Source organism: Pleurodeles waltl, chromosome 6 (assembly GCF_031143425.1).
Source record: "Pleurodeles waltl isolate 20211129_DDA chromosome 6, aPleWal1.hap1.20221129, whole genome shotgun sequence".
Lineage (NCBI taxonomy): Eukaryota > Metazoa > Chordata > Amphibia > Caudata > Salamandridae > Pleurodeles > Pleurodeles waltl.
In genome coordinates this window covers 1,665,110,061-1,665,601,313 of record NC_090445.1, presented here as the reverse complement: position 1 = coordinate 1,665,601,313, position 491,253 = coordinate 1,665,110,061, and the positions used below count along the sequence as shown (strand labels likewise).

At 45.4% G+C, this 491,253-nt stretch overlaps 1 protein-coding gene across 3 annotated transcripts; it reads right to left on the bottom strand.

Moving 5' to 3' along the window:
* Positions 1-213,835: 213,835 nt before the first annotated feature.
* Positions 213,836-478,771, bottom strand: NACC2 (NACC family member 2). Of its 3 annotated transcripts, none has more exons than XM_069241635.1 (6): positions 478,308-478,771; positions 285,318-286,225; positions 250,187-250,360; positions 229,453-229,558; positions 225,862-225,959; positions 213,836-217,009 (listed from the first exon to the last, which is right to left on the bottom strand). In XM_069241635.1, the coding sequence occupies exons 2-6, from the start codon at positions 286,171-286,173 to the stop codon at positions 216,510-216,512; spliced, it is 1,734 nt and encodes a 577-aa protein (XP_069097736.1). In that variant the 5' UTR covers positions 286,174-286,225; positions 478,308-478,771; the 3' UTR covers positions 213,836-216,509. The 3 variants fall into 3 exon arrangements, with proteins under 3 accessions (XP_069097736.1, XP_069097738.1, XP_069097737.1); XM_069241637.1 differs by lacking the exon at positions 478,308-478,771 and adding an exon at positions 358,830-358,961; XM_069241636.1 differs by lacking the exon at positions 478,308-478,771 and adding an exon at positions 288,421-288,527.
* Between the last annotated feature and the right edge of the window lie 12,482 nt (positions 478,772-491,253).

Here is a 491,253-nt window from a genome sequence, read left to right as displayed (position 1 = left end):
CCCAATAAAAGCCAAATTGTTATCTGGTGGGTCATAGATGGCAAGTCTCAAAGGGGGGCTGTGTTGTGTGTTAAACTAGAGCTAAGCATTGGAATGTAGAGAAAGAGCAGTTGGGTGACTTCCTGCATTGTAAGGGCGTGGCAGTGATGCCTCCCCCTTTTCTTGGGGGAGGTAGAAAGTTCATTATGTAGTGTGATGTGTCATTAAACCAAGTCTCAGTAAAGATTGTATTAAGAGATATTGTCAGAGATTTTCTGCTTGTGCTTCCTTTGCCGATCTATAGTTCATGTAGAGTAAGGTCGTGGTGACAGATTGGTGACAGGAGTGTCTAGAGGTGTAGTCGTTATAGGCATAACGTTCCTGTGAGGCAGTGCATGCATTATGGAGATATCACTGGCAAGTAGCTTGTCAATATCCTTTTCAGATAGATTGGGTAGGAGTCTCTTGACCCCAGATAGATGATTATTCATTATTTTTGAGTGCCAAGGGGTTATGTGATATCAGTTGAGGTAGAGTGTCTAGGAGAGAAAAAAGCCTGAAGCTTGGATGGGATATTGTGACATCTAGCTTGCAGAGCTTTGGGTGGAGGAAGTCTAGTTTCTGTTCCAGTGGGTATGGAGCGGAGGGAGAGGGCTAACAGTAGGGATCAGACTTCACAGATATGCAAAGGAAATGTGAGATGTTAGGCAGAGTTTGAGGTATGCAGAGCATTGTAGGTAAGAAAACATCAGGGGATCCATGCGAGTCACACCATCCTGGTTTCCCCTCAATGTCTAGTTTTCAGGAATGTCTCAGTCTGGTAGGTTTACCCAGGTGACAGCCTACTCAAATTCCAAAAGAGCATTCACTATGGTAAGTGGGACGATATTGGGATTTACCCCTAATCTCCTTTCCCATTTGTAAAAACAACACCTCAAAGAATCAAAATGGTATCTTACTTGACACTGGGATGCCTTAGTCTGCAGGGAAGCAGAAGGACTGTTGAGGATTTAGGGGTGGGGGTTGGGCCTAATGTCAGTAATGGCCTGGCCCCACCCCATTATTTTACAAAAAAAATACTTCCGCCATCTAGTGGGTTTTCTGCCCCAGAACAAATTGGGGGGAAAACCCTCTCTCTACTCCCTCCCCCCCCAGAGGGAGTCCAAAGTACTGGTTTGCCACTTTTGCATCAGGGCACTACTGATGTGATGTCTATACCCCTTTCTTTTGGCCCATCTGGAAAATCCCTGGTGGGCCTTCTATGCCCAGGCAGGCAGATCTGGGGGTACCTCACCAATTGGGACAATTCTTCTATCTGACTCCAGTGGGGCAGAAAGATACAATTGCCCTTTTTGAGGAAGTGGGGGGGGCGAACGGCTTGAAGCCAGGGTAGGATGACCCATCCTTTTGTTTGTTTCAGCACCATTTTGTAATCCCTGGTGTCTCATGGGCTTTCTGTCGACCGAGGCAAATTGACTACAAACCCTGTCTCTACCCCTAGGATGCAGAATGACTTGTTTGCTCCTTTTGAGTGGAAGTATGACCCAGGGCCAGAGTGTGAAGCCTGCATCCCTTTCTTTTGCACCAAATGCCAGGTGTCTGATATCTAGTGGGCTTTAGTGGCATCTGGGGGTAGATTTTTTGCCAACATCCCCAATTGAGACAAACCTTCTACTTGGCCCCCAGCGGGGCAAGAAGACACAATTGCCTTTTCTGTGTTGGGGGTATGACTCGATGCCAGGGCAGATTGCCCCATCCTTTTCTGCATTTTGGTTCCAGTTTGAGATAATTGGTGTCTACTGGGCTTACTACCTCACAGGAGCGAATTAAGGCCAAACCTCCATTTTCGCCCCGGGTGGAGGAACAGAAAAACTGGTTTGTTCCTCTTGGGGTGGAACAATGACCAAAGTGGGATGTCCGCACTCCTTTCTTTTGCCCCCGAGGGCAACATCCCTGGTGTTCAGTGGCCACTCTGCCACATGGTGGTGCAGACTGTGAGCAAATCCCCCAATCTCCCACCCCAGAGGGGCAAAAAGACAGGATTGCCTTTGTTTGGGGTGGGGGAATTTCCTTGTGTTTAATTTTTGTTTCTATTTATCCCTGGTATCTAGTGGTCTTGCTGTCCCCGGGGGAGGTAGATTAGGGCAAACCTCCAATATGCTCCCCAGAAGGGGGCACTCTTTTGGGGTAAGGGTGTAGCCATACCTATGATGGGCAGGTCCCACCCCTTTACTTTTATTTTTGCTTTACTTTCTGCCATTTAGTGGTTTACCTGCCCCATTGGGGCCTCACTGGGGCAAACCCCCTAATCTGCCATCTCGAGGAGGGGGTGGAAAGAATATACAGCTTTTTTTTTGGGGGGGGGGCATGGCCCTGTGCATGGAAGGCAGGCCCGCCCCCTTTGTTTTATTTTTTTCTGTTTATGCCTGGTGGGCTTTCTGACTGTTCCCTGGGAAGCAAGATTGAGGCAAACCTCCAATCTGCCCCCAGGGAGGAGGGGATGAGAGGAATGTTTGGGGGTGCATGCTATGGCCATGGTGGGGAGTCCCATCCCTCCTATCTTTACTGATTATGTTATCCCTGATGTCTAGTGGCTTGCTGCACCCATGGGGTTGCATATTAGAGCTACGCATCCCCATCTGCCTCCTGGGGCAAATAATTAAATAATCATAAATAATAAAGTAACACACTAAAAATAAATATATTTACAAACATTAGATAGTAAGCATTACAAACACATATACTATAAAATGAGTGCAATTTAAGAGATTAATAACAATGTGACAACAAAATATATGGTAAAAGAATGTAAATTAAAAAGAAATAAAAATAAGACCTGAAAAAAGTATGATTAAAAATGCATATTTATACATAATATGTGTAATAAATATGGTAAAAAATAGAAAACAAAATACACATAAAAGAAATTAGACTTTGAGGGGTCAAATTCAGGGAAAGTAGGGAAAGTGATGGACTTTGGAGTGGCAGATTTACTGTTTCCACTTCGACATAAGCAACGGAAAGGAAGGTGTTGGCTTTTGGTGTGGCAGATTTACTATTCCCACTTCACCATAATTAACAGTAGGGTTGTACTTTGCAGACATTCTAGTTACATTATATTTACTATTCCCACTCTACTCTGAGCAAAGGTGGGGAAAGTGCTGGACTTTGGAGGGGTCATATTTACTTTTCCCCCTCCAACCTGAGCAACAGTAGGAAAAGTGTTGGAATTTGGATGGGTCAAATTTAGTACTCCCACTCAAATGTAAGCAACAGGAGGAAAAGTGTTGGACTTTAGAAGGCTGAGAATTACTATTCTCACTTCTAAATTCAGTCCAAAAATGATAGACATTAATTAAAAAAATATATATATTTTGAAATTAATAAGTGCATAAAAAACTACAACAAAATACAATTAGATACACATTGTTATAAATCAATTAAATAATTTGCAAAATCAATAATTTAATTTACTAACAATTTAAAAAATAAAGTACCATTGTCTAAAATTATATATGAAATAATTTAAAAACAAAATAATTTACACAATTAGTAACCGAATTACCAAAATTAAAGCTACACAATGAATATGTATAATCAATTAAAAAATAAAGTTAAAAAAAACTTCATATCCTATTCCTCTACAAACCCAACAGCCTTCAATGAACACATTCAAATAGAATAAAAACATTTTTTAATACATTACCAAATCAAAAACCGCTAGGTTACAGAAAAATTACAAATAGTTAACATTAAAACAATAAGAATGCATAACAAAAAAACACCGCAAAGTAAGTTAAAATGATATTCTATATGCTAATTTTCAAAACCAATAAAAACAAATATTAACAAAACAATATTCTTACCTGCAATATTGTGTTCCATGACGTACTCAACATCATAATATTTTTGACAAAATATTTGGGTAAATCTGTATTTCTGAAATGATATTAAGGTCACAAACCCAAACCCTAACTGACTTTTGCATACAATGATGTCCTCTCAGATCCATGGGCAGTCTTTTACTCCCTTTGGCTTCATAGCAAATGTAAAAATATCTATATGCCCCAGTTTTTAAAATATTTTTCTCAGGGGGAAGGAAAGACCCATACAAACCCTGCTTGAAGAAGGCAGGGTGGCTCACTTTACTTGCAGCAGTCCCTTCTTGGACATTGCCTGTGCTGGCAGGAGGTAGAAATAGTAGTGGGAGTGGGTGGTGCCAGTGGCATAAGTGGGCAAAGGCCTATTAATAAAAGTTTGGTGAAATCCACTTACTGTCACCTAGTGTTTTTCACAGATCATTCACTGTGCATGTTGTATGCTGTGGAGTATGGAGGGAGACTGGGCCTCTTCATCAAGAAGTGTCAGCAGGCAGATGCCCAGAAAGGCCCAGGAAAGCCACCACAGTGGCACAAATTGGTTCCTGTTAGCTAAATGCAATATTTTCAATGTTGATGCATAGGAAATAATATTTGGATAGCTCAAAGACAGCATTGTGGTTGCCTTCTCTCTATTTTCTTATGTTATTTCTTTTTAGTGAGGAGATTGAACATGGTGAAGGGAGGTCTAAGCCATAGGATTGATAACTTTAAAACTTTCTGAACCTGTCCCTCCATCCATGGCATTTAGTTAGGCTTCAGTTCTCAGTAACTGCATTGAATGCTTTTGAAGGTGGACTGTGGTGTTTTCACCACATGTGTGTGAAATTAGGCACTTAAATCAACTGTGTGTGTATATGTTCTGACAATAAAACCTTTGCGGAGGAAGCTAATATGATGATTGGAAGATTTTGAGAAAGAGAATATCCTTTGAAGGTACTCACTGAGGCATGCCTGAGGCCCAGCAAAGGGATAATCTCTTTTTTGGTGTAAGACAATCCAGGGTAGATTCATCAAAAGAAGATGGTCCTATCAGGCTGTTTCTGGAGTTCAATCAAGAACATGGATCAATAACTAAAATTCTGAACCATAATTGGCACATATTGAAGTCTGATGAACACCTTAGAACCAGGATTGGTCCTCACCACCAGATTACATTCCATAGAGCTAAAACGTTAGGAGATAAACAGCATGTACATGCAAAACAACAAGTTCATTTGGCTCTCACAAAAATGTCTGGGGTTTTGGTGTTGTGGGCACTACAAGGCGTGTCTATGGGATAAAGAAGCAAACTTATTACACCTTTGAAGGCAGATCCTGCATTATTAATGAAAAGATAACTTCCAAGACAGAATTTGTGGTCTATGTGCTACAGTGCCCTTGGGGAAAGCAGTATGTGGGCAGCATGATTCATAAGTTAAAAGTCAGTGTCCTACAGCACCTTGGAGCCATTAATAACCATGATAGGTCATACCCCACGGCTAAGCATTTCTGGGAATAACATGGTGGGAATATCCAAGATTTAAACATTTTTGGCATTAAACATGTTAAATTGGATTCCTGCAAAGGGGATCATGAACGTGAGCTATGGAAAGCTGAATCTAGATTGATTATATTACTGGGAACAGAGAGACCATGAGGACACAATCATGATGCAGAACTGCACGTGTATCTGTAAGACCCTGTGATTGAAACCATGGATATAGTAGCAGGCTGCAAAGGTTCTGACTGCTCCGTATAAGTGATGGAATGCATACATGATAGGAGAGTTAGGACTTCTCTTGTATCCACAAATATTAAAGTACTTCAGCACTTTCGAAATTGTTATTTGCACTACTTGTCATTAGCACTATCTGAATCAATCGGTTTTCTTAGTTGGGTTTTGCATTGATATGTGAGACCCACATTGATCTCCCTCTAATTGAGTGTGTAGAATTGAAGACATGGTGAAAACCTGTGTCTATGTGATCATCAAATACTTTTAACACATAGCACCTGTTACTTTTATTATGTGATTATCATCTCCCAATACATTATCATGCATAACAATTGGGATATGTCTGTATAGCACGTGTCGCCTTAGCATCAAGCTGGTATATATGGCTCCCCAAATGACTTCCATCTATTTGAGTGTGTAGCATAGATAGATATATGGTAAGTGGCTTTAACTGGTGTGTATGTGATTGTTAAATACTTTTTTTTAACATGTAGCACTGGCTGCTCTATTTACACACTTCCATATCCCCATACATTTCTATGCACAAGAACTTCGATATGTTTGCACAGCACGTGTCACTTTAAGCATTAAGCTGGTATACAGCACATATGATGATTTTGTTGTTTTTTTGTACAGAACTTGCCACTTTATGTATATGTATAAGTGCAATTACGAACAAGGAGTCCCAATAATATATGACACCTCAATGAGTTCAAGCGTATTTATATTCAAGTGGTGGACTTCATCTTCGCTAGAGAGTTTATATATGTTCAGCTATAATTGCTATTATTCATGAGATTTCCTTGATTTTTACAAAATAAGGGATCTATGATTTAAGGCTCTCATGATTGAGAAGATGAAACTAACCGAAACGGATAGTGTGAATGGATGAAATGTCCCTGATTTGCAGAATTACATGTCGACCGGTGCTGTATTTAAAAGGATATGTATTTTACATGATATGCCTTTGATTTCAACAATAGGGCTCCTTTACTAAGATGTTTTATGGTGGGCAAGTGTGATTATAGATATATATAGTAAACACTGTGCTGGAACAGGCATGAGTTAACAAAATGACACATGCAAAATGATGACTTAAACTGAGCGCTGCAGTCTAGTTAATCGGACTGAGGGGTGGTAAAACAAATGACAGACCATTTAAACACGGGTGTTTTTGCACATGAGTTGTCCAGTAGAAGGCCCAAGCCGAAATGTGTTGGCCTTTTCATGAGTTGTGTGCACCATTTTGAATGACAAATACAAAATAAGCTTCTAACAGCATCTGTGGACCCTTTGCCATCTTGCCAGGAAGTGGCGAGATTGTTTGTAACAGTGCGGCTGTGCCTGGCAGTGAGCAGCTGTCTGAGATGAGAAAAAATATATACCCTTTCAAGTATAGAGTGATGCATAAATTATGCAAAAAACGCATGTAAGGGGTTGCTTTCGCTCATTCCAGGTTGGCTTGGATGGGATTTTACCAATTTAAAGCTGTAATACTGTGCCTGCAGTGGTGAAAGGCTTTTGTCATTTACAGCTAGGTGTGGATGGTACTGTGCCAATCCTTTGCTTAGACACTTTGCTGTCTAAAAGGCAAAGACTTTGGTCCTCATTTAGACTGCGGCAGACAAGTTACTCCATCACAACGGTGACAAATATCCCGTCCGCTGAAATATAAATGCCATAGGTAATAATGGAATTTTTATTTCAGCAGGTGGGATATCCGTCACCGTAGTGATGAAGTAACCCATCCCCGAAATCTAAATCAGGCCCTTTGTCTCATTTTAGCTCGGCATGTGTGGCACTGTGATAATCCTATGCTTAGAAACTTTGCTAGAAAAGCAGACATTTGAGGTGAGCAAATTTAGAGTGTAGTTGGGGTTGTAAGGTACTCTAGACTGGAGATGCTCTCCACCCAACTTGAGAACTACCCAGAGTGCTCTCTTTTTTTATGCAAAAAAAAGGCTACAGGGATGTTATAGTTAGGAAATAGAATGTTTAAAAAACATAAAAATTCACTTAAAAACCCAAACGTTACAGGGACGTTGTAGTTAAGTCCTGAATGTACTTGCACAAAACCATAGAAATTCAACAGTCATAGTTACTATAACTTGCCCTCTAAGGTAACTATAACTCATGCCCCTATCATACACAGTTATCTCATCAATTTTATTACAAATTTTGCAATTGATATTATCAATGATGTCATAAAAGATGTCATGACTGATGTAATAAGTGGGGGTAATTAGCCGGACATGGCAAATGTGTGCTCAGCAGGAATTGGACAGGTCAACCACCTAAAACCAATGGACTCAGCGCCACACAGAGCCTTCATGACACACCAAAAAAAACACAAAAAAGGGGTTCTGGGCACATATACCCTAACACCTTTCCCTTGGCCCTGGGGTGCTCCTGAGATCCCGCGGGGCTAAAAAGTTTTCTTTTTTTTCTAATTTTTGGCAAAATCAGCAGGTGGATCCATAGATTTAGCTGACATTTTTTTTTAAATGGGGTGGTCTCCCTTTCTTATTATTATTTTTACCCCTGGGTGGGCCACGTGCCAGGGGCATGGCCAATATAATTAATAAGGAAGGGGGCACACTGGGTCCCCTTCCTAGGCCTTTTAAAGCCCTGTGGACAACAACCTCCTCGGGCTATTTTTAAAAAAAAATATGCCAGGGCCACGCGGATCCTCCCGGGGCACCACCACCTCCCTGGGGCTATATCATTTGAAAGAATATTGAGGGCCGTGTGGACCACCCGGGCCCCAGGAAACACCACCTTCCTGGAGCTACATTTTATGATTAAACAGATGGCCGTATGGATCCCTCTGGGCCCTGGGCAACACCACCTCCATGGGGCTATTTTTAAAATATGTATATCGAGGGCCGTAAGGACCCCTCCCCCCCAACCGGGACCTGGGGACCACCAACTACCTGGGGATAAATATTTTTTTTTTTAGAATGGGAGTAGACTGAGCACATGTCCCTGGGTGCTCTGGCCCCAACCAGGGCTGAAGGCTGTATAAGGCATGGGGACTAGCTGCAAAGTCTGGCCTCAGGCCAGGTCCAGCGTCTGACCCACCTCTGTGTATGGCCGAAGGCCATGCGTGGAGTGGGGTTGGGTGCCTAAGGAGGGTTGGCTGCAGGCCAGGCCCTACGACTCACCTCCACCGAGCATGGCTGAAGACCATGTGCGGTGAGGCTTTGGATGCCTACAGGAGGATGGATGCAGGCCCTGCAGCCGTGCGTGGTGGTGGTTGGATTAGCGTAAGGTAATTAAGTATTACTTAATGTTAGAAAACCCTAGAAATTTATTGAAAAAAACAAAGGTTGCAGGGATGTTATAGTTTGGAAATAGAATTAAAAATCCTTAGAAATTCACTCAAAAAAAACTAAGGGTGAAAGCAATATTTCAGATAGGTTCAAATTTTGCATGCACAAAACCATAGAAATGCAGCAGTTATCTCAAGTAATTGCTAATTACCCCACATATTACATCACTCATAACATCTTCTGTGATATCATTGATATTATCACTGCAACATTTGCAGTGAAATTATTGAGATAAAATTGTGCATGGCGGGGCACAAGTTATAATTACTTAAGGTAACTATAACTGCTGAATTTTTGTGCTTGTGAAATTTGAACCTAACTATAACGTTCCTGTAACCTTTGTTTTTTTCATTGAAAATTTATATAAAGCTTCTACGTTACAATCACAAATTCATAAGTGTAAAAATACAAAGTTCGATAATCCATCCTCTCTATCGCTAAATTTTGCTCTTTGTACATAGCCTTTCATATTTTTTTATATTGCGATTGGCTGAACATAAGGGGCCCCTGAGCGATGGTGAATATTGCGCACTGCATCACTAGTGGCTGCCGCTCCCTTTGAGCAAGGAATTGCCTTCTCTGCTGTGGGCACAGCAAAAGTGAAAAATAAAATGGTAATAAAGTCACTTTATTAGCATTTTATTTTTTGTTCTGCCAGCCCCCGGAGCTGAGGCATGTGAGGGCATTGCGGGGCAGGGCCATTGCTTCAGTGCAGACTGGGAGCAGGGGTGCCTGACTGCACCAGTTTAAACTGCGCATGTCACTTTGGTCGGCTGTCTTGCGACGGCCAGCCTGACATGCGGAGTTTAAACTTCTCCAACTCAAGCTGTGTTAGACAACCGGGTGGACGGACAGCACAGGCCCCTAGCATGCATGCTCCAACCCGTGCTGGTGTTGCTTTCATGCTGGTATGGATTGGTTAGGGGAGTTGGGAATGTCACCCGGCCATTTTGGGGCCACCCGTAAGCATTCAAAACATACCTGAGAATACGGTGATCTGCAGCCGCAGGTAAGGACTTTTATGTCATCAGCCTTTGTAGTTGGTACATGGCTGACCTGGCACCTTTCACTTTCTGCCTCATACCTTTAGCTATGTGCGATAATACACCCTAATGCACCTCAGAAATATGCAATAATGAACACTAAGGCAACCCATATATGTGCAGTAATGCATGCGAATGCTGACTACTTCAGCCCAGATATGTGCAGTAAAGCACTTGGCAGGCAGCCCAAAACAAGAGTGTGTGCTCCCTTGAGTGATCATAAGTGCCAAGCAGCCAGACGAGTGGCAGAGCCCCCCACAGTGCAAATTTAGATAGCATGCAAAAAGCACCCAGAAGACGCTAGTGCTGGCGCTATTTGTGGTGCTTTTTACAGGCAATAGAAAATAAGCAATATTAATACATTCTACTGAAGGCTATACCTGAAAAGTGAGCATGTAGTTCTGCGAGGGGACCGTCGAGGCGCTTGGAGAGGGACCACTTCTGGAACCGTCGACAACCTCTAGTTGCGCTCGCACTGCAGATAAGCAGACCTGACACCACCAGCGTGGATGCCCCAAGATAACAGCAGGTGTATTTGTTAGTTTTTTTTAGAAGGCCTGCTGCTGAAATATGTCATTTTAAATCAGGGCCAGGGGTTCATGGAATGGCTTTCATCATGTGCAGTGCTTTGACTGCAGAGCTAGAAGGCAGCCGTAGCTGAGGCGCTTAACCACACCGGACGTGCTGGCCTGATAGAACATGTCAAATTTATCAGTACAATGAGAAGTATTCATTTAATGTGATAGTTTTCAAACAAGAATTTAGAAACATATATTTTCACCTCTACCCTGGCAAATACGCCAATAGTGAATTAAATAAGCAAGACAGATGTTATGTGCACTTTTTGAGTGATCTGGGTTACTATTATAGATGAACAGCATTATAGTTTATTAAATCAAACACAGGAGCAGATTTGTACAATGCAGACCCTGAACCTAATATTAAGCAATTGCCTAGGATCACACAATTTGCAAAAGTGGGGAAGCCAAGATTAATCCCAGGTTTTCTAGTTTCATATTGCTCAATTCAGCCACTAGATGTATATCATTTACTTCGCCTACCAATACCTAACCGCCAGTCCTCCCAACCCTCTTGCCCGATCACCATTCCGCTGGCATTGATGCGGCCCTCGGGCACATCACAGACCAAACTTTATGGCCGCTGGGAAAATGTTTGCAAGTACCCATTATATAAATCCATCAATCAAACAGGGATTTGTAAAATGCACTATTCACCCGTGAGGGTCTCAAGGCGTAGAATGTGCATCTTTTTATTAGAATGGGTGGCAAAGGGTGAAAATGGAAAGCTGCCTGGGCAGCGAAGTGAAAAGAATATAACCTCACCACTGCCAGCACGACTTGACTGCCACACAGCCCAGGACAGTGGCCATAAGCAGAGTGCTGTTGTGTGTGCTTCTAAGAGCAGCACAGCGCCTGGAAGGACTGGCTGCAGAAGACTGAAGGTCTGAGTAGCTGACTGCCGCATCTGTTGTATTACAAGAGGAGACGGTCTGCGCTGTAAGGCCCATATTTATACTTTTTTAGTGCCGCATTTGCATCATTTTTTGACACAAAAGCGGCGCAAACTTACAAAATACAACTGTGCGGTGCTGAAAAAATATATATATGAGCCTAAGTCTTGACATCAGCAGCCGTAAAGGACTCTCATCCAGGTATTTAAATCTTTTTAACTGAGTCCAACCATTATGTGAAATATTCTAGTTCAGCTGTTGCATCCTGAGCAAGTCATTGTTGCATGCTGTGAAAATAGCCCTTGGCCTCAGGGAGGCCATGTCTGGGTCACTGCATAAAAGTAATTTCCAACTTTTACACCCCACAACTTTCAAATGTAACCAGTTGCCACTTTGCAAAAGGTGCCATAAATAGTGAATATCAGCATTTTTTAACTTTCATTTTCGCTAAATCATGAATATACTTTTCGGTGATGTGCCTGTTTTGTTATTCACCTGCCATGTACCCATTCTGTGCTCTGCACAGCCCTAACCACGCCTTGTGGCAAACCCCCTACAGCCACGCACAGTAGGCATTGACATCAGGACCAGTTTGGCCTTGCGCTGTGCTTAATTTTGCCTATCAAATTTATTGCAGTTGCATAAAAAACGAAACTTATTAGGGAATCAAACTTTTACTCCCCCCCCCAAACCCATCACTTGTGGATTGATTGACTCAAAACTTGCCATAACCCACAGAAGGCTAAGTCTGCTGAATATTTGCCAAACTGGGGGATTCATCGAACAGTGTTAAATATATTAGCAAGACTTCCTTCGCCCTCCTACACTGGCCCACTTTGATGTCCCAGAATGAAACTGAAAAACCACAAGAGCAAGATAAACAAGTCTCTGCAAAATTTGTGCAGATGCATCTAATGGTGTCAAAGTTATTAGTAAATCAAAAATGTTTTGTACCTCCTTACAACTTTGCCTCCCCCCGCCTCCCCACCGAATGGATCTGCATAAAACCTGTAATATCTGCATTGGGTGTAAATTCCTAACTGCCTGCCACATTTGTTGTAGATTCATCAAACCGTGCTAAGGTTTTAAGCAAATAAAAATATTACTCCCCCACCCTCGATGGATTGATACAAACTTGACTTATCAATAGAGAATGCAATCTCATATTTACCACTTCACTCAAATATGCTGGAAATAAACACTGTATTAAAAGCTGGACAGAGCCCACAGCACAGTGATATTTTCCATGGAAAGGAAGTTTCTTGGTCTTGCTACTATAATCTCTGCCACGCCAATTTGGTTGGAAGCTGTGGAACCAGGACACTGTTTTAAATTCTATTCTCCCTATTTAGCCAAATTGTGTTCCCTTGGGTAATCACTTTTTAAACTTTTTCTGCAGTTCCTCCCTCCCAGTCACTAACAGGTCCCATAAAGTGCTGAATGAGTGTCCCGCAGTACCTATGTCCCACAGCAGGACAGGTCCATGACTGTGGGACAAACCTGTAAACTGCAGAAGGGTTGGGCACTCTAGGGGCAGCCCTTAACTGAGGGAGCACAAATGGAGCCATGAAGAATGCAACGGGGGCATAGGCCCTCCTGATGGCGCTCGACATAAGACCATTTATAAAACTCTAAATGCTGATTAGGCTCAGATAGCATTTTCCAGGTTCTAAACGTACTGCACAGTAGATTGGCTAACAGAAGAAAACAGACCACCAAATAATTACCACTTTATGGATTGTCATTGTCAAGTGCTCCAGGATACAAAAATCTGCTTTTACCTACCAACCACCAAATGTAACAAAAGACACAGGCCCTAGGTAATTTTGGTATTCCAGAATCACTGATAAGTGGGGCGTCGGTAACACTGGGCGCGCAATTACCACACCAGTGTTACTACATCACTTGTGACGGAAGCCTAAGGATTCCATTCTCAAAAGTGACGGTGACGTTTCACGTCCTCTGCGATAGCGGAAGGAAATCCTTCAATTTACTTTCTCCTCTGTGGATTCCCCAACGGTAAATCTATGAAGCTGGTGGCAAGCATGCCATTTTCACACCTAACGAAGCCATTGTGAGTAAGTATCTCTGCTGAGCGAGGCATGTCCATGAGGTAGTGGCCATGATGACCTCCACCATGGCCTCTATGTGAGCCCACAGGGACAACCCCACCCCTCCCCCACTAACACATGACTACAGATCTCGGTGACACCTCTGTACAGACCATATATAACCAGGGCCAAGCAGGCCATGTGATTCTGCAGCCACATTTTTTTTATAATTATGGATTTGCAGCATCATCCACTGCATAATATCCAACTTTTGACCCAAAAAAATGTTTGTAGCCCAAACGGATCAAGAGGTACTAAAAACACACCCACATGTATTTCTGTGCAGTGGAAGGCCCTTCGAAAAGGATAACTGTTTGTCATTCACTTGTTCTTTTCTGTATTTGATTGTTAGACTGGTGGTAGTGAGGTGAAATATTTGCCCAGACAGTATTGCCATGTGCAAAAATTACAAAACAATGAAGTAATACTATCAACAAATGTGCCTCGTTTGCTGCATAATTTGCCCTTTGTTGAAGCATAATTTAGTCAAACCTTGCCACATAATTAAGTGCTTTCCTGCCGCATAGTTCCAGCGACCCTGCATCTAATCTCCCAGCATTAGATAAATAAAAGAGGAAGATGAAAAGCAGCATAAAGTGAACCTAAGCCACAGCGATCGAGGGAGAGAACGAGAGGGCAACAGTACCTGTTTAGGTGCTCTGCAGACTCCTGAAGCAGAGCTTAACTTGTGAAAAAAAAAAAAAAATGCAAGGGCCTAAAGTAATTTTTAAGAGCTGGCTGCTGCCGGAGCATTTTAAATACTGAGAAAAATAATGCAATAATATGCAGAATTAACGTGTAGACTTTACTGACACAAAATGCATTTTGTTAGAAATGGGGTCTTTGGTTGGCAGTCAGGTTACCCCCTGTCCAAACAAGGACCCTCACTCTAGTCAGGGCAAAGGAGAAACACATCTGGTTAACCCTCATCCACCCCATTGGTAGCTTGGCACAAGCAGAAAGGCTTAACCCAGAAGCAATGTGTAAAGTATTTGTACCAACACATTCAGTTATACAGTGAAAACACTACAAAATGCACACCACATAAATTTAGAAAAATATGTAAAATCTATCTAAATCAAACAAGACCAAAATGACAAAAATCCAACATATACAAGTCAAGATATGGATTTTTTGAAGAGAATAAGGGGGTGATTCTGACCTCGGCGGTAAAATGCCCTTACCGCCGGTCAGAAGACCGCCATAACACCGCCGCGGCCGCGGTCAACCGCCACGGTCATTCTGACCCACAACGGCCAAACCTCCAAAAATCCGTCCTCCACTGCAGCCCGCCACATTGGCGGGCAGCGATAAACTGGAGATGACCAAACCTCCACCGTCACGCCAACAGAAATACGCCCATGCCATTACGACCCACGAATCCACACGGCGGTCATTCAAACGCGGTATTCCATTGGCGCTACACACCGCCGCGGTCAGAATACACACACATCACCAAAACACAGCCACATTGGACAATTTGAAAAACACACCTGATACACATACACACACCACTCCCACACAATCAACCAACTATAAAACACCCACCCACATCACCCACAAACCCCTGCGACCCCAATTACTGAGAGAAGGAGAGAGAGACACAGCAGACAATCCAAAGCAAGACACACTGAGGCACACTACACCATCACACACACCACATAGTAGCACAAAGCACCACTCACCAACACACTCCTCATCACATACACCACCCCACACCTCACCCACACCACCCCATGGCACCCCAAAGGCATCCACGATTTTCGGACCAAGAACTCCGGGTCATGGTGGAGGAAATCCTAAGAGTGGAACCCCAGCTCTTCGGCTCGCAGGTGCAGCACACCAGTATAGCCAGGAAGGCGGAGCTATGGCAGCGGATCGTGGACAGGGTCAACGCGGTGGGACAGCATCCCAGGAATAGGGAGGACATACGCAAAAGATGGAACGACCTACGGGGGAAGGTCCGATCGATGGTCTCCAGGCACAACATCGCGGTCCAGAAGACTGGCGGCGGACCCCCACCCACCCCTCCCGAATTTACATCGTGGGAGCAAGAGGTCTTGACCATCCTGCATCCTCAGGGCCTCGCAGGAGTAGCCGGAGGAATGGACTCTGGTAAGTCCCATCTCAACTACAATATCCCCCACACCCCACCAGCATGCCAACCCACACCCCCACCCTCACCCCCAACCCCCCAGCACACATCCTTCCTGACAATGTCTCACCAGCACAACCCACCCATCCCAACACCAACTCCTGCATGCCAACACAAACCATGGGCACCCATCACCTAAGCATGACCACTGCACTAACCCCTCCCCCCCACTAAATACCCTCACAACACCTCCCTCCAGGGAATGCCTGCACTGGGGGACAAGGGCACCCATAACACGCATGCTATTGCACACACAGAAACAATAACCAAATTCTCTTACCCCATGCAGGACCCGAACGACAACACACCAGCCAGGAGGGTCCAGAAGTGTCCATCCCACCACCGGAACAGGCCCACACTGAGGATAGCAGCTCTGTCGACAGTGAACCTGATGACCAGCCCGGACCATCGGGGACCTCTGGGCAGTCGGTTCCCCTCACCCAGACACAGGCCACACCAGACCCGACCCCCTCTGCCGACACCAGCACAGCTCCCACCCAGCGGGCCCATGCCTCTGTCTCTAGGACAGCTCAATCAGCGGTGTGTCTGCCACTACAGGGCACCCAGGCTAACCCGACACCCCAACAACAACAGGGACCTGGGGGCAGTGGGAGCGGGCACACCGGCCAGGGGACAGAGGCCGGGGGAAACCGGGCAGCTCGGAGGGCTGCTGTGCGACAGGGGGGGGAGGAGAGGCCCAGGGAACCCACTCTCCAAGAGGCCCTCACCACCATCATGGGGGCATACCACCACTCCCAAGAAACGATGGCGACGGTACTGGCCAGGTTCACTGAGATCCAGGCACAGCAGGAAGAACGCTACATGGGGTTCAGGGAGGAGCTGAGAATCATCGGGACCGCAATGGGGACCATCGTCCTGGCCCTCCACAGGATAGAGGACGCGTTGCGGGACCATTGTGCACCACACAGGGCCCCTGTCACTAGGCCGGACCAGGAACAGCCTACCACCTCCGCCGGCGCTAGTGGACAGGAGGTCCCAACACCTCGACAGCCCCCCAGAACCCCACCTCCTGCTGAAGAACAACCACCCCGTAAGAGGAGCCTGAGACCAAAGAAAAAGACAGAGTAGGATGTCAAGACCCCCGCCAGCAGGACATACCCCCTCAAGTCTTCCCACTGTCCCACATTGCCCCCCTGTCCAACCATGAACTGCCTATGCTCCATCCTTCCACAGGCAAAAGAACAATGCACCTGTGAGACTGAGAACTGGACTCTGCCATGGATATTCCTCCACCCCCACCCATCACCCTTAGAATCACATGTACCGGTATCTAGCACTGTAAATAAATCACATTTAGCACACAAACCTGTTTTGAGTCATGCTGTATTATTAACAAATGGATAACATATTACTGTTCAATTTCTGTTCTGTCAATTAGTCATGACAACATACCAATGTCAATACGCTGTATTTCATGGGCGAACCAAGCAGAAGTCAGGTACTGAGTCAGACAGCACTGAGAAGGGAAGGGAAAGGCATAAATTAATAAAAAACATCTGTGGGGAACTACAGAAAGTATAGATGCAGGAGGCTAGAAGCAATTGTGAAATGGCGTGGGTGATTCTTACCTGGGTGTTACTGGAAATACTGTTGTATCACTCTGTCCCTATTGTCTGTGTCGTCCTCAGAGTCTTCCTCCTCTTCACTCTCCACAGGCTCCACGGCTTCTACAACACCACCATCTGGACCATCCTCCTGCAGGAAAGGCACCTGGCGTCGCAAAGCCAGGTTGTGAAGCATACAGCACGCCACGATGATATGGCACACCTTCTTTGGTGAGTACATTAGGGATCCACCAGTCATATGCAGGCACCTAACCCTGGCCTTCAGGAGGCCAAAGGTTCGCTCAATCACCCTCCTTGTACGCCCATGGGCCTCATTGTACCGTTCCTCTGCCCTAGTCCGGGGATTCCTTACTGGGGTCAGTAGCCACGGCAGGTTGGGGTAACCAGAGTCACCTATTAGCCACACACGTTGTCTCTGTAGCTGCTCCATCACATAGGGGATGCTGCTATTTCGCATCACATACGCGTCATGCACTGACCCTGGGAACTTGGCATTTACATGGGAGATGTACTGGTCAGCCAAACAGACCACCTGGACATTCATCGAATGATAATTCTTTCTGTTTCGGTACACCTGCTCATCGTCTTTTGGGGGTACCAAAGCCACATGGGTCCCATCAATGGCACCAATGATGTTGGGGATATGTCCAAGGGCATAGAAATCACCCTTCACTGTGGGCAAGTCACCCTCCTCGGGGAAAATGATGTAGCTCCGCATGAGTTTCATCAGGGCAGACAACACTCTGCTCAAAATCTTAGAAAACATAGGCTGAGACATTCCAGATGACATGGCCACTGTGGTCTGGAATGACCCACTGGCCAAAAAATGGAGGACTGACAAAACCTGCACCAGAGGGGGAATCCCTGTGGGTTGGCGGATGGGGGACATCAGGGCTGGCTCCAGCTGGGCACACAGTTCATGGATAGTGGCACGGTCAAGTCGGTATCGAAGGATTATATGGCGTTCTTCCATTGTCGACAGGTCCACCAGCAGTCGGTACACGCGAGGATTCCTCCTTCTCATCCCAAGTCCCAGCGGACGGTGCCTAGGAAGGACAACATGGAGCACAGAGTCAGCCAAACCACAGGTACGTACAGACAGCTTGCACAGTTAAAGAATGGCAATGGGTTGAAAGGCGTGTATGTGTGGCAATGCAAGGCCTAGGCCTGTGTGTCGCAGTCAAAATTAAGCCATGTGGGCCCTTGAAATGGCGGCTGCCTGACCTGTGAAGTGGGACAATGGGATGTGAGGTCACTGCGCTGGCGGGGAACACCGTGGCGGTAGGCGGTCGAAGACCGCGGCGCAAAGCCGCATTGGTTAACATTGAAGCCTATGGGTTTCAGGAGCCAATAACGAAGTGCGCCGGCAGTCGCGGTACGCACCGCCGCGGTACGCACCGCCGCGGACGTGACCGCCATTTTCTATCTGCTTAATCACTCGAGACCTGATCATCCACAGGAGAGGACCTATACTGCAAGTGCTGCTGTGACCTCGGTCTGGAAGATACAATGGCTGCTGCGACTGGGGAAAGGGCCCCTGCCTTCACGTCTGAAGAATTGGACAAGCTCGTGGATGGGGTCCTCCCCCAGTATGCGCTACTCTACGGTCCTCCAGACCAACAAGTGAGTACCCCGGGTGCTAATGGAATGGGATATGCCTGTGTGGATTGGGGTGGATGTAAGTTGGTGGGGTGGGGGGCGAATGAGGAGTGCAACGCCCGACAGATGAGAGCATGTGCCATATGGCAAAGTGGGTGGGGGGGGGCCAATTACATCTAACATGCAGGCCATTGATGATTTCCTCCTTTCCACCCTGTACATGTCTAATAGGTCAGCGCCCATCAGAAGATCGAGATTTGGCGTGCCATCGCCAAGGAAGTCCGGACCTTGGGGGTCCACAACAGACGGGGCACCCACTGCCGCAAGAGGTGGGAGGACATCCGCCGCGGAACAAGGAAGACCGCAGAAACACTGCTGGGGATGGCCTCCCAACCTAGGAGGGGTGCCAGTCGCACCATGACCCCCCTGATGTCCCGGATCCTGGCGGTGGCCTACCCTGAATTGGATGGGCGCTTTAAGACATCACAGCAGACACAAGGGGGTGAGTATCAGCACATTCTCCTATCTTTCTGCGCAGTGGAGGCGTCTGGGTGGGGGAGGAGGGCTGTGGGTGACATTAGGCCAGGGCGCTTTCTGTAGTGTAGTCCTCTCCCTTAGGCATGGCCCTGTGCCCCCGGCCCCCACCTCTGTAGGGTGACAAGTACAGCCATTGAAGGTCCAGCATCTCCCATGTGCGCGTTTGACGTCTCTTGGCCTGTTGTCTTAGTCAGTAGTACTGAGTAGTGTACCCCGAATGCGCGGCTTAGTGCATTAGGCACCTGTGTCTGTCCTCTCCGCCAACGGTGTTGACATTGCATGCACTCAACCTGGTCTTCTTTTTTCTCCCCCCACCCTTTCTCTTCATCTTCTTGTGCATGTGTGCATTAGCATCATCAGGCGGAGGAGATATGGCATCGGAGCACGAGGGAGCTGCAGGACACAAGGCCCCGGTGGGCCCAGGAACAGACACCGAGGGCACCAGTGATCCGGAGGGCGAGGGGAGCACCACGACGGGGACCGCTGGTGAGAGCAGCGAAAGCGACACGTCCTCGGATGGGAGCTCCCTAGGGGTGGCGGCAACATCCGTGCCCCCCACCTCTACAGGTACAGCCGCCACCCAGCGCACCAGCCCCGCCCTCCCAGCAGCCCCTCAGTCTTCGCTCCGTGCCGGTTCGCCCAGGAAGGCGCGCGTCTCCTTCGCCCCAGGCACCTCAGCCCCTGCCCCTGTTGCCCCTGCTGCCCTCAGTGCGGAGCTCATTGACCTGGTAAGGACGCTCATTGTTGGGCAGACGACCCTTTTGAATGCCATCCAGGGTGTGCAAAGGGAGGTGCAACAGAGCAATGCGTACCTGGAGGGCATTCATTCGGGTCAGGCTGCCCATCAACGAGCGTTCACTGCTCTGGCCTCAGCACTGACGGCAGCCATTGTCCCTGTTTCCAGCCTCCCTCTTCTGACTGCCTCCAGCCTGTCTCTGTCTCCTGTTCCTCAGCCTATCCCATCCACACCATCAGACCAGCCTGCACACACCTCAACACCCAAGAGCAGCTCATCCAAACACAAGCACCACAGATCCCGCAAACACTCACCCGAGCAACACCCAGATGCAGACATGCCAACAGCCACTGCCACCCCTGTGTCCCCCTCCTCCTCGTCTCCCTCCTCCCTCCCTGTGACGTCTACACTCACACCTGCATGCACCCCAACATCAGCCAGTGCTTCCATCACCACCTCACCCTCCAGTACAGTCCACACTCGTGCAGTCACCACCCCCACTGCCATGTACACGTCCCCTGTGTCCTCTCCCACTGTGTCTGTCACCCCCTCTTCCAAGACTCACAAACGCAGGCAGCCACCCACCCAACAGCCATCCACCTCACGACAGCCTACAGCACCAGCACCTTCACCCAATGACAGCACACCTGACTCTCCTACAACCACCTCCTCTACCTCCACTTCCATCTCCACTTCTCCTACCCTTTACCTTGGCCCTAAAAAACTTTTCCTGGCTAACCTTAACCTCTTTCCCCCCGATGACCTCCCCCATCCATCTTCAAAGAGTCCCAAGAGCACCGCAGCCACCACCAGCCCAGCTTCGGGTGTCACTGTTGTGCCTGGGTTCTGGAGCCCACCCTTTGCCAGCAGTGACACATCGATCAGCAGCAAGGACACGTCCAGCCCCCCCCCCCGGCAAGAGGACCCGCAAAACCAAGGACCGCCGTGCGAGGACCGACAGGGCTGCCCCCAAGGAGCAATGTGCGGCCACTTCACCACCCACACCATCTGGGGGAGGCAAGGGCCCGAGAGCCCCATCAAAGGAGCGGAAGGGCAGCAGGAGCGCGGAGAAGGTGGACCCCACATGCCACATCCCAGCTGGGAAGGAGGACACTAAGGAGGCCAGGAGTCCGTCCCCGAAGGGTCCAGAAACGTCACGGTCCGAGGGCGACTGAACAGGGAGTCCAGGCCAGGTCTGGCTCCCTTGACCTGCTGGATGAGCACCGCTGAACAGGGCCCGCGGTGCAGAAGAGCACCGCTGAACAGGGCCCCGCCGTGGAGATAGGCACCGCTGAACAGGGCCCGCGGTGCAGAAGAGCACCGCTGAACAGGGCCCCGCCGTGGAGATAGGCACCGCTGAACAGGGCCCGCGGTGCAGAAGAGGACCGCTGAACAGGGCCCCGCCGTGGAGATAGGCACCGCTGAACAGGGCCCGCGGTGCAGAAGAGGACCGCTGAACAGGGCCCCGCCGTGGAGATAGGCACCGCTGAACAGGGCCCGCGGTGCAGAAGAGCACCGCTGAACAGGGCCCCGCCGTGGAGATAGGCACCGCTGAACAGGGCCCGCGGTGCAGAAGAGCACCGCTGAACAGGGCCCCGCCGTGGAGATAGGCACCGCTGAACAGGGCCCGCGGTGCAGAAGAGCACCGCTGAACAGGGCCCCGCCGTGGAGATAGGCACCGCTGAACAGGGCCCCGCCGTCTCAAGCACCGCTCCGCTGGGCCCTTCCTGTCAAGCACCGCTCCGCTGGGCCCCGCCGTCTCAAGCACCGCTCTGCTGGGCCCTTCCTGTCAAGCACCGCTCCGCTGGGCCCCGCCGTCTCAAGCACCGCTACGCTGGGCCCTTCCTCTCAGGCACCGCTCCGCTGGGCCCCGCCGTCTCAAGCACCGCTCCGCTGGGCCCTTCCTCTCAAGCACCGCTCCGCTGGGCCCTTCCTCTCAAGCACCGCTCCGCTGGGCCCCGCCGTCTCAAGCACCGCTCCGCTGGGCCCTTCCTCTCAAGCACCGCTCCGCTGGGCCCTTCCTGTCAAGCACCGCTCCGCTGGGCCCCGCCGTCTCAAGCACCGCTCCGCTGGGCCCTTCCTCTCAGGCACCGCTCCGCTGGGCCCCGCCGTCTCAAGCACCGCTCCGCTGGGCCCTTCCTCTCAAGCACCGCTCCGCTGGGCCCTTCCTCTCAAGCACCGCTCCGCTGGGCCCCACCGTCTCAAGCACCGCTCCGCTGGGCCCTTCCTCTCAAGCACCGCTCCGCTGGGCCCTTCCTGTCAAGCACCGCTCCGCTGGGCCCCGCCGTCTCAAGCACCGCTCCGCTGGGCCCTTCCTCTCAGGCACCGCTCCGCTGGGCCCCGCCGTCTCAAGCACCGCTCCGCTGGGCCCTTCCTCTCAAGCACCGCTCCGCTGGGCCCTTCCTCTCAAGCACCGCTCCGCTGGGCCCTTCCTCTCAAGCACCGCTCCACTGGGTCCCGCCGTCTCAAGCACCGCTCCGCTGGGCCCTTCCTGTCAAGCACCGCTCCGCTGGGCCCTTCCTCTCAAGCACCGCTCCGCTGGGCCCCGCCGTCTCAAGCACCGCTCCGCTGGGCCCCGCCGTCTCAACCACCGCTGAACAGGGCACCGCCGTCTCAAGCACCGTTGATGGTTCACTGTGCCCACCATGCCTCCTCCTTGACCAGTGGAGACTGTCATCCACCTGATGGACTGTGGCTTTGCACTCCCCAGGATGGTCCAGTGGGTAGCCCACCCACTGTAGAGACATTGAGAGACTGTGGCTTTGCACTCCCCAGGATGGTCCAGTGGGCAGCCCACCCACTGTAGAGACATTGAGAGACTGTGGCTTTGCACTCCCCAGGATGGTCCAGTGGGCAGCCCACCCACTGTAGAGACATTGAGAGACTGTGGCTTTGCACTCCCCAGGATGGTCCAGTGGGCAGCCCACCCACTGTAGAGACATTGAGAGACTGTGGCTTTGCACTCCCCAGGATGGCCCAGTGGGCAGCCCACCCACTGTAGAGACATTGAGAGACTGTGGCTTTGCACTCCCCAGGATGGTCCCGTGGGCATGGTGGCTCCTCGTGGATCTGGCGTCGTGGACTCATGTGGCTGTGGTGCCCCCCCTTTCCCTTCCCCCTGAGGTGCCTGTAGTTTTTACATCTGATGCCCCTGCAGTGTTCTCTCCAAAGGACTCAGGTCTCCTGTGTGGGCTTTGCCCTTGTTTCTCAAGACTTTGGCCCACGGACATGCTGAATTCGTAGGATGTGCAGGACTTGGTACTTCAGTTATACACTGATGTGTATGTCATTTGTTTTGTTGTGGATATCTTTCATGGTTGTACGCTAATTTTCTGGAGCTTTTTGGTACATAAATATTTATTCCAAATATGATTATGTCCTAGCATTTTTCAGGGGTGTTTGGGTGGTGTCACTGTGACTTGGTGCTCTGCATTGGTGAGTACATGATTGGGGGGGGGGGGTCGCATATGTGTGTGCCCGTAACCTTTCGTCCTCCCCCTCCCGTGTGTCGTAGGTGCAGTACTCACCGTTGTCGTCTGCGCCGGACTTCGTACTCGTGGTAGATGAGAAGGTAGACGAGAGCAGGTAGGATGTTTAATTCGGGTTCCATGCTGTCCTCCGTACTCGTGGAGTGTGTTTTGGTGAGCGTTTTCCCGTTCGTAGTCTGTTTCCGCCGTGTTTTTATCGGCGGTGCTCCCGCCCCGGAAAAGGTGGCGGATTGGTGAGTTATGATAGTGTGGGCGGTACATTGTCTGCCGCCTGCCTGTTGGCGGTGACCGCCGCGCTGTTTGTCTGTACCGCCGCGGCGGTCGGAGTGTTAAGTTGGCGGGCTGTGTTGGCGGTTCCCGCCAGGGTCAGAATTCCATTTTTTGGACCGCCAGCCTGTTGGCGGGTTGGCCGCCGCTTTAACACCGACCGCCAGGGTTAGAATCACCCCCTAAGAGTCTTACTCCATAGAAAACAGTGGAAGCGTTGCTTTTACACAAAGTACCTGGTTTGCGTCGAAAATAAAGCTGCACGGGTGACCGTGCATCGAAAAAGTCAGCGATATGTCGATTTCTCACTCACTAGTGAGACCGTGAGTCATTTTCTTCTCCGGTCGGGAAGTTGCTGCGTCATTTTCCTCTCCTGCAAGAGAGCAATGTGTCGGTTTCCGGATGGGCACCTTGAATTCGCACAGACTTGGGTTGACTTTTGACGCCCAGTGATGATGCGTGTGAAATCCTACTGCACGGTGATGGAAAACCGTGCTGGGGGGGGGTTTGTGTTGTTAACAGCAGTCGCAAGCGGGTGTTGCGTCGCTTCTCCAGCCACGATGTGTCAGTCTCCCAGAAGCGATGTAGGAGCATCGGTTTTGCCGTGAAGCAAGTAGCGCATGTTTTTCAGCCTCGTTGCAGGTGATGCGCCGAACATTTTCTTGCACGGAGTTCTGTGTGTGGATTTCAGTCCTTGTTCTGCCAACTTCACCTCTCAAGGGCTCAGGGATTGGATAAGACACCACTTGGCAGGGCAGGCGGCTCATCAAAGAGTCCAGGTGCTGGCAGAGGAAGTCTTTGATGGCCCTGAGACTTCAAAACAGGAGGCAAGCTCAGCTCAAGCCCCTGGAGGTTCTTCTCAAGCAGGAATGAACAACAAAGTCCAGCCTTTGTCCCCTTTCACAGGCAGAAGCAGCAACTGCAGGATAGCCCAGCAAAGCAGTGTCACAGGCAGGGGCAGCACTTCTCCCAAGCTCTTCAGCTATTCTCCTTGGCAGAGGTTCCTCTTGGTTCCAGAAGTGATTTAATTTTCAGGGGTTTTGGGACCAATACTTATACCCCTTTGTGCCTTTGAAGTTGGTAAACTTCAAAGGGAAGGCTCTCTTGTTTGCAAAATCCTGCCTTGCCCAGGCCAGGCCCCTGAAACACACCAGGGGGCTGGAGACTGCATTGTGAGAGGGCAAGCACAGCCTTTTCAGGTGTAAGTGACCACTCCTCCTTCCAGTCTAACACAGATGGCTCATCAGGGTATGCAGGCTACACCGAGCTCCCTTTGTCTCACTGTCTATAGGGAATTCACAAACATCCAAACTGTCAAACTGACCCACACAGGGAATCCACAAACAGTCACATAATGGTTTAAGCAAGAAAATGCCTACTTTCTAAAAGTCGCATGTTTAAACTAACAATCCAAAAACCAACTTCACTAAAATATGTATTTTCAAATTGTGAGTTCAGAGACCTAAACTCCACCTTTCATCTGCTCTCAAAGGGAATCTGCACTTTAAAGTTATTTAAAGGCAGCCCCCATGTGAACCTAAGAGAGAGGCCTTGTAACAGTGAAGACTGAATTTCAGCAGTATTTCACTGTTGTACATATCCCACCTTTAACATACACTGCACCCTGCCCATAGGGCTACCTAGGTCCTACCTTAGGGGTGCTGTTAGAAATGGGGTCTTTGGTTGGCAGTCAGGTTACCCCCTGTCCAAGCAAGGACCCTCACTCTAGTTAGGGTAAAAGAGAATCACCCTCAGCTAACCCCTGCTTACCCCCTTGGTAGCTTGGCACGAGCAGTAGGCTTAACTTCAGAGTGCTAGGTGTAAAGTATTTGTACCAACACACACAGTAACTCAATGAAAGCACTACAAAATGACAACACAGGTTTAGAAAAACAGAGAATATTCCTCTAAGCAAAACAAGACCAAAATGACAAAAATCCACAATACACAAGTCAAGTTATCAATTAAAAAGCAACAACAGTCTTCATGAAGTTTTAAACACACACTAACAGTGTTAGCATGTAAATTTACCTTGGGTGTATCAAAAATAACCCGCACGGGCAAGTGTGTGTCAAAAAGGGCTTGCGATGCGCCGGTTCCACTCACGAGCAGGACCTTGCGTTGTTTCTCCTTTCGTCGGGTCGGGGTGCATCGTTTCTTCTCTCTGCAGGAGAGCAATGCGTTGATCCGGTCAGCACTTTCGGGTCTGGGAAGGCCTTGCATTGTTTTTACACGCCCAGCGGTACTTGCATCAGAAATCCAGCTGCACGATGGTCCGAAAACCACGCAGTACGGGTTGTGATCTCCCAGCCTGTGTCAGCGCCGCTGCGTGCCGTTTCTCCAGCTCTGTGCGTTGATTCTTCGGTCACATTGCAGGCGAGTGCTGTTTTTCGGCCACAAAGCTGGTGGTGCGTAGATTTTTCTGCTGCAGATTGGAGTCGCATCGATCTTTTCCCCATATGGCGTTCTGTGCGTGGATTTCTTCCTCTTAGGCTGCCAGCTTCTCCTTTCAGGGTCCCAGGAACTGGATGGGCACCACAGGGCAGGGTAGGAGTCTCTCCAGAGACTCCAGGTGCTGGCAGGGAGAAGTCTTTTCTGTCCCTGAAACTTCAAACAACAGGAGGCAAGCTCTAAATCAAACCCTTGGAGATCTTCACAAGATGGAAGGCACACAAAGTCCAGTCTTTGCCCTCTTACTCTAGCAGAAAGAGCAACTGCAGGATAGCTCCACAAAGCACAATCAGAGGCAGGGTAGCTTTTCTTCCTCAGCTCTTCAGCTCTTCTCCAGGCAGAAGTTCTCCTTGGTTTCCAGAAGTGTTCTAAAGTCTGTGGTTTTGGGTGCCCTTCTTCTACCCAATTTCTCCTTTGAAGTAGACCTACTTCAAAGTAAAGTCTTTTTTGAATGTGAAATCCTGCCTTTCCCAGGCCATGCCTCAGACACTCACCAGGGGGTCGGAGACGGCATTATGTGAGGACAGGCACAGCCCTTTCAGGTGTAAGTGACCACTCCTTCCCTCCCTCCTAGCACAGATGGCTCATCAGGAAATGCAGACTACACTCCAGCTCCCTTTGTGTCACTGTCTAGTGTGAGGAGCAACCAGCCCAACTGTCAAACTGACCCAGAAAGGGAATCTACAAACAGGCAGAGTCACAGAAATGGTATAAGCAAGAAAATGCTCACTTTCTAAAAGTGGCATTTTCAAACACACAATCTTAAAATCAACTTTACTAAAACATGTATTTTTAAATTGTGAGCTCAGAGACCCCAAACTCCAAATGTCCATCCGCTCCCAAAGGGAATCTACACTTTAATCAGATTTAAGGTTAGCGCCCATGTTAACCTATGAGAGGGACAGGCCTTGCAACAGTGAAAAACAAATTTAGCAATATTTCACTGTCCGGAAATATAAAACACATTACTATATGTCCTACCTTAAACATGCACTGCACCCTTCCCTTGGGGCTACCTAGGGCCTACCTTAGGGGTGCCATACATGTATGAAAAGGGAAGGTTTAGGCCTGGCAAGTGGGTACACTTGCCAATTCGAATTTACAGAATCTGCAGTGGCACGTCTGAGACATGATTACAGGGCTACTTATGTGGGAGGTACAACCAGTGCTGCAGGCCCACTAGTAGCATTTGATTTACAGGCCCTGGCACCTGTAGTGCACTGTACTAGGGACTTACTAATAAATCAAATATGCCAATCATGGATAAACCAATTACACACACATTTTGTAAAGGAGCACTTGCACTTTAGCACTGGTTAGCAGTGGTAATGTGCCCAGAGTAACAAAAACAGCAACATCAGAGTCCAGCACACATCAACAACCTGGGAAACAGATGCAAAAAGTTAAGGGAGACCACGCCAAGGATAAAAAGTCTAACAGGTGCCTTGGTGCTTCGCAAGCGGGCACTCTTGCCAAGTCGAATTGGCAGTTTAAAACTACACACTCAGGCACTGGAGTAGCAGGTCTGAGAAATGTTTGCAGGGCTACTAATGTGGGTGGCACAACCAGTGCTGCAGGCTCACTAGTAGCATTTGATTTACAGGCCCTGGGCACCTCTAGTGCACTTTACTAGTGACTTACTAGTAAGTCAAATATGGCAATCATGTATAAGCCAATTTACACATACATTTTACATAGGAGCACTTGTACTTTAGCACTAGTTAGCAGTGGTAAAGTGCCCAGAGTATCAAAAACAGCAAAAACAGAGTCCAGCACATCAATAACCTGGGAAGCAGAGGCACAATGTTAGGGGAGACCACGCCAAGGATGCCAAGTCTAACACTTTTAAATGCCTAGGCCTGAAAAGCTTAAGCTACATTGCTTCACAAGCTGACATGAATAAACTCTGCAAAGTCAACATAAACTGTTTGTTTCCTGACCTTCACATAGACATGTCTTTCATAAAGAAGGATAGTTGCTTAAGGTGTTTTTGTTAAACTCTGCAAATATTTCTACTTACATAGAGATTATTGTGAAGTAATGAATAGAGGCTTGTTATTTAGTGGGGTAATCAGGAAGTTCGTATATGATAATACAGCATTTCTAATGTTACAGAATTATGGGCACACTGAGCAAAATAACATTGAGCTTGATAAGAAATTGATTAATTTGTCACTGCTGTTTAAGCCCATTGTATTCTTGGTGAGAAGACAAGGAGTATTCTTGTTCCCATAAGGGCTTTGGAAGATGATTGGCTGGCTAAAGTAAGAAGAAACACCAACGGCAACAGTTGAAAATTTGTAGTCTAAAATAGTGAATGTTTCTAGAGTAGGTCAACGCCACGTTTCCCATTCATGCAGTTTACTTCCCTTGCCTTGTGGTCTTGCTGAGAATTTTTGTGAGCTTCTTGAACTTCTTTTTATGAGAAGTTCTGCTGTGATTTATTTTAGAATTATCAAACTTATATTGATGCTGAAGCTTTATGCTTAAATATCGCTCACCTTTTTAACCATTTATGGGCTCAAACTGACACCTTATCTGTTCCCATTCCTAGAATAGGGTTTTTTCCTTTATGGAACATTCTTAATGTATTTCATTTTGATTATTGATTACATATTTGATTATGTTAAAAATGGATGATTAATATTGATGAATTGTATGATGATTCTAATAAGGATTAAACACTAAAAAGATTGATTTGATAAAACCCTTTAACTTACAACCTACTCTCTTCATTGACTCAAATTAGATTTAGAAATGTCATGTACAGCTCCTGGTTTCTCTCAGCCAATGTCAATGATCCTTTGGACCCTGATCAGCTAAGATTTCTCCCTGATGGATAGTTAACCTTTCTTGTTCACCAATGACTTGACTGAGATCCTTGCTCCACCTCAGCCAGCGCTACGGAATACAGGTGTATTTCATATCACAATTGCCTCGTCTTTATTCCACCTCATTCCTCTTTGTTCCTCTATTGTACACTTCCTGACTCTTTATCTCACACTTGCAGGTTCTTTGTCATACCTGCTTTCTCCCTTTGTCGCTGTTTTCTCTTCCTCTTCCTTTCATTCTTTCTTCATTTCTCTTGCTTGCTCCAAGTCAAAGTCTGATAATTAAATACTGAGAGCAAGTGTCATCCTCCAGCAACCACTAGCACAAATTAAGCACTGTCCTTGAGTATTGTGTGACACCTAAACTGACAACCAAAAAGGAAAGCAATCTCTTCCCAGAGCACTATGGCTGAACATTTGCTAAACACTCTTGGTAGATAAAACATTTCCCTTGTTCTCACTGAGACAACTGCACACTGTGGGAGATGCACCCCAAGAAGCTCTGGAGCTGCTCATCAAGCCACCAAAGAACCACTTCTAAATCTGAGATTAATTGAGTCCCACCAGAAAAAAAAACATTCAAAACATCCATTTGCTCAATCATTGACTAGTTTGTTAAATATACCCTCATTTTTGATTCAGTGGGCATTGCGTGGAAATTTCTATCGTGCGGCAGGCACTGCGTCGATTCCTCTCTGGAAGTCGGGCTGCGTCGTTTCGGTTCGGCGTGCAGTGAATTTTTCACCGCGATGCAGGCTGTGCGTTGTTTCTGGCAGGCTGTGCGTCGATTTTCGCTGCACAAGAAGTCCTTCTTGTAGAGATGAAGCCTTTTTGGTCCTGAGACTTCAGGGAACAGGAGGAAAGCTCTATCCAAGCCCTTGGAGAGCACTTCTCAGCACAGCCAGAGAGCAACAAGGCAGCAGGGCAACAGCAAGGCAGTGGTCCTTCACAGAAAGCAGTCAGTTGAGTCCTTTGGGCAGCCAGTCAGGTCTTCTTGGCAGGATGCAGGTTTTGGTTCAGGTTCTCTTCTCCAGGAAGTGTCTGAGTTGGGAGGGACAGAGGCCCTGTTTAAATACCCAAATGTGCCTTTGAAGTGGGGGGGCTTCAAAGAGTGGCTTAGAAGTGCACAAGGTCCCCTTTCAGTTCAATATTGTTTGCCAGGGTCCCAGTAGGGGGTGTGGCAGTCCTTTGTGTGAGGGCAGGCTACTGTCCTTTGACATGTAAGTGTCAGGCCCTCCACCCTCCCAGCCCAGGAAGACCCATTCAAAATGCAGATGTACACAAGTGAGGCTGAGTATCCTGTGTTTGGGGTGTGCCTGAGTGAATCCACAAGGTAGCTGTCAACCGAACCCAGTCAGACGTGGATTGTAAGGCACAGAAGGATTTAAGTGCAGAGAAATGCTCACTTTCTAAAAGTGGCATTTCTAAAATAGTAATATTAAATCCAACTTCACCAGTCAGCAGGATTTTGTAAAAGCCTTTAGCTAGTCGCAAACGGCAATTTTTGCCGTTTGCGAGTCGCTAAACGTTTCCTACATCTGGCCCCTAGAATTTTACACTACCAGGATATGTAAACTACAGGTAAATGTCCTGCCTTTTGCCTACATGGCTCCCTGCCCTATGGGATACCTAGGGCATACCTTGGGGGTGACTTATATGTAGAAAAAGGCGGGTTTTACGCTTGGCAAGTACTTTTAAATGCCAAGTCGAATTGGCAGTGGAACTGCACACACATACCTTGCAATGGCAGGCCTGAGACATGGTTAAGAAGCTACTTAGGTGGGTGGCACAATCAGTGCTGCAGGACCACTAGTAGCATTTAATCTACAGGCCCTGGGCACATATAGTGCACTTTACTAGGGATTTATAAGTAAATTAAATAATCCAATTGGGTATGATCCAATGTTATCATGTTTAAAGGGAGAGAGCATATGCACTTTAGCACTGGTTAGCAGTGGTAAAGTGTGCAGAGTCTTAAAGACAGTATCCAAAAAGTGGAGGGAGGCAGGCAAAAAGTTAGGTGTGACAACCCTAAGGCTGTCAGGTCTAACATGTGTCCCCCCCAGCTGAAAGTAGGGAGAGCTACCCAACCTCCTGGGAGCTCTCATCGCTAAGGCAGAAGTATCTGGAGAGACCATCAGGGTAGTCAATCCCCGGGCGATGCTCCACCGTAAACTCCATCCCCAGTAGGGAAATGGACCACTGTAAGAGTTTAAGATTCTCACCTCTCATCTGCATGAGCCATCTGAGGGGCCTGTGGTTTGTCTGAACCCAGAAGTGAGTCCCAAACAGGTATGGTCTCAGCTTCTTCAGTGCCCAGACCACAGCAAATGCTTCTCTCTGAATAGCACTCCACCTCTGTTCCTGTGGTAATAATTTTCTGCTAATAAAGACTACTGGTTGGTCTAGGCCCTCCTCATTTAGCTGTGATAGAACAGCCCCTATGGCATGCTCTGAAGCGTTTGTCTGCACAATAAATTCCTGGGAATAGTCAGGGGCCTTGAGTACGGGGGTCGTGCACATGGCTTCCTTCAGGGAGTCAAAGGCTTTCTGACAAGCCTCTGTCCAATTCACCAACCTAGGTTGCTTTTTGGAAGTAACTTCTTTCAAGGGTGTCACAATGGATCCATAGCCCTTGACGGACCTACTGTGGTATACAGTGAGGCCTAAGAAGGCTCTCACCTCTGTCTGTGTTTTAGGTGGTTGCCAGGCCTTGATAGTTTCAATCTTGGCCTGGAGTGGCTGCACCTTGCCACCACCTACTAGGTGTCCCAAGTACACCTTGAAACCCTGACCAATCTGGCACTTACTAGCCTTGATGGTCAGGCCTTCCTGTTGCAGAGCCTGAAACACCTCCTTGAGGAGCAGGTGTTCCTCCAGGCTGGAACTATAGACTGCTATGTCATCTAGGTAGGCTGCACAGAAGGCATCCTTGCCAGCTAGGACCCCGTTAACCAACCGTTGGGAGGTAGCGGGGCATTTTTCAACCCAAAGGGCATCACCTGGAACTGGTAATGGACCTCAGGTGTGTAAAATGCAGATCTCACTTTAGCCCCCTCACTCAAGGCGATCTACCAGAACCCTGATGTGAGATCCAAAGTACTGAGGAATTTGGCAGCGCCTAGTCTGTGTATGAGCTCATGAGAACCAGAGTTCTGGCTTGGCACTGGGTGCAGCAGCCTTGGGAACCAGCAGCACAGGGCTGGCCCAGGGACTGCTGGACTTCTCAATAACCCCTAGGGCCACAATCTTGGCAACTTCCTCCTTGATGCTGGCCTTCACCTTATCTGACAACCTATACATTTTGTTCTTTACAGGGGGACTGTCTCCCGTGTCAATATAGTGGTCACACAGGTAGGTGAGTCCAGGAGTAAGGGAAAACAGGATAGAGAACTGCTCCAACATCTCGTAGCAGTCTCCTCTCTGATTTAGAGTCAGGGAGTCAGAGAGATTGACACCCTCCACTGACCCATCACCTTCTTTGGCAGAGAGGAGGTCGGGGAGAGGTTCACTCTCCTCTTCCATGCCCTCATCTGTCACAAGGAGCATACTGGCCTCAGACCTCTCAAAATGAGGCTTGAGTCAGTTGTGGTTAAGAACCCTTAGGGGGTGTCTAGGGGTCTTGAGATCCACTAGGTAAGTGGCCTCCCCCTTCCACTCCTTGATCTCAAATGGGCCAGTCCAGCAGTCCTGGAGAGCTCTAGGCTCCCCTGGCTCCATTACCCAAACCTTGTCTCCAGGTGAGAATTCGACCACAGTGGCCTTGCGGTCACACCACTCCTTCATCACCTCTTGACTGGCCTCAAGGTTACTTTTGGTCTGCTTCCAGAAGTGTTGGGTTTGGTTGCTGAGGGCCAGCATGTAGCTGACCACATCCTGGGGATGTGTCTTGGGAGCTTTCTTCCAGCCCTCTTTCACTATGCTTAGTGGTCCCCTGACAGGGTGACCATAGAGAAGCTCAAAGGGGCTGAACCCCACCCCTTTCTGGGGCACCTCCCTATAAGCAAAGAGAAGGCATGGCAAGAGGATGTTCCACTTATGCCTCATGGCCTCAGGTAGGCCAGTGATCATACCTTTGAGTGCCTTGTTGAATCTCTTAACAAGCCCATTGGATTGAGGGTGAGAAGGGGTGGTAAACCAGTAGGTCACCCCACACTCATCCCACATGGACTTCATGGACGCTGACATGAAGTTTGTGCCTCTGTCAGACACAACCTCCTTTGGGAACCCCACATGGGTAAATATTCCTATCAGGGCTCTGGTCACCACCGGTGCAGTCACTGTTCTCAGGGTGATTGCCTCTGGATAGTGGGTGGCATGGTCCACCAAAACCAGGCAAAATGTGTTGCCCAAGGCAGTTTTGGGGCCCAAGGTACCAGTGACGTTCAATGCCCACCCTTTCAAAGGGGGTGCCAATGATGGGGAGTGGGATCAGGACAGCCTTAAGCCTTTTCCCTGTCTTCCCACTAGCCTGGCAGGTGGGGCAGGCCCTGCAGAAACTATCTGAGGCTACCCACATTCTAGGCCAATGGCGGTGGGTGACAAGCCTGGCAAAGGTCTCGTTTTGACCCAAATGTCCTGCCAGGGGGATGTCGTGAGCCAGACCCAGTAGGAAGGCCCGGTAACACTGGGGGACCACCCGCACATGTGCTGCTCCAATGGCCGGAGCCTTAGGCTCACTGTAAAGGAGATCATTCTCCCAGTAGGTATGGTGATCGTCAGAGGCTTCACCAGCTGCTTGGGCTGCGGCCTGTTGCCTCAGACCCTCAAGGGTGGGGCATTCTTTCTGCGCCTTGCAGAACTCTGCCCTGGTTGGCCCACCCTCTACTTGCCAGCCAACAAGTTCAGACAGGTTGCCCAGGTCAGCAATATCCTCTCCAGTTGGCCCAGGGGCCTCCTCTGGGACCCCATCCACCACCGTGGGAATATCTGAGGCAGGGTTCCCGTGCCTCTTGCCCTTCCTCTGTGCAGCTGTCTGGGCCATTGTTCCAGGCTCCAGACACCGTTGACTCCCTTCCCGGTCAGCCATGGATCTTGTGGTCATGCAGACTCACTCAAGCAAACCTAACATCTCCAGCTCCTTCCAGACAGTATGCTCCAGATCCTTGCCTGACAGACAATCTACAGGCATTGCAGGACTCACAGCTATTTTTAGAGTACCAGAGAACCCCGCCCACTCAAAGGGAACCAGACCCACCGGTAGGTGACTCTCGCGATTGTCAGTGACTATGACCTGGTGGAATATATTAGGGACTATCTGCTCTGCTCTGCTGACAACAGCTGACTCTTGACAGTAGTCATACTGGCTCCTGTGTCACGTAGAACTTCCACCCTTTGCTCATCAATGGTGACCCATTACCCGTTCATGGACATATTGGCAGGCATGTGGGCTTTTGGCACCATCTCTATCTCCCAGGGATACTAGGGACACCTCTAACTGCCCCCCAAAGCTAACTGGGACTGTCTCCCCCTGAGCGCTACACTAGCCAACCCAAGTGTTTGCCCTCCAGTGGTCAGCTGTGCTCTCTTGGAACACTGGGAGTTGCCCTTAGAGTGTCCATGCTGGTAGCACTCTATGCATTTGGGGATGAACTTCCCTATGTTCTTATCCAAGTACCCTGGTTTCTTCCCAAACTTAGATGGAAATGGTTACCACCCCGCACCCCCCCCCCCACCCCCCCACCTTGGGAATTGTTTTGGGGGCCTTTTGAGAGTTCCTTATCTTTACATTTTCCTCCTCCCTCTTTTTTCTGTTGGGAAACCCTGACCACCTTTGTGGGTGTGTCCCCCAGATACTTTTTTAGACACTCTGGTTCTAACCTAGAGGTCCGCCTCCTCAGCAAGCTTCCTGGGATCAGTCAGCGTACTGTCTACTAAATGCTGGTGCAGCTCTGTAAAACAAATACTGAGCATTTGCTTTCTCAGAATCAATTGATATAATCCTTTGTAATCATTTACTTTGCTGCCCGCATCCATCCATTCAGTGCCTTATTGGAGAAATCAAAACAGTCTTTCAAAGTCTGTGTGGAAAGTTTGGTGCTGTTCCTAAACCTCGGACAGCATTTTTCAGGGGTCAGCCCAAACCTGGCCAATATAGCGGCTTTCATGGGTGCATAGACATTCTGATCATGTGGATCTAGTTTAAGGAGTGTGTCCCTCCCCACTACTGGTACATAAAACCCCAAGGCCACCCCCCATTGCTTCTCAGAGGTCCCATGAGCCCTTAGTGAAACTTAATAAGCAGCCAACCACTTATCTTGGCACAACATTTTTGGGTATACGAATATTTCTCTCCCCAACAGGTCCTGCATGTACGCTGCCACCATTACTGCTGGACTCAGACTGTCTCACCTTGATCTCCAGCACCTAGGTATTTTGATTTCCTCTGAATAATTTTTACCGCTGCTTCGTTTTATTGAGACTCTGCATTACTGTGTCTTTTACTTTTGTGTGACCTTTTTTAATTGACCTCTTTTAATCTTTTTTAAGGGGTCGCTGGGGTCTATTTGGAATATTTTAATATATATTATTTTTTCTCTGTGTTTGTTTTAACACTGGGGCCCTTGTTTAGAGGCATTCCGGTTGTTTTAATTTCTTCGAGGCTGCCATTATTGGGCCACTTCCGGCAGACATTTTTGTTGCCTCTCTAGTTTTTGGATCCTTGGAGCCAGGCCGGGCGTCCCGCATGGTTTATTTAAATGTAGGCGGCCGCCGGACGTGCAGCGGACGCGCACAGCAGGCGCGCCGCTGCTGCGCCAAAGGCAAGCGCGTCTGCACCCTGACATGCCCGGAGCCCAGGGATGCTGCCCCTTTTAGGCTAACGTATTCCTCCTCACAATTGCAGCTGCTCAGAGGCACTCAAATATGCCCTACATCTGTAAACACCCTTTATCCTTATGCTCGCTCTTCCTGTTCTAGCTGCTCCTGGACGTCCAGTGGTGTCCCATTCGCCAATGTCCCATCTCACCAATCGGGAAAAATGCTGCTGCTTAATTGACGCTCCCTACCGGCACACTCTTTACATATTTACACTCTCCTAGATGATCTTTCGCTGGCCGCCCTGTTTCTGACGGAAACTTGGCTAAATGAAGAATCTTCTGTTGACATCCGCAAATCTTTACCTTCCATCTATTCTATAGCACACAAAGATAGATTCCCAATGAGAGGTGGCGGCATAGCCATTATCTACAAAAATATTGTCAAGTGTGTGACATCGCCAGTCGATATCCCAGATTGTGAGAGTATGACTTTCTCTCTATATTTGTCATCCACCTTCACTTTCTCTGGGATACTTCTCTATCGGCCTCCAGGTCCTTGTGCTAGCTTCTTAGAAGCTATACCTGATGTTGCAGCTAGCCTCATTAGCAAGACTCCTAATTTAACCATCCTTGGGGATTTTAATATTCACTTTGACAACTTAAACTGTCCTTTGGCAAAATCGCTATTAGCTTCTCTCACTGCCCTAGATCTAGTTCCATATGCCACTGGACCTACTCATTTAAAGGGCCATACTTTAGATCTTATATTCAGCAACATTCTTGATCTCTCCATCTCATCTCCTCTGCCCTTACTTTGGCAGATCATTTTCTTTTATCATTCTCTTTCCCCTATGATGCCCCTAGGGATCCGCAACCCAGGTTTATGACTTATGGGCGTAGCTGGTCGAAGTTGGTCCCCAGTGTATGGCACAATGCACTTTGTGCCTCTTCCACGATTCACGACTACTCCTCCCTGAATGCCGTAGACTTATTTGATAGTTGGATTTCTACCTCTTTGAACTCCGTTCTACCTATTAAATCAAGAATAAATAGACCCTCCTATAAGTCCAACCCATGGGTTTCTCCTTCTTTACTTGAATTGAGAAAGAACTGTAAACAATTGGAGAGAATCTGGAGGAAAAAGTATAGCTCCTCTGCCAAAGATGCCTGTAGGCAAGCCATTAGACTTTATCATCAAAATATCAAAGCAGCTCAAACTACCTACTATACCAATAAAATAGAAAATTCTTCCAACTCCCATAAAGACATTTTTCAGATTTTCAAAGAGCTTACTATAACACCTACACCCACCTCTTTCATAAACGTTTCCACAAAACACAGTAACTTATTAGTAGCTAATTTTCAGGATAAGATTGCGAAGATATATTCTGGTTTTCTATCTTCCCCTCCTCAGGAGTTTTTAGAAGATCAAGCCACTGATCCCCCGCCCAAAGGGACTTTGTTAATTACTTTGTCACCTCTTACAGATGATTCTACACTCAAACTACTCTCTAGCATTAAATCTGTCTCCCCTCTGGATCCTGCTCCCCCTTCTATTCTCTTGAGGGCTGCAGAAATAATTGTCGCACCACTTACTAAAATATTTAATAACTCCCTATCTTCAGGCACCCTTCCTCAGTCTCTCAAGCATGCCATTATTAAACCCCTCCTGAAAAGAACTTGATCCCTCTTCTCTGGAAAACTTTAGACCTATTGCTCTCCTTCCCATTTTAGCCAAGATCTTGGAGAAACATGTAAATTTGGAACTGACCAGCTACCTTGAGAACCACGAGCTCTTACATCCCTCCCAAATGGGCTTCAGAGCTCAACATAGTACTGAGTCGGCTCTCCTCACAGTGACTGAGTATGCCCGTCAACTCTTAGATCAAGGGGGTCATTCGGCTAACATCCTACTGGATCTCAGTACAGCATTTGATACGGTAGATCATACTCTTCTTTGCGACAGACTCTCCAAGATAGGGCTAGGAGGTACAGCTTTTTCTTGGCTCTCCTCCTTCCTTATAGGAAGATCCTTCCAAGTTTTGAATCGCTCTTTCTTTCTGACATTTTCCCTCTGACCTGTGGAGTCTCTCAGGGCTCTTCCCTGAGCCCAACTCTTTAATATCTATTTATCATCTTTGGCCAAAGTGGTTACTCCTCACAATCTCTCAATGGCTACCTATGCCGATGATACCCAGCTAGTGGTATCCCTCTCTAGCACTGGAGACTCTTCCTCCACTAATCTCTCCCATTGTATGAAGGATATTGGTAACTGGATGATCCAATCTAAACTTAAATTCAACGATAGTAAATCAGAAGTACTGATTGTGGGCAACGGTCCTCCTGCTTTTCCCCTGGCACTATACTCGGAGGCTTTTACTAGTCTGCCTCCTCCAAAGGCGCAGGTTAAAAGCCTCGGTTTCTGGCTTGACCCACGTCTGACTATGGAACTTCAGGCTAAAAAAAATCTCCTCTATCTGTTTCGGTCTCATTAGAGCCCTTAGGAAGATTTTTAATCTCCTACCTTTTACAGCTAGAAGAATCCTTGTCCAAGCTTTGATTCTTTCCCGCCTTGACTATGGGAACTCTCTGTATCTCAGCTCTCCTGAGTACATGATAAAGAAGCTGCAGATAGTGCAGAATGCGGCAGCAAGACCTCTCACGAATTCTCCTAGGCATCTTTTGGCTAAGCCATCCCTTGCAGCACTTCATTGGCTTCCCATTAAGCAGAGGATCCATTTCAAAGCCATGTGTATTACTCATAGAGCCCTATATAATATATAATAAGGGCCAGTTTTTCTTCAGAAAACGGATTTCTATCTATGTTCCTTCTAGAAGCCTGAGATCATCCTCTACTCGGTATATTTACATTCCTCGTGTCAAGAGATCATGGGGAAATAACTCTTTTTTTATCAAGGCTGCCCCTCTTTGGAACACCCTGCCCTCTGAACTTCGTCATGAACCATCAGAGTGTCTGTTTAGAAAAAAGTTGAAAACTGTCCTTTTCTGCAGTTAACTTGTCTTCTATTTTTCTGTTTTTTTTCTCCAGGAGGGTCACGTACCGTTAGCACTGGGATGCCCTAGGGTAGCTACGCGCTTTACAAACCCATAAAACTAAACTAAACTCCTTGAGACTCAGTTCATGAGCCAACAAAAGTTTCTTTTCAGCCAAGGCTTTCTCAGCTGCAGCCTCAGCTCTCTCAGCTTCAATTTGCTTAGCTGCTCTCTCAGCTTCAGCCTGTTTGGCTTCTCTCTCTGCCCTCCTCTCCTGCTCTTCAATTTTTAACCTTGCCATTTGCAACTGGAATTCTCTCTCATTTCTCCTTTCCTCTGCTTTCAGGCCCTGATCAGAGACACTGCTCCCTGGTTTGGCAGGGGACACAATTACAGTGGTAACATCCTCCACCATGGCAAAAAATCGTCTGAGGGGCCATCCTCTGGAGCCTCCTCCTCATCATTCTCATCAGAATAGCCTTTGCCCAGGCCCTCAGTGCCTTTTGGAATTCCTCCTTTCTGGAGGCCTTCTGGGTAGGCACTCCCACTCCCTGTAGAACCCTTTCAGCTGTTTAACAGTGTAAGTTTCCAACATGGCCAGATCAAAATCTTTACCTCCTGCTTAAGACCCAGCCAGGGACATGTTGAATGAGGATTTTAGTTAAAAAATGTCAGGTAGAAAAATGAAATTGCAGAAAAAGAAAAAGATTCAAGTTGACCTTCAACTGTGGGAAGGTAGTGAATACTTAGCTATTGTATGCCACTGCACAAATACAAGTCCTATCCTCACTGCTGATCACCAATGTTAGAAATGGGGTCTTTGGTTGGCAGTCAGGTTACCCCCTTTCCAAGCAAGGACCCTCACTCTAGTCAGTGTAAGTCACACACAATTCAAATTATCCTGTGCCCACCCTTTGGTAGCTTGGCACTGAGCAGTCAGGCTTAACGTAGAATGCAATGTGTAAAGGATTTGTGCAATAACCCATGCAATAACACAGTATAGCACCACAAAAATACACAACACAAAGTTTAGAAATATATGTATAATATTTATCTGATAAGATGCAGTTCAAAATGATTAAAATGCAATAAGTATATGTTGAGATATCACTGTAAAAGTGATATAAAGTGTCTTTAGTCTTTTAAAAGCAATAAATGTCTCTTTCAAGCACAAAGTACCTGGTTTGCGTTTAAACTCTCTGCAAAGAACCGCAGAGGAGGAGATACGTGGAAAACAGGGAGGTGTGTGTCGATTTTTCAGGCCCCACACGGCGATGCGTCATTTCGTTTTCACGCAGGGAGGGCTGTGCGTCGATTTCTTGGGTTGCGGGGTTTTTGGACACCCCGGGGACGATGCGTGGATTTCTGGCGCTGACAGGACAAAGTCGATCCGGTGGGCGTTGAGTGGAAATTTCTGCCGCACGGCAGGCGCTGTGTTGATTCCTCTCTTGAAGTCGGGCTGCGTCATTCTGGCTCGGCTGTGCGTCTATCCAGTGGGCCGTGGGTCAGATTTTTGGTCGCTCTGCTGGCGCTGCGAAGTTGGGCTGCATCATTCCGGTTCACTGTGTGGTGAATTTTTCACTGCAATGCAGGCTGTGTGTCGTTTCTGGCAGGCTGAGCGTTGATTTTCGCCACACAAGGAGTCCTTCTTGTATAGATGAAGTCTTTTTGGTCCTAAGGCTTCAAGGAACAGGAGGCCAGCTCTATCCAAGCCCTTGGAGAGCACTTATCACCACAGCCAGAGAGCAGCAAGGCAGCAAGGCAGCAGGGCAACAGTAAGGCAGCAGTCCTTCACAGAAAACAGTCAGGTTAGTCCTTTGGGCAGCCAGGCCGGTCTTCTTGGCAGGATGCAGGTTCTGGTTCTGGTTCTCTTCTCCAGGAAGTGTCTGAGTTGGTAGGGACAGAGGCCCTGTTTAAATACACAAATGTGCCTTTGAAGTGGGGGAGACTTCAAAGAGTGGCTTAGAAGTGCACACGGTCCCCTTTCAGTTCAATCCTGTCTACCAGGGTCCCAGTAGGGGGGGTGGCAGTTCTTTGGGTGAGGGCAGGCTACTGTCCTTTGACATGTAAGTATCAGGCCCTCCACCATCCCAGCCCAGGAAGACCCATTCAAAAAGCAGATGTATGCAAGTGAGGCTGAGTATCCTGTGTTTGGGGTGTGTCTTAGTGAATGCACAAGGGAGCTGTCAACTTCCCACTCCTTTCAGACCAGCAGCTACCACTCAAACAGTATATGGGGGAACCCCAATGTTAGCCTATGAAGGGAGCAAGCCTCACAGCAGTGTAAAAACGAATTTAGGAGTTTTACACTACCAGGACATGTAAATTACACAGGTACATGTCCTAATGTTTGCCTACGCAGCACCCTGCCCTATGTGTTACCTAGGGCATTCCTTAGGGGTGACTTATATGTAAAAAAAGGGGAGTTTTAGGCTTGGCAAGTACTTTTAAATGCCAAGTCGAATTGGCGTGAAACTGCACACACAGGCCTTGCAATGGCAGGCCTGAGACATGGTTAAGGAGCTACTTAGGTGGGTGTCACAATCAGAGCTGCAGGCCCACTAGTAGCATTTATCTACAGGCCCTGAGCACATATAGGCCCATATTTATACTTTTTTTAGCACCGCATTTGTGTCATTTTTTGACACAAAAGCACCGCAAACGTACAAAATATGATTGTATTTTGTATGCTTGCGCCGCTTTTGTGTCAAAAAGCGGCACAAATGTGGCGCTAATAAAGTATAAATATGGGCCATAGTGCACTTTACTATGGACTTATAAATAAATTAAATAATCCAATTGGGTATAATCCAATGTTATCATGTTTAAAGGGAGAGAGCATATGCACTTTAGCACTGGTTAGCAGTGGTAAAGTGCTCAGAGTCTTAAAACCAGCACAAACAGTATCCAAAAAGTGGAGGGAGGCAGGCAAAAGGTTAGGGGTGACCACCCTAAGGCTGTCAGGTGTAACTGAAGGCCTCTACCAGCCTTTGGAAATTCTGATATCTATCCATTTCTAACTGCATTCATGGATCTGCCTCACCTTATGGGGGTCAAGGGTGGGGTTTAGGATGTTTAGCGGAAAGTAGGCAAATGGGAGGGGATATTACTTCAGACTCATTTTCTTGATTAGTCCTAAATGAAGAAGAGGCCTTTCTTTGTGTCCATCCAAATATTAAAGACCATTTTAAAGATCCTTTATCAAGAGGTTTGCATCTGTCTGTGATTAACAAACATTTTTGAGAGCTCATGTGGCATTTATCCAGTGAGCTGCAGTTATTGTGTTATGAGATGCAACACTTGGTGGTATGATGGGTGAGGATGTATGTAGCCAGTTGCGCATTTTATAGTTTGTGATAAGCTGGCATCTATGATAAGTTCTGCAGCTCCCTTTAATATGTTGGTAGTTTATTCTTTTACATTCTTCAATCCAATCCTATGTTGGCAGTGGCAGGAGATCAGCCAATCGTATGGATCTAGGGGGATGTCACAGGTGTGTAGAAAGATTGAGGAGAATCAGAGATGTGCCAGGGTAGACTGCATTGCAGTTCTCCTTTATATGATTGCCATTATGAAATGTCAAGTAAGGAGATTTGTCAAGATTCTCTGCGTAATATTCATCCTGTTTTTCATTGACATTATAGGATGTCCGTACTCAGAAAATGTGACTATTTGGCCCTGCAGAGTGGACTATGCTAGAATCATCCAGTGGCCAGCAACATTAACATTAACATTAACATTTATAAAGCGCGCTACTCACCCGTGCGGGTCTCAAGGCGCTAGGGGAAAAAGGGGGGTTATCGCTGCTCGAACAGCCAGGTCTTTAGGAGTCTCCGGAAAGCGGAGTGGTCCTGGGTGTTCCTGAGACTGGTGGGAAGGGAGTTCCAGGTCTTGGCCGCCAGGAAGGAGAAAGATCTCCCACCCACCGTGGAGCAGCGGATGCGAGGGACAGCAGCAAGTGCGAGGCCAGCGGAGCGGAGGAGGCGAGTGGGGACGTAGAAGCTGAGGTGTCTGTTGAGGTATTCCGGTCCCTTGTCGTGGAGGGCTTTGTGTGCGTGGGTGAGAAGTCGGAAGGTGATCCTTTTGCTGACTGGGAGCCAATGCAGGTGTCTCAGGTGTGCGGAGATGTGGCTGCTGCGGGGTATGTCGAGGATGAGGCGGCCCGAGGTGTTTTGAATGCGTTGCAGGCGGTTTTGGAGTTTGGCTGTGGTCCCGGCGTAGAGGGTGTTGCCGTAGTCCAGGCGGCTCGTGACGAGGGCGTGGGTCACGGTTTTTCTGGTGTCGGCGGGGATCCAGCGGAAGATCTTGCGGAGCATGCGGAGGGTGAGGAAGCAGGCGGAGGACACGGCGTTGACTTGCTTGGTCATGGTGAGAAGAGGGTACAAGATGAAGCCGAGGTTGCGGGCGTGGTCTGTGGGGGTCGGTGCGGTGCCGAGGGCAGTGGGCCACCAGGAGTCGTCCCAGGCGGACGGGGTGTTGCCGAGGAGGATGTCTTCCGTTTTTTCCAAGTTCAGCTTTAGGCGGCTGAGCCTCATCCAATCTGCGACGTCCTTCATACCCTCTTGTAGGTTGGTCTTGGCGCTGGCGGGGTCCTTGGTGAGGGAGAGTATAAGTTGGGTGTCGTTGGCGTAGGAGGTGATGATGATGTCGTGCTTGCGTACGATGTTGGCGAGGGGGCTCATGTAGATATTGAAGAGTGTCGAGCTGAGTGATGAGCCTTGGGGTACGCCGCAGATGATCTCGGTGGGTTCAGAGCGAAACGGAGGGAGGTAAACTCTTTGGGAACGGTTAGAGAGGAAGGAGGCGATCCAGTCCAGGGCCTGGCCTTGGATTCCGGTGGAACGGAGGCGGGTGATTAGGGTGCGGTGACAGACGGTGTCAAAGGCAGCCGAGAGGTCGAGCAGAATGAGGGCGACTGTTTCACCGTTGTCCATCAGGGTTCTGATGTCGTCAGTGACAGAGATGAGGGCGGTTTCAGTGCTGTGGTTGGTTCTGAATCCGGTTTGTGAGGGGTCGAGCAGGTTGTTGTCTTCCAGGAAGGTGGTCAGCTGTTTGTTGACGGTCTTCTCTATTACTTTGGCTGGGAAAGGCAGAAGAGAGATGGGGCGGAAGTTTTTCAGGTCGCTCGGGTCAGCCGTAGGTTTCTTTAGTAGAGCGTTGACTTCGGCGTGTTTCCAGCATTCGGGGTAGGTAGCAGAAGAAAAAGAGGAGTTGATGACGGTCTGGAGGTGCGGGCGATGATGTCGTCGGCTTTGTTAAAGATGAAGTGCGGGCAGGGGTCCGAAGGGGCGCTGGAGTGGATAGAGTTCATGATGGATTTGGTTTCTTCTGTGTTGATGAAGGACCAGTTGATGAGGGTGATGGCCGTGGATGCCGGTTCGGTGGTGTTTGGTTGGGTCTGGTGTCCGAAGCTGTCGTGGAGGTCGCTAATCTTGCGATGGAAGAAGGTGGCAAGGGAATCGCACAGATCCTGTGAGGACGTGACGGCGTTGGCGTTGGCGCTGGGGTTGGAGAACTCCTTGACGATGCTGAAGAGTTCTCTGCTGTTGTGTCTGTTTTTGTCCAGTCTGTCGGTGAAAAAGTTCCTTTTGGCGGCGCGGATCAGGTGGTGGTGTTCGCGGGTAGCGTTCTTGAGGGCGGTCATGTTGTCAGCGGTGCGGTCCTTGCGCCAGGCTTTCTCAAGGGCGCGACAGGTTTTCTTTGATTCTTTGAGGGTGTCAGAGAACCAGAGAGGTTTTTTGGTGTTGGTCTGTCGATGCGTGCGTTTGAGGGGGCCAAGGATGTCTGCGCAGTTGGAGATCCAGTTTGTGAGGTTGAGGGCTGCGTCGTTGGGGTCGGTGGTGAGGGTGGGTTGGTTGGCGGCGAGTGCGGAGAAGAGTTGCTCTTCGGGGATCTTGTTCCACTGTCGACGAGGGATGGGTTGGGTGCGGAGGTGGCGGGTCTCGCGTCGGAATGTGAAGTGGACGCAGCTGTGGTCGGTCCAGTGTAGGGCGGAGGCGTGGCTGAAGAAGACGTGTTTGCTGGCGGAGAAGATGGGGTCAAGCGTGTGTCCGGCGATGTGGGTGGCGGTGTTCACCAGTTGTTTGAGGCCGAGGTTGGCGAGGTTGTCGAGCAGGGTGGTGGTGTTGGGGTCGTTGTTTTGTTCCAGATGGAAGTTGAGGTCGCCTAAGAGGATGTAGTCCGGTGAGGCGAGGGCGTGCGGGGAGATGAAGTCGGCGATGGCGTCGCTGAAGGGGGCGCGTGGCCCGGGAGGACGGTAGACGAGGGATCCTCTGAGGGTGGTCCTCGGATCGGTGCGAATCTGAAAGTGCAGGTGTTCAGCGGCGAGAGGGGTGTCTTCGGTGGAGGTGGTGACGCTGATGGAGTCTTTGAAGACGATGGCGATACCTCCTCCTACCTGGTTGGTGCGGTCTTTTCTGGAGATCTTGTAGCCTTCGGGGATGGCAGTGGCGATGTCGGGGGCCAAGGAGGCGTTCATCCAGGTCTCCGTGATGAAGGCGACGTCCGGTGCTATGGAGTCCAGGAGGTCCCAGAGTTCAATGGCGTGTTTGTGGACGGAGCGGGCGTTGACTAGGATGCACTTGAGGTGGTTGATGGCGCGTGGGCTTGTGGTCGTGGTTGTTGCGTGGTGGAAGGTGCGTTTGCAAGAGTTGCAGGCGAAGGGTCCATGGGTGCGTTTGGGGTGAGCTTGGAAGCAAGTTTTGGAGCGTCCTGGGTTGAGGGGGTGGAGGGTGGTGTGGTCGTAGCGGGTCAGCGGTGCTTGGGAGAGCTGGGGACCAGGGGTCGTGGCGCTGGGCGCGGGACAGGCGCAGACGGGCGCAGACGGGCTTGCCTCTGGCGCGCCCCCGGCGCGCCAGCGGCTCGGTCGCGCAGCAGCCGCCATATGAGGTAGGAGGGGGGGGAGGGGTCAAGTGGGGGCGAATGGGAGCTGGGGGCGGGGGCGTGCAGGAGGTCGAGGCGGGAAAGCGCGAGGGAGGGGGGGGGACAGGTAGAGTGAGAAGAGCTGGGGGAGGGGGGTTTAAGGGCAGAGGGGGGTGAGTGTTAGGAGGTTTAGGAGATAGGGGAAAAAGATAGGAGTAGGGTTGAGAAGATAGGGGAGGGGGGGTTGTAGAGGTGGGTGAGGGTGAGAGGTAGAGTGAGAGGATAGGAAGATAGGAAATAGAGGGGGTGAGGGAGGGGGGAGAGATAGAGAAATAGATAGAGAAAATAGATAGATAGGGAAATCGATAGATAGGGAAATAGATAGAGAGATAGAAAGATAGGAGGAGGTGGAGAGTGAGGGAGTTAGATAGTTGGGATAGAGAGATAGAGAGATAGGTAGATAGGAGGAGTGAGGGAGGTAGATAGTGAACGGGTTAGATAGGGGAGATAGAGAGGGGGATGCAAGTGGGGGAGGGGGATGAGGCAGGAGCAGGAGGGCAGGCGCAGGGAGAAGAGGACGGAGGAGGCAGAAGAGCCCAAAGGCAGAAGACAAGAAGACAAGAAGAACAGAAGACAAGAAGAACAGAAGAACAGAAGACAAGAAGAACAGAAGAACAGAAGACCGGAAGGAGAGAAGAAAGGAAGATCAGAAGACCGGAAGGAGAGAAGAATGGAAGACCGGAAGAACACAGAAGAACACAGAAGAACACAGAAGAAGATCCAGAAAACGGAGAACAGAGGGCAGAAGACCACAGAAGAAGATGAGGAAGAAGAGAAGAAGAAAGAGGACGGGGAAAAGAAGAGTACAGCAGAAGATTACAGACGAGGAGCGAGGAGGAAGAACAGAAGAACAGAGAAGAAGAAAAGAAGAAAAGAAGCAGGAGCAGGAGAGAGGGTGAGTTGCGCGGGGCAGAGCGAGGGGCTGGGAGGGGGGGTACTTACTGTTAGGTGGGTCACAGGAACGCAGGAACTCAGGAACCTGGAGGGGCTGCAGCGGCAGGGGGAGCGACCTACCCTTGGGTCAAGGGTCGCTACCACTGTCGCGCAGCGGCCGCCATATCAGGTAGGAGGGGGGGAGGGGTCAGGTGGGGGCTAATGGGAGCTGGGGGGCGGGGGGCGTGCAGGAGGTCAAGGCGGGAAAGCGCGAGGGAGGGGGGGACAGGTAGAGTGAGAAGAGCTGGGGGAGGGGGGTTTAAGGGCAGAGGGGGGTGAGTGTTAGGAGGTTTAGGAGATAGGGGAAAAAGATAGAAGTAGGGTTGAGAAGATAGGGGAGGGGGGGTTGTAGAGGTGGGTGAGGGTGAGAGGTAGAGTGAGAGGATAGGAAGATAGGTAATAGAGGGGGTGAGGGAGGGGGGGAGAGATAGGGAAATAGATAGAGAAAATTGATAGATAGGGAAATCGATAGATAGGGAAATAGATAGAGAGATAGGAAGATAGGAGGAGGTGGAGAGTGAGGGAGTTAGATAGTTGGGATAGAGAGATAGAGAGATAGGTAGATAGGAGGAGTAAGGGAGGTAGATAGTGAACGGGTTAGATAGGGGAGATAGAGAGGGGGATGCGAGTGGGGGAGGGGGATGAGGCAGGAGCAGGAGGGCAGGCGCGGGGAGAAGAGGACGGAGGAGGCAGAAGAGCCCAAAGGCAGAAGACAAGAAGACAAGAAGAACAGAAGACAAGAAGACAAGAAGAACAGAAGACAAGAAGAACAGAAGAACAGAAGACAAGGAGAACAGAAGAACAGAAGACCGGAAGGAGAGAAGAAAGGAAGATCAGAAGACCGGAAGGAGAGAAGAATGGAAGACCGGAAGAACACAGAAGAACACAGAAGAACGCAGCAGAACACAGAAGAACACAGAAGAACACAGAAGAAGATCCAGAAAACGGAGAACAGAGGGCAGAAGACCACAGAAGAAGATGAGGAAGAAGAGAAGAAGAAAGAAGACGGGGAAAAGAAGAGTACAGCAGAAGATTACAGACGAGGAGCGAGGAGGAAGAACAGAAGAACAGAGAAGAAGAAAAGGCCGTCGGCAGAAACGGCAGTCTGGTGGGAGTCATGGGGGCTTGTGAGGGGGTCCCCGCCCCGGGCCTGGCAGCTGTCAGTCACCCTCCAGAGGGGAGGCAGCAAGGCCTGACAGCCACATCACAGAGCGCCTAGAAGAGCGGGGTGTGGCCGTCCTCTCCTTTCTTCACCGTAAAGCCTGGTTAATCTTAAAAGGTTAGTTGAGCAGGCTGGTATGGCCTGTTCCGTGTTGTCAAGTTGCTAGCAAGGTCCCACAGATCCTCTCATACATTACATGTCTGTCCCATTGATAATGAGGGAACAGCCAGTGACTTAGTGTATAATATCATGTGGTGGCACAGATTATACTAGATTGAGACCAGGAGGACCATCACAAAGACTAGCATTATTGTCCTATGTTCTGTGGTTTGAGGTTGAGCAGACAATTTGTTTAGTATGTCTGTGATATGAGGTATGGGGACAGTGGTTGCAGACCCCATCTCTACAACAGGAGGTAGGTCTTCAGGTGCAGGGTGAGAGCAGGTACTTCTAGCATTGAGTGGCAAAGCTTATCATATGTATGGATGGCATAGCTATTGTTTTCCATCTGAAAGTCAAGGTAGTTGAAAGGTTACTTTGGTCAGTGATCCCCTTTTTGGATAGGTATCTGCGTCTGTTTTCTTGGCATGTGTGCTGGTTGAGGCTGTTCCATGGCTCTGGAACGTACTTATACAGATAAGTGGGATTATAGTTCCGGGTTTAATCCCAGGGTGAGCATCTGATGTAATTATCTCAGGGACCACCAGCTTTTCACCGCTCTTCTGAACTTTAAGGCCCAGATTTAAGAGGGTTTAGCACCTCTTTGCACCACATTAGCATCATTTTTTTTACGCTAATGTGGCCCAACTAGGCCAAAATCACAGCGCCAGATTTACAAAGTAGGCCAATGCATGCAATGCGCAACTTTATAACCCCTTGCGCCACATTATGCCTGCGCCAGGCACAATGTATGCAAGGGAGGTGTTACTCCATTGGGGGGGACTGAGAAAATGGTGCAAAGAAATCTAAAAAAATTCTTTGCACCCTTTTTTGGGCATTTTTAACACCTGCTCAGAGCAGTGAAAAGGGTGCACATCATTGGTTACAATGGGCCCCTATGTACTGTTCATGGTTAGCCCCAACTTTTTGGCGCTAACCCTGAACAGTACATCAATAGCATAAAAAATATTGACGCTGTTGCCCCCTACCCTGCGCCATGGTACACCGTATTTTAAATACGGCGCACACGTGGTGGTGGTAGGGGGGCAGTAAGGGGCTCAAGGAGAGTGGTGCTGCCCTGGGTGCAGCGCCACTTTGCTTAAATCTGCCCCTAAATGTTTCTGAATGATCTGAATGATGGCTGGCGATGAGGTCCAGAACTTGGGTAGTTTATACTAGGCATGATAAGCCTCCCATAAAAGTTTTATTGTAAAGCAGTATAACGATCAGTGGTGCTAGCTTGGAGCGCAGTGTCATTTTTTGTTTATATTTCTTGAATTTGGAGGTGTGGTGGTCCTTCTCCTTGGGAGGCTCTGTGGAATTTGCAAAGTGCCTTGAACATTGATTGTCTAGCTCCATGTAGCCAATGTAGTGCTTGCACTACCAGAGGCATGGTTGAGTTTTAGATGTGTTGCATTTTGGTTAATTTGCAACTGGATGCCAAAGTAAAGGCTATTGAGAGATTGAACTTGGACATTATGAATGTGATAATAGCTTTTAATTATTGTTGGTAATCAAGGCATATAAAGATATGTTGAATGCTTTTCTAGTGAAGAAGGTGGTCCTTGTGACTTAATAGATGCGCTGTAGTAGTGATAGCTCTGGTTCCAGGTCTCTTACCTTTCTTGACCTATCTAGTGGTGAATTGCATTCCTTGGGCCAGTTGGTCATTGGCTGGTTTGTGCCATTTCCTGCTGTCCATGGTCTTTGTGGTGCTGAGCTTTAGCTGGTTAGTCATCATCCATGCATCTCTGCCAAGGAGGCAGCCAGCAAGCCTTGACTTGTACATGTTGGTCTGAGCCTTTACACCTCAGAAGAGGTAAGGCAACATTCTTCAACTGCTACCCAGTGGTGGCACCAAATTAATAAAAAAAAGAGACAAAAATTGCATTTTTTCAGTGTCCTGGGACAACTGTTGCAGGTCACATCCTATTTTGGCTAAAGCGCTGTAAATCATTGTACCTTCCAGAGCACCCCAAAATGTTAGGCACAAATAAAAGGCGGTTTAGTTGCACGGTGTCAACCAATATGTCATGAAATTCATACTCCAGATAAAACCAAGATAAAAACACGTTAGCTATCAATTTACCGTAATCATATGATTTTTTCTGTAATGTGGGTGATGTATCAGTGAACCATGGGCACCCGCTAGGGGCCTCAGTCCCAAATAAATGTAAATATACACCAGAGGTTTATAGTGTAGCTAGGTGTAGCTTTTTCCAGGTGTAGCCTTTTCTAATTTACCAGAGGTTTACATCCTGGTCCAAGCGTAGCTTTCTCTAATTCACCAGAGGTTTACAGCCTGGTCGAGGTGTAGCTTTCTCTAATTCACCAGAGGTTTACAGCCTGGTCGAGGTGTAGCTTTTTCTAATTCGCCAGAGGTTTACATCCTGGTCCAGGTGTAGCTTTTTCTAACTCGCCAGAGGTTTACATCCTGGTCCAGGTGTAGCTTTTTCTAATTCACCAGAGGTTTACATCCTGGTCCAGGTGTAGTATTTTCTAATTCGCCAGAGGTTTACATCCTGGTCCAAGGGTAGCTTTCTCTAATTCACCAGAGGTTTACAGCCTGGTCGAGGTGTAGCTTTTTCTAATTCGCCAGAGGTTTACATCCTGGTCCAAGCGTAGCTTTCTCTAATTCACCAGAGGTTTACATCCTGGTCCAGGTGTAGCTTTTTCTAATTCACCAGAGGTTTACATCCTGGTCCAAGTGTAGCTTTTTCTAACTCGCCAGAGGTTTACATCCTGGTCCAGGTGTAGCTTTTTCTAATTCACCAGAGGTTTACATCCTGGTCCAGGTGTAGCTTTTTCTAATTCACCAGAGGTTTACATCCTGGTCCAGGTGTAGCTTTTTCTAATTCGCCAGAGGTTTACATCCTGGTCCAGGTGTAGCTTTTTCTAATTCGCCAGAGGTTTACATCCTGGTCCAAGTGTAGTATTTTTATTTTCTCCACATGGAAAATATTTCTCCTGATTAATAACTGTTCCCTTACAACCCAACCAATTATTTTCTCTTCCCTTTCTCGCCATGGACAGGTCATAAGATTACTCCTAATAGGGGACAGGAGTACATTATTTTTAGGGAGGGAAGGGATCAGAGAGGATTTTGTGATACCCACCAATCCAAAGATTTGTGAAAGTGCCGAAACTAACAAGGCTTGTCAGCCGCGAAATACCTCGTCCGACTCATTTTTCACACCTGGGAGTAGATTTACTCACACAAACATGTTTGTGTACGTAAAGACATCTGCAAGTGAAAATTCAACTTTTATAAATTCTAAAAGTCGTTTTTTACTCACATGATAGCCAAATTTACGTAAGTAAACAGCGCTTTGGATTGGCCCAGATCCCGCGTAATTCTGCGCCTTTGCAATGCTGATTCTTCCGTGACTCGGGCGCCAGGGTTTTGTAAAATTATAACCAGAAAGTGGGTATCTTTGACCTGATGCCAACTGCTGCTCTCCAGCATGCAAGGACGTCTGGAAGAGCTGCCGCCCACCCGTGTGTAACCCCGGCAAACACTGCAGAGCCCTTCTCTGCCAGGAATGCAGTGTTTACAGTAAGAGTCTAAGAATACCTCGCAGCCGTGCCGCCCGGGTGGCAGAGCCACCCAGAGAAGTATGCCAAGCTCCGCCGTGAAACACAACGCCGAGGAAGCTGCAGAACATGGCTCGGGATCTTTACAGGGAAACTGTGTAATTCACACTTTCCTAGGAGTAGTTCTGTAATTAGTTTGTGAATTTCAAGTTACTCACACACCAGGCATATCTGCATGTGTAAAGGTACACGTGTATTTGTTACTCCTGCGTACGTATCTTGTAATACTGCAATTCCATTCCAATAGTATTGTTTTCCTCACAGGGGGCACAGTCAGCTGTAGGTGGTTACAAACTTCCCAGGGCATCTTCGGTAGCAGTTTTTCCATCAGTTAACAATGTGCCTTCATTTATTTTTACAGATTTAAAATGCAGGCGCAGTGAATCTCCAACATGGGTATATGTTCGCACAACTGGCCATTTGCCCACCTGAGTGATATGTACCAATGGCTTTAAAAACCTGGACCTCCCTTACCACAGTGAAGCTGCAGCTCAATAGTAAACCCTGGGGGCCTTTTAACTTGGCTTCGGTGTCTTAATGGCAGTTAGATGCCATTACCTACTTCACATTTGGGCTGAGATACTACCTCGACCAATTCCCACCGGTTAGACAAATTGCAAGCATATCTCTCATCACTTTTTGTGTGTTTCATGTGCAGCCCTAAGTGGCAAGGGTATGCCCAGATGTGGGTCCCGTGCCCACCGTACCACTGAGACCAAGGTATACCTGGCTGCTGAGACCTGATCAGGGCAAAACCGGTCACAGGTTGCTTGTATTCTGGTTCAGTGAGGACCGGGCCTAGCAGTTTGGGCTGGACTGTTGCCATGAGGAGCAGGGTCAAGGCTGATTTGAATACTGCTGGGTCCAAACTGAGGTGGCATGGTGGGCAAAAGAACAATGGGTTGGGATGCTACCCCGAGTGATTGCCAATGGTTAGACAAATTGCAAGTATACCTCCTATCACCCTTTTGTGTTTTTCAGGTATCTTGGTAAGTGGCAAGGGTACGCACAGACATGGGTGTTGTGCTCACTGTGCCACTGGAACCAAGGTATACCTGGATGATGAGCTCTTATCAGGTTGAAACTGGTCCTAGGTTGCTTGTATTCTGGTTCAGTGAGGACATGGCCTAGCAGTCCGGGCTGGACTGTTGCCGTGAGGAGCAGGGTCAAGGCTGATTTGCATATGGTTGGTTCCACACTGTGGTGGCATGGTGAGCAAAAGAACAATGGGTTGGGATGCTACCCCGAGTGATTGCCAGTTGTTGGAAAAATTGGAAGCATTCCTCCCATCACCTTTTGTGTGTACAATGTTACTTAAAAAAGGATAAATGCAAAACAGTGTGTCAAATTCCTTATTTCACTCTTTTTGGTAGCTGTAAAATATGTGGTGAAATTTTAGCCATGCATTAAATGCTGTTAGTGCTGTAAAAATGCCCTTGAAATCCACAAAACCTGATGATTCTCTCAGAGTATATTGTATCTGTGAAGGCAAACTGGTTTGTAAGACAAAATATAGCAGACTGAAATATTCTTGAGAAAAATAGCTCCAAAAATATCAAGAACACAAATATTGACAGCAAAAAACAAAAAGAAAAATATAGAAGGCCACAATATTTTCAAAAATAGGTAAGTACATCGAATCTTAACCACTATACCGTGATTTATTAACTTTAAAAATAACATTACAATTAAAAAATATACTTGAGAAAAATATCTCCCAAAAATATCAAGAACACAAATATTGGCAGCAAACAAAGACAAAAAAAATATAAACCACAATATTTTCAAAAATAGGTAAGTAGTAAGTGGCTGACTTTGAAAGTAATATTACATTTAAAATCATACTTATGTGTCTGCACCTCTTAGCTACTTGGTCTTGCAGGAGGTTTTCAACAAGGGAAGGTAAACAGCAGAGCTTTTCCACACTCCGGCCAAACCTTGAGAAAATGGCAACCCGAGCTCCAGGTCCCAAGAGCGGAAAGCAGAGTCCATGCAGATCTCTACCATTGTACTTCATTAAGGGTCCCACTTGTCACAGCTCACTGGGCCTCATGTAAGCAGATATCACCCCTCGGTGCAGTTACTTCACCCCAAAAACTCTAACAAGCTGCCACCTGCATGGACCCGGGCAAAAGGGTGGAGGTACTTGAGACCCTTACGATGAGTAGTTGCGCTTTATAAACCCTAATTGAATTTGATTTAACTCACTTAACGTGTCAGAATAGAAGGATGTTGTTATTAATATTATTATTATTAGTTTTAGTAGCAGTAGTACTAGTAGTTGCAGTAGTAGTAGTATAAGTAGTAGTAACAGTAGCAGTATTATAAGTAGTAGTAGCAGTAGTAGTATTCGTATTAGTAGTTGCAGTAGTAGTAGTATACGTAGCTGTAGTAGTATAAGTAGTATAGGTAGTAGTAGTAGTAGCAGTAGTAGTATAAGTATTAGTAGTTGCAGTAGTAGTATAAGTAGCAGTAATAGTATAAGTAGTAGTAGTAGTAGTAGTAGTATTAGTAGTAGCAGTAGTAGTATAAGTATTAGTACTTACAGTAGTAGTATACGTAGCAGTAGTAGTATAAGTAGTAGTAGTAGTAATAGTAGTAGTAGTATTAGTAGTAGCAGTAGTTGTAAAAGTATTAGTAGTTGCAGTAGTAGTATAAGTAGCAGTAATAGTATTAGTAGTAGTAATAGTAGTAGTACTATTAGTAATAGCAGTAGTAGTATAAGTATTAGTAGTTGCAGTAGTAGTATACGTAGTAGTAGTAGTATTAGTAGTAGCAGTAGTAGTATAAGTATTAGTAGTTGCAGTAGTATACGTAGCAGTAGTAGTAGAAATAGTAGTAGTAGTATAAGTATCAGTATTTGCAGTAGTAGTATATGAAGCAGTAGTATAAGTAGCAGTAGTAATAGCAGTAGTAGTAGTAGTAAGAATGGGAATAATAACAACCCCGGCCTTATGTTTTACAAAGTAAGCCCTAGAAGTGGGATACTAATAGCCTTTTGCCCACACGCTGCAGTGCACGAACAACTGCTAATTGTTACTAATGCAGTTCCCACGCCTTCAGCTTGGGTCCATTACTGCAAAGCAAGAAATCAACATAAGTTAACACCCTCAGGAAAGGGTGCTAGGCTGCGTTAATGCTGATAGCAGAGGTCAAAACACTTACAGAATTCAAGACTGTAAAATGGAACATTATTAAAAGATGCCAGCTAATTTAAAAGTGATACTAAATATTCCAGATGGTCCAAATCAGAAGCTGAAACCTAGTTTCTAAATTTCAAAATCCTACATATGGTAAGAAGAAAAGCAACAGAGAACATATGTTTTTTTACATTACATTGAAGATGCCAGCGCCGGCCACCATCGAAGGCCTGCAATGTTTCACACTGCATATGTTTAGAATGATACATTGAAAGCACTCGTTCTTGGAGGAAATGTTCTCATGCTCGACCACAGTGTTATAGCGCATGCAATTTTAATATTTCATATAATAATCGTGATAAAAATAACAAAACCGTTTTGTTTGATTCTGAACACATTTTCAGCATTGTCGAGTCTGGGCAGCTCCTGTGTCCCTCTCAGAAGTGCGCCGTGCTCTGTGGAGTGACAGGCATCTTGTCTCTGTTAGCATTAAAGATGTGCTCGGCACATGTTTCAGAATCACTAGCCTCGTGTGTCCAAATACAGCAGAAATACCCAAGATTGTGTTTAGAAGCAATGGCGCTGAAGCTCACAATAAAAGGCCTCTTTCTTTTTTTATTGTATACAGCATTGGAGAAACACAAACAAAGACACAGTGAAAGCTCAGAAGATCTATGACTGATGATAAAAAGAAGTGATCTACTTTTGAAGGTGTTGTTTACCTTGTTCAGAAAAGAGGGGGGTACTTTCTTGCACACGCTAAGGGAGTCACATGGACTCCATGATTAGGAAGGGGATACTCATGTACAGCCAACTGTTCAGACCCCACACAAGTGACTTATACTGATGAATCCAAGGCGACCGCCACCATTACAACGCTTGTGAGAGTCCCATGGCACCCGGGGACTTCCAGGGTGTCTTGACTCCATTTGTTTGTTTTATGTAGTTCTTGTATCGCAGACGTGAAGTCTCGCGCTAAGCGATGGCCACACTGCGTGTACCACTGACCTCTTCTATGAATGACCCATACACCCAGAAAAGCACGTTTTTTCCTATCTGTCCAGTGTACAGCAGTGGTGTAACAAAGGCCCCTGAAGCCTCCACATGCAGGGGGGGCGATCTCCAAGGGGCTCTCCTCAACACAGTACACTGGACTGAGATCTCCTGAGTGAGTCGAGAGGAGGGGCCCTCCATGTACTTTGCGGTGTGGCCCCCTCAAGTTTCGTTACGCCACTGGTGTATACAAGTGAGTGAGTGTCAAGATCCTCAATTCCAATAATACAAGATCACAACAGCTAGCTTGCATCAACACTTCGCACACGGTCCTTTTTGCAGCACCAAAGGAACGGCAACATGGTGACCACAATGAGTTCACAGTGAAGTCAGTGCTTAATTTGTGCTTGTTGTTTCCGGTGCGGAGCACCGGCACTTACTTTTGCGGGCCGTCGATTAATGTTTTTGCCTCAAGCAGTTATTGCGAGCAAAAGACACATTTGAGAAACACTGAGGAAGAGAAAAACGAAAAAGCGTCACAAAGAAGAAAGCAGAAAGCAGAAAGCTGCAAGAGTGAACTGAAGGGGGAGGGAGTAGCTGTAAATGGGTTGAAGAGGCCTGAGATGGCTTCAGGATTACGCTGCCTCAGTATTCCGTGTTCGCACCTTTAATGAAGCAGCCGCTATTTAAGAGGAGGGCTGTGGGCTGTGTGTCTTTTGTTGTTCGTGCCAGTACTAGATTCAGGGAGGATAATTTTGTTATTTCAGACGGTAGCTAGCGCGTTCGCTACTCGTCGGTTTAGAAATAGTGTGTGGGCCTTCGCGCATACTTAGTAGCGTTAGTGGGTGTTCTCTTATGCAAAGTAGTGCTTTACCGTCGTTTCCTGATTATTCATCCCCAAATAGTGTTCCTGACGGAGTGAGTGTCTCTGGTTATAGTTACGGTGAATATATCTTTAGATTCTCTCTTTCTAGATTAGTCAAACAATGTGCACTAGAGTTAGTCTCTCACATCCTTGATGCAAGACGCTTTTTCTTGTTATACCTTTTTCTGGTTATACGGAAGAAAGTTTGAGTGCATTAACGATAAGCGGATAAAGGATTTACCACTAATACTTACCGAAGTTCCCAAGAGTCTTCGTGGAAATCGCTGCGCGTTCTATGACTCACCAGTCACGCAAGTATCCTATATAGGAAAAGAAAAAGAACGTTATTAATGATTTCTGTATAATTTCAGAAGTAGCGTTAGTCAGAGCCTATATGTCAGATTGCCTAGCTTTAGAAAACATGAATAAGATACTGTGGTTGATGTATGTAAAATCGGGCTTTCAGAAATTAGGTTTAATAGAATGGTGCAACTCCCCTACACATCTTCCAACAAATGCAAAGTTGATTGTGAAATCTAGGTATATGGGGAGGAGAGGATAAGAGGTGCTTTGGATATGAAATCTGTTGACTATTATTTGCAGATAGTCACTGTAAAATCTCGTAAACCATATTTAGGATGGATAGAGAATGCAAACCATCAGCTTCTTATATTTAATTTGATTCATTTTAAAGTGGCTTTCCCATTATAATGTGTTTGGCAGCGGGACCTCCTTCCATGTCATTGTGATTGTGCCACCAAACAAAGCACTTGTCACTTTATTTTATTTTGCCCACTTTATGCAGGCCCAAGTAGCACCTTTCTGAGTCCATTGATGAGTCAGGGGGAGTTTAGGAAATATGGTTCTGCAATGGAATCTTTACAGAAATGAACTATGACTGATTTGTGCCATGCTGTGTTAAATTTTATTAAGAGTGCAATCCGAATCAGAGACCAGTAAGAGCTTGTTAATTTAAACTGAGATTTAACGTGAAAGAGCAGTAGCTCCCCCCTGATTCTCTGGAATTTTATTGAATGTGATTATATATCGTTTATTGATCTCTGGTGTTATATATATATTTTTTTTTCATGTTTTATTATTTGTTTTTGCTTTTAATGGCTTGTTGCCAAAATAAAGTTGTTGTGACTGACTGACTGATTTCTGTATAAGTGGGAAGTTTAATAGATATATATATATTAAGAAGCAACAAAAACATTGCACTAATTTTATAAGAAAAATCGAGCAGAAGAGGGGCAATAAGGTGAGTCCAAACAGTATGTAGATGCACTAAATTAGTAATCTCACTTATGTAATAAAACTAGAAGTCAAGTGTGGTGATTATATTTATATGTTCATGCTTTTATGATTTAAGTTCAACAATCACTCAGAGAAAAATAGAATACAGAAGTAGGTGATAAGAACTCAAGAAGACCGGAACTAAGCTGCCTCTTCTCTCTCTCCCCTCCCCTTTTTTTCTATAGAACTTTCAAATCTCTGCTCATATGTTAGGGATTGGGAAGGTTCTGAGAAAGGCATTGGCTACTCCCCTGAGAAGAATGGCAGAGTGTTGCGATTTGAAAAACTTGGGAGAAACTTTAGGCACTATACAGAAGGAATTAGTCGCTGTCAGAGAAGAAAACCAAGAGGCCCATTACGAGCGGTGGTGGTCAGAACCGCTGCTGCTGTGGTGGTCTGACCACCACATTAAGACTCTGGCGGTCAGACTGCCAGGGTATCACCGTGTCCACTGGGATCGGTGATCCCAATCGGCTGACCGTGGCAGAGATCGCAATCAGCCAGGGCAGCGCTGCATGCAGCACTTCCCTGCTGAATACTACCTCATTCTCTGCCAGCCTTTTCATGGCAGTTTTACCACTGTGAAAAGGCTGGGGGAGAACAGGTTCAGGGGGCCTCACGGGGCCCCCTAAAATACCCATGCAATCGGCATGGGCAGTGCAGGGGTCCCCCTGCCCAGCACCCTCACAATGTTCACTGTCTGCTGTGCAGTGAACATTGTGAGGGTGCTGGTGCCCCGTGCGACGACAGCATTGCCGCCGTTTTCATATCAAGCCGGAGACAATGCTGTCACAAGTTTCGGGCGGAAACTGTCAGCCTAATGGGAAACTTGTAATGGGTATAGCAGAGAGGACGCCAGTGTGGCAGCAACCTCCCCGTTGGAAGTTCGGGGGATGGAAAGATCCATCCGCCAAACACCTAATCAGGCCCAAGACCTTAAAAAGGACATAATTGCATACAGAAGAGAGACCGCAGAACTAACTGTTAAAATGACTGTAATGAACATTGACCATTCGACCCCAATAAATTAAAATTTACTTCATACATCTAATCCAACTCAGGGAATTACCAGACATGTGGTACATTATTTATCAACAGTAATACCATTAGCTCCACCAGAATGATCTTGTGGAGACCCACAAAGGCTCACATTTTTCTCATCCAATGTTCACTACACTTTATGTGTAGATGTTAGACTTTTCATCCTTGGCTTGGTCTCCCTTAACTTTTTGCCTCTGTTCCCCAGGTTGTTGATGTGTGCTGGACTCTGATTTTACTGTTTTTGTTACTCTGGGCACTTTACCACTGCTAACCAGTGCTAAAGTGCAAGTGCTCCTTTACAAAATGTGTATGTAATTAGTTTCTCCATGATTGGCATATTTGGTTTACTAGTAAGTCCCTAGTAAAGCGCACTAGAGGTGCCCAGGGCCTGTAAATCAAATGTTACTAGTGGGCCTGCAGCACTGGTTATGCCACCCACACAAGTAACCCTGTAATCATGTCTCAGACCTGCCACTGCAGTGTCTGCGTGTGTATTTTTACACTGTAAATTCGACTTGGCAAGTGTACCCAATTGCCAGGCCTAAACCTTCCCCTTTCTTACATGTAAGGCACCCCTAAGGTAGGACCTAGGTAGCCCCAAGGGCAGGGTGCAGTGTATGGTTAAGGTAGGACAGATAGTAATGTGTTTTATATGTCCTGGCAGTGAAATATTGCTAAATTCGTTTTTCTCAGTTGCAAGGCCTGTCCCTCTCATAGGTTAACATGGGGCTACCTTTAAATCTGATTAAAGTGTAGATTCCCTTTGGGAGCGGATGGACATCTGGAGTTTGGGGTCTCTGAGCTCACAATTTAAAAATACTTCTTTTAGTAAAGTTGATTTTGAGATTGTGTGTTTGAAAATGCCACTTTTAGAAAGTGAGTAAAAACAATGAGGCAGGTACCCTCTAACCCTTTTGACCAGGGTAGTAACTGAAAGTAAATTATTGGTCAGAGCAAGGGGGAAGTACATCTAGACTTCCACGGTAATCCAATGACTAAATAATTCTAAGTGTACAATCTATGTCACATCAATAGTGATTTATTGCATTATGCGTCTTCTTTACATATTATTGCAATAATATATAATGAAGACACATAATGCGATAATATATAAAGAAGACGCATAATGCAATAAATCACTATTGATGTGACATAGATTGTACACTTAGAACTCTTTAGTCATTGGATTACTTTAGAAAGTGAGCATTTTCTTGCTTATACCATTTCTGTGACTCTGCCTGTTTGTGGATTCCCTGTCTGGGTCAGTTTGACAGTTGGGCTGGTTGCACCTCACACTAGACAGTGACACAAAGGGAGCTGGGGTGTAGTCTGCATTTCCTGATGAGCCATCTGTGCTAGGAGGGAGGGGAGGAGTGGTTATTCACACCTGAAAGGGCTGTGCCTGTCCTTACACAATGCCGTCTCCGTCCCCCTGGTGAGTGTCTGGGGCCTGGCCTGGGCAAGGCAGGATTTCACATTCAAAAGACACTTTACTTTGAAGTAGGCCTACTTCAAGGGAGAAATTGGGTATAAGAAGGGCACCCAAAACCACAGACTTTGGAAACCCTTCTGGAAACAAGAGGAACCTCTGCCTGGGGAAGAGCTGAAGAGCTGAGGAAGAAGAGCTGCCCTGCCTGTGACTGTGCTTTGTGGAGCTATCCTGCAGTTGCTGCTTCTGCCAGAGTAAGAGGGCAAAGACTGGACTTTGTGTGCCTTCCATCTTGAGAGGAAATCTCCAAGGGCTTGATTTAGAGCTTGCCTCCTGTTGTTTGGAGTCTCAGGGACAGCAAAGACTTATCTCTGCCAGCACCTGGAGTCTCTAGAGAGACTCCAACTCTGCCCTGTGGTGCCCATCCAGTTCCTGGGACCCTGAAAGGAGAAGCTTGCAGCCTAAGGACAAGGAAATCGACACACAGAGCGCCGTGCGGTGAAAAGATCGACGCAATTCTGATCTGCAGCTGAAGAAGCGACGTGCTGCCGGCTCCGCAGCTGAGAAACGACGCTCGCAGGTAACGCGACCGAAGAATTGATGCACAGAGCAGGACGAACGATGCGCAGCATCGCTGACGGAGGCTGGGAGATCACACCCGCGCTGTGGGGTTTTCAGATCATCGTGCGGCTGGATTTCTGACTCAAGTAGAGCTGTGCGTGGAAAAACAACGCAAGGCCTGCCCGGACCTGAGAGTGCTGACCGGATCGACGCATCGCTCTCCTGTGGAGAGAAGAAACGACTCGCCCGACCCTGCGAAAGGAGAAACGACGCACGGTCCCGCTCGTGAGTGGAATCAACGATCGCAAGCCCTTTTTGACGCGCACTCGCCTGTGCGGGGTTATTTTTGACGCACCCAAGGTACTTTTTCACACTGACAGCGTTGGTGTGTGTTTGAAACTACTTAAAGCCTCTTTTTGATTTTTAATTGATAACTTGACTTGTGTATTGTGGTTTTTGGTCATTTTGGTCTTGTTTTGTTTGTATAAATATTTCCTATTTTTCTAAACTGGTGTTGTGTCATTTTGTAGTGTTTTCATTAAGTTACTGTGTGTGTTGGTACAAATACTTTACACCTAGCACTCTAAAGTTAAGCCTACTACTCTACCAAGCTACCAAGGGGGCAAGCAGGGGTTAGCTGAGGGTGTTTCTCTTTTACCCTGACTAGAGTGAGGGTCCTTGCTTGAACAGGGGATAACCTGACTGTCAACCAAAGACCCCATTTCTAACAGTAGATCTTCGATTTTCCTAGTGCACAGTCTTGAGTAGCTTTTGTATTGTTATATTTGAGTGGAGATGCTGCAACCTGGTCTATGCCTTTGATTTCTAGAGAAGACCCCATTTTATATGACTTTGAAGAATTTAAAAAGGAATTCCTCTGAATACTTGATAGAAGAAAAATATCACAGGCTACAGGTGACGAATTATGAGAGCTAAAACAGAGCAATAAGGGTTTACTCACATAGCTAGCACAATTCAATAAACTAATTGTGGAAACGAAATGGGCTGAAAATAAAAGAGCTGCAATATTTTATCAGGGTCTTTAGGATGAGCTAAAAGATGCCTTAGCCCAAATTCCTAATCGTCCAACTGAAATTTTGGTCTTGATTGATCTAACTTTACGAATAGACTAAAGGCAAATGGAGAGAAGAGGCGAAAAGCGAAGAAAGTTTAAACCTAACATTCCAAGAATTGATTGAATTAAAATTGAGAGTCTCAAAACACCAGCTAATCCTCTAGGAACTGAACCCATGCAGATTGGTTCAATTTGAGGACCTCTTACTAGGGAAGAGAGAGAAAAAAGATGTCAAAATAACCTATGTATGTATTGCAGAACAAGTGGTCACTTCTTTAAACTCTGTCCCAAGGAACCTAAGAAGATGCTGAAGGAAAATGTGCAGTACCGCCAGTAGGAGGAGTTGGACTGGTAAGCGCTAAGTAAGAAACAACTCCAAAAATGCATCAATTGGCAAACACTTTACAATCGTCAGCCTCTCATCTAACCCTCGCTATGACGTTCAAGTTTAAAAACGTTACCCTGACGGAAATCTCCATAATGTCTGACTCCAGAGAAGCTGGAAACTTTTGTGACTTGAACTCCACTGCGACAGTTGGGTTAAGGTCAATAAGAAAACTCTGGAGTGAAGCAGTTAGAACTGTTCATGGAACTAACCTTTCATCTGGGCCAATAGTCAGTCACACACAATTGATTGAAATGATCACTTCAGAGGGTCAGCAAGAAAAGATCCAATTCAACCTAATTGATGCTCCACAATTTCAGATAAGTTTGGGCTTACCCTGGCTCATGGAGCATAATCTAACTATAAACTGGGAAAGAAGATCAATAGCATTGAATTCCAATTTTTGTAACAAAAATTGCCTAGGACAAGAGTCAAAAGACAATGAACTTTAAGCAGCTGCCTCATTATGCGATGGAAGTGTGTCCATTTGTATGATCCATATTAGTAAGATCCTAGTTGAGTAGGAAAACTAAAAGGGTGTGTTAAATTAAGCCAATGCAGGGAACCTGTCCCCACAGCATCATTACGGTTGCAAAATAGAGTTCGAAGCAGGTGCAAATCTGCCATGCAGCAGAATTCATGCCCTAACAAAACAGGAAAATCAACATTTAAAAAAATATATACAAAAATATTTGCAAATGGATTTAACAGAACCTCGCAGTCTCCTGTATCTTCACGCCTAATCTTTGTTACAAAGAAAGAAGGAGAATAAAGATTTTCTATTGACTATTGTGCCATTAATTATGTTACAATCAAGAATTGATATCCCTTACCCCTGATTTCGGTGTTAGTAGACCAAGTAAAAGGAGCAAAAATCTATACCAAGCTTGCTCTGAGAGGGGCTTGTCATTTAATCAGAGTCTGGAAAGGAGACAAATGGAAAACAGCATTCAGGACTAGATATGGTTTGTTCAAGTGTCAGGTTGTGCCTTATGGTCTTTGTAATGCCCTAGCAGCATTACAGTATTTTATTAATGACATTCATTTACAAATATGCACTAGTTTAAATTGATGATATTTAGATTTATTCAGCACCTGAAAGGGAACATTAAGGCCATGTGAAAGGAGTTCTGCAAACGCTCAGGGAGAATAGTCTAGGGCCAAATCTGCAAGTGAGAGATTTGGTCTGGTTTAATTCTAAACACCTTAGGTTAAAAGGGAACCAAAAGTTCCAACCAAGATTTGTAGGTCCATATCCAATTAAGAAATTAATCAGTTCATTAAACGTTCGATTGAAGCCTCCCTAGAAATTCAAGATACATCCAGTTTTCCATGTTTCACTTCTTTAAAAAGTTGTTCCAAATTTGAGAAAGAAATGACCACCTAGACCTATAGAAGTTAATAGAGATTGGGAATCTGAAGTGAAAGATATAATCGATTCCAAAAGAAAGAAAGGTCAGGTGTATTACTTGGTGCACTGGAAAGGATATGGCCCGGAAGAGAGAACTTGGGAATTTCACTCAGAAGTCCATCCATAGGTTTTGCCTCCAGCTTCTTATGAACAGCTCTGGGGCAGTTTCTAGCAGCTGCTCTCTATGACCAACACCTGTCCCAGTCCTCCATCTTCAAAACCATATCAGTTACTCTGCATGCACCGATAGTGCACATGTGGGACAGAATGCTCTTCAAGTGCAGGACACATTTGCCTTATAGTGGACTTCATGGGAGCAGCTGGTTAGGCACCAGGTTGGCACACTACATGCATGTGTTCCAAAGGTGATCTAGTTATGCATGCATTAAGCTGTGTCTTACTAACGCACTAGATAATCCAACAGAGCAAAGACTAGGCCTCAAACAGCACTGTCTTTCTTGACTGGGAAAGAAATTATAATCCATACAATAGAATTGGGCAATAATATTGTGTAAATAATATTGTGATTTCCGCAATATCGTTGGATGTAATATCGAGGCTAAGAATATTATTTTTATGTGATATATATTATATTGCTGTACATATTGATTACTATCAAATTGTTGTAAATATCCTTTTTCTTTTGTTAGAACATATATTTCAATTTATCTAGTATAGCCTGTTGTTTTTAGTTATTTTTGTGTCATTTACAGTATTGTAATATGGGTTTGTTTAATATGTCTTTTTAGGGCTGTTGAATTTGTATGTAAATGGGGTGTATTTTTAAAAAAAATCTATCTTTTTTGGAAAAAATATTGTTATTGTTTAGTTATTTATTTTCGTTAAATAATTCATATTTCGTTATAATACTTTAAAATTCATTGTTCAAATGATTTTTATTAGATTTTTTAGTTAGTTTTCTTGCTGTATGAACTGATGTTCTTGAGGTAATATGCTGTTTTGTTTGTAGGATGATGGGTTTGTAAGGGCATAGGGTGGAACGTGTTTTAAAGTAATTATGCTATTATTAGGAAATGTGTTATTATAATAAATATTTAATTATATTAATTATTGTCTTGATATACTAAATATTTTGTAAGTTATTTAAATATTTTTTTTTGTTGCTAAATTTGAATTCATTGTATTATAGTAATAATGTTATTGAATGCTATATTTTATATATTTACTTTATGTTTTGGGATCATATTTTAATAGTGGGGTGGTTTGGAGATATCTTTTTTGATTATGTAAAATTATTTTGTAATTTTCAGGAAAAACATTATTAATATAACAATTATTTTATTATATGTTTTTAATTAATAAGCAACATTTTATTATTTTAATTTTAAGAAAATGCCGTAAATGAGAGTTTAGATGTAACATTGAATTATTTTAATGTTACAATAATTATCAAAAATGTACATTAGTTGAATTTTTAATTTGCAATTTTGCTGGTGATACTAATTAACATTAATTATTATTATTAAATTAAATGTTTTGATTATGATCTTAAGTTTTATTAAGAATTCATTGTTGCATTAAAGTGTGCATTTGTTTATTAATTCTTTTTTTCACACACACATATATATAGATATATAGACACACAATCACACATATGTATATGTGTGTATATTTTCATTGAAAAGACAAAGGTTAGAGTAACATTATAGTTAGAAAGTGTTAGAAACTGGACGTTGATTGACTGTGGTGTAAGCCTTAGTCAAGCAGCAACCACAATCCTAGTCTTGGTAAGTGTCAGTCAAACCCTAAATTAACCTGTGCTCTCCCTCTGGCATCCTGGCACAGACTGGTCAGGTTTAACTTAGAGGCAATGTGTAAAGTATTTGTGCAACACTTCAAACAGTAAAGCTCTTAAAGCAGCACACACAAAGATTAGACTAGAAACATAGAGCAAGATGTAATAAATAAAACAAGACCAAAACAACAAAAACCTAATAAGTGGATCTTGAGTTATGAATTTTTAAAGCTTAAACTGTAAAATACTGCTTAGAGGCAAGATGCGCCAGTGGGGAAATCTGGTTGCACCAGACTGGACAAAGTAAAAAATTCAGTCCAACTGCAATGGAGCGTGGGACGGCTACAGGGGCTAAGTTGGACCTGTTGAACAAAAGTAAATTAAATCTGGATTGTGGAGAAATGTGTTGGTTCTGAATCGTGCACTACAGGGGATGCATCGCTTTTTCCCATGCAACTGCAGTGATGTATCAGTTCTGAGATGCGGCAAGGCTGCAGGGAGGGTTCTGAATGTGTTGAGGCTGGGGATCTGATGTGCACTCGAGGCAATACGTTGGTTCCAAAGAGCGCAGAGGCTGCGATGCAGAGTTTCATCATCATCCTTGAGGTTGCTGTCATCAGTTACGTGATGACCTTGCACCAAGAAAAATGCTGCAGTCTCAGTTCAGAGGGCGATGTGCTGGTGTTGAGATGTGAGGCACAATGGTAATGCAATCCTCGTTGTGCCAGTTCTTACCCACAAATTTGAGGTAATGCATCGATTTTCTCTACACACCAGTGGCGATGCATCATTTCTGCTCCCGCAGCAGAGGAAACGTTGGCTCCACTGGAGCAAGCGCCTTAGGCCCACTTAAAAGGACCCAGGTCTGGGGTAGCACCACTAGACAGGACAGGCTCACAGATGGCAGAGTACAGGTGCAGGAGCAAGGTGGTTCGAAGTCTGTTATGTCCCTGAGACTTCAGATCAGACGGCCAGCTGACTAGCTCTTGAAGTCAATCAGGGTTAAAGTAATACCGGTCCAGTCCTTCTCATCCAGGCAGGGGAACAGCAGGCAGCAGAGTAGCACAGCAAGGCAGACGTCCAGCAAAGCAGTGGTTCAGCAGAGTAGCAGTCCTTCAGCTGCACAGCAATCCTTCTTCCTGGAAGAGTAGTCACAGGTCCAGAAGTGTACTGAGTTGGTGGTGTCAGAGGTCCAGTACTTATACCCAGTTGGGCATTTTAAGTGCACAGATATCCTGTCTTTCCTGCCCAGGCTCCAGACTCACTACAGGGGGTATGCAGCACTTTGTATGGGGAACGTACACAGTCTATTCAGGTGGAAGTGAGGCTATGGCCAACATTTCCCTCCCATCTTGACAGGAAGGCCCACCAAGTCACATCTAAGCTTCCATTGTGTGTGACTGTCTAGGAGGAATACACAAAGCCCAGCTGCCACGCACCACAGACAAGTGATCAGAGATAGACAGCAGGCACCACATGGCTGAAGTAAGAAAATGCAAACTTTCTAAAAGTGGCATTTTCAGAATTGAATTTAAAATCAGACTTCGCAACAAGTTGTGATTTTAAATTGTGATTCCACAGACCCCAAACTCAAAACATTTATCTCTTCCACATTGTTAACTACACTTATAAAATGTAATAAGGTAATCCTTATGTTATCCTATGGGAGACATAGGCTTTGCTGTAGTGAAAAAGGAATTTGGAAGTTTTTTACTACCAGGACATATAAAACTTAAAAGTACGTCCTGCCTTTTAAATACATTGCACCCTGCCTTCTGGGTTGTCCAGGGCATACTGTAGGGGTGACATATATTATATATATATATATATATATATATATATATATATATATATATATATATTTATATATATAAACGTTTTGGGCCTGGAAAAAGGGTTATTTTGCCAGGTCAACATGGCAGTGTAAACTGCACACACAGGTTCTGTAATGGCAGGCCTGAGACATGGTAAAAAGGGCTACTTAATGAGTGGCACTATCACCGCTGAAGGCCCAGAGGTAGCATTTAATTTACAGGCCCTGGGCAAATGTAGTGCACTTTACTAGGGACTTATAAATAAATTAAATATGCCAACTGGGGATAAGCCAATATTACTATGTTCAGGGGAGAGAGCACAAGCACTTTGGCACCGGTTAGCAGTGATAAAGTGCACAGAGTCCTAAAGTCAGCAAAAATGAGGTCAGAAAAGTGGAGGAGGTGGGCAAAAAGTGATGTTGTAAGACCACGAAAGTCGGTCAGGTTTAACAGGTAGGGTAGCATAATCTCATGTTATGTTAAAAAAAACCTCAGAAATTCACAGAAACAAAAAGGTTTAAGTGGCATTACAGCCAGATATGGTAATACGATTTTAGCTTGAGTTGAAAAACCCTCAAATTTACTGAAAAAACAAAGATGAAAGTGATGTTATAGTTAGGTGTTGAAATAACACAAACAACAATGTTTAAAAACAAATATAAACTGAAATTCAACAGGTATAGTTCAAGGCCCCAACTAGGATCTCATATATTCAGTGTCACACTTTCCTATAGGGTTTGTGAACTACAGGTAATTCAACACACTAGAGATCTGGATTTATTTCAAGGCTGTGCCCAGCATGGGGATGCCACCAAGGCCTGATCTCTTGTGAAGGCCCGCTGGGTGGGCAGCTCCCTCCAGTGCACTGCTTTTGCCTTTGCAAGAATTGGGGTTGCCTCTAGTCCATTGGCCAACCCCCCTGCAAAACAGCAGCGGCAGACATAAATTAAAAGTGGTGGGGCGGGTAGAGGTGGCACTGGGTGAGCGCAATGATGGGTTTGGGGGGTGGAAGGGGAGAGTGCCAGGGTTTAATATAAAAAAAAAACACTTACCTGGTGCTGCAGACCGCCTCTCAGTCCTCTGCTTCATGGTCCCAGAATCAAAGACTCCCTGTGCAATCCCGAGCTGCTCTCATGCTATTAGCTATCATGAGAGCAGCACAGGGATTGGCCTGAGTGGGCTAGTTTGCCACTCACTCAGGCGCAGGGAATCTGTGCTGTTTCTCTAACCTGGAGAAACCTAACAGCACATATCTGTTTGGCCGGCCTAGAACGACTGGAGAAACAGACATGCACATTTAAGGGCACACTACACTCCACCCTCCCCCTTCCCATGGCCCAGCCCCTCCCTGCACAGGCTGGCTCTGCCAGCAGCAGAAAAATAAAATGATAGTGAAATATTGTTTTATTTTTCTGCTGCTGGTTCTGAGACAGCGGATGGAGTGGGAATAGTTAATCTGACACCAGTGGAGTCCAATAATTTCCACAGTATGGCTAAGTCTGGAGCGGAAAGGGTACATCTAATCCCTTTAGCATCCAACATTTTCCCTAATGTGGTTAAACTTGGAGTGGGACTAGTTAATCTTCATCATTAGTGTTTAGCAGTGGTTCTCTACAATGGCAGTCTCCCTTTTTATGGGCGAGCGCAAAGTGCTCTGTCCCATTCTGTAATCTCTCTTTTGGCTTCAAACCACGCCCATGTCACGTCAGTCACTTACAATGGTTTGTGGGCTTGCCTTTTAAAATCCGCTTGCTTTTATTTGTGAAAGGCATGCAAACATCATGCCTTTTCCGGTGTTTAGCCCACCCACACAGCACTGGTAAACTGCTAAAAACATACGAGGCTCGATGTTTTCAGCATGATGTCCGGAATACTTTATCTGTTTATTTTCCACGCAGCACGATTGTTCTGCATTTTACATAGTGCGATCACGCTAACTCGAGCTAATGCAAGACCCGTTGCATTGAACATGCTTGTTGTTTCTATGGTGTAGATAAGAACGTTTTCTAACTAGTGTTTAAGGTATATTGGTTGGGGGGGTATTAGACAAATTATTTTGTTTAGGTTAGACGACTAAGATTTTTGTAAGTTAGGTTTGGGTAATGTAGTTGGTACTGTGTGTGCAGTAGGCCCTAATGTGTTCTTTAAGTTATATATGTGTAATTTAGTATTAATATATAATTTGTTTCTATACTATATTTCTACAAATTATATTTGATGTTGTATTTTTTGTTTGTTTTCGAGCTGGAATTGTATGCTTTTTTTCTTTACAGGTTTTTTATCATCGTAGATGATTTATGAATGTTACTAGCATCTCTATTTGTGTTTATTCAAGAACAATAAGCTGGGATTTTTTTTACTAACTTTTTAAAATATTTCTTTCTTGATTTTTGCAGATTTCCTCCAGCGTTTTTTTTATTTGTTAATATTTTCATGTTTTGTAGGGTAGCAATGGCTTTGATATGTTTCCTTTTGGATTCACTATTTTCCTTTGCATTTTTTTCAGATTTTTTTACTATACAATTTCTTCTTGTTCTTATGTTTTTGAGCTTGGAAATTAGATTGTTGATCAATGATTTCTGCAACTTAATCATAAATACCCCTATAATAATACTACAATCAAAGAAATGGTGAATGATATTTATGTGTTTTATTAATTACTTACTCTTAGTATAGGTATTTTTCAGGGTATGTTTGAATTTGTGATTTTTTTTTAATTTAATGATATATTTTGTTGTGACTATGTTATTTTATGTTGGTTTCATAGTTCACATTTACAAATATTTCAGTATGATAAAATTAATTTGATGTTATTACTATTCATACAAATACTTTTGGATGTTAGGTCTTATGATTAGGCTTTAATGATGGTTTATAGTGTATTTATTTGTTTTTGGTGTTAGTTTTTTAATATTAGCGTGCACGCTATGGATTGATGGTAGTGTATGTCTTAATTGTTTGGAAATGACAGTACTTTGAGAGCTAGCTTTTCATATATTTTGTTTGAGATTTTAGATTTGATTGTGTTGGAGATTAGATTATTCTGCGTTCTTGATAGTCTAGTTCTTTTTATGATCTCTATAAATTGACAGACCCTTGGGCAGCTCCTTCCAAGTGTTCCATGGCAGGAATAGTGCCACCCTCTACAGCATGTTTTTTTTGTTTTTTTGTTACATTGAACTGTTATTTATGTTCCACCATGGTATTTTAAACTAGGGTTGGAGCAGTGCAGTCATCCAACCAAAGTGTCAAGTAGTGGTGACAATTTATTACATTTGTCTGATAGAAGGGTGTTTCTATGAACAAATATTACTATTTACCTCTGCAGTTAAAAAATACTCTACGGCAATTCACTTTTTATATTTCACATGAGAATTGTGTGTTTGCGGAAAGGCAATACTTAGGGCTTGATTACGAGTATGGCGGTCCAAAGACGACCATACTGACTTTGGCAGTGCGACTCCCGTGTCCTGTGGCGGTCTCACTGCTTGATGTGGATGGTGGCAGTCGGACTGCCACAGGATTGCCACCACCAACTCCTGAAACAATTTTGCAGCGGCAGTCGGGAGAGAGGTGTATTATGGAGGTGGTGCTGACAGTGGAACCTCCATCCATATTACAATCTGACTTTCTGTCCGACACCCACTGACCACACACACAACCTGGGATTCATCCTGGACTCATCGCTATTAATGACCCAGCAAGTCAACGCTGTCTCTTCCTCCTGCTTCAACACCCTCTGCATGCTTCGGAAGATCTACAAATGGATCCACACGGAACCATAAGGACGGTCACCCAAGCCCTCGTAAGCAGCAGACTGGACCACAGCAACGCCCTCTACGCAGGAACCACGGCCAAGCTCCAGAAAAGACTGCAATGCATACAGAACACCTCCACATGCCTCATCCTGGACATCTTCCGCCACAGCCACATCACAGCCCACCTGTGAGACATGCACTGGCTCCCCGTCAACAAGAGAATCACGTTCAAACTCCTCACCTACGCCCACAAAGCACTGCACAACACTGGACCAGAATACCTCAACAAACGGCTCTCCTTCTACACCCTGACCCGACAGCTTTGCTCCGCTGACCTTGCCCTCGCCACATCCCACGCACCCACAGAACGACCGCCGGTGGCAGATCATTCTCCCACCTCGCAGACAAGACGTGGAACACTTTTCCTATGCACCTGCGACAGAAACAGGACCTACTAACCTTCAGGAGACACATCAAGACATGGCTGTTTGAGCAGCAGCAGCACCCCCCGCAGTGCCTTGAGACCCGGGTGAGTAGTGAGCTTTACAAATGCTTTGATTGATTGATTGCCGACCTTTTCAAGGCAGGGTTACAGCCATGAAATGGTCGGCAAAAAGGAATAGAAGGGGCCATGGGAGGACCCTGCACGGGTATTGCCCATGTCGTGGGCAGAGCACTGGCCCTCTGCCACCAGTCGGTACGCGCACTGTCTGCCACTGCAACAGTGTGCATACTGACACTGCTAGCGGCACAGTCAGTGCAGTGGGCATTGGCATTGGCTCTCCCTTAGAGCAAAGCCAATGCTGCCACACTGACTGTACTGCCAGCCCTGTGAGAAAATTGTAATGCAGCATTCCAGAGGGCGCTAGGTTGGCAGCGTACTGCTCACCACCGCATTGGTGCTATGGCTGCTTCTTTGTTATGGAGTAGTCTATATATTAGGGGAATGCTACTGTCATGATACTGTCTGTGAATTATATAAATGTGTATGAATGGTGGAGGGCTTGATTTAAAACTCTCATCAACCATTCAGTTTGTGCTTTGGATGGAGAGTTAGTCAGTTATTAGTACAGGTAAAAAAATAATTGTTTTTCCTTCATTACAGAGCAGAAATTCGTGGTTAGCATGCTCATTTTAGGTTGTCTATGTTTTTGAATGTTGAGGCCTTGAACGTTATTTTGCTATTTTGCTTTTCCTTGTGATTAGCCCTTTAATGTTAGCCATTGTAGGTAGTTGCCCTGTTGCTTCCTCAGAAATGTAGGGTGTGATATATTTTAGTTTGGTTCCTGTAGATGCACGGGACTTGGTACTGGCTTCCCTTAATTTCTGTATTATGTTTCTTACTTGCACTCCAGTACTATTTGGAGGATGGTTGTATTCTCTAACACTTTCCACTACCATTTACTGCTGATACTTTTCCATAATATTGATTACAGAAGTATTTAGATTTGAACATTCACTAGGTGCTTTCTTGTTAATACTACTGTCTTTGCTACAAGTGTAGCCCATTTAACTTAAAAGCAGGGTTTCTTTCTAGAATGTTACAAATGTTGCACTTTGGAACATTGTGTAAATGTGAATTCTAATGATGGTATGTTATATATTGTATTAACTAATAATGTACACTTAATAATATTATATTTCTAACATTTCACAATACATACAAACAATTTTTCTTATAGGGAGTGTTGTTAGTTGTATTTCTTGAAGGTTTCTTTTTTTCTGTTTTATTTTCTTTTTCAGTTGCATTGGAAATAGGAAATGTATTTTGTTTTTATTTTTTTATATACAGTAAAAATATATTGTTTATCTGGTTACTTTTATAATATTTTAAAAATAGTTGTTTTATTCCTTTCTTTATTTGGCATTTTAAATATATTTATTGTACATTTCTTTTTTCAATCTTCATTTTTATTGGTGACTTTTCTGTTCCTGTTATCTTATGTTGATTTTCAGTCTTTTTTTTCCTTGGCATATGGTTTCGAATTATTCAGGTTCGGTATCTGTATATTTGATAGATAAAGTTAAAACTGATTATTTGAGTTTTTAACATTTTTAGAAATACTATGGGGGTCATTACAACATTGGCGGTAAAAGCCGCATACCACCGTGCAGAAAACCGCCAACACACCGCCGCGGAATTCCGCCACGGTCATTATGACCCAAAGGCCGGAATCCCGAAAATCTAGACACCCACACAAGTCCGCCACACAAAGGTCAGTGATAAACTGGTGATAACAAATCCTCCACCGTCACGCCAACAGGAATACGCCCACACTATCACGACCCACAAATCCACGCGGCGGTCCTTCAACCGCGGTATTCAATTGGCGGTACACACCGCCACGCTCAAAATACACACACATTTACAAAACACAGCCACATTGGACAATTCCAAATACACACACCTGATACACATACGCACACCACTCCCACACATCCAATACAATATAAAACACACACCCACATCACCCACAAACTGTTACGACCACAATTGCGACTGAAGGCCACAGAGAGACCCCACCATCTACAAACAAGCATCCAGAGGCACTCAACACCATCACCCACATAGCATCCACGCACCTCACACAACACACCTCTGAAATCACCCCACACATCACAACACACACCACCCCACACATCACTCACACCACCCCATAGCACCGCAAAGACACCCCAGGTTCTCTGAGGAGGAGCTCAGGGTCATGGTGGAGGAAATCATCCGGGTAGAGCTACAGCTATTCGGATCACAGGTGCAGCACACCTCCATAGCTAGGAAGATGGAGCTATGGCGAAGAATAGTGGACAAGGTCAACGCAGTGGGACAGCACCCAAGAAATAGGGATGACATCAGGAAGAGGTGGAACGACCTACGGGGGAAGGTGCGTTCCGTGGTCTCAAGACACCACATCACGGTACAGAGGACTGGCGGCGGACCCCCACCACCTCCCCCACAACTAACAACATGGGAGGAGCAGGTCTTGGCTATTCTGCATCCTGAGGGCCTCGCAGGAATAGCTGGAGGAATGGACTCTGGTAAGTCAAATCTTTACTATTACATCCCCCACCCTACCTGCATGCCATCACATACCCCCACCCTCGTCCTCACCCCCATCACTCCTACTACTCACACATGTCCCAATATCACAAAGCACCCATCCCAACACCAAGCCCTGCATGCAACACCAAAGCATGGACACCCATCACCAATGCATGGCCACTGCACATACCCATACACCCCCCCTAAACCATCATCACACAAGGTCCTACACAGGAATGCAAGCACTGGGGTACACGGTCACCCACCCATTGCACACCACGGCACATACAGATGCAATAATCATGCCTTTAGACCCCTGCAGGACCCATACCCAACGTCACCGGACAGGAGGGTCCAGATATGTCCACTCCACCCACAGAAGAGACCCACAGTGATGACAGCAGCTCTGTCCAACTGGATCTAGATGACGAGCCCGGACCATCTGGGACCTCGGTACAGTCGGTTCCACTCACACTGGCACAGGCCACTAAAGAGCTTGCCCCCTCTGGAAACACCAGCACAACACCCACCAAGCGGGCCCATACCTCTGTCCCCAGGACACGTCAATCAGCAGTGTGTCCACCACTACAGGGAACCCAGGCTAACCCACCACCCCAACAACACCAGGGACCTGGGGGCAGTGGTAGTGGGCACACAGTTCCGGGGACAGAGGCCCAGGAACACAGGGGAACTGGGAGGGCTGCTGTGCAACAGGAGGAGGACAGGCCCAGGGAACCCACTCTCCACGAGGCCCTCTCCAACATCATGGGAGCCTACCACCATTCCCAGGAGACAATGGCAACGGTACTGGCCAAGTTTCAGGAGACCCAGCGGCTGCAGGAGGAACAGTATTTGGGCTTCAGGAAGGAACTCAGATCCATCAATTCCACCCTGGGCACCATTGTAGGGGTGGTGAAGGAACTCCTCAACACCAGGAGGGACACTGCGGCACAACAAGGGGCCCCTGACACTAGCCTGGATGATGAACTGCCCACCACCTCCACCGGCGCTAGTGGACAGGAGGCACCGCCACAGGACCACCACACCAGCACCCCACCCCCTGCAGAGGGAGAACCACCCCGAAAACGATCCCTGAGATCCAGGACAAAGACAGAGAACGATGCCAAGACCCCCGCCAAGAAATTAGACCACCCTGATTGTCATCCTTTTGTCCCACCTTGTCACCCTGTCCATCCTTAAACTGCCCCAGCTCCACTTCCTATGCCCCTTTGGACAATGCACCTGTGAGACTAATAGACTGGACTCTGCCATGGACATTCCTCCACCATCACCCCTCACCATTTTACAACCCCCTCCAATATTGAGCACTTAAATAAACACCCTTAAAGCACAAAACAATCAGGAGTCTGTCTGTGATTTCGAAATAGTGTATTACCAATTACCGTGGCAAAATGCTCTTTCAAATGTAATGTCAACATACCTATGTCACACAGCTCTAGTCCATGAGGAAACAAAGCAGATGTCACACTGTGGGACCCACATCTGTGAAATAGTAAGGGAAAGTGACAACTCAGTGACCATACACTGGGTGAAAATGAAAGACAGATGAAAGGTAGTGGATTAAAATCAGATGTAGCAGGCAGTGTTGTCTTCTTACCTGTGTCTCACTGGAAGTATTGCAGGATAATCGTGTTCCTGTTGTCGATGTCCTCTTCTTCTGCTTCCTCGTCTTCACTGTCCACAGGATCCACAGCTGACACAACACCTCCATCTGGACCATCCTCCTGCAGAAAAGGCACCTGCCGTCGCAAAGCCAAGTTGTGAAGCATACAGCAGGCCACGATGATCTGCCACACCTTCTTTGGTGAGTAGAATAGGGAACCACCTGTCATATGGAGGCACCATAACCTGGCCTTCAGGAGGCCGAAGGTCCGCTCTATAATCCTCCTAGTTTGCCCATGGGCCTCATTGTAGCGTTCCTCTGCCCTTGTCTTGGGATTCCACACTGGGATCAGAAGCCATGACAGGTTGGGGTAACCAGAGTCACCTGCAAATGGCGAGGGACAACTGTTAGACACACACTGACTCATAGGGACATCCACAGACCCAGACACCTATTCCCACTGATTTGGGTCCAGGTGCTCACCTAATAGCCACACCCGGTGCCTCTGGAGTTGCCCCATCACATAAGGGATGCTGCTATTCCGCAGGATGTAAGCGTCATGCACTGAGCCAGGGAATTTGGCATTAACATGGGGATGTACTGGTCTGCCAAACACACAATCTGCACATTTATCGAATGGTAACTCTTCCGGTTTCTGTACACCTGTTCACTCCTGCCGGGGGGTACCAAGGCCACATGTGTCCCATCAATGGCACCTATGATATTGGGGATATGTCCCAGGGCATAGAAGTCACCTTTCACTGTATGCAAATCCTCCACCTGAGGGAAAACGATGTAGCTCCGCATGTGTTTCAGCAGGGCAGACAACACTCTTGACAACACGTTGGAAAACATAGGCTGGGACATTCCTGATGCTATGGCCACTGTTGTTTGAAATTACCCACTTGCAAGGAAATGGAGTACTGACAGCACCTGCACTTGAGGGGGGATTCCTGTGGGATGGCGGATAGCTGAGATCAGGTCTGGCTCCAACTGGGCACACAGTTCCTGGATTGTGGCACAATCAAGCCTGTAGGTGATGATCACATGTCTTTCCTCCATTGTCGATAGGTCCACCAGCGGTCTGTACACCGGAGGATGCCGCCATCTCCTCAAATGCCCCAGCGGACGGTGCCTATGGAGGAGAACAGCGAGCAGAGAGTCAACCAACTGTGAGGTACTTAAACACAGCTTACTCTGAAAATATTCATAAATCGAAATTTGCCTGTATGAGTGGTTAGGCAAGGCCTAGGTATGTGTGACGCAGTCAGAAATAGTGCCATGTGGGCCCCTGAAATGGCGGCTGCCTGACCTGTAAAGTGGGACAGGGGGATATGAGGTAACTGCGCTGACGTTGTACACGTCTTGGTAGGCGGTCGAAGACCGCAGCACAATTCTGCATTGGTTAACATTGGTCCCAATGGGTCCCAGGAGCTAATGACGATGTACGCCGGCGGTGACGGTACGCACCGCCGCGGACATGACCACCATTTTCTATCTGTTCAATCACTCGATACCTGATCTTCGACAGGAAAGGACCTACACTGCAAGTGCTGCTGTGACCTCAGTCTGGAAGAGACAATGGCTCGTGTGTCTGGGGAAAGGGCCTCTGCCTTCAGCACAGAGGAGTTGGAGAAACTCGTGGATGGGGTCCTCCCCCAGTACACGCTACTCTACGGTCCTCCAGACAAACAGGTAAGTACACTGTGAGCATGCTGTATGGGCAATGCCTGTGTGGAGTGGGGTGGATGAAAGATAGGGGGGGTGAGAATGAGGTGTGAATGAAACGACGGTGAGTGCATGTGCGTCATGGCAAGGGTAGGGATGCAGGCCAATGACTGTGACGGTGCAGTTGGTAATTACTTCTCTTTCCCCTGTACAATTCCTGTCGGTCAGTGCCCACCAGAAGAAGGACATCTGGTGTGCCATCGCCAAGGAAGTCCGGACCCTGAGGGTCTATCACAGACGGAGCATCCACTGCCGGAAAAGATGGGAGGGCATTCGCCGCTGGAGCAAGAAGACGGTGGAGGCCCAGCTGGGGATGGCCTCCCAACGTGGGAGGGGCGCCCGTCGCACCATGACCCCCCTGATGTTCAGGATCCAGGTGGTGGAGTATCCGGACTTGGATGGGCACTTGAGGGCATCACAGCAGACACAAGGGGGTGAGTACACTCTCATTCTGCTGATTCAGCGTGCATTTTAGGTGTCTGGGTGGGGGAGGTGGGCTGTGGGTTCCCCTAGGCCAGGGCGAGTTTGCTAGTTAAGTTCCCTTCTTCAGGCAGGCCCTGTGGCACCCCACCCCACCTGTGTACAGTGCCAACTACACCTAGTCAGGCTCCTGTGACATCCATGTGTGCAGAAATCGGCCATAGCCTTGTAAGCCATGTCCCAGGGATTGAATAGTGGAGCCCAAGTGTGCGGCGTAGTGCAGGGGGCTTCTTTGTCTGTCGTGTCCGCCAACGGTAGCGGTATTGCATGCACTGTACATGTTTTTTTCTGTCTCCCCCCCCCCCATTTTTGTGGTCTCCCTGTACTTTTGTGCATTGGCATAATCAGGCAGAGGAGCAGTGGCACCGGAGCAGGAGGGAGCTGCATCCCACATGGCCCTGGCGGGCGACAATACTGACTCTGAATTCACCAGTGGGACGGAGGGCGAGGGGAGCTCCAAGGCAGGGACAGGAGCTGGCACCAGCGAGACGGACTCATCCTCTGATGGGAGCTCCCTTGCGGTGGCGGCCCCATCTGTGCCCCCCGCATCTACAGGTACAGGCGCCACCCCCCCTACCAGCACCACCCTCCCAGCAGCCCCTCAGCCTTTGCCCCGTGCTCGCTCACCCAGGAGGGTGGGCATTACCTTCGCCCCAGGCACCTCAGGCCCTGCCCCTGTCACCCCTGCTGCCCTCAGTGAGGAGGCCATTGACCTCCTCAGGTCCCTCACTGTTGGGCAGTCTACCATTTTGAATGCCAACCAGGGTGTAGAGAGGCAGTTGCAACAAACCAATGTATTCCTGGAGGGCATTCACTCTGATCAGGCAGCCCTTAAGCTAGCTTTTCAGACTCTGGCCTCAGCACTGATGGCAGCCATTGTCCCTGTCTCTAGCCTCCCCCCTCCAACTTCCTCCACCCAGACCCACACCCCTGTACCTCAGCCTATCCCAAGCACACCATCAGACCAGCATGCACACACCTCAACACACAAGGGAAGCTCTGGCAAACATAAGCACCACACATCCCACAGGCACTCACGCAAGCATTACACACATGCAGACACACCAACATCCACTGCCTCCACTGTGTCCCCCTCCTCCTCATCTCCCTCCTCCCTCCCTGCCTCATCTCCACTCACACCTGCATGCACTACATCCTCAGCCACTACGTCCATCACCAGCACACCCACCACCACACCCCACTCACGTGCACTCACCACCCCCACTACCATTCACACATCCCCTGTGTCCTCTCCCAGTGTGTCTGTGAGGCCACCTCCCAAGGTACACAAACGCAGCCACACACCCATCCAACAGCCATCCACCTCACAACAGCCTCCAGCCCATGCACCTTCACCCAAAGTCACCAAACGTACACGGCCTACAACCAGTACCTCTTCCTCCACTCCCAAACCCCCTCCAGCTACCCGTCCCAGTGTTCCTAAGAAACTTTTCCTGGCCAGCCTTGACCTCTTTCCATCACCTCCCCCACCGCGTCAGTCTCCTACGGCCCGACTCTCCAGGTCCCAACCTAGCACCTCAGCCACAACATCGGCAGGACCAGTGGTGCCAGTAGTCACCGGATTATGGAGTGCACCAGGCAGCAGGGTGGGCAGTGTGGCAAGGAGCCAGAGCACGGACAGTCCCCCACCTGTCAAGCATAAAAAGTTGGACAAAGCCCGGCGGGAGAGGGGAAAGAAACCAGCCACCAAAGCCGCTCCCAAGGGTACAGTTGGGAGTGTGGAGACAGCTGCGACACCATCCAAGGAGGGAAAGGGGCACAGTAAAACCGGCAAGTCTGGGAAGATCAGCACGGCGGACAAGACCGCCACCAGCCCCGCTGCCACAGACAGGACCGCCAGCAGCCACACTGCCCAGGAAGCGACCGCCAGCAGCAGCCCCGCTGCCCAGGAAGCGACCGCCAGCAGCAGCCCCGTTGCCACAGACAGGACCGCCAGCAGCCACACTGCCCAAGAAGCGACCACCAGCAGAAGCCCCGCTGCCCAGGAAGCGACCGCCTGCAGCCCAGCTGCCACAGAGAGGACCGCCAGCAGCCACACTGCCCAGGAAGCGACTGCCAGCAGCAGCCCCGCTGCCACAGACAGGACCGCCAGCAGCTGAACTGCTGCCCAGGACACAGCCGCCAGCAGCCCCACAGGGCAGAACAAGACCGCCAGCAGCTGAACCACTGCCCAGGACACCGCCGCCAGCAGCCCCGCAGGGCAGAACCAGACCGCCAGCAGCTGAACTGCTGCCCAGGACACTGCCGCCACAAGCACCGCTGCCAAGGACACCGACACAAGCACCGCTGCCCAGGACACCGCCACCGGCAGCCTCGCAAGGCAGAACAAGACCGTCAGCAGCTGAACCGCTGCCCAGGACACCGCCGCCACAAGCATCGCTGCCAAGGACACCGCCACAAGCACTGCTGCCCAGGACACCGCCACCAGCAGCCCCGCAAGCCAGTCAGCGCAAATGATTCCGACGCTACTGAGTCCGCCACGGGCAGGATGAAGCACTCTGGGCACAAGAACCTCTCCAGAACCAGTGGAGAGATACATCCACTACCTCTGTCCTTGGCAGGATGAAGCACTCTGGGCACAAGACCGCCTCCAGACCCAGTGGAGAGATACTTCCACTACCTCCACTACATCCACTACCTCCACTACATCCACTACCTCCTTGGCAGGATGAAGCACTCTGGGCACAAGGCCACCTCCAGAACCAGTGGAGAGATACATCCACTACCTCAGTCCTTGCCTGGATGAAGCACTCTGGGCACAAGGCCCCCTCCAGAACCAGTGGAGAGATACATCTACTACCTCAGTCCTTGGCAGGATGAAGCACTCTGGGCACAAGACCCCCTCCAGAACCAGTGGTGACTGTTATCCACTTGAGAGACTGTGGCTTTGCACTCCCGAGGATTGAACAGTGGGCAAACCACCCACTGTAGAGAGTTGAGAGAGTGTGGCTTTGCACTCCCCAGGATTGAACAGTGGGCAAACCATCCACTGTAGAGAGTTGAGAGAGTGTGGCTTTGCACTCCCCAGGATTGAACAGTGGGCAAACCACCCACTGTAGAGACTTGGGAGACTGTGGATTTGCACTCCCCAGGATTGAACAGTGGGCAAACCATCCACTGTAGAGACTTGTGAGACTGTTGCTTTGCACTCCCCAGGATACATCAATGGGCATGGAGCCCCCTCGTGGATCTGGCGTCATGCACTCAACCGGCTGAGGTGCCCCCCCCTTCCCTTCCCCCTGAGGTGCCTGTTTTATTTCTATCTGATGCCCCTGCAGTGTTCTCTCCGTTTTGATCGGGTATTGAGTGTGGGCCTCGCCCATGCCTTTTGGGCCCAGTGATCCACGAACTATGATGGTGGAATCCCTTGGACTTGTGTTCTTGGTGTATATAATTGTATATAGTATAAATGTATATATTTGTATATATTTTTGATTCATGTCTTTGAACATATCACAATTATTCGACTCATTTCCTTTTGTCCTTGCATTCTTCCAGAGGGGGTTGGGGGGTGTAACTGTGATGTATCAACATGTACTTGTGTGTGTGTTGTCGTGGGTGAGGGTGGGGGTGGGGGTTATGCGTGTTGCGTGTGTGTGTCACTGTTTTTTCCCTCCCCTGTGTCGTAGGTACAGTACTCACCGTGGTCTTCGCCGCCGGCGTTCGTGCTCCTGGTAGAGGAGCAGGAAGATAAAGGCTGGCAGAATTTGGTGCTCCGGTTCCATGGCGTCCTGGTTCCTCGTGGGGTGTGTAGAGGTGAGCGTTTTCCCTTGGAAGTCCTGTTTCCGCCGTGTTTTTGTTCGCTGTGAATCCGCCCCGGAAAAGGTGGCGGATTGGTGGGTTGTAATAGTGTGGGCGGTACATTGTCTTCCGCCTGTCTGTTGCCGGTTACCGCCGCGGTGTTTGTTTGTACCGCTGTGGCGGTCGGAGTGTTAAAGTGGCTGGCTATGTTGGCGGTTTCTTCCACAGTCGTAATTCCATTTTTTTTACCGCCGGCCTGTTGGCGGTTTTACCGCCGCTTTAACACCGACCGCCAGGGTTGTAATGACCACAATAGTGTCATGGACAAAGTCAGCTGCGTTCCATCATGCAGTTAGGTTGGACACTAAAGATTCTGAAAAAAGGCTGTGTTCCCTGGTAGTATATAAACAGTAGTGACTTGTTTGCTGCTTTTACATTATCCAGGGAACAATAGACAGTGGCTAAAAGGGAGGCGAGTTTCACCATGCTTCACATAGAAAAGCAAGAAAAGTTGCCTTTCACAATTGCAGAGAGTCCATCGACAGTATGGCTCGTACATCACAATATAAATCTGCCCATTTTCACTTTTCATTTTTCAAAATGCTTGAAACATCTTGCCGTGAGCAGATATGGGCGGCTAGGCGATAGCTATATTAAAGAAGAGTGGAGTTGCCCTATGAATATAAATGTCTTAACAGCGAAACAGAGGTCTTTCTTAGCAAAAGCGAATTTGAGACTACTGTTAGTCATTCAATGATGTGCAAACAGGTGTCCCTTCATGTCCTTTGCAATTCAGGGGTTGCGAACTTGGCCTGTTTTCCTGAAGGGTACTTCCATCCCATTGATTCGTCCAGCATTTCATGTACTTTCAAATGAAAGTTATGTGGTGCTGCGCGACCAAAGCTGTTGCGGTATGCGACCAGGAATTCCCTACTCTATTTCAGTCTCTAAAATCGTAACATGTTGCAGACATGTTTTATTCCCTCCCACACAAGAGATAAGTGTAGCAGAAATGTGGCCTCACATTGATACCACTAATGTAAACTATGACAAGCTGATCAGACTAAAGGCGCTACTGTTCCAGGAACAAGTTGCGTTGACATCGGCTAGAGACTTATGCTCTCCAGATAGCAAGATCATCAGCTGTGATACAATCCCTAATAAATACCAACTTCCCCAAGCACTTTGGAGATCTGATATCCAGAATTTCAACGCTTCGAGCACTACAGGGATTGCGCATTTCTTTAAGGCTGTCGGACCTGGCTTTGTCTCCATCTTCCAGACTGTCTTCGGAGTCATAACTTCAGCTATCCGTTCACTCTTTTTCCAGTGTGCTTGGTGACTTTCCTGTGACTTTGGCATTGATCAGTGGGATACGACTGCTGCTTTTCCTGATCCGTAGTGGTTGTGCCTTCCCAACTAAGCAGAGTGATGCAGCTACTACCACTAGCCCAGCTGTGCCATGATAGAATGGTACAGTTTTTTGGCGCTCCGTTGCTGGAGGAATTGGAACATGATTGGCCATTGTCATTCTGACCAGTTCTTTGGTGAGTGCAATCAGTCTTTCATTGCACCTGGTGCCTGTTCTAACATCTACCTTCGGTGTGCCTTGCTGTTCTGCCAGTGCCTCCTGTGGACAAAGAATTGCTAATGTTCGCAATGAGGGTTCATTCACGGTCATGCCCCATGAGACTGTAGCTGATTCGTGAGGCCACTTATGAGCCGCCCTTGGTGGATTGTCTGGCTCCTGTGGGCACTTCGGATGGTGCTGCTATCGCGGCAGATCCCGCATCTGAGACTGCTGCTCACTACTGCTCTCTGGCTCCATCTGCCAATCCTCTCATCGGTCTAACATCTGACGATGTGGCTTCTTTTCTGAAAGCCTTTCCTTTTTGATGGCTTCAATGACATTCTTCAAGATCATGACTATTGTTAATTTGTTCTGACCATTGGCCTATTCCAAAGTTTTAAAGTTTGCTAACAGTGCCTTTAACTTTGGCCTTCTGTGCTTTTCATGGTCGACATTATACCTCTTTGTATGTTTTACCTATTTTTAACAAGTTTTAATTAGATTTAGTTACATTTTAATATGATTTTGCATCTGTCTGTAAACTCACAAATTAAGTTTACTCTCCTCGGAGGGCCAAGATACAGATCGTGGTACACTCTGATGCGGCTAACCACCTAGATCCATCTTATGCAGCTAAGCCAAGACGAAAATATTGTGGACAGGAACAACGGCTCGACCTGTGTGAAAAGAAACAAGAACCAAAGGGTTCAAAATGCATCACCTGAATGGTACTGGCAGCAGACACATTCACAATGCAGTGACCACATGATGGTCCCAATCACATATATACGACAAAATGCTGGGTCTGTCTGCATAACAGTCTACTAGGCCTAAAAAGGATCAACGCCACATTCTGCCCAGCCACTGTCTTGCATGCACTGGTGGCAAATGTAAGTCTATGCCCATCCACCCAAGCGTTAATGTGTTCGTACATCCTGACGCTGGTTGGCTGAAATGGAATTGGTATGTTTCACAAATGTCAGGACTTCCACCCACCCACTGTCCAAGCTTGTTTGGCACAGGACTCATACACCCTAGATATGACATCATGTGTACCTGTCACATAAGGGAAACCTGCAAATCCAATGTGTACATAGCCTTTGCTATATGTCACTGTCAACTATTGAGAGTAGATGTCAAAATACAACCTGTAACCTCGTATCTTTCACATCAACAGGTTGAGCTGCCACTGGGGACACCAAGATCACTGAAGAGACTGCCACTACCACCATGGATGAAGCCCTGAGGGAGGACACTATTCCTCGATGTCTGGACAGTGAGGACGGTTCTGATCCATCAGGACAAAATGGTCAGATGACACCAGTGAGCCTCACCGTGACCACATCAACTCCTCCCAGCCCGGTTGCATCAACATCACAGGCAGCCATTCACCCAACAACCTGTGTCATTAGGACAGTGACATACATCTCATGCCCACCAGGCCAGCATCCTGAGTCACAGCAAAACACCTCCAACAACGATGGTCCTGGGACAAGTGGTAGGGAGCAATGTGTGGCAAGGGCGCATGGGGGGGGGATTTTGTGGGCCAGTGACATGAGCCATTGTGGATGGTATTGACCAGGACACCATCAGCCAAGTCTTGGGAGCCTATCAAGTATCCCAAGGAGTGATGGGCCAGGTACTTACTGAATTCAGGGAAATGAACCAGCTGCAGTGCGACTTCCACTGTGAGTCACTGGAAAAGTGGGAGGCCACCAACACCAATCTGGTCTCTCTACTAGGGGTGTTCAGGGAGATAAGAAGTACTTTGATCAGGGACCGTGAGCAACACCACACTCCCTTCCTTTGGTCAAGTAACACCAGTCCCTACAACATCTGTGGCAGCCACTGGAAGGAAGGCTCTGTCTCTGTGGCAGCAGAACCCCACTCAATCGTGGATGTCCAGTCAAGAATCCAGGAGCATCAGATGGCAAGGCAGCAATCACTGCCAACAAGTGACCTCTTCCATAAGGAAATCTTTTGTGTGCCACATATTCACTCTGTTGACTGTTCTTCAACTACCTTACATTTTCTATGGTAGTACGACACTGGACTTTGAACTTCAAATGTTGTGGCATCTACTAAAATGATTGCATCCACCAACACTCTTGACCCCTCACAATCTGGATTCCGCAAGAACCACAGCACAGAAACCACCCTCATCGCATGCACTGACGACATCAGGACCAAAGTCGACATAGGCGAGACCGTCGCACTCATCCTCCTAGACCTCTCCGCAGCCTTTGACACTGTCTGCCACCACACACTCTGCACACGCCTCCACAACACAGGAATTTGCCACAAAGCCTTAGACTGGCTCACCTCCTTCCTCACCGACCAGACCGAAAGAGTCCGCCTTCCACCTTTCCACTCCACCGCTACCAAGATCATCTGCGGAGTCCCCCAAGGGTCCTCCCTCAGCCCCACACTCTTCAACATTTACATGATCCCCCTAGCCAACATCCTCAGACCACACGGAATCACTCTCCTCTCCTACGCAGACGACACCCAACTCATCCTCTCCCTCACCCACAACCCCACCACCGCCAAAACCAACCTACACGCTGCTCTCCTCGACACCGCCAACTGGATGACAACTAACCACCTCAAGCTCAACTCCAACAAAACCGAGATCATCATCTTCGGCCCCAACAAAACCATATGGGACGACTCCTGGTGGCCCACCGCCCTAGGCCCCGCACCCACCCCCGCAAACCACGCACGCAACCTCGGCATCATACTGGACCCCTCCCTCTCCATGACACAGCAAATCAATGCACTAACATCCTCCTGCTTCCACACACGCCGCACTCTAAAAAAAGCCTTCAAATGGATTCCCCCAGAGATCAGGAAGACAGTCGCCCATGCACTCATCAGCAGCAGACTAGACTATGGTAACGCCCTCTACGCCGGCACCACACTCAAACGCAAACTCCAGAGAATCCAGAACACAGCCGCACGCCTCGTCCTTGGCCTCCCCCGCCACGAACGAATCTCACCACACCTCGAATCCCTTCACTGGCTCGCCATAGACAAGAGAATCACTTTCAAGATCCTCATCCACGCACACAAATCCCTCCACAACACCGGCCCGACCTACCTCAACGAAAGAGTGAACTTCCACACTCCCACCCGCAACCTCTGATCAGCCGACCTCGCACTAGCTACAGTCCCCCGCATCCAACGTACCACCACAGGAGGCAGGGCCTTCTCTTACCTCGCCCCCACAACCTGGAACTCCCTCCCCACCAACCTCCGCAAAACCAAAGACCTCCTACTCTTCAGAAAAAACCTCAAGACATGGTTGTTCGAACAGTAACTCCTCCCTACCCCCCCCCCCACACACAAGCGCCTTGAGACCCTCACGGGTGAGTAGCGTGCTCTATAACTTTTTTGATTGATTCATTGATTGACTGATCCCTTCACCTTGTGTTGCATTGCATTATTTTCTGCACCTACGTCAATCAACTCACCTATCAGAAAATCATTGCCTGCTTGCTTCTGTTCTACATTTTGAAATGTTGAGATGTAAGCCCATGTGATGCACATGAGGAAGGCACAGGATGGTAATGAAAGGAGGGATATGTCACAGGTAGTGTCATGCTGAGGATGATTACTAGCAACATACTGACACAAGTATCTGGTCACACCAAACATTTTATTACACTGTCCAGCACATAGGCTGTCAAAATGTCTAGACTCTCATAGCCAAGAATAGTTGAACCAGAGTGAGTCAGGGTAGATATACCAAGGTACAGTCCCCCAGACCACAGAAGAAAGGGCTTTGTCAGACCTCATCCTGTAGAGTAGGCTAACAGATTTGTGGATGTTATCACCAGCGTGAGCCTCATCACATACCAAAAACAGGTCTGCCAATATAACATAAGCCATGGCACAGACAAAGGGTAGTACAACAGTCCCTGATCATAGGTCCATCCTATTAAAATGACCAAGCATGTTGTGGTACAACACAAACCTATGTCAGTGTTGTGGCACAGGCACTGTGGCCTCCAATGAGGAAACACATCTACAGCTACAAACAGGTCATACAAGATCATTGTTGACACAATGTGAAGGGAGAATGCATGGGTTGCAATTGATGACAACATATCTCAAGGCCATATGATCACACACATGAGACAATTGGCCAAACAGACCACATCAAACCAGTGTATTGTGCACTTCAGACTTCCACCCACCCACTGTCCAAGCTGGTTTGGCATAGGACTCATACACCCTAAATCTGTGATCAACATTACCTGGATCAATCCATGTCCACCTACTATGTCAGAACAGTATCACAGCTCTGAAATGCCCACATGAGGATGTCATGGTAAAGTTACCTGGATAAAAACAATACAAGGAGTTTAGGTTGGAATTCGTACCTATGACCAAAAGCTCATATCAAACATCAGTTGATACACTTACATTGCAATGAGACTGACACAAACCCAGCAGATAATCAAAGTAGTGAAATGTTTACACCTGACTTAGCAAGTAACTCTTGGCGTACCATACAAAGCATGAGATACCCTATCTTTTGGAAAAACACCCTGACAACTTAAGTTTCTCGTACAGTCACAGTATTCACACCACATTACATACTTACGATCAGCCCGCAAGTCTTCACCTTCTTCCTCATCACTGTCATCCTCACTCGGCATTTCAGGATTCCCACCTGGTGGCACTGCTAGCTCCTCTTAATCTGAGATGTATGAGATATTCACCCGCAGGGCAATGTTGTGGAGCATGCAGCAGGCCACAATGATCTTACACACTTTTAACAGGTGAGTAAAGGAGGTCTCCACCTGTCTTGTCCAGACACCTAAAATTGGCCTTCTGGAGCCCAAAAGCTCGCTCCTCAACACACCGTGTTCTTCTATGGGCATAATTGAAGCAGACTTCCCCTTGAGTAGTTGGATTCCTCACCGGCATCACCAACCATGGACAGTTTGGGTATTCAGAGTCCACTGTTATGGAATGGGACATATGTGTAACTATGAGTCTCTCTCATCGGATTTGTTACAGCAGATATTGCACACACCCAAAAAGGAAATACGGGGGATTTCGCTGTTCAGCATAATGAAGGCATTATGGACTGAACCTTGATAACGGGCACAGATCTGTGAAATGTAGAGATCCCCCAAACAAACAACTCGGACATTGATGGAATGAAAGCTCTTTTTGTTGCGGTACACTTGTTCATTTCCATGCAGTGGGACCAAGATAACATGTGTACCATCAATGGCTCCTACCACATGTGGGATGTATGCCAAACCATAGAAGTCAGCCTTCACATGGGCGAAATTCTCATGTTGAGGAAACCGGATATAGCTGTCCAGGTGTTTCAACATTGCTGAGAGTACATTCTTCAAAACCAGACTGAACATGAGCTGGTAGGGCCACCATATTTTGGAAGGATCATGTGGCCAGGAAGTGCAACACTGCCATAACTTGTGCAATGGGTGCTTGTTAGATGAAGACTGGCAGGCATCAGATCTGGCTCCAACTGACAACATAGGTCCACGATTGTTTGCCGATTCAGACGGTAGATCTGGATGATGTGGCACTCTTCCATGGTCTGAAGGTCTGACAGTGGACGATAGACAGGAGGTTGTCTGATCCTCCCCCTCGCTGAGTCCCTATGTATGACAAGAAATGGGTATTGCCATTATGCAATGTGTCCCTGCCAACATACAGGATACATTTCAATGATAAAATGTGACAAAGCATGTAGTAAGGAGTGAGAATGATACACAGTACACATCACAACTGATAATCACAGAAGCCACACGTGTACACATCATGTATCTGGTCATCAACAATTTGTGCATTACAAATGCCCCCAGGACTGTGACTAGATGTCCCAAGCTTAAAAATTACCTTTGTTCGTGGGTGGGGGGGAGGGGGAGCTGTGCCCCAATGCAAATTGCCATATGTGCCTAGCAATGTACAACAATGGTGTTTGAGTAGTAGGACCTACATGACAGGACAAGACAAGCACTCATTACTGCAAATACAAAGATTTTCTGAGGTGTGCAGCATAATTCAGAGCCATATAACGCCTTTCAGGCCTTTAAAATGCAGCTGTCTGACCTACTCCACTGGTATCACGAAACGTCCCCGACCCCCGGTGGGAGTCGCCATGGCGGTAAGCGGTTGCAACTGCAGAGGACACAGCCATAGGCTAATATTGTTGCCAGTGGCAGTCGCAGGCCAATGGCTGCGTCCGCCAGCACTGACGGCTGCATACATGGCGGGGGGGCCCGCCATGCTCAGCAAAATCCCTCACTTGACTCCTGACACTGCTGCCAGCAAAACCTCCACTATCTGAGCAGCTGTGTACCGTCTCCGGGAGCAATCATGCCACATCCAGCAGGTGACAGGGCCTCAGCCTTCTCACCAGAGGAGTTGCAAAAGTTGGTGTCTGAGGTCATACACCTGTATGGACAGCTCTATGGTGCACAAGAGGAGCAGGTAAATGCCTCATGTGCACATATTTTCTCTGGACTTTACCTCCTCACACGCTAGATTGTGCCCATGTATGTCAGACTGTAAACTCAAGGCCATGTAGGTGCAGTCAGTGTGCCATCAATGGGTGAGTCAATGCGCATGCATTTGTGTTCAGTGCCAGATATTGAGTTCTAATATATTGAGGTGTGTGTGCACTGAGTGTTCCCTGACCCACCTTGTGTTGGATGCACATAACTAGTTGAGGTGACATTACAGCCATCCCCAGACATCTCTTACCTCATGGATGTTATCAATGTGAGACATGTACTTTCATGAGAGCATGAGCTGTGTATGTATGCTGTATGTGTCAGTTTTGTGTCAAAGTGAGCAATGTATATGTTGCCACAGAGTTTTTAAACTACATCTGCCCTTGGTAAACTGTTGCCAGGTTGCCACACACATTACATGCCAAATTGCTGTTGGCTGTATGACGTACTGTCATGTATGGAAGTAATAGGAATAGAGTTTCATGTAGGTTCTATCTGCTCACCCTGCAGAGACCAGGACCTTTCAAATATATCTCACAGTATGGGTGTAAGCGTAGGCGTTGCTTTTATTAAACAGACGAACTACAGACTCGGATTGTCTTTGTATTGTATTTATTTCTTAGATATGTTTTTGGATTACGATGGTTACTCTGGTTTTAATGTTCTTTCTGTCTTCTTTTCTTCATCTCTAGGTGATGTCTTGGTTCCTCTCACATGGTTTCCTGCTTGTACCAGGGTGCCTCGATGGACAGAGAGAACAAGAAAAAAACAGTTTTCAGTTCAGTGAATATTTACATTAGGGGACTGCTTCACCAGGAAAGTAAGGGGTGTGGACGTGAGGGAAGGGTCACACTGGTGTCATAATTATGAAGCATGCATTTGTTCGTGACAGTGCAATCTTCTTGGCCTCTTTACCCACCCCATCTTTCTACAGAGTTAGGGCTTCTGATGTTTCCCTTCCCCTCTCCCCTCCCCTTTTTACCCCAGTGGAAGATTTGGACAACAAATATGCCTGTACCTTGTGCAGCCATCCAGGGACGTGGCAGGATTTTAGGTAGTCAGGCTCCTCCAGTATCACACCCATTTCTCTCCTGTCCGCTCTGCTCTTTCCGTCTTCCTGCTTCCTCGTGTCGTCTTTCTCCTCTGTTTTTTCTCCTCAGTGTCGCTCTCTCTCTCTGTGTCATGGTTCCTTTCCTCCTCCTCTTTCTGTGGTTTTCCTCCTTCCTCTCATCGTCACTCTGCTCTCCAGTCTCTCTCTGTCCCTATCGTCTCCCCGCCGCCCTTCTCTCCTCCGATCGGATCTATATCCGTCCGATGCCGGAAGTGTTCCAAGGTTTCCTCCCCTGTGCCCCCGAAGGTCCCCCCCGGGCGGCTTCCATTTCCTTCAGTAGTGGTTGTCCCGGCAACTCTCGATGCCAGCAGCAACCGAGTAACGGCGTCCCCGTTAAAATGGGTCTAGACTGGTGTTGATTCACTTTTGCTATGCAACTGTGGCACTGTGCCCACTCCCTGTATTCCAGCAGATCCTGCTATGAGGCCGTATCTTGGCTCCGTGCTAATATGCAGCTTAATGAGGCTCTTTTCTCTGATAAGAATGTAAATGGTTTTAGGGGAGAGTTGATCTGTGACTAATGTGCACTTGGCATTATTGTCAATGTGTGTCTCAGACCCCTGACGGATTCCTTAATCCCACAGCCCTGTTGTCACCTTCATACAGGTCACATATATCCTGTACATGCTCATTGCATTTTAGACATTTTAAAAGTGCTAACAGGGTGTTGTTTCCAGTGAACCCATGATATGTGACTCAGTATCCTTTTCACATTGCAGGAAATGGACATAGCATGCCTATGTTGTTTTGGATGCAATCTGTGTAATATGGATACATATATCCAAACGTGTGTTCTGTGTTAATGATAAGACACACAGAATACCACCCCCTGAAGTGGAATGAGTCTGCATTTGTATCTGCACATGTCCACACATGGACAAGCTAGACTCTTTCTGTACACACCATGCCAGTCCCTTCCTTGTTACACATGGGTAATGTTTGAGTTTGTGCCCTAGCAGTAGCCTGTAGGGACTGTACGGAGAGGCCCATTCTGACAGATTGTGAGTGTTTTGATGCATTCATGCCTAAGGAGTCTACCTTTCAGAAGCAACAAAGGTTTGATGTATTACATAGTTTCTCAGGGCTCAGTCAGATTGCAAGATCATGTCCCTTAAGATGTCAATTGAACTACCTAGTCAGTGAAGGGCCTGAGCAGGGTGGTGGGTTGGTCTGCAGATGGGGCAGTGTTTGTAGGCATGTCCCTGTACTCAACGGCTAGAATGTGCCATACTTGGCCACTATGGGCAAAACAGAATTTTCTCAGCTTGGTGCACTGACATGTATGTGACTCAGGCATTTTGGATGAGGCTTGTGGACATTGGCCCTCAACGGGGGCGGGAGCACCGCCGACAGGCCGGCGGTGCTCCCTTGGTCATTCTGACCGCGGCGCTTTGGCCGCGGTCAGAACGGGAAAACCGGCGGTCTCCCGCCGGTTTTCCACTGCCCCCAGGAATCCTCCAAGCCGGCGCAGCTTGCTGCGCCGGCTTGGGGATTCCGACTCCCCCTCCCGCCATCCAGTTCCTGGCGGTTCTCCCGCCGGTAACCGGATGGCGGGAGGGGGAGTCGCGGGGCCCCTGGGGGCCCCTGCAGTGCCCATGCCAATGGCATGGGCACTGCAGGGGCCCCCGTAAGAGGGCCCCTACAAGTATTTCACTGTCTGCTTGGCAGACAGTGAAATACGCGACGGGTGCAACAGCACCCGTCGCACCTTCCCACTCCGCCGGCTCGATTACGAGCCGGCATCCTCGTGGGAAGGGAGTTTTTCCCTGGGCTGGCGGGCGGTCTTTTGGAGACCGCCCGCCAGCCCAGGGAAAAACTCATAATACCCTCCGCGGTCTTTTGACCGCGGAGCGGTATTATGGAGGGCTGAATTCTGGCGGGCGGCCTCCGCCGCCCGCCAGAATCAGAATGAGGGGCATAATTTCTTGTCTTGTCTATTGTATCCATGCTTGTCAATGTTCATTAGAAGAAAGGGACATGGAGAGCCATTGCCAAGAAGGTGCAGACCCTGAGGTTCCAAAGCTGGCGTAGCACCCACTGTCGCAAGAAGTGGGAGAACCTGAGATGCTGGGCCCGGAAGATCGCAGAGGCCCAGCTGGGGCTGTCCTCCCAACATGGCCTGGGTGCCCGTCGGACCATGACCCCCCTAATGGCCAGTTTTCTGGCCCACCTGGAGCTTGGTGAGTGTTTGAGGGCAGCACAGCAGCCACAAGGGGTGAGCACACAGCAAATTCTTCCCTGTCCAATTGCCTGGTAATTGAGTAAGCTACTGACTGCCCCCACCCCCCTTACAAAGAGGATGACCCATGTGGCACACAGTAGATGAGAGATTGTTTGTGTTGACATGTCAAGTGTATCAAACTGGTGTGCCTTGCCTTTTGGACCTAGGACAAAACTGGGGGGGAATCCACATACCACTTGCTCTGCAGGGGAGCACAAATGGCTGTGTACAGTGATCATTCATGTACTGTTTGTTGTTGTAGTGGATGTAATTGATATCCAAGAGATCACTAATCCTACATGTTGCATGCCAAAGATAAGTAGGTTATGAATCACTGTACTCTGCCATGTGTCTGTGTATTTGTGTACGTAGACATCTGCCACCCAGAAGCTAGTTATCTTCAGTGTGTGATGGGTACTGGTGCCTCATTGTTGTCTGTGATGTGTAGGTGTCCATCATACATGTGACATGGCTTTCGTGGTAATTATTTGCAGGTATAGCATACAATTGTCCCTTGGTAAGTGGGGAATGTCCATTGACATGAATGATGGGTCATCACTGTTGCCAACATTCCTTGTGCCTACATGTCAGCATGTGCCCCTTTCTCTTTGGGAACCATTTGTAAGCTGCAGTTTCATACATGTTCTACCTATGTTGATGTCTGTAGTCCCTCACATATATGTGCATGGCAACCTGTTTGTAGGATTGCATATTTACAATGGGGTTACATTTCACCTTGTGCCACAGACAGGAGTATGTCACCATTGTTTCTTGTCTGACAGATGACTTCATGCGTCACATTATGTCAATTGTCATGTAGAACTGCTGTAGCAATGAGGGTAGGCCCAGAGTGTGTAACCACTTTGTGGATATCTATGCCCTTGATGTAGAATGATGTGGAAAAGTGTACTTTACATTTATAATGGTTAAGGATTGTGCCCTGACTGTTGGCATGCATCATGGAGTGACTTCATTCATCCACAGACAGATACCAGGGTTGCTGTGCCCAAGATGTGGATATTGATGTTGATACTCATTGGGAACAGGTTGAAGGTCTTCTATTACTCCTTACAAGTTCTGTTTCTCTCCAACATGCCAACGGACAGATTGCATTTTTTTTTACAGAAACACTCAGAGGATGTCATTGTAATGGGTGTCAGACTTTAGTGCTGACAAACCAGGGGCTTGCTGATTCATTGTTTTGTGTATTTTGGAAACATCTCTCCCTGACATTTTGAACCTCACATCAACAGTGTTCTTTTCAATGCCTCCTGTGTGGACTATCTGAGTGACATGATACTACCTCCTTGACTCTGCTGGGACATTGCTGATATGGCTCCAGTGTGACATGGGTATTTCCATTTCACATACTACACAATATTGTACTTGTGTAATCAACATAGCAGGCTGTCAGGGCCTCATTTGTCATTGTTGTTTCATTACAGATGTGCCAGAGAGAAGTGTGCATAACCTTGTGTGGGATATGTGGGAGTGGACTTTATAATGGGATACTATTGTTTGCCATTAGTTAACTGAGGAGGGATGCTGCATGTGGGACAGCTTTGAGGATGAAGAGGTCTCCTAGTTGTTTTATAGTTATTGTGGTTCAAAGACTTCAGCCATGCAATTGTAGTTGTTTGAGGTCCTGATTTTCCTGTGGGCAACTTTAGGAAATCCACATGGCATGCATGCATATGTTATGACACATGTATGTGTCACTTAGGTCCAAGTTTTTGCCTGGGCCTACTTGATATAATGGTATTTTTTGTCAATCAGAGTTGTGGGTCAAGTGTTACCATGGACATGTGATGAACCGATTCCTCTTTGTCCTTACAGCATCAGCACCAGCAAGCGGAGGAGACGGGCCAAGCCAAGTGGGGAAGTATCTGGCCACAGGATCTCAGGTGAAGACACAACTGACACAGAGGGACCCAGTGACCTGGAGGGCAAGGGGAGTGCCACAGAGGAGACCGAATCTACATCCTCATCTTCATCGGATTCCTCCTCCAGTAGCCACTCCCTAGTGGTGGCAGACCCATCGAGGCATCCCTTGTACTATCTCTGTCTGCCACCCTCCATTCTATCACCACCCTCCCTGTTGCTCCCTACCCAGTTGGACGTGACCGCTCACTTAAGAGGTTGGTGGGCGTCTCCTTCACCGCATGCACCTCTGCCCCAACCCCTGTTACCCCTGCTGCCCTCAGTGAGGAGGCTATTGACCTTCTGAGGAGTATCTCTGTGGGTAGTTTAGCCACTGTGAATGCCATCCAGTGATTGGCAACTCAGTTCCAACAGACAAATGCACTCCTGGAAGGCATTCGTGGTGTAATAGCTGGCCTACAGAGATATTTTCAGGCTCTGGCCTCTTCAATCATGCAGCCAGTCACCCCCCACCTTCCATCCCCCCTCCACCTCCCTCTTTTAATCCAAATGCCCCCTCCTCTTACCTACCCAAGGCACAAAGACAGATCCACAGACATCCATCTCAACACCCAAGAGTAGCTCACACAAACACAAGCACCACAAAACACACCAGCACACACGCAAACATCGACCTACAGACACAACAACACTCCCTACTTCCCTGGACACTCCCACCACCCATAGCATCACAGACACTGCATCTAGCATATTAACAGGCACAACACCAACAGTCACAGGCACGCCCAGTACACCCATTAAACCTGCAGACACTACCCCAGCAGACCCGCAGACATCCACTACAAGCACCACACCCAGAGACACCACAACAGCAGGCACGCAAAAATTTGCCACTCCCACATCCCCCAGCACCTCCACCTCCCATCCCCCCAAGAGACACAAACACTCAAACTCACCCACCCAACAGTCAGCCACCACACACAACCATACTTCCCATATGCACGCACCGACGACATCCTCAACTGCACAGCCTACAACCAATCCTTCAATCTCTAAATTCCGACCCCCTTCTGATGACTGTCACCATGTGTCCAAAAAAGGTTTTTTTTTTACCTTGAACTTTGTCCTGTAACCCCCATCCCAGACCCAAAAGGACCCCATCCAGCTCCCAGGCCGTCTCGCCTGCTTGCTGCTCCATGTGCTGTTGTTTGCAGTATGTTAGTTTGCGGGCAGTGCTGGTGTCCCCCAAGAGAAAGGAATATGTTGTGTGTATGGGTATGTGTGTGTAAATGTAATGGCATTTAGTACTCTTTGTTATGATAAGTATTTATTTTTGTGTTGTCCAATGTGGGCATGTATGGTGTTAGACTTGTCCCCCTGATATGGCTGATGTATTCATGTGATGTGTGTCAGCTGGAGTTTATTTGTGCAGACATGGAGTGTTTTAAATTGTGCTAGCTGTGTTTGCATTTGCCTGTGCTTGTGTCCATTTAGGTGTGTGTCCCTTGCAGCTAGTTCCATAAAAGTATGTCCCATTCAGTAGGAGTTGTATGTGCTTGGTTGACTTGCCCTTCCCCATTGTGCAGATGTGCATAACATTTGGGTTTAGTATTGTTTGTCCCTGAGACCCATGTAAGGCCATTTCCTATGCACATGTTGATTGTGGGGCCTGTTGAAAGTGATATATGTCCCAGTGCAGTCTCCTTCCCTGGGTGTCCCAGATGGCCCCACCCCAATTGTGCAGGTAAAGTTGACATCTTGTGCTTTTTTTGTTGTATCTCTGTGTTTTGTGCAATCCATTGTACTTCCATTGTGCTTTGTGTGTGATGTGTGTGTCCATTGCAAGGTTGTGTAATGGTGGTGTTGTTTGTGTTGCATGCCACATCGATACATATGTGTGTTGTTTGTGAGGATAGTCCCTGGCCAGTGATGAATGGGAGTGTTTGAATTGTATTTGTATATGTGCTGTTTGTGTGTTGTTGTTGATGTGGATGACAATGTTGTGTAGCCATCAGTATCCCTGTGCCTGAGCTGTGTGGCTGTGTGTATTTTTGTAGTGCTGCTGTGCAGTGTAAGTGAGCTGCCCAAAGGGGGCGTATAGTGACTGCGCGTGTGTCCGTGTTGATGTATGTTTGTGAGTGTGTGTAGATTGAGACGTTGGTCTGTGGTGGGCCCCCCTATGATGTGTGAGCTTGCGCTACAGACAGTTTTTAAGGTTAATGATACAGGTAGGAGTGTGTACTTACAGCTTTTGGCATCCACACCGGCATTGATTTTGTTGTTTTTCTATGAGCATCAGCAGCAGCATGACGTTTGTGAATGGCTTCATGGAGGCATCAGACATGTGAAGCTTCCTGCAGGTGAGTGTCTCCCTTTATACTGTCCGTTTTCGCCAGCTTGCACATGGTGTTGGACCGCCATGGTCACATTGGTGGTGTGCAACCTTGTAATGGGTCCGGCTGCAACACAGACTCCGCTGGCCTGTTTGTGCTTCCACGTGGCGGTCTGTCCTGCCTGATGGTGCCGATGGAGTGCTGTCGAGCTCTTGTTAGTACAACTGCCAAACTTGTAGTAAGGCGGTCCAACCGCCAAACCAATGGCGGTCAGACCACCGCCACCATGGTGGTCTGAGGACCGCCAAAGTCATAATGAGGCCCTAAATCAGTGGTTCCCAACCTGCGGTCTGGGGACCCCTGGGGGTCCGCAAAGCCTCCTCAGGGGGTCTGCGACTGCTTTGAAAATTAAATAATATGAACAGATTAGGTCCCCAGCTTTCAGTAATCACTCAGTGGGGGTCCCTGGATCTCAAAAATGATTCAGTGGGGGTCCCCGGGTTCCAGTAATGATAAAGTTGGGGTCCACAGAAGTCAAAAGGTTGGGAACCACTGCCCTAAATCATAAAGGAATTATGGCCTTCATTATGACTTTGGCAGGCTTTTCAGAAGACCGCAGAAAGCCACAGGTGCCAGAAGACTGCCAGTGCTGGCGGTCTTCCAACCGCCATATTATGAGTATTGAAGGAATTCTGCCACAATTTGGGTGAGTGAATGCGAGTTTGGACGTGTGTGAGTGAATGCGTGTACTTAAGTTTAGGTGAATGAGTGTATGAGGTGTGGGTGTGTGGTGAGTGTGTGCGGGGAGGGGGAGGGGGAGGAGTGGGACGGAGGTGCTGTTCTGGAAGGGGATGGGGAGGGGGTGCTGGTAATCGCTCATAATGCGGCAGTCTTCACCGCCAGCCCGTCAGCGGTGAGACCGCCACCGCGGCCCTGGTGGTCTTCAGACCGCCAAGGTCAAAATGAGGGCCTATGTCTTAGAAACTCAGAACTCCACAAAGAACACAATGCCACTTCTTAAATCAACATAAAGTCAGTGCTATGACATTTAAAAAAAATAATACTCTAAGTCCTAAACACTAAGGGGCATATTTATACTCTGTTTGCGCCGGAATTGCGTCGTTTTTTTTAACGCAAATCCGACGCAAAGATAACTCCATATTTATACTTTGGCGTTAGACCCGTCTAGCGCCAAAGATCTTGGAGTTAGCTTCATTTTTTAGCACACCTACCTTGCGTTAATGATATGCAAGGTAGGCGTTCCCGTCTAAAAAATGACTCCAAGGCATGTGCGCCTTATTTAAACTCCCGTGCAAAAATGGCGCACGGGAGTGGGCGGGTCAAAAAAATGACGTCCAGCCGCTTTTGCGTAATTTTTTAGCGCCTGGTCAGGGCAGGCGTTAAGGGACCTGTGGGCTCGGAAGGAGCCCAGAGGTGCCCTCCCCTGCCCCCAGGGACACCCCCTGCCACCCTTGCCCACCCCAGGAGGACACCCAAGGATGGAGGGACCCATCCCAGGGAACTTAAGGTAAGTTCAGGTAAGTAATTTTTTTTTTTTTGTGGCATAGGGGGGCCTGATTTGTGCCCCCCTACATGCCACTATGCCCAATGACAATGCCCAGGGGACATAAGTCCCCTGGGCATGGCCATTGGGCAAGGGGGCATGACTCCTGTCTTTGCTAAGACAGGAGTCATGTCAATGGAGGGTGGGTGTCAAAATAAATGGTGCTAATCGGGTTGAGGCAGATTTTTTGCCTCAGACCGACTTGCCCCATTTTTTGACACCCAAGCTCCATTTTCGCCTACGCTGGCGCTGCCTGGTGTGGGTCATTTTTTTTTACGCACACCAGTCAGCTCCGCCAGCTAACGTCATTCCATAAATAAGGCGCCCGCATGGCGCTTTGAAATGGCGTTAGCCGGCGTTAACATTTTTTACGCACAACTGCGTTGGCGCAGTTGTGCGTCAAAAAGTATAAATATGGCCCTAAGGGCAGTCCCACCACGATGAGGATGCTACAGCCAGTGTGTAGAGGTTGAGTGTGGGATGTGCCTGCTAAATGTAGCTGCAGTCCCGCAGGAATCCATTTTGTTTTCCTGACTCAAAGTGGTACCTAAAGGGCCATTTTTATATTTGTCCACGAGAACTTGGCTGTGCGTTTTTTGCAGGTGCATAATTTTTAAGTATTTGGTACTATACATAAAACACGAATGGTGTAGTGTCAGAGCCTAAAACTGTTTAGGGTAGTGTGCCAATGGGTGATAGGAAAAAACCCTCATTGATATGTGCCCTTTATTAATCACTTCTGGCTCGATTATACTTACACAAAGTCCTAAAAGAATATAAACAAACACTTTCCACATTAGGAGGTCACAGGAAGTGACATCACACAATTTTTGACTCAATGTTTAGATATGTAGAGTTTCTGTTTACAGTACATGTAATAATGTATATATAAGTCTTTGGCATATTTATAATCAGTGATTGACAGCAGACGAAACAATTACATACTAAATCTAGTTAGTTATAAAAGTAAACTTACTATAATATATCAATAGAAAGGTTTGTGTAACACACAGAGGTTGCAAAGCTGCTCGCCCGTTTTGTTGTTCTCCCTAATTGACCACCCTACTTCATCTCCGGTTCACTAACATCCCCTTTGGATGTTATGAGTGCTGCCACAAACAAAAATTAATCTGCTTGATATGCATAACCTTATATGATAATTAACATTTGATCAGAGACTATGGGAAGCCGAACTGTCGCCCTTCATCCACTTCTGTCCTCTCCCAGCTCCATGCTCCATACCCCATCTGCACTGGACGAGAGACTATAGACAGCAAAGCCTTCACCCTCCACCCCGCCTACCCTCACTCGCCTCGCTCCACATCCAATCTTTGAATAAGTATAGAATCAGAGACTATGGTGGTCATTATGACATTGGCGGTGACTGTTAGAGTGGCGGCAATACCGCCAACAGGCTGGCGGTAACTACCGCAAAATTATGACCATGGCGGTGATAACTCCTATAGACAGCCAATGTACCACACCATCCGCCAGGGCATGAACACCACGCACCTCGGCGGTAGCCATCAACAGCCAGGGGGAAGGCAAGGTACCACCCACCATATTAAGACACTGCAAACTGCTACGATTTCTGGGGAAGTACCAACGGCATCAAAAGCTTGGCGGATACACATCACAGAAGACCAAAGACTCACCAACTGTCATTGGTAGTTGAGTGGGAACCTTTTCTGTCATTGGGGGTTGAGTAGGAACCTCTTCTGTCTTTGGTGGTTAAGTGGGAACCTTACCCCTCCTGGCTGGTGGAGTGGGATCCTTCCCTTTCCTGTCTGGTGGAGTGGGATCTGTCCCTTTCCTGGCAGGTGGAGTGGGTTCCGTCCCTTTCCTGGCTAGTGGAGTGGGATCTTTCCCTTTCCTGGCTGGTGGAGTGGGATCCTTCCCTTTCCTGGCTTGTGGAGTGGGATCCTTAACTGTCTTGCCACCACGACTAGGAGGTGCCTCCACTGTCCCCGTGGACTGTTTGGCTGAGCTGCTGGGTTGGGTCGTTGGGACCCTGCTCTTACGGGCAGGACGGGGGAGGGGTAGGGAAGAGGTCAATTGGGCAAGGAAAAGCTTTTTAGGGACGGTGGGGCGGGAAGAGGGATGGGAGTGGAGGTTGAGGGAGTGGTTGTTAGAGGAGTACATCTGCTGGACTTGGGTGCAGGTTCATGTGCAGTGTGCTGATGTGAGGTGGATGGCTGTTGGGTGTCTGAGTGCCTGTGTTTGTGTCCTTTAGGAAGGGAGACAGACAGGGTGAGAAAGGACACAGGGGACGCGTGGATGGATGTTGTGGTGGTGTCTGCTAGTGAGGTGTGTTTGCTGCTTGATGTGGTGATTCTAGTGGTGGCTGTTGAAGCAGTGCATGCAGGTGTGAGTGTGGACATGACTGTGAGGGAGGTAAAGGAGGAGGGGGAGACAGTGGAGGCAGTGGATGTGGATGTGTGTGCAACTGTCTTTTGTTTGGGTGAGTGCTTGTGGAGTGAACTGTGGTGCCTGTGTTTGACTATGCCACTCTTGTGTGAAGTCTTGTGTGCATGCTCGTCTGTATGTGTGCATGGGATGGGTTGGGGTTGGGGAGACAGGCACTGGGAAGTGGTAGTTGGAGGGGGGACGGTAGGAACAGGGCCAATGTCTGCCATCAGGGAGGAGGCCAGAGCCTGAATCAGTCTCTTTTGGGCCACCAATCAACCGTGGATGCCCTCCAGGAATGCATTGCATTGCTGCATCTGGGATGCCAGCCCCTGGATGATATTCACAATGATTGCCTTCCCTACAGAGATGGATCTCAGGAGGTCAATAGCCTCCACACTCAGGGCAGCAGGGCTCACTGGGGCAGAGCCTGAGGTGCCTGGGGTGAAGGAGATGCCCACCTTCCTGGGTGATCGTGCACAGGCAACTCGCTGAGGGGGTACTGGGAGGGCGGTGCTGGTACGGGGTGGTGGCTGTACCTGCAGCTGGGGTGATAACATGGTTGTCCGCCACCACCAGGGAGCCTCCATCAGAGGAGGAATCAGAGTCTGTGTTGTCACCTCCTGTCTCTGCCATGGTTCTCCCCTCGCCCTCCGTCCCACTGGTCCCCTATTTGTCGGTGGACTCTGCCTCCTGGGTCCTGTGGGATACAGTTCTCTTTGTCGCTGGTGCCCCTGCTCCTCCGCCAGATGATGCCAATGCACACATGGATGGGATGACAGAAGAAAAAAGGGGAGGAGGGAGAGAAAGGGAGCAATGGGTCAAGTACAGCACCAACACCACAGTTGGTATACCCAGCACCTTCACACCCAGGGATCAGGATTGAGCACTACGGATTGCACTGGCATTGAATTGGCTAGATGCCACAGCAAGATGATGGCCAACTGCACACTTCCTGGGACCCACAAAGACCTGACTTACATGGAATGCAAACGAGCCAGATTACCTGCATTTGCCATACACCCATTACTCTTGAGCTGGATCAACCTGCAATGCGTGTCCTGGCATTAAGGGACACCCACTAACTCACACCCACCACCTGGATCCCATGCCACCTACCAATTATTGTGGTAATGCCCACTGTACTCACCCCCTTGTGGCTGCTGTGATGCCCTTAAGCGCCCATCCAGCTCTGGGTAGGCCACCGCCACTATGCAGGCCATCAGGGGGGCAGGTTCTGACAGGCACCCCTTCCTCGTTGGGAGGCTATCTCCAGCTGGGCCTCCGTGGTCTTCTGTGCCCAGCGTCTCAGGTCCTCCCACTGTTTCCTGCAGTGGGTGCTCCGCCTGCTGCAGACCCCCAGGATTCACACGTCCTTGGCGATGGCACGTCACAATCCCGTCTTTTGATGGGCGCTGACCTGGATAGGTAATACAGACGGGAGGACAGCATTATACATAAAATCCAGTCTGTCACACATATGGCCCACAAATCCCATTTCCAAATCTATTGGCACACACATTGCCCAGCGCACACCATGTACACTACCACCAGACATCCCCCCACATTTGACACAATGCCTGCACACACATCTCCATGTAACCCTCCCACATGCATCATGCCCAAGGTGTACTCACCTTTTGGTCTGGAGGCCCATACAGCTGTCCATACTGGGGCAGGACCCCATCCACGAAGTGCTCCAACTCCATCGAAGTGAAGGCAGGGGCCCTTTCCCCGGTCACACGGGCCGTGGTAGGTTTCAGACACAGATCACAGCAGCACATACAGTGTAGGTGTTGCCCTGTGGAAAGTCAGGAATCAAGTGAGGTTATAGACAGAAAATGGCAGTCACGTCTGCGGCAGTGTACACCGTAACCGTCGACGCAGATCCCCATTGCCCACTGTACTCCATAAAGCCCCATATTAGCCAATGAGGAATTGCACGGTGGTGCAAGACCCCCTTCCGACACAATGCCCAACATCCGCGGAGATACCTCACTTCCACCTGTCCCTAGATACAGGACAGGCGGTCGCCATTTCATGGTGGTGGTCTACATACAGATCTTCCATAACTGCGTCATTGCTGAAAATTGCACATACATTGCTATTCCCACTGTCCCATCACATTAATGCTGTATGCGCACTGAGGTGGTGGTTCCATTGTTCAAATTGTGACAGCCTACTCACTCTTGTGTCCCTTAGATACCTACCTCTGCGGATGAATAGGAGGAGGAGAGAAACCCCCATTTACAGACCCCTTGTGGACTTGGCAACACTGGAGGACAGGCACATATACTCACCTATAAACTGGGCAGGGTCACAATCGCAGAGCTCTGTGCCCAATTGGAGCCTGACCTGATATCAGCTATCTGTCATCCGACTGGGATCCCCACTCTTGTGCAGGTTCCCCATTTCCTGGCAACTGGTTCTTTCCCAAGTGACAGTGGGCTTGGCAGCAGGAATGTCACAGCCTATGTTCTCAATTGTGCTGGCAGGGTATTGTCTGCCTTGGTGAAACACATGTGCAGCTACATTTCTTCCCCCCAGGTGGAAGATTTGGCCACTGTGAAAGTGGGATTCTATGCAATGGGACATATACCCAATATTATTGGGACGATTGACAGTACACATATTGCGTTTGTCCCCCCCTCCGCCAAGGGGCCATAGGAAGGGGAGCAAAGGCAGTTCAAAGTGGACATGGTGACAGGGTGGGACACAAGGGGGACAATCAGGAGATTCTCTTTTCCTGGCAGTTGTCTTGGTCTTGGCAAATGTCAGTGGCTTCTGTCTGGGTCGCAGGGAACATTTGCGGGGTGGTTCACCTTCTGCAGGGGGAGGGGTGCTGGTGACCTGTGAGTCCTGCCCACTAGCTGCAGCAGAAGTGGAGGGCTGGTCAATAGACTGGCAAGTGGTAGGGGCCCGCTGGTGTGCTGTCGATTCCCTCATGATGTTGGCCATGTCTGCCAGCACCCCTGCTATGGAGATCATGGTGGTGTTGAGAGCCTGCAAGTCCTCCCTGATCTCCTAATGGTGTTCCTCCTGCAGCCGCTTGTTCTCCTGCATGTTGTTGAGGATCTGGCCCATCGTTTCCTGGGATTTTTGGTAGGCCCCCAGGATCTTGGTGAGTGCCTCCTGGAGAGTCGGTTCCCTGGGCCTGTCCTCCACCTGGTGCACAGCGGTCCTTCCAGTGTCCCTGTTGCCCTGTGCCTGTGTCCCCTGAACAGTGTGCCCATGCCACTGACCTCAGGTCCCTAATTGTCTTGGGGGAGAGGTGTGGACTAGGGTCCCTGTACAGGTGGGCACACTGCTGATTGCCGTGTCCTGGGGACAGAGGTCTGGGGATGCTGGATGGGTGCTGTGGTGTTGGATACTGATGGTGGGGGCTCTGTGGTTGACTGGGAGTGGGCTGGGGTGACTGACTGACCAGTGGTCCCTGATGGACCAGGTAGTTCCTCCAGATCCAGAAGTCCAGAGTTACTGTCATCACTGGGGGCATCTTCTGTGGGGTGGCTGGTTTGTCGTGGCATCTCCTCTCAGCTGAGATCAGCTGGGGCACCTGTGGGGATGTAAGTGATGTATTATGCTTCACGTCTGTGACATATTGTACATCCCTAGCTTCCCTTCTATCATTGCTGTTGCCCTGCCACCTTTGTTTGTGTATGGTGATGTATTGTGGGGGCTTGTTAGTTCTCCTCTGCTGTGCATGCTTTTGTGATGGGTGTTCATGCAGGGCTGGGAGGGCTGTCCATGTATTGGTATAGCATGCAGGGCTTGGCATTGGGGTTAGTCATATGTGTAGGGGCAGTGTGTGGGATGGAGTGGAGTAATGGGAGTGAGGGGGTGAGATGGCATGCAGGTATGAGGGGTGATAAATAGTAATTGTTGACTCACCAGTGTCCAGTCCTCTGGCAACTCCAGTGAGTCCCTCAGGATGCGGTAATGCCAACACTTGCTCCTTCCATGCTGTGAGCTGTGGGGAAGGAGGTGGGGCTCCACCGCCAGTCCTCTGTATAGCGAGCTGGTGGCCTGCTGCCATGGAAAGTACCTTTCCCCGTAGGTCATTCCACCTCTTCCTGATGTCGTTTCTTGTTCTTAGATGCTGCCTCACAGCGCTCTCCCTGTCCACAATCCTCCGCCAGAGCTCCATCTTTCTGGTCATGGATATTTGCTGTACCTGTGCTCCAAACAGCTGTGGCTCTACCCTTACTGTTTCCTCCACGATGACCCGCAACTCCTCATCTGTGAAACGGGGTTGCCCTTGTGGGGACATAAGTGTTGTGTGGTGTGTGTAAGTGTGTGGGTGTTGGGTACTGTGGTTGGGTGTGTGAAGTGGAGTGCGTGAGGGATATATGGGTGTATGTGGTGTGTGTGTCTAGTTGTCGCAGTGTCTTGGTGTCAGTCTGGTGGCAATAATTTGTATTCGTAAAGGGTTGTGGGTAATGTGGGTGGGTGTTTTATAGTGCTGTGGGTGGGTGGGTGTGGTGTGTGCATCAGTGTCAGGTGTGTGTTTTTGGCCAATGCTGTGTAGTTTAGTATTTGGGTGTCCATTTTGAGCGCTCCGGTGTGTATCGCCAATGGTTTACCACCATTAGATATCCGCCGTGGTGATTCGTATGTCATAATGTGGTGGGCATTGTTTTGTTGACGTAACGGTGTGGGTGTTTGTACCACCATTTTAGCACTGACCTTTGGGCTGGCGGATTCGTGTTTGTGGCAGTATTCTGTCGGGTTGGTGTATATGTGTCATAATTTGGCGAACGGATGTTCACCTCGGCGGCAGTAAGTTGGCGGCCGTCACCGCAGCGGTAAGCGGCATTTACCGCCAATGTGATGATGAGGACCTATGTTCAGAAGGTCCATCTCCTTCAGGTCTCTTCTAGTCTCTTCCCATTACACACACCGTTCTACCCTCGCCCTGTTCCAAACCCAATCTTTGATTCAGCATTAAATCAGAGACTATGGGCAGTAGAGCCCTCACCCTCCATCCCTTTCTGTCCTCCCCCTGCTAAACACCCAATCTTTGACGCAGCATTGGATTGCAGATAGTGGGCCGCCCCTTTTAGCCTGTACTTGCTCCACTTGTTTGAATCAGCATTGGATCAGACTACAGGCAATAGAGCCATCTCCCTTCATCAACCTGTACTCTCTCCCCACTCCACACCACGTCTTTGGACCAGCATTGGATCAGAGACTGTGAGCAACACTTCATCAGCCTGTACTCTCTCCCCGCTCCACACCACGTCTTTGGACCAGCATTGGATCAGAGACTGTGAGCAACACTTCATCAGCCTGTACTCTCTCCCCGCTCCACACCAGGTCTTTGGATCAGCACTGGCCTAGAGACAACAAGCAACAGAACCATCTCCTGTCATCAGCTTGTCCTCTCTTCCCGCTCCACACCAGGTCTTTGGATCAGAAATGGATCAGAGACTGTGGGCAACACTTCATCAGCCTGTATCAGCATTGGATCAGAGACTTTGAGCAACACTTTATCAGCCTCTACTCTCTCCCCGCTCCACACCAGGTCTGTGGATTAGCATTAGATGAGAGACTGTGGGCATCACTTCATCAGCCTGTACTATCTCCCCGCTCCACACCAGGTCTTTGGGTGTGCATTGGATCAGAGACGTTGGGCAGCAGAACCACCTCCCCTCATTATCTTGTACTCTCTCCCTGCTCCACACAAGGTCTTTGGATCAGAGACTGTGGGCAACACTTCATCAGCCTGTACTCTCTCCCCGCTCCACTCAAGCCTGTTGATCTGCATTACATCAGAGTCTCTGGTCAGCAGAGCTACCTCCCTTCATCAGCTTGTACTATCTCCGCGCTCCACACCAGGTCTTTGGATGTGCATTGGATCAGAGACTGTGAGCAACACTTCATCAGCTTGTACTCTCTCCCCGCTCCACACCAGTTCTTTGGATCAGCACTGGCCTAGAGACAACAAGCAACAGAACCATCTTCTGTCATCAGCGTGTACTCTCTCCCCGCCCCACACCAGGTCATTGGATCAGCATTGGATCAGAGACTGTGGGCAACATTTCATCATCATGTAGTGACTCCCCGCTCCACTCAAGTCTGTTGATCTGCATTGGATCAGAGACGTTGGGCAGCAGAACCACCTCCCCTCATTATCTTGTACTCTCTACCGGCTCCACACAACGTATTTGGATCTGCATTAGATCACAGACAGTGGGCATCTCCCGTCATTATCTTGTACTCCCAGCTGCACACCCAATGGATCACAGTAGGAAACTATCTACATTCTAAGAATATATTCCACTTACACATCCATGGAAAGAATGTTCCGCAATTTCACAACATAAGTTGTATACATTAAATAGAATAAGACATGGAGTTGAGAGCCTCCACAGACTACCAACCCCCTGCCCCCCCACCTCGGGTCCCTACTCCCCTTCTCACCCAATCTTTGACCTAATATTGAATCCGAGAGTATAGCATCCTGAACTTACACTTCCGTGGAATAAAATGCTTGAACAATGTGTGTGGCCCCTGTGTGCACCGTGGAGAAGACATGGCCTGCGTTCTCTCTTCCTGCTCCCGTGATGCTCCGGTGGAGTTCGGCTGCAGCTCCCTGCATCCCAAGGCGGCCGCGGTTCACCACCCCACCCGCCGTCAGAGCCGTCCGTCGCTGCACCTATTAGCTTATAGGGGTTGAGTCAGCATCAATCTCCTTCAGAGACAATATGTTCTTTCAGGCACAGGCGGATTAATCAGGGCATTACGGAGCTCAAATGCTTCCTCTGCATGAAAAGTTCCGGGCAGGGGGAAGAAAAATGACTTCTGGATGCCTGACAGCACTTTGTAAGCAAGACTGGGGCCAAGATCCTGCTGCAGACTACCACAGCGCGTGCTCTCTGCTCTGCACTGTTCGACTGAAGTGACGTCAGCTGGCTGGTCACACGCTGAGCCCGGGGATCCTCTAAGAACTGCAGGTTTGGCGCTACATTGGACCTGGGTGGGAAGAAGACAGGCACTACTGCACACAAGGGTGCTATTGTGGTTCTGGTTATACATGCCCATGATATGACAACAGGAAAAGCACCAGAAAAGTTTGGGCATGAACTTCTGTACAAAATCAGGCCTACTCTACACCACAAGGTTCTGCTGAAAAGATAGCTCAGTAGGTTGCGTTCCCTCTGCAGAGACGGGTAGGAAACAATTAAGTCGCATCTTTTTAATTCTGGCAGCGCCAACTGAGCCTTCCAGCTTTACGTTGTCAATAAAATGAGCACTGGCGAGCAGGGAAATAAAGTAACACCCATTGTGCAGAGGCAGAGGGGAATATTTCTTAATATTCCACGCAATGCAACACAGTAAGGCAGCTTAGTGTGCTGCTCTGTGTGAAAGGGGGGCATTAGAAATTCGTCCTATTTACTGATCTACGGCGCAATTATTCAGACTCCAAGCACTGGCGCATTGTGGCAGCCTGGCACCAAATTTGGCACGCTTGTGCCATGCTTCAAGAACAAGATTAATCATTTAAGGCTAGTGCTTAATTTGTAAATAAAAAGGTGCCGGTGCCCAAAAGCCCTCCTCTTAAACCTGCGACTGCTGCCATTAAATGTGTGAACACGGAATACTGAGGCAGCGTAATCCTGAAGCCATCTCGGGCCTCTTCAGTCCATATAAAGCCACTCCCTGCCCCTTCAGCTACTCTTGCAGCTTTCTACTTTCTCCTTTTTTGATGCTTTTTCGTTTCCCGCTGCATCCGTCTTTCCCAAGTGTGCCTTTTGCTCGCAGCAAATGCTTGAGGCCGAAGAATAAGCCCCGGCCCTCAAAAATAAGTGCTGGTGCTCAGCACCGGAAACAACAAGCACAAATTAAGCACTGTTTAAGGCATGTTCCTCATACTATGTGTACTACAGAATGCAGCACCATAAAAAAAGGAAGAAATAAATACATTTCTCCTTGATACACCTCAGTCAGGGAGACACAGCATTTTGGTGCAATCCGAGGTTTACTGACTTTAATAAATGTTGGATTGTGTCAAAAAACATTGGTAGATGCGTAGGAACACCTGTGGAACACCTCCATGCTGCAATGTAATGCACTGTAGTGACTTGAGTTGCCTTGTGTTACTTTTGATTTACTAAACCACACAGAGCCACGCAATGTAGCTTTGCTTGGCTTAGTAAATATCGTTTAAGGACTTGCGATGACTCACGCAGGGGCAATGCAAGCCTGTAAGGAAATGCCTCCTTGGCATGGTTGCCCCCTGACTTTTTGCCTTTGCTGATGCTATGTTTACAATTGAAAGTGTGCTGAGGCCTGCTAACCAGGCCCCAGCACCAGTGTTCTTTCCCTAACCTGTACTTTTGTACCCACAATTGGCAGACCCTGGCATCCAGATAAGTCCCTTGTAACTGGTACTTCTAGTACCAAGGGCCCTGATGCCAAGGAAGGTCTCTAAGGGCTGCAGCATGTCTTATGCCACCCTGGAGACCTCTCACTCAGCACAGACACACTGCTTGCCAGCTTGTGTGTGCTAGTGAGGACAAAACGAGTAAGTCGACATGGCACTCCCCTCAGGGTGCCATGCCAGCCTCTCACTGCCTATGCAGTATAGGTAAGACACCCCTCTAGCAGGCCTTACAGCCCTAAGGCAGGGTGCACTATACCATAGGTGAGGGTACCAGTGCATGAGCATGGTACCCCTACAGTGTCTAAACAAAACCTTAGACATTGTAAGTGCAGGGTAGCCATAAGAGTATATGGTCTGGGAGTCTGTCAAACACGAACTCCACAGCACCATAATGGCTACACTGAAAACTGGGAAGTTTGGTATCAAACTTCTCAGCACAATAAATGCACACTGATGCCAGTGTGCATTTTATTGTAAAATACACCACAGAGGGCACCTTAGAGGTGCCCCCTGAAACTTAACCGACTGTCTGTGTAGGCTGACTAGTTCCAGCAGCCTGCCACACCAGAGACATGTTGCTGGCCCCATGGGGAGAGTGCCTTTGTCACTCTGAGGCCAGTAACAAAGCCTGCACTGGGTGGAGATGCTAACACCTCCCCCAGGCAGGAGCTGTAACACCTGGCGGTGAGCCTCAAAGGCTCACCCCTTTGTCACAGCCCAGCAGGGCACTCCAGCTTAGTGGAGTTGCCCGCCCCCTCCGGCCACGGCCCCCACTTTTGGCGGCAAGGCTGGAGGGAACAAAGAAAGCAACAAGGAGGAGTCACTGGCCAGTCAGGACAGCCCCTAAGGTGTCCTGAGCTGAGGTGACTCTAACTTGTAGAAATCCTCCATCTTGCAGATGGAGGATTCCCCCAATAGGGTTAGGATTGTGACCCCCTCCCCTTGGGAGGAGGCACAAAGAGGGTGTACCCACCCTCAGGGCTAGTAGCCATTGGCTACTAACCCCCCAGACCTAAACACGCCCTTAAATTTGGTATTTAAGGGCTACCCTGAACCCTAGAAAATCAGATTCCTGCAACTACAAGAAGAAGGACTGCCTAGCTGAAAAACCCCTGCAGAGGAAGACCAGAAGACGACAACTGCCTTGGCTCCAGAAACTCACCGGCCTGTCTCCTGCCTTCCAAAGATCCTGCTCCAGCGACGCCTTCCAAAGGGACCAGCGACCTCGACATCCTCTGAGGACTGCCCCTGCTTCGAAAAGACAAGAAACTCCCGAGGACAGCGGACCTGCTCCAAGAAAAGCTGCAACTTTGTTTCCAGCAGCTTTAAAGAACCCTGCAAGCTCCCCGCAAGAAGCGTGAGACTTGCAACACTGCACCCGGTGACCCCGACTCGGCTGGTGGCGATCCAACACCTCAGGAGGGACCCCAGGACTACTCTAAGACTGTGAGTACAAAAACCTGTCCCCCCTGAGCCCCCACAGCGCCGCCTGCAGAGGGAATCCCGAGGCTTCCCCTGACCGCGACTCTTTGAATCCTAAGTCCCGACACCTGGGAGAGACCCTGCACCCGCAGCCCCCAGGACCTGAAGGACCGGACTTTCACTGGAGGAGTGACCCCCAGGAGTCCCTCTCCCTTGACCAAGTGGAGGTTTCCCCGAGGAACCCCCCCTTGCCTGCCTGCAGCGCTGAAGAGATCCCTAGATCTCCCATTGACTTCCATTACAAACCCGACGCTTGTTTCTACACTGCACCCGGCCGCCCCCGCGCTGCTGAGGGTGAAATTTCTGTGTGGGCTTGTGTCCCCCCCGGTGCCCTACAAAACCCCCCTGGTCTGCCCTCCGAAGACGCGGGTACTTACCTGCAAGCAGACCGGAACCGGGGCACCCCCTTCTCTCCATTCTAGCCTATGTGTTTTGGGCACCACTTTGAACTCTGCACCTGACCGGCCCTGAGCTGCTGGTGTGGTGACTTTGGGGTTGCTCTGAACCCCCAACGGTGGGCTACCTTGGACCAAGAACTAAGCCCTGTAAGTGTCCTACTTACCTGGTTAAACTAACAAATACTTACCTCCCCTAGGAACTGTGAAAATTGCAGTGTCCACTTTTAAAACAGCTATTTGTGAATAACTTGAAAAGTATACATGCAATTTTGATGATTTGAAGTTCCTAAAGTACTTACCTGCAATACCTTTCGAATGAGATATTACATGTAGAATTTGAACCTGTGGTTCTTAAAATAAACTAAGAAAAGATATTTTTCTATACAAAAACCTATTGGCTGGATTTGTCTCTGAGTGTGTATACCTCATTTATTGTCTATGTGTATGTACAACAAATGCTTAACACTACTCCTTGGATAAGCCTACTGCTCGACCACACTACCACAAAATAGAGCATTAGTATTATCTATTTTTACCACTATTTTACCTCTAAGGGGAACCCTTGGACTCTGTGCATGCTATTCCTTACTTTGAAATAGCACATACAGAGCCAACTTCCTACATTGGTGGATCAGCGGTGGGGTACAAGACTTTGCATTTGCTGGACTACTCAGCCAATACCTGATCACACGACAAATTCCAAAATTGTCATTAGAAATTCATTTTTGCAATTTGAAAGTTTTCTAAATTCTTAAAAGTCCTGCTAGGGCCTTGTGTGTTAAGTCCCTGTTTAGCATTGTCTTTTAGAGTTTAAAAGTTTGTTAAAAGTTTGAAATTAGATTCTAGAAACAGTTTTAGATTCTTTAAAAAGTATTCCAACTCTTAGCAGAATAATGTCTGATACAGAGATGCAGGTGGTGGAACTCGACACCACACCTTACCTCCATCTTAAGATGAGGGAGCTAAGGTCTCTCTGTAATATAAAGAAAATAACCATTGGCTCCAGACCTACCAAAATTCAGCTCCAGGAGCTGTTGGCAGAGTTTGAAAAAGCCAACCCCTCTGATGATGACCTCACAGAGGAAGAAATTAGTGACTTGGAGGCCAATGTCCCTCCTCCAGTCCTAAATAGGGAGAACAGGACCCCTCAAGTCCTGTCTCCAACTGTGTTAGTCAGAAATAGTGAGTCCCTCACAGGAGGGTCCCACATTTCTGAAATCACTGAGGATGCTCTCAGTGAAGATGACCACCTGTTAGCCAGGATGGCCAAAAGATTGGCTTTAGAGAGACAGCTCCTAGCCATAGAAAGGGAAAGACAAGAGATGGGCCTAGGACCCATCAATGGTGGCAGCAATATAAATAGGGTCAGAGATTCTCCTGACATGTTAAAAATCCCCAAAGGGATTGTGACAAAATATGAAGATGGTGATGACATCACCAAATGGTTCACAGCTTTTGAGAGGGCTTGTGTAACCAGAAAAGTGAACAGGTCTCACTGGGGTGCTCTCCTTTGGGAAATGTTCACTGGAAAGTGTAGGGATAGACTCCTCACACTCTCTGGAAAAGATGCAGAATCTTATGACCTCATGAAGGGTACCCTGATTGAGGGCTTTGGATTCTCCACTGAGGAGTACAGGATTAGGTTCAGGGGGGCTCAAAAATCCTCGAGCCAGACCTGGGTTGACTTTGTTGACTACTCAGTGAAAACACTAGATGGTTGGATTCAAGGCAGTGGTGTAAGTAATTATGATGGGCTGTACAATTTATTTGTGAAAGAACACCTGTTAAGTAATTGTTTCAATGATAAACTGCATCAGCATCTGGTAGACCTAGGACCAATTTCTCCCCAAGAATTGGGAAAGAAGGCGGACCATTGGGTCAAGACAAGGGTGTCCAAGACTTCAACAGGGGGTGACCAAAAGAAAGGGGTCACAAAGACTCCCCAGGGGAAGGGTGATGAGACAACCAAAACTAAAAATAGTAAAGAGTCTTCTACAGGCCCCCAAAAACCTGCACAGGAGGGTGGGCCCAGAGCCTCTTCACAAAACAATGGGTACAAGGGTAAAAACTTTGATCCCAAAAAGGCCTGGTGTCATAGCTGTAAACAGCATGGACACCAAACTGGAGACAAGGCCTGTCCCAAGAAAGGTTCCACTCCAAACTCCCATCCAGGTAACACTGGTATGGCTAGTCTCCAAGTGGGATCAACAGTGTGCCCAGAGCAAATCAGGGTCCACACTGAAGCTACTCTAGTTTCTGAGGGTGGGGTGGATTTAGCCACACTAGCTGTCTGGCCGCCTAACATGCAAAATTACAGACAGCAACTCTTAATTAATGGGACTAGAATAGAGGGCCTGAGGGATACAGGTGCCAGTGTCACCATGGTGACAGAGAAACTGGTTTCCCCTGGCCAATACCTGACTGGAAAAACTTACACAGTCACCAACGCTGACAATCAGAGAAAAGTACATCCCATGGCAATGGTTACTTTAGAATGGGGAGGGGTCAATGGCCTGAAACAGGTGGTGGTCTCCTCAAATATCCCAGTGGACTGTCTGCTTGGAAATGACCTGGAGTCCTCAGCATGGGCTGAGGTAGAACTAAAAACCCATGCAGCAATGCTGGGTATCCCTGAACTGGTGTGTGTGAAAACAAGAGCGCAATGCAAGGCACAGGGTGAAAAAGTAGAGCTGGAGTCTGGAAAAATGGCCCAGCCTACCAAGAGAACAGGAAAGTCAGTTGGGAAACCAACTGCAACACAGCAAAAGAAAGGGAACCTCTCTTCTAAGGAAGAAGTTCTGCCCTCTGAGGGAACTGAGCCTTTGGAGCTTGAACCTTATCAGGTTGAGCTCTTAGGCCCAGGGGGACCCTCAAGGGAGGAGCTGTGTAAGGGACAAGAAACCTGTCCCTCTCTTGAAGGCCTTAGGCAGCAAGCTGCTGAAGAGTCCAAAGGCAAGAAAAATGGAACACATAGGGTCTATTGGGAAGATGGACTCCTGTACACTGAGGCCAGAGACCCCAAACCTGGTGCCACTAGGAGAGTGGTAGTGCCTCAGCTGTTCAGGAAGTTCATCCTAACATTGGCCCATGACATTCCCCTTGCTGGACATTTGGGACAAACCAAGACGTGGGAGAGGTTAGTCAACCACTTCTACTGGCCCAATATGTCCAACATGGTTAAGGAGTTTTGCCTCTCCTGCCCCACCTGTCAAGCCAGTGGTAAGACAGGTGGGCATCCAAAGGCCCCCCTCATTCCACTTCCAGTGGTGGGGGTTCCCTTTGAAAGAGTGGGTGTGGACATAGTTGGTCCACTAGAACCTCCCACAGCCTCAGGAAATATGTATATCCTGGTAGTAGTGGATCATGCTACCAGGTATCCTGAAGCTATTCCCCTTAGGTCGACTACTGCCCCTGCAGTAGCCAAGGCCCTCATTGGTATCTTTACCAGAGTGGGTTTCCCTAAGGAGGTGGTGTCTGACAGAGGTACCAACTTCATGTCAGCATACCTAAAGCACATGTGGAATGAGTGTGGAGTGACTTATAAATTCACTACACCATACCATCCACAAACTAATGGCTTGGTTGAGAGATTCAACAAGACATTAAAAGCATGATCATGGGGCTCCCAGAAAAACTCAAAAGGAGATGGGATGTCCTCTTGCCATGTCTGCTTTTCGCTTACAGAGAGGTGCCACAGAAGGGAGTAGGATTCTCACCCTTTGAACTTCTGTTTGGTCATCCTGTAAGGGGACCACTTGCCCTTGTTAAAGAAGGCTGGGAGAGACCTCTCCATGAGCCTAAACAGGACATAGTGGACTATGTACTTGGCCTTCGCTCTAGAATGGCAGAGTACATGGAAAAGGCAACCAAAAACCTTGAGGCCAGCCAACAACTCCAGAAGTTTTGGTATGACCAAAAGGCTGCACTGGTTGAGTTCCAACCAGGGCAGAAAGTCTGGGTTCTGGAGCCTGTGGCTCCCAGGGCACTCCAGGACAAATGGAGTGGCCCTTACCCAGTGCTAGAAAGGAAGAGTCAGGTCACCTACCTGGTGGACCTGGGCACAAGCAGGAGCCCCAAGAGGGTGATCCATGTGAACCGCCTTAAGCTCTTCCATGACAGGGCTGATGTGAATCTGTTGATGGTAACAGATGAGGATCAGGAGGCAGAGAGTGAACCTCTCCCTGATCTTCTGTCATCAGACCCAAAAGATGGCACAGTAGATGGAGTGATCTACTCAGACACCCTCTCTGGCCAACAGCAAGCTGATTGTAGGAGAGTCCTACAACAGTTTCCTGAACTCTTCTCCTTAACCCCTGGTCAGACCCACCTGTGTACCCATGATGTGGACACAGGAGACAGCATGCCTGTCAAGAACAAAATCTTTAGACAATCTGACCATGTTAAGGAAAGCATCAAGGTGGAAGTCCACAAGATGCTGGAATTGGGAGTAATTGAGCGCTCTGACAGCCCCTGGGCTAGCCCAGTGGTCTTAGTCCCCAAACCTCACACCAAAGATGGAAAGAAAGAGATGAGGTTTTGTGTGGACTACAGAGGGCTCAATTCTGTCACCAAGACAGATGCTCATCCCATTCCAAGAGCTGATGAGCTCATAGATAAATTAGGTGCTGCCAAATTCTTAAGTACCTTTGACTTGACAGCAGGGTACTGGCAAATAAAAATGGCACCTGGAGCAAAAGAGAAAACAGCATTCTCCACACCTGATGGGCATTATCAGTTTACTGTTATGCCCTTTGGTTTAAAGAATGCCCCTGCCACCTTCCAAAGGTTGGTGAATCAAGTCCTTGCTGGCTTGGAGTCCTTTAGCACAGCTTATCTTGATGATATTGCTGTCTTTAGCTCCACCTGGCAGGATCACCTGGTCCACCTGAAGAAGGTTTTGAAGGCTCTGCAATCTGCAGGCCTCTCTATCAAGGCATCCAAATGCCAGATAGGGCAGGGAACTGTGGTTTACTTGGGCCACCTTGTAGGTGGAGGCCAAGTTCAGCCACTCCAACCCAAGATCCAGACTATTCTGGACTGGGTAGCTCCAAAAACCCAGACTCAAGTCAGGGCATTCCTTGGCTTGACTGGGTATTACAGGAGGTTTGTGAAGGGATATGGATCCATTGTGACAGCCCTCACTGAACTCACCTCCAAGAAAATGCCCAAGAAAGTGAACTGGACTGTGGAATGCCAACAGGCCTTTGACACCCTGAAACAAGCAATGTGCTCAGCACCAGTTCTAAAAGCTCCAGATTATTCTAAGCAGTTCATTGTGCAGACTGATGCCTCTGAACATGGGATAGGGGCAGTTTTGTCCCAAACAAATGATGATGGCCTTGACCAGCCTGTTGCTTTCATTAGCAGGAGGTTACTCCCCAGGAAGCAGCGTTGGAGTGCCATTGAGAGGGAGGCCTTTGCTGTGGTTTGGTCCCTGAAGAAGCTGAGACCATACCTCTTTGGGACTCACTTCCTAGTTCAAACTGACCACAGACCTCTCAAATGGCTGATGCAAATGAAAGGTGAAAATCCTAAACTGTTGAGGTGGTCCATCTCCCTACAGGGAATGGACTTTTTAGTGGAACACAGACCTGGGACTGCCCATGCCAATGCAGATGGCCTTTCCAGGTTCTTCCACTTAGAAAATGAAGACTCTCTTGGGAAAGGTTAGTCTCATCCTCTTTCGTTTGGGGGGGGGTTGTGTAAGGAAATGCCTCCTTGGCATGGTTGCCCCCTGACTTTTTGCCTTTGCTGATGCTATGTTTACAATTGAAAGTGTGCTGAGGCCTGCTAACCAGGCCCCAGCACCAGTGTTCTTTCCCTAACCTGTACTTTTGTACCCACAATTGGCAGACCCTGGCATCCAGATAAGTCCCTTGTAACTGGTACTTCTAGTACCAAGGGCCCTGATGCCAAGGAAGGTCTCTAAGGGCTGCAGCATGTCTTATGCCACCCTGGAGACCTCTCACTCAGCACAGACACACTGCTTGCCAGCTTGTGTGTGCTAGTGAGGACAAAACGAGTAAGTCGACATGGCACTCCCCTCAGGGTGCCATGCCAGCCTCTCACTGCCTATGCAGTATAGGTAAGCCACCCCTCTAGCAGGCCTTACAGCCCTAAGGCAGGGTGCACTATACCATAGGTGAGGGTACCAGTGCATGAGCATGGTACCCCTACAGTGTCTAAACAAAACCTTAGACATTGTAAGTGCAGGGTAGCCATAAGAGTATATGGTCTGCGAGTCTGTCAAACACGAACTCCACAGCACCATAATGGCTACACTGAAAACTGGGAAGTTTGGTATCAAACTTCTCAGCACAATAAATGCACACTGATGCCAGTGTGCATTTTATTGTAAAATACACCACAGAGGGCACCTTAGAGGTGCCCCCTGAAACTTAACCGACTGTCTGTGTAGGCTGACTAGTTCCAGCAGCCTGCCACACCAGAGACATGTTGCTGGCCCCATGGGGAGAGTGCCTTTGTCACTCTGAGGCCAGTAACAAAGCCTGCACTGGGTGGAGATGCTAACACCTCCCCCAGGCAGGAGCTGTAACACCTGGCGGTGAGCCTCAAAGGCTCACCCCTTTGTCACAGCCCAGCAGGGCACTCCAGCTTAGTGGAGTTGCCCGCCCCCTCCGGCCACGGCCCCCACTTTTGGCGGCAAGGCTGGAGGGAACAAAGAAAGCAACAAGGAGGAGTCACTGGCCAGTCAGGACAGCCCCTAAGGTGTCCTGAGCTGAGGTGACTCTAACTTGTAGAAATCCTCCATCTTGCAGATGGAGGATTCCCCCAATAGGGTTAGGATTGTGACCCCCTCCCCTTGGGAGGAGGCACAAAGAGGGTGTACCCACCCTCAGGGCTAGTAGCCATTGGCTACTAACCCCCCAGGCCTAAACACGCCCTTAAATTTGGTATTTAAGGGCTACCCTGAACCCTAGAAAATCAGATTCCTGCAACTACAAGAAGAAGGACTGCCTAGCTGAAAAACCCCTGCAGAGGAAGACCAGAAGACGACAACTGCCTTGGCTCCAGAAACTCACCGGCCTGTCTCCTGCCTTCCAAAGATCCTGCTCCAGCGACGCCTTCCAAAGGGACCAGCGACCTCGACATCCTCTGAGGACTGCCCCTGCTTCGAAAAGACAAGAAACTCCCGAGGACAGCGGACCTGCTCCAAGAAAAGCTGCAACTTTGTTTCCAGCAGCTTTAAAGAACCCTGCAAGCTCCCCGCAAGAAGCGTGAGACTTGCAACACTGCACCCGGCGACCCCGACTCGGCTGGTGGCGATCCAACACCTCAGGAGGGACCCCAGGACTACTCTAAGACTGTGAGTACAAAAACCTGTCCCCCCTGAGCCCCCACAGCGCCGCCTGCAGAGGGAATCCCGAGGCTTCCCCTGACCGCGACTCTTTGAATCCTAAGTCCCGACACCTGGGAGAGACCCTGCACCCGCAGCCCCCAGGACCTGAAGGACCGGACTTTCACTGGAGGAGTGACCCCCAGGAGTCCCTCTCCCTTGACCAAGTGGAGGTTTCCCCGAGGAACCCCCCCCTTGCCTGCCTGCAGCGCTGAAGAGATCCCTAGATCTCCCATTGACTTCCATTACAAACCCGACGCTTGTTTCTACACTGCACCCGGCCGCCCCCGCGCTGCTGAGGGTGAAATTTCTGTGTGGGCTTGTGTCCCCCCCGGTGCCCTACAAAACCCCCCTGGTCTGCCCTCCGAAGACGCGGGTACTTACCTGCAAGCAGACCGGAACCGGGGCACCCCCTTCTCTCCATTCTAGCCTATGTGTTTTGGGCACCACTTTGAACTCTGCACCTGACCGGCCCTGAGCTGCTGGTGTGGTGACTTTGGGGTTGCTCTGAACCCCCAACGGTGGGCTACCTTGGACCAAGAACTAAGCCCTGTAAGTGTCCTACTTACCTGGTTAAACTAACAAATACTTACCTCCCCTAGGAACTGTGAAAATTGCACTGTGTCCACTTTTAAAACAGCTATTTGTGAATAACTTGAAAAGTATACATGCAATTTTGATGATTTGAAGTTCCTAAAGTACTTACCTGCAATACCTTTCGAATGAGATATTACATGTAGAATTTGAACCTGTGGTTCTTAAAATAAACTAAGAAAAGATATTTTTCTATACAAAAACCTATTGGCTGGATTTGTCTCTGAGTGTGTATACCTCATTTATTGTCTATGTGTATGTACAACAAATGCTTAACACTACTCCTTGGATAAGCCTACTGCTCGACCACACTACCACAAAATAGAGCATTAGTATTATCTATTTTTACCACTATTTTACCTCTAAGGGGAACCCTTGGACTCTGTGCATGCTATTCCTTACTTTGAAATAGCACGTACAGAGCCAACTTCCTACAAAGCCCTTAGTAAATATGGCCTCACATTTTCAATTGTGTACATACATTCTGTGGTGAAGTTCACTGCTTCAGCTTCCCATGATGTTCACATTATTTCACCAGCCAACACGAGTGATTGGATGAGCCAGCTCATAGGCACTCAACACCTTCAGGGTCGGTTTCAATGTCTTCTCTATAGGTGTCTTTCTTGCTCACTGTTTATTGGACGCTTTGGTATTGTGGGACCAAACCTCACCCTGTGGATCAACGACTGCACCAACACCCTCGCGCCACTCAAAAAACCCACCGACAACCAAGCCAGAAGAAAAGCCACCTGGTTCACCGACGAGCTCCTAAATTCCAAACGCGACTGTCGGAAGCTAAAAAAGGAATGGCTCCTCAAACGCACACCTGACAGCCTCACAGCCCACAAGGACGCCACCCACAAGCACCACCAACTCATCAGCCAAGCCAAACGATCCCACTTCAAAGACCGCCTGGACAACAACGCACACGACAGCAAAGAGCTCTTCACGCCGAAATCCACGCCCTCCTCAAGAAGCCCAAAGCAGACCCCAACGACCTCAAGAACTCCCGACCCATCTCCCTGCTCCCTTTCTCAGCAAAAGTGATTGAAAAAATCGTCAACACACAACTAACCAGCCACCTCGAAGACAACGGCATCCTAGACCCCTCCCAGTCCGGCTTCAGATGAAACCACAGCACCGAAACCGCCCTTCTCGCCGCCACAGACGACATCAGATGCCAAATGGACAACGGCGAAACATCAGCCCTCATCCTCCTGGACCTATCTGCCGCCTTCGACACAGTCTTCCACCGCACCCTGAAATCACGCCTCCACGAAACCGGAATTCAAGGAAAAGCCCTCGACTGGATCGTCTCATTCCTCTCTGGCAGAACCCAGAGAGTCCGCCTCCCCCCCTTCCGCTCCGAAGCCACCGACATCATCTGCGGCGTCCCCCAAGGCTCATCCCTCAGCCCGACGCTGTTCAACATCTACATGGCCCCTGTCGCACAAGTGGCCCGACAACACAACCTCAACATTCTCACCTACGCCGACGACACCCAGCTCATCCTCTCACTCACCAAAGACCCGCACACCGCCAAAACCAACCTCCACGAGGGAATGAAATCCATCGCTGAATGGATGAAAAACAGCCGTCTGAAACTGAACTCGGACAAGACGGAGGTCCTCATCCTCGGACCCACCCCCTCCGCCTGGGACGACTCCTGGTGGCCCACCGCTCTAGGAACCCCGCCGACACCGTCCGACCACGCTCGCAACCTGGGCTTCATCCTCGACTCCTCCCTCACCTTGTCTAAACAGGTCAACGCAGTTTCCTCCTCCTGCTACAACACACTCCGCATGCTCCGCAGAATCTACAAGTGGATCCCGACAGAAACAAGAAGAACAGTGACACAGGCCCTCGTCAGCAGCAGGCTGGACTACGGCAACGCACTCTACACAGGCATCCCAGCAAAAGACCTACTACGCCTCCAACGCATCCAAAACGCCTCCACCAGGCTGATCCTCAATGTACCCCGCCACAGCCACATCTCCCACCACCTGAGAAACCTTCACTGGCTCCCCGTGGACAAAAGGATCACTTTCAAGCTTCTTACCCACACTAACAAAGTGCTCCATGACACCGGACCAGCCTACCTAAACAACAGACTCAGCTTCTACACCCCCACCCGTCAGCTCCGCTCCTCTAACCTCGCCCTCGCAGTCGTCCCCCGCATCCGAAGAAAGACCTCCGGCGGCAGATCCTTCTCATACCTCGCCTCCAAAACCTGGAACACTCTCCCCACCAACCTGCGACAGACTCAAGACCTACTCACCTTCAGAAGACTCCTCAAGACCTGGCTCTTCGACCAGTAACACCAGCTCCCTCTCCCCCCCCCCCACCCCCCCCCCCAGCGCCTTGAAACCCTCACGGGTACGTAGTGCGCTTTATAAATCCAATGATTGATTGATTGACCTCCATCAGCAAGGCCCTCTCTTTCCATGCTTGTTCTTTAGTTGCCATCCCGCCCCAGGTGACCCATTGCAACAGGTACCTGCTTTTGCCTAATCTGCTCCTCTCCTGTCTGGGGATGTCAGTCTCTTGGTTTTCAGCCATGTCCAAGCCCCCTGAGGGGCTTTGAGAAAGTGTGTCATGTTTTCAGTCACAACTTACAGTTTCTCTGGATTTGAGTGCACATTTGATATTTATTCGGCACATTTTTGTCTGTTAAGGAATGAGGTGCTCGGTTATTGTACTAATGTTCTTTGTGTAGTGCTGAAAGATGCAGGCTCTGTTGCCATCAGAATCTCAGGGACCGTACCACCTAGACACTTGCAGGATATGGTCTCTATCTCAGACAGTAATCAAGCAGACCACTATTGGCTTAGGTGTGTCCCCTGGAGTTTGGGGTTGCTCTGGAACTCTGTGTGCCTGCTCCATTGAGAAGAAGTTTGACACTCCTCCTGATATTAACATCTATCATTAGCCAGTTCTCTAAATAGAGTTTGGTGCTTGGCCCTTCCATCCTTTCAAGGATTTCCCCTAAGTCTATGTTGTTCCTTTATGAGCATCCTTCTGAGTCTTTTACTCTATGTTGCAGTTGTTCATCGCTCTGTTTAAGTTCAAATATCTGTTTCTGCATGTCTGAGAATGATGGTCACGTTGTGGAAAGGGTTGTTTCTCCACAGCATTGGTTCCGATGGGCTGCAAGGCTGCGAGGTCCTGTGTTGAGATGCGTAGTGGTGTGGCAGTTTGGAGGAGCTGCAGGGCTGCAATGCTAGGTTCTGTGTTGAAATGTGCTGCGCAGCGGCTGCTAGGGTAAGTATAGTGCCTAAAAGCACAAAGCAAAAAGAACAGATGATGGACAGAATGCTGAACAATGCAAACGTTCACCCCCAGTCACAAAGATCTGGGTTTAATCCGTCATTCTTTTTGCTCACCACGCCACCCCAGTTTGGACCCAGCCATATGCAAATCAGTCTTGACCCTGTTCCTCATGGGAACAGTCCAGCCCGAACTGCCAAGCCAGGTCCTCCCTGGACCGGATTGATTAAAGGTGAGCTCCCACTCCAGAAAATTTTCTGATAATGAGCACAATGCTTCAGTAGTTATTTATTTGTAGTAGAGACAACAATTCCAAAGGGTTATGTTTCAATTAAATTAGTAATCATCTTAAAGCTGAAAGAAAGTTCCAAAAGTCGGCAACTAAATAGTCCAAGCAACTTTTATCAAGGATGGAGAAAAGGTAGAGAGCAATATTCGGTGAAAGAACAGCCAATACATGTTTCACCCCATAGGCGAGTAGGCGGGGGCTTTCTCAAGGCCAATTGAGAACAAAATGACAAACTTCTGACATCAATTGTCTCAATTGTCGATAGAAATCTGAAACAGGAATCCTAGGACCAGTTTCAGGGTATCAACCTTCATCAGCTAGGCTAGCTCGAATCCAGTGGCTCAGTGATCACGGGATCCACGTCTGGGCATACCCTTCGCACTTGGGGCGACAAATGCAAAAAGAACAGATGATGGACGAAATGCTGAACAATGTAAACATTTGCCCCCAGTCACAGAGATTTGGGTTTAATCCATTGTTTTTTTGCTCACCACGCCACCCCAGTTTGGACCCAGCCATATGCAAATCAGTCTTGACCCTGTTCCTCATGGGAACAGTCCAGCCCAAACTGCCAAGCCAGGTCCTCCCTGGGTGGGAAGTGGGATGGTATGCCCAGATGTGGGTCCCATGCTTGCTATGCCACCAGATTCAAGCTAGCCTGGCTGATGAAGGGTGATACCCTTAAACCGGTCCCAGGATGCTTGGTTCTGGTTCAGGGGGGACCTGGCCTGGCAGTCTGGGCTGGACTGTTCCCATGGGGAACAGGGTTAAGACTGATTTGCATATGGCTGGGTCCAAACTGGAATGGCATGGCAAGCAAAAAAAAAAATGGATTAAACCCAGATCTGTGACTTGGGGTGAATGTTTGATTTGCTCTGCATTCCGTCCATCATCTGTTGTTTTTGTAAAAGCACAAAGCGCCACTCTCAGGTATCTGGTCGTGTGAGACAGGGTGAAAGTCACAAGTTCAGGCTGACCACGGTGGAGCATGATCCAGATACAGGGATAATTTTAGCCCTGGTAAAAATGTTATCTGCTAGAGTCCAGAGTGATGAGTTCTGTTCAAGGTGAACAAGGACTACGAAGAGCAGGGAAAGAGTTGCAGACAGTCCTCACTGTAGTGTGAAGAACAGGCTGGGTGTTGCAGACAGTCATCGCAATAATGCAAAGATCCAGTCGGAGGTCATGGATAGTCGTTGCTTGAGATTTGAGTTGAAAGTACTTTTGTGGCATTCAAACAGACAAAGTCACAAGTTCAGGCTGACTGGAGCACGGGCCAGATGCAGGGACCAAGTCAGGCCCGCTGAACAAAATACCTTAAACCCTGGGTGCAGAACACTGAAAGGACACACTTTGAAGATGTTTCTGCACAGCATTGGTTCTGATGGGCTGCGAGGCTGCGAGGTACTGCATTGTGATGTGGCTGTTCCGAGGAGCTGCGGGCTGCAATGCTAGGTTCTGTGTTGAAATGTGTTGCGCAGTGGCTATTACGGTAAGTATAGTGCCTAAAAGCACAAAGTGTCACTCACTGGTATCTGGTCGTGTGATACTGGGTGAAAGTCACAAGTTCAGGCCAACCACAATGGAGCACGAGCCAGATACAGGGATGAGTTTAGCCCTGCTGTGGACGAGGACTTCGAAGAGCAGGGATAGTGTTGTGGTGGTACTCACTATAGTGTGACAACAGGCCGGGTGTTGCAGGTGGTCATCGCAATAATGCAACGGTCCATTCTGGGTCACAGACAGTCGTTGCTGGAGATTCGATTTGGAGGTCACCGTGAGCTGCTGATCCTGTAGCATTAAGTACTATAGCAATAAATCCATAGAATTACAATAAATCCTATGTAGGAACAAAATAATAATTATTTATTGTGACTATAGAGTTTAGATACACATTTCATTATAGATACAAGACAATCCAAAAAGAAGAATGCAATTTCTAAGAATTAGAATGCATTATATTTTGTAACAGACAGTGATAATAATTAATCACTAAATAGTTCAATCACTCAGGCTGTTGATCAAGGACACATAACAATATAAAATGTATGTGTCTATAAATGGTACCCATACTCATACACAAAAAACTATATTATGAGTCAAGGTAAAGTTGTCGGTTTAACGTTTAGATCCCCCGACCTTAATGGACAGAATCATCATTAGGACAAGAGAAATAAGACTGAGATGGACAATTGTCAATTGATTACTTCACATTAGGCATCTAAGAGCGGTCCACAGTGTCCCTCCAACAATAACACGCTGTCACAACCAATGATTCAAACAATGCCAAAATAGCTCATGATTTGTCAAAAAAATCCTAGGAGATGGTCAAAAGCGTGCACAATGCCCAGTGTCAAAAAACAACAACCCGATCAGCTGCTGATTATTGTAATTCTATGGATTTATTGCTATAGTATTCTTTTGTAAGGGACCACTGTGCTTTTTACAATTGATACCCCTGGTCCCTTCAGATCTGTGGGTTCCCTTGCTGACTAACCGTAGCATGATCTCCAGCTCTTCTGTTGTTGGTCATTGCTGGTGGTTGCTGTAGCATGATGAGATGGGTTCACTGTAGCTTCACATTGGTGGTCGGCACAGGAGGCAAGATCTTGTGCAATTGGGCTTGTTCATAGTTGCGAAGAGCCAAAACTTCAGGATTTATACTTTTCTTCAAGGAGGAGCTCCAGGGACTGCATCTTGACTTAATGTAATAGTATCCATTAATGTGTCTCTGATCTGGAGCAATTATTTGAACAGCTTTCCTCTCCGTGGGAACTACTCAAAGTCAGCTAGGGCAACTAATTGGACACCTTGACACATTAAAGGATACTATTACATTAAGCCAAGATGCGACCCCTTAATTAACCATATTGCAACAACAACCATTCCCCAGGCCATTGCTTGTCCTGATGAGACCCTGGTACCCTCCGTTAGGGTCAAAATGTCGCCGACAGTCTAAAAGAAAGACCTCTCATGTTGTCATTTGAATGAAGAAAAGCTACTGTATTGATAAATGTATCTATATTTTAATAAGATGATGTCCTTATGAGAGACACCAGAGGCTCCAAAAATACCAGCAATTCCTTGATTGTTTTTGATTTGGTGTCTTTTTCACTTGGGGTGCACTTTTTTTCACTATTCTGCTTTGTATTGTGATTACACAAGAAACATTTTATGCCATGATAAGTGATTCCAATAATAATAAAAGTTTGTGTTCTTACATGTTTGGGTACTGATTTTAGTGGACCAAATTAGGATGCTTATGACTGACTACTTGCTGTCTCTATTCAAAAATTGTTGGATAATTAAGTCAGTGGCAAGATATATTTCTGCCATAATAAGAAAAAATTGTTTCACAGTGAGTTTCACGTGAATATGTGCTTTGTTATAAATTTCTGAAAGTGGCATTTTCAGAATTGTGACTTAAAACCTGACTTTACCGTTAAAGAGGGCTTTAAATTACAATTTCTCAGACACCAAACATGACTTTCCTACCTGCTCCCAATCAAAAGTTAGCACTAATTCAATCTGTTAAGGTAACCCAAAGTTATCCTATGGGAGAGGTTGGCCTTGTAGTGGTGAAAAACAAATTTAGGAATTTTTCACTACCACTTAGAAAAACATGTCCAACTTTTTACATACAGTGACTTATAAGTATTAAAAGGGAATGTTTGGGCCTGGGAAAATGTTTGTTTTGCCAGGTTGAAATAGCAGTTTAAAACTGCACACACAGGCTGCAATGGCAGGCCTGAGACATGCTTTAAAAGATTACTTGAGTTGGTGGCAAAATAAGTGCTGCAGGCCCACTAGTAGCATTTAATTAACAGGCCCATGATACATGTAGTACCACTTTACTAGGGTCTAACAAGTACATTAAATGTGGCAATTGGGTGTAAGACAATTTCACCATGTTTAAAGGAGAGAGCAGAAGCACTTTAGCACTAGTTAGCAGTGGTAAAATGTCCTGAGTCCTAAGGCCTACAAAAATGAATTCAGCAAAACAGGAGGAGTGAGGCAAAAAGTTTGGGGGAAGGCCACCCCTGGGGTGACAGGCTCAAAAATTACAATTGCTAAATTACGCAAGGAACAGAACCCTGCATTTAGTGCTATTTTCTTAGTGCAAAATGCACTCTTGCATCCAAAATGCACAAGAGAATGCATTCTGCGCTAAGAAAATAGCACTAATGCAACAGAACACAACAGAAGCAGCTACTCGTGCTCTGTTCCTATGCTCTTGCGGTAGGCACTTTTTCCCAAGAATACTCTAAATTACGTGAGTGGGCATAATTTGGTAAGTTTTGGTAATTTTATGTTACAAGAGTAACATGAAATTATCAAAATGACTCTGATTACTTTGCTGAAGTTAAAATTTTGCACAGATCTACCCTACATCCAGTCATAGGGTTCTCCCCCAGAATTCTGGGTAGGCAAAATGTTGTGAAATATTCAGTGTTTTAATTCAATTGTTTTTGATGATGTGCTGACTTAGATCTGATCTACAATCATCACATGAGTAAGTTGGAGCTCCATATCCCAACAACAAGGAAGGGTGGTGTATTTTCATGTTTGGTGTATTTGCTCGATTCTAGAAGATTGTACTCACTTAAACCTTTTCTTTGTTGCTTTTGAAGATTTGTTAATAATTGTGCTAATTTGCATTCCTTTGTCCTGCATAAACTGGAATAAATAAAAATATAATGCAAAAATATTCTTGAATAGCTATTGTAAAACTTTACTTTATGTTCGAAGTATTTCTACAATGCAGTGACCCATATAGAGACAGAACATACATTCAATCCCCGATAATCATTGTTTTAATGGGTTACTGCCAGCATGATGGTCTGGGCTAGTGACCTCCCTGGAACAGAGCCACCTAAGCCAAGTCATGATTTACTGAACAGGAACAGAGTGACAGAGATCAATAAACCACACACCCACCTCTATGACTCCTTCAATCATCCACAAGGAAAGGCTACAATTACATGTGTCAACCACAAATCAATATGTGACTTTATGATAGCCATCACTCTAAAGAGGTCCCAGCACGTGGTGCTTCCCTCAGAGATATGGCATCCCAATCTGGGAGAAAGTGAAATTCTCTTAAAATCTCCCTACCTTTCCAGAGGAAATACATCACCAGCGACAGGCGAACCATGCAAAGGAAACAGAGAGGTAGGACAGGAGATCCACCACAAATTACTATTGGATTCACACCATCAAATTCGAATTACCTCCACGTCCCCTCTTGCTTACCTTCCATTATGGTTTGAGCCAGTCCCCACCCCCCAAAAAAATCAGTTTCTTTTCTTTCTCTTCCATACACAGCTGCCGCCAGTAGGGCGAGTGCATCGATTTTGTTGTTATTATATAAAGATCATTTTAACTGAGGAAAATAATGTGGCTGGAGTATGCGTGGCGGCTCCCTGCACTCTATTTTAGCTTGCTTTCTCTGGCCGATTGATGCCACTCCAGAGGGCAGCGGGCATGTTCTTCTGGTGCTCCAGTCGCCGTGGCCATGACATTGTCTGGTTGGTGTGAAGTGGCTGGGGTTGTGGTTCCCGAAAGGAAAATGTCGGGATACCTGATCCCACCACATACAAGAATCTTCTATCAAGGGAAAAGGTAGGCCACCCAGAGGGGCCATAACCTTTTTCCCTATTTATATTCTTATGGAGGCTACAAATGTCACATTTTTAGTGGTGCTGGCTATTTGGCTGGAAATTGGTGTTCATGGGCGCTATTATGGATCTGTTTAAAGAATTACCTGGTGTTTTTATTTGGCTTGGTATTCCATGAAGCAACCAGTGTGTGTTTCACTATGGAGGGAAAGCGAAGAAGTAAGAAGAGATGAGGATCATATCCCAGCTCAGGTCTCTAGATTTGCCTCGGCCTTCAACAGATGAGCAAGCACGGATGACAGCAGTCGAAGTGCAGAGTATGATTAATTCTGCAGTAGCCGATGCTCTTAAGAAAAAGATAAGCTAAGCTTAAGGGGGCATATGATTCAACGTCCACCTCGGATAAAGTATTGCACTCAAGGTCCTAAGGGAAATACGTATGGAGTGAAGAGGTATCTGAAATTTTGGGACATATTAAACATAACCACGGGTTCCAACCCTTTCCAGTGTCAAATCAGTGACAAGCTTCCAGATATTTCCATGTCGCTCCTTTAAAAATTCGAGAATGAAGAAAGTCAGATCAGGAGTCAGTTCCCAGGTTTCTATTGAAATTCTACAGTCATGAAGAAACCAGCGAGTCGTTACCAGTCACTCTCTGGATTGATGCGGTCTGAGCAAATGTCATTAGGAGCAGGGGCGGGCGGAACTCGCAGAGTGAAACTTTGCAGAATATCACCGAGCTTTTTTGTAACTTTGCGGAATTCTGCAGAGTTCCACGAAAGGTTGGAAGTATACATGCAACTTAGAGCCAGTAGTGCGAATAGCGCTGAAAAATCAGTGATAACGGCACCATGCGGTGCACTGGAGCACACACCATTCGAGTTGATTTTGTTGCCGCTCAATTAGAAAATCTACTCAAGTTACAGCAAATCTACTCGAGGAGCAGCAAATCTGCTCGAGGAGCAGCACTCTGACCGATCACAACCGCCCGCATTAGAAAATGGTGCCAGGAATGGCGAAGCTAGCTCGCGCCCACTCACATTTGAGGGAAAAAATTCAGCCACGTGGCGATTGGCAGAATTTGGCCGCAGCTCTCCAATACAAGCGTCTCTAGGCCAAGTTAAAAAAAACATTGATAGAAACTATAACAAGTTTCCAGGTTGAAAACACCGCTCTGCTTACGATGCTGACTAACTTCTGAAGGTGCAGCGACTTGGCATATGAAGTGACACCCCTATTGAGCCCTTGAACCCCTGCTGGGATGCCAGACCCCCCTCCCCCCACCCCCACCAGCTCCAATGCATTGGCACAGTGTTTGCACAGGCTTGAGCTGGGCCTTTTAAATTTACGTCCACATCAAACTATGCAGCAAAATACATTTGCAGTGTTTGTGTAATAGTTTCACATTACAGTGAAACATCGCATGCCTTGAAAGGCTCCGTTTTCTCACCACATTACAGAGCAATAACTTTTGAAACCCTAATAACTCATTTATCTTTCCATGCACTCTGCAGGCACATTATACATAAAGCCTTACAAAGCTGCACAACAAAGAACTAATTTTAGAAATGGTGTTTATAAGCCATCATTTTGAGATGTAGCAAGCTCCATGATTGCTTCCAAAATACTGACGTTTGCAAGAAAGCTGCTGTTTAAAGGGAAATTATTACAAGAGCTCGTTTAGAATAAATAAGAGTTGGAATGGGTTTGAAGGGATGCAGAGAGACGAGCAAAGGAGGGGATGCCAAGCCGCACAGCAGCATCAGGGGGTCATTTACTGTGCAAATAGAGACACACGTGGAGCCATAAAGCAGGTTTTAGTGACATTAGCAGCCATACGCTCAGGAAGAATGCAGTCCATCATTTACACTTACTCTGGTGCAGAGGCGCTGGCTTCCTTTTCTTTTCTCCTCAAAACAATGTGCCTGGTCCTTACAGCAGTAGTACTCTACCTGAACCCCTGAAATAGCCCTTACATAGGACTCTCTAAGAAGACTATATCCAAGCTCCAAAGGGATCCAAGCAGAAACGGTGCAATGATTTCTGCAACCCAAGCAAAATGCATGTCACCTTTGGAGCTCTCCTTTTCCCCTAGAATGAGCTAATTTTAAGGGCCCATGTTGTCATATGGTGCCACAAAGTTCTAGTACTTTAAGGCAATACTGTTACCTTGACTTATTAAAGGTCCACGCCCCTGAGTCCAAGATGGTGACTCCCTGAACTTTTAACCATATCCCTTGCCACCCTGTCTACAGATTATCAATAGATTGCAATTTAAGGCTGTGCAACATCAGCCATCCAGACCCCTAAGACTGGCCTCTCACATCCTGGTAGTTTCAGGCACAGAAGCTTGTGAAGGGATCCACCCTTGGGTGCCCTTCAAACACCTCCATTAGATTAGAGAATCTCTGAAAGCAGTGGTTCCCAACCTTTTGATTTCCGTGGACCCCCACTTTAACATTGATGGAACCCAGGGACCCCCACTGAATCATCCTGGGAATCCGGGGACCCCCGCCTGAGTCATTACTGGAAGCTGGGGACCTAATTTGTCATATTTGTTCATATTTTTTTATTTTCTAGGCTCTCGCGGACACCCTGAGAAGGCTTTGCGGTCCCCCAGGGGTCCCCAGACCACAGGTTGGGAACCACTGTCTTAAAGGCTTGGAGAGCGGCCCTAATTAAGCATTTGACCAAGGTCCTGTCTGCTCTCCCAGACAGTCCTCTAAGTAGATACCGCAGCAAAGGTCCCTGGTGCTCAGAGGCATCGAATGGGCTTCTCTTCGCTGATGCACCCAGATGCACATGGCCAGGGTGTCCTGCAGCAGAAAGCAGGGAACTGGAGCACTACTGAACGCCTAGATCAGGTCTGTCCAGTTTCCATCCAGCCCACAAAGTGGCCATCAACCTGTAGATAGAAGTCAGGGGGTGGAGCCAACGTGGCGGTGGCAAGGTGGCTGGGAGCCCGAATGGTGATGACGCGGGGTGACAGGGAAGGGGTCTTCTGGATTCATTACTTCGCCAGTGGGTGGGATCCCACACAGGACAATGGAACCTGCCTTAGAGCAGTGGGATCTCACACTCTGCCGCACGCTGATGCAGTGGAACAGTTGTCACAAAAAAGGGCAGCATCACATCCTCTGCATTTCACAAAACATGTGATTTTTTTTTTTTTTTAAACGAGGTTGCCAGGCTGCCAACTTTGAAATTTCTCATTCACTGATTTTCAACAAATTAGACTTTCATCCGGATCTCATATATCTCTGCAAAGTCCAATTAATATGCACTTATCTGAAAATGAGAGGCGTGAAAGAATGGTCTTTAGATGGGCTGAGCTCTCTGGGGAGGCTACCCACGGAGGCTTATAGAATTCCTTTGAAACTTCAGCAATTAACAATTTAGGCCAGGGGGAACATGGCGGTGGAAGATAGACACAGTGCGCCAGAGTTCACCTGAGTCTCCATCCCTGGGTGCTGTGATGAAGGCAACCGCCTGCCCGCAGGTTGAAGGCCGCTCCAACGACTCTGTGCACCCTGGAGGTTTTGTGTGGGAGCTACGACAGCCCCAGTCAGGCCGCCGGCTGGGCTCGGGCTGCTTTGGAGCTCCGACACTCCCGCCAAGCCGTGGCGCGGGTTCCCCTCCGGGGGATCCACGGCAGAGCCAGCAGAGGCACAGGGCGTGGTGTGCTCCAGCAGGCTGCAGGAGAAACTGGTTCGGCGGGAGAGATGGCGGAGGCAGTAACGGCGAGTGCTGACTTTGGGAAGCCCCGAGAAAGGGGGGCTGTGGTTCGGCCCCCTAGTTTTGGTAAAATTCATCAGGAAAAGGTAAGATTGAACTGGGAAGGGGGCTGGAATGGAGGTGCCTTGAAGTGGGGAAGCTCAATGAGGCGAGGCAAGCTACAAGCAGAAAAAACGCTGGTGAATACTGGGAACGCCAGTGAGAAGAGCACTCAGAAGGGTGCTAAAAAGCAGAGAAAGAGCCCAGCCTCTCAATCTAATGCTAAATTAACCCCTTCGCTAAGGTCCTCTTTTAAGATAACCTCACCAAAAAGGGCTGTTCCTGTAAAAGTGATGGAGAGTGAACAAGTAGACCTTTTGGGTATGGTAGGGGTTGGAAATTGTTTACAGCTGCAACTATTTGCATCCCTGTAACCGTTAGGTGCCCTAGAGTCAGGTGGATGTATAGAGCACATTGGTTTTGTGCAGCTTGGCAATGTGGTGGATCATTTACATCCACCTTCAGGAGTCCCAAAAGCTGGGTTGGAGTCGGCGGGCATGTCCGTGAATCCAGCCGGTAAAGATGTACCTCAAGCGTTTCCTCATTGGCCCCCTACTTTGACCTTGATGCCTATACTGGCTGTCCCCTCTGCTCCAGATGCACCGAGTACTTTCTCAGAGAGGTTGGTTCTGGCTTTATCAAGATATGAGGTACATGTGAGGCCCTAGAGCAGTAATTGGACCTTTTGATGGCCAGAACTCAGGCCTTAGAGGAGTCAGTGGGTGCGATGAAGGGGGAAGTGAAACACCATAAGGAAGAACTTAAATTATTGAAGGAAAGCGGTCCTGAGCTACGGAATACGGTGGAGAGGCTGGAAAATAATGCTAAGAGGAACAATTTGAGAATTTTAAAAGTTCCAGAGGGTGCAGAGGGGGAGAATCTTAAATCTTTCATGGTCTCTCTTATTAAAACCACTCTTCTATTGGAGGAAAGGACTGAAGAAATAGCTAATGATATTCAAAGGGTACATAGAGATCCCTTTAGGAGGAACACTAATAGTAAAAGACCCCGGAGAATCTTGATAAACTTTCAAACTTATTAAATTAAGGAAACAATACTGTCTAAAGCACTTAGGCTGAAAGCTTTAAGAGGAGAAGGCTTCTCATTTGAAATCAGGTCAGATTTGTCTAGGGAAACTAGTGGGAGTTTGGAAGGCGGATGGAAGAATTTAAGAAGTTAGGCACCTCTGTGCAACTCAAGTTCCCGGCTATCTTAAGAGTAACGCATAATAATAGAATGCACAATATAAGAAAAGTCAACGTGGCAGATGAACTGTTGGAAGCTATAAAAGGTGGTGTTGAGTAAAGATTAATGAGTTAGTGTGCTTCACCCGAGGGGTAAAACTCAGGAGCGCTCTTAAAATGGACCTACATCAGTCCATAACAGAGGGGGGGTTCTCCAAGGGTAGGGTAGGGGTGTCATGGTGGGGGTGGTGGGGGTTTTGGAGGGCACTAGGTGGGAAGCATGTGGAAGAAAATAAAAAATACTTATTGCACAGCAACTATTTTTTAATTAACTGCAACTCCTGGATAATACTTATGCGACCCAGGGGACCGGGTGCAGGGAAGTAAAGGTTTTATCTTGGAACGTGAATGGATTAAGGATTAGAGGTAGAAGGGATAGGATATTACAGTATTTGAGAGACTCCTCTGCTCAGGTCCTAATTCTGCAAGAGACGCATTTAACTAAAAATGAATGTAGTGAGTTGTTTAACCCCTTCGCTGCCAGGCCTTTTCCCCCTCCTGTGCCAAGCCTTTTTTTGGCTATTTGGAGCAGTTCGCGCTTAGGCCCTCATAACTTTTTGTTCACATAAGCTACCCACGCCAAATTTGCGTCCTTTTTTTCCAACATCCTAGGGATTCTAGAGGTACCCAGACTTTGTGGGTTCCCCAGAAGGAGGCCAAGAAATTAGCCAAAAAACAGTGAAAATTTCGTTTTTTTCAAACAAATTGGGAAAATTGGCTGCAGAAGAAGGCTTGTGGTTTTTTCCCTGAAAAGGGCATCAACAAAGGGTTTGCGGTGATAAAATCACCAGCTTCCCAGCTTTCAGGAACAGGCAGCCTTGAATCAGAAAACCCAATTTTTCAACACAATTTTGGCATTTTACTGGGACATACCCCCTTTTTACGATTTTTTGTGCTTTCAGCCTCCTTCCAGTCAGTGACAGAAATGGGCATGAAACCAACGCTGGATCCCAGAAACCGCAACATTTTTGAAAAGTAGACAAAAATCTGAATTCAGAAAGGGGTCATTTGTGTAGATCCTACAAGGGTTTCCTACAGAAAATAACAACTGAAAAAGAACAATATTGAAATTGAGGTGAAAAAAACATAAATATTTCTCTACGTTTTACTCTGTAACTTTTTCCAGCAATGTCAGATTTTCGAAAGCAATATACCGTTACGTCTGCTGGACTCTTCTGGTTGTGGGGATATATAGGGCTTATAGGTTCATCAAGAACTCTAGCTACCCAGAGCCAATAAATGACCTGCACCCTGCAGTGGGTTTTCAATCTATGCCGGGTATACAGCAATTCATTTGCTGAAATATAAAGAGTAAGAAATAGCTATCAAGAAAACCTTTGTATTTCCAAAATGGGCACAAGATAAGGTGTTGAGAAGCAGTGGTTATTTGCACATCTCTGAATTCCGGGGTGCCCATACTAGCATGTGAATTACAGGGCATTTCTCAAATAGACGTCTTTTTTACACACTGTCTTACATTTGGAAGGAAAAAATGTAGAGAAAGACAAGGGGCAATAACACTTGTTTTGCTATTCTATGTTCCCCCAAGTCTCCCGATAAAAATGATACCTCACTTGTGTGGGTAGGCCTAGCGCCCGCGACAGGATATGCCCCAAAACACAACGTGGACACATCACAGAAAACAGAGGTGTTTTTTGCAAAGTGCCTACCTGTATATTTTGCCTGTAGCTCAGCCGCCACCTAGGGAAACCTACCAAACCTGTGCATTTCTGAAAACTAGAGACCTAGGGGAATCCAAGATGGGGTGACTTGTGTGGCTCGGACCAGGTTCTGTTACCCAGAATCCTTTGCAAACCTCAAAATGTGGCTAAAAAAACACATGTTCCTCACATTTCTGTGGCAGAAAGTTCTGGAATCTGAGAGGAGCCACGAATTTCCTTCCACCCAGCGTTCCCCCACGTCTCCCGATAAAAATGATACCTCACTTGTGTGGGTAGGCCTAGCGCCCGCGACAGGAAACGCCCCAAAGCGCAACGTGGACACAGCCAAATTGGTGAAGGAAACAGAGGTGTTTTTTGCAAAGTGCCTACCTGTAGATTTTGGCCTGTAGCTCAGCCGCCACATAGGGAAACCTACCAAACCTGTGCATTTCTGAAAACTAGAGACCTAGGGGAATCCAAGATGGGGTGACTTGTGTGGCTCGGACCAGGTTCTGTTACCCAGAATCCTTTGCAAACCTCAAAATTTGGCTAAAAAAACACATGTTCCTCACATTTCTGTGGCAGAAAGTTCTGGAATCTGAGAGGAGCCACGAATTTCCTTCCACCCAGCGTTCCCCCACGTCTCCCGATAAAAATGATACCTCACTTGTGTGGGTAGGCCTAGCGCCCGCGACAGGAAACGCCCCAAAGCGCAACGTGGACACAGCCAAATTGGTGAAGGAAAACAGAGGTGTTTTTTGCAAAGTGCCTACCTGTAGATTTTGGCCTGTAGCTCAGCCGCCACCTAGGGAAACCTACCAAACCTGTGCATTTGTGAAAACTAGAGACCTAGGGGAATCCAAGATGGGGTGACTTGTGTGGCTCGGACCAGGTTCTGTTACCCAGAATCCTTTGCAAACCTCAAAATTTGGCTAAAAAAACACATGTTCCTCATATTTCTGTGGCAGAAAGTTCTGGAATCTGAGAGGAGCCACAAATTTCCTTCCACCCAGTGTTCCCCCACGTCTCCCGATAAAAATGATACCTCACTAGTGTGGGTAGGCCTAGCGCCCGCGACTGGAAACGCCCCAAAGCGCAACGTGGACACAGCCAAATTGGTGAAGGAAAACAGAGGTGTTTTTTGCAAAGTGCCTACCTGTAGATTTTGGCCTGTAGCTCAGCCGCCACCTAGGGAAACCTACCAAACCTGTGCATTTCTGAAAACTAGAGACCTAGGGGAATCCAAGATGGGGTGACTTCTGTGGCCCGGACCAGGTTCTGTTACCCAGAATCCTTTGCAAACCTCAAAATTTGGCTAAAAAAACACATGTTCCTCACATTTCTGTGGCAGAAAGTTCTGGAATCTGAGAGGAGCCACGAATTTCCTTCCACCCAGCGTTCCCCCACGTCTCCCGATAAAAATGATACCTCACTTGTGTGGGTAGGCCTAGCGCCCGCGACAGGAAAGGCCCCAAAGCGCAACGTGGACACAGCCAAATTGGTGAAGGAAAACAGAGGTGTTTTTTGCAAAGTGCCTACCTGTAGATTTTGGCCTGTAGCTCAGCCGCCACCTAGGGAAACCTACCAAACCTGTGCATTTCTGAAAACTAGAGACCTAGGGGAATCCAAGATGGGTTGACTTGTGTGGCTCGGACCAGGTTCTGTTACCCAGAATCCTTTGCAAACCTCAAAATTTGGCTAAAAAAACACATGTTCCTCACATTTCTGTGGCAGAAAGTTCTGGAATCTGAGAGGAGCCACGAATTTCCTTCCACCCAGCGTTCCCCCATGTCTCCCGATAAAAATGATACCTCACTTGTGTGGGTAGGCCTAGCGCCCGCAACAGGAAACGCACCAAAGCGCAACGTGGACACAGCCAAATTGGTGAAGGAAAACAGAGGTGTTTTTTGCAAAGTGCCTACCTGTAGATTTTGGCCTGTAGCTCAGCCGCCACCTAGGGAAACCTACCAAACCTGTGCATTTCTGAAAACTAGAGACCTAGGGGAATCCAAGATGGGGTGACTTGTGTGGCTCGGACCAGGTTCTGTTACCCAGAATCCTTTGCAAACCTCAAAATGTGGCTAAAAAAACACATGTTCCTCACATTTCTGTGGCAGAAAGTTCTGGAATCTGAGAGGAGCCACGAATTTCCTTCCACCCAGCGTTCCCCCATGTCTCCCGATAAAAATGATACCTCACTTGTGTGGGTAGGCCTAGCGCCCGCGACAGGAAACGCCCCAAAGCGCAACGTGACACAGCCAAATTGGTGAAGGAAAACAGAGGTGTTTTTTGCAAAGTGCCTACCTGTAGATTTTGGCCTGTAGCTCAGCCGCCACCTAGGGAAACCTACCAAACCTGTGCATTTCTGAAAACTAGAGACCTAGGGGAATCCAAGATGGGGTGACTTGTGTGGCTCGGACCAGGTTCTGTTACCCAGAATCCTTTGCAAACCTCAAAATTTGGCTAAAAAAACACATGTTCCTCACATTTCTGTGGCAGAAAGTTCTGGAATCTGAGAGGAGCCACGAATTTCCTTCCACCCAGCGTTCCCCCACGTCTCCCAATAAAAATGATACCTCACATGTGTGGGTAGGCCTAGCACCCGCGACAGGAAACGCCCCAAAGCGCAACGTGGACACAGCCAAATTGGTGAAGGAAAACAGAGGTGTTTTTTGCAAAGTGCCTACCTGTAGATTTTGGCCTGTAGCTCAGCCGCCACCTAGGGAAACCTACCAAACCTGTGCATTTCTGAAAACTAGAGACCTAGGGGAATCCAAGATGGGGTGATTTGTGTGGCTCGGACCAGGTTCTGTTACCCAGAATTCTTTGCAAACCTCAAAATTTGGCTAAAAAAACACATGTTCCTCACATTTCTGTGGCAGAAAGTTCTGGAATCTGAGAGGAGCCACAAATTTCCTTCCACCCAGCGTTCCCCCACGTCTCCCGATAAAAATGATACCTCACTTGTGTGGGTAGGCCTAGCGCCCGCGACAGGAAACGCCCCAAAGCGCAACGTGGACACAGCCAAATTGGTGAAGGAAAACAGAGGTGTTTTTTGCAAAGTGCCTACCTGTAGATTTTGGCCTGTAGCTCAGCCGCCACCTAGGGAAACCTACCAAACCTGTGCATTTCTGAAAACTAGAGACCTAGGGGAATCCAAGATGGGGTGACTTGTGTGGCTCGGACCAGGTTCTGTTACCCAGAATCCTTTGCAAACCTCAAAATGTGGCTAAAAAAACACATGTTCCTCACATTTCTGTGGCAGAAAGTTCTGGAATCTGAGAGGAGCCACGAATTTCCTTCCACCCAGCGTTCCCCCACGTCTCCCGATAAAAATGATACCTCACTTGTGTGGGTAGGCCTAGCGCCCACGACAGGAAACGCCCCAAGGCGCAACGTGGACACAGCCAAATTGGTGAAGGAAAACAGAGGTGTTTTTTGCAAAGTGCCTACCTGTAGATTTTGGCCTGTAGCTCAGCCGCCACCTAGGGAAACCTACCAAACCTGTGCATTTCTGAAAACTAGAGACCAAGGGGAATCCAAGATGGGGTGACTTGTGTGGCTCGGACCAGGTTCTGTTACCCAGAATCCTTTGCAAACCTCAAAATGTGGCTAAAAAAACACATGTTCCTCACATTTCTGTGGCAGAAAGTTCTGGGATCTGAGAGGAGCCACGAATTTCCTTCCACCCAGCGTTCCCCCACGTCTCCCGATAAAAATGATACCTCACTTGTGTGGGTAGGCCTAGCGCCCGCGTCAGGAAACGCCCCAAAGCGCAACGTGGACACAGCCAAATTGGTGAAGGAAAACAGAGGTGTTTTTTGCAAAGTGCCTACCTGTAGATTTTGGCCTGTAGCTCAGCCGCCACCTAGAGAAACCTACCAAACCTGTGCATTTCTGAAACCTAGAGACCTAGGGGAATCCAAGATGGGGTGACTTGTGTGGCTCGGACCAGGTTCTGTTACCCAGAATCCTTTGCAAACCTCAAAATTTGGCTAAAAAAACACATGTTCCTCACATTTCTGTGGCAGAAAGTTCTGGAATCTGAGAGGAGCCATGAATTTCCTTCCACCCAGCGTTCCCCCACGTCTCCCGATAAAAATGATACCTCACTTGTGTGGGTAGGCCTAGCGCCCGCGACAGGAAACACCCCAAAGCGCAACGTGGACACAGCCAAATTGGTGAAGGAAAACAGAGGTGTTTTTTGCAAAGTGCCTACCTGTAGATTTTGGCCTGTAGCTCAGCCGCCACCTAGGGAAACCTACCAAACCTGTGCATTTCTGAAAACTAGAGACCTAGGGGAATCCAAGATGGGGTGACTTGTGTGGCTCGGACCAGGTTCTGTTACCCAGAATCCTTTGCAAACCTCAAAATTTGGCTAAAAAAACACATGTTCCTCACATTTCTGTGGCAGAAAGTTCTGGAATCTGAGAGGAGCCACGAATTTCCTTCCACCCAGCGTTCCCCCACGTCTCCCAATAAAAATGATACCTCACATGTGTGGGTAGGCCTAGCACCCGCGACAGGAAACGCCCCAAAGCGCAACGTGGACACAGCCAAATTGGTGAAGGAAAACAGAGGTGTTTTTTGCAAAGTGCCTACCTGTAGATTTTGGCCTGTAGCTCAGCCGCCACCTAGGGAAACCTACCAAACCTGTGCATTTCTGAAAACTAGAGACCTAGGGGAATCCAAGATGGGGTGACTTGTGTGGCTCGGACCAGGTTCTGTTACCCAGAATCCTTTGCAAACCTCAAAATTTGGCTAAAAAAACACATGTTCCTCACATTTCTGTGGCAGAAAGTTCTGGAATCTGAGAGGAGCCACAAATTTCCTTCCACCCAGCGTTCCCCCACGTCTCCCGATAAAAATGATACCTCACTTGTGTGGGTAGGCCTAGCGCCCGCGACAGGAAACGCCCCAAAGCGCAACGTGGACACAGCCAAATTGGTGAAGGAAAACAGAGGTGTTTTTTGCAAAGTGCCTACCTGTAGATTTTGGCCTGTAGCTCAGCCGCCACCTAGGGAAACCTACCAAACCTGTACATTTCTGAAAACTAGAGACCTAGGGGAATCCAAGATGGGGTGACTTGTGTGGCTCGGACCAGGTTCTGTTACCCAGAATCCTTTGCAAACCTCAAAATGTGGCTAAAAAAACACATGTTCCTCACATTTCTGTGGCAGAAAGTTCTGGAATCTGAGAGGAGCCACGAATTTCCTTCCACCCAGCGTTCCCCCACGTCTCCCGATAAAAATGATACCTCACTTGTGTGGGTAGGCCTAGCGCCCACGACAGGAAACGCCCCAAGGCGCAACGTGGACACAGCCAAATTGGTGAAGGAAAACAGAGGTGTTTTTTGCAAAGTGCCTACCTGTAGATTTTGGCCTGTAGCTCAGCCGCCACCTAGGGAAACCTACCAAACCTGTGCATTTCTGAAAACTAGAGACCTAGGGGAATCCAAGATGGGGTGACTTGTGTGGCTCGGACCAGGTTCTGTTACCCAGAATCCTTTGCAAACCTCAAAATGTGGCTAAAAAAACACATGTTCCTCACATTTCTGTGGCAGAAAGTTCTGGGATCTGAGAGGAGCCACGAATTTCCTTCCACCCAGCGTTCCCCCACGTCTCCCGATAAAAATGATACCTCACTTGTGTGGGTAGGCCTAGCGCCCGCGACAGGAAACGCCCCAAAGCGCAACGTGGACACAGCCAAATTGGTGAAGGAAAACAGAGGTGTTTTTTGCAAAGTGCCTACCTGTAGATTTTGGCCTGTAGCTCAGCCGCCACCTAGGGAAACCTACCAAACCTGTGCATTTCTGAAACCTAGAGACCTAGGGGAATCCAAGATGGGGTGACTTGTGTGGCTCGGACCAGGTTCTGTTACCCAGAATCCTTTGCAAACCTCAAAATTTGGCTAAAAAAACACATGTTCCTCACATTTCTGTGGCAGAAAGTTCTGGAATCTGAGAGGAGCCATGAATTTCCTTCCACCCAGCGTTCCCCCACGTCTCCCGATAAAAATGATACCTCACTTGTGTGGGTAGGCCTAGCGCCCGCGACAGGAAACACCCCAAAGCGCAACGTGGACACAGCCAAATTGGTGAAGGAAAACAGAGGTGTTTTTTGCAAAGTGCCTACCTGTAGATTTTGGCCTGTAGCTCAGCCGCCACCTAGGGAAACCTACCAAACCTGTGCATTTCTGAAAACTAGAGACCTAGGGGAATCCAAGATGGGGTGACTTGTGTGGCTCGGACCAGGTTCTGTTACCCAGAATCCTTTGCAAACCTCAAAATTTGGCTAAAAAAACACATGTTCCTCACATTTCTGTGGCAGAAAGTTCTGGAATCTGAGAGGAGCCACGAATTTCCTTCCACCCAGCGTTCCCCCACGTCTCCCAATAAAAATGATACCTCACATCTGTGGGTAGGCCTAGCACCCGCGACAGGAAACGCCCCAAAGCGCAACGTGGACACAGCCAAATTGGTGAAGGAAAACAGAGGTGTTTTTTGCAAAGTGCCTACCTGTAGATTTTGGCCTGTAGCTCAGCCGCCACCTAGGGAAACCTACCAAACCTGTGCATTTCTGAAAACTAGAGACCTAGGGGAATCCAAGATGGGGTGACTTGTGTGGCTCGGACCAGGTTCTGTTACCCAGAATCCTTTGCAAACCTCAAAATTTGGCTAAAAAAACACATGTTCCTCACATTTCTGTGGCAGAAAGTTCTGGAATCTGAGAGGAGTCACAAATTTCCTTCCACCCAGCGTTCCCCCACGTCTCCCGATAAAAATGATACCTCACTTGTGTGGGTAGGCCTAGCGCCCGCGACAGGAAACGCCCCAAAGCGCAACGTGGACACAGCCAAATTGGTGAAGGAAAACAGAGGTGTTTTTTGCAAAGTGCCTACCTGTAGATTTTGGCCTGTAGCTCAGCCGCCACCTAGGGAAACCTACCAAACCTGTACATTTCTGAAAACTAGAGACCTAGGGGAATCCAAGATGGGGTGACTTGTGTGGCTCGGACCAGGTTCTGTTACCCAGAATCCTTTGCAAACCTCAAAATGTGGCTAAAAAAACACATGTTCCTCACATTTCTGTGGCAGAAAGTTCTGGAATCTGGGAGGAGCCACGAATTTCCTTCCACCCAGCATTCCCCCACGTCTCCCGATAAAAATGATACCTCACTTGTGGTGGTAGGCCTAGCGCCCGCGACAGGAAACGCCCCAAAGCGCAACGTGGACACAGCCAAATTGGTGAAGGAAAACAGAGGTGTTTTTTGCAAAGTGCCTACCTGTAGATTTTGGCCTGTAGCTCAGCCGCCACCTAGGGAAACCTACCAAACCTGTGCATTTCTGAAACCTAGAGACCTAGGGGAATCCAAGATGGGGTGACTTGTGTGGCTCGGACCAGGTTCTGTTACCCAGAATCCTTTGCAAACCTCAAAATTTGGCTAAAAAAACACATGTTCCTCACATTTCTGTGGCAGAAAGTTCTGGAATCTGAGAGGAGCCATGAATTTCCTTCCACCCAGCGTTCCCCCACGTCTCCCGATAAAAATGATACCTCACTTGTGTGGGTAGGCCTAGCGCCCGCGACAGGAAACACCCCAAAGCGCAACGTGGACACAGCCAAATTGGTGAAGGAAAACAGAGGTGTTTTTTGCAAAGTGCCTACCTGTAGATTTGGGCCTGTAGCTCAGCCGCCACCTAGGAAAACCTACCAAACCTGTGCATTTCTGAAAACTAGAGACCTAGGGGAATCCAAGATGGGGTGACTTGTGTGGCTCGGACCAGGTTCTGTTACCCAGAATCCTTTGCAAACCTCAAAATTTGGCTAAAAAAACACATGTTCCTCACATTTCTGTGGCAGAAAGTTCTGGAATCTGAGAGGAGCCACGAATTTCCTTCCACCCAGCGTTCCCCCACGAATCCCGATAAAAATGATACCTCACCTGTGTGGGTAGGCCTAGCGCCCACGACAGGAAACGCCCCAAAGCGCAACGTGGATACAGCCAAATTGGTGAAGGAAAACAGAGGTGTTTTTTGCAAAGTGCCTACCTGTAGATTTTGGCCTGTAGCTCAGCCGCCACCTAGGGAAACCTACCAAACCTGTGCATTTCTGAAAACTAGAGACCTAGGGGAATCCAAGATGGGGTGACTTGTGTGGCTCGGACCAGGTTCTGTTACCCAGAATCCTTTGCAAACCTCAAAATTTGGCTAAAAAAACACATGTTCCTCAAATTTCTGTGGCAGAAAGTTCTGGAATCTGAGAGGAGCCACGAATTTCCTTCCACCCAGCGTTCCCCCACGTCTCCCGATAAAAATGATACCTCACTTGTGTGGGTAGGCCTAGCGCCCGCGACAGGAAACGCCCCAAAGCGCAACGTGGACACAGCCAAATTGGTGAAGGAAAACAGAGGTGTTTTTTGCAAAGTGCCTACCTGTAGATTTTGGCCTGTAGCTCAGCCGCCACCTAGGGAAACCTACCAAACCTGTGCATTTCTGAAAACTAGAGACCTAGGGGAATCCAAGATGGGGTGACTTGTGTGGCTCGGACCAGGTTCTGTTACCCAGAATCCTTTGCAAACCTCAAAATTTGGCTAAAAAAACACATGTTCCTCACATTTCTGTGGCAGAAAGTTCTGGAATCTGAGAGGAGCCACGAATTTCCTTCCACCCAGCGTTCCCCCACGTCTCCCGATAAAAATGATACCTCACTTGTGTGGGTAGGCCTAGCGCCCGCGACAGGAAACGCCCCAAAGCGCAACGTGGACACAGCCAAATTGGTGAAGGAAAACAGAGGTGTTTTTTGCAAAGTGCCTACCTGTAGATTTTGGCCTGTAGCTCAGCCGCCACCTAGGGAAACCTACCAAACCTGTGCATTTCTGAAAACTAGAGACCTAGGGGAATCCAAGATGGGGTGACTTGTGTGGCTCGGACCAGGTTCTGTTACCCAGAATCCTTTGCAAACCTCAAAATGTGGCTAAAAAAACACATGTTCCTCACATTTCTGTGGCAGAAAGTTCTGGAATCTGAGAGGAGCCACGAATTTCCTTCCACCCAGCGTTCCCCCACGTCTCCCGATAAAAATGATACCTCACTTGTGTGGGTAGGCCTAGCGCCCACGACAGGAAACGCCCCAAGGCGCAACGTGGACACAGCCAAATTGGTGAAGGAAAACAGAGGTGTTTTTTGCAAAGTGCCTACCTGTAGATTTTGGCCTGTAGCTCAGCCGCCACCTAGGGAAACCTACCAAACCTGTGCATTTCTGAAAACTAGAGACCTAGGGGAATCCAAGATGGGGTGACTTGTGTGGCTCGGACCAGGTTCTGTTACCCAGAATCCTTTGCAAACCTCAAAATGTGGCTAAAAAAACACATGTTCCTCACATTTCTGTGGCAGAAAGTTCTGGGATCTGAGAGGAGCCACGAATTTCCTTCCACCCAGCGTTCCCCCACGTCTCCCGATAAAAATGATACCTCACTTGTGTGGGTAGGCCTAGCGCCCGCGACAGGAAACGCCCCAAAGCGCAACGTGGACACAGCCAAATTGGTGAAGGAAAACAGAGGTGTTTTTTGCAAAGTGCCTACCTGTAGATTTTGGCCTGTAGCTCAGCCGCCACCTAGGGAAACCTACCAAACCTGTGCATTTCTGAAACCTAGAGACCTAGGGGAATCCAAGATGGGGTGACTTGTGTGGCTCGGACCAGGTTCTGTTACCCAGAATCCTTTGCAAACCTCAAAATTTGGCTAAAAAAACACATGTTCCTCACATTTCTGTGGCAGAAAGTTCTGGAATCTGAGAGGAGCCATGAATTTCCTTCCACCCAGCGTTCCCCCACGTCTCCCGATAAAAATGATACCTCACTTGTGTGGGTAGGCCTAGCGCCCGCGACAGGAAACACCCCAAAGCGCAACGTGGACACAGCCAAATTGGTGAAGGAAAACAGAGGTGTTTTTTGCAAAGTGCCTACCTGTAGATTTTGGCCTGTAGCTCAGCCGCCACCTAGGGAAACCTACCAAACCTGTGCATTTCTGAAAACTAGAGACCTAGGGGAATCCAAGATGGGGTGACTTGTGTGGCTCGGACCAGGTTCTGTTACCCAGAATCCTTTGCAAACCTCAAAATTTGGCTAAAAAAACACATGTTCCTCACATTTCTGTGGCAGAAAGTTGTGGAATCTGAGAGGAGCCACGAATTTCCTTCCACCCAGCGTTCCCCCACGTCTTCCGATAAAAATGATACCTCACTTGTGTGGGTAGGCCTAGCGCCCGCGACAGGAAACGCCCCAAAGCGCAACGTGGACACAGACAAAATCGTGAAGGAAAACAGAGGTGTTTTTTGCAAAGTGCCTACCTGTAGATTTTGGCCTGTAGCTCAGCCGCCACCTAGGGAAACCTACCAAACCTGTGCATTTCTGAAAACTAGAGACCTAGGGGAATCCAAGATGGGGTGACTTGTGTGGCCCGGACCAGGTTCTGTTACCCAGAATCCTTTGCAAACCTCAAAATGTGGCTAAAAAAACACATGTTCCTCAAATTTCTGTGGCAGAAAGTTCTGGAATCTGAGAGGAGCCACGAATTTCCTTCCACCCAGCGTTCCCCCACGTCTCCCGATAAAAATGATACCTCACTTGTGTGGGTAGGCCTAGCGCCCGCGACAGGAAACGCCCCAAAGCGCAACGTGGACACAGCCAAATTGGTGAAGGAAAACAGAGGTGTTTTTTGCAAAGTGCCTACCTGTAGATTTTGGCCTGTAGCTCAGCCGCCACCTAGGGAAACCTACCAAACCTGTGCATTTCTGAAAACTAGAGACCTAGGGGAATCCAAGATGGGGTGACTTGTGTGGCTCGGACCAGGTTCTGTTACCCAGAATCCTTTGCAAACCTCAAAATTTGGCTAAAAAAACACATGTTCCTCACATTTCTGTGGCAGAAAGTTCTGGAATCTGAGAGGAGCCACGAATTTCCTTCCACCCAGCGTTCCCCCACGTCTCCCGATAAAAATGATACCTCACTTGTGTGGGTAGGTCTAGCGCCCGCGACAGGAAACGCCCCAAAGCGCAACGTGGACACATCACATTTTTTCATTGAAAACAGTGCCTACCTGTAGATTTTGGCCTCTAGCTCAGCCGGCACCTAGGGTAACCTACCAAACCTATGCATTTCTGAAAACTAGAGACCTAGGGGAATCCAAGATGGGGTGACTTGTGTGGCTCGGACCAGGTTATGTTACCCAGAATCCTTTGCAAACCTCAAATTCTGTCTAAAAAAACACATTCTCCACACATTTCGGTGACAGAAAGTTCTGGAATCTGAGTGGAGCCACAAATTTCCTTCCACCCAGCGTTCCCCCAAGTCTCCCGATAAAAATGATACCTCACTTGTGTGGGTGGGCCAGGTGCCTGCAACAGAATAAGGCCCAAAACTTGTAGAGATAGAGGGGATAGCACAGCAAGTTTATAAGGATATATTCTTTTATACATCTTTAGACTGACTCTGCTTTGGGGACCCACATAAGTGAGGTGTCATTTTACTTGGGAGGCTGAGGGGAACACTGGGGAGTAGGAATTTTGTGCTGGAGTGGTGATCCTACGAAGAAAAGTCAGGAAAATATGCTTTTTTTAAGCACATTGAGGTTTACAGAGGAGTCTGGGTAAGAAAATGTTGGGGGATCCACGCAAGCCACACCTCCCTGGACTCCTTGGGGTGTCTAGTTTTATAAAATGTCTGGGTTTGGTAGGTTTCCCTAGATGAAGGCCGCACACAGGACCAAAAACATAGGTGCCCTCTCCCCCCCAAACACAGGTAGTTTTGTAATATATCGTTTTGATGTGCCCACATACGTCCGTGATGTGCCAAACACTAAAATTTTGAAAAGAAACACAGTTAGGTTATGTGAAAAAGACCCCTCACCCACCAACCAAGTTGGTGGCATGCTTCATCATCGGGGTCCCACCTGAGGCACCTAGCGTGTCACAGGTGTGCTGCGACGCCTGATTACAGCGGAGCAGGTTTTGTCATTTTTACCACACATACTGGTTGGATTTGGCACGAGGGTGAGTGATGGTTCAGTGGATCAAATTTTACTAACAAGAGCTTTCACAAAAATGAAATGCACTGTTAGTAACTGAAAGGCAAAAAACTGAACCAATGACTCACAGCTCGTGAGCTGTAAAGCCGCGACAAGGCACCAACCGCTTTACAGTCCATTCACACAACTTTCATACATGACACACACAAGGCCATTCACACCGCCAGCCACGGGCCCAGCACATTACAACACTCACATCGACAGACAGCGCCACTCAAGGGCCCATCACTTACATACGCCCACGTGCCTGATACAACAATCACACCAGCTGATGGGAGTGTGTGGACTGGTGTTTGGCTGGCAGTGTGTTGCAGTAGCCAACAGCAAGTCAATATGTACACTCTCAGCCAAGCCCCACTCCACCCACAATGGCATCATTTTTTTTTTTTTTTTTTTTAACAGAGGAACCCCTAACTAAGTAGAAAGAATTACAAAACTACAAACACAAAAGCTCTAACTAAGAACATGACAGAAATGCTAACCATGAAACTAAACACATGAAAATACAAAACAGACATGAGTTTACACTCATGGTTGTTCCCAGAAATTCTTCTGGGTGTGGTAATTCTTAAAACACGCACCGACACACAGCCCAGGCTTTGAAGGACAATCCGGGCAGTACATTCGAGACTCCCTCCGGATACCTCTTCGAAAACACACTCTACATTTCTTAGCTGGAAAGTCATTTTTGGGTGTGGGAGGAATGTGCTCAGCAAAGTGGCGATCTTTCAATCTAGCCACATCCTCCACCACTGCTTCTCTAGGAACTCTGGCCTGTTCCACCACAATAAGGCTCTCTATCACTGACTCCTGAAATTTCACAAATGTCATCTTTGACTCTGGAGACCTATCCCTAAACACAATAAAAGCATTGAAGGTTGCTAAGTGGAAGAGGTGAAGTGCTAACTTCTTATACCAAACGTAAGACTTACGAATAGCAGTATAAGGTTCCAACCTCTGGTCAACTCTATCTACACCTCCCATGTGCTTATTATAATCTAAAATGCACACAGGTTTGCGCACTTCAGCAACCTGGCCCCAAACAGTCACAGGGGAAGTACTCTCATCATGGATGGTACTTAGCATGTAGACATCCCTCTTATCTGAAAATTTCAAAGCTAGCAGCTCCTCGTTCCGCAAGGCACAGCACTGTCCTCTCTCAAGTTTTTTACAGACAAGCTCCCTTGGATAGCCTTTCCGGTTAGAACGGATTGTGCCACAAGCAACTGTGTCCACTCTAAACAATTCCTTGAACAATTGCACACCAGTGTAGAAGTTATCTACATACAAATGGTGACCTTTGTTGAACAGTCGTCTACCAAGATCCCACACAATTTTCTCAGTAACTCCAAAAGTGGGAGGACAACCAGGGGGGTCAATATTGGAATCCCTACCAGTGTACACACGGAAACTATACACATATCCTGTCCTACTTTCAGACAGCATATACAATTTAATTCCATATCGTGCCCTTTTGCTAGGAATGTACTGCCTAAAAACCAAACGACCCTTGAAGAGGACCAAAGACTCGTCCACACTTAACTCTTTGCCTGGAACATAGACCTCCGAAAACCGATCTACAAAATGATCAAGGACAGGCCTAATCTTAAAACGACGGTCAGAATCTGGGTGATCTCGTGGCAAGGCTAATGCATTGTCAACAAAATGCAGCATCCTAAGAAGAAGCAAATACCGATTACGACTCATGGTCGCTGGAAATATAGCTGTTGCCATCAAGGGACTAGTAGACCAATAAGAAGCCAGTGACGGCTTCCTTATCAACCCCATCAAAAAAGTCAAACCCCAAAACTTTTTTAACTCCTCCAAATTAGTGGGAATCCACTGGGCAGCTCTAGGGTGTGGCCTAAGTCTAGCAGCGTTGTCCCTCAAATGCTGCTCCGCATACAAATTAGTCTGCTCAACAATCTCTTCCAAAAACACATCATCCATGAATAACTCAAAGAAATTGATAGGCATAAAGTTCTCTGTATTGGCGTTACACCCCGGGAGACCAGTAAAGGCAGGCAACTCTGGCTGCTGCATGTTTGGGGCAACCCAGACATCAGGTCTTATAACGGGAAACCTTTCAGCCCCAGGTTGCTGCACTATTGGCACATCAATGTCCTCCTCTACAACAGGCCCTTCATCTGCACTGAGTGTGGCTTCATCATCAGAAGATTCCCCTCCAAGAGAACCATCACTGCCAGAATCTCTGACTTCCTCCTCTGCCTCAGATGCAGAGTCTGTCTCATAGTCATGATCAGACTGTGACTCAAAAAGCATACCAACCACCTGCTGAGCGGTCATCCTGCGGCTAGCCATGATATCTCCTGCTAAAATTAACTGGACAAATTCACCACCAACAACCAGCACTGTGTAAGACAAGTGACAAAGTGTAGCTTTGTTAGTAAGAGTTATAAACTCAAAAACTATACCGCTCACTTGCCTGAAAAAGCTTGATTCACCAGCAACTACACAGCAATCACCAATGATATCCCACTAAAAATAAAGAAAAAAAGGCAAATTAGAAATAAGACAAAACAAATATCATTGTGCACAAACCTAAGGACAATTTCACACACAATCCTGCATTTAGTACACCCCCTACAAACATGTCATTCATGCATGGCAACAATACTCCTTTGGAGTAAATTGTTTTTACTTACCTAAAACATGCAACTGTGCAAACTGCAGGTCAACCACCGCCAAAACCGCAAGGAGCCACAGCAAATAAAGCAAAAGCTTTGAACTAGAACAAAAAGGAGGAAAACATTTTTTATCACAAATGCAAAGACTTCTTCAGTTGACAAACACCCCACCATCAAACATTTAGAAATTGGTGCCTAAGTGGATTCTGCCATGGGGCAGATGGGCCTACTAATAAAATAGACCTGTCTACCCCAAGGAAGCCAGAAAATACCTTTAGTAGTGTGTCCCCATGGAGAGCGACCCTTGCCAAAGGGGACAGCCCTAAAAAAAAAAAGCAAACAAAAAACAAAAAACACACACAACACTATCCCTGGTGCCTAAGTGGCTTCTGCCCCCCTTGGGGGCAGGTGGGCCTAAGAAAATAGGCTCATCTGCCCCCAGGGGGTGTAGAAATGGGCAACAGGTCAATGCCCCCCTTGGGGGGGCGCCCCGTGACCAAGGGGACGCCCCCCCCACAAAAATAAACAAATAAAAAAAAATCCCTGGCGTTCTAGTAGTTTCTGCCCCCCTTGGGGGCAGACCAGCCTAAAAATAATAGGCTGATCTGTCTCCAAGGGGTGCAGAAATGGCCTGGGTACATGTGCCCCCAAAGTGGGGGGCGACCCTTGCCCAAGGCCCCACCCATCCACTAACACACACACACACACACACACTATCCCTGGTGTCTAAGTGGCTTCTGCCCCCCTTGGGGGCAGGTGGGCCTAAGAAAATAGGCCCATCTGCCCCCAGGGGGTGTAGAAATGGGCAACAGGTCAATGCCCCCCTTGGGGGGGCGCCCCGTGACCAAGGGGATGCCCCCCCACAAAAATAAACAAATAAAAAAAAATCCCTGGCGTTCTAGTTGTTTCTGCCCCCCTTGGGGGCAGACCAGCCTAAAAATAATAGGCTGATCTGGCTCCAGGGGTGCAGAAATGGCCTGGGTACATGTGCCCCCAAAGTGGGGGGCGACCCTTGCCCAAGCCCCACCCATCCACTAACACACACACACACACACACACACACACACACACACTATCCCTGGTGTCTAAGTGGCTTCTGCCCCCCCTGGGGGCAGGTGGGCCTAAGAAAATAGGCCCATCTGCCCCCAGGGGGTGTAGAAATGGGCAACAGGTCAATGCCCCCCTTGGGGGGGGCGCCCCGTGACCAAGGGGACGCCCCCCCACAAAAATAAACAAATAACAAAAAAATCCCTGGCGTTCTAGTAGTTTCTGCCCCCCTTGGGGGCAGACCAGCCTAAAAATAATAGGCTGATCTGTCTCCAAGGGGTGCAGAAATGGCCTGGGTACATGTGCCCCCAAAGTGTGGGGCGACCCTTGCCCAAGGCCCCACCCATCCACTAACACACACACACACACACACACACACACACACTATCCCTGGTGTCTAAGTGGCTTCTGCCCCCCTTGGGGGCAGGTGGGCCTAAGACAATAGGCCCATCTGCCCCCAGGGGGTGTAGAAATGGGCAACAGGTCAATGCCCCCCTTGGGGGGGCGCCCCGTGACCAAGGGGACGCCCCCCCACAAAAATAAACAAATAAAAAAAAATCCCTGCCGTTCTAGTAGTTTCTGCCCCCCTTGGGGGCAGACCAGCCTAAAAATAATAGGCTGATCTGTCTCCAAGGGGTGCAGAAATGGCCTGGGTACATGTGCCCCCAAAGTGGGGGGCGACCCTTGCCCAAGGCCCCACCCATCCACTAACACACACACACACACACACACACACACACACACTATCCCTGGTGTCTAAGTGGCTTCTGCCCCCCTTGGGGGCAGGTGGGCCTAAGAAAATAGGCCCATCTGCCCCCAGGGGGTGTAGAAATGGGCAACAGGTCAATGCCCCCCTTGGGGGGGCGCCCCGTGACCAAGGGGACGCCCCCCACAAAAATAAACAAATAAAAAAAAATCCCTGGCGTTCTAGTAGTTTCTGCCCCCCTTGGGGGCAGACCACCCTAAAAATAATAGGCTGATCTGTCTCCAAGGGGTGCAGAAATGGCCTAGGTACATGTGCCCCCAAAGTGGGGGGCGACCCTTGCCCAAGGCCCCACCCATCCACTAACACACACACACACACACACACTATCCCTGGTGTCTAAGTGGCTTCTGCCCCCCTTGGGGGCAGGTGGGCCTAAGAAAATAGGCCCATCTGCCCCCAGGGGGTGTAGAAATGGGCAACAGGTCAATGCCCCCCTTGGGGGGGCGCCCCGTGACCAAGGGGACGCCCCCCCACAAAAATAAACAAATAAAAAAAAATCCCTGGCGTTCTAGTAGTTTCTGCCCCCCTTGTGGGCAGACCAGCCTAAAAATAATAGGCTGATCTGTCTCCAAGGGGTGCAGAAATGGCCTGGGTACATGTGCCCCAAAGGGGGGGCGACCCTTGCCCAAGGCCCCCCCCATCCACTAACACACACACACACACACACTATCCCTGGTGTCTAAGTGGCTTCTGCCCCCCCTTGGGGGCAGGTGGGCCTACAAAAATAGGCCCATCTGCCCCCATGGGGGGCAGAAATGGGCAACAGGTCAATGCTTCCCTTGGGGGGGCGCCCCGTGCCCAAGGGGACGCCCCCCCACAAAAATAAACACATTAAAAAAAATCCCTGGCGTTCTAGTGGTTTCTGCCCCCCTTGGGGCAGATCAGCCTAAAAATAATAGGCTGATCTGCCCTCAAGGGGGGCAGAAATGGCCCTAAAAGACATGCCCCCCAAAGGGGAGCGACCCTTGCCCAAGGGGGCGCCCCCCCCATCCACTACACACACAATCCCTGGTGCCTAAGTGGCTTCTGCCCCCCTTGGGGGCAGATGGACCTAAAAAAAATAGGCCGATTTGCCCCCAAGGGGGGCAGGAAAGGCCAACAGTTCTCTGCCCCCTTGGGGGGGGCGCCCCTTGCCCAAGGGGGCACCCCCCCACATAAATACACATAAAAATAAAAAACCCTGGTGATCTAGTGTTTTCTGCCCCCCTTGGGGGCAGATCTGGCTAAAAAGTAGCCAATCTGCCCTCAAGGGGGGCAGAAATGGCCCGAAAAGACATGCCCCCCAAAGGGGAGCGACCCTTGCCCAAGGGGGCGCCCCCCCCATCCACTACACACACAATCCCTGGTGCCTAAGTGGCTTCTGCCCCCCTTGGGGGCAGATGGACCTAAAAAAAATAGGTCGATCTGCCCCCAAGGGGGGCAGAAAAGGCCAACAGTTCTCTGCCCCCTTGGGGGGGGCGCCCCTTGCCCAAGGGGGCACCCCCTCCACATAAATGCACATAAAAATATAAAACCCTGGTGATCTAGTGTTTTCTGCCCCCCTTGGGGGCAGATCTGCCTAAAAAGTAGGCCAATCTGCCCCCAAGGGGGGCAGAAATGGCCGTAAGTAATTGCCCCAAAAGGGGAGCGACCCTTGCCCAAGGGGCTGCTCCCCGCATGCCAGAAACACAGAAGTAAAACAAAAAAAACAAATCCCTGGTGTCTAGTGGGCATTCCTGCTGCCCGATCGCAATGCGATCGGGCAGCAGGAATGCTCAAAGAGACACCGGGGAAAAGGAAAAGCCTTTCCTTTTCCCCAGTGCCTCTTTAGCCCCAACCCCCCACCCACCGGGAAGAGGAACTCACCTCTTCTCTCGTCGCCGCACAGGAAGCAAATGGCTTCCTGTGAGTCGATATCCCCATAATGAAGTCAGCGCGCGATCGCGCGCTGACGTCATTATGGGGGGGTGGGGGGGTTGGGGGTGGAAGGGGAAGGGCTTCCCCTTCCATCCCCGACTTTGGGGGGTGGGAGGTAAGCACACAGAGGGAGCGAGAGCGCTCCCTCTGGGCTGTGTGCCGAGGACGTAGTGGTTACGTCCTCGGCACAGCAGCACTGTGCCGTGGGACGTAACCACTACGTCCGCGGCACAGAAGGGGTTAAGTTACAAAAGTGGGTTCATCATTGTTTATGCACTGAACAAAGTTTCAACACCAAAGGGGTGGCCATTCTGATTAAGCATCAGGCGAAGGCAGTGATATCAGGAGTGAAACCAGATTCATCAGGTAGGCGGATAATAGTCAAGGTACAGACTCTGGGTAGGAACTTCATGGTGGTGGGGGTACTAAAGCCTTAACTATGATGATACAGAACCCCTTCGGAAGCTGTTTTTCCATCTCTTGGATTTTCCAGACCCGGTTATAATTGCAGGAGATTTCAATGTAGTTTTAGATAGCAACCTGGATAGATCAGCAAAAAGCAGAGCAGTAACATCGCCAAAGTCTCAGCGTTCTCTGAGAGGTATGATGAAGGACCTTGGGTTGTGTGATTTGTGGAGGCAGAGAGCAGGTTTGGAACAGGTTTTTTCATATAGCAATAAAAAATATGGTCATGCCTCGCGCATAGACTATTTCTTAGTAGATCAGGGGTGGTGTGACGTAGTGGAGGGCATAATTTATTTGCCAGCTCATCTGTCAGATCATGTGGCAGTAGTGTTAAACCTGAAGTTACCAAGGGATATAGGTAAAATGAGGTGGACGCAAATGGTACTTTATTGTTAGATGAGGAGGTGGTATCGCAATTGAGTATAGTGGCCGAGGAGTTTTTAAGACGAATTCTGGGACGGCACCAGTTAACTTGGTATGGGACACATTTAAAGTGGTTCTTAGGGGGTCAATCGTGACCTCAGCCAGTTATAAAAATAAACAATAATGAAAGGACATAGAACTTCTGGAGGCTGAAATGGGAAGGTGTAGGAGTCAATTAATAGGGTGCGCCGAAGATGAGGAAAAGGAGCTTTTGGATATTAAGTTGAGTGATTTAAAACAGCATTTGGAGGATGTCTTACAAGCAAGAACAAGAAAAAGATGGGAGGTGAGTATGTTAGCCCACTTTGAGTATGGAGAAAGCCCGGGGAAGTTGTTAGCCTGGAAGATTAAGAAAGATCAAATGAGGAATTGTATCAAGGAAATTGAGCTTGATAAGTCAGGGGCTAGGGCTACAAGCAGAGAGTCTATAGAAAATGTATTTTTGAAGTTTTTTCAACAACTCTATACAGAAGTACGTAGTGTAAGAGAGGAGGATATACAACTTTGGCTAGGGAACAATATACTCCCTAGACTCCCCCAGGAGGCGCAGCGTCTTTTGAATGAACCAATCTCTGTAGGGGAGAAAAGGGTGGCATTAAAGGATAGTAAAAGAGGGAAAGCAGCCAGTCCAGATGGACTCCTGGTGGAGTTTTATAAAGCTCTTGGGGTGGTAATCATACCAGCCATGTTAGAACTCTTTATAGGGATTTTTGAGTACTGAACTCCCATGCCATCTTCTTGGAATGATGCAAACATTTCATTGATTTTAAAGCCAGGCAAGAGCTTGGTTAAATGTGAGTCATATAGGCCCATATCATTGTTGAATAGCGATTATAAACTATATGCCAAAATACTGGCAGGTAGGCTGAACTGTGGAGTGAGGGGCTTGATTCATGCAGACCTAAAAGGCTTTATTCAGGGTCGGCACCTGCATGAGTTAACTTTTAATCTGGTCGGGCGATTGATGTGGCCACCTCCCAGAAGGTCCCCCTGGTAATTATAACAGTGGATGCATTAAAGGCCTTTGATAGGGTTAATTTGGCATACCTGGGTTGGGTTTTGAGATATTTTAACTTAGGTGAGAAATTTTGCAGGGCTATTGGGTCATTATATCAGGCTCCTGTGGCTAGGATTTTGGTTAATGGGAATCTTACAGAATCCTTTAAGATATCCAGAGGTACCAAACAGGGCTGTCCATTTTCTCCACTGCTGTTTGATTTATACATGAAACCATTAGCCAGGAAAATTAGCCAAGATTCCACAATAGTCCCGGGTAGATGGATGGGTTGGGAGAAAAAAGTAGCAATGTATGCAGACGATCTAATGGTATACAGTGAAAATTTGGAAACTGCTCTCCCTGGGCTGCTAAGATTAATTGAGGATTTTGGTAAATTAAGATTAACATAGCAAAAACTGAAACCATGTCCTGGAACCAGGAGACTACAAAGCGGCAAGGCAAGGTGGAAATGACGTATTTAGGATTAACGATCGCCCAGGATTTTGAACAACTTGTGGTAAGGAATCAAAAAAAACCTTCTGGGGGTTTGTAATAAACTATTGCAGGGATAGGAACATCTTCTCCTGACGATACTAGGTAGATTCAGCCTGGTCAAGATGGTTATCCTCCCCAAGATACATTTTTTACACAATTCTATTCCTCTTCAGATGAACAAAGGGTGCCTGGCCAGACTTCAACAGGCCATGAACTCATTTATTTGGTCCTACAAGGGTGTCAGGATCTCCTGGAAGAGCTGCAAAGGAGAAGAGAGAAGGGGGCTCTGAGGCCAGCAGGTCTACATCTTTACGTGTGGGCCTCTCAACTTAGGAATTCAAGAGTTTTGTTTGCCTCCCTGGACACCATAGATATTGGGGTAATAGTTAAAGCCATGACGGATATGGTGAAAAGAGCTGCAAGGCATTATTTGCATAAGTTCGGAGATCCTAAGTTCTTCCAAAAAGTTAAATTGAAGGTTCGGCATGATCTTGTGAAGAGATGGTACCAGTTAAGACTAGCAACAAAGATCACGTACTATAGCCAGAATGGTCCAATTTGGGATTCCCCAGGCACTCCTGAGTGCCTAAAGGATGTGTTAGCGGTCCCCCTTAGGGAGGCTGGCTAGATTTTTGGGGGGACCTCTTTAAGGATGGCTCCCTCCTTCCGTGAGGAGAGCTTTTGGACAGAACTGGAGGGTCCCTGTCTAGATTAAAGTATATCCAGCTGGTAGGCTGGGTCACAGAAGAGCCTAGTGAAATTGGGGGGGGGCAAATTGTCTTGAAAATAATCTACTTGGTGACTCTCCCAATACAAGCAAGGTGTCCGTCTGGTACTTGGCAATGTTGGAGTTATTGGACGGTGAATTTAAACTGCCAGTCAGCCTCTGGGGGGATAATATACCTCAGTATTTGGGACAAGGGTGATGGCAAGAATCCATGAAGACACTGTTCAATGTTGTGAAGCCTGCTCCACTAAGGAAAAACCACCTTTTCTCAGTACACAGAGCATATATCTGTCCAGCGAAGCTGTCTAAAATGAAGAATGTTGGGGTGGTTGCCAGTGCTAAATGTGGGATGCAGAGGGCAACAGAAATGTGTATGTTCAAGGATTGCCCAATTGTGCTTGCCTTTTGGGAAGAGGTATGTGAAACACTCTCAATGATATTGAGGCAAGAGATTGTGGTAAGTCTCCCGTTTATTATTTTTGGACGGCCACGGTGCTTTGTCGGATGGAGTAGAGCAAGGAGGAATTTGTTGTTTTACTCCATTCTTTTAGAAAGAAGAGAAATATGTTTGAATTGGGTGACAACGGCCCCCCCGGTTTGCCGGAATTGGCTTGATACCTTACTTTGTATGGCAAAAATCGATATAGCAGTGGGAGAAGCCAAGCAGAAAAAACAGGGGAAAGGAGAAACCGTGGGCCCCTGTTTGAGTGGGTGGGTAACCGAGAGGTGAGGTCAGGAGAGGGCGAGTGATGAAGTCCAATGGTTAAAAAAAACACCTCTTGTTTTTTTCTCACTCTTCAGCCATGTGTGGTTTGCCCTAAGAGTGGACTGAGTGAGAGAGCTTCTGGCTTCCTTGGTATTGGTTGCCTCCAGATACATTAGAAGGGTGTGACGGTTGTGGTATGGAGCTAAGACTTAGTGGACATGTGCATGAGGACAAAAAAAACAAAAAATTTAGGCCAGGCCATTTAGGTATGGGCAACTTTAAATATACAAACCCTAACATATCAGGAATGTAGACTCACAACTTAGAAAGACAATGAACAAGCATTGGCAAAGCTGATAGGTCTGGCATTGGTAACCAGTTTTTGACTTTGTCAATGTTTGTTTTGCTTTTTCAGAATTTTTGTAAAACTTTATTTTTGAGGAGCTGCCAGGCCTCGCCTGTACAAAAAAAAAAAGTGCCCAGTACCTCACAAAGGACGCTTTGCTATAGTAATCTTGCTGAAGTGGGCGGAGTCATGCTTTAGCAGGCAAAAGAAACATGGAAATTATAAAACAACAAATTAGTTTATCCAGAGCTTGATACCCCCGACGAAGCGCTGAAAAAGTAGATGATGAAGGCTGCCTGAAATCCCCTATAAGTACATATACATTGTTTTAAGAAGCTAAAGCCAGACCTAAAAATGAAATGTTACTTTTCAGAAAAAAGACGTGTGTGTCTTTGAGAAGACATGAGTATTTAAAATAAATAACACAAACTTGTGTTTATTTAATTGTTTCATGATACCCAAGTCCATTAAGACCAGATACCACTGGCATGCCTTTTACCTACCTGATGAGAATGAAAGTCTGTTTGCGCTATACTTGGAGACCTTTATCCAGAGACTAAGGCTTCTGGAGACTATGCCTCCATCACATCTGAGTCAGTTTATCGGCAAGGTAATGCCCTATATGAATGACATTGCCATTTTTTGTCATCCCTTGCGCAGGCCGTAGTCCATATTGAGGATGCTGCCGCTGATTTTGGCGCAGTCTCTGGTTATATATTGAATATTGGCAAAATTAAAATTGGAACTAGTTCTGCCGTAGTCCTTGTCGACGCCTGTAATGCAGTGCTTAAATTGTAAATAAAAAGGTGCCGGTGCCCAAAGCCCGTCTCTTAAACAAACGGCTGCTGCAATTAAAGGTGCGAACACAGAATACTGAGGCGCCGTAATCCTGAAGCCATCTCGGGCCTCTTCAATCCATTTAAAACCACTCCCTGCCCCTTCAGCTCACTCTTGCAACTTTCTGCTTTCTTCCTTTGTGACGCTTTTTCGTTTTTCCCCTTCCTCCGTCTTTCCCATATGTGTCTTTTGCTCGCAGAAAATGCTTCAGGCAGAAGAATAAGCCCTGCCCTCAAAAATAAGTGCTGGTGCCCAGCACCGGAAACAACAAGCACAAATTAAGCACTGCTGTAATGTTAAGGAAGCCACCTACATAGGAGTTTGTATTGTGCCATGTACAGAACGTGTGACAGAGTGCAAATTCATGGGGCTATTCTATGAATACATGACACTAGTTCGGAAATAAGAGAAGCATCGCTTAGGGGTGATTGGTCGCTGCAACCCTATTACAATGTCTATTCTGCCATGGTGTTTATACCTTTTTCGTTCTTACCATTACATCTTTCCAAGAAATTCTTTAAAATGGCGGAGACTACTTGGCAGGGATTCACACGGGGGTATAATAAACCACGCTGTGCTATACGGAATTTGAAGGTTCCTCGAGAAATGTGCGGCATGGCTATTCCTTCTTTGTGGCTGTATTTTCTTTCTTCTTTTGGGCTTTGAGTTAGGGCAGTAATTGAGAGGGGTCAATGGAAGTTACCCTATCTATTTCCAGAGTACCAGGTTTTTAGTTATGCACCCTCATTAACATCCGGGTTTACTGACACGGTCTATTTCAGACACACAAGCTTTGAGACAGTGGCATTTTACCATAAGGTTTGGGATGCAATCAAGATATATTGTGGAATCTCTGCTTTTAATCAGTTCACCTTCCTTGAGAGCAAACCTAATTTACCTGTGTCCTTGCAAGAAGGGTATTTACAATTCTGGCATCAGATCAACATTAAGCAACTTGGCCAACTGTTTACTAACGGCATATTTTCTTCTTTTGAGGAAATCCAGAGTGAGCACAGGGCATATCAACAAGGCTTTTTTTAGATTCCACCAACTCAGGGATTTCATTACTCACCTGCCCTATGCTCTATGCGTCCTAATTTATTTCTATTGCATGCACATAGTCGATTGGTACTCTGTACAATATTTCTATCTCTCCTTTGGCCCCAATACACAACATTTACAAAAATTGGCACATAAGTGGACTAAGAATTTTTGCAGGTGACTGAAGGGGATATCCGTTTTAGTGTCAGTTAGCTCACGGAATCCTCAATCATTCTCGGTTAAAGGACCATTTTTTTAAGACACTATTTGACGCATATTATACACCTTATAGATTGTTCCAAAATGGGCCGCCAGCCACGTTCTCATTGCTTTAGGTGTTCAAAGCCAGGTGCAGATGATATCCATATTTTCGCTACTTGCCCCTCTCTTTGTTCATATTGGTCTCCAGTATTTCTCAGGTTAAAAAATCTACTATGAGGGAAAGTTGATTATGATCCTAGGTTTATTATGCTTGGTCATCTGACCTCTAGTCCATACAACTTGGTGCTGATTTACTGAGTGGCGGGTGGCAAAACTAGAGAGAGGTGAGGCGGGCAAATGTGTGGTGGGTGGGTGCATGCATGTATATACTTATTAAATAAAAGAAATAGGCAGTTACCAGTCGCGGTGTTAAAGGGGGCGGGGCAGCGCGGGGGGAAGAGAAAATATTAGTGAAATAAAAATAAATAAATGTACCTGAAAGCCGCACTGCGCCGTGTCCCGATCCTCTGTTAGCTACAGGCAGGCACTGGCTCCCAGCCTGCCCTGTGGCCAATCCTGACGCTGCTCAGAACAGCATCAGGATCAGGATTGGCTGGGAGCTTCCAGGCAGACTGGGAGCCTGTGCAGGCTCTCTCTAGCCCAGCAACTGTGTTGCTGGGCTGGAGAGAGCCCTGTGCGCCTGTATGTTTGGCGGTCCCGGGACGGCCGGCCAAACACATATGAACTCTGAGGGGGAGTGCTGAGCACTCGTCACCCGCCCCTTTACAAGGAAACAATAATAAACAATGTTTGTTAACGTTTTCTTATAATTGTTTTGCAGTTGCTGCTGCTGGCGGGGGCGGGGAGGGGTTGAGGCAACACTCCTCCGCCCTCATGGAGGAGTCAATCTGACAGTTACCTTCCTTGCTGAAAGAATGTCCTCCTTGCTCCAGTACAGTGTTCTTCTTGGCACTGCCTTCAGCACAGTACCCAGCCAACTCCCCAAACCAATCGTGTCTCTGCTCTCATGCTGTTATCCTGCAGGAGAGAAGCACTAGGATTGGAGGAGGCGACCTCTCTCAGTGCTCTCAAGAGCACTGGAGGCCTGTGCTTACCCTAACCGGGTTAGAGAGGTTTAAAACATACGGCTGGCTAGCCGTCGCAAAACAGATGGCCAAAGAGACATGCACACTCTAAACATAGTGCACAGCTCCATGATGCCACTCAGCAGCAATGGCCCCACCCCATCCTGACAGTTCAGGACAGGTTGGTGAAAAATAAAATAATACATCAACTTTATTACTTTTTAATTTTTCGTCTCTGGGGCTTTTCTGGGGGCATTTTTTCATGGGGCGATGCTCCTTCCCTACATTGGAGGAGCCTCTCCTGGATTTACTTCTATGTGATCAAAGTGGCCCGACTGTGGATTGCTAGGGAATGGCTGCAGCGTGAAGTGCCTGATCCCAGGGATTGCTGGCATGAGCTCATTTTTTCCTGTGGTCTGGAATTCACAATTATTCACTCTAATCCTAAGAGACGCAAACTTGGAAAATTGTGGGCTCCAGTCAGGGAAGGCTTTGCTCTTGGTATGCCTGACTAACTTTTTGAGATTTAAAATAATTCAGAAACTATTTACATTTTGCTGGCTATGTATGCATGACATTACACTTTATCATATGTTTGGTGACATACTTGAATGTATTATAACAGTTTTTTTACTAACTGTATTTTACCTTTTTGATACTTTTTCAATTGAAATTAAAAAGGGGGAAAAAGGACGCAAGTCTGAGTCAGCACACCTGGAAGAGTGCAACATATACGTTTAACGCGGATGTCTGGAGTGGGTTCATCTGCTAGTTGAACAGCGTTTTATTTCTTCCGGGATAAACTGACGTTCGATTGCAAGTTGGTGAGGGGAAGCTTAGACAAGTCACCCACCGAACACTGCAGATTCTAGTACTTGCAAAAGAACTCAACGAGTTAAAATAAAAGAAACAGGCAATGCTTTTCTCATCTCTCAAATTCCAGCTTCTCAGCAATTCTGTGGCTCTTCAGATGAAGGAAGGCGCACAAAAAATGCAGACAACAGAATAATTATTGTCCTCAGAAACCTGCCATGCCAACACTTCTCTTTGGTTCGGAATAATTTGGGATAAAGGAGGACCAATTATTCTCCCCTGGCGGCGTTTGAGGCAGCGGAAGTGAAGCTGAAGATGCGCGCGATGCTCTGCTGATAACAGACGAGAAAGGACCGTAGAGACGGGGCGGGAGAGACAAGGGTCCCGATCGAGGCTCATTACAGGGCGCTCTGGGCAACGCTTATACAGGGAATATACGAATCTAGCAGTTAAGACCACAACACGCTTATATTTTTGTCTTTTTAAGGATTTAGGGATTCCCAAAAATCTACCAGAGGAGCAGAAAAACGTCCCTAAACAGTAGTTTTGTAGACATCTGCATTAGGACACTAACACAAATTTTATGTCGAGCGCGCAAGCGCTCTGGCCTGTTGTAATCTATCTGTGGGCTTTTAACCACGCCCACCCCATGCCCATCACTATCTTCATAGGCTTGCCTTTCAAAAATCCTTTGTCATCATAGGTAAATGCTTTAGGTTTGTCCCGCCTTAGGACAGTTTTGTTGCCGCCCTGGCCATCTACCCCGTAACGTGGATAATTGTACGTTTGACAAGTCCAGTTGGGGATTGACAATGTTAATAGCTCTAACTTGAGCAAACGCAAGACCCATTGTATCGCAAATCCTTATCATCACTTGTTATTCTACCAGGATTCACACTCAGCTACACAGGCTGGGAAACGTGTCAGGGCTGTGACGTTCCTGGTGGAGGCAGAATCTCTTCTTATCCTAATCAACATTACCAAGCTGCCATTCCCCTGCCTCCTCAGCAGTGCTTAATTTGAGCCAGTGGTTGCACATGGGCCCCACAAGCACTCATTTTTCAGGACTGGCACATATCTTTACTCAACAAACTGTGACCCAGAGAGAAAGAGAGAAAAACAAAAGGTGAAAAGGAGGAAGAGACAGACGTACAAATAGCGACAAATGGAGAAAGCAGGGATGAAAAAGAACAGCCAAGAGTGAGATGAACAGGCAGGGAGTCTCTGGTTGTCGCTTAAAGAGGCATGAGATGGAACCAAGACTAGGCAGCCTCAGTATTTAGCATCCTGACCTTGGATAGTGCTCATCATTGGTTCCTGAGCAAAACTTGAGACCCCAGAACTTATTGTTATACAAAGTAAGCACTACTTATGTATATTGCCATTCATTTCAGGAGAGGTTGGGCTGTGGTAGGATGATGGCATGGTAACAGCTGAGATCAGCAAGGCGTACATGCCATTGTGATATTCCCATGGCACCAGGTGGAAACAGCTCATTGTAAGACTCACAGACTCTAGATAAATCCATATACTGCAGATTAATCAAGGCATGGGGGGGAGAGCAAGAGGGATCCTGGGAATCCCCTTCCGTAAGGCCCCATGGTAATCCTTAACATTATCTTACATGAGGTGCATAACTACACCTTCCATCCCCAACAAACAAGGAAGCCTGCTATTCCCCTCAATACCGCTTCCTTCTGACAAATTCAAACTTAGAGGGCCTGATTCAGCGTTTGGCAAATAGGTACTCCATCTCTAATAAGATGGATATTCCCTCCATGTTATTATAAGTGTATTAGGATACAATGCACTGGTGATAAGAAGGACAAGATAATGGTCAGGTTTGTGACTGAGTTCCCATCCACCAAACTCTAAATTTGGCCCTGAGTGCTGATAATCACAAGGTAGCCACCATAGAGGTGCTCAAAACTTTCATAATGGACAACTCCCCACCCCTCTCTTGTAAACACACTTCTTGCTACCTTTCACCTCGTATTTATGACTGAGAAATACTACCTAAAAGACACAGCTTGCAAATGTACCCCAGATAACCATCTCAGGCTTTGTAACTATGTGCTCTCTGCTGAAGACAAGTTCTGTTACTACCTAACTCTTTGTGCCACTGAAACAAACAGTAATTAACAGGCTTTATTGTCCGTGGTTCTCATCATAGTCAATTCATATATTTATTACTAAGAACTCTTAATACCTTACACATAATCATATATACATATTAAGTGTAGGACATCTTTACCTTTTATCTCTTCCTGTCTGTCACAGGATGTACATCCCAAGTTTTAAATGATGCCATCTTTAAAGTGTTTATCAATGCTAAAAGTAAATGTTCAAAAACAGTTCAAAGTTATTTTTCTTAGCACAACCTAATTATCAGAGCAATCCTCTGTATTCCAAATGTCCTTCAACGACTCCTGAATGCACATAGCAAGGCCCTTTCTGCAGCAACATTGTATCAGGGGTGCCTTGGAGGAACTCTGTGATCTACACAGACAGATGTATCTGATAAAACAGGATGGCTACTACAATCTCCAAACAGTGAAGGGGCTGCTGGGAAATGTAGTTTATCAGTGGAGTGCTATGTCCACGCACCCAAAGCTGCACACCAGACATCACTGGCTTTGTGAAGACTGCCAGCCACATGTATTTGCCGAACCATAAGCGGCAAGCTACACCTCTTTACATCCTGTCAAACCTCAAGTGGAATTTGCGATTGAAGATGCCAAAAAGAGTGCTATGATTTGGGGAGTGGGTGAGCCTGCCAACATTTTAAACACAGTCTTGTAAGGTTGCAACAAAGTACATTGAGGAATTGTACTCAGCCCCTGTTAGCTACAGCTATGTTTGTTAGGTACAAGCAGTATCATTCACATTAAGAATACAAAACAAAGTTCCCAAAGCAATTTAGAAAACTCAATAAAAATGACACAACATGGTTGAAGTAGGACTAAGGTAGATGGAAATGTTGATTTTATGTACAAAATACCTGTTAGTCTAACTGCATTACTTAAAACAGCAACAATAAGCCTCTCATGCCCACAATTGAAAACAATGAAAAGCCGCAGCTAACCCTTCTGCCCCATAGAGGCCGGGAGCTCAGCGTACTAATGTACACATGTCAATGCTTTACCCTTCCTAGCCTTCTTCTGTGCAGCTACAGGGAAAGCTCCAAGGGCGAGAAGGACCTCGCTGCCCTGCACTTTGCCTCAGCCTGAGACACCATTTCTTGACGAATCTGGAAGAATCACTTTGGTCTTACCTACTGCTCTCAGGTGGCCAGGACAGTCTTCTAGTGTTCAGATCTCACTCCAGTCAGTGTTCTAACAAGGTCAGCTGCAGTCCTTCCATCCTGTGTTTTCTTTCAAGTTCAAGAATGTTCAGAAGAGTTAGCAGTGAGGTATCTTTTTATCCAGTGAAGTAGCCATTAATTGGAGATTTCTAGGCCCAACCCTGTCAGAATTCCATAAAAATCTCAATCTTTAGTTTCAGAATTTCCTGTTTCACTTAACTACAAGCCTTCCCACAAGTCCTCATTCAAGATGCTAGAAATCAGTCTCTCATCTCAGGAGCCCCAAGTCCCCTCCCAATCCAGCCCCAAGAAAATAGGGAACCACTGATCCTCCTGATCTGGGGACAGCTTCCTCTCCTGCTTTTGGAAGAAATGAATGTCCAGGAGAGCCCACTGATTCAAAGGTACCATTTGGATCAGTGCTTAATTTGTGCTTATTGTTTCCGGTGCCTAGCACCGGCACTTATTTTTGAGGTCCAGGGCTAATTCTTCTGCCTCAAGCATTTGCTGCGAGCAAAAGACACATATGGGAAAGACGGAGGAAGGAAACAAAGAAAAAGCATCACAAGGGGAGAAATTAGAAAGCTACAAGAGTGAACTGAAGGGGCAGGGAGTGGCTTTATATGGATTGAAGAGGCGCAAGATGGCTTAAAAATTACGCTGCCTGAGTATTTTGTGTTCACACATTTAATTGCAGCAGCCGCGTGTTTGAGGAGGGCTTTGGGCACCGGCACCTTTTTATTTACAAATTAAGCACTGATTTGGATCCCCTTTTGTGATCTTCAGAAAATAAGAATGTTTTTGCTCAAGTTGGTTCGTTGGGATGACATATGGTCCTACTTCCTTCTAAATGGCTCATGCCAACTAAGAGGTCAGTGACTGGAATACAACAGTCCTGATCTTAGAGGTGACAGTACAGTTTCATACTAAAACAGCTCTTCTTGTGTAACTGAAATACTAATTATGTCACTGTGGGGAAGACAGATTAGCAGACCTTGTTTAATTTTGCTGTCAGGATGCTTAAAGTGTACTTTTTAAAAGCTGGTCTTCGACTACATTTATCAAAAATGTACTTCCACCATTCTACTAGACTCTTGATGAAGTAGCAAAAAGGATATTTAAACACATTTTTCCCATATTCCCAGGTGAAATTGTAGAAATTGACTTTTATTATTAGGCATTGATATGAACATGCATGTTTACATGCAGAGAGACAAACAGTTTGTGGAAACTGGTCACTCTGGGGACATACTTTTCTTTAATATTTAGCATGTGCTACTTTTGTACCTTGAGCACATAACCTTGAGGGCTTACGAGATACATTTGGGAGTGAATTAGAAAGTTTTCTGGCTGGATCTCTTCCGATTCTTGACCAGTGAAACTGTGAATTACAAAAAGCCAATCCCTAAATATTGTCTATTGTCTGTTCGTGGATGTGTGCGCAGCGTTTCCACCAGCAAGCAGACTTTAAATGAGATGGCAGATTTTGGACATGGGTGCAGAAAAGATATAAATTGCACCAGCTAGGATAAGAAAAGCATACATATTTAACAGACACAAAATATAAACAGCTCTGTTTGATATATCTGTGCTCTAGGTACAAGTAGGAAATTGTAGTCTTGACTATAAATGCATTCAACCCCGCCCCCCCCCCCCCTTGGATGCCTCACCCTTATAGCTTATTTTCAAATCATCCCTGATACTCCTTAGCTCTGGCAGCTTATAACATTGCAAACAATGACATACTTCTGAGCCGTCTCAGAGCATGGTCCATAGTATCTGGATACACACTGGATTGGATCCATTCCCTCTTTTCAAACATCTGTCAGCAAATTAAGTTTCAGTCAATGGAATTGTCATTGTACAAAGTGTTATGCAGACTGCAACCCAAGTCATCAATGTTGTGCAGCACGGTTTTCAATGTATATGTGGAACCTTTGGCATAATTGGTAGAGGGGTGTCAGGTGTATCCCAAATGTGTGCTGACAACACCCAACTCCACGTGTAGTTGGAAAACAGGACAGTGAAAGACTCCAAAATAGCCATGTAATTTTCGCCCTCCCTCGCCTAAGGGCTGGTGGTAGACTATGAAACCCCTAGATACTCCCTCGCTATCCCCAGCGGCGAAAGTGGGATTTTTTCCACCTTACTTGTTCAAGGGTGGCACCTTTGCCACCACCCACTCCTTATGAAGAGCTGTGAATAGTGGACATTTTCTGCATTTCCCTGCTATTCTTGCCCAAGGAGTAAGTAGGTAGATTTTTACATACTGTCACCTTGCCCAAAGACAGAGGGTTGTGCAGCCCCCTCTGATTGTCTCCCCGTCTTGCCCAATGGTGGGTGGGTTATCTGTCAACCCCTACCAAACAAAAGGATAGGGAGGGAGGAATTTGCCACATTTTACTGCACCTTGCCCAACGGCGGGTGGTATTTTACACACCTCACTAGTGTACCCAATGATGAGGTTGTTATTTACCTCTCTGTCCTGTCAAGAACTGCAAACTAATTTTCCACCCCCCCTGTCTTACCCAAGGCTATGCCCCCACCTCGTACAAGGATGGGGATCTTAAGTAGTCCCCAGTCTTACCAAAATCTTACAGGGGGCATATTTTTCCCATTGTACCTTGCTCAGTGATGGGCAAAAGCTGGGCATCACGCAAGCCAGTAAAAGAAAAAGTGAGCTTGTGCCCTTTTTGGATAAAATTACAATTTCATTGTGAAACTGTCCGTTTTCAACAAAAATCCAATTTAGTTGAAAAGGTAACACATTTAGTGGCCCCTGTAGTATGCTTACTTGCGGGGTGGAAGAGGACTTACACCCTGTTATCCTTTTGCCTAGGCCACAGAGGAGTGGGGCTTAATGTTTTATTGATATCTTCCTAACATGGAAGATTTGAAAATGAAGGGTACTTTTTTATCCCCCCATCCTCCTTGTTAAATGACAGGGTGGTGGGCATTTCAGCCTTTTATTTCCCCGCCTTGATCAAAGACAGGGGCACACACTGCTCACATCCCTGCAAGGTTGGGGATGATGCATCTTAAAACCCCTGCCTTGCCCCAAGGTCGCGGGTGCTATTAAAAAAAAAAAGCAAAAAGAAAGATGGGGCAGGTCAAAACTACATTCTTTTTAATAGCCCACAGTATTTTGAGGCCACAGAGTAATTTAGTATCTAACACCTGTCCCTATACCTTGTTTGCTTCTATGAAAATGGTGAAGGAGCAGCTCGGAGTTGCCCCACTTCTGGCATTTTATATGGCCCTCTTTACAACTTTTGCTCCATTTGAGCAATCTGCACCAAATGTAGCATGCTGAAAGTTCACCTATAGAATACTGAATCCTATAGGCTTGTGAAAATTGCTCAAGGCGGAGGATAAGGGAGTTACTAAGGTCACAAAACATTTATTTTTCTGCAGTGAGTTGTCATCCAAAACTACAGATGCCCTCCTGCACCTCTGTAATACAAATATACAACAGTATATAAAATAGTATTGTGGCTTCTAGCAAAAGTAGTATTTTCCACTTAAAAGATCCAATGGGAATCTTTGCTCACTGCCACTGTATAAAATACTGAATGAAACGAGCCCCTTTTGTGGCATGACAAATTTGTTAAGCCGTTTTAGCAATATTTGCATTACAAATGTATTTATATATGTATACCATTTCTGTGATTCTGCCTGTTTGTGGATTCCCTGTCTGGGTCAGTTTGACAGCTGGGCTGGTTGCACCTCACACTAGACAGTGACTCAAAGGGAGCTGGGGTGTAACCTGCATTTCCTGATTAGCCATCTGTGCTAAGAAGGAGGGGAGGAGTGGTCACTCACAACTGAAAGGGCTGTGCCTGCCCTCACAAATGCAGTCTCCAACCCCCTGGTGAGTGTCTGGAGCCTGGCCTGGGCAAGGCAAGATTTCGCAATCAAGAGAGACTTTGCTTTGAAGTAGGCCTACTTCAAAGGAGAAAATGGGTATAAGAAGGGCACCCAAAACCACAGACTTTAGATCACTTCTGGAAACCAAGAGAAACCTCTGCCTGGAGAAGAGCTGAAGAGCTTAGAAAAAAAGAGATGCCCTGCCTGTGACTGTGCTTTGTGGAGCTATCCTGCAGTTGCTGCTTCTGCCAGAGTAAGAGGGCAAAGACTGGACTTTGTGTGCCTTCCATCTTGTGAAGTTCTCCAAGGGCTTGATTTAGAGCTTGCCTCCTGTTGTTTGAAGTCTCAGGGACAGCAAAGACTTCTTTCTGCCAGCACCTGGAGTCTCTTGAGAGAATCCTACTCTGCCAAGTGGTGCCCTACGGAGACTGGTGAGATCACAACCCGCGCTGCGTGGTTTTCGGATCATCGTGCAGCTGGATTTCCGATGCAAACACCGCTGGGCGTATAAAAACGACACAAGGCCTGCCCAGACCCGAGAGTGCTGACCGGATCGACGCATCGCTCTCCTGCAGAGAGAAGAAACGACGCACCCGACCCGACGAAAGGAGAAACAACGCAAGGTCTCGCTCGTGAGTGAAATCGATGTATCGCAACCACTTTTTGACGCACACTCGCCTGAGCGGGGTTATTTTTGATGCACCCAAGGTACATTTTCACGCTAACATTGTTAATGTGTGTTTAAAACTACATGAAGACTCTTTTTGCTTTTTATTTGATAACTTGACTTGTGGATTTTTGTCGTTTTGGTCTTGTTTTGTTTAGATAAATATTTCCTATTTTTCTAAACATGTGTTGTGTCATTTTGTAGAGTTTTCATTAAGTTACTGTGTGTGCTGGTACAAATACTTTACACCCAGCACTCTGAAGTTAAGCCTGCTGCTCGTGCCAACCTACCAAGAGGGTCAGCGGGGGTTAGCTGAGGGTGATTCTCTTTTACCCTGACTAGACTGAGGGTCCTTGCTTGGACAGGGGGTAACCTGACTTCCAACCAAAGACCCCACTTCTAACATGGATCATAACAGCACCTTACTATAAAGAAATCCATACAAGGCACTGCTTCACAGCACGAGTTCTTAGGTATTGAACTCGCTACCAGCAAAGATTTGAAGCATTCAAAAGCACATATAGCTCAGAGAAAAATTAAAAACATGGCTATTTCCAAGATAACAACATCTTGTCAAAATACTGGAATAGAACCCAGATTGATAACCACACCTTCAAGTACAATCCACAGTTTACAGCTCATAGATATGGAACAACCCAACCAGCACACTGCTTTTTATATGTAGGTCTGTTATGAATGACTGACCTGTTGCTAGCCTGGGTATCAAACAGTGATGTCAATTCATGTGTAGCCATTCTGGCCTACTCTAATACTAATACCATAAAACTAAAAGGTTGGCAGCCAGCTGTAGTTCATACAGGCTGTATAATAACTCCTCTACACTGCTTAATCCTCTTGCTCTCACATAAGACAGATCTGCTATAGTTCTTGTTCATTACCCAGTACTGAACTAGCCCATTAACCAGCCATTACCAACTGAACAGGGACAGAATATCTAAAGAGATCTGCCAAATACTGCTCGCAAGTTGGAGGACTCTAATGAAGACCACTACTGCCGGTCCCATTAGAGACATACCAAGAACTCTTCTTTACATCTCACAACTACAATTAGACATATATGGGATGCTGGTAACAAAGTACATCCCAGCAGATCTCTCCACCATTTCTCCATTTAACCTATGCCTGCTCAGGACCAAAAACTTTAAACCAAATATCCAAGAAAGGACAACCCAGTGTAGTAAGCAGCGTAGTGGACTGTGATCATAGAATATCCCATTAAAGGACCTGCTCAAAGCTGCCAGCATACTGAAAATCATAAAATGTTTGCCTGTTTCTCACACTTCTTCATCCCCCAGGCTGCTATTCGCTGTGTCCTATAACCCGCTAATGGCATCTCAAAGGACAGCACCCACAACCTACACGGAATAGCTTACTGCCCATGAAGGCAAGCCCTTCAGTGCCCCACAATGGGGTAGCAAGTGTTACATAAATACTTCAGTGCAATGCATTGGGTTGTTAAATAAAGCAAGAGCACTTGAATATAGCACCCCTGATGACATGGATTCACCTGACGACGTTAGTCCCTTCATGCATGACCTGCCGTTCATATCCAACTCCAGCCCTTCCTATGGCCTGGTTTCCTGTAGTGCATTTCTTCTCTGTATGTTTATATTTTATAATTTCCTCTGTGTGACAGGGCGGCATTGCTAGCTGTGAGCATATGGCTATCAGTTGCTCCTGCTGCTGGGACTAGGAGTGTTTGCAGTACAGTGAAAAGAGATCACATTTGCATTAAGTGCCAGACATGCTTCACCATGCTAAAAATGATCTGCAGCGCGCGACTGCTTCACTCTCCACACCTTAAAATAAAACCCAAAGCTCGCAACTAGAAGCACAACGACTTAAACACGCAAATCATTGTAATATATTTTTGGGTTTGGCTTTCATGTACCTGGTAGTGCAACATAAACATATTGCGACAATAAGGCAATACAATGCACAGGACTGGTCCGCCTAACCTTGTCTAAATGCCAAGCAGTATGGCATTTTGTCCTAGTCGGTGCAATGGCACAGAGCGTGATGACATCACCGCATCGTACCTGGTTAGCGTAAACATGCAGATAACTGAGCATCAAGGACATCCTCCACGTTGTGTGTATATTTCTTCATTTTCAAGGCCTTCACAGATTTTCGCTGTGTTCAGAAACCAATGTTAGTTGTAGATTTTCACGCCCATACTTACTCCCTACACCCAGGGGGTAGCTTCAGGGGTGGGGGATTTGAAGTGTTACACCCCCCTAATAAATGTGTATTGGATAAATAGTTGGGTGCAGGTGCTTTCAGTCGGGTATGGTGAGGTGTCTGTCGGATTTCACCAAGAGTTTTTACACACACAGACAAAAATGAACACACAGTCTCTCTCTTTTTCTGTTTAGAAAGACTTCAAAAATGTTGGTTAGTTCAGTGGTTCCCAACCTTTTGACTCAAGAGCACCCACTGAAACACTATCTTTAATTCACAAAAAAACACAAACAAGTACACCTCAATCAAATATTGAAATTACTAAAGATATAATTAATTTATATAAAAAAAATATGCATAAATTGAAAAATGCTAATGGGAAGGTTAGTGCTGCATTTCAGCAACTAACTTTTAAATGTTGGATTTTATTTAGGAAAGGTGAGTCCTCAGGTCAGATTCTACATTTACCAAGCTATTTCTGTTTTTCTTTTTTAGGTACATCTGGGAAAGATTTATTACATAAATATGTGGTGGGAAAAGGAAGCAAACCGTAAGGGCCTCTCATCTCTCCATAGCCTCCCTGTCACATATAATTCATTTGTTGTGTAGCACTTCTCATACCAGTGTGGGGTGTCACAGCACTTGACAGGGGACTACAAGGTGCAGTGATCCACACAGGTAGGCATTTTCTAAGAGGGCTTGATGTGGAGAAGCACAAACTCGGGATTCAGAACATAACACAGTGGTTAGTGTTAACTTTAATAATAGGAGTGTATTTCTATGAAAGCAAACCATTTTTAGCAGCATAAGGAAAAGGAAAGACTGGGGAGAAAACATAACTTTCCAATTTGTGCCATGCAGTTTGCATGCAGCTCTTTGATGGAAGTTCATAGCTCACTGTGCTAGATTACGATTATAAGGCGAACTGCACAGTAACAAAAGAATCTCTGTGACAAAAGCAGTAACCCATTGTGCTAGACACTGTTTTTTGCAAGAGACACGTTATTTGCAGCAGGCATATTAACCAGCTGCACTACCTTAGATGAGTCATAACTGTCACTAGACAAAACTCCCATCTCTCCAGCAACTACATTAATCAGAGTTATCTTGACGGTATTATTTTTCCCCAAAGCTGCTGGATGTACATGGAACTTTGCTTTTCAAACTGCTGCACAAATGAAGTAATAAATATAAAAACAGGTAGCAAAAGGCCCCAGCTGGAGAAGTACAATCCTGTGGGCCCCAGGCCTGTTAACCCCCTGAGAATGTGTCACGGATCCCTGGGGCTCCGCGGACAACAGGTTGGGATCCGCTGGGTTCCTTCACAAAATAATGCGCTCTCACTTAGTACACCTAACAATGTGCATTCCGCTACTTTTCCACTGCCCCTTAAGCACCTCCTTTGCGCCCTGCTTGTCCTATATTGTAATTTAACATCAGGTGCCAGCGTGATTGTTGGGATATCTGAACTTAACAACCCCCCCCCCCCAATCATACTGACCAAGCTACGCCCCTGCCTACACTTACCGTTTATTCACAGTGCAGATAACCTGGAGGAATACATTTGGTAGATTTAGGAGGCCAGATCAAAACTTTCCCTAATTCCTTGGAGAGTAGAAAATCTCTGGCAATCTTATCACTGGACATTGATCCAGCTCTGGTGCATTAAAAGCATTTCTGGTGATTTTTGTGAGCCGCAGAAATAGCACTAGAAGGTAAGAAGCCCGTTTTGAACACCTACAAGGAATTGTAAAACATGTCCTTGGCATCATTTTGTGGCCAGAGGCAACTTGCAGTATTAACCACAAGAAAGGATGATTTTGACGGTCCCTAGACATGTTCCAAATATTGTGGAAATGGTTGCTGGTAATGGTAACACTTGACCCACCATGCCCGTAATATTTTTTCGACAAGTTCTACATTCGAAACTTTTTTTTTTTTTTTTTTCTCAGTTTCCCTCTGCCTGGAGTGGACAAAAGCTTTTCTCTGACATCACTTCACTGTCGGCACACTTACTGAAGCTGAATTTACCAAGAATGTTGTGCAAATGTTAGATTTAAAAAAATTGGCAACCTTATTACAATGTGTGTTTTCACTGCAAAATTTACACCAGCAAGAGGATTTATGAATGAGGTCCAGCATGCTTTGCGGTGGGAAACACCAAACAGAATTCGAGAGGTGAGTCCAACAAGACCTGGAATAAAACATGGCCATAACCTTCATCGTTTATCATCCTCAGCGCCATTAAGGTATCTTAGGGAAGAATCCAAATTACCAATCAAGAACACATGCTAGACCAATCTGGAGGGAGATCCTTTTCTGTGGGTTGTCTAGAGCACCATTTTGTGTCTGCTTATTGAAAACATCCCAAGCGGACGACCAAACCTCAAGAGCTGCAGCAACAATAGTTTCAAATCTAAATTCAATCATCTAATACCAAGAAATAGTTGAAAACTCAACCTTAGAACTCTCTTTCTTAGACCATTGTGGATTTGTTCCTTGATTCTGAACTAAATTTACAGACCTGGAATCAATCGATATGTACTGACTTATAAATGATTCTTAGTTCTCTGTATAGTACTGTACCGGCCATGTGGTGCAGTAGCACAATATTAAAAACCTTAAGTAAAAAAACTAATAACACATGCTTTCAACAATTCAATATCAATAGCACCAGATATTCCATCAGACTTCTCATGGTGGCTTTGCCTGACAGCCACTGGACTAGGTCTGTTTGTAATTGTCTTCATGGCACAATAAAGCTATAGGCATACAGCAAGTGTGATTTGCTATTTTTGATATGCCCAGAGCCCTGCTAAATGATTGTCTGAAGTATCACAATTTATTCAAGAACAATAGTTCATTGGCCTGTGCTTGGGTAAGGCAAGGAGCACAGATGGCTCGGCAAAACATAAAAAAACATGAGAGCTTCAAGACAAAGGTTTGCTTCTGTACCAAGCTGACAGGTAATTACAATGCCCAGAAGCCCAGGCTTCAAAATGCATAGCTCCTCATTAACAAAGGTTTTTGCATTATATGCAGGCTTCCATGAAGTCTTCCAAGTAGTCCAATGCTGAAATTTGAATTTACCTATAAAGAAGCTAGTTTCTGGGTAAAGTTCACTCCTTTATTTCTGTTACAATTCCAACAGGATAAACTCACCAGGAAGGAAATGCTCTGCACACTGCAATTAAAAAGTAATCACGATCCATTACATCAAAGTTCCAAGGATGGCATCTAAAAACGCAATGTAAAGTGGAAAGTGTACAGCACACTTTATTATAAAAGAAAGACACAACACTTCACCCCTCATACAAAAACCTATAAAATAAAGGAACAAATTAAATTACAAAACACTTGCAAACAGTCAAACATTGAGGAGAAACAATTCTGGAATCCTGTGGGCGTTCTTTCTACTCGCGTTACAACTGTCATACTACTACACGTCTGTTCACTGATTATCTTTCCATCACTGCTACCTCCATTCAAGGTGTCTCCACCTTCTCTCCCTTATGAACCCCAAAGAAAAGGAACAATGCACCATTTCTGATCACCAAACTTTCCCACATTCTTCCTCAACTCAATCACTCATTTGGGCATTCAATACATGGATTCCACTTTTTTTGTAAAATCCTTGTTATGTTAACTGTCACATAATCTCCAACTGAAACTTTTGATTCTAATATACTGTTGGTCACATACTTGGACTGGGCATAAAGTTGCAATTTATCTTCCAAAACCAAAAATTCTCCCATCCAGGATCTCACAAACTTCAAAGAAAGCATCTCCCTCTAAGCAAAAAACAAAACAGGAAACACCAGTATAAGCACTGGGAGTAGCTCTTACAACCGAAGGAAGTTTCCATGAGTTCTGCACATAATTCAAACCAGAAGTCCTTGTCAGTGACAAATTGTCTTTCATGGCTCTATTGAATTTTTCCAGACAGCCATCACTCTTTGGAAGATATAGAGGGTTCATTTCAAAATTGTGGTATGAATGACTTAGTTTGATTCTCCTTGTCACTAACTGGGCACACAATTTAATTTGAAACTTTTCCTATTCTCGTTTGAGTGATTCCATTGTCAGCCATTTACAATACTATATTCAAGGACCCAAGCTCGCAAGGCGTTACTAGGCTGCCATTTTGCTTTAATTTACTTCTGAAAAGTTGGCATTTTGTTGTCCCAACCGTTTGGCACCTCTACCCTTTATCCTGGGTCACATGACTAGGTGTAGCTGGCAGTTGGCCTCTGTGTATTTCTCCCAGACAGTGAGATGGGGAGGAACCATCACTTGCACATCACAAAGCTCTGCCTCAGCACACTCACAAAGGGTTTCACACCAGTCTTTTGTGCCTTCAGACAAGCTGGGGCCAAGGTAGTGAGGCACACCATTCATGACACCTCTGTAGGGGGAGGACTCTAGAAGCTGCTCCTGCTTCAAAGTGGGCACCAGGTATACTGGACCCTCAGACTCAACTCTTTAGTACACTTCTGGACTTGTAGAAGACTCGGAAGGACTGCTGTGCTGCTGTAAAAAGGATTGCCCTGCTGTCCTGCTACTCTGCTGCCTGAGTAAGAAGGACTGGACTTGCATCTTTAACCCAGGACCACCAGAGTGACTCCAAGGGCTAGTAGCCTAGCCTCCTGATCAGGGCCTCAGAGACTGAAAAGGCTCCAACCATCTTGGCACCAGGGCGCTGCATGTTGTGATTCCTAACCCCCCATGTGGTGCCCCTCCAGTCTTGAACCTTTGGAATTGTAACTAAAAGTGCTCTGCCAGTCCAGCTGTGGTCTCTAAGAGAAATACACAGCACACCCCGATGAAGCTCTTTGCAGTGCCTCATCGGAACCGATGCAGCACGAACTCAGCCACGATGCAAGCCTGCATCACATCCCTCGCAGCTCATCGAAGTAGTCACCGCATGACACATCCTCGATGTGGAACTCGCATCGCTCCTCGAGAGCGCCACTGCCAGGATTTAAGGTATATTTCTCAGCAGGGGTAACTCAGTTCCTCTCCATCGCTGTCAGCTTGAACTTGTGACTTTATCACGGTCCGGGGCAACCAGAGAACCATGGTTGGCACTTTGTGCTTTTGAGTACTATTTTTACCAAAATGCTTAAAATTGCATATCTCCAGTTCTACTGATTTGATTTTGGTCTTTTTGGTGTCAAATAATGTATTACAATTATCTCTATTGATCAACATTTGTGTGGGATATTTCTTGAGCTCTGTTTTAACGTTATCACTGTTTGAAGTGCTGCATTGTTACTTTACATATTGCCTCTAAATTGAGTCTGATTGATTTGTGCCAAGCTACCAGAGGGCTTAGCACAGATTAATTTGAGGTTTGTTGTGTTTCACTCTCACAAGAATTGTGGTTGCTGCTTGAGTATGGTTTCACCACCTACCCCATCCATAACTCAATTTCCCACTAGCTCCTAATCCTCCTTAGCTGGCCGATTACGATAGTAATGATACCATCATCATGGGCATGAAAAGGTTTCAATGGAATGGAACGAGAAACTTATTTATTCACCTCATTAAATTTCTGATTACAACCATCAGTCATACTTCATTTTCTTTACATTTTGGAGAATGTTATCTGTTTTCTCAGAATTAATCTGGTATAAAAATCCAATATGCCCATGACAGATCCTAATTGTTCCTTGTTCTCTGGAGTGGCAAATTTCCCAGTGGCTTTAACCAGACTATACATGGGCTCAGTACTGCTAGCGCATAACTTGTATCCCAGATAGTCTACACTCCGCACATCAAACCTGACATTTTTACCAATAAGAGTAATAACCCTATCCTTCAAAATAGACAACACATGCGTCATTCTTTCATCATGCTCCTGGTGATCAATCCAATGCAAATAAATCTCCCTCTTTCAAAGTGCCCAACATCTCTGTTTATGTTTCAGAGTGGATGCCTTTTATTCAAAATGTTTAAATTCAAATCTCGCAAATTGACACTTGTGTCCAAAGAGTCATGGTAGCCATTGGTGTCATGGGCCAAGACAATCGGAACCAACCATTCAGAGATCACTATTGGCTCAATGACCTGCTGCTCACTCAGTTTGTCAAGTTCTCTTTTTAACTCACTCCTCAATGATAACGGTGCCCTACACAGTGTATGCTCTAGTGCTTGAACTAATTTTTTAAGGTGTATCTGGTGAGCAAAACCCTTGACAAGTTTCAATTTTTATTGAACACCTCAGGACGTTTATTCACCCACACACAATCATTCCTAGAACAGACCATCAATCAATCAATCAATCAGACTATTTCTAAAGCGCACTACTTACCCGTGAGGGTTTCAAGGTGCTGGGGGGGGGGTTGCTGCTACTGCTCAAAGAGCCAGGTCTTGAGGTGTCTTCTGAAGGTGAGCAGGTCCTGGATCTGTCTTAGGTCAGACGGGAGGGTGTTCCAGGTCTTGGCGGCGAGGTAAGAGAAAGATCTGCCGCCGGAGGATCTGCGCCGGATGTGGGGGATGGAGGCGAGGGCGAGGTTGGCGGAGCGGAGTTGCCGGGTGGGGGTGTAGAAGCTGAGTCTGCTGTTCAGGTAGGTTGGTCCGGTGTTGTGAAGTGCTTTGTGTGCGTGGGTGAGGAGCTTGAAGGTGATTCTCTTGTCGGTGGGGAGCCAGTGGATGTCTCTTAGGTGGGGGGTGATGTGGCTGTGGCGAGGGATGTTGAGGATGAGTCGGGCGGAGGCGTTTTGGATGCGTTGGAGGCGTTGCAGGTGTTTGGACGGGATGTCTGCATAGAGTACGTTGCCATAGTCGAGCCTGCTGCTGACGAGGGCCTGGGTTACTGTTTTTCTTGTTTCGGATGGGATCCATTTGTATATTCTATGAAGCATGCGGAGGGTGTTGTAGCAGGAGGAGATGGCGTTGACTTGTTTTGACATGGAGAGGGATGAGTCGAGGATGAAGCCAAGGTTTCGTGCGTGGTCGGTTGGTGTCGGCGGGGTGCCTAGCGAGGCTGCCCACCACGAGTCGTCCCAAGCAGAGGGGGTGGGCCCAAGGATGAGAACCTCTGTTTTGACTATGCAAAAGTCATTCCTCAATGTCACTTGTTCAGGATCATTAGGATATAATAGAATACCCAAATATCTTTGATCTAGCCAACCTAGCAAACAAGAGTCTTTTTTGGTTGCATATACTACTACCCTGTTAGTAAAAATGTCCTTGAATTTGACGGTAGTGTCAAATTCTCCTACCACACTAATGGGTTTGCCACCCACCATATCCAACCAGATAAATACATGAGGTTCTAAAAGGAGTTACTTTAAATAATTCACTTCAACCGTTTCAACCAATTAGAGTAAATAGTGATCTAGAATCAGCCATTTCTCTGGCTTCTATTAAACACATTTCTAGAAGACAAAAAGAATGTTTGATATTATAAAATAAGATATCCATAACTACCTAATTTCTCACAAAAGAAGTTGACAAGGTGCATTAAGTGTAACTGTCATCAATAATTGTTAAAACCACACTTTCCTCACTACAAGTTGTTTCATCATTATGTATATTGAGTTGACTGTTAATTTTCTTTGGTGCAAATTTAGTTATGGATCTTCACACTTTTGGCAAAATGACCAATTTCCTTACATTTAGCACATATATGGTCAACTGCAGGACAGGATTCAGCGTTCCCCAAATGCGGTGTACCACCACACCTATAATGCTGAAGTGTCTTTTTGTTCCTCCCCTCAAATTTCTTTTTTTCTGGATTCCTTTGTTTAGCATTTGTGGGAAATACTCCACAAGTGTGTGGCTTACTATGATTATTAGTCATTTGGTCCATAAAAGCTCTTGTAATATCAATGCTGGTTGCGATCCCCATAGGTTTACCTAAGTTAGGTTATGATTACATAATAAGGTTGCCTTCATTTTTCTTTCATTAGTGTTTAATCATTTCTTCCTTAAATGTTTTGTACTCACAACACACAGCTAAAATTATCAAAGCAACAACAAAACTCGTCACTGACTGACCAGGCATCTGAGAGCATTCATAAAATGTGTGTCTCTCCATAGACAAGTTTTTATACGCCTTAAATATTACATCATGATATTTGATGGCAGATGCATACTCATCAACATTGTCCCCTTTCCTTAATGCAGTTCTTTTGGTGTATGTTTTAATATTCTTCATCCCTCAGGTTCAAGACAGTAATGTAATACAGCAAGTGTTTTTCTTTTGGGTGAAAGAATCAGTCTCAATTGCATCTAAATATGCTTCTAAGACTTATTTCCATTTAGTTTCCATTGCTGTGGGATTTGGTGTGAAGGAATGAGGAGGGACTATAAATATACAGGTGTGAAGGAATGAGGAGGGATAATAGATAGGTTAATAGTTTTTTGGTCTAAAAACTTGATTATAAATGTGCGTTATGGTATCACTGATACGCTTAGCAAATTATACAATATGAAGAACAATGATGTGAACCAACTTAACATTGAAGGTTTTCCGTATCACCGATACACAATTGTAAACATCCAATGTGTTAATTCCAAAGGTGTGTGCATCATCATTATGCCGTTACGACCTAAATGAAATATAGGTACCAACAGTGTAAATAATACGTAAACTTAAAATAAGGGTGTGCGGATCAGCAGTGCAACGCTGACAAATGCAGAAGGAGGAAAATGGCGGCTGAAGGTTTCAATGCTGAAGAAAAAGCACACGTCATAGAAAACAGTTTAAAATGGCAACCAAGTAGCATACTGCATGTAGCCAGTGCTTTAAATGGGCAGGTACTCTTCGGTACGGAGTACCTGCACTTCTTTAATTTCAAAGGGAGAGTACCTTCACTTCTTAGCACTGATGCAATATAGTTGATAGGATAGTACCAGCACTTCTCCGGAGCAAAAAGGCACTCTAAGCAGTGAGTACCTGCACTTCAGGGCCACAACATTAGTACCTGACATAGTCACTACCAGAGGGTGAAAACGTTCACTGGAGAAAAGTGCAGCCATAATGCTGTGCAGAGGTCCCAAAGTGCTGTGAAAGCTTCACCTTGAGTGTGCAAAACTGCAACAGGTTTGAGGAATATTTTTCCTGGTCAGAGGATCACATTTGGATTTGTTGTCCCGTTGAGGAACCTGGAACCACTTAAAAGAAATTGATTTTTTATTAAGTTTCACTCCTTTATTTCAGAAACAGTTGCAACAGGACGAGTTTGCTAGGGAGGAACTTCTCCACACTCTGCTTTTCAAAAGTAATTACCAGTCATGTTCAACCCTCCTCATTCCATACATCACAGAGCCAAAGAGACCATCTAAACATTCAACTCAGAGGAAATTGTACCACACACTTTAATATATAAAAAAGACCCAACATTACCCATTATAAATGGAAACAAATGGATCAAATATATAAATAAAATATTATGGTGATGATGAAGAGTAACCTACTAGAGGAATTAATGATATAATCCACATTACAAGTTTGTGTGGTTGAGATGACAACTGTGCCTTAGTAAAGTCAATCTGATTGGAGTTATATACTCTATTAAGCCTCATAATCAACATCAAACAGTGTTGAGTAAAGTAAAGATACAAGGAGGATTCAATCCTAAAGGTGAAAGGAAGATGGTTGAAAATACCCAAAAACCACAGGAAATGTCACTATTGTGTTGAAAGAGTAGAAGCACTCTTCCACATTATATTTTCTTACACAGGAGTGTATGTCTAAAGTAATAACTATTTAAACAGTAGGGCCTATTCACAAATTTCACAAAGATAAATTTATATGTAAGTAAATATACACACATAAATTGATTCTTACCCTTTGTAGTAAATTTACCACGTTTGGCTATTCTCCATTTCTAAGTGTAAATTTATTACAAAGTGTGGTGTACCCATGTGCGCCAGTGCTATCAGTATTATAGAAGAGGGCATTCAAGAGTCTGTGGCCCCTTCATTAACACTACATTGCCTTGTGTGTAGTGCAAACTTGGACCAAGGGTATTAGAGTCCTTTACACGAGCACCAGATGGTGTCTAGAATTAAACTTTTGACCAACGTGTACTCCTGCATGTTATTCCACAGAGATGGTGGCATTTTAAGATGAGGGATTTATGTCATTATTTTCATAGGAGTAATTATTGGTTTATTTGCCATTATGGCAATACTGAGACCAGTACATCACTTACTATTACATTACCACTGTAAATTTATTATTGTTACCTTTGCATCGTCTGCCTATTTGCTATTGCAATCCTCTGTTATACACAGCTATACTTATCTTGCATTGTGGTGGGTAGGTCAGTGTTGTGTGTGCAATATAACTATCATGCCGTGTACTATAGGTAATATAGAGAGGCTGAACCCATAGTAATATACAAGAATGTCTCACATCTGGGGATATTTTTAGTGAATAATTCTGACTTTCTTTGGAAAAATCTGTTAAAACACCAACAAAGCTGTTAAACCACACAAGGTGCACCCCTCAAAGATATTTGTGCCCATGGGTTAACTCTATACCCAAGACAGACCCTTTGTATTTCTGTAGTTTAGTTTTGTGAGTAGCTCTGGGTGGTGCTGTATCTTTGTGATTTCCATGCAGACTGGTGCAGTTATGGTCTTTGCCAAACGTGTGAGCAGGGAGGTGGGGTGGACCACATTCAAAATGCAAGCCAGTGTGGCCATAGACACATTCACTGCACGCACTCATGCTACTCGTCTTGCACACGGATGGGAAAAGAACGTAGTTGCTGAGAGTAGCAGAAAACTGGAAATATGATGGGATATGCCTGAAACCCCTCTCCACAGTGAGGCCTCCACTCCTTACTAAAATAGTTAAAGCTGGCACTACTGTCTGTTCTCTACAACCCCAATGAGATTACTGTAGCCACACTCATGCAAGGATGCTACACATGGGGTGTCCATCTGTACTCAATGTCTGGATATGTGACCCATTCCTTCTCAAAGCAGGCTCTGCACATAAGAATGTTTATAGTGCGTACTGATGGGGGTATTTCAAAACACTATCTTGCTATGGTGAACTCCAGGGCTGCAGCTTGATCAGGAAGATTGGGGGTGTAAACTTCAGATTTCCCAATAATCACGCTGGCATATCTTGTTAAAATCCATTATGAGAATCAGGACACAGCGGATGGCTTAAGAGGCAGAGCGGATTGTGAGAGAGACAGAGCGAGAGAGGTGTTTTGTCAGTGTGGGCATGTACAAATCCAGGGTGACAGCTCACTATATCCAACAGAAAGCAACTGTACCCAACTGTTAACTACACCCCAAACATCCTCCCTGAAAGTTAACCCCCGGTGACCTCGGAGCACGTTGGCACGCACTCCAGAACCATGCAGAGGGACCTTTCTTCATCCCAGAAGATGCCTCTATAGTTAGCTTCTGTCAATCTATTTTTCCAGGATAGATCAGCATAATCAAGCAACTCTGATTTGTCTTTTTTTATTTTTACTACACACTTCAGGTGGAACAGTGGGTCCTCGACTATCTTTATCCATCTCGCACATCACTAAACAGCTGTTCACTTAGGAGCTTTTGTTCCCATTACACATTCCCAAGAAGTACTTTTTAACACCATCGGCTGAGTGTTGATGAGGAAGGCCTATTATAAACTTGCGGCCGTCTTGAGCAAACCCAGAATGTACCGACTGAATGCAAAAGCATCATTGTTCACGCCACTGTCTTTCTGAAGCAGAAAGTGGAAAACAGACTCTGCCTGAGGGAGTCTGATGTCACTTACCATTAGTTTAGCAAAACTATTCACTGAAATTGCGAATTAGCTAAACATGAAGTCATGCCTAAGTGTGTTACCTTGATACCTCATCGTCACCTTATGGCAACGTGGAGCATGTGATGTGGCTATAGGTCACTACATATGGCATTATTTATACTAGGCCCAGGTACAATTTGCGTAATTTTGCATTAGGTTTGAGATGCAAAATGTCTGAGATTACGCCATTACGCCTGTTGCTGAAAATTATAGCACAGGAGGGTGGGAGAAACTCAAACAATCAGAACACAAGCCGTCGTTGTTCGTGGCATTTGCATTTTTTTTGCGCTATTTGAATGTTTTCTCCCTGCAAAACTGAGGGCTAAATAATCATTTATATATTTATGCATAATTTTGTAAAAATTTCCTGAAATGTCATGCAATTAGACGAAAGCAAATTCCGCACATGTCTAATTCTTAGCTATGAATGAGTAAAAGCAAAAAAATTAAGCACTGACAACACCAATCCTGGTCCAATGGCACAAAAATAGAAAACAAATAAACATGCCACCACCTAAATGTGGTACCCATGTGTTTCAAAAAACAAACATTAACCTCGGCATATCATTTTAACAAAATTATAAAGGTGCTTCTTGGTCAGCATTTATATTAAGGATAATTTAGGACCATTTTTCATTGTAATACACATTACACAGGGGCAGTCCCTTCGATATGGCGGAGGAGCGTTCCCACCCCCCCCCTGCTGAAAGGAGGTAGCAGGGAAGCAGAAAAATAAAATTATAATAAAAGCATTCTTATTATCATTTTATTTTTTGCTTAGGTAGGGTGTGGCACGCCAGTATTCTCTGCGTCACAGGGGGGTTGGGGGAAAGAGTCCTAGTGCCTCGGTCAGCCAGCCAAACTGACATGCGCACTTAGAACTCTCAAACCGGCTGTATTTCACAGTCGGGTGGAGACCAAGTGTAGGCTCCCACTCCCACCCTGAGTGGCATTTCAGCCCTTTCAGGCCAATCCCGGCACTTCTTTTATGCTGTGTAACAGCATTAAAGAGGCATCTGGATTGGGTGGGGAGGGAAGTAAGGGAGAAGCATGGAGGCGGTGGGTGCAGCGGAGGTGAGGCGGCGTGGCAGGTAAATTATTTTTTCTTTTTTAATTTGCCCCCTTCTCCCCCCCCCCGTTGCTCTGCATGCTGGCCCACCAGCCCTTCCCGCCAGCAGCCACCCCTGGCATTACAGGAAAATAGGATTCTTCTTGGTGTAAGAAAGAAGTACTATTAGTTTTATAACTTGAAGACATAATTTACACACAAAAGAATATCTACATAAACAAAAAAGAATGATATAGAAAAAAAACGAATGGCAAAGTGCATCATTGGCCCACCAGCCCAGCCACTGAAGTGCACTGCTGATTTATTGCCCACTGCTGTCTGCTGTGTTGGGTGAAGGCAAAATGTGATTGACGGCTAAATACACCAATGGATGGAAAGGGCTGACCCAGAGCCCGTCTATCCATGTATATATGTATTTATTATGATTACATGAAGCTAGAGACATATTAATGCTGTCTCTAGCAAGAACCTAAAAATAGCATATACCGACGTTGCAGAAAATGAAGCCAACATTCAACAACACTCACTGAGACATTAACAGACCTTCAAGGCGGTGAGACATGCAGTATTATATTTTTAGTGTCTGCGAAAAGCAGACAGTAGATGGTTTTATTCCCTGGCAGTTTATCCAGGTGTTAGATATGGCCATTCATGGGCATGGTGGCAAATCAAACACTTAACACACAGCCCTCTGTGCCACCTCGTACACCTTGCACATCTGGCGTGAGGTTGTTTGATGGGTATAACACTGCCATGTCAATTTATTATATATTTTTAATTGTCTTCTCGACATTTTTCCGATATATTTTTGATCTATGTCTGAGACATGCTCCATGAAGTGCTGTTTCACTCAAAGAGGAAGACACGGAACGTATCCTGAAGTTCCATGGGCTTAGCACAGGTGTGGCATCTGTGGGCAGTTGTTGGACCCAAGGTACCCCTTCAAGCATGGCGGGAGGCAGGATCTTTCTTTCTGGGTTAAAGTCACCTGTTTCACTTTATTCTGTGCCCTTATTGCCTTGCGAGCCCAGGCTCAGGCCATGCCGAGCCTGGAGTATTTTTCATGAAACCATTATGTTGCATTTTAAATATTGTAATTGCCTTTTCAAGTGTAAGTAATAGATTATACCAAGCAATGTACTACCACTGCTCATTTTTTTGGACTTATATGGAATCACATCTCAACACCCCCTTCCCAAGCCATCTAGTGTAAAATTCTATTTATTATTCCAAAGCATCCCTCCCTAAAAGTCCACCAATTCGTACATCCATCCTTCCTTCACTAAATAAGATGGTGATGGCATGAGCATCCCCACCTCTCTGTTTCACAACCCCAGAGGACCCCAAGCCAAGCTAGAATTTGAGCCTCTTGTTCAACTCTGTACTTAAATTTAAATAGTTAAGTGCCACTGGCCTAGATATTTCTCAGGAACTCTCTCTAGCTTGCCACAGAAATTACCCAGGGCATCACTACCTACCAACCATCACGCTCCTACAAGTGTGACAACATGGACTATTCTACGTCATCCAATGCTACACAAATGCCCATGGAATGTGGTTATATTTTAATCTGTATTAAATTGTTAAAAACTTGTGCTTTGCTCATAAATAGAGGGACTCCATGCAGTGGGCTGTCATAACTAAGGGCCGGTGTAAAGAAATAAGTGTCAGTGGTGCCAAGCACTGGCGCAAATTAAGCACTGATTAAACTACAGTCCAAACCCACTGTGCCCATTCACCATTTCCTGAGCTCCGATTGACACAATATTTGATACTTTCTAGCAAAATACACAATAGATGGCTCAAAGACTTTAAAGATGTTTCCAAATAAACATGCATCTTTTCTCGAAAGGCCTGACAATTAGGAAGATCTCCTGATATTTTCCATGCAAGAAGGCTCAAAGTCACTGACCGTACCAGAGGATGTTCCTCTACATCAACGTCTTTCAGAAGACCTTCTGAAGGTGGAAATAAAAATGGAATGTCGCAGGCAAGTTCCAAAGTCACGGGAAACCACGCCTGTGAGATCCAAAATGGAGTTACTACAAAAAGGGAGCATTGTTCCCTCCTCATTTTCTAAAGAACCCTCTGAATCATTGCAAAGGGTGCATGTGTGTTTGTTCCCTTCCATGTCTGACGGAAGGCATTAACAGCTAGTGCTCCTGGATCCAGCATCCAACTGTACTAACTCTTCAGTCGAAACACCAGTCTGCTTGCAAAAAGGTCTAGCTGAAAAGGACCCCAAGATTGGGAAAGTTTCCTGAAACAATCTTTGTTGAGCTTCCAATTGCTGTAATCCCCCAAAACTCTTGAATTAAAATCCGCAAAGATGTTTGCCTTCCCAGGCAGGTATTCCGCCTTTGAACTGATTTTCTGTTCTAAGCAGAACAACCAAACCTTCTTGGTAAATTCCGCCAAGTCTAAAGATTTCATTCCTGCCACTCGATTTATATAAGCTACAGCGGAACCCACTGTCCATCTTCAACAGTACAGTACTGCCTTGCAGACAGTATGTGAAACTCATAAGGTCATAAAGACCAGCAGTTAATTCTAAATAGTTTATGTGATGTGACTTGTGTGTATTTGTCCATGCTCCACCAGTGTCCCATATACCCAAACGTGCACCCCAGCCATATTGGCTTGCATCTGTTTCTAGGATGAACTCTGGTGATGATCCAAAAATTGCCTGACCATCGCAGGCTTCTAAATTCTCTAACCACCAACTCAGTTCCTTCCTTGCCACTGGATCCAAAAATACCTTGCCCCCATACCATAAGCCTTTCCGAAGTGCCCTCGCTTTTATTCTCTGCAAGATATTGTAAGGGACCCAGTAAGATTGCTTCAATAGAAGATGAAAGAAGACCCAATAGTCTCGCCAGTTCTCTGAGAGTAATTGATTCTTTTTTGAGGGCATAGCTTATTTCCTTTCTTATTTTGAAAATCATTTTTAATGGAGGGAGTAAGAGCCCATTGACAGTCTATTGTAAAGCCCAAAAACTCCAAAGTCTGAGAGGGAATAAGAATTGGCTTTTCTTTGTTTACAATGAAGCCCAGACTTACCAGAAGTAACATAACCATGTCCAAATCTTCGAAAATTTGAGTTTGGCATTAAGAGACGATCAGCATATCAGCTACATAGATGATCATATATACACCTCTCGCTATTAGAACGAATGCTACTGCTCTCGTCGCCTTGGTAAAACACCATGGTGCCAAACAGAGACTTAAGGGAAGTGAGCAAAACCGAAAAAGACAATTCTCCCAAATAAAGTGAAGGTAAGGTTAGCATTCTTTGGACATTGGGATGGTAAAATACACATCCTTTAGATCTAATTTTACTAACCAATCATTTTCAATAAAGTCCCTTAAAAGATGGATCCCTCTATCTTTAAATGTCTGTAAACGAAGAAACTGTTTAAATTCTTCAGACTGGTGACAGGCCTCCATCCCTTGTCTTTTGTCTTCACCAGAAAAAGGAGTGTTGACGAACACCTTGCATTCCAAGCTTACCTTTATAAATTGAACCTTTTTCCAGCCTAGATTTTACCTCCTCGTCTACCAATTTCTTTTGGTCTATGGTCAAAGATAATTTTCCTGGTGGGTAATTTTGGAATGGAGTTTCGGCAAAATCTATTTTGAAACCTCCAATGGTTTCCAAAACCCATGGATCATGGGTTACGCCTTCCCACACATGGATAAAATTTGAGATGACCTCCCACTTTTTCCTGGCAAAAAGAAGGAAGAGAAGAGATTGTACTCACCCTGGTAACCTGAGGATCTTTGTCCTCTGGTCTTGCATCCTCTGGCATGTTGCTACCCTCCTCTTGGTGGGCAATAGGCCACAGACAGATGATGGTGTCTGCCTCTTTGCTCGTGGAAGTTATATTGGGACCTTTGAAGGCCTCTGCTGGATGACGGTCCACTTCTGCAAACCCAATCAAAAACATTTGGGAAGAAAACTGTGCACATATTTGATTGAGCCTTGTCCGAGGCTGTATAGGTTGAAACTTACTTTCCCAATGTTTTACTCAGATCTTCCCTGAAGAGAAAGACATTTGAATTCTCAGATGCTTCTTTTTCTGCCAGATCTCCCAATTTGGGGTTTATTCACATAAGGACTGCTTTGCATCTCTCTGCATTCAATGCTGCGTTTGCATTGTCCAGAAACACCACAGCCCTCTGGCTCCAACTGCATAGAAGATCCAAATCTTGCGGTATGTTCTGAAGTTATGTCTCTTCAGACATATCAATGATTCAGACCAAAGGACCAAGAAGGTCCAGTAGATGGTCCTGAGACAGTCTGAGGGATTTCTCAAGTGCCTTCCTTGGGTCTCTGCCCATTTTGAACAAAAAGGTGATGTGTTCAGGATCTAAGTTTGTTGTGAGGCAAACTTTTTCATGAATCACAGGTCTCAAACATTTTGCCTTAAGCAAACTCCTCACTTCCTTTTCAAGAGGGTATCTAATCCATTTCATGATCATCTGAAAGAAGGTCATTATCAACTGAAAATCCTTCATCAGCATCCACAATGTTTTCATCAAGTGGCTCCATCTCATCAGCATTGTCCTTCACAAACTCAATTTCTTGAGTCTCCTAAGATTCTGCGGCTCTTAAGGTCTATTGTGTTGCATCGGACACCTCTCTTTTCTGTGCTGCATAGGGCACTCATACCTTTGAGGTGCCTCGACCCCACCCCAAACTGTTTAATGTGCTCTAACCTCCCATGTTGTATGAGGTGCTTAGACCTCTCATTGTCTTTGAGGAACTGATCCCTTTTCAATGTTTTTTTCTCTTTTTCTTGTCTCCCTTTGCCCCTATGTCTGGGTCTGTCTCCACTGCTTGTAAAGACTATCCCTGTAGCTCTGCTATCGCTTTCTAGCTAGGACGTGCTCGATAGCTTCTCGTACACAACTATGCATTTCAGATTGTATTAACTTCCAAATAGTTTCCTCATTAATTTTCCTTTACGAGCACATAATAGGCTCATTGTCTTTATCTTTAGACATTCCAGGTGTAAATATGGTGGGAAAAAAATTACAAGACTTAAAATAAGTCCAATACCAAACCACCTCTTGTTGTCAAAAGCTAAGGAGTCAAGGGAGTGATAAATATTTCCAAAGTTAACTTAGCTAAGGATTTGCAGAGCACAGCTGACTCCAAATACACTATCAACTGACATCGTGTTGGCAGTTACAGCATTCCACATGTATGTGTATCAGCCTTAAATAAGGGGTTTCTCCCAAACCAAAATGGAGCATAAATATTGCATTGGGACGGTATGTTCAGCATTCCGTCCATCACTTGTTGTTTTTGCTTTGTCACCCTAAGTGGGAAGGGTATGCCCAGACGTGGGTCCCGTGCTTCCCATGCCACTGGATTCAAGCTAGCCTGGCTGATGAGGGGTGAAACCCCGAAACCGGTCCCAGGATGCTTGTTTCCGGTCCAGTGAGGACCTGGCTTGGCAGTTCGGTCTGGACTGTTCCCATGAGGAACAGGGTCAAGACTGATTTGCATATGGCTGGGTCCAAACTGGGGTGGCATGGTGAGCAAAAGAACGATGGATTAAACCCAGATCTATGACTGGGGGTGAGTGTTTGACAATGTTCAGCATTCCGTCCATCACTTGTTGTTTTTGCACGGTATGTACCATTGCCCAATGCATTTCTCAAATTTTACTCTGCGTGTCAACGTATTAAGCCGGCATCTGCTTTACAATACACACGGATGCACATACTCGGGTGACCGAAACAAACAAGTCCGCCGCTGGGATTAAGCCCACAGCTATAACAGACTCCAACCGCTACGTGTCAGTGGACACCAACGTGGTCCCAGCCTCGGGCTGCCAAACAACAGCACAAGTCAGCCGCCCAACACCGACCTGGCCGGACCTCCTCCAAAGTGTGTCTGATACTGTGAGGCCTACACACTCCGCTCTCCTGACCAAGGCGCCTTATCCTGAAGAAATAATGCGCTCCCCCAAATCTCATGCAGAGCGCCCAATCATAAAAAAAGGTTTGCTTTAAATTCATTTTACACTGACATTACACCTAAAAGATCAAATGTATGAAACTTTAAGAGATGGTTCCATAGATTGGAAATAGAACCAGAAAGCCGAACACCAATAAACACAGTTAATAACAATTTCTCCAAAGTGTAGCAAAACAAGTCTGTAAAAGATGAAACAGGCTAATAAACAACACTATAAACAATAAGTGCAAGTGCTACTTATCTCAGAAGCAGCATTTAAAAGAGGCATCTCTCTGTGTGCATGGACTATTTGTGCATTACCATTGTCCTCTGCAGATTGACTTTGTTTCTGAAATGTCTTTCAAGTGCTGCATGGTGCAGCATTAAAGGATAAATGCATAAATGTAGCCTCAGGTGGTCTTGTAATGAAGTTTAACACAGTTTTTGATTCTGCCTATTGGGCTGTGGAGAAACCAGGCTAAGCTGCATCCAGAATGCTCTTAAGGTTTACAAATGTTAAGTGTAGCGCTTACATCTGTATGGGAGAAGTTGGCAAGACCTGATGAGGTGAGATTAGCAACCCCATTGTTCCTGAATAATTTTGACCTCAGGACTCCCTGTCTGGCTAAGGGTATGTGCCAGAGAGCCCAGTCACTTTATCAATTAGTTGTTGTTTATGTCTGTATCGGTTACCCTCCGGCTGCCCTCCTCCTGCGCAGCTCTTTGAAATAACCTAAATGTAGTATTAAATATTATACAAAAACAAATTAAACATGTATAAAATAAATAAAATAAAGTATAACAAAAATGTTTAAATAATGTCATCAATAAGAAAATAACAAGCGGTCAATGGAGTGACATTCTTGAACAGAGCTCAAATTCCAAGTAACCGCAATAGTTATGAATGATTGTGAGAGCTTCCATCATAGTAAAAGTCAAGGGTAACTGATGGATTAAAGTAGAAATCATTATCAAACGGAAGAAAAAAATGAACTCAAAGAGTGCCTTAAAAGGTCTACCAAGAGTGACTTCAAATTAACAAGTCACCTAAATTGCACAAACACAAACCTGAGACTTAAAAGATATTTGGAAATATTTTATAAACGTGTAGTGGGGAAAACTGTTTTCTTATGCCAGACAGTAAACTATACATTATGTGACAATTTATGAACATAACTGATTGTTAGGAAATTTCCATTCTTTCCCAGATTGTCAGAGGATTATATCCTGGCTTTCTTCCTTTTGTTAAAGTTACAAAGAGTTTGTAAACGGTTGAGTTAATTCAGGTGTTCAGTGCGACACTAGTAATCAGTTTATATTTAATGCCATAAATTGTTTCTATTTGTTTTTCAAAACATCATCATACAGTGTAATATATATTGATCATAAAGTTTGTAAAAATGTGTATAAAATGTGATACAAATGGCAGGTTGAGGACAAAGCTTCTATTAAGACGTTATGGGACGGGTCTGTGAAATCAAAAAGACAATAATAGAAGCTCAAAATTAATTACTCAATTCTAGGCTGAAAGATTCTGAAATTATAGTTTTTTTTTAAACATATTCAATAGTGTGATGAATGGATTCTTCCAAATAATAACCAAGACAGGAATTTAAGTGATAATGAATGCAGTTGACATGATGACCTGTTGATAAATCTCAGTGGTGCAGTACCACTTTGTGAAAAAATAAAATGTTGACTGAAGAAACATCTATGGTGAAACCTCTGCAAGGAGTGTGTTGCTCACTGGACTGCAATGGCCTCATCGCTGCACGAATGATAGGGAATTATGATGAAAAGGGGATATAGAGAAACAGTGCCAAATAACTCCGTTTTGGGTTCCTAATTCGGCTGGCACAATTCAGATCTGAGATTCTGGTCAGTTCATTAAACTCACTGTAAAGAACCTTTTCATGAGAAGTGGCAACCCAACGCCACTCCATGATGCCTTTTTTGCGCAGTGAACGCAACACTACTGAAACTGAGAAAGCATCTAAAAATCTCAGCTTTTAATTAGGAAACCTTCCTGTCTAAACAGAGCCAAGAAGCTTTGCAATCATACGCTAAGCAAATCAACATAAACCCAACAGCGCATACTGAGATAACTCTACTCCTCCTTTAGATAAATAAAATGACCAATTGTCAAAAAGCAGCTCAAGGACTCCACAGTGCCAACTCGAAGGGCTCTCTCACCCCCTCCGCCCCCCCCACCCCCATCCCCCAGAACCCCCCTTTGCTAAAACCTAGCTCCTGAGCAAGGTGGTTGATCCTATGGTTCTTGATAGTAACATTCGACAGAATTTTGCCTAAAATTGATACTCCATGAGCTAGCTTTCCGGATGGAATGATACTATCTTCCGGAATCAAACGAAGACAAATTAGTACAAGTGTCAGCATCTGTCCCTGGACTTACAGTCTGACATTTAATCTGAGTCTTTTCCAAAGCAAGTTTCTTGAAAAAAGGGTATTTTAATATGTTTCTGACACAATGCCATTCTATTGCCTCCTTTTAATAAGTTATGTAGTTCACAGAGTTTAGGGTCCTCTATTTACCGACCATCATGGATGTCAGGAGAATGATCATTACTAAAAGAAAAATGCTGAAAAGTGGAGTCTTATGTCATCTGATGGCACAAGTTCCTTAACAAAAATAATGCAACAAAAAAGGAGTTCCAAATAGGTTCTAGGGATCTGGGAAATGTAGAAAACCAATACTGGGTGAATATCAGTTAAGGAAAATGCGTGGAAGAAACCTACTGACCCAGGCGTCATTTTGGAGGAACTCAGTTGCAGAGTTGTTTGCAGGGTTTTAGGTTATGTTAGGATTTGGTGAAGCGCTCAAATAAGCCAAGGGGCGACCAGGCACAAGATGGACAAGAAATCAACAAGACTGAGGGAAAACCGAATTCAAGACAAGAGCGATGTGTATTTTTTACACAAAATGAGTGGGGTAAAGTGTGCTTTTAAGTATAAGCGGTAAGCTGCTCCAGAGCTGAGAAGCGAGGTAAAAGAAGGCGGTTTTGGTGGCAGGAACCACAACCAATTGGGAAGAGGCTGTGTGCAGCATGCGTGTAGGAGGACAGATGCTACATTTCTTCCCAAGTTAGATCTGGCCCGTAAACAGCTCTATGAGAAGGATATGAGGCTTTGAATTGATAGTGCCTTCAAATGGAAAGCCGGTTGAAATTCTTGAGATGTGCAAGGACACAGGAGGTGGAGAGGAGATTGAGAATAAACCTTGCAGCAAAATTTTGAATGATTTGTAATCGATGGGTATGATAGACAAACCCAGATAAATGCCATTGCCATAAACAGGTTATGTGAGAGTGCACTATAGTGATTTTCGTGGCTTGACTAGTAGGAAGTGGAAGGATTTTCTTAGGCATCCAGAGGGGTCAAAAGCAGGTCACGGGAACCTGCCAAGTTTGTTACAAAAAAGCAATATTGAAATCAAAGAGGATGACAAGGTTTTAGCCTCAGTGTAGTGATAAGCGGAGATCCTCGATCAATGGCCAGCAGGTTGAGGCCCAGGCATCTGACTGTTTGCAAAAAAAGTGAATCTCAATCTTCTCACTGTTGAGCTTGAGGCAGTTGGCTCTCTCACGTAGGAGGCAAGCACACATGTAGGGATGAAAGTTAAACTGAAGCGAATCCAAAGTGTTACAGACAGAAATAATAATCTACTTGTATGAGGAACACTGGAGGAGAGATGCAGACATTACAAAGTGTAGGATTTTGAGAGGATGGTTGGGGGACGCTGCAGATCATAGTCGCTGCATCAGGTTTAAAAGGGAAATGGACACAGACTGAAACATGGCAGAAGAGCATTTTACAGATATTGAGTTTAAATAATCTTTGCATAAGAACTGAGTGCAAGATGGGCCCCAAAGCTACTGACAAATCGCATAAAATAAGGGCATCCGATTTTCCCTTAAGCAGTATTCTGGGGCCAGCCGTCACATCAACTAAGGCTATCTCCATACTACATAGCAGAGGGAAACTAAATTGTGACGGTACAAAAATGTGGTTGTTTTCAAGGTAGACCGGCAGCGGAGATGTGAGGGCCTTTTCAAGGATCTTAGCAGGTAAGGGGAGCAGGGATATTGATTACCGTTATTCAAGATGGTAGGGTCAGAACTGGACTTTTTAGTAGGGAGAAACATTTCTCCAAGAATCTGAAACAGAGATGGTGCTTATACATAAACTTCAAAGGTGGGTTGACACTGGACACAGAATGTCAGAGGAACGTGCCATGATGTAAGGGGTGGGGCCGGATCAGAAGAACATCCTGATTTGTTGGCTCAAAGAGTGTGCTGGGCCTGTTCAGAAGAAAGGTGCTCAAAGGTGGAAAGAAATGTCCCCAGTAGGCTTTCAGTAGTCAATGACCCGGAGTTCTGAGCTCACATTGATTTAGATTTTAAGTATTCTTGGATGGTAGTAATTTTATTGCAGAAGGTGCAGAGATTGAAGCACAGGCCATGTGAAAGACTCAATGGAATTGTTGCAGGCTGGAGGGTGTAGAGCATCTTTAGCAGTGGTAAATATCTCACAAGAGGAATTACCAGTAGTTTCCATTTACTGCCAAGATCGCTGCTACAAGCCGAGCGGATCAAGAGTTGCTAGTCCTTTACTGTGGTTCTATAGGATGGTTCAGCATCACAGGAGATGCACCCACAGGTGTTCTGAGGTCATTGGACTGTGTGTGAAAGTGCTCACGCTGTAGTATGAGAACTGTGTGGGTTTGTACCAACCTGGTAATCCAGATCCAGTAGGAGTGCTGCTAACATTCGCATTTTCGTGTATCCACTTTCAACAAAGCAAAGGATACTTATGTCGGTCAGCAGTACACCTGGAGAAAGAGGAGTCAGACAAGTCAGAAACAGACGCTGGATGCCTTCTTTTCTTACAGCTGGGCTCAACCTGCACTCCAGAGGTATTTGATTTCTTGTGACAATCTCTTCATAATGTCTCATTTTGGTTGAAGCTGTATGACATCCTAGAGCTACAGTGATTTGTAAATCAAGTCAGTGAGTGAATGATTCTTAATGTTAGCTCAATATCGTATATGACTCAAAGGTGCAATAAACAAATAAGTGCAGTACAGTTTGTGACCCTTGGAATGGATGACTCTAGTACTAGCATGCACATCAGTCTTCTTCTCTAGTATTATGCCAGAATACATCGGTGTATCCAGTAGTCTAACAACTCTAGACAAAAGCATGGTGAGATACAATTGCCTGGAAAACATCTTCCAGCTGCAGCAACTAAGTATCTTGATTTCCTAGCAAGAAATGCTCTGGAACATGAAGCATGTATGCTCTAGGATGACCACCACCATCCTTGTGAGAGCCCCACAGCACTCTGGACAGCACTGCAAGCATCGCATATCTGAGAAGGCTCGCATCAAGTCTCACAGATTCTTCATGTACCACTGACCTCCTCTGCAAAAGAAGACTTGATTCTCCTAAAAGTTTGGAGGAACATGTCTCTGAACCCACCTGGCATTTAAAGATTAGAGTGGGACACCGATCATGAGACAGTCTTGCGGGTAACTAGTTTCAAGCTGATGCTAGTGGAGTTACGTGGTTGCTGGTGATTTCTCCCCTGTCCTGTATGCAGTAATGTCCTTTGACCAGGTTTGTGTATCATAACTCACAAGAGGATGGCTTCTCATCCATAAACCGTACAGAGAATTCTGAAGGAGTTGGCTGTACGTAAACAGTCAGGGAAGGCCATCATTCACAACAGAAATTACATTTGGTATTTGATCATGTTCTTAGTAGGGATAGCAACCCAATTTATGACACTGATCTTGAGGTAAAGCACCCATACCACTAGTGAGCATGTCATAAATGTCATAATTCAGTCATTGTTTGATAGCACTACCATTAGCCTGCTGTAACCAGATTCAGTCTGTAAATGTCATGGAATCCTATGCTTGCTTTGGCAATCAAAGGTCTACACACATTTTCCCCCCAGCGCATAGTTTACTAGAATAAGACTCAGTTATGCAGCAGTTGTTACAGTGCTGTTTCCTACAAGTAATTTGGCAGTCTCCCCCCCCCCCCCCCCCCCAGTATATTTCTAGGAGGGCTCCTGCAACTTCTACCTTTAATTTCAAAAGCATCTTTTTTTCTAAATTGGCTAGACAGAGATTATAACAGGCACAGGTGAAGTAGGGTTTTGATGGTTGGAACCTGCTGCAAACAAGGCCTGCATGGGGGGTTGAGCAGGTCATTGCCTGGAGTGGACACCAGTTGATCAACATCTACAAGGTAATTTTAAAGTATTTTTCTGTATAAAAAAAGAGGCTGGTACCTCTTCCCCCCCATATGACTCATTTAAAAGCCACACATGAAAGATTTTATTAGCAAAGGCAACCTGATAAGTTGTCAGCATTACTAGTGTGGAAACAATTCAACATGATGGTGGTTTCCACAATCAGATGTGTTACATGTAGTGATAAAGTTGAAAGGCACATGAATATATTTTGATGCATGTCACATGATCGATCACTTTTGACGGTCTCTGGAGCCTGTTCAGAACTGCTATGTTTTTATAATTCCCTTTGTAAATAGGGCCCAGTTAGAGTTTCACTGCCCGGACAAGCACACATAAGAGCAACCTTGCCAACATAAGCAGGAAAGACAGACACGCTGTGACCCAATCACCTCCATGACTTAACTGGATATAATGTGTATTGGATAATGATCATTCCATTCAGAGGCCGCAGAATTATATTTATCAATGAACTCTACAGCTCATTTGCCCACCCGAAAGATACACACAATAAATCCACACTTTGGATAATTTAAAAGGCTTTATTACAGCCTTGGAGCCCACCATAGCGGGCTATACCGGACATTAAAGGCCCGCTTCAGCGTTAAACAAGGGAGCTGGACTTTACTTGCCGGTATAGCCCAGCTACGAAGGGCTATAAGGGTATTAAAACATTCCGCCACAAGAGAGCAGAATGTTCTAATAAATAAAACAAAGTCCTCACGGAGCCCAGGGGATTAAAATCCCCTCGGCTCCCTGAGGCCTTTGTTCATTGCTGTTGCTGTGAGGAAAGAACATTAGACTGTTGACGCTCCTGGCTTTTACCAGCTATTAAAAGCCCAGAGCACTCCATTGTCTCCAAAGGAGCCTCCAACATTCCAATGTTTTAATATAGCCTTAGAACCCGCCGTAGCGGGCTCTACCGCCTATTAAAGGCCCGCTCCCCGTTCGGCTCGGGCATTTAACAAGGGAGAGGGACTTTAACAGCCGGTAGAGCCCGCTACGGCGGGTTCTAAGGCTATTAGAACATTCTGCCACTCAGGGCAGAATGTTCTATTAAAAAAAAAAATGTTCACGGAGCCCGAGGGGATTAAAATCCCCTTGGGCTCCGTGAGGCTTTGTTCACAGCTGTTGCTGTGAACAAAGCGAACATTGGAATGTTGGCGCTGTGGGCTTTTATCGGCCAGTAAAAGCCCGCAGCACTCCATTGTTTTCAATGGAGCCCCCAGCATTCCAATGTTCTAATAAATATTAAATCCCTTTTCCAGTGCAGATTATATGAATGAGTATTATTGCAGAAATAAAATTAATGGTGAACAGGGAAAATGCAAGAAATGTAAATACGAGAGTAAATGGCAAAATGTTAGATAAAATAATTGATGGAATCAATCTGTACTGGAATTCCTCCCAGAGTGGCTGGACTAGCAGAAGGGTTTTCGGGAGCATACGACAGAGAAGGAGATCATCTGGAACGAGACAAGGGGGTTATCAGGGTGGTTCCTAGAAAGGCCATCATCAGTTATGCATATTAGCAAAATGGATCACATTACCAGCAACAGATTTCCATTGAGTAGTTATATTCGCTGGTCGGAGTTGGCCTTTTTCCCCCTCATGGTAATTCCTTAAAAAGTTGTGAATATTAGGGATCCCACTGCAAACGTACCGCAAACATGAATGCTCTCTGCAATGTGCAATACATATTTATTGACTTATGAGTGTATTTTCAGCTGTTTTTCCATAAGTTTGGCATGAGACTCAAAAAACACAATATCAAACACAATTAAATAGCCAAACTGTCTTAATTTCTGAAAATTTGACGAGAAAGGTAATTGTTACTTAGGCACAAACATTTCCACAGGCTAATTTCATCTGTGTCCAAATGTTCAGCGGATTCCCCTGAAACCTTACCCGAGAGTCTTACAATTAGGCTAGAAACAACGATTCCTACCCCAGTCCCACTTCTTTACTGCCTTCATCTGGAATGTTCTTCTTGTTTCCACCGAAAGAGGATGCTAATGTCCTGCACTCGTTTGAAGCCAGAACACAGACCATAGGAGAGACGGTACTGTCACAATATATAGTCTTAGCCGTGCAAGGGCTCCTGAAATATCATGAGATTTGCCAATCTCACAAGATTAGCGCACTGCTCTTGCAGGAACATACAGCAGAGTACATTTTTTGCAAGGGTCAGTCTCCTTGACGGATTGAGTGTGGCAATGTCCAAACCTCGATGCGTGGATATCCTTTTGAATCCGCCTTGCTACAAATGGGTCCATTCTGAGGCCTGTCAATGAGCTTCTTTACCCAGACGACTATTAGACACAAATCTATTGTTCCTAAGGCTTGATTTAGGGTTCGACAGCACTATCCCTTGGGATGCAGAGGACATTACCTCTGCCATCTAAATAAACATACATTTAGAGATAACTGTCGGCCCAGTAGTGATCTCCATCCTTTAAAAGGTAATGGCAGGGGTGCAACTTATATTTACTTTAGTGTATGAGCTATACCTACTTGAGATAACCTAAACTGGTGAATTTCAGTGGATTTGTTCATTTACAATGGTATGTTTTAACTGATTTTTCACCTAACTATAACGTTCCTTTAACCTTTGTTTTTTTCAGTGAATTTCTAAGGTTTTTATTTTTAATGCAAAGTAATATATTAGTGTATACCCGTCTATAACATCACTAACTTTTTTTGGGGTGAATGCATCTAAATATAAATATATAAAGAATATAAGCAATTACATATTAAGCAAACCATGGATTAATAATGAATAATGGGGGACTCAAAAGCAGAAAAAAGGCAGAGCACATAACAGAGCCCGTACATGTCAAACACTAGTAAATGCTTGGAAAGAACTTTAATAATAAGGTTGTTTTCCAAGGCATGGGGCTCCCATCCTATCAGTCTTCAATTCTCCCACGGACCATTTTACACATGCTGGAAATTGCGTACTAGTAAGTGTGAAAGCAGTATATTACCCCAGTACAAAAGTGCCTGTTAATATCTACATTTAACAAACTGAAACTAAGCTTCCTGGAGAAGAAACCACCCCAAAGAGCCATATCTGGATGCATACAGAATCCAGAGATGATCCTCTATAGACAAATGTATTTATTCGTATCACTCACAACACTGCTGAGGTATCAGGTGTGCTGAATAAATGCTGCATGAAGCGCAATCTATCACCTGAAGGGATCGCTTCTGTCTCTGAACATCACGCTCAACTCTTCCCACATTGTATATTCTACATTAATACTCCCTTCAACCAAACATACAGGTTTGCCCGCAGTCACTCTGGAGAGTTTGAGTGCTACAATGCCAAACTATTAGCAGCTGCACAGAATGCATGTGCTAGATACATCAACCTCTGAACAATCGGAGGACACCATCCATGCTCAACCACTGCACAAATAATGTGGACCCATCAGAATTACCCAACGTGCCTGGTAACCAGTATAAGGGTGCTTGTATTGGGAGGTGACAATCCAATGTCCTTGGTGGCTTCCATGCCTCAAAGACGGTATTATCTGGCTAAATGTTTTGTTGATTCACTTTTTCCAGATGTTTAGATCTTGGTTGTAAAGCTAGGGCTGAAGTCTGCAGTAAATCATGAACTTTAGCCTTGACCAAGACCAGCCACTTAAGTGCAGAAAATTACTATTACAACCTGGCTCACTCGGAGCTGGATTAGTGTTTTGAAATGTGAGCACCATTCCGTGTTCAAGGCGCAATAGCTATGTTCTTGGACCAGTACCATAACATTTCTTCTAAAAATGACTACCATGGATACAGAGTCCATGTAGTCTTAGGAATCAGTGTGCCACGTTATCACACAGATCACAAAGTCCTGTAGCTTCAATGAAGCGAGATGGTGAAAAAAGGTATAAAAAAAAAAGAAAAAGTCAGCTGCGAGGTTATGCATCTAAAGTTCCTCTTAGGCCCTGCGGGGTTTCCTAGATGAGGAGACTAAGGCACTATCCAGGTGCATACGTGTGGGTTCAACCTTGACAACAGCCCATTGAAGTCCTCTTCATCACTGTTGAGCAGATCAAAGTGAGGGTTTTTTAAAGGGAGGTCCTTTCAAATTTCTGTGGCCAGTCTCGTTCAGTTCTTTATTGCCCTTAGGAAGAGTGGTTCTTCATATCCAATGGACAGCTAGTCTGCAGGCAGCTCAGTTAGTTTGTCTGACATCAGGATGCTTGCTGGTTCATCACGGGGGTAGCTAGTCCATGTCTGTTTAGAACCCTTGATGTATGTCCTTTCCTCTGACAGTGCTTGGCCACAAGGCAGTAATGGGCAGATGTTTACTGCATACTGCAAGTGCCATGGACCCCCTCCTCCTTTGATGTTGCATTGTAGGAATCTATTTTCGAGAGAGTAGGTCGTATATGTTGTGCTTTCATCAAAGGCCAACAAGCTGCACCAGTGTGGTGATGGAGTCTCCTTGTCGTTTTACAGCTATTATGGATGCCGATGGTTCTAGGACATTTCACTCCAGGTGATCTTTCCATCTGTCCCATAGTGAATCGCCCATGCGTGTTTCCCATCCTCCCCTCTCTTTATGTGCATCTCTTCTCCTTTCCTCTCTAAGATCTTGCAGAAGAGGAGCACAGCACCCTGACTGCTTCGCCTCAGGATAGTTTCTGTCTAGTTCCTTTGTCCTAGGAATTGGAGTCCGGTTACCAGCTGGTGTGCTGACGACTCTAGCTCTTCCAGGACATTCAATGATACCATGACATCTCCAACCCACAAAGGAAACAAGCAGATAAGGAAAGACAAGAATGAAAGACAGAGATGGAGAGAATATCTACAAAGAGGTTCGTAGTAGGAGGTACTCTCTTTCCATCTGTCACTCTGGTATTGAAGTGATGAAGGATGAGGGAAGGATGGGAGATGAGTTTAGTTCTCCTATCAGTCTGGAGGGTTTCTCAGGGGGTGTCTCTCAGTCTCAGTAGAGCAATTTCTATTTCTTCTGGGGAGCAACCCAGCCTGGAGTAGCTGCTGACTGGGTATTCTCAGCCAATTGTGGATCACACCTCAGCGAAGCAGCGTAGTGGTAATCCTTGAAGTAAGATGCTATAAGAGATAGTTTAATCTTTTGAGTGCTTTTCATTACCATGGATCCTTCTCACATTGCCTCCTGCATAGGCTCATGGTTGTAAATGGAGTCTGTTGTGTTAACCTGAGATTGATTTGTCCGCATCCAGTCACCTTCAATTATGTCTGAGAGCCATACAGGTCTCAAAGAGTTGGCACACTGCTTCATCTTCTTATTGGATTGCCGGTCTTTTCTGCGCATCACTTCAGCTTGTGTGGTGCTTGACGTCTGGTGAGTCAGGTGATGCTAGCTTAAAAGTCCACTTTGAACCTTGCATCTCATAATGAGTGTTCCTGGACAGAGACTGGTGATGCTGTCCGGTGTGTTTCGGTATGATCTCTTGCTCGTTTACATGCACAGCTGTACCATGGGTTTAGCCAGCAGCCACCGAGGGGATACCCTTCTGTGCTTAAAGTTAAGAGGTGTTTGAATTTGCTGAAACCCTCACTGTTGAACAGAGGATCATCGCCCGTCTTTATAACTTCTGGGGTTCCCTACAATGCAAACATTTTAATGAGGGCTGTAGCTACTGTTCTTGTATTTATCAATGATAGTGGTATCGCAAATGGGAATTGTAATCATTCATCCCTTGCAATAAGTATGTATTGTCACAACTGAAGTAATTGGAAGCAGCCAACTGCTGCGTGATGCCATACATCCTCTGGTAGCAGAGACATTGGCAAAGCAACAGGTTGGTCTCCTTGACTGACAGTCAGTCACTAATGGTAAGCACTTTTTCCACCACTGGATATAGCTTTGGAAACCAGGATAGATCTTGCATGGCTCTCTTGACTGCCATTAGTTATTGGTGTCTTCCATGGACCAGATCAATGACCGTCTTTCTCAGCGTGGAAATGACAGTTCTCCAGATCCACAGCACGGATGCAACAGGATCTCAAAGGTAGCTCCTTCTTGGGGGTTCCTACATGGCTCATCCAGTTGTAGTAGGTGTATTGTTCACGTGATGCCACTTAGCTTCCTCTACTCTTTCCCTGACTTCAGCTCTGCTAGGGTCACATGACTAGCATCACAAACACCTTGGAGTATCAGTGATGCTGCTGCCTTCTGCAGCAGCATCATGATGAAATGTATGTACTCTTCTGCAGAAGAGCTCTTTGTTTTGACTGCTTCCAAGGCATGATGAGAAATGTAATAAGCTTGATTGATGTCCTTTCCCAGTTTATATTTTAAGGTATATGTGCACTCCTGCCCTGGTTAGCAGTGCTGATGATCTGTCACCGTGGTGAAATGTTTGCCGTAAATAAAGGCATGATAGTGCTCACACACCTACATCACTGATCAGCTTTTTTATGGGCATTTATGTTTATTTTTTCGGTTGTCTCACTGTTGTTTCTAGTCTTGCTCACTTATCAATTTTTGGTCCATTCTGGTCAATGCTGCTCCAGGTGGCGTTTCTTCAAAGATTTTATTTTCAGCAATAAATCATGTTCCTTCTGTCACTCTTTCCAGATTCAATTTTCAACTGTCTGAGCTTCAGGTTGTTCTCTTTTTATTGGTTTCTCTGTTCAAAACTTTGCTCTTTGCCATATATGTGTGCCCTTTATTGTGCTCATATTTGTGTCTTTAGTCTGAGGCAGTGCCTCTTTCTCCAATAGAGTCTGCCTGTCCCCAAAATGGCAGCTCTGTGTGGGCCGGCCTGGCCTGGAGATGGCAGCTTTATTGAGATAATGGAGGAATGTCAGTCTCCGAAATAACTGCTCCTTGCTTATTTCAGAGGTTGTTGTGGCCTTATTTTCCTTTTTTTTTTATGTCCATGTGCATGATCAAGTTGCTGTTACTCTACTGGCATGTTTCACTGTGTACTCTTTGCTCTTCTTGTGACTTGTGTCGTGGTGCATAGCACTTTCACTGCTGCCAGCTACATTAGTGTTGCTCGTCCACTAGTGAAAAGGAGAGGAAGAGATAGTCACTTTGTGCTGCCTGGGTGGTGATTTAGCGGAGAGCCAGCACTTAATTTTTAAATAAAAAGGTGCCGGTGCCCAAATCCCTCCTCTTAAACATGCGGCTGCTGTATTTAATTGTGTGAACACGGAATACTGAGGCGGCGTAATCCTAACGCCATCTCGGGCCTCTTTAATCCATATAAAGCCACTCATTGCCCCTTCATCTCACTCTTGCAGTTTTCTGCTTCCTCCCTTTGTGGCGCTTTTTCGTATTTCCCTTCCTCCGTCTGTCCCATATGTGTCTTTTGCTTGCAGAAAATGCTTGAGGCTGAAGAATAAGCCCCGGCCCTCAAAAATAAGTGCCGGTGCTCAGCACCTGAAACAACAAGCACAAATTAAGCACTGAGCGGAGCACATTGATATCTCTGCTGATGTACACCTCGATAGCTTTGGGCAGGAGCTGCAGCTTTAACGGGTGAGTGGGAGACCCCCTTGTGTTGTGCCTTATGAACTAATCTTGGTAATCTTAGACTCCGCGGGCTATACCCTAATTTATTCGTCACCAACTCAGACACTTGCTAAGGGTGTCACACAGAAGTTTAAGCACCGGCATCACTCTGGGTTACTCAATTATCTGCACGTTTCTTGGATGCCTCTGCCTGTGGGTTGTGGAGTTCACCTTCATTACCAGTTCTTTTCCCATCAAAGAATGACAAGCTGCACCAGTGTGTCAGCGAGTTGTCTTTATTTGTTCTACTTTACTATTCCTGCAAATATCTTACCTGGAGGACTAGTCTGCTCTTGCATGCATCTGTGCTCTTCCCAGTTACTCGACTAACTCTCCTCCGGATAGCTCCTTCCAGCCCCTTTGTCCCACAGGAAGTGGTGTTGGGTTACTTGCTAGTGTGCTGACCAGCCTACCCTCCCAGTGCCTTCAGTGAGGACATGACAGTGCGCTGTTACTGAGCACCAGCCAGCCGTCCTTGGTTGTTCCCTTTAGTGGTTTTGATGACTGCCTTCCAGTCATGGTGCTTAGAGGGCCTGCCAGTGCTTAATTTGTGCTTGTTGTTTCCGGTGCTGAGCACCGCCACTTATTTTTGAGGGCCGGCGCTTAGTCTTCTGCATCAAGCATTTGCTGAGAGCAAAATACACATATGGGAAAGACGGAGGAAAAGAAAAACGAAAAAGCGTCACAATGGGAGAAAGCAGGAAAAGTGAGCTGAAGGGGCAGGGAGTGGCTGTAAATGGATTAAAGTGGTCCGAGATGGCTTCAGGATTACACTGCCTCAGTATTCTGTGTTCGCACATTTAATTACAGCAGCCGCTTAAGAGGAGGGCTTTGAGCACCGGCACGTTTTTCTTTACAAATTAAGCACTGGGACCCGCGCCAGACTATCTTATTCTTGGCTTGGTGTGGGTCCCAATAACGCGTGCCTCTGTTTTCTTTGGAGTTGCTCTTGGGCCAGAACAAGCAGCTGTTGCTGGACTTTACCTTTGTGCTCAGATGTGCCTGGTGGTCCCTGAAAGTGGCAGGCTTGTGCAAGTACTGATGCAGGGGTATGCTGCTTTTTTCATACATGTGGTTGTTCTGCTGTTTGGGGAAATGACTGCAGTGGTCCTCTGCCATGGACTTACTGGAAGGTCAGCAGAAGTAGTACCTGCACAGTACATGTGCAAGTCATGGGACTCGGGCTCTGTCCATGTAACAAGCAATAGGAGTGGGCACTTCCGCTCCATTTCCGGGATAAGGCGCTGTGGTTGGCGTGTGCTGGTTATGCATCAGCACCTTTTTTGTGTTTCCAGGTTGTAGAGGTGGGCGACATTCTTGGGTTCTGTGGACGGGGCCCCCTGTGGCACGAGAGAGGTAGCAGGTCTTCTACCTGTAACTGGGAGGCAGGGGCTGGGCAGAGGAGTCGAAGTCTCCAGGGCCTTGTGCGGCTCCTCTGAGGCCAGCGGAAGCCACCTCATTCATGCAGTCATTCTGTCTGTCCAGGTCTGTTCTACCTCATCGTCATTTATGTGAGCCAATGAGGTGACGCAGGCATCAGCAGTGCTCTGCAGTCACCAACCAAGAGTGAGAATTTCCTTCGATCACCCTGGCTGCCAGACACCACATGGTGGGTGATGGATGCGTGGATTTATGTAGGAAACTGGAATACTAAGGTGTGGCGGACCGAGGTCTTTCTCAGTCTGTTCTACGGCTGAGCTCCCAGTTGGTCAAGCACTCTAGAGACTAAAAGTAAATGCAGGTTTCGGTGAGGAACCTCAAGCATACCCTTTGTAGCTTAGCAGAAGCCATGAGATACATGAACAGCAAAACCAAAAACATTAGTTATGAAATAAAAAAAAAAGATTTAAAAAAAATAAACTGAATTAGTGAAAAAGAGAAAAGTCACACTAAATGAAAGTAAATTTGTGTAGGGATTATTGGATAGTTAAAAATACTATTTTGGATGCTCTGTGCATTAAAGGCAGTTTCTATGAGTGAAATAAATAATCATCATGCCAAGGCTCTGGCTGCGCTTCCCAAAAAAGGCCAATAAAGGGTAGTAATGAATGTCACCTGGGCACTGAAACCGATGAGCATCACCCAGAGAATGTTTTTCAAGCAGTTTGGTTCATAAAAACTGGATATGCTCTAAAAATAGTCTTATTTGCAGGCACCAATGCCATGGTTTCAAAGGTAGTCATTGAATACCAATGTTCAGTTCGTAAGAATTGCAACTTCTTTCCTGATGCTCATTGAGACCCTAACTTATCTTTGGGAGCGCCTTGGGCACTAGTCTAAAGTTTCAAGAGTGAAAAGGCACGGTCATAGGCCCAGTTCTCACTAGTCTTGCTGGATTTCTCCAGGACAGTACAGCCGACTCTGTTCCTTGCCCCCCCCCTTTTTATTCTCATCTCAGAGATAACTTACTCCACAGCATTAGACACTCCTGGGTAAGCCATGAACCTTCTTCCTCCTTCTGAGGTTAGCGTGGAGGATGCAAGTCCAGGGAGGTTGTTATTGGTGGAAATCATCTCATCTGCGAGCCAATAGCATTTTTCCCCGGGCTGGGGATGGTGCGGCAAAAGTAATCGGTGAGAAGCCAGTCAAGCAGCAGATTTTGGCATGCCAGTTTTATACCAATTTGGGAAAGCCATTCTTTAGAAATCATTTTTTTTTTAAACTAACGTAACGTGTATCATATGTAAGACAAGTACAAGGTCACAAATAATTATTTTCCTTACTTCAGAAAGTGGCACAAGAATTGGGCTTCTAATCAATCAATCATGAATTTGTAAAGTGCACTACTCACCTGTGAAGGTCTCAAGGCGCTGAGGAGGGGGGGGGGGGTGCTGCTACTGCTCAAACAGCCAGGTCTTGAGAAGTTTCCTGAAGGTAAGGAGGTCTTTGGTCTGGCGCAGGTGGGTGCCAGACCAAAGTCACTTCCTGGGAAGATTCGAAGGGAAACAGGCTCTTGAAACTGTGCAGACCCGTACATTAACGGCTGGTATAGTTTCAAAGAAATCATGGCACTGATTCATGGCCCAAACGCCGCCTTTTAAATATGTACATTGTGCACAGATTATGTTTTAAATCTGAAGCTTATTCATCTTAGCCTGGCTGCTACAAGCTGATTGACAATGTTGGATTTAATATTCAAATACTGAAATGGTTTCATTTGATATTTCACCCCGAGGGCTCGCACGCAGGGTGTCGGGGTTATTTTTCGGCCTAGGGACCTGGGGTTAGGTCTCACATAGGGTGGGAAACCTTGTTACTGGTTATTTGTCATTACCACCATATGCAGGTAGTGTGCGCTTACAGCAGAATGCTTGAGATAACCAACCTGGTTAACAGAACAGGTGCATGCAATGAAAACTGGTTAGCAGCCTCTTACTGACCAGAGGGCCACGTCTGAAGAAAAAAGAAAAAAAGAAATTTTTAGGTCGAGCGCACAAGCGCTTTGACCTGTTGTAAATATTGTGGGCTTTTAACCACGCCCATCACTAACACTCGTTCATGGGTTTGCCTTTCAAAAATCCTTTGTTATCATTGGTAAATGCTTTACGTTTGTCCCTCCTTGGGGCAGTTTTGTTACCGCCCTGGCCATCGACCCTGTTACTTAAATAATTGCACAACTGCCGATACGTTCGACAACAAGCAAACTTAATTTTCCTTTTGTGTCTCTCCTTCACGCTCATGCTCCTGGCGGCCGTGGCGCTTTGAAAAGGCTCGCTTATGGCAACTGTTTTACTTTTAATTTTCAATTCAAGTGGCAAGAAAAGCCCAGTTAGGAATTTACAAGGCTAATAGCTCTAACTCAAGCAAACGCGAGACACATTGCATTGTAATTGCTTGTTCTACTCTGTGCTTAAGTCTTGCCCGTTACATAACGGATAAACCTAGGTGGCCTGGACATGCATTAACAAAGAGAATATCAACCAATGAGAGCAAATTAGTAAGTAGGTAGCTTGGCGGCTGTTGCAGATGTATGTGGAACTAATACATGGAAAGCAATAACATTAGCGAAACCACTAAAACAAGCCAAAAACAACTGCAGGCATGAATATGAAGGACACAGAATGCACTGGATTTCAAAGAGATTTGCATACATGTTACATATAATTCTGATAGCACTAAATTGCTTCATTATAGTTTTTGTTCAGAAAGAAAAAATAAAGCAACATCAATGCACATATCCATTCTCAACAAATGGAAGCTTTCAGGTAATCCTCATGCACTCCTGCAGCTGGTGTGGTTAAATCATTTTCACCAAACACCCCTTGGTAAAACAGTGGGAGATCACGAATCTCATGAATGAATATGTAAAGTATCGCACACCTCACAAACAAGTGCACAGCAGGGTTTAGTTTGAATTTACTTTATTATTTTGTAAATGTGAATTTTACAAAGCATCTTACAATGACTGATCACATATTCTTGAATGTTTTTAATGATATGGAAAAAAAACAACTAGGAGCTCTCTCAATGGTTGCGATGTTTTAGCTGCTGATATATTGTGACAGCCATGGCTACAAAATAACAGTCCTAACTATACATAGTAACAGCACATAAATATCAGTGGGTGATGCACAATGGGAACACAAAAAAAGCAAGCATCTTTCGTGTTGGAAACATAACTCGGCGGTGCTGCCCGGTCTACGCGACAGCACACAAAAAAAGGTTAACAGTCGTGAGTTACAGTACTACTTCACACTCTAAACAGACTGTTTAAAACAACCTTGTACTTCTTAAAGTCTCTCTTTTTCAAACATTGAATCCAAAGGATTAATGTTCTATTTGAATCAAGTGCCATCCAAATGTTCAAGTCAAAAATATTTATACTTGCGCCTTTTTTTAGACTGCTAAAAATAGTATTGCGTATTTTGGCTTTTTTTGTTACATAAAAATCACGATCATGTGCAAAATGCTTTAAATGGAAGAGACTGATCTAAACACTTTGTTTTCCCATTTTAGAGTGCTTTAGACTACTATTTCCTTCTTTTTAAGAAGGGAATCATTCCATTGTTTTTGGAGTATAGGTTGTTGGGGGATCCACCTCTCCGTTGACCTCGGCAAATAATATTTGAACAAAAGCTCCAGTGGGAGCCCAGAAATACTTTCAAGTAAGTTTTGATACTCAAAATAATGGCAATACGTTTCAAGTCTGCAGCCACAGGAAGCACAAAGCAGAGCCTCACTTTATGGTTAGTAGTGAGCCAAAGGCCCTTCTTCACAAAGCTAAATAACAAAAGTAGGAGGTGTTTTTTGCCAATTTTCAGTTACACAATGGATGAGGTGTGTGTTCAAGCTCTCTCTAGGAAGCCTCAATGTGCAAGCTTTGAATAGCACGATTAATAACCTGGGAGGCCAGTCTCCAGCCAGTCGTCCATAGCTTGTCTTAACAAGTGATGTTGTGCGATTGTGGACAATCTAATCCTTCTTGGGCGGTCAATTAGGATCCAAGGCCTTTAACTAAATACAACCCCCTCAGTAACACCTGATCCTACAGTTCACAGTTTGAAGAAGACTCTCTGAAAACTCACCATATGGCAATTTCTTGGACGTAATATGAAAAGTAAAGAATACTGAGCAGAGGAAGGCCCACATGCAGTCGGAGCAGTGGTCCAAGCAAATTGTCAGGCAGCATGATGGGCAGCATTAAAACTGCAAGCCATCCCACCTTATACTTGGCAATGGTACTTGTGGGTGGGTGCCACTGGTAAGTACGCAGAACATAGGGAAAAGGCTGTCTACATCAAGAAGGAGAGACACTAACACTTATCTGCCTGCGTGTCTGCCCTAAAACGTGCAACAATGAGATACTATGCAAACTTTTCCAATAGTCCATTCTGAAATCTCCATCTTCTCCAACCACAACAAGGCTACATGAACCAATACCAGTTTCTATTCTGTAGTTCAGAAACAGTTGGAAAAGCCAAAGGAAGATTAGTTATCAGAGTCCATTTTAGTCCTTCATCCTATTAAAATCAAGACTTGCCCTGCAAACACATTTAAGCAAGCTGGCACTTTTAAACTAGGACGTCGGTCACCAAGCACAATGCTGGGATCCGTAGACCGTACCTCCAACCATTACATGGTAAGCAAGCAAACGTGAATTTGAGCTAAAAATATCTGGAAGTATATCTAGGAATTTGACCTGCCACGTCCCTGTTAATGTAAGGTTCTGGCAGGGACAAGACATTTTTTCATGGCAAAAACTGTGGACAGAAGAGGGGGAGGAATTAATAGTCAAAAACAACCTAAACTTTAGGATTTTGAGGACAGAGGACATGCATGAAATGTGCACGGTTCTAAATTAATAAGGGGGTGTTGCAGGCTGTTGGCCTGAATCAAAAATAAACAGTAATCTGCTAAAATATAATTGAATTGAATTACCAATTGGGGACAATGTAGTGTTTTCATTTCCAGCTGCAAATCAAAACCTGAGGTGTCCAATTTTGGGACAAAGGAGCTGTATCCATGTCACATTTTACGGACAACCACTGCCCTATGTAAAAGATTCTCATAAATAGTAACTTTATGTTATGCACGTGGATATCTTTCAAATCTTGCATGGATCCAGTCCCACTGGACTCTAAAATCTAAAGGCTGAGTGCATGAAGATCGACACCGTGGCACATTTCATACCTGTCGGATGATTTTTCTTTATCACAATAAAATGTGCATAGTAAGATGTTTCAAAATCGACCATTAATTAGGTCTTCCTCTGTTTCACAAACAAGAGTAACAGAAGGAAGAGTATATGTACAATACGTACAAATACGAACGTCAGCGCTCTTCTACTCAAAGCAGCCATCTTGCCTTCTGAAAAGTTTCAAGTAAACAACATCTGATTACATCGGATAGAACACATCCGATTAAAAAAAAAATAAAGATACCCAAGGAAGGTGTGGGTAATGTAAAGGGGTTTCACTGAAAAGAGTGAAATCTAACCTAATCAGACACCTCGCCTATTTTAAAACATCTTGTCTTTAATTCAGGAGAATTAGGTCATGGAAGGGAAATAGTGGCACCTAAACGTCCCAATTTAAATTTAACTATTCTCGATGACAAATAATAAAATTCTGACCTCTACTTACCAAGTGGAGACATTAGTGCAAATCTCATTATCTGAGCACCTGTAAAGAACCACAGGCGTGGCACAGTGTCACACTTCAGGAACACCCAGAGACTTGAGATCTTTCTTTGATAGTTAACTGTGAAATTTGATAAAGGTTGCTCACATGCCTGTAGCTAACAACTCCACGTGACCTGGGTGGCTCAAAGTCAGAGGTGGCCGCCGCAAAGAGGTGGTGCTGGCAGGTAGGTGTGGAGGGGCTTACAGGGGACAATTAAAAAAAAAAAAACCTTACCTGTCCCGATGTTGACACTGCCGGCCATCTCGCACTCCTCTTCTGATGGTGTCCCAGAAGTCCCTGGGACACCAGCACAGGCTCCCCATGCAATCCCGGCACTACTCTCTTTGCTATCCCTAGCATGAGAGCAGCGTCAAGATTGGTCTCAGCGGCTTGGTCTGCCGTCAGACAGTGCATTGGAACCTGTGCAGTTTCTCCAACCCAGCTGTGTTGCACAGCCAGGTTGGAGAAACCTCCGTGAGCAAGTCAGTTTGGCCGGCCTAAGACAGCCGGCCAAACTGACATGTGCATTAGTGCACTCACTTCACTCCTCCTCCCCACTCCCACGGCACAGCCCCGCCCGCACCTCCCTTCACATGCTGACTCAGCTGAGATAGCAGCTGAAAAATAAAAAGAAATGTTTAATTTTTCAGCTGCTGGCTCTTTGCATTGGGGCAACGCTCCTTCACCGTTGCGAAGGCGCCACCCCTGCTCTAAGTGAGCGTGTGTTCACATCGTCATGAAGGGAGGTATTTTGGAAGTTTGCACAGTCACTTCTCTGTCCAGATCTCACATCTGCGGGCAGCCAGGTCCACCACTGTACTAAATATAGTGCTGTACTACATATTATCTCCTCTCTTGGAAAACTGTGGTTCCTCCATGCAGCAAAGATGTGTCCTCACATGAGGTGACATTGCAATTCTGATCAGTATGAATGTTAAACTACCTAACTCCACAAAATATGTGGCTGGTTAAAAGAAAGGAAATCCCAGTGTTCCTTTCACTCTTAATCTCTCCTGGATTACAATGTGAGTTGCCATCACAGGTATCATTTATAATTTCACATTTCAACATATGGGTTTTCAGGAATTAAAGACTACCACTTGCCACACTGCCCTAGTCACCAAATAATCTCTAACCCTCAAAAACTATTTTAGTATTCATGGTACTCTCGAGATTTCTATTGATATTTATTTTCTTGGCACTTGATATTTCTGGTAAGATAGCCACATTTAACAACCTACGCCAGACCTATGGCTGTATTCAGAGGAGATGAAAGATTTCAGAAACGTTTAGCGTCCATTTTTTCTAAGTTCAACAGCATACAAAGAACAAACATTTGGTTCACCTTCCTGTCGATTCAATTGTTTTGTATATTTTTGATGGTTGTGTGGATTTCAAAATGGAGTGAAGGCATTAGATGACGGTGCCAGAGATACAACTATTATGTGGTTTGTGGTCACAGCCCCCCACCAAAAAAATAAATATCTTGTGGATAAAGGGGGTGTTCTAAGTAACATTTGGCTAGAATTGAAATGTACTTCTACCAGTTCTAAACATAGAAGTTGGTTTGTGTTTGCCATACTTTCAGTTTAATAATTAGTCCAAGCACAGTACTATAAATTAGGAGAGTGTAGAAAAGACCATGATACCCTCACCAAGGAAACATGGTTCCAGTGCAATACTGCGCATTGATGTACGTTTTGTGGTTCAGTTACAAAGAAAAGAGAAGGCTTCATCGCCCTCCTTTAATAACCATGTAATTTTCAAGCGCAACTTCTTAGACTTTCAAAAGGTGCTTCTTCGAACATACATATTGCTGACGACAGGCGCGAGCATAAGGTGCAGTCACATAGAAACTAATACACACAATACTTTGCTGCCAGACCTCGAATGAACCCAGTCCCTCCTTCATTCACATTGTACAGCAGACCAAATATTTGAATTAAATATTGTTGTAAACAAGGAAAATTCTTTTTTTTTGTAATCTTTTCTCATTGGAAAATGATCAAAAAGTTCTAAGGCACTCACGAAAGCCTCATAAGTCAACAGACTGCTTCTCGTTTCAGCATACATTCAGCATTTTGGGGAGCACATTGCCTCCCTCCCATGCAAATGTGCATAATTGTCGTTCAGGTACATTATTAAACAGGTCAACATTATGCCTCTAAGCATAGGAAACATTAGTGCAAATTGCTCCTGCTCATCTAATTGATGAGGAAAAGCCCTCATACCATTCACATTTTAAAGTTCACCTACAAACTTTGCCTTCCTAGTCCAACAAACAAAAGTAAGAACAAGGGGCGAGGGAAAGCATAGCTAGGAAGTCGTGTAATGTATAAAAAATATAATCTATGTTCACTGTGCAAAGGGACTGTCTTCTTCTGTGATCTGTCAATAGCCACATCAAATAATAGAAACAAAAATGCCATGCCATCCATTCCCCGGCCAGCCACTTCTGAAGGATGACATGTTCACCACTTATCAATCTGTTTCCTTTCGTACTCTCTTCCCCATTAAAGCGGATTGGTCCAATGGGATATGGTAAAGTGCTTTACAAAGCCATACCCCAAAAATTTAACAAAAGATGTGATCAAAAAAGGCTCTGAGGCCCTAGCAGATGTTATCACGCTAACCTAAACGCAATGTTACTACACCACGTCCACAAGGCCTCAATTTTTTTCTATTCTTCATACGAAGTTTGGTATGGTGTCATGACAACAAAGTTGCTGTTCTGCCCTCACCTACCAATATACGTAAAGGGTACGTAAAAGACAGAAGATTGTTCTGGTTTTCAGGGTTTTTTCAGGGTCCTATTCACAAAGCTGTGTTTAATCATAAGTGTGTAAGTTATTCCAGACTTGAGTGTGGTTGACCACTGAATTGTCCCAGGAAACAAACTTTGAAATTTGGCTCCTAAAGTTAAATTGCTGCCAACTATAACTGTACTGTGCCAATAAAGCCCAGCAAACTATCATCCATGCCTTGTCATATTAGAATGACATCCATTCCATTTTGTTTAATCTTCTCTGTTCTACTAATGACGCACAATTAGCTGGATCGCCAGGTTGGTAATACTTTAAATCTGACCATGTTAAGTCAAGCATTTTGGTCCCTACAGAGCATGGACGAGATTCAGTCACTCACTGTGGTTTGCTCAGGGCAATACAACCTAAACGTCCCCCCCAACCCCTCCCCCCCCAAAAAAAAATCCCGTATAAGGTGAAAATACTTTGTAAAGATTCTCTTAGCGTTCTTTTCTATGGTAAAGCTCTGAGCAAAGGCACTTTAAGGAATTCTAGCTAGCACCTTCTACTTAGTCTTACCTTGCATTTGTTTCTAGGAATAGAAAAAAAATTCTTAAGCTAGTCAGGCAATACTTTTGCCTAGTACTTCTGAATGGAATACCATCCAGAAGTGGTTTCCATTCACACAATCTAATATTACGCATATGCGGTCACCACCGCCTCTCTGGTGACCATCAATGACTGGCGTCTTTCCGCTTGCAAGCACAGTTCAATCTCTTAAGAAACAAAACAGCAGGAACACGCAAGTCTCCAGGGTAACCTTACTTTCTCAGTCATACTTCTCTCCAAAGCAACACAAGGTGAATATTAAGCATTGGTAAAGCGCATGATTGACAAGCTGTGTGTAGTGCACACATATTTCATGCACTGGTCATACAGAATGAATTATCCTAGGAAAGACTTGCCGTCTTGAGGTTAAGGAGGCTTTTGTACAGTAGTCTGACATTTCCTAAGTGGATCTTTCTACGGCTTCTTGCTTGGTGGCACACCACATGCTGGGTATCTTTGTACAAAGACTTTGAAGGTTAAGTCTAGCATTATTTGCTCACCAACCAGCCACTGCTTAACTGATGAGGTCTGCCCTCGAGACACTCACAAAATACACTGCCTGATGCATCAAACCACCTGGGCCAATGCCAAGCAGGGGAAAATTGTCTCTGACATTCAGGGAATCTTTGGCAATACATCACTTCCCCATCCATTTTATGGACACCATCCTAGGCAACTTTCAACAGGCACTAAACCACCCCAGGAAAGGACTCACTTAGTTCTATCAAAAACAATTCATCCCATCAGTTGATTTCTTCCTGAAGGAAACAGCAGAAAACAAGACTTCCCAAAGAAGTTTTTCTCCCCAACCCACGTGGGTTAGACCAACGTGTTCCGCTGCAAAGGTGAAATGAAAAGAAAAGCGGTCCTTTGTTCATTAATGACACTTTTGCTGAAAGTAAAGAAAGTATCTTTCTTTGTATGCAACAATTAAACTTATTGTATATCAAGCAGCTATTAAACCATAGCTTTTTCAGCTACTGCGTGTGGTGGTGGTGACGGTGGAGGTGGTGGTGGTGAAGTAGCCATTATCTTATAGACTAATTTAAGTATATCAAAAAGAAGCCCATTTACTTTTTTAAATAGGTCTTAGATGACCTAATCATTTACAATATAATGAATGCAATCATTTCCTTCATAAATTTTAAATACAAGCAGAATAAAAATCACATTGTTGTCAGGCAACGGTAGCAGTTCAGTAGGTAAGTGGCTTGATCACATTATTGTATTAGTAATGCATGCAAGCAGCTTCAGTATTACAGATCCCTTTTAGGTGACAAACATGGGTTTCTCCTCCTCCTTTATAAAGTCCCTCCGTAAGTGCCATCTTGTCTCCTCGCTGGTGTTTCTGGTCTGCTAGCAGGGCCAGATTCTTGTTCAAAAGGTGGCGGAGTGCTTTGGGGATCCGACACCGGAGGGTCTGTGCCAGCTGCCTCTTGTATAACAGAGCCAGCGCCTTCTCCCTCCTCGCTCTGCTCAAAGGATTGGTTTGAGCCATTGCTCAGATCCACATTTCCCGAATTAGTTCTCATCGGCACTATAGTTCCGGCATCATTCCTTCTTTCTGCATAGATGCGTTGCTCAAAGACCTGAGCAGGCGTGGGCAAGAAGCCAGACTCCAGCGGGATGCCAGTGGCAGTGGAGCCCATGACTGTGCGGTACATCTCCACCCCATCCGGTAACATGGATTTGATCTTCGGAAGCCAACGCTTACGGACTCGGCGGGCGTTGGTACACATGTCAGCCGCAATGACATTCATCTCACTCTCCTTAAAGCTTGGAGCAAAATTTTGACAATATACTGCAAAAAGAGAAACGTTTTTAGAAAATGACTTCTTATTCCCAAACCATCCATTACACAGACTGTGACCTTGTCAAATCTGAAACAATTTACTAAAAGCCCAAAGACTTTGCATTTTACGTTACAGAAATTTATCTGCCCTAAATTCCACATGATTTAACACCAACTGTTCATGGAATAATATTTCTGGCTATACCAGTATGCTTATCGGAGGTCCGAATCCAATAAATGATGCTCAACTTCCAAAGAGAATATATTGGATTCAAGCAGTCTCAGTGTTATAACTAAAGTCTCCAATATGGGCTAGTGGCAAACAGAAGAACTTACATTTACAATAATGTATCCCTGGGATATCAGGCCTTATATGGATAGACTATCGACAGGCAGGGGAGCGGGGCAACTTACAATCCCTCCTTTGTCCCCAGAGGAGGACCCTCTATGAGCTCTTTCCACTTGCATCACTTTTAGTCCATTAATACTAAGTAGGGTAATAATGTAACACCTGTGGCCAGTGCTTTGTGCACATAAATGGTAGATGATATATATCTCTCTCTCTCTCTCTCTCCTCTCTCTCTCTCTCTCTCTCTCTCTCTCTCTCTCTCTCTCTCTCTCTCTCTCTCTCTCTCTCTCTCTCTCTCTCTCTCTCTCTCTCTCTCTCTCTCTCCTCTCTCTCTCTCTCTCTCTCTCTCTCTCTCTCTCTCTCTCTCTCTCTCTCTCTCTCTCTCTCTATATATATATATATATATATATATATATATATATATATAGATATATATATATAGATATATATATAATCTGGTGAGTTAACTCATGGATCATGCCAGTGGAAAAATTAGGATTGTCATTGCTTAGAATGATCATGAGAGGGGAAAATGAGGTGAAGTCATAGCTCCAGATGTAAAATGTGACATTCTGCGGTGAATTAGTGTCTGAGGTCCAGCTGACACAGGACGCCCACCACCATAATGTTGCAGTGGATGGGAAGCTAACAGCAACACTTGTATTTGTGAGAATAACACGTTTTTCATCATAACAACCATAAATCTTCGAACCTACAATTTTTTTTTTTTTAATGTCACCCATTCGACCAGTGCTGAAGATCAATATCATAATACCGTCACCTGTCCTATCCTTGAAAGGCTGCAATATTAAAAATTTAAATGTTTATCTTACTGGGCACCTACCCTCTTTCACGAAGGATTGTACAATTTAGTAAATCTTAATAGAAAAAATACAGATGAACAAGTTACTTACTTTCGGTAACGCTCTTTCTGGTAGATTCACAATCTAACTGCAGATACCTCACTGTGGAAGGCTTGGTGGTACAAAGGACTCGGGCCCGTATATAGGGGAAAATAAAACGTTTTTTATTGGTTGTAGAGAAGACTAAGCGGGAAAAACTGTCCGTATAGCGTAACAAAAATATCTTTAGGAATAGCTCCACGTAGGGTCTTCTTGTCTTTAATGTCTCTGTTTTATTTTTGTGTCTTCTCCTCTGGGTCTTTGTGGACTACTGGGTTGCGTATCTTCCTCTCGTGAGACCGGAAAAACAAGAAGACAGGAACACAACAAAAGGTAAGTGGCGTTGTGGGGTTTTGGGTCTGATTTAGTAAGGGAACGTGCAGGGGGGGGAACTAAGAGGGTGGTGTGTTAGGGTGCACAGGTATAGGAATATACTGTGTTGTGAGGGAGTGATGGGGAGTTCTCTGAGGTATTGGTCTCACACTGCTTTTAGTGCTCAGCCACCATATCGCCCTCTGTGATTCTGTCCCCTGTGACCCTCCTGGTTCCAACCCCCACCCCTTCCTCCCTTCTATTAACCCTCCCCTGTCCTTAATAGTATACACAGAGTACCGCCGTCCCCGTAACAAGGACCGTACCTTGTGGAGCCACGACCCTCCTGGGTCGTGGCGGAGATTGCTTCCTTCTGTGACCTGGTTTCTTGCTTCGTTGTTGTTCTGGCGTGCCTCCCTCTCCTCGGATCCGGGGTCTCCACTCGCGGGGCTCTCTCTTCGGGTCCGGAGTCGGCATCTTCCACTATCGGGGCTCTCTCTTCGTTCGTCTGACGATTCTTCTCTCCAGCGAACTCCTCCTCCTCTCCTTTGAAGTCCATTGTCTGTTTTAATGCCGACACGCAGAAATCCGGTGTCGACGACTCGGGCGGCGTCCATGCGTCCCCATGAAAACGCACAAGGGTTCCGGACGAGGCGCGCGAAAGGCGCGAGTCGGAAGACGCGGTCGATGAGACCCGTCTACACTCACCTTTGAATACTCCTTGCGGCCCAGACTAGATCCAGATTTTTTTCTAGAAATGTTCCGCACACTGCTCGGTGGTGTCCTGCGGCTCCATACTGCCCCAGAAGTGATGGTGGGTAACCTCATGTAAGCGCCATCTCTGCACACTGTCACTTTTCTTGCTCACCTCTTTCTGCACTTCTAAACACCTACTGGTACCAGTGTGCGGATTCCGAACTTGGGATGGCTTTATGGTTCAAACCTGTTTATTGAAATACGTAATTTAACTCACATCCCCATCTACAGCCAAAGACCAGCGCAGGAGAAGGGGAAAAGTAACGAGGGACATGAGGTAGAGGAAAGGAGAAGAGGGGAAGTACATGTTGGAGAAAGAGGGGAGGAGGATAGGTCTGGGTGTTAAGTGCGACCCTCCTCTAGAGTTCCGATATGAAGAGTGAAGAATGATGGGGTGTTCCGTTCATATCACCACGTGTAGCCGTGCAGTCATGCCTTCAGGCTTTGAAAGAGGAGTTTGTGATCAGTGAGCCCCTCCAATGCTCCATCTGACAGTCAAGTGAGTCTCAGGACTCACAAGTACACAGGATCTGTAAGTTCCCTAAACTCTTGAGACAGGAATTTGATTAATGTAAAAGTGCAAAGTGCTTTTGGGATCCAATTGATTAAGTCTCTCCTCCTCTTTCGAGGGGAGAGTGTGGGCAAAGAACGCAGGCAGGGTGATAAGGCTTCACAGTGTGGAAAGGATTCACAACTTTAAGAAACATGGCTGCCTGAGTTTTAAGCACTAAGTTATGTGGAAAAAATGTGGTGTAGGGAAGATAGACCAACAGTGCCTTAAGCTCACTTATTCAACAAGCTGAAGTAACTACAATGAGCAAGATAGCCTGCAAAGGACACAGCAAGACCAAACTCACTGTGGAATCACAAATGATTCGGAAGGAAATGTGTGCCAAAACTTTTATAAACCTCATCACAAAAGGTGACAAACAAGGATGGTTGGTCCAGCAAACACAGACAGGCCCAAAAGAGCAAATGAATAACAGTATATGAGGCCCACGGCAAGGCCTTGGTTGGCCAAAGGAAAAGGAACAAAAGAACATCTGACACCTTGATTTCCACCACAGACAATCTTAAAGATACACCGGGCCACAAATCTGTCCCAGCACCTGCGGCCATCTGGCAGCAAGGATGGCATTCACCATTTCAAGCACCAGATCAAAAGCAGTCAACTGCTGATGCTCAATCTCCACGCGTGGGGATGTAGTTTGTGAAGGGCAGGGTGAAAGATCCCATTCTGCTGCTGTGACACAAGATCCACTTGAAGAGGGAGCCTAACTGGAGGCCATGTGCACAAGTTCAGAGCTTTCAGGTACCACACCCTCCTTGCCTATTCTGAAGCCACTAGGATGACATGGGTGCAGTTGGTGCTGATCGTTCACAGAAATCTGTGGAAGGAAAGGCAGGGCAGTAAGGCATACAAGAGTCCTGTGTTCCATTCCAGCAGGAATGCACCTGCTAGTTAGCATTCTTGCAGAAACTCCAACATACAAAACCTTAGACACTGCAGAATCTTGAAAGTGGTGAAGAGATCTAGCCAGGCTTCCCCCCGCAGTTAGAAGATGGCTTGTACCAACTCAGGATGCAGACCCCATTCATGATGTACCATACACCACCTACGTAGCTCAAATGTTCTGTAGCTGACAGTCAAGGATCTTTCCAATTGGTTCACAATCAGGAAAATATTCTGATGCTCAAACCCACTCCAGAGGCACTGACCTGCCTGGCACAGGATCCTGCTTGGTGCAACACCATATAGTGGTGTCCATTAGAACCTACACCAGCCTTCTCTAGACAGATGACAGGAAGGCAATCAGTACCAAAGGAATGGCCTGCAACTCCAACAGACTGATCCAGGCGGCACTGTAGACAGTGTACGCTGATTTCCACCTTCCCCAGTTGGGACACGTATGTCATCACTACCAGCTCTGGGTGGGGTAGGAAGACGGGCCTGCCGCGGTACCAAGTGCATTCAAGCAGCCACCACTAACGATCAAGAGGCATCTATTCTGAAATCTGTATTGCATCTGATGAATTTCCTCAGTGTTGGTCCACTGGAACTTCAGATTTTATTGCAATGCCTGCATGTGCCACTTGGCATGGTCAACCAGGAAGATGTAGGAGAATAAGAGGCTGAGAAGCCTCAGAACTGCTCTCACTAAGCTCCAGAACCAAGGCTGAAACAGGGGCATCATAAGCCTGAAAGTCCTGGACTTCTTGCGGTGAAGGGAATGCCTTAAACATGCACTGTATTCAGGATTGCACCAATGGATGGCAGCTTCTGTGAAGGAATTGCATGCAAATTCAGTTCATTGACTGTTGGCCCCAACGATATCAAGAAGCTCACCGTAGCTTAGAGGTAGGGAACAACGGACAGTGGCAAGCACACCTTCAGCAGCCAATGCCTGAGGTAGGGGGACATTGGTATCCTAAACTTTCCAAAGTGTGCTGTGACCACCGCCATCACTTTTGTTGGCACCTGAGGGATGCTGGTGAGGCTGAGAGAAGCACTGCAAACTGAAAATGCTCCTGGCTGACAACCGGAGGACTGCAGGATGGATGGATGAAAATACCCATCCTGCAGGTCCAAGGACACCATCCGATCGGTCATGTCTACAGCAGCCAAGATCTGAGCTAGCGTGAGCATTTTGTATTAGTCCTGCTGCAGAATAAATCTAGAGGTCAAAGGTCCAATTTAGGCCAGAGTCCTAGGTCCTTTTTTGGAACAAGGAAATAGCTAGAGTAACAGCCCTTTCCTCTTTCTGAGTCAAGAACCCTTTGATAGTACCTTTGGAGCGCAACACTTGCACCTCCTGTAACAGAAGCGGGAGGTGCTCCTCTGAAAATAAGCCAGATGTAGGGGAAAGATTTGGCGAAAAAGAAATGGATGCAAAAAGAAGATGGTGGCTGGAAGAAATGGTAGCAAAAAGAAATGGAAGGGCATAGCCAAGCTGAATGATTTTGAATGACCCATCTGTTGGACGTGATGGATCACCAATAAGGAAGGAACAAATTAACGTTGCTCCAACAGGATGGGTATGCTCTGCTAAATCTAAATCAGCTCAGTTGCTGTTACAGCAGTGGAAGAGAGCTGAGAGGAGTGGTGCCACGTCTGGTCGGTGTTTTTCCTGCCAGAGCCATATCCCCAGCATCAAAAGGACAGGTGTGATTGCAGTAATGGTTGGGGCAACTGGCACTGTCTGTACGCTAGCCCCCTGGAGTAGATTTTGAATCTTCTGAATTGACACGTGAACTGCTTGGTACAAGTCAAAAGACCCAAGGAGCTTGCCATGCCTTCTCTGCATTAGATGTGATTAATCAAAGGGTATTTCCATGAGAGAGGCTTGTACATCTTGAAAAAATTGTGTGAATGTATCCACACGCAGCATCGGACCACAAAACTGGGGCAAATTTCCCTTCACAGGCAATCAGTACAATAGTGATTGATCTCAATGCCAAGCCAGCTAAAGAGCATTCATTTATCAAACACCTTGCTCCTCTTGGACTCTCTCGTTAATGAACTGGGATTCACCTTGCTGGTTAAAGCCTGAACCATCAGGGGCCCTTGGGTAAGATGTTTAGTGAGAAAATCAGGATCACTGGGCACCAGTCTGACACCTGACCACCTGCCTATTCACTGGTGGGCAAGGACAGGGCTTTGACCAAGTGTCCAACAGGGTATCAGGAAGAGCCTTGTTAAACAGAAGCCAAGGCTCAGATAGGGCAGACATAGGCTAAAACATTTCAGTAAAGATGTTAGTCTTAGTCTTGAATGAAGGCAGCTGCAATTCCAGGATTTCAGCTGCTCATTGGACACTACTGCAACTCTTCCACTGGTAGCCCAAATGGGAAGTCAGCCTCTGTATCAGGACCTCGGGCCTCTTGTAAGTCCATGTAAAAATGATCATCTTCATAATGAGGAGGAAGACCACCACAGCCCTTCTCACAATCCTCCTCTTCCTCTGGTGGTGTGCCTTGCTCAGAATCAACAAACAAACAAAAATGATGGATGGAATGCGGAACCAATCAAACATTTACCCCTAGATCTGGGCTTAATCCATCAGTTCTGATTACTCGGAATCAGAGCCAAAAAGAGCCGGTGCTTCCGCCCTCTAAGGGGCATTGGTACAGTTTCAGGCTGTATGAAGACAGGCTGCACTTTAATAATGTTGCAGTCCAACACTGGCTGAGATTGGGCTGAAGGTTTAATGTTAGACATCAGAAACTGCATCAGATTCTCTACCAGTTCTGGTGGCTACAGTACTGGAGTCAACAAGAGACAGCTTGGCGCAGGTCCTGGAACAGGAGTAGACGTATGTACCAGAATGAGTACGGGAACTGGCACCGGTTCTAAAGGTTCAGGCTGTGTGAGGGATAGACCTACCAGCAGTTACCTGACAGGAGGCCCACAGGTGGGCTAGTGGGACCTGGAAGTATACTGGAAATCTGCAGCATGACCTCTTCGATGGCCTCAATCAGCTGCGGCAGAGCCAAAGGCCTAGGATACTCTGGGCGCAGTGGATCAGTGGATGACTGTAAGGTTGAAGAGCGAGAACAAGTCCGAACCTTAGAGCAAGACTTATGAGAGTGCTTTAACTTTTTATGTTTACGGATGTACAGCTTCATTTCTTGATTCCAAATCATCTTTGGATGTATAATAATCACACTCATCGCAAAAACAGATTTGTGCCCTGAGCCCAAACACCAGGGACACACCCCATTGTGGTCCATGTCCAACATTTCTTTTCTATAGCCATTGCATGGTTTGAAACTTGTAGTTTCAGGAGAGGACACCAGTTCGTAGCACACTGGATTTAATTTCTAAGAAGTCGCCAGAGGTCGACTAATATGGGAGTGAATCTCCAGATCCGCACTAGAAGATGTGGAAAGAAATGAACAGATGCCAGAGCGCAGATGTGGCGTTTACTTCCGGTACAGTGTAGAGCCAGCGTGAGGATGCAGGGTGTCACCTAATGGTTCTTTGCCTGTCACCCAGCACATTTACTGTAGCTAGCAGGAAAGAGTGTGGAATATATGCCTCCTTCCACCCTATGACAATTAAGCGGTGTGCCACATTTGGTGTCATTGAACTCAACCACTGAGCTGCAATTTTTTTTGTCTAAGTCTCAGGCTCCATACCCAACACCGCCCTCTCTGATGTCCATATAGAAGTTATCATCATGCTGAACTCGACCTGCACCCTAGCAGTAGTTCACAATGGTCCCACATAATGACTCTTCAAGAACCACAAGTAAATCGTCCGCCTTTTCATTACAACATCTTGGGAAGAACTGCCTTGTTCTAGGATGCATTCCGGTAAGTTGCACAGGTGCAAAATATACATGTTACTGCAGATATAGTCGTCTTTGATACCCCACTGTTAATTCAAACCCACACCAGATTAAAAGCTTTACCCAAACTGCTACATCGAACATTGCTTTGACTAATTTAGTCTCCGCTTTAAGTCTGAGAATGTCGCTAAAGTTAATGATAAAATTGAGTGCACATTTGGGCAGTACATTCCTAGTCATAAATTGTTTCCCTAAGTATTGGGGAGGTGCTCAATCTTTGCATGACTCATCCGCTAATAGAGCACTTTGTCATCTAGGTACACAGAGTGGGCCTAATTTTCTGGTGGAATTTGTTCTGTATATTTCCCTTGGAGTCTGAAAAGTCTAGGGACTAATACAGCATCTACTCCTCTGCAGTATGGGGACATTTGGATTCCCTATAAAACTGCATCTAGCATACCCACTGGGTAACCCGGATGTCAACTAATTTTCTGTATCCTAGGTCGACTTCAGTTTCATCTTTTGAAAAGCTAGAAAGCAAATTTCATCAAAAGCCCAATGTGTGAATCCAATGCCACTACCTCCTCCAAAATTCAAACTATAGCCCCACATCTGTTTGGATGTATGGGTTACTGTGTTTATGGTAGACATGCACCCCAGAAGTATCTTATACACTCTGGCCTAGGCAGAACTGTTTCGCGTGGTAAACAAAACAATCTCCTCTTGTGCCAAATAAAGTTATCTAGTATTTCCTTAAGAGTTTTTTTAAAAAGGTGCAAACGTAGTAATATCAGGAGATGCTGGAAGAAATCAACATTTTAGATTCTCCTATCCTTTAATAGATATTAATAGATAATGCAAGAGTTGGATCTAAAGAGTACTTACTTTTTTGTCAATTTACTACGCTAATTAACATCCTTTTCCAAATATGAAGGAACAACTAACCCAAATATCTCACTCAAGTAGTTATACGGATGATCTGCCCCACCGGTTCACGGTTTGACATAATTCTTGCAAATGTGCTCATTTCAACTAAATGAAACAAGTATGCTAGCTAGAAGACCTGTCCAACCACATTAAAGGATACAACCAATAAACTGGCAGTTGCTGGCTGCTTAATAAGCAAGGCAGGTATCAGTGATCCACCCATCAAGCAAGCATCAAACTGTAGAGTGCCAACAAGCATCAATTACAACAAACATCTGTAGCAGTGCACAAGGCATTGAACTGTTTTAAACAAGTGATCCTTACACTTGACTGCATTGAGTACCCGGCTGTCCAGTGGTTTGCGACTGGGGTCACTGGTGGACGATCGGATTCCAGTACCACAGCTGTTTGCAAGTGTGTTCCTGCAAATTAACCAAAAATCTCACTTAATAATCAGGCTTCATTACAGAAAAATGAGAGAACTACATAGGAACTGTGCCTCTTGTCAAATCTATCTGTTCTATATGTATATCATTTTTTTGTGTGAACAATTTTGTTTCTGAGACAAGTGTCTATTCCTTGGGGTGGGGCGGGGGTCATGTTATTTATTTCGCCAATTTACCCCATCCCTTTTACATTGAAATATCTTAAAAATAAGACCACTCGCCACAGAGTGCGACCTCATTTATGTATTTAATAATTGTATTTATTATTGACCAGGCCAAAGTGCGCCAGAGTTCTGTAAGTAGAGATACATATAAAATATATAGGTAGAGAAGGCGACTATATAGTGTAATGCAATTACATTTTTAGGGGGTCGGTACAAGGTTTAGCTAGAAGTTGACATTTGTTTGGTCTTCAGCACAAATCGGGAGATTCCAGCACAACAGCAGCAGATTTCAACACAATATAGGCAGATTTCAACACAATATAGGGAGATTTCAACATAATATCAGGGCATCACAGGCAGGTCTGGATTTAAAAGTGTGCATCGAATAGAAGAGGTGAAGCATTTGTAAAGACACAGGTGAGAAGTAGGGGAGGTGTTCTGGCGTAAGGGCAGAGACTTGGGATATCACGAGAAAGAAACATTGACCAAAACGCCTTTTGAAATCTGGCAGAAACATCTAGCGTGAGGGAATTGGGACTCGGGTACCTAAGAAGGAAATATACCTGGAACTAAAGCAAAGAGGGGTAAACATTAAGTGTGAGGCAGCAGCTTGGAGGCTTTCCTTGCCATAGGCAGGTTAAATAACAGATAGACAATAGCAACACTTCTAGTCCTTGTTTTTAAACCTCAGAGAATGAGTCCAAGTGAGATGAATGACTTGCTACAGATCATCCACTTACTCCTTCCTCAGTAAATATTTGTTAAGTAACAGCAGTCACACTTTACTCATTCTAGGTCTCCCCCCTGTCCCGACATCTTCAGCAATGTTTGAAGTATCTCAATGTGTACGACCTGACTTTATCCAAGTAAGTTCTTAATTTACTTTGCCTTTTGCTGGTCTCGGCCCAAGGCCCCGCATGAGCAACACTTTTCTTGAAATTCACTGAAAGCACCCAGGTCTTCAAGAGGAGGTAAGACATTATTCTCACTTCTAAGTCCTTTTTTATAAACACATTTTTATTGAGTGTTTCCATTAACAGTCAAAAACACTGGAATTTAGATATTCTCAATATAGGGTAACTGTAAGAATACAAGAGGGTCCCCCTTACGTCCACTCATGTCTCAATCCCTAAAGCCCCTGTGGGGGCGAAGAGGACGAAGCTTGTGCATCTCAATTCTATCCCATTCCAATCGTCCACTCGTAATAAGGAGGTGGAGGGGTGGGGGAAGGGATGCAGTCCCAGGCCACCAATCCTGGCCTCTCTCCCTGGTTCTGTGTTGCCCGCTCCTTCCATATTTTAGGTCCCTGGAGCACCACGGAGCCAGTAATCCCAGCAGACCAATGCTTCTGTATAGGAATAGTTGTGAGTGGGTAAGATAGTGATGTGGATCCGAATGGCTGAGGGCCTGTCCCTTCTGTTTTACAGTTGTGTAGCGTGCTTTTCATCCTAACCTGTTGCTGGAGTTTTGACTCCCTATATGAGGTATCATCCTCCCACATCCTCGAAGGTCACCAGTAAGTCCTCACGCGTCCATGCAAAGTCAGTGTGTCTTATTCCTCACTATCAGTACTTAATGAGCATAGGCGAGATCTTATTACTTACTGTACAGACGCCTGAAAGAAAAAAAAATCCTGGACATTTTTGCTGGTCTATCAGTGACCCACAGAAGCTTTGAGGCAACCAGTACATTTAGGAGTGACCTAGGTGGAGCTCAACATCACATCCACAGATGTCATATATACTCCTTTCACATAAACATACGTATGGTGCCCTTCCATGCAAGTGTGAATATGTGCTCTCTGGAACATGCAACATATAGTGAGCCTGCCTGATGGTCAACCAGCTGCTAATGTCAGGCTCAGTATACTGCAGGGCTACCGTGTGCATAAGGACACTTAGCTGCTCATGGACAGTCTCTGGGAGCAGGAGAGCTGGACTGGCATCTGAGTATGTGCACGGGGAAAGGAAGCAGCCAGGGACAGCAGATGCAAGAAACTGGAGCAGATCTGGTCACAGGAGGCTGGAGTTAGAATTATGGAGCAGAGTGAGCGACTGTACGCACGAAGGGTCTTGGAAGCCAGGTGAGTGGGAGGCTGTCCACTTGTGCTTACTGATGTCAGTAAACACAACTGGTTGTGTACATGATGTGCGGGTGGAGGGGAACGATCCTTGCTTGGTGGGTGGAGGCAGCTGACCAGAGGTCACTGGGCATGGACTCTCTAAATAAATGGACAGTTTAGGTCATTAGTGTCCTTTCTCCGCAGTCGCTGGGCTGTCTTGTAAAGGGAAACAACCTTTCAAGATTACAAGTGGAGTAAAAGTGTTGAAATAATTGCTGCAATGTTGTTTCAACAGTAATACTTGTGCATTGTCGAAGGAGTACATTGTCTGTCTTCAGCCATGGCCTCCATAAAAGTGCAATGGAAAAGAACATCCTAACTATGACCCTTACTAAGCCTGAAGTAGGGCGAAACCAGTCCTTGGTTGCTTGTGTTTTGATTCAGGGAGGACCCAGCAGTTTGGGCCGGATTGTTGCCATGAGGAGCAGGGTCCAGACAGATTTGCAGATGGCTGGGCCAAAACTGTGATGGCATAGTTGGCAAAATAATGGATAAGGATGCAGCCCGAGTGATCGCCAGTGGTCAAGATTAATTCAAGCATTACATCCATCACCTTGTTGTTTTACTCGATATGTGTAAAACAGTGACACAACAAGTCTGAGCCATTTCATTACTGACATGTAGACACAATGGAGAGACTCTGGGAGGGTGGGGGGGGGGGGGCGGGCGGGAGTTTGGGGGGGAAACCATTCAATAGTCTGGGGCACAGCCATTGCACCACTTTATGAAATGAGTGTTGTCAGTGTATTCCTCGCTGTGGTCTGAAATGAGTTTCGATTTCAACTTTTATTTTTTTGAATTTCTATCTCAGTTGAAAGAAGGAGCCGGTGCCTAGACGATCCAGTCTAATTTTCATGTTCAGTGGGCAACAGCAGGACTAGCCCAAAAAAAAAAAAAAAAAAAAAAAAAATTATATATATATATATATATATATATATATACACACACACACATACACACACGCACATACATATACTTATATACATACATACACGCACACATGTAAATATAGAAAACACACACATATATATGTATACACATATACGCACGCACGCTCACACCTGCAAAAATAATGCTCCTGGGCAAAGAGTTAGACCTTTTAGTATTGGAGAATTTGATAAATTCCCTTCCAGAACGGCTTGTAAAGCAGGTGATTTTCACCCAGTATACTTAGAAAACTTACCGATCAAAAAAGGTGGCCAGAAGCCTCCGCAGAAGAACTTTGTGTTTGACGCCGGCACAAAGATGACAGTTCATGAGCTGCCCTCGAGTGATGAACACTGCCGAACCTGTAAGGGATGATAAGAAATGTTAACATTTGATGGCTGTGACCGCGCCCCCTGACGTCTGGACCAAGGTCAAAGACCCACTAAAAGGAATCATGAACCGATAAAACTCCCATGTAAAGCAGGCGCATTATCAAATGGTGACAACTGCTGCCACAAGAGGGCAGTGTGCAGCCCTGAGATTTAACTCCTCTATGCTCCAGCAGGTATGCTTTTCAGAGCATTAGGGAACGGCTATTTACGACCACTGTCAATTACTGGCTCTCTACAAGTTCCAGCCCCTAGTTGGAAGGGATCTAAGGCCCTATGACATCACTTCCCGCATTGACGTCACCCCGAATGGGCGGTCAAAAGGAAAGTGATGTCACTTCCTCAATCCCATTTTCGTACAACCAAGTCTTACATGCGTGCTGTTTCTCAAAATAGCCCAGATATTGTCTGTGAAAAATAATATTAAAACAACCAGCCTGCTGCAGAAAGCTCTTGATATGCCATAGCAGTACTGTCCAATACGGGCAAAGCTCCTAGTAAAATGTAATGCTTTTCTTCTTAGGTAATAAATTAATATTGCAGTAACATTTTCTTGTTAATGAACTCGGAGCATTTTTCATGAACCTGCATTTGTTAGATCTGGCGTCTTGAGTGCGATCCAAACAAGACTTCATTTCCTGGCACCTTTGTCAGAATACCACCATTACACGTCATTGGGGATTTCCCGGAGTGAGTCCGAAAAGACGGGGCCATTTAAACAGGTACTGTAAAATTGATCAGTGCTGTTGAACTTCCAGTCACACCAATTTTTCTCCACCTCCAACAGCAGAGAGCAATTTGAGGATGTACTCTGGGCAAAGGACATTTGATGAATAGTTAAACAAAATGTTCTAATTCTATATAATGAAGGATGGCGGGGGGAAATTGATTTCCTTAAGTGCAAGGAACACTTTGTGTGTTCTTTGCTTTCAATTAGTCAAGGTTTCTGGCCCCACCACATGGAAATAAGCAGGGTTTGCACTAGAAAATGCAGAAGATCTCCAGGGCCTGTGCTTCCCCCACCCCGGGACGCAGTCTTTCCGCCACCCCTGGAGTAGGGGGGGGTGGGGGGGGGGGGGAGGGAATCAGGAAGACCACTAAAACACCAGGGAGGTTTATTTACTGCTGTGAGGGTGGAGCGGGGCTGCACGCAGCATGGGCTGGTCCCTCCCCCCCCCCCCCCCCCCACGCAGTAATATTTTTTCCCCTCCTTGGAGGAAGATAAGGGATGTTTACACCCAATCTATCTGCCATGATGGGACTGGGGCAGAAAGCCCACTAGTCTACTAGGGAGTGTATTTATTACTGTTGGGGGGGTGGGGAGGTAACCCTCCAGGGGCCTGTGCTCCCCCTACCTGCCAGGCCCAACAATGTTTATGCCCTCAAGGGAGCAGACCGTGGATGTTTAACCCCAATCTACCTTCCCCGGGTGAGCATAAAGCCCATTAGAAACCAGGGAAAAGAGTTAGAAAAAAGAAGAGGTTGATGCGGTCCGACCAGGGACCAGGCAGCGACCCCACCACAGAAGAGGCCCAACAGTTTTTCTACCCTCTGTTGGGGCACAATGAGAGGTTTACTACAATTCAATCCTCGGGGTATCAGAAAGCCCAATAGATACCAGGGATATATATTTCTTACAAAGAAATATATAGGGTGTGGCGAGGCTGCCCTGGTTTTGGACCAACCACCTACCCCCTACAAGTCCCTACAATCTTTCTTCCCACCTGGGCCAGAGAACTTCCATATCCCCTTGGCAAGCATGAGGAAATTTTGATTCTTCTGGGCACAGTTTTGACACCTGAGCAATAGTGGTGTAAATCCAAATTTCCTCTTTCTCGACATGCAGAATGGATGCACTATTCGGACGCTGCCACCACAGATGTCCAGGGGAATCCAGGTTAATGTTACTTGAATGTTGGCTATGGCTTCTTAGGTAAAATGCCCTGTAGGACTTAAACTTTGGCTAAAATCACACATTCTCCCCACATTTGTGCGACGCACACTTCTTGCATCTGTATGCATTCACACAATTCTACCACCCAGCATTCCCACACTTTCCCTGATAAACATGGTACCCAACTTGTGTGGGATGACCCTCCACCCCTGCAGTGGCTCATCAGTCACAACTGTGAAATCTGGATGGGGACAGACACTGGTCTACTGCAAGACAGACAGATTTTTCTGCCAAACAAAATTCTGAACTGACTCTTGCAAAATCTGGATGGAGTCTGAGAAGCAGCCCTGGTGCTGGGCCAATTAAACCCCAATTTCCCACTGCAAAGTCCGCACATTATACCTGTGTTCAGGAATAGGAAGATGCATGAGACAAGGAGCCCAAGAAGCTTTAAAGCAGTCCTCACTGAGACCCAGAATTGAGCCCAACATATCAAGATCATATACTTAAAGTCATGGACTGGAAGTGGTGGTGGAAAGGCCTTGGACTACACCATATCCATGGCAGCCTCAAAGAAGGAAATCCTCTGGACAGGAAACAGGTGGGACTTTGGCTCGTCTGTAGAAATTCTTACAGATGGCAAATTCATCCACTGTCTGGAGGTGGTTCATGACGGACTGCGGAGAGCCCGCCATGAGCAGCCAGACATCATGGTACAGGAGTGCATGTATCTCCAACCTTCAAACGTGTTCAACTACCACTTTGTCTTTGTGAGACATCCAAGGGGCAGAGTTATGGCAGACAGGCAGCAAATAAAACTGATAAGCGTTCTGACCCCACCAAGAACCACAGACAACACATGTCGGTCTGCAGGATGGGTATATGAAAATACGCATCCTTCAAGTTAGGGGCACATCCCAGTCTCCATGGTCCATAGCAGAAAGAAACTGGGACAGAGCCAGGATCCTGAATGTATCTTTCTGCAGAGAGTATTCAGTGGATCGCGGCCCAATACAGCACTGAGGCCTCCCTTCTTCTTTGATACAAGGTGGCAGCATGAATAACACCCTTCTCTCTCAAGCTGGCACTCGCTCAATAGCACAATTGCCAAGCAGAATGTTTACTTCCTGCAGCATGACTGTGGTTTGACATACACTCTGAAGTTGGGGAAAAATGAACGAGGGAGGCAATAAATAGCAGGGCCTAGCCCATCTGAATGATTGGTAAGACCCAGGTGTCTGTTGTGGTAGTTGTCCAGTGGTGGAGGAAATGCAGTATCCCGCCTCCTATCAGATGAGCATTACCCTGCAAAGGCAAGTTAACTCTGTGTGGCAGCTGATGTAGCAGAGGAGTAAGAGAAGAGAGTTGTCACTTCGGGTTCAAACGGCTTCAAAATCTCCTCTTCAATAGACATTAAAACCTCCGCCTCAATAGGACTGGACCTCTCGCTTCTGCACAGGTTCAGAAGGCTGGCCTCCTTGAATAACCCCTAAACTGTCTGCACTGTTGATGGAACTGTTGGGGGGCAGAAGACAAGAGTCCTAAGGATCGTGCCACATCTTGACGGTTCGTAAATCGTTACATCATGGAATCGACCTTCTCGCCAATCTAGAGCCATTCAAGAGCTTGTCAACTAGGGATGCCTGTACCTTTTATGAAAATCCAGTTGACCGCATTCAGGCGTAACCTTTAAAAAGGCTCCACTGGTGACAATATCCATGGGTATCCAAACCAGCACGCAAGACATACTTTGCTGCATCCTGGACATCATTTATCGTTTGAGCCAGTGAGGCACTGATGTGTTCTGGGATGGCCACCAATATTTTACTGACCATACCATGAAGCATGGGTGAACATGACTGTAAATCGAACTACATTCCTGGATCTCAAGGTCAAACTGGCCTAAGAATCTCATTGGGGTAACTTTACTCATCAACACCCGTCACACCAGACTTTCAGGCTTAAAGTGCTGTGTTAAAAAAATCAGGATCATCAGGGGCGGCCTAGGCCATTCAGCAACAGCTAAACTGACCAGAGGGCCTGAGCATGGCTTGGACCAAGTGACTCTAAGGGGCTCTGTAAGAGTCGCACTGAACTGCAATAGTGGCTAAGAAGAAGCTGGACCAAGTTGAAGGATCTCAGTTAACAGCTTTGTCTTACTTTAACAGCTAGGGAGCTCTAAGACTAGCATCTCTGCTTCCCTTTTCTGCCCCTACAGCGAAAGAGGCATTTTCTTGCCTTGGTGGTCTAGGTAGCAAGTCTAATTAAGGCCACCTAATCGTTATTGCTGGTGTTGTGAGGAATATTTCACATACTCTTAACCACCTTAGAGTCGGATCCTAATAAGGCCTCCAGCATCGATGGTACTGGCGCTGAGGCAGCGGTCGAGTCTGGTTGCACCTTTGTGATCCATACAGCATCAGAGGTCCAGAGTTAGCCACTGAGAGCTCAGGGTTGAGTCATGAGTCAGCGGAGCATGGAAGACACTGGCATGGACCACAGGACACGACTGGAAGCATGAACTGGAGCCAGAAGAGCCCGGGATGATTTCTACGGGCCCAGTTGGCATGAGCATTTGTATGGCATCCTCGAACATCACTATTTTACAGTGTTTTCTTAATCAAAGCATCCTATGTGTACAGTTCTGAGATTTATTTTGGTTGGTTATGTATGGCTGTGCTTGGTTGGTAGAGATTTGGTGAGAATGGAGTTTAGTTATTGTATTTATTAATGTGAAAGTAAAATTAGTTCAATCCAGATCTTTGTTGTGTATGTGAAGGGATGTGACCGTACCGCTCTTTTATGAGGATAACTGATTTGTGTGTCCCTTGTACAACTTAAGTAGCCTGAGCCTGTTTTTTTAACCGTATTGTTAGACAGGTACATAACTATAATACAATGTAATTTGCTTCAAGGTGTAAACTGCCTAACAATACCTCTATTGCCTCCAACACCCTCACAAATGGCAATGTTGCAGAACCAGACACTGGCATTTGAGTATTGCCAGGGTTATGTGACCCACACACCAACAACTACATGATGCCTCAATGGCAAAACAATGGGAGAACACCGCAATGAAAAAAGACAAGTAATGCCTAGACCATACAACAGGGCTGGCAGAACAATGCGTAAATAATTTGTGTACAGCATGGGACTGAAGCTATGGAACTACATACAGCATTGTCTAAACAAGATTAAAGAAGATGGAGCCATGTAGTGCCTTTGAGACTAATGATCAGGATGGGCAGAGTGGGTGGACCTCTGTTCTGAGATCTGACAGGCATCGCTTAGGCACTCAGGCATCAGAGTAGACAAAGTGGCAAGAGGAAAAGATAACAGCCCATTTATTCTGGACATTTTCCTACCATTGCAGGACCTACAGGAACATATTAGGAACTCATTCAAAATTTGGGCGAGCAGGAGCTTAGACACAATTTGGTGAATCTTTCCCCTACCAAAGTCATGATTTCTCACCTCATTTAGAGTTGGGGGACATTTCTGGGTTTCTGAGGCTCTGTGGCTGTAAACCCATTAGCTGCCAGCCTGCCTGCTACAGAACTATCAGGGCACAGTGCTAGAACCCTCCTGTTCAGGTCGCCCATCACTGATTGCTCCTGCCAAGGGCCACCAAGCAAAGAATGGCAGTTCTAGACAAGATATACAAATGTAAATGCTATTTGTTTGCACCTTAAACCCCAAGAGCTATTTTGTTGGAAAACGTTAAGTGAGCAGCATCTAATCTGTGCCATTCACCCACAGCTCGCTAACACAGGTAACTGTATCCCTTCTCACATGAAGCAGCATCCATGAGTTTGTCGCTGGGATCCACTGTGACAGCACCCAAAGCACATGAGTCTGGTAACAAACTAACCCGGGCGTTCACTCATATGGGCATCTCCCCTACGGATATATTTTACAGGTCTGCTCTGAAACAGAGGTGAAATCTTGAATGCCTTTGGTGGGAAATTTTAAAGTCCTGGAGGATTCTCTAAGGCGACCGTAGCAGACCTCAGTAGTTGTTCTGTGATATGGGGCTCAACCATGGATGTTAAGTAGCCAGGAAAACACAAGCATCTACATAAGGAAGAGGCAGTTTAAACCGAAAATGAATTCACTACTAGTCACTTTGGAGATGATAGTGCACCTGAAGATGAAACTCGGTTGTTATAACCATGACACAAGTTTTTTTGTTGTTTTTTTTTAGCAAGCCAGGCAGAATTTTGTATGCAAACATTTTTTAACAGAAGCTCCATTCACTAGAATACGACTTTTCTGCCACATCAAATCCCAATGCATCTCTTGATTTTAAGAGAAGCCTACGCCTCACCTTGATGATGTAGGGAAAAGCATAGTTCTTCGTACACAAATTTGCTAATTAAGTGATGGGAGCCAGGAGTCTTGGCATATGAGGTGAAATCCTTTACCAGCAGCCCTTTTGCGAAGTACTGAGTCACACATTCTTGCGCTGGCTCACTTGTGGTCACCGGCAACAGCAAGCCCATACAGCACTGAAGTGAGAGTTACCCAAAGAATGTGCCACTTATTATGAGCGAGATATGAACTGAAATAAATACCAAAGGAATGCCACAAAAATCCTCCGCCGTTCACAATGAGTGAGGTCTGTTTCTGACCGACCATAGCAAACATATAAGTCACAGCTCTGTAAAAGAAAACCCCAGATACTTGGCAGAGAACATGGTACATCCAAAATGTATGTGCACAGAAAGCCTTACTGGCCTCATTCAGGCAAGGATTGCACAGCATACCGAGTTCAACCAAACCAATCTCTCCCTATTATCCACATCTAAATGTACCTCTTAATGCTACCATGATCAACTTATGAACCGTGAATTTACAGTGTTGTTCTGCCTTTGGGATGCTCCAAGGCACTTGTGGCGATAACGGGAAAAGAACTGAAGCAAGGCGATTGGAGGAATGTAAGCAGTGTTGACTTGTTTCACGGAACAGGACAGTCGGCAGATCTTTACGGTCTTATTCTCAAGTCCCCTATAGCTCAAGAGGTAAAAGCTATGTTGCTGGAGGAGGACTACCCTTCATGCAGGGTCTGCCCCAAAAGGCAGGCATCACGCTACGAGAGGTGGGCTTTGGGACTCTGGTTGAGGGCACAGGAGCATCAGTTGTAAGAGGGAAGCAGCCACGCAGAGCCTCATGGACAAGACCGAGTTCAGAATAAGTTTTTTCCATCCAACCTGCCTAGGTTCCACCTCTCTATTATCAGTCGCTACATGGGAAAGCAAAGATGAAGAAGACGGCTAATTATCCAAGATGACAGAGTGTTTCCAAAGGCTTTATTTAGCTGGTGTTTGAACCTAGTTGCCAGCAAAAAACTTGTCTTGGCCAGCAGATCAGATGCCTCTCTGTGGTGACCACCATGAAACCAGGAAGGCAAGTGATTTTATTGAATGCGGGATGAAACGGTGTCTAACCTGATAATATTTTATTTAGAAGGCCTACAGGGTAATATTATTGTGAAACGAGGCACCGCTTAAAAACACAGGGAGACCGAAGAGCGACTTTTACACAATTTGACACGCGATGGCTGAAGACCTACCTTGATCTGTTTAGCTACTCCAACCGATGTACGTACCCATGGTGGAGACAACTGTTGACTGAACTGAGACAATTCTCCTTACAAGGAGCACATTTCCTTTGTTGTTGTACATCGCAGGTGGATTAATGTTACGTCTGTATCCAACCCTACATAATGATCGCACCGTGCCAGGTTCGTACAGCTGGTGTGGATTTACCAGGACTCCTGCTCCGAATTTCAGCACATAAAAGTAACTTGTTATTGCTTATTTAATGTCACATGGCATACTCACACAATAAAAGGAATTTGTGGTTCAATATCCACACGTACTAAAGAGACAATATAGATAGAAATGTCTAGAAACAGGGCATCCCTGCTCTTAAATTCCGACCAGACCCCGATAACCGATACCAGCACCACCCCATAACATCTAGTCGCAAATCTCACTTCCAAGACAAAAAACGTCCACAATTGCAATCACTTGCAGAGCAGAAACATGGTGGGGACAGTGATCTGAGCGATGGTTCAAGAAAATGATATAAAGTTATGAATCTACACTTTGCAACCTTTCTTAGGAATACTTACTAAGTGGCTTGAACTTATGGGCTTAAGACCAGCGGTTAACCAGGGACAGACCTGATTAAAATAGTTAGCACTGGGAGAAAACTGTTGTAAACAGCATTTTGCTTGTCTACTGGAAGATAAGGTCACTTTGAAAAAGTAAGGGTTAAAAACGCAGGCAGCCGCACTGAAGCCGGCTGCACCGTTGGCCACCATCAAACTGCCGACCTCACTTCCTACGTACTTGTCACTAGGAGCAACCAGAAGGATTCAAGAGAGCACGAGGAGCTAATAGATCACTCACTCCAGATGGTAAACAGATCTTCACTACTGAGAACTTCCTGCCACCCACATACGTGCCACAGTACCTATGTGAGGATCACTCCAAGAGGACACCTAAAGTGAACGTGTGACCCTTTGTGTATGTGGCACAGGTCACATAACATTCGATGCCTGGCTTCACCCTGGAGGTGCTCAGGAGTGGGTGCCTCACAGGGAAAAGCCAGGAGGGGTTCCATAGCGGTATGAGTACAGCGCCTTGAGACCCTAACGGGTGAGTAGTGCGCTATACAAGTGCTAATTTACATTTACATTCGAACGAGCACATTGCTGCGGGATCGCTGCTTTCTACAACACACTTGACTGGGCATGCTCGGTGTGCAGGGTACCATAAGATGAAAGGAAACATCCACATTTCGCTAGCATCTGTGGGAGTACAAGGGCAACTGCCCTTTAAAGAGCGAATGATGAAATTCAGTATCAGCACAAAAAGGGCAGAACATAGGACTGGGCCTTTGTGATAAAGAGAAGAGAGCTCCAGAAAGGTTTCACAAAGGTTTTCAGCCAATTAGTCTGATTAAAGGCGATACATTATCAAAAGATGCTTCCTGTGAACTCTCTGAAACCCCTACGCCTAATTAAATCACATTTAGAATGTATTTTATTGATGTCGTATTCAGTTAACGTAGTTATTTGGCGGGATGGAAGTGCTTTATTTCAATGAAGACGAAATGGAGATAGATAGGCAGTGTTGTGGGCAGGCCCGGAGTGCAGTGGGTGGGAGTGTTGAGGCACCTAGGGGGACTACCAAAAAAGAGTGAGAGAAAGTGTGAGTGAGTGAGAGTGAGTGTGTGAGTGTGTTTTCTTAGCTTCAGCATACCCGCTCTATTCAGCGGCCAGGTCAGCAGAATGACTGCCCAAAACTGGTTGAGTGCGCCTACAGAAATTCATGCAACAAATGACCAGCGACACATTTGTTACCCCCCTAAGAAACACAAATGATTAAGAAAATAATCAACTCACCCCATGTCTCCACCTGCTCTAGCTGTCGTTTCTCAAGCCTCTCATTTACAGACCTAAATCAGCTGGTGATGCCAGTAGGGACCAGGGCTACATTCTCAAATCCCCCACATATGGTGAAAAATAAGTGATCTCTGAAAGGAAAGCCTAGAATCCACAATATTTTCACAAATGTACAAAGCTGCCTTGTTTTATAAGAATAATTGGTCTTCGGATCATGCGCAGAAGACTTTTTCAGACAACAGGGACAGAAAAGTAAAATGCTAGGGCCAAAAGAAGAATGTAACCAACAATAAATGAGAACCTGTGGTTGTAAGATATCTCACAGTGGGAATCTCCAGGATGCATGGGATTCGTCGTTGAGTTTCCAGCAGGAAGGCCGACAAATTCTTTGCACCCCACCATCCCACCTCCGCGTGCCTTCAGTTTATTTTGAGCATCAACCTTCCGTGGCTTGCTTTTGGGAAGGGAGACGTGTTCTGCGTTGTTTCTGGGGGAGGGGAGCATCTTCTGGTGCTCTTTCTATGACCCATCTCAATTGAGGTGTTTTTTTCTCAAACTCTTACTTACAGATCTAAGCGTTCTGGATTTATAATTTTTTAAACAAAAATCCTTCTGTCTTCTAGCTTTTTCCAAAAAATACTTTGTCCTTATGGTTGGTCGTCATCCCTTGCTTTCTCTAGATGTACTCCTGCACTCTACTCAGCAACATCCTACGCCACTGCCAGCTATGCCACTGCAAACTACTCCAATCTACGCCAGTGTTTCCCAACCTTTTGACTTCTGTGGACCCCCACTTTTTCATTATGGAACCTGGGGACCCCAACTGGATCCTTATTGGAATCCGTGGACCCCCCCAATGACTCATTACTAACCTAATCTTAATATTATTGAATCTTCTAAGGAGTCACGGACCCCCTGAGGAGGCTTCGCTGACCCCCTGGGGTCCCCGGACCACAGGTTGGGAACCACTGATCTACACCATTGTGCACTACGTCACTGCACTCTACGCAACTCTATTCTCCATTTCTATTCTGCACCACTCTACAACACTGCTCTGTACTACACTGTACTCTGCAGGACTGCACTCTCTGCCACTAAACTCAATGTCACTCTATACCACTGAACACTACACAACTATACACTATTACGCTGTACGTCACTACATTCTACACCACTCTATTCTACTCTGCACAACTGCACTCTACGCCACTGCTTTCTGCACCAATCTACTTTGTGCCACTGCACTCTATGCAACAGCACTCTACTCTGCACCACTCAACTCTACCACACTCTACGCCACCACTCTCTGCATCACTCCACACCACTTTAATCTATTTTGTACCAGTGCACTCCACGCCACTGCACAGCACTGTACTCTATGCCATGCTACACCTTTGCACTCTAACCTGCACCCCTCCACTCCACTCTACTCTGAAACAATCTACTCTACGCCACAACACCCTATTCCACTGCAATCTACTCTGCACCACTTTACACCACTGCACTCTACGTCACTGCCTCTAGGCCACTGTACTCCACTCTCTGATACTCCATTCCATGATGTTCTATTCGATTAAACTCTACTCGGACACTCCACAACACTACTCCAATTTACGATGCTCTACACAACTCCCTGCAACTTACTCCACTCTGTTCTATCACACACTACTCCACTCAGCTCTATTCCAGTACTCCACGCCATGTCACTCGACTCTACAACACTCCACCCCACTCCAAGCCATTCCACTCTCCTACACTGCTCCACTCTGTGCCACCCCACTCTATGGCGATAACTGTTCTATACAACACTCTACAACACTCTGCCACTCCACGACACTTTATGCCATGCCTGTCCACTCTGGGACACTAAGTCCCTCCACAACACTACACCACTTCATGCCAATCCACTCAACTCCACTCAATAAAACTCCATCCTACTGCACTTAATGAGGCTCCACTCCACACCACTCTCCTTCACCACAATAACTTATAGCCATGCTGAACAGTAGCCAGGCTGGTCTACAACATGGCTAAAACACATTGACAAAGCCAATAGCTCTTGAATATGTGAGGCCTATTGCCTTTGACAATTCTTGATTGCCTTGTGGCGTTCATTATGAGCTTTTCTCTGTCAAGTTACAGATAAAAGCGCTATAAAGAACCCCGCCCCAATGTAGCTGCTAAAGTGGGTGGTTCCCGACGCCCCTGCCCACCAGGAAACAGTCAGTTTCTACACCACAGTACTCTACGAGAAGTGACGTAGAGTGCTATGGTGTAGAGTGCTGTACAGTGCAGTGGTGCAGACTAGACTGACGGAGAGTGTATTGGTTTTGGGTAAAGTGGTGTAGAGTGCACTGGGTGGAGTAAAGTGGTGTAGAGTGCAGAGATGTATAATAGAGAGTGGCGAAGAGTGGCAAAAGGTAGATTGAAGTGGCATAGAGTGGAGTGGCAGAGTGAAATGGCGCAGTGGAATAATGCAGTGTTGCTGAGTGGCTTAGAGTGGATTGATGTAAAGTGCAGTGGCCTGGAGCGTGCAGAGTAGAATGGCATGTATTGGCGTACAGTGCATTGGCGCAGACTGATGTAGAGTAGTGGTGCAGAGTACAGTGCGGTAGCATAGTGTGCAGAGCAGAGTAGCGTAGGGTTAACTGGTGGAGAGTGCAGTTTTGCAAAGTAGAATGGTATAGAGTGGAGTGGCACAGGCTGGAGTGCAGTGGCGTAGAGTGATGTTGAGAGTAGTGGCAAAGAGTGTAGAGGTGTAGTGTGCACTGATAGACTTATGCAAATTTCAGTGGCAGAGAGTGTAGTGTTGCAGAGTAGACTGTAGTAGAGTGCAGTGGTGTATAGTAGAGTGGTGTAATATGCATTGGTATGGAGTGTAGTTGCGTAGAGTGAAGCAGAGTAGGGGGGCAGAGAGCAGGTGCGTAGACTACAGCGGTGCAGAGTAAAATAGAGGGGCATAGATAACAAGTGCATAGAGTTCAGTGGTGTATACTGCAGTGGCATGAAGTGCTGTAGGGTATAGTGGAGTAGAGTGCAGTGGTGCACAGTAGATTGTTGTAGAGTGCATTGGTTTTGAATAAAGTGGGGTAGAGTGGACAGAAGCAAAGTGGAGTGGCACAGAGTGGATTGTTTCAGAGTGGAGTGGTGCACGGTAGAGTACAGTGGTGTAGAGTGCAGAGTAGAATAGAGTGGCGTAGAGTAGACTGGCACAGAGTACACTGGTGAAGAGTGGAGTGGTATGGAGCAGAATGCGTTGGTGTGGAGTGCAGTGGCATAGAGGACAATGATGCAGAGTAGACTGGCATGAATGGAGTGGTGCAGTGTAGAGTGCAGTGGTGCATGGTAGAGTAGTGTGGGGTAGAGTGCACTAGCATAGTGTAGAGTGGTGCAGAGTCAAGAAATGTAGAGTGAATTGACAGAAAGAAGTGATGCAGAGCAGAGTGCAATGAAGCAGAGTTGGGTGGAGTGAAGCGGCGTGGAGTGCTGTAAAGTGAAATATGCATGATGTGGTAGCGTACTGCCATTACAGACCACTATGTTTGCACAGACATACAGTTTTACTGATAAAAGTATTCAGTGCATAAACAATAATGTGAGGAAATGTCATCACCTGGTGTTTTGAACATATTAAAATATTTGTTTCTACCACACTTCAGAATTACCCAAAATGTGGTTTGTGCTTTCTTAATTCAAATATATTTTGAAATATCTCACAGTCTGTTATTTACAGACATTTACATTTTGTTGTGTGCTAGAAAACAAATACCATTGAACAGCCTTTCTCAAGCACAGCCCCAGTATCCAGCATGATTGTCACATAAATCCTCTCAATCTGAAGTAAGAGAAAGAAAAGTAAACACCAAGCTCCTGGTAAGACAGTCTGCCATTCAACCTTTGTATCTGAACACACAACAAATGTGACAAGATAAGTAAGTGTGACAGGATGAGAACAAAACTTAAACGTCTGTTTACAGAAACCCAGAACTGGTGGAAGACTACAGTAAATCGGGTTTGGGCAATGAAAAGGACAAACTCAAGCTGGACAGCCTAAAACAACTAGAGCAAGCAAATAGAAAGCAAGCAAATGTGAGTTACAAACCACGAAGTCAATGGTAAGCAATGAGTGTAACATTCCCAGGGAAGCTTTCAGAATGTCCCACGATGTCATTAACAAACCAGACATCTGCGTTGTCTGGTAGACTTCGAACTAAAAAAGGATTGGTTGATAGAAAAGAGGAGGAAGGGTGGACAAGTGGATGCATGATTGGATAAGAGTATGGATGGATGAGTGGGTTAAAGGATGGAGGGATGAGTGGGTTAAAGGATGGAGGGATGAGAGGATGGATAGATGAGTTGGTGAAAGGGTGGGTGAAAGGATGGGTGGGTGAAAGGACCGATGGATGGGTTAAATGATGGGTGGATGAAAGGATGGGTGGGTTAAAGGATGTGTATGCAAAAGGATGGGTGCGTGAATGGGTGAAAGGATTCATGGGTAGGTGAATTGATGGCTGAATGTTGGATAAAGGATGGGTTGGAAATCTGAGAGGATGGATGGATGAATGAGTGACGGCAGAGTGGGATTTTCGAGATTTCAATATAGTAGCAGTATTGATGGCAAACCAGATTATTTGTTACTGTAGCAAGAAATGAAAGGTGGAGATGAGATTAGTTTGCTGCTTTTCATCAGGGTGGGACGGGGACAGAATATATGTCCGGGCACCAAAATAAGCGTGGCCACCATTAGCAAGTCAAATAGCCAAAAAGAGGGCCATGTTTGCAAATCGGGAATCTCTGAAGTGTAAAAGAGTTTTGGAAGGTATAGGAGGCTGCAAGCATTTGTGCTTTCTGCAGGCAATGCTTATACTAATAGTAGGGAAATCAGCAGTAAAACCCAGTCCACCAGACCACAATCCAGATCCAAAAACAGTCCAACTGCCTACACAGTGGCCTGTTGGATCAGCACTAGTGGCAATGCCTGATTACCCAATAGGCAAGTCCAACCCTGCTTCTCATCACTCATTGAAGTTTCAAATATTCGGCCTTCCCTAGCTTCCACTGGAAATAATCAAAAATTGCAAAAATGGTTTACATTTATGTGAAAAACTGCTGAAACATGTCCCATTCATACGTCAAGGCTGTGACAGCAAGGATGAAGTCGAAGGTGGTTTCACAAGGATTTGCACTTAAGACTTCCATGGTGTCAGTCTTCACAATATGCCTCCAGAAGAGCTGGGTGGTTCTTCTGAACAATATGACATGCAAAGGCATTGCTTTTAAATTAAAAATATGAAATATGTAAATACATTTCCAGGTTCCCAAGTGGATACTATCAGTGAAGAAATACTTTTGAGAGTGAATATAAGAATATATGCGACACTACATATGTGATTGAGCGCGAGTGACAAGGTGCCTTCTACGAGACTGCAGAAATTTACAGGAATAGGAGCGCACCGGGGAAAAAAAGAAAAAGAAAAGTCAGTGTTAAATCTGAACACCTGCAACTGCGGTGTAGAATTCCCCACCATAGTCATGAGGATGTACTGTTGAACACCAACAACTATGGAACTACACACTACTGCCAAGACCATGACACCTGTTAAAAAGGCGAGTTTGAAATGGAAGCAACTGTACTCAATTTCACTGGTTCTCTGGTAAATTCCACCAATATGCATGGTTTGACACTGGCCTCACCTGGTCTGAGGTTTCTGACAGGCACTTATGGTCAAATAGTTGCTTTCAGCACTGCGGTAAGCGGCCAAACACAGATGTGTGCATCAATGCCATGGCTTTGCCCTGGATGCGGAAAGCAAATGATAGCCTTTAGTGGAATATGAGCTATCTTGGAGGGATCAGAGTCTGTCTGCAGGGTTCTTCCACACTTGATATTAAATGTTAATGCCCCAGCGAAGTGGGGCATAAAATAATCTAATACTGCTCCAATAATGGCTCGAGCTACGGGTTCTCTATAGTCCTTTGAGAGTAAAATTCTAATTTTACTCTGTAGACATCCATATTAATGTGTGTCCAACATAACCTACAGTATTTTAACTTTACTTTCGACTCTGAATTTAACTGTCTCCAAAATGAAGGAACTATATGTACAAACTTTCTTCTTTACGCAGGCATCGGGCCTGGCAATCAGAAATTTCCTTTTTGCAGAATTTATACTCACCCAGTTCTTTTCCAAATAGCTGTGAGTTGTGGACAAAGCCCCTCACCTTGGGTGTCACCTGGTTAATTTTAAAGCTATCTTTAAAGATTGGTCACCAGGATATAGTCCATTAAAGGGGAACAACTAAAAAAGGGACTCTGAACATTCGGCTGACCAATCTAAACAGGAGTGGACTTGGTGGTAGCAGAATGCTACTTCCTTCTATAAATTCTTAAATATTATTATGGATATAGATAACAATATCAAAACAATTTTCTTTAAGGATTAAGGGAATATGCTGTCAAGAATAGATGAGAACCTTCATTCTGGGTTAATGGCATTCCAGAACATCTCTTGAAATACAACATACCAAAACACCTTGTGGGGGATAGGGCAAGCTAAAGAAACAATATCTAATGACTTCAAAACAAAACCTGCACACAGAAAACATACAAAAATAAAAAAGCTAGACTTGCAAGAGTAGTGGAATAAACTTTATCCCTCAGAATGTACCCAAAGAAGACAACACCTATATGTATTGTAAAAGTTATGTTGTCCTTTAGGTTACCTAGCTAAAAATGTACATGTTTTGCTTATGACATGACCACCTATTCTTTGTACCAGGTGTAAACTACTCAAATATGGCCCCTTCAGAGATTGACCTGGCCTTGAGGAAGAAAAAACAAATATATATATATTGCTCTTTAGACCAATGTTGTTGAACGGTTTCTACCTACCTGGTCAATGGTGTGGCTCAATACGCAACGCTTATTTTTGCACCAACGACATGCAGACCAAAGTAGCCGAGCATCTCTAAAGCCAACAGAAGCTGAGACGCTAGTACAAAGCTATCTGCTGCAGCCCATGAAACAATATTAGAGGTGGTAGCCCAATAAGTCAGAGATACACTAAGAAAATTTGACCTCTTGCGGTCAAAACTCATTCCTCGCAAACAAAGTCTAAAACAGGCTCTCCAAGGAGCCCAGAGTAGACAGGGCTGTGGGGCTAAAATCTGCTTCAATACCCCATTAGTTTCTCATTATGGAGGGCAAACTGGGAGCTCAAAAGACATAAAAGAAAGAACAGGTGCGAGGAAAAAGGAGGGCTCGGCACCCTGACACTTGTACATCATCAGTGATCTTTCCTCAACAGCAGAAGGCCACGTGCCGGTTATTTTGGCAGGATCGAAGTGTTTTCCCCAGCACACAAGGGTTATTGGTTTTTGAAATACACGGGCATATGTTCCTGGGAAAAGGGAAACAACTCATAAAGCGTTTACTGGCAGGAACATCTGCTGAAGTAAAAATGACTTTGAGCATCAGCAGCGAGGCCAGGCGCTGAATAGCCATGGTCCTGCCAGTGTCGGGGCCCAGGAGAGAGGAATGTGGGTTATTTGTGCTGTTTCACAGCCACGGGCGTCAGTGAGGGGGAGCCAGGGTAGCAAATGTGCTGAAGGAGACTCCTCTACTAATACAACATTTACGAGAGCAAAACCGGTGCATTTAGAGTGAAAAGAGGTAGTAGGGACACATCATCCTCGGACGGAGCTTCAAAACATGGCCACTAAACCACTTTCTTAACTCCTGCTGATTTGGATAAACAATGTTACTGGTGGCAGGTATATATTGTCAATCACTTTATGTCTGCCCACATTTATTCAGCTTTGCCTCGCCATCCTCTGCTTTCTGACATATCTTAAAATCGAGTGTGTTTTCTCGTTTTTTACAAATACATATCATTTAGAATCCCGGGTCATGCGGTTTTGTCTCTCTGAAACTGTACCTCAATTTCCAATTCTAGCTATTTAGCACAGCTGTATAGCATGGACCACGATTTCTATCTATGCAGATTCGAAGGACTCTTTTAGGCTTTAAATGCTGTCCAAAGGAGGCTCAGAAGGGCTGGATCTACGCCAGAACTTCAGGATAACCAGAAAGCATGTTTTTATTCATGGCCACCATATATAATATGTCAATATAATGGAAATATGCCATGCACCCAGCCTTCCCTGACCGACACTGGCACACCATCAGGTTAAAATAACACATCGCTGCTTGTTTTCCATTTCAGCAGTGATGGTAGCGGCTACAGTGAATAGCTCACAGCAGTGTTAGTTTTCTTGCTACTGCCCTGGCCTTACCTCAGTCTTAAGTGACAGCAGTTAAAGAGCTACTGCTTGGCAACCGCACACCGGTCACCGCCCACCAGAAGTTCCACCTCTTGAAAGCCGGGGCTCAGATTAAGCAGTTCCTGAGTGGCAGAGAACTACTCATTCCAGCTCATGGGACCGGGCGGCACCTTTTTAAAATTTTGCTACCTTCGCACTTCATTAAACTTGGAGAGTTAAAAAAAATATATATATTTGCACATCTCTAGTTGAAAGCAACTGCAAAATCTGGCACCAACCATTTCCAGGCACAGGATATCCAGGTCCAAGAGTTCCCCACTCTCTGTGGTTATACCAGCCCGGAAGCACCACCTCAAGGGGTTAGTAGTTTTATGTCCAGAAAATAGTTTAAAGCTGGACTGGTACTGCTTGTTCCATGGAGTTTGCATGGTAGGATTATGAGTTAAAAAGGGCGAAAGTTAGCCAGGCTGGTAGGGCCCAAAGAGGATTTTTAATTAAAATAAAACCATCACTGTAGATTTTACATCTGTGGGTACCTTGCCTGTCATCAACAAAATGTTAAACAAAGGCTAAAACGGATCAATTCGATCTTGTGACATGACCAGGCAATGTCCTGTGGAGAACCAGTAGAGTTCAATGGTTGGTACAAAGTTTGGATGGATGGAGATGACCCTGTGGAGCACCAGTAGGGTTCTAAGGTGGTACAAAGTTTGGATGAATGGAGACAATCCTGTGGAGCACCAGTAGAGTTTGATGGTTGGCACAACGTTTGGATGGATGAAGACAATCCTGTGAAGCACCAGTCGAGTTCGATGGGTGGTACAAAGTTTGGATGGATGAAGACAATCCTATGGAGCACAAGTCGAGTTCGATGGTGGTACAAAGTTTGGATGGATGAAGACAATCCTGTGGAGCGCCAGTCGAGTTCGATGGTGGTACTAAGTTTGGATGGACAGAGACAATCCTGTTGAGCACCAGTAGAGTTCGATGCGTGGTACAAAGTTTGGATGGATGAAGACAATCCTGTGGAGCACAAGTCGAGTTCGATGGTTGGTACAACGTTTGGATGGATGAAGACAATCCTGTTGAGCACCAGTAGAGTTCGATGGGTGGCACAAAGTTTGGATGGATGGAGACAATCCTGTGGAGCACCGGTATTTAAATGAGACTATCTCATTAATAGACACAAACATAGTTCTGCTACCCAATGTTTTATTGAAAAAAAAAGGGAATCATAATGTATCTTTCTTTGCTGATTTCTTAACAGAGTTAATTGGAGTTGAACATATTTTCACTTTAGAGAATGTACAAACAGAGAATATTTCTGCACTTGGGTGAGAAACAGACAGACCTCTGAGGAAAGGGAACTGAAAACCCACAACAGTTCCCTGGACCATGACACACAAAGGAAGAAAAAAGGGTTCATATCGGGTCTGAGCAAGTGCAGTGGAAGGAAGGTCTGAGCAAATTCCACAGTTAAGGTATCACCCAAACCATTAACCCGTCAAAGGCAGAAAGTGCAGGTGAATGACACTGAGCGAGCACACAGGTAAGGTTTTGTAAAGTGGAAAGAAAAGGTGGATGAGAATGAGTGAGTACACTGGTGTATGTATAAGGGATTATAAGGTGGAAAGTACTGGTGAATGACACTGAGTGAGTACTCTGATGGGTAAGATTTTTTAAGGTGGCAAGAAAAGGTGGATGAGATTGAGTGAGTACAGTGATGTGTGTGTATAAGAGTTTATAAGGTGGAAAGTAGTGGTGAATGACACTGAGCGATCACACAGGTAAGGTTTTGTAAAGTGGAAAGAAAAGGTGGATGAAAATGAGTGAGTACAGTGATGTGTGTGTATAAGAGTTTATAAGGTGGAAAGTAGAGGTGAAAGACTGAGTAAATAGGTAGATGGCAGTGTTAAGATGTTATAAAGTAGTTTAAGTATCAGGGATGAACCTGAATGTCAATATTCATTGTACAATAGTTTCTTTGACTGGAAAGACATTGCTATTTTTCAAAGAAGCATGTATCAATGAAGACCTGGCTAGTCAGTTTGTTGTTGTCATGATGTATTTTTATAGCTTATAATATTTTTACATGTTAATGTATGACAGAACTTTGGGTATCTATTGAGGTGTTATACATTTCGGTTGCAGAGAAGTTGGATTCCACCCATGCGTAGCTGGTATAGATGTAGTTATTGATATTGTAGATTGTGTACTGTGGTACTCTAGGTGTGAAAACATTTTTAGAGTTGCAAAGCCCATATGGTGGCAATGGGACTTATAGCAGAATCTTAACTACGAACTGCTATTTTTTATGGCTGGTGTTGTACCCACAACTAACCCTTGAACCTTAGCTGTCTCCAACATTAGTTTTGTTTTCAGGGACTTTCTTGGGTGAGCACCGTAATGCCCTTTGCTTTGCTCATACTCACCTGTTTGCATGTCTTATGTATCATTCCTATTGTTTAATTTCTCATAAATAGTGCTAACAAATACAATCTTGACTACCACATTTTTAGGGGATGAGATACACTCGTGTAATATATTACAGTGTCACAAAACAATGTTTATATTTGGTTCTGGAAATGCACCTTACTTTTGGATTGGTTTGTCTATGTGGTAGAGCCTAAAAATAGCACCGCTGGGGAATAGGTCAAACATTATAGAAACCATGTTCTAGGCTTTGTCAAAGAAATGTACGTTTAACATACATTAATTTAGTTTTATTTTTGACTCAATCACAGATTGTACCTTACTGGGTGATGTTTGCAATCATTTGTTTTGGTTTTGCTTTTGACCACAACATAAATTGTGGACTGTGTGATAGTTGGGTCCTCAATGGCCAGGGCTTCATCCAAGGCATCTTTGAGCTTTTCATGTGCTGATTAACAAGAACAATGTGTCTGTGTAAACCAATATCAGCAAAAAGGATTCCATGTTCTTTCTTTGATATAATTATAGTCAATAAAAAGTAAGTAAATGCAACAATGTAAGTCAGCCCTTACTGTTACCTGCAACAAGCTCCAGTTTCTCCCCGGGGTCCCCCTCAGAGTAGAGCTTGGGATGACACCGGTACCCAATCTGGCTGATGAGGCTTGCAGGCAGAGCCACCAAGTCACGCCGAATCAACACACAGGAGCGACTTTCCATGGATCCTGGAATTGGGTCTGGCTTCTCTTGAACAACTAGTGAGAGAACAAAAGAGGGCGAGTGAGAGAGGGGTCACTTCAGTGACACACGTCACTTACAGGTAAGTGACTCATCAACTCATTAGATAGAAGAGAGAAGAAACAATGCTGTGATACCCAAAGGAAGCATGCTTAAAAGTTTCTGGGAGCACTGAAAGGGGGCTTCTAAAAAGAGAAAATGAAAAACGAAAATCTGGCCAACCAGCCCTGGTACTATAGCACCTCATTTTCAGGCTAATGTGCATAAGACAAATGCTGTCACTCACCTGAAAAGAGGAGGGCTGGCCACTGCCCCACGCTGTATCCTGTTAGCTATGGATCAAAGTGTGAGGGTCACTACTACAGACAAATGGTAGAAGAGGGCTGACCGAAATACACTATGTAAAGATATATATATATATATATATATATATATCTTTACATAGTGTATTTCGTATATATATTATATATATACACACACGACACTCAGGCCTTCTGAATAGATTCCTACGAGAACCATTACAGTAAAACTCTTTTTCCTTTAGGGTTTGTCAAAGGGGGTGATTAGTACCAAAGTCCGGACGTAATCTGTGAGATTTCAAGCAGCAAAATGTGTGTTTCAAGGATTTAACTGAGTTTAATAACAATCTACCCTTAAAGACACATTGGGGGTTATTACAACTTTGGAGGAGGTGTTAATCTGTCCCAAAAGTGACGGTAAAGTTGCGGATATACCACCAGCCATATTACGAGCTCCATAGGATATAATGGGCTCGTAATACAGCTGGTGGTATATCCGTCACTTTACCATCACTTTTGGGACGGATTAACACCTCCTCCAAAGTTGTAATAACCCCCATTGTCTTTGACGTAAGTGTTTAATAATAAGTCAGGCCTACTGTCTTGGTCATAACTGTTCATAATACACGGATCACACAGTGGCAACTGCAGTAACTTTTCCCAATGAAGCAATCATGAGGCCTAAAGCCCTAGTCATGGGCTTGTCACCATAACCAGTACAGACCTACTGCATTGAGCAATTATCACAACGCAACCATTAGGCGTGCCCTAATACAATTACAAATATTTTACTTTATCAACTGTAATTTGGAACATATGATCTATCCTAAGAGGGCCAAACAAGGATGATCGCGGAGCAAGTTTTTTTTTTTTTAAATCGCTATTGTTAGTGTGAGAATGTAACAAACACCAAAACCACTGAGAGTCCATGTAAAAATACCTCTCAGCGGACTTTAGTACAGAGTAACAACAATCCAATCTTAAATGCCTATTGATTTGAACACATACTTTTTGCAATATATACATCAGGCCTACTGCTTTTTCGTAACTTTTAATTATTAACAGATCATGCTTAATGCTTCTACCACCATTACCAACTCAGTCCTGCATAAGCTTTCCCACAAGGGACAAAGTGCAACTCAAGCATTCTTTTTCAGTGGAAGTACACAACTTCTGCCCTATCAAAGGCTGTAATCAAAAACAACCCACTTATGGGCGGAGCCTAGGCCCCTTTCAGTAACACTTTGGAAACATTTCTGTTGCACACAGCGTTTGGCGACAGCAGAACTGTTAGGCCAGATCTAAACGTGTGTTCGCAATAGAAAGGGTGAACATGAAGATCCAAGTACTGAAGTGCCACTTGAGCAAACACTCATGAAAAACAGATTTAAAGGGAGGCTGCTGATTTAAAAAAATAAAATAAAAAAAAAAAAACAGTTGAACCTCTGGTGATAAAACACCATCAGCGACTGTCAAATGAGTAAAATTATTTTTATACTAACTTTTCTCTGCAATGCCAATGATATAGGTCAGCAATAAAAAGGGAAGTGTTCGTTCCTCCCACAAAAGCAATGCAGCTTGGTGCAAGTCAGTCTTGTACATATTTGAGGATCTGGGAGTTTCACTGTCAGGACACAGTGTAATGTAGCATATAATAACTTGGCTTTCATTACAGACTAGTTAAAAACCAAGTACAGCAAATGGGTTCCTAGTAAATACCTGTGACAGGCAGATCAATGATATAAAGCTTTCACTGGCTGAGGAACATGACTTACACAAAACCATTATTTTATGCAACGTATGGGCTGAAGAAAGTTTCAGCTAAAAAGTTTAACCAAAGTAGTGACAGAAACTACGAAAGGTCTGTGGACCAGACAACGTAATATTGGCATTGCAGGCATGCATACAACTATCACTATCAATGTTAGTACACAAAGCAAGTGTATCTAAAAGGTGCTCCTTGAGGGCCAGAGCCAAGCCAAAATCTTAGGATGTCCACATAAGAAACAGTTATCCACAACTAATCAAAGTGGGAAACATTACAGTTGGTGGTAAATCTGAAACCCCGGCGCATCTGTGGCCCTTTAACACCAAGGCTGGGTGCTAATGAAACAACAAATCATGATAAATTGTACTTTCTGCGCCACATGACCTCAATCTGCAAATAAACTATATCACTGTTTAAGGTGATGAGACACCATCTCATCACTGCAGGGCAGTGCTTAATCTGTGCTTGTTGTATCTGGTGCGGATCACCGGCACTTATTTTTGAGGGCCAGGGCTTATTCTTCTGTCTCAAACATTTACTCCGAGCAAAAGACACATATGGGAAAGATGGCGGAAGAGAAATACGAAAATGTGTCACATAGGGAGAAAGCAGTAAGCTGCAAGAGTGAGCTGAAGGGGCAGGGAGTGGCTTTAAATTGATTGATGAGGCCCCCGATGGCTTCAGCATTACGCTACGTCAGTATTCCATGTTCGCACATTTAATTGCAGCAGCCGCATGTTTAAGAGGAGGGCTTTGAGCACCGGCACGTTTTTATTTGCAAATTAAGCACTGCTGCAGGGGCAGAGAGCTCATGCATTTGAGGTACTGTCCGATGCAGTGCTATTGCATTTTGCTCCAGGATCTCATCTCCAATGTCACTAGCAGTGAGGGAACACGATTAAAGAGGGTCACAAGTGATTGCCAATGCGCAGACGTCTCCACTTACAAGCAACATGAGAACTAGGCTGATCATGCATTTTAGGCCACAAATTACATGCACAGTTTGCTAAAAGTTGGAGAACATCAATAGTCCGGGCAATTGCTGATTAATGAAGACTAACTAATCTATACATTTTAAGGGAGGCAGTTAAATTTGAGAGCATGAATAAAGAATGTCAACTGAGTAGAGGCCATCATACCCTTCAGGATTGTGGCACTGTATAGCCTTCATGTCAATAAGCGCTCTGTTGCCATCAGCAACATAGGCTGGCATACTGTCCTGGAAAGTCAGAATTTGTACAATAGCAGGAAAGAAATGAAAGATTTGGAATGCGGAATGTTGACATGTGGCCAAAGGACAAACCCATTCTACAAGTGGACCACCACTGCACAGGACAAAAATACCAGCAAAAACCGCATCCAAAGTTAACCACAAAAAAAAAAAACTCATGGGTAACAGATATCATAAATGAAAGTAAAAACAACTCAACACAGTAGAATGCAAAATGAGAAAATTGAGGCTATGAAAAGACAGTAGCGTGCTACCGCGCTAGGAGAGCCTACAAAAGAGCTATCCGAACCTTAAAAAGACCACTACTTCACTTGCATAACTGAAGCAGACTGCAAATGCAAAGAACTCCATACAATTCTGAAATCCAGAGTGCCTAAACACAAAGACCAAGCTCACAAGAGGTCCGTGACAAAACTTCCAATGATTTGACCTAAACAAAAATTATAAAGGTTTAAAATTACCCGATGGAGAACACAGACACCACCACAACAATACATGACCTAACCACCGCAGAAAAATATACCAAAACCTTGTTTTGAGACTTCAAAAAGATTTCATCAATATTATCATTGCAGCCAGATCACCATCAGAGCCAGCACCACCAAGATCCTTTAAAGATATCCAAGATATCCTTCACTCAGCCTGTGCAGGACAGGTAGCCGAATGCCTATTCAACAAGTTCCTGGAATGAAGGTCATTCCCACCTGAGTTTAAAACCTGCTACATCAGTCCTCTTCTCAAAAAGTAAAACTTTGACCCATCTTATCCAGCAAACTTTAGGTCCGTATCAAATGGACCATTCTTTGGAAACATTTTTGAGAAAGCTCTATTTACTAAACTCTAGAACTTTACTGAATATCATGGCTCACTGTCAGACCAGGCAGAAGCATAGAGTTAGCCATCCTATCCATCTGGGATAATCTAAAACTCAGTGGACAAAAACCAGAGTAGCCGCCTTGTTACTTCTGGATTCATTAGCTGCATTGGACACCATCTACCATAACATGCTACTGCAAAGACTTCATATTATGGAATCCATGAAAATGTATCAAAATGGATTGCTTGTTATCTCACAGACAAAGTGTAGCCTACTTATCCCCTTTTAATATCAACATCACCTCCTCACACACAACACAGTGGCGTTCATCAGGGGTCCATGATATCGCCCTCCATTATTAAACATCTACCTAACCTCTTTACCAAAACTGAATAGATCATACAACCTCACCTATAACAACTATGCAGATGACACCCAAATCATTTTTAAAAATGGATAGCCCAGAAGACTTCTACAATCCAAAACTCGATGGCGGCCTTGCTTTATACACCTGGATGATGAATAGCTATCTAAAGCTCAATGCTACAAAGAAAGATTATCACATGCAGATAATGGTGAACCTACCAGCCAACCACCACATGGACTAAGGAACCTGATGCCCCTCTGACAACACCAAGAGGCAGACAACTAGGAATAATCATGGATTCAAACCTAACCTTGATACCGCATACTAATGTCTCAAGCAGTGCTTTCCACTCAATGGAAACACTAGGTTGCATCTTCCCGTACCGCGCATACCAACAAACTGCAAGCCATCCTCAAGTCAATAGTCCCCATGCTCGACTATGCCAAAAACCTATATCTTGGCAGATCCACATTATACGCAAAATAAAAACTGATTCAAAATGCTGCCGCAAGGCTTCTTCTCCCCCTTCACCCAAGAGAAAGCATGACTCCAGTCCTGCAATCGCTCCACTGGCTACCTACAGCTAGAAGAGAACATTCAAGGTATTATGCATTGTCCCAGAGCCTCCAAAGAAAAGTACTACTATACCTATAAGTTAAATCCATGCAAAAACAACCAAATAGAACACTGTGCTCAAGGCTTGCACCACGTATCATACCACCTTACATAAGACATTTGTAGGAAGCACTGCTTTTCCAGTACAAACGGCCAAGCTATGGAACTCACATAGCATAGCATATACATCCTGATGACAGTTGAAAAGTAGGCTTTTTCCTAGATAACTGCACCACCCACATCCCGGCAACAGAGCCCAGAAAACAGTTGCACCCTCAAGTGCAATCAGCTTATAAACCAAGAACTGCAAACAACTCAACAATCAAACTGTTGTCATTATACAAGTAAGCACAAACAGTGCTGACCTATGGTTCACTGAAGTATTATATAGTTATGTACTTCTATATATACCTGCGGTGGTCTACAGTAATACTAAAACCATAACTCACAGCAGTCAGCAAGACAATGTAACTTATACCTATTCTCACAAGACATATCTGACATTAGGGCTCTCAATCACCTGCACTGTACAGCCCAAAAAAGAAAAACAACAAATTACCAGGTATGGAATAACTGAAGAGATCAGTCATCCATTACTGGACAATTTCGGAGGACTTTAATGTAGTCCATTCACTTCGGGTTCCAAATATCTATACAATCTGACTGCTTTTTTACATCTCATATAGACACTCGGATATGGGATAATATTAAAAATGCCATTCGCAACATATCTCCTCACTCCCTGATGATGAATCCAGATGCATAAAGTGCACAGCTATTCCATAGAACGTCCCGGAGTCGAGACGCACAGCTTTGAATGAAGAGCCATTTTTTCAATCTCTTTTTGAAGATTTGTTCAGGTTCAGCTAGGGGGATGTTCAAGGGGAATTTGTTCCAGGCAAAGGACCCAAATATGAGAAGCAGCAGCTTATCCTGGGTACCTTGGCTAATGTCCTGTTAGCGGAACGCAGTTTCATAGCAGGGAGATGGGCAAGAATTCTTGATGAAAAATATCTGGGACCATTTAGGTGTAGGGCTCTTTCGGGGAATACAAGTGCTTGGAACAAGATGTATTTCCTCAATGCTAGTCAGTGCAGAGAATGAAGATGAGAGAAAGCCTGAATCCTCAAAGGAAAATTGAAGAGCGAGCTGCTGCGTTTTGCACCACCAGATGCTTGTTAAGTAATTGGAGAGGGTAAGGTATAATGCGTATGAGTAATCCAGCCTAAACGTGATGAATAACTGTTTTCCTGGCTGGTACAGAAAGGAAACTGAGAAACTTTTTCAATATGCACAGAAGGCGGTCAAACTTAACCCCAAGGTCTTTGGCCACTTAAGATTGCGGGGCTAAAAGGGGTACGCCATCCATCCAAAAAGCCTGCCAGACTCAAGGTGAGCTGCAGCTGAAGAAGAGAACTTCGGTCTTATCCACAGTGCACTTCTGTGGGTTAAGGAATATCCCGCTGGAAGACAGCGGCCAACCAAGTTTTGGTGACGTCTAGTGCAATAAAGGAGAAGAGGAGCTATGTGTCGTATGCATAAGAGATCATCTTGGTACCAAGGTATTTCGCCCAGTGTGCCAGCAGAGTGAGGTAGATGTCAAACAGTGTGGGGCTTAGGGCCGATCCCTGGTGCAGCCCTACTGGTAAGTATTCTGTCCCTGAAGAGAGTGGTGGAGGTCCAGACCTGTACTCGATTTCCTTGGAAAGAGTCCACCCATTTCAAAGCACAGACAGAAGAAAAACACTGCTTAATTTGTATTAAAAAAAAAAGTGCCAGGGCCCCCCTCAGGAGGCTACTGCAGCTTGTGCCTCCCCATTGCCCCTGATAGCACTGCCAATGACGGTACCAACACAACTACTAACCACCACACTCCTACAACTATAGCAAATCAGACTATTCACAGCCCCCACAGCTAGACGAATGGCTTGGGTGACAAGTCTTACTAATTTATGTTGAATGAATAAACAAGTGTTGTGCTGATCTCTAAATTAGACAAACAGCACCACCATGTGGCAGGCTGTTATAAGTGTTGGTGTTGAGTAGCAGAAACCATTGGCTCAAATTAAACTCTGAAGGAACAAATTCACAACTGTCAAAAAGTCGCCAACAAGCAGGCTCCACATGAGCTTCAGAGCGAAAAACGAAGGAACATAACAGGCATCAGCGAGGAAAGAAGGCATTCAAATGTCTCAAGGCCATGAATGATGTTTTTGTCCGATTTTGCTCTTATAAAACAAAAATGATTAACGAAAATACTTACGGCAAGGCGGACTGCTTTAGTGAATGAAAATTAAATTACTAATGCAGTATAGAGGCTGAGACTCCACAAGAAAACAGTGGGTAAGACTGCTTCAAATACTTTGAATGGGGCCTTGATACTGCAGGAACAAAGGACTTCCAGGAGGGAGAGATTATTAATGCCCACTAAGTTTAAGCCATCTTCTCATCATTATATTAGTCAATCTAAATTGTAAATACTACAATAAAGTGGGCGGGGATAATTTGGAGATATTCAGAGGGAGAAGGCTGGAGGGCATTTCACACAATTTGGTGCCAGGTGCAGACATAAGGTACAAGATTGGTCAGTCACAGATTACATTTTTCAACCAGTTTGTGAAAACTTCATCTGCAACTTGATTTCTATTTTTTCACAAAGTTATTCTGCATTCCCTTTGAGAGTGTTAAAGAAACACTTGATGTGCTATCTGAATTATCACGGTAGTTTAACACTGTCCACTAAGGAGTGTTGATTCTCTGTAGTATACTTTAATTCGACAACGGTCAAAAAACTAAACACCACTAAAATAAATTTCACATTGGTGCGACGCATTACATGGGCATTCCTAACGACTATCAGAGTTTACCTTTAAAGGCAACTACTCCTTACTGCTATGCAATACATTATACCATCTGTTATTTACAAATCTGACTACTGATCTTATAAAAGTGAAAATGTCTTCAGACTTTGCTAGTTTTTGAAGCTACCTGATTGTGTCGGTTGTCAATCATTTTTAACATTGTGTTGTAGTCTTGGGATTTAAATGAGCGACAAAGTAGTGGGTTCAAAGGGCATGTGATGTCACATTCTCTACACTATTGAAACATTACAGGTGGGACTTTCAAAAGGTACACAGGGTATCAACTGTAAGATGATGCTCTGGTATTTACGGGAGTGCCTCATAGGTCCTCCGCTTAAGTAGAATTTCTAGACAGATGAGCAGACACACTTTGGGCCACTAATGATTACTACATCAGCAGCAGGAACGCCCACTCGCAACGCAATTCTTCATATTATTGGATTAGCGGAGGTGGACTATGGCGAGGAACTGTGTAGGTAAAATGGCAATAAATCTCCAAACTCCCTTGCTTACTTTAGATAGCATTTTTTATATGTTTTCAAAGAAGACTAGACCCGAGTAAAAAGTTAAAAACGTATTTTAAAACTAAAACCTTGTTGAGATTCTATAGCCACTTCCCTCTTTCGAGGACCTTAAACCCAACATGGCCAGGGGAGCAAACAATTCTCACCAGCTCCATGCCAATCTGACCAAAGACCCAAGTGTGCTTGTCCATGGACCAAGAATGACTGATGCATATGCGTATCTCGAGCATGGGCTACACATAGTGAAATCTCTTAAAACACATCTACAGCTAATGGGCAACTCAGCGGCGGCCTTATCGGAAAAATGAACTTTTAACAGCCTTTCTGAATGAAACCTGTTGCACATTAAAAGTATATAAAATGAACTCATCTAAGGCGAATCGATGATTAAAACTAAGTTTTAGTTTTAGGTAGTCAATGATGTAATACAAAACAGTAAAATAAAAAAAATAAAAAACATTGGCTTATTTCATGGTCTTTAATTATTCACACTATGCTATGTAATAACACAAAAGGTACACAGACAAGAAAAGAGGGGGAGAATGAACAGAAATAGGGGGATTACATAAAAAAGTATTGCAAAGCACTTGCCAAATAAGACAATATGGTATAAAAAGTACAAGAGTGTTAAATCTTTTAAAATACGCTAATTTCCATAAATGTTTTCCAGATAGCTTAATGGATATAATGAAATGTTTAATCCACCAATTTTGACTTATGATAACACAAGATATCAAATACATCATTAATGACATCACGTATCACGTCATCAGTAACGTTACAAAATAATTGTAAATTACATCTTCTTGGCTATCACTGATAGCATCACACATGGTAAAGTTTCTAAAGGATGAAATTGAAGTTATCAGTGTAACGCCCTCCACACAGACACTCCAAACACCCTTCATCCTTACAATGCATGGAATGCAGATCTCAAAGGGTTGATTGAGGGCGACTTAAAAGACCTAATATTTTTTAAATATCCTTCCCTGCGGTCAGAAGTGCAATTGCATGCTTAAAAGCGACATTTGCTTACCCGCGAAGTGCCGTGACATACTACAAATGTGACATTAGATGAACTAAAAGTGCTCTTGAATGAAAACAATTTACCATCAAATGCACAAAGTTGTCCTTGTAGGCCAAGGAACTTCATCTTGTGCCCAAGTGCCACGATATGCCCCAAACATGGCACCAAAGCTATATAGCAGTTCCAGTTATATGCCTGAGACACGCCACTACGTGTACAAATGTACCACCATAAGCCCACAAAGTGCCACCATATTCAAAAGGACACTCTTCTTAGGGCTGAGAAGTGTCAAAGAGCCCTTTCCTCAAGGAGGGGCCACTGCAGAGATATTGAGGGTAGCCTCATAGAACAGCAGAGAGTTAGGGGCACAAGCAGCGCCCTCGTTCACGCTCACTCACAGCATGCTCAAACGCCTACACACCCACCTGCCCGCTCACACTGCTCACGAACCGCATTCATGCTCGAGTAAGTGTGCAGGTGAGACATGCTTCAAGGAGTCTCTCCTGCACGGGGTAGATGACCACAAGTGTCTGGTTGTCTGCGAGGGTGCATGAGTATTGCAAAAGGGTGAATTGTGCTGGATGAGCAGAACAGAGACCCCAAGATACAAAAGGAGAGGGGTTGCCTTTTCTTAAGAGGGGGTCCTGGTCGGGACTGGCAAGGTACAGTTTCGAAAGGTGCAAGGTTGGGAGAAGGGACCTACATTCTCCAAAGAGAGACAGGAGGAGTGGGGCAAATAATACCACCCCCAGAAGAGGAGGGAAGGTAGAAGAGAGAGGACCTGTTCATCAGACAATTCCCAGCTGCCTGGTGTTGCTTCTCCATCATCCTCGAGCAGTAAGACACTCTCACGCATCACACACAAGCAAGGAACACTCACTGAGAGAATGGGTGATAGACACTTGTGGAAATTTGCCTCCTGCCTCTGCTCTGGAAGGCTGGAGAAACTGATTCCGTGGGACGTGTGAGGAAGGTCTACATCCTAAGCAACATGGTGTAATGTCTGAAACACAAGCAGGCTTCTTACTCCTGTGAATAAGGTACAACCTGAGGTGAATACAGGACATAGAACAAGACAGAACATGTCACCTGAACATATGCAATATGTCTACTTAATATAATGCAACTGCCAGGATTCAAGCTGAAGGTGATGGAGAAAGGGTCGAGGGGGGTGAGAAAAGGACACGACCACTGTCAGTGACGTTCAGGCACACATCTCCTGGGTTGAGGTCATTTCTGGACCAATCCCTTTGTTTGTTTTTCCCATTGTGGTTCCCTCGGTTCCTTGATTCCCATCTCCTCCTTGTACTGTTGTTTGAGCTGCTGTCTCTTGCAGAGCCTTACCTGTGTGTCCCCAGCCGCGCCCGGGGGCCTGGACCGCACTCCAGGTTGGCTCCGGGCTCGTCACAGCATCATCCGCTGCTGAAACCAGTAATCCTTGTTTCACTTATTGTGTTCGTGCCATCCAGCGGGTATGTTATACTTCCGGCATGCCCTCCGTCTCCAGCTATAGTCCGATCTACTACCTATAGTAACGGGCAGACCGATTGCTGCCGTCCCTTGAAGCAGAGACTGCAGAGAGAGCTCCAGTCCAGATTATATTCTATCACCCCATGCACGGTTTCTTCCCCGAGTCCCTGCAGATGGTGATGACTTCCGCTTTGGTCACCAGCACTGACCGCAGTGCATGGGGGTGCCCTCAGTGGGTGCACAACACCGAAGCCCGACAGACTAGACAGCTGCGTTTCAACAAGTGATGACTTATGGGGACCCGCTATTCCAGCTCACATACATCTCAGGGGCCAAGCATGGCTCAAACACCGCTTCTCGGTGCGGTCTGAAATCTTGGCAATTTCATAATTTCAGCTTCCCAAAATACATTCGAGCGTGAAGGGGAAAAGCGCCCCTCCTAACTAAGTAATTAAGACAGCTATTATGGAGAAAAAAAAATCCAGACATCCTGGTGTCACATTTTATCAGGTACGACAATTATCGTATCCCACATAGGGCCACCAATGACGGGGCCAAAGACTTGATAAGGGTGCATTTAGGTATGGTGTCCTTGTGGCTCCCTCTTTCCCTGTTCCGTAACCCCACTCTCGTTTTTCTCAAGGGCAAATCTCAAGGAGCCCTAAATTACCTAGGATTAAAGCTTAACCTAGGGGTCACAGCTTTCTACCCCAGAGGGCCCACTCAGCACTTCATCTTTCTAAGATCGGTAAAAATCTTTTGAAAAGGGAGCGCGTTTACACCTATTATATGCAATCCTTTGATGCGGACAGTGAAGGTCCGTAATATATTAATACATTATTTTGTTTGTCTTCACAACCTATACGTGACCTGTTTCTGGAACGAACCCAATGGCAGTCCTGATCCAGACATGGCCTCTGAACGAACAGGATTATGAAAAAGTGGATGCATTATATTTATTGACCCTTAATGTGAAATGATGTGAATGTATCTCGACATCAAAGGTCATCTCCTAGGTCAGGATGCTGGTCTACAGAAAGAAATTCGGCACATTAAAAGTGGTTCATTGTAAACTTACTTTGACAACTTGGGTGATGCCTGGGATCGAAGTAAAAATAACAGAAAAGGAACCGGAGGATTTCTACGTTTCATACTATCTTATGGACAGTGCATTTTCCTAGCAAACAGGACTCAAAGCAGTTAAGGAATTTCCCAAATTGCCCCTGCAGCATAGTCCCTAACTAGAGCACCAGCTGGCATAAAATTAACCATCAGTGCCCGTGGGGTAAACAGAAAAGAAGCAACTGTTATAAACTTTAATGTTATACCGAGTCTGAGTTTGCCAGAAGGAAACAAGTTTTAAAACCCAGAGGTCCATTTAAGGGGTACTAACTGCAAGGTATTTCTTAGAAGGCACATCTCTCAACAGCACATCATCACAAAAAACACTGCTGGAAGCTGACACAGAGAGCAAGTTTTCAGGAGTACCATAGTCAGATAGTGAAGGTAAGCACTGTCAGACTCCCAGCTTTTCTAGAATCTTCGGTACAACTGAAGGGAATCATGATTCACTGCTTGGCTTACAGTGGCAGACTTTAGTCGAGTGCCGCCCTTCAACAAACACTGGGCTGAGTGAGGTAACCGGGTTACCCGCTTGGGCCTGAGAGAATGCTGGGAAATTGAACAAGCATTTTCAATGCAACGGGTCTCGCATTTGCTCGAGTTAGAGCTATTAGTTTTATAAACTCCTAACCAGACTTTTCTTGCCACACAAATTAAAAAGAAAAAAATGCAGCGTGATCGCACTATGTAAAATGCAGCGCGATCGTGCTGAAATTGAAAACGGAAAAACCCAGCGCGATCGCGCTCTGTAAAACCTAGCACGATTGCCCTGCATGAAAATAAACCGATAAAGTAGTCCGGAAAACATGCTGAAAACGTTGAGCCTCGTATGTTTTTAGTGGTTTACCGGTGCTGTGTAGGTGGGCTAAACACCGGAAAAAGCATGACGTATGCATGCCTTTCAAAAATGAAAGCAAGTGGATTTTAAAATGCAAGCCCACCGAACCAATGAAAGTGACTGACGTGACATGGGCGTGGTTGGAAGCCCAAAGATAGATTACTACAGGGGACGGAGCGCTTTGCGCTCGCCCCTAAAAATGCTCCAAAAACTGGGATCAGTCCCACTGCCAAGCTGAGGAGAGGAGGACGTGGAAAAGAAACACTATTAGTGACACCGTCACCCAAAACATGATACTGTTCATTACTGGTTCGACGGGTGTGGAAAAATTGATACATTCTAATCCTGGAAGTAATAAGGCCATTATTATTAGGCGCGCATTGCGAATTCTCACCTGTCCAAGAGTTCTCGCCCACAAAACGGAGTAATAATAATAATTGAGTGATTTATCCTGACAGTCTAGAACTATGCATTGACCATGAAATATGAGACTGGGATGAAACGAAGAAAGGTCAAGGTATTGTCGTAGGAAGAGGTTCTAGACTGTGGCCTGACGATCTAGGAAGCGTTATTTGTTGCTATCTGGGACAGATTTCACGAAAAATCCCAATGCAACTGAAGACAGGTGAATAACCACAGTTCCATAAATGGATGGGTGAACTGAGGTCCCAACTGATGGGTAGACTGAGGCCTTACGCATCAACGGAAAATATACAGGAATGGAACAGCAGGTGAGTTGCGATCCTTGAGGGCTGATTGATTCAATCAATGTTAGCCTTTCCCACCTGAAAGGGAAGGTACTCTCCAGAGAGGTAATTGGTGCACAGTGGAAATGACCTTTGGAGGAAGAGATGGGTTGCACATCAATATGGAAGATTCACATGTGTACAAAGTAGCTCAATGCACAGTTTATTCTATACCGTAGAATTAGTCACCCAAAATCAGACTATAAAAGCTCCAAGTTCACTGCTGGGTGCAACAACAAATAATTTTAGCCGGTACCCTCGGCAACTGAAACAGTGGTTCCTGCCATGGTGTACAGGGTGTGGGTTAGTCAGTTTCAGCCCACTCCAAACAAACTTCCAACACATGTTGGAGAGTATTTTAACAATAGCAGTCTTCTCAATTAGAAGTATACAAAAAAAAAAAGTACTGGCAAGTCTCATTACAAAACAGGTACACCTGGATGAGCACATTTCTAGATTTCCATTTAAAGCACTGGTCTCCCAATTACACATGCAACTGGAGAATAGCCCATGGAGCTTGGCAAACATTACCAGATGTCTTCACCAAGTTCATCAATAGATACCAGGTTCATCAGCAGATGACAGTTTTCCATTACATGAATGAAGTCAAAATTGGGATTCTCATATTTGGGGTTCAAGGTCACCTCATGATGCCCCCTGTAGCTGGGAATCAGAGCTGCAAACTCAGAGAATGTCACACATCGGAGACTTATTTCAACACAGACATCTCACTCCTAAAACCAATCCTGTGGCCTCCAGCATTCATAAGCAGCTTTCCACGTTTCGGAGAATTCTCTCACTCTTACAAACCAACCATGGCGGCATAGAGTGCAGTGGTGCAGAGTACATAGGCATGCTAGACCAGTCTGGGGGAGGCAAAAAGGTATGCTGATGAGACTACGGATGGTCCACAAGGTACATTGAAGCAACAGACTGAAAACCTACAAAGGATGGCATCCCATTGTGCCTCTGCTGGAGCGCTCTGTTTGTCTACCTAATAGAGCAAGGGACATTCAGTAGTCCAAAACACTGAGATACATTACTTGTGATGCATAAGCACAACAGTGAATCTCCACGAATCAAGACTCAAAGGTTAAGAACCCAACTCCAATGTAATTTAAAACAAGCACTGGCAAAGCCAACAGGTCTAGCCTATGCAAGAGGTATTGGCTTTGTCAATGTGTTTTAGCCATGTTGCACACCAGCGTGGCTGTTCAGCATAGCTAAAAGCTAGCAGTGTAGAGGAGAGTCGTGTGGAGTGTCAGAGTGGAATGGCGAAGAGTGGAGTATAATGTTGTGTATTGGAGTAGCATAGTGTGGAGTTGCATACAGTACAGTGGACTAGTGTAGAGTGCATTGGCGTATAGTGTTGTAGGGTACAGCGGCACTGAATTCAGCTGTGTAAAATTCAGCGGCGTACAATGCAGCATTGTAGAATGCAGTGGTTCAGATTAGAGTGGTGTATAGTAGGCATAATAGGGTGAAGTGATGGCAAGTGTAGCTGGGCAGAGTAGAGCAGCCCAGAGAAGAGTGGCGCAGAGTGCAGGGGCGCCGAGGCAGAGTGGCGGAGAGTTGAGTGATGCAGAAGGCAGTGGCGCAGAGGGCACAGTACATTTGTGTGGCTTAAGAGTGCAGTGACATCCAGTAGTGTATTGTGCTGTGGCATAAAGTGCAGTGGCGTAGAGTGGAGTATTGAAGAGCAGAGTGGTGTATAGTTCAGCAGCAGAGAATGCAGTGCTGCAGAGTAGACTGTCAGAGTGCAGTGGAGCAGAGTGGCATAGAGAGCACTGGGATAGAGTACAGTGATGTAGAGTGGAGTGACAGAGTGCAGTTGTGTAGAGTGCATTGGCATACAGTGCAGTGATTAAGAGTAGAGTGGCGTAGAGTGCAGTGGCATAGTGTGACGCCGAGTGGAGCAGAGTACAGTGGAACAGAGTAGATTGGAACAGCACAGAGTAGAGTGGCGTACAGTGCAGTGGCATAGAGTAGATTGTGTCAGAGTAGAGTGAAGTGGTGTAGAGTGGAGAAAGAGTGCAGTTACGTAGACAGGCATAGAGTGTAATGGTATAAAGTGGTGAAGAGTGTAGTGCCACAGAGAGCAGTGGTGGAGAGTAGATTAGAGTAGCGTACGGTGGATTGGCACAGAGTGCAGGGGCATAGAGTTGAGTGTTACAAAGTAAAGTGCACTGATGTAGAGTGTATTGGCATAGAGGGCCTCGCTGCAAAGTGGCGTAGAGGAGAGTTGTACAGATTAGATTGGTGTGGCCTAGACTGGAGTGGTGTGGTGTACAGTGCAGTGAAGAAGGGTACAGAGTGGTATAGAGTAGAATGGCAAAGAGTGTATTGACAGAGCATAGTGGTCCAGGGTAGAGCAGGAGTTGCATGATGTGGCATAGAGTGTAGTGGCGTGGGGTGGTGCAGAGTGCAGTGGCATATAGTGGAGTAGGCATGGTTTGGTAGCGCACTGCCACTACAGACAACACATTTTCAATTGACATGACTGCTACATTTGCACAGACATACAGTTTTACTGATAAAACTATACTGTGCACAAAGGCAAATGTGTGGAAATTACATCACCTAGTGTCATAATTTGTTTTGATCATATTAAAGTAATTGTTTCCAATCCACTTCAGAAATAACAAAATATGCTTCATTTGTGTTCATATTTCTGATATATTCTGAAATACTTACACAGTTCATTTAAATATGCGCTAGAAAAAGCCTCTTTCCTACCCCGAGTATCCAGCAGGATTGCCACATAAATCCTCTCACTTTGAAGTCAGAGAAAGAAAAGTAAGCAAGCACCCTCGGAAGACAGCGCCTGACATTTGACCTCAGTCTTTGAATGAAGCAAATGTGATGAAATATAAACAAAATTAAAGGACTGCTTACAGAAAGCGAGTTTGTGAAAGAATACAGTAAACACTGTTTAGGCAATAGGAGGGACAAACCGAATCTGGAGAGCCAAAAGCAAATAAAACCAGCAAATAGAAAGCCAGAAACCGTGAGTTACAAACCATAAAGCCAATGGTAATCAATGGGTGGAATGCATTCCTAGGTCCACTTACTGAAAGTCCCCAAGATGTCTTTAGCAAACCGGTCAGCTGCGCTGTCTGGTAGGCTGGAACCCAAAAAGGACATTTCAGAGATGCAGTGCTTTGGCAATAGCTTACTTTGCACTACATTATTAACAATAACAATTCACATCTGAAATTTAAAAATACAAGACTTCCATTGCAACCACCTTGCCTCACAAAGCCAAACTTTGCATTTTGTTCTGCCTAAGTCTGCATATGTTCTTCTCAGTTCCTTGAAGCAGCGATGAGACAATGTGTTATCCTATACAAGGCTCCTAACCAAATATTGAAGACAAACTTTCTCATGTACAAGACTATGCAAGAGAGCATGCCTTCCACCCTGTAAAGAGGTAAGTATTTAGCAGATTAAATTAGTTATCTTTAAGTCTTTCCAAAAAGCTGTCAGGTCAAAATATGGCTGGAAGCAGAGCACTTGCCAAGATGTTAATTTCTACACGTTCGTATAAAATTTGAAATAAAGGGGTGTTTTGGGCTCTCTAGTGCCATCCACTTTTTAATGAATGTCGAAGTGATGCACACTGGCATGTGTCAAGTGTGAGTCCACTTATTCGCTTGCCGACTGATATGTCTACAATGAGCCTACGATCTGTGATTGCGACCCATTCTTAACCAGCGAGTGCTTTTTGGAAGAGCCTGCATGGTCGAGTTACCACTCAGCCCAGCCCTACTAGTTTTTGAGAGGTGAGGCAGGAAGGACGGGTGTGATGCCCAACTCTGGTGCAGTATCTGGTGTGGTAGGGAAAAGTGCTGTATTCCACTCGAGTGTGGGATCGGGGTGTACACAACTTTAATACCATCCATTAAAAAGGAGATTCCTTTTGGAGGCCAAAATTGAACCCTTCTACTTTTTCTAACCACACAGAACACAATAGTTCTCTTTATCAAAGGAAACATGAATCTGGGTTTGAAAGAAGAAGACTATATCAGAGACCACTCAGTGCAAACTGAGTAATGGTCACAAAATGATGACAAATTCAGGTTTTCCAGAACTGGACTTGCTGAGCTGAAACGTGGAATGTTGTAGTTTCTAACAAAACAATGTTTCACAACGAGTGTGTATGATTCAAGCAGAACATCCATTAATATTATAAATAAATATATATATATATATATATATATATATATATATATATATAATATCAACTAGTCAATGAAACTTAATACATTTACTAAAGGTGGCACAGGACTTAAAGCTCACCATCTCTACTATTCCAATATGAGCAGGTTAAAAGGTAAAGAAAAGGAGGACAAAATGATGCAGAGGAAAAAGATCTGCAGCTTGTCCCCTGATTCCATCGTTGGGACCAATTACATTACCATCTTCCTTCATCCGGTAACTAACTCAGTATCTCGATTCACCTTTCCATCGAGGACCACTAACTTCATATCTGGGCTGCCATCTGGGGAAGTCCTGAATTAATTGATGGACAGGCGTTGTCTTCAACAAATTGATTGTTCTTCATTTTCTCAAGTGAAACATTGAGAAAATAAAAATTAACACAAAGTGGCCTCAAGTTTTATTTTACCACCCCCCTTACTGTGCTCACGAGGTGTCCGATCCATGTGACACTTTACACACAATCAAGTCCCGGGTTCACTATCAAGTCCCATCTTAAAATCAAAAAATGTAGCAATAAAAATCAGTAAATCCTGCCACTGCCGTTTCCACTTCTAAAAAGAACAATTTTCTGCACCCATCTATTTCTCAAACCCCATCAAAGTCCTTGTTCTTCTCAGCGTGGATGGGGCAACATTTTGCATGCTGCTCTTTCCCTGTACACATCCATTCTGCGGCCGGTTAAACCATTTGAGGGTGATGTGATCAGATGCTTCTCTGCGTCTGATCCCATCACCCTCAATGGATCTAATGTACTACTGTAACCAATCAAAGTCCACATAAAAAGGATCCTGAACATTTACAACCGATCCCAGTAGAAGACCATTCATAACTCAAACTTGCTACGACTCACAAAGTGCATATAAACATCTATTGGATGCCATCATCCAAATGACCACCTCCTTCAAATAAGTTGTCCTTTTATTTCTACTGTCTTTCATGTATCTTTTTACTTTCTTAACTGAATTTCTAAGGTGCACTTTTATGTTTATTCTCTTTCAAGCACTTTTGTTGACCAACAGTACAAACTGTCCCTTTCTTAAAATCGACTGCACCATTAGGTACACTTTCTCACATTAGCAAAACTTTTTATGTATACTTTTAATTTTCTTAAACACGCTGGATATTTATCACTGAATCTTTAAATATTTTGCTGCATCTTAAAAATCATACGTTTTTAAAATTATCCTTTCATGGTTGCTAGACTGTTTCCAATTTGTGAGAACAGCCCGATACCTAAAAAAAAAAGAGCAGTCCACATTATATCACATTTTTCTGGAAAATATTTTAGGTTATTTTGTTTTAATCTTTCTATTATCTTTTTTAAAGTATACTTATTTCATTTTATTTTACACGCATACAGCACCTAATGGCCTTCTGTGGTTGGGAAACACAAAATAAAAAAATAAAAAAATAAAAATACACAAAAATGAGCAGTAGAGTGCCACAAGGGCAGAAGAGGCTTGTTAAGCCAAGCTCAGAACACGCATGCATCTGTACATGTCAGGTAAGGTCCACGCTAAAGAAAATACCTAGCACAGTTGGCTCTCTACTGGAAGCCGATCTATGTGAGAAACATTTACCGTGCTAGGCAATTTTCATCTTCACCTTGAAGCCTTCATTGATAGACACTTGGGCTCTTATGGGCACAATGATTAGCTTACGTCACGCTCAATTAATTCATAGTCCCACTCATCAGGCCGGCCATGCGCTGGATGGGCTTTTTACTAATAATTCCCTTATCTATGACAAAGGTGTCTTGTCCCTGATCTGGACCGATCATCATGCGGTGATGTTCTAAATAAATTTACTGCATAATATATGCTCTAGCAATTCCTACCATGGCTCAAATAGCTCAAGTGCCTGGAAAAGGATAAACAGTGACCAACTCAATCAGTTGTTGGTACAGCCTCAGCCAGAATACTCTCAGGACTTAGATCATGCTACTTTCAGCTACTCCAACTGGCTAAACTCAGCCATTTCAATCTTAGCTCCAGCTAAGAAAACCCACTCTCTTAGAAATAAACCGTCCGCGCTACGGTATTTGGGACGTGCTCAGAAACAAACACAAAGCTGCAGAAGACAAGAAAGAAAATGGCAATTAGATTACAGTGTAGTAGAAAAAGAAAAATATAAACAAACTATGGCTAACTATAAGACTTTATTGACCAAAGAAAATTGTGCTTATTATACACATTTGAGTCTGCTAAGATCTCCTCTAAAGAGTTATTTCAGATAGTAACAAAATTAACTACAGTACTGTGCAATCATGTAGTAAGCAGGGGTCAATCTTTCTGTAACTCTCTTGCACGTCTTTTGATGGACAAAGTTGAACAGATTTATAATAAATTTGATTCAGATAAAGAAATAATCTCTATTGAAAAAAGGCACTCCTTGGAAGGCCCAGAACATCTGTACAGAGTTCTCGCCCATTACCCATGAGGAGGTAGAAATGTATATTCAAACAGCAACATCTGGTTCCCCACTATATCCTTGCTGACCCTAAGTAATTAAACTAGTGCCAGAGTTTACAGCTTTTAATTTTACTAACATTTTTAATTCAATGTTCAGGACAGGCCACTTCCCTAAACCATGGTACAGAGCCTCCATACGCCCCCTAATTAAAAAGCCGAGCCTCAGTCCAACAGAAGCAGACTATTGTCCTATTTCCTAACTTCTGCTACCTGTGCAAATTGTTAAAAAGACTATGGGCCAGATGTAGGTACAAACCAATTTGCGACTTGCAAATTGCGAGTCCTTCCGACTCGCAAATTGCAACTCGCAAACTGGTATGCAGAAAGGTGTCTCAGACACCTTCTGCTACTCCCTATGGGGTTGCAAAGACCACCTCATGAATATTTATGAGGTGGGTCGCAGTTTGCGACCCCATAGCGAGTCTAGGCACTCACAGGGATGGTGGCCTGCTGTAGTCAGCAGACCTCCATGTCCGTGACTGCTTTTAAATAAAGCAGTTTTTTTCTCTCTTTGCAGCCCGTTTTCCTTAAAGGAAAACGAGCTGCAAAAAGAAAAAATACCAAAACCTTTTTGTTTCGTTTTTTTCCAGAGTAGGCAACGGTCCATAGGACCACTGCCTGCTCTGAAAAAATATTTTTGTGAGCATTCACAAAGGGGAAGGGGTCCCATGGGAACCCCATTCCCTTTTGCGAATGAGTTACCATCCACCTCAAGTGGATGGTAACTGCAAGTTGGTTTGCGACCGCTTTCGCGGTCACAAAGCAACTCTACTTCGTGATGCGGTCGCAAATAGGAAGGGAACACCCCTTCCTATTTGCGAGTCAGTACCGACTCGCAAAATGTGATTCTGCATCGCGTTCAGCCTTTTGCGCCTCGCAAACTGCGTTTTTAGCAGTTTGCGAGGCGCAAAAGGCTTCCTACATCTGGCCCTATGAATCAACAGCTGGCACAATTTATTCAAGACAACCATTTTCTGGACCCAATTCAATTTGGGTTGAGAACTGGCCACAGCACCGAGACCGCCCTAATTAAGGCTACTGTGGAGACAAGGGCTGTGCTGGACATTGAGGGGCGGGGGAGGCTGCAGCCCTTGTCCTCCTAGATCTCTCGGCGGCCTTTGATATGGTCAACTATAAGGTTTTGGTCGACCGTCTAGAGTACATGGGGATCAAAGGGACTGCACTCGCCCTGTTAAGTTCCTTTCTTGCAGGGCGAGAGCAAACTGTGGCCCTCAATCATTGCGTTTCCGAACCATTTTCTCTGCCATGTGGGGTCCCACAAGGGTCCTCGCTTAGTCCAATGTTGTGTAACATCTATGCCACAGCGCTGGCACTTCTGATCAAATCCTTTGGCTTTACCCTTACTTCCTAAGCCGATAGCACACAAATTGAGGTGTCATTAAATAACATTGGCATTGGGTTTCACAACTGTATGCTAGCCATTAATGACTGGATGAGCAAAAATGGCCTGAAATTTAGACAGAGGTTATCCTTTTCGGAAACTATACCTCCTCCTTCTGGTCCACATCCTAGTGGCCTGAGGAATTGGGATCACTCTTCCTTTCTCGGTTTGAAAGGCAAGACCTGGGAGTCATTATGAACGATAAACTTAATTTTGGGGACCAGGTTAATGCAGTCATCTCCTCCCCTTTCTACGCCTTGAGGATGATAAAATAAATTCCTCCTTACATCCCACTGGATACAGAGAAACACGGTGATAACTGCTCTGATCCTTGATTACTGGAATGGTTTCTATTTAATTTTGCAGCAACAACACTTAAATTATAAACCTTGCAAAATGCCACCGCCAGACAGGAATCCCTAAATTCAAATCTGTCTCTCAAGTAATCCACAACCCACACTGGTTGCCAAACAAGAATCGCATCAAGTTTAAGGCTCTCTGCATAGCCTTGAGGGCAAGGCATGGTTCTGGCCCTGATTTCATGAAAGAGGCCTTTAAGTGGTACGAGCCCAGTAGAAAGCTGCACTCTTCAAGGGACAAGAAAAGGGTACTCACCAGGTTCAAGCGGGTGAACTGGGGAGGAAGAAGTTTTATAACAAGCACTGCTAAAATATGGAACCTGCTTCCTCCTCATATTAGGTCATGCCAAACCTAGTATCATTTAGGAAGAAACTAAAAACTTGGCTTTTCTGAAACTAGTGGTTTGATGCTTTTTCTTGAGCAGAGCAAGCGCAAAGACACTTCCGGGTAGTTGTGCACTCAATAAATCCTTTTAACATGACATAAAAAGGGTATGTCGGTGAACATTCCAAGCCTCAAGGTTCTAGAAGTGCACCAGTTATTCAGCATAATACTTCCCTTGTACTATTTGAGCTATCTGGTACCAGCAGACCACCCCTCAGTAAAACTCGTAAGAGGACTTTAAATGATAGAACTGTTGACATAAATAAGTGCCATTATATGTAACATTGCAAACCGCTTCTTCATCAGCAAAAAAAGTAAACTTCATTTCAGCGGCGTCAACTCTATTATATATATAGTGATGCTGGGGAAGATGCTGGCAACCAAAGGGTACTGGATGATCCCAAAGGAAGGCAGAGGTTTTAAAGTATGCATCTTTGCAGAGTACATCAGAAGGGAGCATTAGAGAGGTCTATACACCAAGATGAAAGACTCCAAAACCTATTAGGAAAACCCAAACTGAAATTATTTCCTTTAAGTATTTCTCACTGCATCATAACCTACAAGGTGTAATCAGAAAGAAAAGGGATAATCAAATAACCAGGCCTATTAGCTCTTAGTTTCTGAAACTGTGCACAGGTAAACTAGAATGACACCAGGTCCCTGGCAACAATGTAAGAAAACCATAAAGTGTTGCCAGCTTTGACTTCGTAAAATGTGTGGATGAACTACAAAATGTAGTTTAACAACACTGCCCTACTGTGTATCCCAGCAGATAGACCTTCAGATCCACTGACTTTAGGACTGCAAATAATCACATATTGGCCATAAGATCCACCAAAGGGGTGTAATTGCGCAGAATCTCTCCAGACCCAACTTGATTTATCCTCCTTGACCTTCAGTATCCTCTTTTCACCGCTAGTCTCCCTGTTAAGCACCACCAATTGTAACAGCATTCTGTAATAAACACAAATACTTAAAGTAAAACAGGCATTCCCACTGCAATTAGTCGAACAGCAACTGGCAGACTAGCACCTTAGTTGGGAAATTCCTCTGCATATAGCATATTGTTAGGCTTTGTAACTGTGTGATCAGGTGAATCTGAGGCAATTATAAACATACACAAAACACGATTAGTGACCTACAATCCCTTACAATGTACACAGAAGAGGAGGCTGCTGTAAGATAAGAGATCAAAGTTAAAAGGTTGAAGTAGTGCTTCAAATAGTACTTGTGCAAAGACAAATCTAGCTTGGAATCAGAGAGCTCAAGATGGAGAAAAGTTGGAATTTGAGTTGTACTACTATTGCACAACTAAATTTTAAACAATCTGGAATGAGAGTTCTAAGCTCGGATGTTAATTCTCGATACACAACACACACTACAGCAAACGTAATCATCATTTGGCCTAAACAAGCGAACTAAGTGAGTGACACAATCTTACATTTAGAGTCAGTACAACTCTTAGAAGATGGTTGTAACCGAACCAAGCAATAATGTGTCCATGCACTGGACCTATTGATGGTGATACTTCAGGTGATTACTCAACATACGGCAATTCTTTTTGGTGCCATCAAAGCTCCGAAAACTATTAAACAAGTAGCAAGTCTCGCTCATTGTTGGTTTTGGGAACTAGAAGAGGGAGATCTGTACCCTTAAACCAGAAGTGAATACTGCACAGAGTGGCAACTAGCTTCTTTCAGTTGAGGACGTAAGGCTTTGGAGCTTCGTTTCAGGAGACCGCCAACGACCATCCCACAAGTACAAGATTACATAGTTTAAAACGGGCTGTCTCTGTTGAGGTCTGGGAGGCTAATGTGACCTCACTTCACTTTGTTTGAAGCACTTATAAACTAATTCTGCGATCTAAGGTTTAGTTTCCGCAGGCTACAGATATTCTATATTGTACATTCTCGGACCATTATATAAATGATACACTGCCATTTTTGGACAGAAATTCTAGACATAGTCTGTAAATACTTACATAGTTCACTACGATAGAGAAACTATCTAAACCTATACCATACTTAGGGTATATGAAAGTTGGGCTACATAGGCACACTGACTTCAACCAACTAACCTTGCAGAAAATCAGACGTATCGAACGAGCATGAACCAATGCAGTAAAGTACAGGCCAATGCTCAAGGGTCTCTGAGGATTAGTACCGAAGACTACTCTCTAGTGAATAGAGGCCATTTACATCTAGAAGGCTAGACCATACCTGCGGGTAGCCAGCTGGCCACAGGCCTTAAAACAGAAGACTGCCACAGAAGCCAGGGTTCGGATCAGTGGTACTAAACATTTCACTGGCCCGAGTCTGGAGCTGACAGCCCCGAATTGAGCAGGGCAAGCGAGCGGTCAAACAAAAAGGTCGCCACTTGATGGTAAAGTTTGACTAAACCGTAGGCACTGTAATGGAGGTCACTGTACAGGGAAAAGAAGGACATGTGAAGAACAGACCAAGCGACACAAGGGTACTGTGAAAGAGATTCTGCATGTGCTAAGCGCTGGAGTGAAGGGGCAGGAGACATCACCTGGGCAAACGTTTCCTCCCTATGAAAAACAATACAAATGACTGAAACGAATGAAGGCATAGGACATGCACACTAAAAAAACACGCACATGAGTAAGGAAATGACCACGGTTGGGTCAATAGGCTGCTACAAAATGCAATTCCTAGGCACATATAAAGGTGCACCAAGCTTCTTTTTTACCAACTCTGACCAAACACTCCCATATTTTGCACTACCTGCAATAAATGAAGGGCAGGTTTATTTAGTCACTCAGAAGTTACGCTCCACCACAGATCTTGCTGAGATAGCTTTGTTGTATGCATATGCACACTTATGAAAAGCACATGCTACTATTAATGAAACCTTACGGGCATTGGGCGCAGCTCCACCACATATTCTGTCACTGTGAAGGTTTGGAGCGATGCGGAGACATCTCGCAGGAGGTGGTGCAACAGAGCCAGATACATGAGAGCAACTCCTACAAATGTGATGGACTAGCAAGCCATTACTCATATGTAGTTTGCACTATTTTGAGGGAGAGGGAATAAGGACTAGGACAGCAAACTGCATTCCACAAGCTGGTCCTCCACCGTCCCAAGAGTCAGCCAGCCAACAGCAGAATTCAGTGGTCACACATTCCCACAGTCAGCCAGCCAATAGGAGGACTCTGTGGTCACACGTTCAAACGGTCAGCCAGCCAATGGAAAGGATCAGCGGCCACATATGCAATTGGGATTGCCTGCATCATGGGAAATTGCAAAGCGGCTACTGCTGCGTGATGATCGACTGTTGTGCAGGCGCTGGGCGGAAGGCCAATAACATAAGCCCTGCAGTTATAAGCCTGTAATAAGAAAATGTCAATGGCAAAAAAAGAAAAAAAAATAGACCCCTAGGGACAAGGGCACCAAACTTTATTTGGAATGCAGACTACTAACCATTTATCTAAAACTGTTACCCACTGAAATTATACAAATGTGGACACGATTTTAGTAAAGGTGTAATCCTTTTTGGCACCAAACAAATTTACAGAGCTTGGACATCCGATCTCCTCCTAGCACGTTTATTTAAACAGAAGTTTGATTTTTCTTGTCAGATGATCCGGACTATGCGTTTTGCCACTGCGCCTGGAAATTCTCAATTCAGGGACCAAGGTCCCACACTTGAGAATCGCTAGTTCTGCCAGACGACTCCACATCAGCTGGACAGCATTTTCCATTCTTAGGCTTGGATTTTTCAAAGCGCTGATATCAGATCATACAAGTGCTTAATTTGTGCTGGTGGCTGTAGGCAGAGGGCTTCAGTGTACTAAGAATCCTATTGCCCCCAAAATTCTTGTATTTTTATGCCCCTGAAAAAGAAAGGCATGAAATGCTCCCAAATATTCTATGAGAAGATAGGGTACTATTCACCGATCACAATAATTTGGGGAAAGTGTTTTTTTGGGGGAGATTTGTTCCTCTTAACAAACCGTAAGATTAAAAATATATGCATGTCAGTGAACATGTATAAAACACATTGGCATGCGCACCAGAGGCGGTGGGGCACTGACGGGTGGGGAGCTTGGACAGATGGCACTCCGGCACTCAGTTTTAGGAACAGAGACTGATTCTCATCATCAAACTTTGACCTGGCGGTGGGCTCCTAAGAAAGGCTCTGGGCTGGTGAATTTACTTATTTTCTTATCTATTTAATCGTTGATCTTTGCTGGTTTCACTTGAAACGTTTTGACATAAGCTCCCAAAGACCAAGACACTCATTTGATGAACACTCAATGTCTGGAATCATGCTATGGTGCTCAAATGAGGCTAACCTGCGGCTTAACTATTACAGGGGCAATATTATTTTAATAACTTTGTCAAAAGCCAATATTTTTCTTTTTATTTCAGGGACTAGCAGGTGGAACACACGAGTATGATCTGTGCTAAAATTAAAAACCTATAAATGCATTTTGGAAGAACCTGGTATATTTTTAGTAGAACTCAATTAAAGACAAACAGTAATCCAAACAAAAAAAATGCCTTTAATATAGCAGTTAAAGGCTAAAACATTTTAGAGTAATTTGTGACATATTATTTAAATAAACAGAGCTATCTTTTTGGTATGTAACATATTTTTCAACTCGGCCATCAAATATGGGTGACTTTGGCCAGTTTTGATTTTCAACTCAATTTCAGGCCTACTGGGGCTTGTAGTTTTACGCTTTCCTTAGTAGGTAAAGTCAACAAGTCCTAGCACTGTCAAAATATACGTATGAAAATAAATGGAGTGCATGAAGAGGAAACAGGTGAAAATAGGGGAGGAGATGTTCAACTCGAGATAATTATGATCAGGACCAGCTTGAAATATATATTCCGAAATATATTTTCCATTTGTTTGAGTTTATGTTCTTAAACTGTCACGCAAACATGTCGCAGGCCTTCTTCAATCATTAGGCACTATGACAAAAGTCAGACTTTGGAAGGGAATATTTGTATTACCTGCAAAACGGGGACTAACCAAAAAGACGTTTGGGCATGCGCACTAGTGAGCTATAAAATGGCTTATTCGTTCACTGTCGAGCACAGGACAGCCAATCAAATTCATTAGAATTCAATTTGTTGGTACCACTAGAGAACTGATATGGATGGACTCTTTCTCCTCTCCAATAACACGCTAATTCAAGGAACTAGCAGTACTGAGGACCGGAGTGTGAGTGGGCTGGGGAGGGGGTGTTCAGCAGGAAGGAGGCGAGCAAGAGGGACAGGAGGGGGCAGATATTGGTATTGGCACATTCACATCACATATTAAGGTCCCTTCCCCTCCTCCTAAACCATCATCTTTGTCTTAGACAAATAATGTTGGTAAAGCAAGCATTATTTACAGCTGTAAAGTCTATAGGGTTCTATTAAGCATTAGAGGGGCTCTTGGGGACATGGAAAACAACCAAATGCCAGACAATTTGTTAAGAAGTAATATAGTTCCCCTAATGAACTGCTGCTGCAGACATGGGTGCAGACTGCCTTACAGACGCCGCCTTTCATCCTCCCGAGGGAAATACAAATAGTGACACGGAGTTAGATAAACAGCAACATTTGTTATGTACTGTGTCACAGAAGAGCATGGCCCTGGCACCAAGCACCACATAACACACAGTATTGAATCTGGCCTAGAGGGAACTTGAGCTGTCTCGCCGGTCTCATGTAATTAAAAAAAAAAAAAACATAAGTAAAAAGTGCACACAGTTGTACATACATTGAGGGGCTTCAGGTCAACGCTCGTCATCCATTGGTCTTTTCAACTGTCATTCACATTTTGATTCTGCTCACCACTGGGTTAGCTGGAAGTATTGGATCAGCCAATTTAGTCACTTTCTCTCTCACATTCTGAGTAAATCCAGTGGTGTAAAGAAACTTGAGGGGGGTCCCCCTGCACAGTTCACGGATGGGGCCCCTCCTCAGGACTCAGGCAGGTGCTCTTAGGCCAGAGTACTGAGCTGAGGGGAGGAGGGGGGCCCTGAAGCTACATATCCGCCCGCATCGCGGGGACTGCTGTGAGCAGCGTCAGGATTGGCCGCAGGGCAGGCTGGGAGCCTGTGCCTCCAACTGGAGCAACGAGGGATAGAGAAGCGGCTGCAATGGAGGAAGTACGTTTTTTAAATTTAATTATTATTCAATGTCTCCCGCCCGCTCCACCCCGCTCCCCTTCCCTGTGCGCCACACCCACCCGCCCCTTTAAACAGGAGAGAGCCGCGAGTGCCTTTGTCATGCCGCTGAATGCATCGTTTTTCCTGGGGCACACAGCTGCCTAAAAAGTGCACATCAGTGCCTCGTTTGTTAGTTCAAATGTACTTTACCAAGGATTTTTTCTCTCAATTTAATCCTGTAGCAGTATGAGGAACCCTACAAAAGTCACTACATTCATTTGCAATCAGTTGGCCATTTTAATAAAGTCACTACGTTTCAAAAGGTGAGAATCAAGGATCTAAGCATGGAGGCATGAATACAAGGGAAGTGAGCAGTCAGGGGCAAGAATGGGAAGGATCCCTGCCACAGGCATGAAGAGCACGCAGACTGCATGCACGGTGAAAGGCTGCAGCGTGTGGCACAGGAGTAGTGCAACATGGAAGCATGAGGAGACGGTCTCAGGGCATGAATGGAGAGGAGGGACAATATGGGGCACGAGGGGTCAGGGGTACGTTCTGGAGGCATGAGCAGCACGAGAAGACAGAGGTACATTCTGGAGGCATTAACAGGGAGGAGGGACAATACAGAGGCATGAGGGGTCAGGGGCACATTCTGGAGGCATGAACAGAGTGGAGGGACAATATGGAGGCATGATAAGACAAAGGTACATTCTGGAGGCATTAACAGAGGAGGGACAATACGGAGGCACGAGGGGTCAGGGGTGCATTCTGGAGGCATTAACGGAGAGGAGGGACAATACAGAGGCACGAGGGGTCAGGGGTACATTCTGGAGGCATTAACAGAGAGGAGGGGCAATACAGAGGCACGAGGGGTCAGGGGTACATTCTGGAGGCATTAACAGAGAGGAGGGACATTATGGAGGCATGAGAAGACAAAGGTACATTCTGGAGACATTAACAGAGGAGGGACAATACGGAGGCACAAGGGGTCAGGGGTGCATTCTGGAGGCATTAACGGAGAGGAGGGACAATACAGAGGCACGAGGGGTCAGGGGTACATTCTGGAGGCATTAACAGAGAGGAGGGACAATACGGGGGCACGAGGGGTCAGGGGTACATTCGGGAGGTATTAACAGAGAGGAGGGACAATTCAGAGGCACGAGGGGTCAGGGGTGCATTCTGGAGGTATGAACAAAGTGGAGGGACAATATGGAGGCATGAGAAGACATAGGTACATTCTGGAGGCATTAACAGAGGAGGGACAATACGGAGGCACGAGGGTCAGGGGTATATTCTGGAGGCATTAACAGAGAGGTTGGACAGTATGGAGGCACGAGGGGACAGGAGTACATTCTGGAGGCAGGAACTGAGTGGAGGTGCAATAAGAAGGTACGGACAACCGAGGTACATTCTTGAGGCATTAACAGAGAGGATAGACAACACGGATGCACGAGGGGTCAGGGGTACATTCTGGAGGCATTAACAAAGAGGAGGGACTATATAGAGGCACGAGGGGTCAAGGGTATATTCTGGAGGCATGAAAAGAGTGGAGGTTCAATATGAAAGCATGAGAAGACAGTGGTATATTCTGGAGGCATTAATAGAGAGGTGGGACAATATGGAGGCACAAGGGGTCAGGGGTACATTCTGGAGGCATGAACAGAGAGGAGGGACAATATAAAGACACGCGGGGTCAGGGGTACAGTCTGGAGGCAAGAACAGAGTGGAGGTTCAATACAGAGGCATGAGAAGACAGAGGTACATTCTGGGGGCATTAACAGCGAGGAGGGACAATATAAAGGCACGCGGGGTCAGTGGTACATTCTGGAGGCATGAACAGAGAGGAGGGACAGTATGGAGGCACGAGGGGTCAGGGGTACATTCTGGAGGCATGAACAGAGAGGAGGGACAGTATGGAGGCACGAGAGAACAGGGGTACATTCTGGAGGCATGAACAGAGAGGAGGGACAGTATGGAGGCACGAGAGATCAGAGGTACATTCTGGAGGCATGAACAGAGTGGAGATGCGATATGGAGGCACGAGAAGACAGAGGTATATTTTGGAGGTTTCAACAGAGGAAGGACAATATGGGGGCTCGAGGGGTATGTTCTGGAAGCATTAACAAAGAGCAGGAGCAATAAGAAAGTTCTCTCCGTCCCATCTCAAGTTTTGCAAACTGCTGAAAACTTGCCTCTCGGTCTCTCTGAAATAGTTTTTCTCTGCTCCTGGTGATCCATAACGCTCATTACGATCTAGCAGTGCCAAGATACCTTTTTAGGTATCAGAAAGCTCTACAAATTCCCTCAAACTTTGCTTAGTGTGAAAACTCTCGAGAGTTGGGGCCATATTTATGGCAAGTCACAGAGGGCAGCAAGTCACTCTGCTGCACTACACAGCGTGGCAGGGAAAGGCCAGGAATGTGCCGGATTTAAGGCACTATGGCGCATTTCTGTCCTTTCCCCTGCACTGGCGCACAATGGGCTGCCTGGAACCAATGCAAGCACCCTTGCACCATGGTGAAAGGGTGGCTGCATTTCATGCAGAACTGTTTTTTATGAAGTAAGGGTCCCCCTTCTTGTTAAAAAATAATCCCCTGAGGCGGGGAAGACAAGGAGAAATAAACATTCTCCTTGTTACGCCTCACCTGGCACATTCCCAGGTTTACTTGTTCATGGAAATCTGCAAATGCGTCAAAATCCATGGAGTTATGTGGGAACACTCACTCAACACCCACAGAAACGTCTCCCTGGCAAAAATGGCAATTTGCGCTGCGTTACATTGCTCAAGATTTATGAAGCCAAACAGGACACAAAAGGTGGCCTTGCGTGGCTTCATAAATCTTATTTTTCATTTGCGTCCCTCTTGCACCACGCTGCGTGGTGAGTGACAAACGATAGGAGCTCATAAATATGCCCCTCAGTGTTCCGTTGCCGTGAAGCAGCCTTAATTCAGCAGAGCCAGCCCTGGAGCCCATTGATGCAGTGGGCCGGCCGTTCGCCTCTGGTCTCGAGAAACCTAACTGGGTGCTCCAGTGGTCAGTGGGTGCAGGGGATGCTCAGGATGTTTGTCAGTAAGTCTTTCCATTGAAACTATCAGAAGAATCTAAGAAGCAAGGTTCAAGTATGCCTTATTCTTCTCTCTTGGCCGTCTACCACTCGCCCACCACCATGCTGGTAGACCCTCAGTGGGTAATAATCAGCCGTGGCCCATCATTTAGGGCGGATGGGCCACACCCCCCCACCTTTTGCCCCCTCATGAAGACTGCCTGTCAGGCTGAGCAAAGGACCTTTGCTGAGCCGAGGAGGTCACACCCATAAGAGTTGTGATCTCTTCAGATCAGGCAGCCAGGAGTGAGACATGCACAATTTGCGCAAACTCCTGGCTGCCTGAGCTGAACTTTGTTGGGCTGAAGAGATCACAACTCCTATGGGCGTGACCTCCTCGACTCAGCAAAGGTGCCTTGAGGCCTTTCCCTTCGGTGCCAAGGGGAAACATCACCGATTGACTTCGACCTGGGCACTTCAGGTTTAAGCCTCCGAGCTGGGGAGGGAGGGGGTGGGTGTATGTGTGTGCATGTGTTTTAAATGAATGTTTGATGCATGTGTGTGTATGTTTGAATGTTGATGAGTGTTGTGAATGGATGTGTGTGAACGAATAAGTGTGCTTCTCGTCCGCCCCCTTCCTCCTGAAGTTACCAGCCGCCACTGGTAATAATAGGCTCCTTGGCAACCAACGCAATGCCCCTCGCCCACGGGAACACAAATTGCGGGGAGCTCTCACTGCCCATGAAGGGCTGAACGTGGCTGCCTGTGTTTTATCATTTGCTGGTCTCTAGCAGCTTTAGGACTTTTTTTTTTGGTAAACACTTAGCCATTTGGCAGCGCTGTTAAGTTTAACTGCGCTGTGAAAATGAAGTTCAACTCTATATTCCTTATCGACCTCGGAAGGATGCAAGGCTTAGTAAACCCTGCCAAGAGTCGAATCTGTGACCTGCAGGTCAAACATCACTGCAACATGCACTTTACCCACTTCGCTGTTCCCCTGACCGTAACATATGCACGCGCTCTGCTGCATCCTGTGACGTTTCCAAACTAGCCACGTGAACTGCGGAGAGGTGTGTGTGGGATGCAGGTTACTGTGACACTGTGAACATGGACCACTTAAGAACACAGGGGGCTGTAAGTCTCCTCTGGCCTTGAGTAGTTCAGCAAACACCAACCGAGGATCATGGGATCCTCAATTCTTCATTTCCCAAAGAAACCGAGGGTGTTCGATGCCTAAACACACCATAGAAGAGCGCTGGTTCCACAGAGCGTGACCTCCAGCGCTTCCCAGGTTTTCCTGAATGTTTTAACTCTGTACACCAGGTCTACTGAGCACAAACAACTGGGCTGAAAATGTGTAACAAAATGACAGAACATAGGGTCGCGCTTCGGATGGACGGAAAAACCAAGGTGCAACAAATTCTTTGTTTCACAAAATTGCAATAAATTAAAGGATCTTGCCAACTCTCCTCTCGGATGACTACAGCAAACAAGGCACCACATTTTTACAACAAAACTTAATTCAACACGCACAAGAGAAGGACAAAAAGTGCAATTATAAGGAAAGAGCCTTAGACCGAGGAGAAAAAGCTGTCTGGGCTATTTAGACTTGTAGGAAAAGTACAGCTATCAACATATTTTTTAAGATCCATACAGCAACTTTACAGTACGAAGAAGCCCATTTGAGGTCTAAATGAAGGAAAGCCCAGAAGAAAGATGTGTGCACATCTTTCCCAAACCGATCTAAGCTGCTGCCCTGTCCCGGCCAGCACTGGCCTTCAGCTCCCAGTCTTCCTGGGTCTATCGTGGCCTCTGTTTCCAACTCCAGACTTCATTCCATTCTCCATGCCGGCCTCTAGAGCACATCCTGCTTTGTTTACTGGCCCTTCTTGAGGTTCTCTTTCATTTTCCCAGTCTGTGGCTCAGCATTTCCACTTTCTCATCACCTGCCCTCCGCTTCCCAACTCTTGCTAGCTCCCTTCACCCATGCTGCAAGGTTCTCCTTTCTCCCTCCATCCCGCCCTGCCCGCTCCCGCCCCACGCGCAGCCTCAGACAAATCTTGAATATTGTTCCTTTCACGCCTTACTGTGCCACCCACTCTGGCTTTCTTTATCGTTTGAGCTGTGGAATCTCAGAGCTGCTCTCAGGCTGGTCTGGAGACCTGCACCCCAATGTGACTCCTCAACACCATCAAACATTCATCCCGACCCTGTCAAGGGGCTGCCCCAGGACCCACTAATTCTCATAGAGCTCTCAAAGTATGAAACTGTGCCCACTTAAAGCGCATACGCCCTCGTACTGTTACACATTCAGTTCAAAAGGCTAAACATTAAATTAGATTAACGGAAATTTTGAATGGTATAGAGAGAAATGTATAGCTCAAACAGTAATGCACTTCAAGTCAAAGGTAGGAAATACTTTACATTTCTCAGAAAATAAATGCTGTACTTGAAGTTGTAAGGCACTGTAACCCCCAATACCTATCCTATGCTGTCCTGTGCCCTGGATTGTACCCCACAACACGTTGTTATACTAAACGTAACATTATCATTTAGCCATAATATATAACCCTGAATCTCCCTCTAGCTTTACCCTCTCCTAACTGAAACAAGCCCGTTCACTGCCAGGGTGGCTGCACACTCCAGTGTCACACATTCAACTAGTGTTTGCACAGATGTTACACAAACACTGGGGGCACTTTCGTTCACATTTGTGACTGATCCCAATGAGGTATGTGCACCAGTCCCATCATAAGGGCATATTGGATACACCTTTATAGGATGCAGGTACACATAAGGCAGTGGTTAGATTAAATATCCTTCTACTTTTTCCATTTTTTGGTGGGAACCAACTGCTTTTCCCCTAAACTTTTCACTTTTGAAAGTATTGATTTTTTAAACCTAATGTTTTTACTTATTTTTTCTGTTTGATTCATGCCTTTAGCTTTGTGCAATATTTCCAGAACATCCACTTAAGTCACATTTCCATACAATTATTATAAATGCAAACTGTTTACAATGTCCACGCTTGTGATGAAAATCTGATCTGGAGCCAGCCCCCTGCAGCCTACGCTGGGCACCGGACCAACAAAACAGTGCAATGCCTGCCTTTTCTCTCCTACGATCTCTGTAAAATTGATCGTCCCCTGGACGGGCACACACACATTCCTCACTTATTGAGTTAATGAAAGCGTATTCCATTCCGCGTCACATGTTCATCACTTGTAGGAAACCACAGAACAAAAGTGAAGAAGCATTGGGGATGTGCATTACCTGAGTATCCGCCGGTTGACTTGATGTACATTTGACTGTACTGCTCTTCTACCATGGTGTCGTACGCCTCGTCGTCCTCCTCGTCCTCTTCGTTGTGGTAGGACGTAGGACTATCAGTAGTGGGAATGCTGCTTGCTCCTGGGCTGGTGCGCTCCCCCTGGGAATACTGCACCTGTTGTATGTTTGGAATTAGAGTCGCTAAACCTGGCATTCCATAGTAGGAGAACCGCGACAGCTTGAGAGGGGCTGCGGCAGCAATGTTCCCCCCTGCAGTGTCCCTTGTGGAAGGTTCAAGAGGCCGCTTTGTTGGAAGGCCAGGTGGCTGCAACTCAAGATTCTCATGTTTTATCCTGGTCAGAAGCGGGATGGGCAGGGTGGGGGAGGTGGCGTAGGGCACAGAAGCGGGCTGCAACTGGTTGCATGGGCTTTGCGGCTCTGAACTTCCATCTTCGATCATTGTGGTCTGGGAGTCGCAATGTGGTGAGCTTACTTTGAACATCAAGTCTGTGCCTCGTTCCACAATGTGCTGGATCTGCAGGAAGCCAGCGGTGTACATCACCACCAGCTGCTCGCTGGCAGCCATGGTGAGCTTTCCAGTGTAACAAAATGAGAGGATCTGCTGGAAGCATGCTGGTGGCACCGTCGCGGGCAGCTCAAACGCACTCTTGCTGTTGCCACTAAACAAATCCCGGAAGTACAAGCTACTGGCCGCGAGGACAGCCCGGTGAGCCTTGAATGCTTGCCCTTTGACCACAATGGAGACGTCACAATAAAGCCCCAGGATCCGCTGCTCATTCAGACAGCCCAAAACCGTATTCCCAAAGTTGGGAATCTCTATGTGCAACATCTGGGACATGACTGGAGCTCCTCTAGGCTTTCAGTGTAGCTGAATTCGGAGAAGGAGACATCTGGAAAAAGGAGACAGAAAACAGCAAAATGTAAGATAAATATCATAAATGAGCAGAAAATAAGATGAGCTGAATCAAAAAGCATACAACACACTACCGCATGGCACTGGTGGCTCAAGGACTACATTGTTGACTTAAAAAGCAAGAAATCATAGTCCGAATCCCATTATTTGTCGAGATGGAGTTATCTTGGGCAAACCGTGTTCTCACTGTGTGCCAATTCACATAACTGTCTGATTTGGAAGCCACTACTGCCAGGCTGATGCCATGAATAATCAAGTTGAAGTACAGGCGTTTACATTTACAAAGAGTCGCCAGATTACGAAAAAGGTAGTGCCACAATTATAGGATTTAATGTTGTTCAACTTGAAATGGTGAAGAGGTGCTTCCAACCACCCACATGTGAACTTCCCTATATTTCAAAGTTATTTTCAATATATACATCACCTAATGTTAGTTTTAAATTACGGCCACCAGGAGTTAAGGGAGGGGGTCTCTAATATATTTATACACACACGAAAGGCAATATGTATATGTATATATATATATATACATACATGCACATATGTGTATATATATATATATATATATATATCTGTGTGTGTGTATATATATATATATTTGTTTTACTAAAAACCTCCATCTCTACGGATCTGCTTTAAACACCCCCCTGACTGCATTGGTTCCGTCATGCTGGGGTCAGCTCGGGTAATGCTTCGCCTCTGGCGTCCTCAGACTGAACGTGCAGACTAATGCTCGCCATGTATGCATTAGAACATTCCACTCCCGAGAATGGGGGGGATACCAAGCAGGTGGGTGAGACCTCCGATTCTCCAGACGAGAACCAGCGGGCACCACACCAGAGGCTGGCAGGTGGAAGGAGAGGGGAGATGCCACATGGCACTCTGGAGGGGGCACTAGGCTTTGAAAGTTCCACCACGGCGCCGAGGATGCGCTAGGTGTCTGCGTCTTATACCCCAGGAGCCATGCTGCAGTGCAAGCGCACACACACCCCGTCTGGCACACGTTAGCACAGACCGATGCTGCTTGTAATAACAAAGCACACAGTCTCGAGCGCAGAACACAGCGTAGCTGTGCAGACAAGGGCGGCTAAGACCCCTGGACCCCCGTCTCGACGAGAAAGGCTGAGTTGACAAAGTGCAAAGCTAGCTCGCCAAGTCAGACAGCGCCCCCCTCCTCCTCCCCCTCGGTGTCTGGGTTGATGTCAGGCAATGCTGCCGCTGCTGCTGAGAACAGTCGTGCCCATCTCAGGTGAACATCGATCTGGTCTGTCCTCGGGGGCTTTCAGTGCATCAAACCACTGAACATGTCGGGGGTCAGCAGCCAAGATCAGGCGCTGCTGGTCCAAGCAGGCTATCTGGAGAAAACTGAGAAATGCCCTGTCCCTCCAGCACCAAGCATCCCACAAAACACCACTGTCTTAAGAGAAAAGCTACAGGAAACTCAAATAAAACATGTTTAGAGGCAGCAAGGGTGCCCGTACCTAGTAATAATACGTACACGCAGCAATGATACCCGTGCCTTTAAATCAAACATGTTTACAAGTAGGACCAGGCAGCAAGGATAGCCATGCCTTCGCATCAAACATGTTTACAAGTAATAACAGGCAGCAAATCAAACTTGTTACAGGCAGCAAGGATATCCGTGCCTTTTAATGAAACATTACAAGTAGTAACAGGCTGCAATGGTACCCAGGTCTTTAAATCAAAAATGTTGCAGGCAGCAGGGGTACCAATGTCTGTCAATAAACAGGTTTAGAGGCATCAATGCTCTGGTGCCTCTACAGGAAGTTTCTAATGCTATAGAATTCTATTTAGAAGGGTTTGAAGTATGTGTGCAGGGGGCATGGAAGCCCCTCAGTGGCGGATTTCCTGAAATGACTAAATTCCAGAAAGTAGAAAAGCAATGACCCGTCCTGCCTGTGACAGGGACAGTGGCCGCTGAAGTCGGGATGTGCGGAATAGTCCATTTAACTGCGTCTGTAACCTAGTGAGACCTCTCTGATTTTTGTAAAACAGCCTGCTGAACGTGTAGCGCCCGTTGTATATCCGGCAGCCGGATCAGCAACGCCGGCTGTCCGCTATGCATCCAGCTGTCTGGCCAACGGGTTCACCTCTGCAGAGTTTCAGACAAGAGGGTCCCCTACAGAACTTCGAAGACCCCTCCCCACATACCTTACAGAGCAGGTTGAGAACGGGCTGCTTCCGCGCCGGACTCCAGTTTAGCATCCGGGCTGAAATGCAGAGGACCACAAAAAAACAGAACAGTTGCAAAAAAAAAAAAAATCCCCGTGCTTGTGTGCGCTGGAGCCGCCGAAGCTTTCCTTCAAGTCAGAGCCCCGGTGCAGCGCCGCGCATCTCAATGAAGAGGCCGGGCCCGGATTAACATTCAGCCCGCTCGGCGCGATGAATAGAGCCCTTTCATGAGGGAGCCCGAGCAAATGCCAGTTTTCAAAAGCCAGGCTTGGAGAGGGAGGGGGAGCGCGCGGTGCCCGGGTGCCAGAGGAATGCCGCGAGCGCCGGTCCGGGACGGGCTCTGATGAGTCACCGCAGTGCGCGGGAGATGGCAGCGCGCGGGGTGCGCGCGCGGAGGCGCTCCGCGGGTCCGCGGTGCCACGGCAACTGCGGCCGCCGCGCGCGGATCTGTGGCGCAGCTTTACGCGGGAATTACGCCCCGAGTGTCGAGGCATCTGAACTATTGCAAACACTCGGGGAGCTGCTGACTGTGGTTCATGCCCACCCCAAGTCTCCTCCTCCCCCCGCGGCCCCGGTGATCATTACAGGGTACTTAAATATTAAACGCCACAGTTCAGGAGTGCAGACCAATGCTCGATGGCTGCAGCAGCCGCCCCGGGAGCGGAGCGGAGAACATTTAGGTGCAGAACGGAGCCTACGAATGTACCCGAGGCGCGCGTGGGCGCTCAGGAGTGTTTTCTACCCTGCGTTACCAAGTTTGCTTCTGGAAACGCTTCAACATCATCCGTTCACATCTTCTTAAAGATGCAGGAAGTAGGAGCAGGCAGCAAGGATAGCCATGCCTTTACACCAAACATGTTTATAAGCAATAACAGGCAGCAAATCAAACTTGTTACAGGCAGCAAGGATGTCCGTGCATTTTAATGAAACATGTTTAAAAGTAGTAACAGGCAGCAATGGTACCCATGTCTTTAAATTAAACATGTTTAGAGGCATCTAGGATACTGGTGCCTCTGCAGGAAGTTTTTAATGCTACCGAGAGCTATTTAGAAGGGTTTCAAGATGCAGGAAGCTTGAAAAGTTCATCAACCATGTAGGTTCACAAACAGTTCCTAACTTTAGGCACATTGGTAAGGATGACTCGCCAATAGTCACGCACAGGTCGATATTACCTGTTTGTAGCCACAAATACACCTACAAGGCTTTCTTTACACTTTAGCACGCCCAGTATTGACTCTTTCGTCCGTGCTCCCCCATAGCGCCTAACCAACAAGCACAGCATGTTCACCATCACTTATTCTGAATGGGAGTAGCAAGTACTGCCCACAGTCAACGCTTCCATTTCTTCATCTTCAAGCAACATTCCACCTTCAAACAGGGCTAGATCCGAAAAATAATGCCCACAGAAAGGAACTTTCAGTAGGCCCCCAGCCCTGGCGAAGGAGCCAGCTATGCTACTAGTAGGATCAAAAATATGCTCCCAGCAGCAAAAAGATGCTCCCTGCTGGTGTTACTTAAAACGCCAACTACAAGTGCTGGTCCAGGCTCTCATCACCTTGGCGAACACTGCCGCAACTGCAGTTCACAACACTGAAGATTGCAAACTTCCTAAGGTTCCAGGCCCGGTCATCTTATCTGCCAAAACTGGAACTTTGTAGAGGATGGCTAACCTCCATTAAAAAGCTCATTAAATATTTTGTTCGCCCATAAAGCACAACGAGATAACTACAAGCACTTCTCTTTACTCATCCAACAGCAATGCACTCCTTATGTCCTTATCCCTTCTCGGTTTCCTTCTGGCTGCAAATGCACTTCCTACCCCCTATGGCTTGTTGGATCATTGCAATTCACATTTCTTAAATTAAATGTGTATGTCTTTTGTTTTTTTAAAGATATTGGTAATGTTCGTGCCTCTCCCTTTACCATTTGCTTTTAGTGTTCTGGCAACTCAATGATCAAAATGAATGTAGCATTTTGTAATCCTGTTCACAATCTCCACAAATACACACCAGTAAGAGTGCTGAAAATATATTCTTCAGTGTTTATTGCAAAGACCCTCTAGAAACGCTAGCCCCTCCCGTAAGAAAATATCCTGCAAAAAGTCCATCGCTGTAAGGAAGGCAGGAAACATCAAGGTCTTAGTAATCTTTTCCTAAATTTGAGTTGTGTTCCTCGTGGTGGCTGCTCCACTCATATTTAAAACCTTCCTTTAAAATGTCCAATAAATGTTAGTTTTGTCAGCAAAGCGATGCACAAGTGCCACAAATACACAGCCCTTATCAGATCTGTTTCTAGATTCACAATTGGGGGAGTTTTTCCAGCTAAATCTTCTCTACAAAACCACCCATCCTCCCAAGCTTTCTGATTAAAAGTTAATGATATCTTCTTCACAGTGCAACCTAATTTTGCTTTCTTGACCAGTGTTTTTATGGCATATAATAGCTATGCATGGGTGGAATTCGGTCACTTGTAACACAGAGTTCCGGCCAAATTCCACTAATCGGCAAGTGGCAGATTTTTTTCCCATGAGATTCCAGAAATGCTAGCGACATTTGGTGCCCCAGGGCGCCATTTTCTAATGTGGAGGGTCGCAGCTTCTAGAGTAGATTTGCTCCTGCTCGAATAGATTTTCTAATCGAGCAGCAGCCAAATCATCTTGAATGGCCGCGAGCTCTTGTGCACCATATGGTGCAATTTGCGCTGATGTTTCAGTGATGCTCGCGCTACTGGTGCTAAATTTTAGTGTGAGCTGTGCAATATGCATATTTTCCACCCACTGGCAGAACTCTGCAGAATACCGGAGTTTTTATGTAACTGAGGAAATTCGCGGAGTGAAACTCTGCTAGTTCCGCCCACCCCTAATAATCAACTGTTTTGCTAGTAGGTGGTCGCTTTCCCGCACTGTTATCTCTCTTAGGGCCATGCTTATTTAAAAACAAGCTTGTCACTCTGCACAACAGTTCCCGTAACCTCTTTTATAATCATGGTTGTTTAACCATAAGCATGTCATTTTTGGCACTGCACAGCTTCAAGTAGTTTCACAACTTTAATCAGTGTTCTCCCTCGGATTTCGCATAAATGAAAAAAATCTAACAATTGTCCAAAGGAGAACTTTAATAGTTGAACACTTAACAAAATGAAATCTGGCGAAAAAGAATGACAGAATACGCAATGTGCGCTATTCAGAACATAAAAGTCACAGAAAAGTCTCTTAAATTCATTTTGGGTAACCCTTATAAACAAGCCTCTGAGGCTTTTCTTGCCTATATTCATTGTTGATTACCGTCATCCAAACTTTGGCAGAATTACTCATTTCCAGGCTAACAGCATATCTGAACTACAGATGAACAAATGTTTGAAATGGCAACATGTTATTTATTTTCTCATCCAAGCATAGGGCCTTGAAGATATCTTCCGTGCTGTATTTATTTTTTTTGTTTGTTTTTAAAGATGTGTTCGTTTTTTGTCACCCTTTGACCACTGTTGTGTTCCATGGACGGAGCACATCGGGTTCTCCTCGTTCAACTAACTGCTACTGCAGCTTGATGCTGTGAGTTTGCAACATGAAGGCTCCTCTTTAAACTTTGAAGACCGCATCCACAATCCCCGCACAGCAAAGTCGCATGTGATCTTGAAAATTACTCTTTCTGGGATTCATAACCTGTCCCCAGCCAACGAGAATCCCGGGAATTCCCTCATCAATCATCCAACCATGGTAATGCAGGGTAATTCACAAACCGAAATTAAACGGGCAAAAGTTTATGCCAGTGTTGTTTAATATACACAACTATTATATAAGATATTTTGAATGGTAGAAAAGTGTATTAAATAAGAACTTCCTCCATTAGTTGGTTTAACCTGTAGCATGGCATTATTTTTGTTTGGCCAGAGCCACCTAAACAGTGGTGTGCACACTGCACTCACGGGCAGCATCAATCTGTACCTCACTCAACAAACTGAAATCTTATTATGATGTGGCTTAGACAACCTAGTTCATCAAGAATATTTGTGCCAGGCTGGTGCGCCTTCAGGCAGTTTCATTCTATGCGCATCTACACTTTTGTCTGCATCCTGAAATCATAAGTTCTTCAACGAGTTTAATACTTCTCTTTCAAGTCTAAATGTAGTCATACATGCGTCCGTTTGTTAAGTTAGTAAGTAAAATTTGCTCCATCACATCAAGAGGAAAGTAATGCACTCAAACCAGGACAGTCACATGAGATTGCTGCAGACCACAGAATGGATAAATGCTCCTGCTTATGACACTAGGCCCGACAGTCCAGTAAGAGGACAAAACTTATGAGTGCTCTAATGGAGATAGGGAGGAACTCTGGGTGGTTTATAAACCAATTTGCTTAGCTCTTCAGTATGGACATTATTATAAGTGTGACAAAGAACACTGGATGTGGCGATGAATGGGGGGGGGGGTGGGACCTAGGAAGGGATGGAGAGTTCGAACTATAGAAGGGCACGGTTTTGGAGATAGAGATGGAGGGAGCACACTGATAAATATATTTACAGTCAGAGGGCGGGAATTTGCAGAAGCCTTTATTCCTATTCAGAAATCAGTCTGTATGGTTGTGATGGAGAATTTAGTAATCAATCTTAGAAAGGTTAAATCCAAACAATTATGGATTACACTTGTATACATTGCATAGTAAATGGCAGTTTATGGGCACTGCCAATAGCAAAATAATGTATTTAGACAAGAATTCATTAAACACGGGAAGAGTGAACTAGAAACAAGATTTTGGATCAGCAGATGGTGGTTTGGTGTCAATCCTGGATAGCTTTGCTAAAATAAAACATTAGTTCTCTAGTATGGTTCAGAAAACAAACCTTGGGGGTGCTTCACCTCATTTCTATTGGAGAGAAACCAGCTCCTAAGAAAGTGCCTCAAGCTCCTCTTATCGCCCAGTGTTATGGGTGGCATACAAGGGGTCGATTTTGCTTCCACGGTTGCTTGATAACCAAGTGGCGTTGCGGGGATATGTGCATGCCAAAACGGGAATCACCATCCACATGCGTGCTGATCACGCACAGCTATGCCAAAAGTAATCACTGGACTTCATCTGTGAACACAGCGGATGCTTCCCCTACCACATTGAGGAGTAAAAATCATAACAAAAATTCCTCCAAAAATTATTTCCCCCATTTAAATCTGCTCACCCCAAGAAGCTAGTCCAAATGTTTCTGCTTGATTTATTTTTACCTGATTAGTCACAGGATGTTTTATTGATACAATACTGATCACAGAATTACACATTTCGGATTCATTCAGTATTTTACAAGATGAATCCATTAAAAACAAACTCAGGGCAGGCTTAACTCATGATGAGTGCGGTGCAGTTTAGTAATGTCTCACTGAGTACTTAAGCCCTCTAAACTACCCAATAGGAAGGCGGGTCCGAGATCCCCCAACAATTTCCTATTGTCAGCAAACATCTATGTCCTTGAATTTGTACTTCTTTGAGCATTTCCATTCTTTGATTATAGCACAGTTTGAACTGTGCTATCCTTTTTAAATCAAGATAACACTTGCCAACTGTTGGGGGATTTTCCATCTTTTGGGCATCGTCAGGTACACAATAAACATCTTAAAAAAAAAAAAAAAAAATAATAATAATAATAATAATAATAATAATAATAATAATAATAATAATAATACCAGGATCAGATGAAGCCCTGCGATACACTGGATCTAGTAACATTCCAAGCCAACGCAGTCTAAAAGGGGACATTCCGTTTTTCATCACTTTCAGGCAATATACACCAGAGCTACATTCATCCTGCCAATCAGCACATGAGAAAGGAAGTTAACAAGTAATGGCTATTAACATTTGAACAACTTGAATTTATCTACAGATGACAGTAGATCAATGGAGCTCCAATAATTAGACAAAAATATTTTAAAAACTATAAATTGTCAAGACATTGTGGGTTTCATGCCTTTTGTATGTCATGAACATGAAGCATTTCACATTTGTGTCCTTATGGGCATAGTCCACATTTGTTTCAATTAAAAAGTCAAAAAGTTAATTAAAACTACAATGCTTAACGAGTCGCGACAGTGTGTACATGACCCGTGCTTCCCAGGTGTAGGGAAAAGGCAGCTCGCTCTTGTGTAATGCTTCAAGTGAGTGTGAAGAAACTGGAAGCTAAGGGTAGACTGATAGCTCCTTGTAAAGGCCTAACAGTCCATTAGTTAGGCCTATCAAAAGTATAAACACTCATTTCAGTCCAGTTCAATAAGGGGACACTCTTGAAAGCAAGCTGCACCTTCATGGATACATTTTTTTGCAGCTATCCAAGTGCTATTCAAAATTCTCTGGGGGAATTGATGGTCCCCTTGGATATATTGGTAGACATGTTTGTTTCGTCCCAGGGGACTGCTTGCTTGGGACTTCATCAGTATAAGGTCCAAGGTTCTATGAGTGGAAAGTAACTATTACCATTGAAAAATTTCATCTAGATATGAAAGCACTTCTCTCAAACAAGAGTCATACTTCCTTTTAAGTTGGTGCCATCCAACCTAGTGTAAGAAGAGAGGGAAAGTTCAACGTAAAGTGCTGTTGTGGAGCACACTTCAGCTAGAGGGCATGGTTCTCAACTACATTCTTGTATGCACAATCATAGTTGGAATGAATAGTAGTACAAATAGTTTCCATGTATGTGGCATGAACAGCCAAAGTTTGAAGAAAGGCCAATTAAAGTACCCAATTGCACGTTTACCTGCGACTTGTGCCAATGATCACTTCTATGTACGTCTTGTGAGTGGAAACGTACCTGTGAACCATCAATCTTTAGGTCTGGAATCCAGTCCTTAATCCTTGTAGCATTCGGTGTCTCATGTAGAAGTACTTCGAGTGGGCTCTCAGCTTCCTTATGGGATACTGTAGCCTGTCCGGAATAAGGGCAGGACGTAAAACGCAAGAGGGCAGGACATCCCGTCTGGATGATGGTGGCTGTAGTTGGTTCGAGAGTGTTGTGATCCTTACCTGATTACTGTACCCATTTCTGGCGGACTTTGACATATTTTTGAAGTTGTAACTAATATTTGGGTCCCTCAGCTATGCAGGATATGGTGAAAGCTATTTTTGGGGCAATGTACAATTTTTGACTGAAAAAGAAGTCTATATATACTTCTGGATTTCCAGACTTACTTGGTACGATGGATAGAGCGGGACTGTACAACACACCACCTCAGGAACTAGCCCAGGAGGTGGTAATGGGGCTTTACTGGGAACAAAGGGAAATACCACACTGAGTACCTTTGCACTTCATTCTTAAATTGCACAAAATCCCTCCGAACAAATAATTTTCACCTTCAAAAGAAAAGTTTCACTTCCAAGCAAAAGAAGAAAAAACCATGAGATGCTGCTTTGCCGCAGAAGAAGCACACCTAATCATTGCAGAATCTGAAAATAGACGGTTATGTGATAAGAGCCTTTTGTAAACCAGATGGACGATGTGATTGATGGGGGGATGGATGGGAAGGGACCGAAGAATTGAATAACTTCTATCACTGGATCAACAGTGGTCTACTAAATACTCAATTCGCAATCAAGTACGGGAATGAAGAAAAAAATCTATTTTTTTGACAAGACAGAAGGACAAATCTATATCAGACTGTTTCATAAACAGACAGGAATCCCATTTTAAATTTCAAAAGTAATCGCCCACACAGATAATCATATAATCACGCTGAAAAACTGAGTGTCAGGCTAAAAAACAAGGATAATACAGAGCATTTTTTTCTAGGAGAAAAAAGTAGAATCTGATAAACCCATGGGAAGCAGCCATTGAACCACAAAACATCAACTAGCAACTGAACAAGTTGTGCCAACACCGTCAGAGAGCATCTAACGTAAAGAAATGAAAATCCATAACTACTGGCACGTACTAGACAAATGAAAGTCCCTTATCGAAACCAGTGCTTGTATTTTGGCACCAACAAAATTTACAAGATCATAAGGGAAGACCAGAAGAAACCAATCGAAGACCAACCCCAACACTCTGAGCAACCTGCAGTTTAACACCTGTGACAGAGCATCATAAATACGGATCCTACACTTCAAGGAACCAAACCACTGAAAGGAAGGAATTTGCTATTAAAAAAAAAAACACGTAATGAAAGCCACTCCCTAACAACCTTCATTACATCTAAAAAAACAGACAGATAATTAAGATAAAGACTAAATCAAAGATAACGTGCAAAACACCAAAAGCAGGTGTAGTTGGAGCAGTCTCTGTAAGGAAATGAAATGACCCTGATGTAAAGGGTAAATACGCAGTTTACTTTCAGAACCAACCTCTCCTTGGAAGGTTGGTTACTAAAAAAAAGCAAAAACCAAGTGGAAGAAGTCAACATGGCGTCCTTCTCTGTAGTGTGCAGTCATAGAAGTATATTTGCAACAACTGCAGAATCATCATAAAGGTACCCACCAGGCAGGATGGAATGGGATGTCTCAATAGGGGCTGTAACTTTACTGGGGGAGGTGAGGTGTGACTCAGGGTGCCTCAGTACATACGAGGCGCACCCGCTGGAGTATTCTTTCTGCACTAATAAGGTGATAAGACCAAAAAATATCAACCAAGTCTCCACTACTGGCCTCCTCTGCAGACAGTTGTTTTACAAATGTGATTCACACATAACCAACATGTCTAAAATAATCAGTATGTCCATGGGGATTCACTGATGGTGGCAGGGAGAAGAAGAGGATTGTTCTTCCCAAAACCTGCAACTCTTGGATGACGGCTCCCCTCTGACGAAGATAATTTGGCTCTTGGGAGGAGCAACTGTGGTTTCTAGAACAGAAAAAGTATCCCCTACACCTGAATGAAGAAGGTATCCAGAATACAAAGAAAGTGATGCAATGGTCCTTTGCCTATGTACCTGGTGGGTATATTTGATCCGGCACACTTGACCTAAGTGGACATTCCCACTGAGCATTAGTTAGTTTGTTCTCCTGTATGCCAGAATCAATAATGAAGTGAATATGTCTATTAGGCTTGGAAAAATAAATGTGTCTAGGATTAAGGGGTGTTTTGCATACTGCTTTAGTTGTCCACTGTCTAGTCCAAAGTGCTGGGTTACTTGGAAGCCTGGAAGGCCAAGAAGATTTACAGAACCAAATACTGCAATAGCGATTCCAGCTTAAGAACCTCTTTTAACCTTAACTATTGATATGGTCAGTCAATAGCTTCCACTGCCCGAACCTCGGGCCAACTCTTTACCGCAGGGACCAGACCTTCTGGAGCAGTCGCTGGATGAAGCCATGGGGCCTAGCTCATCATTTCAAACTCCAAAAAAGAGACCACGTCTGAAGGCCTCTGTCATCCCAAACAACACTATGTGTCACAGGGCGTTTGTAGGTCAGCCTGATCCTGGAAAAGGCCCTACTGAAATTGCCCGTAAAACACTGATATTTTGCTCTTTTCTGCAGACATGTACTGAGTTCCATAGAACAGTCGTTCGCACTCAATTAGACTACAATGGTTATGTCTACAGTTTCCCATTCCTACTTCACTTTGAATTTCGTTGAGGAAACTACACAACACATTTGCATGTTTACAAACCTGGTTTACATTTAACCTTTTTTGCTATTTAAATGCTGTTGATCTGAAGAGTTGGTAATCCTTTTGCTCCAAGCAAAACACTCAATGTGAACCTTGTGCTTCAGCGTCGCTACTAAAAGTTAACAAAAGAACCGTACGAGTCTCTGGTTTGCCTTTGCTAAATCTACCACAAAAGTGTTTAGGGAGCTTCTCAGCATGAATTAAAAAAAAAAAAAAAAACCTTGCTCAAAAAGCTCACTCAACCTGCTGTGTCATTTCTCACAAAATACATTTTTGCTATTGTTTACCACCATTGCTTGGACATTTTTTTCACTTTACACCATGCTGCTTTTTGAAATGCTTATCATGGTCTTCCCTCCCATCACCATCTCTTCCTAATGAGCATCTCTTAACCTTACACTCACATGCTTTTAAAGCGTGGCTAGCGTGTTACAGGAGATTCCTTTAAAACACTCCTGACACTCAGGAAAATCTCATATCTTACCCTCCGTAAAGGTGGGGTGGAGGGGGGGGGGGGGGGGGGGAGAGAGAAGGTTGTTACACTGGTGATTGAGGTCAAATAAGACCCTCCCTGTGTTGCTTTATTCAGGTGCAGCTATTTTGATTTTGCTCAAGCACGTCCATGTAAGCTTAGAGTTGTGTTAATAAAAAATCAAGTCAAGGCGAGGCATGCCTAAAATTCATTCGCGACTTCAGACAACTATCAAACGTGGTTGCATCAAATAATGCTGGAAATGCATCATGCCAGGCGGTGTCAACATAAGATTGACGTGATGTTAGGATCCTTTAAGATAAATGGTCTTGATGGGAGTAGGCACAGTGGGAGAAGATTTTTGATATGAGGAACACTAAACGATAGTTTAAATGGATGCATGGGAGAATAAATTCAAGAGCGGATGACTTTGTAAAAGACGCGCCACATACTTTGTGCAAGGAATCAAAATACTGTCTGCTCAGACTTCAGAGTGGGAGTGGTATGAACAACAGGACAATATAACAGAACCATATTACCACTGTAATATCAGACCCATACAACTTGTCCCATATAGTTGGAAAAACTTCAATAAGAACTCTTACATCAACTCCGAGTGAGCAAGAATTGATTCCAGTGCTCAAATAGAAGTATGTCGTGATTTTTCAGTAACAAGCATGCCACTGAACAGACACACTGGAAGAGATCATTATAACAGAGTAAATACTATATGGTCTCTTAAGTTACCCCCATTAGGCAGAGGTTGTGAACACATTACCACTAACCATAAAACATCCATGCTTGAGTTTCTCCTCTATTACCCATCCTATCACCCTATACAATTCAAGTCGATGTATTGCCTTTGTAATACAATGTGGGGGGTCACATGAACCCCCTTTAACCTGCCCAGCTACTTGTATAAGGGACTCTGTCCACTCTTGCTGGCCTTTTCATTCCATTACCCTTGCATGCCTCCACTTCACCACGCTGTCCCCGCCTCCATGCCTTAAATGTATCTGTGTCACTTCCTGCCCACTCCAAAATTCTGCATCAAATACATTTACCAAGGTGTATGCTACAATGGAAAGCAAGGAATTCCCACTATTCTATGACCTTTTCTCCATTCACCGGGTACTGCTCAAGGAGTCTGAATTTCCACGTTAGGGTGGCTGGTTTACACCTCGGTTTACGCATCTATTTCAACCATTTTCTAGTGCATCAGAACCAACGTTTCCTACAAAGGAGTTATCCTCACAGCCTTATAGGGAAATCCTGGAAACTATGCAGTGAGACAATCTGAGAAAAGCATGTGGTCAGACACTGGCGCTAATCGTGTCCCTGAAGTCCTAGAGGAGGCTTCCACATCATTCTGCCCTGTACCGCTGCATCTCAACTTTGAAGCCAATCTAATAATAAACTAGAACAAGTACAGTCTACAATTTTGAGTGCTCATTCTAAAATTCTTGTGGATCTTTGAGTGCTTGTTACGGGGAAACACCGATTTATAAGTAATGAATGTGTTCTTCCCTTCCTCTCTTTCTTTGGAGGGGATCCTCAAAATCTAACATTGTGCCCAGATGAAGGGTAAATGTAGACAAACTACTTTGAGTTGATGGGTTTCTTTAAGACCTCCTGCTCATGAAGGAACCCGTGACGCCAACCTTGACCGCTGAAGAAGGCATAAAGAAAAGACCAGGCCACAACTTTACAATAGGCAGACAAACTTCATTCAGTCGTCAGCAACATACAAAGTTAAGTTGAGCATGGGTTTACCTATCCAATAAGCATTCAACAAACGAACTAACCAACCCACTTATGACATCGGTAGCAGACATTTGAATTTTTACAGCTCCTCCTTTGGGCATCATATGCTAAAAACAATTGGAGCATCAGAAAGTCCAGGCCTTCGCTGGACACAGTGATGATGCAGGCTTTGATCGCTGGTACAGGCTATCAGCAAGGTCACACACACATCCTAATGCCCTGCCGCTGCCACACCTTTGCTTTTCTCTACCTGATTTATCGCGTGCCTTTTCGGCATCAGCATGGATCTGTATGGCAGAACACCTTGTTGTAGAGGGAGGTCATCAGCACATGCAGCTAACTGAAGTAGGACAAAGCAGTCTCAAGAGCACACAAAAGGAATGGCTGCTATGACCTTCGAGTCCAAAGTTTCATGAGGGCATCAGCCTAGGGCCAAGTATATTTGGAGTTTTATTGATGTATTGTAAATGTATACATTATCACGTTATTCTCCGTTTTGATGGACTCTCTATCAGGTATTTTGTACCTGCTCCTGTGTAGTCTATGCAGCGTTATACGTACAGCATTCACGTTTATATGCCTTGTACATGCTAAAAATAACTAATAAACTAAAAAAAACTAGTCTTTTGACATCAGTATTTAACTTTTGCAGTCGGCTTTAACACCTTTAGCATCCTGAAGTGTGACTCAGAAGCTGGTCTGGGCTATTTCCAGTGAGCACAAATAGCAAAATCTCTATTGAAGAGTCGGTTCCTGTATCCACTGGATGAGATAAGTTTGGTCAAGGTACTACAATTTAGGTAGGACACACAAGGCTTTGCAGTGTAACTCTGGCACCGCTCATAGAATTTAACCATCTTCACTTTCTTTTATCAAACACGATTCTGATGAATTTTCAACTGACAAACAAGGAAGAGGACTAAAACATCTAGCTCAAGACATGAATCCATTGTAAGAGAGAGACGACTAGACAATGAATGTATATATAGAAAAGAGGCTGCAAAAATGATGAAAGCTGTACTGTAAGGTATATCTGTAATCAAGTACACCAAACCCAAATCACTCAAATCAACTTCAGCATTCAATATCTAATCCGGCATCCCACTATGACGAACTTCATAGACTAATCATCTCACCAAGTTGTACTTCAAAGACTAGCATCCCACCACGCAAAGACCTTCATAGACTAGCATCCCACCAAGCAGACCTGCACAGGCTAGGCATCCCATCATGCGGGCCTTCATATGATATCACCATGGTCATACACAGGACCCTGTACTTTCTCCACCACCTCTCCAGAATGGGGACATATTTGATACCCTACTTGCAGGATGCATCTCATCTAGCTATCATCAAGGTCAACCTGTAATATGAATTTGAGGAGCTCTGGATCATCCTGGGTACCCAAGATAGCCAACAAAGTCAATGTTGCTGTCAACCCCAGGACTGATGAACGTTCTGAATGTGATCTGTAAGTGCTCCTATTATGAAGGACCCGCTTCGCTCGGGCAAGGCATCCATCACTAATAATCAATTTGCACAATGACAAGCCAAGAACAAACACTCCTGCAAGTCCCACAAACAAAAATGAAATCTAGGGGGACAGAGCATTTTCTGTAATATGTCTGATCATCTGGAACTTGGTACCCTCTATCTGAAGGATATTTTCACATTTCCAAGCAAGCTCTCAAAAATGACTTATTTTAGACCTTTTGTGTAACTGGTGCCAAGAGACCATGCAAAAGGGCTTGGGCACTTTATAAATGTGCTAATTCACTCATACTAATTTCTAAAATGGGTGAAGTGTATAGCATCCCCAGAAGGTATAATAAAATGCCCGTCCTCAACATAACCGTGAACACAAGCAGTTTGAGGACTCTGTACCTTTGCAAACCCCCGGGATATGCAAAAACGTGCTCTATGAAGTATTTTAATCAGCACTAACCTCAACGCAGACTGGATGGTCATTTCCCTGTGCTGAGGAGGGCATCACTTAAGTCCACTTGGTTCTCTTAGCCATCTGTCCCTCAGGTCTTTAAAGGATGAGAGGAAGGTTCTTAAGAAGATAGCTTTGCATCCAAGAGACTGCATCAGCAGCCACTTCAGTCATAAGACATCACATGGCTTTAAGAAAACAAAATGTACATAACGCGCCAAAACCAATAACAGATCAAACAATCTAGCCGGCTTAGCATACAAACGAGACATAATGGAAACATTGGAGCACAGTAACCAAAGAGTCATGGATGTGCATATTTATAGTTTTTGTAAATTGCTAAATAATCCTCTGCAGCTGCCTCAAGCAACTTGGTAAGGAAGAGGGAGACACATGAGAGAAGAGTCTAGCAAGTGGAGGCACTCGTGCTTGGGGCGTTGCTAATTCATTCAACAGAGCCTAGCAGCTGTCATTCTTGCTGTGCCATTTGCTAGGCCCCGTGACACCTTTGTTAACCCAAGCATCAGAGATCACTAAGGGAATGTCAAGAAAAGTAACAGCATGTAAGAGCCTTGATTTCACACCAGCATTCTCCTGAGCCCTACTTCAACAAACAGGAAGGCATAGGTTTAAGGTAAGTGACCTCACTTGTGTCTGCTAAATTGACATCTTTGGGACACGACTAACAAACCAGCGGTGTCAGCAAGTCCATGTGAATGCCCGTTGTTGAGCTTGCGGCATGGCTGCTGCCTGATGGTCCATGGAGGTTGGGTGGTATCCGGCTACATATGGCAGAGGTCTGGACAGCTAGGAGACGGGGGGGGGGCATGGAAGAAAAGTGCCTTTGCTTCTCTGTGGATCTCATAAGTCTGTTTTAAACCTTGTGTGCTGCGCGAGAATGCATAAAGGAGGGTGACCTTTGAACATGTAGTGGGTATGAGGAGATCTTCCTCCAAAGCATTACTAACCATTTGCATAAGTGAAGAGGAAGTTAAAGGACAAAGGCCTCACAATAAAGGCAAAGGATAAGGCTGAAAAACCTGGAAGAGAAAGCCATGGTGTAAAAGTGTAAGGATTTAAATACATGGAGTCCTACATGACAATTCTCCTTGATCGGCAGCCGGTGGAGGAACAGCAGAGCAGACATACTGATGGTGGTAGGAGACATGCAAGCTTTGCAGCAAGGACTGCTGGGGTTTTGTTTTTATTGGGAGACCCATTCAATAGCATTTAAATAAAGCAAATGGGGACTTTACGATTACAAAAGTTTTTGAGTTATTTAAAGTAACCGATAAGGATGACAGGACACGTTTATGGGGACTGCTCACATCTATGGGGTGAAACCAAGGCCAATACTGATCACTTTTCCAAGGTAAATATAAAATGCTAAGTATTGTTTTGAAGAAAATCAAGGCAGGACCAGTACTAAATAATAAGTATGACGTGCTCAAGTCCGCGATATCCTTACGATGTTACCACAATCCAAACCTGGACCCGGATTGAGGTCTGAAAGGGCCTTCACAGTTTACCCACCTAGGACCCCTAAAGTCACCTCGGGCTGGAAGAATATTGGGGTTTGAGGTGCTGAACTGTACCCGCTATCCCTGGCAGCCTCAGTCAGATAAGGGGGACCTTGACTCAGATAGGCACTCATGTCCTACCTTTCTAAGGAGCATCACACACGGGTTAGCTGCATGTGAAAATGGCTTAATGACAAGGTTTAGACTACTATGCTGGGCTCAGGCCACTGCTCACCAAGGATGCAAAATGCACAGCATAGAAAACGCTAAAAAACAGGGGTATTCGGATGTCTATAGATATTAAGGGGCCATCAAAAGCTATTACCAATTTTTCACAAGTGTGGTACTACGAGTTTGTAAACCTCGCCAGTTATACTTTCTAAGCACTTGTTCAGCAAGGTGTCCGGTAATTTCCCAGTGTGAGAAAATGTCTACAGTATCATGTAGGTGGCCAAGATCTCAAGGCATGCATACTTTAGTAGAGTAGTGATAACTGCATGTTTGAGCTCTGGATGGACTACAGTGGCTGACAGATGTTTCCACTGGTGATAAAAGGCTCCACGGTGAACAGTAAGAGGTTTAGTACCTGCTGATGTCCTTTTGAGGCAATCATTTCTTGAAATGATCTCAGTGAGTTCTGGTAAAGATTCTGTGGGATGTTCTCACTTCCATCTGTAACTTGATTTATGTTACTGCTGAACTTATCTTGAAAGGCAATGTTGCTGAGAAGGGGGGTCTATGCATGATGGTAGCATTTATTCTTTCTATGCGATAGGATTTGTGTCATCAGTGTAATATATATTTCCCCATGACAAAATACTTCTTTGTGACAGAACTGGATTCTATCACAAATACTGCTAATCCTCTTTAACCTCCCCAAGCCCTGTCCTTTATTGGAGTATGATAGTTTATTGGGAAGGTGTAAGGCAGATGTGTGTCAGGGCAATAAGGTTTATTATAGAACATTCTGCCCTGAGGAGCGCACACACAAAATTTATTTTGGTGTCGGTGACGTAAATGGTTTCTTGCTTTGATGGAGTTTTGTGCGGATTAAATAAGAAATTCTAGCTGTTGGTTTGACATTGGAGTGCATGGAGAGGATACAAAGGTATTGCTTTGTAATAGTCCCTCAACACAGGTTATTACGCCCCACAGCTACCATGACATAACAATGTGGATTACAGTGAAAGTGGAATTAAAAGTTGGTGCTTTGTGGATGTCATTGGACCTAAAGATATAAAAGTAGGCAAGAAATCAAATTCTGTGATCATCATGTTTGGTAGAGAGTTGGAGTCTGGGGACGCCCAATGGCAGAAAAGTGGACTGGGTAGACAATTCCATCCCTCTCCGTATCATAAGGGGGAGCCAGCCTGGCAGCACAGAGCCCTTCCTGACATCTTTTGAGTGTAGTAGAATGTTTGAGAAGATTACATCCAAGCTCCGCGAGAAGAATGATATCTCCCCTTGTATCAGAAGCACCATATTGTGAACAAGGTTGATTGCATGAGTTAGAATTCCCATCCCATGAAGCAGAATGAATTGGACCTTTAATACACAGGAAGTGGGTTTGAGAGTCGGGACAGTGACTAAAGGGAGGCCATAAGAAAGAACTTGATCAAGAATAGTGGAGACTTCTGCACACCAGCAGCGCCCCCTGACAGGTGGATAGCATGTCCCTTTTTACCTTTCCCTTAACCTTGCTGTCTTAACTCTGTCTGCTGTCTCAGAGAGAGGGAATACCCACAGCTTGCCTGCTTGTATAAAAACATTCTAGACATAATGAATGTCTTCCCAGGCAAGAAAGTTAATAAAAATGACTCTTGAGGCTGAAATACTGTCCCGAGTGGAAGTGGTGAACATTTTTTTGGATGCAACCCAATTTTGGATGCCTCATCTCTGTCAATCAGCAGCACTGTCTCGGTAGCTCTGAGAAAGAATCGATTCCTCCGTTTTGTCATCACGTAGTCAGAGGGCCTTTCATGGACTCTTGCTGGGTCTGTAAAATAGGAATGACCTTCTGACACCACAGAAAAAGTCAGGTACACATGCATCAGCTGCAGGGAGGTGTGTGACCAAGGGTTGGAGCACAGCACGTTACCTGTACTTCAAATTAACCTTGCAAGCGAAGTGCATTCCTCAAAGTCAACGCTATACGTCCATCCTCCCCTTACACGAGAAGAACATAATGTACAACTGCACAATGGGAGCGTTAGCAGGTCACTGCCACCTCACAGGCGTTCCTTTCACTCCCTCCTAGAGGTTTATGTGGTCTCTGGATGAATCCAAAGGGCACTGCTCTAAACCACGACCCAGCTCCTGGCCGCCTCTCACACACCTGCTCAGCCGTGTCTTCTCCAGTCCTACCAGCTGACACTGGTTCATCGACAAGCGTAGGGGCAGTCCCTTCTGCATTAAAAACAAGCAGCGAGTAAAGAAACCCAATCAGGAACCTCTGATGCCCAGACGTTACTGGGGCCATAGATGTGCCGGCCTTTCATCTCTACTGTACTGTATTGAATACGAAGGTCCTTTGTCAGTTTCTAGACACTTTCATATCCTGAACCCAAAGCAAGTGGCTTCTCAACTAATGCATGGGACTCCCAAGTTTGTGTTCATATTATTTTGAACAACAAGCTTAATGGTTGGGGAGTCCTGTTGGACTTACCTGGAGCACCCGACACGGCAGGTCATTCTTTGGAGCCACCAGGTGAGAACTCATGACTGGCTTGCTTCACTTTTATGTCACTGAAGCTGGTAAGTTAAAAAGGAACACCCATCACCAATATAGCACGGCGGCAGACAGCAGCAAAAAGGAAGAGGCAGAAAAAATGGCATGGAGGTCATTTAGGGGTAGTGGTTGGGACCCCTAGCTTGCTCCTTTGCACCCCTGGCCTCAGCGGTGGCAAAGGCAATGCCAAGAAAAGGCAATCATTTCAATATTTGTATTCATGTTTGTTTTGAGGAGCTGAGACTTTAATAACATGTTGTAGTTGGAGGAAAAGAAAACAAAAAAGCATAGCTTCGTAAAACAAATAAACACAGCAGTGCAAAGTACACTCTTGTGAATAAAATAAAGAAATGAAAACATACACATTTTTAAACAAGAACTTTCTGATTTTCATCATTGTGAACACATGGAAAATTATGTTTAAATAAAAGCCTCACTTCTGTGCTCGAGTGCTTGATGCTACACAAAATATATGAACAATGCTAAGGAATATGCGTTACAGAGTTCACACTCAATATATGGTCTACAAGAAAAGATACAGGTGGACAAAACCACTACTGTTTTTTAAATCTTTTTGTTTGCTTTCTACATTTGATGCTTTGGGTATACACTTGAGAAAACACTAAGGGCCTCATTACGAAGCTGGCAGCCCTAGGACCGCAGTCCTCCCGGTGATGGTCAGACCGCTGCAACTGTGGCGGTCTGACCGCCACATTACAACCCTGGCAGGTGGACCCGCCAGAGAACCACCGTCTCTGCCGAGAACATGGTTACGGATGGGTAAACGGCGGTCAGAGTTGTACTCAGCCAGGGTGAAGCTGAGTTGAGCGCCGCCTGGCCGATTACAACCCCGCTTCCTGCCAGCCTTCTCATGGTGGGGTCCTCACCATGAGAAGGCTGGTGGAAAGCCAGTCCCGAGAGCCCCTTAGGCCGCCTGGCTCAGTACCTTCAAAATGGGCACTGTCTGGTCTGCAGACAGTATGCACTCCGAGGGTGCTGTGTGCTATGGTACTGGCCTCGGCTCCCTTACCAATATCGTAGCACTGTTCCCATAGTTCAGCCCATCGGGAACCAAGTACTACAATGCTCCTGCCAGTCAGTCTTCTTCAGTCCTACCAGTCAGTGGGACCGCCAAACTTATAATAAGGCCCTAAATCATCTCAGTTTGTTATAAAAATCATTTGGTTTCCCCGTGTTTTTTTTTTTTTGCACTATTGTCTTCTCTTCCAGTAGACATTTTTTCAGGCAATAAAAATGAGAAAGGTGCAATATTTCTATTGTGTCAACCAGTGGTGTAGCGTGGGTTGTCAGCACCAGGGGCAAGGCAAGTAATTTGCGCCCCCTAACCCGGGGCAAGGCAAGTAATTTGCGCCCCCTAACCCGTGGATTTTAGCACTCGAGTCTCTTCCAAGATGTTGCGCCCGGCCCCCCCTGCACCCCCCACGCTACGCCACTGGTGTCAACACACTATTTAAAACGGAAGTGGTATACAGAGACATTTAACTGTAGTAGTAAATGTTGTGTTACTTTATAATTGTGAGCTTAAGAGGCTCTTAACTTCAGCAACATTAGTTATTATAATGTCATCAGGATTAAGGTCATATCACTGTCTGGAAAGAGTGTCAAAGATCATGTGAAGTCACTTCCTGTGAGGTCACTGGGTCAAAGGGTGGTTATGTGATGTCTCTTGTGCTACCGCTAGCATTTTAGTGAACTGGCGCCCATGAAAATGGTGCATAAAGGGGTGGAGAAGTGGTTGGGAGGGTACATTTGAAAAGCAAAGCATAAGGAATTTGTTGGAGGCGGCTGCGGTTTAGGGCAATGGAAGATATGGATATTGCATGCATGAAGAGGAGACACGCAAACACTACTGACCCAACTGCACCTCAAGGGAGTAGTTAGGGAGCTATTATTTTTTAATACAACAGCTGTGCTTTAAAAAAAGCAAGTACCGCCAGGTAGTACTGGGAGAGAGAGGGCTATGACAAAGGATGGAGTGACAAAGCATGGCCAAAAGAAGCAAAAAAGACTGCAATGGACATTGCAAAACCCTTAGCAAATTAGTACGGAGTATGTAGCAAGACGCCCCAAAAAATGAACAAATGCAGAACAGAAACAGCAGCACAAGGGAGTTCAGTATATTGAATTTACATCATTGGGTTGTGCCACAGAGCTGGCCAAATGGGGAAGTCTCCTAAAAACACAAATATCTATTAAACCTCTATTGATGTTAATACATAGACGATGAAGGAGTATTACGGAAAATTGCGCCATCAGATTAGGCAGAACTGTATTCCTCACCGATGATATCAACCCTATCCGGAGAGAAGATATTTTATCACGTCTGATGAAATTACAACATGTGGAGCTAGACTGAAACAGTTGAATAAATATTTGAAAAGGCATTTTCTTCAAGGCAATGTATACACAAACTACAGTGCTCCACATTCTGCAAAATATTTCTTTAACTACAATTACAGTGTTGGAATGAGCTTGCCCATTTGAATTGTGCTACTAACACACTATGATGCAAGGCAACACCAGTGTCTCTCGATGTGTGGAAAGCCTGTCACGGAGAAAAATAAAAATGAACTTTCCATAGGGCCCGTAGCCCCACTTCAATGAGACATGTAGTTAGAGACACGATGGTTCCTGCTTTTGCATTATAGAAATTCTCTGAATTACTTTAGTTTCTCTTTAACCTGTTGAAATATCGTAGACTAGGTGGGATGTGCCTGGTTTCAACTCGGGTGCAAACACTGCATTAGACTGGCCACTCCTAGAACCTGCACTACACCCCTACCATGGCTTAGTGGTCATGGGGGAGGGATGGGCAGGATTTGAGAAGAGAAGCAGAGGATGGGCTTGTGAGGCACAAGGGAATGCTGGGCCAGGACAAGAGAGGTGCAGGCTGGATTGAGACAAGATGAGTGATACAGATGGGAAGACGGAGTCTGGGCAGAAACGATGAGCGCAGCACTGGAGGCTCTGCAGCAGGCAGGCAGGCAGACAGACAGACAAAGCACTCCCTGTATGACTGAGCTGATGTCTGAAATGCTGGGAGGGAATGATGATGCAACAGAATGTTAAATGTGTAGAGTGGAAACCTGTATAAAGTTAAAGTTGGTGCAAGGACAAAGCTGTGACTAGAACTAGGTACCAAATGTTCTACCCATGGACCTATAATATGATTAATATTTCCTCCTCTACCCGACTGGCTTTTGACCCATCCTTGAAGAAACCTACTCAGGGCTTAACAACAGCACCTGAATGGTGCCAGGCGAGTGTTAGGGAATTAGCCCTGGCAAGCACATGGCACTGATACAGGAGTGAAAGAAGTCCGAGTGCTTCAACAAAGATCAGAGTGCTTCAGATACAGAACTGGTACAGAGGGAGGGCAAACAGGCTGTTCCCTTCTACACTTATGGATCCACATCTGGAATGACATCCTGGCATCAATGATGGTCGCCCCAACCTCCCTCCAAATAGCATATGACACCTCTTTAAGATCACCATGGGCCTGATTCTCAAACTGCACTCGGTAGTATAATCTATAGGACTACAGAACATACAACTAAATATAAGTTTTGCATATACTTCTATGTGCAGAATTCTCCATCCTGACTGCGGAGCCTCCGCACATGTAAGTATAGATTTCAGTAGAAAATACGGAAGAGACATGGGGGAGTAAGAGGGGAAAGGAGGGCAGGGTTACTACTACTGGGGATGGGATTAGGGAGAAGTAAGAGGGGTTTAGTGATGGTTACTGAGGAGTTTAGAGAGGGACGTCACCCACCGACACAAAAATCTATTACCTTTCTCTGGGGGTGACGCTGTGGAACTTACGCTTTTGTAACAAGTTTACACTCTGTAATACGTTTACTAACTTCGGTAATCGCAGACTCGAAGTGTAAACTTACTAAACAAAAGTGTAACTTACCTTTTTAAATCAGGCCCTAAGTATTCTAGTCACAGTATTCCGCTCTTCTTTTATTCACTCAGGGACTGTATCTTTTGTTTTGACCATGTAAAGTGCTCTGCTGCCTTTCTGCTAGGCTCAGGGTATACAAATACTAAAAACATAAGTACAAACATATACAAATACAAACCAACCCTAAAGTAACTCCGGCCAGCTTCTACAACAAAGTGACCACACTAAACACGTCTACAATAGCTGGTTTTAGGCATCAAAACAATGTGGAAGGCTACTCCTCGTGAACTGTGGGATGCCAGGGGTATTTGCCTGGGAGTTTACACTCTGATGATCTATGTTCTTCTACCTTCTATGCGCTTGTGGAGAGCCAGAACAAAAGGGGGGCGAGGGGGACCCCCGCCGGCCCTGGAGCCGACACACAACTCACTCACTAGGTAATTATAGGTAAAGGTCCAGTACTTGGCTGGTCCAAGTTCGGAAATGTCACTAAACTCATCCTACGACGACCCACTGACTATACCCATACCTGTGTTTAACTCAAGGACAAACATGCCAGCAGGTATTACAGCTGACTGAATTAAAGAAACATTTTATAGTTTCGACAGCAATCAGAAGTCCACCTGATCATTTGCCTACCTTACCTGAGGATTGGAAAGGTCATTGACATTACCTGTTCTCCTCTCCATGAACTTTGAAGCTGCTACCACAAAGTGAACAGAAGGGAATCTTAAAATAAGTTTGCATTTATTTATTGTAATATTTAGTACCCCGTGGCTTAGCGGTGCCTCCGAGTTATCACATGCTCTAAATGCCTGGCCCACTGGCAGGCAAAGCACAAATACTATTCATAATAAATACAATGTGTCCATGTAGAGTTGAATAATTCTGGCTGCAATAATAGAATCTGGAGCGCTGTGCCCTGTACATGGGTCTAATGGTATACCAACGACATGAGCAGATCGGGGTTGGGTCGAAAAATACGTGGAGGTTTCCCCTGGAAGTCAAACAGGGACTGACCAAGCCAAAAGGCTCACATTCTGAGTGAGAAACAAAAACATCTAAAAAGCCTGCTGTGGTACAAAAAGGAACATTTGCTTTCTTTATACAATGCGCCTGTGAGAAAAATAAAATAATTTGCGATGTTTCAAAGTTCTTTTGAGATGTTAATTAGCGTTCCATTCACTGCAAGGCGTGCACCCTCCTTAGGAAGCAGAATTACACGCCAAACCACCAGCATGAAGTGAGAAAGTTATCTTCCACAGTTGCATCCAAAGCCCACTCTCAGTACATCATCAAGCATTGGCACCAATCAGTGTGCAGACAGCAGTGCTGTCAAGCCAGTCCTAAGCAACAGTACACAGTGCTTAATTTGTAAATAAAAAAACATGCCGGCGCCCAAAGCCCTATTCTTAAACACGTGGCTGCTGCAATTAAATGTGGGAACAGGGTAATACTGAGGCAGCGTAATCCTGAAGCCATCTTGGCCTCTTCAATCCGTTTACAGCCACTCCCTGCCCCTTCCGCTCACTCTTGCAGCTTTCTGTTTTCTCCTTTTGTGACGCTTTTTCGTTTTTCCCTTCCTCCGTCTTTCCCATATGTGTCTTTTGCTCGCAGCAAATGCTTGAGGCAGAAGAATAAGCCCCGGCCCTCAAAAATAAGTGCTGGTGCTTAGCACCGGAAACAACAAGCACAAATTAAACACTGATAGTACAGGACAATGTTTAGGGGTTCATATCAGTGCAGATGGATTTTTAACAACATTGGTAAGAGAAAAGGGATAAAAGCATCCCTCAGTTCTCAAATACCACCCACTGGGACTACATTGAGGCAAATCAAGGGTACTGAGGCGCTCACCTTCCTTCGAGACGGCTGCATATATATATATATTTATCAACCAAAAACACCACCCTGGCACTCCTGAAAAGCGCGTAGATGCATAACATGACAATACCATTTATCATCGCAAAGTCTTGCTTCTGTACTTCAAATCTCATCACAGAAAGCACACGAAGTACTGGCTGCCTTTTGTTTGTTAACGTATTGATTTATTGCATTTCTGGTATCTTTCACTCCTGGAAAGCAACCAACTCATTATGACCTCCACAAATGCGTCGTAAAGTCACTTCATAGCACAGTTCAGGAACCGTACAACAGGGTGAAGAAATGTGGTTTCTTTCATTAATTAAAAATGGAGAATTTTTATTTGCTGGGCAGCTATCATTTTGCAACCAACAAGTGCTACAAATATTGTGCAATCCAAAAGAAATACTTATTCTGGCTGCTTTGGCGACTACCTAGCCATTCTGGGAGTAGCAGCCATTGTACTACTAAATATCCTGCCTGCCCCACTGCAGAGAAAACAAAAGATGGTAGGACGAATGCTTACAAATAGTCTAAACCGCCAGAAGCCACTCTGGGTAGCTTTCCAACCCATCATTTTTTGTCCACAGTGCCACGCTCGACAGAGGCCTGGCCGTAAGTACATCAGTACCAACCTTGCTCCTGTGAGACAAGTCCATTCCAAGCAAGGCCTGCTCCAGGCGAGAACACACGCAACCCAGAGTGGTTTCGGCCTTAGCAGACCTATTCAGGGAGGTATGGCTTGGATCCCATAGCTCTGTGATCAAGGGACTCACGCTTGAGCAAACTCTTGGCCCCATGAGATGTTACTTCACACACAAAAGGCGATGAGAGGAGCGCTTGTATCGAGTATTATGTAAACCACTGGCCAATCATCAGGGTAGCATTTCACTCTATAATTTTAAGCATGCTGTGCCACTCTAGACGGAGGCCACCTTATGCAAATAGGTACTGACCCTGCTCCTCATTGGTACAGCCCCTCCCGATCTTGGAGGAAAGGCTCACTCTAGAGGGGAACACAAGCAAACCCAAACAGGCTCCAGCCTCGTTAGTCCTCACCAGTGCAACAAGACTCCAGCTATACGTCCCATACAACGTCTAAATAGGATAAAACAGATCTTGGGTTGATTGTGTTCCCTTTCTGAGGGGTCCTGGCCTAGCAGTTGGGGCTAGATCGTTCCTATTGCAGCAGGACCAAGGCTGATTTGTGTACAGCGGATTCTGAGGCATGGTGGGCGAGAACATAGACTGGCATGCAGCCAGGAGTAATTAACAGTGTTTGAAATTAAAGTATTCCACCCATCACTTTGTGTTCCTGAGTGCAAAGGGTGTGGCCAGTACATAGACCCCGTGCTCAATATGCCACAGAATGTAAGCAATGTCTAATGGGCAAGGCCTAACTAGGCCAAAACCAGCCTAGGGCTGGTTGTGTTCCAGCTCAGAGGGGACCAGGTCAGGCAGTTTGGTTGGACCGTCCCTACAATCCCTACTCAGTCTGATTTGCATATGCATTACTCCTCTCAGAAATCGTACTGAGTGCATACAAAACGATGGACTGGGATGCAGCTAGGGTAATTGCCGGTGACTGAGATTAATCAAGTAATCCACACAGGACTGTTTTGTTTTCCAAATCACAGATAAAGTCAGAAATACAAGACCATTCAAACAATAACACCTTTTTTCAACTAAGACGCCAACTCGATCAGAAGAAAGCATGAGATTTTAAGTACATCTTAATCGCACTCCTACCACCGACTACAAACATTAGCAAAAACCAACTGACAATCGCGGGGAGTTCCCGAAACTCGTGAGATGCGTAGAAACGAGGCCTGAGAGGAGGCAGGCGGAGGAATGAGCGGGAGCCGCAACGCCACAACTGAAATGCAATTATTTCTGCAAAATGTAATTTTACCAAGCCAATAAAAGCTTCTCAGTTGAAGGCTGGCTGAGAACTAGGAGAGAAACACTCCAGGCATAATGGCTGCAGACGCCATTAGCGCGGTTTGTTTGGGTGGATAACGTGTTCGCGCGAAATTCAATTACGGAAGTGAAGTCATATCGGTTACGCACCTAAACAGCCGGCGAATGGCATGTTAAACCTTTTACGCCGCTTTCAAAAGCGTATTTCTTTGGTCCCGCAATGTATTACGTGCGTGATTCACGCGCCTACAAGACGTGAATAGGTGAATGCACTGAAAGTCAAAGGACAAAGCTGCATAGACGTCCGAGGCTGCCTTTCGCCCTGCTCTGGCTCACTGCCTAGTATCAAGGAGCTGGCGAGGTCTCCCAACCTTTCTGGCGCATGAGTCAGCATTACGCGCCAGAGTCAGGAATAATGACTGGTTCTGATGCAAGAGGCATTACAAATGTGCATTCGTTTCACACCGAAGCCTGTGCTTGAGCTGTCTGGGGAATGAATCACTGGAAATGCGGGGATATCAAGCACAGCTGAAGTGCGGTCGAAGCATAACAATGTAGGAGGCGGGCTAGTCTAGTCACCCCCTCTCCACAACTACTGCGCTATGGGGGTGTTACGGCGCCGAGGCACTCCACGCGTCACTCAGAGGACGCCAGTTTTCTAACCATTCATTCAAGTGCTCCCACGTAACGCTGTATTTCTATGCTCCCCGTGAAAATCTGAGGCGAGGCCTAGGAATGAACCCAGAAATGTTAATACGGCATTAGTTACTATCCTTACTTCACTTCTTGAATATCTGGAAAGAGTATTTTCAAATACTTTGTGTTCGACGGGGCAGGAAGGGATGCGTGCACTGCAGTTTCATACCCACGCGAGGTGTTGCCCACGGAAAGGCAGGTGGCTTCAGCGTACAGAACACCGTCCTCATGTTGGCATCACAGGTGCCACCTCACACTCGCCACCTACAAGTTAAGGTGCGAGTCCTACCTGGGCAGAAAGCTGGGCAGGGCTGTAACAACTGTCAGGTAGATAAATAGGAGACAGTTTAACTGCTCATTATTAGGATGTAATGGCATAATCTAAATCTGTACAAAAGGTGCTATCATTTGACCAATACGACTACTGAATGATCACCAATGCGTCGGATGGCTTTGAGGAGCCCCTACAAGGACATAACAGAGGAGGTCTTTTAACCAAAAAACCTAACAGTTGGGAGATTAAGTAGTGAAGATGATTAGAAGAAGACTAGTTTTGGCAATGCCAAAGGTCTGGATTTGGCTGGCAGCATTTTGTTTTGGCTTTGCCAATGCTTGTTTCGTAAAAAGTGAAACAAGCAGGACCCCCAAGAGGGTGAGCCATTTTGGGACTCTGACTCAGCCGAGTCACAAAAAAAAGTTGAAAGAAAAAAAAAAAAAATGGGAGTGGGTAGGCATACTCTGACCCCCTAGCGCTGGTGCTGCCCCCTCCCCCCTTCCCCACCCCAGGAACCCTCCAGAGCAAAAAAGCATTTTATTTTATTTTTGGCCGAAATCGCAGAGAATCTGCAAATCTTGCGAAAAATAAAAACCAAGCACTTATTTACATTTTAGCCCCCGGTGGGCAAGCTCCCAAGGGCATAGAGTAATGTAATATATATTTAACCCAAAAAAAAAAATCACAGGCCTGCAACCTAAAGTATCTTTTGAACCCCAGGGACCCTCACCTCCCCAGTGCTTTCTTGACATATTTGAGGGGGGCAGCGTGGACCACAGCCTCCCTGGGGCTTAATTTCTAATATTGATGAGGGTCACACAGACCCATCCTCCCCCCCCCCCCCCCCCCACTTGTGGCGCTACAGTATTCAAATCAATCTACAGAGTAGGCCGCATGGATCCCACCCTGAGCACCACCAACTCCTCAGGGCCTGTAATCATATTAGGAGATGGGAGGGAGGCTGCGCATCCCCCCTCCTGGACCTTATGCGGCTCGGAGCTGCGCACCCCCCTCTTAGAGCCATTAATGGTCCTGGGGACTGCGATCCCACATGGCCAGCTCCTGCTTTCTCAAGAGGGGCCCACCCTTGGGGGAGAGTCATTTGCTTTCACTTGGCGGGTGCTTTGACAGCTCCCACCAAGCCAGAGCAAACACTAACTTCGCTCCCAGCCAGCGGGAACTGGAAAACTGCTCCCGTTTGCTAAGAGTGGAGTTTTCATTGGTTTCCCTGCCCCCTGTCTTGTGGGTAGGGAAACAGATGAAAGGATTGCTCCAGCATGCAGAGAGCTGCTTTCTTGCAGCTCCCTGTGTGCAGGTGCAATGCCAGCTCCCACAGGAGGCGGAGAGCCAGCGGGGACTGCAGGGGCATTCAGACTCCTCCTGCGGATCCCCACCAATGCATACTGGTTGTCCTGGGTGGAACCAGGGCACCCAGGTTCAAGTGACCGGGTCGCAGAGATGGGGTACCCGGGACTGAAATCGGACTGAAATTGGCCCGGGGATGGGGACCATGTGTACCCCCCCTTCGGGTAAATGTCCGGGCTCCGGGGGATGTGGTCGCCAGGGCCAAAGCTAACCCAGAGATGGGGACCATTTGCCCACCCTCCCCCTTTTAATAATTTGCTGGGTCCAGGGGTATGGGATCTCCAGGGCCAAAATCCACTGGGGGGCCACATGGCCCCCCTCACCTTCTGAGAAATTGGCTGAGCCCTGCGGTATGGGGTGCCTAGGGCCAATATAGGCCCAGGGAGAGGGCCATATGACCCCCTCCCTCTCTCAATTTATGGGCCCTGGTGCCAAAATCAGGGAGTGGGGGCCCTGTGAGGGGTTGGCTGTAGGGCCAACCCTCACCACACATGGCTGCAGGCCGAGCTTGGTGTGGGGTTGGTGCTTACAGAGGGTTGGCTGCAACCATAACTGCTCCATTTCGAAGGTTTTGTGCAAGTACAATGTTAACCTAACTATAACGTCCGTGTGTGTGTGTGTGTATATATATATTAATTACCTGGAGGTGGTTGCAACTAAGTAGTTCTAGTTAGTCTGCATTTCCATAGAAAAACATTTCTTTTGGTTTACTAATAACTTTGGCCCAGTTTGATGAATCTTAAGAAAACTTTAAAATAAAAATCCATACACCTCAGCTCCTTCTTGAGAAGTTTTGGGTTGATCCGTCAAACAGGGGCCGAGAAGATAAGTGTGGAGGGCGGGGGGCCCAAAATGCTAAATCTCCATGTGTTTTTTCAAAGACTTCTTTAAGATGGGCTACAGCAAGAACAGCTCAAAGGAATTACACCAAATTCACCAGGAAGCTATCGGTCTGCAGATTGTGCTTTCTGTGATTTGGTGTAGTAAGTTCAGTAGTGTTTGAGAAATGAAGGGTAAAAAAATAATTGTATATCTGAACGATTGGGCTCGCAAAAGACTCAAGAGACTCTCGCAAGAGCCCCAATTTAAAAATGGAGCGTGCCAATTGGCCGAGGGAGCATTCTTGCCTTGGGGCATCTCGCTCCTAAGGGAGTCAGACTTCCACGAGAGCAAGCACTCCGACAGGCTGCCAGCAACAGGAAAAAAAAATGTTGCTGGCAGCCATTACAGGACTTGCGGACTTAGTCACCTGTCCTGAAATATATAAAAAAAAAAAAATAGTATAAAGGGGCAGCATAGGGATACCCTCATCCCCATGTCCCCACGGGGGAACCCAAAAGGTAAAAAAAGAACACAAAATTGGCAAAAAAATGCCACAAACACCCTCCCCTACCCCCCCCCCCCCAAATTCTTGTAGGATATACATTATTTTTATTTTTTTATTTTTTAAACCAGAGGCTAGGCCGTATTAAAATGGATTATGCCCTGGGGACCCTATCCCCGGGCTGATTTCGTAAAGGGGAGAGGGGCTGCATGGGTCTCCAAATGCCCTAGGGCGCCTACCCCAAGGCTGAAAATTGTTTAAATGGAGGGGGCGCATGCAGCCCACCTCCCCATGCTTCCAGCGGCCCAAGGGAGCCCATCCCAGGGGCCAACATTACTTTTGATGGGCAGGAGGTCAAAAATGGCCCCCACCTCGAGCCTCAAAAGAGCCCAGTAAACCCACCCCCGGGGCCAATTACATAAAGGGAGGGGACATGCACCCCCCTCCCCGAGCCATTAAGGGACCCCATCCCCTGGAGCTGGCTCAGATGCTATGTTCAGGATACCCACCCTTGGGACACAGTGGTTTCTGTGCCTGCATAGGTTTGTTCTCGCTTGAGAGCATTTTCAAATCTATCAAGCAGTAGCAAAGCCAAGTCCGCTGCCTGCGGACAGGAGCATCAAAAATGCTCCTGCCCGCTGGGTTCAGACTTCTGATCTGTTTCCCTGCCCACACTGAGGGGATAGAGAAACCGCTCAAAACACTGCTTCAGCCCAGAGGGAGCAGCATTAGAAGCATGCAGGTAGCTGGCCGGGGCTGCAAGAGCCCTGGGGCTCCCCCAACCCACAATAACACCTTTAACAGTACTGGGCCTGGTGATGGGGCCCCCAGGGCTGCAATTGGCTCAGGAAAGGGGGGGGGGTTTGCGTACCTCTCCTCTTCACAGTAACACCTGGCCCTGGGGGATGGGGTCTCCGGGGATGAAATGGGGACAAGGAGAGAATTTGCATGCCCCATCCCCCTAAACATCATGCTGGGCCCTGGGGAATGGGGTCCCCTGGGTCTAACAAGGCTTGGGGGGCGCACAGCTCCGACCCTTTTATTACAAATTAGTGGCACCGGGGATGGGGTCCCCAGGGCCATCAGCTCAGAGAAGGGCGGCCATGCACCCCCCCCACTTAAAAAAAATACACAACCTTGGGGGATGGGGTCCTAAGGGTCCAAAGAGGCTTAGGAAAGGCACCCCTCTTCCCATTATTTAAATGAGGCCCCAGAGGTGGGGTACCTGGGGCAATAGAGGCTTGGGGAGGGGGATTCCCCCTCCCCTTTATTTTTAGAAATAGTCTTGGGGGATCAGGTCCCCAGGGCCTAAGAAGGTGGAGTAGGGGGACTGTGTGGTCCCTTTCCCCCTTAATTTAAATAAGAGGCCCCTGGGGAAAGGGTCCCCAGGGCTGATACTGGCTTTGGAGGGGCTGCATGACCCCTTTCCCCATTATTTTTGTGACTGTTCCTTTGACATGGGGTCCCAGGGCCTAACAAGACTTTGGGATGGGGGCCCGTGCGTCCCCGCTCTCCTTTTTTTAAGAATTAAAATGGCCCGGGAGTGGGGTCCCCAGGGCCAAGTCCCCAGTGCGCATGGCCTAAGGCTCAGTGCATTGTTGGGTTGGTTGCTGGGGGGGAGGCATGGTAATTAAGTATTACTGTGCATTAAAATAAAAAAGTTAAAGTAACGTTATAGTTAGGTGTGACAAAAAGATGCATTTTAAAGAATAAAATAAAAAAAATCTTAGAAATTCACAGAAAAACTCAATGTTGAAAGTAAGGTTATAGATAGGTGAATATGTCGGTGATAACAAAAGTTTTGAACTAACAACGCTAAGTAGCGCTAACTATAACTTGTGCAACGCTATGCACTGCTTAGGAGCTTACATCACTCATGACATATTCTATGACATTATTTATGACATCACTGATGACATCTCAAATGACATGCAAACCAAAGATACACAAGTGCAGATTGATATACACCAAGGATAGGTGAGGACGTGTGTAAAAAATAGTGCTGGCTATTGCAAGAGATCAGCATAACGTGGTTTTGGCAAATGAACACTAGAATTCAATTACCAGAAGTATTTATCAATAAAAATCACGGTGGACATTGTTGAGTCAATGTCATTCTGCAACACCATCAGCTCCAATTAGAGGAGTACTATGCCTTTAACACACAAGTATGAAGGTTGGTCTGTGGATTATCATTATTGTTGCACTTACAATTAGACAGTAAATATTTATTTTACATTTTTAGAGCCAGTCTGCTCAAGGCTCCACACAGGGATAAATCTGTCTTTTGATCACAACACAAAAAAATGTTCTGATTTAAGACCTATTAATGTTTCCTTGGGGTCTGCCAAATTTCACCTAATATTATGTGCCAGATCCAAGACTGGGCTCCTTCACAGCAAGAAAGCAAAATGTAACTTCAAAGTTAATTTCTCCAAGACATCCTGAAAATGGGATATTTTGGTAACTTAGGATCAGCAGTTTCCCTGAATAGGATTTAGGGCCCTATTATGAGTTTGTCGGACAGGAAAGCCCATCCGCCAAACTCCCGACAGGGTGGCCACCGCCTATGCAGCTTGCTAGGTCTGCGGGCGGAAACCAGAGTTTCTGCCTGCTGGCCTAGCGGGAAACAGGCCAGAGCATTGTTTTCAGCTCGTAATTGAGCCGGCGGCAATGCTGTCACCTGCAGGGTGCACCAGCACCCTCGCAATGTTCACTGTCTGCAAAGCAGACAGTGAACATTGCGAGGGTGCTGACCAGCGGGGCCCCTGCACTGCCCAGGCATTGGCGGCGGTCCAGACTGCCACTCTCGAAATCGGGCCCCTAAGTCTTATTTACATGCCTAGAGGCACAGCAACTGGATAGCATAGCGTGTCATAGTGTTATTAGGAGCAGTCTTAGACAAGGATGTGAGCCGAAGCACTGTATTCTTCCACCATTGCTTTGTCTTCTGCAAAAGGTGTTCTGCTTTAAAGCAGTCCACACATTGTGTTCACTGCAATGCACCACAATGCAGAATGGCATTCTCAGTTTTTCCATGCCACTACACATCGTATATGTTGGAACAGGATGTAAGGCTTCTTCCCTCACCAAAAAACAAATGCCTCCTCAATCTCAGAAGGAAATCAATGTTTTAAGTTGGGTATTTTGTATCAGATTTCAAACTCCTCTTGTAGTTTGACATTTTATTCCATAGTTGGTGCTTTTATATTGTATCTTTATGCGTATTCTACTTTTATAGACAGTTCAAGTCGTTTTGTATGATGGTCGGGTTTCAGGTCTCTTCACAACACTGCTTTCTTTGTCTGGAAGCGGATAGCAACTGTTGGTCTTTCTACGGTGTAACGTAAGGCAGGAGTCTCCACTTACCCTAATCACTACCAACGCTCAATCGAGCGCCAGAGCTCACGCCCAGCCCAGGACATGCTCAGTGTTCCTAAACTGTGATCTGTCTGCTATCCCAGAATCCTCTCCGAATGGCAATTCCCATGGCACCTGGAAGTGCACAGTGCAGCAATAGCACGTGCAGTCTGGACACTCCAGAGCAGTGCTTTAAATGGGCAGGTACTAACCGGTACGGAGTGCCTGCACGTCTTTAATTTAAAAGTGAGCGTGCCTGTACTTCTCAGCACTGCTGCAATCCATTGAACGGGAGAGTACCTGCACTTCTTAGGAGCAAACGGGTGAGCAACAGGTACTCTAAAGAGGGAGTACCTGCACTTCTGAGGAGCAAACAGGATCTCTAAAGAGGGAGTACCTGCACTTCTTAGGAGCAAACAGGTTCTCTAAAGAGGGAGTACCTGCACTTCTTAGGAGCAAACACGTTCTCTAAAGAGGGAGTACCTGCACTTCTTAGGAGCAAACAGGTTCTCTAAAGAGGGAGTACCTGCACTTCCATATTTCCATGTAAAGCACTGCTTCAGAGTGACATCATTTCAGGGGTCAACACTTCAATGCCCGTTTTTAGCAGGAATGTAACTGTATACACTATACTCTTCCAATTTTCTCCAGCTGAGTTTGAAAATGTAATTAAAAAGAATAATAAATGCACTATTGGCCTCCAATTCATTTATAATGCGGACCATATACCCCACTTAAAGTTTCTTTTCCTCCTATTCATCTACACTGCTATCCCCATCCACTCTCAAATGCATATTAAGCATAAGCATAAGTTTAAATAGCCTCCCAAAATCGGTGCTCTCTCTATTGGCAGCACCTATTTACTGCATTACAAATTTCTGCACCTATTTTGGTAAATTCTCTTCTACCCTTTATCTTTACACACCATAAGTACTTATTAGTGTGCTAAAACATCTCTATCATAACTGAATTCAGTATATTTTTTATAATAAGAAAGTACCAACATATCTTACAAACCCACAAAACTGCACAATTTCCACACTTAAATCACTCATGGAAAACACACAAGTCCGCTAACTTTCTAAACTTTGAAATGATTCCTCAAAATTATAAACCTCTCAAAACTTTTGCTTACTTACCTCCTCATTGTTTTACCCGATTCAAATATTTTACTTAAACTCCATGTATATCTTTCTTATTGCATACGTTTACTTCAAACACTGATTTTTATTACAGCCCGTACTGTAATAAACAATTTAATCTCCAAAGCCGTTTAGCTTTGTGAATGCGCGTTTCTCCAGTGAGTCATCCAGCTAACTTGATATATCATTTCCTCAGATAAGAGTTGGAAAGGCTAAGTGAGTGGTCACACTCCAAGAGACTGCTCTGCTATGTCAGCAGCCTTAAGGCACTGGGAGGGCTGCTGGGACATGGTCGAATCATTACAAGCAGACATCAAGATGGCGCATCGTCAATGAGAGTCCACGCACTTACTCAGATTAAGCCAGCCCCAACTTTTAAATACCTTGTTTGGAAACATGCACATTCTTTTGGACTGTGCAGCAGATGGGAGAGAAACAGAGGTGACAAGAACTGGTCAGATGAATTATGGGTAATGTAATATACATTTCTGTAGGCCAGATCCCATGCAGAGGCAAAAAAAATAATCTAGATACTGTTTAGAAAACTGATTTTAAGGGATCCTCTGTGAAAATTGCCCTTAAAGCATGAGGCTCAGCAGCAAAACAACACCACAGTTAAGAAATAAATACGATAAAATCATTACAACAATTTTGATACTTTATAAAAAAAAAATCTGTTGTAGGTGTCTAAAGTTAGTAAAAACGGACAGGGATTTTTTTTTTTTAATTAATCAAAACTACTCATTGGAAATAAAAAATAAATAAAACTACCAATGCGTGGGTGGGGTTCTCAGAAACAGCTGCTAGATGGCAGCAGTGTCACAGTTTTTGTCACTATAATAAAGTACTGCTTCCCTAGATAATGTGACGGAGATAATGGCGTGTAGAAGTGTGTATGTCCTTCAAACAAATTAACTCACTTGCAGCAGAAAATGTTCATCTATAAACAAGTAGCTGACGGAAGAAAACGCCTTCAGGGCTGGATCTCCAGACAGCCCTCTGCAAACCCCACAAATTATTCCCTGGCACCTCAAAACTCTAAAAACATTAAGGGAATGCACCTTTGACACCCGGTTCACGGCGGCTTCAAGCAGGAAAAATATTTTTGCATCACCTAATTATGACTTGAGCCAAAAGGCTCAGTGGCCACCTGTCTTGCTGCTTTTCTTCCAGGTGGAGGCAGCCACCCTGGGCTCATGGATCTTCCACACGTTCTTAGTCCCAGGGGAAGATGCTCCGAAGTAGACCCACTTCTCCCAGTCAGCTCCTGGGTCAGATCCTGCCGGAAGCCAGCTTCTCCATCCTCAGAGCATCTTTGTGAGGCCAGAGAATCCAAGGTAAAGGCGGTGTCGGCACTCCTCAATCCTTTTACCAGGTAAACGAGGATTCTTACAATTAGTTCACTTTCTCTCTCCTCGGTCTAGATTATCAGCTCCCTTGGGAGAGGTGGAGCTGTCCTTATAGAATGAAATTAGCCGCGATTGACAAATTTGCCTAAATAAATCAAGCTGGAGTCTCCGCTCATTGTTCTTTCTATTATGCATCATGAACAAGTCTTTTTTTTTCCCCCAAAGCTGACTTGCTGCTAAATCAAGACCACAAGTCTCTGTACGCCAGGGTTCGATTGTGGCAGAACTCAGTCTCGTACCACTCGGTCTCTCGATCTCTCTGTTCTTTCCAAAGACGGTCCCCTCAGGACCAAAGAAAAAATCCTCCCCTTCATGCCACATTTGCTCTCAAGCAGGCTTCTTTCCTCCAGGGAGAGGGGTCAGGAATCCTTTTGGTAGGCTTTAAATGGGCCGGTACTGTCCGGTACTGAGTACCGGCACTTTCTTATTTTGAGAGGGAGAGTACCGGCACATCTCAAGAAAAACGTAATACTTTTAATTGGAGAGTACCGGCACTTCTCGGAAACAAGCAGGTACTCTGGCACAGAGTACCTGCACTTTAATTTTTCCATTTCAAGCACTGGGTAGGCAGATGAGACAGGGAAGGGACAGGAAAACATCTGCTCACAAAAAGCTTCATAAACAGTAGTTAGTCATTTTCTAGAAGTAGAGGTGTGAAAAGCTGCAATTACCTCTGATCCACAGGGACTTAACTGGAAGCAAGGGATTAAATCCATCAGCACAAAATGGTTACTGTGAAGTCATGAAATCTGACAACTTACAAATTCACCGGAGCATTGTATTTTAATACAAATCTCCTTTGAGTAAGGATTTTTTTTTTTTTTTTTTTAACCAGCTGTATGCTGTGAGAATGTCATTTCTACCTGTTTGTGAGTGAAGTTTTAGAAAGGTTTCAGAAAACTGCTGGCTTGCCACCGTTTGTAGCTGCTGGCTGTTGTATACGAGCCTTGAAAGGTACCCCTCTGCCCTTGCCAGTCAGAAACAATTTGCAGTGCGACTTCCGGCCGTGAGTGCCAGCTTCAGCTGTACAAACGAAAGTGGCTGGCGGAGGGGGTGGGAGCGGGCATTAGGCCCATGGCTCCGGCATTGTTCCCTCGATGTTCTTTTCGCAAAGCACAGCTTTTTTTCAATCACTGCAACCCATGCCCTGTGAGGAGCAGGGGTTCAGTTACAGTACTGGGTGAATGAGGTTGCAGCGATGAAGGACTGATGCCCCATGAAAGAGCAGGCATCTGGTTACAAGGATGCACAAAAGGAAACCTGACTCATGAAAGATGACGAGGCAGGATTTCTGTGCATCTTTGTGAGCAGTCTCTGAGCTGCGCCAGCACAGGACACGGAAGTCGTACAGTCGCATTGCAGACGCTGTGCTAACAGTGATGTAACCTGGGCACCAATATATGTGGCCCCTGGCACTTTTTAAGACCACGGTTTGCAGATTGTAAGTGATTTGTAGTGAACACAGATGATGTGAATAACAAGCTTGCATAGAGTGCCCTAGTAATTCATTCCTGTGTAGACTGCGGCTTCCACGGCTATGACCCACCAGTTAAATGGAAATGTGTAGCTTTCTATTCCTGCAACAAAAATCACTGACATTAAACCAGTCACCCAAAGCTTGTGGCACTGGGTGGAGCCCATCTGTAAGCAATGCTCCTTCCATGAATTTTGTTGGGGTCAGCTGGGTTGCATTTGGGGCTGAAATACTTGGTGGCCCTGGGCCAGGAGCACGAAGGACCCGTCTACTTGATAGCCACAATTGCACTAGGACTGCCAAATATTTCCATTTCTCCGAATTTAACATCTCTTTTTAACAAAGTCAGGCACAACACTCAATATCACCTCCCACATTACAATTGTAATAAGGTCCCATAACTTTGCCATTGGTCCTAAATTTGTATAACTTTTTCAAACTGTTTGGTTTGCCTTAAAGAAAGGACGTCCATTCCAAATTATTTTGGGCCACATCAGTATTTTTAAGAAACTTTTTAAACAAACGGTACTTTAAAAAAAATTGAGGGCCAATGCACAACATGCAATAAAGACAGTGAAACAGAGATCCTCCCTCGGCCCCACGCTATTTAACGTCTACAAGAGCCCACTTGCCGCCATCATCAGAAGCTACGGAATCAATATCGTCTCCTACGCCGACAACACGTAACTCATCCTCTCCCTATCCAACAAACCCAACACAGCCAGACAACTTCCGTGAAGGCATGGAAGCAGCTACCAACTGGATGAGAAACAGCTGCCTTCAACTTAACGCGAACAAGACAGAAGTACTCATCATGGGCCCCCAACCCGACGCGTGGAACAACTCCTGGTAGCCACCCACCCTCGGAAACCAGCTCACCCCCACAAACCAAGCCTGCAACCTCAGACTCATCCTGGACTCCAAACTCAACATGAACCATTAAATCAACTCAGTCACTTCCACCTGCTTCCGCACCCTACGCAAGACTTTCAAATGGCTCCCCCTCGAACACAGAAAGACCGTTACACACGCCCCCATCACCAGCAGACTGGACTACGGCAACGCACTCTACGCCGGAAACAAGAAACTCACGTGCAAACTACAGAACATCCAGAATGCCGCCGCCTGCTGGTCCTCAACCTGCCTCGGCACGGCCACATCTCGAAACACCCGAGCACAGTACACTGGCTTCTCATAGAGAAAAGAATTACCTTCAAGATCCTCACCCATGCACACAAAACCCTCCACGACACCGGATCAGCCTACATGAATAGGCGACTCAACTTCCATGCACCCCCACAAGGCCCTACGCTCAGCCCAGCTCTCTCGCGCCGAAGTACCCCACATCAGGAAAACCAGAACAGGGGGATGCTCCTTTTCCTACCTCCCAGCCACCACCTGGAACGCCCTCCCACTCCACATCAGACATGGCTTTTTTAAGAACCACCTCACCGGTGGGCGCTACACATCCCACCCCCTCCAGCGCCTGAGACCCTTGCGGGCGAGTAGCTGCGCTTCATAAACACTGCTTGATTGAAACAGCAATTCTGACAGCAACATTTCTTTAAATAATCAACTTAACAGATGTCAGAGCTAACAAAGACAAGAAAATGTCAAAAACAAATTTGCAACTTATCGGCCCATGGGCATGTCAAAGAAACGAAACTCTGTATATTCTGGCTGGGGTGTAACGTATTCCTTGCAAAAGAATTCCGTATTGCAAAGGTGGAGAAAGCCACATTGCTGAAAACAAAGGCCCAGGTGGGTAGCAGTAATAATCCAAGAATGGGGCAGTACATAAATTAATAAGAACTGTAAGGGCTGCATTACAGACATCTTTTAAGAAATGCAGCCCTAAAAAAATTATTAAAATGTTACTAGACCTGCAGGTCGAGTAGCTTGAATAATCTACTCGACCTAAATGTAATGTACTTGACCCGTAAATGGGTCTCCAATTGTGTGATCCTAGGCAACCAGTTTACAGTCTAGACTTTTCCTTTGTTCTCACATACAAGTGCACCTTCAAATATGTGAGCTCAGCATTTTTACTGTTTTACTGCACACAAAAAAACTTTGATTAAATAGACAAAATGTTTGCTCCACATACAATAAGAATCTAGCCCATATATAGGAGTCAAATGATGCATGATTTGCCTCTTAGTTCACTAGCAGAATTGCCATCAAGGTAGGAGTGTTTCTTAGTTTATGTTTAAACACTTTATTTTAATAAATATATTAGACTAAAGCATAATGTGGAAGCATACTGTCATTTACAGACAGTAAATTTCCAAGAAATGTCAAAAAACATTCCCACTAACTTGCAGCTTTACTGATAAAACTATATAGAGTATTAACAATAATCTGTGAAAATTCGGTTTCAGATAACATATTTATCTTTTGCACATCACTAAGTAAAGAGTTCTGACTTGTTTCCGTCATTAAAAATTTTGTTTTTCATCACACAAGTTAAAAAACTGGCTTTCACAACTACTGAAATATATTTGAAATGTTTGTACAGTTTACTTGCTATGGAATTAAGGCATGTATGGTGTCTGTTATTTCCTAATAAACACAATTAACTAACTTTTTTTACAGCAGGTCAAAGAAGTTTACCCTACAAAATCCTGGAACTCTGCAGTGAGAAGGGAAATTAATTGCAAGACAAATTGACTTTTGACCCCTGTCTCTCAACACAGAGGACATGTGACAACATAACAAGATTTAAAGGGATCTTAAGTGCTCCTTTACTTTCTGACCTGTTCATTGTCAACTTGCCAGAAGGGGCAGGAAGTCCTAAAAATAGCTTCACTTGATAAAAAATAACTCTCCATAGCGAGCGGTCCAGTACTTTTTTTGAGGCCTGAAATGATCTACTTGTAGGTGTCCTCTTCTAGTTGGAGTGGGCTTCAATCTCTTGAGGTGCATAAACAATCCCATGGGGTAGTCATAAAAAGCTATGAAAATTAGAGATTTCCATAACTGCGCATATGGTACCATATTTACAAATGGAGACCAACAACGACCCCCTCACCCTGTTTTATAGCAACAGTGGTAGCAAAAAGTCCACGTAATTCAGACTATGCATTATAATGTTAAACATCTACACATACAGAAAAAAAGTGGATCATAATTAGTTTTAAGAAACTACTTTTGTACTTTCTCTGCTTTAGTACATAACCAAATATCACAATTTAATGGTATTTTATGTTAAGATGTGAAAAAGGGTCAACAATCTGCATTATATTGATCACCAACCAGTACCAAAAGGAAAGCCTTGATATTTTTTGCTCTTAAGGGTGACTGCATATTAGTGGTGGCTCCTAACTCATGGAAGTTATTGATAAAGACAGGTAGTATGTAAGTGGAAAAAAATTACATACCTGCCATCCTGATTAATAAAGGCCATCTTTTCATAATTATTTGCTGTCCTTGTACACTTTTTCAATCCAAGACCTTCAGGGAGCGTGAAAGGGCAGTGTCTTGAGGCTCCCCTTCCGCCCTTTGAACTTTGCCCCTGCCATTATTCTCTACTAATTAATGGACCTACTGGGAGATGAACCAGGGCTTGAGTCTTGTACTGTACACATATATCAGCATTTATAAATCTCATCCTCTGAAGGCATTCATGAGCCACTGATGATGTCACAATCCAACTGGAATGTTCAGGAACAGCAGCTTCCACAAGGGAAATGGTCAGCAACACATGGACAGTATTTACAATGATGTGGGGTGATAACCAAGGTCTTATTTAAATATTTTCTCTTCATCTTCAAATATATATATATATATATATAAAAACGCGAAAAAGGTCAGCCCCAAACGCGGCAGGCTGTAACAGGGTCGCAAACCCTATGTATTCAACCATAAACATCAGCTCTTCATTTTGTTGAGGAATTGAACAATAACCAGCTAAATTTGAAGTTCAGCTGTACATTGAGCACAGCTGAGCTAGAATTTTTGGATGTGAAAATTAAAGTAGTTAAGGACAAATTAGAATGTGAACTTTTCAGGAAAAACACAGCGGGTAATGGCATCCTCCATGCAACCAGTAGCCATCCTAAAAATTTTATTTATAGCATTCCGTATGGAGAACTATTACGGCCTAGAAGGTACTGTAGTTTAGATATCACATTTGAGAATGAGGTTGGAGTAATGATCAATAGATTTCGGGAAAGAGGTTATCCACAGACAGTCATTAATAAAGCATTAAGTAGAGTTCGAAAAATTAAAAGGGAGGATCTTCTGGTTGAAAAGTTGGACAACACCAAAAATGAGAGTATTAAGATAAGATTCATAACCTCTTACCACAATAGGGTCAAGGATATCAAAAAGGCCTTTTTTTACGATTTTGGCCGGCCCTTAGAACAGATGAGAATATAGGTAAATTATTAGACGACTACCCAGCCTTTACTTTTAGAAGAAGTCGCTCTCTGAAAGATGTGTTAAGTCATTGTCTGATATCGAGAAATGAACAAATAAAGTCTATTCAAGGATTTTATACTTGTGGTAAATGCAAAGCGTGTAAGTATAGTTCTAATTGTAATGAGGTGAAGTTTCCGGGATAACAAAATCCTTTACAATAAGGAAACATCTTTCCTGTACATCAGATTATTGTATTTATGCTTTAAAATGTCCATGCAATAAATTCTACATAGGTAGTACGATACATATGGTGAAAAACGTATTCTAGAACATATGAGAGAAATTAAAAACGAAGACAAGTCGTATCCTGTGGCTAGGCATTTCAAGGAATATCATGACAATAATGTTAACAGACTACAGTTCATGGTTCTTGATAGGGTCCCAATGAAAGTAAGAGGTGGTAATAGGACCTTGGATCTGAGGAAATTAGAATCCAGGTTGATTATTAAATGCAATACGATGGACCCTATAGGGATGAATAAGGACAAAGAATTATCTGTACATTTGCACTAACTAGCTGTGATTCTAGTGTTATTTAGTTTCTGATAGAATTTTTAGATTTAGCATCAGTAATTTTATTGTAATTTCATTGTTTGATTTTTTGATTCTTTTTCTGTTTGGACTGATATTATTAATGTTTTTCCATTTCTATCTCCTGACAGGAACTCATATTGAGCATATGAATGCAAAAGAGCTATTATATCGATTTAATCCAAGGATTTCACGAAGGGTATGATTTTGAGGTTGTCTATCAATTATAAGAGGTATGAGAATTTAGATGATACATTTTGGAATTGATGTATTTAGAACATGAAGCAATGTTCAGGAAATATAAATAATTATATGTCACAGGTACACAATAAATGGAGAAGTGTATATATATTGGAATTATAAACATTTGGAATATTTAGGGAATTAGGCTGATAGTTATGTCTAACTGTGGTTTTGTTTATGATACTAGCAGCATGTTTAAATATGGCAGCCACCAATGTGTAAAATAAATTTAGTCCGTTTTTTATGTTAATGACTTAGGTAGTATGTAAAATAGAGAGGGAAATGGGGCTGTAAATATCTCTGTGACCAAGGGAGCTTTGTCTCCTGAAACGCGTTAGAGTTTTGTTAGCTTTTTGCTTATTTGCCACATTAAATTTACTTTAGTGACCTGAGTGGCTGTAACTTTCTCTTCTTTTGGAGTGATTTATGGTTGAATATATATATATATATATATATATATATATATATATATATATATATATATATATATTCGAACAAAATGGTCTAAGAGTTGCTGGGCGGCGCACTCCACTGCCGGTGCCCAGTGACAGAGAGGACCCCTCTTGAAAAGTATAAATAGCCAAGAATTTTCACAGCACTCCACGAAGTATCAATAATGGGGAGTTGAAACGCGTTGGTGGTTGTTACTTGAATAAAATCCACATTATTGATACTTCGTGGAGTGCAGTGAACTGTACTGTAACTCGTGCCCTTGCCATGCACAGTTTTCTGATCAATAATTTTATTGCAAATGTTGCAGTGAGAATATCAAACATGCCATACAAGATCTCATCAATGACATACTATGTGGAGTAATTAGCTGTGCATGGCAAAGGCGCAAGTTCTAGTTACTTTACGGCGTGAGATATAGATACTTGAAAGAACTCCAACTAGAACTGCTGAATTTCTATGGTTTTGTACAAGTAAATTCAGAACCTAACTATAACGTCCCTGTAACCTTTGTTTTTTTCAGTGTATTTCTATTTTTAATTTTTAATTTTTTTAAACGTAAAGTAATTATAATTACTATATGTGATTCCAACCTCAGCCACGCAAGGCCTGGCCTTGGAGACAAGCCCTTATAACTACCCAGCCCCGTGCCACACATGGCGTTTGGTCATGCGTAGTGCAGATTGACCACAAGGCCCGTCTCTGTTGGCGGATGTGTGAGTGGGTCCTTGAGTGGCTGAGTGGGTCTGAAAGTGGGTGTGGGAGTCTATGAGTGGATCTGAAAGGGTGCATGAGTGTCTGGGTGGGTGTGTGAGTGGGTGCATTAGCACCTGAGTGCATGTATGAGTGGATAAATTAGCGTATGAATGATTCTGGTTTTCCTTTCAATTTTTTCCATAATCGCAAATATATTGCAAATAATTCGTGAAAATTCGCACATTTTCACACAAAAATTGGTGTAATTCTCTCCAGTGGTTCAGGCTGTAGACCTGTTGACAGGTCCTATGGGAATTAACATGGGAAACAACATTTTTTTAGCCCCCCTTTTTCTCGCCCCCTGCTTGACTGATCACCCCGAAACTTCCAGTGCGCAACAAGAATCACCGGGCCACTTTTTTTGGGAAAATTTCACGAAGATTCGTCAAATGGTGCCAAAGATACAGGCAAGTAAAAAAAAAAAAAAACATTTTCTATGGAAACACGGTTTTAACTATAATAATTACCTACTGGCAACCGCCACTAGGTTGCTAACTAACTAAATAACCCACGCACAGACACACACCCCCCCTTTACCTAAAGTGGAGCGTCCATGGATAAATTGCTGGCCTTTGAATATCGGGACCTTGATTCTAATCTTAACAGTGTGTGTTTCAGAGCAAATCACTTCACCACCTTATGCAAGTTAAATATATGCAATGTAACATATTTATGCATAATTGGGTGAGGGGAAATGTAGGCACTGCTCAAACGCCAACATGGGGATCACATGCAGCAAACCAGCTAAGAACTAACCAACAAAACACGAGCATAGGGATCGAACTCCAGCAAAACTGGTAACGTTTTACAGGTTCAGCTCTTATTTCTATTTGTGCTTAGAAGTTACATTTTTACATCTAACTGCACAAACTTCAGGTCCCATACTGCCAAGCGCAAAGAGAAACACAAGAGGAACAGTTCACTTTAAAGTTGGCTTGTAGGGGAAGAGGGAACTGTTTGAGAAGTGTCAAATTGAAGTTTCAGTAACCTTCCTGCATTGCCTCCAATCATCATCCAAGAGGAAACACCCAGCACTCAGTCTCTTTTCAGAAACACGTGAGACTCAAAGAGAACAGTGCAAAGCAGTAGTGGAGTGCTTCCGTCACCCCAGATCAGCACACAAAGAACTGTAACCCAGGTCCCTACCACCAACAAACGGGACTACTGAACAACACTACGTCAGCCACCGCCCAGCTAACCAGCAGACTTCAGGCCATACAAAATGCAGCTGCCAGACTCGCACTCAGGCTCCCACCCTGTGCACATCACCTTGCACCTCGAGGATCTCCACTAGCTCCCTATCCACAACATGCAATCTCCAAGCTCCTCACACACCTATACCAAGCTCTGCACAATCTATGTCCCGCCTACCTCAGCGGCTGCATTCATTTCCACACCCTTACGAAACCTCCGCTCAGCCGGCCTCCTGCTCGCACACTTCTGCTGCATCCGCTGAGCCACCAGTTGCACTTTTTCGGACCTCGCCCCCCAAGCTTGGAATGACCTCCCCTGCACATCGGAGCTGCCTCCTCAGACCTCGAGTTCCACAAGAAACGGAAAGCATGGCTCTTTACCTGTACTATAGGCTCGACAAGCACAGTCCACTCTTTACCAAGCACCTGAATACCCTCCTGGTTAGTCGTAAGTAAAATATGTAAGCAGCCACATATAGGTGAATGGAGAGCACCCACAAGTCCACTTACTTGGGTGTCCAAATAGCACCAGCTCTCTGTACCAAATGTATCACAAGCACAAAAGTGATAGTGCGTAAGCTGCACATTAATGCTTGTTAAGAGGCACTCTTCGCTCACTAGAGAGCTGGCCATGAGGGAAGTGGTACATCGGGTAGTGGTGCCGCCTTCATCCAAGTGTCCGCTCTTGCGCAATATCGCAATTTAATCTCATTTTATGTTTAGAGGAGACCACTATGATCATGCCTTGCTCTGCGTGGTGGCCCTGTAGGGTAGCAGCTTGCCACAACAGGGACCACAGGATCACTGGACCAGAGGAATAATCGGAATACCCTCCTACTTCCAAGATGCCACACGTGCCACAGTATGGGGAATGGGTGATTTCTTGATTTATCCATGTGCATGTGGGTGACAGGATTGTATGTTTTTCATCAGCTCTGATTACGGGAGCTTATTATGGATTTGATCCATCCAGCAAGGATGGCTTCACCTCTATCCGGATACAACTAGACCAAGACTGAAACAGCAGCTGCAAAAACTGAAACGTTGTGTTACTAACCAAAGCTCACAACCTCTGCACTTTAAGTTAAAACTCTTGGCTGCTTACCACAGCTTTGTTGTACGTGATCGTTCTGCAAAAATACAGGTTTTTCAGTAGGGCTTTTAGCACTATTACTGTGAGAGTTTTCAATGACAACACTAAAACATACTTTTACATTGTGTTCAGGGGCACAGAAGACATAACCTGGCTTCAGAATGTCACAAATTTCCTAAACCACAGAAAGAGAGAAGATATGAAACGAGGGCTGAAAGGAACATGTCTCTACCAGTGATTCATCACCATTGACTATATGTTCCTCATCGGGGGCTGTAGTGTAACGCGGGTGGACACCTGCAGTCGTTTCATCCAACAGTCAGTTGAGAAACTGCAAGGCTGCAACCAAAGGAATTCCGAAGACCTGGATGGGAAAATATACATCTACCATTGACTTGTGAACAAACATTTGTTGAACCATCCTTGCTTCAAGTATGTCTGGATTGCATCTCTACTCAACAGGGATGGGACATTACAGAGGATTCACTTCTGGAAACAACCAGTGAGCAATAATTACACAGGTCTACAGTAACGGGATGCTGTATGGCTCGAAGCGGACTCGCATTCATCACTCGGAACGCAGTCAAAGGGGCCGCACATGTACCCGTCATCTTCCACTAAAAAGTCTTATTAGAGGCTGTGGCTGAGGAGCAGGTGGGTTAGTAGCAGCCTGTGTCCAGTCCTACAGGAAGTGCTAACCTTTGCACAGTTGCAATGAAGACAGTAGCTATTCCCCTCCCCCCCCTTGCCTGAATGCAAGTGGAAGGTTCATATTTTGTAGGACAACCTCCTGCGGAAGGTCATTCTATGACTGCACAAGATCCCACAATTGAATCTGGAAAACTTGCGTGTGGGAACCAAGGCAGTGGAATTAGGTATTGTGGAATTATGTAGAAAGAAGTGCTCTGTGATACTACACGATGCAGTGAGAAACTCTACTATGGCTGTGCTGGACTAAAATGTTGCAACAATCCAAGCAATCAGAAGCGCAACAGGAGGTCTAGTACAAGGCGTTCTCAGTTGCTCACCACAAGTAATCCGGGGGCACTCCAGTCACTGTTGCTTAAGAAACTCTACAATGAAGTTAGTTTGATATCCTTTGAAATCATACTTTTACAAGCAAAGGGTTTCAGCAACGCCTTTGTTTCTGAATGGTCCTAGTGAATGAAGTACAAAATAAAAACTATTGGAGGGGGTGCTTGAAATGGTCCAAGATGAGAAAAATTAAAATAACTTTCAGCCAGGTTTGACAGCAGAGTTGTAGAAGTGGAACTGGCGTTGCAACCAGAGGTTCTTAATGTGACCTAGAGCTGTGGCACGCATGCTCATACAGTGATGGGGTTCACAAATGGTGGCAATCCCCACAAGGTGCAACTGGAGAAGCGTTGGCGGAGGAGACACTTGAGAACCAGTGACATGCATAAAAGAGTATTCAGCAGGCGGCTGAAACCGCAGTGATTGATGAGATTCCATGAGGAAAGGATGCTGGTGGAGGACAAGCCAGGTGGTCATCGTTCACTCGAGGTTTGTGGACGTCCACCTTCTGAACATCAGGAGGATAGCTCCCCTTTGATCAACCCATTTAGAATTGGTCCAGCTTTTTGCTTTAAATTGACTGCCTCAGAGATATGCTTATTAATTGTTGTGTCACGGCAGCAAAGAAGAAAAGGAAGGAAGATTTGTTTAACTTTAAAAAGGCAGCTCGGAACCCCATTGAGAAAGAATAATCCTCAGAGACTGTAGCAAACTGGAGAAGAACAGGCAACATGCACTCAGGGCAGACCTTGCATACGGACGCTGATGAGGAAATGGTGCTAGTGGGCACAGCTGTGGGGAGTGCTGAGAAGGAGTTGGAAACCTGAGTGGGGTGGATGTTGACACATGAGCACAAGCCGATGCGATGAAGTGCGGGTACAAAGTTCTAGGGAGTCACAAGACTGAGATGGAGCTGGAAGTCCAAGAGTAATAAACCTTTAGGTATAATGCTCAGGCTGGGGTGCTAAAACTGAAAGAGAGATTGAAAACCTTAGAAAATCTTAAGGAAAGGCCCATACCTATGAACCTTTGGTTTTCCCTTGAAGGCACTGAATATTACCTGTGTTGGACGAACTGTTGCAAATCTCACCTGCGGAGTTATCTACAATGGTGAATAGGGTCTCTCAGCTTACACCTAATTTCATGAAGCAATCTAGGCCCTGGTGGCACTGTGCTATTATAGGTAGCGAACAAGGTGCCTTGGAGGGATCGTATCTTCAGAGGCCTTCATGCACAAAATAAATTAAAATGGTAGGGCAATGGATGCTGCTTATCCCTCATTTGCAGCCATCCACCTTGGCGAAGACAAGGGCCTTGGGGAGCATCAAGCGGGACTGGGAAACAGTTACTTTTTCAGTGGGATTCCCTTCACGACTGAGTAGATCACAGGGGGGATAGGAATGTCATTTCTCAGGTGAGTCCACACTCATGTTTCTGGACATGCTGAACCATGACAGTGGCTGATATACGTACGACAGTAATGGGTGTGACTGACTTTCTAGGAAGTGCAGCACTCGGGGTATTTTCTCTGAGGGAGAGCCAGGGGTTGAGTTATTAGCAGTTGAAGATTTTCAGTTACTTTTTTTGCTTGGCTATATGCTCTTGTCTACCCTGATGTACTCAGGAAGTCACTGAGGGGCACATTTATGAACATGCGACGCAGCGCAACAAGCCACCGTGCTGCAGGGAAAGGACAGAAATGTGCTGTATTTAAAATCATACGGCACATTCCTGTCTTTAACTAGCGCTGGGGCACAATATGCTGCCTAGCGCCAATGCAGGCACCATGGTGCAAAGGTGCTTGCGCTGTAAGCAGCACAAATAGAAAACAAAAACAACGAGGAGAAATAAAGATATTTCTCATTGTTATACCTCAACTGCGGAGGCGCAGCATTTGGAGCGCATTCCCAGGTCTACCACTTATGAAGAAATCTGAGAATGCGTCAAAATCCATGGACGCTGCATGGGAACACACACGCACAGTCCAATGAACGCCTCCTTGGGGCAGAGTAATGCAACGTACTGATTTGCGATGGGTTGCGTTACTCTGGATTGATCAAGTCACCCAGGGCCATGCAAAGAGGCCTTGTGTGGCTTGATAAATCACATTTAGTAGTTGTGTTGCGCTTGCGCCCCGTTACATGGTGCAGAAGCAATGCAACTACTTCATGAATATAGCCTGAGTTTGTTATTGAGTTATACTAAGCAGAGATATGCTTATTCCTAATTATTGTTATGGTTTTATTTATTTAGTGACTGTTTAACTGCCGGCCCAGAGGGGGTGGATGCTGTTTTATACTGCGCCTCCGCCTAATAAACACAGCTAAACCTAAAGGTAGAATTCCCCCCACAAACCCACATCCAAAAAACAAAACAGGAAACTAGCCCACACTTCACAAATAGAGTTTGTTGATGATTAATAAACATAATCCAAACTATAAAAAGGTATAATGCAAAAAAACACAAATCAGTATTAGAATTAAAATATCATCAAAACTGATCGACCAAAAAGGCATCCTTGGTAGAGAGGGCAAAAAAAACAATACTCGCATGTTGGACAAACAGGAGCATGAGAACATTGCTGATATTAAAATCCATCTGCACCTGCCTTCAAGACTTCTAAATTAACTTCTTCCAAAATCAGTGCAGAACACAATGTTTTTTTTTTTTTTGCCATCCAGTCAGTGCTCAGGATCTCATTTAGTCAGTATCGTGCTACAGCCCCTGTGTGTGGTTAGAGCAACAGCCTTCATCGTCTGAATTACATGCCAGATTTTGTGTAAAAGGCATCTCGATTACATTTAGCTACATCAAAAGTTATGTCTACAGCTTTTGGCTGATCTATATGTGCAAATATCCCTTTCAATTGTTTTACAATATCTATCAAACATATTCTACAAACTGATTAACTAAATTTTTGAACGGTTACTTGGTCCATTGGGATCTCAAGCACTTGAAGCAAACGGTAATATATCAGGTTTTTCCAAATTAATAGCAGAGAGTCCTGACTCTTCTAGGTATGTTATAAGATCAAATCACTCACACAGAACTATATTTTTACATTTTTTGCATCCTTATGTGATACAAGAAAGGCTGACAGTGTATTGCAACACAGCAATAGCCAGGGCTTCTATAACCAAACTGAATAATAGTATCGACAGTGGGCACCCTTGTCTCGTGCCACTCTAAAAGATAAAACGTTCACAGACACAGTCAGTAATCACTCTTGCAGACCCCAGAGTACAAAGTTATAAACAAATGAATATATCTTTCAACAAAACTAAATATTTTACTTCCAAAAAATCATAGTGAATGCTTTCTCTGCATTGACAAACAGAAGCCAAGGGAACAGCTGTTAAGGAAAGTTGTATTTCTATTACTATGTTTTGTTAGAAATTAAAAAGGATGACTCAATCTCATTTCAATGTTATTTAATGTTAGTCACCATTTCAGGTTAAAAGAAACATATCTATACCAAATTGAGTAATGAAAACACCCTTTGCTTATAGTGCTTACAATATCAATCTACGGTGAGGATCATAATATGAAAAATATGCTATTACCAATTTTAACAACTAATTCTAATGGAAATTCAATAAAATCATGTTATGGGACAACAATTCTTGCATTCATCATGATCCTTTCCCAGTTCAGGTATCAATGTTACAAGCGCTTGACTCATTATACAAGACATTCAAACAATGAACAATCTATCTAACATAGAAGTCAGGACATGTGAAAACGTCCAATAAAATTTGCTAGTAAAGTAATTCAATCCAGATGCATTACTCAACCTTAAAGATTGAATGTACTCTGAAATCACATTTTCCGTGAATACAGCTTTCAACATATTACTCTCCTAGTGAGCTTGACGCACTCAAAAATATTTGGCTTTTGCTCTGGATTTAATGGTATCATTTAAAGTAACTCTTAGTAGTCTTAATGCCCTTTCATCTTCAACCAAACATGAGCAAGTCTTCTTAAAATTATCTTCCTGAGACTTAATCTTTTGTACACAGACTCTATAATTGGTGTTCTTTTGTTTTTCGGGTTAGCTAACAATCTCCACCAATATCCCTTCCAAAGCATCCCATTCAATTAACAAACGGGGTGACCCTACGTTTTGTTGGAAGTCTTATTTAATATGCCATTACAACTTTTAAACAAACCTTATTTCTTTTGAAAGGTGCTAATCCAAGATGCCTTACAGGCTCTTTAAAGTCCAATAAGCACTCAGTCTCTTTTATCTAGTGATAAATGAACGAGGTGTGGATACTGGATGGACAGAAACATGCATGTACAGAGTCTTTCTGGCATATCACAAAAGGTGAGGGGGGAGAAGGAAACAGACGGATAACAGAGGAGATCAGGGTTGAAGAAGCGAGGCAGAGAGTGATGAGTCTTTGTAAAATGTATTCTCTGAACCTAAAATTTTTGCTGAAACCCACTGAGTTGATGAAATCTTTGGACTTTTTTTTTTTTTTTTAATTCAAAGGTACAGAATCTAACCTGTACCTCAAATCACTGGCCAAACGCTTGACAATGGCATGGAACTAAGAACCCCCTGAGGACCACTGAGGATGATCACTAATCTTACCAAGGATGCAGACAACCACGCTCAAAACATGCTAAAAAGCCCACTCTTCCTAGGTGCATAAGACAATGCCTCATTAAATATCTTCTCCAAGTAAGAATATTCAATAGAAACGTGCCGTGTAGATGGACTGGTGCAACATTGCAGGTTAGAGTGGTAGATTTCAGATGGGTTGGCAGACCATGTGTGCTTCAGTTTCCCTGCAAGTGCCTGAGACCACGTACTATTACTACAGTAATGGGCAAGCAGTTGCCCAGTTACTATTTTTGCCCCATCTCCAAAACCATATGGACAGTTGAATGGAAAGTTGATATAGTTTCTGCTGATCTGGAACCATTATTATTGCTTCACAGAATGAATGCAAGCAACAAATATGTTTCCATTTGACATTATAAGGACCGAATCAGATGTTATATTAAATGCCATGAAGGGCCTTACAAACTGATGAAACATTCTGGAATGATTCTGAACCCACTGAGAATCCAGACATATGGAGTTCTGGAGTTCTATTGTGAGCCTGGGTGCAGACTCAGATGTGCCAGGTGCAAGATTAGGCCTTACTGTAATTCAAGGTAACAGCCAGAGTAATCAAATAAGGCCCTACCCACTTTCAGAATCATTCCGATGCACAGAGCACCTAAGCAAAGTCTGCTAACCTAAATCTAGCTCGTTGGAACTCTTTCAGCAGGGACATTTTGAAATTAATGGTATGGAATTTCGCATTTTACACAGTTTTCAAATATTCTTTCCAGGCAGTTTTAAATGGCCATTCGTGAAACAGAAAAAAAAAGGACTGCCTGCCAAAGCGGACCTTCATGAGTGAGGAAAACGCTTTCCCCCAGTTAGGAATGAGAATGGCCTAACATGTGCATTTTACTGCACTGTTTTATTTAAAATGTCTAAAATTGAATGGCATTTGCAAGTCTGTCACACCTGGAAAATACTAAAATATTCCATTGTCACTTCAGACTAGTCTGCTCATCCCACAGGGCAGTGGTTTCACCCCCAAGAAAACAGGGAAAAATATTAGGAGAAAACATCACCAATTATCTGCCCAGTTTACCTAAAAAATTTATGAAAAGCCATAGGATATTTAATAATATAGATCTAAAATTTAAGGTTTTAAAGAGGTTATCGAATGCATACAGCAGCTTCTGCAATTCTACCCCACATCTCCTTTCAATTTATTATCCTTCTTTTCTCAAACAAGTGCCATGACTAAAATAATTCTGCAGGGGGCGTTGTGAGTGGAAGCATTCAAAGGTTGAAACTATAAGGGTCATAAAAAGCTATACCAATGATCACTCATCCATATACAAGTATGAATTAATAACTATAGCAGAGTCCTCTACAACTAAAGAAGTAGTGTCCCAAACCCCGCATGAAAGATCACTCCAATATCATTGATGAATATATTATGAACAATCAATAATTGTGTTCCCAAGCACCAGCTGTACATTTCCTGAAACACACACTTGGTTATCAAATGCCAGCTTCTCATATTAGATAAAGAAACTAAATTCCCCCAAAGTGTACAAAACAAATTATACCTATTTTTAAAGTAGCTTTCTATTAATTTACAACTTTAGTAGCTGATTAAAGCACCATCCAGATGAATAAAGCAATGTGTTTGAAAAATGTGTGGTACGGGAGCTGGTGATGATGGCAGCGAGAAGTAGAAGGTGATGAAAAGAACGTTTTTTACCCTCAAAGGCAAAATAACAGTAGTAATTAGGAGGCCTCCGAGACCTCATCATAGATTTAGGAAAAAATCATTGAAACCCCATTTAATATATTTTGCAATACATTTGTTAAACTGAATTAATCAATCATAAGGGGAAGGCCAAAATGTTCATCTCGGGGAGCTTAACGAACGTCACGAGAGCGGGCATAAAGGTAAGACAATGATCCATTAACAGGTGACAAGTCCTCGGCCTCCAACACTGAAGATTTAGAAAACTGGACAAGATGGAATTAACAATGGAAGGATGACACCTTCTGTATTTAAATTACTGCACCTAACTTAAGTCTTTGGCTGAAAGAAGTCACAATGCTAGCCATAACTCCACCTTCCCCGTAGCAGATGGAAAGGTTAGCGTGGATGCTGGCAGCAACTTCAGACAGTGGGGAAAGATGATGCTTGGGCAAATTATCAATCATACAATCCCAGATCTTGCCCCGAGCAAGAAATTATGAGAGATTGATCATTTTTACAGCACAGCATTCACCTGAATAGGATGATTGACGGTGGACCAACAAAGTTTTATTAACGGTGTTAGAGCAAACTTCTATTTAGCAACTATTGACTGTTTTATGACATGAATGATCTGTGACTAAATACATTTTGTGGACTTAACAGAAATAGGTTTTATTCAGCTTGGCCAAACAATGCCCGGACTCCATCTTCGGTAAAAAGTATGGCATCTTTTTCATCTTTTGCCAACTCCGCCTGTGTACTGAAACACTTAAATGTAATACGTTTTGTAACTCAGCTTGCTCTCTATGAATGAGAACTTTGTTCTTAGCAAGTTCAGGAGGACGTTTCCTCCTGAAATGGGCCTATTCATTTTTAGGTTCATCTCTGTTTTATGTATTAATATATTTGTACTGTCACATCTGACCACATCAGGTCAGACGGGGACCCATTATTGATTTGAGGGATGGTGTTTGGAAAGTGCTAATTAATGATGCATTTTATTCTATATTGAGATTCCCTGAGCCTGTGTAACATTTTGCTCACCTAATGCCAACTGTGATTTTGACTGAGTATTTTCCTACATAGAGGGATTTTGTTTTGGAGGTGAGCCAGTTTTGCTTTCCTGATTCTTAGAGAGCAGGCTCATATTGATTTACTGCATAAACCTTTCTTGGAATAATCTGCACATTCTACTTTAGAGAGAGTCTATGTCTCATGCTGCATTATTAGCTTAAATGACATCCCCATCTGGTTTTGGCAATTGATGTCTGTAATTTTATTGAACTGTATTCTGACTCACTATATTTTATTCATTATACATTTTGACTGATTCTTTTTAATAGAGTAACCATATTTTGCCTTCTTTAATTATCTTTATTTAATAAACCTTCATGTTTCTTTTACTTGCCTTAAGAAGGCTTATTTAATAGTTTAAATTGCTTGATTTTCTGTGTAGATCCAATCTAGAAGGGCACATTTCCTCATACGTTCTTTACGACAATACCTTTCCCGGTCCCCCGCAGAATCTTTAGCTCTAGATTATCTAAGATGGCGTCAAAGGAAAGATAATAGATCAAAAGTAAAGGTTTTTAAAGTCTTTGTACATTTTCGATGGTGGGGCTGTTTGTGAAGATATACTGGAAGGGAATTCCAGTGTTTGACTGCAGCCACGGAAAAAGCCTTGTCCCCATATCTCCAGGTTCAAATTTTAAGTAATTGGGAGGAAGAATTGCTGATAAGATCCAGGATTTCACTGTGCAACATACCACCAAAATGTATTTGCCAAAATGATGGGTTTTAAAACATAAAAACCTAAATGAAACAATACTCCTGAACTTAAACGTTACAAATAAATATATACTGATAGCCAATTAAGATGCTTCCTGGCATTGTTATTAAATCATGTTAGTCCACATAAGATGTCCAATGTATTTTGAACTAATTGAAGATGAGCTACCTATTTCTTACAGGCTCCGAGAAGAATTATATCACAATACTCAAATCTTCATTATATGATGGCAACAATAGATAGTCTTACTTTGGAACAAAAAAAGGGGAAACTGTCCCTAGACCCAAGAAGATGTGACACCAGCATTATGCACAGATTTTGCTGGGAGCGGAGGTGTGCCCATGCATTGGAACCAATGAAGTCCTTCACTTTGCTATTTGTGAATGGAAGCAGAAGCTCTGGCTTACTAGTGTTGCTGCAAGTAGTGAGAGGGCATCCTCCATTTATTAGTTGTAAGGGGTTTCCATATGTAAGAATAGTGTGTGGGGGAGCTTTGGTCCAACAACACTCCAAACGTTAAGTTGAATGTCATACACGAGGAATTCAACTCCCATACTGTAGAAGAGCTGCATGACATGTAGATATTAAAAAAGGAGTGGGAAAAGAATTAACTCCAGAGGGACTCTAAATGTTAGTGCTTTTGGTTTGGATGAAAATGAAGGAAGAAATCCGGTTTGTGTGCTAATAGTCAGAAATAAATTCTGCTGTGCCCGTTCCAGTCCTTCTATCCCAATATCCACCATTCTAGTAGAAAATCTGATCTTCAGTATCAAATGCAGAGAATATGTCCAAGAGCACCAACACCCCCTGGACCTCAAGAATCCATCCTTTTTCTGTGATTAATATCCAGATGAATGCAAATTCTGTACCCGGGCCTTGACAAAAGTTGGCTATAGGTGGTTGTGGAGCAGATTCGACTCCACATGCTCTTGTATTTGAACAAACACAGATTTCCCAAGAAGGTTAGACAGGAAAAGGCGAAATTAATTAGGATTAAAGTTTCCTGGTTCCAATGGGTATACTGAAGATATGTTTTCAAGAGTAGACAAACTATTGCCTCCTTTCAGCCTGAGAGAACTAGGCCGGTATTGAGGGACTCTTCAGAGATATCTCTCACGACATTAGCAGAAGTGGTTTAAAATATTGGACAGGGCAGGGATCCAATGACGAACCTGAAGAGCGACTTGATATAATTAATGCAGTGAATTCCACTTCACATATCATTTTCCTCTTTAGGACAATTACACAATGTTTTGTGTATGTCTATCTAGGCAATTGGGGTGTCTAATGCCTTCATTTTCAATTTCCCACCTCAAATGAGTAGTTTTGTTTACATTATAGCTTGACAAATGGTCCCAAAGATCAAAAGATGGGATAACATCAGCTTTAAATGCCATGAGGGCCTTGTAATTCATTCACAAATTTGAATAATTCTGTAGATTAATTTGACTGGTAAAGTAAAGTCAACACTGGTGAATTTTTCCCCGATTTACTTTGACTATAAGTAACCAGAATCCAATTGAGGATCACAGGAATAAGCTCAATGTCTTTCTGCATTACTTAACTCCTGTTTGTATTTTAAAAGATCAATGGACCATAGATACATTTTCTTATAGCCTGAATTATTTTTTTCATTTTTTTTTTTTTACAGATTTAAGGAGGTAATAAATCATCAAGAGAGTGAATAGTAGAACTAGTAAGACAACTAATCTTCGAATTAGGATCTAAATATTTACAATCAAAATAGTTACCAATCGAGTTTACCAAAGGTGTTTTTTTGCCAATGGACTCCATGCAGAAGACTTTCCACTTGCACCCTAAATCAAGCTATCACTACATCTTTTAATAACTAAGGGAGATTCTCTGACAACAGAATGGGATTGCAAAATGGTCAGTCCAACTTAGAGGCAAAGGGTTTTAGACTTTAGGTGAATCCCAATTAAAGAAAATGTGTCCAAGCGACTGACCAGCCAAATGGGTGGCAGAAGTTGATGTGTGGTAGGCCAATCACTTCAAATTTTTCCCCCTCAGAAAAGCAGTCGTCCTTTTGAAGTTTACAGCCACAAGTTTAAGTCACCTAGTACTATTTGATTCTTTTTATTTATACATAAAACACTTCTTCCAGAAAATTCTTAAGGATTGGAAAAGGCGATTGCAGGTGGGTCGAGAAATTAATAGAAAAGTTAACTGACTGTCATTTAATATAAACATAAATGCTAAAACAAAAATGTAAAAGATGTCAAATGACGTCAGGAAACGTTTAACAGACAATTTTGGCTCCTGGTCACGATGCATGTGCGCTGAATGGAATATTGTCACCGATTTGTGACATGTTGCAGGATTGCATTAAAGACGTGTATTTTGTAAAATAGTGAGAAATTTGCCATGGTGTGCCTCGATTCATTCACTGCATAGAACTCACCGTGGTCAAAAATGCAAAATATTCGGAGTGAGAAACATTTCTGAAATCATTACTATCAGAAGGGTTACACCTGAACCTAATGGTCTTCCCCCAGCATTTAGAGTCTGGAGCGCCTCTCTGATTCGAGCATACCTGTGGTGAGGGCGGGACATTCACTACTTCCAGAGAGGCATCCAGACCCTGTACAATGGATGAACATTCTAGAGGAGAATGCAGGCCGAACAAACTTGTTGGGTTTCACTTTTTCAAGAGCGAAGGTATCAGACAGTCTTATCAACACAGAAATGTCAACACTTTGGGACAATGCCGCCAAGACAGCAGCGTTTGCATAGCTACGCCACAGTAAATAAGCTATCACTGTTTGCAAGGCGTCTTGATAAAGCCCGATTTGTTTCGATTGCACAAGAACTTGGCATAAACTTGCGCAAGGGTATGTGTGTCTGTCTTCATGCCAACAGTTTGTGTTCAGAGTGCTTAAAGTTTTGGAATTCCTGTTCCATACTAGCTGTGTTTCCTGGTAACCTGTGAATACTGAATAACTACACTGACATGTATTGAATTAAAGCACCACGGATGGATTCATTGTGTATTGCACAATCACGATACAGGGCTTTCATGGAAAAATCATAATACAATTAAATGACCGCTGTCAGTATTCCACGGAAAATTAAATAACAAAAATATAACAGGCTGTCTGAGAAAACGAGATCCATAAAGACACCAAAAATACACATCAGACATTTTAGGACGCTCAAAGGCAACCCAAAAGTGCAGTGATTATCACAAGCACTTGTGCAGGTTTGATCCGTGAGTTTTTTGGTTTTTTTTGAGTGGGCATTGATGTAAAAGAAAAAAAAACGCATTTGAAGAGTAAAATTCTGTTCATTTGGTCATTGGACAATCTTTAAAGTGACCCCACCCTCCCAACCTAACCATTGGATGCTCTGCTTCCTGAAAGTTCTTTTGGGCCAGTTCCAGTATTGTGGTATTCAACCCCGCCTACTATATGCTCAATATGAAGGGAAAGTGGAACTCTTGCCTGGGAGACAAACCACAGAAAAAAAGGATCACTAAACTCGTCTCAACATGTGTTTTTCAGACCTCACAAGCTACCAAAAGAGTCCGGTTTCTTGATATGTATGCTAACTTAACAAGCATTTGCCAATACAATAAGTCTCGCATTTGCTCGAGTTAGAGGTATTAGTGTTGTGAATTCCCAAACAGACTTTTCCTGCCACTTAAACTGAGAATGAAAAGTAAAACAGTGGACATAAGCGAGCTGATTCAAAGCGCCACGGCCGCCATGAGCATGAAGGAGAGACACAAAAGAAAAAGAAGTCAAACGTATCAGCAATCATGCAATTATCAATGTAACAGGGTCGATGGCCAAGGCGGAAACACAACTTCCCCAAAGAGGGACAAACATAAAGCATTTACCAATGATGACAAAGGATTTTTGAAAGGCAAGCCCACGAACGAGTGAAAGTGATGGGCATGCGGTGTGCGTGGTTAAAAGCCCACAGACAGATTACAACAGGTCATAGTGTTTGCGCACTCGACCTAAAAATGGCAAACGATGGGGAGCAAGACCCACCCTTAAAGGAAATGTTCTAACCAATTTGCTATAATTCTGTGACCTGGTGTTTACCTAAACATTTGAACGCCATCTTGATAGGTATATTTAGATTTAAACTGTTCATATTAGAAGGAATGGTTCTTTTTTCTTTGGGGCTGCCTGATAATTAACATCTTGGACCAGAAGGTCTGTACCTGCCTCTATTGGCCTTAAGCCACTTCGTTGTCTTCGGCCAAGCTCCCAACAATTCAATGTTTAATTTTGATGTTTTAGATGAACACTTGAGTTCTTAAATAAATGCTGAAGATGGGGTTACTGGACAATCGGAGATCTGGCTGGTTATAGGTACCCTTGAAGATGACTCCTCGGGTGTATATGTGTATGTATAAATGCACATGGTATTTGTACAGTGCAAACCTAGCAAAAAGGCACTAACATGTACGCTGCCTGTCCCAGTCATAGCAAAAAGTACTGCCTTTAAATCAGGCCGCTCTTCCAACCACAGAGAGATCATCAAAACACGAGTACCCTGCAGAGCGAACTAGAGAGAGTGCACTAATCTGAGAAAGACCGAGCTAGTGAAAACATAAGAATGGGTGCACATTTCACAGACAGTGCCACAGGTGTAGCGAGATCTATGTAAGCTGTGGAGCAAGGGTCCAAGTGCTGAAGAGTCATTAACAGAACCAGTATCTGTTCTAAAATATATTCTATTTCAGAAACTTAGTAAGGGAACCAGCAAAATCATAGTTGTGTCCATTTAAGGAAGGGGCATGCAGTAAATGTGCAATATTGTAACAAAGGACCTGATTTAGATATTTGCGGACGAGTTACTCCATCACAACAGTGGCGGCTATCCAGTCTGCCGAAATCTAAATCCCATAAAATATCATGGGATTTAAATTTCAGTGGATGGGGTATCTGTCACTGTTGTGGAGGAGTAACTCATCCGCCAATATCTAAATCAGGCCTAAGATTCTAATGCTTAGATATCAAGTTGTACATACTAATTAAAAGATTTCTACTGCAGAATTACGGGAACTAAATTGCACTAAAATGCACCTAGATTAGAGTGGACACACAGCTGAATCAGATCAAGTTAGGGTTGAAATTAAGAAACACCCTGATTTAGGTGTGGGCGCACATCAGAATCAGCCTAGGTAAGTTCTGAATTTCTGTTTTAGGCAAGGTGATTGCAGCTGATCCAGAGGATCGGGTCGTCCTGCTGCAAAGCCGCTTGCCTCTTTAGACCTACAGCATATTTTTGAGAAACTAGGACTTGGTTGCAGGATTACAGAGAGTTCTTTAGCAAGGTATTGTCTAATGTTGCTAATATGGTCTGTGAGCTTCACAGGCATAGGTGTGTCTGAAGCAGAGAGTCAGGCATGACACCAGCAGAGTCCTTGTAGAGAGAAGGAGATTCAGCTTCAGGGTTTATGTCTGGGAACCATTACAACTCCCATTGTTGAGCCCCCCGGAGTGGGAACTTTTAGATCTTCTCAAGATGACGGAGTCAGGTTTGAAATGGATTAACCATCCCCCTTTGAATGGAGGTGACTAGAAAATATCTGAGTAGGACCCCTCTGCCACTTCTCTTGAGGAGAAAGAAGAGCTTGAATTAGAAGTACTTTGTATTCCTTACAGTAGTATGTGCAAATCACATATTTGAAGCAGGGTTCAGGAGGAGTTTTTAGAGTCTAAGGTAACTCCCAGTCATTTCAGCTTGTTGCAAGGTGTGACTAAAGGACAGACGTACAAACGTAAGGAATAACTATTTGAAGTGTTTCTATACCCAAATATTGGTTCCGAATAAATTGCTAAATCACAAAAGAGAGTACGGGGTTTTTTGAAATTACAAATGGGTAAGAAGTGTGCTAATTGCGTCACTATACCAATCCTAAATCTCGACTAGAGATAACACGAGGGGTGGTTAAAGGTCTGTGGGGGGGGGGGGGGGAAATTTCCTTTACGGACTAGGTGGTCTCACACACTATATAGTGTCATGCTTCATCATATGACCACCTAGCCCCACCCAGGTAGGACAATACCACCTGGGCGGACTCAACCTCCGAATAAATTGACCTACCTCATGAATATTAATAAGGTAGAATTTGCAATCTATTAAGAACTGCAGCCGTCACAGAAATGGTGGCCTGCTAGGGTCAGCAGACCACAGCGTCTGATTGCTTATTAATAAAGGAAATAGCGCATAGAAGTGCAAAGCGCCAACTGTGTTTTCTGGTCGTGCTGGACTGGGACAAAGTAACAAGTTCAGGCTGTCCACGATAGAGCACGGGCCTGTTACAGGGACCCACTTTGGCCCGCTGAACACACCAACTTAAATACTGGTGCACGGTCTGCACGGCGTTGCTTTGCAAGGCTTTGCGCCATCTGGCATTAGTTCAGAGAAGCTGTGCTGTTAGACGTTGCATGGCTTGGCGTCACTGTACGTCAGTTCTGTTGGGCTGGCAGCAGCTCAGTGAGGCTTCGTGGGTCTTCGCGTCGCCCAGTGTGGAATCTGGCGAGGCTGGCAGCAAGGCTCTGCGAGGCTTTGCATTGCTTTGTGGCAGTTCTGATGAACACTACAGAAGATAGAGCACCTTGGGTCCACTTCCAAGGCAGGGCAGACTCTCAGCTTGCAGAGTTCAGGTGCAGATGGCTCAAGTCTTTAAGTCCCTGAGACTTGGGAACAGGAAGCAAGCGAACAAGCTCTTGGAGTCCTTCCAGCAGAGTCAGGGGGCAGCAGGCAGCAGGGCAAGGAGCAGAAAACAGTCCTTCCAGAAAAGCAGTCCAGCAGAGTCTTTCAAGCATCACTGCAGTCTGTCTGACAGAGTGCAGTTGTAGGCCCAAAATTGTCAGATTTGAGGGCGTCACAGACCCAGTAATTCTACCCCAATGTGCAGCTGAAGTGGGGGAGACCTCAAAGAGTTGTTTTGAAGTGCACCAGTCTCCCTTTCAGCCCAGACTTGTATGCCAGGAGATCTGTGGAGGGTTATCAGTCCTTTGTGTGGGGTCAGGCCACTACCCTTTGAAGTGTGAGGGCTCCTCCACCATTCATGCCTAGGAAGACCCATCAGAATGCAGATGACTGCAGATGCAGCTGAGTGTCCTGTGTTTATGGCTGTCTGGATGGAATGCACAAGGGGAGCTGTCACACAGCAGATGTGGTGGACTGGAGACAGGCTGTAAGGCACAGATAGCAGTAAGAGCAGATAAATGCCTACATTCTAAAAGTGGCATTTCTAAAATAGAAATGTTAAATCCAACTTTAACAGTCAGCAGGATTTCTCACTATCATTCCAAACATACCCAACATGACAATTCCATTCCTTTCAGATAAGGAATTACCACTTAAAAGTACATATGGGAATTCCCAATGCTTACCTATGAGAGGAGCATGCTTCTCAATAGTGAAAAATGACATTGGGAGTGTTTCACTACCAGGACATGTAAAACGTACAAGTGCATGTCCTGCCTTTTAGATACACTGCACCCTGCCCTGTGGGTCATGTATGGACTACCTTAGGGTTGACTTATGTAAAATAAAAGGGGAGTTTAAGACTTGCAAAGGGTTTTAAATGGCAAGTCGAAGTGGCAGTAAAACTACACACCGGTCTTGCGGCGCCTCATAGTATTTCCATGTGTTTAGGAGTGCTATCCCTCCCTCAAATTTGGATCGCTGTAATGTCAGGAGTGCTATGTGGAGTGGTCCACTCACCCAGAGTAGCATCCTCAGAAGGGTGTCCACTCATTTGAAGCAGGATTAGAATTTCTAATATTGGCTATTTTGCAAAGCATAGATTAATCAGGGCAGAGCGATCCTTTTAAACATGGCTGATTTATCTAGTAGGGGCAGTGGTAGTTTACACCAGTGTTTCTCATCTCTTTCCAGCCACTGCAGTAGCGGATTACAATTTTCCAGGGTTTAGGAGGTTGCATCTCTGGTAATCCAGATAACTAGGTATTTAAATCTGTGATGCTCCACCCTTAGTGGCAGCGGTAGTGGGATGGACGATGTCCAACCCACCCCCAATCGGGAAGAATAGTGACTTCTCCCAGTTAACCCTGAACCCTGAGAACTACCCAAATATGTGAAACAATTCCCGTACATGGGCCAGCGACTGTTCGGTGCGAGTCAAGTATAATAGAATATCGTCTCCAAGTCCTACAGTCCCAAGTCACCTGTCCAGCCCCGAATTTGTGCGTCCACCCCCATGAGCATCGCTAGTGGTTCTCTCACTAGTACAAAAAGCATCAGTGGGAGAGGGCAGCCATGTCTCGTGCATCTTCCAATAGGAAACTCTTCGAATATGCAGCCATTAACCCTGATCCTAGCCCGGGGGTTCTTGTAAAGCAATTTAATCCATTTAAGGTAGCGAGGCCCAAACCCCATTCTTACCATGAGCAAAAAATAGGAAAGGCTATTCCACCGAGTCAAAAGCCTTGTTGGTGTCCAGGGACACCACAACCCATGGCGTCCTTTTCACCACATTATTGTGGAGACGTAAGTTCAATTTTGTTGATCGACAAGGCATGAAGCCTGTCTGGTAAGGGTGCACCAGGTCAGTGATCACAGTGCGGAGCACATGTTAGCCAGTATTTTTGCGAATATTTTAGCACTGGCATTTACAAATGAGATTGGCCTATATGAATCACACCTTTGTTCCGGTTTGCCAACCTTGTATATAAGAACAATTGTAGTCGTGTGCAGATCAGCCAGCAGTGATCCTATTTGCAAGGCATCTTTCTACATGGATAGCATCAGTTTTGTGATCCGTCTAGTCAGTTTACAGAAAAATTCTACTGATACACCACTCGGACCTGGGGCTTTACTGGTTGCATCTGAGCCAGTGCCACTGTTATGTCTGCCTCTGCTGAGCGCTTCCCCCTGTTGCCAGTTTAGAGTTTTAACCGGACAATCATGTACCAAGTTTTCGAGTTCAGTCTGCGGGGTCTCAGTCCTGGGGATGTAAAAGACTGCGTTATATGTTGCAAATGTTTCTGCAATTTGTCCACTTTCTGTCACTTTTTCTCCTGATGCTAGGCGGGGTTCCCGTATATACATGGATGTGTTCTCTCTAGCCCCTATCCAGGCTAGCAGCTTACCAGCTTTGTCGCCGGCTTCATAGATGCGCTTCTGTTTGGCAAGATAGGAGGTTTTAACCTCATGGCGCGCCACCTCTCAATATTCTATATGTTTACACTGTAGCATTTGCTGAGTGGATGCTGTACCATGGGTGGTATATTGTCTCTCTAGTGCCTCCAGGTGCTGTAGTGTGGCGCTTTTCTCTCTTACTTCTGCTATCAGTATGCTCCATGAGTCGCCCTGTATGCCTCCCAGACTAAACTGGCGCTAACTACAGTAACTTAATTTCCCTGAAACATAGTTTTGTGGCTTTGTCTAATGTCTTCACTACCTCTTTATTGGCCAAGCTCCAAAGGAAGCCATTGCTAATTCACCTAGTAAAAGGAAAGGCCTGAAAGCATACATAGTTTATCTGAAAAAGCTATATATTACTGGAGTTCACCCAATGAAAGGCATTGTAGGCTTTGGTGAATACCTCTTTTTCCAAGACCATCCCACGCTGGTGCTAATGCCCATTTCCTATACCAGTGGGCACGAAACAATCCTACTATAGGAGACAGAGCTATATATAATGTCTTCTTTAGGTCTGAGGCTCCTAACTCGGATCCCACCTCTACTGGGCCGTGAGCCATGAAAAGTAAAGGCACCTCACACATACAGTCTGATAACAATAGCTCGCACTGGGCTCAATGGCCCCAAATATGCGCAAAGCATGGCTTTCAATAGTGCAACGAGTGCAGTGGCACCAAGGTCCAGAGGACTGAGGGACCCAATTAAAGCTGCTTTTACTTGCATGCATTGCGGCCTATGGCCCCCTTGTTACAGATGGGTATTAATTTATTCCACCAGACATCTGATTAAGAAGAAACTCCATACAACGGTCTGTATAATAATTTTTTTTAATCTAATGCACCAGACATCATCCTGGCAGCAGCACTATGTGCCCAGCTTGCCATCCAAAGAAAGAAATATGAGCAAAAACACACCAAACAGTGCCCACACTTCATGCCACCGAGAGCACTTCAACAGCTACTAATTCTCAAACTGGCACCTGGCATTAAGAGACACTTGAGAGCTCAGTGGAAGATGCACTTTCGTGTTTTATTGTCTACAACACGGATAATGCGCATGCGCGAAGCTCCCCCTTGTTAAGGAGTGAAAAGCACATAGCTGGAGTGTCGCGAGGCAGGGAGTCCGCTGTGACAGTAACTGAGACGCTGCCAGTGACGCCTGTCACGCGCAGCCGGATGTACCAGCACGTGACACCTGCCAGGGCTCTGGCGGTGGGCCTTGCCGCAACCAGAGCTGCAGAGGAAGCCCTGCCGGGGCATATCCCGATAAAAGGTGGGTGGGATAGGGGGGTGGGGAGGGGAATGCCAGCGCAGCAGCGACCTTGTATAAAGTCACCATTTAAACATTCCAAATATGCACGAGGTTGCTCAGAAGAGAAGGCCATTGTTGAAAGTGTAAAGCGCTAAAAACACTCAAGTGCAAATAATGTCTAGTGAATTTTATTCAGGACATTTGTATTGTATATAAATTAAACTATACTTTGGAGGAAGCAAATGAACCAGTATGGGGAAGCAAGTGAACCAATAGGGAGGCTGCATGCCCTCGACAAACAGCAGGAAAAGTTAGTAAATGAACGTTTCTGGACTCCACCACTAGATTATGGGAAAATGCACGCACAGCACTTCCCTCTAAATGATTTACGTTGCAAAATTCTGCTTTCTAAATGATTACCTCCCCTTCCTGAAGCACTCTAATGACTTTCCCTCTCAAGTAGTATCCAATTTAAAATTTGTTGTCATATTTAAAATCATTAGCGCCGTATCTGCCTCTCCAGTGATGGTATTCGAGAAAAAAGGACCACTTTCTTTCCCAATTTCAAACTTGTCCCTTAACGAGGACATGTGTTCTGTAATCGAGGTCCTCTCCTCTGGAACTCCTTAAACTTAGCACTTTTCTTAGAAGTTCGTAAAAACAGCTCTAAAGACTCGTTTCTAATAAACGTTAGAAGACCATAAGGGTAGTGTATGAACGACACCTCACCTCCGGACCAGGGATTCTGCGACCTGGCACCATTCTGCAATCCAGAACCAGCCATTCTTGGCACCACATTTCCTAGGACAGATACTTCAAACTCATTAGTCAGGTGACGTTTACTTATGTCATCGGAAACTCTTAAACAAAAGTAGATATCTTCTCCCTCCTAGGGGCCTTGATGTATCAGGCCAGTGTTAGTTAGCTATAATGTTAAATAATATGTTATGATTTGTTAATGTTCTTGGCTATTTACAAGTATATAGCTTTTTACTCAGGTTCAAATCTTACTTCACTGATGATTTTACTCGTGCTACATGGAAATGTTTAGATCAGAGAAGTAAAAAAACATGGAACTGATTTTTAAGGTTAAGATAAACTAATAATTCCCAAGTACACGTCGATTGTATAATGATCATGCACTCAGTGTATAGAAAAGTAAAAAAATAAAATATAAAATCTAGGGAAAAGGGACATTTTGCCTCCCTTTACTCAATCCTGCAATACGATCAATACAAATTTCAGAATGCCAATTTGTTTGTTTGGGTCTAGTCAAATTCTGAAAGCTATTGTGACATCATTCACTGGATGAGACCGATTACATAATTCAAAGAACAACACCTGTTATCACATCATTCACACGATGAAACCTATGGTGATATTAGTGTAATACCATTCACTGGACAGTATAATACCGGCCACTGGAGGAGACGCATTGCAGCCTCATTCATTGGATGTTTCTGCCTGAGAAAAACCATAGCATTATTCAATGGATGAGCTCTACTGCGACCTCACTCAGGGGATAAGAAATATTGTAATCACATTCACTGAGTGGCCTCTTTCATTGGATGAGACAGATCTCATTCCCTCCATGAAACATATTCTGACAACGTTCATTGTACGACCCCTTTAAGCAATCCGAGAGTCACAGTTCTATACATGCATTTGCATTGCAATGAGTCTTGCGTTAAGGCTATTAGCGTTGTAAACTCCTAACCGGACTTTTCTTGCCACATAAAATGAAAAGTAAAACGATTTCACATAAGCGAGCCAATGGCCGCCATGAACGCGAAGCAGACATACAAAAGGAAACAAAAGTTTGATCGCAGTGAAACGTTCCGGCAAAAGTGCAATTATCCATGTATCCGGAAAAAGTGCAATTATCCATGTAACCGGCAAAAGTGCAATTATCCATGTATCCGGAAAAAGTGCAATTATCCATGTATCCGGAAAAAGTGCAATTATCCATGTAACATGGTCAATGTCATGCAGAGCACTCGATTACTGCCCAGCGATATCACACTGCCTACAAAATAAAAAGTAGTCCAGAAACCATACGGAAAACATGGAGCCTCGTATGTTTTCAGTAGTTTACCAGTGCGCTCGAGGAGGGCTAAACACCAGAAAAGGCATGACGTATGCATGCCTCTAACTAATGAAAGCAAGCAAATTTTAAAAGGCAAGCCCACGAACCAACCAAACTGATGGGCACGACATAGGCGTGGTTAAAAGCCACTTGCTTTGCGTGCTCGACCCTAAAAACTGCCCAAATAGACCAACCTGTGAGTTTGGCAGTGACACAAGTCTACTTCTTACAAAGCTTAACATTATGAAAAAATAAACACTACCAAATCTTGTTCGCTTTTAAAGTCCATAGGTCCGGTGTTGGTTGCAGCCCTAGAATTTGCTAATGTTTCTGGTGTTTTTGGATCAAGGGAGACATGTAACAGTGCACACTGGGCCAATACTCGGTGGCACCCACAAGGAGTACTTACTGTGCATATGTGCACACTGTAAAGGCAGAATGCCGTTACTCAGAAGGGTAAGCCAATGACAAATGGGCTGAATTTGTGGTGGGCAGAAATAAAACATGAATGACATTCCAACTTTAGGCCTGCAACAGAATGGAGTCAACAATTCATTTCTTAAGCTGCCAAGTTCAAAACAAACAAATCTTTAGAACATACTTAAGATCATTACACACACCAGATGACGAATGCTGAATGTGATGAAGGAACAACTATACAAATATTAAGCACAGTGATCAGAATTAAAAGGAGGCGCTGACGATTAACATAAAAGCTGGTAGCACATGGGTTAGCACTGCTCAAGATCTGTTTTCAGAAATGTTACACAGGTAAGGGATGGAATGTCTGGGCACAGCTTTAGATTGCAGTGAACCTCAATATACCCAATGTCAATGGCAAATGTTTACACTACAACAAGTACCAACCTAGATTCCTCCCAGAACTAACTTTAAAAATATATATAGTGTCACTTAAGGTGTGTTATTAACTCAAGAGCTCTGCAAACATTTTACCTGCGAACATTGCTTTATTTCCTTAATATTTGCAGCAGGTCCTTTCAGGAAGACAAGAAAGCAGCTTACCTGTCGGATTAGTTCTACTCCGTCAGTACTGAGTGGCTCTGGCACCCGCAGGCTCAAGAAGACAAACAGTGCTGGGTGGGGACTGGGAGGGACGAGGAATCCACACTCTCCATCAGCCTGCTGTAAACAACATGTGCTCAGCTATGGGAGCTTTGCATAGGGCCAGAGGAGGGGCTTGTGCCAAGAGAACACACAGGTGGTGGGACAAGGCGGCCACGGTCAGAGGATGAGCACAGATCTTTGCACAGGTCGAGGCGGAGGAATTATGCTACAGAGTCTGTATGATCACTCCCGCAAGGTCTTGTCGCAGCCTAAACCAATCAAAGCTCCTGAGACAGATAGGGACCGGCAAACTCTGTATTCAAAGTAGAACGGCCCATGATTGGACTAGAAGCATCACACGAGACGTTAAACTTTATCCTATGCACAGATGGAGAATGAAACATAACTTGATACATAGTATTATACTGGGAATTCCCACTTGAACCGATTTACATTCCTGTTTCGGGAACGGTACAGAAAGCCGATAAATATATCCATAGCAAAGGATAATGGAATCTGAACATCCTGAAACAGATACACTGCATATTTACAAACAGGGAATAGTTGGATGCACTGTCCCTACTTGGGGTACTCATGACCCAAGCCGGTCACACCCCTTGCAAATATAATTTATCTGCAACACAGGTGAAGGGCTAAAAGGCCCGGACTACCAGTAGGACAGACTTTATTCGAACCTGCCCAGAACATAAAACTGTGTGTAACCCTGTGCTACGACTAGCAGGCCTGGACGACTAGCATGGAGGCCCTCTTGACTCACGCCACACCAACCTGAAACAACAAAAAATAGGGCAACCCTGAGCTAGGGCTGGAAGGCCTGGACTACTAGCAGGACTGCCCTCTTAACTAGTGCCACACCAACCTAACACAACAAACCAGAAGATAACCCTGAGCTAAGCCCTAGACCACCAGCAAGACAGTCCTTTTAACCAGCACCACACCAACCTGAAACAATACAGAGGGCAACCCTGAGCTAGGGCTTGAAGGCCTGGTCAACCAGCAGGTCAGCCCTCACTCTAAGCAGCGCATACCCACCCTGAAACAACATAAAACCTTGGGTGACACACTGGCAGGCCTAGCAGTAGGACAGCTCTCCTTCTAACCAGCCCGGTAACCACCTGAAGCTCATTAAGAGCTGAGCCACTTGACTAAGTTGCAGAGCTGTCATTTTTAGCATTCTTTCTGCTTACAAGTAGTTCAATAACTATCAGGTGGGTCAGGGTTGGTGTGTTGTCTGTGATCAGGGCCCACATCCCTGGGAGGATTATGAGACAAACAGGAAGAACCCAGGGTGAAGCAAGTTATTTATCCGTTGCCTGTGTCCTGCCGATGACCACATAAGGGCCAGGTAATGCTTGCCGAAGCATGGCCGGGAAAAGACAACAGGGCACTAACTTTGGCGGGGAAGGGGTGCATAATGGTATTTAGAGGAAGATGCCTGGACAGCAAATGTGCTTTTGGGAGGAAAGTATGGTCCTCTCATTTAACTTAATGACCACGTTTAGCTAAAAAAGATACACTGAACATCATTATTTCCGTCATGACTTTGCTCCTCACTCAGATCTTCACATCCACTGTCCTGTCCATAGCAAAAACTGGCAAAAACAGAAACTAAATGATGCCAAAGGAAATAGTGCAACTAAACAATGATTTAATTAAGTACGCAAAAATAGTACAACTGATACTGAAAATTAGTAAACTCCACTAAGGATACATCAAATCAGTAAACATGATGATGGCTACGGAGGATTTGTCAAGTCCACCACCTACTGGAAATGTGTACGTTCGGCCACAGCTACAAAAATGTTATCAACTCAACTATGGCTACTGGTAACTTCTCAACTGTACTTAGTGCAGCTGTCTCCATCTTCAAGGTACCCCCCAGGATTGAGATGAACTCTATGGGAGAAAAAGATTAATCAGTCAAATGAACGGGTCACATATTGTGAAGGGTACGATGTTCTTCTAGGCATGAGCAAAAAAATAAGGACAGGTGGTTTTGTGGCTCAACTGACAAAAAGCTGTCAGATGTTACATTTCATTTTATTGTGTGATCTTGGTCAAACATGTGACTGTTGATATTCAGAATGAAAGCAAGCTTATCGGTACCATAACAAAACACAAGCATTTCTGGGCACATCACCTAGAAAACCCAATTCATTGGACCCCAAGCTGTGCAACACAAGACTTTATTAAAAAGAACAGAAAGGGTCAGGGAGATAAATCATGGAATAAAGGGGCATGACCACTTACTCTGCTCTGAGAAGAGCACTATGATGTAAGAAAATAATTTTTTGCACCTTTCCCATTTGCCTCTCTTCTACAGCCAGCTATACACTGATTTATGGTGCTTAGGTTCCGCGGTTCTACAAGCTCACAGGTTTTTGGTGCTCAGGTTCCGCGGTTACACAAGCTCACAGATGTTTGGTGCTCAGGTTCCGCGGTTCTACAAGCTCACAGAATTTTGGTGCTCCGGTTCCGCGGTTCTACAAGCTCACTGGCTTTTGGTGTCAGGTTCCGCGGTTCTACAAGCTCACTGGCTTTTGGGGTCAGGTTCCGCAGTTCTACAAGCCCACAGATGATTGGTGCTCTGCTTCCGCGGATCTACAAGCCCACAGGTTTTTGGTGCTCTGGTTCCACAAGGCCACTGGTTTTTGATGCTCAGGTTCCGCGGTTCTACAAGCTCACAGGTTTTTGGTGCTCAGGTTCAGCGGTTCTACAAGCTCACAGAGTTTTGTTGCTCAGGTTCAGCGGTTCTACAAGCTCAGAGTTTTGGTGCTCAGGTTCCGCAGTTACACAAGCTCACAGATGTTTGGTGCTCAGGTTCAGCGGTTCTACAAGCTCACAGGTTTTTGGTGCTCAGGTTTCGCGGTTACCCAAGCTCACAGATGTGGTTCTACAAGCTCACAGATGTGGTTCTACAAGCTCACAGATGTTTGGTGCTCAGGTTCCGCGGTTCTACAAGCTCACAGATGTTTGGTGCTCAGGTTCTGCGGTTCTACAAGCCCACAGGTTTTTGGTGCTCTGGTTCCACGAGGCCACTGGCTTTTGGTGTCATGTTCCGCGGTTCTACAAGCTCACAGATGTTTGGTGCTCTGCTTCCGCGGTTCTACAAGCCCACAGGTTTTTGGTGCTCTGGTTCCACAAAGCCACTGGGTTTTGGTGTCAGGTTCAACAAGGCCACAGGTTTTTGGTGCTCTGGTTCTACAAGCTCACAGCTGTTTGGTGCTCTGCTTCCGCGGTTCTACAAGCTCACAGGTTTTTGGTGCTCAGGTTCAGCGGTTCTACAAGCTCAGAGTTTTGTTGCTCAGGTTCAGCGGTTCTACAAGCTCACAGATGTTTGGTGCTCAGGTTCAGCGGTTCTACAAGCTCACAGGTTTTTGGTGCTCAGGTTTCGCGGTTACCCAAGCTCACAGATGTGGTTCTACAAGCTCACAGATGTGGTTCTACAAGCTCACAGATGTGGTTCTACAAGCTCACAGATGTGGTTCTACAAGCTCACAGATGTTTGGTGCTCAGGTTCCGCGGTTCTACAAGCTCACAGATGTTTGGTGCTCAGGTTCTGCGGTTCTACAAGCCCACAGGTTTTTGGTGCTCTGGTTCCACGAGGCCACTGGCTTTTGGTGTCATGTTCCGCGGTTCTACAAGCTCACAGATGTTTGGTGCTCTGCTTCCGCGGTTCTACAAGCCCACAGGTTTTTGGTGCTCTGGTTCCACAAAGCCACTGGGTTTTGGTGTCAGGTTCAACAAGGCCACAGGTTTTTGGTGCTCTGGTTCTACAAGCTCACAGCTGTTTGGTGCTCTGCTTCCGCGGTTCTACAAGCTCACGTGTTTTTGGTGCTCCGGTTCCACAAGGCTACGGGTTTTTGGTGCTCCTGTTCCACAAGGCCACGGGTTTTTGGTGCTCGGGTTCCGCAGTTCCACAAGGCCACGGGTTTTTGGTGCTCGGGTTCCACAAGGCCACTGGTTTTTGGAGCTCCGGTTCCACAAGGCCACGGGTTTTTGGTGCTCCGGTTCCACAAGGCCACGGGTTTTTGGTGCTCCGGTTCCACAAGGCCACGGGTTTTTGGTGCTCCGGTTCCGCAGTTCCACAAGGCCACGTGTTTTTGGTGCTCTGGTTCCACAAGGCCACTGGTTTTTGGAGCTCCGGTTCCACAAGGCCACGGGTTTTTGGTGCTCCGGTTCCACAAGGCCACGGGTTTTTGGTGCTCCGGTTCCACAAGGCCACTGGTTTTTGGTGCCCAGGTTCCGCGGTTCCACAAGCCCTCCAGCAGCAATACACCGCCTTTGACTCGGCAGCAGCAGGGCCAGGGGACTCGCCGCCTTCACAAGGTGATCGGCGTTCAATCTCTTTCCAGTTAATAAAACCTGCATTTAACAAGGAGTGAAAGCAAACGGCTCAGTGTGTGCAGAGCGCTTTCTCCCGCTCGTGTGTTCTTTGGCACTTTGCCCGGGACTATTTTTAAGACCATTTACTAGAAATCCCGCAAATTACCGGAAATACAGATAATGTTGTAAGAATCCTTTGGGCCGAATAAAAGCTACGCGTTATTTTCCTTCTGCACCAGTGCAAGAGCCGTAACCGCACCACGCGGATTTCAACAAGCCTCTTTTGCAATGCAGAAGCGACTGTTTTTGTAAACTTGCCATGAATCATATCGCCGGATTAGACCGGAATAAAAATGTCTGATAGCTGCGAACAGACAGGAATTGGATGCCGGTCAAATGTAGCAAGTGCTGCAAGGAGGTGTGAAAAGGGAGCATCCAGTGAAAAAGGAAAATAATAATAATATATATATATATATATATATATATATATATATATATATATATATATATATATATATATATATATATATATATATATAAAAGCTGGTCCCTTTAACTGGTCATGCCTAGCTCAGGGGCTTGCTCAGCCAGTGGACTTTTAAACGCTTTCTCTTTTTGTCTGCTTTTTATGTTCTGGCTTGACAGCGCCCCTGTCCTCTGACAATTATGTCAGAATCCTCAGGAGAGGGGACTTTGGCTCCGCCCACATGTTGGGGCTCAACAGTGCGTGATTGGATTGGGCGGACGTTGTGTGCTTCCACAAAGAAAGTGCTTGCCCTCCATACAGCAGCAATTATTTTTTGATTTATCCAGCTGACTGAGCTTGAACTTTCAGAGGCACACACATGACATTGTAATGCTATTAAAGTGCCTTGGATAACTAAATAATTAATGGTGTTTTTCTCTGGCAGCAGCACAGATGGGAGGAGGTAGTCATTAACCTACATGGATGTTTAGGTCCGGCTTGACTGTGCAACCGATACCTGATCTTTTAACCTTCACCAATATTGTTCTACTGTTCTTTGCTTCTACAAATGCACATACAATACCATGCTATTTACTCACAGTGCTTCATCTCACCATACAACATTCCTTTAAAGCCAGACCTGTTGCCAGTGCTTGCTCAGAAAGGTGTGGTATGAACGACAGGTGGGGCCCAATCAGGATTTATTTAGTTTGTTGTTTTATACCAAGCGCATGTGCCCCCATTTGCTCATTTTAGAGAGTGTTGATTAAGGTGAACAAAGGCAGTAGCCTATGTGTTTGGCCAATTATATGCCAGTTGTGAGGTTTTTAAAGTCACTTTAGTACTTCAGCAGAAAACTAGCGATCGGTCAGAGTCCACATAACTTTCTACTGATTTCAAGATCTGTTGTTAGCAGTGGGGTGCATTGGGATTATAGGTGGACATAGCATAAAGCAGTGCTTGAATAAGAAATGCCAAAATGCTCATACCAACTTTCCCACAGTACCAGTTTGCTACTGAGAAGTGTTGGTACTCTCTCACTAGAACTTTAGTACCACTTCTGAGAAGTGCAGGTGCTATCTGTTTTGAATTAAGTGCAGGAACTCAGTACCTGTCCATTTAATGCACTGGTCAAAGTGGCAGCGTGCCTACATTGGAGTTTGGACAGTGCCCCACCATACCTTTTCCCGTTTATTGCAGAAATGTGCAGTACCCCAGGTAGTTGGGCAAGGAAAGAACAACCAAAGTAGTCTCAAATGCACGGGTGGACCGCGCTCAAATGATCACATGTGCACAGTCCTCAGAGTGTGGATGCCCTTATGCTCTGAGATAAAGAGCTTGGGTCTCGGATGGCAGCCCCGGCTCTTGAATAAAGCGCTTTAAGTCAGTACACTCATGTCAATGCTCGAAGACCCTGTGTCGCATTAACAGTGTAATTGACTGCACAGGGACTATAACCCATCCAAATTACCATGCAACAGACCTACAAACTCACAAGGTACCTCCGTATATTCAAAGATAATTGGCTCCCTTCACTCAGTCACCCGGTGAAGAGTTGATATCACACAGTGTCAGGGTGAATGAGCTGGAACCCCAGGAGAATGAGCTGGGACCCCAGGAGGGTGTTTCCAGCTCATCTTTGGGGGCTCTAAGCAGTCAATGTCCATTAAGGTTGTGAAAACACCCCAGCACCTCCGCAGCAGCCTCGGCAAGCAGAGAGGTGATCAGAACTGCCTCTCAGGTAGTTCTCAGCGTAAAGCCCGTCCCCGCCTAACAGTGACTTTGTTTTTTTTTTTTTTTTTTTTTTTTTTTAAGTTGGCAAGCTAGAGCCAAAGAGTTACTGGCTGTGTTACAATTCCCGTGTTGTAAATCACATGGTTAGTGTGATGCTGGCCAGCCATGGTGCGAATAGCAGGAACCCGGATTCGAGCGAAAGAGCCCGAAGTGGGTGAAGCACAGGTGAGAGTCAGAAGGCTATGTCACATGAGAAGTAAAAAAATATATATAAAAATGTTTTTAAAAAAAATCTTACTTGCTGGGGGTGTGTGGGTGATGCGCATTCACCCCTTGTACAATATTTGAAGCCACAATGGTGGAAATTCTTGGCGTTCATGACATGATAGTGCACATCCTTGGTATAATGCTGGTCGAGGCCCAAAAGCAACTTTTTGATGAAATGCTGGCTTCGGTATAAGGGCAGTATTTCCTGGCATACTCTAGGCATTATGGCACTTACTCCTGGCACAAACATCACCTTATCAAAACGGCAGCTATTCCTGGCTTGAACTATGGAAAGCATTCCTGGCATGACAGGATTGAAAAATGGGGTTTCAAGAGACAGCAATTCATGTGAGTACCTGAGAAGCTGGTACTTGGTCAACAAACGTGTTTACTATTACAATAAAGTTTGATAGCAAAAAAAAAAAAAAAAAAAAAAAAAAAAATCGTACACTGACAAGCAGATGTTTTGTTGACAAAATGGCTGCTCCTGCCTAAGAACCCTGCCTCACAGGCAGGTTTTTTACCCCTTCCCCGCCACGGACGTAATGGTTACGTCCATGGCAGCGCCCGTGTGGCGTCATGGACGTAACCATTACGTCCTGAATGCTGCCCTCGGGAGAAGCGCTAGCGCTCCTACCGAGGGCCGCCCCCCCACCCCCCTAGGTCAGGGCTGACAGGGGAATCCCTTCCCCTTCAACCCCCGACCCCCCCACCCCCCCTGTGACGTCAGCGCGCGAGCGCGCGCTGACAATCACACAACCTCCCCCATCGCGCTGGAAGCAGAGCTTCCAGCGCGATCGAAAGAGAAATGCTCAGCATTTCTCTTTCAATCACGTGGGGGAGGCCCGGAGGGGCTTCAAAGGGAAGGAAATGTATTTCCTTCCCTTTGAAGTCTCTCCGAGGGTTTCAAAAGCCGGATTGCTTGCAATCCGGCTTTAGAAACCCCACTAGACACCAGGGATTTTTTTTTTTTCTATGAAATTGACAGAAGGGAGCGACCCCTTGGGCAAGGGTCGCTCCCAGGGGGTCATTTTTTTGAAGGCCTTTTCTGCCCCCCCTGGGGGCAGAAACCTCTAGACACCAGGGATACTTTTTTTTGGTTTGTTTTTTTATTTGTTTTCTTTTGTTTTTTAGGTGTGGGATGCGACCCCTTAGGCAAGGGTCGCTCCCATAGGGGGAAATTATATTTAGGCCATTTCTGCCCCCTTTGGGGGCAGATTGGCTTATTTTTATGAGGCCAATCTGCCCCCAAGGGGGGCAGAAACCACTAGGCACCAGGGATCTTTTTTTTGCGCCGTCACGCAAGGGGAGCGACCTTGTAGGCAAGGGTCGCTCCCCGGGGGGGGGGGGGGTGAGGGGGGCAAATTTATTTTAGGCCATTTCTGCCCCCCCTGGGGGCAGATCGGCCTATTAGTATTAGGCCGATCTGCCCACAGGGGGGGCAGAAACCTCTAGGCGCCTGGGCAAATAGTTTTTTTTTGTTTGTTTGTTTTTTTAGAGATGGGGAGCGACGCATTAGGCAAGGGCCGCTCACCTGGGGGGCAAATTGTATTTAGACCATTTCTGCCCCCCTTTGGGGGCAGATTGGCCGATGGTAGGTCAATCTGCCTCCAATGGGGGCAGAAACCACTAGGCACCAGGGATCTTTTTTTTGCGCCGTCACGCAAGGGGAGCGACCTTGCAGGCAAGGGTCGCTCCCCGGGGGGGGTGGGGGGCCAAATTTATTTTAGGCCATTTCTGCCCCCCTGGGGGCAGATCGGCCTATTGGTATTAGGCCGATCTGCCCCCGGGGGGGGGGCAGGAACCTTTAGGCGCCAGGGCAAAAAAATGTTTGTGGGGTTTTTTTTTTTTTGTTTGTTTTTTTAGAGATGGGGAGCGACGCATTAGGCAAGGGTCGCTCCCCTGGGGGGCAAATTGTATTTAGACCATTTCTGCCCCCCTTGGGGGCAGATTGGCCAATTGTAGGTCAATCTGCCCCCAAGGGGGGCAGAAACCACTAGGCACCAGGGATCTTTTTTTTGCGCAGTCACGCAAGGGGAGCGACCTTGCAGGCAAGGGTCGCTCCCCAGGGGGGGTGGGGGGGGCAAATTTATTTTAGGCCTTTTCTGCCCCCCTGGGGGCAGATCGGCCTATTGGTATTAGGCCGATCTGCCCCCGGGGGGGGCAGAAACCTTTAGGCGCCAGGGCAATTTTTTTTTTGTGGGTTTTTTTTTTTTGTTTGTTTGTTTTTTTAGAGATGGGGAGCGACGCATTAGGCAAGGGTCGCTCCCCTGGGGGGCAAATTGTATTTAGACCATTTCTGCCCCCCTTGGGGGCAGATTGGCCGATTGTAGGTCAATCTGCCCCAAGGGGGGCAGAAACCACTAGGCACCGGGGATTTTTTTTTTGGCACCAATGTCACGCAAGGGGGGGCGACCCCATAGGCAAGGGTCGCTCCCGGGGGGGCAGGGGGGTTGGGGACAAATTTATTTTAGGCCATTTCTGCCCCCCCTGGGCCCGGCTGAGCTAGAGGCCAAAATCCACAGGTAGGCACTGTTTTCTATGAAAAAATGTGATGTGTCCACGTTGTGTTTTGGGCCATTTCCTGTCGCGGGCGCTAGGCCTACCCACACCAGTGAGGTATCATTTTTATCGGGAGACTTGGGGGAACGCTAGGTGGAAGGAAATTTGTGGCTCCTCTCAGATTCCAGAACTTTCTGTCACTGAAATGTGAGGAAAACATGTTTTTTTAGCCAAATTTTGAGGTTTGCAAAGGATTCTGGGTAACAGAACCTGGTCCGAGCCCCGCAAGTCACCCCTCCTTGTATTCCCCTAGGTCTCTAGTTTTCAGAAATGCACAGGTTTGGTAGGTGTCCCTAGGTGCTGGCTGAGCTAGAGGCCAAAATCTACAGGTAGGCACTTCGCAAAAAACACCTCTGTTGTCTTCCAAAAATGTGGATGTGTCCACGTTGCGCTTTGGGGTGTTTCCTGTCGCCGGCACTAGGCCTACCCACACAAGTGAGGTATCATTTTTATCAGGAGACTTGGGGGAACGCTAGGTGGAAGGAAATTTGTAGCTCCTCTCAGATTCCAGAACTTTCTGACACAGAAATGTGAGGAACATGTGTTTTTTTAGCCAAATTTTGAGGTTTGCAAAGGATTCTGGGTAACAGAACCTGGTCAGAGCCCCACAATTCACCCCATCTTGGATTCCCCTGGGTTTCTAGTTTTCATAAATGCGCTGGTTTGCTAGGTTTCCCCAGGTGCCGGCTGAGCTAGAGGCCAAAATCCACAGGTAGGCCCTGTTTTCTATGAAAAAATGTGATGTGTCCAGGTTGTGTTTTGGGCCATTTCCTGTCGCGGGCGCTAGGCCTACCCACACAAGTGAGGTATCATTTTTATCGGGAGACTTGGGGGAACGCTGGGTGGAAGGAAATTTGTGGCTCCTCTTAGATTCCAGAACTTTGTCACCGAAATGTGAGGAACATGAGTTTTTTTAGCCAAATTTTGAGGTTTGCAAAGGATTCTGGGTAACAGAACCTGGTCCGAGCCCCGCAAGTCACCCCTCCTTGTATTCCCCTAGGTCTCTAGTTTTCAGAAATGCACAGGTTTGGTAGGTTTCCCTAGGTGCCGGCTGAGCTAGAGGCCAAAATCTACAGGTAGGCACTTCGCAAAAAACACCTCTGTTGTCTTCCAAAAATTTGGATGTGTCCACGTTGCGCTTTGGGGCGTTTCCTGTCGCGGGCGCTAGGCCTACCCACACAAGTGAGGTATCATTTTTATCGGAAGACTTGGGGGAACATAGATTAGCAAAACAAGTGTTATTGCCCCTTGTCTTTCTCTACATTTTTTCCTTCCAAATATGAGAGTGTGTAAAAAAGACATCTATTTGAGAAAAGCCCTGTAATTCACATGCTAGTATGGTCACCCCGGAATTCAGAGATGTGCAAATAACCACTGCTCCTCAACACCTTATCTTGTGCCCTTTTTGGAAATACAAAGGTTTTCTTGATAGCAATTTTTTACTCTTTATATTTCAGCAAATGAATTGCTGTATACCCGTTATAGAATGAAAACGCACGTCAGGGTGCAGCTCATTTATTGGCTCTGGGTTCCTCGGGTTCTTGATGAACCTACAAGCCCTATATATCCCCGCAACCAGAGGAGTCCTGCAGACGTAACGGTATATTGCTTTCGATAATCTGACATTGCAGGGAAAAGTTACAGAGTAAAACGTAGAGAAACATTTATGTTTTTTTCACCTAAATTTCAATATTTTTCTTTTTCAGCTGTTATTTTCTGTAGGAAACCCTTGTAGGATCTACACAAATGACCCCTTGCTGAATTCAGATTTTTGTCTAGGTTTCAGAAATGTTTAGGTTTCTGGGATCCAGCATTGGTTTCATGCCCATTTCTGTCACTGACTGGAAGGAGGCTGAAAGCACAAAAAATTGCAAAAATGGGGTATGTCCCAGAAAAATGCCAAAATTGTGTTGAATAATTGGGTTTTCTGATTCAAGTCTGCCTGTTCCTGAAAGCTGGGAAGCTGCTGAGTTTAGCACCGCAAACCCTTTGTTGATGCCATTTTCAGGGGAAAAACCACAAGCCTTCTTCTGCAGCCACTTTTTCCAATTTGTTTGAAAAAAACAAAAATTTCCCTGTATTTTGGCCAATTTCTTGGCCTCTTTCAGGGAAACCACAAAGTCTGGGTACCTCCAGAATCCCTAGGATGTTGGAAAAAAAGGACGCAAATTTGGCTTGGTTAGCTTATGTGGACAAAAAGTTATGCAGGCCTAAGCGCGAACTGCCCCAAATAGGCAAAAAAAGGCCTGGCACAGGAGGGGGAAAAGGCCTGGCAGCGAAGTGGTTAAGATCCACCGGTCTCCCCTCCAGTTTGTGTTCTTCTGGACACCAAGTGCTACTCACTGCTGTGGCTGCAGACCTCTGTTCTCGGTTGCAGGATTATGTGAATAGCTCACTATTGAGTGGTTTCCAAAAGATAAGTTAGATCGACTGTGGTTTGATGGCTTCAGGGAGTATGCAGCAGGGCTTGGAGGGAGTGCCGTAGACACTGCACTTCCATTTTTTTCTCCCGTGATTTAGTTTTCTAAACTTTGCTTGGTGGGTGTTTTTTGCATTTGCAAAACAAGAGTTTCTGCGTTTGAGTCATGGTCCCTTAACACTTTGTGCATGGTGCATAAAACCTTAAATTTGATCCTGGTTTCCTACAGTCGCCAACGAAGCACATTTTAGGTGGTTATGATGGGGTCACACATCTTGCATTGGAGAGAGGCCATCTCGTGGGTTTAAGGTGTATATGATGTACACATGAATGAGCTTTTTGAAGAGATGGTTGTAGCCTACATGGGCTACAAAAAGTTATCTAGTTAATTCAATTCTGTGCTTCTTAAGTGAGTGTAGAATCTCCTGGAGAATGATGCTCTGAAGAAGATTCCTTTTAGGTATTTCTAGTTGTTTGCCCTCAGCTGTGCCCCAGGAGCAACACTTTCTGCAATTCAAAATTACTACTTTTTAACACTTGTTAAAAATACTTGGGAGAATTTATAACTTTACCCAAAATATTCCAGGACTGAGGTTAGACTAGTAAATACGCCTCCTGGAATATTTGGGGGAAAGTTGCTCTTTCCCCACATATTCTAGGACTGGAGTTAGAATAGTCAAATTTATCGTTCAGTGTCCACCACTCCCACTGCTGCCCTGAGAGCAGAGTTCAGGGTAAGAAACACAAACGAGCGTCCTTTGACAATTGTGTATATGTCGGAGGACAGTCTCACGAACAAGCTACTCCCCGAGGCGGTGTTCTTGTCAATGGAATTCTTCTGCTTTTCACTGCACCAGGGTTTCTGTAATTGAACACAGCAATAACTAAAGTAAAACAATAGTGCACGCCCATCTCTCTTTGTATACAAGTAAATACCCCAACCTCAACACAGTCCTCTACCAAATGTGTTTGTAGTCCAAATATAAATCACAAGTGTTTACTTCCATTGGGCTTTACTTGAAACTAGTCCTCTACGTTAAATCCAAGTGCGTACTGACATATGTGCAACAAAACATGCGCCCTTGTATGGCTACACATGCCCAGCATTAAGAATCCCTGCTCAGATGCCACTTGTTGTTTCAAAACTGCATACAACAAGCAAGTGCCAGTACACCAACGCCATATTTAAGGCAGACCCCACATGATGGCAGCTAGTCACGTGACTGGGTTTTCATAACTTGGCACTTTTAGAAATCTCAAGCTGTCCAATCTCAGAGGGGAGGCAGGCCTGTCCTTTTAGCTCACATCAGATTTATATGCTTGTATTCATCGTTTCATTTTTATTAGGTTTCAATTGTGTTTGGACAGCTCACTGCTTTATGAGCGTGCTCTGTTGATGAAGACCGTGAAAACCAACGCAAAGAAGAATTGCCTTAAGAACCTACATTATGGAAAAGAAAGCAACAACTTCTGGTTGGAGTAGCCATGAAAGGATTTGGGAGAAGATTGTTCCACCAGGTGGGGGGCAAAACAAAGGAAGTACCTCTCCAGATCTTTTTTGGCAATCTCAAGACCTGCCAGTAGACATTCAGTTCAATATACAATGCATAGGACCTTGAACTGTGTCTGCCTGGTCGAAGGCTGCTATTAAATAGCCATCATTCCACTCAATGGAACCTTATTGGGCAGATGGAGAATAAAGCTTTTTTGTCCTAGTTTAATCTGCTTCAATGATGGAAACTGCTATCTCATGACCAACCAGATCAAGACCAGCCCTGATTCGAATGAGAACCTTACGGTGGTAAAAATGCAACACAACTGATTGTGTTGCCCTGAGGTCCAAGAGACAACTTCCCCGACAGCAAAAAGCTCAAGAGTCTCATTTTTGCCTCTAGAGCAGGGCAAAGGCGTATGTTAAAGGGGGAAGGTTGTTGACCAACATGTGGCTGGTTTACCAACCAGCAGATCTCCGTTTCTATTCACCGAGTCTTTGATGGACAGGACACAAGATACCTGCTCAGAGCGAATGACATCCCCTCGGATGTCAATGGAGAATCTTATAGGTTGAATATGTTGAGTGGACAGAGCAAGTTGTATACTAAAGAACCCTGGGGAGAAGGAAGACCCCTGAGGAGCCCTGCAATCTACCATGTGCATAAACAACCTACAGTCAGGGCCCTCTGGGATTATGCGATTCTACTGGGTTTCCTGCACAATCATAGATTTGCTGAATTTTCCACATAATCCATCATCTAGTCCTTAATGTATAGATTTTAACAAAACGTTGTTTCTAGTTCAAACGGATCAAAAGTTACTAAAATCGCAGCAACCTATTTTACCGCAGAGTGGAAGGTCCCATGCACAGATTGACTGGTCACCTTTCAGTTGCTAGATCTGTATGCTCATGTTAAACTGACACGAATGAAGTGAAACATTTGTCCAGTGTTAATGTAAAAAAAATGACAAAAATACGAATACCATCACAAAATGTGCCACATTGGGCAACTTAATTTGCCTTTTCTTGCTGGACATTTTAATCAACCCTGCCACATAAATTAGTCCTCCCCTGCTGCATAATTCCAGTGAGACTGCATACAGGACGTTATAGATGAAGATTGGTCAGAAAGTAAGGACATTTTCTGAGGGGGAAGTCCAATTTATTACAATATTTTGGAGACGGGCAATAAATGGTGGCTTATTGTAAGTGCTAGACCGCAAACCTGGCGAACATGTGATATAGGGAAGCTTCAAAGCGGCAGAGTTCACCTGTACCCTCAGGAATGCAAACAGTATGTCCCATGAACTGAAAATAGCATTGTTTAGCTTTGAACACACGTTAGCTTTGGGCACACTTCAAACAAGCTGTTTAAAGCACCTGGTGGGTTAAATTAAACGCTTAGTCAAACGAGCGGTAAAATGAGACTGTAAGATGAAATCATTTTTAAGAATCAGGATAAAGACTGAAAAAACCTTCTCTATAAATATAACAAGAAACAAAATCTAAAGAATTACAGGATTAGATTTAAAAAAAACCTGTTTCCCCAAATACTTCCAACTTTTGAACTTCTTTCAAGGCAAATATATAGGAATCTGGATTATGGAATTCTAAATAGCTACCCACCACCAAGACAATATATAGTGCACCACAGAGGAGAACTGATACATTTTATGGCCAGATGAACAGAGATGGTGGAGAGGAACTCTGTAAGGTGATACTCTATTCTAATTATGCGTAATGCTTCTATCAGGACCAGTTTTTGCTCTACAGTACAAGTCTCCTGCAAGGTGACAGCAAAGTTGTTTGAGAATTCCCATAAAGTGCCCAAAGGCCTAGAAGGTCCACCTTTCCTGGCCGTCTCCACCCACCACCACAAACATAGCATCACAGAAATGGTCTTGATCATGGCAGAAGGCTGCTGCTCCCACAACATTGGAGATCCTCGAGGTGGTCCTCTGAAGCCCCGTCCATCACGTACTGAACATTTGGTGACGCAAAAATTCTGACTGTAGTTTCCCCTCCATCGGTGAACTTCTAGCGCTCTGATGCCACCCTCCTTCATATAACAGGAGCACATTAACCTAGTCGCTTAGAACCGTCTTCACAAAGTGTGGTTCGGGCTCAATACAATGAGGTGGCATTAAAACACAAACAATTACCTTTTGTATTTAATGATCAAAACGTTGAAGTTTTCCAGCCAGAATCAAATCATTGTCAGAGCCTTTTAACTTTGTAGATTTAAACAGCTCTTCGTTCGACTAAGCATCCCCCTTTGTTGACCCATGCACGCAACTTCTCTGCAAGTCTGGTTTTGAAAGTGCAGGTACACATCTCTCAAACACAGGCCCATGAAACAGAAGTCGACGAGAACCTGATCTGCCAATGTCCTTGCAGTCTATAAATATCTGTTCTAGGTGCAAGCAGAATGCCACCGCTGCACTAAAGGATTTCTTTTGCACTGCAAGAACATCCTTGACAGAGGATGCAGGGCTGCATCTCCTACAAAAGATTTCTAAAGGGGAGACCACAGGACGAGGATGTGTTGTATTATTTAACATCCACAAAACATGAGAGAGAATGCAGGACAGAACACTGGCCAACATTATTTATAGATAGACAAATAGGCAAGGCGCATTGTGTTTTTAAGAAATATCTGGTGACACTTTACAAAACACATCCACTGGGCATGCAAAGAATAAAATACATAAGAAAGCAACTGTGGATAACACGAGTAGTGGGGCCCTTGAGATCATAAGATCGAATGCACCTTGAATAGTGTTTTTGCAGAGCTTCCAAACTCTGGGATCAGCACTTGAGCAGGGATGCTCCTGCGAAGATGGGTGTGAAACCTGTGCCTCCACCAACGACGACTGCGCATGGGCATCAAGGTACATCATAATGAACCATTGTGGTTTGCATGTTCTGGTATATGTAGACAGCCATTCCAACCTGCAAAGTTCTGTATAACACACTGAGAACTGACACTTAATGCAGGCCCTTACAGGTGGTAGGGAGTGGGAGTAATGGGCAAAGAGACCAGTGTTTGTGAAGCTGCACGCCTCGCAACCTCACGCAGATATCGACCTTGCTCAGTGGAATCTCTGCTTATAGGGCATTTCCTCCACTAATGCGTGAATCAATGATTCACCACAACGAGAAACAGAAATGGACAACTCTGCTCTCTATGCAGACTGGTGTCACCTGGAACAGTGCTGGGCTTCGGAGCTTATTTGAGGCTTTGGGATGGGTTTTCACAAGCGATAGAAGTGGTGGAGTGCACAGACCGCTAGTAAGGAAAGAAAAGGTAGGCAGATGAACAGCATACCTAACGGGAACTATGCTGCTCATTGAAAGGTCCCAGCTAGAGGACATGTTAGATGGCACCATAACCCAAAGCGACTAATAATATTGAAAAGAACAATCCTGGTTAAACCCTGAGAAGGAGATAGAAAGATAGGTCAAAGGGTAAATCTGAAGTTTCCAAGGAGATGATCCTGGGAGGAGATGCTAAAGGAACCACTGGGGATGGACTTCCCATGGATGAACCAGAAGATTATGGAGCCTGAGGAACTTCGCAGATCTTGACCCAGCAGAAGGCTGCTAGGTTAGATCATCACTTCTGAGTGGAATGTCCCTCTTGGTTTACTGCAGTGGTTCCCAATCTGTGGTCCGGGGACCCTTGGGGTATGCAACGCCTCCACAGGGGCTCCGCGACTTCTTAGAAAAATTACAATATGTTAACAGAACAATAAAGTGTATATAAATGAAGAAAAATGTACAACTGAAATTTTATGTCCTCAGATGGTGAAGGAATTTGAAACTGGAGGCTGTAAATTAAATTAGTATCCTCAGATTGATTTGTGGGAGCGTTGCAAGTGCATCATACTGAATATAGTATGGCTGATAAGTGGCCTCAATTTAATTTAAAAAACCTCCAACCTTCCTATTAAAATTTAAACTTTGATTTTTTTATATTAGTTTGTAAATTAACTATGTTTCATTGTTGTGTATTTGTTGGGTGAATTCTTGTTTCTATATTTTTTTGTATACTCTTTTGCTGTTGAATCGTCGAAAATGCTGGTGCCGTGGTCTCTGGCTTCCAGTAATGATTCAGTTGGGGGTCCCAGTATTCCAACAATGATATATTGGGGTCCCTGGGTTCCAGTAATAATAAAGGAGGGGTTCTCAGAAGTCAAAAGGTTAAGAACCACTGGTTTAGTGGATGGGCAAATGTGATCGGATGGCCCTGAAAAGTACATACTTAAAGGTAGCAATAGTGCACCCTAATAAACATATTATTTAGTGGAACGTGCCCATGGTGGTGGGAGTAAAACCTAAGGGTGGTGCCTAGGCTGGAGCACAGCCCTAGCTCTGCTGCCCTTTGCTTCTGTACAGATAGTTTACATTGACTAGTTTGGTGAACTATCACTGGAAAATGTGGAAATGCACCCAGCTGGAGGTATGAGCCTAGCCACGTACAAATACAGATTAGATATGTAATGAGTTGGTAGAGGTAGTTTTGAGCCACAAGTAGGTGGTGCTTATACTGTTTAATCCTATAGAAGTAGCTGAGCATCTCCGAGGTTTGTGGAGACGATTACACCGATTATTGTCTGGGTACCAATGTTGAAGGGGATTTGAGACTTAATCAGCTGGTTCGACATTGATGGAGGGGCACCTTCGCAAATTTGAATGAAATGGGAGAAAAGGCATACAGAAAGGGGTACTTTGGTAATTATTGTGTGCAGAAGAAAGTATAAAGAATTGATAAAAACTAAAGAGATATATACTGCAAAGATATTCGGGCACAAATTTTGGAACAAAGTGAGGCAGAGAAATTCTGTAAATGTGTGGCTGAGAGTTCTAAGGCATCACAGCTCTTTGGATTAAGTGGTGCTATCCCTAGCGCGGGTGATTCACTTGGGAGTAACGTTTTCATCAGTAGACCGGTGTCTTATAAAATCACGAACGAAAAATTGTAGGATAAATGGTAACTCACAATGGAAGCAAAGGAAGGATGAGGATAGCGCTCGCCTCACAGCATAGCATCAGAGATGAACACCTGGGCCATTGCAGCTGTAAAGATACAGGGTCAAGAGCAGCTACGGTTGCATTTTTATAAAGTCTAGATTTTTTCTGGTTTGGATTCTACAGTGGCTCAACAGAATCTACACCTTTATTTTATGAGCATGTTCAATGCATTCATAAATAAAGGTGAAGACGGATGATTTAGATCCACCCAGATTTAAATACAAGACAATATAAAAATACAAGAAGGGTCCCTTTAACTGGCAGTGCTGACAGAAGCACACAAAGATCTGAGCAGCTAACACTGAAGTGTTTAGTCTACACATCCAAATGGTTCTCATGCTGGCTGGAGCAATCATTAGCAAATTTGCAGCTGCACATCCCTTTCACCTTGTCTCCAACATGATCACCAAGTGTTCCCTTCATGCCCCGTTTAGCTAAATATTTGAAGGAATGGTTAATCCTCCCACCAGGGATTCTCTGGTGTGAACAAGCACTGATCATAAACAGCAAGTGAAAAATCCATGTGTGTGCTTTTTACAGCTGAAAAAGTTGTGTCCAGGACAGAATGTGTTCTGTTCATGGACGGGGAATTAGTTACAGAGTGACTGCCCAAGCCGGTGTGCAAGCAGAGCCTGGCAGCCCAGCTTCCCACTTCTCATCTGCCTTTTCCCCCCATCCGCCGAACAAAACCAGAACTAAAATGATCCTTCAAAATATCAACTTATTCCAACTGCAGTTCTGGATGTGGTCGCAGCCGCAAAAATGAAGTTGGCGGGTGCCTTAGTGATTCAAGAGGTAAGGTGGCATTTAACCAACTAGGGAAGTGGTTCCCAATATTTTGATTTCTGTGGGCCCCACTTTATCATTATTGGAACCAGGGGACCCCTACTGAATCGTTATTGGAATCTCAAGGACACGCAAAGCAGGTGCACATGCCAGTTGAGCCCCCAAGGCACTTCTGTATACAGCCTGTTTTCTGAACCCATTTTTTTGGCTTTAGAACTCTGTACACTTTACCGTTTCTCACCAGTGCTACACTGCTTGCGCTTTCTCCGTTAAATGTGGTGAAATTGGCTTACAAACAGGTACCCAGAGCCTGTATATTAAATGTTGCGAGCAGGCCTGCAGCAATCTTTGTGCCACCACCTGAAGTAGCCCTCTAAACATGTCTCCGACCTGCCATTTCGACCTAGCAAAAACCTTAAGCCAGGCCTAAACCTTCTTTTTTAGTACATATAAGCCACCCCTCTAGGGTAAGCCATAAACAGCTCATAGGGCAGGGTGCAGTGTACTTAAAACACTGGACATGCACTTTTAACTTTTACAATTCCTGGTAGTGAAAAACTTTAAAATGTAATTTTCACCACTGCAAGGCCTCCCTCTCCTATAGGATAAAGTTGAGTTACCTTATTATATTTAATAAGTGATAACTTTCAATCGGGAGCAAGTAGGAATCTTGAGTTTGGTGTCTAAGAATTGTAATTTAAAACCCTCTTTAACGATTTTAAGTCACAATTCTAAAAAAAAAAAAAAAAAAAGAAAGAAGAAATAAAAGTCACTTTTAGAAAGGTACCATTTTCTTGTCCTAACCATTTGTTGCCTAGAGCCTGTATCCTAGTTCACATGACTAGATGTAGCTGGCAGTTGGTTTTAGTGAACTGCTCCCAGACCGTGAGACAAACGGGGAATAGGTGTTGGCAGGATGGGCCATCTCGGACTAGACGGGGGCGGGTAGAAGGGCGGTCACCTAACACACTTACATATCACAAAGGGTCTGCCTCAGCACACCCACAAAGGGTATGATACTAGTCTTTTGTGCCTCAGAAAAGCTAGGACCAGGACAAGGAGGCAGGAAGTTCCAAACACCTTGGGGGGTGGACACCTCCAGAACCTTACCCTACTTTCAAAGCTGGCACAAAGAATAAATATTGGACCCTCAGACCAAACTATTCAGTACACTCCTAGACTGTGGACACTCCAGAATGAGGACACCCTGTTGCCCTGCTCCTTGAGGCCTGCCCTGTCTGCTGAGAAGGAAGACAAGACCAAACTTTCTATCCCAGGTTAAGTGGCTCCTAGGTTAAGCTGACTAACCTCTTGTTCTGTGCTACTGGGCACAAGCTCCAGCGGTTTCCTGCAACTGAGAAGCTGCAATGGACCTGATTGTACATCCAACTGGACTTGCCTGAGCCCTGCTGGCCTCTGCTGCAGTGAGTTCTTGGTTTCCAAGAAGTGTCCCTCAAGTCCTGGACCCTTGGTGTGGCATCAGTTCAAATCCTGCTTGAACAAAAGGAGCAACCCTGACGTTTTGGGCTCTTTGTGGCCTCAAACTGGTCCTTTTGCATAAAGATCTTTGGTGCCCACTGACGAGAAGTTCCAGTGCACCAGCCTTGATGCGCTACGACTGCCAGCATCAACTGGCAAAGCAGGATCTGCACTTCATGCTACAGCATCAAAGGCCTGTGGTGACTGCCAATGCAAACCTCTGGCAACAACCGTCCGCAACGCTTGACAGGATTTTCAAGCTACAAAGGCAATAGTCCGCAATGTTCTCTCACTGCTCTTCGTGGCCTCCTTCACCGCGAAGGAACTCTTTGTGCTGGACTTAACAAGGTCATTTTTTCAGTGGGACTAACCAGGTCCCTGTATCTGGCCCGTGCTCCATTGCAGTCAGCCTAAACTTGTGACTTTCTCACAATCTCGCACAACCAGACAACAAGTGATGCTTTGTGGTTTAGGCACCTTTCTTACCTTAAATCTTTGAAATTGCATATTTCCAGTTCTATTGAAAATATTTTTTTCCTTTCATTGTCAAATAATTTATTAAATTTTACTGTTATTTCAACGTCATGTGGGATTTTCTTGTGTTGAGTTTTCAATTTATTACCGTTTAAGTGCTGCATAAATACTTTACACATTGCCTGTCCAAGCTATCAGAGGGTCAAGCACAAGAGAATTTGGGGTTGCTTTTAACTTCACCCTAACAGGAAATGTAGCTGCTGCTTGAGTAGAGTTTAATTCTGCTCAACCAGTAACTCAATTTGCTACACTGGCTTATCCAGATAATGTGTCCCTCAGGCACCAGACTGGAGAAGAACCTCAAGAGATCTTTGTAAGTGTGTGACGAGTTGGAGGGAAAGAACTACACACCCAACCAGGTGCCAGTGGAAGAGGTAAAACCATCAAATTAAAAATGTTGTTAGGGATCTCAGGAGTTTGGTCTTGATGAAAGCCAAGGTACCCAATCTGGGCACAAGAAAGTTGAAACACGTACACCCATCGCTTGATTCCGGGTAAATAAAACACTTTAGCATTAAAATCCTGTTTTTAACTTTGTTCGGGGCCCTGGGGAATATGGGGCGATACATGAAATTGTGGGCACCCCAAGACAATTTTAATAATTGGGAAAACGAGGTAGAGCCCAAACAGATCCAATACTAGGATCTCGTGCAAGGACTCGATGCTGAAGCATGCCATTGAATTAAAGCCCAATGGATGATAGTCCTTATAACAAACTAAAAAGACTTTTTTTTTTTTTGAAGTAGGATATAGTAACCAATTCGCCCTGGGCAAACGCAGCCACTCCCTTAATGATTATATATGGTATACATAATGCAAGCAGAGTGGATCCACTTTGACGCTTCCTTGTGATTGAAGGCATCAAACAGCAGGCAAATACTAAACAAAAAAACATTACTGAGCAATTAACATGTTAGTGTGTCAGAGAAGTTGACTTATCAAAGGACACATACTGGGTCTCAATTCCAAGCAACATATCACATCTGCAGTCTAACAAAAAGTCTACCTGATGTCCAATCAACAAAATCTAATAGGAACACAAATGGAACAATATAACCATCTTTGCTTGGATGTGTCCATTAATGCAATGATATTGCCAAGTTAACAAATAAAAGCATATGAAAGGCAATTCAATGGCAAGGGGTGGGGTCGTGCACTGACCCAAGTTCTTTCTCGTTACCGCTTTGCCTTTTTTTAAAGATTTGATAAAATGGGGTCCCCAGACAGGGAAAGCAGCCTGTAACCAGACTCAGTAATTACTAACCTAGTCACAGTCAGACTCTAAAGCAAAAAGTGCAAAAAACAAGAGAAGCCCTCCACTACGCACCGATAATCTGGAGAGACCTTCTTTCCCCAGGCATCACACATAAGCAAGCATTGGCAAAGCCAATAGGATTCGCCTTTTTGTATGAGTGTACACCAATCTTGCACATGCCTACTAAATGACATGAGCACTTTCTTATTCTTTTTTATTTCTAATCAGAATTGAATCAGTAAACAAAAAAAGAAAAAAGAAGTACAATAGGTGGGGGAAGGCAACATGGGGTGGTGTGCAGAACCAGAGAGGGCTGGGGAAACAAAAGGAGGGCAGTGGACGAACCAACACCTTGGCAGTAATAAGGAACATGGAGGGTGTGAGTGGTGGGGAAACAAACAGAGCAGTACAGAGAGCGGAACAGTGGGAGTGAAAACGGGTGACCGAACACAACATGGAGCTCGGGGTGAAGCACACAGGTGAAAAAGCAACGCAGGGAATAAGCATACACGGGAGCCACAGAGGAGGGCAGGGGAGAAGAACACGGGCAGAGAAAGAGGAACATGAGAGCATGGTGGAGGAGAAAAGTACACAAAAGAAAGCTGCAAAACACATGCATTCTCTTAGAGCGTTCAAAACAAAAAGGAAAAAAAAAAGTGAAAAGAAAGCAGCAGAAGAAGTAGTAATATGTCCCTGCTCCAGACGAGGGACAAACAAAAGAACAGGGAGAAAAGACCACACACACTGACAATTAAGAAGTAAATGAAAGCAACAATTAAGCCAACAATGGTAAACAAGAGCGGGCTCTTAGCCCTCTGTAGGTTAACAATATGTCACTCAACGGAGGCGAGCCCTAAAATAAATACATCATACCTCTAGCCATGCGGACCTATCAATGTGCCTTGTACATGCCACACAGATTTCACCAGACACCACAGCTCAAAATGATTTCCTTGTGTGGTGTGCTACATATATTTCAAATGAAGCAGGGTGTAAGCTGAACAATAAAAATCCTTATTTTCTTACATTCTACTTTCCTGAACTACCCAAAGGCCCAGAAGGTCTCTTCATTAATAGCTCTAGGAAGCCTGGGACTAGCAGCATTAAGCCAATAGGTCTACTGGGCAGAATTACACTCTTTCCCCCTCAGTATTTGGGTTCGATTCTAAGCAGATCCCTGCATAATGTTAGAGTGATGATGCCACTAGTTAACCAGTTTAGGTCTGGTTAGAGAGGACTTTAGTTCTTCTGCGTTATTCATTATGCTAACATTAGAAAATATATGGGCAGGGGATGCATTAGAAAGGAAGTGAAAGCATCCTGTTGACAACATACAAAGGTTTTAGTTCGCATCATGTCAGCATAGCATGTTGATACGTGCTGGGCTGGATCATGCACAGCTTCTTCCCGTGTGTGCCACATGGACATGGACACACGTTCTTAAAATTAAATTCCAAAGTTTTTTTAAGATAATAGGTTTACGTCGCGAACGTCGTGGCCCTTTTTATGACATGAGTGCTGTTTATAGGACGGTGCCAACTTTTCTTTCAAATACAGTTTGTATTATTTGTAAAGATTACACACAAGATACACGTCACTATTCCATATCATTCTTAACTGTGACGTCTGATGCACGTTATCGATTGACAATATTCAGTTATGCCTCGAGTCAGTAAACAAGCGTACGAAGACAGAAGAAAACTTTATAGCTTTCTGGGTTTGCCATCCTTTGTATTTGTGACACCGGCGGTTACCGTAAAGCATGTAATGAAACATTGAAACACTTCTTGGGATACCACCAACGTTTTTAGCGGGACAATGGTGGCACCTGCTCTTTGTACATTTCAATGTTTATAACGAAGCAGTAAAGACTCTTATCTTGGACATCCAGTTCTTTTAATGCTTTTAATGATGCAATACTGATAATTATTCGCATACTTCATTGCTTTTAGTAGTATATATCACAGGCATTTATGATGAATAGTTTGCTTTTAATGGGTCAATACTGGCACTGCTTATAATAAAGATGTTTAGAATGTTAGGGCCAAAACTTTTAAGATACAGTGACTGATTTTAATAGAACACAGAATATTCAGGGTAAAATCAAGGCTTTCAAAGAGAGCGAGAGAAAAGACTGCTGAAACGTCCTAGTCAGTGGCGTAGCGTGGGTTGTCAGCACCCGGGGCAAGGCAAGTCATTTGCACCCCCTAAACCGTGGATTTTAGCACTCGCGAGCGCGCCCCCCCCCCCCCCCCCCCCCCAGATGATGCGCCCGGTGCGGCCGGCCCCCCCTGCACCCCCCACGCTACGCCACTGGTCCTAGTTCAGTGGATTTCAAACTGTGGGCCACACCTCCAACCGTGGTACTTTGTGATGAGGGACTATGTCCAGGGGTACCACATCAAAGAAACTCGTAGTTCTCTATTTTTTTATTTTTTATTTAAGTGGCTTGGGAACAAGCAAAACTGCCTGAAAAAAACATACCCAAAAGAAATCTAACCCATCTAATGGTTTATCGCCATCATTGTTTCGGTTATCAAGTTTCAGACTTATTTTTATGGTCAGTTGTGCTTGATCTGAGAAAAGATCTTCTCGGTTTTAAGAGACTGCTCTTGAGTTTAGCCCAGGTCTTGGGTTGAAGAGCGGTGCAACACAAACCAATTGCAATAAGGCAGCTGAAATGAAGGTACAGTGAGTTAGCGAATGGAATCCAGGGAGCTCTAAGAGTAAACAGTACCTTAGCGGGCCAGTAGAGCTAAGAAAAAGTCAGTCACGTGCTAGACCATCTCTACAGTAGCACTACCAACCTTTTAAAGAAATCAGCTGGTGGGCAGTGACATGAGAAGAGGCTGCAACACGGAAGATGATGTGGCAGGATTGGTAGGGAGCAAAAAGAGCGGGCGGGAATGTAAAGGGGGGGGGGGCTGAAAAATGTGCTTAACCAGCTATTCAACAATTTGATGAGATCCATGGATGTATACCGGTTGTCCACAATTTTATGATTTTGTAGTCTGGCGCACAACTATGTGGGATTGAGTTGCTGGACCTTGATTTGCATTCTTGATGCATCAAGTAACCACTAGGGGAATGGCGTTAGTAGTACATACATACAACATGAACAGCATTATCTCATCATAAAAAATGTACTTAAATACTGTGTGGTTAACCGAGCTTCATTCGCCCCTCCAACAATAGCCAACAATCTTTTTTGCTGTCCTGGGTTTACCTGGACGTCAACCTCCCACTCATGAAGTCACAAAAGCTGGCAATCCTTTGGGTGGCTTGCACCACTCGCTTCAAAAACTACCACAGGCAATTCACACAACTGCCCTTTTCCCTGTAAAAAACAACTGCTGATTACAAGGGGGTCTGATCTCTCAGTCTCTGGGACAGTCCGGCCTCCACCGCAAACCTCAGTGTCAGGCAATCTCACTACTGTTAGGAACACTTTCTAATGACCAATGTATTTTATGTGTACTGTTTTGCGGTTCCAATCATCGACAATGTTTAGGCCTGGGTCCCCGGCATCCCGCAATGACTCAGTGGGGGATCCCCAGATTCCTGTAATGATTCAGTGGGGGTCCCCGTTTTCCAGTAAAGATAAACTGGGGGTACACAGAAGTCAAAATGTTGGGAACCACTGGACTAGCGCATTCTTTCTGCAGCCTATTTCCAAACATCAAGTCTTACAAAAACTGTACACAAAACTCATCTTGAGGATAAAAACTAAAAACATTTTCACTGTAACCTAAAATTCCATATATTCTACCCTTTTCAAAGCTTGTTACAACAATGAATGGAAACTGGCATTTCTGGGCTCCTTAGTGTCAAACTATTAAAAAGTTGTTGACACGAACCCAACCTCCCGAGAACTGATGTCATTGGACAGACGGAGCCAGAATGAAAGCTGAACACCTTTGCTTTAATTATTTTTTAACCTGCGCCCTTTCAGTAAACAGAGCAGGTTAAGAACAAGAGCAGATGGAATCCTGGAAAAAAATATATGCGCCGAGAAGCAGAGCCAAGAAACGAACCATTTCATTTTTTGACCATTTTTGGTTCTTCGGCTTCGAGTTTCTTTTTCACGGTTTTTGTTCTGTTGCTTTTGACAGCGTCTCTGTCCGAGGGTTCACACCTTGGACGCGCTTCTCCCGGTTGTCTCTCACCGGTAGATCGAGTCCGAATAATCTTTAAAGAAAATAAAAAAGTTGCCCAGGGCTGGACAACCACAGTCAATGCTGTGCACCCTCAGTGCCGCTGGCCTGTCTACACTGCGGCCACAATAAATGACACGACTGGGCGATGATGGCCCTTTTCATTTGCCTCAAAAATCCAGTTTACTCATATGAGAAAATACCCATTTATTTCTGAAAAGCTTAAACCTTGCAGACATCGAGGGAGCCGGAGAGGAAGGACTTTGCCCTCAGCAAATCTCGCACACAGTGTTAACTGCCTTTTATAAAGGAGGCCAATTGTGTTATTTATATGAAATAAGCCCTTGCAATGCCAGAGAATGCGGGGAGTTCCAGAGAGGAAGACCATGCCCGGTCATCAATATATTAATTAATAAATAACACATTAAAAAAGGTATTTTGAACGAAAAATGTTGCTAAGGATTTAAAACTTTACCCTGAAGAGCCAAATTTATGCCAGGAATTAAGGATCTTCTCACAAGCTAAATTTGCATAGGAGGAATCTACACGGTTAGCGACTGGGCTGTAAAACTGGTGGACACAGTTAAACACAATTGATGCAACGAAATGTTGTAATGGCTTCGACTGTCAGGGCTGGGCTGTAATGCACTTGGTTCAAGCTCCTATTCTGACTTTGGTGACGTCACAAATTGAACGGTTTAATGCGGCCATAGCTGATGATCATAGCTAATGATGCGCACTACAAAGTAGGTAAACATCTCGAGTTAAACCACCGAGAGCAGGGCCGGCTTCCAGCTCTCAGGCATCAATAAAAATGTCATATATATATATATATATATAAATATATATATATATATATATATATATATATATATATATATATATAAATATATATATATATGTGTGTGTGTGTGTGTGTGTGTGTGTGTGTGTGTGTGTGTGTGATATATATATATATGTGTGTGTGTGTGTGTGAGTGATATATATATTTATATATATGTGTGTGAGAGTGTGAGTGTGAGATATATATATATATATTTATATATATGTGTGTGTGTGTGATATATATATTTATATATATGTGTGTGAGAGTGTGAGATATATGTGTGTGTGTGTTATATTTATATATATATGTGTGTGTGTGTGGGATATATATGTGTGTGTGTGTGTGTGTGATATATATATATGTGTGTGTGTGTGTGAGTGATATATATATTTATATATATGTGTGTGTGAGAGTGTGAGTGTGAGATATATATATATTTATATATATGTGTGTGTGTGATATATATATTTATATATATGTGTGTGAGAGTGTGAGATATATGTGTGTGTGTGTTATATTTATATATATATGTGTGTGTGTGTGAGTGGGATATATATGTGTGTGTGTGTGTGTGTGTGTGTGTGTGTGAGAGAGTGTGTGTGTGAGATATATATATATATATAGTTTTGAATCAAAATAAAGAAGTGCAGAGGGTTAATGTGCCTGCCGCAAAGAACCAGATCTATATTTATGTGGATAACGGAGTGGATTAGTAAAGCCAGGCTTGTACCAGTGCTTTACAAAAAACATAAAATGTACGTGAAACAGGGGCTATGGAGAGATGAGGGTACTTCTGCCGGGTACATGTGAGGGAATCCGGGGAGACAGTCACAGTGCGTAGGCGCAAACTAAAAATGCTGTCGCACCAGGAGCCGCTAAAGCCAGCCCTGACCGAGAGGGCAACTTGCATCTTGGTACATGAAGAAAATGAGGGCAGCGTTATTGTGCAAAATGTTGCTCCTGTTTGGAAAAAGGTATCGAGGAGCCCCTTAGACTCCAGGATCTCATACCTTGGTCTGATCAGCCCGCATGAACCATGTTAAGCTCCTGAATTAAAGAGAATTTTTTTAGCACAGCAACATCACTTTTCCATTCCTGGACTTTGCTTCTACATTTTGGTGCATTCTGGAAGGTGTGGTCTTGTTGCATTTTAATTGAGACAATTGGACCAGCACACCTGATATTGATACGTAAAGACAAACTTCAGGAATGGAAAAGCGGTGCCCCAGTGATATTGAGCCATCTGGGTAACCTATGTGGGGTGGGGTGTAGCCAGAGAGGGAGGGACCCAGAAAGTCTGTAAACTGTACAGTATAAATGATGCACCAACACAACAACTCTAAATTCCCCCAGTCGGGCTAATCCTGAAACATATTTTCATTAATATTTATCAGGTTTTGTCTCCATGAAATGGTACACTTTATATTAAAACATTTGTAGACTCACCTCCTGCATCTCTACTCTGACTCATCCCAAACATCTTACTACTACCATCTCCCAAATAACACTCTCTAGAGTCATCCTTCCCTCCACTCTCCTAGTCAATTCAACGAACACTTGCATGTCCACCGCTCAAATTAACAACTCATGTTTCCCCAAACTAATCTACTATTAATATTTTTTGGGTTCCACGGTAGAAGCTACTCGCCGAAAAGCACTTCAATGCCTAGTCAGGGGTAGTAAGCTCTATATAAATACAATTTCATTTATTTGGAGTCGGTTGCAACGGACATTCAATATTATGCGAGTTTACTCCACAATGCCAGTCGAGTGCTCTTTAGCCCTATGGGCGGAGCGCTGACAAACCAAGGCATAGCCTCAGTGCCTAGATGTAATGGTCACCCTTACAGTTCTATTAAAACACCACAACTATGGCTCAAGGGCCACATGTTGATTCCTGGAGAGGTGTCCACCGCCGCTATTTACAGTTACACTGCTGTAATGCGCAAAGGCTGCGCAGTGTGCTTTCCTTTCCTCCTTGGTGGAGTGTGGTTGACTTAAGGGATGATGTCATCACACCCAGCTCCTCGTGACGCAACAGGAAGAGCGCCACAGAAACACAGCTGCTGTTGTGGTGAGAGCTCTGCAGCACAATTTCAGTAACAACTAAAAATGTAACCTTGACAGGGGGAGGGTCAGAACAGGCAGTCCTGGTGTGAAAAAGTACTTTGTGAGGAAAAAAGGCACGGAGTTGCGCTCTAGTCTTTACTAACCACTGACGTACATATTTAGCTGCAGTGGAAGTCATTAAGGTTTCTAAAAAACACAACAACTCTCATTTTCAGCCATAGAATTATATGACTTCCTCTTCCAGCAAGTTAACCAAAGCGGTGGCAAAATATGAATCTCATCTCAATGAGCAAGGCCAGTTCTGTTAAAGCAGAAGCCCCCAGAACATGTATGCAAAGACAGAGCACCATGTTTTTATTTTTTCAAGTTACCAATACTTTTAAAAAGTATTTCTCCACATACTAGTGGCAGTAAATAATACTAGTGTTAAATGTTCTGCTTAGAAGCCTGAATGATTTTTTTTTTTGCAGAATTGTTAACGCTCCAAGGATGTTCTAAATTGTGTTACAGGATGTGTGGCGCAATTAATTCTATTACATCTGCACCCAGCAGGTATACTAGCAGCCCGTAGCCACCAATCGTGGTCAAAGGTAGACGTCTTGCAGAGCTTCTCCTCATAGCACAGCCAGTCTGGCAGCTTGACAGTTGACAATTTTTGGGGTCTCAAGCTACCCTTGTTTTAGTCCATTTCCAGACACAAAATGTGATTTAGACTCCGAGTCTCTGAAGTTTGTGTTGGGGGCCTGCTTTGTTTTGAAGTGCCCACTCCGGTGCTTTCTATTCCACGTCCTCTAACCACATTCTGCCGGTGGGGCAAGTCTCTCTGCCTCAGATATGTTAGCAGGGGTTCCCAAATGTCTTTAGGGCAGGAGCGAGGAAGCATGAGCTCCCAATAGGCGTAGAGTCGCTCCTGCAGCCAATCCTCCACTGTTGGAGCAGGTCGTCTCCCCCAGTTAACAGCCACCCAGCATTTGGCTGGGAGTAAGAGAATGGTAGTTAGGTGGTACACCCCAGGGGTGACATCTTCGACATAACCCAAGAGGCAACTAGAGGGGCTAGAGGGGTGGGAGGTGGCCAATGACAAGGAGTAGAGCTGAGAAGACCCCGGACCAGTATGTAGCCACTCACAGAGATGCCCAGGTAAGGTGAAGGAAGGACGTCTGAGAGGCAGGGCAGACAGCGAGCATCCCCCACTTATCACATGCAATTGAGCTGCATCAGGGTGAGGTGTAGCCGGTGAAAGAATCTAAAGCGGATGAGGCGCAGTCTATAGTTTGGGGAGAGGGCAGCCATTCGGCAACAGCAATAGGACCATTGGGCATCAGTGAAAAGGGGGTTGGTAATTTCTTCTCAGGTGGTCAGGGCTGCCACATGTGTTACGTCTTGCATGACGGAGTAAAGAAGCGTGACTAATCGCTGGGCGATGTGTTGGTTAGTATGTGTGCAAGGGTGTGAAGTGTAGGGGGAGCAGCTGGGAATGTGTCATGCAGCACGTGACATGTGGCTTGAAGCTGACTGTAAAGAAGAATCTCAAGTCACATTGAGGATTGAAGGGAGTCCCGTAGTGCCCAAGCCTCTGTGAAAGATACAGATGTCACTAGACCCCTCTGCACTATGCAAACGACAAGTCCACAAAAGAAACCCAATGCAATCAACTTATTAGTGGGCATTCCCACATCTAAAGGATTGAAGAGTAGTGCCACATGCCTGTGTTTCAATGCTCCTATAATTATAGTTAAAGAAAGACACAGGCTCCCTCTGGATATCAATTATCATATTTCTAAAAAAAACAGTCAACTATTGCTGTTGTGTAGAAAAATCATTATTTGATCAACTTTTTATATTATTTGGTCCAAAAAGGTTTTTTGTACGCAAAATACCAACCAACCTTTTTTCACAATAACAGTGACACGGATAACAAATAACACAAAAAAGTGACACTTACTAGAGTTGCATTTCTCATATTCTATTAAACATCAATATATATTAGACAACTCATTCAATATTATGGTTTGGATCATCCAGGGGAAAATAGTTAACATAACTACCCATTGGGTAGCTAAGAGGTTAGTAAAAATACTTTAGTCCCACTAGTATAGCTCAGTAGAATGGATGTAATTTTAGGAGAGTCCCAATTACAGAAACTAATAAAGTCCTTGAAGTCTCAAAGCATAAACTGCCATAATTTTTGGGGACAAGAGGGCCTCTCCCCCTTTCTGGAGTTCAAAGTTACCGACACGTTTCGACCTCTCCAAAGGTGGGAAAATCATTGATAGGAGGTCATCCTCAGGGTTACGTTCTGTTTTGTCATCTGGACTCGCAAAAGGTCATTCTCAGTAGACTTATGACCAATCAAAACACTGTATGAAAATATGGCTTTGCTACTAGTCACCATAACACCAGAAGCCAAGCTCCTCCTCGTAAGTTGCATTTCTCCATTGCGACTTTTGGGACTGCGGTACTCTTTACGCACTCACCATTTCTTCCCTGGGGTCACCAATTTAGTGGAGGTCGCGCTCCTGGTCATGCATCCAGCATTTCACCACTTTTTAACATGGTGCCATTCTTGTGACATTTCTCATAGATAATATCCTCTCGAAGTGAACAAATGCCAGTTTATGTAATTTTGCATCACCTTAACTACTGTACAGAGGAAATTCTAAAGGGTTTTACAGATTTAAAAGTCACAAAACCTTTGAAATGTTTTGCAATGGTAAATACATTCTACTCTACTTGAAATGTATTTACTCCACCAATTTCGTTGAGGTTGAAATCATCTAGTGCCGGCTATCCAACTAAATAAAGTGCATTAAACAGATGAAAATCTGATTCCACATATTGGTGGAACAGGTATCAGTAAAACGTTAATGCTGCAATCACCCTGCTGCACCCCACAGCTCGAGGCAGGTGTGATCTGATGTTGTATGCATTAATAAACGATTAAAATGCAGCAGCTGAGGGATCAATTCTCAAAAGTGCAAAGGAACATCTGCAAAGATCCCTCATTGCAAAGGTGCAAGGGCACATTTTCCTGCACATATATTTCACAAACAAGACCAGCGAGTTGGCTGGAGGTCAGGTTGGTGGTGCAAGGGCTCTGCAGTCTGATCTTCCCTGCACATGGAAGTAGTCGGAGTGCGAAGCCGCTTTAGGTCACAGTGGCCACCAGGAGCCACATGAAGGGAGGAGTCGATTCAAGGGCCTCGTCTACAGGAACCCACATTGGTGAAAAAGATCTTCACATATTAGACCAATCTCATTCTTGAAGTAGACTCTCTGGGCCACCCACCTTGAATGCCAGTCATCATTGTTAGCAAGATGTGTAGAGAGAATTTTTCCTGGAAGTAAGTGGTCAATCACATTTAGGATCACTTGGCTCTAAGTGAAATCTGTAGCTAGAAACAGCAAGCACACCAGAGTCCAAATATTTATTTTTGGCGTAAGCGTAGCCCCCCACAGAGGGTCAAAAGTGACTTCTGTCATGGAAAATATTCCTACAGCATATAACAAATGAGCATTGGCAATCTCACTATGTCTCGCCAACATGAGCGTTATTGGCTTTGCCAATGTTATTTAGCCATGTTGTACAGTAGTGTAGCTAAAAATTAGTTGAGGAGCTTAGAGCAGAGTGGCTTAGAGTGGAACAGCATAGACAGGAGGGGCATACAAATGGGTGGCACAGAGTTGGGTGGTGTAAAGTGGCGCAGAGCGGCATTGTCTATAGTGGACTAGAGTGGTGTGACATGGAGTGGAGTGGCACAGAGTAGAATGAAGTAGTGCATAGTGGAAGGGGAGTAAAGTGGAAGGGGAGTACAGTTGGGCAGAATAGTACAATTGTTGTTGTAAGTAACTAAAGTCTCAGTATAGACAGCATACAACATAAATAAGAAGCTATAATCCTGTGTTAACAGTAAGACATCCCATTGCAGGTCCAGGAATAACAACAAAATTCTTATAAGAAAAATAGTGCGTTGCAAAAAGACAAGGAACTAAGACAAGAAGGAGCACACACTTGGTCCGTGATGCAGAGAGGAGCTAACACAAGAGAGGAAAGGAAGCCTAGGGGGGCTAAGTGAACTAAAGATGCGGTGGGCAGGCTGGATGCCCACTCAGTTGTAAACAATAGGTCTTGCAGCAGAGAGCACGTGCTGTGTAGGGGAGACCTAAAAAGGAAAAGTGCACGGTGACCCAAGCTATTAAAGCTTGACCATATTACTAGTCTGTGCACAAACAGTGCTACAGCACAAACACGACATCTGTTAAACACTGCACATATGGAGCCAATAGCACATTTAACCTTCATACCATTTAACTTCATATTATTTGTTAATTTGTGGGTAGCTTACCTAACATTTGGAATATTGTTACCCTGAAAAGTAAATAAATTGATCTTACGTTTGCTGCTGCATTTCAACAGATAGCATTAAATTGGAAAAAATTGGCAATATCTCATTTTGAGCATGGTGTTATATTAATTGCTATTATTAAAAATGAGGTAGAGTACAGGTAACTCCCATTCCCTTAGCGGTAGAGAGAGATCTCTTTGGTCACCCTTAACAACTTGTATTAACAATAACTACCTTAAGGTAAGGAAGAACAGACTTAAACACCTTCAGTATTTGTTTTGCATTTCTGTAATAATATCTATCAAATTATACTTGCACTTCTGGATTAAATTTGCCAGCAATACTAATTATATATTTTATCCATTAGCCAACAAGATTTGTTCCATTTATAATTATCACAATCATTTTCGTTGATACACTGGAACCATTTCCTCCTTTTCCCCTACTTACATCTTCCTATTTTGTAACGCTATTAAAAAGAAAAAGCCGCCTCATGTTATGATACATTTTATTCATCAGTAGAACATTTGTCCCAGTTTCTCCTGAACAGGTAAGACAGAAAAAAATGCAAATACAAAGAAAAGATACACTGACAAACAAAAACATAATGCAAGAAAACTCACACGCAGCAGTGGAAACAAGCATTTGCAATGAAATGGGTCTCGCATTTGCTCGAGTTAGAGCTGTTAGCATTGTAAGCTCCTAATCAGACTTTTCTTGCCACAAACTGAAAATGAAAAGTAAAACAGTTTCACATAAGCGAGCCGATGGCCACCAGGAGCGTGAAGGAGACACACAAAAGGAAACAGAATTTTGCTCACAGTCAATCGTATCGACAAAAGTGCAATTATCCATGAAACAGGGTCGATGCCATGTAAAGCGCTCGACTACTGCCCAGCAAGATCATGCTGCGTAGGAAATAGAAAGAAACGGTAGTCCAGAATCCATTCGGAAAACACAGAGCCTTGTATGTTTTCAGCAGTTTACTGGTGCTCTGGAGGAGGGCTAAACACCAGAAAAGGCATGACATATGCATGCCTTTCACTAATGAAATGAAGCAAATTTTAAAAGGCAAGTACACAAACCAACCAAACTGACTGGCGTGACATGGGCATTGTTAAAAGCCCACAGAAAGATTAGTAGAGGGACAAGGCACTTTGCGTGCTCGACCATAAAAACATGCATATGGGGACATATACAATGGTGGCCTTTTGCAATGAAATAAATCATCCTTCCCAGAATCTAGTTTAGGAATTCCAGCAATTATTTTAAAGCATCGAGAAGCATCCCTTGTGGGCAACAGGTCAGAAAACACAACAAGTCTATTAGTACAAGAAGCGATGCTCACTTCCCCTTCCAAGTCATATAGTAAGCAGAGAACATCAGAGGGTATTGACTTGAAATTTTTAGGAAAATGATCAGGCTCGAAACCATTCAAAATGAGAAATGTCGGCCTAGTTATGTGTTTGTTTCATCACAACAGGAGATACAAATTTGCGAAAGTCCAATATAAAACTGCTAAGGACATTGTCCAAGGAGGTCACAAACAAGAAGACGGTTCCATCTTGAAGATCACAAGAAAACCATTCCCTTCTGAAGGTCAATACAAAAACTGTTCTATTTTGAAGGTCACATGACTCATTCTGAAGGCCACTAGAAGACTTTCCCACAGATGAGGCATCTCGTATCAATGGCTGTTTTAAGGAGTTGAATTGTTAGAAACCAACGTCTGCAAGCCATAAAGTAGGCTTTGTCGTGGTGGATCAGATATAAATGTCAGGAATTTGGGGAAGCAAAAAGAGACCCCTAATTTGCAATGGGGAGTGATATTTCGTGTCCCATTTTCGCAAGTGATTGCACCGGTTCCTCACAGGTGTGCAGGTTTGGAAGTGCAGTATAAAACGAAAAAAATACGAAAAGCAAAACGAAGTGCAATTCCAGTCAAAGACTCAGAACAAAAATAAGATACACAGCAGACGATAAAACATTTCTAAAACAGTCGAGAGAAGTTTGTATCCTGAAGCTCAAAAGAAGACCTCTCCACCCTAAGGCCGCAGCAAGACCACTCCTTGGACATCACAAGATGACTGTTACATCCCGAAGGTCATAAAAAAACTGTTCCAGTTTGAAGGTCTCACAAAAGACTGCTCCATGTGGCAGCACCCAAAAGGATTTTTGTGGAGTTATTTTTGAGTTGTTTGTTAAACAAGAGCAACAGTCAGAATGAGCAGGCTTAATAATGATTCTCTACTCCTGACCAGATCTAGAGAATTGGGTCAGAAATGTAACCTGAAGGCAAAATGGGTCCCACTGAAGCAAGGAAAGTAGTCTATCTGGACCAGATTCTCAAAGGTACTGCGGTACTTATGTTCCACTCGGAACAAAAATACCTTCATTTCGAAGTGCAAATCTGGTTCACTGATTCACAATGTTAACTTGCAATCTGCTCCCAGAGGCAGGTTTGTGGGTCATTCAGGATGGAGACACATGCAAAAGGTACACAAACAGCAACAGATTCACACATTTGTGGTGTTTGTGGGTATTTATGAAAATGTTGACTATTTCCAGGGTGGTAAACTACGCACAGATAAATATGTACTACTTGTAAAAAGGCAAGAGTCAATCCATTTTCAGGGTGGGAATGGCAGGGGGAAAAAAGCCAAAAATTGGTGGAGTTTCGCAAGGGAGAAAGATCATGTGGTGAACAAATGCAGTTGGGCGTAATGATTCCACAGGTGAGTCCTCCTTGAAATCTGTAGCTTTCACAGTCTACCAGGAGGAACATTGGAATTGATAATGAAAAAACAAGAATCCGAAATTTGCTAAAAAAACATGGCTACGCCTACCTGAGTAACTTTTCCTGTTTTTGTGTGAATCAGGCCCAAATTAAAATCTGCTTCATCACACTTGATCATATTAAAAAGGGAAGTAAGACCCAATACTCTCTTCACCCAATTAATATTTATGGCTCTTTATTGGAGTGCTACGGTGTGGCAGCATGTTATTCCTGGATGGATCTAATGATTTCGAAGTTCTATGTGTTAAACGAAAAAACTTGCCTCACCTTCTTGCTTCTACAGGAGTAACTCATTTAGAAGGATCAGACAATACTGCAGATGTACTTTTACTGTATTCCTCAAAAACCTATGTGCACTCCATTTTACAGCCCAAAATCAAATTTTCAATCCTAATATAGCCTAATTAAAAAAAGTAAAACATAAATAAATAATGAAATTGGATCTCATGTCAACACTAGAGTTCTAACAAACAAATTTGCTGCACACCTATCAAATCCAAGGAATCGTGGTGCAAAGAGAAAAACAATACATTTCTGCTAAATATGGAGGGTAACATGCAAATTACAACTTTCTATCCTAGTGATAAAGCGCATTCCAAGCAATGCACTCAGACTGTGGCACATTTTGTGGCAGGGGATAACAAATTACAAGGTTCCCATATGTTTTGGATTTATTAAAAGGTAAACAATTCGTCCTTTAAAATCAAACAAAGGCATGTTTAACCATTTGTTAAGTGTGTAGCTTGACCTAACATTTTTAAATATGGTTTCCGGTAGGAGAAAGACAACAAAAAACATTCAAAAGTTCAACAGACTCTACATCCACAGACTGACCTCAAACGCTCAGACCACACCCCCTCCGATCTCAGTGCTTGTACCACCTTGTCTTTCAAACATAATTCATTATTCTAAGATGGAGCGCACTTGGTGTTTAATTTGTGACGGTGGTGGGAGGCACCAGCACTTATTTTTGAGTGCCGGAACTTATTTCTCTGCATCAGGCATTTACTGCGAGCAAAAGACACATATGGGAAAGACGGGGGAAGAGAAGGGCGTGACAAAGGGAAAAAGCAGAAAGCTGCAAGAGTGAACTAAAAGGAGCAGGGAGAGTCTGTAAATGGATTAAAGAGGCCCGAGATGACTTCAGGATTCCGCTGCCTCAGTATTCTGTGCTCGCACATTTAAATACAGCAGTTGCATGTTTCACAGGAGAGCTTTGGGCACCGGCACGTTTTTATTTACAAAGTAAACACTAATGCTCAGATAACTGGTGAAAGAGAGACTGCATAGTAGAAAGTCACTGGTGTTAAGAGGGAATCGGTTTACGATTATTGTGGCTTGCCATCGTCTGGTTTCGGTGATGTGTATGAGTCTGACTCTCCACCCTCTCAACCCCCTCCCCCCCAAACATCGCCGCCTGCCACCCCTACACACAAAACTGGCACTGAAAAATGCAGAAGCGAAAGTGATTTGTCAGAGATTTAGTTATTCAGCCCTTGAAATTATCTTTTATTTGGCCCTCCTGGCCAGTATGCCATTGTGAAATCCAGGAAATTCTGCAGACCAACCATCTTAGTCTTGGGAGGTCGCCAGTGAAAACTCAGATGTTCCTTCTTTGACAAACACACCTGATCATCATCAGAAAAGTTCCTAAGGTTGGAAAGATTGTTTAAATAGAAAAAAAAAAAAGCTAACGCCAGCATTTCATCTGTCGAAAATCCTTTTTCATCAATTAAAAATGAAATTAGATCTGACATATAGGTGCTCCTAGAGACCACTCCTGTGGTATGTCGGAGACCTTACCATCTGTAACAACATAAAATAACAAGTTTTTCTCCTAATCGAGAATTGAAGCACCTTCACAATACCCAGAGTCAATGCAATTCTACAGTTCTGCAACATTTTCTGCATAGTTATATGTTTGTCAAACCTGACACATAATTCCTCACCAGCTGAGTAATTTGTCGACATCAAAAAATATGTTTTTGATCAAAAAGATCAAAGTCCAATAAAAAGGTTGCACACGATGAAACACTGTTGCACACAATTTGCAAGTGTTTCCGAACAGCTTTCATCTGTTTACTGTGACAGCCAGCTGTAAAAAGGTAGCAATTTTGCCCTTGAGTTGTGTTATTGCCCAACTGACTGAGTGTGGGCTAAACTGCATTTACTATAAGAGTAGAGAAGGATTACAACCACTCGGTTTGCCTGTGTGAGGTCTGAGGTCTTCAGTATTGAGTGGCTTCTTACTGTGACACTCAAGTAAAGTAAATGGAATGGCAGAAACCGCAACGCAGGGTGGTTTGTTGTAAGAAGGAGGTGATTGGGTAGAGAGCATTTTAACCTGGAGGCAGGAACGACACATATATACAATTGCATCATAATGCATTTCTGCGAACCAAAATCATTAATTGTTGTTGAATACCATTTCTGATAGCATTAATACTATGCCACAAAAAGTTGTAGCTACTTGAGCACTGGGATCTCTTTTGTATCCATATGCATTAAAATAACACAAACTAAAAAGTGATGTGAAAGAAAAATCTCTCTTCGAGTCCTCTTGAAGTCTAAAACATGTTTATTAAACAAAAAATAGGTAAAAATAAAGAGATATCTCTACTAAGTGACAGTTTCTACTCGCTAACCCCTCACCACATCTGTCCAACTTTTTTTTAAATTATTTTTTATAAATTTCTTTACATAGGCAGAAAAAACAGGATGGAAACCGAATCTTAGATTATGGTACCGACAGGGTCCCGGGATTCTCGTCTGAACTGAAAAGGACTTTGAAAAGAGACAGACAAGCAGAGACCTCAGGCACTGCGCAAGCTGGAGAATCCTCGCTGCGCAGTGCCAGGCATGGAAAGCAGGCCGGGTACATCAGAGGCAAGGAACTCAAGCACAAAAATATTACACAGCCACACAAAATGCCAGTCGGTTTCTAAATAATGCAGGTTGGCAAATGCGGTATTAAAAGAACAAACAGAGTTCACAGCAGTGACATAGAAAAGGATACATAAATTGCCATTCTGAAAATTTGCCACAATTTACCTTTAGTCACCAGGCAATATACTTTGTTCCGCCACCGTTGCATACTCCAGTGGCTGTGATAATATCCAAACACTGCTCCACTGACAAGAGAACAGGCCGATGCTGACTAGACCCAGAGTCAATCTTCCATTTCCGCAGTATACCACAGAGGAGCAGGCCAAGTAATTGCATTTTTTTTTAACTTTGCATAGGAAAGGCAGTGGCTCAAAAAAACACATATACCTTCCACATCACCAAATACACTTCTACTTGCAAAAAGCAGTCTATGTCGACCGCAGTATGAGATATATCCATTGCATATACTGCGCAGAGACCACCCAATGCACTTTCCACATCCCGCGCTAGCAGAGCAACTGGAGACCCACTGTCATTTTCGCAATTTGTGCGTAAGTGCAGTGTATCCATATTGCGAGACCTTGAGATGACCACATACGAGTGAAGACGTGTTGCAAGAAGCATTTCCAATTTGAATAACTCGCATCCTCACGACAGCAAAACAAGCAATGCTTGGTGGGGCGTGAATTAGTTGGTTGATTATCCTGGGCGCATTCTATTGCCAATTCTTTTGCTGCTGGTCTGTGCAATTATAGGCAACAACAGTGCGTATGCCCATCGGTCTAGGTCTCACAACGAAAAGACCAGCCTGGACACAACATCAAGGCTATTTACCCTCTAAAAGGGAAGCCAAGGAAGCCCAGGATGATTCAGCATCACTGGGTCCAGCAGGTGAGGTACCACTTGAGACCTTATGATACAGGGATGTCAATATCTGGGCACAGGGCATTTCCGCCACTGTGCAAATCCATCTCAGCCCCGCCGCAAATGGGTCAGTTTGACCTAAACAACAACACCACCACTTCTCTTAACACACGCAACCCCAGATGCATGTCAGCCGCCCAGGTAGAGGACATTAGGGGTCAAGATTCCATCAGCTACCAAACAGGATAAGCCACTTAACTACATGGTGGTGCAGGGAGAGAAGTTTAAAGCGTCCTCCAAAGTCAGTTTTAAGATGGTGTTAGATTAGGGAAATGGAGTTTATTTCCCATTAACATTCTAGGCTACTTTCCTCGAAAATGCGTGCTTTTGTAAATTTAGGTTAAAGGACACTGAACATACAACTCGACACATTTTCTTCTAATCTGTAGGTATTGCTGCATTTTCGCTCAGCAACCAAGTCTTGTAATGACTTCAGTACTCTCTCACGAGAAAGAATCCAGCCATGGGCTTCCTGCTGCTGGGATATTTTTCTTGACTATTTAGTGAACAGAAAAACATGTAACACTGGAGCCTTTTGAAGATGTGGTACGGTTAAAAGCCCTTGATGTAGTAATTGGAGCTCTTGGTCTTTGTAGACTGAGGGGCCCATTCACAAAAGCATTTTGGAGTACGTAAAGTAATACTCGTGTAGTATTTTTTATGTATTCTTGCATGCCTTTGTGGAATAGTGCTGAAACATCTCAAATGGAAGTGTTCACGTGCAACAAGTACATTAAGAAAGGGCACAGCCCTATTTGCAATAATAGTGAGTTGTACATTTCGGCCGATGCATGCATACACAAAACATTACTCCTGTAGTAGTACTTCATTCATGCTTTTGTGAAAAGGGTCAGCTGTGCCTAATTTGTTTAAAAAAAAAAAAAAAGGGCGGAGCAAAGTTTTTCTCAGTAATCCTAAAGCAGCAGTCTTCATTCAATTCCTTGCCTCTATGCCACCAACCAACACCACCTATTTCTTTCTTTTTCTTCATTCACACTCGCAGGTTCTTTTTCTCCCCTTCCTTCATCTAACTCCATCATCTACTTTCTCCCTCCTGCCCAGGGTCAAGTCTGAAGATTGAAATAAATCCAGTGCACCACTGGCTTTTAAACCAGAGAGAGCTCAAAGGTGGTCACATGTAAACTCCAAGTCAGAGTCCCCTCTCAAAATATTTAATGCTTCTCCAGGGGGCACTTGAGCTAATGCTGTTAATTTAGCTTCCATCACAGAAAAAGCAGTTGCAATGCAATGGGTCTAGCATTTGCTAGAGACAGTGATATTAGCGTTGTAAATTCATAACTGGACTTTTCTTGCCACTTTAAATGAAAAGTAAAACAGTTGACATAAGCGAGCCGATTCAAAGCACCACGGCCAGTATGAGCACGAGCGCAAAGGAGAGACACAAAAAGAAGTCCGTTAGCAGTCAAACGTATCGGCAATCGTGCAACTATCCATGGAACAGGGTCAGTATGCAAGGCGGTAAGAAACCACCCCAAGGAGAAACAAAGTAAAGCATTAACCAATGATAAAGGATTTTTGAAAGGCAAACCCATAAACAAGTGAAAGTGATGGGCGTGCGGTGGGCGTGGTTAAAAGCCCACAATACTTACAACAGGTCAAAGCGCTTCTGCGCTTGACCTAAAAAGCAAGCCACATTAGTTCAGACTAAGAGGGTTTGCTAAGAGGGTGTAAACCTAGTCAAGCGGCTCAGAATATTTCAGCCTCAGCTAACGGAAGCTAAAAGGTCTTGGGCGAGAAAATAACTCTGCGTAAAAAAGAGGCACAGTTCAAGCTACATTGTCAAGTGAAAGAAAATAAAGAAAAAAAAAAAATGAAAGGCAAAGCATCGACCTATAGTTCACCTACTACCATGCAAGGCCAACAGTGAAACAATAGTTCTAAACCGTCGCTGCACATCTAATAATTTTACAAATGTACCCCACCCTACTGGGAGGTTATCATTTATTAATTCCTTCTACAGGCTTTGCCCCAAAGATTTATTCACAAAGACAATTAAAAAAAAAGTCACTATGTCAAAACAAATCAAGTATACCTCATTGTTCATAGGGCGCCCTGGGACCTCAAACTATGGGCCTGATTTTGAATTTGGCAGACTGAAAACTCCGTCTGCCAAACACCCAACAGGGTGGCTGCCGCCTACGCGCCGACCTCCCCACAGGACTTAAGAGTTTCCCACTAGGTCAGTAGGTGGAAACAGAGCGGGAAACAGGCTACAGCATTGTCTCCGGCTCATAATCAAGACAGCAGCAATGCTGTAGGATGCAGGGTGCACCAGATGCTGTAGGATGCAGGGTGCACCAGATGCTGTAGGATGCAGGGTGCACCAGAGGAACACTGCGATGGTGCTGGCCAGGGGGGCCACTCCACTGCCAAGTGCATGAGAAGTGCAGGGGCCTCCTGCACCCCTTCTCCTCCAGCCTTTTCATGATGGTGCTACCACCATGAAAAGGGTGGCAGAGAACGATATCAGCGCAAGATTAGGACCGCCACCTACCTCCAGACCGCTGGAATCTCTGATCCTGGCTGAGCTGGTGGCCCGACCGCCAGGTTTGTAATGTGGCGCTTGGACCGGTGGTCCGACTGCCATCAGCGAGTCTGGCGGTCTAGCTACTTTCAGAATAGTAATGAGGCCCAATTTTTTTTGTGTGTTTCCGGTTACATTAAAACAAAAATGTCCACTGTTTAGTTAACAGTAGGGGTTCTTGATCTGCACATTTTTTGCAGATAGGAGAACTGACGGCTGAGGAAATAAAATGATGGACACAAGGGATGAAAGCACACTGCACCTGGTTTAAGGGGCTGATTATATGACCCCTTGCGAGTTGATTTAAACTACAGTTTTTAATCAAAAACACATTTGCTGTAGACATTGGGTGTATTTTTACACCTAATGAACACGTCGGTTTAAAAAACAACATGCCCAAATATTTTTGTACCAACTTTGCGAGTAGTTTTATCATATAGTTAACATTCTGAAGGGTCAGTCGCCGTTAGCTAAAAGATAACGGCAACTGCCTGGGCCCAAAAAATATGAAAATAAGAGCAGTTACAACCTGTAGTCAGCCCCTAGTAAGCACTAGCTCTACCAACCGCACCTTTTTAGCGCAACACCCCAGGTCTGCATGACTCTGGAAGCTGCATGTCCTCATCGACTCCTACCTGGACTTTATCACAAAGTACCACCCCTGGACATTGAGGAACCCCCATCCCTGTGCAGCAAAGAGCCCTACTAATGTAAAGAACACATACATGGAGGAATAAGACAAACAGTTGTGACTGCTTCTTATAACTGGGGACGTGGCTGGTAAGAGGCAGCCGACACTCCACAAAATGTTACTTTTTGCAAGATGGAGTCTTATTTTTCAATAGTAAATGGAACAAAAAAAAAAAATCTACTCAATTAAGGCTTAATACACTCATTAGAATTAAGCAGTGCTTAATTTGTAAATAAAAAGGTGCCAGTGCCCAAAGCCCTCCCTCTTAAGCATGCGGCTGCTGCAATAAAATGCCAGAGCACGAAATACTGAGGCGGCGTAATCCTGAAGCCATCTCGGGCCTCTTCAAACCATTTAAAGCCACTCCCTGCCCCTTCAGCTCACTCTTGCAGATTTCTGACTTCTCACATGTTGATGCTTTTCTGTTTTTCACTTCCTCCGTCTTTCCTATATGTGAGTTTTGCTCACAGTAAATACTTGAGGCAGAAAAATAGGTGCCGGCCCTCAAAAATAGGTGCCAGTGCACCGCACCGGAAACAACAAGAACAAATTAAGCCCTGGAATGAAGTTAAAAAAATAACTTTATAGCTATCTTAACTTCCTATATGTACGCATCTGTTTGAGGAATTAGGCTCTCCGATGTTTTGCGAGACTTTTTCCAGCACTGCCTCATTCTCTCAAGAAGAGGAAAGTTCCTCTCATTTAGCCATGGTAAGAATCTGTTCATATTTATCAAGAGGGGACTGACTTTACATCAAAGATTTGTCAATTGTTTGAAAGGGTAATCTCTTCTCCCTGCAATGCTTCTGAGGCGATTACCTTTGAAGCATGTCCTGATGCACATTTGTATCGTCTCCTGGAACTTGGAGCCCTAGCTTACATTCGTCTTGGTCACGGTCCCATCAAGGGAGCTGAAAAGTCAATACCAAATAGATGAAGAACCGAAAAATGGCCTTGGGAGTTGGTTAAAGGGATACGGACAATCTGCTCCTTCTTTGAACTATTGCGCTGAAACGTCCACTTGGAGATGAGCGCTGTTTTTTGCAATTCTCCACGAGTATGTAAATAAACATCTATTTTATTTACTATCACGAACATTATTTGTTGCAAATCATTCTAGATTCAAACCACATGGTAGCCATAGGCAGACTCTGCCCAATGCATGCTGGTAATAAGTAAGATTATTTACAAAAAGATTACCCCTGGGAATCTCTTGCTGCTGCAGTTCAGCCATTTACTTCCATCACAAAAGTACTTTGAGTTTAATTGTGCACATTTCTTCAGTAAATACCCTGCTCCTCCAAGCCCTTTCCACCACTCTGAACAATTATTTTGACATTCGCCCTCATTATTGGATTTTACAGGGTCCTGCGTAAAGGTACCTGCAACCGCTCAATATCCACCATCTCACCAGATCATAAAATCTCCAATGCAAATCGTCAAATGATCATTAAAACTTTAATTTTTACCTGTGAGACTGTAGTGCACATATTGAGTATAAAATTGTCTAGCAGCTGTCTCAGCATAGGACTCTCACCGCTGATGGCCCAAGTGACTGCTTTCAACATTCTTTGAGTCTCCCCTGTTCCCCTTCCCCAGTGCAAGGAGTGTCTCCACTGAAGACAGCCCTGTGTCCTGACACCACCTTTCATGTAGGATCACTGAAGAATATACATCACTTAGATACCGGGGAGCCATGGAGAAGAAACCACAGATGGAAAAAAAAAAAAAAAAAAAAAGAAAATCAAAACGAAGGACAGGCCGAGGGAAATTACAGAGGACCCAACCGGGATTAAGTTTGTATTCAGCCTGTTGGGTTTTTGGTGGTCTTAGAGAGAGGATGCTCTTAACCACCTGTTGCTTCAGTGGAAGCCAGAGTTTCCCCACAAGGGCGAGAACCATGACAATTTTCAACTAGCCACCGACTATTAATGGTATTCACTTTAGATTCTTGTATTTAAATGAATATCGTATGGATATCCTGAAAATCTAGAATGAATCTCTCCCTCATAGTAGGACTCGGGACCCTTTACCTGGTAGGCCAGAGTCAATTTCACATTTCACTGTATTGCAAAATCTTCTCTTAATGTGATGAGCGTTCTTTGTTGTCTTGCTGGCCCCACAACTAATCCAGAAATATACTTTGATAACATGGATCAAGGCCATAGATGGCCTCTTGTTCCAAGAGCACAGCATCCAGCATCTCAAAGCGCATGCACACATTCACAGGCCGACCACTGCACCCATTTGATGCGGAACACGGTGATCCTGGCATACACTTTATGAATAGCCCGGGGTGCAGGTATGAAGTATCACACTGGGCATCAGGGTGAGGAGCTCTCCTCTCCCAGCATGGTGATCCTGCCCAAGGAGGAAGAGGAGGGTTCTTGAAAACTCAAGCAGCTCTCAGGAGGAAGGTGATTGGAACAAAAAGAGGCAAGACTGATGAGACAAGAGGGTGACAAGAGAGAAGGTGCAAAGAAATATAAAAGTCAGAATCTGAGACACTGAGACCATCCCTGCAATTATAAACAGACTCTTCACAATTTAGAATCTGTTTCGATGTTCTGTTTTTGCAGCAGCTTAGACTGCTGTATAACAAAAGGCGGCCTTGGACATTTCTGGGTGCTTTCCCAAGCAGGCAACAGCAGAAACTCAGCTTTGAAATACTTAAGATTTGGCTTTGGTATGGTCTTTAGAGAGGCGAAACAAAACCAAAGAAGTTGTAAAGAGGACCCAGATACATATACAGGTGCACAGTGTGAGAAAAGGACACTTAGAATTAAAAACAAGCAAAAGTGCACATATCATTAGGACCATATGGAAGCGATCCTCATGGACCCATGGGACATCAGCGCACTGTTCATTGTTGATATTGGGAATTATGGGGCAAGTCCCCCTATGCCCCACACAGTTGGGAAAGCTCCTTATATTCAAGTCTTGTAGATGTACACACCTGGCGGATGCCCCTGGCAGGCTATCACCGTGTGCCATGCATCGCACAGAGCTGCCTCCAGGTAAGATTATGCGCTACATGAGATAGACGCTTCTCCTGCCCCACGGAATGGCAACCAAAAGATGGAGAAACTCTCCCATCAGGGTCCAAATATCAGCTCTTGAAGCTAAGTTTTACTAAAGCTATTAAAATGCTCTGTAGGGAAAATTATTTTTTTCTAACTGTCCATGACCACCCCTCCTCGACCCCCACCACCGTTTGAGACGGATCTGAGGGGCTACATCTTCAATGTCGCCTGAGGGAGGAGTTTTAACTTTTCAATATCCTACGAAGTGGGACGTGTGCTCAATCTTCCTTTAATGTGAGTCTTTCTGAATAGAAACTCAATAGGGTCATATCAAAACCACAGCCCGACCTCAAAGCAGGGCATGGTGGTCTGTTTTACTCCCTTCCGGCAAATACTCACCTACAGAATAACAGATACAGAGAACTCTACCCAAGCTTCAACCTGCACCTCTCTGGAGATCAGACGTGCGAGTTTATGGTGAGAAATTTTTTTCATATGGCTAAAATCCAGTCCCATCAGGAATCAAAATGAGCATTACTTTACACCCTCCTTTCACTCCAAACTTCTTTTTGGTACCCTTATTTTACATCCTTATCTGTGGCTCTGCCAGACCTTTTACATCAGACGCAACTGATGGGGAGCCTGTGCGCTGATGACCTCCAGATTGGCTGTGGTACATCATACAGGAAGTGATGACACAGGATATCCCGCCCATCGTGCCTCCAACACCTTGCGGGGGTCCTGCCTTCCAACATGGAGGCATCCAGGACACAAATTGAAAAATGTTGCAAGAAAGTGCATCCTCTTCCGGAAACACAGGAGGGCTCTGGTGAGTGAGCTCCTCTACAACGATAAAGGAAGGTTCTAGGCAGAAACCATTTGCCAAGACAGAAGTTTCAGAGAACCATGGAAGAAGGGTGGGGTCTGCGGTTGTTGTTCTAAACCCCTACAAAGCCAAGTCTTCAATAATGTAGCAGTGCACTTTGCAATCTGAGTAACAATGTGTCCTCTAGCACAAACAAGCAGACTGCTGACGTAAAGGAACAGTGAAAGACAGTGGACATGCGCCAGGCAGCAGCAATCACTTGCCAGGGTACATCACCCTTTGATTGCCACTTCTGGCTTCCCACACTGCACAGGGAGGGCTGCTCAGTCGATTTCCTGCACTCCAGCCAAGAGCCAGGCAGCCTTTCATGGGCTTTCATGAGCATCTCTGCCGCAGCTCCAGGCCTGACACTTTCAGAGGCAGCAGTAATTGTTTTAGGAGAGGCTGTAGGGGAAGTAAAACTGCCTACTCAGAGGCCGCAGATTACCTCAAGCGACCCATGAGAAGCGGAGGGCGTGAAGCGCCGTGAACCGGGCCAGGTGCTGCTGGAGATGATGGGCGAGGGGAGAGGTCGCTGGGAGATGCGTCCTGCCCTCCAGATTGAGGGACAGTCCCGGCTGATAGCGCAGGGAATGCCGACTTCACGTACAAATACACCTGGAAGCGCCTTGAGGCCTTTCCGATCTTACTGCGGCACTGCTCAGCCAAGGAACAGCAGATAACGAGGTTTAAACAGTACAAAGTTAAGACTCTATTTTAAGTTCTTCCTTGGGATATATGCAGGAATACGTGCGTGCTCCTCCACAGTGGGTCGGTCATAGGTTTTATCGGTGAGTGGCAGAAGGGTGGGTAATCAGCTATTTACCCTTACGGGAAGCACACACACTTTCTTGTAGGTAGGCATATCATTTGCCCCTCAGAATGCTCCTGGAGGCGGTGGGGTTCACTCACTACCCTCACTAGGTACAGCCTGGGGTTGGTGTGAATAAATTTCCAAGGATGCTTTTCCCTCCCCGTCCCTGGTTAAGATGCCCTTACAGCAGGCTCCAGCATTGCAACCGGGCCCAACTTCCATGCTCAGCCAATGGGGGCATCCTATTGCAGACGTCACAGTCCCAACTAAGGGTCAAACAGGTCACCACATTCTGAGCTCCAGGTCACCACGGCAAGCTGCATTTACACATCCTGATGTTGGGCCCATCACAGTAATCCTACCAGGAGTTAACAAGGAAGGCCTCCGCCAAAGCAGGGATCTTCCGGGATAGATATTAGGTCTATACAAACCTTCTTTTGTTACCACATAAGACCCTTAAGGCTACCCGAGTAATCCACCGGAAGTATCCCCATCTCTTCGGTACCGAGCTGTGTTCTACTACTATAAAATGGGTGACTTTATTCTGGCAGACAGTAATATCTTCCAGACTCATTCCGGACACACATTTCTAGTTGGTCAACTTCAGCGTCTATATTCAAGGTTTTTGCAACTACACCCACCCCCACCCTCCAGTACCCCTGCCAGCACGGTTCTGTGATTTCTAATCATTAACACTAAGCTGTGACCCAAACACAATATATATGGTTTATTGGCCACACTATATGGATAGCGTTAGAACTCTATGAAACAAATGTGTGCAGACGCTCGTTTTCATTGGTGTTTCACTTTCTATACTACCGTGGGGCTTTTCTTCGGTCTTCTGTTTACTTTTCACTTTAGTATATATTCATTTATTTAGTATTTACGTATTTACAAAGCACGAGGTATGCTTTCCTCTATGTCCCAAATGTCCCAAAATGGGATGCATGCAGTGACGCAAGGCACTGGCCTCCGGGTTGGTAACTGCAGCATCGACTATAATGCAGTCATCAGGGAAGCTGGCGGCGAAACCTGTCCGCGGGAGAAGTGCTTGCTACAGACCTCAAATCTCAGCTTCCATTCTGGCAGGGCCAGGTCAGCCTTTCAGCCTTCGCCAGATTAAGAATAGCATATAGGATCACCCTGAATGGCATGCGGATACAGACTCAGCCTGGTGCAAAGCAGAGAATGAATTCACTACTGTGCTTTGCCTGAGTTCAAGGTTCACTGACCGGCACATAATGCAGTCAGTTTCCTTGTTTTGGATGAGGTGAAGGGTGCACGCTAATAGACCTATTGCTCACTCAAAGTCGAGCATTCATTTCTTGCCTCTGCCTGATAATGGTGAGGCAGGGCAACTGTGAATAGGCCTAGAACCTGCATCTCATTCCTGGTTGTAGACATTAAGAAATAAGCAAACAGGCTAAGGTAGAGAGACCCACATTTTGGCTTAATTCCAGGGGGTCCCGTCACACTGTAAGGACACAAGGCCTGAATAACAGTTTTGTGTGAACAGAGCTTCTGTTTTCAAAGATTATTCCACTAGAACTTAAGTAAACCGAAGCCAAGCACAGTAGTGGTCAGCTGATGGTATATACAGAGGAATATGATAAATGAGTGGTCACCCTTAATTCACTTTCCACTAGAAGACAAGCCCTTTTCAGTGGCGGTCCATAAAGCACCAGCACAAGGACTAGTAAATGAATGGAGAAAATTTACTTTACACCTGTAATGCAATATGCAGATGTGAGAATTGACCACCGTCTCTCTGCTCCATGGAAGTTGCCAATTTATAAACCTATTAACATTGTCCCTGCGCCAACTGGACCAGGGCCCAGTTAAAGTCAGAGTGGAATGAAAGAGATTGTGCTTCCCGCGATGGGTGGGCAGATACAAGCTCCCACCCACAATCTCACAGTGGTATTTGGTCCTGAAAATTGCAAGAGGTTACTCCTTCATCCCGTCTACGATTGAATGTATGGACTGCACTGTCTATGAGAATCCCAACGACTGATCACCACAGCATCGTTATGAAGCACCTGAAGATATTCCTCCTTAGGTGAAGATTTTTAGGACCAAACTTGGTATACATTTAGCTCAGTACGGAATCCTGGCGTGCCGTTCCATCATGGCCATGAAAGAAGCTCACCTAGATGCAAGCACCATATCAGCATCCCCTGCCACATAAACATACTACAACATGCACATATCTTCCTTAGTATGTTTAGCTGCTGCGGTGTGTCTGTATAAGGACAGCAACCCTGGACTTCAGTCAGACTCTCTCAGCCTCTTTGTCTTATCTGGCACCTGCTTGGATATCATTCATGGATTAAGACGTAGATGAGTAAGCTTGTTAAACCTCAATCTTCCTGGCAGGTAAACTTAAAGCAAGTGGGATTCTCTTTACCCATCTGAGCCAGGTGTGCTGACTGGTCCAGGCAAAGAAGACAGAGGCCAGGCACCAGCCAGAGGTTAGGTCTCAGTAAGGTTGGTGCCAGAGTGCGGACCTAGTGAATAAAGTCACTCGCAGGCCTCTGGTCAGCCTTGTCCTCACACTAGGTCTTGTGTCTGCACGCACATGGCGCCATCGATCTCCTTTCGGACAGACTATAAAGATCTTACAAGATCTTTTAAGATCTATAAAAACTCAAATTACAAATAAGTAAATTAAATTAAAAAATAATAATGAATAAATAAATTAAAAGAAAAATAAAATAAGGATTAAAAAGTATATATACATATATAAATAAAATTATACATAAACATAATATAAATTTACTCTTATAAGCTTTACTGTGTCTACGCATCACCATATGTCATGTCTCTCTCAATCTATCCTCCATCCCCACTCGGACTCTTCCCAAACCTATTCTACTACTTTAATCTCCAAAATAACCCTGCCTAAGCTCTTTCCTCCTCTAACGCATCTATCTTACCCCAAACCTCAGTTTATTACCATGATCTCCCAAACAACCCTAATAAATTCTCCCTCATGTATCTCACCTTTGACTCATCCAAACCCCTCCTGCTACTATGATCTCCCTAACCCTTTCCACAGACTCTTCCTTCCATCTCTCCTTTACTCATCCCAAGCCTCATCCTATCACTATAAACTCCCAATTATCACTTCTGCATTCTTCCCTCCTCTATCCCTCCATTACTCTAGTCAATCCAACTAATAAACTGACATATCCTCTGCTCAAATTAACTCATAAAAATACTAAAACTGAACTCATATTTCCCTATACTAATCGACCACTAATTCCTCCTGGGTTCCAGAGTAGCGTGCTACTCGCTGAAAAGCGCTTCACCGCCTCTTCAGGGGTAGTAAACACTATATAAATACTATTATATTTACCAAAAGCCAAGAAAAAAGGGTCCTACAGAAAAAGTCACCACTTCACTGCCAAAGATGTTTCGATCCTTTCTGGTGTTTAAAATAGTGTTGTTATTCTATCTTACATAAGGCATTCCTTTTGTCACAAATTCAAACAGTGTAAACACACATGCAGACCCGCTACTCCCAGGATGCTCGAGTGTGAGATTTTCAATCATCACCGGTCAGCATCAATGATCAGCAAAACCCTCAGGACACCAAGAGGTCAACCACAACCGTTGAGGAAGACATAAGGTAGATTAGTTTTTATCCTGACCTGGTCCAGTGCTCAGAAAGCAGCGAACGAGAAATGCTGATCTGGTATCCCCAGCTTTGAAGGCTCAGACTACTGCACAGCACGTCAGCTCTTAATAAGCTGGGGATGCAGCCAAGCGCCTGGCCATCAGAAGCCGTGTCCTCTGCCAAGGACCCTCTACTTCTGCTTCGAAGGGTGAATACCTGCAAGCCTGGGCCGTCACCTCTTTGTTGGACATGTGCTGCTCTCCATAAGTATGGACACCTTTGAAGGATGGGTTTGTAGAACTTCCACTAAACCACTGGCATTCCACAACAATACCTGCATCAAAAACTAAATACACTGTTATAGAATTGATGGGACAGAATGCGGTTGCTTCAAGGCACAAACCATTAGCCATGAAGCATTAGTGAGGTGATTAGTGAATAATTTGCTATTGTCAAACTGACTGCAGTTCAAAACTGAAACCAAATAGTGAACAGATGTTAAAACTTTTTAATCTCGCACTCAGAAGAGACAAACTCACCAAGACAGCTTAAAATACCACACTTATATCAGGCTACCCCGCCCCCCTTGCCAAGGATATAGGGCAAGCCCTGACCAGCCCTTGGCTGCCTTGAGACATCTCCGCAATTCTAAACACCATTACAAACTTTCAGCTAAAGAATAAAAAAAATATATCTATATTAATTGCAATAAACACTTTTTAAAGTTAGAGCAGGTCAACCTTATCACAACAGTGCACAGGTTAATAAACACATCCAAGTCAGAGGATGCAAAACTGGCCTTAGAGGCTTCCTGTATGTTTTGTGGGGCAAGAAAGCCCGCTCGACCAATAGGATCACGAATGCACCACGTGCAACAAAGTGTTTGATATCTATGAGGAAGTTATCACGCAGGAGAATCTCAAAGACAAATCCCGGGTGTGTCTGCAGCTTTGGAATAGTCCACTACAACACAATGAATCGAAGTTAGCTCGATCAACATCCTGCATCTGAAACGATCAACTGTTCCCCAAACCAAGACCCTGCACTGCCTACCGGTCCGCGAGTCCCATCTCACATCTGGCACCCAGCAAAGAAGATGAATCAAGATGTCATACCTGCACTCACTGACAACAGAGCTGCCTCATTGGTTCCTTCTCTGGAGAGTGTTCTTAACCAGTTGCAGCACATCAATATAACCCCGCAGGTCAAAAAAACATTTGCTAATCACAAAGACGGCAAAATCCTAGGTGATCCCAGAGCTGCACTTCAACTACAGAGGCTAGGGAGCACAAGACCATCAAAAAAACGGTGTTGTGCCCTCTTACAACCTAAACCGCCTGATGAGTAACTGCAAGCACTCATGAGGAACATAGTCCTTCCTCCCAGAAATTCCTAAGGACCACATCGCTGGCAATCCTAACACTCCATGACCAATCTACGGCTCAGGTTACAGAGCATCACTACATACTTCTCACATGCATGCAAGAATGGGTCGCTCTACAGGGACATTCCTTTAGTAAAAGTACAGACTTTCAAACTTGTCTGTCATAAGAAACATGCAGGGTACATACACAGGACACTTCTTAGATTTTTTTTCTGTTTAATGGTCCTTGACTCAGGTCAACAAAATGAAACAACTTTTGTTTATTTTTGAGTGAACACCCAGATCTCTAAGTTCGACTTTAGGAAATGGCCTTGGATTTTGAACAACATTGTCGATTTATTGGCACACGTCTGCTCCTGAATGAAAGATGGTATCCACCTCATCTGCCAAAAAAATAGTTTGAAGCAATGCATGGCAGCACAAACAAATCCCATGCTGTGGCTTTGCATAGGCTGCTGAGAGCTGCACTGGCATTAGTGGTAGAAGCGAGGAATCTGGAAAGCCTGTTTCACTCAGAGCTACCATACACTTTATGAACCTTGTGGTTGTTACATCGGTGTCAAGAGTAGTGTCATGAGCCTATCGAAGAGCGCATTCAGCTTACGGCTGAACATCCGTGTTACATACACTATAGAGAGGAGTAATCCCACAAATCCACTAACTCCCAACCAATGCTTACTATATCACAAAGTGGAGTGAGTTCATATTTCCAAAGTAAATGTCACCGCTAGCTGATCACCCTTGCGTTTCTTGGTCCCCAATGAAAAATATTCTTTTATTGATGGAAAGGCCTCACCCACGTAATAGTTGCATGCTTCTTCATTTGGCCAGTCCAACCCGCCAAACGAAGATAAATACTGTTTTAGGCAATCTCAACCGTAGCTCCACAGGAGAACCTGCTCCTACTGGGGCAGGGAGATCAGAATATTTTTTGTTCTGGTCAGTGAGAACCAGGATTAAGGAAATAATTAAAATATCTTTGTGCCTGTCTAAAGATAATAATTACTTTATTGGTGACGGTACACAGTAGGGATAAAATACAAGTCTGTGGTGTGACAATGGTCTCAATGAACAAGTACACCATAATAACTACTTTATAAGAATGCCAACATGTTTCAGCCTTTACACCAGTACTCTCTTGAGCAAATCGTTTCACCAGGAAGTCCTATGGCCTTCGTCAGGGCAAAAAAATCTAAGTCTGGTTTCCTACTGACTGTTACATGTTGTGTTCTCATACATACAACTAGGTAAAACTAATTCCTACCTAGTCCTCTAGGCGTCTCCTACGATCATGTGTCAACAAAGGAAAAACAAATCTTACGTACGTTTATGCTGCTTAATTCTGAATCAAAGACACTTCGAAACTAAGTGAAAACACCCAAAAATCGTGAAACAATGCACTCTGAATAAAAATGTGATCATTCCTAAATTCAAAGTGGTTTCAAGACAAACGGGTGAGAAAACAGTAATAACTTTAAAACTCTATGTACAGCGCATCTTACCCTGCAACTGTCAGGCCTCATCAGTCACTATGGGATGGAGCCCCACTTATTTTCACACACTGTATTATTCAGAAATTATAGAAACAAGACAGAACAGGTACTTGGTGTCAGCCCTTGCTTGCATGTTTACAGCAGGATAAAGATATTACATGGGAAACCATTAAGGTTATCCTCAAATGAATTTTGAGAGCATCCACTGTTCTAGTGCCTTATCTCAGAGAAGACTACAATTTTATATTCATGTTTGTTTGATCATGTCCCCCCTGAGGCCTCTATTCATATTGCCTTACTTATAGCAAGCACAGACTTGGTTGAAATGGTTTTTTCTCATTCGCACAATTATATTGTATCTCTATCACCATTCATCACACCCCAAAAAGGTATTGCAAAAAAAACCAACCATCTAATTATATGATCATATTGTGGGGGCAGTGATATTGTTTTGAAATGAAAAACTTGTCAGTTTGACATTGCCCCGTAGTCTCCTTACTCATACAGTATATAGGCCCCCCTTCCATCAGTCACACAAGCCAACATTTAACACCTGAGCCCCAAATCGTTTTTCACAACTCGGGAAAAGGAGTCGTATGCCGATGGGACATGCTGCTGTGGCTACTAACAACCAAGCGTTCATGGACAAGGCCCGCCCCACTTCGTCCAAGCCGGTCCTCCTCGTGTCACACCTGCTTAAGGCCCCTTTACAGTGCTGTCGCCCCTGCTCACGTTTCCTGAAGCGGGGGATTTTAACTCCGTTGTCGCTCCCCCAACAGCGCCTCGGTACACTTCCACCAGGGTGTGTCCAGGGAAATCTCGGTGGAGGGAGCTCGCTGGTTACAAGAGATGGGACTCCAGGACCTATAGAGGTTGAACCATCCCCACTCCTGGGGCTACCCCTTCTATTCCCATGCGCATAAGACTTACGTCAGGCTGGACTAATTCTTGGGGATGAGAGTAATACACAACCTGACCACTGCTGTTGATATAGAACTCCGCTCCCTTTCTGATGACACTGCAGACGTGGATGACCTCACCTTCTCCATGGTAGCCCGCATGAATCACTTGTGGCGCCTGCGCAAGACCCCTCTGCACAGACCTGCGGTGGTTACACAAATTTAACAGGTCATTCAAAATTACCTAGAGCTCAACGACACAGCCGGCATCTGTCGCAGTTCTCTAGGAAGCTTTAAAAGCAGTAATCGGGGAATTCATGGCTATCTCTGTGGCAGACAACAAACCACGCCAGGAGAAGAGGGAACAACTGCAGCAGCAATTTAGGGAATTAGGGCGCTTCCACAACCGTATCGGTGCCCCCAGGGTGTGGAGGCAACTGGAGACATCCCGAAAACTATTAGCACAATTGAACCTTGATGTAGCGGAATACTCTATCCTCCGCCTGAAACACTACTTTTACCTTGGGGGAAATAAGTGTGGATGATTGTTAGCCAACAGACTATGAGCCCAAAACCAGGCCATGGCTGTAGAGTCGCTGGCCCGTAGGATGGCTCTATGCTCCAGAGGGATGCCCACATTGCAGCCAAATTCAGGGATTTTTATAAAGTGAACTTTACACAGCACAACATATACCGATCACCACCACTGCCTGATACTTAAAGACCGCTAACATCTCACCTCTGCCGCGACACATACGGACTAACCCATCTGCACAGAGCAGGTAATATCGGCCACTGCCTGATGAAAACCCAATAAGTCATTGGGACCGGACGGATTCCCAGCAAGTTTTTAGAAGACCTTTTGTCACTTGCTGGCTCCTGTCCTGACCCAGCTATTTAACTCAATAAAAGAACCACAGGACTTACCTTCATCTATGTGAGATGCGTCCGTCGTCGTTATTCCCAAACCTGGAAAGGACCAGCAGAAATGCGAGTTTTACCGGCCTCCTCAATTATGGACGCAAAGTTACTCATGGGCAACCAAGTGGCTCGACTGGCAGGAATGGTCAACCCGGATCAGTCCGGGTTTATTCCCCAACACCAATGCAGTGACAATACAAAGAGAATCTTTCACATCATAGATAAAGCTAAAAGACCTGGAAGGGAAACTGTGCTGCTAGCGATCAATGCCAAAAAGGCCTTTGATTGGTTCCATTGGCCCTATTTAATCGTAACACTCATACGTTTTGGTATAGGACCCCGCTTCTGAAATTGCATACTGAGCACCTATAGCCACCCAAGGACAACTGTCAGGGTCAATGGGCTTACATCAACGCCCTTCCCCATAAGTAAAGAAACCCGCCAAGGGTGACCGCTGTCACCATTGTTATTCATGCTCTATATGGAGCCCTTTGCTCAAAAAGTTTGAGACCACTCTGGAATTACAGGAGGCTGCTTTTTTTTTGGGGGGGGGAGGGGGGTGGAGAAGATTATACCGTCTGCCTCTACACAGATGATGTCATAGTGGCCCCAGATGACCCACGCACAGCCCTACCAGCATTTTCGGAAGATGTAGAGGCTTTTGGAGCAGCAGCAGCAGGGTTCCACATCAATGTCCAGAAATCCCAAGCTCGGAATGTCTTGGTTTCCCCGCAACCAGCAATGCCACTTTCGGACAGTACTCCTGTTCAGCAGACCACGGACACTGTTCCCTATTTGGGAATTCAAGTGGCAATGACGGTGACCACCACTGCACCAGTGAACTATCAAGCCCTCATTAGGCAGATAAAATGAGACCTTGCTCAGTGGCGTTTATGCCCCCTTTCCTGGCTAGGTTCCAGAGGGGTTGTCAAAATGACCGCACTTCCAAAGATTCTCTTTCTATTTCAAACCTTACCTGTTGCACCTCCATCTGGAACGATCCAGACGCTACAAAAGGAGATGGCCTGCTTCGTCTGGGCAGGCACTGTCTGTAAACAAAGGGAGCCACCAAACCTCACCCTCTGAAGTCTTGGATAACTAACTATGGGGGTTATTCTAACTTTGGAGGAGGTGTTAATCCGTCCCAAAAGTGACGGAAAAGTGACGGATTTACCACCAGCCGTATTACGAGTCCATTATATCCTATGGAACTCGTAATACGGCTGGTGGTATATCCGTCACTTTACCATCACTTTAGGGACGGATTAACACTCCTCCAAAGTTAGAATAACCCCCTATGTGTTAACTATAATGCTGACTAAAGAGGGATAGATATGTTAAACTTTTCGCCAATAATATCTGAATTATTACTGGACCAATTTTATTTATATTATCTTTTTTCTTGGTATTTACAAAAGTAATCCTAGACACCGTATGTAAGAAGATTCAAACCAAAGTTATTTTCAGCAGGTATTATAAACCAAACCATATATTAAAATCCTACTCTTTTACACACAGTTCCTTACATTATGAATTCACAATGATGACAGCCAAATATACACAGTCCAGCTTGTTTGGTCCACCTGAAAGGTAGTCTGCAGTTTTAAGACCTTGTCGCCGCGTGTCCCAATGTCTATCCACAGCGTGTGAGATGTCTTGACTTTCCAATATGCACTCCTTGTAATCCGAAGGTTTGGACGCATTGCGGCCTAGTTAGCATTGGCCTCTTCAGGACGATCTAAGGTGCATGTATTCCCTTAATTCACAAACATCATCTTACCAACACTAAACATGGAAGCAAATCCATGTGAACAGGGGGCAAACGCCTCTCATCATGCGGGTGTCCATTTTTACTCAAATTATTGACACACTTTATGAACGGGAAGGTCTGGGTCGAACAGAATCTATCTGTAATACAATCGCTTCACGCTCTGCTGGTATCTCCTATGGTCCTTAGCCATCGACCCACAGGAAGACGGACTGGGCATCCCTAATGTTAGCACACACTAGGAGGCAGCCCAGCTCCACTACCTTGTTGAGTGGTTTACAGCAGAATCTGAAAAACCATTGCTTTTCGTGGACCGGGCGATTGCCGGTTTACACCTTTCTTACGAAGCTGCAGTATCCCTAGGGCCTCTACTCCTCCCCAGTCATGGGGCCCAAGCACAAGGTGTGGGATAAGGTGGCCATGGTTGCGGACCTGACCACATTCTCATCTTCCCTGATGCCCTTACTTGGTAATCCAGACTTAACACCGGGACAAAATCAACGGTTATTTCGCTGGTGGCAGACCAGCGGGTGTCGTTCTGTTGGTAATCTGTATAATGCAGAAGGTGTTTGCTCCTTTGAACAATTAAAAGAGGAATTTGGACAATCAGAGTCTGAAAGACATTACTATTTACAACTCCAACACTGGGTTACACATCCTGCATTCCGTCCCGGGGCTTAGAGACCGTTGACACTTTTTGAACAGTGTCTTCTTTGGAAGCTTATGGACAAAGGCATGATTTCAGATCTCTACACCATTCTCCTCCATGCCCCCCGGATTCGGGGATACTCCAGACAGTGCCGTTGGGAGCAGGAACTGGGTAGACACCAGACTTGTAGAGAATCTGGGGGGGGGGGGGGGGTGATATACTACAGAGCGCAACATACGGCTCTCAACGTGGCGAGCCTAAAAACAGTAGTTACAATTACCACCTACTAGTATCAAACACCTCCCCGCCTGGGGGCAATCGCCAAGCCGATTGCTGGGGATAATGTGGGATGCAGGGCACCCTGCTCCACATTATCTGGGACTGCCCCAAGCTTTCCCAGTTCTGGGACCAGGTCTTACAAGACCAACACCCACCTTGACATTCAGCTATCCATATTTCCAGCCTACACCATACTTGGACTCCCCAACCCACTCACATTCCCACTTAGATGAAGTAGGAGGCGACGGATCGGTCCACCAAAAAATACTCACTCTGGGGCAGCCTTACAGTTCCTACACACCGGACTTGGCTTCACAGCCTCTGGCACATACTGGGAATGGAAGAAAAAAAAAAAACTTTTGCTGACCCTAGTATCGCAGGGAGACTTCTATAGCAACTTCTGGAGCCGATAAAGATTTTTTGGGGTGGGCACAGGGGGGGGGGGGGGGGGGGGGGTGTTGTGTGTGTGTGTGTAACCAGACTTGTTTTAACATTTCACCTTTACATGTCCTACTTTTAAATACCAAGCACCATTATGGGCAATAAGGCCTGTTCAAGAGGGAATTGTACATATTTAATAAATAAATAAAAAATGGTTTAGAACTGTGAAAAGGGCCTGCAGTCATGTTTACATTGCCTAATTGGTGTATGGTGTAATGGAAGCGCAGCAGTCCACTTGTGACATTTAATGTACAGTCCCTGGGTACACCTGGACACCTTATATTGGAGACTTACAGGCCAGTGAAAGACACCAATCACGAAACAGTCACAGTAAAAATATAAGGTGTTAGCACACAAAGGCTGGTCATCTCCAACAAGTACCGTAAGTACTGTTCATGACTCAAGGGAGTGTCATTGCCTGATTCCGCAACGCAGGCCGGAGATAAACTGGGATTCATGCGTTTATTCCATCTACGTTCAGAAATTATAAAATGAAGGAAGAACGAAAAGGTTAATGTAATGGAAGATGCAAATGTTAAGAGGGTGACGAAACATGCCAACACTATAAGTATACTAAAAGAGGAAGGAAATCAAGCAGAAATAAAGAGAACAGCAGCGAAGCGGTGATGACACACAGGAAATCGAAGAAGGGAAGCATGGTCACTCCTCTGGCTCATAATGGGAGATGAAATTGGCAGAATCTTGTCTGTAAATAATTAAACTGATTATTGAGGAACCACCACCCAAGGGGAAGAGGTGGCCCAAATGAAACACAGCGCATGATATAGTAATTCCAAAATATCAACTGTTCAAGGTAGGCCGTGGCTCCTTCGGTGGACAGGATGCCCACTTAGAGAAGTATTCCTCAGCTCGTATTAGTCGTTGTTGAAGACGAGCACCCAATTTTAAAACTTTCTTCTAAGCGTTATCATGACTTGTTTTGCTATGGCTCAACAAGGGCAGAATCTCAAGAACTTTCCATGTGCAGATTTTCCAATTGAGAACTTTGCTAGTTACAGAGGGTTAGAGTCATTAGAACATCTACAGGTGGAAAAGTTGGTGATCTCAAGAGTAAACAATGCAAGTGTGCTAAAAGCCACAACGTCACAACCTGGTGGGACTGGTATCAGAATACAACTGGCAGGATATTGTCTGACATGAATATTGCGTCTTGCATATTGTTCACACAAATTTCATCCGACTGGAGTTAATGATAAAAAGAATCTGCACCCAATAGGGTGATATTTTTGCTAACAATATTTAAGGTACTATATTCATGGACAACAACACTGACCTACATTGAAAACATCCTCATGTACAGCCTCATTTTGTTACTAGTGGAGTAGAAGGGAGGCCTCTGCAGGGAACATGTGTCTACACAGTAAGAAAAAAAAAACGTCAAAAGAAAATCCAATCCCGCAGCTGCAGAAGTTCCAGAGTGTAGAGATTTTACATATGAAGATTTATGATTGAAATGGGGAAACAGTACTAGCCATGAGTTTGTGCAAGTTATGGACAGATCCATACCCCCACAGGGACTCCTAAACCACTATAATTGTTAAGAAAACAAGATCTGAAGCCCCAGAACCTTAGCATTCACAAGGACAGTCCTTAGTTTAACCCAGTTGTGTGGTATGAGCAGTCAATTTGACTATTTCTCTAATTGCAGCTATAAAATTACTTTAATACAAGTAAAGCTGAAAACATTTTTGTGTGGAAAATAATTGGATAAGTTGAGGGGTACCGTCTGCGATTACTGAATATCCAGTCAAAATTTACAACTTTACACAACAGCACACATGAACACCATTGGCAACATTAAAAAATATATTGGGAGGTCTTTGCAATCCAAGCTTGCTTCCAGACTATCTCAATAGTTGTGGTGTGCTGTGGTTTGCTACAGTTAGAAATGGGGTCACTAGTTGACAGAGGTTTGCTGCCTGTCCAAGTAGAAACCCTCACTCTCGTCACCGTAAGGGAATCAACACAGCTAAGTTAATCCCTGCTCACCCCCTTGGTGATTGGCACAATCAGTCAAGCTAATCCCAGAGGCAATGTGTAAAGTATTTGTACACACTGTAACAATGAAAACATCACAAAAGTACTCCACACCAGTTTAGAATAATAGCCAATATTTGTCTGAGTAAAACAAGACCGAAACAACAAAAATCCAACATACAAGATACATATTTTCAAATATTAACGCTTAGTATATTGCTTAGAAACACAATAGCTCTAACTAGGTCTGTAACGGTGTCTTGACGGAGTCATTCCCAACAGTTCGACGCCACTCGTGAGGCATTCTGGACCGGTCACGGAGTCACACGGACCCCAGGTACAGTTCCTTGAAAGACAAGGAGGAAGCAAAGATGTTGCGCGGACTTGGGGTGAGGGGGTCGCTGGAACCGGTGCAGCGTTGGTTCCTTATTGCCACCGTGGAGGTGAAGCGTCGGTTTCTTACTGCTAAGCAAGGGAGGTGAGGTGTCAGTTCCTTACGGTTGCAGGAGATGCGGCATTGGCAGCGAGGCAATGGTTCCTTTCGACATGGCAGGGGTAGATGAATCCAGCAGGTCAAAATGCGAGGTGTCAACTTTGTGGTGTTGCGATCACACCACGGGTCCACAGGTGCTGCAGCGGAGTCGGAGCCAGGTGCCACAGACGTTGGTGAAACGCTGCTCTGAACTCACGCTGTGGCAGGAATTCAGAGGCACTGCAGCGTCATTTGCGGTTAATGCACTCAGAGGGGACCGCGGCTCCGGTGCAGGCGGCGGCTCAGTCGGACAGCGCAGCCTGTTTTGAAGTTACTCTGAAGTCGATGTGCTCGGTTTCTTCTTGGTTGCACCAGAACTCACTCTCAAGGGCCTAGCGACTTGATTTGGCACCACTAGGAAAGTCAGGACTCTCAGCAAGAGAGCCCAGGTACTGACAGATGAAGTCTTTGATGTCCCTGAGACTTCTCAACAGGAGGCAAGCTCAGTGCAAGCCCTTGGAGAACCTTTGGAACCAGAATATAGAAAGAAAAGTCAGGTCCTTTCACTCCCAGAACGGAAGCAGCAGGCCAGCACAGCAAAGCAACCAGCAAAGTGGTAGTCCCTCCTACAGCATCCAGCTTTTCTTCCTGGCAGAGTGCCCTCAGTCCAGAAGGATTCTAATTATGGGCCAGATGTAGGAAGCCTTTTGCGCCTCGCAAACGGCGAAAAACGCAGTTTGCGAGGCGCAAAAGGCTTCACGCGATGCACAACCTCAAATTGCGAGTCGGTACCGACTCGCAATTTGAGGCTGCGACTCGCAAATAGGAAGGGGTGTTCCCTTCCTATTTGCGACCGCATCGCCATGCAGAGTTGCTTTGGGACCACGAATGTGGTCGCAAACCAACTCGCAGTTACCATCCACTTGAAGTGGATGGTAACTTATTCACAAAAGGGAAGGGGTCCCCACGGGACCCCTTCCCCTTTGTGAATGCCACAAAAAATAATTTTGCAGAGCAGGCAGTGGTCCTATGGACCACCGCCTACTCTGAAATAACCGAAACTAAATGGCTTCGGTATTTTTTCTTTTTGCAGCTCGTTTTCCTTTAAGGAAAACGGGCTGCAAAAATAAAAAATAAAACTGCTTTATTCAAAAAGCAGTCACGGACATGGTGGTCTGCTGTCTCCAGCAGGTGGGGTCGCAAACTGCGATCCACCTCGTAAATATTCATGAGGTGGGTCTTTGCGACCCCATAGCGAGTCGCAGAAGGTGTCTGAGACACCTTTCTGCATCTTGTATTGCGAGTTGCAATTTGCGAGACGCTATGACTCGCAAATTGCAAGTCGCAATTTGTTACTTACCTACATCTGGCCCTATGTGGGGTCAGAGGTCCAGTACTTATACTCATTTCTGTCTTTGAAGTAGGCAAACTTCAAAGAGAAGTCTTTGTAGTGCACAAGAACCTGCCTTTTGCTTCCTTGCCTCCAGACACATTCCAGAGGGTTGGAGACTGCTTTGTGTGAGGACAGACACAGCCCAATTCAGGTGCAGGTGTCAGCTCCTCCAATCACTTTAGCTCAGGAAGACTCATCAGCCTGGTGATGGGCCATCAGGATATGCAAAGCACACCTCAACTCCCTTTGTGTTGCTTCTAGAGTGAATGCACAAACAGTCCAACTGTCATCCAGACCCAGACAGGTATTCCACAGCAAGGCACAGAATGCTGAGGCAAGAAAATGCCCACTTTTTAAAAGTGGCATTTTCAAACTTGCAATTCAAAAACCAACTTCACCAAAAGTTGTATTTTAAAATTGTGAGTTCAGAGACCCCAAACTCCACATCTCTATATGTTCCCAAGGGGAAATTATATAAAAAAATATTTAAATGCAATCCCCATGATACTCTATGGGAGATATAGGCAGTGCAATAATAAAAGGGAAGGTTTGAGCCTGGCCAGTGGGTGCACTTGCCCGATTGAAATGGCAGTTTAAAACTAATCACACAGACACTGCTGTGGCAGGTCTGAGACTTGTTTAAAGGGCTACGCATGTGGGTGGCACAATCAGTGCTGCAGGCCCACTAGTAGCATTCGATTTACAGGCCCTGGGCACACCTGGTCACTACACTAGGGACTTACTGTAAATCAACCATGCCAATCATGGATTAACCAATCAATACAATTCACAAGGAGAGCATAGGCACCTTAGAACTGGTTAGCAGTGGTAAAGTGCCCAGAGTACTAAAACCAATAAAACAGGTAAGAAAAAAAATAGGAGGAAGGCGGCAAAAGGTTTGGGGATGACCCTGCAAAAATGACCAGGTCCAACAGCTACTTAAAATGTTTGCGAGGAAAAAACTGACATAAAGGTAATAGAATCTGTAGTAAACATAACTCAGTTGATAGAAATGTAAATTCTCCACAAAGCTTCCTTCTCAACTGAACATAAATGGGTTTAGTAAAATAAAATGTTGACAGCATTTTTAACATACCTAAACAGCTTTATACAAATCTTTTTTTTTTTTTTTTTAGAAAGCCATCAGTATGGCTTTAATATATTATCAAAAAAGTAAATTTAAATAAAAAAAATTAAAAAAAATATTTATAACTGTCTGGTTTACAATCTCAACTTATTTTAAAGAAATACTTTGTAGAACTATAAAACGGTGGTCAAGTTTCACAAATTATCTGCTGGAGGGCATCAAAGAATACATTTTTTAACCAAAAAAAGCTGTTTCAGTAAACAAATAATTTTATATTTAAAACCACCTCAAAATATATATTAATGGCAACCTGGCAAACTCTTCTAAAGACTTAAAAGTTATTTATAGGAGATACAGAAATAGGAATTCTTAAATAAATTATCAACTTCTCAAAAATAATTACAAGACTACAGAGAGCCATACAAGTAGGAAGGAATGAGCGTCACCTTCGGATGAAAGTAAAGTAAAGTCTCACCAGTCACTAGAAAAGCAAGAGCAGGATAATGTCAAGGACACTCATTAGCTTCGGTAATGATATCCAACTGCACATGAAGCAGGTTTTCAAACGGTGAAAACTATGGTATCCTTTAGACTGAGCTTCTATCCACAGGACTTTCTGCAACAAGGACAATTTACCAAATGTAATTCCAAACATTCATAGCATTATCATGCAGGTTTTTGTCATTAAGTAAAACCCATAGTGTTACTGTGTAGAATTCTACCATTAAAACACATTGCATTTTCGGGAAGGTTTCTACCATTAAGTAAGATTCAGGACATTATACTGCAGAATCTACTTTTAAGTAAGATCTATGGCATTATTGCGCATAATTCTACCATTAAGTGAGATTCATGGCATTATTGCGCAGGATTCTACCATTAAGATTCATGACATTAATGTGTAGGATTCTCCCATTAAGTAGGATTCATGGCATTATCGTGCAGTATTCTACCATTAAACAAGATTCACTGCATTATTGTGCAGGATTCTCCCATTAAGTAAGATTCGGGCCATTATCGTGCAGGATTCTAACATTAAGTAAGATTCAGGGCATTATCGTGCAGGATTCTACCATTAAGTAAGATTCAGGGCATTATTGTGCAGGATTCTCCCATCAAGTAAGATTTAGGGCATTATTGTGCATGATTCTCCCATCAAGTAAGATTTAGGGCATTATTGTGCATGATTCTCCCATCAAGTAAGATTTAGGGCATTATTGTGCATGATTCTCCCATCAAGTAAGATTTAGGGCATTATTGTGCAGGATTCTACCATTAAGATTCATTACATTATCTTGTAGTATTCTACCATTACCATTCCTAGCGTTGTCGTGCAGGAGTCTATCATTAAGTTAGATTCATAATATGATTCTGCCTTAAGCAGTGGCTGATAATGGCAAACCTTTAGTCTTCGACTCGAAAGGCTTTGAGACAACTCGAAAGGGATTCGGCTCAGTTTCACGATAAATAGAGAACTTGTGCCCTTGTCTAAACCAGCTAATGTCATCAACAGGGCCACTCTACCTCTGATGTCTAGTATTCAGATGATTTTTGGAAGAGTTGAAACAATCTGCATTTCAACTTTGAGATCTAAAGTATAACCTATTCCTTTTCTCCACAAAAAAGATATATATATCCACATGGAACTAAAAATTTCGTGGCCAGAATATGGACCATCAAAAAATCATGAAGGTAAGTATATATAAATCAGTATAGACTAGTACAGTGGTTCCAAACCTGTGGTCCGTGGACCCCTGGGGGTCCGCAAAGCCTTCTAAGAGGGTCCGCGACTGCTTCGAAAATTAATTAAACAGATTAGGCCCCCAGCTTTCAGTAATGACTCATTAAGGGGGGGTGATTCTCGGATTCCAATAAGGATTCAGTGGGGGTCCCCGGGTTCCTGTAATGAAAAAGTGGGGGTCCACAGAAGTCAATAGGTTTGGAACCACTGGACTTGTAGATTGGACCACTATAGCTGATAACCAATAGTTCCTGTAGACGAGGCCCATTAGCTTTGCCAGTGCTCGTTGTTCTTTGCCTTGTTGTATATAACTTACATAGAAGAAACGTTTGTAAATACATTTTTAATCTCGCTGAAAAGAAGACAAACAAGAAGGCTCGTTACATTCGGAGAAATGCCTTTCTTGGAAAACTTGTGGGACCGGGACAGATGCTTCACGTGCCCGGGTCTCGCGCGCTCCTTGGAGGTTAGGAAAGCACACAGAGGTGCAGCTGGGGCACCTATGGAGCCCGTCAACATGTACATCGCCGGCAGTAAAAAAGAAAAATGTACCTTGCACAAAGCCCACAATGTTTTCAACATTCTAGGATTGTGCAACATTGTGCCTTAGCGGGTCACCTGTTCTTTCCTGTAGCCGTGGTCCAGGACATTCTGTCTCACTGGGCATGCCCTGGTGTCAAACCTGGCAACACTCTCGTGGCAAACACCCCTCAAGGCGCACGACTGGGGACCTGTTCTTGTCGAACAGGCTCCGCCTTCCTGCCCTCGCCTTCGGGGCTGGAGGGCCTGCGCCACAGAGAATACCTGTTAAGGGTCAGTGCTTGCCTCCCAGGGGAGTGACAGGTTCACAGACACCGGTCATCGCTCCAGGAGGATTTGTATCAGAACCAGGCAACAGAGCCAAAACCTTACATGCTTGCACGTGCTGGTTACATCCGGTTTTAGGAATTGTTGGCTAGTTGCAGAATCCCGGTCCTGACAACACACAGACACAGTTTCCATGCAGCTTCATATGGAGAGAAGGCTTATAGCAACTCAAAATTGAACAGCCAGACACAGAGAGTAACTTTTCAACACGGACCATTATACAGATTACTAATATAAGCGAGAAACGAAGGTAGCAAATACTTAGCCCTTTGGGGTTGTCCACGTGCATGCTGAGAAGGAGAGTTGGAGACTAAACAAACAGGGGTGGCTCCTTCGAAATGGCGAAGGTGCGTCGCCCCACTGGCTGAGTCAGCAGCTATATAATAAAACAATATTTTACTATTGTTTTATTCTTCAGCTGCTGGCTCAGCCAGCATGTGCAGGGAGGGCCGGGGCCGGGCCGGGCCATGGGAAGGGGGAGTGGAGTGCAATAAGTGCGCATGTCAGTTTGGCCAGCTGTGTTAGGCCCGCCAAACGGACATGAGCACTTAGGTTTCTCCAACCCAGCAGTGTTGCACAGCCAGGTTGAAGAAACTACACAGACCCCAGTGAAAAGTGTGAGGGTAGACCAAGCCACTCAGACCAATCCTGATGCCGCTCTCATGCTAGGGATAGCAGGAGAGCAGCACCAGGATTGCATGGGGGGGGGGTGACCTGTCCTGGTGTCCTAGGACTGCTGGGGCACCAGGAGGGCAGCGGAGTGAGGCGGCGGCAGCACAGTACGTTTTTTTTATTTTTTATTTCTATTCCTCCCCCCATTACTCCACCCCCACCACATCCCGGCCCGGAACAACATTCTAACATTCTTCACCGACTAACAGCAAAGATAAAACAAAAACAGTTCTATTTTAACTGCAAAACCGTATGGTTAAAAGTAGTACAAATGAGTTTCATTTACTTCCGCCTCACTTCTACCTCTGCCTTGATGATGTGCACCAGACAGCAGTGGGAAAACACCAATATAGTGAGGGTTACCCATCAGACAAGATGCGATTTCAACTTTTTAAGGGCGGAGATGGTATCACCTTGGATGAACCCAGCAATCCTGCAGTCAAGATGCACTTTTTCCAATGTGGAAATAAGTGCAGGGGTTGCAAAGAAACCAACATTACAAGTGGAAATAGAGATTAAAATACCATGCATCCTTCAAAATAACCATTTTTTAATGACTGCAGTAAAATGTCAGTCACTTCGACTACCAAGTAGTGCCCACATCACAGCAAATCACCAGATGACAATTTAATGCATTTGGGATATCTCTATACCCCGGGTGTTACTAGCCCCTAGGCAGAGTTGGATTCATTTGGGCCACATGATGGTTACAACTGCACACCTCTCCCAGGGGCATCACTCTTCGATATCAGGGCTAAGGCCCAAATGCTAAAGGCTACGCAGACATGGGAAAATACCGTCTGGACATGTAAAGACCAAAAGGACAGATATTCACTTCTGCAAACAATGGGAAACTGTGAGCAGTGATGCCCGACATCAAATCATATCCCACTGTACTGTAAATATGCATGAATGAAAGTACAAAACATTGACCAACCCAACTAAGATCTCATAGAGCAATGCAACGCTACGAAAGCCCGACAATGAATGTTTACTGCCACCACTTACAAACATACTATATAGATTATATATATATATATATATATATATATATATATATATATATATATATATATATATATATATATATATATATATATGCACACATTTATTTATTTATTAACCCCTTTGCTGACAGGCCTTTTCCCCTCCTGTGCCGAGCCTTTTTTGGCTATTTGGGGGCAGTTCACGCTTAGGCCCTCATAACTTTTTGTCCACATAAGCTATCCAAACCAAATGTGCGTCCTTTTTTCCCCCCAACATCCAAGGGATTCTACGGGTACCCAGAGTTTGTGGGTTACCCTGAAGCAGACCAAGAAATTAGCCAAAATACAGCAAATATTTTGGTTAAAAAAAAAAAAATTTAAAAAAAGGAAAAAAAGGCTGCAGAAGGCGGCTTGCGGTTTTGTACCTGAAAATGGCATCAACAAAGGTTTTGCGGTGTTAAAATCACCATCTTCCCAGCTTTCCGGAGCAGGCAGACTTGAATCAGAAAACCACATTTTTCGACACAATTTTGGCATTTTACTGGGACATACCCCATTTTTACTGTTTTTGTACTTTGAGACTCCTTCCAGTTAGTGACAGAAATGGGTATGAAACCAGTGCTGGATCCCAGAAAGCTAAACATTTCTGAAAACTAGACAAAATTCTAAATTCAGCAAGGGGTAATTTGTGTAGATCCCACAAGGGTGTCCTACAGAAAATAACAGCTGAAATAAATAAAAAAATGAAATTGGAGGTAAAAAAAAGCAATTTTTCTCCATGTTTTACTCTGTATTTTTTTCCTGCAATATTATATTTTCAAAAGCAATATACCGTTACGTCTGCTGGACTCTTCCGGTTGTGGGGACAGATAGGGCTTGTAGGTTCATCAAGAACTCTAGGTACAGAGCCAATAAAGGAGCTGCACCTTGCAACAGGTTTTCATTGTATACAGGGCATACAGCAATTAATTTGGTGAAATATAAAAAGTAAGAAATAGGTAACAAGAAAACCTTTGTATTTCCAAAATGGGCACAAGATAAGGTGTTGAGAAGCAGTGGTTATTTGCACATCTCTGAATTCCGGGGTGCCTATACTAGCATGTGAATTACAGGGCATTTCTCAAATAGACGTCTTTTTTTTTTTTTTACACACTGTCTTATATTTGGAAGGAAAAAATGTAGAGAAAGACAAGGGTCAATAACACTTGTTTGGCTATTCTGTCTTCCCCCCCCAAGTTTCCCGATAAAAATTGTACCTCACTAGCGTAGGTAGGGCAAATGCTCACGACAGGAAACACAACATGGACACATCACATTTTCACATTGAAATCGGACGTGTTTTTTGCAAGTAGATTTTGGCCTCTAGCTCAGCCGGCATCTAGGAAAAAATACCAAACCTGCGCATTTTTTTAAAACTAGACACCTAGGGGAATCCAAGATGGGGTGACTTGTGGGGGCTCTCACCAGGTTCTGTTACCCAGAATCCTTTTCAAACCTCAAAATTGGGCAAAAAAAAAAAAAAAAACATGGTTCGGGGTGCATGTGAAGCACACCACCCTAGTATCACCCAGATGTTTAGTTTTCAGATGTGTCTAGGTCTTCTGGATTTTTCTTCATGGCAGCGTCCCAAAGTCCATAAAGTGCAGCCCTCACCATTCCAAGTAGGACGATTTTGAGAGTTAGCCAAGCTCTCATGTTATGTTATATTATTTATCAAGCGCGTGGCTACCAATAGGCTTCCCAGCGCTAGAGGACTACGACCAGTACAGTACCCTATACCTAAAACAACCAAGTTTTTAGGGACTTCGGGAAGTTATATTCATTGGTCGTCATACGCAAGCAAGTGGGAAGAGAGTTACATAGCTTGGCCCCTTGGTAAACAAGAGTGGCACCTCCCCATCTAGATTTTTTTTTATTCTGGGGAGGATAGCAAGGGCCACTGATGCTGACCTAAGATCCCTATTAGGCTTGTAAAAAGAAGAAAGGGTTCTCAGTATTAGGGGGCCCCTGTTGTGGAGGGATCTGTGGATACAACACAAAACCTTGAATTTGATGCTTTGATCAACGGGTAACCAACATAGTATGTTCAATCCTGCCTTTACAGAGCTCCTTCTGGGGATCTCCAACACAAGACGGGCTGCCGCATTTTGGACCCTCTGTAATTTATTCTTGACATACAAGGGTGACCCAGCAAATAGACTGTTTCCGTAGACCAGTCTAGTGATAATTAGAGCTTGAACAATAAGCTTTTTTGCAAGACCTCCCTTAGAAGTCTTAAAAGGCCAAAGCAAATACCAGATATATGCTTGGCGTGGTGGTCCATCGTGAGGGATGGATCCAACCATATCCTCATGCTTCTTATATGTTCCTTTGGGGCCGGAAGAACCTTCCTGGGAACATCAATCTCAAAAGGCTGATTGGGTCCAGGTGTATGACCCAAGATCATCAGCTCCGTTTTATCATTATTTAATAGCATTCAGCTGTTTGACGAGTTTAACAAAACCACCAATTGCGTATCATCAGCGTAGGAGATTAATGAAAGCCCCAAGAATTCCACCAACTTAGCCAGAGGAGCCATATATAAATTAAAGAGCGTGGGGCTGAGTGATGAGCCCTGTGGCACCCCGCAGATGTTGTGGAATTTGGTTAAGAGGTGGGATCGGTCTAGGACCTGGAAGGACCGGTCTTTTAGAAATGATGAAAGCCAGGCCAAAGCATGCCCTTCTATTCCCAAATTTCTCATCCTCTGATCTAACACCTCATGATCCACAGTGTCAAAAGCTGCGCTCAGATCTAAAAGTATGACAGCTGTGATCTTTCCTTGGTCCATGCCCTTCCTGACTTCTTCCAGTAGGGCTACGAGTGCTGTTTCCGTGCTGTGTTGGGGTCTAAAGCCTGTCTGGGTGGGATGCAGACAGTTGTTCACTTTCAAAAAGGTAGACAACTGCTTGTTAATATGTTTATCTAGAATTTTAGCGGGACTGGGTAAAAGGGAGATAGGTCTATACTTCAAGTCCGTTGCATCAAGGGTCGTTTTTTTTTTAGTAGAGGTTTCACTATGGCGTGTTTCTCATGGCCCAAATGTAAAACCAAAACCCCAAATAATCAAATGTCCTCTTGCTTGCCAAGGGATAAGATGTTTTAGTGTGCCAGGGGAGAGCTGAAAGACTGTTACCCCCTTCAGTTGGGGTAGGGGCATAACCAGGCCCATACTGGTTGGTAGCCACCATCCCACAATTTTTATTTTATTTTTTTTTATTCCCTGGCATCTAGTAGACTTTCTGACCCCCCCCCCCCCGGAGTGTGGATCAGGGGTAATTGCCCCATCTGCCTTCCGTTTACCCCTTGGATGGCTGAGCCCCTCCCACCCCACTTCCAATCCTATGAAGGACACTCCCATGTACCTCACAATCACCGTCTACCCAACCAATTCAGAGCGGTGGTCTCAAAACCAACGAATGGTGAAAGGTGGGCGTCGGCCTCAAACTTAATGGATCTACAACCAGATCCAAGGTCCAACACACCTCCTTAAAAACACCTTGGGCGCGTTATGTATTCTTTGGTGAGAGCGCACCCAATCAATGTGGGATGAAGACCTCAGCTTCAATGTCACAAGCAGAAGAAGCGATAAAGCATCCCTCCAGCAATTTACAGTCCCAAACTGTCCCTTTGGTCCCCTCTGGACATCACTACCATTAAACTGAGCAAGAGCAATATTGTGTTTTTAAAGAGCTTAGAGACTCATCCAGTGTGCTATGAGAAGGTATTTTAAAATAATATTTTATAACTAGTTCTCAGTCTTCCAGTTTTCTAAACGTAAAGAAAAAAATGCAAGTACAGAGCACGTGGCAAGCATAGATCACTGCACAGCACTCTTGCACATCAGCACTTTAATTCCCCTTCAGGCAGTTACCCGGCCTTGATCTTTCGCAACATTACTGGCGTCAATGTGTTTTTGAACCACAGACAGCCAAGACATGGTGTGTAACCAGGTGACTGTTTAGGACAACAAAGGGATCGCAACAGGTCAACGCAGCACCGTGTGGGGGTGTCACGCCGTCAGCTCCCGCCCTCACATGATGCCTTCCGTCTGTATTTGCAGAAGGCGGGGCAGCGGTTTGCAGTTTTACTCATCAGTCTTCTGACACGCTTCACGGAACCGCTGGGAAAACAGCGCGCGCTCTGTTGGCACAAACACTATGTGAAACCGATGCAAAGGTGGGGCTCTGAGCCCTACTGCCCCAGGCCGGGGCACCTGCCTCGCCCCTCCCAGCACCGGGTTCAAGGGTCACTTCTCACCTTTGGATTAGGAGGGACCAAGTTACTTAGTCTGGGGATTCAAAAATCGGTCTATTTTTTTTGTACATTCAAAATCGTCCTAATGGTGGCAAGCGGCATCACTGGGGGCGCCCGGGGGCCCGCCCTGCTGATGGCACACCGTTGTAACGCCATTTGTCCTGCGAGCCCCGACCCTCGTCACAGGACTAGCAAGAGAATAAACTTCAAGCTTCCGGGGGCGTCACATTACATACGCTTTAGCAGCTTGAGCGAGTTGGGTCCGGGGGGGGGGGGGGGGGGGGGGGGGGGGGGGGCTACTCGGCAGTCCTGTGCATCATGAGACATTTAAATTAGTGTCTCTGGTGCCTTTGACTTTTATCGGAAAGAAGAGGGGGAGGAGAGAAAGAGGAGGGGGATGGAGAGAAATAAGGGGAAGGACAGAAAGAAGGGGGAGAGAGGAGAAAGAAGGGTGGAGAAAAGAGAAAAAGAAGGTTGGAGAGAAAGAGAAGGGGGAGAGAAGAAGAGAAGAGAAAGAGAAGGGGGAGAGAAGAGAAAGAGAAGGGGGAAAGAAGAGAAAGAGAAGGGGGAGAGAAGAGAAAAGGCAGGGGGTTGGAGAGAAAGAAGGGGGAGAGAAGAGAGAGGACCGCAGAGAAGGATAACGAAGAGCGGGGCAAGGAGAAAGTTGGATGGAGGGTGAGAAGGAGGGGTGGACGGATTGATGGAAATGTAGAAGACTAGATGGACAGAGCAAAGGATGAATGGAGTGGTGGATAGAGGAGGGCAAGATGATGGAGGGGGGATGGATGAGAAGGAAGGAAGACTGGATGGGTAAGAAAGGATAGAGAGAAAGATGAACAGCTGGATGGAAAATACGGACGGAAGGTTGAAAAGTACAGAAACTACAGAAGGTGATAGTAAAGTGATTTTTAAGGGCACAGGCTCCCAGGACACCCTGAGTGTGGAGGGATGGAGCGATGCACCCGACAAAACCGCGATGATGACAAGAAGTGACAGCTCCTCAACATATTTTTGTAAGTGCACTTCGGTACATTTCTGTAAGGTATTCTACTCAATGCACCCTGGAAAATACGCGTTATTTCAAAACGGCGGTGCATGCTAGATTCGCCACTTGAAAGAGCATGAGAATATTTCTTAGAGCGTCCTACAGTCTTGCGAGCTGTAGCAAAAAATCACTGTAGTAAAAATTCAAATTGAAAACATTGGTCTTGATGTGCCTCACCATCTAGGTCCCAAAGTATTTGGAGGGACGTCCCCCATATAGATGGAATAATCCTCATAGTTTTCCTATAGTGCTTAAGGGAGACAGTTTTTACATGCCCATGTGCTGCAATAACTAGTATACTACAGTACGACTCGTAGTTTACTTGTAATCAGTGAATCAACCTTTGAGGGATGAAGGGCAAAGTAGGCCCTACCAGTATTCGTCCCTGTGACCCGAAGGTCATGACAAAATTCAGCAGCAAGCACTTAATTTGTGGAGTCATCTTGCTGGTAATTACATCGCCTTACACAACTCCAGGCAATGAATGCATTCATTACCCATCTTGACTCGGACGCACATGCATCCACGGCCCAATTGAGAGCAATAAAAGGTTTGGGAATTCTAACATTACAAACATTAAAAAATAAGAAAGAGAGAACACATTTTACTGTTAATAAAGTTATCAATCTCTGGATGACTAAAGTTCAAGTCTGCCAGAATATATTTTTTTAAAATCTTTGAGCTGCAGGGTGAAGGATGTCTTGTGACTGTCACACGTGGATTGCTTTTTTCCCCCCATCTTCCAGGTTCATCCATCCAATTCACTCTTCCAAAATAACCCACGCTTTAAAACATTAAAAAAAAAAAAAAAAAACGACGACGACCAGTGGGTCCCAACCTTTTTACTCCTGATGACCCCCACTGAATCATAACTGGAAGCCAAGGGCCCCCAAGCAATTTTAACAATTTAAATTTCAAACATTAAAACAGTAATTTTCAAAAAGTATACAAAATACACAGCAGAGAAATACTCAAATTACTAAAGACAAAATTATTTTACATTGAAAATATATGCAAAAATTTTAAATTTTAATAGGAAGGTTGGCGCTGCATCTCGGCGATTAACTTTTCAATGTTTATTTTTATTTAGAAATGTTGAATCCTCAGGTCAGATTCTCCATTTCCCAAGCAATTTCTCTTTTTAATTTTTAGGTACATAAGATCTGAGAAAGCTTTTTCACATAAATTTGAGGTGAGGAAATGAAGTAAAATCATAAGGGCCTCTTATCTCTCCCCATCACATGTAATTCATATGTTTTACAGCACCTTGCATACCAGTGTAGGGTGATGGAGCTCTTTACAAGGGACTACAAGATGAAAGTCACATGTCATTCACACTGGTGGGCAGTGCTTGGTCTGGAGAAGCACAAACTTTAGGATTTAGAACTCAAGTGGTTAGTGTTGACTTTAATAATAAGAATGTATTTCTACACAAGCCACCCCCTTTTAGCAGCACAAGGAAAATTAGAGACTAGGGGGAAAAAATAAAACTTTCTGATTTGTGCCATGCAGTTTGCATGCAGCTCTTTAATAGCAGTTCATAACTCACTGTGCTAGGTAACGATTGCAACTTATGAATTTCACAGTAACAAAAGAATCTCTGTGACAAGAGCAGTAACCCACTGTGCTATGCACATAAAATACGGTTCTTTGTATGATACACGTTCTTTGCAGCAGGCATATTAACCATCTGCGCTACCTTAGATGAGTCAAAGCTGCCGCTAGACAAAACTCCCATCTGTCTCCATCAGGTACATGAATCAATCACTAGAGCTATGTCGATGCTTTGATTTTTTACTAAAAAGCTGCTCGAAATACACAGAACGGAAAGTTGCAGTGCTTTTAAAACTGATGAACAAAGGAAGTAATAAATATGAAAACACATGTGTTTGTCAGAGGCACCAGCTGGAGAAGTGCCTTCCTCCAAGCCTGTGGACCCTTTGGGAGTGTGTCACAGACCCCTGGGCGTCCGGGGACCACAGGCTGGAAACCACTAAGACTAAAAATTGCCAGAGGCCTTAAAAGGGAAGAAATATACCTCAAACACCTTTTTGATCACATAGAAGCATCTGACAAAGACATGTGAGCAGTTCGGAGGCGGACTCTCATTAGATTTCAGCAACAGAAGTTTTTTCACAAGTCAACAAGAGACCCATCACCTCGTCGGGCTTAAGAAAGAATGCAGCCCATGCCAGCAGAACCCCACCGATACGAAACATAGAGGAGAAATTCTATGCCATTAAGGAAGGCAACAGACTGAACTTTTGCCCAGCAAAGCTGCGACTGTATACTGAAACAAGCTACATTTTAGTAAACTGCAACGTACTTAACGTTTAAAATCAGACCATTTAATTGGTGCTCTCCAGGAATTGATAGTTAAGCACTACTTGCCTGAAATCATAAAGCAAGACCTTGTGTTGCTGATTTCCCAAACAAAAAAGTTTTAGGAAGCTGGTGTCGTACTCTGCCGGCCTTTGGTGATTTCACAATCTTAGATAATCATAGCTTGCCTAATTTAGTGCTAAAGTAGTGACTGGCAATTCCCTTGTGGTTTTAAGGCTTTCCCTGAAGCAAGTTTAAGCCATGTTTATCCTGAACATAACTGTGTTGCAGCCTTTTCTTTTTTCTGCCCTCATGGCAGAAAGCAGATCAAGGAGGCAGGATGGAGAAAATGATTCCACTGGGTACCACCTCTGAGCTTTTTCAAGGCATTCATTCATGGCAGTAATAAACATTCAATGTGTTCTATCGCTATCTTATTAACTTGGTTTACAATGGTCTCTCAACTCGGTTCCAATTTCAAGATTCAAGGGTCAACAAAACCTCAGGTAGCAAAACCTGTTGTGACACCTCAGATTCCTTGGTGCTTGTACATTATCGTTCTTGGTTCCCGAATGGGTTTTACCCCAAGTATCGGAGCAGTAAATCAAATTTCAGAACATTTCTAACATATAAAGACAAAGAAACACAGCCTGACCAGACCACTACAATTCAACCAAGACTCCATAACCATAAACAAACTCTTCTTCCGATCCTTAATGAATCTTTGCAAACTCTAAACCTTCATCACACATTGTTGACATTATACCAGGTAGCACAATAATGTGGGTTCTTAAGTCATTACTCCACTTATCCTCACATTTATCAACTCATCAGGTTAAGACCCTTCTTAAGAAACCAAACCCTCACCATCCAGAGGGGTGAAATCTCAGACCACTCTCCAAACTGCCCTTCCGGAGAAAGAAAAACGAGAAACCTGTTTTATTGCAACTCTGACACACACATCTAATAATGGCCTCCTAATTTCTTATCAATAAGGGTTCCCACCAAAACACAGCATGTGAACTGCAGCTCTTCCAATACTTGACAACTTACTGAGAACATTGGAGAGAGGCGACTCATGCTTCCTGGTCATGCTAGACCAGCCATCTGCATTTGACACAATAAACCATGAAATCCTTCTGGACATCTTAACCACCACAATCCGAATTGAAGGTCAAGTGCAGAAACAGTTCTTCTCTTCTTCCCATCTTCAAGATCCCAATTCCGTCAAACGTAATCATTCAGATCTCGTACTCTACTACTCAAGTGTGGCAAGCTCTTCGGTTCAACATTCTCATGCCGCTTACTTAGTGGCTACATGGAACCACCGAGCGCTACCGTCGGGCAAAGGGCAGAAACATACATCAGTTTCCAGATGATACCCGCCTTTATTTGGAATTCTCCCACCCATCAATAATAGCAACTCTGAGATTCCTCTTGGTGAAAGTAAAAAGTTGGAGAAATAAATGTAATCCATAGTTCTTACTCCTAGTATCAAGACAGCCCCCTCCAGCAGTACAATCTTGGCTTCATGTTCTCTTCTCTAAACAGCTCCCCCAGACTCGTCCCACCCCCAAATGACTTGGTTTTACCACGGACCAGAAAATAACTAAGCAACTTCACATATTTAAGCTCCCCAAAACTGCCTCCTTCCAAGGCTACAGCTTAATGAACCTTAAATACACTGCCCCACCTGCAGACTTCAAGGCAAATGTGCTTCAGTCATGCACTGATGTTTGTGATGCCACCTTTGCTGGGCTCCCAAGCCCCTGTGGTACCCCTCAAGGCCCTTTTACACCATGCTGCACACCTTATGATGGCAGAAAAATATCAGACCAGGTTACATCCATTTTATAAAACCTCTGGTGACTGCTACCCGAGACCACAATCAATTTCAAAATAGTGTGCCTCATACATAAGGGGCTTCCCAATCGTCGTCCTTCCATCTAAGCACCACTGAAGAAAAACCAGAGGCAAATCTTCACTTTAAATTCTCATGACAAAAGAACTCAACCAGCCCTTCTCCTGTCAAGCCCCCAGAACCTTCAGTCTCCTTGAAGAACTCCAACTCAATTCAAACTTCCAAGCCTTCTGTAAGGCTCTCAAATCTCATCTATTCAGAAATCCTCTGAAACCACACCTGGTCTCCTCGACTGTTCGTTATTCCTGCCTCTATTCTGGTTATCATTGCAGATATAGGGCCCGATTACAACTTTGGAGGAGGTGTTAATCCGTCCTAAAAGTGACGGTAAAGTGACGGATATACCACCAGACGTATTACGAGTTCCATAGGATATAATGGACTTTTAATACGGCTGGTGGTATATCCGTCACTTTACCGTCGCTTTTGGGACGGATTAATACCTCCTCCAAAGGAGCGACCCTCGGGTAGGTCGCTCCCCTGCTCACGCAGCGCCTCCAGTCCCTGACTGCCTTCCTCTCCTGTGAGTGTGCTCCCCCCTTCTTGCCCGTGTACCCCGAGTGCTTGTGCTGACTAAAAATCCCTTTTCTCTCATTGTATCCCGTGCGTGTGCCCCCGAGTGACTGAAATTCCCTTTTCTCTCCTTGTATCCCGTGCGTGTGCCCCCGAGTGCCGTGCGCCGTCCTCCCCTCTCAGCCCCTCCTTTTTAGTAGATTTTAGTAGGCTCTTGTTCCCTTTTCGCTGTCTTGCCGCTTTTTCCCGCCGCTCCTACCGCGCTTTTCCCGACGTTTTTTGCCGCTCTTTTTTGCCGCTCTTTTTTGCCGCTCTTTTTTGCCGCTCTTTTTTGCCGCTCTTTTTTTCCGCTTCCAGCTCCCCTGCCCGCCCACCTCCCGCCTCCCAGCTGACCCCGCCTCCCCACCTACCCCTTAAATGGCGGCCGCTGTGAGGCCGCGCAGCGGGCGCGCCGCTGGCGCGCCGAAGGCGCGCCTAAGGCAAGCCCGTCTGCGCCCGTCCGCGCCTGGACCGCGCCCAGCGCCCGAACCCCTGGCCCCCGCGCCCCCCGCTTGACCTATGACTCCGCCACCCTCGCCAACCTCAACCCGGCCGCGCGCCGGGCTGCTACCGCGCCACCCCGAAACGAACCCACGAACCCTTCACCTGCAGCAACTGCCGCTTCACCTGCCTACGGACCCACACCGCCACCACCAAGAACGACGCCCCCGGAAGCAACCTCGAATGCATCCTGGTCAACACCCGCTCCGTCCACAGGCACGCCATCGAACTGTGGAACCTCATCAACTCAACGAACCCAGACATCGCCTTCCTCACCGAGACCTGGATGAACCCCTCCTCGGCACCCGACATCGCCATAGCCATCCCCGACGGCTACAAAATCATCCGGAGAGACCGCTTCAACCGCACCGGAGGAGGCATCACCATCGCACACAAAAGCTCCATCAGCATCTCGACCCACACCGACAACTCACTTCCCGACGCCGAACACCTCCACTTCGCGATCCACATCGACCCCAAGACAACCCTAAGAGGCACCCTCATGTACAGACCACCAGGACCCCGCACCAAGTTCAGCGAAGACATCGCAGACTTCGTCAACCCCCACGCACTCTCATCCACCGACTACATCCTCCTAGGAGACCTCAACTTTCACCTGGAGAACCACACCGACAACAACACCACCGCCGTTCTAGACAACCTCGCCAACCTGGGACTGAAACAACTGGTCAACACCCCCACCCACTACGCCGGACACACGCTCGACCCCATCTTCTCCTCAAGCAAACACATCACCTTCAGCCACACCACCGAACTCACATGGTCGGACCACAGCTGCGTCCACTTCAGCTTCAAGAAAACCACCGTGCATCACCACACCCGGCAACCACCAAAAAGACACTGGAACCGAATCACCACAGAACAACTCGCAGCAACGCTCTCCCTGAACCAACCCACCAGCACCAGCAACCCCAACGAGGCCGCCAACAACCTCACCAACTGGATCTCCGACTGCGCCAACCTCCTGGCCCCTCTGAAGACCCAAACCAACACCAACAACCACAAGAAAAACTCCTGGTTCACCACCGAACTCAAAAACTCCAAGAAAGAATGCCGCCTCCGCGAGAAGACATGGCGCCTCAACCCGACAGAGGAAAACCTGACAGCTCTCAAGGACACCACCCGCCAACACCACCAACGCCTCCACACCGCACGAAAAACAGCCTACCAGAACAGACTTGACAACAACGCCCACAACAGCAAGGAACTATTTGGCATCGTCAAAGAGCTCTCCAACCCGGACGCAGAAACCAACCCCATCCCTCCCTCACAGGACCTCTGCGACTCCCTCGCGACCTTCTTCCACCGTAAGATCGCCGACATCTACAACAGCTTCACGACCACCAACATGAACCCGCCCCCGGAAGCCGCAAACGACATCTCCACCATCCTCGCCTGGAACCCTACCACCACCGAGGAAACCACCCGCGTCATGAACTCGATCCACTCGGGATCACCCTCCGACCCCTGTCCTCACCACATTTACAACAAGGCCGACAACATCATCGCACCCCACCTCCGAGACGTCATCAACGCCTCCCTCACCACCGCTACCTTCCCTGAAAGCTGGAAACACGCAGAACTCAACGCCCTCTTAAAGAAACCTACAGTAGACCCCACCGAACTCAAAAACTTCCGGCCTATCTCCCTCCTACCGTTCCCCGCCAAAGTGATTGAGAAAATCGTCAATGCTCAACTCACCGCCGCCCTGGAAACCTCCGACTCCCTCGACTCCACTCAGTTCGGATTCAGGGCCAACCACAGCACCGAAACCGCCCTCATCGCAGCCACGGACGACATCCGAGCCCTGACCGACAAGGGTGAAACCGTGGCCCTCATTCTCCTGGATCTCTCTGCAGCCTTCGACACGGTCTGCCACCGCACCCTGATAGACCGCCTCTGCAGCACCGGTATCAGAGGCAAGGCCCTGGAATGGGTCATCTCCTTCCTCTCCGGAAGGACCCAGAGAGTCCGCCTCCCCCCCTTCAGATCCGCAGCCACGGAGATCATCTGCGGCGTACCCCAAGGATCCTCCCTCAGCCCCACCCTATTCAACGTCTACATGACCCCCCTGGCAAACATCGCACGCAAACACGGACTTGACATCATATCCTACGCCGACGACACCCAGCTCATCTTATCCCTCACCAACAACCCCACATCAGCAAGGACCAGACTGCACGACGGCATGAAGGAAGTAGCGACCTGGATGACAGACAGCCGACTGAAACTGAACACAGATAAAACGGAGGTCCTCATCCTCGGCCCTACCCCCTCCGCATGGGACGACTCCTGGTGGCCCCCCGCCCTAGGCAGCACTCCCCAACCGACCAACCACGCACGCAACCTCGGCTTCATCCTGGACTCCTCCCTCTCGATGACCAGACAGGTCAACTCTGTGACCTCAGCGTGCTTCAACACCCTCCGCATGCTCCGCAAGATCTTCCGCTGGATCCCCATCGACACCAGGATGACCGTCACCCACGCCCTCGTCACCAGCCGCCTGGACTACGGGAACACTCTGTACGCCGGCATCACCACCAAGCTGCAGAGGAAACTTCAACGGATCCAGAACGCCGCAGCACGACTCATCCTGGACATACCTCGCCACCACCACATCTCCAGACACCTGAGAAAACTCCATTGGCTCCCGGTCAACAAGAGGATCACCTTCAGACTCCTCACCCACGCACACAAAGCCCTCTACAACCTCGGACCCAAACTCATCAACTCCCGCGTCTCCTTCTACACTCCTCCGCGCACTCTGCGCTCCACCGGTCAGGCCTTGGCAGCCGTTCCCCGCATCCGCAAAACCACCGCCGGAGGAAAATCCTTCTCTTTTCTGGCAGCGAAGACCTGGAATTCCCTGCCCAGTCACCTTCGCGCCACACCCGAACACCTCCCCTTCAGAAGGCAGCTCAAGACCTGGCTCTTCGAGCACTGACCCCCTCCCCCAGCGCCTTGAGACCCTTATGGGTGAGTAGCGCGCTTTATAAATGTGGTTGATTGATTGATTGATTGAAGTTGTAATCAGGCCCATAGTCTCTTCTGCACCTATAGACAGGGTAGCTGATGTCCTATGTGACCTGCTGGCTTATATGAAGCACGTCCCTGTGCATCTGGTGAGGTCAGTCTACACAAGTACTGTAATATATATATATTTTTTTTAAAGTACATCCGGACAGCAGCTTTAATTGTACCATCACTCTCTAAATGAGTAGATGCCCAGCCCACTTTTAGTTACTCAGTTTGAGAACCTAGCTGGAGAAGGTACACGATTTTCTAATCTGGATTCAACAAATCTCTTGTTGGCTGTTCGATGGATAATCAGCCAAGGAAACAGAGGATGGGTGGCCTTTGAAGGAATCACCGAGCACTAGTAGCCTGCACACAAACGACTGACAACTTTTCGGGTAACAGGCAGGTCTAAACTGGAGAGGGGCCAAACCCAAAAAAATAGAATTAATGAAGGTTTTTTTTTTAACAAATTCAGTACGCCTATTCTACAACAGAACAACCCAAGGAGTCACTACTCTGCAGTTAAAGAGACTTCATGGTTACCTAGTGCTTGAATACTGAATATGTTCTTTATACTGCTCGAGGAGCTATTTCCTTGTGGTGTTTGTCTTCCAGGACTGTTTCTCCGACTCTTAATGACTTTCCACAATTCTCTCTATGTGTCAGATGTTTATAGACCACTGTTGCTTTTTCATGTTTGTTATAGCTCTTTTCTTTTGTGCAATTTATTGTCGATTTTCATAGAAACTGCACTCTGTACCATTTGTTCATTTAATCAAAATGTCAATAAAACTAGACCTAATTATAAAAATAAAAAAAATTGTGAGCTAAAGATATTAACAAATAAGCACTGCTATTAATCAGTGCGGAAATCCTGGTCTTATGAACTACACAAATGCCTGTATTCACTTAGCAATTCATCCTCAAGGGTTCAGTGACATTTAATCAATTTCTAAAAGCTGCGAACTTTGCCAGATGTTTCATCTGAGGCACTGGAAGATGCGAGGGGGCTCAGTCAACCTTGAGCTTCACGTTCTAGAGGCAGATGAATCGTTTCTACTTTGAGGCAATGAGTGGCACTCACAGGAAGACTTTTCTGAGAAAGAAGTACTTTTAAACTATTTTAAAGAAACCTGGGCGGTGGGCCTGAAGCAGTGCTATAACAAGAGTCGCGAATGAACTTGAGACAGTGAAAATCCCACACAAACTATCACGAGATGGTTGGCTTACCTCGCTCGTTGATGTCAGCTCCATGAAAAACTCATCATCCAATTTATGCAGCAGTTAATCAAATCTCTAGCTAGACCACAACATCTCAGACGTTCCCGCCACCTGCAACTAAACCCAACTATCGATATCACGCACCTGCGAAATAGAATGTATTTTCTTAGACTGAAAATCCCTTTTCACTATAAATCTTAAATGATGTGTCCTATTGTTCTTGGGGGGGCAGGGTCAAGGCTGATTTACGTATGGTTAGTCCCTTTCTTCAATGGCTCGGGTAAGCTAAAAATGATGGAATGGAATGCTACCTAACAGAAAAATTGACTAAAAGCGATAACTTGAACATTTCTACCCATAGCCTATTCTGATCACTTTTTCTGCAGTATTTTTTTTCCAACAGAGGGGATGCATTTGCTTAAAAAGTTACCATATTATTTCTCAGGAACAGTACGCATAGGCCCTTCACACAAAGCATCTAACCTCTGGTGCGCACGGGCACCAGCTCCCACACAACTGAAGGGCTCTGCCCACCCGAACACCTGGGCTCGTCTTCAATGCGGAGGATTCCAAATCTGCCTGGTTACTTTCTTGGCAGAGCCTGGCATGTGGGCACAGGGCACCACAGGACTGGCGGGGAGGCTGGGGAGAGCGTGGACGGCCTTTGAACACGCCCGACGATGAGTTATTTATGGAGGTGATAGGCGGTAGCATTTCAAAGGGTTACTCGGAGCTCGCCCCCTCCCCCCAAACCCCCCCCCCCCCCCCCCCCCCCCTTATATTTCACTCGGCTCTGCTTAGTTTACGATTATTTAAAATGATTGCTGCTGTGCCCGGCTGGCCTGGTGACACGCACCGCGGTCTCTAATTCACTGGTGCCCTCACCTACTAGTCAAGCTTACCTTTTATTGGCCACAGATACCCTGCGCCCGAGGCGCGACGCATTGGCACATCCCTGTGCGCGCGTCTGCAAAATATGAGTTTAGTGTGAAAGCCTCTTCATAGTGGGAACTGGGGTGTAACTACATCTCATGCTGTGCTGCCCAGGAAAGTTGGGGGGCCACAGCTCCCAGGACCTAGGCCTCAGACAAAGCCCCCCTCAGCCCTATCTTGGTCACACTGGCTAGAGCAGAGACCACACACTGCAAAGGTTTCATGAAAGGTCTTTTAGGAACACCAGAGAATGTGCAACTCACTACCCCCTCCTTTCCTTGTTCTAGGCATATTTTAGGACAGGGGACTGGCCTGACATCAGGCCAGCGCGATACAGACCCCTTTGTTGTCATTGTCCCTCTAAGGCTCGGCACCCAGAAATGCTGCCAAGATAGAAGGGCTGGTGCCAAAACTACAACCTCTCAGTTCATACGGTGGGCTTTGGTCAAAAACTCCACCCTCTTCAGCACAAAAGGTGGGATTGGTAACAAAACTCCATACTCGACAGCGCATAACGTGGGGTTGGTCATTGCATAAGGTCGGATGGTGCCAAAACCACATCCTTGTTGGTGCATAAGGTGGGGTTTGTGCCAAAACTCCATACTCGTCAGCGCATAACGTGGGGTTGGTCAGTGCATAAGGTAGGATGGTGCCAAAACGACATCCTCGTTGGTGCATGAGGTGAGGTTTGTGCCAAAACCACATCCTTCTCGGGGTACAAGGTACTTTCAACTCTGGAAAAGTGGCTACCTAAATGCCATGCAAGGTGCGAGTTTACATGCGTGCACCCCTTATTCATGAGGGGACTCGTCCACCACAGCCCGTCGTTCCACAGGCACCTCTGGGAGCTGACCGGAGATGCACCTGTGCGGGTAAATCTCATCTATGATCAGTCAGGAAGTCAGTGCACGAGCACAGAAAGAGATTTCAACCCCTTGATTATAGGCGGAAAAGAAGGGTTTACCTTTCAGCAGAGGGGGCCTTTCCATGCGATGAACCGGGCTCGCCCTCTCAGAGGGTACCGCGGCTTCCACGAGCCGACACAGTCGTGATAAATTTCGGTGACGAACCGCAAAACAATACACAACACTAAAGACACAAGCGTTCACCAAACACACAACGATTAAATATTTGAATTCACAAATATACAAAAAAAAAAAAAAAAAAAGTTAATGCGCATTTAGGAGCTTCTCTAATTTCAACAGAAGCCACCCATCATCCACATTCTACGCGGTTTGATGTACTTGTGCAGACTGCTTCCGCGAATGAATGAGGATACCAACCTAATTGTTACCTTCCAAATTCAAATTCCTTTACATTTCCAGAACATTTTTCAACTTTACACTTTGCGTCTTTATTTACATGCACTTTATTAATCTGCAGCTATTAAATATTTTTCTAAGCGGGCCGCTTGGGAACGCCCAGGGGTCCTCGGAACACAGGTTAAGAACCACAGCTCCGAGGACCACTTCTCTTTTAAAAAAGGTCCCTCCTCTGCACTGCATTCTGTGAACAAACCGGGTTGTGGCATCCAAGAAACCTTAACTTCGTTGCTACCGATTGGGCTCGGTGTGATGGAGAACAGTTAATCAACGTGTCACATGGGCGAAGAGTGGAGAGACCGTGGCTGGAAGCTGTTTCTTCTGGAATCATTAGAGGTCACTGCCCCAGGTGGTAGAGCCTGTGTGTCGGGCACCCTGTCGTGTGTCATAAGAGGTCACGGTCTTGTGTGGGAGAACACGTCATCCCAGACTGTGGAGGACATAACTATAAAATATCAAAATTATAGCAAACAGAGATTCTGGTAAGGCGCTACACTCCATCTACATATCACCAAAGAGGAGAAGGGTCTTCGAGGAGGACATACAAACTAGCCACCTCTTTCCAAGCTGCAAGCATCCCTTCAGTTCAAGCAGCTACCCAGAAATTCAGATTTGTGGCTAGTGAAAGGCCCAAGCCTTTTGAACCTATTGCAGAAAGTCACAACGGCAGCCTGAAGATGTGCGCCCGCACGTCCGTAGATGCTCCTGTGCACCACTCTATTACTAGGAGACTCGCCCAGGATCCACCATGCTGTTTGGGATGGCAATAATGCTCTATGGTTCCTGGAGAACTGGGCTCCCACATACATCAACAAGTCCGCTGTATCACCATGAATAGCACTGCTTCCACGGGAGTATGCACTGCTATCCGCGTGTCGCTATCCAATGCGCTGGGACATGCTGGTCATTGACTATTTCCATCTCCCAGGCTTTAGTTCAGTTGTTCTTTTTTCGGTGCATTGTCGAAGCAAGGGATATAAACATCGCCAGAGTGCAAACCCTGCACCTACAATTCCTGGTGGACCACCAGTGATGCCACTGTTGCGGACTCCACCTAGGACATGAGTGATCCTGCCCGTAGCTGGGGAAAACCCAAAGCAAATTGAATTAACACACAGTGGAGGGAAGAGCGACGGCGTGGCTGGAGCTGGAATCACTTGGTTGCCTGAGCCAGGCAAGCTGCCATGGTACTCCGCCAGCGCCAGCAGGCACACAGTGTCGACTGCGCTCACAGGCGCTCACAGACCCACACAGATGCTACCCTTCAGCTTTCTGCTAGAATATTGTTCCGGAGCTTCCAAGGATGGACACATCTCGTGGCACTCTAGATATCATTTGAAGCCTTAAAATCTCTGCTCACAATAATAAAATGTACTTCTTTTTTAACCTGGTTAGCTTTTTCTGATTTGCAAAGTGTTAAAGTGATGATAATTCAGGTTTTGCCCCTTGAGTAGTAAATGTAGAGCTCCTCCTTGGGACCATTTGAACTCTCCCATGGTCACTTCTACTGCGCTATGAGCATGTGATGAGCTGAAAGCGCCCAAGCCAGACATCCTTCCCTTATGTGATGCTTTAGACAGGGATGAGCAACGCACGGAGTGAGAGGCCAGGATACTTGCTGGATTTTCGGGAAATCTGCATAAGAAAGTTGTACACACAATCTACCTAAATGGAAGTCATTGCAGGTCCAGAGTCATGTACAAAAATGTCAGCTTGGAGGATTCAAATCTGAGGGCACCGAGAACCTTTGAAGTACTCTGATCAAACACAAGGATGCTTAACACTTTTGTTCTAAAAATCTATGGCAAACAATCACAGACCATAAAATATATGTACGTATCTTTAGTCTTGTGGGTGTTTCGAAGTTTCAGTGAACTAAACCAGCCCAGCAGCGATCTACGTTTACCCCCATGGGCGCAGGCCTCAATCCGAACCAGTCCACTCAGCACTTCATCCTCCAAAGGCTGATAAAATGAGAACCAGTGAGTGGCAATATGTTACATAGCACAAAGAAACTCCTTGGGGCGAGCACATGCTTGACAAATATACAAGTCTCTCTATGTAACGCACCCTTATACTGCCATGCAGGCTGGATTAATGACCAGGGGGTCTTATGATGAGGGGGTGGTGGGCGGGTGCAAACGATGTGCTGGCAGAAAGGCTAGTCATCCTCCTGCAGAGGATGCAAGCGTATGCTATGATTACCGGGGATATTAATGTGAGGTCCAGGCAGAACTCGGCTATTTTTTGGACCCGATAAATTAGCAGAACCGTATGATTAAAGGCATTAACCTCAGCATTTTCTGTTGCTAAAATGTTCCCAAACCTTCGAAATCAACACCCCATTCACGTGTGGGCATCCCTGTAAAAACTTAATTCAACTTTAGGAGCAAATACGAAGTACAGAACACCCTTAAAGCATCCTTATATGATATGTCATCAGATATACTACTTCTGCGATCAAAAAAAAAATAGGCCTTAAAAAGGTGATTTCACCAATTCCTGGCAGTGGGGAATTGCGCCAAATCCTGGTTCCGGCAGCTATTTCTGGGTCAGATCTGGAATCCAACACAGAGAAACGTGGTTCATTTGTCCTGGTGTTATTTACCGACACAATTCAGAGCCCCACGCACGTTGTCGGCATTCTGCATGCAGCAAAGGGGCTATCTGATTTTCACTTCCTGCCGAGCACAAGCAAAGTCCTGACTTTAAAGGTCATCAGACCTAATTTTGTTCAAGCATCATCCTAGCTGTGAGCTATGTGGAGCCTAACACACCGAGCCAACGCAAAGGAAGGAAACAGAGGTTCACACCTTGTCACTTCACAAGTACTTTACAGAAACTAAGACTTGGAGGCAAGGTTTTTGACTTTGTTAACTCCCTGTGTAACAGACGTGCATGGATTGTAAGAATGTAAGATTTACCTGTGCGTATGAACAGCGGAGGTTCCTCCCCTATAGCAGAGGAGCGTCACACCCCCGCCAGCAGCTGCAAAATGTTAACAATAACAATGTTAATTACCACTTCATTTTGAAAGGGGCGGGGCCATGGTGGATGACAGTGATGGAGGGGTGTTTCCCTCAGTGCGCATGTGTGTTTGGCGGGCCGTCTCAGGACAGCCAAACACACATGCGCACTGAGCTCTCTCGAACCCGGCACTGAGATGCTGGGTTAGGACAGCAGGCCCAGGCGCCCAGTCTGCCTGGGAGGGCAAAGCCAGGTCACTTAAGCCAATCCTAATGCTGCTCTTGTGCTGCCAGCAGCTTGAGAGCAGTGTTCGGATTGGCCGCAGCTCAGGCTGGGAGCCTGTGCCTTCAGTGCAGCCCCTGAAGACCGGCAATGCAGTGCAACAGGGTGTCAGGTAATTTTAATTTATTTTGTCGTCGGCACACCCCCATGCACCACCCCGCCACTTTAGCGCGATGCAACTGCACATGAAGTTACACAAATGAGGATTTAAATTGCACCTAATTATTTTTTATCTAGTTCTTTTATAGCACTACTCATCTCAGTGTAATGTCTCAGAGCGCTTTACGCCACACACAGCGACAATAAATCATAAAAGTGTGTAAATCAATGTATAGAAAATGTTACTTAAGACAATACGTGTATAATGTGTAGGAATCAATAAATGTATAAGCTGACGGTCAGACTGCTGTTCAAGCACCGCCCCATTTTAGTTCACCAACCCCCTTTGCTCGGCCACACCTTCAATCCTAATTTAGGAGTTCAAGAAGTATATTTTTTTCAATTCCAGCACTGATTCCTGGTGCTTTGCAGGCCGATTTGCAAGCACAATTCTCTGCAGCTCTTCCGCAGAGTGACAATACCAGCATCTGAAGCACTGGTGCGTCAGTGCCCCCCCTGTAGCATGAACTACGTAGCAGTGCCCCCCCCCTTCCCCCAGTAGCATGAACTAGAGGCGGGATAGCCAGTGAAAGCTCAGCCCAGCATCGAGTCCGTGTCTTGGCTGTGGTTCAGCTTAAGTTCCCACTCGAACCTCAAGATATAACGAGCCAAGCTTTCATGCGGCTTCTGCTTGCACTCACGCTCTAATTCCATCCACGAAGAGTAGAAAAAAACATTAAAATCTGAAGTAAAAAAAATAAAAATAAAAAAAAGGGAGGGACGTTTTGTGGCTGATTTGTACAAACTGAAACCACAAAACCCAGATTAATTGTGGCTTCTCTGCTTAACCAAATTGGGTGATCTTGTGCAAATATTTTATCGAGCCTCCTTGTTCTTCACTATTGCATATGAAAACACTTTCAAATGTGTGAGTTCAGAATATCAGCTGTACAAAAATATATTGTGTTTCATTTAATAGCGTGTTATCTATAAGAATCTGGGCCACATACAGGGTTCACATGACCACCTTAGCTTTCTAAATTCACTGTTGCCGGGGTGGTGGCGGAGGCAGGAATGGGTCCAAGTTCATTTTGCTGTGTTGTTATGTGTCTTTGTAAAGCACACGATCATTTGCTAGGGTATCCTGGCTCTAAGTAGGTGTGTGTGCCTAGCACTACCTATGGTAGGTTGGTTAACTGAAAAGCCAAATCTTCAGCTTCTTGTGGAATTCAAGAAGAGAGGAGGTGGCTCTTATGTGGAGTGGGAGCTTGTTCTTTGCTAAAGGAGTGATGTAAGAAAATGCTTGTCCTCCTGATCTGGTTCGGTGTATACATGGATGTTGGTGATTAGGAGTCTTGCAGAGTGGAGGTGTCTGGATGGTTGGTGGAAGGAGATTTGACTGTTCAGGTAAGTGGGGGGCCTAAGATATAGAGTGCCTTGAATGTATGTGTGTGTGTGAGGAGCTTGAATTGAGCATGTTTTTGTTTTGAAAGCCAATCTAGTTCCCAAAGGTGTGCTGTAATGAGAGTTCTGTATGGGAGGTTGAGGATGAGTCTGTCTGTCAAATTCTGGATGGTCTGTAGTCTTCTAGTGAGATGCTCGGTGATGCCGACATCAATGGTGTTCCGATAGTCCAGCTTCCTGGTAACTAGGGTGTAAGTGAGTTTCTTGTGTTGCTTGGGAGCAGTTAAAAGATCTACCTCAGTATCGTCAGGGTGTGGAAGCAGAATGCAGCGATGATGTTGCCCTGTGCAGTCATGTCCAGTTTGCTATTAATGATTATTCTGAGATTCCTGGGGTGGGTCCAAATTTGGCCGGCCAACAGTTGGAGTCTCATGGTGAGGTGTTCTTGCTAAAGATCACTACTTCTGTCTTGTTGGTGTTAAACTTGAGACATTTGGCTTTCAACCAGTTAGAAACTTTGGTCATGCAGGCAGTGAACATGTTTCTTGTGCTGGGGGTCTTGTCCAAGAGGGAGAGTATGACCTGTGTGTCATTTGTGTCGGAGAGAATGTTGATGTTGTGGGCACAGAAGACACTGGCCAGAGGGATCATGTATGCATTAAAGAAGTTGGGGATGACTGATGAACATTGAGGGACTCCGCAGAGGAGTTTGCGGGCTTCCGAGGAGGAAGATGCCAGGCTGACAGCTTGTGTTCTATCCATTAAGAGCAGTTCAAGTGGAAAGCGGGTCCTTGGATGCCAATCTTGTGAAGCACCAGACAAGGATGGGGTGTGAGAACATGTCAAATGCTGCAGAGAGGTCCAGGAGAATGAGGGCTGCCAGGTCTCCTCTGTCAAGGATCATGCAGCAAGGTGTGCTATTTCTGTACTGTGGTCAAGGCCTGAATCCCGACTGCGTGGCATCGAGGAGCTGGTAGTTGCGGACGTGGTTGGTGAGGTGTCGGTTGATTAGTTTCTATAAGATATTTGCTGAGTATGTTAGGAGGGATATAGGTCTGTAGTAGCAAAGTGTGGCTGGGTCAGGGAATAGTTTCGTGAGCAGGGGTCTGAGGGTTGCATGTTTTCAGGTTCCAAGAATGTGGCTGGGTCAATGGAGGTGCTGAGGATGGGTGTGGGTGCTTCACTGATCAGTAGGAGTCCTTTGGTGAAGGCATGGTGGGGGGGGCAAGGGTCAGATGGAGCCCCGAGTGGATGTTCTTCACGGTAGCACCCATTCTGTTACGGGTGATCGCAGGCCATAAGGTCAAGGTTCGTTCTTCGGCCACGGTGAGTTGCAATGGTGAGGATGTCCAGTTGAGGTTTGAAGTGGTTGTATATGGAGGCGATTTTGTTACAGAAGAATTCAAAGGTTTAAGTACTATTAATATCAAAGCTTTCACATGTTAAAGAAACGCATTTTTTAAATTTTGAAGAGTTTATTAAGGACGCTTGTTGTAGGACTTAGATGTCAAAAATATTCTGGGCTCGTCTCGTGTATGGCTCTAAGAGCCAAGGCAAACGCTTGTCCGGCTCGCATTAATTTGTTGGCTCGCCCACCTCTTGCATGAACCTGCTGCACGTCTCACAGACCCACTGGTGACTAGCAGCGCGTCCCGGAACAGGACTTGTGCACTCAACACAGCTCGCCAGCAATGAGCACGCGAGGGCCGCTGGCACCAAGCAACATATCTCACACATGAAGTCACCAACCGACCAGCCTGGTTTGCTGACGGTGAGGCAGTGCCAACCTTTCGTGTGGGCTGCTGAGAGGAAAGTGTTAGCCTGCCAGCACCCAGCAGCCTCACCCCGGGACAGCAGAGGGCCCTTGGCTACAAAAAGCAGAACGCTAAGTGGTTTCTGGAGTCCAGGTTGACATTTGCAGGGCAGTAAATCGCAGGATCCGGGAGCCGATTCCGGGCTGTCCCAAGCACGTGCGGTTTGGTCCAACATCCATTCTTGGATGGGGACTGTTTATCCAAACCAGGGCCTCTGGCCGCGGGCTCCTAAATGCACGGTCCCAGCTACAAAATCATTACTCGTGTCCCTGCCGCACAACTTTCTGAAGCCGTGATTTCGGCTGAGAGAGTCCCGTTTGTTTTTGTGTTTTTGTTTTAACCCATGTACGACACTTGTGTTCCCTTTTTCATAATGTAATAAATGCGCCGCGTTTAACACACAATGAATAAATATCGATTAGCGTGCCGTGACCTCTATGGCAAGGTTGTATTGGTTCATACATTGGCACTGGCATGCTGGGCTCTTTATGGGATGTGAAGGTATCTTTCGACAGGCCCCGGAAGAGCCCAGAGTTCACTGGTGTCACTTGAACAAATCAGTGATCTGCGGTTGGTTCGAGTCCGACCCTCAGCCTCCCTGCCACCCACTCAATGAAGTCCCGTAAATTAGAAAAACATGTTATCCGCTATTTTAAGCGCCATGCACCGATGTTATAAAAAAAAAAAAAAAAAAAAAGTTATCAGGAACCGGTAATGTCCGAGCTTTGGCATCGAGGAGCCAGGAGCCTGTTGCAGAAAGGCACATATGAGACTATCTTCTGTGCGGGTGTCACACGCCAAATGCGGGTGATTTGAGACCTATACGTATGGAGAAAAGCCTAGATACGGAACGGCCTGCTTTGTATAGCTCTAAATTACACATAAAACAGTGGGCCACACAAGCCCCTTTCCAGCGTGCTTTAGGGCGGCAGCCTTTGGAGAAGAACTTTATGGTGCCAAAGTGGCATGAACTTTGCAACCGTGGCACGGTAGGGCATGTTACATAAATCCTTTCCGCCATTCATTATGTAGTCCTGGGCACTTAAACTTCTATCACAAAAATGTTCAGAACAAGGGATTTCAGGTGAGACCAGAGTGCCGTGAAGCGAGAGCCCAGGAGTCTTTCACTTGGGACTAAAGATACAAATGGCTGACTAAAAGATGATGGGCTCACTAAAGTCCATCTTTCTCACTCTCCTCCAGGACCTCTGCACCCTAGGCCTCAGACAAAGCCCCCCTCAGCCCTATCTTGGTCACACTGGCTAGAGCAGAGACCACACACTGCAAAGGTTTCATGAAAGGTCTTTTAGGAACACCAGAGAATGTGCAACTCACTACCCCCTCCTTTCCTTGTTCTAGGCATATTTTAGGACAGGGGACTGGCCTGACATCAGGCCAGCGCGATACAGACCCCTTTGTTGTCATTGTCCCTCTAAGGCTCGGCACCCAGAAATGCTGCCAAGATAGAAGGGCTGGTGCCAAAACTACAACCTCTCAGTTCATACGGTGGGCTTTGGTCAAAAACTCCACCCTCTTCAGCACAAAAGGTGGGATTGGTAACAAAACTCCATACTCGACAGCGCATAACGTGGGGTTGGTCATTGCATAAGGTCGGATGGTGCCAAAACCACATCCTTGTTGGTGCATAAGGTGGGGTTTGTGCCAAAACTCCATACTCGTCAGCGCATAACGTGGGGTTGGTCAGTGCATAAGGTAGGATGGTGCCAAAACGACATCCTCGTTGGTGCATGAGGTGAGGTTTGTGCCAAAACCACATCCTTCTCGGGGTACAAGGTACTTTCAACTCTGGAAAAGTGGCTACCTAAATGCCATGCAAGGTGCGAATTTATTATTCAGTGAGAGGTGCCTGCTCTCTTCAATCCCACTCCCCACAAAGACCAATTGTAGCAAATGGTTTCAAGGATGGGTGAAGGATGAACTTGCAACACACTGATTCAATTTGTGTGAATTAAAAAAGGTGCCTAAAGTAGGACCTGGAACCCGAGGAAGTGGTGGCACACAAGGATTGGGTCGTGTGGCAACCGGAAACATGTAAGGGGGTAGGAAGCGAAGGGTCGTCCTGAAACAAGGGCTGGGTAGGATGCAGACCATTCTCAGGCACAATAAACCACGAAGATCCTGGATGGCACACCACACGCACCGTGCAACACATCCACTCACGGCCTACATCCAGAGCCTGACAATCTCAAGGCACACACTTGTCCGACGATACATATCTGAACAACTCTAAGGGAAATATTTGGAAAATAATTCTTTGATACAGTTTCGCTACTAGAAGATCCTGAACCTTCATATCTGTGGTCAGGGAGACTTTACCAATCATTACCACCACGTCCCCTGCCCCCTTGCTAATCTCAATATTTTGACGAGGGCTCAGCATTCCACACATGCAATACCCTTAACTTGTTAAGCTCTGGAAATCAAGTGTAAATATCACGTCTTTTGTTCCGGTCCTGGCCCTTTCTTTTAATTTAGTTTCTATTTGGGTTGCTTTGTTTTTCAATGCAGATATGGCCTTCAGCCGCTTAAGTGGTGAGTTACTCCTAACTGGAAATATGCAGACTCTCTCCCTATCTCGAAGGCATTTCTCATGTTGTATTTAAATGACTCGACTTTATCCCAAAAGGTAACACCTGTGTTTTCCCAAGTTAATTATCTGTTGGGGGTTGCATAGACAAGTAAGCACCTAGCCCAGTCAGGGTAAGACACAAACGCACAGCGCAAACACTGGAGCACACAGGCCCCCAATGCTTGCAAGAAGTTGAAGCAAATTGCCAATGCAGAGTAAAACGTAAAAAGAAAAAAAAATAATAATAATCATACTCCTCTGACTGCTGTACGTCCTAATTGTAGGCGTAGGAGTCCTCAGCAGTGTCAGGTTTTCACAAGAACCCATTAATCCAAATTTACAGCAGTATACGTAAAATCTGTTTTATTTTCTATATGCTGACGTGTGCCACTAGAAATGCATCCGGTGCCATAGGTGGCAACTAACGCTCGTGCACCGGTATTTGGCCACATACCCAGAGCACGACAAAGTACTTTAACACTGGCATTCTGTGAATACACTGTTCGCTAGAAAAGCTGTAAACTCAAACCCTGTTAAATAACATGTCAGCACTCAATCCTCTCAGTGCCACGGGGGGCTCGAGCCTTTAAAGCGGGGCACCAGCCCATGGGGGGTGGGGGCACACACACTTTGTGACTCACCTCACGAAGTCAAGCCCCTTTCCCACAAACACCCCCTCCGTCCTGTCTCCGTCTCGTACGGTTATTACAAACACTTACATATCTGCTTTGTCTCTCCTCCGGAAGTGTTTGCCCTTTGCGTTCCGAGCTAGCATTTCCCCCCAAAATTGGCTCCGGTTTTAACTTTAGATTTGCACAATAAGTGGCAAATGAGTTCTTATGAGATGTTTCTGCTTGCATGCCTTGTGGCTAGATGGGGCTAATTCTGTAAAGCTCGGAGTCCTGGGCACCAGGCACACAGATGCCCACTGACACAAACCTGTCCCCCGGGACACAGACATTTGTGGGCGTGGATCTCAGAGCTAATTAAAGCAGTGACTACTGTGCCGCCGCCAAAGGGCGCAGAGAGAGTGATGTGGTCATAGCAGGGCACTTCCGGCAGCCTCGCAGCACCGCCCGCATTTCCCAAGCATGCCTCGTTCAGGCACCTTATAAAGCGCTTGCAGTCAAACCTGGCGGCAGAATATTAGTTCATCAGAGCCCTCAAAAAGCAGTCCAAGAGAATACAAGAACATGGAAAGTTTAGCTAGAAAGAAAAAAAACAAAAAAAAAATCACTTTTCACACTCGCCTGTGAAAAATAATATTCGTGAGGTCACAGATGTAAGCTAGCACTGGACAAGTCAGTACGTTTAAAGTTGAATATGCTACGGCATGCAGACAAAGTTAAGGGAAAACACTATGTACTGAACACTCATTGCTTCCGATATAATCCTGTTTTGGTTCGAGTCCATAGTGGAAGGCTAACAAGAGGGGCACCCAGTGCTACTTTTTATTTTTACGGAACTCAAACAATGTAAGGACTGTAATGAAGGCTTCCCTTCCCACCCATCCTTCATCTGACACAGAAACAAAGAGAGGGAAAGCTTCTGGGGGAGGAGGGATGTGCAGTGTCAGGGGAGGGGAGATGAGGAGGGCGCACAGGGGAAAGGAGGTGCAGTCAGAAAGGAATGAGAAGTGATGGCTGAATCGCATCAAATCAGGGTTTAAGAAGCGGAACTACTCACCCGTAAGGGTATGAAGGCGCTCGTGGGGTTAGTCCTCTGAGCTTCAGTTGAGCCAGGTTTTAAGGTCCTTCCTGAATTGAGTGAGCGATGGCGACTGCCTGAAGTGCAGACGCAGGGTGTTCCAGCTCCTTGCTGCAAGGTTGGTGAAGGATCTTCTACCAGTCGAGGCCTTCCGTATGTGGGCTACGGTGACTAGTGCTTGTTGAGTGGAGCGGAGAGGTCTGGTGGGAGAGTAAGAGGTGATGCGGTGGTTGAGGTAGGCGGACCTAGGTCGTGGAGGGCCTTGTAAACGTGGACCTTGAAGTTAATTTGCATTTTGGAGGATTGGGGGGGGGGATCCAAGGGGGTGCGAGCAGGGATAAGAGAGATGCTGTGAGTTAGCCAGAAGGAAAGACACGAGAGGGAAAGTAAAAGGGGCAGGAATGAGCATCAAGAAGCTGAAAGTTTGGCCTTTAATTGCATTTAAATGCACGCAGGACTATTCTACCAACATTCTACTGGAGTTAGAAAGATACACTCCGATAGCCACCTGCGCTATGTGAGAGAAATACTACTTGTGGCTGAGCCAATGCTTGAAAAAGGCTGGCCAAAAAAGGCAATGGTTAAAAGAGGTGGCACAGAAATTGCAGATTAGGTTTGTGAGAGACAAGAGGTTTATTTCACAACTGCACTGTCAAACCCAGACCTAAATAATGCCAACAAGTGACGACTGGATACATCCTGCAGATTCTACCAAGGGATGCACAGAAGTGATGAGACATTTCAACATGCTTGGCCAGAGAGAGAGACAAATTGACCAATATACTGTGGGATGTTTACGATTGCTTTTAAAATACACACATGTGTGTTATCTTAAATTAGAATGGCGGATGTGGAAGTTGATGCAAGGTATCGAGCACACCACTCTAAATTTGTCAAATTCACATAATGCACACAGCACACCAAGCTCCCACATTTCTAGCTACTGTCCTCATAGTTTCATGTACTGCTGTGTTCGGTGGGAACGTTCTGATGACTCTATAAGTTCTGTAAGTTGATGATGGCTATGAAATACTGCTAACAAATTATAAACAGTTTTGTAAGTGACAGAAGGTCCAGCTCCAATATTACTCTTAACATCATGATTAGGTACAGGTTTACGGGTACTTTATTCCTTCTAATACATAATATTGTGCCCTATTAAACCATTTTAAGGCATACCAGATGGACTGCATCCACCAAAGACAAAAAAAAAAAAAAAAATACACCACTGTCCACCCCTGAAATAAAGAAAAATAAATAGGCTGTCCAGCGGCCTCTGTGTAGGACATATCTGCTGTCCTCCTCACAAATCTCAAACATTCCCGCTGACCACACTAGTGTGGTCTGCGTCGCATCTGAACCTGTAAACTGCCCAATGGTGATGGAAGGCTTTAGGAGTGATCGTGGAACTGGAATACATCACTGAACAGCAAAACATGTCGTGTGAACACTATCAACAGGAATGTCGACAGATACTGTAGTCATCAACGCATCATACATTTCCAATGAATCACACAAAAAGCGGACTTAATAAAGGTTTCTTTGTCCAAAGACAAATAGCATTAAAATGCAACCAAGACAAGTGCAACCAATGACATCCCGTCAGCATGCGAAATATAGCTCAGGGGGTTTAGCTTTGCTGTTCCCTGCCCTCAATGGGGCTTTTCAATGGCAGACTTCTGAAAAGGGCACAGTGGTCCTGATTTTGGGTCACTGGGAAAGTGTGTGGGGGGGGGGGGGGGGGGAGGTATGTATACCACGCTAATTCTGCAGGTATTGCGGCATACGAATTCAGAGATCTGATGTGGAAAATGGGGAATTACCTGTAGAATTAATGTTTCACATCAAACTCCTCTTGCATCAGAATGTACTGCATCTCCCCCATAACCTCCTCCAATAAATTTTGGAAGGTTTTTCCTGCTGAATTTTTTTTTAGGGTAAAACTGTTAGTGCGTATTGTTTTCCGCAAATATCAACACTGCAAAAGGACTGGACTTTACCTCCACTGGTAATCAGGGCCACAGGGTCCTAGAGAGAGCCATATGAGAAGCGCCATCCTCTGAGGTTAGTCTGATGATGAAATCACCAGCTATACTACTCTAAGCGGTTCAAGAGACAGAATTTGCTTGCTTTTGAATACTCAATGCTTTTATTAAAACCAGAACACCCCTTCTTAGTACTGTTCTACTGCACTTGCTTTAACAAGAAATGTGAACATCTCAAGCACATATGAAAAGCACACCCTTAGTACACACCACTCATTACAAAGGAGGTAATGTGAGTGATCAATGACCAATGATCCATAAATACCAGCCCTCAGCATTATGTGATATGTAACAAAAGGTACAAGGAATTGGATACACATACACAACACAAACCTCATTTGTGTGCAACCTAGAGCTCTCAACCTACATAACTCGAAATATTATTAATAAAAGAGATGCAAATGGATGCAGGACATGTGAAAATATTGAGCCTTAGCAAGGTCTTGTGGACACATAGTATACTAATCTCCATTCTTCTTGTTTTCTTTTTTTAATTCACAACTGCACTTTTTTATATATGTCTGTATATGAGCTGTCACACCCCTGTTCAGAGAGCCACGGGGCAAGCAGGAACTACTGCCCCCCCCCCCTCCTCAAGAGGGTTGAGGCATCTTACTCCTGATGCCCTGGGGCCCAGTCAACTATGAATCCTGAACAATTGGGATAACCAGACTCTCAGGGTTAGTGTGATGCAAGCAGTCCAAGGCTCTGTTGGCAAGGGAGGAGGGGTGATATAGTGAGGAAAGGGGCATTACACAGACTCACAACTCAAAATATGTACAGCAATAAAGGATTGTCCAGTCAAATACTTGCTATTATCAAAAAAGGATTATTTATATATCAATCCCAAAGTAAGAAACAACATTCAAACAATACAATCCCCTAAAGTCAGGGTTCTACTGTTTCATAGGTGGGTCTCTGAGTCTTACTCCCTCTAGGTAGCAACAGTGGTTATTCCTCAGTCACTATAGGAGGCATTCACGTTCAGCCCCGCTAGTGGTTGGAGTCTCACGAGTCCCTCACCAACTCAACAAGTCAAAAGTGTTCCCGTGCTGAAGCGCTATCCAGCGGGCAAGCTTCCCCTGGACCATCTGGCCTATAAATCAGCTTTACCCACCAAGGAAGGACCCAAGCGACTGAGTCTTTGAGCGCACCCACTTCACGGACGCTGAAGCTGTAGATGGGACCTTTCATAAGTCTTTCACTCGAGGTCCACTAAGGCTATGGTCATGTATCCTCAAAGTCCCCACACGTGATAGTGCGGAGGGCTGGCGGGGGATTCTCAATGCTTAATAAGTTCCTTGGGACCCTCCCTCTCCACGGAGTCCTCCTCTGGCATGCAGAGGATGCAGATTTTTCTCCACACATGAGTAATGACCCAATTGGCGAAACAACTGTCTCCTCACACCTCGTTACTCTTCCGCACAGGGTATACTGGCCTTGGGAAGTAGACAGGCACTTCTGCTCCAAGCTCCAAGGACCGCTGGTTTTAGGTTCCATGGGGGATGTCCCCTAACCCAGATGGGGGACTAACAGGAATTGGCCCCCGGTCGTGGTCACAGGCAGAAGTCTTGCAGAGCTTCTCCTCCTAACACAGGCAAACTGGCAACTTGACAGCTGACAATTTTTGGAGTCTCAAGCTTCTTATAGTTCATTTTCAGGCACCAAATGTGATTTAGAATCTCAGTCTTTGAAGCATGTGTTAGGGGTTTCCTCCTTTTGAAAAACCCTCCTCTCTGTTCTCCTTGTGTTCCAAAAACAGTCTGCCACAGCAGGAATTACTCCAAACCTCAGCTTCACAACACAGGCCACAGTAGTGTCTAGAGGATCACACCTGGGTGTTGGCAACAGTGATATCTATATCAAACTTTAACCACAGGGCCTCAGCCTGAGTCTTTAGGGTTCGGTAATCAGCCTCATCTCCTTCCCGAGATGTGCCCAGGCTTCTTCCCTGTGGCCTCTCTCTGAATTCAACAGCACCCTTAGAGATAAAATGAAGAGAATGCTCTCCCTTTCTGCAGAGGGTCCCACCCAGCTCACAGGAATATAGCAATACAGAAATCAGCCTGATGGCATTCCCCTAACTCCTCTACTCATGTTCCCGCAGTCAGCCCTGGGTATCCCAAACCAGAACCCAGAGTCTTATATCTACTGTATCATTCACATGCACTGAACAGTACTGCAATATTCCTGTATTGTACCATTCACACAGACACGTACGTCCTCTGCAGGTACACCACACATGCACTGCGTAGAATTACACACAAAAATGATGTAGGACAAGAGTGAGTTAAGCACACAGCAGCTAAACTTTAAAGGAGTGAGCATGTAGGCCTCACGCCAAGACACTTGTAAAAACAACCTGTTCACTAACTATCACTGCGTGGTATGCTGCCATCACTGTGCTTCTGCTGCCTAACTCCTAGCAAAGACAGTAACCTTTCACCACTGGGAGGGTGCCCCCTTGGGCTCCCCTCTTGGTCTAAAAGGACTACAAGCCAAGAAACAGACCTATGTCATGGTGCACACACATGATCAATGTTTACCCATGACAAAATAAATGAGCATTAGTGATCCAAACATCATTAAAGTTGGGTCACTCAGGGCACAGGTGCACGTTCATCACCTTACTAGGGACTTCCATATCCCAAAATGAGCCTTAGGCATATTACCTACAATATGAATCATACGCTAAGCCATAAAAAGATTTCCCCATAAATGCAATCACAATACACACAGTCAAGAATTAACAGTCACTATTTTGATTAAAATACTCCCATAGGCCCTCATTATGAATTAAGTGTTAAATTCCGATTCCTGTGCACACACGTTTGCACAGTGATTGGCATTACAAGTTGTGTGATATCGGTATTTACTACATGTGGTAAATACCTCACCCTATTCGAGCACTAGTGTAATGAGGGCCATGATGTTTTAGTGAGCTCTTATCACCTGTATCCAGGAATATTCTGGCATAATAAACCAGAAATGGGAAGTAATCATGGGGAACTAAACTGAATTGGACCCACAGCTTTTGAGTGGACTGAAGTCTTGGGGAACTATATTCCTATACTATATTAAAAATAATTTTGCAAACTTTGCAAAAATACTATGCAGCTGAAAACAGAGCACGAGACATTAAAGTAAGAGAGGATATGCAAACGACATTAAGGCCAAATCGATAATTTTCTTATGAGAGATTATGCTTGGTTAATGCATTCGTACATGCGTCCTTTATGAACGTCTCATTTCATCATCACCACTTCTCGTAAAACACTGAGGTAAGCAGAGCAGGAGCCATATTATACACATGGCTCACTTTCCCTGTTTGCACCACGGTGCTTCTTTTAAAAGGTACGCGGAGTGCAAACAGGGAGCGTGTGCCCTTTTACAATGAATGCGCTGCCCCTAGGGCGGCAGCAAACTCGCGCTGCCCCCAAAGCAGCGCATTCAGTGAAAAACAGAGCGGTCGCTTCAAAGTTGCTCCAGGTTTAGAGGAATTCGTGATCCCTCTGCAACTGACCCCGCCTGCCAGGGGGATATGTAGGTAGTTTGAGGGACCCTCTCACACCCGTTGAGGGCTGTCTACTATCTTTTTGTGGTGCACTGTCAATGCGCCTCCTAAGAGCATGTTTGTCTTTGCACCCGTAATACTGCTTGGGCATAGAGATCCCCTGGTGTACTAGGCCATGCCTCCATGAAAATGAGGGTGTGCCCTCGGCTGATAGCTCTGACGATACATGCGCACCAGCACTATCAGTATCGCGGAACGGGCAGCACAAGCATCTGCAGCTCCTTCTGTAATATCACTGTACCTCAGGCACACACGCCCGTTACCCACAATGTATGTAATATGGCCCCAGACAACCAAAAGCTATAGCTAGGCCCAAATTACAAGCAGGAAGATGAAATCGAGGACATACTATTACCCTGTGGTATGTGCGTAGTTTCTGCACCGAATACCACCTTTAGTCACTGGTAACGGGGAGTTATATACTTTGAACTTATTTGACTACGGAACATTTTCGAACTGGACCTGCACGGCCAAAAAAAAAAAAAAACTGCCATTATGTATTTATCTACTTGTTTAATGTTTTTATATGGCACGGTGGACGCAAAGGCTTTTAAGCACTTTACTTTAAAACATGGAGCCGGTACTTATAGGAAGGAGTTTAAGAACATAAACCGAGAAGAGACAGTGATGTCATCAGGAAGGAGGCGGTACAGTAATTGGGAAGGAAAGGGGGGGCGAGTTGTGTGGGAGGTTTGCAGAGCTGCAGCAGGACTTGTCCAAGATCACACCGCACAGGTACGTTTTCTGAATGTGAGGGGTGAGTTCCGTTATTTTAGGACAAAGTTTCAAGCTGAGGTTGCTGCTCCAGAGAAGGATCGCTACCCGACTATTGACGGATTACAATTCTTAGGACTATTTGGCGGTGAAGGTGTCCTAGGCCACCTGAAAGAACAGATTTATTGTGGTAAGCACATTCCAATTGCAGAGCCAACGTAAAGTCACGTGCGTCCCTTCTATTTGTGCAGCAGGTGCAGTGGCACCGGGGCCGGCTAGAGCCCGATAGTTGCTTAACTTTATAATTAAAAAAGCAGCCAGGGGACCCTTTTCGTCTCTTGCACTAGGGTTCATGACACTGGCTACGCTAAGGCACAAAGTGTGTATTCACCAGCGACGATGGTGCAGCCCGTGGTGTTTCACACGCGCTAATGCACAGAGGCGCACTAGGAGGGTGCCAGAGCCCTTCAAATTATTAGAGACGAACTAGAAAGGCGCCAGGGCCCTTAAAATGCACAAAGGTGCACTAGGAAGGCACCAGGGCCCTTAAATGACCAAAGGTGCACTAGGAAGGTGCCAGGGCCCTTAAAATTACTAAAGGCACACTAGGAAGGTGTCAGGGCCCTTAAAATTACCAAAGGTGCAGTAGGAAGACGCCAGGGTCCTTGAAATGACCAAAGGCGCACTAGGAAGGCGCCAGGGCCCTTAAAAATGCACAAAAGTGCACTAGGAAGGCGCCAGGGCCCTTAAAATGCAGAAATGCGCACCAGGATGGCTCCAGGGCCCTTAAAATGACCAAAGGTGCACTAGGAAGGCGCCAGGGCCCTTAAAATGCAGAAACGCGCACCAGGATTGCTCCAGGGCCCTTAAAATGACCCAAGGTGCACTAGGAAGGCGCCAGGGCCCTTAAAATGACCAAAGGTGCACTAGGAAGGCTCCAGGGCCCTTAAAATGACCCAAGGTGCACTAGGAGGCTCCAGGGCCCTTAAAATGACCCAAGGTGCACTAGGAAGGCGCCAGGGCCCTTAAAATGACCCAAGGTGCACTAGGAAGGCGCCAGGGCCCTTAAAATGACCAAAGATGGACTAGGAAGGACCATGGTCCTTAAAATGCACAAATGCGCAGTAGGAAGGCTCCAGGCCACCATGACGCACAGCAAGGGCGAGCGCCGCCCACTTTCTCCCCGTGAAGGCGAGAGGAGAGTTCTACTTGGAATTCGGTTTACCGAGTGTTCCCAGCATGTACACCACTGTTTAATATTTCAGTGTACAGAGGTAAAGCCGGGTGTCCCTTCATGAATTATCCAACACACCAGATAGCAGCTTGGCACGCGGCAGGGCACAGAAACTACCCGCAGCATCTCATAAATGCCTCTTAAGAGCACGCACCACACACACAAAACGATTTCACGTTAATAATCTTGGTAAGGTGGGTTCCACTTAAGTGATCCGGCGCGGATTTCTAAACACGGCTGGAACAGTCTGCAAGATGCAGGTACACGGAGTACTTCTGTGGACGGGGTTATCTGGAGGGAGGGGGGGGGGGGGGGGAGAGGGTGCAGCAAATATGATTTAGCTGCGGCACCCCGCGCGCTCTGTAGCACCGGGCTGCAGTGTCTGGGAAGCAGCGGGGGCTGCCTGCCAGCTAACTAATGCTTCCAGCGCCCTGGTAACAAGCAGCACCGAGCAAGAACTGCTATGTCACAGAAACAAAATAACAGACTGCTGCATTTCTTCTGACTCTGCAGGATAACACGAGGCCTGAACAATACGTTGGCGAACACCCACTCATAACAAGGAATGCATTTGTTTCAAGAGAAATGCATCTTTGTTGCAATTCACCCCTACAAGCAAACCATCCCAGCGGGCCCTGCTCCCGGCCACACAAGGCATCTATGTCAAACCCCTCCTAAGATACCCAATATTCTTCACGCTTCCAACAGGAAAGGGGGTTGTTCCTTAACATCTGGGTCACCGGGAGGTAATTAAACACAAAAACTTAAAACAACGCGAGTATCTCTGGCAAACAAAAACACATTCTGATTAGCAAGAGTCTAGGCCAGGGATGTCCAATGTAAGTCACGAGGCCCCATCTACACAAGCTTTCCAGGACATCCACGTCAGACAACCATGCATGTGTCAGACCCTCTTTCAGGGGCCAAGCGGGAGCTACAGGGCCCAACTGTGGAGGTTGAGGCCTTTTACTCAGGATATTCCTGGGTCCGACTCACTATGGGTCCTCAGCAACTGTGCCAAGTACCCCCTAAGCACTTGACTCTCAGTAGAAGCGTCTTTCGAGAAGCCAAGGGTTCTTGTGATGGTGAGGGCGGAAGATGCAGGGGTGTGAACATCAGCTTAAAATAGGTTCAAAAGCACCAATAAACAACTGTCCACTCAAATACTTGCTTTTCAAAAAAGGAGTTTTGTTTACGAACATAAAGTAAAATACTGCATACAGAAATAGGTGAGGGAGAGGTGTGCAGCGGCGTAGTTACAGGGGGGTGTTTCACACACTAATAAATGTTTTTTCTGTGTTTAGGTGCTTTTAGTCGAATATTGTGAGAAGTCAGTCAGATTGCACCAGCAATAGTTACTTACACACAGACAAAAACACACTCTTCATCTCGGTTCTGAATGCCCCCGAAATATCGGTTCACAAAAAAAATATTGTTTTCCCTCTTAGTACTTCACCTATCTGCATTTTTCTCCCTTTCCACTGCCTCTTAGGCCCCTCTCACACGTCACAAAATCTGAAGCTCACACCTCCCAAATCTTACTGATCAAGCCACACCCGGGGCGGGTGGTGACGATAATTCTGGATAAATCCTTAGTTGTGGCTTGTGCACGCACAAGTCCCCACAGTGTACTCTCCTCTCGGCAACTGAACCAGGTACTGCCCCTTGTTCTTCACTGTGGCCCCGGCTAGCAAAAAAAGGGACATCGACCATACTCAGCACACAGGTGATGGATAACCTGTTCAGCATGGTAGTCATTTCTTTTCCACGGCGGCCTCCTATGGAATACAGGGCAACTCACTTTACTTTGCACACAGTCTACAGCCCGATTGGTGCAACCATGGCTAACTTCACAGTGGCCCTCTTTGGCATATGGGGATTGGGGTGGTGGGGGTGGCTGACTGGTGTCTGCAATGTCAATACATGCTACAGTGCAATGGCAATGGCTGGGGGGGGGGGGGTCTAGATGTTCCTCTGATGGTTAGTAAGTTCATTGGGATCCTCCCCACAGAGCCCTCCCCTGGCACACGAGGGCTGCCAACGTTTCCCTGCACACGCGCAATGACCCAGTCTGTGCGGCAGCGGTTTCTTGACACGTTGCTCCTCTTCCGCAGAGGGCACGCTGGTCTTGCTCCAGGCTCCAAGAACAGGTGGTTTTAGGTTCCCTGGGTGATGTCCCCTTAACCGCTGGGAGGCTAGCAGGCCTAAGACCCCTGCCCTGGACACAGGCAGATGTCTTGCAGAGCTTTTCCTTCAAGCACACCTCCACCGGCTGCTTGGCATTTGACAAGTTGGAGTCTCTGAGCTCCCCTTGTTATAGTCCATTTCCAAGCACCAAATGTGATTAGATTCTTAGTCTTTGAGGTTTCTGATGGGGTTTGCTCCCTTTTGAAGTGCCCCCTCCTCTGCCTTGCCCTTTCTCCGGAAAGCAGTCTGCAACAGCAGGAGCAACCCCAAATCTGACAGGCCTACAATGTAAGCCATGGAAGTGACCAGAGGTTCACAACTGAATGTCAGCTACAGTGATACATGCAGCAAAAGGTTACTCCAGGGCCGCAGACCCTACTGCTTTTGATTCTCTTATCAGCCCTCATCAGCTTCCTGAGATGTGCCCAGGCCCTTTCCAGTGATCTCCCCATGAATAAAAGCGCACCTTTTGAAGTGCACTAAAAAGCCTGGTTCTTCTTCCAGGTGTCCCACCCAGCTCACCGGAACACAGCAATCCACAAATCATGGGGTGGATGGTGGGGTGAGATTCCTTTACCTCCTCGTGCTTCTCCGGTCAGCCCTGGGTCTCCTATAAGAGAACCCAGATTCTTCTATGTATTGTACAATTCCTAGCCACACGTATACGCAGCCTTTGCATACAACATGCGAGCTGCACAGTGCTACATACTGACTTGAAGTAGGCCAAGGGTAAGCGAAGCACACAGAACTTTACCTGAGTGAGTCTGAAGGCCTCACTCCAGTGACAGGTAAAAAAGGCTGATCACTTCCTCTGATCACCCCACAGTATGCTGCCAACACCAAATCTGTGCTACTAATTTGGGTCGTAAACCTGCATGTCAGCGCTATTTTAACTGAATAATAGACGTTTTGAAACTTTAAAATTGCACATGCGGGCAATAAATGAAGGAGAAAAGGTTGTATAATATAGGGAAGCCTATAATGATTTCATCCAACCATAATATAAATAAACTGTGCAACCAAGGGTCATTTAAGGCACTCTGAGTTTGAGCCTCATTGAGATCAGCATAATCACATCAAGGGATATTTGGGTGTCATTTAGAATTCAGAGGACCTTTTTTGGAGGGCAAGGCATGGTGGATTGTTTGGGGGGGGGTGGGGAGGACTACAACAGCATGCCGTTAATTCCAATTAGTAAATTACAGACCCTATAGAGAAAAGGAAATTATTCTCTTCAGGACTTGAGACCTGCTCTCTTTGTATTCTTCCGTTATTAGGGACTGTCATCACAAAAGGTGCACACAGTGATGCAGGAACATGCCATGCAACACATTTCTACCTATTTGTTCAGTTAGATGTCCAACAACAAGCCTAAAAAAGCAATGAAGTGGCAATGGCACAATGCAGCACTAAACAAAAATACCAGAAATTGAACTATTGCTCAAGCCTCTCCACTGCTCACAGTCACCTGAGCCTAGACACACAAAAGGTAGATAGAAAATGGTAAAATGCTTGGTGCACAGACCACAATTAAGAAAAATGGAAACAAAATAGATGCTTAAGAGAAGTGGCAATGGGGGCCCTACAAACAGGGATGAGATCACCCTACTTGAACCCCAGCTGGGATGGTTTGCGTCCAGGCTCACCTGACAGGAAATCCTTTCTTCACCCCTGAACAATATTTATGATGGAAAAAAAAAAAAAAACACAACAACAGGGTGCCCAATACAGGTGACGGATAGACAGGTAAACAATGGGACTATTTTTTGCCGATAGGCCTGCCTTGGAAAGGGAAGAGTGGCACTGGTCGGTTGCACATTAGATCCCTCCCTAAACTGAGATACAGAGACATGAAACAGTACAGAAAACACACAAGCCCTCGAATTCCGCGACCATCATCCATAGCAGAACTATGCAGATGATACACATATCATTCTAAATTTAAACACGGACGCCTAAGAAGACCTCTGTGTGTCAAGATTTGATTATTGCGTTCATGTTTTAGATGCATATATGATGAATTACCACTTAAAGCTCAACACCGCAAAGACAGAGATCATAACCGGTGAACAATGGCACAAACACCAGTCTATAGACATACAGCTAAAGGAACCTGATGCCTCACCAGCTGGGTCAAAAGAAGTGAGGAAGATGGAAACAATCATGGACCGAGGCGTGACCTTAATTCTACATGCAAATGAAGTCACAAGAAGTGCCTTTTACCCAATGAAAACCCTGCAACATACCTCCCGATATTTAGGATACCAACAAAAACTATAAACTAACCTCCAACTCAAGATCGCTAAGCTCAGCTATGCCACCAGCCTAGACCTTGATGCCTTCCTTCAAAATATGCAAAACACAATTAATCCAAAACACTGCAGAAGAGACTCCTTCTCCCACCTTCACCCCGGAGAACACAGGACACCAGTCTGGTAAACACTCCACTGCCTACCTGTAGCTGGACAGTCAATATTCAAAGCACTTTGCATAGTACACAGCAAGAAAAGGACAACTATACCTACACAAATAATACAACCAAAGTAGGATACTACACTCCAGGCTAGCACAACAGATCCCCCATACCACCTTCCAATAAGAAATCCTTGGGAAGACTCCACTTTCTCCGTTGAGGACGCCAAGGTCTCGAACTCATTGCCCACCAAGATTCAAAGCATCAGGAAGCATTCGAAGGCCAGAAGAAATTTGAAAATAAGGGTGTTTCCAAGATAGTTACATCAAGTGCTGACTCTGGGACAGCACCTAGAACAACAATTCTTCTACCAATAGAAGCATGGTTGAGTGCTAAGGAACCGTACAAACCAGCACCCCATGCCAAGGACACAGGCATTCAAGACAAACTGGGGAGCTCCAGCCAACATAACCCTCACAATGACCTCAAAATACAGATGAAGTCTAATAATGAATCCTCTCTCTAATCAATACTAGAAGTAACTACTCCCACGCTGCACCAGATGGTCAGCAACCTACATAATGAGCTAAGGGACTCCAACAATAATCCCTCACCCAGACTTCATAGACATAGTAAATTATGTTTCCCTACCTTTTACCTCTAACCACACAAGGGAAGACAGACAATCTAGTGTTTAGGACACTCTTCCCACAATCAATTTGATATCAACTTTGTCACCATATCATATACCATTTCCTTACCTGATGCCTTGTCATTTACAACACAAGTATATAATGCACAGAAATTCCTGTGAAACCCTGCCAGCAATGGGATGGCTCCAATACAGGCTATACCAGCACACACAAAGAACTGCTCAATACCAACCAGACAGGCCTACCAAAACCAAAGAGATCTGCCAGAAAATGCTGGTCAATGGAGAAGTCCAACATAGCTCATAGTGCAGATGCCACATAGTAAAATGATCCGAGTGCTGGCACCCTTTAATGATAAAAAAAGATAACAACCCAGTCAAATCTCTTCAACTGACATCTCCTAATGGCAGTCATATAAAGGAGGTCTGTGGTGCAGTCTACGAGGGCAGATCTGCGTCCCATCGCTCTTTACAAACACCGTTACATCTTGCAGACTACAGAGAGGATGATCTCCTGCCACAACAACATAAGAAATCAGACGAAGAACATAAAAGATAAACTAGTAACACAATAAAGGAACCTGTAGAGATAGTCAGTTAACAGCATAACGCATTATATAAATGTGTCAATATCACAAACACTTCCAAATCCGTCACACTGCTAAGTGCTGCGTCCAACACAACAGCAGCTTCTCAGTGGTCATCATCCATGAACGTGAGCACTTTCCATTTAGTGTTCAAATCAAAGACAACAACTTTCAACCACACTCCCACATGCTGTGGCATGCTATCCGTGTGGATACGCACTTCAGCACCCTATATACTGGAAGTAAGGGCTGTACTAACGATGCAATTCAATACAATTCACAGACAGAGAAAAACTTGATGTCTCGGTCATTCTCGGCACAAAGCAGAAACATTACCAAAAGACAGGCAGGACTGGAAGAAATGGTCTTCTTACCAGCCACCAAATAAAAATGAAACAGGACAGAAATCTAAAGGGATTACACTTCTAGTTAGACTTAAGTGTATGCATACACCAGTAGAGAAGAGAGGTGCATAAGCTTGCAACTAATCGTAATTTACTGTCTGATTTTAATTAATCATCACATTTACAGTTTTTAGATCAAAGTTGAAGACCAATAAAATGACGTTCTCTGAAACTGTTAAAATTCCACTTCACTCCAAAGCACTAAACCGAGTACTCAGAGGCAACTAACCAGGGCAGGTCCAGCTCTCAATTATGGTCCTGGACGGATCCCAACCCTTTTTCCATGTCCTGTCAACTTCCTTTTTTGGCAGTATATCAGATATTGATGGCCAAACCGGCCACACCAAATAGTTGAGTATCCTGGTTGTTCAAGCAAAAGCGTACTGCAGAAGTTGTGTGCTTCCAAAAAAAAAAAAAAAAAGTGCTTGCCCCCTCCACCAGCTGTGATTATTTTTTTATTCATCCAGCTACCCAAGTATGAACTTTCAGGAGCAAACACATGACATTGGGATGCTATTATATCACTAGATATTCTCTGACAACAGCAGCGATGGGAGTAGGTCCGTCATTAACCTACATGGATTTTTAGGTTTGGCTTGAGAGTGAAACTGTCAGCTGACCTTTTAATCTACACCAATATTTTTCTACAGTTCTTTGTTTCTTTTGTTACATATCGATTCCCCTGCTATTTACTTGCAATGCGTGACATTACCGCACAACATTCCTTTAAAGCCAGACCTCCTGGCATTGCCAATGCTTGTTCAGTTCAATTTCCTTACTATCTTGAGCCTACAACGTCAGCATAGGTTGAGGCCTAATCAAGTATTTGGAAGCTATATATGAGACCTTGTCTTGGTAGGCATCCTCATCTTCCAGATCTCTTAAGATGGTATTTAGCCATGTGCCCATGGTTTTAAGATGAAATATTCTTTACAGGTATGATTTCTCACAGAAACCCTCAGGAAGAGCTTTGTTCTGCATTACTAATCCTAAATCAGTTTTTAAAAAGCAGCTTTGCAACCTTACTCCTGTTTTTTCATCCCAGACTTTAGCTGATTTCACGGTGGCGGGTACATCTGGGGAGACTACATGCCCTGCATCAAGACACAAGGGAACCCTAATTGGGAAAGTCTCTTGGCGGTTAATAAATAGGGCATCAACGTGGCCTTGATTAATTTCATATTTGGGGTCGCAGATAAACTTTGTAGTTTTACATGTTGTCTGCTCACTAGGAACCCCAATGATTCTCCTCTCATCCTTACTACACATATTTGTAACTGGGGAGGCCCTAAATCTGTAATCCATACACCTAGGTAATTACAAGACAAAGCGTACAATATCAGAAGATCACCCATGCTTCAATTGTTTGTTGACTTCCACTCATTTTCAAAAGTCACTTTCTCGGCTTTATTTATATTGATTCTGACTTTATTGTTTTTATTATATGCATCTAAAGATTTAGGCCAGATTTAAGCCTGTGCCTGCCTTACAACCTGGGAGAAAGCATTAGGGACTAGAGGAGTCTCACCTAACAACTATGGAATAAGGCATCTGAAAAAATACATTAGTTGGAATGCTCTAATCTTACTAACATAAGCCAGGCACATCTGCAAGAGAGCTATCAACATGAAGTTTCTAACATAATTAAACTCAAAAATGGCATTAGAGAAAGCACACGAAACCGGGGACTTATAAGCTTCCATGCAAAGAAAAGAGGACCCAAGATAGATATATCAACACCCGCCACCTTGGTGAATTCCAGTATGTGGTAGACTGGTACTTTTTTTTTTTTTTTTTTTTTTTTTTTTTTTTTTTTAAATCGGACTGGTAAAGGGTGTCAATTCTCTCATTATTGAAAAAAACTACTTTAGATCCCCTAGAAGATAAAAACTATTGGCCGATCTCCTGACTCCCAGTCGTGGATTCTGCATAATTTGGCTTTTGCAAAGCCCACAGAACTGAGTCAGCCCTGATAACAGTGACCGAGGAAGTGAGCGACATTCTGGACAAAAGTGGGAAGGCGGCAGTAGTCCTATTGGATCTACCTGCTGCCTTCATCACAGCAAGCCACTTTGGCCTTAAGAGACGTCTGGCAGATGTTGGACTTCTGGAGTAGGCTTTGAAGCTGCTTTGCTCCTTCCTGGGTGAAAGGGAGCCATCAGTCTCTATGGGAGACTTCAACTCTAAACCACTCAAGCTTCCTTGTGAGGTTCCACAAGGGTCTTCATTGAGCATCACCCTGTTTGTTATTTAACTCCCCTTCTGAAGCTTATAGGGATTTTGGCTATTTTATAGTTTCTTATGCTGATGATACTCAAATCATGGTACCCATTACTGACAACATTAACGAAACAGCCTTGTGCTTTAAGAATTGCATGTCCGCAATGGTCAATTGGATGAGCACCCACTGCTTAAAGTTAAACTCAGACAAGACCGAGGTACTCCTTTTTGGTCTTGAATTGTCCTCATGGAACTCCAATTGATGGCTTCAGTCTCTGGGAATGCCACCCACTCCAATAGTCAAAGCCAAAAATCTTGGTGTCACTATGGATCCCAACTTTCTTTCACACATCATACAAATCAGTTAGCACTTTGAAAAAGGTAAAAAAAAAAAAAAAAAAAAAAAAATTCTTCCCTTCCTACCCCAGAGTTACAGAAACCTGTGCTTACATCGCTAGTCAATTCAAAACTGGACTTCTGCAATGCTCTATATGCTGGAGCCCACACAGGGATGATAAACAACTACAGAGAATTCAAAATGCGACGGTTCGCCTTATAAAAAAACCTACAAAAATATGCCTTGGTGTCAAAGGCCAGAGAGAGGAACTCCACTGGCTCCTTATAAAAAAAAAAAAAAAAAAAAAAAAGAAGGAGTTGCTTTGAAATCTCTCTGCATTGCTCATAAAACCTTTTTCCAGACTGGTTTTGCTCCACTCAAAAGCAGGATCGCATGACACATTCCTTCACAGAACCTTAGGTCATCAATAGCCACTAATTTAAGCATCACCAGAATCTTTAAAGCATCCTGGGGCGGCAGGAGACTCTCCCCGGACACCTCCCATCTTTTGAACCAACTACCTGTACACCTAAGAAATCAGCCAAATCTGCTATCGTTTAGGAAACTCTAAAAAACGCAGCTTTGCAATCTCCTAATGTAGCACTGTGCAGTAGTTTTCAGTCCAAGGCACATGAGGCAGCGCCGAGACGCCCACAGGCATTTGTCTGCGCTCTATAAATTTGATAAACTCAACTCACAAACATCAGACAGATAATTGGACCTAGAAATATTGGACCTCAGCAGCACCAGATAAAAGAACAGACAACCAGTAGAAGCCTTCGACCTGCCCAACTTATTATTTACTGGTGATTTATTAGACAGCGCCCGCCACCTATAGGCTCCTATGTATCCATGGCTGGACAGATATCAGACCAGAATAACTGAAAGCCTACATCTTCCCGGTTTTAGATAACGGAGAGTCTGGAAGACGTAGACCATCACAGCCTTTAATTTGATGATGTACTAGACACCAAGAACCAGCAGCTGGAGAGAGCTCAGAGAGACATGAACTGTGGCACATGATGATCAACAGTGGGATAGAATATTTAATAGAATGAGGGTCATCATAAACAAGGGTTTCAAATATAGATATAAGAATTTGCATGCAAGAGAATATGGAGGATGATAAGGAGTATTTATATCTGGAGTTATATCGTTCAGAAAATGATTGGAAATTATGTCATATTTCCTCAGAGGTCTGCAGAAAACCTTGAGGAAGCGTCAGGAGTCTTGCAATGCATTGGGTTACATAAGATGCATATGAAAGAAAACGGTTTGTTTAATTTGGAAAGATCCTAAATGAATATCAAGAAATTGTACATTCGCCTTTAAGGGTGTGGGACCTAGGCTTAGGGTTAAGCCACTCACACCATGCTAAGCATTTAGACTGACATTTCGGAGCACGCTCAGGTAATACTTTGCAAAAGGAGAGGAGCCACAAAACTTAACTATAGCAGTTTGGGAACAACCAGCTATTATACCCCACCCCCCCCCCCCCCCACCACCACCAGAAAGCTTGGAACAGAAAGAAAGATGTTAAATTCTCCTTTCCCCTGAAGGTGTATAGGTAAAGACAGCCTGGGACGGGGGGGGAAGAGGCATCGCTGCTTCCTATCCCAGGGAGGATAAAAGGACAATATCATTTGCGGCAATGGAAATAGATGTGAGGTGCCATGTCTCTCCAGGCAGGAGCAGAGAAGCTTAGTATACGTCCTCCTGATCCAAGGACTGAAGGGAAGATCACTGATCTTCACCCACCCAGCCTGCGACATGGTAGCGGTCATGCATCATCACAACCTTAGGACAGGAGGAAAGGGCTTTAATCATACCTGGCCTGTAGCTAAACATGAGGGGATCAATCAATACCAACTTGGGACAATATGAAAAGTTACAAGTACTTACTAACCAGGGATACAGAGAAACTACATCAATCATACAAGTGAGGTTTAGGGAGAAATAATACCAACCATCCCGAGTCTGGGAGAGACCAATATTACCATTGTGGGCTAGGGAGAAATAGTACCAGTCCTAGGAGAGAACTACCCTACTAGTCTAGGACAGGAGGAAAGAGGGCCCACCCTTCCAACTTGGGACTGAGAAAAATGGGCGCAATATTTCCTAATCAAGAAGAGGAGAAAGTGGGATGCATCATTTCTAGCATGTTCTTGATGGAGAAAGTATAAAAACTCAAAAGAATGGTGTAGGAATAAGTGGTAGGGACCCTCAACCTATCAGGCAGAGAAATTGGCTTATCTCTGCACAGCCTGGGATGGAAAAGATCAAATACGAACCGCTGACCTTCCTTTCCTTGTAGAAACCCTTCACAGCATGAGATGCCTCCATAACCCTTGAGGACTGGAAGATCAGCATGAACCCATCAAAGCCTCTTGCAAAAGAAAGGGTATGGATATCAATCCTCCAGGAAGAAGGGATTGATCATCCTCATCCGTCCCCCCCCCCCAACCCCAACTGCCATGCTTCTTGGGGGAACAGCATAAATCCTCATAACGCTACGACAGGAAGAGGGGTCCGAGATATCGTTGACACAACCACCACCACAAACAGGGACATGAAGAAAGATCTGAACCCACCACAGCCTGGGACAGGAGAAAGGAGCACGAACCCTCCACGGCCTGGGACGGGAAGAAAAAGGTGTGAACCCTCCACATTCCCAGGAAAGAAAGAAAGGTGTGAACCCTCCACATTCCCAGGACAGAAAGAAAGGTGTGAACCCTCCTCCACAACCCGGGGAGAAAGGTGTGAACCCTGAACCCTGAACCCTCCTCCACAACCCGGGGAGAAAAAGGTGTGAACCCTCCTCCACAACCCGGGAAGAAAGGTGTGAACCCTGAACCCTCCTCCACAACCCGGGGAGAAAGGTGTGAACCCTCCTCCACAACCCGGGAAGAAAAGGTGTGAACCCTCCTCCACAACCCGGGAAGAAAAGGTGTGAACCCTGAACCCTCCTCCACAACCCGGGGAGAAAGGTGTGAACCCTGAACCCTCCTCCACAACCCGGGGAGAAAGGTGTGAACCCTGAACCCTCCTCCACAACCCGGGGAGAAAAAGGTGTGAACCCTCCTCCACAACCCGGGAAGAAAGGTGTGAACCCTGAACCCTCCTCCACAACCCGGGGAGAAAAGGTGTGAACCCTCCTCCACAACCCGGGAAGAAAAGGTGTGAACCCTCCTCCACAACCCGGGAAGAAAAGGTGTGAACCCTCCTCCACAACCCGGGAAGAAAAGGTGTGAACCCTCCTCCACAACCCGGGAAGAAAAGGTGTGAACCCTCCTCCACAACCCGGGAAGAAAGGTGTGAACCCTGAACCCTCCTCCACAACCCGGGGAGAAAGGTGTGAACCCTGAACCCTCCTCCACAACCCGGGGAGAAAGGTGTGAACCCTGAACCCTCCTCCACAACCCGGGGAGAAAGGTGTGAACCCTGAACCCTCCTCCACAACCCGGGGAGAAAGGTGTGAACCCTGAACCCTCCTCCACAACCCGGGGAGAAAAGGTGTGAACCCTCCTCCACAACCCGGGAAGAAAAGGTGTGAACCCTCCTCCACAACCCGGGAAGAAAAGGTGTGAACCCTCCTCCACAACCCGGGGAGAAAGGTGTGAACCCTGAACCCTCCTCCACAACCCGGGGAGAAAGGTGTGAACCCTGAACCCTCCTCCACAACCCGGGGAGAAAGGTGTGAACCCTCCTCCACAACCCGGGGAGAAAGGTGTGAACCCTCCTCCACAACCCGGGGAGAAAAGGTGTGAACTCTCCGCCACAACCCGGGAAGAAAAGGTGTGAACCCTCCTCCACAACCCGGGGAGAAAAGGTGTGAACCCTCCTCCACAACCCGGGGAGAAAAGGTGTGAACCCTCCTCCACAACCCGGGGAGAAAAGGTGTGAACCCTGATCCCTCCTCCACAACCCGGGAAGAAAAGGTGTGAACCCTCCTCCACAACCCGGGGAGAAAAGGTGTGAACCCTCCTCCACAACCCGGGGAGAAAAGGTGTGAACCCTCCTCCACAACCCGGGGAGAAAGGTGTGAACCCTGATCCCTCCTCCACAACCCGGGAAGAAAGGTGCGAACCCTCCTCCACAACCCGGGAAGAAAAGGTGTGAACCCTCCTCCACAACCCGGGGAGAAAAGGTGTGAACCCTCCTCCACAACCCGGGGAGAAAAGGTGTGAACCCTCCTCCACAACCCGGGGAGAAAAGGTGTGAACCCTGATCCCTCCTCCACAACCCGGGAAGAAAGGTGCGAACCCTCCTCCACAACCCGGGGAGAAAGATGTGAACCCTGAACCCTGAACCCTCCTCCACAACCCGGGGAGAAAGGTGTGAACCCTCCTCCACAACCCGGGGAGAAAGGTGTGAACCCTTCACAGCCCGACACAGAAGAAATATGTGACCCCCTCCACAGCCCGGGACAGAAAGAAAGGTACTAACCCTCCACAGCCCGGGATGAGAAGAAAGGAGTGACCCCCTTCACAGCCGGGGAAGGAGGAAAGGTGTGCCCCTCCATAGCCTGGGACAGGACGAAAGAAGTGACCCCGCCACTGCAGGGGCCGCCAATATGTTCTGTAATTACAGCTATTTATGTTCAACGAATATCGTCCAGAGCTACTAAAATCATTAGTGATACAACAGATACTATAGTACACGATATTACAGTACTGGTCACCCTTTGCAATACTGGCAGCACTGGTCACCTCCGTGCATCAGGCCAGGTTAGCAGTGGTAATGTAAAAAGGCTCTGTCAATGTGGAACACCTCTATAAGGGTAATACATAACAGCCACAGCAGTAGCACCCCTGGCACCAAGGTGATAATGCTAGTAATAAGTCTCCCCAATACCACATAATTTATCATTCAAGTATTTTTAAATATATGGGAAATGTAGCCATTCTTCTCCAAACATCAGTTTGTGAGTGCTGAAAATACACACATTTTCATCTTGTATACACACTTCCAATTTTGTTATAAACATATTAACTCATTGAAACAAAAGCATCCAATTTAGTAGGCTGGGGAAGCACAGAGGTGAGCTACTTAAAGAGAGATGGAGAGCTACCAATAACTCAGGAGCTGCTTGTTGGAGAAGCCTGTTCTACAGCCGGGGGCACGGAAAGATGTGAACCCTCCACAGCCTGGGGCAGGAAGAAAGGATTCAAACATCCCCAGCCTGGGGCCGTACCAGGAAGTGTTAAACACTGAAATAAATAAATAAATAACAAAGTAACGCCGTGAAGCGATTACAAAATATGCCGCATTACAGCTAATAACGTTGTCCTTCTTTGTAGCATAATTTGGTTCTCTCCTGCCGCATAATTCCGGTGCCTGGGTGTGGCCTCCGCCAGCCTTGGATAAGACAAAAAGATCCGAAACCTGCGCGGCCCTAGGTGGAAGCGACGGGTAAGACCCACTGCAAACGAGTAGACCAGGCGTGCGCCGTCCGCGGCCCTAGGACATGTCGAGGAGGCATGATGCCCCCGCAGTCAGATACAATACCAAGGTGAACGAACTGCCCCAAAGCCTGAAGAAAAAATCATTCAGAGAAAAAATCATTCATTCACCACTGGGGCAGAAGGAATGGGGGCCGCCGCCTCCACCGTCCTCTGCAAACTAGCGCCCTGAGTCGCCTGCTGCAGACAGACCCTGCAGGACATGAAAGGAACACGCAGACCAGGGCTGCAGGAGTGTGTGAACTTCAGGCAGACGTGACAAGGCATGGGATGCAACAGACAGGCAGGGGCTGCAGTCTCTCCCGCTCCTGGAAAAGGGATGGTGTACTGTAGACGTACAGGAGACAGGTAACCCGCGGATGGAAGACACAGGCAGGCGCTACATGCCTGCCAGACAGCTCCCCCTCCCCAAACCTCTCTCTACCTGGGAGAAGTAATGAGGGTTCACCCCTCTCCTGGGCCAGATAGGTACGACGCGAGAGGGTTCTAGGCTCCTACCTTACTTAGCAGAGATCTTCTTGGAGGGGGGGGCAAGAGACAAGGCGTGGTTGGAAGAGACCAGCATGGGATGCAGTTTACCCGTCCGAAATGCAGTTTTTCACCTGGTTCTCAAATTTGTTTACGTTACCGATGCATTTTATTTATTTTTAATTCGGCAATATGGTTACAACTAACGTTCTGGTGCATTCATGAATAGCAGATGCCCTTTGTTTTATAATTGCAATTGTTTTAATTAACCGCGCAAAATATAGATTTAAGGTGCATTTACCCTTCCGAACACGAAGCGGTGCTTCACGGCAGCCCGCTGGGCACGGAAAACCAGTGCCCACAAGTCGATGTACTGCCAGCACTTGGACAACAAGCAAACGGCGATCGTAGGCGACCCAGACCCCCCTGGTCTCCCTCCATACCTTGTCAGGTATAGGGAGAAGCATTGCCCCCGTCTAAACGCCCTCCTTCAGGACTGCGACATCCACGCACGCGGGGAAATTGGGAGGCCGGGGGCTCCTGCAAACTACCAGAAGCGGCGACAGGGGGGTGCTGAACCGGGACCCACCAGCATGTCTGGTGCCAGGATCAGCCAAACACAGACAGGGAACGGATCTGTCTGGGTCTCCCCTTCCCAGTCTGAGACAGGAGGGGGCGGCGTGCTGGGTACCAATGCTCACGTGCCCAGGGGCGCAGGAGTGCCCCAGACAGGACAAGGCAGAACATCTGCAGTTATCTAGCCACACAGGCGGCGAGGAAGGGTCACCCACCAGGACGGGGCGGCCTGTGCACTAGTCTCAGCGAGGCAGACAGGGACCGGAACATCGCAGGTGTCTGGCAGACGGGGATGTCTGGTGATGGCGAGCCCCCGTCTCCGCATGGCGCAGGGAACTACCTGTTCCTTTATCCGAGACCCTGCGTGCTGGTGTGGCACTAAAGCCTGCACACTGCGTACCCCCATCACCCACAGGTCCCACCTCAGCATGGGGTACAGAACCACCCTAGGATCTCACCACCAAACACCTTAGCGCTAATTTATGGAGGAACCCCAGCCTCAGCCTGGCATGGCCCACTGATATTATCCCGAATTCTGCCCTTCCACTATCGTGGGCTTTGCCTTGTCCCGCCCCCTGGCACAAATGGGTCTGTGGGCACCATGTCTCCAACGGAGTGGCACAAACACACATGGTATCCTACTTTTAGCCCCACAACTTTGGGCTGAGACTAGGATACCACATTCCCGCATCTCTTACCCCCACCCTGGTACCACTTTTTGGTGTATCCAGATAGACAAGCTCATGTGGGTATCCTGTCCCTGGCAGTCCGGCACAGACTTCTTAAATGTAAATCCCACTTTCTGGGTATGCCAGACAAGCACTAACCTGTATGGATTTGTTGCTTATCAAACGGCACAAACTTTGGTGGGTATTTGCAGTACCACCCGGGCTGGCACCCCGGTTTCCTGCCCCCTCCGTGACACACAGCACCACACTCTACTTAGTGCATAATCTGTCTGTTGTAACCTGCCTCCAGTACATGGCACAGCCCTGTGAAGTAAATAGACTCCCTCCCTGGCACAGAGTACAACCACGCACTCAACCTGGCACATAACGCTGTGGGTATGTTGTCCCAAGCCTGGCACTAACCTTTAGGCATTCCCTCCCGGTCTAGTACAGACTCTTATGTGCCTCCTGTCTGGGCTTGCCATCCCTTCCTGCCACACGGTCCTACGGATAGCTTAATATTCATGTCAGCCTGGCAGATACTATTTGGCCACCCTGAGTCCCCCAACACCCCCGCCTGCGTGCCACAGTGACACCGCACACATCTTACACGAGTATCCCGACCGCCCTCCCTTTCTCTCAGAGCACAGACCTGGCACGTACCCTTGCTTAACCCTTCCGGGTGTGGTGGTCCCTGCCTGGCACAGCCCCTTGTGGGCATCCAGCGTTCCTCCTAGAGAGCCACAGACCCTTGCGGGCATCCTGCCCTCTCACCCTACATGGCGCACACACACTTCTGAGAAAATACTACCCCCTCAGCAAGCCTGGCAAATACTTTTGCGGTATTTGCGTCTCACCTTCCCTGCGCCACACAGTTGCAACTCCTTACACGCCGTGGGTGCTCTACCACCCTCCATGCCCGGCACGGTTAAGAACCACAGACCTGGCACAAACTCTCAGCTCTTGTGGGCACACTGGTCCCAGCCTGGCACGGACCCTCGTAAGTATCCGGTCTGGTACATGCCCCAGCTGATATTCGGCCCCTCCACCCCCAAACTGGCACCCACTCCCATGAGTGTCCTTACTCCCCCGGCACGCCGGGTGCCGATCCTCTGGTAGGCGCCCCGCTCCCCCCCACGCGAGACACTCAGTCCCCGGGTACCCCGCTCCCCTGGGACAGGCCCGGAAGCCGCGAGGTCGCTTACCTGCCGGGCTCCGCCATGAAGGTGCGCCGAGCGCGGCCGGTTTCCGCACTGGGGGCCGAGGCTGGCTCTGCTCCTCCGGGCCTAGCGCTGCCGGCTGAGCCCGTCCGCCTCCCCGCCTCTCCGCGGCAGCAGCAGGAAGTGATTCCAACTCACATGGACTTTCTCTGACCTACCCACCGCGCCGCAGCCGGGAGCAGAGACGCGCGGCCCGGCCCATCCCAAGGGCCTCCTCCGGGGACACGCAGGGCGCCCGGGGCCGCCTCCCGGGGCGCATCCGACACCGCCCAGGCTCGGCGCACTTTCTCTCGCAGCACCGCCACTTTCCAGAAATTAGCAATTATATATCGTATCGCAAAATAACGACGGCTCCACCCTCCCTGACCTGCTGTTTGCGCACGGTGATACATCCCACAATTTAAAGAGTCGGAATTTTACCCCCGTCCATTTCCACTCGACTTATTATCAGAGGGGAAACCGGAAAAAGAATACAAAAAGTTGAATACCGCGCAATTTACGTCACACACAACACTCGTATTTCCAATTTTTTTCAGTTTTCTGAACTGTGTCTCGGGGAGATAAATACTTTTATTTGCTTAGAATCAAACAGTGGTCTAGTAGGATTGACACCTTTCCCGAAACAAAATACTGACCCCTTTTCTCTTTTTTGGCATTAAAAAGGCCCAGGCATGTTACTTTGAATCGAACTTTACACAAAATCGTCTGTAACAATCCTTGAACAGGCCTGCCCTGGTTTACTTTAATTATCAAGGATCATTAGGACTGCTCTTGAACACTTTTTAAAAAGCTTTTTTTTTATATTCAAAGCATGTTCTGATAAAGACAAAAATACCAGGTTTAGGGGATGTTCATAATTTTGGCACCGACCAGGGCATTAAAGAACTAGCCTCGTCTGTATTTTTAAGGCCAGGTCAGTAAAGTCATTGGGTAAACACAATGAATTCTCGGAAACTATGGACGTGGATTCACCAAAATGCTAGAAGTAGTGGAAGTGACATCATATACCCCTTGACCTTAATCTTAATTATGTCACAGGAAATTATATCATATGACCTTTCAATTTGAATCTTCCTAGGCAGTGATGTCACATGACCTTAATACCAATGAAATCATAATAATTAACATTGGTGAATTTCCACAATAAGTGCATGAGTAATATCACACAAACAAATGTCTATATTTGGATATCATCTATGTAAAGGTGCAGATATAGGCCCTCATTATGACCCTGGCGGATGGGGGAGAAGTGGCGGTAATACCGCCAACAGGCCGGCGGAAAAAAATGGAATTATGACCGCCATGGTCATCCACCACTTCTCCACTCCGACGGCCAGGGCGGTGACGACCGCTGGGCTGGAGACTTCGGTCTCCAGCCCGGCGTCCGTCACCAGACCGCCGGTGGTATCAGGACCCTGCATACCGCCATGGATTTCGGGTGGTTTTGAACCGCCACGAAATCCATGGCGAGAGGCACTATCAGTGCCAGGGAATTCCTTCCCTGGCACTGATAGGGGTCTCCCTCCCCCACCCCGAGTCCTCCCCCCAGACCCCCCTGACACCCCCCAAAGGTAGCAGGACCCCCCTCCCCACCCCCAACATGCACATACACACACCCCCTCCCAACCCCCAACATGCACATACACTCACACACCCCTACACGCACACATACACTACAACACATACCCGCACACATACAGACATGCACACAGACCGACCCGCACACATTTCCCATACGCACACCACACCCCCCACATGCATACTCACACACCTCCTCTACATACTCACACGCACACCCCCATGCACGCACACAACACACAACACCCTCCCACCCCCCGCCCCTAATGGACGATCAACTTACCTTGTCCGTTGATCCACCGGGAGGGGACGGGATCCATGGGGGCCGCTCTGCCGCCAGCACCCCGTCACCAGAACACCACCACACCGAATCATGGGACGTGATTCGGTGGGCGGTGTTCTGATGATGGTGCGGTGGAGGTGGAGCAGCCTCCACTTCCCCACCGACCGCCACTATGGCTGCTGGCGGCTCTCCATCCGAAAAAGGACGGAGGGCTGCCAGCAGTCATAATACGCTGCGCGGAAAACCACCTGCACTGGCGGTCTTCGACACGGCGGTACCTCGGCGGTCTTTAAAAAAGACCGCCGAGGTCGAAATGAGGGCCATAATATGTTAGGTTAACAGATACTTGAAATGTTGTAAGCAAGCAAAATAAGTCTGATGTTTTATAGTGGAGACTGGGGATGTGGGTTACTTTCTCTTGGGAAAAGTTAAAAAAAAAAAAATAGGCTCTCATAGTGCATTTCAACTCCTTTCATGGTTTAACAAGCTATTGAACTCTGGCAGTCCCAATGAGTTTACCCAGTAATGTCTTTAAAATGTCCTATGTGTGCCCCGTGTGTCAAAACATACCTCCATTGCTAGGGCCAGTATTTTGCTGTTGGTGCCCCTTTTTCTGAAGCATTACATACAATTTCCCAGTGCCAGGATTTTACTAATACAGATGTACATGAACTGCTGGGGAGCCTTATGTAAAATGTTACGGCTAGTATGTTGAGAACCACATTTTGTCACGGATGGTCCACTGGCATAGGCCACATTGTCCTCCCATATGCCAAGAATTGCCTAATGTGTGTTCCAGCATCAGCAATTTGCCCCTGGTGTCACCTACGCCAAGAATTTTCTCCTGTACGTCAGCGCTGACATTTTTCAGTGGATACCGAAGCCAAAATTGATCTACAGTGTGGCCAGCTCTAGCATTTTGCTGTGGGTATCCCATATGAAAGTATTACCTCCAGTATGCCAGTGCCAGCATTTTGCCAAGAAGCATGCCAGATCCAACATCAGACTTGCAAGCATAACACATTCACACTTATGTTTTCTTACATTCACTTATACTCATTCACTCACATTTATTCTTGCTCACTCATTAGCGCTCACTTGTACTCCATTTTCACTCAATCTCTAGCGCTCCCTCTTACCCTGAGTCACTCATTTGCATTCTCTCACTCACTCTTACTGACTTACATTTACTTACTCACACACATGATCCCACATGCAAACATAAATGCTCACACATATACACACTCTCTCAGACAAATTCACTCTTACCCACATGCACATAAACAACATACATTTACACCCAGTTTTTTTCCTTACCTTAAACATCAGTAAAGGTCTGTTCCAGATCCTGCTGCTCCACTTTTTACTACACTAATAGTGAATAATACACTATCATTCACTATTAGTGTAATCAAAATGAGCAGAAAACAGAATTGTAGTCAGCCCCTAGAAATTCAGGTCAGGGGTCACAAGGGGCAAGCCAGGGGTCGCAACTGCGACCCCCTAAGTGAGTCCACATCTGAAACATAAACCTCAATAGTCTGTTATGGTGCCATAGTCTCACTTGCCTGTCCTGCAATGTTGGTTTATTGCCCATGCACCCCTTTTCTCTGCCCTCCTTGGTCCATTGTATTGCCACTGTCCCTCTTGCCTGCCCAGCCTCGTCCATTTGTTGCCTCTGCACCCTCCTCTCTGCCCTCAATTGTTTGAGTCCATGCGCCTGACCCCTGACTCCCCACAGTATTCTAATGAACAACTAGATTGCTAATATTGTGTATTTATTATAGAAGTGTGGGACGCCTGGCATCATCTTGATGTAATCGAAACTCTAATCACTAAAGCATTTCCTTTAGAAATTATAAAAATGAGAGTGTTTTATTCCCATAAAAATCATGGTTAGTGCTCTAAAAAACTAATATGAAGACATTTTCTGAGTTCTCAAATAGTGACAAAGTACAGTTAAATTATTTGCTATCTTCATGCTTTTTTATCCAGATGATCACTTAATCATTTCTTACATTTATGGGAGAAGATGTGGCGTTACAGCCAGAGCTGCAAACGTTGCAACTGTGTAACCAGGTTTGAGATTTGGCGTCTGCTCATCATCCTGTGATTCTGGGCAAATCACTTAATCTCCCCATGCCTAAAACCAAAATTAATGTTTCTTTGTGTAATGTAACTGATGCTCACGTAAAGGACACCAATACCTTCAGGTCAAATCTGCTCTATATAGGACTGCACAAAACTAAAAACAATAAGTATTTTGCACATTTCTGTTATTGGGCTATCGTTGGGCTACATTTGGGAAATAAGTGTGCTACATTTGGGCTCCTTTTTCTCTGGTGGCCATCTTGGGATACATATTTGTTATGCAACCCCTAATATCCTTATTTACTGCAGTATCCTTAGTGTGGAATGCTTTCAGTTTTCCACTTTGATTCCATCAAGATGGAGTTCAGATGTGCCGCATATTTGGCATAAATTCAGAATGTTGGCACTCTAGTTACTCATTAAAACATTGCAAGCTGCTGATCACCAGGGAGTTAACGAGCAGTATGCTGCCAGTGTTGAAAGTGCATGTTTCAGTCTGCATGTCAGAATGTTTTGATTAAAGAAAATAGAAGAGAAAGATATATGAGAACTCACCTAAAACATGTCATAATGTTTCTTTGTATGCACCAACCATAATTTCCATGACAAAATCCCCTCATTTTGTTCCTTTCTAAATTAACTGTTTCAAGTTTTACCAGTTTGATTCAATCAAGATGGCTTCAGGAGGGACCCGCCCCCCCCTTTATCATAAGTAGGCTGTTAGCGCTCTAGTTGTCCTTTAGAACACTCTGGGAGGCTGCAGTAGAACACAGGGGAATCAACTGACAAACCACTCCTGTTGGAAGTACATGTTTTACTGAGAATGTCAGACTTCATTCTCATATGGCTGATAAAATATAGTGTGATTTTACAGAAAATCTTGAGAAAACAGTTTTCCCTCAAACATGATCGATGAAATCCCAGTAGTGTAAAATCACCTTAGAACACACCACAATTCCTAAAATTAGTATGGTTCCATCAACAAATGATTTATATTGCAACTAACATCTGTCATTACCCTTTATATGTTCTCCTTTTTGTGACCCCCAAAACCTGCCATTCTCTACAATGCATTTCAATGCGTTGCTATCATGCATATTGGTCCCAAGATGGCTGCTAGCACTTCCTGGTTGAAGTGCTGGCAGCCAATCAGATCACACTATGAGATTTGTGCTTAGGCTCTTCCCAGATATACAAATTTAGTTTTCTTTGAGTATAAGTACTGATCGGATTTACACCAAATTACAAGAAGCATTGCCAAAGCCAATAGGTCACAAGTGTAGCTTTTAGTCAGCATGGCTAACAGTTAGTGGAGATTCAAAAAAAAAAAAAAAAAAAAAAAGCACTGCCAAAGCCAACTGATCTCGCCAATCCGAGAGATAATTGTTTTGTTACTCTGTCTTAGCCATGTTGTACAGCAACCCAGCTGCTGTACAACATGGCTAAAAATAGGGAAAGAAGCACAAAGCTACTTACAATGTAAATGCCAATATGAAGAAAGCTAAAAAACAAACACATCGGGTCACAAGGACATTACAAATTAGTGCTAGTGCAACAATATAACAAAAAAAGATTACATTATAAAAAACAGAATGAGCTAAACATGCTGACCCGAAAGTAGTGTTAGCAAACATTAATATCAAGTAGCGAAAAAAATGTGGACACATTCAAAATGACAATGTTATGCAGTCCGAACGTACAACTAATCTTAACGCCAATGGAATGCCAATGCAAGTAGCAGAAATATATGTGAACATTTTCAAAACGCCAAAGCAAAGCAGATACAAAAAACAGTCAGAGCAGAAACAAAATAAAAAAGCTGATACAAAACAGAAAAAAGAAAATGAACAAAAAACTTCTCATAAGCACAGCGCCAGTCGCACAAAGACACAAATCAAAGAAAATGAATTTGTACTTTGTCCATGCTCCAAAACATTAAATGGAAGGGATGGCAGAGTGAAAATTGAGCCTGCAAATAGAAAGTGATGGCGGGGCTCCAAGGGCCAGATAAACAACCATTTCATTTTGCGAATCTCTAATTGCGATTCATTGAGAATCGGAATTAGAGACTCGCAAAAATAAATTTAAAAATGTGTCTCAGACACATTTAGCGATTCCCATTTGGAATGGCTGCATTCACAGGGATGGTGGCCTGCTGGGCTCATCAGACCAACATGTCTGTGACGGCTTTTCAATAAATGCAGCTCATTCTCCTTAAAGAAAAATGGGATGCAATTCAAAAAGAAAGATGAAAAGTTTTCTTTTCATTTTTTCAGAGCAGGCAGTGGTCTATGGGAATACTGACTGCTCTGAAAAATATTTTTGCAAGCATTCGCAAAGGGGAAGGGGTCTCCACAGGTGGGCAGATGGAAGACCAGCCAGAAGTAGAAGAAAGAGAAGTGAAATGAGGCCTTTACTGAGAAAAGGCCAGGTAAACTACCCCATCACATGCCGGGAGTGGGTCAACGATGCTATGGATGGAGCGGTGACTGTGGCGGGCGCACGGTGTTTGAAGTTAAAAGTTAAAACTAGATCAGAAGGAAGATGGAGCATGACAAGGGAGCTCCGAAGTAGGTGTGTTTCAGTCAGGAAGAAAAAGAAAAAACTGTGACTCGTCAACGGGTCAGACTGAGTGGGTTGGTGTAATTATGAAAGTGGGTGCTAGATATAACGTAAACATCGCTTTGAGTGTGCCAGCCCTGCCTATGGATTTCCAGGAGCTCGGGGTACAGATCTCCTCTCATTTGAAGCTATGACTGTGCCTGTGCCATCAGAGATTGCATTTTGCAGGTGGGTGGTGGAGAGGCACAGATGGGGTGAGGGGCAGAGAGAAAGGAGGGGCAGAGAGAAAGAAGGGGTAGTGAGAGTCGAATCTCAGTGATGCGTAGCTCTGAAGCAGGTAGTGTGAAAAGACCCCATGCCTGCCATTGTGGTCATTCGAGGACCAAGGGAGTCCGTCTGGTGAAAGCTTTTGTTTTGATGTGGAGGCGTGAGCGGCTGGTGCTGGAAATTTGAACAGTAATATGGATCAGAGCCTGATCCAGGTGATGGTGGGTGAAGAGTGGGTCAGGAGAAGTAAAAGACATGGCTTGTGTATTTTTGTACGTTAGCTAGGTGGCCAAGACAGGCCTCTTGTGCTCTCATAGTGGCATTGTCAATAGTGTGAATGATGGTGCCAGTGTGTGATTTAAGGATCATATCATAGGATTAATTTTAATGATTACCCAACAAACCACTGATATTAACATTTACGCCGTAAAGCGTGGTGTTACGACTCTGTCGTCCCATTTCTAGGGGGCGCTGTAAGGGGACTGTCAGAAGCCTGGGAATCACCTTGAACACCTATCTAGAGTCCCTTGCTGACCCCTGTTTGTTTCTCTTTTCTCTATGGTACACTTGTATAGTACTACATTTGCTTCTTGGGACTGCAAATCCCATAATGCACAGCTTGGTAGTCAGGAAAACCCGGATTCTGTTTCCCATTGTCTTCTATGGGAGAAGTCCAGTTGCTCCTTTTCACTGGATCCTCTCCTCCAGGACTTGCAAGTGTCCAAAACTACACACACCTGAAACCTTTCCTGTGCAGCCCAGCTTGGAACTGCTTATAAGCAGCCATTTCCTCAAGATCCCCGTCGTGCATCGGACTTCGATGCCTTTGTGTTACAGACCCTTTGTCGGATGGTGTTCCAGTTTTGTGCCTGTTCCTGTTCTGTTCCAGCTTGATCCTGTTTCCTGTTTCTCTGCCATGCTCCTGATTGTTCCAGCCAGAGTCTGCTCCCTATCTCTTAGCCTTGTACCTGTTAGTTTCTTCCAGAGCCTGCTCCCTGTTTCTCTGCCCTGCTCCTGCCTTGTTTCAGCCTGAACCTTCTCTCTGTTTCCCAGTCCTGTTTACTGCTAATTTCCTACTCCCTGTATTCCAGCCCTGTCCTTGCCTGTTCCAGCCAGGACCTGCTCTCAGTTTCCCAGTCCTGTCTCTGTTTGTCCCAGCCAGAAGTTTGCGCCCTGTTTTCAAGTCCTAGTCCCGCCTTTGCTTCAGCCTGAGCCTGTTCCTAGTTCTTGCCTCTGCCTCTTTGTTTGTTCCCTTCTGTAGGAAGTTGGCTCTGTATGTGTTATTTCAAAGTAAGGAATAGCATGCACAGAGTCCAAGGGTTCCCCTTAGAGGTAAAATAGTGGTAAAAGAGATAATACTAATGCTCTATTTTGTGGTAGTGTGGTCGAGCAGTAGGCTTATCCAAGGAGTAGTGTTAAGCATTTGTTGTACATACACATAGACAATAAATGAGGTACACACACTCAGAGACAAATCCAGCCAATAGGTTTTGTTATAGAAAAATATATTTTCTTAGTTTATTTTAAGAACCACAGGTTCAAATTTAATATGTAATATCTCGTTTGAAAGGTATTGCAGGTAAGTACATTATGAACTTTGAATAATTTCAATTGCATGTATACTTTTCAAGTTATTCACAAATAGCTACTTTAAAAGTGGACACAGTGCAATTTTCACAGTTCCTGGGGGAGGTGAGTTTTTGTTAGTTTTACCAGGTAAGTAAGACACTTACAGGGTTCAGTTCTTGGTCCAAGGTAGCCCACCGTTGGGGGTTCCGAGCAACCCCAAAGTCACCACACCAGCAGCTCAGGGCCGGTCAGGTGCAGAGTTCAAAGTGGTGCCCAAAACGCATAGGCTGCAATGGAGAGAAGGGGGTGCCCCGGTTCTGGTCTGCTTGCAGGTAAGTACCCGCGTCTTCGGAGGGCAGACCAGGGGGGTTTTGTAGGGCACTGGGGGGGACACAAGCCCACACAGAAATTTCACCCTCAGCGGCGCGGGGGCGGCCGGGTGCAGTGTTAGAACAAGCGTCGGGTTCGCAATGTTAGTCAATGAGAGATCAAGGGATCTCTTCAGCGCTGCAGGCAGGCAAGGGGGGGCTTCCTCGGGGAAACCTCCACTTGGGCAAGGGAGAGGGACTCCTGGGGGTCACTTCTCCAGTGAAAGTCCGGTCCTTCAGGTCCTGGGGGCTGCGGGTGCAGGGTCTTTTCCAGGCGTCGGGACTTAGGTTTCAGAGAGTCGCGGTCAGGGGAAGCCTCGGGATTCCCTCTGCAGGCGGCGCTGTGGGGGCTCAGGGGGGTCAGGTTTTGGTACTCACAGTCGTAGAGTAGTCCGGGGGTCCTCCCTGAGGTGTTGGTTCTCCACCAGCCGAGTCGGGGTCGCCGGGTGCAGTGTTGCAAGTCTCACGCTTCTTGCGGGGAGTTGCAGGGTTCTTTAAAGCTGCTTCTGGAAACAAAGTTGCAGTCTTTTTGGAGCAGGTCCGCTGTCCTCGGGAGTTTCTTGTCGTCGTCGAAGCAGGGCAGTCCTCAGAGGATTCAGAGGTCGCTGGTCCCTTTGGAAGGCGTCGCTGGAGCAGAGTTCTTTGGAAGGCAGGAGACAGGCCGGTGAGTTTCTGGAGCCAAGGCAGTTGTTGTCTTCTGGTCTTCCTCTGCAGGGGTTTTCAGCTGGGCAGTCCTTCTTGTTGTTGTTGCAGGAATCTAATTTTCTAGGGTTCAGGGTAGCCCTTAAATACTAAATTTAAGGGCGTGTTTAGGTCCGGGGGGTTAGTAGCCAATGGCTACTAGCCCTGAGGGTGGGTACACCCTCTTTGTGCCTCCTCCCAAGGGGAGGGGGTCACAATCCTAACCCTATTGGGGGAATCCTCCATCTGCAAGATGGAGGATTTCTAAAAGTTAGAGTCACCTCAGCTCAGGACACCTTAGGGGCTGTCCTGACTGGTCAGTGACTCCTCCTTGTTGCTTTCTTTGTTCCCTCCAGCCTTGCCGCCAAAAGTGGGGGCCGTGGCCGGAGGGGGCGGGCAACTCCACTAAGCTGGAGTGCCCTGCTGGGCTGTGACAAAGGGGTGAGCCTTTGAGGCTCACCGCCAGGTGTCACAGCTCCTGCCTGGGGGAGGTGTTAGCATCTCCACCCAGTGCAGGCTTTGTTACTGGCCTCAGAGTGACAAAGGCACTCTCCCCATGGGGCCAGCAACATGTCTCTAGTGTGGCAGGCTGCTGGAACTAGTCAGCCTACACAGACAGTCGGTTAAGTTTCAGGGGGCACCTCTAAGGTGCCCTCTGTTGTGTATTTTACAATAAAATGTACACTGGCATCAGTGTGCATTTATTGTGCTGAGAAGTTTGATACCAAACTTCCCAGTTTTCAGTGTAGCCATTATGGTGCTGTGGAGTTCGTGTTTGACAGACTCCCAGACCATATACTCTTATGGCTACCCTGCACTTACAATGTCTAAGGTTTTGTTTAGACACTGTAGGGGTACCATGCTCATGCACTGGTACCCTCACCTATGGTATAGTGCACCCTGCCTTAGGGCTGTAAGGCCTGCTAGAGGGGTGACTGACCTATACTTGCATAGGCAGTGAGAGGCTGGCATGGCACCCTGAGGGGAGTGCCATGTCGACTTACTCATTTTGGTCTCACTAGCACACACAAGCTGGCAAGCAGTGTGTCTGTGCTGAGTGAGAGGTCTCCAGGGTGGCATAAGACATGCTGCAGCCCTTAGAGACCTTCCTTGGCATCAGGGCCCTTGGTACTAGGAGTACCAGTTACAAGGGACTTATCTGGATGCCAGGGTCTGCCAATTGTGGATACAAAAGTACAGGTTAGGGAAAGAACACTGGTGCTGGGGCCTGGTTAGCAGGCCTCAGCACACTTTCAATTGTAAACATAGCATCAGCAAAGGCAAAAAGTCAGGGGGCAACCATGCCAAGGAGGCATTTCCTTACACAACCCCCCCCCCCCCAAACGAAAGAGGATGAGACTAACCTTTCCCAAGAGAGTCTTCATTTTCTAAGTGGAAGAACCTGGAAAGGCCATCTGCATTGGCATGGGCAGTCCCAGGTCTGTGTTCCACTATAAAGTCCATTCCCTGTAGGGAGATGGACCACCTCAACAGTTTAGGATTTTCACCTTTCATTTGCATCAGCCATTTGAGAGGTCTGTGGTCAGTTTGAACTAGGAAGTGAGTCCCAAAGAGGTATGGTCTCAGCTTCTTCAGGGACCAAACCACAGCAAAGGCCTCCCTCTCAATGGCACTCCAACGCTGCTCCCTGGGGAGTAACCTCCTGCTAATGAAAGCAACAGGCTGGTCAAGGCCATCATCATTTGTTTGGGACAAAACTGCCCCTATCCCATGTTCAGAGGCATCTGTCTGCACAATGAACTGCTTAGAATAATCTGGAGCTTTTAGAACTGGTGCTGAGCACATTGCTTGTTTCAGGGTGTCAAAGGCCTGTTGGCATTCCACAGTCCAGTTCACTTTCTTGGGCATTTTCTTGGAGGTGAGTTCAGTGAGGGCTGTCACAATGGATCCATATCCCTTCACAAACCTCCTGTAATACCCAGTCAAGCCAAGGAATGCCCTGACTTGAGTCTGGGTTTTTGGAGCTACCCAGTCCAGAATAGTCTGGATCTTGGGTTGGAGTGGCTGAACTTGGCCTCCACCTACAAGGTGGCCCAAGTAAACCACAGTTCCCTGCCCTATCTGGCATTTGGATGCCTTGATAGAGAGGCCTGCAGATTGCAGAGCCTTCAAAACCTTCTTCAGGTGGACCAGGTGATCCTGCCAGGTGGAGCTAAAGACAGCAATATCATCAAGATAAGCTGTGCTAAAGGACTCCAAGCCAGCAAGGACTTGATTCACCAACCTTTGGAAGGTGGCAGGGGCATTCTTTAAACCAAAGGGCATAACAGTAAACTGATAATGCCCATCAGGTGTGGAGAATGCTGTTTTCTCTTTTGCTCCAGGTGCCATTTTTATTTGCCAGTACCCTGCTGTCAAGTCAAAGGTACTTAAGAATTTGGCAGCACCTAATTTATCTATGAGCTCATCAGCTCTAGGAATTGGATGAGCATCTGTCTTGGTGACAGAATTGAGCCCTCTGTAGTCCACACAAAACCTCATCTCTTTCTTTCCATCTTTGGTGTGAGGTTTGGGGACTAAGACCACTGGGCTAGCCCAGGGGCTGTCAGAGCGCTCAATTACTCCCAATTCCAGCATCTTGTGGACTTCCACCTTAATGCTTTCCTTAACATGGTCAGACTGTCTAAAGATTTTGTTTTTGACAGGCATGCTGTCTCCTGTGTCCACATCATGGGTACACAGGTGTGTCTGACCAGGGGATAGGGAGAAGAGTTCAGGAAACTGTTGTAGGACTCTCCTACAATCAGCTTGCTGTTGGCCAGAGAGGGTGTCTGAGTAGATCACTCCATCTACTGAGCCATCTTTTGGGTCTGATGACAGAAGATCAGGGAGAGGTTCACTCTCTGCCTCCTGATCCTCATCTGTTACCATCAACAGATTCACATCAGCCCTGTCATGGAAGAGCTTAAGGCGGTTCACATGGATCACCCTCTTGGGGCTCCTGCTTGTGCCCAGGTCCACCAGGTAGGTGACCTGACTCTTCCTTTCTAGCACTGGGTAAGGGCCACTCCATTTGTCCTGGAGTGCCCTGGGAGCCACAGGCTCCAGAACCCAGACTTTCTGCCCTGGTTGGAACTCAACCAGTGCAGCCTTTTGGTCATACCAAAACTTCTGGAGCTGTTGGCTGGCCTCAAGGTTTTTGGTTGCCTTTTCCATGTACTCTGCCATTCTAGAGCGAAGGCCAAGTACATAGTCCACTATGTCTTGTTTAAGCTCATGAAGAGGTCTCTCCCAGCCTTCTTTAACAAGAGCAAGTGGTCCCCTTACAGGGTGACCAAACAGAAGTTCAAAGGGTGAGAATCCTACTCCCTTCTGTGGCACCTCTCTGTAAGCAAAAAGCAGACATGGCAAGAGGACATCCCATCTCCTTTTGAGTTTTTCTGGGAGCCCCATGATCATGCCTTTTAATGTCTTGTTGAATCTCTCAACTAAGCCATTAGTTTGTGGATGGTATGGGGTAGTGAATTTGTAAGTCACTCCACACTCATTCCACATGTGCTTTAGGTATGCT

Excerpts from the sequence above, each read along its gene's own strand:
- NACC2 (XM_069241635.1), bottom strand. The coding sequence starts at position 286,173 with ATGTCCCAGATGTTGCACATAGAGATTCCCAACTTTGGGAATACGGTT. Across the intron at positions 250,361-285,317 it reads GTCAACCGGCGGATACTCAG|TTGTTCAAGAGAAGCCAGAC; the intron begins GTAATGCACATC and ends TTCTCTCACTAG. Across the intron at positions 229,559-250,186 it reads GAAACTGGAGCTTGTTGCAG|GTTCGGCAGTGTTCATCACT; the intron begins GTAACAGTAAGG and ends CATCCCTTACAG.